We start from the raw sequence: 576716 nt of genomic DNA on the forward strand, positions 1-576716 counted from the left end.
GAGGCCAAAGTCGGCAAGCTTGAGCTCCACGGATGAGACACGCTGGAGAATTTTGAAATACAATGAGTCTCTGTGTTCCCATCACCGGATCAAAGTGACATTTGGGAAAAAACTCCAGCAAAAGTTGACATTTTAACTTCCGCCCAATCAGAGCTGTAAATTAGAGAGTGAATAGCAGCCTCATAAAAAGCAGGGTGTAAATATTGATGTTATTGAACTGGCTCTAAAAAAGTCTCTCCTGCAGTTCTACCAGGCCTGATGCAACACAAATAAAGTACAATGAATGCCACATCTATTTTAATCGAAGCAGCACCGGACAGACTCGGCTGTGGGAAAACTAGAAAAAAATGACATCAGTTTGCTTTTTTAATAACAGTTACCAATCAGGTGGCAACCTCTGGGTATGAAAAACAAAGCCATCACACAAGTGCCGAGAGCTACATTTGCTCTAATGGTCATTGGAGGCGGACTCCAACCCCCACAGACTACACATAAAAGAAGAATGTAGGCACTGTCATGTCACCAGCTGGTTTTATGACAAATTCCGACCCTCACATGTGAATATTGCAGTGGAAATTGAGAGTAATTCAACCAGGAAACATTTTTTTCTTTAACTTCATTGGACAACGTTTGTTGTAGAATTCACCAATTATGGTCATTTGTAGCCTTAATCTTCTGTCGATGGCTGACACCCGGTGTGGTCTTCTGCTTCTGTAGCCCGTCTGCTTCACAGTCTCATGTGTTATGTGTTCAGAGATGCTCGTGTCCGTACTTTGGTTTAAGAAGAGGTTATTTTAGTTACTGTTCCCTCCCTCTCAGCTCGAAGCAATTTGGCCATTCTCATCTAACCCAGGCATCAACAAAGCATTTTCACTCTGAGACCTGCGGCTCACTGGATATTTTCTGTCTTTCAGACCATTCTGTAAACCCTGGAGATGGTTGGTGTGGGAAAATCCCAGTGGATCAGCAGTTTCTGAAACACTCTGATCAGCCTGTCTGACACTAACAAAAGTGCCACGGTCAAAACCACTTAAATGTGCTCAGTTTGAACTTCACCAGGTTCACATGACTACATGGTTAAATGCAAAGTTCAACCGTTCAACAGCAGGGTGGACGGGTGTACCAAATAAAGTGGCATATGCCTGTTGACTAAGACTAATAAAATACCAGAGTTTGGGCGCTGCTATAGCAGATGATCAAAGGTCACTGCAGGCACCTGGGTTTGAGTCCACTCTGGACCATTTCCTGTGTGTTACCCCAAACTCTCTCTCTCTGCTTTCCTGTCTTTTCTAAATAATAATTCTCTAAATAATGAATGAATGTACAGCATTTCACTGCAGTGTTATGGCGTCATCATCCACATATATCACAGACGTTCCCCAGGCTCTGACTCTACTGTTCAGGAACACACTCACTATGGGAGTGTAGCAATGACACCTGCTCAACAAGTTAATATTCACTTGAAAATGACAGTATCCACCTTATTACATCTTTAACACTGACTTCAGTCAACAAAGAAAAAAAATCCCTTCACCTTATCAGTGTTAACACCGCCCGCCTCTGGGTTTGGACAGAGGCTGTAACATGACATCATGTCTAACAGGTATCTCAGCTGTAATGTTGTCACGCTTTCTTACGACACTGGCTCCTTTGTTCTCTTCAGCCTTTGTTTATGGGGCTTGTCATTTGTATTAGCTGATTAGTCAGGCCTCTAATGGCATTTCGTGGCCCACAAAGAAACAGGAGCACTCCTGCCTGAGTGTGGAAAAGGGGAGCACGTAAAGTGTCTAGTTTCAACACAAGAGTGAGATTAGATCTAAGAAAACAAGTGGAGCTTCTAAGAACTCTCATTAAGAATTCAGGAAGCTGCTGATGGGGCACATTTTTTCTTGTTGTCCTGAGAATTTTCAGCACTTTATGGTAAAGGGTCAAGTTAGATTTTTTTCTGAGCTTATAAACAATGCTTCTTAATATAAAGGGCGTCTAAAAATCACCGTGAGAGTTTTTTCTGTTTGACATTTTAGATTTATAGATTTGACACCCACTACGAGTTCAGGTCTCGTCACCTAGTGGCAAAAGCATGTGACGATGCTCAACCACAGAACTGAGATAAAACGATGCTGTGTGTATACGATCCCGCGTGCATGTGTGTGTTTCTATATTACCTTCCCTTTTGTGTTTGTGTTGTTCTGAGCAGCCAAAGTCCACCTACACAGACCACCTGAAGACTTATTGTCTACTCAGCCCACAATGACACATTAAAAGTATCCAGACTGATGTGTATGACATCTACACAAGCTTATCTCCACTCATTCTTCCTGTCTGATATTGGCATGCACCATCAGATTGGATGAGAAGCGTCTTCAGGTTTTCTCTCAGATGTTCTGTGAGGTGCTCAGATCACTAATGGAAAACCAGAAACTTTTGCATTTACTGTTCAGTTCAGATCAGCGTAGTGCCGAAAGGCGAACCATCTGGAGAAAGATTTCTTTAAGAACCTCTCTGCATGTGGCCACGGCTATCACTAAATTTACCCCTCACAGCATGAAGATACCACCACCGCTCTCCTCTGGAGGGACTGCATCAGCAGGGTACAGGTTGCTGGGATTTAACAGATACAGAGTTTGAAATTCTGCCCAGAGAGGGCAGTTTTTGCAACATGACATCAGAGAAAACCCATTAAACACAGAGAGTCCTTTAGATGTTGCTTGGCAAACCAGATAAATACTCCTTTTACTCAGAGCTGCTACTCTTTAGCTGCTCCAAGATGAAAGCATGATTTATAGAGTGCTGCTCAGGTACTCTCACCTCTGTAGGAGAGTTCTTAAAGCCTTAAGATGAATATCGGGCTCTTGGTCGCATCCCCGAACAAGGCCTTCCTGCTCAGTTACTCAGTTTCACTGCGAAATCCAAATCTAGGAAAAGTCGGGTGGCACCAAATTTCTTCCAGTTCACATTTATTGAGGTCACTGCCCTCCTGCGAGCACTCGGTGCCGTACAAACTACAAAGAGTTCCTTGAACGTCATAGCTCAATATTTGTCCCAACATGCAGTATGAAATACATGGTCATGCCCAGTTAATTTAATCTGCCACAGATCGACTTTAATCAAGTTCTCGAGACACATCTGACAAATTAAAAGGAAAAGGAACAGGATGCACCTGCCCACCGTCTGGAGACTCAGCAAAAGCCTGAAATAGGAGATAGTTTTAGTGCCAATATGAACATTTGTCGCAGTGCTTCACACAACTGCAGTCAGCTCAGAAACAGTACGTCCATGTCTGTTCTAACAGTGCATGCCAATACACAAACTCACTCTAACAATACAACTACAGTCCGTACATCAGGAGTGGGTGTTCTTTTTTCCTATAAACTTTTTCGATCCACAGTAGAAGTGGGCTGTGAGGCTAACGTTTCTGACAATAGGAAAATATTATACAGACGATATAATGTTAACGTGATTTCGCTTCCTTCATTCAGCTGTCTGTACCTGTAAAAAAGTGAAGTGGCTGAGACAGTCAGCCCACAGCGTCCCAACATGACAACTTTAATGCATTGCCATCAGGCCAAAAATACCAAAAGGAGCACAAATGCCAGTAATCCCAGTTACAGGGATCACCGCTCCCATTACAGTGGTTTGTAGATGTCACCTGCCCCCTTAAAGTGGACAGCTTTTCATTGTTACAGTACAAGAGGAAGTCTTCACAATACAGCTAACCAAATATAGCCATCTCATCGAAGAAACTGATGATGCAATAATTGAGCCGTCTGCGTGGCCTAAAGGGGACTGGTGCACTCACACAGTGTTGCAGTACATCTGTACAGCAGTGTTTGGCCTCTAACAGGAAGCTTTCGACCTTTAGCTGCTTGTACCTGGGGCCTCATTTGTAGCCTAAGTGGATGATCTAAGCAGAATACACGCAAAAGTGGCTATTTATAAAAGCGCTGTTTGATTTAGAGATGATCGCACAGGCTGAACTTGTCTTGCAGTTCATCAGTTCATAAGAAAGAAAGAAAGAAAGAAAAAGATCCTGTGGAGTTTTCTTATTATTGTTTCCTTCATTTCAGTGAAACCCGTCATGAGGTCAGAGAATTTACACAGGAGAAGACGGTACCGTCGTGACTACTCCTACATTATTGATGTTAGTCTGCCGGGTTTAAGCTACAGTTTAGGATAAGCTCATCTTGCTTCACCACGTGAGTTCTCTCTCTGCTTTATTCTGCGGGCTGATGTAATCACAACACTATTATGTTGAGAAAGCTGCAGTTAAATAAGAAAAAAAACCCAATAAAGCTGAATTGTTACTCCTCCCTCTGAATACATTTATTAGAAGTTTCAACTTGCCTGAAGTCAAATTAGTAATGTAATTGAAATTCTTTGTATTAAAACTGGAAATTAAATCCACAAATAAATTACACACAATCACATCACACTCAGTTTACCCTCACTTCTATGTCTCCCCACATGCTTTGGAATAGATTCTAAGGTCTTGCTGCTGATGCTAAGGCTCTCCATGGCCTCTCTCCGGGTTATGTATCTGACCTAGTTGCATGTAAGTGGGTACGAAGCCTGAGATCCACAGTCAGGGGCCTGTTTTCTAATAACTAAAGCAAAGCTTTTCTGTCAGAGGCCCAAAGCTACAAAATCAACTGCCTTAGGCTATCAGGTCAGCAGAGTCAGTGACCTCTCATAAATATGCTTTAACCAGCTGATTGATTTTATTTATCTGACTTTACACGGGATAGAAACACAAACAAACAACAACAAGACCTTGAAGGCCTGAAGCCAGATCTACAATTCTTCCACAACTTTTAATCCAGCTTGAGTTGAGACCTCTTTATTATTTATTTTACCTTAAATTAAAAGAGAACAATGACTTCCCTGTTATTTGTCATAAGAGCCTTTATTAAGAAATCTGAATGCAGAACAATGGTTCCAGGACTTAAATTTGACCAATCTCCTGTTCACGTCCAGACACACCCTGCTGCTGCTGCTGCTTGTTTTTTCTCTTCAGTATCTGATCTGCTTGTTTTCATGTGAAAGAGCTTTGTTTTGAAAAGTGCTCTTTCTTCTTCATGCTTTTGGATCCTCTATGTTGTCATCGGTCATTTTAGCCTTGAATTACAGTTCATCCATCAGCCATCATTGAGATGTTGTTTCTTCATAACAGTCATATTTGTTATTTGGCTCTTGTTGCTACAACCAAAGCATGTTGTAATTATGAACTGTTGTATCATATTTTTAGATCAAGGAGGAAGGAAATGTACACTAATGCATTATCACCTTGTCACACCACCCCTAATGACAGCATCGGTAGTTTACTATGACTAGTTAAAAATACTACAGATGATAAAGCTACGAGCAGTAAGCCGTAGTATTTTAGGCTCAAGAATGATTATTAACCTTTTCCACAGAGTTTAAACACTGACTGTAAGGACTATTAAAAATAGCACCGCACACAGTGGTGAGGTGACTGTTTTTTAAGCCATCCGGTCCTGTTGATTCCTCTCACACATATTACTAAAAACGGCCCGTACCTGCTGTGGTCACACTTTTAGCCTGTACGAGGAAAGAGGTCACAGTGTACATCTTCAGGCTCCTCCTGAGGGAAGTCCTGTGTTTCAGATCCCCTACACAGTTTATCAGCTCTGTATTGCTCATCCACTGGGGTAATTTACTTCCTTTTAAGGTTCATCTTTGTGTTTTTCATACCTTCGCATAAGGTTTCCCACGGTGTTTCACTCTTGTCTTCCTCATAAGATGATGGGTTTTTTTGTGCTGTATTTCTAAAAGTCAACTTCCTTCTGTTAACAGTTTTCATTCTTCTTGGTGATGAGTGACATTATGTGACATATTGTAGGGAAAGTGTAAAAAAGAACCACAGGATAGGATAGGATAGGATATGTATTCACCGGGTGATTAGTCAAGCCATCCGAGTGTGCCATCAGAAAAAGATTAAATGTCTTACTGTAGACACTAAATTTGATATATATATATACATATATATATATATATACATATATATATATATATATATACATATATATAATATATATATATATATATATACATTATGTGTGCTTTCACCATTGTGATTTTAAATCTATAAAAAGATAAAGTCAAAAGTAAACGGCCTGGATGTTTTCTGAAGTAGACACCTACAGCTGCCTTGGCCAGTGTAAAGTTATTTTCAGTTTTTGGGGGGGTTGTCCTGCCTCTTAGGCTCCATGTTGCATTAATGTTATTCTTAATCTGAAGTCTACAAGGTGAAAAAACAACACCCTGCACCCAACCAGCTGACCTCGTTCACCTGGCAAGCAGCAGCAACAACTTGCCAGCTAGTAGGAGAATACACATTTTCCCCTTTGACACTTGTTGCCAAGTCGGTAACAGCTCGCCAGCAGGAGGTGAACTCAGCAAAATTCTCACAAAAGTGAGTACACCCCTCACACTTTTGTAAATATTCTGTTATATCATTTCATGGGACAGCACTGAGGATATGACACTTTGATACGATGTAAAGTAGTAAGTGTACAACTGTGTAGATTTGCTGTCACCTCTAAATAAGTCAACACACAGCCATTATGCCTAAACTGCTGGCAACAAAAGTGAGCACACCCCTAAGTGAAAATGTCCAAACTGTGCTCGACTAGCCATTTTCCCTCCCTGGTGTCATGTGACTCATTAGTGTTACAAGGCCTCAAGTGTGTTGAATATGGTGTTATTGCTCTCACACTCTCTCATATTGGTCACTGGAAGTCTAACATGGCACATAATGGGAAAGAATTCTCTAAGATAAGATAAGATAAGATAGAACTTTATTAATCCCTCGGGTGGGTTCCTCTGGGAAATTCGACTTCCAAAAAAAGCACAGCAACGACCAAAGTTACAGTTACAGAACTGTTATATATACACACACACACACACACACACACACACACACACACACACACACACACACACACACACACACACACACACACACACACACACACACATATAAATACAGAGACAAATATAAATAAAATATACAAAGGGGATAAATAGAATAAATAGGAATAAAAAAATAAAAATACAAGTGAATTGCACATTTCAAGTGTTGAGTCTATTGCACTGTTGACTATTTACAAAAAGTATTGCACAAGGTATTGTACAGTGAGGTGCAGAGGCACTGCAGCTTAGTTGTTCCCCCCTCCTTTGTCCTCCTGTTTCCCCTCCCTCTCCCCTCCAGAGAGGAGTTAAACAGGAAACTGAAAAAAGGAACTGAAAAAAGGAATTGTTACTCTACATAAAGATGGCCTAGGCTATAAGAATATACCCAGCACCCTGAAACTGAGCTGCAGCAGTTTCAGGGTGCATACATACAGGACAGGACAGGTTCCACTCAAAACAACCCTCGCCATGGTGGACCAAAGAAGTTGGTCCACCATGGCAAAGAGCACATCAAGAGTGTGTGGTGGCAACCAGGTGGGGAGTACAAAGACAGGTGTGTCTTGCCTACAGTCAAGCATGGTGGTGGGATGTCATTTTTGGGGGCTGCATGAGTGCTGCTGGTACTGGGGAGCTACAGTTAACCATGAATGCCAACATGTACTGTGACACACTGAAGCAGAGCATGATCGTGTACTTAAACTGTATCTTGGCTGATGTCGCTAATGTGTCTATATTAACGGCAGTGCTGATTTTGTCTTTGTGTGTTAAAGATTTCCAATCAGTGAAACATGGAAACCTGCATTTTGATTCCGCCCGGTCTCTGTTTCACAGCGTGTGGCTATAATTGCCTGTGATTCCCTTCAAAGGTTATCTGAAAAGGACAGCTCTCTTTTGTTGTTTGTTTTTTGAACTCAATTTCCGATGACCAATGACACTAAAAGGTACTTTTTATTTTTTCTTTGCTAATTTTCAACCTTTGGAATACGCACTCAGTGACATGACGAGGACATTCACCCAAATTGGCCAACTTTCCACCACAGTATGACCTTTGATCCCTAAGAGGTACATCTATTTGGTGGACTCAAGTATGTAAGTGAAAAAGGCCACTTCCTAATATGTCATTTACACTTCCTGTTTAATGCACGCCACCAATACGGCATGTAATGATGTGATTTTTCATGCAATAATACAAAGAGGAGGGAAATGTTTCCTTTAACAGATATTCCCCACAGTCACTCACCTGACTCCAAATCATGTTGATGAGATAAATATACACTTTTTGTTTTGCTCGATTGTGGCACTAATCACATGTTTATCCTCATGTTCAATCAGCTGTCTGTCAAGTGATGGTGTAACTGTATCAGGGGTAAAGGCTGGACCTGCACATTTACAAAGTCAAACTCCATGTTACTTTACAGCAAGTGTGGGAGGAAACCTCTGACAAAAAAAATTTAATTTATGCAATGCAGGAATTGATGGCCCAGAGATTACAGAAGTAAATGCGAAACTGGGAAAGCCTACATGCTCTGGTAGACATAAAAGGTCAAAGAGTATAAAATTTACTGTCAGTACTGTATGTCTTAGTCACCCTCCTTACTCATAGCAAGTAAACCTAAACAAATTCAAAGTGAAACCGCCTCTGGAAAGATTTTCTTTGCAGCTGAAACACAAATCTCTCTGCAGAGATGCTCATCTGTGCGGCATCATAATGATACTAATTTGAGTCTAAAGCTGCACTCTTTGTGCAGTGAATAACAAAATCAAAGTGTTTGAATAATGACCTTGTCAGCTGGCAATAGAAACAAACAAGACGATACACATCTACCAGGAGTAAGGGCATCTGCTTTTCGTGCAAACAGTCAGTCGCAGCAAGCTTTTAAGCTACAAAACAGTTAATAAAGTTTATTTCAGAAAAGATTATTTCCCAGTAAATTTTTATAACGATACTAAAGTCACAATGGTTCCTAAACTTTGGGGTTGGCCCCACTGATGGGGACTTTCTCTCCCCACAGCAGGTGGAGAAAACATGGACTGAAACTAAGCAGTATAACCTGAGGGGGCTTTACTGACTTCTACTGATGAAGATCTTGTTAACCATCATTTCACATGGACATGCTTGAAATAACTACTGAGCAGCATTCGGTGCTTTACAGAAACAGATAACACACACACTCACACACGATACAATCATGTGTACATCACACACACAAACATCATGTTGTGAATTTAAACTGAAAGATAAAAAAAATAAAAGAAGCTGGTTTATCAATTAAAATGGGGGCAAAGTCAAGTTAAATGTAAAGAACAGTTCAGCAGCTAAAAAGGGAAAAGTCTTTGGCACAAATAAAAGAGCTAAATTGCCTTCTGTTGTGATTCGGCACCGTACAAATGAAATTAAACTGAACCCTTAAATTAAAAGTGTAAATTAAAATATTTTTAACAAGAAGCTATTCTGCTTTTTTTTTTTTTTTTTTTTAAATCACATGAATAGTAAAACTGTGTTTTTATTACATTTAAGAAATTTTGGAAGTAAGTTGTTTTTTTTTTTAATGTTTGTGTGGAACGATTATAGAGTGCAGCAAAAATAGCTATTGGCATGTTTAGGCCGATGCTGACCAGTCACTGCAGAATTCAGCAGAATGTGTAGAAATAACTAAGAAACAGCTTTATGATCCAAATGTATGTAGTTATTTAGGGGTTTTTAGATTGAATTTATTTAGAAATTGATTTTCACTACCTCGACACTTAAAATTTCCCACCCGGAGCTCCTTTTTCCAGGTAAATTATGATCTCCATTATGAATGCTTCCCATCTGATCTAATCACTGGATTGTTTAAATGTGTGAGAATGATTTTCTAGAAGCTCAGCAGATAAACATGATGGTGGGTTACTCCACAGACCATTATGAGAACAGTCATGAGTCATTTTTCTGTTGGCTCTGGAGTCGGGACACAAAGAGCTACAATAAACGGAAGCCAAGAACTGGAGGATAGAGCAGAACGACAAAGGGACATCCTGAAAGATAAGGTGCAACACTCAAGCTGAGTGCTCCTTCACTACTCTGCTGAGAGAGAAGCCTCAGGCTCGTAGTGTCACAGTGGCGACACCCATCTTATATATACGGTCTACGCTCTCATCTCTAACCCTCGGCTGCAGTGCAGCAAAACACCAGTTTAAAGAAAAACTGGTTGTGCGCTGATAACCATGGTGTTACTCAAGAGTTGCACACAGGTATTCTTATGATTGGGTGACACTACTGACACAACCACAAAAACAAGAGAACCCTGCCACAGAGTCTGCTGCACACTGTTTCACACGCCGTCCAACCCAGACACTGTGGTAAAGGTGCTTTCAGAACATGCCTCTGACTGGCTGAAGTACGACGCCACGTGTGGCGTCTTGCAAATGGACAGGGACAGAGTTTCGAAGGCACATATGTGTGTCAAACAGAATGAAAACAGCGTAGATAAAAATCAACTAAACTTTCCCTTTCAGTGTGATCTCAATGTCAAAACAACGTAGAACCACGCAAATGCCAAAGAAGGTTACTCTGGAACGCTGCACCACAACTAAACCTTTTTTTCCAAAGATAATTTGCTGATAGAGTTTATAGTGGTCTTGTAGCAGTTTCAGTCACTCTTGCACACTTCACCCATTATGGAACTCTTACCTTTAGTTCCAAGAAACTGAAGACGCTGTGCCTATCTCAGGCTCCTCCAGTCTGCAAAATAGCACAGACTAAACAGAATGATAAGGGCACAAAGAGATTCAGTCACAACCAGCAAGCAAGCACAACCAGGGCGCACTTTCAGTATATTTGACCAGATTCATATGCTGAGTTCTTTTTTCATTTCAATAATTTAGGCTTTTACACTTTCTTGTGACATAAAGAAGCCCTACAGGAAATTTGTAAGTTGTAATCTTGACTTCCACAAAGTGAAAAACATAATAATAATAATAATAAAATACATCCAGCGGTTGCATTTCTCCTCTAATATTGTTGCTTCTTGAGGTAGAAACTGTGGTCATCTTGGAAAGTCTTTTGAAAATTCAAGTGGTTAATGGGATTTTTTCATATTATTTGTTGTAAATGGACAAACATGCACATTTTGGTGCTTGCATCCACTTTTAAAAGATTGTTAGAGTAATACCCCCACAAGACTGAGGAGGGAAAGTTTAGCTGCAAAGAGTGAAACCTGATAAAACTAGACTTTTTTTTAAAAAAGAGGAAGAAATTCTCAGTTCTCTAGTGCAGCCAGTAAAGGTCATATCTCCTCCTCCTCAGCAGTACCAGCACATGTTAAATGCAAAACTGTTCAGTGCTTCATAAATGTAAACAAATCAGCATGAATGAAGTCATGTAGGTGATTACATCAGCCAGCAGGTATGACCAGGTGGAGTTTCCATAACCTGTCCTGCTACATGTGCTTCCGGTGACGCGTTTCTCTTGTTTTCTTCTGGTTATTAATCATTTTAAATGAAAACCTTTTCAAATTATTCACGTAAAATCACATTTAAGGCTTGAAATTGACCCTCAGAGACACAAATAGCACATGTAGGCTTAATACGCCTTTAAGCGCATTCCATAGTTAAAGTTTGGTAAGTATAAACACAATATACTCACCACATGGTTAAGTTCTGTGCATGTAGTTAAAGACAACCAGACAAGCACTAACAAGTCAGATTACCATGAGAATAATTTCGAGGTAGAACTGAAAGTGAGCATGCCCAGTACGTCAGTACAGGAGCCAAACCACAACAAAGCTTTCTAGGTGCAAGTTGAAGCAGGAAGTCATTCTAATACACACTTTGCAACTGACACACAGGTACGGCAAATATCTGGGTCGCCTTTCACTGTGAAACGGGTCTGATGAGCCTGTGGGGTTTGAATGTTTCCCTGTGTGCCCTCAATGTGGCAACATAATAGAATTTCCCTCCTCACAGGAATGATACAATCCCTTAAAAATACAAAGGATCTTTCTCTGATGTAAGCAAGCAAGGAATTTATTTATGTAGCACATTTCGTCATATAGTTTCAAAGTGAGATTAGTGAGATGGTAATGGCCTGATTTTAAGGCCACTGGAAGTGGAAATGTATCCAGTAAAGTCTGAAAGATTTGAACACACACACACATACTGACACAATGTTTGCACAAACCAGCTTCTTTTAAGCTTCGTTGTCTCGGTGGTATTTCTTCCACTACACCCGGCTCATTTATTTCTTATCATTTACTTAAATTGATGTGACCCCTGAGTCAGCTTGCTTCATGGATATGGCTGAATAACGTTAAGCTTAAGATAACCAACAAATCCTGTCTGTTATGCGGAAGAAAAATGAGGAGGCAAACCACTTAATCATAAGTGAAGCGTAACTTCTTGGCAGAGGTTTGTAGGCCACCAGACTGTAGAGTCTAGAAAGAGCGGAAGCCACGCTACATTTGTGGTAGAACCTCATATCGACCTGGTTTATTCCCTTACACATCTGAGCCCACATACCCCGAAGAGGGAATGACAAGAAGGAAACCAAAACTATAAGATGTGGATTTTTTGCTTCTTCTAAACCTGCACCTGTGCATGTGTCATCACACACATCTGAATACGAGGCTCAGCTCATAATCCTACACTAAACAACTTGTTCGCCTACAACAGCTTCCCCTCCCTCAACATCCTCCCACCCGGCTTCCTTCCAACCTTTCCTGCCCTGAGCTTATCTGAGCCGGCTTTACTGCTGAGCTTCACCGTGCGATGACCGCATATTCCTGGGATTGCATGATGCAACCAGGGAGCAAAATCAGCAAAGAACAAAAAAAAGCTTTTTGATGGCTTTACGGATACCATGAGGGTTACATGTGGGGAATGTGTCACCGTGTTTTTGGGACTGGCCTGACAAAGATTCGGAAAGTCAGGAAAAGGGAAAGGCACAAAGATACGAAAGCTCAAACTGAGGAGGTTTCATTTTCGGTGATATTTTTCCCAGTTCAATGAAAAGAGGCATTTGTGAAATCCGTGGGATTCAGTGAGTCATATGTTAAAGGTCACACTTTCTTTTGTTGGGAAACTATATATCCATACAGATTTAAATGAGCTGATTAGTAAAGGCAGGGGAAATCACAGACAAACACATTTTTAGAAAAGGAAATGAGTGTAACTTTGTGTCTAGACTCTTTATTTATATTCAGGTATTTCACAGTAATTGTTTACAGTGAAGAAGATCTATTTCTTCCATTTGGTGGAGAAGGACTCCTCCGTGTTTATCATGGAAAATGTTATTCTGAAGTTTGTCTATTCACACTGCGAGGTGCATACTGTATTTTGATGTTATTTTTCTTTCATGGGAACTAGCAAAACATATAAACAAGAAGATAACACAAAGCCACACAGGTTGATCACAGAGCGGTTAGTGGACGATCACAGAGGGGGAAACAAAAGAAGTCAAAAACGACTACAAACAAATAAAAATAAAAAATCAGAAAGTGGGGGGGAAAAAAAGGGGGGGGGGGTAACCCAAAATCAAAACAAACAACCAATACAAAATCAAATCTGGCAAAAAGATGACCACAAAGACAAAAGGAACCACAACAAAAACCTAAAAGACTACAAAGAGTAAAAAGTAATGACTAGAAAGCAAAAGTGGCAATAATAATGAGATTCAAAATTCTTTTTTTTAATGTGTAAAATGATCCAAGGGATGGTCACAGCAACCAAACGAAACAATACTGAAAATGCAAATAAGCACAAAAATGGCCAAAAAGTGATGATGAAAAAAAAGAGGCAAAACATAATCACAGTATTACAGCTAGGAACATAAAGTCACAATAAAAATGCAAAATAACACTAAACAGACAGAAAACTGAAAGTAACTGCGTTAAGGAGGCACCCAATCACCACACACCACTGAAAACCAGCCCTAAAGGCATAAAAATGACCACAATGACCAGAATAAATCACAATAAAAATGCAAATTGGCTACAAACAAAGGAAAAGATTGTCGTAGGCCTAATACAGAGAGACAATAAATCAGAAAACAACCTGCTAACCTCACGCGCATGCCTCTGGATGTGGGAGGAAGCCTGACTACCTGGAGAGACAGAGAACATGGAGTGTGCACTCAGAAAGGCCCCAGCCAGGCGGCAGATTTGAACCAGGGACCCCGTTACTGTGAGGCAACAGTGCTAACCACTGCACCCCTCGCAAGAAGGTTAAAAAAAAAATGACCACATTATAATTTTTCAGGATTTAAATATATCAGAGAGTGTTACATATCATGGCCAAAATACAATATTTTATTTTCATATTTTCAAAAGACCAAAAAGTAGTTTAACTGATTAACACCAATGCGACCACAGAGTCTCCAACACCGCTACTTGAAGTGATCCTACCAAAAAAAAAAAAAAAAAAAAAAAAAAAGAAGTGATCCTACACACAAATATTTGTGCTATAATTAAGTCTGAGTTTGGTTTTTATTCCTGTTTCATTGGGAAATACGAAGAACCGGTGTCTTTATGTAAGCTGAGTCTCACATAAAGACACTGATTCAGTGTCTTTAGAGTCGGGGATGGTACCTATAGATGAGCTTCCTGTCTTTGCACACCGGATATCATAACCAAGAGCTTCTTTTGGAGAATCTCGTTATGAATAATCGAAAAGAGGTGGGTGAGTGAGAGGGAGGAACTGTAGACAGTATGCATGCATTTGACAGTGTGTGTGTGTGTGTGTGTGTGTGTGTGTGTGTGTGTCATGTGGGTGCATATGATAATGGTGAAAATGATATCATCCGGCAACATCTTGCGGTTGGTTTGTGTTTGCATGTTGGAATGAAAAAGTCAAAGCCAGACACGGAGGTGCAATTTCACTGCTGATTTCACACATGACATGCACACACTTTCTGCTGCGTTAATATTCAGCGTCACAGCACTCCAGTCCTTTCAGGTTTATAAGATACACACATTCACAATCCCCCCGATGACACACTGGTGGCTCCCCCTTCCACACTACCGAAGTGATAATCAAGCATCAAGAATATATTACTGAGCAACTTGGCCCAAAAACAAAACAAAAAAAACTAACCATACAATACACAAAATGACCACAGAGTCAAAAGGATCACAAAAAGGAACACACAAAATCCGATACATAGAAGAGACAAAATAAAACAAACATGCAAAAAAAAAAACTAAAAAAAAAGAAAATCAAGAAAACATTAAAAAAATGACATTTAATCAAACAGAGACAAAACTAACAACAAAAATGTGAAATATTCGCACAAAATGGCCAAAGAGACAAACAAAACCAACACACGCAGCAACAAAAGAAACACAAAATAACACAAAGTCAGAAAAAAATGACCAAAAAAGATGGAAAATAACCCACACGAGACAAAAATGAGAAAAAAAGAATGGAATAAAAAATAATGGAATATTGTTACAAAAAGAAACGCAATGACTAAAGAGAGACAAGCAAGACAACATGCTCACCATCATAACAACACAAAACAGACATGCAAAATAACCAGGAAGAGATGGGAAAAGATCAAATGTTACTGTAAACAACACAAAACAACCAACAAGTAGATTTGTTTTATTTTTATTTTATTTTGATGTTTTATTTTTACTTTGAATTTGATTCAATTTTATTAATAAAGCACCAAATCACAACAGTCGCCTCAAAGAGCTTTATATAGGAAGGTAGACCCTACAATAATACATACAGAGAAAAACCCAACATTCATTTTGCAGACTGGGTTTACTCGCTTCACAACAGTTTTTATTATAGAAAATTTTTAGTTTTAGTTGTAATTTGTATTACATCCAGCCTTAGTTTTAGTCTCCCTGCATATGAAGGACATGTGTTGGAGGCAAAGCTCAAAAAGAAATTAGTGCAGGTATGACAATAGGTAATAAAAAAGCAGAACTGATTGTGTTGGTTCACAGTCGGCATCCAAAGTCTGACTAAACATCATCCTGCATTTCCATTTTATTCTAGTTAGTTTTTTTTTTTTTTGTGAAATGTCTTTTTTTTTTTTACTTCAGTTTTAGTTTTGTTTTAGTCAGCTATAATAACCTTGTCACAAAGTCGGAAAAAAAACAAATATAGATAAGATTAACTAGATACATACACAGCAACAAAAAACCCAAAATCATGATGACCTAAGGTCACCACAGAGATATCTAATATAACAAGAGAAAAGTAACCGCAAAAGACATGAGACACAAAATGACTGCAATGTGACAAAAATCGAGCACCAAAAAAAGATCCCAAACCGCAAATGCACCCACACAAAAAACCTAAATGACTACAAAACAAATACGAATACAAAGAAAGTTCTGTTTGGGACGGGGCGGCAACTGTTCAGCAGATTTGGTGTCAAAGGCGATCAGCTGTAATGAAAAGGTGGTTCTAAAAATCTGACATCCACCTGAAATCCACTGATGGGCTTTGCATGAAAATCATCGGAGCCACTTTACTAAAGGCTACAAAGAATTTGGATTCTCTATACAGTTTCTAAATCTTCGGCCAAATGTGGCTATCTTTTTAATAAGCTCTACTTGAAACATCTTTGGGATCTCCCACAACAACCACGCACAACAACTATTTAGGTACTTTAGCAGTAGCTCATTGCACCGACCCCAGGGGCCAAGCCACTAATTTTTGCCTCCTGTAAATTTAGTCGGCGTGGCAAGCAACCCAAACTCTTACTGATATGAGTTCATTTTAGATGATTTTAGTTACATTTCAATAGGCCTAAGCTGCTGGGGGCTTCCCATGAGACACTGAGTGGCTCTTCTTGACTCACATTTTTTCACTCTTTGAGTTTTTATCCGCCACTCTGCATTTAATTAGTAGTAATTATTAATCTAAAGTCTTCCTCCCCTCACCCTTCAATGGGCCACGGCAGATGGCTTACCCTTCCTGACCCTGGCTCTGCTGGAGGGAGTTTTTCCTTGCCAAAGTCACCGAATGCTTGCTCGGGGTTGTCTGCTTGCTGGGGTTTTCTGCCTATTACTGTGGGGGCTTCACCTTACAATCTAAAGTGATTTGGTGTTATACAAACTGAATTGAACTGATTAGCATTTAAGCTCTGTAATTTGTTTTAAAGAGATGATGGAGTGCTAAAGCATAAGCTAATGCGAGCAACCTTAGCCAAAAAAAACAAGATTATGTGTCAATTAATTTTAAGCTGGCAAACACTGTGCAATTTTTGACCCATTTTGAGCCGATTTTTCAGTCGTGCGACCGTTTTGGGGATTCGCCTTAATTGTGTGTTGTGCATCGTGTAATATATGTGGGGTAATGAGAAGCGACCTCACAACCAGCTCCCGATCATCAGTCGTTTGGTCATAAGAAAATCAAACCTGTTTGAAATCCTGTCGACCGTCGTGAGGGTGTCACCGCAGCTTCTCACACTGCGCACGTGCAGACAGAAATGAAAGTGGAAAGATGGAGTAGCGCGGCAGTGCGGCATGTGAACTTTGTCAAGCTCATCTGAGCCTTTTCGATGTGGCCTCACAAAATGATCACGACCGCACCAACCGTGAAAATAGTTGGATGGACGTTGCTGCTCAATCACAGCTGCATGATCAATGTTTTTCATTAGCAATTTAGCAAAGTTGATGGTGGTGGTGTGTGTCTGTGTGAGTGAAAGACAGAGAGGGAGAGCGAGAGACAGATTTTGTGTTATAAGCTTCATGTTATGGATGCACAGTGTGACTCAGGTCACATCAGAGCATCGAGCTGTATAGTGTGAGACGATGCATCGTGACCTGCGAACTTCTCACCCCTGAAATTCAATCATACAGTTTGACCAGGAGCTGAATAATGCGACTGAAAGAAATAGCACAGTGTATGCACAGCTTAAATTGCTCCAAAAGGCAGCAAGAGCACAAATGTGGTCAAGGTGTCTAGTTCAGTGACTTCAAGAGTGAGTTTTTTCTTCTGCTTTTTAAAATAAATTCTCATACAGTTATTATCATGTCTTTAGTCCCGTCTTCCTTCTCTCACCCCAACCAATCACAGCAGATGGCCCCGCCCCTCCCTGAGCCTGGTTCTGCTGGAGGTTTCTTCCTGTTAAAAGGGAGTTTTTCCTTCCCACTGTCACCAAAGTGTTTGCTCGTACTATGTATTATTGGAAGGTTGACCTTAGAATACAAAGTGCCTTGAAATGCGCTGTATGAATACAATTGAAGAGAATTATCACGTAAAATTGACTGAAAACAAAATATTTCAGCATGTGAATCTGTGGGGATTTACCTACTTTTGCAGCTAGTGGCCATTAGAGGAACTGCACCTTTGGTGTTTCCACTTTTGCCTCGCGGGTTTCTACTTTTATGTTTTTTGTTAAGTTTTTTTATGATACTGACTAAACAATGTGATCACTCATAATGTGCAGTTTATCAAAAACACAGAAGATGGCTTCAAACGAGACAAATCCTCACTGCTTCTTTAAAACCGTGTTGTGACAAAACAAACAGCAATCGGGACAGTACAAGGGAAACCAGACAAGTGTTTAAGAAAAACACAGCCAAATGAAAACAGAACTCGCTGGACATTTGAGGCATGTGAAGATAAAAAGCCCACACTTGGCCGTTATGTCTCAAACAAAGAAAGTCAGTTGAGAAAGTGAAATGGGAACAGCAAGACAAAGGAGAGATGTTATAAGATGCTTTGTGGAGTGTCTTGAACTGAGTTGCATCACCTTTCAGTTCTGAAAGAGAAAGTAGAGAGCTGCCAAGTTTTTTTTTTCTTTCTCTGCTTCAGTTTTCTTTTTTTAAACTGAGGTAATTTCAGAAACAAATGCTGTGTTAACACCATATGTCAAGGAAAAAAAGAGAAAGTCTTCCAAAACCCCAGAAGATACTTCATGTATGACATATAGAAATGGATTACTTAAACGTCTGTTTCACTTTATAATCCAGGTGTTTTGTTTGTAGTGTATCTACTTTCAAATTTCTACACACTTAAATGACTTGTGAAAATTCCTTTTGAACTTTCATCACATATGACGTTTTGTATGTGCCTCTCATCATGGTTATACTTCAGTTGCTGAACTTTCGCTCATGCTGTAAAGATAAAGAAGTAAAATAACACTTCAGCGCGCCACCTATATTTAGCATTTATGGATTTATAGCAGACTGTAAAAGAGTTCCAGCCAGGTGTAAATATTGTAGGATGATGTAATAGAAAATGAACTGATAGTGTGCTAAAAATATATCACATTTCTTCATAGGAAACATTGCTGTTGTGGACAATGAGTTCTCTGCATGGCAACATTTTTGCTGCAAGGTGCTCAAAATGCCAATTAAACCCTTTTAATTGGCATTTTTAAGTAGCAATTATGTACTTTCTGTATCCAACAACCAGAACAGATGTAGTCAGCTAGCATCAGCTGGGCGAGAATGGTTCAGTGTTTACGTAGTGTCACACAAGAATAAGCCTCTTATCGTGTGTAGACAGACCGTGTCCTCTACACACTTGTGGCTTTTGTGCATGTTTTTTGGTACAGCAAGAATAACATGCAACTTCTGTGGCACAAAAATGACTCCAAAAGAGGATGTCCGCAAAACTGTAGTTTCTCTAATGGCCACTAGAGACTCCCAGGTAGTTTAGTAAGCAAGCGTTTTAGTTTAAACTCGGATGTTAGCACACTGCCCTCTGGGCAAATAATGGCCACTTATGGCTTGAAAAAAACCTACATGGCAAAAACGAGACCTTGTGGTAGTTGTGGCCATCTTTTATATACAGTCTATGGGTAAAAAGAATACAACAACATGAATGTACTTTTTTTGAGTGAAAGGCTCCCTGTTTCTCAAAAGAGCTTTGAGCAAAATAACACTTCTGTGAAATACACGGTAAAGGCAAGCTAGACGTGAGCAACAAAAACACTCTAGTTACTAGAACTGCACTACATGCCAGAGAAAAATGTGTAGATTTGATTTGGAGAAAAGCTATTATGTCAGTGTACTGTGAAGACTTTACTAATAATTTATACAAGTCACGGTGGGGTGGGGGTTGTTTATTTATAATGTCCCTTTTCTGACCTCAAAATGTTGGTGAGCTGTACGAGTTAACCTCAGACACAGTGTGGTGCAACTGTGTGTCTGTCTCTCATCGTGTGTGTGCCTGAATATCTGTGTATATAATTTTTTTAGAAAACCAAAAGTCGCCATCAACCACTTTCCCATCCTGAAACCATAACTCCTGCGGTGACACTCCGCTAAATGTTCTGTAACTTTTCCTTCCCTCTCACTCTCCTTTCTCCATGACCCCGGTTGCGCTGCTGCCACCGCTGTTGCTGCTGCGCTGTCTCCACTTACACGGTGACATCACTGGAGTTTCCCCTGCAGCTGCATAAATACTACAGACTCTCCAGCAGAAGTTCACTCTTAACACAAACAGCACACTCAAAGAGAGAAGTGTCAGCACAGAAGACACAGACAACTGTTCGGTTTCTGGATTTCTTTAAAGATCAGACGGCAGAGGCTTTGTGCACAGCATGGTTGCATACACAACCACACCAGTTGATGTCGAGGCCGGTCCTGAGGCGAAGACTGTAGTTTTAGTTGAGAAGAAATCACCTGCAGAGTGGATATGGAAGGTGTGCGCCGTCCTCGTCGTCGTGGCTCTTTGTTTAGCAGGTGTCCTGCTGTTTGCCTGGTACTGGAATACGAGGCCAGAAAGGATGGTAAGGAGCATCTCATCTTTTCGAGTATGATGAAAAGTCTTTCAAAACCTGTGTGTGTGTCTATATATGTATCTAAGGATTCTTTTTTCCTCCATGCAGACACAAGTAGGACAGCCAGAAGCACTAAAGGCGAAGAACACTGGCGAAAAACCAGGTGATTATACACATGGGTGCTTATGAGAGGTTTTGATGAGAGCTACATTTGAGTCTTTGTGGATTATTTGAGACAAGCTCACATTTTTCTTCCTTCCTTCAGAGCCCCACTCCACGATAAAATGGATCAGCAGCAAAGCCAAGGCAGCCATCCACCTAGAAGGTGAGTCACCGCTTACCTTGATTTGGTCCTCAGCAAACAATAGGCTCATAATCTCAGCCTTCAAAGGAGCTTTTCTGAGTTTTTCTTCTCCCTCTGTGGTATTGGTAGCTCTCTTCTTTTTGGAAACCAAGAGCACAATAAGGAAGTCCCATAAGTCATTCATTAGCTTCAGTCAATACTTCATTCTGCTCTCCAAATAACAAACCTGTCAGTAATTCACACTCCGGTATTTCAAGGCTGTAACGTTTCTGATCTTTACTTGCAGGCAGCGACTCAAAAGGTCATCTGGAGTGGAGGAATGGTCAAGGCCAGGCGTTTGCTCAGGGCGGCTTCAAGTTGGAGGCCAACAAAATCATCATCCCACACACCGGCCTGTACTTCGTCTACAGCCAGGCATCCTTCAGGGTGATCTGTGGGAATAGCGATGACAATGAAGATGAGGAAAAAAGCCTCACAATTCTCAGCCACAGGATCTGGCGCTACTCAGAGTCTGTGGGAAGCCCCTCCACTCTGATGAGCGCCCTGAGGTCGGCATGCCAAGACACCATTCAGGATAGCTTCTCAGACCACGGCTGGTACAACGCCATTTACCTGGGCGCTGTGTTTCAGCTGAACGAAGGAGACACGCTGTGGACAGAAACCAACCAGCTATCAGAGCTGGAGACTGACGAAGGAAGGACCTTCTTTGGCGTGTTTGCACTTTGAAACGACTCTCCGCTTTGAGCAGAAAAGCTGCATGGAGCTTAAAAACTATGTGAACATATAGTTTTTTATTTCATCCACATGGTGATGTTTAAATATTGAAATCTCAATGGAGATGAAATTCCCAGCTGAAAACGTTAGGCTGGTTTTTTAAAACTATATAAACTGTAACAGTTTGCAACATTGTTTCTACTTTAGGCACTTTTGACATATTATTTATACTGACCTGAGATTGTATGAGGCTAGATTTCCTCTGCTGTATCAGATGATGACAAGGCTCTTTGGCTCAAGAGTTCAGATACAGAGGTGCTGTCATAGCTTGTATGTATTTATTTGTATTTATTTGTATTTAAATCACTGGGACCGGGACTTTAAAGGTATTTATATAAGTTTATATAACTTTAAAAATTTATATAAGTTGTGAAAAGAATAAAAATGCAGAAAACTACAGAGAATGGTCTCCTGTAATAGTTAGAAGTCTGTCCAGCCGGCGCTGCAGCACACACACACACACACACACACACACACACACACACACACACACACACACACACACACACTAGTTGGCAAAAGCTGCTATGAAATTCCTCCACAGCCAGCAAATACTTCCTTTGTTGGATCACACAAGTGGAGGGGAATTTCCTGCTTTTTTTCTGCCTCTTGCCGAGTGCTGTGTCAGGTGGAGGCCCACAGAAGCCTCAGCTCAGAGTGGGTTTTCCCCAATGGCAGCCATCCACCCCCACACACAGCCTCTCTCGTTCTCGACACCAACCCTTTCCCTGTGCATTACCACATACCTTGCTTTCAGTCAGCTGAAAAAAGATGGAACGGGAAGCTGTGCGAGATGAGGGATCATGGGACTGTGGCACAGCTGGGTTTGTCAGACTGTCATCATCTATAAACACACATCATACAAATAACGGACGCACTTGGGAGCAATTTGTCTACTTTTGTTTCATATGCAAGGCAAACATCCACTCATTGTCTCGGTAACGAGGTTCCCACTGGGCTTTACAGTTGGTCATCGTGTCAAATTTTGCTTCTAGCTTTTGTTTAATGAGCTTTTCTTCTGGGTTTATTTGGTTTTTTGAGTCCTGCAGAGCTGACCTAGAGACAAATATCAAGTTTCACTTGGACATAGATGAATTGGTCAAAACAGCCCGAGCAAATCAGAAAAACAACAAATAACTGGTGACATCTAGTGGATAGTGCAAACATGAGCAAACATGTGCTGTGCCTTTGGAATATGCACAACAATCCATATGATATGTCCACATATTTTAAAACGTATCAATTAAAACACGAGAAATACCCAGTGAAAAAACAAATATTTTATTTATGGTACCCATATATCTGCATACACATACTCTGAAATATATTAACATTTAATATCTTAGATATAGTGAATACAAATATCCCCAAATCCATGTATATTCTTATATATGTGCAAGATAATAGAACATTTCTGAAGTAATTTCTGCATTCATATACTACACTATCAAGTGATCAAGGTACTGCACAGTTAATAAATATGGCCTATTTCATTCATTTAAGTTGACTTTGACGGTCCTCCCCCAAACCCTGAGCTAAACCGAGTAACAGCGACACAGAGTGGAATCGTTTGTTCGGTTTAAAGTGCACACTGTGATTTACAGATATTTAAAAATATTTGACAAAGTGTTGTGTTACCTGCTAACAGCGTCATTCAGGCGTCATTGCTTTATAAAATCTGGAAATAGCTCATGAATGAAATAGTACATCCGCATTAACTGCCGAATAAATACACTATGTCACATTACTTTAAGTCCTTCATGGATGCTTTCACCACTTAGCTGAAGGCAAAAGATGAAGAAAATAAATTAGCTTCATTCCCAATCGTCTGTGGGAAAAAGGAAAAAATTCATGTACGTATACATACGACACAAAAAACGAAGTTTACAAGTATGACGGGTAACAGATTTACAGGTATAAAAAAATTGTGCTTTCTCTGCATATCTACAGTAATAGCCATCACAGAAGCCCTCAACGTTTCACTGCTGTCCAAACATAAAGTGGTTTAGATTTACAAAAGGCAGAAAGTACAGACTGTGCTTCTATTAAGTATGTTGGAATTTGGATGGCTCCAGTTTTGTAGACTGTATATGAATGTGTTTGACGGATAACTGTACCCCGTGAAATTAGGCAGCCAGAATAGACAGCTGGGCCTTGGTCATCATGGTAAGTGATGGTGATTACTCATATCAAATGTTTCCAGGACTCCACAGATAAAAATCAAACTGTCTGATATCCCATTCAATGCAGTCTCCTTGTGCACATCTGGAACACTTCCATTCTCTGTCCAAGGACCATTCAACCTCATATATGCGCTTCCATGTATCAGAACACTAATGCTTCACCATTTATTTTGGGGCTGACGATGGATTTCCAAGGAGCTAAATCTGGCTGAGTGACAAATTTACAGTGTTTAACCCTTGAAATGCCAAGAAAAACAACTGACCCTCAGGAGGCGATGTCATGGTCTTTAATCCTTTATGTGCTTAAACGATGACAGAACGAAAGATTTACTGCGTTTAACCTTTTAAACGTTCGGAAAATTTCACTCCTCATGAACATCCTGGTTGCACTCCTGACCTCCTGGACTGCCAGAACTGCACACGGAGTGTATTTCCACTGATAACTGGTGTTTGGCCCCACTGAAGCTAAGGGCCCCAAATGGTGATTTGAAAGTAGGGTCAGCATCAGTGCTGGATAAGATCCAGAAGTGCACAAGAGGACGACCCCAAAGGACTGTAGATGACAATATCTGCAAGATACGTTAGATGCAGGCTTGATGTGACTTGACTTGATGTCTCCTACTGTACTGTACTGCTAAATAAACACAAACTTCAAAAAATACATTGTAAAATATGATTTCAAACCCCAAAGCTATCAAAACTGTCCTCATTCATCAGTAACTTTGATCATTGTCTTCTTCAACATGGGTCTAATAAGGAACTAGCTTATTAAAATGCAGTTTTGTACTTGAACACACAGTCCTGACAACAGACATCCATGCATGCTTAGCTCCCTGGCCGTTTTAAATTATGGCTGTTTAATAATGCACATTTTTCGCTTCTGAGCTTCTCGGCTGCTTTTAGAGGAAACACTAGAGGGGGAAAAAAAGTTAAAACTGTACATTGCTTTGTCCCTTTGCAAATTTCAGTTTTCACAACTCTCCTGAAAGCTTAACAGAGAATAGAACAACAACTCTATGACAAAACAATCAAATATTACAGACCAATATAAATCACTACCGCATGTCTGTCTAGTTAATGAACTCGAGAGACAAAATGTGGAGACGATATAGCAAAGACACAAACACATCCTTTGAAGATCCTCGACACTGCGTCTCCACAACGAAACCAGATAACGAATGAGGGAGCGGAATGATTAAGAGACTATTGTTCACTTGATCTTTGAAAAAGACGTCGTGTGCTGCTAGTCTTAGATGTGCTTGTCGCCACGTCGAGCCACCGCGTGCGCCGTGTTTCTGGGTTGAACACAGTGAGATCAAAACTTAGAGGATGGGTGTTACCTGTGTGACTCTCCCCGAGTATAAAGCACTCCCGTGTACTCATTTCAGCTTCCACGCCGTGTTTTAAAACAGTGTCACTACTCCGCTGTGCTCGTTGCCCAAACAAGTGAAACTCACAGTGTCTCGTGCTGTTCTGTGTCCCTCGTGTGCGCCTCCCCCACCCGAACCCTCCCGTGTTTCACCTATTTATACAGCAGCGGGATCTGGCTGTTGTGACAGTGGTTGCGGCTCATCTTGCTGTCTGCTGGGTAGAGGTTGGAGGAGTTGGAGAAGGAAGGTGGGAGGGAATGATTGTCCGTGGTTGGGTTGGGATAGCCGGGCGGAGGGAGCAGGGACTTGGGATCTGGCTGAGAAGAAGGAGGCGGGGCATTGTGGTTCTGATTCTGGCCCGTGGAGGGTCGGCGGCGGTTACGTAGAGCCTGTCGTTCAGCCAGCTGATTGCGGAGCGCCGAAACCCTCTCTTCTTTCTGAAAACACAATCAGAGTCTGCAGTTACAAACTGAAGCATCCCTACGATGATCTAGAGCAGATATTTGTCATGTGATCGGCACACAGCCCCGGGGGCCGAAGCATCAGCCCGTGACTGACACTCTGTATAACTGCAGCACAAGCATGTCACAGATTTTTATATCAACTCTCAGAAGAAGAAAAGCACAAACACTTTTCTGGTGGCCAGCCATGAAGTTAAAACTGCCTGGGTTCCTTTGACAAAAACTGTGGGATTTTTCCATGATGTCAGTTTGTTGAAGTGTATATGCGATCAGTAGGTCTTGCACCAGGTCACATAACTTGACATTTATGATGATGCAGAATTTCCCAGATAACTTCTGTATTCTTATTTAGTTGATTATTAATGAACACTTTCTCTGAGATGCACAAAGGTTTCAAAATTCACAAGCGGGGTATTTACTAAAGTATTTATGATGTAGAACAAAATGTGATAATAAAATAATAAAATAAAACTTTTTGACTTTGAGACAATGACCTGCTGCACCTGATGGTGAAAGCAATGAAGAATGTTAGTCAGCTAATGCTGATCCATTTGTTTCAGGATCATTGAAGTCGCTGTTCTGTGGCAGAAAGCATTAAAGCAAACACATCATTTTTACACTGTCAGTTTAAATTAGCCAACATTGAATTAGCCAGGGTTGGCGTGATGATGTGATTTTGCCGCAGGGACAGGAGTGTTTTTCCATACTGTGCAGGACTTTAGAGAATCTGATTCAAAATCTATCTGGTGTTCAGAAAAGTAACTATGAGTTGATGTCCAATGAAAACTGCACTGTCAGAGGGTTTTTGTAGTGTCAGTCGCTGCAATTTTATACTGTTAACTAATAATTATGTGAAAATGTAAGTTGGGCAATGATGCAGAGAAATTCAAAAGTAATGTAACGAGAAGAGTAACAAATTACTTTCTTCAGGAAGTAAATCAGTAATTTATTCATATTACTTTTTGATAAACCCCTCACATCCTGAGTGTCAGGATTATAAACAACCCCCTGTCTTTCTGCCAACGTCTCACTTTGTGCTCCTGAAACTTTTTCCAATTACAAAGTTCATAAAAAAAAACCCATTTCCGGGTCCCTCATTCTGCTGGCGGTGGATTCCACCACGCAGCAGCTTTTAGTCATTTTCCATTTTTTGCTTGCAGATGGATCTGACAAGGAGTCACCTTCACACAACAAAGTCAGAGAGAGACATTCATTTTTTCCCTCCTGTGTGGATGGGACGTAACTGCACTCTGCCTCTATAGGTTAATAAGTACATTTTAAAAATAATAATTAAACTGATTAAAAATAAATCACAGTGAAAAAGCAACTCTGATATCTGATTAACTGCTTCAGAAATGTTCCTAGTGAAATACATTTGTGGGTTTCAGCTCCTCAGCTTGTGTGATTTACGTGAGTGAAATATCTTTGGGACCGTTTGGGTGACAAAACAAGACATCAGAAGATGTTATTACAGGTTCAGGGCTATTATGACTCTGAAGTAAACAAAACCAGGATGTGTGGATGAATATGCATGTTGATTAGCTCACCCAGCAAGTGTCCCTGGACGGCGATCCCCGAAGAACATAGCAAATTAGCCTTCTGATCATTCCAGGATTTAAAATTAGACTTTTTATGCTGTTTATATCACTGCTCATATTTTTTTATTATTAGTGCTGTTAGTAAAATGTCACACTCAGGCACTTTTTTTAAACAATTGTTGCTGCTTTAACGTAGAAATTTCCCCTTACAGGTTAAAAAAGTGTTTTATATAATTCATAGAAACCTGCAGGGAACTTGTGCTACTTCCTGTAAAATATTCTCTGAAACTTCCCTAAATATCTACAAGGAGATGGCAGAACGCCACATAACACAACCCAGTGAGCCACCGCAGATCTAATAATGTTAAATATAGAAAGCTGGAATACACGGTCACTACAGTAATCAGCAGAGGTCCGGCAGCCTCGCCTCTGTCAGTGCGCCCCAGGCTGTGGCTGTGGCTACAATGTAGCTGCCATCACCAGTGTGTGAATGGGTGGATGACTGGTTATGTAAAGTGCTTTGGGGTCCTTAGGGACTGGTAAAGCGCTATACAAATACAGACCATAATGAAATGAATTGTTACTTATAAAGAAAGATGAGCCAGAAATAACATGAAAACAAAACGGTTATTTCGCTGTTATTAACAGTGATGACAGCAAAACAAACACAATAACTGAAACTCCCATCTCCATTGGCAGGACTTTCCCAGCATATACAGGAATGTTTGATTATCCCAAAAAAGGTTGAGGGAAACAGCAGGAAAATCACCACAGCAACAATAACATTATTATAATGTTTAACTAGTTGTTTCTTCTTTTTCATTCACATCTTTGTTTCTGAAATTGTCAAAACTACCAGGAAAATGCTCCGATTCCTGACAAGGTATTTCACATAAGCTAACACATCCTCACTGGGACAGTAAATGGTTCACTCTGTGCAGCATTATCACATTTAGAGAACGACCAAAGACCAGCTGTGCAAGAAAAAGTAAAAACATATCTTTAAATTAAGCAACAACAATAATAATTTTGTCACCATAATTAAAGTTTTCGAAACTGAAATAAAAATAACAATAAAGAATTAAATCAAACATGAATTTAATAAGTGAAGAGATGCAGGTTTTTGATTACTTTTAAAACATAAAGCGACAGACAACCTTTCACTAAAAGTTACATAATACTGTTATTACTGTAGTTTTAAGGTTTCAGGTGACTTTATTTGTTCCCATTAGGGTTTAAAATCACAGCCATTAAAAAAACGAAAGAAACTTCAGTCTTTGCTGGATGTCCTCACTCGCTCTGTGGCAGCTGTGGTTTCTAATAATTGAGTTTTAGACTGAAAGATCAGATGAGCCACAGTCTGTGTCTCTGGGAACGCAACACTCACCTCCTCAGTCAATGCAGACGGAGCTTCAGAGTTTTCCCCCTTTAACTTGAACCATTATCAAAACTCTGCTTTTTTTGGCCTCTGACACTGTTTTTCTTTATTTTTCAGTTTCTCTGGCTGAAAATCCTCAGATTGTTTTGCTTTAGCCGACAGGCTTCTCCAAGAAAACAGCTTCACTCTTTGCTGTTCAACCCCGAGGTAAATGTGCTTCCATACAAAGAGAATGGCGGCAGGACAAAGAGCGTTTTAATGATGGACAGAGCTTCCAGGTCTGAAAAGTGAACCCAACAAAAAGTGCCAAGTTTTCCAATTAGAGAGAGCGTCTAGCCTTTAAGGGTCTTAGGCACTAGTTTTATACTCAATAACATGCTAAGTTAGCTTAGTCATTAATATAATTAAAAACAAAGATTATCCGAGGTAAGCTCATTGGCTAATGAGCTGTCAGCCAATGAGTGTGCAGACTGCGATGGTGAAAATGCTTCATAGCAGGATTTCATTTACTAACGTTGGAGTGAAACGGCACCATCACAGTGTTTATATCCATCATTTCTATTGTCTATGATTAGTGAGCGAACATGCGTTTATTGATTTATAATGATTCCGACACACTAACGCACAAATACACTTAAAAGGAATTTTCCACATGCATCTAATTACCGTGCAGGTTAAGAGCATTTCTATGCACATATTAGGCAATGAGGTCATCACGTTTGCACTGCATGGGAACATCTTGCAGCATATCTATGTTCACACAGGCAGCACTCTCAGTGCTCAGCATGCCACACAAACATACATAATAAATGAATTACATAAGATATCTGTACAATGATTTTTTACGAGTGTGTAGTATATCTATCGCCTTCACGGGTGAACTCCAGGTTAAACTGGAATCTGTATTTAATAATAATGATATGTGCATCTGTTTAATGCGTCCTCACCTCCTGGATGATCTTTTGCAGCTCCCTGTTCTCCCTCTCCAGCTGCCTGGACTTTTCCTCGTCGTTGTTGTTGGTGGACGAGCCGGTCTTCAGGGTGTCCTGCTGCTCCGACTGCCACTCGCCGCGGGTGATGAGACGCCGCATCTGGACCGTTGCAGAGACAGGAATTCAATAAAGAAGAAAATCAGGACTGAGACCAGCTACCCTGCGCCCAATGAATAATGCATCTATTCAGAGCCCGTAATAAAACATCTTTAATATTTGCAGCCCTCTCAGCCAAATCACTCACATTTCTCTAAAGGCTTAAAAATATTATTCATCACTGAAGACTTTTATTTTACTTTAGTGACAAGTTCAGCACTCGCTGCTGCGCCGTCTCTGCACAGCAGTGAGCTCCCACAAATATCCTGATAATCAAAGGGTGGAGACGATATTGTGATTTCCTGTTAATGAAATTTGAATTTCTGTAAGCAGCACTCTTCCTTCTGTCTGCAGCATGTGCACCGCGCGGCTCTTCTTCTGTTCATAACAACCCAAAAAACCCACGGCACTGCCAGACGTGTAAAACGTCTCACTTTGTTTGTTGCGGAAGATTTTTTTTCCTACTCCAAATGTTTACGGCAGCTACAAATGTAAAAGCTCCCAGCAAGAAATTTCGCAGATTATTACCTTAATGTTGAAACGGTAAGACAGATATGATTTGAGCCGGTCCAATGTTGCGCTACACTCAAACGTCAAAGCGTGTTTATGCAGTTGGGAAACAAAAAAGCTGTCAGAGTGAATAATGTGATCGTGACTGTCGTGCGCTACAAGCTGCAGCTCATTCCTAAAGATGCTGAATTTGAAACGTTTGACCTTCAGTTTCACTTCACTATGAATGTCAGCGGATCTTAAAAGGTGTCAATCATGAGCAGGAGCACCTTGGGTACAAAGAGCACCACCAGTGTGATGTAGGCAGAGAAGACGATAGCTAGAGAAGCAAAGGCAAAGGAGGCGTCCTGCTGTGAAGACAGGATCATAGTCACCGGAGCTGTGATCAGGCACAACACCTGCAGGAAGACAGAGAGAGAGAAAGAAGTAAGAACAAAGGGGAGAGTGAGATTAAATGTAAAAAGAAAGAAGGGAGGTAGGGTTGGAGGACAGGAGGTGGAGAATAAAGCAGAGTTGGAGAGCGACAGGATGAGAGGGGAGGAAAATCACATCCGTAAAAGCATCAGGCATCTGTTTATCATTCCGGGGAGGGCTCCCATGTGAAAACAGCATTAAAAAGTCATGACTGAAGTGGCAACAGCGTGCTGACAATCTCCACATTGTCATCTCATCAGGGCCTGGAGCTCACAACTTAGCAAAGAGGAAGGAGGTCCCCTCGCAGACGCCATTAACTATTGACATCGTCATAAAACTGAAATGTGAATATTATAAGATAAAATAGCAACATTAGACGTGACTCACATTGTGGAGCCATGGGACGAAATGGTCACGCAAAGCTGCATTTAATGACATCATAAACAACCATAAATGATGGATGGATGATAAATCTTCTCCTCGATAAATGAGGCGAGATCTGTCCATTTATTAATTATATATCCACAGAGTATAAGATGATAAATGTGCAGCTGCTCATTAGGGAGCTTTCTTATTCATATATTAATGGGGATTCGGGCCAGTGCAGGAAAATGTCAGTTAAAAACAGCAACCTATAAAAAAATGTTTGCCTTCTCTTGATCAAAACAGGGAAAAAAAACCTCTGCTGGCAGTTAAAGCAACAGAAACAACTTTTATTTTTTCTCCTGCAGACATTTTACATCAATTCCAAAGTTAGTCTGTGTCAAGAGTGTCAGGAAATGGCAGCAAGAATTTGTCTAAAGTGGCTACGGTGAACATAATGGCTGCTATTCCAGTGTGAAGTGCATCCTAGGTGCCTGCGTTTAAGATGATTCACTTGCTATTAACAGCCGCTGAAAAATGTTTATGACTGACGGCTGCTTTTACTGCCATTCTTTAGTGCCCAAATGGGTGCATTTTTAAACCTATTGCTGCCATGGGACGGGATAACTCCATACTGTGCATGTGGTCTCAGAGATACACTTTGCATTACCCGCACTGTGCAACACACAGTACATGCCCAGCACTAAAGCTGAACTGCAGCACTCTGATAAGGTTGGCTTGCATCTGAGTGCTGCGCAGTAACAGTCTGCTTTGTATTCTTTTGATTTCATTTAACATTTACTTCACCGTGAAATGTCTTTGAGTTTGCACTTTGCAAACAAGACTTGAAATAAGAGTATCATAGCAGCGCAGGTACGATGAGGCAGCACCTGGAGCTGGCAGCAGAATGATTTGGATAGAAATGCAATAGGGGCTCTGAATTTAAGAGAAAAACATACATATATACACATATATATAAATCCCAGATCAAGATGAATATTAACTTCCTTGTTGAATCTAAATTGACTCTAAAATTTGAATTAAAGATTTACTCCCAACTGTAGGTGTACACAAAGCATTGTAGTCATGTATGGGCAACTAATACAAGCCTAATATGGACCAATCGTGCTCATTTTCAGTGCTGTATTCTTATTCCAGGACCATTCATAATAATCCTTATTTATCTTATGTCATCCCTCGGTTCTTCCTCTGTCTGGAACAAGCCCGTCTACCTCCCCTGCCTCCCTGTAAGTCAGCGGCCCCTTCTCACTTGTTTTTTTGCAGAAGCTAGCATAATATAATTGTGATCTTGTGTATGCTGTCACTGCTTTGAATAATATTAGCTTTCACGCCACAGTACAAGCACATCCTGCATGCTAAAGAGTGATGCCTGCAGTTTACTTAAGGGATGTACATATCGCTGATCACAAGTTATGCCGAGTTCCTTTAAATTACCTGTGACATTAACTTTTATAAACGACCAGAACCTGTAACGTATTGCCTCTCGAGAGCTGGCCAAGCTACCTGGCTGAACGAGCAGGAAAGTAACTTCTGGAAGGCAAAAAAAAATCTCAGCTCCAAAGTAATCATGGACCACTGGCATTGATTAACTCCCCGCTGATATACTGCGGGCATTTTGTGCTACGGAGTAATAAAAACCATACTTATTGCCACTTTGTTATTCCACATCCTACAAAAGCAAGACAGCTGTAAAAATTTAAACCGCCGCACCCAGAAATGGGCTTAGGCATGATGGAGCTGTTTCTTTACGGACTCACAGCAACGTTGTAAATAGCCATCCCCACGGCCCGATGGTCATTGATTTTTTCTGTGGAGACAGACTTGGTCTCATATGCCAGAAAAATGCCCAGCAGCAGCAGCAGACCCTTGTAGCCGTAAACCACACCTAAAGGAAAAGAGAGGAAGAGAGAGAACGGTGAGGCGATGGAGGTGAGTACAGATGAGCAGCCGCGTTATGCAACGCAGGCAGTTGTTTAAAGTGCAAATATTTATATAATATATAAAATATTAATATTAAATATGATGCTGATTTCCATTTTTATGTTAAGACTCAGCAGTTTTTCCTGAATCACACACACCCAAAAATTATTTATATTCATACTGCCTGCTATGCAGCTCTTCAGCTGAAGAGCTGTAACAAGCAGTTTTAGCTCCTCCCTAAAAGCCCAATTGCTACTCATTGGCTAGCTTCTGGAAGCCAGCAGAGGAGCAGCAGTTAGAGATAAAAAAAAAAAGTATTATCATTACAGGGAACATAATGCAGGCTTTAGGTGTTAATCAGGGTGTGATGGTGTTGCTATACAGCTTAAAATACTAGCCATCACCAAATGACTCTTTAGTGTCTCCCTGCACTCTGGGATATGTGCATGTGCATTAAATAAATGCAACACTATGAGGGACAGTTAGGGCCAACAGTAGGACTCCTGGGATGTCATGGGGGCTATAAGTTTGGTCATTAGCTTCTGAGAGTCAATCTTCATTTCGGTTCGAGTGTAAGATTCTCCTGGTGAACATAATCTCACGCGTGTTCGTTCGGTCACGCACTCAATAAATAAACGACTACATGACTGAAGAAACCTAAACAGATGAACACATTCATATTATGAACAAAATCACAGACTATCTGCAAACATGTGAAACATGACAGCTCGGGACCATATTGGTTGGGTCTGATTATTGGGGTGTCATAACCCCCCTAACCCCCCTGGGAATTGCGCCCCTGCTTGGGACACGTCCCTTCTCCATAAATGAAATACTTTGGAACAATAGCAGGCTACCTGAAAGTGTCACGCACACGCTGTCAGGACAGTCTGATGCTGAATTATAGTTATAGCCCTGTAAAGTGTCACATATACACTGTGTTCCCTCTAAATTCTGAGATATTGGAAGCAAAACTCCTCATTTCCAAAAGACCAATTTCACATCAAAATGCCCTGAAATTGTGTAAGCGACACAGCGAGATAGTCTGTTATCAAGTGAAACTGGTGGAAAAATGGAAGTTTCTCTGTGTCATTTGCTGCTTTTCAGACTCAGATGGTGTTTGGAAATGGATTCTTTATTATTAGGCAATTCTTAAGTTTGCAGTTTGCAGCTGCTGTTCTTCTTGTTTATTTTCATTTTGTGTTGTTTACCTATTTATGTCTTTTATTTATTCATTTATTGAAAGTCTGAAATGAATCACTTTTTACAGGCCGTTACCATAAACCAACAAGTTTTGTCCCTTTGCCAGTGCTGTAGGCACAAACGTAAAGAATAACCTTTACCCGGTAGTAACTACGGAGAAAATAATGAAAGCTATTAAAATATGAACCAAATGAAAACTAATGAATAAAATGTTTAAAACAAAATCATTTGGAGTTTTCATGATTAATGCAATACAAATTTGTCCACCTAACATTAACACACGTGTGTAAAGGTAAAACATCCTCAAACCTTAGTCGTGTTTTTTTAGGCCAAGAAAACTGTCAGTAAAGAGTTTTGGCTTTTGAAGCCACAAAGACTATATATTTCTCAAAGTGGATGCTAAGGAGATGCTGAAATGTGACAGGTAGAGAAAAAAAGAGCACATGCCGTGGAACGTCTCCAGGATGCTGAGGTGGGAGGAGAAACTGGGGGGTTGTTGATGGGCTTCATTCAGATCAGCAGCAACATAAGAGACAGAAGGCCTTGAGGCTGTTGTAATTTTTGTCCTTGGATTGCTATTATGTCATTAAATTTTAATATTGTTTCAGGCGAGAGAGTAGCCACTTAAATCCTGAATATTTGGCCAGTTTATCCAAATAATGTCTGAAATCTGGTCCGTCTATTTTGGAGACAAAGATCCACCCGCCGGGTAAGATCGATCAGTGTCCATCACAGTCCCTGAGCTTGGCACACCCTTTAGGTCTTTACTGCTGACGTGATAAGTTGTAGTTGTGGATTTGGTTTCCCTGAATGTTTTTGCTTTTGCTTGTATGCCATTAGATACCACTGCAGGATACCATCATAGTGACATGACTGCTTCCATTAATTTTAAAGTCAGCTCTCCATGAATTGTATATGTTACAGCAAATTTACTAGTAACAGGAAGCATCACATATCCTGTAAAAACAGCCGCGTAATGCCTCTGGAGGCAAATCTGTGACCCTGATATCTCAGATTTAGCTTTTGCAAGCAAGGTTGTGTTGCATTGTGGGGGCTACAAGAGCCGTTTTTCACCTTTTCTACCAGAGTAAGATCTTTCTTTTTTAGCTATGCAAGCTAGCTTGAGGTACAAGGGTAGCCTCTTCTTGGTCAATCACATTTTGAATGACTGATTAATTCTACTCCGATTTGGATGAATTTAATGGAATTTGGTATAATCATGAAGGCTGGGCGAATAAACTCAATGTCTTTGGTTTTCCTGCCTCCTGGTCTCTAGACCTGTGTGACTGAGACCTAAAATCATGAAACAAAAAAGTCCCAGACAAGCCTTAAACTTCATACTGCTGTATGAAAGTCATGGATTTTCTTATGAGGACTTTAAACGATTAGTTGGGCTTTCTCACCTGGTAAAATTGTATCATGACACAGTACGGTTTATGGTGGAAAGTGACACTAGTGTGTGTTAAAATGTGACAACAGTGTGAGAGTGAGACAGCTTTGGACTCTCTGGGGATGTCAACATATGAAGAGACTTGCAGAAGTCAATCAATCACCAGCTACACATTGATAAAGGCCTTTAGTCCCCCGGTCTTATTTTAGTTTGTGTCTCAAATACATTTTATGTATATTTAATGCAAAATAACTGAGATATTTATGGATGTTTTACAAATTTTGGGCTCATGCTGACTTAACACCAAGTGCTGGTGATAAATTCAATGTGGCCTTTGAGGAGTAAAAACACTGCACAGATGTAAAGTCAAAAATGTTGATACAATAGATACTGAAGAGAAAAATATGCAGGATACAAAGAAATCCAGTCAGAGTCGGAGAGAAAAGAGAATCGGTGACTGAGTAAAATTCAACACTTATTCAGACTGTCCATTGTTTGTTTACACCGCCTGATATTAAAGCACCATCTTTTCTTCCCAGAGAAGGGAAATGCTATGGGGCAATGGCCCAGTTTGTGACCCACATTATTTGAATTTCAGCACCATTATACTTTCATAAGAGCTGCCACACTAAGAAAGATAGCAGCAAGACAGACAGAGAGAGGGACTGCGTGGGCCGACAAAAAGCAAAGAGGGAGTAAAGCAGGAGAGAAAAGAGGACTCAAATGTAAGGGGCGGCGGGGGCTGAGGGATACGAGGGCTGTGATATGAGACCTGTTAAATTCTGAGTGAGCGGCAGTGACGTGTGTGCGCATATGTACGCGTGTCACAAAGATACTCAAAACCAGAGGAGGGTGAAGCAGAATAGGGAGACAGATTGTTAAGAGAGGACAGATACCGAGCCACGTGTTCATCTTCTTTGAGCTGCAGTGCTCCAGCAGGGGCTGAATCAGGACATCCAAATCTTCTTTAGGAGCCTCCTTAGTGAACTTCTACTCACACGGCAGACAATGGAAAAGGAAAAAGGGATGGAAGGATGAGAGTGAGAAAGGGAAAGGGAGCGAGAAGACAGAGAGGGGGAGATAATAAGAAACTATGAAACAGTAGCATGGGCAAAATTGCACAGTAAGTATAAGCCTCAGCGACCGATCCCCTCGGGTAAATAGGGCCTTCCCGACAGGCAGATATAGATCACTGAATTAAAAGGATATCAGACATCCAATAAATATGAAATATGAGCATTTTAAAAGTCCATCAAATGTAAGATTTGACTGTAATTACATCCACTGTGGTGCAGGTTTGTAAATCGCTTGCTCCCGACTGAGGACGAAAGTGCTTAATGAGTATGTTTGCGTGCATTTGAGTATCCTGGTGTTCTCATCTTAATCTGATTTGGACTGTATTCAGGACATAAAATTTAAATGGAAGACTGTCCGAAGACACAATAATAACATCTGTGTCTCGATTCCTGAACACTGACATTCATTTTCTACTAAATGAGGCTAAAGAGATAAAGTCAGTTTGCTTTTGCTGTGTGGGTCACCACCCTGTCTCAGCACAAACACCATTCCTAATCTGCAAGACACGGACTGCATATGAAAGATGAATTTAGAGATCATGATCGCTGATTTGTGAACTCTGCATTTTAATGCCTCACAGTTGGTGCTTTCCCCTTTGCCATGTTTATCAGAGCAGCCAGGAGGACCATGCTGGATGCCATTAAAATAAAAAAAATATTCAAATGGCGCCAACACTAAAAACATGTCTGTGACTCTATTATTAGCTGAGTTGAAGACACCGGCTAGTAGCATCTCCTATCACTCAAAATGTCCATCATATGTCCGCATGTCTTAGTAATATTTAATAATAAGAATCTACTGGGCTCATTTTGCGTGCTGCTTGGAGCTAGTCTCAAGCGACACTTTGAGGGACTGCTTTCCCATTTTTGGCATCACTGTCTTGGCTTTGCTTTTTGGCTACAGAAGCTGCTGCTTGGTGCAACACCCACAAACAATGGCAATAAGAACAAAAGGCAAAATGTGGAGAGAAGGACGCTGCCACCTTGCACTAATGACTTAATTTGCAACCAGAGTTTGCACAGCTGTAACCGTGGGTGGAGACAAGGTATCAAGGACAATGTATTATTATGCATGTAGGTGCAGAAGACAAACAGCTTGAAGCTAATAACATTTGTCTAGAAAACAGTTAGCATGAAGCTAGTTCTTTGACAACGAAGGACATTCCAGAAGCCGGTTGGGCTACTGTGCTGACTTTTGGGCATTTCCAATGCAAAATGATGGTAACTATTTCAGTTATATTTTGGCTTTACTTTTGTACTTTGGGATGAGAGCTGGTGAGCTGTCCATTTGTATATGCACTCTATGGCAACACTACAAAAACCCACTGTAACTCGTGTCAAAGGTTCCCTGTGGTGAGGACACAAATGAGGACTAACATGAGAGTTTAGGGCTTTGCGCAGGTTTTAAACAGAACGTTCTGTCTCTGTTTGTCTGGATGCGAGCTATTCCTGCTGCTCCGGCTCGTCTTGGTCACTTCCGTTTTTTCCTACACAGACAAAATCATCTCTTACTCAGTTTCAACATCCCTGCTCTCATCCACTCCAATCTCCTCCCTTCATCTGTGGCTCTGCTCTGTGATGTTTCATCTCATTGGAGTCTAACCAAAATAACTTTAATTTGCATGCTCACGTTTCCGCAATAAATTTTGGTCTTATCTTCCAAATGATCTCTTCCTCTTGAAATGCAGATCATTTCGCGGAGTAGAAAGTGTGAAGTGGTAAAAAGAAGCAGAGGAGAGCACTTGCAATTTTCCCATCATTGCAGTGGTTTCAAATCAGAATTTTCATGTTAGCAGTGATGATTTACCTGCGTGCGTTTTCGTTTTATGAAAGGGGTGACTCACAGTGACAAACACACACTGCAGTTTCTCTGTTTTACAGCGTATTTTGCCCCAGTGTTTTTACTCGCCGCAGCTCTCAAAGCATTGTTTTCAGCTGCAGCAGGCAGCCGTTTTTAGCAAGAAAGCTGCAAAAGCCCACTGTGCACAGTTAGTAACTAGCTAGTGAATATAGTAGCTCATTTAGCAGCCAAAGAGCCAGATATTTCTCTCAGAGGTTAGCAGAGAATAAAAAGAGACCTAAAAGAAATTCAATTGGTTACCAGAAAGCTTGTTATGCCACTATTCAGTTTGGAAATAAAGTAAAACTTGAATATAGATTTTTTTTAAATTGCCAGTTATTGGACTTTAATTTTAATAGATTTCAAATCAAAGCAAACAGCCAAACTGTCCTTCAACTAATATCTCTTCAAGCTGGTGTAGATAAGCAAGTATCACATCATCCATTATCAATGTGTTCTGAGCTCAAAGTGAGTTCAGCAATGTTTCATTTTTCCCCACTGTGACACATCAAAATGGCTCATTATGATATCAAAAAACACAAAACATAGAAGCATTAACTGAATTTGGACACTAAGGGGATAAAAAGCAGCAAAGGAATATGTAGCCATCTCTTTATGCTGCAGGTTTTCCAGCGTTCCCTCTCTATGTTGAACTTTAACTTTGGTCAGCTACATATTTTAAGGAATATCCCTCAGTTTTTAGCTGCTAACTTTAACACAGACTGACTGACTGCTGTGTAGTGCTCAGCAGGTAACACAGGGCACCTTAATGGGAGGTTTTTCTTCTCTGAAAATTATTGTCTGTGTTATTATTGAAAAGAATTAAAAAGAAGTTTAAAAGGTAGATTGAAACGGTTAAAAAAGTAAAGATGGGTATTCGGTTACCCCGCAGTCTTACAAATGACCAGCAGGGGGAGCCTCCCGTGGTTTCGATAAGAAGTCAGCGTGTGCAGAAATTTGTGGAAAAACGACCTTTCTACCATGTTGGTTACATTTACGTTTGTTTATACATTAATAAAAACTTTCCTGCTGAGCTTATGGTCAAGTTTTGTTTCATAAAAAATTGTAAATTCATTAAGAGTCAAATAAATACAAACTTTGGTTGCTTTAGAGAAGCTGCTTTGTGAGAGTGCAGTGTTTCTATGTCAGAGTCATAACGCTCGTGTCAAAGATTCAAAATAACTACTGTATGATGTTACAGGCACCACATCTATTTCTCTGTATACTCTGTAGTGAAAAAATACTCCATATCCCTTCACTACAGGGAAAAAATGATTTTTTTTTCCTAAACTGTAAGAGCTGAAAATGAGCAAGCCTGAAGATTCAAACAGACAGAACCATTTTTTAAAATATACTAATGGTGTGTTTAAAGTACTATTACAATTTAATGGAAGCCGTTGGTATGAAGAAACAAAGCATGATGGGTGACCCAATCACAAGCGCACAGTTATGATTCTTACAACACTTGAACAGCGGCTTAGCATCAATCGCACCGGCCCGCGTGTCCATTTTCTAAAGTTATTGTTCATAATGTGAACGTAGTACAAGACCACAGCAACGGCAGCAATACTTTACTTTGTAGTAAGTGTATGCAAAACAGCAAAACGGCATGCTGCTCATCATTTAGAGTATGAAGAATAAAATGGGTACAAGTTTTTAGTCCTTCTTGAATAAAGGTGGTTAAAACATACGATCCTACAGAGAGGCAGGGATAAACTTGCTCACAATAGAGATGCCACAGGGTAACCTGTGCTTTTAACAGACATCAAGCACAGATCAACATATAACGGCTACATTTGGCTGCTCCCTTATTCAGCAGGTAGCTGAGCCGGTTTGATTTGACAGGTTTTTACACCGGATGCCCTCCCTGGTGTAACTCCCAAAGGATTTGCGTCTCCTCCCGGGATAAATATATAAAAGTCCTAAATATCAGTGTTCCAGTGCTACTGCTCATCTGCGCTTAAACATGATATTTATCCCTGGTTCAAACTGTGCTCTTTGAGTCAAGATGAATCCAAATGAAAGAACAATTCTTCAGTCGCGACCGAGCGTCTCATTACTGCGTTTCTGACTGATGGCTGTGGCTGCACAGTCTGTGCAAACGGGCGGTGACACACAAATGATCTCATCTGTCTCTAGTACTCTACCTCCTTAGTAATGTGCAGAGGATCCACAATCTGCCAGATCATGAGTGACAGGAAGTCGATAGCCAGCAGCACCCCGACCGTTGCGTAGAGTTTCCACGGCTCCAAGTGTTGCTGTGTGAGTCGGAGACAGAGACACACAAACAGAAACACAAGAGTCATCACTATCCAAGGGCATCACGAGCTGGTCCGCAAACAAAGACAAACTACCAGGACAAATAATGCGACAGGCGTCCTTGTGATTTCTGGATGACTGGGCACGAATTGTCTCTCCGAATGTGTGTCTTGAGAGAGTGTGCGTTTTCAGAAGCAGCAGGAGTTTGTGTGCGGCTACAGAGCCCGTATTTGCACCTGAAATCATCGTTTATACAAACTGAGATGACACTGCTTTCGTGTGGAAGCGAGCGCTATCAATTCTATTATTCTTTACTTGAGCTATAATGGAAGCAATAAAGCCGTAACCGAAAAACAAGCAACAAAAATGAGCTTTCCCACTTTGCTCCCCCCTCTCTCCAGCTTTTTTTTTTAACTTCAGCCATGCTGGCTCACGCACAGCACCTCCAACATTGTAACAGCCATTCAAGCGTGGAACAACCAAAACTGAAGAATAAAATAAAGAAGAAAACACATTACACAGTCCTGGGCCGCCTCTTCACTTGAGTTGCATGAAAAATGACTTGAAAAGCGCCCATTGTCCCCTCCATTTGTGAAAGTTTCTTTAAATACTCTCACTGAGCTCTCTGGCAAATTGCCCTTCTGTGGACAGGAAGAGAACTGAAAGTCAACCTGATTCGTTCTGCTTTGGCTCAAATAATAAAGCCCCGAAGGCTGGATTTCTGCATTGAACTTTAATACTCATCCATATTCATAAATATTCCATAAATGGCTTAATCTCTTATTCTTCTGATTAGGTCTTAGAAATTCCCACAACACATCACAGACTGGCAATATCTTACTGGCTGCAGGATACACTATCTTTAAAGAGGGTAAAAACTAACACAAACACAGAACTAGATACAAACTCTGCTCCAGCATGCAAACAAATGTGATGACGAGGGAATCGGGAGCTCAGACTCTTTCGTCTCCATGTGTGCTTTACGTGTACAGTATCTGTATCAGTGTGTGTCCAACCCTTATCCGTGCTCTCTGCTAGTGGATGATGCAACGCTCGCCCCTCAGAAGCTTATGTTACTACGAAGGCTGCACAGTTTTTTTTAAAGAACTTTTTTATCAGCCGGTGCCACACACGCCGCGTGGCCTGTGCCCGCCATCCCATCCTTTCTCTGCTCTCCGGAGATGCCCGAGAGGCTAATCCCAACCGCCCTCGATTCCTCTCCGCCTCCATCCTGCTCACCTTCTTCTTCTCCTTCTTCTCATCCTTCTTGGTGAAGAGGGTGTGGACCCACCAGATCTTGGTGAACATGCTGCCGTACGCCAGGCTAAAGCCGAGGCCGAGGAGCCACAGGCGGAACTGCAGGAGAACAGAGAGGAGCAAAAGTGGAGTAGAGAAGGAGGAATGAGAGGATTAGGCTCGAGGAGAGGATTTTCATTTTAAAATACCTTTATTCAAGGATACGGCAAAGTTTGGACATGTTTACTCATTCACAGGTTTTTCATTACTTTTAGATTTTATACACTTTAAGAAAAAAGCTATTGAGCAGCACATTTGAATTATATCACAAGTTAAAAAGAAAAAACTTCAAAGAGATTCTTTGAAGCAGCCAATTTTTAGTGTAATCTTTGCACTCTTCACTCTCTTAACTAGCTTAATGAACATTTCCAAACAGAAGTTTTCATACATAGACCACTTATTGACTGCTCTTCCTTCACTCTGCGCTTCAGTTCATCCCATCTCAGCTGGGTTTAGGTCGGTAATGGTGGAGGTCACAGGATCTGATGCCGCTTGAGATAATCACCTCAGAATTATAATCAAACTAGTCCTTTTTCACATAGTACTTAAAGGAAATAGTCCCACTTACTTTTAGAGCGTTATTTTATTTATATTTGTCTATTTTTGTTATTCGCGCTGACGCAACCGAGTATCACGCAGATTTTGTACTCGGGAAAGCTTAAGGACTAATATGGCTAATGTCAGATCCAGATGCACCTTTTAGGTTTCCATAATGTTTGAAAACAGCTCAAACAGCCGTCACTGAGCCTACAGTTGCTGTTTTTGTTCATTGTTCTGCTTTCAGAGTAATGATGCTTCCATCCAGCTCAAACCAGAGAGGTCAGTGTGCCTCTGCAGGGTGCTGCGGTAGCCACACTGCCTTTAATTGTGAATGAATCTCCAGCAGTGTTGAGAGGAAAGCCCCCTACACCAGCAGTCTCCAAAGTTTTTTGCGCCACGGACCGGTTTATGCCCGACAATATTTTCATGGACCGGCCTTTAAGGTGTCGCGGATAAATACAACAAAATAAAACTAGTACTGGTACCGAAAAAAAGAAAATTTATTCATAACACACATGAAAAGACCCAGGAAAACCGAGTAAACGATAAAAACGATAACAAAATAACGCTGAAAACCGATAAAAACCCTGAAAAGCATACATTTCACACCTGAGCCTCAACTCTCGCGGCCCGGTACCAAAGACTGACGGACCAGTACCGGTCCAAGGCCCGGGGGTTGGGGACCGCTGATTAAGAGGACCCGAGGGAAGCTCGGAAAGCTAAGCAGAAGTAATTTGGAGAGGAGAGTGACTGCTGTTGGTTGAAAAGACAGGTAAAAAAACTTCAGTGGTGTGGAAACATTATGGGTTCGTGGAGTCAGACGTGGATCAAGTAGACACAGTGTGTAAACTTTGCAACAGTGTCGTAGCTGCACCACAGAGCAACACTGCAAAGTTCACTAAACATAGATGTTCACATTTTTCATTTATTTTTTATATTGCAAACATTTGCACTGTTATCAGTATTTGCACACTATTTTATATTATTTTTTAAAGTCATTATTCAACACATTGTTATTGTTAAATAAATATCGTCAAATAATCGAGATCTCAATTTCAGTGAAAATAATCCTGATTATCATTTTTGCCATAATCGAGCAGCCCTATCTCGAGCATAGCACAGAGCAGCTTAAACACTATGACCAGTATTAAACTTACCAACTAGAACCACAGAAGAATCCCAGTCTGTTGGAAAAATGTGAAATAGTTGCAACTTTGTGTTCAAGTACACAAACATATAAACCAGATTGCTGTTGCAGTCTATCAGTTTTCTTCCTGTTAAAGGGAAGTTTTTTCTTCCCACTGTCACCAAGTGCTAGCTTGATTGTAGGGTATTTATTTTACAATATAAAGCACCTCGAGACGACTACTGTTGAGATCTTTTGCTTATATAAAGAAAACTGGATTGAATTAAAGCACTAAATAAAATAATGACAAATTTTCTGTATTTGCATCTTTCATATATGGAGATCGGTGCCTTTGTGCTGCATGGGGACGTTTGAGTTAAGTGATGCTTGTTAAGAATTCCAACACGGCCATTATTAAATAACAACGAAACAAACAAAATCTTTATCTTAATGGAAAGAAAATCCCATTAAAGCTGTATATGGCTCTGTGTTTTCATTCTTTAAAATCCAACACATCCACAATAGGAGGAGAGGGACGAGTTAGCAAGAGGAGAGTAGCAGAGAGGGTGAGATGAACAAAAGAAAAAAGGAGAATGAGAGAATGGGGGTAGACAGACACACTGATAGATATATAAGGGGAGAGTGGGAGAGTAAAGTATGGGGTGCAAAAAAGATAGATGACAAGGTGAGATGCAGAGAGCGGGCAATAGTAGGGGAGAGATAATATGAATCCCAAGAGATGGCGAGATTGCAGGAACAGAAAAAAGGAGAAGAAGGTCAGAGGCAGAGTGCAAGAGAGAGGCAGAACAAAGCATGAGAGGGAATAACTGGACAGGGACAAAGAGCAGAGAAGCGACAGAAATGGAAATCTCCGCCTGCTACACAAAGGCTCGACATGGGTGACAGAGACATACTCCCACTCCTCATTAGCGCTGGGATCCCATCGTCTGTGCCATCCCGACACCCAGAAAGTCGTGGCCGCAACAACGAATGCCAAAATCATTTCAAACGCTTAATGAATTTTGACAGTGTTTAAACTTTGGTCGTCTTTCATGCGCTAAATAAGCACGATCAAAACCCTGAGCTGACTGCTGTCTGGTTTGCAGGTGTGCGCGTGCCACAGGCGACGAATATCACAGCTGTCCGTGCGTCATGACACCTAAACGTGGGCTTGCTTAAAGTAGACACAATTTCACAGAAGGGTAGAGCTTTACTAAACCTGACAGCTGTATCTGAAAAGTGCAAAAACATAAGCAAATGTGTTAAACAGATGCATATAAACAATCCTGATTTGAGAGCTCATGCAGCTGGACCAGTCACTTCCAATTCATGTTTCCAGAAACTATGTAAAACTTTCCAAAGAGGATCCTGGAGGATCTGGGACTAATAATGGATTGGATTTATATAGCGCTTTTCAAGGCACCCAAAGCGCTTTACAATGCCACTATTCATTCACTCTCACATCCACACACTGGTGGAGGCAGCTACAGTTGTAGCCACAGCTGCTCTGGGGCAGACTGACAGAAGCGAGGCTGCCATATCGCGCCATCGGCCCCTCTGGCCAACACCAGTAGGCAAGTAGGGTAAAGTGTCTTGCCCAAGGACACAACGACCAGGACAGAGAGCCCGGGGATCGAACCGGCAACCTTCCGGTTACAGATATGCTTCCCAACCCCCTGAGCCACTAAAACTATATCTGTGTAATTCACTTCCCTGTGTGCACGCAGCAACATGACAGCTTTAATTAAATGCTGAAACAAGAGAGGGAAAAGCTATTTAAACCATGTGACACCCTATTTATAACCTGTGAAAGGTAATTCAACAAAAATAACACATGCACACCCAAAGAGCACGTTATTAGTCCACTTGCACTGTATAACAAAAACCGTCTTCTGGACAAAAAGTGTTTTTTTCCCCCTTGATCCTCAAAGACAGAGAAAATACCTGCAGGCCATTTAATTAGTTACACCTTGCTGGTAACAGGTTGGTTTCAATTCTTCATGGCATTGATTCAACAAGCGAGCCTGAAACGTTCCTCTGAGGTTTTGGACCATACTGACACGACAGCATCACTCAGTTAAAAAAGTTGGCTGCACATCCATGATGTGAATCTCCTGTTCCACCACAGCACAAAGGTGCTCTATTGCACTGACTGGATCGATCTGGTGACCGCTTCCCCAGTAAGAAAATATTAGCACACCTTTACACCACCGACAGCCTGAACTGTTGATACGACACCAAATGGATCCATGCTTTCATGTTGTTTTTACCAAATTCTGAAACTACCTTCTCAGAGCAAGCGACGTTTTTCCACTATGAAGCTTGTACGCAAGATTAATGCAGATCTGTAATCACTCATCTGCTGCTAGTCTATTATTTAAATCACTTTCGCTTTCCCGCGCTGTCAAACTCGGTGCTGACATCATTGCTCTAGTCCAATCATCTTCTTGCCGCCTTGTTCTCAGCCGCTGCTGTGCATGCATTAAATCTCAGAGCTCTTCTGTCATCCTCCCTTTCGTACTCCCTCAGAAAAGCAGGACTCTCCACACTTCACCTCACAACTTTCTACAGAGGCACCATTGAAAACATCCTGACACAAGGTTTTACAGCTTGGTTTGGCAGCTGCAAGTCCTGCGAGAAGCGTTAACTTAATAGGATAGTTAAGACTGCCAGGAGGATTGTTGGTGCCCCTCTCTCATCACTGGAGGAGATCTACAAACAGCGCTGCATACGCAGAGCTATCTCCATCATCAGAGACCCCCACCACCCCTCCCATGGCCTGTTCTCCCTCCTGCCGTCTGGCAAGAGGTACAGGAGCATCAGCTGGAGAACCACCAGGATGCTGGAAGGGTTCTTTGCACAAGCCGTGAGACTGATAAATGGACTGTGCCCTGTTCTACTGGGATTCTGTTCAATTCGATGTGTTGTGCATCCAGAGATGCTTTTCCACGTAACTTGATTGTAGCGATTCGAGTCTACGTTGCCTTCCTATCAGCTCCAAGGAGTCTGGCCATTCTCCTCTGACCTCTGGCATCATCAAGGCATTTTCACCCAGAGAACTGCTGCTCACTGAGTTTTCTCTTTTTCAGAACATTTTGTAAACCTTACAAACCTTACCGGTTCAGATAGAGGGGGAGGAGGTGGAGGTGGTCAACAAGTACAAGTACCTCGGGCTGTGGGTGGACAATAAACTGGACTGGTCATGCAACACAGAGCACCTGTATAAAAAAGCCCAAAGCCGACTGTACTTCCTCAGGAGGCTGAGGTCTTTTAACATCTGCAGGAAGCTCCTGAGGATGTTTTACCAGTTGGTGGTTGCTGGAGTACTTTTCTATGCTGTGGTGTGCTGGGGGAGCAGCACAGCAAAGAAGGATCATCCAGGCTGGAGAAACTGATCAGGAAGGCTAGCTCTGTGGTCGGCATGAAGCTGGACACTCTGGTGACAGTGGCAGAGAAAAGGACATTAAAGAAACTGATGGACATTATGGACAATGCTGGGCATCCTCTGCACACGGCCATTAACAACCAGAAGAGTCTGTTCAGTGACAGGTTGCTTCTCCCAAAGACAAGAACTAACAGACTTAAAAACTCCTTTGTCCCACACGCCATCAGACTGTTTAACTCCTCTCTGGAGGGGAGAGGGAGGGGAGACAGGAAACAGGAGGACAAAGGAGGGGGGAACAACTAAGCTGTAGTGCCTCTTCACCTCACTGTGCAATACCTTTTGTGCAATACTTTTGTAAATAGTCAACGGTGCAATAGACCTCAATACTTGAAATGTGCAATTCACTTGTATTTTTATTCCTATTTATTCTATTTATCCCCTTCGTATATTTTATTTATATTGTCTCTGTATTTATATATATGTGTGTGTGTATAACTCTGTAACTTCTGTCGGTGCTGTGCTTTTTTGGAAATCGAATTTCCCAGAGGAACCCACCCGAGGGATTAATAAAGTTCTATCTAAGTTCTAATCTAAGACATTATGTAGGAAAATCCCCGTAGATCAGCAGTTTGTGAAACACAGACCAGTCCATCTGGCACCAACAACCTTTCTGATGCTCAGTCTGAACTTCAGCAGGTCACCTTGGCTATGCACTGCTGCCACATGATTGGCTTATTAGATATTTGTCTTAGTGAACAGTTAAACAGGTGTGCCAAATAAAGTGGCCGTGTCCTGACACTACTAACCTACTAACTAGTTTCACATTGTTATCAACAATCAGAATTAAAATATTCTTAAACCAACCAAGTAATTTTTATGCTAGCAGGGTGATGTGTTGGATTAACTATAGCATCCCAGCTGAATTTTGTTTTTATTGATTGTTTTTTATTCTGTCCATACGTTTATCACCTGTTCCTCTATCGATGTCTCTGACTGAAGGAGGTGAGACTCAGTTCATTTTGTGAGGAAGATGAGTGATTTTTCCCCCCTTTTTAACAAGAACACACAGGGCCTGAAGAAAAAAACCACTTCATGTTGGTTTCACTTTTCACTCCTCCCTGAGTACATCACCTGGAAAAGTATCACACATTAAAACAGAATTTCACTCACCAAAAATAGAGCACATTCTTGGAAGCTCTGTTATTAAAAATTACACGCACGGCAACCCAAATTACTGGTCTGCTCTAAAAAGAAGCAACAATGCAAAGCACCCTCAAACAATTCAATTCTGCAACTCCAGTGAGCTGAGGAGAAGTGTAACAGCTTCTAGAGGAAACATCGACCCGTCTGTCAAAGCACACGTGAACTTTAAGCCTTAATAAAAGGAACATTAAAAATATATATCCCCTGCACCCCTCACACATACAGTTATGAAGCTGTAAATTAACTATAGAGTCCTGAGCTACTTTTGTGCACTTCTGATATAAAGTTGGGCATTTAAAGTCCATGAGGATTGTTTTACTTTTGGAGCCACTCAAGAAAGTTTTTGGCCTCATTTTTCAGTCCAATAATGTGTCTTGTTGATGCTTATCAAGTTCTCAGCTACTGGTATCACATCACTAGAAAAATATATTTGTAGCTACAATAACACGATTACTCCTCTTCACTTCTGGCTACTACTTGCCCTTCCCTCCCTGTGTCGTTTTTGTTAACTCAAAAGACACGACGTTGTACTCTCATTCACAGCGCTTTTATTCGTTCCGCCATTTTACATACGGACCACAACAACAACACTTCGCGGGCAACCGTACTCTCGCGATAAAACAGAAAATAACAAGTTAACAATCTCCCTCTTTCTTAAAAAAATAAAATAAGAGTATAAACACACCCCAGTAAACATTTGTATACATATATGTATATATTTATATAAACAAAAAAAACATTTCAAAAGTGCTTTGCTTTACTTAAAGCATACTATCATTGCACACAATAAACAATGGTACATTTGAATGCAAAGACAACTTTGTAGACAAAGGATTACAGTATCCAGAGTCCTTCATCTAGCGCCTTTAGAAGGGTTAAAGGTGAAACTCCCTTTTTCGTCAGACAATCAGCAAGTTGAGATTTTGAATCTGACCAACAAACCTGTCTGATTTTCTTGGCTTGTATGAGCTCTTTAATGCTGCTCATTTCTAGCCTCAGTCTCTTCTCTGTAACCTGCTTAGTAGACTTGAGTGCATCAAACAAGGAATGATTATCAGTTACACAGATCAAAGGAAGAGCGTTTAGACCAGTGTTACCAGTTGTAAGCTCAGAAAAAAGTGTTGCCAGGAAGACAGCACTGTCTATTCCATCTGACATGGCAAGAGTTTCTCCTGCCAGTGTACTTCTGACCACGCGCCTGATTTTTTTAGACTGCCAGAAGAGAGGACAAAACTTTCCTCCTTTACCCATAAGGACGATTAATGCCCCTCCTTGAGTACCGCCATCAGGAAGGTTGCCAAATGAAGCATCACTGAAAACAACCAATGCCAGATCCTCACTGTTACCCAAGTGCTGAAACTTAAGAGTCACTTTCTCTGCCTTAAGTTTACGGATAACTTTGTTCACTTCATGAATAGACTGTACAGTTGCATCTTTGATATTAGATCCAAGGCTACATGTGTCAAACATAACATCAGGCCTTGTTTGTTTGGCAACCCACAAAATCTGTCCTATTTTTGACCTGAGTTGCTCACGTTCTGTTTCACTTAAGGGAGCCTCCCTCTGTACAGCCCGTGCTGCTTGTAGCTGAACCGGTTGTAGGTTGTCAATGTAAAGTTGTTGATGCACCTCTATTACATCATTAACTGTAAAAATGTCCATACCAACATAAGAAAAGCTGTCATGTTCTTCACGGCCCACAAGGAAGGTAGATTTCAGTACAGGAATGATATGAGTTGCAAAGTGACTTGAACCAGCCCAAAGGAAATCATCAACGTGACATGCAAGCACTCCTGTAACCTCAGATTGTTCATTCTGCCAATAGAACACTGCAGGATCAACCTGTGATATTTTACCACCAGTTTTGAGCATAATGTCTTTGACCTTATTGTACCAATAAAGTGAAGCATCTGCAAGTCCATAAACACACTTTTTCAGTTTCCATAGAACATTGTCCTTGCCAGCTTCAGGTGGGGGACGAAGATAGATGTCTCTTGACAGTTGCATTCCCTGCAAGAAGGCAGATTTAATGTCCATTGAATTTACTCTCCACTTGTTTTGACATATCACAGCTAGCACCAGTCTGAGGGACTCAGACGCACATGTTGGAGAGTCTTTCTGTAGTTCTTTAGTATTTACCTCTTCAAACCCCCGTGCCACAAGTCGAGCCTTTGGGACAACACCATTAGTAGTTTCTTTGAGTGTACAGACCCATCTAGTAGACACACATTTTTGACCCAGGTCTTTCACTTCATCAAACACACCATTACTTTGCCAGCTCTCAATCTCCTGCTGCTTAGCAGAATCAAAGGAAATATCTTTTGTTATGAGTACATCTGCATCTCTGTTTTCAGCTTCAGTGCAAAGACCATCAACAAGTGACATGTCTACAGCTTTCTTTTCACCTTCACTACCATCATGCTCAAGATATTGCACATTGTACCAGTTTTTGTATTGCCCTTTTGCTTTTCCCGCTCTGCCTAGCACTCTGGCTGTGTGTTGAACACCGTTGTCTCTGTTGGTAAAAGCAATCAGCTGTCCTGATCTTAACTTTACATTTGCAGAGACATGATCAGTGGGTGTAGAGGGCTCATTTGCAGTTTGTGTGACAGACATGTTTTCTGTAGTGTGTGTGACAGACATGTTTTCTGTAGTGTTAGTTTCTCTGTCAATAGTGATGTCTTCTTCCTCACTAATACTCTGTTCCCCATCGGGTGTGTCAGTGTCATCATTTTCAACTGCGTCTTTGTTGTCATCATCAGTAGTACTGTGTGATATTTGTTTATCTCCAGTCCGTGAATCCACTTTAGTCAATCTTGACTGGTGTACTCTTACAAGAGTCCCCCCATGTCTTACAAATACAACAGTTCCATCCTGCCCAATAACTACACCTGGACCCTTCCACTCTGTACAGTCGACTCGTTTGTAGTATACTTTATCTCCTGCCTCATATTTGTCATCTGTAGGCCTAAGTTGTTTGCGTAGTGCTCTCCTGATCCTTTCTGAACACTCTGCCTCAGTAAATGCTTTCCTGGAAGCATGTAATGCTGAGATATGTTCAGCTACTCTTGCACTTACAGTTGTGCCCTCTAAGGCAGGTGGCTTATCCATCAACACAGAAGGAAGGTTGGGGTTTTGGCCAAACACAAGTTGATGTGGACTATAACCATGTACATTAAGCATACTGTTTTTGGCCATAAGGGCCCAGTCTAGCGCAGTGTGCCAGTCACATCCTCGTTCCTTTTTTACCTTCAGGAGGATTTCTGTAAGTGTCATGTTATGTCTCTCCAGTAGTCCGTTGCTCCAGGGACTATACCCCGCCGTTGTTTTTACCTCAATGTTGAAGTTTTCAGCCATGTCCCGAATGTCTGTGTTGTTGAACTCTCCGCCGTTGTCTGTGTAGAGCCGTCTGGGGGCACCGTGAATGCTTATCCAGGTGTGAATGAAGGAGTTGACGATCTCTGCAGCTTTCTTTGTCTTTACGATGCTGCCAGCACTGAAGCGTGTGAAGTGGTCGATGATGTGAAGGTACCACACATTGGGCTCCAGCTCATGTAGATCCATCGCTACTGTCTCATTATACTCAGAAGCCAGGGGTAGACCAACAGCAGGTCTCGGCTTGGTTTTGCAATATTTCTGACAAATGTCACAGTCACGAACTATCTCTTGTAGAATAACTGCACATTGTTTATCTGTATTGCCAGAGCTTTGGATGAGCCTCAATATCCTCTCTGCAGATGCATGACCAAACTGCTTATGAAGTTTCACAAGGACTTTCTGTTTCTCTTTTGTAGACATTTCAGCAGTTACCATGAGAACTTCATTTTCATTGCAGCTTTCTGTAGTATTTTCATCTCTAATGTCCACACAATAGTGTCCCGAACTAGTGAGCTCTAGGGGAACAGGCTGCTTGAACATGACAACACTGTCATTCTCCATGTCTAGAACAGTCCCTGCTTTCTTGAGAGATGTTTTGCTCAGTAGTAGTGGAATGTCAACAGGAACTACTTCACTTTCAATGTCACATTTTGTTTGTCCAATTTTTGCTGGAAGTTTCACTTTTCTGCTGGAATACACTACAATACCATCCCCAAAGCGAAATGGTCTGGAGCTGGGGGTTTCTGATTGCAACAGCTTGTTTACTTGGCCTTGGCTGAGGTCACGCATGTAACTATCTAGCCACTTCTGACCACAAACTGTACGTGTACATGCAGTATCAATAATGGCTGACCCCAGTGCCTCAGTCAGGAAGATTTCAGAGTCTGTCATTGAGGCTTTAGTGTACAAAGTAATGTTACACTCCTCCACTTTCCCATCTTCAGTTAGCTTTACTTGGTCACCATTACCATGAGGACAGTCTTTCGCCCAGTGGTAAGTGCTCTGACAAATAGCACATCTTGTTCGCTTGCCAAACTTGTCAAGTGGGTTGGTACCTTGTAGTGGTTGTCGCTGTCCACTCCGCGACGAAGTACCGTTGTTTCGTTTGTATTTGGGACCTTTTTGTTCCGTAAGGAAAACTGCTTCTTGGTTCAGTTGAATTCCGCTGAAAACTCCGGTTACTTTCCCTCCGAAAATCCGTTTCAGTGCAGACTTCATAGACGCAAACGTTAAGTCCGTGCACGCTGTCAGTGCAAGCTGTCGACTTTTCTCATCAAGACAAGCTGTATCTAGAAGCTTAAATGCTAGCACAGCGTCAGGCAGCGTCATGTTGTACTTTTTCATCCGGTTATAACGCTGTTCAAAGTCTATAATGTAGTCTGCCATGGACACGCTGTGGTTCTTTGCAATGGAGTCAAAACACGAGTAGGCTTCATAAGCGCGGTCTTTCTCTTCTCTCTGAAACACCGCGTCAAGTTTTGCAAGTAGTATTTCCATACCGTCATCTTTGTCTAAATCTTCCGCGGGTATCTCCATGGCCGTTTCTCTGGCTCTTCCCTCGAGGCCCAGCGCCACCGCGAGTGCCTGTTTCTTTTTATCCAGCTCCGTAACCCGTCTCCAGATATTGACTTCATTCTTCCAGCATTCGTATGGCCTGGCTTCATCAAGCTTTGGTGGTACTTTGTAATTGGAAACCATCCTCTGCTACCAATGTTAACTCAAAAGACACGACGTTGTACTCTCATTCACAGCGCTTTTATTCGTTCCGCCATTTTACATACGGACCACAACAACAACACTTCGCGGGCAACCGTACTCTCGCGATAAAACAGAAAATAACAAGTTAACAGTTTTCTTTGTTACCTGGCAGACGACGGGGAACTGAGACTTCTGGACATGGTGACCATCAATCCCCAGCGGGAACACAGCAGCGAGCGCCATCATGCAGCCCACCGCTGTCATGTTGTTCAGGTAGGGCTGTGAGTTCTGGATGTACCTGAAATTGTAACAGATTCACACAGGAACACAAATAAAGAGAAAAAAAACACAATAAGAAAAAACATGTTTCAGCTTAAAGGTAGATTCAATGAATTTGTAAGCAGGCGATAATTGTTTTGTTGCGAGCTCCAAGAAAGCTCATCCTTTTTTTGTAGGTTTTTTTAAATTAAAATGTTATCATCCTGATTTGCTTGTTTGGACGGTCTCCTGGCGTATTCATCACACTGAGAAGGTCCAAATATAGAAACACTCTTCCTCCCCGGGCATCTCCTTTGATGTGTGATTGGCACTCATTAGTCTAATTAGTGCAGACAGAAGGCGACGTCCTATCTTCTGTGAGCAGTGCAAGAGGACAATTTTAGGTGAGGCATTTTTTCACCATACAGCCACAAAGAAAAAAAGGTTATTTGTTGTGTGCACGGCATTAGATGGATAAAATACAGGACAAATCATTAGTCTGCTTTGTAGAGGTTTTTATCACAAACACACAAACACAAAAGGTCAGGGTGTTTTCTTGCTGTATCTTCACAGGAAAGATTGCCAAAGAGAGAATGACTCACTTCCTAGGGATCACAGATACCTGTAAAAATCTAACAGTTGAGTACTGTCTGATTTAGTTGAGGGGATTTAATTCAATAACCTTCTAAACAGAGTTTAACATTTGCCACAGTAGCAAACATTCCCCGTGGAGGTGCACTATTTACCTCTCTTTCATGAAGTAAACACTTTTTATTGCCAGTGTGTGAACAGACTGTTCAGCTTAAAAACTCAGATCTTCCCTCCACAGCATGGCTTTTGTCCCGTCTTCCTCCCCTCGCCCCCTACCGGTCACGGCAGACGGCCGCCCATCTCTTTTTTTTTTTTTTTTAATATTTTTATTGAGAGACAAGTGTACAGTAGTTTACAATGACAACACAATCTGTTCCCCTCACATATTTTTTAGTTTTTCTTACATGAACAGACACAATAACACACACACAGGCACACCTACACACACGCTTAAGTAAACAAACAAAACAAAACCTAATAAGAAACCCAAAACAAACACAAACCCCAAAAGGGGGGAAAGAGAAAAAAAAAAAAAGGGGGGGGGGGGGGGGGGGGGGGGAGACATGATATTAATCAGCTGGTAGAGCGTTTAATGACTTGCAATAGTCCACGAAGGGGCCCCAGATAGAATAAAATTCTCTGTATTTGCCCTTCGCCACAAGGCCTATCTTTTGCAATTTAAGAGATGACATCACATCTCTAAACCAAAAAGAAACTGAAGGTGGCTTTGAAGATTTCCAAAGGAGTAAGATGCAACGTCTAGCCAAAAGTGATGTAAAGGCTAATATTTTGAAGTGTGTAGGGTCGGTTAGACCAGTGTTGACTGGAAGCCCAAAAACAGCTAGAAAAGGGTCCATGCAGATTTGGGTCCCAAGAGCTTTGGAAAGAATAACTGAATACTGACTCCAGAAGCCATGGAGTCTTGGGCACAGAAAGAACATATGGCCTAGGTCACATGGGGTGGCATGACATCTCTCACACTGATCCATCACTTGTGGGTAAATCTCAGACAGACGAGACTTTGAATAGTAAACCCTGTACAACACCTTGAACTGGATGAGTTGTAACCTGGCACAGGACGTACTATAACGGACATTGGATACTGCTTTCTCCCATTGCTGATCCGAAAAAATTATTCCTAACTCCTGCTCCCAAGCCCCCCTAATTTTAGCAACGGAATGGACATTTAAATCCATAAGTTGTTTATATATTAAAGATATAATTGACTTCTTATTGGGTTTAAGGGATAAGAATTCCTCCCATGGTTGGACATTTGGGAGAAGAGGGTAGGAGGGGAAGAGAGCAGAAGTGCAATGCCGTGCCTGAAAATAACGGAATAGATTGGTAGCCGGAAGATTTGTTTCTGAACACAGGTCTAAAAAAGTTAAGAAAGTGCCATCTTTATAGAGATCCTTAAATGTATTAATACCATGACGCTTCCACTGTACATAGGTACCATCAATGAGGCCAGGAGTAAACAGATGGTTCTGCGTGATGGGCATGTGTACTGACGCAGAGATGTACTTAAAATGACTCCTGAATTGTGACCAGACCCTTAGACTAGACTGTACCACGGGATTTTGGGTGAAATGAGAAGGCTTAAGTGGTAGTGGAGAGAATAATAAAGCTTCTAAGGATGAGGAAGTGCACGACAGGCGTTCCAGTTTGCACCACAGCAGGTCTTGAGATTCAAGCCAATGGGTCAATTTGTGAACATGAGAGGACCAATAGTAAAATAAAAAGTTAGGCAAGGCAAGACCACCATCAAATGTCAGTCTCTGTAATAATGATTTCCTCACCCTGGGGTGTTTCCCTCCCCACAAAAACGATGTAACTAGCTGGTCTAACTTTTTGAAAAAAGCTTTAGGTAAAAATATAGGAATACTCTGAAACAGAAATAACAATCGAGGCAAAATGTTCATCTTTACAGCATTGATCCGACCAATTAGGGACAAAGGTAGCGATTTCCATCTCTGAAAATCTGATTGAATTTGAGTCATTAAAGGGGAGAAATTGGAAGAGTATAGAGAAGACAAAGTACGAGTCATGTTAACTCCCAAATATTTAAAGCCAGCAGGGCTAAGTCTAAAAGGAATGTCAGATTGTTTAAGTGTAAGACTTAAAGAATTTATGGGGAAACATTCACTTTTAAGAAGATTTATTTTGTAACCTGACAGAGAGCCGAACTTGTTTAGTAGAGACACAATCGATGGTATGCTAGATAAGGGATCAGAAACATATAGAAGCAGGTCATCTGCATATAAAGACAATTTTACGTCAAGGCCTGACCGGGAAATACCACGAAAATGAGGAAGGGCCTTCAAAGCTACAGATAGGGGTTCAATTACAATAGCAAAAAGTAGGGGGGACAGGGGGCAACCCTGTCTCGTCCCGCGTGACAATGAGAAGTAGCCAGAGGAAACACCATTTGTATAGACACTGGCTTGGGGTGCCCTGTACAACAGTCGAATCCATGAAATGAATCTGTCCTTGAAACCAAATCTTTGCAAGACCGCAAAGAGAAAGCTCCACTCTACACGATCGAAAGCTTTCTCAGCATCAAGTGAGATAACTACTTCTGGATTAGTGGTTGAGTGTTGGGAAAGAATGACATTCAAAAGCGTGCGGACATTAAAGAACAGCTGGCGGCCTTTAATAAAGCCATTCTGTTCATCTGAAATAATAGTAGGAAGAACCTTTTCAAGGCGAATTGCTAAAATTTTAGCCAAGACTTTAACATCAACATTCAGCAGTGAAATAGGCCTATACGAGGTGCAAGACGTAGGATCCTTACCCTTCTTTAAGAGAACAGTAATTAGTGCTTGAGACAATGTAGGGGGCAATAGACCACGTTCAAAAGATTCATTATACACTGAAAGAAGTAGTGGGGCTAACTTGTCTATAAAAGTTTTTAAAAATTCAACTGAAAACCCGTCAGGTCCTGGTGCCTTACCATTGTGCATGGTCTTGATTGCATGCACAATTTCATCCAGCCTAAGAGGGGCATCTAATTGTTCAGCTATAACAGGATCGACAGTGGGCATTGTAAGACCGTTAAAAAAAGAATCCATCTCTGAGGCGTCAGCAGCAGATTCAGATTCATATAGGGAGGAATAGTACGTCTTAAACACCTCGTTTACTTCCTTTGAATCAGAGACCGAGTTGCCTGCCGCATCTTTAATCTGGGAAATTAATCGAGACGAGGCCTGACGTTTTAACTGATGGGCCAAAAGCCTTCTGGGCTTATCACCATATTCATAATAAGTCGCACGCGCACGAAGTAAAAGACGTTCAGCATCTGCCGTAGAAAGTAAATCAAATTCAGTCTGCAAGTCAAGTCGTCTTTTATGCAAATCGGGAGTGGGACTGTCAACAACCTGTCTATCTATGTCACAAATTTGTGTAGTCAAAGTTTGAAGTTTGGCTTTGTGGCTTTTAGTGGAATGGGCAGAGAAAGAAATTATTTGCCCACGCACATATGCCTTAAGAGATTCCCAAAGCAATGACCTCGTAACAGTATTGCTGTCGTTAAACACCATAAATTCATCAATTGCGGATTTGATAAAGGTAACAAACCCCTCATCCGAAAGCAACAAAGAGTTAAATCTCCAGGGTGAGGAAAAAGAGGACTGGGCTATGAGCTTGATGTCAACGCTAAGTGGTGCGTGATCGGAAATGACAATAGGATGATATGTAGATGACAGTACTTTTGGAATAAGGGAACCGTCCACAAAAAAATAATCAATCCGCGAAAAGGACTGATGTACCTGAGAAAAGAAAGAGTACGCTCTGGCAGTAGGGTTAGAAAACCTCCAGGGATCTACAAAACCATTCTGAGACATAAACTCAGAAATAGACTTGGACATAGAGGATTGGGTCAGGGTCCGAGGATTCGAACGATCTAAGGCAGGATCAATAACACAGTTTAGGTCACCACCCAATATCAAAAGATGAGTATCAAGGGAAGGGAGACTACTCAAAAGTGCATCTGTAAAACCTGGATTATCAAAATTTGGCGCATACACATTGACTAAGAGGACGGGTACATTGTACATGGTGCCTACAACAACCAAATACCTCCCGTTTTTGTCAGCTTTAATCTCAGAGGCTGTAAACTGTACCCTTCTGTTTATTAAGATCGCCACCCCCCTGGCTTTTGAATTAAACATTGAATGGAAAGTATGACCCACCCATGGGCACCTGAGCCTAAGATGATCCCGATCTCGCAAATGGGTCTCTTGCAAAAACATTACATCACTCTTTAAACGTTTAAGATGCGTAAATATTTTAGATCGTTTAATTGGGCTATTCATACCTTTGACATTCCAAGTTAAAAATCTAATACCACTATTGCCTAAGGACTGACCTGAAGTGCTGATCATTGCAAAAAGACAAAAGAGAAAATACTTATTTCTTCACCCCCAAAGAAAGAACAAGTGGGAAAAACACACTCACACAAACACACAACGCAAACCCACAACAACAAAAGTACAGCTTCAGAATAAAAATAATAATAACACGTCAAACACACCCACCCGCCTCCCCCCTGCACAGCAAAAGCCCCCATCCCCAAACGACGGAGACGGCAGTGCACGCTCCCACCCGGAGCAATCTGAACAAAAACGCTCCCGACTACGAAACGAACCGTGTCAAACCAAAGCTCCAACAGAGTCTTTTCTCAATAGATTAAAAGGCACAAATAAAATAAAAATAACCCAATTATATTTTACTATTAGACAGGTAAAACAAAACAAGTGTTTGGCAGAGTAACAAACTTAGCTTACCACAATGATGTTTGGATTAGGATCATACGCTATTTCAAACAGACAAACATTGTCCTGCTATATCTTTTATCTTGTGGTTATTGTCTTAATATATTCCTTGGCCTCATCTGGCGAGACGAAGTCGCGCTGCATTCCTTGATAAGTGATCCGTAGTCTTGCCGGATAGAGGATCCCAAATCGGACTCCCTGGATGCCGCGAAGCTGGCGACGGACCTCATTGAAAGCCGCACGGGCCCGCGCTGTCTTAGCGGTGTGGTCGGGGAACACAGAAATGGTCATATTATTTATCTGCACTCTCTGCAGCTCCCTGGCCTTCTGGAGAATCCTAGCACAGTCCGCGTAATAGTGCAGCCTCACAACCACAGCACGGGGACGTTCACCGGTGTTAGGTTTGGGGGCCAAAGTTCGGTGGGCTCTGTCTACAAGCGGCTCCTTCCCAAGCTGAAATGCCTCCATCAACAGCATGGACACATCTGTAGCGGACAGGACGTTCTCCTCTGGCACACCAACAATGCGTATATTATTGCGGCGAGACCTGGACTCCAAATCCTCGCATTTATTCTCCAATTTGGCCAACTCCTTTGACATCGCATCAACTTTGGCTTGGAGGTGGACAATATCATCTGTACATGTGGAGAGAGACTGCTCCATCCCCGTAACCGTGCTCCTGAGGCCAGCGAATTCCTGCCGCATGGTAGTTATATCTGAGGAAAGGTCCGTTTTTAGTTGCTGTATGTCGGACCTGATAGACGTGAGATTCTCCGCAAACGCTGCCGTCAGTTCCTTTTTAAACAGTGATGAAATTTCTTCACGAAGTTCAGAGAGGAGTTCAGCCTTCGTGAATTTTTCCGTATCGACGAGCGGCGTGTCGGGTGACCCAGGCCGTGGCGAAGTTTTACCACGAGGCGGGGATGCAGTGTTAGCAGCAGGCCGCAAGTTCGGCTGAGAGGTGCTTGCGCTCTTATTAACCTTACGCGACATTGTAAACACAAAAGGCAAAAACAGTCTTGTCTCGGAACTATACAAAAAGAAAAAACCCGTCAAAAAGTGCCTGGAAATGCTAGATAATAACTAGACTCTGCAGGAGCTACGCTCGGTGCGACCTACGCCATAGTCACATAAACCGGAAGTCCGGCCGCCCATCTCTGAGCCTGGTTCCGCTGGATGTTTCTTCCTGTTAAAAGGGAGTTTTTCCTTCCCACTGTTGCCATGTGCTTGCTCAAAAGGGATTGTTTGATTGATGGGGTTTTCTTTGTATTACTGTAGGGTCTTGTACCTTACAATATAAAGTACAATAACCTCCTAAGACCCGAACTCTTTCATGACATGCATATTTAATTTCTCTTTGCTATTTCGGCTGATTGGGACCTGATGAATGTAAAAACAAAGAATTATCTTTTTACCAAATTTTGCGCTCCAAGGGCCTGATATCCACATATGAGCTCATTCGTTTTAAATTTTGATAGAACAGTGGCAGCATAATGTCCTCGTAAGTGTATATCAGGCCCTTGTAGAGCAAAATTTAGTAGTGTGGTCTAGACAACCCAGAATGTGATGTCTGCATGTGTAGACGCCAGGTCCTAGGAGGTTTCAGCCAACTGCTGTTGTGCTTTGGTGCTACAAAATAATTTAACTGAATTAAAAAGGTTCTCTTGGTCGCCTCCATAAGCCTGTGGACTGACTCGTTCTTCACTGGGGTTTCTATACATGTAATTTGATTATCAGAATTCCTATGGAAGCAGTACATGTGTACTTTGTAGTGGATCTGAGGCTGGATTTACCTCATTTTAAGACCTGCTAAGGACCACATGACTTTTATTATGGTATGAAAAACCTGGAGTACTTTCTTTTTACCATTTCTGCATTTGTTGGTTTCCCAGTTATACAACATACATGGCATCCAGTAGTCAATATAAAACAGTGGAGCCTAAGAGTAGGATAGTGTAATCGGTGCTAGCACACACACTGCATGTGAGCATAAGCTGCACCCAAATGCAGGCAACACTGCTGAATACGACTAATAACAATAGTTTTCTGGAAGCTGCACAGTGTCTTTAAGCTCTCCGTGGTCTACACCCTGCTTTGAAAAATCAGATGAAAGTTTTGCCTCTGCACTGCAGCTGCAGCAGTCATATTTAAAAACGATAGTGAGTGTGGGAGAAGAGACAGGAGCTAAATGGACAATCAAGAAGAAAAAACAGGCACAGTGATTTCTCTCTGTTCAAGACAATGTGTTTATTTAAATTCCTCCAGGGACCTTCTCAGCATTATAATGTTCCCAAGAAGAGATTTAGTTTCAATTTAAGAGTTTTTAATATATTCTGCTCAGGCTGCCGATCTCCTGCAGCAGAGTGTGCACGTTTGACTCTTTTATCCCATTGACCTGCCCTTGCACATCCCCGGGGGGCCGCACTGCTTATTTACAGCACAGCTCCACACTCATGTAGAGCGCATACAAACATACATTCACATGTACACTCTCTGACTCGCTAACGAATGCTAGAACATCTGAAGTAACCTTTCAGTCTGTTATATACCATTGACGTATGAGGTGCTGCGGGGGTTATTCTCTGACATGAAGTGTTGCTTTCTCCTTTTATTATGCACAGCGTTGAACTGCTGCTTTGAATTATGATTGATTGAGGCCAGTGTTGGAGGAAAAAACGGTCATTTTTTTCCCCTTCTGTGCTCGATTTTTATCTCTGCATGACTGCTCTCACACGATAACAGTATGTGATGTATGTGACACCAGGGAGCATAAATATATAGATCAGAAGCATTAGAGTGCTGCACAGCCTGCTGTCAGTCACCACAATTTGGTTTCTGTATCCTGCGCTAATGCAAAATTACCCATTTAATGAGTCAGTATGACTTTGTCGTTTGCTTAAAAAAAGCCTGTGCCAACCAGAACTGGGCCAGAACCAATGAAACAAATATCCAGGGTTTCAGGATGCAAATCCCTTACAAGAAATGTTAACCACTAATCAAATATAAGTATTTTTCCTGTTGCCTGTAGTGCTGTGTTTCCCAGTATTGGAGATCGTGTAGAGATGTCTGCCTTCCGATGAATGTAATGGAAATAAATTGTATTTGCCTTGTGGTGCTCAGAGCAAGAAAACACTGAAAATCAGTAGCTTTTCAGTCTCTTTCCTGAAAGCAGAATCAGTTCGTTGGACGATGTTTGAAAGGTTCCAGAAAACACAATAATGACTTTACTTCAGGTGAAAACTGTAAACTACCAAGTACATGCCAACCTCACAGCAGTAAGTTATTGGAACATACACTATATATAAAAATGTGTGCAGCCACCAGTGTTGGTCAAGTTACTTGAAAAAAGTAATCAGTAATTAATTACTGATTACTCCCCCCAAAAAGTAATCCCGTTACTTTACTGATTACTTATTTTCAAAAGTAATTAATTACTTAGTTACTTAGTTACTTAGTTACTTTTTAAAAACACGATTTACAACCTGAAGAGGTGATAAAGTGATAGATCTTTCAGCCCAATTCTACTTTTTCTACATAATCCATCATACAAAATGTAATCAAATGGAAAAGTCTCTTTTTTTAACTTGTTTTATCAGTTTTAATCTTTTAACTTTATGCATCAAGCAAAACATTTAATTATATGCAACATTCTCTGACTTGAATAAATTAGTTTAACATTTAAACCTATTTTCTACACATTCCAGCACATAAAATAAAATATTTTTTGTGTTTTCACTCACTCTTTCAAACAGATGCAAGTAAAACACAGCAGAAAATAAATAAAGTCAAAGACTCAGCGGTCCTTTTGCTCTATTTTCACCTGTAAAGCAGGAGCAGGGTAGGCGGAGGGTTACCCTGGTGTAGGTGTGCTGCGGTCAGTTGAAGAATCCGCGCGAGTGTCTCTGTGAGTTTCCCATCACGTCGTAGCTACTCGGTGCTTGCTCGGAAGTTTAGGGGTTTTTTTCGCTGTAAAAAGAAGTTTTCTTCCCACGCACGATGGACGCTAATGTTTTTGTCACTTTTTATGGAATCAAACTCAAAGTAAGGTCAGTACTTCCACACTTTAAACGCTGCACGCTCATACTCTCTCCCGCACTCGATATATTATCCATTGTTGATCTGCACACAGCTGCTGTCACCAACGTCGCACTTGCTTACGTCACTGTCATGAGACATTCTCGCAAAAAAAATCACGGTTTTAGTAACGCAGTGTTCCTACGGGAAAGTAACGGTAATCTAATTACCGATTTTGCAATAGTAATCCCTTACTTTACTCGTTACTTGAAAAAAGTAATCAGATTACAGTAACGCGTTACAAGTAACGCGTTACTGCCCATCTCTGGCAGCCACTGTGACACTGAGTCTGAGAATAAACTTTAATCTGACTGTATTTCAAAACCAAACATGACAACAGATGGATCTGACTGTGAGACCAAGGATGCAGGAAGCTCATTGGCTAATTCTCCTTCCTGACTGTAATAATTACCAAAGCGTTATAAAATGTACTCCATGTTGATTTTTTTATATCCTGAAAGTTGCGATTGAGCGCATAAAGTCATCAGCCAAGTGTTTACTGAGGTCAAAGAGTCAATGAGCTGAGGGCTGTTCTCTCTCGATTCTACTGGAAGCTTTTTTCAGCCAGGGTGGAATATATGAAAAAGAATGCAGGCGCTTCAGCTTTAAGACCTATGTCCTTTAAACCAGTGGTCCCCAACCCCCGGGTCTCGGACCGGTACTGGTCCGTGAGTCATTTGGTACCGGGCCGCGAGAGTTGAGGCTCAGGTGTGAAATGTATGCTTTTCAGGGTTTTTATCGGTTTTCAGCGTTATTTTGTTATCGTTTTTATCGTTTACTCGGTTTTCCTGGGTCTTTTCACGTGTGTTATGAATAAATCTTCTTTTTTTTGGTACCGGTACTAGTTTTATTTTGTTGTTTTTATCCGCGACACCTTAAAGGCCGGTCTGTGAAAATATTGTCGGGCATAAACCGGTCCGTGGTGCAAAAAAGGTTGGGGACCGGTGCTTTAAACTATCTTAAACTATAATTTCGCCCAAACTCTGAATGCTTTGCAGCTTTATTTGAAGCAACAGAAATAAAGCATGGCAAATACTACATCCATGTTTATAAGATGGCCTCTTTGACCTTTGAAAAATGGTTCTGTTTTTTTTTTTTCTCGTAACAAATATTGCTTGAAGCCAGTACAGGGTGTTTCAGGGATGAAGATGTTAACTATACATGTAAGTGCCTCCACGGGATTCTCATGGCTGATCACATAAAGTCCATTTTGACTGCTCAGATTAAAGATGCACATCTAAATGGTCTGAATGGAATGAGTCCATGTGATCTGTGCTGTTCACACCACTCTGCATTTGGGAAGGCTGGACTAGTGTAATTCCTTATTATCCAGTGGTCCTAGAAGCTGAACTGAAAGAGAGATTATACGTCTCGTTTATTAGCTTCTCTTTATTGGCTCACTGTTAAATTGAATTCCTTCTCCTTGTGCTCAAAGTGCTGAATGATTAGCCAACACCATAACTTCATAGTACCATTTTATCCTAATAGAGCACTTTGCTCTCAGACTGCAGGTCTACTTGTGTTCTTAGAGTTTCTCAAATTAAAATGGGAGGCAGAGCCTTCCGCTTCCAGGTCCCTCTCCTGTGCAACCGACTCCCAGTTCAGGTTCAGGAGACAGACACCCTCTGCTTTTAAGAGCAGGCTTCAAAATGTCCTTTTTTTAAAAAAAAAAGCTTATAGTTGGGGGTGGATCAGGCGACCTTGAACCATCCTTTAGTCATGCCGCTAGATGGATGTGCTTTTGGGGGACTTCCCATGATGCGCTGAGCACTTCACTCCCCAGGTGTTTATATGGCATTATTGCAGCTCATGTTTGTTGTTTGTGGTTTTTGTACGCTCTAAAATTCAGCTCAGTGAAAAAACCCAGATCTGAGTCACTTTTTCCTGCTCTATAAACGCAGCTGAAGAGCAAACATCTGTTTCTCCGTTTGAGGCGAACCAAATTAACTGAACTACAGGTGTGAAATCACCTGGAAGGTCAAACATTTGCTGAACTTTATTGTAGCTGCAGCTGAGACATCGAAAGGTCAGATGTGTCAGATTCAGTTCGTTGGATTTCTCGTCTGTGATTGCTTTTGACTCATTCGTTGTTTTAAGGTGGATTGATTTTGGAGTTTTGTCTCCTAACAAGGCAGCTGGTGCAAACCTGTTTTGTGAAAACATCTTACTGAATATATTTGATTTGATCTGACTCGCACTGTTTTGGCTGCTGAAAGCAGCCCGTGGTGAAATTGTCTTTGAAATATAATCAAAGGTGGAGGAGGGCCTGATTGGCACACTCGAGTCAGCCAGAGATCCTCAGAAGAACAAACCTCTCCAGCTTTCCAAAGAAAAAAATAAATAAGTAAATCTCCTGATAAGCTTGTGGACTTGTGGGACTGTAAATCACTTTGACCCAGGTCAAACATAAAAATACTATGTTAAAGAGACCTCAGAGATATCCTCCACTGGCTTCACAGACATGTATTAAGCTCATAAATCCTAGTTCAAAAGGCAGTTTTTTTAAAGTGAATTTATTTGCATTTGCTCTAGAGCTACGTTTAAGCTGTGACAATGAAACCAGCAGCAAGATAGCAAAAAAAGCCATGCCCAAACTGGAGACACAGCATGCCATTCATTTACATTAACCTCAAAGGAGAAGAAGATCTCTGAGAATTATTTTGAGCTCTGTTTTAAATCCAAGAAAAACTCAAAGTCACGCTTGGAGTGCAAACACAGTGAGTGATGAGGTCTCTGTGAGCAGCAGGAGGTTGTTACAAGATCTGATTTCCTCTGACTTCACAGATTTTTATCCAAACAGATGACTTTTGTGTAACAAAGCTGTCTCTTGAATCTTTGAGACATGACTCTGTCGGTCCTCATTAGTTTCGGCTGTTTGACCATTTCATCTGTAACTCCATCTTAAAAGGAAGATTTTCCTTGCGTGACTTAACCACAGCTAATTTCAAGATCCAAACTTTGTGGCATTAACAGTCTTTAAAACCTAAAAACAATTAATTAAGTAAAGCATGAAAACAAAATAATTACTACACTTGAAAAGCTGACACTATAACATTTTGGATTTATTTAAAAATCTAATTAAGTCTCAAAATTGTTGGAGCATAATTTTTCTGTTGAGTTTTAGAGTAAAACATACAGTTATTTAAAAATGTCTGGTGTGCTCACAAAGGCACTTATTTATATTCAAACACACTTTCACTGACACACACTTGAATCCAAAGTAAACAAGTAAAAGGCTTGTGCAGGAGAAGCAGCTTATACAATGACCTCTCCAAAAAAAACTCAAAGCAAGATAAACAGAACGACAGTGAATGCAAAATAATAAGCGAAGACTACGAGGGGAGAATATTTCAGGCTATGTGGATGTCGAGTGTTCGAGGACTCACCGGACATTCCCGTTATAGATGTTGAAGGTTAGACAGACGATGCCGAGCAGGATGCCGAGGCCGGCGAAGACGGACACGGCTGCAAACAGCTTTTGAGACAGGTACCTGTATTCGTCAATCACCACTGTCCGATCGGCCGGAGGCCCAGCACCTGAACAGAGAGAGAGAAAAGAAATAAAGGGAGGGAAAATGCTTCTACTGCTCGGATACTCCCAACATCCCATTAATGAGACAATAACCTTTAAAGACCTCCTTTACTCACAGCTTCAAATAATTACCCTTGGCAACTGGGTGAGGGCCGCACTGGGTTGTACTGTCATCCAGAGCACTTTAAGGATGATGATACGATGTTCTTTATATGTTAGATGTAACTCTTTAACAACAGCTCCTAAATATGTAGCTTAATACTTCTTTTAATACTTTTCACAGGCAGTTACATCCCAAAAAGCATTGATGGGAAAAACTTCAACCTCATAAATAATAATAATAATAATGGATTGCATTTATATAGCGCTTTTCAAGGCACCCAAAGCGCTTTACAATGCCACTATTCATTCACTCTCACATTCACACACTGGTGGAGGCAAGCTACAAGTGTAGCCACAGATGCCCTGGGGCAGACTGACAGAAGCCAGGCTGCCATATCGCGCCATCGGCCCCTCTGGCCATCACCAGTAGTCAGTAGGTGAAGTGTCTTGACCAGGACAGAGAGCCCGGGGATCGAACCGGCGACCTTCCGGTTACAGATACGCTTCCCAATTATTTATTGTATAACTACTGTAACGATTTGTACTTTGGTGTATTTACATGCTTGACTTTAAAGTAAAAAACTCTTACCTGAAAAGTGAGTGATGTCACAAGAAACATGCTTAAAACTTGCCTGTTTCCATAGCTACCCCCTCATAACAACTATATTTTTGCTGATTCCAGCTTCTTAAATGTGATGATTAGACATGTTTAGATGAAAGAGCCTTCTCTCATAATTGTGTCATTTTAAAGATTAAACAATGAGTCCATTAATCATGAAAACAGTCATTTGTTTAATTGGCTGGGAAATAACCGCTCATTGCTATTCCACTGCCCTTCCTGCTTTTATTCTGTGAACATGACCAGTCAGTGCCGGTGATGATTGCACAGTTCATTTCAATTTCAGATGCCTGACTAACAGAGACTTCTTGTTCTATGTGTGCATCGGAGCAAATATCCTGGTTAAAAGCAAATCCACGGTTCCTTATATTTGCAACGGAAGCCAAGACAATGGCAACCAAAGCAGCGGTTCTACACATCCTCGCTAAACATGAATGAATGTCTCAATACACGACTGCACAAACTGCTCGAGCAGCATTAAGAATCTAATAATTAAAGTACCATTTAGTGTTGTTAAGTAGAAACCATAACTCCTGATAACTTTTCATAATGACTGAGTCACTGAAGCTTCTCAGGCTGATTCGATGCATTTTTAAAGACAATTTCTATCGCCTTTCTATCTTTATTAGATAGATTCAGTAGTTACAGAAAAGGGTGAAAGAGAGCAGGAGAAGAACCGTGATTCAACATTCAGTGTTAAAAGATTTGTTCTTAAACACAAAATTACATTCAATAATGCAGCAGTATCTAAAGTGAAGTATCATCTCTGCCTTCATGCTCACTCGCTCTCACAAACTGCTCCTTTGTTCTCTCTCTCTCTCCTTCTCTTATTTAAAGGAGTCTAGAAGCAGGTGAAATGTTTAAACATGAATAACATGAATCCTGAGTGTCTGATGGGCATTTAAATAAGGTCAGAAAGCCATACTTAAATTAGGATGAAGCAGTTTAAAGTGCCACTGGTGAAACTTTGTCCCAATACGATGTACCACGTCAGCATTCTGAAAACCTGACAGGTGCACAGATGTTGCAGAGACTGATGATTGTGGTCAAAAACATCATCATCAGTTGGAATAGTGACAACAGGTAAAAGAATACCACGATAAGACAGCTTAAAGCTTTTAATAATGCTTTTCTTTTTTTAAAGCATACATTATAAATTATAACCTCCACACCAAGAGCTGCATGGCAGCACGATGTTTAGCACTTCTGAAGCAAGAAGGTTCCTGGTTTAAATCCAGCGTCTGGCCGAGGCCTTTCTGTGTGGAGTTAGCGCGTTCTCGCTGCCTGACTTCCTCCCACAGTCCGACGTCATGCAGTTGGTGGCGTGATGCTTTTAAATTCCCCCCGAGGTATGAATGTGCATGATTTTATTAACTTACAGTGTCAGTGTGAGGTAGTGAGATTGTGTGGTTATAATTTATACTTTGAAAACATTTTTGTCCACCTGTCATTTATTCAGGTGAGTATTTTTGAACTAGTTGAATAATATTTTGAGCTAAATGCATTTTTCTAGATCAGACCATGAAAACAAATCATGGAAGAAAATCATGGAGGCCACAATCTCAATATCTGTCCATCACTGAAAAACCCTGAAAACCCCCCCAAAACATGCTGTGTTTTCTTGAAAAAAGACTCTCAGTCTCAAGCATGTCACTTGGTGCTGATAGAAAAGTTCTTTCATTGTTCAGGTAGTCATGACTCGACATGCCACGTAATCATATGTGCTGCTGTGTGTGGAAGTGCCAAAAACTGCAGTTCCTCTAATGGCCGTTTGGCAATGGCACAAAATACAAGTCAGTCCCCATAGACATGCATGTTAAAATGCCCAACTTTGCAGTATTGAAAATCACATACAGATAAACAGTTCTGGGGTGTGTGGATAGATTCCAGTTTTTAAATGAGTCAGTCCAGTTTTTTGATGGTCAGTGCACCGGACCTTGTTGTGAAAAGGTTATCTTATCACATTTTCATTGTTCATGGCCAAAAGCATTCATAGTCTCAGTTAGGGCTGAACGATATATCGCATTTGCGATAATATCGCGACATGATCAAGTGCAATTTTCTAACCGCAAAGGCTGCGATTATACTCTGGACATGTCCAAATTCATGGGCTGCATCCTCCTGAGGCCGCATTTGTAGACCGATTACGTCACAGCGACGTGCCGAAGGCTGTCCAAATTCGTAGACTCCTCCGAATGTAGCCGACAAATGCGTCCTCCTTTTCCCCGAATTTGAAGGATGGGTCGGGTGTGTCCTTCGTGGCCTACCATATCCCAGAAGTCATAGCGCGGCCCAGCCAAACTCCAGTTTCCAGCAATGGCGGCCGCTACTAAGTTTTAAAATTACTCATACTAATCTTTCTGGGTCACAAAATAAACTTTTAACATATTTTCAGGCGAGAAAGTAGTTGTGTAAACATCAAATATCTGCTCGGTTTATCAAGATATCCCATATTTGCAAAAGTGCTTCGACGTTTTCAGAGGCGTCTGCTACCCACCAGCTCGACAGCTAGCCGGGAGCTCGAGGGTTACTGATGCGGCCGAGAACGGCACAACTCCCGGCACATTATTTTCAGATCACCGCGGACTTTCGCTGCTCGGGTTAAACGTAATATATAAGTCACTTAGACAACCTAAAAATGTTATTGTTGGGCTTTTTTCAGTGTTTTGTTTGTTCGTGAGTAAATCGGTTTGGCTGAGATTAAAGTTATTAGATTAGATAAAATAAAACTTTATTAATCCCCCGGGTGGGTTCCTCCTTGGTTTTCACACAGCTGACTAAACGTCAAACAGAAAACTTATTAAACAGAAGTATGAGACAGTCGAGAATTTACACCAGTGTCTGGTTATATTTTAGATAGCAAGAAGCAGACGGCCGAGTTTAATAAACTCCACCGAGACAGCGGTGACGCTAATCAGAACTAGACCGTCCAATTTCACGCCTTTAAACTTTAAAGGCGTGTTTGTGTGTGTGTTTATACAATTGCTATTATGTTTGCACTTTATGTGTAATGTTACTGACTGCAGAGATCAGTAAGATGTGTGTATTTTTTATTTATTAGTTTTATTTATTTAATATTCTTTTTTAATTGAATGACTGTCTAGTAGTTCACAGATGTCGAAAAACTGAGTGTGGTAAAGCCACTGATTTTGTTTATGTATATTTCTGCAATCTGCACATTGTACTGACTTTCATTTTAATGTTTACACCAGGGTTCCTTGTCAGCACTTTATGCTCAGATGTTTGTAAGCTAAAAATAAACTATTGTGTATGTTCAAATATACTGTTGTGATTGAAGAAGTTAAATAAAAATGTCAGTCATCAATTCATGCATCACCTCATGTTATCATAACAGAGGTCTGTCTTCCAGGAAAGAACAGTTTAAAATTAATGTAATATAGTATTGGCCATACTATATGATGTATTGCTTGTCTTTGTTTAATAATACAGAAGACAAAGACCTTAAAAAATAATCGCATATCCCATCGCAATCGCAATATTGGGGCAAAAAATCGCAATTAGATTATTTTCCATAATCGTTCAGCCCTAGTCTCAGTCAGAAACCATGGTTAACTTTCTAACATGCAGCACACCATTTAAATCAAATATCATGATGATAAGAGCACCAAACAGCACTGACTTCATTAGACCAGCAACAAACACCAGTGAGTAACAGTGGAGGCCACAGAGGAGCTAGCATTTGCTCAGGAAACAGAGCCGAGGAGAGGAGCGGGAGCCAGAGACGACAACAGAATGCCAATTAAGTTCAAAATAATTCCTTCACCAGTGCTTCGCTCGACCCAGTAACCACAGCTTCACTGCACCTGTGTGAGTGACTCAGTGTGACTTAGCGGGATTGAAGTGGAAAGTATGTCAGAGAAGTTGCCGCAACAGCAAGAAAAACGCTGCTAGCTGCGGTCACCTTACTTAGTCATCCACAAAAAGGGGGAATGTGGGTGCAGTGAAGTAGTTACTGAAGGAGAAGTGAGCCACGATACACAGCAAAGCGAGTTAGTAAACCAGCTTTGGTCCAACTCTGCATCAAATCATTCGACAAACAATATAAAATACAGTGAGATGCAGACCATCTAGGAAGTTTGTGTTTCAGTTGTGGTTGGTTCATTTCTTGTAGTTTCTCTCTAATTAGCTGTGCATGTCTGAGCGTTACATACATAGAAGCTAACCAAGCTCACTGGTGTTAGCTGATAGCTAGCACTCCACCCTCTCATCTAAATATTACACCGTCTGGACTCAAAAAGTTCATCAAGTGCTACAGTGTAAAGTCCACCAACCAATGGGCTGGCATCATTATGTCGACGTCCATCGTGTAAATAAAGTCTAAAGTGAAACTTGTGGCAGAAAAAAAAATGTGTCCAGGTTCAAATTCAGAAAGAAATCCAGCCATTATTTAAAAAAGTGACAGAAAGCCCAGCAGCGCTGTCCTCAGTCAGGAGATTGATACCTCAAGAGGTCGGCTATTACCCTCCCCCTCCCTGTAAAAGTGTGAATAGGTGTGGTTACAGGTTATATGTTCTTAGGGTAGTGGTGATAATGGATCTTTCAAGGAGACAGTTTAGAAAATAGAGTACTACATCTGAGTTTGTGCTCAGTCTGAGCTTTTACTGCCAGTGGAGCAGACAGTGCTACGTGATAGCGTCTCATTCTCGTCTGTACTCACCAGATTTTTCATTTTGTGATTTAGCTCATCTCCAAAATGTAAAAGTTAATGGTGTTTTAAAAAGAAAAGCTGATATAAAAATCAGCATTATCCTAAAAATAAAGACGGGATAACCGAGCTTCTAAGAAATAATCACTCTAGATGTTGAAAATGTCGAACTGCTGGAAAAGTGTGTCATTTTTATTTATTTCTTTTTATCCCTGGAGGAAGGACACGTCGGCACTTCCTCTACTTTTTTCCACCTACAGCTCTATTCAGTTTTATTTATATGATACCAGTAGACAGGGATGCTTCTCTCTTCAGTATCTATTTTTTGGGGTTAATGGTCACACAGTGTCACATTCTGTCATGCCAGTTAACACAGTTTTTCCAGTAATGGGTTTCAATAGGAAGTATATTTGAAGCATGTATTTTGTCTAGAGAAAGTGTGTGTGTGTCAGCAAAGCTTTGAAAGACAACAACTGTATTTAAATCCAAACCAGCATCTTTTCCCGCACTGGTGTTAATGGCCAAGCAATCAGTAACCTATGACATCATGAAGGAACATGAACATCCCTCCAGCCCCTCTAATCTAAATCCAATCCAGAACATATTGATTTTACATATATGGACACAAATCAGAAGATGAAAGAACAGATAGCAAAGGTTGTGCTCAGATACATGAAATAATCTTTGACAACTCATGTTGAGGAAGAAAAATAAACAAGACTGATTATTTCACAAACTGCCTTCACACCAAAAAGAATACTTACCGACCGGTGCCGCTGTTATCAATGATCTGCCTTCTAATTTATATATGCATATGTGACCACACACAACACTTAAACACACACACACCACAGGACGCACTCCGAAGCTACCCTGCAGCTTCACAAGTACTCTGTTTAATCTGCACTGGTCACTTCACTTTATTGTTATTGATATTTATATTTAAAAGTGCAATACTGTAATTTTCTGCTGCTCATTCCTGTGCAATATCCCATCTGCCCTCCCGTCATATTTCTTTTCAAGATTTTCTTATTTAATCACTAGTGTACATATATTTATATTTATAGATACATATATATTTAGTCGTCTTTTCTCTTTTACCATGTCTCTCTAATATTTTGCTCCTTACTATTTTTCTATTTTTTTTATTATTTTATTTTATTATATTTTCTCCTACTGTATCATGCTGCTGAGTGACTGCTGCTCGTCAAACACATTTCATTGCAATGTTGACCCTGGGCTAACTTGCATATGACAAATAAAACTGAAAACTGAAACACACATCCATCTCAAACACATTAAGCAATGAAATAAATCAAAGATAGAATCTGTTTTGTTAGAATTTTACCTTCAAGATATAAAAATCATAATTGTGCAAAAGGGGCTACAGGGCCACTGCATAATGTTAGCTTATAACCAGATGTTGGTGTTGTTCAGCTGGATTTTGTCAGCTGTCCAGAGTTGGGGGGTCGCTAGAATATTAGGAATAAATAAGCGTGTTTTTCCATGTTAGAAACCTGACTTTACTTTTGAGGTTTGGGGTGAGGAGGAACAGGATGATGTGACATGAAGAGGATAAAACACGGGTGTAATACTTCATATGTTGAGTCTGAAGGTGCAGGGATGATTTAAATGTCCCTATTTATGCGCTCCTATTTACTTTTAATGGATTAATTATGAGTTTATGAGAACGCATCAGTTTGCTGGAAGACAATTATACACTAATCTATGTATATTTATGAGTAGAATATCTGCTTTTTACTCTATTAAATAACCACAAAAAATGACTGACTGCACATTTAAGATTAAATGACTGTTTTCTGAGCCTTTCATCAGCCTCCTAAAACCTGCAGCGCGACATTCATTCACACCAACTTCAACACAAGAAAGCAGGCTTCTCTTTTCTTTCTGGATCCAGCGATATCTGCCATGTGCAGCCAACTGAAACACACTGACTGTTTGAAAACGTGCCTTGGTATCCTAATTTAATCAAAGTCTCTCTCCTCCTTATGACAGTGATTTCTGCCCTTTGGAACAACTAGTAACGCTTTTAATTTCTGACACGGTTGAACAGCATGCTGTGAAACACACAGCCACGAACCACCGATTTGTGCTTGAATGTGTGTTTCAGTAATTACCATACTGTAAAGTAATGTACTGAGCAAGAAGACAACTTTGTTAATTAAGAGTTGAAGCTTTAGGGTTTTATCGAGTGGACCAACGACCAAATTATTCATGCTTGTGTAGCTTTAAACCAGAAGAATTCCTCTGTGAGGAGAGTTCAAAGAGGGGCAGATGGACAGGGAGCCTCGTTTTACACTCAACAGCCTCTGACTATCTGTCTGCCTAAATCCGAGACTGCCTGCAGATGTGTGTTAGCGTGTGTGTGTGAGGATGCTTATGCGAATTTAAGTCTAATTATTCACATGCATGCAGATCGATAGAGTAAGTATGAGAGAACATAGTGAAGAGGCTGCGTACGAGTGCCAGGGTGCATTTAGGCACACACACAGAGAGAGAAAAACAGAGGGAGACGGTGTGTGTGTTCATGTCAGAGAGGAAACAGGGCGGGAGTGTCAGCGCTGCATGAAGCTGATGTGTCAGATGTCAGAGGGAAGTGTCAGAGTGTCATCCCCTTGGGGGTCGCAGAGTGTCAGAGAGCCAATCATGCTGTGTTTAGATGCTTGTCACTGCAGCCACATAGCCAGCTCGTGTCTGGTGACATCTGACAGTAGAATGACAATATAAGACAGTGTGCCAAGTTAAATTAAAGAGGTATGGCAGGAAAACCAGAGGAAATAAAGGGTTTTGTTTTTTTAAGTAGTTAGAAATCAATCTACTCAGTCGGCCATGGAGATAATAAGGTGGCCTCAAGCCAGCCCGGACATATAATCTTTCACCTCACTTAGACATGCCCGAGTCACCTCTACACTACAAAGTGCCAAGGAGGAACCACAGCAGGATGCTTAAGCCAACTAATCTGGCTCCTTTTAATGGAGGAGTGTCTTCATTAAACGACTGAGCTTCTCACTCTAAACAAGCTTCTATAGGAAGCTCATTTCCTCAGCTTGTACCTGCTTCTTTTTTTCATTGGTCACTACACACAGCTCGTGGCCGTGGGTGAGGGTAGGAGTGTAAATCGATCACAAAATCAAAAGTTTAACGTTCAGGTTCAGCTCTCTCTTTAACACAATTGATCAGTCGGCCCGCAGAGATCTGATCTCAATACCAGCCCACATAAGCTGATTACACAGCTGATACCCGTCTACACATCCAACAGGCTAATTTCACATAAGGTCTACAGCTGCTGTGAGTCTACAAGCTCCTCTTAATCACCGTCACATCTGATGTTACTGATGCCTCCTCTGCTCTGCGCTGATGTTCTCGCAGACATTTAGTCAAACATAATTTACAGCAGATGGAAACAAACATCTTATTTTGACTATAGTGGTCCTGACTGATTTGTACATCAATCAAACTGTGTGCTTGAGTGAGATGAAAGGATGAGGAGAAACTGGGACATTAGGGATCTTCATTCAGGATACCTGCAGTCCATCCATATTCCTCAATTAATCTTCATGTGATTACACAAGTTCAGCTAAATTTATGTGTAGACTTCTGATTAAGATCTCCACTGGCAAAATTACTCTCCACATGGATCAAATCCAGCAGGACCAGCAGTCTATTCATGTGGTAAAGTAAAAACTGAATAGAAATGTGTATCTTCAACACAAACAAAATGCAACACTGTTAAATAAGAAATCCCCTCCAAAACAGCGTGACTCACAAAGCCACAACAGACACATTAAAGGGAAATTTAAAATAAACGGGATCACTGATGCTTCTGTTCATATGTACCCAATATCGGATGATGACCTTTAAGCAACTCCTAGCAACAGATTTGATGGTGGCGACAAAAATTCTGCACAAAAGCACTGAAGAGCCTAAAGTCTGTTGAAACAGTGCAACATTTAGTCCTTAACAGATAAACAGTTTAGTAGTTTGAAAGGAAAAACATCATCTGTTCTCATAATCAAGTAAAAATGTTAAACATGTACTTTACATCTTGAATGCACAGATTTGCAGTGCAACATGAAACAGTATACTTGTTGAATAATGAATCATTCAAGTCAGTAAATAATCTGCAAATGAATTAATCTGCCATCGTTGCTTCTTTAAAAAGAAGCATCACCAATTTATACGAGTCAAGAGAACATGGATGTGAAAAATTCAGAAATATTTTCTCTCTGTCCGTGTTTCCTAAAGGCACAATCTGATAAAGCGCACAGTTTCTGTCCAATTTTGTCATTTGAAACCAAACATACATCACCAATGCTGTACATGTTACACTCACTATGTGTGAAGTGCAGCTGTGTTTTTGTGATATATGGAAGTATGACACGTGCCATACGCTGCCAGCTTCGCTGCCGGCTTGTTAAAGTTTCACAAAGAGAGAATATTACAGTAGTTACATCATCTTTGCACTTCCTTTGTTTTAAATTTTTATTTTTGGTTTGCAAGGCTCAGAATGCTTTAGCAACTCTACATTCACCCAGCTGCTTTTCCCTCGACACCTCAACACACCTTCACATATTTCTGTTATAGACAGTAAATATCCAACGCACTTTATAATTAAAATACTCCTCCCATGATGACTGTGGGGTTGGGAGACTCTAGAATGACCTTGCTAAAAACTGAAGACCACAAGCTTGAAAACAAAAAAGATCTGGCAGGGGTGTAAGAAAGAACTGAGCTTACTGCAGCTCCTATAGCTATAATTATAATATTTTTTTTGAAGTGGAACTGTTGTAATTTCCCACATAATCTCTGAGGTGAAAAGCTAACACTTCAGATTGATGCTCCGTTTCACACACTTTTTCTACGCTTGGCTCTGTATGATGTCACTGAGAGCATATATCCCTAATACGGTCACCTCGCAGAAGCTTGTTTCAGATTTCAGTGCATGATCCTTATTCATCTCCAGTATGAGATGAGTAAGGATTGCGATGAATTAGTGCTGCAGTAGATTCTAAGTAAAGCCATAGGCCTGAAAATGACCATAAAAGGTCAACTTTAAATATGGAATATTTAAAATTCCAGAATGTGGAAAGCCATGTACGTGTCTGAATGAATGTACAGTCGTAGTAATTACAGCTCTGAGTAGGTGCACGGCGTATATGTGTCAACTGTCCATTCAGTCAGCGTGTTTGCAGCATCTAAGCCCTCCTCCGTCCTTGATCAGGGAATCAGGACGGGAAGTTGCCATGGAGACCCAGCTCTGTAACAGTTGCCACAGCGATCAGAACAAGAGCTGAGCTAAAAAGTGGTTGTTAGGGCGACCGTGCAGAGAGTGAGAAAGCGACGCGAGGAGGGGCGTGGTAAACACAAAGGAAAACAAGCGCAGGGGTTAAGTTAAAAACCGCGCTGTTTACTCCACCCTGTCAGTACATCAAGCACGCCCTTCCCCCATCCCCTCCACCCCAGCTGTCAAGAAGAAAACTTCCCCGAACTGAGTCAGCTCCAGAAAGCAGGAAATTACTCATTTCCTCTCAACAAGTAGATGTCAGCTGGATGTGTCTTTATTTGGTAAACAGAAAAGAAGAAGCTCATTTAAAAAGCAAACAAAACTCACCTCTGACACTCTGGACAACATGTCAGTTTCACATCAGCGGCTTCTAACTAGACTGACATCAAGCCTGTCACGTTGCAACAAGCCAAACTAAAGAGCTGGAGGCCGGCCTGATGGAAAAACATGTCGCCTACAAGCAAACAGGTCACCTGTCCCTGGATGCTGATACTGACCTGGAAACTTTACCTCTTCTGGGTTCAGTTAAGCCCTGGCAACAGATCATTTCCTTAAAAGCCTAAAAAAAGGCGTCCCTCTGTGGGCTGCCTTGGTGTGCAGGATTGATTAGTGGCACACTCTGTCCAGGCACAAGTATGTCACCTCCTCAGGGAGAGACGGGCCAGTAAACATCCAGAGTACTCGTCTTGGTGTCTGAGGCAAATCATCGCTAATAGGTTTTCACAGTAAACTCAAGTATGGGCAGCAGGAGTTAAAGCACAGGTTCGGGCTTTTTGGCTTGAGTTCGAGCTTCTTTATGCAGAAGAAAGATGTAAAAAAAAAAAAAAAAAACTTGGTTGGTTAGCAAGGCAAGCTAAGCTAAGATCAGGCAAAGAGATGAACAACTGAGCTGCGATGCACAGTGTATGGAGGCCATTGCAGCACTGTGAAACCCCTCGCACCGGACTGCAGCAATTAACTTTAAAAAAAATCCATCCTCCCTCTTTTATCGGCTAAAACTCTTCCACCTCCAGGGATTACACGAGCTTGGAGCTCTGAGTGTCAGCAAGGACAAAATGTTGAAATAAGGCCCGGAGGACCGTCGCTACAGCATCCCATAAATTAAACTGTCAAACTGAACTATATGTACATCAAACTGGAAAAGTGCATATTTTCACAGTTTTAGTTTTCAGTAACTCGGTCCAATTCAGCACTAAGGTGGCACCCTTTAATTCTTCATCAGAAAAATATTAATCACAAAAATTATTAAGTGGAGAGACTGCTGTGCAACTTCCACAGCATTTTCTTGTTAATATTGTGTAGACCTCCACTGCTACTCTGCTCACACACAAAAGCTCCAATGCATGTGCTAATCTTGTTTAGGTCCTCCTTATGTTATAAAAAAAAAAACCTGACCCAAAGGGGCACTCACATGGGACGCCTGTGGTTTCTGATACCAGGAAAATGGCGGCAGTGCCTTTGGGGTTTATGGGTAGCAAGGTTGTTTTGGGATGCTTAATCGGATTTGGGGAGTTTGGAAGCTAGGTCAACACCTTGGGATCTGTGATGTGATCTTTGAGCCTTTTCAAGCTGTTTTTGTGGGGTGGTGTGGCGTGGCACACTGTCACGCTGCGGGGAGGATAATGCCACCGCAGGGTCTGCAAAAATCTTTAGATTTATTATATTTCTAAATGAAAAACCCCACGAGTGCCTGAAGTTTTCCTAGGAGAACATTGCACTGGAACAAGAAAATCAAGTTTATTCCCTCTTACTGTCAGAGGTTGTATTGTTGTGGTTTACTGGATTAGCATTGCTCTTTAAAGCAGAATGTGTACATGTTATTATTCTACAACTGCATATGTTTGAGTGCACAGTGCATGCATTACTGTAAAAGTTTCTATATACAAGAAAATTTATTGCACAATTTGGTTGTGTGTGTGTGTTTTGTTTTGTTTTTAAATGGGCCACATTTGGTTGCCTCATGCCAAACAGAGCCTTAACTTATTAGACAGATATGAGGTGTGTTCTGAAAACTGGCCCACATAATATAATAACATCTCCTGCAATGCATGCCAAGGCCACTTCATTACTTCTGGGCCGCGTTCAGTCCACACAGTACTTGTTGGTGCTTTTACTGATCCATAAGTGCCAAAAGGGCCAGAATGTGTCCGCTATCTGGGACACATTGATACGTTTATATCAGCTTTAAAACAAACTTTGAAAACTTCCAAAACTTCCAGAGAGAAAACTCTGCTAACATACACACACACACAGGCTACACTTATTTTTATAGTCATTGACATTTACACATCATTTCTGCTGTGCATTGAGAAAAATCGTCCATGAGTTTGCTTAACCCTTTCCACCCTGAAGGTCTCTGTTACTGGACCAGGCAATTACAACCTGCTGACAGTTTTTTGGAGGTTTCTGAGCGCAGTGCACACGCTGTCAAGGCCACCTGCAACTAACATTATTAAAATGGGTTGTTGTAGTCCCATCTCTGACTGATGGCGGTTTATTTATTCTCTCATTTACAGTTTTGATTAGGCGAGAATAAGAAATGTTAACTTGCAGGTCTCAGCAGATCAGCTTACCATGGTTTGCTGTGGAGTCATCACTGGTTTAATTTGGGGTGTTTTATAACTTGTAAATTTAAAAGCACTTCGACTGAAGGGTTTAAAATCAGAGAACAGATGCCCCTGTTACTCCAAAACTTGGATTAAAACTGAATTTTTTTCAGGCATGTATTTAATTCAGTGACAAATATCATACATCAATAGCAGTAACTGTGAAAAGACACTTTGGTTTACTTTTAATGGTGCCAGTTTGCCAGCATGGAAACAAATATAGGTTAAGAAAAACAGGCTAACTCACAGTAGGACGCCGGCCTGTTTGATTACAGTGCATGTGCTGCGCCAACACTTTTAACACATGTTGGACAGTGAGTGCGCAGCCGGCTAATTTGAGGGCGAGCGTCAGAATCCAAATAACTAGCTTCATCTAAACAAGTGGTTACAAAAAAATCCACCGTGATTATACATCATTTAGACAGTAAAGGAGGCTAAATTAAGCCACGCAGCGGAGGTCTGAAGTCAAAGCACAAACATGTAACCCGGCTGACTCACGGCATGACACAGGACACAAATACAGACACAGGAAGCTGAGCGATCGGTGCCGTAAAATCCATCTTACCTATCCAAACATCATTGCCAAACCAGGAGAGGTTCCCTTGAGAGCTGTCATAGTAACCAATCTTCTTATAACTGCCTCCTACATGTTTGAGAAGCAGAGACAAGAAAGCAAGAAAGGTATGAAGTTTAATTAGCATTGCTTCTGTAATTAATTTGCTCCTCGAGAGAGCTGATAAACATTGATATTTATACCGCTGCCGTTTAGGCAGTGCAATATGTGAATACAGAAAGAAAAGGCACATAATGAATACGCAAAAGAATCGACGGATGAAAAGGTGGACAAACAAAGAAGCACCAAGGGGAGTGGAAGGAGAAAAGAAAGAGAGGGAAAAAAAGGCGCTTATGTGGCAGTCTTGACCAGGAATACTGATGAGGTCCCACAGTGATTCAGGGATTCGAGTCAGGTCGTCTCATTGTGGATGTCAAATTACCCCGACACCACAACAGGAAATATGAGACCGAATGCGAGGGGAAAGGGGCAGGATTATAAATTCTCATCCGTTAGGACGCCAAAGAGAACAGAGGTAGAAAATAATCCTCAACCTTATCCCATGCAGGGAAACTCATTAAGTCACTGGTGACAAATAGGATGCCATTTCCAGAAACAGCTTAAAACGAAGGCTGGTGCCCAATTAGAGTGAAGCTTCGAGTCAACACCGCACTGCACCCAGCTCGTTCACATGTGCAGTTAAAGGGCCCCTTAAACTGAGCCTTTTCTCCGGACTGCGCTGAAAGCAGCAATCAATGCATCATTGAATAAATTGAGCAATGATTTTCTTCAATGAGTGACATTTATTATTCAGTCCAGATTCTGCAACTATAATTGAACGTGGGAGGACAGCGTAGAAGCGCTTTACCTTGCAGTTGCTCGATAAGAGTCATTGCCATCCTGGATCCCTGGGCGTCAAACACCACCTGGCCCTGAGACACATTCAAAAAGCAGAAACTTGACATTATTGCAAATAAAAAGCCTCATTTTTAACTACATAATTCTGGATTTCAGGGAATATTACTTGTTATTATTCTTTTTTTTGCCAATGGTTGCTGAGATTAACACCACTCCTGCAGCTCACAGACCGGAGATGAAGAAAAATGGGCAAGAAATGCAAACAGCTTTTAAACCAGGCAACCGGTAAAGTTCAGTTCAGCGCCGCTGCAGACAAATAATGATTGTTATATCTTCACGTAGTAATGTACAGTACATTTAGCGCTATATGATGTAGAGCGGAACAGCATACAGAAGAGCTCAGCCATCAATGACAACAGATCGATTTAGTGAGACACTGCATCAAAGGAGGAGCGGCGGGGGGTGGGTGCAGATATGATATATATTCTTCATATAATCTGTTTCTTGAACTTGTGTTGAGACAGAAATGGTGGCCTGCATATCTTTCAGGGTAGTTAGAAGTAATAGTTGAAGCAGAGCTGCAGGTGTTTTTGACCACAACGCCCGTCTCTCAAGGGCAACTGCCAGACTGTCGGATGTCTGTGGCGGCAACAAAGGGCCCAGACAGCAATGTGCTTGTGCATCTTTCTATTAGCTTGGCTCAAAATAAACCAAACTGTGTAACTAAAAAAGGCACAAGACATAACAAGAGCTCTGTAGCACAAATGAATTTAGAAGTAGTAAGTAAGCATGATCTCTGCAAGCTAAAGACAGCCAACATCTGTCAAATTCCAGGTTTCAGACTAAGTTCAAAGGCGACTCTCCTTAGTGGTTTGTCTGCTAGCACAGAACGGTTGATCTGATATCCTCGTGTTGGTGTTGTTCCCAGATCATCATACTAAATGTTGTTCCAGGATCAACATTGCAAGTGACCAATCAGAATGTTGTTACGTCATACTTTTGCGACTTCGGGAAAAAGCGGCGTAAAACAAAAAACTGTTCTAAAGCTGCGTGAAACCGCCTCTGTCCGCCGATCAACGGACCCTGACCCTAACCGTAACCCTTTAATAAACAGTAAGCAGAATTGATATTGTCCTTGCAACATTGGAATTTCATAAATGCACGAATGGCTTGGCGCGCAAAAGAATAACGTCACAACAATGTGATTGGTCACTTGCAATGTTGAACCTGGAACAACATTTTCATGATGGTCTGGGAACAACACCAACACGAGGATATCAGATCATCCAGCACAGAGCTGCCCACATGAGCACGTGATGGTCTCTCAAAACAGACCCTCACAGCTTCTCTGTGATCATGCACCATACATATTTACATGTTTCCCTAGCCCGTTGTGCTATGTATCCATCCAGACTGTTTTTGTGCGAGTTGTCCAGTTTTGAGGCATTGGCTCTCTCTCCCTCTCAGATATAATGGAGTAAATTGCGCTCGCCTTGGTGTTCAAAACATCAAAAAATACAATTTAACTGAGCAGCAATGTCTCTTTCCAGAAGTCATACCCATCCACAAAAACATCCACAAACTTTAAAGCAATTTCAATTTATGCAATTGTAGGAACCAAAGTAATCACTATGCAGAAGGATGCATGCAACTACGTGTTCTTAGATGCTCATGCTTCTGACTGTTTAATAGGATGTTTTCCAGCAGAATGACAGACAGCAGAAAGATTGTGCGGTGATAGTTGTGGGCATCTCACACCAAATCAATCTAGAGGATTAAACTGAACTACACGGCAGAGCAAAAATATGTAAATGACATTTCGGGGTGAACTGTCCCTTCCAATCAGTGCCCAGTGTTAACTGGAACACAGCATGGAAGGTGTCCATTTTTGTGGGGTGCACAATGTGCTGGCAGACGTCTCCAAGATGCAAAGTGGAAAAATCACAATATTCAAATTCATTTTTAATGCTCAGTGATTGGAAACTCGTTGGGCATCTGGTGGAGCAGCTGCACTGGACTGCAATAGATTATACCCAATGACACGAGACTGTGCATGGCTTTTATTTTATCCCCACTTCCATACTTTTATAACTGGTTTTTATTATTATTATTATTATGATTATTATTATTATTCAGTGTCATTTCTTCAGTGACATAAAATGCCTTTTGACAAAGTTAATGTAAAATAATTTGATGTATCCTGTAAATTCATATATCTGTTGTTTTCATAACAGGAACCACACAGCTACAAAGTGCTTCACAGTTTGGATAAAAAAAACAAACAAACACAAATTAAAGAAGTAAATTAGAGAAATCTACATATCCCACAGTCAAACATACGCTCTTTTATAAGCAATAAGCAAAAGTAACTGGTGAGTGATTCAGGAAATAAGCTGTAAAAATGAGTTTTCAGCAGCTGATGGGCAGAGGGAGGCTGTTCCAATTTTAGGAGCTACTGCCTCAAAAGCGCGGTCACCTTTCAAAGAAGAGCGTGGAACAGTTGATCAGAGAGGTCGATCGCTGGAATAAGTTCTCAGCAGACTTGCTCTGTAAGAGCCTATGTGAGCCTGGCCGTGTAGAGGCCACATGTCATTTTAAGATTTTTAAATGAATTCTGAATTTCAGGTGATGTGCAAATGCTGGCTAGTTTTTGTTAGCAGCTGAAGCTGGCTCAGGACTGAGCGGTGCAAAACGTGAGGGACGATAATCAGAAGAAAATGCCAAAAACGTGAAGTTACTGGTGAATGTATGAAAGTTATTGCTGTGTTTCTAGTCAAAAAAGGGGTATTTACTTATATATTATTTGATTTTGCATAGTTTGAACCATCCATCCATTCGCTTATCCTTCTCAGGGTCGCGGGGGGCGCTGGAGCCTATCCCAGCTGTCATAGGGCACTTACCGAGACGCCTTCAAAGGAGCTCGTGTTGAGGGCCCTGTAAATCTCGGACGTGATGTCGTGGTTGTTATAGTTGAAATCCTCCAGACGTCGGCCCTTAGCCTTCAGCGGTGCCACAGTCTTATTAAGGGCTAGTGCCAGCGCCCACACTGCATCGTAGGCTAGAGGGGCCTCCTGAAACCCGCCGGTCTCCTCGGGGTTCTTCCCTCCCAGACGAGACATCAAGGCGGCGAGAAACTCCTGTGATGTCTGAGAAAAAGAAGACAGAGAGGACATCAAAGAGCCAAGAAATGCAACACTGCAAAGAAGGTTTACATTGACTCATTTTTTATTTGTGTTGCTAGATATTCACATAACTAAAGCAAAAAACTTGAAGAGCCAACAAATGAATCGACCCTCAGATCTTTGGAAGTCATTTCTGGTATTCACTATAATGTGTGTATTTGATTTAGGATTTATTTTTACTCTCCTGTAGTAAACACTTGTTCCTACTTCAAATAAACCGAGGAAAAAAGTGAGCGGCTTCAGAGTCAGAAACCGTCTCTCTGCGACAAGCTGAACTTGGTGGAGATTGGAGTGTTAAAAATAAATTTGGTTCAGAATAAATAAATACTGCTTCTACCATGATGAAATAAAAAAGCTCCTTCTATGTGCAGCCAACCTGAACTGATATCTGTCTGCCAAAATATATGCTAACAAGAGGAAGGGTGCATAGCAAATAGCAGCATGTCAGGAGTGGGCCCCACTTTAATGGTGGAGTTATGCTTTAGGATCACACAGGATTAGCATCTGTGCTAACCATAGGGCCTCTTGTGCTGGCTAGAGGGTACTTGGGCGAGCCAGAGGGGCTTTTGAGGGCCAGTAGAGCTGGGCATAGGGGCACTTGGACCCTTTCAATACCCCTCATGTGGACAGGACCCTAAATAATTGATCTTTTACTTTTCTAAACAGAATAGCCTTCTGGCATTCAGAGCTGTGTCGGCTAAGCTAACCGCTATGTGTTTCTAAAGACTTATGAAACACAGAACTCCCTGAAAAACATGTTTGGATTTATCAAACAAGATTTTACTTGTGTTTTCCCTATTTATGCAAATGTATGCCCATCTAAGCTTATCATGTGCTAGTCTGGTGATTTAGCCTCCAGGGTACCTGAGTAGACAGAATATGCAGATATTAATTCCAAGATTTCATGGTCCAAGTATTGACCATTTACAAATCACATAAAAAAAAAAAATAAAAATAAAAAAACTAATAAAAAGCTCATAGAAAGCTTCTGGTACCAAAAATCACTTCCTTTGCAGTGATAGACAACCCATCAGGAGCTCCAGCACCTTTTCCCGGAAGCCTGGGAATCATTAAACTTGATCAGTCGTTAAAAATAATACGCAGGAATGAGTGGATGTGAGAAGAAAAAGAAAGGTGGCCGGTGGGAAATGTACAAGAAAAAAAGTACAAAAATCTGGTTGAGGTGGGAACCAGCTGTCCCCTCCTGCTCAGGAGGGGAGGAGTCACAGAGAAACTCAGAGCTCGCTGAAGAAACCAGGCAAGCCGATGAGGTTCACAGAGTCAGTTACCATGGTAACCGACTTAAAGTTTAACTTAGCTCTCTTTCTGGAACAGAAACCCCGGAGCTTCATCTCAGGGTTAAAAAACTGAATCTTCATGAAACCTGCTCTCTGGAACAGAGCCCTTAACGAAGGATCAAAAATAAAGCGACTTCAAAAGAAACTAAATTCCACCCGACTCCACGTAATTAAGCAACTGCAACTCGGAAGAGATTCATAGTGGGAAAGTAACATTTTTATTTATTGAAAGTTATTGTACAAAGAAAAAAGAAAATCTCCATCCTCATATTCATTTACGTGCCCTGTTAGTCGTCTCATCTAACCTTTGGTGAGGAAGCTGATCGTTAACTGTATCACACATATCTGTCACATCTCTTTCTTTGGTTGCGGTTGATCCCCAGGCATCTTTATTGCTTTGCTACACTCTTACAGTAATCTTAAGACAGGCCAACTTTTTCCTTTTCTCACAAGCATTTGAGTTTAGAACTCATTTTGTGATTAAACACCAATCAAAATTATCTCCCGCTGAAAGCCTGGATACACGCGCAATGGGAAATTATTGCTACCATTCATCATTGTGTCTCTGTGGATTCTTTGAGGCCAATTAGGCCTACACGCACTCCAATTCACTTATGTCAAATTCATCTAATTGAAATTCCACCTTGGCATTTGGCATTTAAATCTGCCACTGCCTTCTGAAAACTAGCTGACAATGTGCTTTGCAGACCCTGCAGTATTGGCATAGTAGTTTAATCTGAGTGCTCTATCTAAGAGTGCTATGCCAATTTCAAACTTAGAAATTGAATTTGAATAGACGGACAGGGAGCAGGAGTTCTGGCTGTAATTCTTATCGCCCGTTGAGCAGCACTCGTCAACAGCTAAAGCAGCAGGTAGTGGCAGGTGCTGTATGAATATAAACAACAGCTGCTGATGAAGTGCAAGGGAAGGAGGAAGGGATGGAGGGGAGGGTGGTGGTGAGAAAAGGCAGGACGAGGAAATGGTAAAGGAGAGATGGGTAAACAAGAAGAATGACGGGATGATCCACGACAGACCGGCAGAGTCGGAGAAGGTCGAAGAAAAAAGGGAAAAGGGAGAGAAGAAGAGACGGCGTAAGAGGATTAGAGCAGGTAAACAGAGGAGAGCGACTGCACCTGAGAAGCTAAATGAGCGTCGGACAAAAATGAGAAAAAGCGAGCTGCTGATAATTTAAATGCATAAACTCCCAGGCATTCTCAGCAGTTTAGCAAACACATTATCGATTCAGGTCATGCAAAGTTCACTGAAGCTATGACTTTATTGTTCTTAACATGCCAGCCGTTCCTGAAATAACTCGTGCCTCACGAGGATCCAGATATATAAGAGCTGAAACCTGGCAACAGTGAATGAATGACGGCTCAGAATACACATCAACAGGACAGGAGGAAGTCATCACAGCTGTTTATTTACAAGCGATCGCCTGAAGCTGCGGTGCGAGCAAATTAAATTACATTTAAAGCAATTAAAAAAAGAGCCAAAAATGCTTTAATCGCTTTAATTTCATTAATAAAATACTTTTTGTAATTACTCTCTGCATATTTTAACTAAAACGTGAATGTTTTCAGATGAGTGCAGCTGCTGTTTTCACTTCCAATATTTCTTCTAATCTTTCCCGTTTTTCCTCAGGAAGCTTCGCCTTTTCCCGGGCCACCTCTTAATGACTTTCCTGGTTGACTCACAGCAGCATTACAGGAAAATGACATTACGTCACACTAAGTCCTGGCCATAGACCAACTTCAGTTAACATTGCTTAAACACCATGCCCAGGATTTTTGGACATTAAGTCACGCTGGTTGTGTTCAAATTGTGTTGACAGGTGTGAACTATATTTAAACAGAGGAAGTGCCTTTAAAGAGCACTAAGTGCATCTCCAGGTAAAGATTTCAGGTGTGGTTCGATTTGATTATATTATGCATACACTGTTAATTCAAGGAAAGAGACAGACTCCAATTAGTAGAACAGAGCACAAACCGACTGATATCAGTACCACTTGTTTGGTCCTTTTCATTTTTTTAAAAGTCTTTTTCTCCATTGAGTTTTATTGACACAGTGATGGAGGGAAGGAACGGCTCCCTTTTAACAGGAAGAGACCTCCAGGCTCAGCGAGGAGCAGCCATCTGCTGCGACTGGTGGTGGTGGGGTGACGGGAAGAGAAGAGAGAAAAGAGGAGCATACAGAGACCACAAACAACTAGCAGCTCTTTTAGGCTGTTTTCTATATATATTTTTTTATAAAAATGAGACGTTAACAGCATTTCAAAATTATAAAATGCAATGCTGTAGGCCAGCAGAGGGAACATTTAGGCCAGCAAGAACAACTGTGGTGATATAGTTGTAATGATGGCATTTGTGACCCAGCGATTTCCAGTAGAGTCAGTTTGGAAATACTTTGGGAACAGGGCAACCTTAAACTGTGACCAATGAACAGAGAAGTGGGCAACGCGTCATGCACTGCGAGTTTCTGATGATTGTTTGTCACAATGGCAAAAAGACTTTCATTATTGCGTGCCGTTCAAAGCAGAACTTGTTGGGGCTTTGACTGCCCATTTATCTCGCACCATGTAGGTATGTGGACCTCACTCACAAATGTAAAGTCAGGTGAAAGATGTGGTTATGTGCAAACTGGGGACGTCACAAAATGATATGAAGGTATTGAACTGAGGAAAAAAAGAAGGAAAAATGAATGTGCCTGGACTTTTTTAGGGCGCTTCACATCAGGCGCACATCTGTACTGTACACGTGAGTTAACCCTCCCACATGCGCTGTTTGCCGTGGCCGTGTACACTTACATCATTATCCCCACTTTAATACACAGTCTGCAACAAATCCTCCAGCTACAGCTCCTCCAGCTAACTTTAAGATGAAATATTACTTGATGTTAGCGGTGGTTTTGTTTTAGAGCCCAGACAAAAAGAACATTCTGCACACCCGTCTGTCTTAAAACCTCAGCTGTCGTGCCAGGAAGCAGATGCGAGTGTCGAGATCTGTCTGCACGCACAGATTTCCGAGGAGACGGGCGTGGCATGAGTGAAGTGACGCTCCCTCGTGTTATGTTTTCAACAGTTCTACATTCCCCGATTTTTGGTACAGCTGGTTTTGACACCTGGTGCGTACTGCACCCATCTGATCTGGACCACGTCTCGCAAAGGAGCAGAGCATCCTGAATCTGCCTTATGAGTGTAGGAAAGGAAAAGAGATTAAAAATAAAAATCTTTCCTTTTCTATTACATTTTTATGCAGGTTTGCCAACTCTCACAGTTCTGGCACTTTTGACTTCACTCTTGCACTCTCTCACGCTGCCCAAACAAACATGCCAAATAATATTAAGCCTCAAAGCGCCCTTCCAGCTTCCAGCTGTTTGACTTCATTAAATACCTGCACGTTTCCAAAGCATCGGAGTTGTGCAGATTTACACACATTTGTGCGCACGGCACAACAGCGCTAACTTCATTAAATATTCATAACTATGAATTAGGCCTTTTCCCAACACAGACAGGATTTGTGAGGACCTTACGCTTAATCACAATCTACTTTTCTGGAACTCATGCAGGTGAGTTGTCACACAGTTAGAGTTAAGGTTTTACAATTCAATAATCTGTTACAGCAACTGCACCAAGGTCATGTCCCGAACTCCATCAGAGCTGTCGGGAGCCGTCTCCTGACAGCTGTTACTATCTATAGCTGAATCGCTGCTATATCTGGCATTTGCCACAAACCACAAAGCTGGAAAATTGGCTGGAAATTTATCAAGTTTCAATACTTTAAATATGAATATTGAAACATTTCAAAGAAGTTGGTGGCAGCCAAGAAGTATAAATCTGTGTTTTTGCTAATCAACAAAAGCACAGGCGAGGCTGATGGGAATGTCATCAGTTTGTAGACATGAACCAAAGCATTGTATGTGTTACCGGATCCCCAAAGTGCTGGACAAAGAACAGGTGAGCTCTATTTAATGTCATTATAAGCTCATTAAACACCATCGTTCAATCAAATTGCCTTAATTACTTTGAATTGCGATGTTTTCTCTGTAATCCAGTTACCAACACTCATTATTTGTCGATCAAGCTACACATGTTTTCCCTGATTAATACAACTAATCTCTTTAATGCATTAAATAGAGGAGCGATTTGCATTCCCACCATGTTGGAGACTCCACGGACAGTTTCAGGATTCAGCATGACGATCTCAGTGGTCACGTGACCCTCCACGGCCTCCGTCATGTTCTCGACTGTGCAGTTGATGGCCGGGTCTTTGATCTTAAACCAGTTGTCTGCGTACCAGCCTATCAGGAACCACACATGCTTCTTCCCGTAGAGCTTCTCCTTGAACACCTGCAGCACAGAAGGATGAAGAGAAAGATAAATTATTCCCAGTTGAGCGTGTTGTATCGCTGCCAAACAAGGATGTTCATTCAGACATTCAAAGAGCCCATTACAGAGCTCAATTTCTTCTAATAGCCAGTCAGGTTGGGCGTTCTGGGATCAATTGAGCAGGGAAAAGGTACCAACCTCACAAAACACCTTCCGTGCTTCGGTCTCATAAAAGAGCCCCACGATGATCCGAGCATCCTGGCGCTGCATCAAATCATAACAAAACATTGCTTAGTTACATCAGCAGCAACAATAGAACTTCAGTAGTGCAGTCTGATGTGGCAGCACAATGTGCCAAAGTCTTGCCGCTTCACAGGATGGCACATGCTGCTGTTCGGGAGCTGCTAATTAGCATGGCGCATTAATTTCCTCTATCAAATCTATGCTAATGGCATCGTGTGCAGCTGTGAGCCAGAGGAGAAAGGAGAGGGGGAGAGGAGGGGGGGAGCGAGACGACCAGCAGCTGAGGTGAATTTTTAATCAAAGCACCTTGAGGTTCTTGACAGCGACAGCCGGGTCGGTGAGGAAACTCTGGCGAACGCTGATCTCGATGCCTGCCTCCTTCACCCTCTGCTCCAGATCATCCAGAGTCTGCCACATGAAAGGGAAGGACAGACGAAGACAGACAGGGAGGGGGGAGGAAGAGGAGGTTAGAGAGGCGGCCGAACAGAGAGATGAAGAGAGAAGGCAGGTTGAGATTACACAGAAAGACAAAAGAAATGCAGCTAAGTCCAGAGGGGGGGAAATAAATAAATCTGAAGTGTACATGAGAAACACCAAGAGAGGGATGGAGACTGTGGGCATGTATGATAAATAACAACAAGACAGCATGGGAGAGAATAGATTTTTTGACAAAGACATGACTGGAAAGAAGAAGAATGCGAGAAGCGGGAGGAAAGGAAGAGCGAGCAGAATCATTAACCTCCACCAACCCAAGTGACGCTGGTATCGATCGCTATGGCTAGGAGAGTGTCCTGCCAGATCAATATTTCTCACAAGCAATACTCCAACAAATTACTTTAAAAAAAATCCTCCATCAATCGCCAGGAGAGATTGCTTAAAGGTGTATAGCTTGGCCTGCTCATAAACAAACATTCAGAGGCTGGCAAGCAAGCAGCCAGGCTCAGGCCATAAAGCCAGGAGTGAGCAAGCAAGAAGAGAGAGCTGAAGACAAAAGAGTGATGAAGATTAAAGGTACTGACGGAAGTGAAGACTTCAGTGGTCTGCTGAATGGTGGCGATACGAGTCCACTTCCACTTCTTGAAGAGCTGCACCCTGGTGGGGTTGTGAAGGGTGGCTGACGGGTGCGTGCGGAAGAATGTCGGGAAACGCTGGCGGTTGGACAGGGCTGGTGAGCTGGAACCATAGGAGAGCTGCGAAAACAAAAGAAGCATAAAACAGTTAATGAGGAAGGAGCGGACGCTGTAGACGTTCAGGTGTAGCACCTCCTCGCTGGTGGCCATACTTTAAAGGCTCAGCGTTAGTATTTTGGCCTTTGTGATGCTTGTTTATTTGAGCAGGCAACGACTACACAGGCACAAAAGAGTGCTAACAAGTTTAGGCTGCTAGTTTGGGCTGTCAGTGTAAGTCACAGACTTAATGCAGATGATAACCGAGTGATAAAAACCAGCAGGTCATGTTATTGTTCAGCTAATCCCATCAAAATGCTTCCAAAGGCACCAAGAGCACAAAGATAATTGAGAGGGCTTGTTGCAAGACAGAAAACAGAAAAGGCACTTAAAGAAATATATACTATATATATGGAAATTCTGAACATGCCAGTACGCTGTGTGAAATGTAGATAAAAATATAAATAAAATATAATAAACCCTGTACTCGCTATAGAACACAGAAAATATATCAGATTTTTAATATGATCTATGAAAGGGTATGGATAGATCCCAAAAACCATTCTGTAGATTTTTAGGGCTATAAAGTTTCGAATTTTAACGCTGGAGTCTGTACGAATTGTTGACAGCCTCAAGGGGCCATTAGACGAACTGCAGATTTTGACACGTCTGAAAGCTGGCTTTCGTTTTTCAGCCCTGGAAATTGGCGTTTGTGGAAAAAGAGAAAAAGTAATCTATTTTGAAGGTTCACCCAGTAAATAGATGTTCCTGTCCAAAGTTGTCTTTGATGGGCCGGAGAAGAAGGCCATTACAAAGAAAGAAAACCAAAAACAAATTCCCTACTCCCATTTTCTCCTTTTCTTACACACCCCCTCACTTCTTTAGGCTTTCCTATGGCTTATTAGATGTTGATGAACTCCATAATTTCATTTAAAACAAACGAACCACAAAAAACACACTAAATCACTCTTGCAGGGTTCTCCGTGCATCAAGTGCCATGAAACCAAGATTGCCGACGCCACGATTACAGACATATATTTAAAAATAATCAAATTATTCTAGTCTCAAAGCAATATGGACCTATATAATAAGAGTTCTCAGCCATAATACCTCAAAAAAGGCAGCGGGGAAAATGGTTGTTAGAAAATGTCAGTAGAAGTAGAAGAAAACCGTTCCTCTATCAATTAGTCTCACAGTGACAAGTCGAAATAAAATCCTCGACAGGCCTTCTTTAAAATGAGGAACCTGCCGTTTAGGGAGCCATTAAAGACACGAGCTGCCTCTCCTACTCTCAGCTCTCATCTCAGCCCCATTACCTATAGCTGTGAGATGTTCTCCACTGGGAGCGAGAGGGGGCTCGATGACTGATGTCAAATGTCATGTGCGATGTGGACTCCCCACAATAACAAATTCCTGTGAGGAAAGGCACGTAGATGAAGGCATCAATACGAAGGAGGAGAAACTTTACAGGAAGTGACAGCTGATCTGGGAGCGGTGGCGAAAGATCTGAAGAAAACCACGGGAGCTTTGAAGGATGACACATGCTCAGGTATAAATGTGATGGGTAACATACATACATGAGAATAAGCAACCATTGAGATGGAAGTTTAATGACAGCCACATATGTTTATTTTTTAAAGAATTTTTTAAAGAATGAATCCCTATGAGCAGCACTTTGGCAACAGTGAGAAGGAAAAACTCCCTTTTAACAGGAAGAAACCTCCGGCAGAACCAGGCTCAGGGAGGGGAGGGGCCATCTGCCGTGACCGGTTGGGGTGAGAGAATATGGTTGGCCATAAACTATACTGTCAACATGAAGCAACAAAACAGGCAATGAACTAGACCAGGAAGATCCCATTGAGATTAAAAACCTCTTTTTCAAGGGAGACCTGGCCAAGATAGGCAGCAGCAGATGTCTCACAGTTACAGAAATTACTCAAACACAGGCAGCAACAACACACATGCAACAATAAGTGAAAGAATACAAATAAAATAAAAAATAAAATTCAATAAAATTCAAATAAAAAAGTCAGTTAAAATGACAATCAATCTAATTGAAACAGTTACATGTTATGGACTTGGCCTCAAGGATTCGTAGTTTAGATTTAAAAGCACTTAATGAAATGAATTCAGTCATTTTCCCTTCCTTCTGCAGTTTGTTCCAGGCCGAGGGTGCTAAATGGACAAAAGCTCTTCTACCAAGTTCAGTTCGGGCAAATGGAACAGAAAGCAACAAGTAGCCATGCGGACGAAGAGAATACCGACCAGCATGTTTCAAACATACTGAGGTTTGTAATATTTCCTACTGTAGGTTCCTTTAGCTACGAGACTTAAGTGTTGATGGTTTTTGGACCCATACATAACCATATCTGGAGTAGATGGCGTGGCTGTATCCATAAACTGGTGAAATCGTTTGGTATAAGCTTTCAGCTACAGCTGCTGGTGTGGTCCACTTTAAGCTTGGATGAACATTGCAAGGAAAATTCAGGAGATCACCAAAGTCGTTGTAAGCCTTCCTCACTTTGTCACCCACAAATCCAATCTCACAGTATGACTGGGGAATAAATCAGGGAATAATTATGGCCGTGATGACCAATCCTCTGCAACAAGCCTTGTGTGAATAATCACTCAAAATAATGATCCATAAGTATCCTTCAATTCAGCCTCCTGTTCATCAGTGAACTTTCACATGTCTGTTAAATGGCGAGAAGTGAATGCAAAAGTCATTTGAGGCCTAGTGGTTGTTTGACGTGTTGCTGTTGAAATTGTGATTTTTTTCATGCAGTTATCACGCATCAAGGGAGATTCATTCAACCGAGGGCAGAGGGCCCCGTCTCAGAGGTTGATATCACAAAGCCTGGGCAAATAACACCAATGGGAAAAAATTCCAGACACGAATATCACTACACTTAGAAACAAAAAAAGTTCCTTATTTTATTCTCTTGTCCCTGGAGGTGTTGCAAACATAGTCTTACATTTGTGGAAACTTGCCTTAAATCTCTAGTGAAACTGACTTTAGCCCTTGATATCGACCCGGAGGCTGGCGGTCTGTGTAGAGGCACAGGCAGGACTCGGGTTACGAGACTAAAACGTAACCAGTCATATAAAATTGTCACCACTTTGGTATAACCAAACAAATTATAATGAAAAGAACTGTAAGGAAAACATCCACTTAAAGACCAGATTCAAATGCCACTCCTTCAGGTTTCTGACACTTGGCTTGTTGGTTAAAATCCAACCCTAACTATATCTGACTGGTTTGCTAGTGATCCAATGCATGCTAAATAGTAAAAAACTGTCAAAATTAGGTACAGAATTTATTTATATTATATATTATTATCATATTTATTCATACATTTGGAAATTGACTGATATTTATGTAGCTCTTCTACTCAAATCTACCTCTGTATATCTGGACCTGCAGCCAACTCAAACATGGATTGATTTGCATTGTGAGAGGAAAAACTGAGCAAAAGCTCAGCTTCTAACACTGTGACACCATTACAGAAAACACATACACATTAAAAGCTGTCAGATATATTAAATCTTCTTAACTGAACTTAAATAACCAGTAAAACCTTAAAATCCACAAGAGAAATGAATCGTTTTTCTTTGGTCAAACACAGGCCTTCTCCTGACCTTACATGGTAAATGGCCTGCATTTGTATAGCGCTTTACTTAGTCCCTAAGGACCCCAAAGCGCTTTACACTACATTCAGTCATTCACACACACATTCATACACTGGTGATGGCAGTGTGTCTGTTTTTTTTTTTTTTACACCTTTTTACATCTTTAAAAAAGAAAGCTAACTGAGCGCCACTGTGGGAGTCAGCATATGATCGACGGCTGGACAGGTTACGTGTCTGTTCAGAGATTGTTGTGTTGTGTTGATCTTCTTAAACCCGTTTTTAATCATAGATTGTTGTCCATGCATGTCTGATATGAGTGCTACAGGATCTGTGCTGTTGTATGGTGAACTGTGGATGAAATAATGGCACAGTTGTTCCTTTACTGCTTGGAAACGTTTTTGGCCCTCAAATAACTACACATAGAGATCTTGTTGTACATTAATGAGCCCCAGTTAAGACTTTGTGAAGACTGTACCTGTCTATGAATTGACTTGTACTGCACCCCTACCCCTGAGGGTGTAGATGTAGATGAGGGACATAAAATAAAGTGGAAAGTTTGTTAATTTGGGTCAACAGAGCGTTTAATGTCATCAACTCAAACACTTAGAAAACCTGAAGTGTTTTCAGCTTGTTTTTGAAGGGGCTTCATTAGCACAGTGCCTGCAAGAGTGTAATAATTTAACTGAGGTCAAACCTAAGCTACACTCAACACTGGCAACACTCAAATAACTCTTCACCAGACATGAAAACAGTGACACGAGTGAAATGCAAAATCTGCTGTGGCAGAAATAGACCCACGCAGCAGCACGCAGAGACAAGCAGAGTTCCACATCGAAGCTCCCCCAGAACCACAACAATATCTCTCAATTCTCACATCGACAGCTCTCTCGTAGCCTTGTAGCAGATCATTGCCCGTCTGTGGCTTACAGTGCTTTTAGAAAGGAAGATAGGGGAACAAATGAACACTGTGCTAAAAGGAGCTGATGGAGAGACCCTCCTTGATCAGTGTCCAAAAACAGAGGTTGCGTTTGCCTCCCCAGCACTGTGATGAAGCTGTTTGACATGCGAGGAGGTTCCTGCAGGCAGAACGCATCCAGAAATAATTGAGTGTGGCGGTTAGGTGGTTGTGCCAGTGGTGGCGTGTAGTAAAGAGAGACAGATCCCTTTGTGTGCAGGGAGAATCGACTGCTCGAGTTGAGGGATTGAGGCGGAAATGAAGAGTGGGAGAGAGCCACAGAGAAAGCTAGAGAATGAAAGGAGGAAGGAAGGAAGGAAGGAAGGAAGGAAGGAAGGAAGGAAGGAAAAAACTGGGGTTGTAATAGAGCAGCCCAGCTCCAGGCAGAGACAGACAAAGAAAGGAGAGAGGCGAAGAGTCAGAAAGTGGAATAGAGTCTTTAACGACGAGGAAAAAAAGGGTGGCAAACTGAGAAAGCCCAGAAACGAGAAAGAGGGGCAGATGCCAACCGCTAGAACTGATTGTTCTCGATGACTAATCTCTGGATGAAACTTCAATTATGGGACAAAGCTAATAAGCAGAGCGCCGTGAGTGACAGAGAGGCAGATCAAGAGAAGAAAGAATGAGATAAACAAAATAAACTGAGTGATGAAGGCATAAAAAGCTGAAATGCTTTCAACAAAATCACAGCAGCAGAAGACAGCAACGGATCTCTCACTCTTTTAAAGATCTGGGTTGTGTTTAATACTTGTCATAAATACTGTACGTATATTATGATGCTGTATTGAGGCCAATAAATATTCTTTGTCATAGACAGCAGCGCAGCTGTCAGTCTTGTAAAGTCTCAACACTAATTAAAGATCCTTTCTGAAGTCTTTTAAAACTGCGTTTGCAGTGTTCAGCTGCACAAAGCAGAGAGATAAATGGCAGCGTTGTCAAGGATTTTATCAGCTTACAGCCCTCTCCATGCTACGCAGAACCAAAGTTCACCACAGAGACAAAGGAACATGGGACAGCATTGTCTTTTTAGCCTGTTTGTTTGGCATCTGGCTCTCGTTCTCTGCAGACAAACTGCTGTAACAGAGCCTCTTTTGTTCGCTTCTGCGGTCCGCGCTGTTAATTTTGCTAATAAAACAACTGGAATGGGATTTTTTCCAGGATTGAAAAAGGAAGCCAACACAAAAAATGGCAAACATGCAGTTCGTCACATGACCACTTGAGGCTGGTCCCAAAAGCAAATCAGTCTCCACAGACTCACACATTTTAAAGCCAGATTTTAGCATTTTGGCTAATACCATGTTTATAGTTTCGTAGCAAGAACCTGCATGGATGCAACACAAACACACACATATCTGCTAATTAGTGCCCAGTAACAGAATAGTAAAATATTTGAATCAAGAGCGAAACACGCCTTTCTTGTACAGGCTGCACCATAAAGCAAGTCGTAACATTAGTCGGATAATTCCATTAAAATGCTTCAAAAGGCACCAACAGCACAAAAACAGTCAAAAGGTCCAGTTCAGTGCTTTCAATTAGTGGAGGTGAGGCAGAGCAGAGAGCTATCAGCTGCAGCTGCTTGTGTTGGCCCACCTGTCAAAGCTGCTATTCCCCTGCGCCTTCAAGTTTTAATACAATGGTTGAGCTATAAAATAAATTCAGTCTCTGTGTAGTTGTCACAAAGTTTAGGTCTAAGGATTCAAACTTTTTTGTACCAGGCTCTAAAAATGCGACATATTTGGCCATTTTAACATGAGAGTTTGGGAACTGACTCGTTTACAGTAAGTGACTCTACATTGACTTAATGATTTAGCCCGAGATGTTCCTGCTTAGTGTGAGCTGATTACTTAGCAGCCCCCTGTCTGCTCATGTTTACAGCCTGGTATGAGCCAATGCAATCCTTTAGAACAGTCCTATGGAGGGTGAGTCTAAATATAATCATTCATAGCTCCAAAAAAGAAATGCTGAAACTTTGAAACTGGGCTTCACAGTGCTAAATTTAGTGTTGGCTTACAGAATAACACGACTGATTTGGCTATTTAAGAATTTTCTAGATTTTACCATTTTAGCTAAACGTGTGGGATCGTTATTTGCTGTAGTTCTGTGATCAGGGAAATGTAAGGTACAGGTGTGAAGGCCAAAACATCCAACAGCATATTTGACAGATGAAGCTCTTCGATGCTGAGCAGCTCCTTTACATCTTCACACCTTGCTGTTGCTAAAACCTTTTTCCAAACTTGTGCAGGCTGGCAGTGGACACAGTTACTGTTTACAGCAGTTGCTTTAGCTAACCATCTACAAACCTCTTTCAAATATAAGCCGATTCATTATTTGCCGGAGATGCTGACACAGTGCAAAGCAAGTTGGCATGTTACTAAATATTTTTGGCATATATCAATACATTTCGGAAAAAGGTACACCATTAAAAGTACGCCAAATCAGCTCTTCAGAGTTCCTTTTTGCAAAGTGATAAAGAAATCCTTTAAATCAACGTTCACTCTAACAGGAAAGAGATTCAGGAAACTTAAATGACCAGTTCAGAAATGTTTTGTGCACAAACATGTTATTGCAGAGAACATAGGTAAAGGCTCACAGGACGTATCGCCACAGAGTCCTAAACAGCAGATAAACACGCCTCAGATTTAGGATAAAGCAGCAATCGATATCAGAGAGACGACTCTCAGAGGACACTGGATTGGTTTAAAAAAACATTAAGGGAACGCGTTGAAAACACATCAGATATTAAAAAGAAAATCAAAATCACGGATATCTATACTGGACTGGGTAATGCGTGAGGAGCGAAACGTTGCCATCTGTTTCCGAAGCATAAAATGAAAATGATCAACCTACCCAGCACCCACTGCACATTCTACATCTTACATGGATATGCCACCCTTGGCTCCCACTGACCCACCACCAAACAGGTCATGCTGAACAATGTTACAGGCAGCATAGCGTTCTCCGCAGCTTCTCCAGATCCTTTCACGTCTGTCGCGTGTGCTCAGGCTGAACTTGCTCTAATCTGTGAAAAGCACCAATGATGGATTTCAATCAATGGTGAAGACAGAGGACATCCAGCCCTCAGGCCACCCTCGTGATGTCTCTTTCTGTTTGGTCAGAGACATTCACACCAGTGCGTTCTGCTGGAGGTCTATTTGTAGCTCTGGCAGTGCTCATTCTGTTCCTCCTTACATAAAGGAGCAGATACCAGTCTTACTGATGGGTTAAGGACCTTCTATAGCCCTGCAAAGCTCTCTTCGAGTAACTGCCTTTCTCTTTAAATCTCCTTCATGCTTTTGTAACTGTGCTGGGAGACACAACAAACCTTGTGGCAATGACACACATTGAGGTGTCATCCTGGAGGAGTTGGACTACCCATGCAGCTTCTGTAGGCTCCAGGTATCACAGTAACACTGACTCTGTTTTGGCGGTTGTCTTATTGTTGCCCCTCTAGTGCACCTGTTGTTAATTTCATTAAAACCAAAGCAGCTGAAACCGATTAACAATGCCCTCTGCTGCTTAACTGACCAGATCGATATCTCACAGTTTAACTGATTTGATGTTATACTGTGTTTCTTTGATGTTTTTGATTCAGTTTTCTTTGTATAGCCCCGAGGCACGTCATACTGTAAGGTGAAAACCCTGAAACCTTTGTGAGCAGCGTATGTAGAACACAGCCTCAGACTTACAGACAACAATCACAACAATCACCAGGAAAATTTTCAATTTCAGTCAAGTTTGAAAGGTATAACATCGTGTACTTGTGGCTACAACACAAAACTAAAACATGACTCAAAAAGTCTTATAATCTGGGATATCGCATTAGAACATGCTTTATGTCATAAATCCAGACCTTTAGGTTCTATGACGCTGGTGTTCTCACTCCTTACATATTGCTCCAAATGGCCTTAGTTTAACTACTTATACTATTTTCACCCACTTTGCTGACACTGAAAAATAATAATAATAATAATAATAATAATGGATACTTTATTGATCCCCATGGGGAAATTACTTGTTTTTCTCTGCATTTGACCCATTCACTCAGTGAAGCAGTGGGCAGCCCACTAAGCAGGCGCCCGGGGAGCAGTGTGTAGGGACGGTACCTTGCTCAGGGGTACCTCAGGGTAGCCGTTAAGTGGATTCGAACCGCCGACCTTCCGATCATGGGGCGACCACTTTACCTACTGAGCTATCCCTGCCCGATGAAGGGATACGATGAAGCACTTTAATTACTATAAAACTTTTTACTATTATTCAAAACAGTTTTGTGTTTCTCCCGCTACTAATTATAGTGTAGGCGCCTGCTGCGTAAAACTAGGGAATAGCTTGGCTGAAATCCAACCAAACTACCCACACTAACTGCCACTGGAAAGGGAAAATGATTGGCTACATTCATAAACGACTGCAGTTTTAAAAGTCCAATAACAACTCAGTTTCATGACTGTAAAACACATAACAAGCTTCCAAAATGGAAGCACTAGTTGGATGACACCAGCACTCCTGAGGGGAAAATGGTGGAGAAAAAATCCATTTTGTAGGCAGCAAAGTAACAAAAACACAGAACGATATCCAGGAAATAAAGAAAAGGTTTTGTTTTATGGACAGAAGTCAGCAGACAGTTAGAGACAGATGTCAGGCCTCAGCCACTCAGAGGCCGCTCTGCAACCACCTGGCAACTCTCTTTAAAGTCAAATAAGAAGAGTGGCAACCAAATGCTGTCTATATTTTAACCTTGACAGTTATAGTTGTTGGTAGTTGCCTACTGTTGCTAGGTGAAATCAGATGTAAAAAAACAAAAGAGTGCTACATTGAAAACCTGCCTAGGTTGCTAGCAGGTTGCTAAGGTCGCCCATCATTGGTAGAACAAGCCGATTTGTCTACAAGCTCTCCCGAACTAATTGCTGAGCAGTTGTGAAACATGAAAAAGTTTCATGCAAGTTGGAAACCGAGACCTCTGCAATAAACACAAAAATGCAACTTTACTTTAAAGGTGAACAGTTTCAGTTTCAGGTTTGCATCCACTCCAAAGTTTCACTGCTGCTCAGTGAATACTTGGCAAGTTTTTGCAGACAAGTCAGCATCTTCCTTGCAAACTGTGGGCAACCGTGGCAACCTGCCAGTGACCACAGCACAGCAGCATATACCTGTTTACTAGGGGTGCAACGATATTCGTATCGATATTGAACCGTTCGATACAGTGCTTTCGGTTCGGTACGCATATGTATCGAACAATACAACATTTGTAATTTATTTTATCAATTTTCCTTCTGACGATGCTGTCTGTGTTGAGCACTCAGTGAATCTGTGTTCGACTACTCCGCCTAGGCTGCACTGTCGAGCGCAGATCCACTGAGCGCTCAACACAGACAGCATAGTCAGAAGGAAGAGCGCAGGGCAAGCTAGCGAGACAGAAGTTAAGCTCTACTTGCAACAGGCAAATTGACCCTCATTCAGATCTGGCGTTTGGAATTATTTTGGTTTTCATGTGACGTATGACCCTGAAGGTAAGCGAGTCATGGACTAAAGTAAAACAGTATGTTGGATGTGCCATGCAATGCTCAATTACATTGGTGTGAACTAGTGTGTTAGCGCAGTTAGCTCGTTAACGTGTTGGCCGTCTAGCCCCATGCACGGAGCGATCGGCGGTAGCTCGTTAACGGAGATTTGCCGTGTTGTGGCGTTAAGGTCATTTCAACGAGATTAACCTGAAAGCACTAGTGGGAACACAACGAATATGACTGCACATTTACATCATCCTAGTGCAAAGACAAAAACAACAAGCATGCTACTAACTTTAGCCGAGTCATTTAGACAGCTGTTAGCACATGATTCTCCTTATGCTGCTGAGAATATAGCCCAGAAGAAGCGGATAGTATAGCTTTTATTTTGGAAAGAGCCATTTCTCTGTAATAAACTCTCTTTTCCAAAGATGAGTGATTCCTCAATCAGATACAGGGCTCGCAATATCGCTAGCCCGACGTCCTGGAGCTAGCGATTTTTTTCAGTCGGGCTACCAAAATCTTTCTCTTCCCTGCCCGTTGGGCTATTGTAGGAAAAATATATGTCAATGCTTTTGCATTCTTTCGGAAATGTAGCTGGGTAATTATGTCATTGGCATCGGTGAGCCACTGTCAATATGTGACATATTGAAATCGCGTTTGAATTTGCGCTCGTTTTTTTGCTTTCACTTTGCAATCGTGCGAACTGTGTATAGAGAGCGACAGCACTGATCTGTGAGTGATGATAATTTGTGCACCAATTCCTCTGACATCGTCTTATTAATCGTTAGCTTACTATGCAAACATGACAAGTGAAATCTCCCGCAGCTTACACATGTGAGAGGTTGATCGCGCAGAGAATCGCTGAGCTTATGTGAGTGAGCGTGTAAAAGCATTTCAGTTCTGCTGAGCCAAATAAGACAGGTCAGGGTGAAGAAGTGACAGCCAAAGAAAAGCTTACCACAAAACGGAGAAGTTATGACAAATCAGACTATAAGGCAAAAAGAAAGTGCAGCTTTATGGTTTCATGGACAAAAGAATTTCTGTGGCTGCAATATGACGAGCTAAATAACCAGGGCTGCACATAAGTGGTCCGCAGGTGCGTATTCGCTGTCAAAATAAAAAACACGCACAAGGGTTAGGGTTAAATTTAAAAACTGTACTTTTGAGTTAAAATATATATTTATAATTTTAATAAATGACAAATTAAAAATGCATGAACATTTTTTTGTATCGAAAAAATATCGAACCGTGACACCAAAGTATCGAACCGAACCGAACCGTGAATTTTGTGTATCGTTGCACCCCTACTGTTTACCACTAATTCACCATGTGACTGTCTACAACCAACCAGCCACTCAGTGCCTTATTATCCTGCTGCTAGGCCTGTGTGACCGCTTGTTAACAAGATTTTAACAATATATCAAATATTATATATTTTAATAATATTCAGACTCTTATGGAGTAAAGGGATATAAATAATAATGGACACATATTTGGACGTTATGTGCACATCACAAAAGTAAATATGGGCAAATTCTACTTTGGCTGTTATTATGTGAAGAGATTTTCAGGTTAAGCCTCACGTTTGTCTGAAAAATGTAAACATCTGGAGTAAAACAGGAACAGCGCGAAGGAAGACACTCACCACTATGAGGTTCCACATGCGAGCTGCTTCAGCCACTAACGTGGAGACGCCACTGCAGCCAGGCATCAGGACGATCTTGATAGGCTCGGTGTACAGAAGGTCATACAGCAACTTTGTAGCTTCTCCTGGGTCGCACTGGAAGGACAAAAACGACAGAGTGAGCTTTAAATGGATCGACACAGAAATTAATTAAGTCGAGACAGAAGGTGATGCAGAAAAAAACTGAGGCGATAAGACTGAAGGAGACAGATGAAAAAAAAGAGGAGCGAGAGGAAAAAAAAGAAACAAATAAGCAGTGGAGACTGGGAGATGGAGGCGTCTCTAAATAGAGTAAGAGAACAGAAGAGAGCAGATAAAGTAAAGGGAAATGACATCGAGGCAGTGGAGTCACAAAAAGGCCAATGCAAATGTGCGTTGAAAAGACAAGTAGGAGAAAGAAAAGGACAAGTCAGGGAAATGGAAAGAGCAGCACAAGAAAGGGTCACGACAAAGTAGAAGAAAATGGCACCAAAGTAGCACAGAGCAGTAAACAAGCAGATGCAAATTTGAAGAGAAAAGATGAGCTGCAGTAAGAAAGAAAAATGCATTATCTGCAGAGTTTCACAGCATCCATACAGCCCGCATCGCCGTGTCTCATCAACACGCGCCGCGCCGCTGACAGATCAGGACATTAAAAAAAACAAGAAAAACAGGCAGAAACAAAGAAAAGCGAGCACAACGATCACAACGGCAGCCATCACGAGCCATTACAAACCTCCAATAAAGTCATTTACAGCGTGTCTAGGTGGCGAAAGTGTGGCTGAATGATCCATCACCACTCTGTCAGCCACATTACAGACGTCTGCACCACACTGCTCATCAGAGTCACAGTTAAACGGGCCTGACACATCTAATGATTCGGCATGGAAGAAGAGATATGGCTTTCAAATACAAACACACACATGCATGGCTAAAAAAAATACACTCTAGATGAGTGTCACAAGCAATCGAATTGCAGATGGTGATGGCAACAACCAATAAAGATCCTAATTGGGGCGTTTGTCTCGATGGCTGAATTGTCTCGTTGAGGCAGCCCTGTGATTTTTCTGAAGTGGTAATCACCAGTCGAGACTCAGGAATGTGAAATGGCCGGGCTTCTTGTTGATTGATGTGTTTTCCATTAACTTTAGATTGGGTGGAATTACAGTGGTTACGTTTACATGCAATTAAATAATTCAATCAGAGCCCCATTAAGCAGCTCTGACAGCCAGACTTCTGACGTAAATGTTGCTGTATGATTTCCTGGATTGATCCTAATCAAAGGGGGAACTTCAACCGCAAAGACCACACAAAGACATTTAAAAATGCCATCATGACGGTCACTGCCCACCCTAGACAGCCGAGATCACTGCCTCTGTCACGACTCCTCGACTAGGAGCGCCGCACGTTTCTGTTTGTGTCCTGTAGGATTGATCAAAGGCACTATATAAACATAGTCACCATGGAACCATAAGATCTATCAACGCCCATTTCGATGCCTTGGTTTTAGCTTTATGATACCATTATCTTATATGTGTGAAGGTTCTCAGTCATCCAGGTCATCGTAGTAGGACCTTTTCCTTCCAAGCTCCTTAGACTACCATTATCTTACTTTCTGGAGCCAGAAGTCACCATATTTGAAGGCAGAGTGCCCAAACTTTTGGTTAGTATAGAGAGTCCAAAAGGCTCCATGGGACAGACAGAACATAATACAAGAGTTTTGCTCACCAAACTGAAGAATTCATTTCTTGGATGAGTTGTTAGTACAAATAACTGTAAATAAGGTCAGAATATTTGTCAGTTACTTGGATTAAAAACGTTCTGACAACATGAAAGAAATTTAGAGGTCCAGTTTAGTGACTCGAGTTAGCTGAGATAAAACCAAGAAGGCAACCACCTGTCAATCAGAGCAACTACACCCCTACAAAAACAGAATGAGCATGTTAGAAAATAATACAATTAAAGTAGTTATAAATACTGAAAAGTGGCTACTTTTTTTCTGTTGCAAAGTCCGACACTTAACCATGAGGAGTCCACGAGGAGACTGATTTTTGGCGCACATAGGTGTGCCATGAGAAATGATCAAGTGTGCCATGGAGATAATCACGTTTCACCTGATTGGTACACTAAGCAACCAGTGTGAATAACGGGCAGAGCAATTACATTCTCTTCCACTAGAGGGCAGTATAACTACCTGCTCTAATTAAATGGGTTGCCAACTGCCAGTAAGACAGAAGACGAAGAAGAAATTACATGGTCATGCTGCAAGTGAGACAACGCAGCGTGTAATAGTAATAGATAAATATTTGAAAAGTAGTTAATCTGACCTGGAGAAAATTCCGACCCAGATGAAGGCCCAGCGTGAGCAGTGGTCGGAAGAAAGACAAAAAAGGTATATAACTGGGCGCGGGGAGAAATTATGCTTTTTGTGACATTTGTGTTTGGTGGCGTGACGTGTGATTCTAAAGTGAAATGTGTGCCGTGGCTCCAAAAGGTTGGGAAACACTGCATTATTTCATGGTTCCTGTGCTTTATTGTGCCATGAAATAATTTAAACTGTCACTGCAGCTTATCAACACACCTTAACATCTGACTGGTTACCCAGATAACAGACTCATGGTTGGGGGTGGTGTGGACTTGTGGCAGCCAGGTATCCAAGAATGCATTTCAAACTACATCACAAGCAGCAGTGGCGGGAGCAAAGCACCAAACTGCAAGTAAAACGTTGAAATCCTACAATAAATACACTTTTAGGAGTTTTAAGGTGAGAACATAGTGCTATAAATTTCAACTATCTCGTTGATTTGCTGAGATAGAGCATATTTACAAAAATTCTCCAACATTTTGTGACATGTCAGGTCCCATTAGGCTAACAGCCAGCTCATCTCAGCGATCAGCTGATCGGCCAATCGGAGCTCATGATGCTTGCTGAGAACAGCCTGCTCCCAGAACACTGTTTTCAAAACCCCTCACCTCTCACTCGGGGGTAAACACAGGATATAAATCACAGAGATGATATCTAACCGGTGATGGTTTGTTCATTTTCAGATTAAAGGTAAGCTTCATAACTGGATCGTTTTAGTGAACCATGATGCACCACTGGAGTGTTGTATTCTATTTTCAACAGAATCATTTGCTTGTCTTTATTTCATGATGTTCAGATGTGTTAAACTTGTTTATGACACCTTATTTTCCAATAAAACCAACATTAAAAATATTTTAAAACAGAGAGGAAACTGAGCATTTTCACCAAGAGCAGAAACATCTGGACTTGCATATTGATGATGTTCCTGAAGAGTAATGTCAGGCCTGTTCCAGAGATGATCAAATCATTCATTTTTAATATTTATCCAACTGTATTCTAAACACCAGCTGCCTATTATAAGTTATAGAAGTCTACTTGAATTATTAGCTCTGTGTGTTTTTTTCTTTGATGAGCAGTGAGTGTATAGATGCATAGCGACTGCTGAACTGTCGCTTGAATAATCAGTAATATTGAATTTAATCTGCCGGTGTACACTTCTTTACCTCATCCAAATGAGTCCAGTGTTTATGACCTTTTAAAATAATTTCACATTAACGGCCCTTTTATAGCTGAGCATCTTGCCAGAGGGCTTTTTAAAACGTGTGTGTGTTTGGAAAGAACACAGGTAATTAGGTCTCTTATGTGCTACTTTCATCGTAAACATTAATCATAAAACGCAGTAAAGTAAACAATGAAGCTGAGCTGATGTCGTTGAGTACGCTGCATCCTCCTGTCCTCGGATGTCTGGACTCCTGAGTGTACTGGTCCAATAGGAACTAACAAGTGTGCAATACAAACTCTGAGAAATACCCACTGCGAGCCCGGAACAAATCAATGTTTTTGATTAGGTCAGTGTTTGATTAGGCCCCGCCCCTTGACTCTGATGGGTGGTGTTGACAGAAGCACAGAATAATTAATAATAGCAAAACAACTGCTTATGTTTTTAAATCAAATTGATATTTTTAATTATTGACAAACAAACTGATGTGTTTATTTTTAGCCCTCCATGAAAAACACAATTCCAAAAGATGGACGGGCTGGGAGTAGAAAGCAGTGCAAACTCCCACTGTGGATCCTGTTTGAGTGGATTTGTAAGACCTCTGAATTAAGCTGGATTTTGCCGTTTATCTTTGCAGAAATTCTGTTACTTCATGACAATATTGACCAAAGCCGAATCATTTCAGTGATTAAAGTTTTCAGGCGAATGAATGAGTGTGAAATTGCTCCCTCAGTCTATCATTATTTGGTGGGTTAACACAATTAATATTGACGTGGTAAACAGCTTCACAACATTTGTGTTATTTAGGGTAAGTGCTTGCTCAAAGGGAATCGTCGGGTTTCTCACGGTCATGTAAGGCACTGACCTCACTTTGAGTGCATAACTAAAACTGAACTGAACAGAAACAGCCAAGCCTGTGCAATGCAACGCAGACAGGCTGCAGGTCTTCTTTCCCATCAATCACCATACCTGCTCATTTCACAGATCACTTCAGCTCACTGGGTGAAATCAGCTGGATACAAACCACATGGTTCTCAGCTCCTCATAAAAATAACTGTTGCCTTATCTTCATATGAAGAAGATTGACGCCTTCAGCTTGTTAAACAGTGTCTTTCCCGAAGGTTGTTTGTGTTCTCTGTCACTGTGGCTGTGGGCTGGCTACATGCTGAGGAGAAGCTTGTTAGTTTTCTTGTGTTACAGTGTTTTAACTTCATTCTGAGCAGTAATTCACCGCCCACGCTAATTATCTTTGAGTTATTTCATCAATCTGTCCTTACCACAGCACATTACACGTTTAATAACGGCTTGTTTCCATCAATTTCGCAAATAAGTTGCTGCCTAATATATGAAGAATTAAAAGTGCAGTTTCTGACCTCGTGGACGTTCTTTAAGAATTCACACTGAGACAACTTGCTTAGTCAGGGTTTTGCTAACGCTCTCTCTATACTGTATATATGTAGTTACACTAACAGGCTTGCATGCAGAGCTTTACTTTAAAATACTTCTAATGATTGCAGCTGAATGTGTGCAAAGAAAATGAACAAACATTCGGCACACATTAGTCAAAAACTACTTCTCAGGTAGAAAGCCTAATTATTACAGATAACGAGTAAATTTACAATAAAACAGGCTTTCATTTTCTGTGAAACGGCACCATCATTAAACCTGACACTGGTGTTTATCAAAAAACAAATTCAGTTTTACCCAGCAGCAGTTAGATATTCCTCGCACTTTCCACCTTCATCTTAATATGATGTGGCTAACAGGCCGCACTGGTATGAAATGAAGGGGTCTAGTCTGGAACACAATTGCAAAATGGCATCAGACATAGTTGAAGCTTTCAATCATTCACTGTTTCTGTGCGCGCAGGAAATTAAATCTTTGCTTGAACAGAAGCAAAATTGAAACACTGGGCAGCAAGACGAGAAAAGACTCAAGCTGTTTCAATTCATGACAAACCAGCGCAAAAACCCAGTCGCTGGGGATCAAAAACATATTTCCTTTAGGTTAGAGCCGAAGAAAAGAATCTGTATTTTTTAAACATAACATGGCTTTGCATGAGTAAAGGTCATGGACCATCAGAACCAGTATGACATCAAAGAATGATAAAGACAGGCCTCTCAGATCAGATGCTCCCATTCTTACACAGTGCATGAGTAGCTTCACTGTGGCTACAGGAAGTAGACTGCATATAGCTTCACTGAGGCTACTAGTATTCTGAGGAATACTTTTATTAACTTTATAAAATAAATTGGACAAAAAAATCAAAGACTTAAACCCCCCCCCAAAAAAACCCAACAGACCCAAGACAGATAAAAATAAACATTTACAAAAAACATTAATGACCTAATGACAAGTCTTTGCTGCACTTTACTGAGTTTTACTCACATGCCAGTTTCTTCTTCCTCTGCTCTCAGTCTCGCTGTGTGTGCACCTCTTTGCATAGAGCAAGTGAAATAATATTAATATACTGATGAGACATAAAAACTTCCAGAGTTACACTGTGGGAGTGAGAGCGAGTGAGCGAGGGAAAGCTTTGCTTTCCAGTCATGTCAGCTCACTTAAACACAGTTTGTGGTTGAGTAAAAAAATACAGAACAACGTGTAAGTGAACTACATGGATCAGCCTGGTGTCACTGACAGCAGATCCAAATAGTGCATCCGTAAGTTTGGCATGCTGTCAGGCTTTGGAGCTTAGAAATGTTCACAAAGCACACTAGGCTAGCTAGCCAGGATATAATGATTTGGTTACACTTGAGGAAAAACAGGAACGCAACCTCCTCACAACTAGAAAACAAAACGAGAAACAAAATGGTAGCTGACTAGTTATTGCATTGAAATTTTTTCTCATCTAGCAACAGCTAAATTGTTGCCCAGTGTTCGAGCCACGTTTCACAGTGACTGCAATCACAGATCTGCAAAACTTTGGAAATACCTGCTGTCTATTTATATCATTTAGAAATGCAGACAGATTGCCAACACGTTGCAATCAATCGGAGTCAGTCTGCACTGATGAGTAGTGATGAGTGCACATTTCTTTGCAATACTCAACTGGTATTCTGGTACTAGAAAATGTGTTTTGCTAAGCAGCTGTGTCATTTCATAGATAAACCGCTGTCCTGCAGCAACAACTTGTTGTAGTTATAAGTAGTTAATGTGAACTTCTGTTTAATGTGATGCCAACACATCATAACCTATTTGCTGATTTATCATTTAATCTCCGTATTATTACAAACAGGCTGCTCGTAATTACCAGCTTGACCCCAGTCTCTATCACATCCTGATCAGCCTGGTAGCAGACTGACTCCATCCGAATGCTGTTTTATCGCCGTTTTGACGCACCACAGTCGCTCTGAAGACACCAGCTGACTATGAGTGCTTACAGACCTGGTCCCCCTTTTCAAAGTAACCATTTCAAAGGCAACCAAATTGCAAGTACGTAGTTGCAATAACTGTGATCGCACCGCAGTCTCCAGCCACTGTTTCTTTTAGTGTGACTGTGGCATTGATGACAGTGGTAATAACAATGGGAAACCTGCAATTATTTTCTGTATATATACAATTTAGCATGTTTGATTTGAAATAAAAAAAAAAACAGTAATACTGATGTTGTGAAAGACAATTACAAATAATAGAAAACAAATTAAAAAAAACATTTTAAAATGCCTTGAGCAACCAATATTAAACAGAAGCCCTTTAAATCGTAACAGAGTGTTTGTAAGATCCCTGAACAGGCTGATCGAGTTAATTTTGCTATTAAAACCCTTAATCATTATAATAAAAGCAGATGGAGGCACGCACACAAAAACCAGCTTAGACGGAAGTTTTCTAAGAAGGTGATTCAGTTATTTTGCTTTGAACAGTTACTTATTCCATGTTCTTTTCACTTTGAATAACATAACAGGAAATGGTTAGCAGGCAGTAATAGGTGTATAATGAAAGGGTGTATTTTTGAACACAATTGTGAAATAGCACCAGACTACATAGCTGTACTTTTCAATCATGCCATTTTTCTATGAAAGCAAGAAATGAAACCTTTGATAGTATAATGGGAACACTGTGCAGAGATGAAAATGATATGGAAAAGTTCAAACATCAATTCATGGTAAACCAGTGCCAAACCCATCATACAGAAGCTTTTTGTTTTAAAACCACACACTGCATATAAAAGATGGCTGAAGCCACCAATTGAGCATGTTGACCAATCTTGGAGATGTTTTTAATCACGAGTGAGGGGAGATAGATAGAAGCTACGAGAGAAACTGCTGTTATAGCGTTGCAGATTCATTAGGTGGTCACTTATAAATCAAAAATTAACACCTGAACCATCAAAATTCAACTGGTGGAGTTGCTGCACGAGGCAACTCCACTGGTTTTCTGATTCTAATACGACAAAATTAATTTGTTAGAGGAACTGCAGTTCCTCCAAAGGCCACTTGGTGTCAAACTTTACAAGAGAAATATAGAAAAACATTGGACACTAGGGATGTGTATCGTTTAGGTTTTATCCAATACCGGTGCCAAACCGGTACTTTTGAAACGGTGCCAGTGCTTAAAGAATGGAGAACACACACTTTGTCCAAAAACCTCTCGTGTTCAGCTGGTTTTTGTAAAAAGATAACAATGTTAGCCTTTTCTGCAGCTATGGGGTATATATGGTATGATTCTTGGCTGGAAGCAGTGCTTAAACAATGGAAAAAACACAAACTTTGTCCAAAAACCTCTCATGTTTAACTGTTTTCCACTTTTTCTTTGGTCATTTTAGCCTTTTTGGCCAGGGTGAAGGGAGTATCTGCCATCAAACAAGAAGACAGCCGCATGTAGCTATGATGATGTTTGCTAGTTCACCTTACATGCATTAATGTAATAACGTGGTTAGCCTACTCAACGTAAATTACACACGAACAACATTAAGCTCCTCACGCAGAGAAGAACGGCTGCTGCTGCATCATCATCATCATCATTTCTGCTACACTGGCAGGGCTAGGGGCCAGGACTCTCCTCTTCGGGTTCTTGGACCATCATGGCACCGGATACCGGTACCCATCCCTATTGGACACTAGCTAATTTCTCCCTTAATTAGATTAACATGGGGGGATTTCTTTGTTGTTTAAATGTTTACTTAAGGCACGACGGCTTTGACCGACAGGTGCGTGGTGACGCAGGTAGCTGTAGCGACTAGCTGTGTGCTTTCTTTCTTTTTTCTCTTTTTTGCATGTTATTCAGCCTTAACTGTCAGATACTTCTCTTTGTGTCATGTACCAGTAGTGTCTCTATACATGCTAACCAAGTTTGCTACCATTTCCTGATAACTAAGCTTTCCACAGTGGCAACATATATCTTCTATACACAGTCTCTGTTCGTTTTGTGCTGTTTCCACATGTAATATTAACAGGTTTTAAAGGTAAGTGGCAGAAGTTGGATGTACTTGCAAGAAAAAAATCTGTTCCAGTTGTTGAATGTTTCAGTCATTCACCTTACAAACAAAGCCTTTGGTAACATAATCAGCAAGCACATGGCCTCCTTATAAAAAAACAGAGGCAAGCAGGGGTGTTGGCAGGTTTGCAATAAAGGCTGAGGAATCTCTGCTATTCTTGGAGGTCTGTCTGCTACAGCCCCCTGGGGTCGTCACCATTTCTACTTTCATTTCTGTTCCTCCTTGGCTCATGAGAGCAGCAGCAATGAAGGCCCCCAATGCCATTCATGGTCACATTCACATTCTCTGTCACACACCCAGATTAATGCTACTGTGTGTGTACATAAAACTACACACACACACTCACATACCCCACAAAAGATAGGCACTTCAGCTGCTGTCCTTGGTGCTGAAATTCCTGCAGCCAATATCGGTGTCATGTTAACATGCCCATGTAGTCTCTCCAATCAGTCATACCCAGCTGGCGAGAAGCTTTGAAAGAAACTGAAGTTTCCCTGAGCTAGGAAGAATGAGAAAACACACTTGGTCGTCATAATATGCCATCTAATTACACTCCAGATTGAATAATATCAAAAGTGTGAATAGGGGATATGATCAGGCTTGGGGGACCGCCTGAATATTGAATCTCAAAGCATGCAGAGCTACATCTCCTTAGTTCCTCATAATTGCGTCTGGCACCACACTTCAGGCTCGTGTGCCAACGGACATGCACGAGGACCACTGAAGGATACGAGTTATGCCACAGCGGATGGAAAATTGTGTCACGGCTGCCAATTAAAATCAAAAACGGAAGTGAGGGAAGCACCTTGTTTCACCGCCATTTCTCTGCATCTCCACCGTCTCACTCATCACTGTTAATAATTGATCAAAGTTTGCAGTCTCGGCTTTGATATATCCATGGCAACAGCATGTGTGGAGAGCGCGTGTCTGCGCGCGATCCTGTGTGTGCATGTGTGCGCACATCTCAGAAGGCTGTAAATAGTCTGATGCTGTCGCCAGAATAGCCAGAGAAACAAGCCGTTCTGCTACCACGGGGTATATTCATCCATTTAAAAGACAGGCTGGGATTAAGTGTAGAGCTTCATAAATATTTTATGATGTTGAACAAGTTGAGGACATCGTTCCATACTCCCCGCCCAAATTGTCACCTGTTTGCTAAGTCAAACGTCAGAGGTGGAACTACTCTGCTTTTTCTGATTTTCTGCCACATACGGGTGTACTGTTACACCGCTCGATGCTCACATTAAAGATGGACAAAGTTTTAAATAATGAGGTCAGTGAATGTGCAAGTAATCCCTGTGAGCCAAAAGCTCAGCCAGAGCCGATCTACAAGAGCCATTTCACTTCCTATTAATCCCATTGTACAGACTCTGGCTGCAGAATAGCCCTCAATGACCGGGAGTGCATAGAGCCAAACAGCTAAAATAATCATTTACACCTGCTCCTGGACAAAAATGTCCACATTTGAATTTAGTTTCTGCAGATCTACCATCGCTAAAGCGTCTGAACTGAAGTAAATCCACACTGTTGCAGATTTACCAGTAAAATGTTGTCGTTCTGCTTATAAACACTCGTTAGTCTGTAAAGGTTTTACAACAGGACGTCCTCTCTCAGTGCCATCTGATTCTAAATAACAACTACACATAAGAAGCACCACAACAGACATTTCCATGTGTGTATAAGGAGCAGCTGGTTGTGCTGGCGGCTGAAGGTGACTGCTGCCAGAAGTCCTTTGCTTCATGCCTGAATCAAAATGGTGGATGCTATTAAGTGGACCTGTGCTGTGACATCCTTAGTATCCAGGAAAAGCATTTAACTGTAAAGCAAATATATAAATATGGAATTATATATATATATATGTTGTTGCACTATTATAAATCAGAAGAAAAAAGTTTACCCCGTGAAATTTACATTTTTGTTCCACATCTTCGTACAGCCCGACTCGTGCCAGACTACCTTACAATTGCCCGCTATGAGGCCGGGAGTGTAGACAGTGGGAGTTCTTGAGTATATTAGTCTCCCAGCTCACACTGCGATGTTGAATAACTGTAAGCTGGTGGTCTTTTGTCGACGTCTAGTTGTGGTTGAAAAACACTTTGAAAACAAAAGTCAGACCAAAGCTTTCTTATGAGCTAAACATACACATTGAATATGGCCTGGAGGTCTTTGTTAGACTTTGCTGCAAGAAAGAAAAGTATATTCCACAAAGGTTATTTCTCATTCTACTGAGCTAACTGGACTCCCATCACAGGGTGCATAGCACGGGCACAAGGAGCAGAGCTACAGCGTTTGTGATGTGCTACGTTTAGCACAATATAAATGAGAAAGAATGTAAATTCCTTCAAATTTCAGCCTATATTGTAAAAACAGGCCAATGCCTACAGTAGTAATACTACTTTTTCTATGTGGAGAAGCTGTCAGATGAATGTCTGTTTTACCACTGAGTAACCACATTTTAATTTCATTCTTTCATTCTCATAATCTGATAAACACTAAACCTGTAGTTTAGCTCGAAACAACATCAACACCCGTCTGTCTTACAGTTCAGATGACCAGGGACATGACATCGGGGTTTGAGCCATGTTTGCTGGGCTGCATCTCAAACACGGGCGTAGCTTCCAGCTCCGAAAGAAGCCAGTGAAGCTCTTTTCCTCTGTTTACCTATTATTCTGGTTTTATAGGTCTGTGGGGAAACGGCTCTCGTCGTCGTAAATTTCAGTCGCACGCTGTGACAAGTTGCTAGCCTATTAAACTGCAGTGTCTCTCACTTTCTTTCTCTCAGTCTGATCCACGGCTCATTCGTCGCGTCCAAACTCTGACAGCGACCTCAAAACACTCAGATTGAGGCTTCACAAAGAACTTTGCTAACCAATAACTGAGAACCAGGAGGCTATGTCCATCTTTCCTATACGGTCTGCTATTCAGAGTTGCATTGTCTTTTCTAATCTTTGTTTGTTAAGATGTCAAAGAAAGCAGATATCCAAAATATGACAACGTCTGACAGCTTTGACAGTATTCACCCACCTTTTGTTTTGCAGGAACAGCCAATCAGAAGGAAAAGGAGAGGTAGCTGTAAGGAAAGAGGAGCGAAAATGGGGCTGCACTAAGGTGAACGAGGATCACATCGTTAATAATGTTTGTTTCTTAATTGCAAAGCTACCCTGGTAGAACACACAAATAAAAATATGGACCTGAAGATATGCATAATAGGTCTCCCTTGATGCATTTCTTTTATTTAATCATTTAGAGATGCAATAAAAGTTTCTCATCATAATAAATTCCAGTTAAGAGTCTTTGATGCATAATTACACTCCGCAGCCTTCATCTCGAGATGCAAACAAAGAGCCATTTAAACCCTCGTCTTAATCTCGCCAAGTTGTGCTTCAAATGTGCCGATCTCTTCTCAGACCAAACAAGGATGTGGAATGGGTTCTCATAACTGCATGCAAATATCATAATTAATCTCCTTCTTTATAATTGGTTTTCAGACTGTCATCCTCATTACCATTCCAGCCAGGTGAAAAACGTTTGCAATCAAAAAGTAAAAACCTCATTCTGACCACACTGTACCCAGAGTAGGAGCAATAAATTCCCCCTCCCCCTCCCGCTAGGACTTAAAATCAAGGAATTAACCAGTATCATTCAGACAATGTTACACCAGCCTCTTTGAGCTTTTCCCTTCAAAAAGGATCTGCATCTATTTCGCGAGCCGGAGGCGCCAGCGACTCCTGAAGCACGAGGAGAGATGTTTTCCAATCCCTCTGAAATCTCTTCCTTGCTTTATTTTTATGTTTATGGCTGCTACATCTGCAGATGCCTGCTTCACTACACTTGTAATCGGAGGACACACGCACGTATTTAATCTGTTTCGAGTGCAAAGAACGAGGTGTATGTCTAACAAAATGCTCTGTGCCATCAGCTCTGCATACATCCAGCGTATGATTTTGCACACATATTTCCACAGAGCTGAATCCTTGTTTGTTTCTGTGGTGTGCTTCAAGAGTAACTGTGTTGCCATGCCAACTCTCGCTCTCTTTCTCTCTCACATGCGCGCACACACACACACACACACACACACACACACACACACACACACACACACACACACACACACACACACGCTCTCTTTCCCTGCTATTCTGTTTAACAGGATTCCAATGCAGAGCCTTGTACACCAATCAGAATAAAGCTCGTAGCAAATTTCTAACCAGTCCCTGTGCAGTTAACTGTTTGGTGCCCCAGCCAACTCTCCAGGCATCTGTCCTGCAGCATGATTGATAACAACCCTCAAGAGAAGAGACAGAGGATTGCTTTTTTTAAACAAATCTGTGTCTGCACTCATCCCACTGTTGAGAAAAACACTTCCTTTCAGTGAAAAACTTCAGGATATGCAGCAGTGAGAACCCAAAGACAAGGATTATTCACTCACAGAAATAACCCGGATTGTGATTAAGGTTGATTTGGGTGGCGTGGGTGGTTAAAAAGGGCAGTATCTGAACAAGCTGGAGGGGTGATTATTGGATTTATATTGGTCGATAATGCTGACATTTTAAAATACCACCATGATGAATGATTGATGAGCAACAAGCAGGAGGTGTGTTTGCTCATTTAGCAAAATGAATGTGGCACGGAGTGCAAAGACTCTGGGGGGTTAGCTGTCAGCGGGGTGACCCATAGATAAAAACATGAAAGAACCAAAGCACTTCCTTAGAAAAAGTGACATTTTCACCTGATACCTGATTTTTTGGTATTTGGCAAACATCAGTAAAGACGCTTCCATCACAAAGAGTATGATGTTCAAAAAATATGACCCCAAAATCTACAATACTCAAAGAAAACCTCTCCTTATGAGGTGAGCTATCATTAAAGCAGTTCCTAATGATCTTTAACTTTGGAGAAAACCAGCAATCCTAAAAAATAAAAAAGACAGCCAGTATAATTTCATAAATCTGCAATCAAAACTGGAAATAAAAGCCAGGATTTCTTTCTCTGTTTTTCATCAGAAAAGAATTGAACAAAACACTCACAGAACTGAGAAAATGACAAGAGCCCTCGTGATAATCTGAGAGGCAGATCATGACATCCCTCAGGGGCTGACACCACACACACACACACACACACATCACTTTAAGTGCGCACCTCCTCTGACTCTCCTCCACATGCACTCACCATGCTGTCGTAGTGGATGAGCTCCAACTCGTAGTCGGGCAGGATGTCGCTCCTGTTGTTCACCAGGTCCAGGGCCATTTGAGCGGAGGGCATGCACGCCTGACCGCCCGGCCAGCCTCCGCTCATGGGGAACAGCGCTCCGATGTACAGCTTCTTCTTGCCTGCAGACGGCCGTGGCCAGAGGAGGAGAAGGATTATGAGAGATGCCCGGAGGAGCGCCGCGTGGCCTCGGGCTGGGCGGTTTGCCCGCGGAGGACTCGTGCACATTACCAGCATGGTTCAAGGTGAGCTGAACCGGAGCAGCTTGACCCCGGTGCTGCAGCTGTAAGGTCGGGCTGTTCTGAACAATCCCACAGCTAAACGTACACTGAACTCAACACGTGTCCGGCCGCCCTGGAGTGTGTTTGGACTTTATGTTGCGCTTTGCAGATACTGTGGCGGACACCTATTTACTTTAAACTGCAAGTGTTTAGCAGATCGAGTAAATAATTAATCGGCGTGTGTTTGTGCATAATGCTTGATTAATTATGCATTGCATGCTGGATATTTTCGGGACAGAGTCGTTTACTTTGCAGAGCTCGCGGCGATCATGTGAGAACGCGGTCAACTTTCTATCTCCGCGCACATCGACACAATTGTCCAAACTAAACTAACGCGTGCTTCCGGCCTGCGATCGATCAAGATTATTGGACAGCGCGTCCCTTAGCTACTTACGACTTTTACGCAATCGGGACGCACGAACGAGACGCCGAGTCCGCGCGGAAGACGTCAAGCGGGTCGGACGGGTGCGTGTTTGGAGACGAAGCGGCGGAAACGGAGGGCTGCATCTACGATCCGTGGACGCAGTCGTGTCCCGACGGATGAAACGAGTTACCGCGGAAAAGCAGCCGCGCTAGCGCTCTGCGACTGAGCCACTGCAGCACCGGCTGGCTGAGTGTGAGGAGAGAGCGAGGAGGGGAGAGAGAGCGAGCCTGCACGAGCTCTGAGAGTGAGTGAGAGAGAGAGAGCGAGAGAGAGAGAGGCTAAACCTCAAAGATTTTGACATTTGCACGGTGACTTTAACTTCAGCACTGCTTCCACTGCACACACGCGCATTCTTTGGCTTTACATTTCTTGCATATGTGCGCCCATAATCAATATCTGATCAACGCATCGGCACAAATGGCCAAAAACAAGCTTTGGTATTTAACAGGTAGCCTACAGGAGGTCCGGGCAGGCAATATATGATCAATATAACGAGCTAACTCGTGTCAGCGTGAGCCGCTTCAGTTTTTCACACAATAAAAACAGAACAAACTTGTTGGGTTAGTTTTCAGTGAGTGGCTCTGCTGAACGTGGTCACATGTCCGCACAGTTTGATCCCACTCACAGTGGCATTCAATTATATTTCAGCCGCTTTTCTCAACTGCGCTGAGTTCTTGTAGAGTCATAAATGTCAAGGTTACATATAATTAACGTTCCAGTGTTTCCACGTCTAGATTTAATGATGCACTGAGCGAAGCCTTATTCAATAATCTGCCTGTTATTTTTTTTCCAATTAATTGATTTTTTTATTAGTCTATAAAAATGTCAATAAAAGATTCCCAGCACAGTTCTGAGAATGCCAAGGTGACACCATCTTATCAGTCCAAAGGTTTCCAGTTTACCCTCACACAATATTAAAAAAAGAAAACTTCTAGTCACAAGCTCGATCATTTTCAGTTTTTACTTCAAAAACGATTTTAAAATATATGTTAAAAAGAATGTTAACAGTAAATTATGTATGGGTAAATAGTGCGGTCTCTACAATCAAAGTTTGGTTGGGTAATGTCACAATAACGTCCACCATGGATCCCGTACTCGACCCTTCAGAGTGCACAACACTAACAACAACATAAGACCAAAGCCTCACTGCAGCAGGATACAAAGCACTGGAAATATATTATTTACACATTCTAAAAGCATTACATCTTATAGGATAATATGACAACACAATAGTGTGACTTTGGTATGACATCATAGTTAGACTACTAATATATACTGTTGTTCTATAAAGTCTCTGGATATTCTGACCATAGAGCTGTTTCCACAGTGTCAGCAGCTGGTAGTGTTGCAGCTTTCTAAATCATAACCAAATGCAACGTGACTGCAGGGTTAACTGACTGATTTGTAGTTGAGTTCAAAGGGACGACAAGGACATCTACACAACACATCGCAAGTTTGTTAAAACTCATTAGAGGCTATGCTCTCTCTCTCTCTATTGTTCTTTTCCTGACACTGGTCATTTCCAAAGTCTGAGCCACAGCTGTAGATGTTGAATGAAATGTAGGTGAGCCATTAGAAATCATTTACAGCAATAACAAGATAGTAATAATGGTTTAAATCTGCCAGCTAAACAGTTACATTTAAAACAGGATATCTCATAATCGAGTTAAAGAATTGAATGGAGCTGCAGTTACAGCATCAGGCAGCAGAGGTGGAGCTGTTTCAGAGATTCAGCCTGGACAAGCAAATGAATTTCAGTGTGTTTATATGTGTGACCGTACAGTCGTCCAGCCTGTGACGGCGTGTGGGGATATGGTGTCGTTGCCAGAGAGACGAGATGGTTTGCAGAGTTTAGACTTAAGAATATCCTCATCAGTGGTAATTCCAGGACAATTTCAAGGATTTTCAAGGGAGATCACAATGAAAAGACAACAGAGAAAACACTTCATCTTAGATTTGTCATGATCAGAGTTGTGATTAAAAGCTTGGGTGGAAGATTTTCAGATTTCAAAATGGGTCACGGTAGTCTTAAGTTAGAGAATAGCTGCGCTGCGCTGTCGGGCAAAACCAAGCATTTCTTCAATTAAACAACACGTTTGGGTTTATGTCCACACATCTATCCATTCTCTTCCACTTATCCTTAACAGGGTGGGGGGGGGCGTCTGGCTTTATGTGATTAACAACAGTGTCTCAGAGGCAGCACCAAGATAAGCTGCCACCATTTGTCTCAATGACCACTTTGCATCTATTTGTCAGTATCTTAACCAGCTTCATGAGTTTGTCATTTCGAATGTGTACCACTTCACAGCTGAACCTTTTCAAAGGTTAACAGGTGGAACTTTTTCCTCCTGAATGATTGAATATTGTGCTGATGTAGTGTTTGCATGGAAAAAACAGTCCTGGTCCCTTAATGAGATACAGCAGTCCATCATTAGCCTATTTTAAGAAATGAAGGTCAATTATTTGGAAAACATTAAGGACTGAAGGTTTTTTCAAGTTCAGTCACAAAAATCATCAAACACTGTGATGAAACTGGCTCTCCTGAGGATAACCGCAGGAAACGAAGCCACAGAGTTCCCTCTGCTGCACAGCAGAACTCAGAAATCAACAGCTAACAGCAGCTTAGATTAGAGTGAAACATGAGCTTTTCCCCGAGTTCAAGCAGCGGGTGTTTCTGAACATCAGCCTCGACTGTGGAACTGGCCCAAAGAAATCAAGAGGAAGAAGGGAAGTGCTGGAACTAAGAAAGACACAAGAGACCGGAAGGAACTTGGAGTTTTGATCTGAACTCGATCTGATTCTGACAATTTTGGTCGTCGCTGTATTTGAGAGGTTCAGAGAAGGTGGATGGTTTCTGCACTGAGAAGGAGCCGTGATGGAGGGCAATGCTGGAGGCGTTGTTTTGAGGTCAGAATTCGAGGTAGCAATGGACAGTAGCACCAGTGTTATTTTTTTTTAACAGTAAAATGTAATTTAAGCGACACTGAGTTGTATGCTGTTGGCATTTTGGAGGACTGCAAGTTAATCTCCATTACAGAAAAGTAGAGCCCAAACAATTTATCAGCAGGCTGATATTATTGGCCAATATTAGCTATGCGCCAATCTATGAGTATCTGTATTTATAACAGCCGATAAACAAAAACTGAAAAGGAAAGAAGAGATGAGAGAAACACCTTTTGAGTATTGACATTGCATTGTTTGCCCAGAGGGAACTCTGCAGCGTCCTTGTGGCAGCCGCGTGTGTGGAATGCCACAAAGGCAACAACCGATCTGAGCAGCGTCCGGCAGCCGCTACGCAAGTAAATGCAAAACTACACGTAACAAATGTTGGAAATTCTTTGTGATTTGTGTATTAGAAAGAAAAAAATGGACTGATATATCAGAATATCGGATTTTTAAATCACAGATCTGGGATAATTCAGTTTAATGCAACAAACCTCTTCATGAAGATCATATTCTTTCATTTTTGTAGCTGCACTTCTATATAAAATACCAAAACAGGTAAAACGCCCGTTTCAGGTGAAGGCTTGCTTCTTTTTGTTATCTTTAATAAGCATATTTTTGTGGGTTCAGGCTGATTGTCTGACAAAACCAGACATGTCATGGCTTCAGGAAAGCTGCTCACCTCTTCTGACATTTTACAGACCAGAAGATTAAGAGAAAAAATAAGCAGTAGATTATATAGAGAGAGACTGAAAAAATCATTATGCGAGGTATAAGCAGGACATTCTTCAGGCCTTTCCTCTGAATTACAGTCTTTCGAAAGCTGTTGAATAAGCTGAAAAATGTTATAATTTCACCCTAAGAAAACCTATGCCTCGATGCTGTTTGACCTGCAAATCGATCACTCCACGCTTGCCAGACGAGCACACAAGTAACGTGTAACTGATCTGTAACCACCTCTGCCAGCTCTGCCTTCTCTTCCACAATCAAGTCTAAAAATGCTACCGAAGCCGCTTTAAGAAATCAGCGCTAAACGTGGTGAGCAGCATCAATCACGCCTGATCTTATTTGCCTTCATCTCGATCTGAGAAGCGTGGTGACGGCGATGTAGCTGGTGTTGATGAGAGGGAGGCTGGACGCTCGGCACACCTGCTGTTTGAACCCTCTGTTCACATTCAGCACAGTCTGTCGGTATCTCTGACACACAGAGACACGCACACTCGCACCTTTTGGATGATAAACACACACGTAGAATCGGGCCTCAGCTGGCTTTTACTTGTGTCTCTCTTTCAGATGAATGTTTGATGTTTTGGGAGATCATTCGATGTCTTTGAATCATTTGAGCAATGATAGAGCTAAAACTTAACAGCTTATTATCTAAACTGAAATCTCAGAAAATCGTGGCGGCGGTGGCGACACTTTTAGCCGATTTCAAGCATTATTGGATTACTGACTTCACTCTTATTCCATTTTATGGTCTTGTTTTTGCCTTTCTTGTGTAAGTGCTCTAATTGCAATGTAATGTTAGCGTTAGCTTTTGAAAATGACTCATTGCAATGATTGAGAAGAAGACCATTATTTCTCCGGGCCAAATTAAAATCTCTCTGTAGTTGGGCGATGGAATATGACTATTATATAACCCTGGTTCATTACCCAAATCTCATTATCTGGATATCTCCGTGTAGCAGAGAGCTATTCAGATCCAGCTGCTAACAAGCCCTCACAGGCTGACATGAGTGCATTGATCATCTACTGGCATTTGCCTTCCACTTCCACCTCCTCTTCCTCGCTGCCACCCGTGACCCATCCAACACACCATCAATTATTCAGCTGTGAACTTTATATGCTGTTTCCCTCCATAAGCCTGCAGCCAACACAGGCAAGATGCGACAGCATCGGACGGTGCACTGTTAACAACCCTCATGGTGGCAAATGCCACATTGGGAGAAGACATTAGCTGAGGCACAGCCTGAAAAAGCTGCATTGGAGAAATGAGTGCTGTAACATGTTGCTGAGCTGCTTTAATGAGGCGCCTTGTACTGTAAATGTGTGTGTCTGCAGTTTGCACAATGGGTATCCTTCAGAATAATGGCCTGTTTTCCTCCTGGTAGACGTGTTAGTGGAAAAATACTGTTTCCTTTTTAACAATAGACAGATTACATTCGCCTCCACCTGCGGAGCACGTGTTACGCTGGCAGAAATCCAAATTGATGTGCTGAAAAATCGATATCGGGGAAAATAGGATTCCCAAGATCTGTTTCAGATATACGGTACGGTTTTTTCAGCGCGCAACTTTTTCCTTTTGTGGTGGAAGTGCCGGCCAGGATTATTTGAAAGAGCGTGATTTATGGAAGCATGAATGTTGGCCAGTATGCTAGAAAAATGTAGTTCATCAGGCAGTAAAAAGGACTAACTTAGATACAGTGTCATCATTACATAATTTGTCCTGCAGCAGCTCTCTCCACTCTGCAGCATCTCACTTATTAGAGAAATCTATCTTGCCTGAGTATCGGGGCGGAGTGGATTCTGTTAAGAATAATAAATCCACTGCTTAACTATAAAACGATTCCACTGGGACATAACTTCTGTGTATTTTTTATAAGTATACCAGTAAGAAAACATCTAGAATATCTTCTGCTTCACTGTCAGAAGGTTTCCTCTGCCAAAATATTGCTACTCGTGTGCTTTGGAAATCCATTACTGCCATGCGCAGGTCTCAAACTCACATTTGCATGAGGTGAGGAGCGTGACACTTGAGGTAAATTATTTTTTTTAAATGTGCGGCTCAACTTTTTGGGGCAACCCTAAACTCGCAGCAGCTGCAGTGACATCCACAAATCTCAGGCTGGGAGTGAAAATGCTTCTTTTTTGCATTAGTTTTGAATTTACTAGAAAATATTTCAATATATATGAGAAGCTTAATGTTCAGTCTAAGCTTGTTGAAGCCTGATAACTCACATTATCCCAGCATGATTTGATAATCATTTAATCAGCGACTCCCACCTGACCCCTCACCATCACATGATTTCTTTTAAACAGTAACTTTAGTATATTTAATGAAGTCATGCAAAATTATACAAATAGGCCATAAATATTTTTCCTCAAAGTGCAGACGGGTGGGATGAAGTTTTCCGTTTGATTATTGCCATTATTTTTTTCCCAAGCGTTTTTGAGCCCACATGACATTTTCAAGGTGGAAAAATCCATTTCAGCTCCAAGCAACCAAATCTATTTTACAGCCAACCTGAATTTTGTTCAGCGTGAATTTTTCAATAAGCAACTTTGAGAATCAATATACATCGAGGGAGAGCTATAGGGGATGTGTTATAGCTTTAATAACAAAAATGCTCCAGTTTAATATTGCAGATGTTGATCTGTTTTCTGATTATTGAAAGTTTAAAAAGTGCATTTTGGGTAAAAGTATAGGTGGCTGATCAAAGCATGTTCTAGCATATGTGTGACAGTTCATCAACTGTATCCAGATCATTTCATCATATATAATAATCCAATTTTAAAACTCATGAAAGTAGCTTATGGCTGTGTAATGGAGCAGCGACATTCATACTCATATCACCTTGATTAAACTACTTTTGCTCTTTTTGCAATTTGTTTCTTTAAACGTGTCATTTAAATGGATGTTTTTCATCTCTGAAGATTTCCTGTGGCTGTCTTCTGTACTTGTGCAGTTATGTGGGATCAAAAACTGACCTGTAACTCAGAAAACATTAATGAGGTGTGAAGGTACATTTTTCTTCATGACTAAATTTATTCTACCAAAAGAAAAAGAGCTGACTGCAAAAGGGTCAAACGGGAACTTCTATTTGATTTGGTGTTACCTCCAACGGAAGAAGACGGAAAAAGAAGAAGGACGATTTTACACGAGGCTGTAAATATTCGCCTCATATTATGACAGACTAAGTGAGCGAGGTTTCTGGGCAGTTATGTTTATTCCTGTGTGAATCAATAGGTATCAGGCTGCAAATATGTGTCATCATGTTTGTTCCGATAAAAAGTCTTAAAAAGTTTTCCGACGCGCATGAAAAGAAAGTTTTTGTTTCTACTGTGCAAAGTTGTGACATTACAGCTTCACTAATGAGTAGATCCAGAGTGCAATCACAATCAACAATCAAGGCCCTGAACAAATGCCACGCTCATTTACATCATGGCTAAAGTGAGCAAAATAATAGGCAGCACACTGAACTTCTCTTAACTACAATAATGAACTGACAGCAGTGGCTGCCAACACATACCTGAAACCTCTGTGTGCATGCGTCAGTGCAACAACATGATCAGATCATATGTTTCACAGCTCCACTGTTGATTGGCTCTTTGAAGGCAGGGTGAGATTAACACCATCTTTACAGCCTCAGAGTTCACTCATTTCTATTCATAATTCTTTGAGTGTCATGTCTGTGTCTCTCTCTTATTATCTCTCTGGTTGGGAATTTTTGACTCATAAACTTTCAGCGGGGTTGACGTAATACGAATGTGGAGGAAAGTCTGCGGCAGTCTTTGTTTCCCTAAAGTTTTGAGCTGTGATTGGGCCAATTATCCTGCTGCAGCACAAATCCTTCCCCACAAAAATGCAAACCAGAGGGTGGAGCACATCTCTGCAGAGTAGAGAGCTGCTTCTCCTCAGCCAGGGTGGAGTCAGTTCACTGCAGGTGTCCAGCTACAAACTTTTCTCTTTCTGGCATCATTCGTTCTCTCCTTACATTCAGCCTCAAGTTACTGCCACTGATCTTTACCAGGGTTCATCTGTAAACTGGACTTTCTGTCCTCGTTTCTCCTCCTGGGAAATGGTTTCGAGACGCTCCTCATCCTCTGAGACCACAGCTAGACAGCTTTCTTTTGACTTTGGCTGATTCAGCTCTTGTGTTCTTTATTTAGTAAATTCTATATCTGTGATAAACCTACTTTGCTGTCTCTCAGTGAACAAGGCTTGATGAATTGATCCGCTGAAGGCTTTAGAGTTTCATGCACTGGCCCCTGATTTGGCTCAGAGAATACCTCTGTTTGCTCAGAATAACAGTCCAACTTCTCTGTTACTTTGCTCTCATGCCATCCTTCCCATGGATCACATGCTGTAAAAAGTTCACATAGGTATCACAAAGCACCAAATCCCACAGTGAACTTGTGTTACCAATTTTGTGGAGCTCACATAAACCATCCTTCAGCCCACTTTGTTTGCTTTAATTACAATAAACTGAAGCCCATTTGCACCATCCTGCTACAAAAGCACTCTTTTTATACACTGAACATCGTTTCCAACAAATTACACTTTTTTACTTGTTTTTGTGCAGCAATAATTACAAGTTTAAATAAAATAATCAGCAAAAATCAAAAGACACACACATCCAAAAGAAAAAAAAGGTGAAGGCTGATTTTTTTTGTCTGTATAAAATGACAACCCTTCACCAGGTAATCTTGTTGATGGTTAAAGACAAATGCGAGGCTCGAAGGGAGAGGGTAATTTTCCTTTTTCCGTTTGTAAAGATTTATGTCTTCAGTCGGAGCAAATTTGCTTGAAGCCAAGTGCTAACACAACAGCGTTGAAAAGTCAGGAATGATCAGGGGCTGAAGCATATTGTTGGTTTTCAAAAGATAAATAGAAATAAGCCAGCCATCATGATGTCATAGCCTCTTAGCTCTTTTAAAATCTGATGATATTAAAAAAGACTCCGGGGATTATTATGCCCCTGTTTTTGCTGCCTTTCTTCGAGGGGCGCATATGGTTGTTAAACTGTTGTCAGAGAAACAGTAACAGACACTAGATGCAGTCCTGTTGCATCTACACACAGAAACACACACAAGGTTGAGCAGACTCAGACAGGAGCAGGGTATTAACCTTTCTCCCGCTGAGGAGGCAGTAAGTGGGCGGTGATGGCACATGGAGTGGAGACAGAGCAGAGCTAGAAGGAGGTCAGTGTTGAGACAGTGGATGGAAATTTCTATTTGAGGAAACAGTCTTCTCTGTTGCTTAGTTAATTATGTGTTTGTTAAGTCTGTGACATTTGCAAAGTTTTTCACCGGCAACTTATTCTTCCACCTATCATTGCCTGCATAAAGCTAAGAGTTCAGTGTTGTATATCCTGTTTGTGTGGGACTATGAAGAGGGTGTGTACGTGCAGCCTTATGGGTCTCTGTCACAGACTCTAAAAGAATCTATGGCAGTGATTCCCAATTAGAGGTATAAGTACCCCGGGGGATTACGCAGACAGATTGTCTTAACGAATATATAAAAAATAAAAACATATTTTAGAGTTTAATTGAAGAATTAAGTGGACCTGAACAGGTTTGTGCAGAAAATTGTTAAGAAGCTCACCAAAGTTGAAGGTATTAGAGAAAAGTAAGGATGTTTCATAACAGTGTGCATAACATTGTTAGCAAAAAGCCTGAATGAACAAATACAGTCGTTCATGAATAAACATATTAGCTAGCTGGCTAAAATTATTAAGTGAGTTGGTATTGCTGCTTCTTTTAAGTGTTAAAACTAAAAGTGTAAAGGTCTGGAATTATTAACTGAGGGTCAAATTTTAAATTGTAAACTAAAAGAATCAATGCACATGTATCAGTCTCTCACATCATGGTGGTCCTTTATGTGCAGCCAACCACAGCATTTTAACTGGGTGGAGGGAGCACTCCCATTGGTTTTAATGGGAAGCCTTTTTTCCAATTATAGTGTTATGAGCTGTAAGATTCTAACATGCTAACTGAAGCCTGTAGAGTCGGACATGCAGCTCGCTCTCTCCATTCCTGGGAAGACTGTGGCATTGTGTTAACACACACTTGAATGCTACAGACCAACAAACTGACAAAACTACCTACTTAGGCTACTTTAGCTCTTAATTCCTTCAGAAGCACTAATGGTGTTCTTTAGCTAAACGTACAAATTAAAGTTATAACTTGTTTGCTAAAGTTATGGACGAAGACATGAAATTGTTTAGGATGAAAACAGCCTAATACATAAACTAAGAGTTAACAGTTGAAATGTATTTATTAAAAAGAGTGATTGAAAGTTAAAACAGAAAGAAAAGTGTAAACGTTAGTTAGCAGTAATGGAAACAAAAGTAGCATAATGAAAAAGTGTCCACCAGAAACGTAATTAGCAAACCTGTAGTTAAAGATAACTAGTTTGCTTATCATAACTGTTAAACTGTTAGTTATATAAGGTCCTTTTAAAATGACCCTTTCCAAATTTTAACGCTCACCACCAATATTCATCCGTGGATGTGTTAAAAAAAATTTAATCTTTTTCTTTTGAATTTTCTACTTAAGCAACATATTTCCTCAGGAAGCACCGACTTGTCTCATGTTAGCATTAAAAAACTGCTGTACAAAAGCACTGAGCCACCCTTCATTTCTGGCAGAATAGGAACTGTGTGCAGTGATTTATTGAATCCTAAATCTAAGTGTGCTAACATAAATGAAAAAGCAAAAAAAAAAAGCATTTAAAAAAAAAGCTTGCTTTCTTTCTTCTCCACAGCCTGAGCTCTGTGAGGCAGCATTCTTGTCATTTCTTTATGTAGTCTTCAGGAAAAGTTCTCCAGGCTTCTTGAAGGACGCTCAAAGCTCTTCTTTGGATGTTTCTGCCTTTTGTTCTGTTCAGGCCACTTCGCTGCTTTCATCGTTTCATCACTTTTGAAAAGATCTCCAACACCGTGGCTGAAATGCAGCCCCGAGCCATGACAGAACCTCCCTCATAGACACTCGCTGGTGCGCCTCTCTCCTGACGTCCTCCTTACACACTGATCACGACTTGAACCAAAAATTTCAAACTGGGATTCATCAGACTCCAGCAGACCAGTTGCCACTGATGTTCAGTCTTTTCTCCCAGTTTCTCATCCTTAAGGCTTCTTGAACGCCTGAGAGCGTTTGTGATGAGGCTTCAGTGAACAGCACGTGGATCACCCGAAGGTCCCGATGCATCTCTCAGGTCCTGTGTCAGATCTTTGATGGATTTTTCCTGTTTCTTAAAGACACGACTTTCAGATATTGTTCATTCACTGTCAATGTTTTGTTTTTTAGACCTGCCACTTCTGCTTTAGTCCTCCACTCGTCCAGTTTCCCTCAATTTTTTAACAACACACTACACATTATACTGTGACATGCCAAGTCTTCAGCTGATAGTTCTTCTGGAATCACCTTGTTGGTGCAAAGATACAATTTTATGTCTGTCGAACTGTGTTACCGTTGGTATTTTTCATAGATTCAACAAAAATGGGAACAAATGATGTGTTTTTGTCGTAGGCTGCAGGTAGCAAAGTGCCTAAAGATACAATTTAAAATGTGTTCTTTGCTAAAATTTTCTTTTATGTTCACACCACCGGTTTATCCTTCGAGTTAGGTACCTTTCTCTGCTTGGATGCTGCTCACGAGCACCTAAAAGGAACAAAGACTGGCTCTTTGGATGTCATATGTCAAGAAATGAGGGGTGGCTTTAAACTTTTGCACAGCATTGTACCTGTACAGAAATGAACCACTGACAGTTTATGGAGAGGTGGTGTTGATGGAGGAGTCCATCTGACAGGTGTTTGGGAGAACACCAGACAAAAAAGGTTGAACAACCAGTCTGAAAGCGTGGCCAGTTCCTAATGTGGTGACATAACTGTGCAAGAGGACGAACCATCCTGCAACAGTTACTAATGTATTCATGATTCTTGCCAGGGGTCAGATCAAGTGGCTCTTCTTGTAGATGCGTCGACCCTTTATTCTACCAGGGAAGGCTGACTAAGCACATTAGTTTATTTTCAGAGAACGACCTGCTGTGAACTTGCACAGTTTAAACTCTGTGTTTAAGTAACGCTGTGTGTAGCAGCGGGCCGGCGTGAGCAGAACATCCCTCTAATATTGTATCCCTGTAATATCCTGTCCATTTTCAAAAAGTGAATCTTCAGAGAGGGCATAGAAAAAGTGATTAGCAACAAACTAATAAGAATATAATTTCCATTAAAACTTTGGAATTACAATTAAGCAAAGACACAGGGGGGTTCGTTTAGATGAGAGAAAATACTTCCTCACTAATGAGCAAATGAAACCGTCCTCAAAGTCATAAATGAAGGATTTACTCAGAACCTTTCTTCGTGTAATTGGCTCGTTGGAAACTGGAGCAGAGCCCGTGAGCTCTGCAATGTGTGCATTTTCTGATATAAGATATGAAAACTATCTTCCTCAACTTATGTTTACAGCTTCAACTATGATCTTGTTTATCACAGCAGTAAAAAAAAAAAATATTGAGTTGGACAAGCTGTTCAAAGCTGTTCATGCCCTCAAGTCAGATCTTCCAGCTGGTGTGGGGATTTAAACCTTCAGTTAGAACAAGCGCCTGTTGGTGCTTCAGGCCACTGCTGCCCCACATGGAGACACGCCCGAGTGTGGGGGGTTTCTCAAAGATCTCTTCTGCCCTCTTCTGGTGAAGAAGTCACACCGCAGCCTGGTGTCAAACTGAGAGGACTGACGGGAGATCAAAGATGGAAGTCTGTTTATGAAATATATTATGATTTGAGGTCTACTCTTTGAAACACTGCATATTTGTGATGATTTGACATGTATTTAAAAAGTTGATTTTATCTGATGTAAACTGATTTTTGGCAACGTTCCAAAGAGGCTCTGTGTTTCAGTGTCCACTTTTATGTCGCTAAACATCTGCACAACTTTACATCTATTCTGTTTGTGCTCATCTTACAGAAGGATTAGAAGGAAAAGATTATTCTATTGAGAATTTTATTTTTAAAGACAATGGAGGATATTTAGGTTCAGGCTAGCAGACACTATGTCACACTGGAAGGATGCACTGCAAACACAAAGGAAGGTGATAAAGTGTGTAGATATAGTTAGATGTTGGGGTAGGCTAAATATGAGAATGGAAGAATGAATCTGTTTGTGTACTAAATGGACTGTATGATGTGTCGGTTTTTAATTTTTTTAGCACTCAAAGCACTTTTTAAACTGCTGCATCCACAGACACACGCATGCACACCCAGATGGATGCATCAGAGGGTATTTGGGATTCGGTGCCCTGCCCAAGGACACTTCAGCATATGGCTGCAGGAGTCTGAGATCAATAGGATCAAAGTGCAGAGGTTTATACAGGAGATGTGACTGAAATGAACAGTATTGTTAAAAAAAGTAATTTCAGAGTTCAGCTTCTTCACGGCCATGTTGAGTTTTCAAATGCTTAATGGGCTTCATTACAAAGCTAATTATAAAATAGTATATATACTCATTTTAATAACCGAATGATTCCCTGTAATGTGACGTCATCTGCGTCACTATTTACAAACATTTGTGAAAGAATGTGGTTGTTCTAAACAGATCACTGAACGTAAGCATCTTGTAAAGCAGCGGTCTCCAACCTTTTTTGCGCCACGGACCGGTTTATGCCCGACAATATTTTCACGGACCGGCCTTTAAGGTGTCGCGGAAAAATACAAAACAAAATACAACAAAACAAAACTAGTACCGAAAAAAAGAAGATTTATTCATAACACACGTGAAAAGACCCAGGAAAACCGAGTTAACGATAAAAACGATAACAAAATCACGCTGAAAACCCTGAAAAGCATACATTTCACACCTGAGCCTCTACTCTCGCGGCCCGGTACCAAACGACTCACGGACCGGTCCGAGGCCCGGGGGTTGGAGACCGCTGTTGTAAATGATCATTCGAACAAATCACCATATGACATCTCTTCTCTTCTTCTTGTTCCATGATCAGCTGTAAGTAGTATTATAGCACAATGGAAGCATTCAGGATCCGTAGCAGTGTAAGACCACGGTGGTTACACAGCAGGGTCACAGCGTGTTGCCAGCTCTCTGCTGACTCAGTAACTGCAGAGCATGAACATCAGTACAAAGGCTGTGTGTCGGGAGCTTCATGGCCTGGGTTTGCACAGCTGACCTGTGTCGTGTTTGCTATGGTGATTGGTTTGTTATTTTGGATCGGGATATAACCTGTTATGTCAGGGTGCTCTATGTCACGGTACTGGGTCGTGTGGCCCAGTGTTTGAGTTTTATTGTATTTCGTTATTCATTGGTTTTCTAGTTTCAGTTTAGTTTATCTGAGTAATTTCTACAATGCACAGGTTGCTGTTGTCCTTTGTTTGTGGATCCTTTTGTGTCTTCTCCCCTGTTCTAAGTCTCCCTGCTTCATGTCTCTGTGGTTCTTGTTGTCAAGTTCCTGTCGTGTCTGCATCTCATCATGTTTCCTGTTTATTTTGACAGTTTTGTTTCCATGTTCTATGTGCTTAGTTTGCACTTCCACTGTGGCATCATTATGTTCATTCTAGTCAGCTGTTTGCTCATACGTCTCCACTTCCCCTGATCTCCTCATTTGTGGAGATCGGTCTTCCTGTGTTCATTGTCTCGTTGTCTGTGTTACCCTCCCTACCCTTTGTCACAGTTTCCCAGTCAAGCCATAGTTGTTATCTTGTCTAGTCGTAGTATAAAGTCTCAGTGAGAGTCATAGTTTCCCAGTTTACGTTCAGGTTTTCCCTCAGTTTAGCCTTGTTGTATTTCCTTGAGTTTTCAGCCCTAAATAAAGGCTCGCTTTTTGTTAAGTTCAGTTTTGTCTACTTGCCTCTGTCTGCACTCGGGTCCTCTACTCTCTCCACACAGTCCTGAATGATCAGGCTCCGTCGTATCTTAAAAACCTCACACTATTATCTGACTTCACTTTCAGGCTGCTGGCTTATTTGTGTTTCACAGAGTTTCCAAAGGTAGAAAAGGACGGAGAGCCCATAGCTGTTAGTCTGGATTCAGGAGACAGACATGTTCGGCACTTTTAGGCTTCCAGCTCTCCTTTTCTGATGAAGCTTACAGTTGGGGCGGGATCAGTTTTCTTAGTTGCTGCTGCTTGACTCAGACACTGAACAGTGCTTCTCTGCAAAATATGCAGTCATGTGACTTTTGTTTACGGTCTTTTGCAGTTTGTGTTTTGTCTGTTTTGGGATTTTTCTCTCTTTTCTCTGTCCTGACCCCCTGACAAATCGATAGACGGCCCATCATCGAGGCTGGTTCTGCTTAAAATATTTCCCTGTTAAAAGGGAGTTCTTCTTCACCACTGTCTCTAAATGCTGCTCAAGGGTGGGGGTGGGGCTGATCATTGGGGCTTTTTCTCAAACACTGCAGTGTCTTTACAGTACAAAGCATCTTGAGGTGACGGTTGTCTGTTGCACTACTGAATAGATTTGATATCTGTCCTTATCATTTACTCTCTTAACAACCACGAGGTGACTAGCTGCCTGGCACATTTTCAGATACTAGAAGCTAAAATGTTACACATGCATTTTGAGCAAAGAGTTCTTCTATTGTCAGCTTTTCCATTTGGCAAAAATTCCATAAAAAAGGAGTGGACGGGATCCTGGTGACTCTCACAACTGTTGCCCAGAGCCACAGATGGGGCAGGAGCAACGAGTGCAGAACAAAGTGAAACTAGGCTGCATGAATAGGATTTTTAATGGATAATAAGTTGTGTTTATTTTTGGCTAATGCCAACTTTTAGTAAGTAAAATTAATCTTCCTTTGTTAGTGTTAATGATTGATAAAATTAGGAAGGTTATAAAGGTTACAGCAGAAAAAGACTGAGACTCGGTGACCTTAATCTAACCCTGTAACCTTCAACAGGTCATCGCTGAGCTGAGCGAGGTTAACAGATTTCAAAATCACAAAATTAGGAAACAATAAGTTCTTACCTGTGTAGTTTCTGTCATCTGTGGCAGGGGAATAGAAAAAGGACAAAAGAAGAATTGATTACAAATATATTCAGATTTTTATTTTGTTACAATAAATACTCCAACAGAGTGGGTAAAAAAAAGTTTTTAACTGAAAGCGTTCAATGTTACTTCGCTCCACTAGGGGGCAGCAATACAACACCGTAGTTATCCTGTGAAAGGGTCTGGAAGAGGTTTATGCTGAGCAGCAATGCCTGGCTGGAAGTCCCTATTATGTAATAGTATGAACAACACATAGCATATAAAACCCAACAGAAAACCTATAAACCTCATTTAATAAAGGCCCAACACAAACCACTGTCTCAATGCTCTTTCAGTCTATTTGAAGCATTCACACATGTAGGTCAGCATTTCTAAATCTAGACTTTTAGGGATTATACAATAAGGGCCCTACTTTCCAACTGTGCTGATAATTCCTCTTTCATCTCTTTTAATACTACCATTCCCATAGCAACTTTACTCGTTGCCATGCCAACTCCTCTGATAACCAGTTGGCATCTTGTTTCCTTCACTTGTTTGTTTCATCTATGTGTGTGTGTGCGTGTGTGTGTTTGTTTCCAAAATCCTCATTTATTTGCACTAATTTGAACAAATCTTTTCCGACAGCGGACACGCCATCTGCTGTAACTGAGAACACTGATGGGCGTCAGTGACATCACTAATACCCACTCAGGCTCTTTATTCCTGACTGTTGTTTCATGTACAGGACGTCATTTGCTTTACCTGCCCGTGCCAACGGTACAGACGACCCTCTGAGGATTTCCACTGTGATTGGCTGCATTATTTATTGCTTAGCAACAGTGCTCCACTGATGGGAGAGCAGGTGTTTGCAATTATCTGTCATCTTTAAAGCCTAATGCTCCTATTTTCGGGAGGCAGACTGAAACCCAAGTGAGCAGTGGTAAAATACTGGGCTACAGCGATTCTGTGGAAGAGACACTCGGGAGAAAATTAAAATATAATACATGCATGCTTGTCCTCACCCCCAGGCCAGAGTATATATCTGTATATTAAAAAAAGTTTCCACCTGGCTCACTGAAAATCAGCAGATTTCTTGGTATAATACCTTTAGTATATTTAATGAATCTCCCAGCCATAATTCAGAAGGAATCATTCAGAAGGAATCCTGGCTAAAAGATTCAAAAGGAATCAAAGAATCGCTGCTACAAGTTGAGCCTGGTATCAAAAAGAAACCTTTCAGATGCTCCAACCAGCGCAGCTACCTTTGCCTGTGATTAGATGACCCTTGAAAGTTTACCCAGAATGCTTTTTAAACTTTTCTTCAGTAAATGACCAGAAAATAAATCAACATCCAGGGTACCGGTGCTTGTTTCTGTTCTTCTACATCACAGACGTTAGTTAAACTGGTGCAGTTTGCCTCTGATATATACGATGCTCATCACTGGTTAGAGAAAAAGCTGTGCTGACGATAACAAACCCATTTGTGGCTGTAAACTTGATTTGGTTGTGGGTTTTGACAGTTTAAATGAGGCTTTCAGCCCTAAAAGGACTGTGCAGCTATCTGCTGTACGTATGGAGTTATGAGGGATCAAAGATGCTGGAAAAAATAAAGTAGCTAAAAGTACCAGATTTCAACCCACCCCTGTGTACTTTGATCAGGTGGGAGGTGGGAGGCGCTGAGTGATGAATAAACTGTCACATCAACTTTCTGGGATCTGGAAAATCCTATTTAACCTTCACGTGACCAAGTAGAGCCATTTATGACCCCAGCTGTTTATTACTTATGCCACTGTGATATTTTTAATTATGAAAATGTTTCCTGGTCTGATTTTTCAAGGTTTTACTTCCAAGAACACAAATACATGTAAGTTTTGTTTTTATTGGGATTTTTTTTTCATTACAGGCTTTAATTTGAATGTTTTGCGGTGAACTACCAGAATTAGAGCACACCGCCAGAACTTGGCACCCAAAATGACGACGAAAAGAAGAGCCCAAGCAATTTATTGGTAGGCCAGTATTGTTAGCTATTATTAGCTATCTACCCATCTAACAGTATCAGCTTTTAAATTGCTCAAGGACTTAAACTTCTTGTGACAGAGGGAAACACCCTTCTTCCTTTCCATGACCGCTGATGTTGCATAGTTTGTCCACCAGAGGGCACTCTGCAAGTTCCCTGTTGTGTTTTTAGTCACCCAAAGCATAAATCGGTAAATAAATAACTGAACATAATTTCTTTATGTTTTGCGTGTCTGAAAGATGAAAAAATATAAGCGATTATATTAAAATATGTGATTTTTAAATCAGCCTTAAAATTCCTATCAGGAATGAAAACAGCTCCGCAGAGATGATTGGAAACTGCAATTTGCATTACACCATTTTAGAATATGCATCATAGATGAAGGGAGCAGTAGTGTAAGGCAAACACATAGTGCCATTAAATAGTATTCATGTTTACATTATTATTTGTTGCTGGATTATTGTGTATTATCACAATTATTGAGCTAATTGCTTATATTTTTAAAGGTAAAATTTGAATGTCTCAATTCAATATTTTACATAGTTGCACTGATTTGCAGAAACGTCTAACAGACAAACTGTGGTAAAAGAAACACCTAAATCCATAACAGCTGTTCGACAGTCACTCAGAGACAACATGATGTTTCTCGGGGGGTCTGCCTCCGTCTCACTGAGCGTGCCCAGTTTTTTGCTTATTAGGAAGAAAAACTTTGGTTTGCGGGTATAAGAGTTGCTGAATCTAGTGACAAAGTTTGCAACATGAGGTTTACTGAGGCATGATTATTACTGCGGTGAGCAAGAAGGATGCCTGGCAGACAAGTAAGGATGAGAAGCATTCTAAGTATTTCGACATTTTAAAAAAGCCTGTAATTACCTTGAACAAAGAACCTCGGTGGAAGAGCTCGTGTCAGATTTTATAACTGTGACATAATCTGACAAAATCACAGCTTACACGAGTGATGTACAAAGACTGTGCTGTGATTTCAGCTGTATTTACATGTAAAATTATCACTGACAGGGAAAATTAGAAGCTACAGACAGTCTCTTACTTTGCACAGCAGCAGCTCCCACATAGAGGCTGTGCATGAGAACAGAGAGGGAGAGCAGCGGGAGAGCAATGGCTGCGAGAGCTGTGCTGCAGAGGAGTGCTGCAGATTCTTCACTACGTGCCTTTGAGAAGGAGAAAAACTTCCTAAAGGGGGATGAAAAGTTGCTCGTTCTAGATAACAAAGTTGCTGATTAGCAAAAAATGAGATAAACTGAAGCTTGATGAACACTACTCAAAGTACAAAATGTCACATGACCAAGCTGAGATTGAACATCCAGCTCGAATCTTACAGAAACAAATATTCAAGTGCCTGCCTAATATTCTGTATAGTTTGTTTCTGTTAGCCTGAAAGCATCAAGTCAGAATCCTGAAATGGATCAGTGCTGTGTTTGCCTGTAGTGTGTCAATATAAAGATTTTCTAATTAGTGTAAAAAGCATTTAATCTGCTCTTTAGCGAAGCTGGAACCAGAGACTGGTTGCCAGTTCATTAAAAAGTCCTAAATAAGGCCGTAAGTATTTTATATTTCATGATTGATTGATTCCTGTAACCAGCTGTGAGCATTAATGTCATGGATTGTATTTTATTAAATTGCATAAATTTAATGCCTGGAACAGAAAGAAGCATCGGTGTCCTGGATGTTTGATTCATTTACTGGAGAAAACTTTAAAAAGTCAATTTTGTGTAAACTTCCCAGGTCTATATGACCACGCGTGCGACAGGTGACAGCCTATCAAAAGCCTCCTTTGCGCCTACATTTTGTTACCAGCCTCATCCTCTAGCTGTGGTTCGCTCCATGTTTGGCACTCGTTTGGTTTTCCAGGGAATGACCCAGTTATCATTCTTTATTAAAGCCTGAATATTATTCACATAATTAGTTGTTTAGACCTAGTTTTATTCCTCCTGAGGTCTTAAAATACATCAGTGTTCTTTTATTACTGCAGAAACCATGTATTAATTTGCCATCAAAGCAGCTGCTGTTTTAATTTTCTATTTATTAACCAATTTGTTGTTTTAGGTGTAAAATATCAATAAAGGCTCAATATTTTTCCTCACTGAGTAAATTATAGCCTCCAGTTGTTACTATGATTCATCACCATCATTTGCAACTCCAGTCATGGCTCCAGTCATAGTTTCAGTGTCATTAATTACGCTCTTTGTTGTCAGTCGGCTTGCTTCGCCCGCTGAATCTCTCATGTAACAGAAAATGGCATCCCACTATATGACATAATTATCTTAATTCTGCTAGAAGGCGCAGTATAATGGAAAACCTGATATATTCTGAGACACTCACACAGGCAGGTGGGTTTAGGCGCGTCCCACTTGCCCAGCTTAGTGCAATGGCTGATGTTTCTGCCCTCCAGGATGAAGCCGGCGTGGCAGCTGTAATGGAGCACGGTTCCTTCCACGGGGGGCCCGGGAGGCTTCGCCGTCACCCTGCCGTTCTCCAGAGACGTCCACACCCGCGGGCACAGCAGCACTGGAAACAAGAAGAGGGAGTTATGGAAAGGTAAATCCATAAATACACAAAGAAGGAGTTGCACAAATGTTGCTCAAAGGGAGATGAATTCATTGTCTGCACGACCGGGTGCCTCCAAGTCCAGTTTTAACCCTCAGCTCCATTTCTCTGTCTACCAGCTCCCGGGGAAACGCTCGGCCTTCTAAGCTGATTTACGCTCCGCTTCGTTCACTGCTCAGTTCCTCTCCTTGTTTAATGGGGTTGCTGTTCAGTACTGAGGTTTATCAGTAAAAAGCCTGAAAACAGGATTTAAAAAAAGCAGGAAGAGTGAAAAACAGTAGTAATGCGAAAACCAAATTGACGGGTTGAAAGACACTCAGAGGATAATTATGGTTTATTTAAACCTGGTGGATCCACCATGGGAAGCAAAGAAATCAGTGAATTTCCACCTCAGAATCACGTGATCTGTTTGGTCAATTACTTTCATACATATATAACGAAGCTTTCCTTCATGCTATGAATATTTCTGCCTCTTTCAGATTAGAGGTGCGTTGAAATTTGGCACTTCTAAATGTTTTTTGGGGGTTTTGCACTAATTTTAAGCCTTCATAAATTAATAAATTCAAGAGACAGTCACATTAAATTATTGGGGCATGAAATCACAATAATGGGATTTCTAACAGTTTTTAAAACATCGCTTCAAGAATTTAACGTCTATGGCGCAGATGAACAGAAACAAGCTTCGGTACCTGTTCGCATTGTTTGAGCTCTGTTTTTAAAATAATTCACTGTTTGGCCTGATAGTTGATTCAAATGTAGTTCATTTATATTTTTGTTTATTTACTGTAAATACTGACGGTGATTATAATGTGTTACCAAGCTTGAAAGCCATCTCCACTCAGGATAACGTTCACATAAAAAACATTAACTGCTTCATTCGAGTCAATTAAAGGAGCAAAAAGAGCTCGTCGCTCATTAAAACACGACCTTCATTCAGTAAAGAGTCTCCCTGATGCCGCTATGATTAAAATAGATGGAGGCTTGTTGTGCTTCATTTCTGTGGCATCGAATTTGGTAGCTGCAGTTGAGAATTTTTAGATCGGGTTCAGTAACATCGGTGTCACTGACTCACAGCTATAAAGCTGTTAGTCACTCTCGTATTTACAGTTTTGATTAGGCACAAGTAAAAAAAAAAAGCCAGTTTTCCTTCGACTTTTCACATATCTGGTAATCAACACATGTTGACAAGTCAAGATAGGGCGTTGTTGTATTTCTCAAATCTCCCTGTGTATGTCTCCAGTCAGGATTTTGCTCGGTACACCACTGCAGTGGATTTAAATCAAACGTGCCGACTTTCAGCCTTAAGTCAAATTGTTTTATAAAACCTTTTCATTTTCTGTTTAGAAGACACAGCCTCTTTATACAAAGTCGCCCATTTTCAGAAGTAATTGGATAATTATTATTATTATTATTATAATTCCAGAGGCAGAATTATAAAGATGCTGCCAGTGGCACCTGTGCTATGAATTTGGATATCCTATGCTAGGTTATCACACTGACTTGATTTTCAGAAAACTTGACCTCTGACCTTGAGGTCGAGGTCACTGACATTCAAACTTGTTCGAGGTTTTTAGTTGCTGCACCTACAGTGTCAATTTGAAAGGAGTAAAACCTGTGATATTTATATATTTTTCATCAGTAGTTTCAGCAGTCTGTAAATGTTAGCTAACTTAAGCCTAATATTAAGAAACAGCCTTGAGGAGTGGCTCTACAGTGTAGTGGTTTATAGATGTGCCTAACAAGCAGAAGGTTCCCAGTTCATCCCCGTGTGGAGAAACAAATCCGACATTGAGGGCTGCGTCAGGAAGAGTATCAGGCATTGCAAAAATCTGCTAAATCAAACATGTGGCGCTGCGTGCTGTGAATCAGCCGCTAATATTGGTGAGAGTACACACATTTAACATCTGCCTAATTTACACAGCTGTGAACCTTTCAATTCTTACTAATAACAACATATCAAACAATTATTGCTTCATCTTACTAAACAAAGCAGCAACTGACTGAAGCATGCCTCAGTGTTAGTGCCACCGATATTGATTTATTAGAAATACTTTAAAGAAAAAGAGTTTTCACACAACTCTGCTGTCCTGAGGCCCCGCCCCAGTATTTCAGTCAGCTCAGGTCGGGACTATGAGTGAACCATTGCAGACGCTCTGTTGTAGATTTGCTGCTGAGCTCGAGGTCATCTTGAGATCATTGTCGTCTGTACAGATGACCTCACCTTTGAAACAGAGGAATTCATGGTGAAACCAATAACTGTAAGGAGCCCGGGTGTTGGTGGAGCCCAAATCATCAGCCCACCAACACCGTGCTGACAGCTGGTGTGAGGCATTTGTGCTGATATGCAAGTGTTTGTACATTATGGCCAAACATCTCCACTTTGGTCTCGTTTGTCCAGAGGACACTGCTCCAGAAGTCTTGTGACTTGTTTAGATGTAACTTGGCAAACTTAAGTCACGCTGGTTCTTTTTACAGAAGAGTTTTGGGGGTTTTTTTCTGGAACCTTCATAAACAAACCATACTTGTTTAGCCTATTTCCAGTTGTACTGTCTTGAGCTAACTGAGGCCTGTAGAGTCTGAGGTGAAGCTCTTGGACTTTTTCTGGTTTCTCTGATGATTGCACCGTCTGATCTTGAGGGAAATTTGCTGGGAAGATTTTGGCACTGTGTTAACGCAAACACACGTGAGCGCTCCAGACCTGCAAACTGTCTAAAGCTCTGCTTTTACTGAGGTGCTCACATTTACATCTTAATCCTCTGAGTTCCAGTAGAAACAGTATGGGTGTGCTTGGGGTTTCTGCAGGACTGCAGAATCCTTTACTAGCCATGTCAATCTGCACTTCAAACTGTTAACAGGAAACAGGAAGTCAGCCTGTTCCAACAATAGAAGGCCCCAGGCTGGCAAACTGCCAATTGTAAAATAATCTGCCACATCAGCCAAATTCATGGATAGCTCAGCACTCCAAGTGTCATGTTTAATTATCCAATCTTTGACCCTTCACTTACTTTATGTTAGTCAGTCGGGCCTTCTGTAAAAAATGTTAAGCACCCTTTAATTACAGGAAAGTGAGCTGAATTAAACATGTCTCAGAGGAAAGTACTTAACCACCGTTTTAATCCAAATCTTATTTTTTGCTCCCAAAAATTACACAAATCGTGATCTTACTGACAGAAACCCCTTAAAAAGGAAAATTTGTGTAAAACATAGTCTGTTAGTAGGAGTTACAAAAGTAAAATGCATTTGGTTTGTATCAAAGAAATTGAGGCAGACTTTGTTGGAGATTTTCTTGCATGTAAAATATTTTGGGGACACATCAGAGAGGTTAAATCACCAATGATATAAATCTGTTTGACCATTTGTAAGATTTTTAAATGGGGTTTCATTCACATAAGCATAAAATACTTGTTTTTGTTTTTCATGGTTATGTATATTATTTCTTCCCAGAAATAAGAGGAAAATGACTGCTGCTAAATAAGGTAAAACGCTGCTTTAACTACATGCAGACCAATCATGCTTCACTCCCCAAGCTCGCTTTTCTGAGCCAGAAAAATCCCTCCTCACAGCTGGCCACAGGCATGCCTCTAGTTAGCTTTAATCATGCCCAACGTGGTCTGGGGATAGCGTCACTCTCTCTGGAAACAAGGCTAGTCATGATGCCACACATTTCATTAATTGTAATGAAAAGTGGCTCCACTGCAGAGTCTGTCGTCATGTAGTAGCCCTGTGATGTTCACGGTGACTAATCTAAACGAGAAGAAAGGAACGCAATCAGACGGCAGCCTCGGTGACAGAGGCAACGGGTTAAAAAAAGTCTCTTTTTTCAAGGTTTTTCATCTCTTCTAGTTACGGCTGCTGCAGAAAGAAAACGAACGACCTTCCCTACAGTCCACACATGAATAGATTCCTTCATCTGAGCAAGCACTGCAGTAGGTAAAAGTGGAATATAAATGAGCAAAAAGCTGAAAATGTGTCTGAGATTTAAATGAATTCATCCTGTGAGATTACATCTGGCAGTGTTCCCACACACGTCTCAGAAACAAAACGGGCACAAAGTAGTGACGGAGTCGTTAGAAAGTTGGAAAATAGAAAGTTTTGCGTTAGTTACCAGGAAAAATAAAACAGGAATAGCTTTTTTCTTTTTTGTCTGATCTGGAAATGGCCGGGCTCCTCTGTGTTTTTCTGTTAAGCTGCCGAGTTTGTCGAATCTTCCTTCCAGCATGCGAGTACAAAATAAAACTCCAATCTGCACATTGCAGCTTGTGCTCTTACGTAAGCCAGAGAAAACAAAAAATCCTGCTTCTGAGAGTGTACTCCTGGGAAGATTTCCACTGGTGTTAAATGTGAACTGGAAGAACAAAAATGGGAGGTTTCAACTGGGATTTGACTGGATTGCTGCCCTTATTTCAAAATTTGCAAGAGCCAATACAAATTTGGTTTGTAGAGAGATACAATCAATTTCATAGTGCAAATTTATTCATTAAACATCATCTAAATGTCTCTGAAGACACAGACGGCCTCAGTGGAGACAGTACAGATCATTTCATATTTACATGTATTTATTTTATAGGCCTTCACTTATTTTCCAAGCAGGGAGCAGAGGGAAAAGGCTTCATCTCCCCTGTAGAATAAACATATTCTCATCTCTGTGTCCCGTTTTTTTCTCACTGCCTGTGCTTTGACACACTGGCCACGTGTGTCCAAAATGGGGTCATTAAAGTCCAGTTTAAAAGTCACAGGTTTACCTGACAGGAGGTCGCGGTTGTGGTTAAATAGTCAGTTATGATCAGGAGGGTCTGAGTCATGTGATCTGTAAGTATCTATGTGGTGACCATAAAAAGAGCTAATCTTATTCTCTAAATACTAAGGAAAGTTGCATTAATGCTTCTTTCATTTCTCCCTTTAGCACATGCGCTGGGCCGTCTTTATGAAATGAGATCAGAATTCAAAGTGACAGACTAAAAGCCCGTTCATGGAGAAACAACAAGGCTGAGAAGCGTCACAGATCATATCGTTTAAATTATGTCTGCTTCCATCTTACACCATAACTTGCAAATATGCTGATGTGCTTTGAACAAACTGTTTAATTAATAGCCGAAATGGAAATAACAGTAATGTAGGCGAGTCTGCTGGTTATGGCCCGTTTACCACGTGCAGCACTTTGTAACATAGGTTTAGAAAAATGCTCCATAAATAAAATATAATTAGCCAAATTAAAATGATCAAAGTGAAGTAGAGGTTGTATTGCAGCTCTGTTTGCAAAGCTTACGTCCTCATTCTGAGCATTGTTGTACTGCCAGCTTTTAGGATTATGGTTAATTAATTTGACTTCAAAGATGCTAAAAGCTTTCGTAAAGGAACTGTTAAGATGGATCGTCTTCAGCAGGAAGAGGGAAAAACGAGTGGACCAGAGGCTGGGGAGCATTTTCTATTACAGCCACTTCATTTCAACTCACTGTGATGATTAGTGAGCTTTTTTTCACATCAGTAATAGTGTCTGCAGTGATGTGGACGCTGTGCAGGTCAGTTTGTGGGTAAAATGTACAGAAAACCAGAACGCAGTGATTTTCAGATCTCATAAACCAAACGTAGAACACAGAAACATATCAAACCTTTTAACTGAGAAACTATATTATAAAATATTAACTCAATTCAAATTTGATATGTGTGACACGAGTGCAAGGGACGAGGCCAGAAATCAGTATTGGATGCCTGAGCCAGCCTCAGCCAAAGCTCATTTAAAAAGGACTGAGGCAAAGTGGAAAACTGTTCTGTGGTCAGACGAACTGAAAATTGAAATTCTTTTTGGGAAACATGGACACCACATCCTCCAGACTAAAGACGAGGGGGGGGGGCTTGTTATAAGCACTCAAGCCTCCGTCTCTGACGGTATGGAGGTGGATTAGTGTCTGTGGAGCTGGCACATCTGGAAAGGCTCTATCGATGCTGAAAGGTATGCAGGTTTTAGAGCAACGTGTTTTTTTTAAAGACCTTGTGTATTTCAGCAAAACATTGTTAAATTGTGCAGAATCGGGGTGCTGAACTGGCCTGCCTGCTAAAATTCTTCAATCAGACAAGAATGGGACAGCATTCCTCCCCCAAACCTCCCACAGCTGGTCTCCACAGTTCCCAGATGGACTTTAGTTAAAAGATGAGGGCATGCTACACAGTAGGAAACACGACCCCATCCCAGCTTTTTTGTGATGTGTCGCTGCCATCAAATTCAAAATTACTGATTTTATTTTCTTAGAATTTTCGCTGCTTAAACATTCAATATGTTCTATTGCTAATAAATTATGGGTTAATTAGATTTGCAAATGATTGTATTCAGGGGGTTTTTCTCTTCCCGGTGTAGAAGTCTGTGGGAAAGTGGCCTTTGCCTTCTTTCTTGCTGAATACAGCATGATGTTACTGTTGCAAATGATGGTCCTTATTAGAGTGAGAATTGGAAATAAACCAGAGCGCGCCATTGACAAGCAATTTGTCAATCACAAGTCATCAGTGTGTGTGTTGTCCGAGGGTTTCACAGTCACCCCTCATTTATGACGTCTGCTTCCAAAAAGATGCCAGTTTGAGACTTCAGAGTGGGACGTCACTGACACCATCCTTTATATACAGACTGTGGTGAAAAACATTGGGTATGGAAGGTGAGGTTTTTGTAGTTCATCTTCTTAGATGTTGTAGTTTTAATGCAACAGACTCATATCAGCAACATCCGTTATGAGCTTATCAAGCAATCCAGCACAAGTGCAGATTCTCTGAGCACTGTGGTGGTTTTCCCCAAGTCTCCTTCACCTCGTGATGTTTTCCATCAAGGTGAAACAACAACAACATAAACAACAACAAAAATGTGATTAGGGAAAAGCATTGGAGTTTTGTTTTTGACCACAGCCTGTTTTTTCCATCCCATTTGAAGCTTTGTGTTTTTCACCCACTCGCTGTTCACCTGCTTGTTGGCTTTACTCACCAAAAATGGTCAGACTGCAAAGTAACCACTTTTATTTCAGCCTGTCATTGGTGACATAAAATACTGTGAAGAAGACTTGAGTGACTGCTCATTTTTTCATATTATGTTTCCAAGGAGCAAGACTCTCCCCCCCCCCCAAGTGATGTCGAGCAATAACTCTCCAGTTCTCCGAAGCTCTTTCAAGTTCTTCTTTGGTAAATGAAAGACTGGCTGTCAAGAAGCCACAGTTAAGGAAGGGAAATAGAGAAAAGGGCCAAATTACACAAGAACAGGACTGAAAATGAGGGTTAACAGATCTTTTATGGTCATTAATCCAAACTTGTAGTTTTTGGTTCAAGTCGTCATCAGTGTGTCTACAGGCATCTGTAAAACACAGTGGAAGCTCTGTCTTGGTTTGGGGCTGATTAGCAACAGGTTCACTGTTTAGTGTAACAATGATCCCAAACACACAATCATTGCAGTACGAGTTCACCTGGAGAGAAAAATAAACCACAATGGCTCACTATCAGGCATGGATTGGCCTCCCCAGAGTCCAAACGTCAACACTATGGAAGTACTCGACAGAGAACTGAACAGAAAGCAGCCAACATCCAAAGAAGAGCTTTGAAGAGCCTTTATGAAGCCTGGAGAACTGCATGTCTTTCAATAAGTTGCTGAAATAATTTTACATTCTTGTAGCAAAATATAAAGAAATGATGGGTGGCTCAAGACTTTTGCACAGTACTGTATTTGCTTTTGCATTGCATGAATTCCACTAAAAGTATTCATGGATGTTCAGTATTGTGGGTGGCTGACGAACTAGAAACGAACATTTCTTGAGCAGTAAAAGTAGAGCTTCAAAACATGCTGCAGCTCAGTTACACTCAGAAGAGTTTTCCTTTACCAAAAAGGTTTCATTTAGTATTCTTTGTAATGAGAAAAAGGAGCAGGGAATGCTTTGGGAATAGGAGAGCTTACAGCTGGATGGATGTTTCACATCAGCCTTTTGTGAGCAGTATGAATTTTGCTCTGTTGCCTTGTCAGTCAGCTTAATCTACCATTGGAACGTGAGGGCCGAGTCGGACGGTGCAGGAGTCCAAATGTAACAACTCATTTTGTTCCAGTGCTTGAACGGCCTCTCGTGGCCTTCAGAAGCAACCAGGTCAGTGAAGGAAAGACTGACTGTTGGTCTCCTCACGCTAACATTTCACTTACAGTTTATCAGAGCGTCGCCTTGTTGAATGAGGAAGTATAAAATCTGCACAAGTCTGCGTTAGTAAGAAGGCATGGGGTCGATGGCAACAATCAGAGGATCACAGTTCCTGCCTTAGTATTATAACGAGCGGCGTAGAAGCGAACATCAGATCAGATCAGAAACTTTATTGTCATTGTCACGAGAACAACGAAATGAAGAATGGTCCCCGATCATTGCATCATCCCTAGCAATATCAAAATATAAATAAAACAATAAAATTCAATAAATAAAATAGATAGAATACTTAAAATACTAATAAGATGTAACAGTAAAACATTCACATACATTCCCACACACATGCTTCAGACCGTGCATAGATTAACACAAGAGTGGCGTGATGGACATTTTTTTGTAGTATTCAGATGTGTTATTGCAGTTGGATAACAGCTGTGTTTGAGTCTATTAGTCCTTGCTCTGATTGCCCTGTACCGTCTGCCTGAGGGCAACAGTTCGAACAGGGAGTGGCCAGGATGTGAGGTGTCTTTTATGATGTTTTGGGCCTTTTTAAAACAGTGGGCATTGTGTAGAACTTCCAGTGTGGGGAGAGGGCAGCCAGTGATCTTTTGGGCGGTGTTAATGATCCCTTGGAGTGCTTTCCTCTGAGCCCCTGTGCAGCTAGTGTACCAGATGCATATGCAGTAAGTTAGAACACTCTCAATGGTGGCTCTGTAGAAGGACACCAGCAGTCTCTGTGTGATGTTATTCCTCCTGAGAATTCTCAGGAAGTACAGTCTCTGTTGGGCCTTTTTCAGCAGCTCGGAGGTGTTCACACTCCAGGAAAGGTTCTCCTCTATATTGACTCCCAGGAAGCGGAAGCTTGCCACCCTTTCTACACAGTCCCCATTTATGAATAGTGGTTGGATCTCTGCCTTTTTCCTTCTGAAGTCTATTATGAGTTCTTTGGTTTTTGAAGTGTTGAGGAGGAGGTTATTGGCCTTACACCATGACGTCAGCTGCTCCACCTCGTCTCTGTACGTAGACTCGTCTCCCTTGGAAATGAGCCCCACCACTGTGGTGTCATCTGCAAATTTCACAAAGATGTTGCTGTGGTGGCGAGGAGTGCAGTCGTGTGTGTAGAGAGAGTAGAGCAGTGGACTGAGCACACAGCCCTGGGGTGAGCCAGTGCTGAGACTCAGGGCTGAGGATGTGTGATGGCCAACTCTGACTCTCTGTCTACGGCCCGAGAGGAAGCTATTGATCCACATGCAGGTGCTGTATGGAAGCCCCAGGTCTTGTAGCTTGGCCACCAGTTTGTGTGGAAGGATGGTGTTAAAAGCTGAGCAGTAATCCACGAAGAGCATCCGCACATAGCTACCATGCTCTTCCAGGTGAGTTAATGCAGCATGGAGTGCTGTGGCTACAGCGTCTTCCGTGGATCGGTTTGCTCTGTAGGCAAACTGGTGTGGATCCAGGCTGCGGGGCAGGGCTGCTGTGATGTGTCTGCGGACCAGCTTCTCAAAGCATTTCATTACCACTGGGGTGAGTGCCACCGGTCTGTAGTCATTCAGGCCGGTGATGTGGGGCTTCTTAGGCAAGGGGACTATGGTGGAGGACTTCAGGCAGAGTGGGACAGTCGCCTGTGCGAGGGATTTGTTGAAAATCCTGGTGAAGATCCCAGCCAGCTGTCCTGCACAATCCCTCAATATTCGACCTGGCACACCATCAGGACCCGCCGCCTTCCTCGGGTTAACAGCCTGCAGCATGCGCCTCACCTCGTGCTCTTCCAGGGTGAGGGTGGTGCTGCTATGGGTGGCGTGTTGCTGCTGTGGCTCCAATACCTCTGGTACCCTGGTCTCAAAGCGGGCAAAGAAGATATTCAGCTCCTCTGCCAGCTCCAGGTCACCGTCCGCAGCTCCGAGATTGATCTTATAGTTGGTTAGGTGCTGGATGCCTTGCCACACCTGCCGGCTGGTATTACTCTTCAGATGGTCCTCAATCCTCCTCCTATAGTCCCCCTTTGCCTCTCTGATGCCTCTCTTCAGGTTGGATCGGGCTATGGTGTAGTAATCCCTGTTGCCAGACCTGAACGCAATGTTCCTCTCCTTCAGCAGCTGCCTGACCTCCCGGGTCATCCAGGGCTTTTGGTTGGGATAAGCCCGGATCCGTTTGACTGCTGTAACAGTGTCTATGCAGTGTTTTATATAGCAGAGGACACTGTCTGTGAACATTTCCAAGTCCTGATGTTCAAAGATATCCCAGTTAGTCCTGTCAAAACAGTCCTGCAGCTGCTGAGAGGCACCCTCTGGCCATATGGTAATATTCTTTGTGATGGTAAGAGCAGTTTTCTACATCATAGTATTATTAGCATTTAGGATCATTTTTATTAGTACCTCATCTTACTGAACTCATATTTATGTTAGAGTTTAAAGGAAGTATCAGTTTAAACTAACTTGACATGCTTGTCTTTGGAGATGTAGGCAGAGGAAGCAGTGAGGCGACAGTGCTAACCAACCCTGTGACAGACTGCAGACCTGTCCAGGGTGTGCTCCACCTCTGCACTCCCAGCTGGCATAGGCTCCAGCCCCCCTGCACACCCTGAACTGGATAAACAGAACAGGATAGATTTTTAAATGACCTGAAAGCTTCATGTAAAAATGGCTCTTTTAAAACTAGAAAATGTAAAATAACTGTAATTAGTATTTTGAATACTAATATTTTGTTATCATGTGACAATTTTAAAATAGCGGGGGGAAATTACAGCAGTGTCTGGACTCATGGAGTGGTTTCAGCTCACTGTTTAACTGTTTGGCTACAGCTTTACTGGTTTGGCCCTCTCACTGCTCTCCTATTGTGCCCGGCCAAATCGAGCTGCTATTTTCAGATGAAACACCTCCGAAAATTCATTGAACACGATCTGCTCTGCGCCAGTCAGTTTATGGAGGGAGGGAAAGGTTACATGTACTAGAGTTGTATAATTAAAATATGTAAAGATGTCAAAATATCACAATATCAGTGATTACAAATGGGTTACATCTTTATTTCTTTCAGAAAAAAAGGGTTTATGTAAAATATAACGTTCATTCTTTTGCTTTTCACCATGCTGCAGTCTCTTCCTTTGGCATCTTTTCCACAGTCCTGGTCAGTAAAACCATTGGGGACTAATGTGAGTGAAACATCACCAAGGGTAGAATGGCTTACAAGGAAGTAGGACAAGAACTCCTTTCAGTGCCTGAAATTCATTAAAAGACCTAACATGACTGTACATGTATATAAATATAAATACTGGAAATATTCTCACTCGGATACCTGAGGAAACAGATGGTGCACGACTCTCCTGCTTTAATAACCAGTTAAAAACATGTTTGCAAAGACATGAAAAGTAACCACATGTGAAAAGAGTAAACACTGCAGTAACCTGTTAGTGCTGTTGTTATTGTGTGCACCAGTTTATGGTTTAAATGTTTTTATTTATGTAAAGGAAAACACAAGAACCAGACACAGGCAACAATTCACCGTAGATTCCAGTGTAACGTAATGAGGTACTCGAGTATTCTGTATCACTTTTGGATAATTTCTCTCACCTTGCCCATCCCTGCTGAGTCAGCACACACAGGCATGATTAACTCTTCAGTCTCTTTTATGTGTTTAGCTGGTTACAGATGCAGAGTCGGGGTTGATGACTGTGTCTGATATCAGGCGCCTTTTGTTTGAGAAACTAACCTGCTTATGTGCTTTTTTTTGTATTTCTAAGACCTTCGAGTTTAATACATCAGATGTGTTTCAAAATATTTTTATAAACCCAGATGAAGTTTTACTCTTTCTCTGCATGTTAATTCAGCTGCATTTAATTTTATTTGCACTCATGTTTACAGTTTTATTTACAGTGATGTGAAAACCTGAGTACACTCAGTGTTTCGGTAGCTTTCAGAACCATCTTTAACAGGAGTAACTTCAAATGTTATCATATCATTATTATTAGATCATTATCACACTTCTAAACAGCTCATGGAGGTTTGGAGACACATTTATGCACAGCTCTCTTAACATCTCGCTGCAGCATTTCAGCCTGTTTGAGGTCTATGAGAGCTTTAATATTTAACAAGGAGCTTGACGATGAAGGTAAAGATTCTGCAGTATTACACAGAAGATCCTCCATGAGCAATCACAGAGGAAGAACTGCCCACTATTAATAGCAAAGCCATGAAGTATTCCAACTCAGTCGGTATTACTGTAATGTAACAGGTTACTTTAAACTGCAGTAAATATGTTGCATTACTTTTGAGAAATAATGTTACCTAATGCTATTGTAGTTTAACAGTGGTATGTATAAAAGCAACCCCCACCGAGTGCCAAACAAAGTGCACAGCAGGAGTTGGTAGACACCAAAAAAAGGCTAAAAGCAGGTTGAGACGGCACAGACAGCTCCCCGTGAATCTTTGCTGTCATAACATCAGACGCTTTATTTCATTGTAGTTTTGGCTTTAAATTAAGATTGTTGATTAAGCAGACAGGACACTTGAAAACTGAATATTATACACAAGATTTGTCTGGATTTGGTTCACTCAGCATCATTTTCAGCCACAGCAGGAAACTGTCAGCAGAAAAGCTCTTATGAACTCCCAGTACACTCCCTGTACTCAGCACCAAGTGCCAAACAGACAGAGTTAGCAACACAGACAGCAGTATTTCATCGACCAAGTATTTCTCTCCAGAGTTGGAGGAGAAACTGAGCTAAAACAGTAAATATTGCACTTATATTTGCCAGGCAGACACAAACAAAACTCCGAATGAGCACAAATGATGCTCCATATGTGTAAATACCCAAGTCTATCGTGTTAAACATTAAGGAAACGCTTTCAAACTAAATCATATAACTGTACTGGAATAAAACACATAATAGGCTGGAATTAGCTCAACATACCATCGACTGTTTTCAATCATCCTGAACGCTGCAAAGCCAGTGAGATGGAAGCAACCATTTGGGATTACTGTACATCGTGTAATTCATATAAAAATAGATAAAAATGCCCTCTAATCAGGGGTAGGCGGCACACCTCCTCCGGTTGCTCTTCTTGAATGGATAAACCACACTCCTTTTATAACACAGAAGCTACTAATTCACAGGCTTCATTCACTACAGTTTACTCTGTGTGTCTTGATTTTGGTGCAATGTTTCGCTGATTTTGTCGGGAGTAGAAATAAATCGCCACGCTGCGTTCTTTCTTCACACCTGCATGTATCAGCGCATAGTTGGAGAAGGAAGGATGACCCGTTGATAGCGAGACGGAGGGAGAGAGAAAGAAACCAAAACACTGGAGTTCCTCCGGCTCCCAAAGCCGGTCACCACAGACTCTTGTGTTAAATTAACCAAACGTACTAATAAACATCTTGAGGCCACAACAGTTTCCTCCTTTCGTAATCGATGTATGGTGGTCAAACTCCACCTGAATACTGGTGAGGCTTAAAGTTGGGGGCGTGGCTACTGTGATGGGTGTCCTATCATTGAGCTGGACTGCTCCACTGTGTTTGTGCTGTTGGTGCCATTTGGAGCATTTTAATGGAATTGTGTGACAATGTGGCCGCGGTGTGAGACAGACCGCCCAAGAAAACAGAGCTCCGGTGTTTGATGAGTGACATTGTATTACTTCATTATTCTGTAGAGACATGTCTCAGTATCTGCACACTCTATCAGTGTTAGCTGACAACTCGGCCCTGTCGTCTAAATATGATCACTTCTGGCTCAGACTGGCAGCAACCTAACGCTGAGGTGACATCACGTCACCATGTCCATGAACTAACGGCTTAAATGAATATGGCTTCCGACCACCGTGATCCTCCGCCACATTAAAGCCTGTTTCGGAAGATTCTGGAGGGAAAATTCCTCCATTTGAATTCATAACTCTGTGGCAGGTGGAAATGAATTGCTTTCGGGTGCTGCTCTGTATTTTACGCAGTCTGCAAATCACTCTCACACCCTCTCCCCACCCCTCTCACTATGCAGTGGATGGAGTTAGGCTCAGAGCTTTGGGTGAAGTTCCACTTTGACCAAACGGCCCCTAAATGCTCAAGAAAACATGATTTTTAGACAAGTTGAGAAGAAATGGGGCCTTTTGGAGCCATTTCTGTGTTAATGCATTTTGTGGGACAAACATTTTGTTTTTGATAGAAAGGATCAAGAGATACGGTTGCATTTTTAGATTCTGTGTTACTGGTTCTGATGTTGGTGAAATATATTTCTGAGAGTATTAGAGACATCGCAGCACCTAAGCCACTTTACAGAAGCTGCCATTTTAATTTCAGGCATGAAGCAAGCAGCAGCGGAGAATTTGTAGCAGCAGACAGCATCATTTTCAACCCCCACAACTGGCTGCTTCTTCTGCACGCGTCGAGGCTTCTGTTAAAATGTAACCATCTTTCTAATGTCTCCTTATCACTTTAAGAAGTTGCTTTAAAAAGAGGAAGTCCTGTGGTAAATCCTTGATGTATCATTCATCGTGCATTAGCAGATTGCTAGTGTTTTTAGGGCTAAATCAGCTTCAGTGTAAGAAACACTAAAGGACAAATTAAAATGTGTGGTTTCATTTCATTAAGTCAGACTGCATCAGTTCACTTTACTTTGGAAACCGCCGTCGGTTTTGGAGACGGCGACAGTGAACGCTGCACAGTATGTGACACTTTCCTTTGTGTAAAGAGTAAACAGGGAGGGTGGTGAAGCACTGTCAAAACAACTGGGATTTCATTTCAGCGTAAGTGTGGTTTTAATTTGATGCTGATTAAGCAGACGTGACACTTAAGAGCTGATTATTGTGCACAAGATCTGTCTGCAGGGGGAAAAGGAAAAATGAAAGAAGGACGAGGAACGGGAGGAAAAGGGAATGGGAATGAGACCAAAGAGGACTTACAACATCTGCTGGCCTGCATCATGTCTGTCCACGTGCCGTTGGGTAAGCACTTCCTGACCTTCGGTCCCACGATCACTCGGTTGCCTCTGCAGATGTACTCGATCTCATAATCCACAGGCAGGATCTGCACACTGCGGATCTGTGACGAGAACAGGGGCAGAGAGATCAGGGGAAGGAAAGTGTGATTGATGGTCTCTCATGCAAGTTTTTCTCCTTCACTTAAGAAGCCTCTTCATTCTGTGTCACAGTGCCATATGGCCACGACAGTAAAGCTCGACAAGGGAAAACATTTTAGTGTGATACTGTCTGAACTGATGTGCTGTCGCTCTCTGAATTACATCTCCTCTGCCTGTGAGGGGACGGAAACATATGCGAGCCAAAAAGGTTTATGTTTCATTTTAAATGGCTTTGGTCATAGCTGCATACATACATTTGAACAACGAACAATAAGGAAGCAGTTTGAAACTAAGGAACCGTTTTCATGTTGAAGAAAAGCTTCACTGCTTGCAGTTTACAGTTTACAGTGCATGTGCAATCATTTTAACCCAGTAAAGCCTGAACGATGGAATAACTGCTAGAAAATTCAAATTTTGCAAAGCAGAATGTTTAATGGAGCCTCTGACAAATGAAATAAAAGATTCAATTAAATATCAATTTGATTAAATGAGATTTAATTGGATCATTTTATGCTACATTAATTTCTCAGTTTGTTTATCTTAAACAAATATATAAGGGAGTTAGGTTTTTAAAAAAGAAAAATCACACAATGATGAAGATCTCATGGATCAAATATGACACTCTTGGCATTAAAGGATTAACTGTTGTAACGACTGAGACACTTTTATGAAAGTTTTGTATATTCATTACTCGTTCATTCTAAAATGAGGGGGTAAAAGTAAATGTCATTTGGGGCTTTACTGCAACAGAACACCATATTATTTCATATCTAGGACGTTGTCACATTTGCAAACTTCACAGATCTGCCATTGGTTAGATATCAGTTTGAAATGTGGCCACCTTAATCCAAAAAGCTTCTAATATCAAAAGTTTGCCCAGTACCTATTTGCAAAGATGATAAATATATTTATCTGAATTAGGAAGACATGTGTGTCTAAAGTAAATCTTTTCTATGTGATGTAATAGTGTGGCTGTATTTCTATAATCCTCAAGTAGAATAAAATGTGTTTTGGATTTTTTTTGCCCCCAACCTTTAAGAGGGACAGTTTACACCAAAAATCAAATTGACATATGTTTCCTGTGGCCTGTAAAGCTGTTTATCTATCCAGACTGTTTTCTTGCTAGCTTCCCTATTTTGGGAACATCAGCTGTAGAAATGTCTGCTTCCTTTTGAATATAATGGAACGAAATGGCACTCGCCTTATGGTGTTTACATAATGTATTGCACAAATTCTACAGCAGATCTCATGACCCAGTTAATCAAATAAATAAATAAATAAATAAATCACTGTTCAGAAGGAATCGGGCATCAACCCCAACAGAGACTCGTGTCAAACACGCAGCTAGCTGGGATGTTAGCTAGCTAGGACTAAGTACTAGCTAAAAGCAGGAACTGCAGGATGAGATCTAGCGAGAAGTGGCGGACAACTCAGCAACTAAGCTGAAGCAATACCAGGTCACGATAGCAAGTCTGAAGCACTTTGACTTTTTTCTTTTTCTAAAATATGAATGTTTAATATACAAACTCATAAAATTGATGCAGCAAAGGCTGACCTATGAAACATATATTTTTTTAAGCAAAACTTCAAGATTTTCCACAGAGCCACTAAATTCTGAATGACTTGATAAGTCAGTGGATCTCCAACTTGTTCTGGCGTACCCTCACTTAAAGAAGAGAAAAAGAAACATTAATAATACCACACACTATTTTTTTCAAAAACATTAAAAATAAAATGGGATCCAAGTTGAATTTTTAGAGAAATAAAGCTCGGGATGATAGCACAGGCAAACACTCATTATATTTCCGTCCTGTTTTTTCTCTGATCGTCACCAGCTGACCTGCGGTGGCTCCATGCCCCACAGCTTGAGAAACACTGTGATACAGTAAGTTCTCTAAAACTGAACCATTAGCTTAAAGTTGTAATAACCAGATAATATTGATGGAGCTTTCTTTTTCCAAATGGACAGAGTTCCCTTTAAAGCTATAAAAAAAAAAACCAACAGTTTTCATGTGGAACCACTAAACTCTCGATTTCTATTCAACTGATCTTCAGCCATAAAAATCCATAGTTTGTCCAACTAATGTCAGACTCGGCGTGTTTGTCAAGTGATGTTTATCTGTTTAGGAAAATGAAATCTGGGGCATTTTAAGATTTTGCTTGAGATTCTGTAGTCTGGTTATGCTGTTAAGTGCTTTGAGTGGTCAGTGAGGCCGACCGCTAATTTGATGTAAATGACAGCTTCAGCTGACTGACTATTGACTGAATGGAACTGCGAATAAATCAGAGCTGGAAGTCAGAATAGTCGGAGAACTTTGTGAACACGTTAATTTGAGAATCAGGCAACGTAGAATTTTCTTATTGATAACACAGGTGTATCTACTTGACCTCAAGGTCAAGGTCACAGGACAAATTTTCTGAAAACCTTTAACTCGAGAAAGATGTCAGTATTCTTTTGTGCTGAGGAAAAGATAAAAAAAAAAAAAAACAGCTGATACACTTTTATTTTATGACCATCCAGCAAAAACAGCATCAAAAGGCTATTTGACTTACAAACAATCAAAAACCACAATGGTCATAAAGCAATAATACCAGGCGTAGGAGATGCCTGCGCTCTCAGTGGTTTATGTTTATTAGAATTTTAGCACGTGTTATTCCTGGTTCTTGCTTAGCCATGTGCTTTTTGAATTGATATGCTGAATAAAGTCACTAAGGCTCATGTGCACCCCACTAAGATCGACTGAGACCTGGGAATTATGTGTTCTCAAACTTGTACTTCCAGAGGATTTGTGCCACCTAACAATTTCTACTGGCTGGAGGATGAGGGGTAGCAGCCTCCTGGCAGGGCCACCAGTGTTTTTAAATTATACCATTACTACTCATCATAGACAGGGTGCCTTACTCAAGCCAAGCTGTAAACGTGGTGTAAACGAACACCAATCACAACAGGATCATTCTTTATATCAAGCAACAAGGCAATCTTACTTTAGTTAATAAAGTGGATTTGTCTTAATGGCAGCAGGTCATTGCTGCATTTTTCTCTGAAGCATCATTATTATTTCTGCTAATAATGACACTATAAACGTGGCTCATGCTGAGAAATCCAGCTTTAAAAATCCCTCCAAGTTTAACCCTCCATTTTTTTTTACACTCCTCCCAGCTCACTCTAACCTGCTCAGCTCCTCTGACTCACACTGCGCTACAAACTCCATTCAACCTTTAAAATATTCACAAGACTTTGAACTTCCAGTGTCTATATTGTCTTTCATGTTTCTGAAGGAATTAAGTAAAAAGTGACTTATTTTTGAGTATGAAATAGACTTTTTCCTGAGCCGCTCTCAGTGTCACAGTACTGCCAAACACTCCTTTCATATAATCTCTGTATAAGCACATGCTCAGCTACTTCTGCTGCAACTGAGCCGATTCATTGTTTCTCATTTGGTGTCAACTCGGTCGCCTCGGTACCGTTCAGAGTCCAAAAATAAAGAATTTGATCGAATCGCTCAGCATCCAGTTCCTGTTCTGATCCCTCTCTGTTATCAGAGCTGGTTGGTGTATCCGTGTGTGTGCGCTTTGCCCTTAAATCATTTTTTAACACACTGCCATGTTCCCATTCACTGCCCACGTCAGTGACTGTAGTGACTGTTTAAAAGCCACCGAGGGACTGCTCTTCAGAAACTGAAGTGACGCATGCTTTCAATCAAACTGCCAAGTTTCCATCATCAAAGCGCAAAGAGTCATCGCTGTTTCCGAGATGTTTAAAACAATTTTCAGGCTTGTGTGCCGCCCTGCGTTCTTAGTCAGATATAATACACAAAAAGTGGTGTTGTTTTACTGTTTAAACATCACTTTATGTAGCAGCGTTTAGTAAAGGGTCAAAAAGTTTGAGCATGAACTCTAACGTCAACTCTAACGTCAAGAATAATAAATTACCAGATCACAATTATTGATGCATTGATGTGTTTAACACTTAAATCTTACTGATATACAGAATCAAGTATTATTGGATTTTTACAAAGTGCATCTGCATCCAAAATGTAGTATAGTACGAGTAGGTGGTAGTATAACATGGAAATACTTAAGTGCATTACCACTAGGGATGGGTACCGGTATCCGGTGCCATCTGACATAAACGGTAGTAACCAGACCGAAAAGCAGCGCACACTTCGGTGCTTTTTTTTTCCCTGAGATGTGATACACTTTGGATTCTAGCCAATCATTTTACCTTTCCGAGGATAGTAGGCGGGCCCAGGTACGTACGTTCTTTTAGAGCAGAGCTACAGATTAAAAATGCCCAAAGCGAAGCGGTCAAAAGTCTGGCTGTACTTCACAGCAAAAGATGCAAACTCAGCAGCAACAAGTGCTTTAAGGTGATACTGTGCAAAGGAGGTAACACCTCGAATCTGATGAAACACCTGGCGACGCATTGCGTTTTTTTATAAAAGCCGAGAAATGCACCGTATTTGATAGCTTGCTGCGAGACCTCACACCGAGCGCATCTACTGCGGGTGGGTTGCCTGTTATGCAACATCCCCAAAAACACGAAGAGGAGAGTCCTGGCCCCTAGCCCTGCCAGTGTAGCAGAAATGATGAGGATGATGATGCAGCAGCAGCCGTTCTTCTCTGCGTGAGTAGCTTAATGTTGTTCGTGTGTAATTTACGTTGAGTAGGCTAACCACGTTATTACATTAATGCATGTAAGGTGAACTAGCAAACATCATCATAGCTACATGCGGCTGTCTTCTTGTTTGATGGCAGATGCTCCCTTCACCCTGGCCAAAAAGGCTAAAATGACCAAAGAAAAAGTGGAAAACAGCTGAACATGAGAGTTTTTGGACCAATTTTGTGTTCTCCATTCTTTAAGCACCGGCACCGTTTCAAAAGTACTGGTTTGGCACCGGATAAAACCTAAACGATACCCATCCCTAATTACCACTACTTTAGTAAAGTACTTGAGTAAACGTACTAATTAACTTTCCAGCACTGGCCCTGTCCACACACTCATATCACTGGGCACTTTAAGATAACAGTACTCCAGCCGACATCATCAAAATCAAGGCCTGTGGGACGAATCCATCCCCATGCACACTTTAATCCAGCTGGCATATCACTTTAAACGCTTGATAAAATTTTGGCCTGCCAGGTTGTAGCTGTAGTTTGCACAGTGCTGCGGCACCCTGTACACAGCTCGAGTAAACAGAGGCTTCAGAAAGTCACTGAACTGGAACGAGGCATGCAGCTACAGCAAAAAATATCTCTGAGAGCCCAATCGCAGAGTTTTTGGAACAGTTAAGTTGAATGTTTATGTGAAGCCAGTTTCATGGTAGCATGTTGGGCCGTATGTTAGAGCTAAACTAGATCATTAAGGATCTTTTGCTTTATAAATTTTTACATTAAATCTCATGAGAAACTATTACAATGTCATGTTCAAGGTTGTGAAACATGCTCTGTGGGACTGTTGAGCATATGGGAGCTGTGGAAGTTTTGGATGCAATTTTTATATCTTAAGCAGAAACTTCTTGGGTTGAAAAATGAAGCCGGTGCCAAAATCTGCAATTCCACTAATAGCCATGTGCAGAACTCCACATAAACGCCCACATTATGTCCAACTTTACTGCAAAAATAAACATGTTTACAGCCTACTGATAAAACCAGTGTCACCCTCTATGGATAGTTTCCCCCTTTAGGACCGGTGTGCAGTGGGTGCTCCCACTGACGGGTGTCTGCTGGACCTACAGCTCATTCAAGAAGTTTGTGCCTCAGTGCTGCGGAGTGAAACTCTGGAATTGTATTAGTTTGTCACTTACCATTAAATTAGCAGGTATGCATGTCTTTGCATTGCACTCATACAGTTTATGACCAACCAAGCTTACTAGCATTTGGCGATAACTTAGCACTCCAACCTGTTATCCAATATTTTCCATTTCTGCCTCAAAAACTTAATTCATTAAAATAAAACATGACAGTGCCCAAAATGCTAATGCTGAGGTTTCAAAATGCCGAGTTCATCTTTTATATACAGTCTATGGTCAAACTCACACTGGAAGTTTTCATTTGTAAATAACTTCATGTCACTCATGCTAGAGGAAATGAACCTGCTACGTTTTAGTTTTTTGGTTTTTTCTGTAAAATTTTGGCTCAGTGATTAACGGGACTGACTTGGACACTTCTTACTGACAACACAGACATTTGTCCCTTATTGATTGCTGTTGCACTGTCACACCTCAGTTCGCTGCCATTATCAGTTACAAAAGCTCGCAAGTGGTCTTGGCAAAGCTGTCCTGTCCTCAGAGCGCAGCTCATTGTTCGTACGTTTGGTACAGCATGTGTGACTGAGCATTTAAAGCTGGAGTGCCAGACGACAGGTTTGAGATGTTCTCTGCTGGTTATGAGCTATAAACTTCCTTTTCCTCCAGTAAACACAGGCTTTCGTGGTGTCTTCGAACAACAGCTGCAGCCTGCCAGGTCTCACATGTGTTCTCTAGTTAGTCAGTGTGTTGTGTAAAATCATTCAGCCGTTAGCTAAAATCTCTCTCTTCATAAAGTTTTAATCACCGGTGAATTTTGTCATCTTCAAAGAAGATACGGAGGATTGAAAATACCCAAAAAAATAAGCATTCAAAAACAATTTTTAAAAGAACGTTTTGAATTAAATGCACCAAAGGTAAAACCTGTAGACGGTACATGATTTACAGCACAACAGTCAACATTAAATCATTTACAGAATGTAAAATGATATTTCTAATTTAATTCACTTTCGTATTCTTGTTTCTCTGTTTGTAAATTTATTATTATTTATTTTTCTGTTTATTTTCCAAAAGCAATAAAAAAATTTGTTACATTATTTTATTATTGTTATAAAATAATGAAAATTAAATGCAAAATACACATTTTTCACATTTTATAAAGTAGTTATGTCTTTTCTTTTTTTAAATATTACGTCTGGTGGCCTAACATGATATTTACACATTTATGGAGTATTTTATATTTATCAATTTATTTAATTATTAATCTTTCCTTTCCCCAACACCCTCAAACCCCTATTTTATAACCAAATTAATACAAGTCATTGCAAAAAAAAAGCCATCTATAAGAAAAGTTAATTGCACCACATTTTCAAATTTATTAAATGCCTGTTTTTATATTTTCAGGTGCATATTGGTGAATAATTATATGAGATGTTTTTACATTTATTTATTTTTTAACAGACACAAATCTACTTCTGTGTCACTTGTTTTGAAATCTTCAAACTGGCAGCAGTCTCATGTGATTGATTTGAATGATGAGCTTCAATACTCTGCAGTAACCAGATTCTCTGTACCTGTTCTTGTGTTAGGCCTCTATAGCGGATCCCACCATCCCTGGGAGGCCGGATGATGGCACAGCCTGGGGGAAAGGGGGGAAAAGGAGGAGGAGGAGGCAGAATGAAGGACGATAAGCGCATAGAAAGAAAGCTCTGTCTCCAGATAATGCAGATATATTACAGCAACATGATATATTATCAGTTTAACTGACGCCTTCCTCGCTGCACAAATTGCAGCGTTTCATTCGGGTCACTTAGCAATCTCTGCGGAGTTACTTCTGTCCATTACTGCATATTGTAAACAGACACACACACACCGATTCCTGCACACAAATTACCTCCAGCTGATGAATTATGTATGGGCACAACGAGAGATGGAAGAGCACAGAGAAGAATCAGAAACAATAGCCGTGCCATTTCTGGATCTGAAAGAGAAGGAGGAGAGAGAGAGAGAGGTTTTAAAACGGGAAAGTGTGGCAGGGAAATCAAGAGATTTGGGAGAAGACGGAAGAGACAAAAAAGAAATGGGTTACTGAGGAAATATCCTTACAGTATTAATGCCGCACACTCTGTTCTCAGATGCAGTCATTTTCGCTTCACTGCATCAACCTTTTGGCAAAAAAAAAGCTCCCTTTTCAACCTGGCGGATAAGCTGCACGATGAGTCCACTTTTCTCTCTCTCTGCTTCTGTTTGTATTCACCGTGCAGACGGCTCAGGTTCATTTCAAAAGCCCTGTAGACAAGATTTCAGCTCAGGCTTTGATGGCTGACGCTGATATTTTTTTGCAAAGTGGATCCCCATTTCACACCAAAGCAAACTCAACAGACTTTTCTTCTCTTCCATAGTAGAAAAATATCCAGAATAGCTAGTATGGCTGTAGCTAGTGTGGCTGCAAAAGCTTTCTTTTTGCAAGATGAGTGCCGCTATTTGGTGTGTTGACAGGCTTTTAAGGAACAATGATTCAGCTGAGCAATTCACTGAAAGCACCACACCGTCAACAGTTTGATCACAGATTTGGGTCCATAATGTCAGCAGCAGTTCATGCAGCCCTCAAGCAGAGATAAAGAGTGGGCTACAGAGGTCTGCACACATGCCCTGATTTTTTTTATTCACTTGAGGCAATTCATCAAACTTGGCAGCTCCCTTAGGACCTCAAAAGGGGCTCATACAACTTGATGTTCACATATGCTGCAATTCTACACCTGTAACCAGAGTTCAATATGGGAAATCTCTTTACACAAAGTGTGAATTTACTGGTCATAATGCACATCACAAAATGTCTTAGGTTAACTGAATTTAATGTGTACACAGACTTCATGACAACAGACAAAAAAGTATGTTTTTCTTACCAGAAAACAGTGAAAACACCCAGGAGTCCCAAAGCCCCTGGAGTATTGGCAGGCAGGGGAACACACACACACACACACACACACACACACACACAGACACACATACAGTATCGATGATAAACACCCTATATATAGCTGTTCATTTGCAGTTTTGAATCATAAACTCCGCTTTATGAGGTTGCCAAACAAAACTCATCCAAACACTCTCACGCTTAACATGACAGTACAGGGATTGATCAAGTGTGTGTGGGGGGGGGGGGAATGGGATGGGATGGGTGGAGGGGGATAACAAAGTAAAGCACCACAGTGAGGGAGACAGATGGCAGCGAGGCTTGCCTGTGGAAGGCAGACAAACTCTGCTGGAAACTTCATTAGCATTAACCAGTGTATTTTTAGAGTTCACTGACAAGAAGCATGCAGGAGGTAGACACCACCACTAGAGCGTGCATATTATAGGTGTGTGTGTTTGTGTGTGCGCGCGCTCTGGTCCCGTGTGGGAAGCAGGGAGAGAAAGAAGGACAGCTCAGCAGGAGTCATTAATATCAGCGATCACACACCCAGCCGGATAAAAGCAAACTGTGTGAGTGAGCAGCCTAACGGCACAAAGCCAGCCGACTCCATCAGCTGAGGCTGTCCTGGCACTGAGCAGACAGAGGGGAAAGAAGGGGGCCTGTCGACTGGCCTCGAGCTGGAAAAGCAATTAAGGCTTCAGCACCACGGACAGCGCCTCCAAAACACAACTACTACATGAAACATCTCTCACACCTCAATCCCATCCACTTCCAATGTCACTGCTGCATACACACTGCCTACACTTCCTTGTGCGAGTCTGCTGCCGGAAGCTGCGCTGGATAAGGACTGATCCGGCCCATTTCAGCACCACAGTGATGTTGAGAATAGCCCACAGTGGGCTATTTTCAGGCGGTTCCACATGCACACACACTCAGATGCTGCATTCTGTGCATGGCTGAGCATGAACTACAGAGACGTGAGGGTCACAGTAAGGGTGCCACCAACCGTAAGCTGCCGGTAGTTGCTCGTCGGGTGTTGACTAGGGAATCCGTGATGGCCTGTAGAGGAAGGCCGACCATATTAACAAGCCCTCCTATGAAAGGATGTCCAAATATAATGTCATCAGCCTAAAGCGGCTGCGTCTTGCATAAACAGGAGCAGAGCTCGCATTCTGTCTCTAAAAGGCTTTAAAATGTAAATGCAAACAGGCTGGATCAAAACAAATCAGGCCCATCGAAAAAATGAACGCCTCTTGCATTCAAATGTGACAGCTGTCTAGATTCCGTGCACGGGAAATGGAGCGTCTCCTGAATAAATGCGCTATAACATCGCGACCTACAGCACTAATAGCATGTAGCGCCCTGAAGCAAAGCTGTAGCATGTGTGTACTTACTATTAGTTTCGATGCGCTCAGTGAAGATAAGAGTAAGTCCTCCGGGTGGGACCCGCCAGGGGAAAAGCCCGGTGTCAGATTATTTGGTAGAAATATGCATCTTTGCAACAATTTTTATGGCTCTGTTAATATGGCTATACAGTAAATGTGCAAGCTGCTCCGTGCCTAAACAGAATCTTACAAAAACGAGACGGCTCTCATTCGGATTGTTTCCGTGTACTGCAGTTACGCATGGCCAAGAGAAGAGATGACAAAAAAATCCATAGAGAAAAAAAGTCCCATACATCCACTATATACAAACGCAAGCCCACCATAAACGACGAAACAGCGATTCACCACACTCCCCTCCTTTTTTTCTCTCCACCTCTACGATCTTGAGCTAATTCACGACGTCATGATGGAGACGCGCCGTGCGTAACAGCCCCCCTCACGCATTTATCGCATCTTTTTTCTTTCCCTCCTTTCCAAGATGAAACATGCCGACGTCTAAAACCCCACAACAGCAAAAACATAGCACAATCTTAAGAAGCGGCTTTGGATTTATGAGCTTGCAGATTCAGTCCACGTGGATAATTATCTCGACGGCAGGAAGACAAGAGGAGGTGCAGATATGGCGCTGTGGTATTAACGCGGTCTACATTGTTAAGCCTTTCTCTAAAGCTCTTTGGAGCTTAAGTCAACGAGGCAGCAATCAGTCATCCCCACAACACTGGTCATCTATTAAATCAGCCTCTCCCCGTTCTTCCATCTTCTCGCGATCCTGCTTCATATTTATATGTCTGCTGAATAATTGAAGCAAGGCGAGGGAAGAAATTCACAAATTCCCATCCCACTGAATTCAGCATGAAAGAACAGAAGGCCAGGCAGCAGGATCTGCTTTTATTGATTACAGGTGTGACAATCCAATCCGACTAACTCACAAATGCGATTCAGAGGGTGAAAAGTAACTGTTAAGACAGCGGTGAAAAGTGAGGTTTTTCAGATAAACTGACAATAATGAGACTTTAAATATGTCTGCGATACTCAGAACATCTGTACAGCAAAGATTCAACATCTGTACATGTCAGTATTTTCCAGCTTTGTAATAATTACACAAATTTACAAGTCTTTCTTTTCTGACTTCATTGTTTTGCTTCTTTGACAAAGTACAATCATAAAAGAACCAAAAAAAATCATCATCAGAACTCTTTCAATTCTTGTCAAAAATCAGTCAGGCTGTTAAAAATATTTGAAAATCATAAAACGGGCACTCATTTCATATTTAAATGGTTCCAAACTGAGATTACAACAAACTACTACTCAAGCTAAATTTGTTTGTGTCAAGGCACACCTCAAATTACAACAAGGGCAAAAAATATACACAAATGTAAACAATATCCAAATCATCTGGATCATGACACTCCAGTGTTACAACACCAAGTTAAATAAAACAAATAAGGCTGATTGTGTCAGTGTTTGTTTCAGCAAGCAGCGCTCAAAAACCGAAATGATGGAGTGCATGCTGCCTTAAGACTCATTTCAGGGATTTTCAAAAAACGCATTCTCTCGTGCTAAAACGTCCAAAAAAAAAAAAAAAAAAAAAAAAAAAAAAAAAAAAAGCACAACTTGCAGCATGTTACAGGAAATAAACACATGGAACAAGGATTCAAACATGCTTTCACTCTGCACTGACAAAGAAACGTTTTTTACATTCTTCCCTACTCGCTGAGGAGGTGGGGATCTCAGGGGCCCTGCGACCTTCTACCTTGAAGCAATCGCTGATGAGACTTGACTCGACTGGAGAGGAAGCAACAGAGGAGGACGAGGGAGAATGTTTTTACCAGTCTCACCAAGTTAGATCAACGATTAGCCTGGGAAAGCAAAAAATGATGCCTTTTTAAATATGTCTGTTCAAACAAGGCTTTTCATCTTTCTTAGCTGCTCCTTCATGCTCAAGGAACAAATTCTACCCAGAATCCTTCAGAGGAGTAAATATACTGAATACTTGTCCTGCAGGGATGTAAGCTCTGTAGATCCTGTAGTGTTCTAACTAGGCTACACTGTTTACTGTGTTCAGCTTTAGAATAATGTGCATGTGCTTATTTACACCCATCGCTGCAGCTTTCCTTCTTTTTCACTTAATTCCCTGTCTCATACTTTTGTTTGGTACCTTTTTAATGAGGGAAGTTTATCCTAGTGTGGATTGCTGTTTTTATTTTTGCATTGTTTACAGCAGCTGTTTCTATGACAGCCTCACAAACTGAAGCTTCGGTGGTGCTGCTTATAGAACTGTTGCTGGCGCTCTTTGGCGCTCGTTTCCACCAGCTTGTCTCTCTTATTGGTCACTCCGGTTTTTTCTTTCTCCCCTTCATCCCCGGTGATGCTCCCCACGTCGCTGAGATTCCCGAGGTGCTCGATGGAGTCGTATTTCTCGAGGTCAGAAGCAATGGTCTGCAGGCTGAAGACTGAAAGGGAATCCGAGCCGGCTCGCTCCCTCTCCCTCTCATGCTCCTTCTCCTTGTATCTCTCCAGCAGGTCGATGGATGCGTCCACTCCATCCCTTCCAATGGCGCCGCCACAGGCTCCGCCTTCAGACTGAACCTTGATGTCAGATTCTGCTCCGACAGGGGGGCTCCGCCCGACACAGATAGAAGGGCGTCCTCCCCCCTCGCCCGGGTCCCGCCCTCTCTGAGCATGGATCTGCTCGCTGATCTGCTCCAAGTTCCGCAGGGCGATGGAATAGCGGGTCTTCACTTTGGCTACTTGCTGCTCCAGCTGCAGCACTTTGGCCTTGTGCTCCTGGAGTCACACAAAGCAACTTTCATCATCAATTTCAACATTGATTTCATGCCAGTAGGAAAATAACCTCCCAGTAACCTCCAGTAAATCCATAAAATACTGAATATATTATAGAACTTTTGCCAAATCAGCATATAAAGCTTTCTAAGTGCAGGAAACACTAAACAGAAGGTGTCTAAACAGAGGTCTCACTGGGCTCTTTGTGTTACCTCCAGTATGTGGTTGAACTGGGCCTTGAGCTCAAAGTAAGGTTTGGACTTGATGATGACTCTCTTGAGGGACTTCTGCTGCATCTGCACACGCGCCTCGGCCTCCTGACAGGCGTGCGTGACACGCATGTGCTCCCTCTCACTGCGCAGACGCTCTTCTTCGGCTTCGTTCACCTGCGAGAGACACAGGAGACGGACGGTATTATAACAGTAACAGGAAACGGCATTTCTCTTAATGCAAATATGACTGGTTTTATCATAAACTTTGCCTTGATCTTCATTCCCAACCATTTAGCTCACTGTTCATTCATTAGTTCTTATTTTCTTAAAAAAGTAAAGAACTGAAAAGGCTTCTTGTTTAGTTTGTAAATGCCTGTCCACAGAGTTTCAGGCACACTCTTTATTGTTGTCTTTTCTAAATTTCTGGAAACATTTTAATAGCACAATAAAGCACAATTCAAGACTTTGTACTTTCTGTGTCTGCGCTGCCAAATGAAATGACACTTGATTATTTGTTTAAAAGGCCCTCACACAAACTCTAAGTAGTCAAATACATATTACACCAAAGCGTCAGGAAGTTATGGATTTTTAGGATATTCCTTTAGACACAAGCTACCAACCATCAAGACCAACTTCAAGGCCTGAACGACTTGGTAGACTTGAGAAAAGGAGAAGAAAAATTAAGAACAAGACAAACGTTGGGCCTTGACATCGGTTACCTACAGGTACTCGGCTGATAACTGTCCACTTAGATTCCCTAGTTAGAGTAACATCGATCATTCACCTCTCTTTCAACATCAATGGGCCTCCACTAAGCTGACTCTGACACATTATGGTAGGTGTTTATTGCCAGAGACATTAAAAAAATAAAAAATAAAATTCTGCCACAGCAAAGATGATGGTAGATGAAATTTTTATCTTATTTTACTCGTGATCCCATAAATGCAGTTTTTTTTATATCCGAAATTTGAGGTTCAATGTTTTTAAATATTCAGCTATATAATCAGATTTCAAATATTTGCTGACACAGTGGGGTGCCACGTGTCAGGTCTGTCTACTAGTGTAGTTCTCCGACATAAGCCAAAGCATTTGGTGCAAACAAAAGGTGACCTGTGAGGATGAAGATGTAAGTGAATGAAAGTGCCCTAATGGCGGTTCCTCCGGGGGTCACTTAAGCTTGACTCTAAAAGTGAGTCGGTGCCTATAAGCTCCCATGTTAACATGCACAGTTTTACAGGTCAAAGGGTGTATGCAAGGGTGTAGCTGATTTGTGTCTGCTAGGCCTCATTTCAGCTAACTAGAATCACTGAACGGACCTTTTCACCGTGTAGCGCCGTTACTGCGTCTTCTTAAGGAACTATACGTCGTTCTGTGCAGTACAGCCAATCCAAGGAGTTTGTACTTTGGTTTTGCTGAGTGAAAATCAAAACCGGTGGCTGATGCTGCCGTGACTTCGTCCATCTTTTTATTGTGATATAGATAATTTGAGTAAAGTTATGTTTGCAGGACTACAGCAGCCAGGGTAACAGCATTATACTAGCTTTCTATTGGCTACCAAGACACAGAGTGATAACATAATGTGTTTTTAAACAGCTAAAGGCATTCACAGTTTTCACTAAAGTTGGCGAGATTTTCAGAGCACTCATTTTGCTCTCTCTAAAATCTGCAGATGACTGAAACTACTGTAGCAATATCAAACTAGTCCAGCTATCAATATAATATCTAGAAGCCAGATCACACTTAGATCTAAACTGTGCTGTAACTGAAAGGAAGAAACAAGTCAAGCATTTACAGAGTTCTGTGACACTCAAGGCCAAGAAAATCATGTCATCCATGCTGCATGTTACAGCTGAGAGGGCACTGAAGTTCACCAGCTGTCTGTATCTTTTCTGTTGAGTCTGGCAATTGTAACCCAGCAACAGTGAGTTTGTGAGTATATCCAAGGCTGCCAAGAATCACTACACTTATCTGCACACTTATTTTTCCACAAACAATGCAGACAGCAGAGCAGCGAGATCACGGAGAAAAATAATGGTGTGCATGTGTGCACGCAAAAAACACTGGAGAGCAAAAACCTAACAAGAATAATCAGACAAAATTCTGACTCTACCCAGATAAACTCAGAGATGACTGAACTCTGCATTGTTTGGTAAAACTATAGCAACCTTGTTGAGGTGACAAATAGAAATGAAAGCATTCTGTTTAGCCACGCATCTTAAAACTGCTCTTCTACCTTGGCGGTAGCGTGGTTGAGCATCTCCTGCCAGGTGGGATCCAGGGTGTTCTTGCCATCAGCCAGCAGGCCCTGCTCGGCCACATAGACCATCTCCCTGGCAGCTGTGTGCATGGAAACGGCTCTCTCGTAGCTCAAAGCTGCCTTCTGAGTCTCCTGCTGTGCCTATGGAGAGCAGACGCACCTTTAACAACCTACAGCAGTGGACTACGACAAGGACACAACACCCCTGTTCTGTTCAATCCAATTACAGTCATCTCTCTGCTGAAATGAGTTTGCATATCATAGTTTTTATATTCAAAACGCTTCTAGGTCAATGCAATTACAGGAAAACAATACTGCCTTTCAGTCTGAATGTGTTAGGTAACTTTTAATGCATGAGACGTTGTTCCCTGCATATCTCGAACATGTGATTTCTATGTGAAGGACTGGGGTCAAATTTTCAGCAAAAATGAAAAGAATGTGACGCTTGTTGTAATTCCCAGGTGCTTTGTCTCAGCGCCTTTCTTCTGCTCCCAGCGTCAAAAACAATCTTAGAAATGGAATTCACTAATCATTAACGTCAATGAAAGACCTGCTTGTCCAAGGTTGTTGGGTTTTTGGGATCAAATCTGAAACTTTTCTCGCTCTCTCTTCTGGCTAATGTTAGATAATGCTAGTGCGCCTGCTAACACAGACAAATGACAGGCTGGACCAGGTTGGCTAGTTCATCTAAGAGATAAGATAAGATAGATCTTTATTGTTACTGTTACAAGAACAATGAAAAACAGTTTGGCATCTCTCCATTAGAAGCATGTAGATTTTTACGTTAAAATTACTTCACAATCAAAGATAAAACACAGATATATACAGCTGTATACAAGTTATATATGCTGTAAGGTGCAATATAAGGAGCAAGTGATCAGTGAAATTTAAACCTCCAGAGCTGATTTGATAACTTGGGTGATCATTTTTCAAATTACTTCATCAGGCAAATTCAAACTGTCATCAATGTTAAAGTTTCTGCAGGTCTGAGTGTAACAGGGTCCACTTGTGCCCAGGTAATGTAAATTTCAATTTTAGACACTGGCCAGTCGCCAATGAGGTTGCAGTTTTACAGTCAGTTCCACCCATCTGTCACATCCAGTTAGAAAAGAAAACAAGATGTCAATGACAAACACGCACAGCTCAAAGTTTCGTAATCATCACAGAGGCCACTGTCCTGTGTGTGCTAACATCAGATCACACAGTACTGAGGTTAGCCAGCAGTAGATGATTTAATGGCACACGGCAAATATTAATAAGTGACATTTATTTTCCACAGTAACAACCAACACGTGGGTGGTTAGCCAGCTAGCTGTAACGTAACTACACAGCACGTAGATGACATCGCGAGCTTCATCACATCCAAGTCAGCGTTGTGTCATTATACACACAGTCATACAGGCACACAGTGAACACACCGGTGTTTCAGTAGATATGCTCGCTGATGTCACCAATGATGGTTTTCTGAGTTAACGCAGATTTACACTTCAGATTTGTAGATTTAACTGGTTTGCAAAATCGCCCAAAACTAGAGCTCGTAAAGGAACAGAACAAGCACCTTGCATCTAAATTGTGTTTAGACCTAGATGCATTTTACACTGGGGATCAGTGCGTTTCTCCAAAAAAACATAAATAAATAATTTAAAAAAGCAAAAAAACATTTGCACTGAGATTTCCCTTCCCTACTCAGAACTTGTGCACGTTGTGATGACTCTGCGGTGGTTGGATGCATCAGCAGGGATGATGAGACAGAGTACCGGGCTGTGGTCGACTCCTTTGTCACGTGGTGTGAGCAGAATCATCTGCAGCTCAACGTGGCAAAGACCAAGGAACTGATCGTGGACTTCAGGAAGACCAGGAAACACTTGACCCCTGTTTCAATCCAGGGGGTCAGTGTTGACATTGTGGAGGACTATAAATACCTTGGAGTACACATTGACAATAAACTGGACTGGGCTAAAAACACCACAGCACTTTACAGGAAGGGCCAGAGTCGTCTCTATTTTTTGAGGCGACTGAGGTCCTTCAACATCTGCCAGAAAATGCTGAGGATTTTCTATGAGTCTGTTGTGGCCAGTGCGATCCTGTATGCTGTTGCATGCTGGGGGAGCAGGCTGAGGGTCGCAGATGCCAACAGACTTAATAAACTGATCCGTAAGGCCAGCAATGTTGTGGGGATGGAGCTGGACTCCCTCAAGGTGGTGTCGGAGAGGCGGATGCTGTCCAAGATAAAGACAATGTTGGATAACACCTCCCACCCACTCCATGACATGTTGGTCAGTCACAGGAGCTCGTTCAGTGAGAGACTGAGATTACCGAAAAGCACCACTGAACGACACAGGAAATCATTCCTGCCTGTGGCCATCTCCCTGTACAACGCATCCACTTAACACACTGTTTGCTGCTACAACTACACATGTTTCTTTTCCAAATATTTATTTATAAGTGACTTATGTATGTATGTATGTATATATATGTATATATTGTACTATTCTTAGTTAGCGTATTGTCTGTCTTGTCTTAATGTTGGTTTAAAATGGAGCACTGTAACAAAAAATAATTTCCCCCAGGGATCAATAAAGTATTCTGATTCTGATTCTGATTCACAAACTGCAGCACCCGATGTTTGTTTTTCCCTCGCCTCGAGCAGAACACCTGATTCTCACTCCTGAATCCAGATGCTGCAGTAAAAACATGCATGTCTGTAACACATCTTCCATTTGGCAGAGAAAACAGATGTAAACCTTGTTGTGTATACCTCTTTGGCAAGGCGCCGAGCTTCATAATATGGTCTCGCTTTTTCAATGCAGCTGCCGAGCTGAGAGCTCTGAGCGTTCAGCTTTCGGGCAGACTCTGTGAGGATCTTCCGGTATCCCGATCTGGCATCCTGGACGATCAATGCATGAAAATGACAGGATTAGATTTACCTGTAATGCAGCAACTAATTCGATTTCACACAGGAAGTGGGCAGCCGATTCAGTGAGTGTCAAAAAGCAACACTACATCTTCCATTTTAAGAGCTCACACTTTTCCAGAGTCTGTGCTTTACACATATTGAAAAACAAAATTATCATATTCATTAGCACCTTCGGGGTAGACTAATAAAATATTTAGACACAAACACATTGAGAAGTAATTCCCAGGGTGGCAATAAATGGTTTTTCACATCTATAATGAGTTTGTTTTGTCAACATCAAAGCAATTTTATTTAATCTGACAAGAAAAGCAGGGCAAGTCTTATTAAATTGTCATACATTTCACGCAGACTTGTAACTGATTATATTCACCACCAATTAACCTATCAGTTACTATTCTGGGAAGGTTGGAAAACAGTGGAAAACTGACCAAAGCCCAAACATTTAACAAACACAGGAGGACAGAAGAGAAGCCATTTAAAAATAAAAAAAAAGATAATAGGAGATTATTTGATAGTTATATTTTACAATGATTGTAATAACTGAATAGCTTTCTATCTATTACGTATTTACACTTACATCCAACTGCAGTTCTAGCTTGTTGATTTCAGCACTGGCTTCATTGAGATGCTCCAGTTCCTCCTGTGGAAAAACACAGTATATGTATCTCACGTATTTATATTGGGAAAGCATTAGTAGTGCTATTTGACTGTAATGGCGATGATTAATAGGTTGGGAGTGTAAGGTGACACATGTCAGAGGTGTGTTACACTGGTGACAGGATAATCACTTCAGATCTGACAGGGATTTGCACAGATTACCGTATTATGAAGACATTATCTTTTAAATGAATAATGAACATGTGCTCATTTGAATACATTACTACCTTTCTGTCACACTAAATCGAAAGTAATCCCGGATGTACACACCCAGGTGTAGGTAACAGTAATTTAAAAGCGGCTGATTAATATAATAATAGAGCTGAAGGATGTTTAACGGTCAGCAATAGATTAAACAAAAAGTCCGAATTTTGAGGTACCTGGATTCTGGGGTCCAACTCCTCTTCATACGGACTGTGTAATTGCTCTCCGGGGCTTTTCTGTTTGTCACTCTCTCCTTCCTCGCAGGTGTCTCTGAGCGCCATTTCTTGAGTCTTTCCATCGCATTCCGCGGCTTTGACCTCCTCAATACACTCCCTCCATTCCCCTACGTCCGATTCCCCGGAGCCGGCGGGGCTCTCTCGCAGGTCGCCTGGCTCCATTCCAGGCAACACTTTTGGGTTAGCACCAGCGTTAGCTAAGGAGTCTTCAACAGCAGGCGGGGTTTGTTGACCTAAAAACCCGGTGCTATGAACAACGACCGAAGGTTATTAAGTAGAGGTAAATTAAAAAATTATTCCAGCGGTCAGGAGTGGTGTTGAATTTGCTATCTGCCATATTAAACCACACTGAAACCCACTAAAGCTAGTCTTGCCTGCACCTAGCATGCTAACAGGCTAGCGCCTAAATGAAAGCGTGACGGCTGCTTTTCTGAACAAACCGCTGCCAGGAGATGAGAACTAAAAGGGGGGGCTATCAAAATGTACCCCCCGACACACGCCTCTTTCCCTCCATCCTTTACCGGCTCTTCAGTACTTTAGCTAGGCTAGCTAGCTAGCGGTTTCGGCCTCACATCATCATTACAAATGAGGTAAACAGGCGAATAGAAGCGCTACGCACTTAAAGATTTGAGCCAGGGTGGCCACCGTAGTTGCACTACAGCAGTGAATGCTGTTAATTTTATGGAGGCTATCTGAAGGTTTGCGACAGACAGGTGATCTAAGGGCTCTGGAGTTGAATTCAAATATTTTTTGCCATGCAAAAAAACAAGGTATATAATAAGCTTATTACAGCAAATTGTCTTGTGCAAATAAATTAATTACACGTCGGCACAAGATGATGACTGTTTGTACAAGATATGACTTTGTTAATACAAGATAACAAGACAAAATAAAAAAGATAATTACTGCTCTGCGCTAAGAACATTTCCGTACAAGACAGTAAGTTGGTCATGCAAGACAAGGACTTGCGTGCACACAATAATGACTTGTGAATATAAAATAACTTCTAGGTACGTACTGTGTGAAAGAGCCAGTCCTCAACTCTATTTTGTTGCTGTGAAATGGGAAATAATTGCAGTAATTTATTGAACATGTGCGAACATAAATAGAAATACAGTGTATACAAAAAAACCGATTTTGTACAGTTCCATTGAGCTTTAAAGTCAGAATTTGGTATGACCACCTTTATGTTTTGTTTTTATTTTTTAACTCTCAGGCCAACTTTTCTCCATCCAGTTTGAAAAGGTCCCCAACACCACTGGCTGAAATGCAGCCCCAAGCGGTTTCAAAGAGTTTCACTGCTGTAGCGTTCTCCTGATCTCTTCTTTACATATTGACGGCCAGTTTTAAAGTTTGGTTTCATCGCTCCATCAGACCTGTTGCCACTGATTTTCCGATTTCCGGTTTTTGTGTAATTTGACATTTCAAGCTTTTCTCGCAGTTTCTCTTTCTTAAGAAAGCTTCTTGACAGTCACCTTTCTGCTGAGGCTTCAGTGTCTCTTCTTCGCATCTGTGGTGGGAAAGACTGAAATGGGAGGAGAGAAATCCAGGACGTGCAATTTAGGAAATAGGACGGGAGTTTCTCTTTTCCAGTGTCGGTGTTAAGCTCAGCCCCCAGGGGTCCAGGCCCACCCAGTAAAGTCACCGTGCCACATCGGCTGAAATCTACAGATACACTCTGACTAGAAGTTATTTATATTTTGGTAATGACCTATATCACTGATATTGCAGTGCAAGATCAATTTAATTATCCAGTTAATAGTACTTTAGTGCCTCTGCAGGAATCTTGGTAACCAGGACGACTGAGGGCAACACAGCACTGAGCACATTACCACACGCAGGTTAGACTCTGGGAAGCACCCCTCGTGTCTCAGGAGCCAAAAAGAGGTCATCTATCAGCTTGTGCAGCCTTTTTACAGGATGACTCAATAATACGTTGAAGATATTGTGTACTCAGTTATCCCAGTGTGTGTGTGGCGAGTTCACAGACCCAATTCCACACCTAAAGAAAACCTCTCTCCTGTTTGTTTATTAAACACATGCAACATGACGTGCGAGTGAAAATATCAAAGTTGTGTATTTTTTTTTTAATCCAGAAATGATCAGACAAACAAGTGTAGTAGTTTGCAGGGTAACGAGCCTGCAAATAGAATCACATTAGAGTATCAAACAGGATCATGTGACAAAAAGTAAGCACAAAGAATAATTTCCATAGAAGGCATTAATGATCGGAATCAAACGACAGATTATACTGCAGTTATTACCTGGCACCAACACTATAAGCAACCACACCACAGATTACATTTCCCTCTTCACAGCAGACAGAAACAGGTCACACAGATTACCCGAGACTGCAAATAATTTAAACAAAAGTGGCAAAGTAGTAATTGCATTGAATGCATTAATGAATGTCATGTGCACACTTAGCATCGTATAAAAATAGATCTCTGGCGAATTACAGCAGATTTGTCTAACACGTAGTTGTGGTGGATCCTACACCGTGTGTATAAATGTTTTGGAAGAATGAAAAAGACCTGAGTAGTATTGGCAAACCCCCACACCAGAAAGGGACATCCATTCTGTATCAGTAAGGACAAACAGCGTCAGCAAAGATCATTTTCTTCTTTGGTCTGGAATGCTTTCCCCCATCACATTGAAGAGATATAAAAGGCTACTGCTCATGGACGTTCTTCATCATCAGCTTCACTAAAGGTCATACTGGGTCCATCCTGGAGGGGGTGCTAAGTAGATCCTCCGTCCTCTGGACATGAAACTGACCACCCCTCTGTACCCTGACCGTGGCACTCCAGACTTAAAGTCATCCATTATTCCCAGATTTTTGGCCATCAATTTGAAACTGTCCTTACTCGAGTACTGAAGGCGGAAGGGCCCGGGTCCTTGTAGCTGGCCCTGCTTCACATCTTCATATTTAACCACAGGAGCACTGTAAACTTCCTTCTCAAAGTTTTCCTTGTATGTCTCCTCCTTCAAGTAACTCAGGTCCAACTTGGTGAAAGGCACAATCTCGGTATTCAGTTTAATGTAACGCAGGTATTTGTCAAAAAACTGACCCAGACTCACACCCTGGCGACCAAAAGTTAAAGTCCGTGAGATCTCTGGGCGTATACAGGCACGGTTGCGGCGCTGCTCTGGCTGGCGCATCCAGTCGTCCCAGAAAGCCTCAGGCCACTTTGGCTCCAGCTCCTCCCACACCTCCCTGAGGAGCATCCACCCCAGGCCGGGAAAGAAGTCTGTCCGATAGAGCAGGTCGGCCTTGCCGGGGTCCACATAGCCTTCCCTCCCATTGTCATTCCAGGCAGACACACACCACAGGCTGGGGTCAGATTTCAGGAAAGGCAGCAAGGCTCGGAAATACTCAAAGAAGTCTGGTGCCACCTAGAGCAAGAGATGAATAATTCAGTTCAACTGTTACATAACCATCGCAACAAGTGAAATAACGAGTTTTGAAAGAAGAAGATTAATTTAAGTTGTAAATAAAGAATGAAAATGAAGGAGAGATCACAAATCATTGGTGTTTAACATGAAAATAATCACCTCCAGGTCGTCCTCCACGATCACCACAGATGAATGACCGAGCGTCTTGAACACTTGGTTGAGCGCCCAGTGGTAATGCCTGGAGATTTTATAGTAACCCTTAAACTTCTTGTGCTCAGGCCTCACTTGGATGTCAGACAAATCCGGCTGCTTCAGATGAGTTACGTTGTTTCCATAAGACCGAATCACCTCAGCGGTCTCGGCATGTCCGCAGTCCTGACTCACTATGATTGGGTGGAGCGCTGCTGAGGGCCAGTGCTGCAGGAGTTTGTCCAAGCAGCGCTTCACGGTGACTCTGTTGCAGGCGATGACAAGGATAGGGATGGCAGGCTGAGGAGCAGCGGTCACCTTTGGCTTGTTGTCTGATGGCTCCCAGAGCAACTGATGATTCTGGATTTGCAATAGGATTTTTTTCTGCATCTCAAGTTCACTTTCGAATGCATTTGCAAATCGAAGCACATCTTCCATCACATTGCTGGGGGGCCCTTCGGGACCTTCTTTCTGATCTCGGCCCTGTGGGGGTCTCCCCCACAGCAGGAGTACCAGTATGGCATTCCATGTGATAAACAGGAACGCGCCACAAAAAATCAGACAGCTTCTCTTACGGATCATGGCCCAGAAACTGAGAGAGAGGGAGGGTGGGAAATTTCAGGAAGACAGAGTCTGAACAGAGAGACGTGTCCTTTTTAGAGACAACAGGAATGGGATATGGGAGGGGCAGCCTATGCTTTGTGTCATCACGGGCTCGCTCTGCAGATAGTGAAGTTATAAAGACACAATACAGCATTGGTGAAAGCGCAAGTCGTTAAAATCCGATGAAGAGCAAGATTCATCTTGGAGAAAATCCTCAACATTTAATGTCCTCTTTTATCTGAAATAAGATAAAAGGGAAAATATCAAATAAAATCAAGTCAATATCAAGGTTTCCAACTCTCACAAAACTTTCCCTCTCACATCCTGCCCAAACAAATCTCCCATCAAAGGTTTAAAGCCAATGTTTTAAGATAAAAAAAAATTGACAGCCCTTTTTAGGTTTAACAGGAGTTTTTGACCATTTTTCAGCAAAAACACTGAACTACACATATCAGAGAATGCAAAACACTGTTTATGTGCTTTATTGTCAGAACAGGAGATGAAGACTTAGTACTGTGTGCGTGGATGTTTATCTTAGTTATCATGACCTCTCGGTATTCAAATTCAGTGGTCTGGAATTTTAATACAGCTAAACAGAAACTGGGGCTTTTCACTATGCAGATTGCAGACATAGGCTGTATTTAGATGGACTCGGCTTCCCGGACTGAAAAGGGCCTTAAACCTAGATTTCTAATGGCCAGCAGGAGGTGACTACTCTTGAGTAAAGACTTACAGTTATAAAGAAATCAATGGGTCAACGACCCTCAGCTCTCTTACTCAGGAAAGAGCTTGCAGATCACTTTATTACTGAATAAAACGTGAATTTAAAGGTATAAAGTCTGGTCGTTACTACGGTTTGAAAGCAGGGCTGCACAGCTTTCGCTCACTGGCACAAGATCGGTCATTCACAAACTGCCTTTAGTTTCTCAGACAGTTTCATTCGTTCACATCTGGTTTCAATACCAAGGCAATGATGCGAAAATGGGAGTCTTCATTACCAGCGTTTGGTGACGTCACAATGGCTACATCCATCTTTTATGTACAGTCATTCACGTGCCATTAAGTACCGCCTGCAATTACACGCAGCATTTGGAGCTTATTGTTTTAAAATAAGCTGCTGACGTTTGATTAGGAATTTTCCGTTTTTAAACACATTGTTATTAAGTCAATAAAAATGAATAAAAAACAACTTCGCAGCCAGCACAGTTTACCTGATAATTACTAACGAATTATTAATGACCCCGCCCCTTAATGCAAAACGGCAGTTTAAGACTATTCAATAGGGCCAGGTCAACCCCGAACGCCCTGCCCCCACACCGCTCCAACTACATCTGAAAGTTCTGTTTCTGCTTTAAATAACCAATAAAGTGAAGGCAGGAAATCAGACAGGAAGTTGACAGTGATGATTCACCAAAATGCCTGTGATCGATTTTCTCTTATCACCTGTGGCTGACTCGACACAGCAGACAAACTGCGGTTTATTAAAACACAAAAACAGCTGGCATCACCGACTTCACCCTCTCCGTCCCTCCCTCACGCTGCTCGTCAGGCGCCTTGTGCTCGTCACAGTAAACACAGTAGTCTGAGGAGGAGAGTTCGAAGCTGCCCTCACCTCACAATGTGCCCGCTCCTTCTTGCTGTGGCCATTTCTTCGGGAAAAGTTCCGCAGAAATGAGGCCAGTGTCTTGCTTCTTCCCCGGCGGCTGGAGCAACTTCACGCCGCCGACTTTCTCCCGTTTCTCGCTGGCTGCAAGAAAAAGAGGAGGAGAAAAGAAGTAACACGACAACTTCCTGGTTTTAGGGCAGACACGGAAGTCCCGCCCCCAGCCGTCACCTTGAGAAATTACGCAACAGTTTGACGCGAGAGCCGCTCTCAGCGGAGCTAATTAGAAACAGCGGCAGCCTTTGAAGTCTTTGTGCACACACACTGTCTGCTTCCCCTCACCGAGGCTTCCACGCGGACAGCGAACAGCCAGGGAGGCCCGGAAACCTGCTTTTTCATTTAATTTAGCTAATTTATCTTTTTCTGCTTGAGCTGCACAGGAGCGCGCGTAATTTGCATGAGCCACACGGGAAGAGGGGAATGGAGAGAAGAAGAAAACCTTCCCTTCTATTTGCTGTACTTGTAGACAAGCACATAACAAAAGCACACAGGGTACGGCCTATTTACTGCTTTACTGCAGCTTATATTGTTGCATCCAAATTGCACAAAGCTTGCCCACTTACAAAAACAGGCTAGCTCCAAAGGAATAAAGAATTAATCTCATAAAGAGATTGTGAAATTTGCACTACCATCCTAAAATTATGACACATACTCTCAGTGTTGAATATAACACTGAAGAAATTGGATCTATAAAACCTAGAGAAAGCTTATTTCATCTGAAATTCGGTGTCCAAGCCCTGAAAACTTACTGTTACAGTGGGGCAAAAAAGTATTTAGTCAGCCACCGATTGTGCAAGTTCCCCCACTTAAAATGATGACAGAGGTCAGTAATTTGCACCAGAGGTACACTTCAACTGTGAGAGACAGAATGTGAAAAAAAATCCATGAATCCACATGGTAGGATTTGTAAAGAATTTATTCGTAAATCAGGGTGGAAAATAAGTATTTGGTCACCTCAAACAAGGAAAATCTCTGGCTCTCACAGACCTGTAACGTCTTCTGTAAGAAGCTTTTCTGTCCCCCACTCGTTACCTGTATGAATGGCACCTGTTTGAACTCATCATCTGTATAAAAGACACCTGTCCACAGCCTCAAACAGTCAGACTCCAAACTCCGCCATGGCCAAGACCAAAGAGCTTTCGAAGGACACCAGGAAAAGTATTGTAGACCTGCACCAGACTGGGAAGAGTGAATCTACAATAGGCAAGCAGCTTGGTGTGAAAAAATCAACTGTGGGAGCAATCATCAGAAAATGGAAGACATACAAGACCACTGATAATCTCCCTCGATCTGGGGCTCCACGCAAGATCTCATCCCGTGGGGTCAAAATGATCATGAGAACGGTGAGCAAAGATCCCAGAACCACACGGGGGGACCTGGTGAATGACCTGCAGAGAGCTGGGACCAAAGTAACAAAGGTCACCATCAGTAACACACTACAACGGCAGGGAATCAAATCCCGCAGTGCCAGAGGTGTTCCGCTGCTGAAGCCAGTGCATGTCCAGGCCCGTCTGAAGTTTGCCAGAGAGCACATGGATGATACAGCAGAGGATTGGGAGAATGTCATGTGGTCAGATGAAACCAAAGTAGAACTTTTTGGTATAAACTCAACTCGTCGTGTTTGGAGGAAGAAGAATACGGAGTTGCATCCCAAGAACACCATACCTACTGTGAAGCATGGGGGTGGAAACATCATGCTATGGGGCTGTTTTTCTGCCAAGGGGACAGGACGACTGATCCGTGTTAAGGACAGAATGAATGGGGCCATGTATCGTGAGATTTTGAGCCAAAACCTCCTTCCATCAGTGAGAACTTTAAAGATGAAACGAGGCTGGGTCTTCCAACATGACAATGATCCAAAACACACCGCCCGGGCAACAAAGGAGTGGCTCCGTAAGAAGCATTTGAAAGTCCTGGAGTGGCCTAGCCAGTCTCCAGACCTCAACCCCATAGAAAATCTGTGGCGGGAGTTGAAAGTCCGTGTTGCTCGGCGACAGCCCCAAAACATCACTGCTCTCGAGAAGATCTGCATGGAGGAATGGGCCAAAATACCAGCTACTGTGTGTGCAAACCTGGTAAAGACCTATAGTAAACGTTTGACCTCTGTTATTGCCAACAAAGGTTAAGTTACAAAGTATTGAGTTGTATTTTTGTTATTGACCAAATACTTATTTTCCACCCTGATTTACGAATAAATTCTTTACAAATCCTACCATGTGGATTCATGGATTTTTTTTTTCACATTCTGTCTCTCACAGTTGAAGTGTACCTCTGGTGCAAATTACTGACCTCTGTCATCATTTTAGGTGGGGGAACTTGCACAATCGGTGGCTGACTAAATACTTTTTTGCCCCACTGTATACCCATAGCTGTTGATTATACTCATTATAGATTAATTAATAACCTGAATAGTTTTTCTGCTGAATCTAAGTCTATAAAGGTGACATAGAGCCTTTTGCCTTTAAACATCTTATTTTGACTCTAAATCAGCCTAAAAACGAAATATTTTCAATTAATCCCCACAAGCAAAGATTTATCAGGATGGAGAAGATAAAATGTCACATTAATGCTGACTAGTCAATAATTACATGAGGACATAGTGGACAATACAAAAACAGTGTATTGCCACGATATTATTTTTATTAATGTTTTGTTTTGGAGGTTTATGTTGGCAGACTTAATGTTGGAGAAATACAGAAAGTACACCTTGTTTCAGTTTTTTAGGTTTTAAATATCATCGAGTAATAAAATCATAGAACCTCAGATGAGCAATAAGCTATGACATATTACTCAGGGCCATTATTTATATAAGCCAAAATGCAGATGCAGCATGTGAAAAATGTGCTACACCCTTAATGTATCCATAGTTATTATTGTGAATGCCTCTACACAAACACAAGTTTTGGAGGTCTGTTAACACAATGGCAAAGGCATCCCAGCAAATTCAGCCCAGTGTCAGAGTAATGCTCAGAGAAACTCTAAAAAACCCAAGAGCTCCATCTAAGACAGTTAGCATGTTAAATTTCATGACAATAGAATCAGAAAACAATTGAAAAATAATGACTTGATGGATTTTTAGAGAAAGCTTCTTCTCCATAAAGAACACATCAGTACAGCTAAGGTTTAGAAACTTTAGTCTGATCAAATCAAAAGACTTCTGGATCAGTGTCCATTTGAACAGATGAGATGGGTACTCTGGCTTCCTCCCACCGTCCAAAGACATGCAGTTTGTAGGGAAATGTCCATAGGTGTGAATGTGAGCGTGAAGGGTTGTCTGCCTCTGTGTGTTGGCCCTGCGACAGACTGGTGACCTGTCCAGGGTGTGCCCCGCCTCTGGCCCTATGACAGCTGGGATAGGCTCCACCCAGGAGAATCCATAAAAGATCCATAAAATCAAAAATTCAACTGAAGACTGTACTTAACTTTTCCTCTCTTTGCTTTTCTCTCTGTGAAATCCTGAACTCAAAGGAATATCCTGCTGATCTCATGAAGAACTGCAACTCTATCTCTATCAGCAGACTGAAAGATTTGCTAAGAGACTCACAGGCTTATAAATACTGACGTCTTTTCGTGTTTGGTGCTCATCGGTGCGTGGAAGTGTTGTGGGGAGTGGAGAGGCAAATTAGCTTTAAGGTAACTCTGGTACAACGTATCAAATGACAATATTTATGTTAATATTGCGCAGGGTCACTTTTCAAAAAATGTCAATAAAAAAATAAAAATGTATGGATCCCAGAAGTCCCTTCTGAAGCAAGTGACCTTTGACAGAGTCTCTGGTCAGTTATTTTAAAGCAGTATCAAAATGTGCATGTCTAACATGTGGCTACTAAATGGTGCACAGTAGCCTGGTAGAGGTTTAAAAAAGTCAAACATACACTACCAGTAAGAAGTTTGGACACACCCTCTCATTTAATGGTTTTCTTTCTTTTTCTTACTTTATATATTGTAGATACTGAAAACATCAAATACATGGAATTATGTAGCAAAAAACAGAAAAATAATTCTAAATATGTTTTATATGTTAGATTCCTGGAAGTAGCCGCCCTTTCCTTTGTTGACAGCGCTGCAAACTCTTGGCCTTTTCTCAGTGAGCTTCATGATGTAGTCACCTTAAATGGTTTTCACTCACAGGTGTACGTTTGCCAGAGTTCAAACGTTACGTTGCAACTGGTTCACATGAGCACCGCCCCAAGAGCAAGAGTCACCTCTGCCGCTAAGGATAAATTCATCTGAGTTACCTCAGAAATCACAAGTTAACAGCACCTCAGATTAGAGCCCAGATAAATGCCACACAGAGTTCCAGGAGTAGACACATCTCTACATCAACTGTTAAGAGGAGACTGTGTGAATCAGGCCTTTATGGTCAAATAGCTGCTAAGAAACTACTACTAAGGAAAAACAACAAGTAGAAGAGATTTGTTTGGGCCAAGAAACACAAGGAATGGGCATCAGACCAGTGGAAACATGTGCCTTGGTCTGTTGACTCTAAATGTAAGATCTTTGGTTTCACTCGCCGTGTCTTTGTGTGACGCAGAAAAAGTGAATGGTCTCTACATGCATGGTTCCCACCGAGAAGCATGGAGGAGGAGGTGTGATGGTGTGGGGGTGCTTTGCTGGTGACACTGTTGGAGATTTATTCAAACACCTCCAGGCTGTGTAAGGGCTGTTTGACGAAGAAGGAGAGCAATGGAGTGCTGCACCAGATGGTCTGGCCTCCACAATCACCTGACCTGAACCCAGTGGAGATGGTTTGGGATGAGACTGACTGCAGAGTGAATGCAAAAGAACCAACGAGTGCTCCGCATCTCTGGGAACTCCTTCAGGTCTGTTGGAGAACCATTTCAGGTGAAATGGCATTCAGCTCATTTCATTCATTTCATTTATTTATTCATTTTCAGGCACAACAAATACCTATATTGAACATAAAATACACAAAACAAAAAACAAAACTTGCCTGAAAAAGGAGTGGGACGAAGAAAACTTATTAAATCCCACCCCTATACTCACTCACTCAACGAGAAAATTCCAAGCTTGTGCAAAGCAGTAATGTGCTTTCATAGTTTTGATGCCTACAATTTAAATACTCATGAAAATAAAGAAAAAAAAACATTAAATGAGAAGGTGTTTTCACATTTTAGACTGGTAGGGTATGTTGGTATATGTTCCGCTGGCACAGAATATTTATGTTTTGTGCACTGTATAAAAACAGTGGACGTCTTTTAATTATTTCCACACATTTATATCGTTTTTACTCAGTGTGCATTGGTGTGTTTCTTGAGGCTTTATTTTAACTCCAATTTAAAGAGGAAGTTTGTGTCACGGTCTCTGTAAAATGAGCTTTTGTGCAAATTATGCAGGGTGAGAGTTTTAATGCAGACAGTTGATTCTGCTCATCTGAGCGCAGCATTTTCAGTTGGCTGGAGAAACCTGCAGACGGCCGACTTCTTCTGTCTGCGGGGACCGAAGAGGTCACCTGGACGAGCGAGAACACGTTTCTCCCACTGGAAACACTGAGCCCTGACAAACAGAGTATCTGCAGCACGCAAGGTGAGCATATCCATTCAGAAGACTTGCAATACATGCTTGTTTCTTGTTGCTCATACAGACAAGTGGCAAATTAAAGGAAAAAACCAGAACCACTGAACCCTACAGAGGGGGAACTCGCTGTAGGCCCCTGCAGTGGTGATCCACTTCAAATCAATACAAAGTTATGCAGAAACATCAGCTTAATGATTAAATATTTTTGTCCTGGTGGGAGTGGGCTCTTCCATGATGACATATCCCCAACCACTGAAAAGTCTTAAGAGGGTGAAAATGATGCAAACCACACGCTGTAGCCTTTGCCACAGTATGCGACTCAATCTGATCTCAATCTAATTGATCACTAATCCATGTGGGACTTTGCCCTCGACCATTATCATCAAAAAAACAGATAAGGGAAAACATTTTTTTTTACAGTAAATATGGTCTTGCCCAAATCAGAGATTTAGAGAGTCGCTGCCAAACAGCACTAATGGTGTTTGTGGAGGCTCAACGCTTCATTTCAAACACTTCATTCTGGTTCTTCCATTCATTTGCCACTGGTTAGTGTGCCATGAAAAACAGCTGGTTGGTTTCTATCAGCAGGTTGAAGTCCAGATGTGGTGTGTGTCCTGAAAAGTCAATAAATGATGTTGATCGCAATGCTTCTTTGTGGCGCTGAGGCCTTGGACTCAGTCAGGTCCTTCCTGTGTGATCTTTTGTGCTGAGCTGGAGTTGTTCTTGTAAGAGGTCTGTTTGTTTGCCTAAAAGACAAAGCGTGATGTATTTTCATACAGTAACATTTACATGAATTATCTATTCTCGGTTCAACAGGACTCTCACCTGGAGGCTCCGGCTGCTGGAGTTGTTCTCATCCCGCTGGCACAGCAGATGTCGTGGTGCTTCATCGGGGCTGCTGCCTGAGCTACGCACATCTCCCAAATTCAAAAACAGAATTTTGGACACCAGACAAGTCACAGACAAGCACGTGCTCCTCAGTACAGACCAGCCGTTTAACATGAAGGACGGGATTTGTCCCACTAAACACGGAGGGGACGTCACGGACAGCTTCAGGACGCTCGCAGAGATTTCACTCGTGTCTTTAACCAAAGCGCTTTTGCGGATGTGTGCAGGATCTTTAATCTGAATTATTTTAGAGCATTTATTATTTCCAGACAGTCTGCTCGCTAGTACGCGCACCAGCGCACGCGCACTCAGCTGCGCCTGCGCTGGAGATTGCGAAAGTTTTGGGTAACGTAATCCACTCACTTCCCTGGAAACTTTACCCCCCACTCTGTCCGACCTGTACGAAACAATCAGCCTTCTTCCCACCAGGACCACCACACACTCTCCGTGTGGAGAAGCCTCCGCCGCTGACGCCTGGTGTGAGCCGCTGCGCTCGCCCGGAGAGTCGCGCAGCGCCCCGCCGGCCAGTCCTAGGCCGTACGCCGAGCTGGCAGGCCGCTTGGCCGGCGGATTCCTCGTCCAGATATTCCCCCGGCACCGGAGAACAGCGGACAGGGCAGAGGCCGAGGGGGTGGAAGCCATGGTGATCGGTAGCGTCCACGTCTCTCCTCCTTAACGCCAGCCTCCGTCTAAACACTCACATAACCTTCAGAGGTTTATTTGCGTAAGGAGCGGGTCAGAGGAGGGTGGGGGGTTTCTTCTAGTCTGGTCCACGCGACTATATTTGCCTCGACTGTGACAGTGGGGGGTTCGTGTGGGTGTGTCTTTAGGCCAGAGCAGAACAAGCAGCTACTTTACACCCCGGAGTGGAAACACTGGATGAAAATGAGACAGATTTAGCAGGTACTCGGATGCAGAGGGACTGGGAGACAAATGCAGTTTAGGTTTTTGAAGTAAATCAAAAATGGGCACAGTTGCCCCGAGTGATCGATTTATACGATCTATTTCTTCTCCTAAAAATAAAAAAGTAGTAGTGTGACACTCGAAGATCTGAGAACCGGTCACAGGGGGCATCGCGGGTCACAAAATTCTACATGAATAAAAACTTCTGTTAATAAATAAAAAGTGACTCTGAAGAAACGCACAAAACAGCAATAAACAAGTTTCACCTACTGAATATTCTTTTTTCTCTTTTCGTTTATCATTTCCATTTAATGTGGAAATAGTATAGTTTGCACTTCAATTTCATTTCAGTTAATTTCCAAAATGAATTCGATTCTTTTATTTAACATGTTTAAATGCTTTTTTTTTTTTAAACTAATGTAAAGTTTTTCCAGACTAACCTTTGGTCGTTACGTTCGTTATAGTGACCTTGGTCAGGACAATTACATAATAGTTGGAGCTGGACAATGAATACAAACATAAACGCAAACATTTATTGAGAGCACTTCCTGAAGGGGGCGCTACAGGTTAAGCTAAAATGCCCTCAAAAAAGATTTTATAAAGATTTCTGTACTGTGTAAACTTTATTGTCCTACTTTTTTAAAAAGCAATTCATACCGTTTCTGTAGTGCTGTTGTATAATGTTACAAAGGTTTGAGTAAGCTGAGCCCACACAGTCCTTGCTGTAAGCTTTTCAGGATTTAGGCTGGAGTGACATTTCTATTAGACTCAGCACATGTTGTTGTGTTTTTCCCTTTGTTTATCAGATTTAATACAGTTCATTTCTGATGAAGTGATGATTTTAAATATTTGTTAAATCCAGACAGTTTAAAGTGGTCTTTGCCATTGGAAATAGCTGGATACTGTTAAGACATGGTTTCCAGGAAAGACGGGGTACAGGTTTTTAAGTATTTCTCTTTTTCATGTGTCAGATGTTATGACCCAGAATGGACACTATTACTATTTTAACTACACCCCTCTGGGACGTTGCCCAGTGTCCCCCAGGAGGAGCTCTGGGTGAGTGGACGCTCAGTGGGTTAAAGGTCAAAACTGATCCTCCAGGTCAGTTATGAGTCTCTCTTGAAACCCCTGACTAAGTCGATACCTTACAGCTTATCGCCGGGGTGGTACCCTCTAAAGTGTGACTGTTTCTGGTTTGTACTTTACAGAAAGAAGTTTTGAACTTTTACTTTTAAAATCATTCGTTGCAAATATACATAAGAGTCACAGAATGAAACCTGTCACACTGACTCAAGAGAAATGTCTGTGGTTTTGTACAAAAGACTCACCTGCAATTCTTAACACCGGAATTTTTAATTCCCTGTTGCCCTGTACGAACATTTCCCATCTGACATCACTCACTTCTTTACTTCTTACTGCTGAAGTTAAAAAGCCTGATCCTGAAACAGGCCATCAAATTAAAGTTTTCCATGTGCTGATTTTAAATGTTTTTTCACTCACTGCTTGTTGCACACATTCCTGATCCACCCTACATCAAAGTGATGGATGACATGCTGCAACTGATCCTCCCCAATCAGCCAGAAAAATGCCACAAAGGGCGTGACGCCCGTGTTTGTCAAACAGGCTTGTCATCCTAAAAATCCCGATATGCACAGCTGAGAGGAAGTTGCTCAATCCACCCTGTTAGCAGGTGTGTTTACACGGTTAAAGGGGATCAGGTGTCTAAATGAAGCATGAGGGCTTCTGAAAAGAAATAAGCAGCAGGTGTGTATCAGTAGAGGACAATCTCAAATATGCCTTTATTTGATGGATATGTTGAGAAATACTTGCAAATATATAAATCATCTGTGGCATCTGTATGTACAATGGGTTTGGACTATAAACAAAATTAGTTAAGAACTATAAACTCTGGTTTGCGAGATCAGCGTTCAATCCAGAGATCTTCCCAACCTTTCATCACAGAGTGTAGTGCATTTCAACATTTACAGCTTACTTGATCTGTGCACAAGGTTCCTTTATTGTGTTCAGCCGCTCTCACGGTGAACACAAACACCTTCAGAAAAGAATAAAAACAGGAAACACATCAGTCCCTTTTCCTTCATGTGCACCTGCCAGTTCTTTTGTTTTTAAAAAAATGTTGCTCTCCTGGTTTTCCTTCATTTCTCCACGTGACCCAAGCTTGAAGGAGCTCAGTTTGTACTTCACCATTATAAACACAAGGTGTGCAAAGTGGAACAAGGGTCACTGGAAGTTTTGTGTGATTCTCTCTCCTTGTCCACTTCATCTCCCCAACCATCACCCTCCACAGTCCTGTCCTTGACATGGACGCATCTCTAGTTCATGGATTTTGCTGTGAAGTGTTGTTTGATTGTGGACGTGGGGGACGAACGTTGTTCAAGGACACAGTGGGTATGATCACAAAAGCCAGAATTCCCACCAGCATGAGCGCCACAGTGATGGTGATGATGGTCGCAACCACTGCGTAGTAGCACTGATCTGAACGGAACATCCTGCGCAGGCGACCTCTCATCCTGCTCGGAGGTCTGCCTACATCCACCACAGTGGTCGGGGTGATCCCCTGCTCCATTGCACTTAGCTGGAGGTTCCTGCTTGGTGCCGCCTGAGTGTCTTGACTCTTGGTAGGCAGACTGAAGACATTAGGCCTGCTCGGGCTGTTGGGAGGAGGGTTCTTCAGCATCAGCTTACCCTGGCTGCGCTTAAAGCGGATGGACAGCGCCCGCTGCATATCTGAAGGGAGTTTGCTGATGATGTCCCGATTGTTTCCCAGACGGGGCAGGTCCCGGCCGTGAGGGAGCTCAGTCACCTCTCGGCACACGGGGCAGGACAGGGTCTTGAGCTCAGGTGAGGTGACGTTGATGCGAGCCAGGCACTCCAGACAGAAGGTGTGCCCGCATGCCAGCAGCTTTGGGGTCTTGAAGACATTATCGTAAGTGCAGAAGCACACAGCGCACTCTGTGTCCTCCACGTCATTTTCAGGGGGTTTCATCCTTCTCCGATCGCTCTCTCCGTCTCTCTGGCGCCGCCCACGGCCCTCCTCGCTCCTTCCACGATGCCTCCTTTCTCCACGGTTCCTGTCTGACTCTCTTCTCCTCCCTCTTTCCGTCCTCTCAGAGTCAGAACTCCTCGATCTCCTCACTCTTAATGATTTCTCTTTTTTCCGGTGCTCCTCCTTGCTGTTCCTGTCATTCTGTCCGAGTTTGGGTTTGACGTTAGGGGCCTGGGGCTGCCTGGCTCCATGGCTCTCTTCGGCCCTGCTGTTTCCCTCCCCACCATCACTCATACTGGAGTGATGTCAGAGGTAAAGTGCCGTCTGGAATTCGACTCCTACCAGTTTCCCAACAGCTACTGTGGAAAATTAAACCTCAGATGAGTTTATTGGCTCCCAAAATCAAGCAGAGCAGGAAGTAAGCCACAGGAATTTACCTGCAGTCACCACTGCTGCTTCACGGTGATGAAGCAAGAACGCCTAGTCGCTGGCTGACATCTCGATTGTATTGAAATGCTGTTGTTATTCAACATGTATGTGCTGCTTTAGTCTTGACAATGGATAAGTTGCTATATTTGTTTAGTAGGTTTTCCTGCACAGAAATTGTGAGGAAACATGAGCCGGGAGTGCGTCAAGTGGAGGCTGGACTTCTGAGAAGCAAAACTGGGACTTCTTTGTAACGCTGCAGCAAATTTTCATTGTACCCAGTGAATTTACTTTTTTAAAAAAGTTTTAACACCAACAAGAGGCTCAGAATTCACATTGTTCACATTTGTTTAAAAAAAAGCAGCGCAGACATGTTGGCAAAGTTGCAAGAATTCCCACTTCAGACTTTTTATGATTTCATGACTTTTGAATGGAAGCTGGTAAGTAAAAAAGAAAAAAGAATTTGTGCACACTGACCTGTGAGGTAGATGACTGCCGGATCAGTTCGTCAGAGTTGATCTGACATGTAATCCAGTCGTGTCAGTGCAGTCAACACTGCTCATGACTAAACGTCATAACTAAAAACAGTGATTGTTTTGAGCTCCCTGCTTCCCTCTTCTGTTCTTATCTTTGCTCTTATATCTACTTTTCTAATTGAGGACTCAGCATTGTCTCCTCCTCCTCTGAACCCTCCCCCCTTTGCCACACTTCCTCCCGCCCTCCTTTTTCTCGTCAGACCAGTTCAACCAGCTGCTATTGTTTTCATTCGTTTCTCTCTCTGTGGACTTTATAGATACTTTAGTTATTTACTTAAATGACCCCATGTGGCCACTCACACTGAAAGAAGATGCATGAAAATGACATTGCACCCCAGAGAATCATACTAATGTCTCCCTCGTGTGCAGACTAACCCCGTGTCACATATCAGATCAGGTACCTGTAGCATCACATGATAGAAGCACGTCTTGTCTCGCTGTTTCTGATTCTTAGTGTGATACAAGTCATGACAGACAACAGTCACCGTCAGGAAAATTCCACTCTGGCTCCATAAAGAGGATGACAATGCATCTTTGTGAACATACAGCATATCAGCATGTCATATTTGTCATTCCTCTGCCACAGTCTTGTCACTTCATGGTTTTACAACTCAAACAAGATCAGCTACATAGCTTTTCCTCACTCCACAGGCCCGCAGGTACTCACTCTGTGCCTGAGAGCCACACAGCTCGAGACAATAACTACACCAGATTCAAGTCTTTGACATTAAATGCTCAGGATTTTCTATGAGTCTGTTGTGGCCAGTGCAACCCTCTACCCCGTTGCATGCTGGGGGGAGTAGATTGAGGGTTGCTGATACTAACAGACTCAAACTGATCTGCAAGGCCAGCAATGTTGTAGGGATGGAGCTGGACTCTCTTGAGGTGGTCTCGGAGAGGCGAATGTTGTCCAAGATAAAGACAATGTTGGATAATTCCTCCCACCCACTCCATGACGTGCTGGCCAGTCACAGGAGCTCGTTCAGTGAGAGACTGAGATGACCAAAAAGCACCACTGACCGACACAGGAACTCATTCCTGCCTGTGGCTCCCTGTACAACTTAACACACTGTTTACTGCAATAGCTGCACCCTTTTGCACATCATGCTCTTCTTTCTTATTCAGCTATTTATCAATAAGTGACTTATATGTATGTATATATTGTGCCATTTCTTACTTTGTGTATTGTCTGTCTTTGTTACTGTTTGTACTGGAGCACTGTAACCAAAATATTTTCCCTTATGGATCAATAAACTACTCTGAGTCTGAAGATTAACAGTGCAGCACAACTGCACATCGTAGAGTTGTGTTTGTCAAACAGCTCAACAATCTTCTGAAAATACGTCACGCTTTATATAATAAAAACATGAACGCACATAAAAGTCAGCATTCCTTTGCCAGGTAGCGTATATGCCTTGTTTTGGCTTAAACAATCAAATAAAATACGCCCCTTACAAACCAGAGGCCTTTCTGACATTAAAACTTCTTCTTCCGATTGTGACTTTCCTGAAAATAAAACCAGACGAGCAAACAAGTTGAAAAGGCTGCAAATACTACTGCGATGAGTAATTATTAAGCTGAAAAACAAATCGATTGTAAAACTTTATTGCCATAGAAAAATAGACCAAAAAAAAAAGAAAAGGAAAGGAGCCTCACACGTGAGCGTGCTTTAATCGGGTGCCAGCTGTGACAGTTTGACACAGAGCGAATAAGCGAGCGGTCAAAGCACAACAGTCTCGTGCCGATTCACAAACCAGCTGGTGAGTCCGCACTGCTGCCATCAGAGCGGGAAACACAGATCCAAGCGTGTTCGTTTTTCCTTTTTGGAGACCCAGCCCTGCCGGCTGGTTGATGATTAAACGAGAGTCGGTGCGTGGCCCACTTCTCACTCGACCTTTCTCTCTTTCCGTTTTGAAAATAGAAACTTGTTTGAAAATACTGGTGTGATTTGAATAATGCGGGTCAAATTTCGATCGCTGTCAAAAAACAAGTTACAGCTTAGAAACATGGTACGTTTTCCATTTTCACTCAGACTCGTGCGCCTCGTCCTGTCACCCTGTCCTGAGTGAGAAGCACTTTTTTTTCATGGTATGTGCCGTGGACGGCCTTGACCTTCACTTCAGCCCAGCTCCTCTTTTGTTTTGCCCTGCTTACGGGGCATCTTCTTGCTGCTGCTGTCCTCCAGCTCTTTGCTCTTGTAGTAGTGAGGGGCCACTTCAAGCAGCCAGCCGCTCTCTATCTCGATCACCTGAGTGCAACAGAGGACAGAAGGCGAGTGGAGGTTAATCAGTGGACTGATACGCAGCCATGCCTGTAGTTAAATATTGTTCTGAAACACTGACACATCCTCATTAACCACTCGTACTAAACTCAAAGAAGGGTGCAGCTGGCTCCTTTAGATGTGAAACAAGAGAAAGGCTCATGCTGTGAAAAACAACAGAAAGCGCTGCAAACATTTGAGTTAGACGCCTGTTGGGAATAAAACAGCCACGGAAAAGACGACTACATGCTCGTTCTGAGATTTTGTGTATAGTCATCTGGCTCTTAGCAAGTTCTAAAATTATTTAAACAGCCTGAAATGGACAACAGCATGGCACATTACACTGTGTTACTATTCATTTTACAAAACTTAGCATTTAAAATGCATTAGCAGTGTGAAAACGTACAACCCTACTGCAGCCAGGTGCCACTAATCAAATACACTTGATTAACCGATCATTATTTACCAGCTGGGAGTCGCTGATATGTAAAAGCTTATAACTGAAAAAGTAAAACTGTATGACATGGCGAGCAGGCCAACCTGTCTCATGAACTCCTTGGTGGTGAAGACCAGCTCATGGTAGATGAGCCAGCGGGGCTGCTCCTCAAACAGAGAGCTGTTGGGGTGCACGTAAACAGTCTGCTGGTGCTTCACAGTCTTGTAGCCTCCTTTGCTCAGTCTGGCCGTGTGATAGAAATATCCTGCAGTCACCGCCTGCAGAAGGGGAGGATAAGAAGCAGTGGAGGGCAGATGGGTTAATAAAGCAGGGATTCCTGGCTCTGCAGGGACGAACAACAAGAAAAATACACAAGCGCTGGGCACAAAAAAGAATGGCGTTAGAATATAACGCAATGAACAAAGTGTGATTAGAATAAAACATTTACTCTTTATTAGAAGATTAATTGCTTATTAGAAGAACTCATGTCTGAAAGGAGATACTGGGGAGCTGCAGCCCAAAACAAACTTCCCATAACTGAGCTCAAGACTGTGACACAAACAGCAGATAACGTCTGTGGAGGGAAGAGAAGAGTCTTCACAAATTTCCATGTTTGCTACCTGCACATTAAGAAGTTACTAACCACACACAACAACCAACCATAAAGACAAGAACTTTGCTGGTTTGATTAACAATCTGAGGCTCTTGGTTAACACCATTATCAGACTCCTTAATCCTGCTATGTCTGCTTTTCCTGCTGTATCTTCCAATGACTGTGGAAAAAGTTCAAATTCAAGTGTGGATCCTTTCAACCTGCCCAAGTGTCTCATCCAGTTATGTTATTTGGGTTTAATCCGATTTCCCCAACAGATCTCGTTGATATAGTTTGTCACATGTGCCCATCTTTCTGCAAACTCGATATTATCCTAAAGAGATTCTACCTGTCATCTTCCAATAGCTTCTCACGGTTATAAAACAATCACAGCCAACATCTTCCGTGTGCTTAAAAAAACCCTCCTGAGTTGCCGGGTTTCAGATAACCACAGGTCCATTCACAGCTGCTCATCAGCTCCTTCAGCGCGTTGAGGAAAACAAATAATAAATTCCAATCCGATTACCAAAGAAACAGTATTACTGAAAATTACCAGTGACAACAGTGAATTTTAGTCCTACTAGACGCTAACCCCACCTTTGAGACCACTGATGATGCAGATTACAGAGCTGAGCCGGCGTCACTGGCACGGCTCTCGTAATGGTTTTCATACTTATTTGAATTCACATGAACAACTGTATGTTCTCATTTACATCCCACGTATCTGGAGTCCCCACAGCTCAACCCTTGGACCAGTTCTGCTTTTTTAATACATGTCACCTACTTGTGAGCTTCAAAAGTATTTCTTACCTTTGCTGTGCTGATGACACTCAGACGTATTTTCTGTATTTAACCTCCTCTCTTACCTCTGAGGAAAACCTGAGGATCTAATGTTCTTTACCAAGTCACTACATCAGCACGCTCACCGCCAATATCAAATCTTCTGCTAAGAGCTTGGTATTACTTTTGACCAGCATTCGAAACGCTGATTTCTCAGAGCTACTGAGACCTGTTCCACACACTTGGTTCAGCCCATCCGCCCGGCTGAATCTGTGCTTGGATCTCCTGATCCTTTCTCCCACTGTGTGTAGCCACAGTTCATAGCTCCACACTTCCATACAAGCGTTACACATGAAGTACTGTGTAACAGTGTTAAATAAGAGTATTAATGATAACAACAATGATAATAAAGACTTTAATAATAACACCAACAACAACAACGATAAAGCAGAAGACGTGAGAAGCAGCTGCCACAGCACTGTGGCTGACTCAGCACATTGATGACTGGTTCCTCCAGTCTGTTGATCAGTACAGTACGAGTAATGCACTCCATTTACCTTTGGGCACAAGGCTGAAGAAGGTTAAACTAGGTTATTTTATGAGATACTCTTAAAAACAAGTTTTACAGTCTTATAGTCTTTCAAACTTAAACACATTAAATGATTTTTTTTTTAAATAATAAAGCAGTGTTTTATGATCTGAATATTCAGGGGTTAGCTGCCCCATTTAACCTGAACTTTAACTTTTCTTTTATGTCACTTTTTAATTTATTAAGATGTCTGTTGTATAATTTATCGACCTTTATATGTCTATTCTGCTTATTCAAGCTCTTCTGCTATAGGCTGTGTTTAATGTTTTGGCTGCTCTAGTGCAAGAATTTCCCTACTTTAAGGATAAACAAAGTACACCTTATCTCATCTCATATAGTTCAGCGTGACCAGAATTAGTCTAGTGCTGGTAGCACGGGGCACAGCAAATGAAATAAAAGAGTGAAAGAACTCCAGGACTACGACATCAGCCATCCTGCCTGAAGGGAAGATTTTAGATGGGTTTAAATAAGAGTGAGGGGACTGTCTACCACTAACTCTAGTCTAAACCTTTTAACTTTCGCCGCTGTTATTTATAATACAATAGTGACCATGATTTAGAGCAGGGATGTCAAACAAAAGGCCTGGGGGCCTGACTTGGTCTGGTAAAGACTCCAGAAAAACATGAACTGTTTTGTTGTACAGCTTTTCCTACTGATAAAGACCTCCCCCATGGCCATTCACAATACACCAAAATAAGGAAGTGATGGATTTCTGTATTTTACACATTTACTTCTTATAATTGAAGCCCAAAGAGTTGTGCTGACTGATATCTTTATCATGTAAAAAACACAAGACTGTTGAAATAGCACTTCTTTGTCTAGTATTAAGATATCGTATTGATGATTGGCGTTTCACTGGCCCGATCCACATAACATCAAAGCGGGCTGCATGTGGCTCATGTAAATGTTTTTGACTTCCTTGATTTAGAGGTTCTAGCACCTAAACTGCCTCAAGCCACTGAGGTCGGCTGACTCTGTTTGTTTGTTTGTTTCTGCTGAGCAGAGGTCAGGGCAGATACGCATTTCAGACCATGCTCTTATCATTGCTTGGATTGAAGTATAATGAGCGAATATGTGAATAGAAAGTTGCTATATGTAGTCTTATGTGGATTTTTTCTGTGATAAAAAACTTTTTTATGCAAGTTTATTGTTGTTATTATATTGTTATTGTACAATTACAACTTTGTAGACAGGTAGAGAAATCAGTTCTCGTTTAGCTGAGATGAAATCCTCTGATGTTACTGGATTGTGTGGAAAAACTCGACTGTTCTGCTTGAAACTAAAGGAAAAGAAGACAATCAGCACTGAGACTGAAACATCAGGGTCTGAGAAAGGATCCATGTGGGATTCACAAACAGAAACCATGGAGATCCTCTCCACAGTGAAACCTCCTTACAACACTCACACTTTCTGTAACGTAGGCCGGGTGGTGTCGGGCGCCTTCATGGGCGTGCTGATAGTTGCTGATACAGCAGACAGACAGCAGCTGTCACGTACAAGTCATGTAGCATGTAACCTAACTGTCTCTCACTTCAAAACGGAATAATCATCAGATGACTGACTCGGCTTTTTATGTGTTGTGTAGAGGAGCTGAGAAGTTGATGCTTCCTGGATTTAAACGTTGGACACACACAATCCTCCTTATGCCAATTATCATTTAATATCATTAAGTAAGTTGTGCGTCGTCTTTTTTTCTATAAGCTGTAGGATGTTTGACTTGAGTGAAGGCAGCGTGCAAAGGGAAGAGGTGTGACTCAGCTAAGAAAATAAACGCCCTCTCCTTATCGCGAATACTTCAGGTGTTCACCGCACACACAGGTACAGGTATGTGAAGGAAACTCACACAGCTTCTGCCTGCTGATGATTTACAGGCTTCCTCTGACAGATCCTTGTACTCTTTTAGTTACAGAACCAGAATCCAGATTTCTTTAAAGCTTGTTATGTTGTTAATGTCTTGTCCTTGAGCAATATAGGAGCTGCTCTGAGCTGTACTGGAGCGTGAACGTGAAGCAAGTAAAATCACTGTTCACAGAAGAGGAAGACATTACAACAAAATCATCAATCTTGTGTCAGAGAAAAATGAAGCAATTTTTTGCCCTCGGGCCTTCAGATTATTTTAAATTTCCACCCTCCTGTGCATCACATTCACTGCACTGCATCACTGATGTTTACCTGTGAACATTCAAAGCAGAAGCAAATATGAAATGGTGTTGATTACTCCTCGAACAGGTCACTACCTACACTACGTTTCTGACATTGACTCCGTTTTATTCATCTTTCCGGTGGTTTTGTTACCCTGTTCTCTCCTCGCTCTCTCATTATGTCGTGAAACTCATCTTTACCTTGCATCGACTCCCCTGGATTGTTTGTACCATTCATTTGTTTCATTTCATCTTATTCGGTTTAATATTAATAGTTCTGATGTACCAATAAAAAAGTAGAGCATAGTGTCTTTTAAAACTACAGCTGCAGAAACAATTCCATTTAATTCTATGTATTTACTCAGGATACTTTATATTCTAAGGTAAAGACCTACAACGATACAGAGGACGAAAGACGATCTAGGTGAGGAGAACTATTTTAAATTTGATCTTGGATGTAACTGGGAGCCAGTGAATAGAACCAATATGGGATAATATAATCTCTCTGTCTAGTTCCTGTTAGTAACCTTGCTTTTAGAACAACCTGACAATAATGAATAATAATAGCACAGTGCAGAAGTAATAAATGCATGGACTAGTTTTTCACTCTGAAACAGGAAGTTTCTGTTTTTAGATGTTGCACAAATGCAACAAAGCAGTCTTACATGTTTGTTTAATATGTGTGTTGAAGGACATGTCCTGGTCAACAATGACTCCAAGGTTCCTCACAGCGTTACTGGAGGCCAAGGTAATGCCATCCAGAGTAAGAATCTGCTTAGATACCATAGACATGTTGATTATATTTAATTTAAGCATTAATTAATGGTAGGACATTTTTCGACAGTCTTGTCAGAGTCTAGATGTGCTGATGGTCAAGAGGAAGAAATTATTTAAGTTAACTCAGAAACATCAATTGGAGAAATCTGAATACAGCGGAACCCCGACTTACGAAATTAATTCGTTCATAAGTCCAAAACTTTCGTAAGTCGAAGCACCCGTTGCGCGTTTTGAGTGAGGCGATGCTGAACGATAGGCTATAGGCTAATTGCTAACTAGAACAACAATACGTCGTTCAAGTGGAACAGCGAAGCGCAAGTATGGAAGCCAAGGGGTTGTCACATGATTCGGAAGGCATTGTAGGCATTGTAGGCTCAGCCAATCAGAGCCAGCGGATTTCGTTACTCGGGCATTTTGCTGTAACACGGGCAGAAATAATTAAAAATTATAATACAAATGAAGTTTTAAGAGATATAGTAAAATATTTCTATGCCATATATCAGAACAAGTTCCAGAGGGTGATGAAAGCGGTGGCTGGGCTGATTTATATGCTTCTGCATGGATGTTAAAAAACACAGAGCTCCGATATGCCCGATGAGGACAGAAAACCCTAAAAACAGCAACATCTGTTCACTAGGTAAATTAGCTGAAATTATTTCAAGGCCTATCTCCAATCATACGTGCACTACACAGTCTCTAAGTCATGTGGCATGTCATTAGTTGTTTTGATTTTACTGACAAATTGGCAGATCAAAAATGGCAAATGTCGCGCTAGTTCCCAGTTTTCAAGATTGTTGCCACTCCACTAGCAAATACTTTGCTTCCATTGAGTCATCAAACACTTCACAAAATCAGTCTTACTCCCTCTGGTTTAGATCCAACACTCTTTAGAAGTAAGCCAGTTTTCTCTTAGAGGGATGTTAGTTTTTACCCTCTGGCACAAGTGTTTTTTAGTCAGTTTTGAGAGTAAATGAGTACATACAAAAGTATCGACACACAAAAATGACAGGTCATTTCTATCTTCTTGTGCAGCTGTATAGTGTACTAATACTGCACGACTGCCACAACCATTTGGGAACCACTGATTTAAGGACAAAACTTTTTAGTGAATGTGCTTCCTGATGGCAAGAAACTTGCAGCTGTGAAACGTGGTCGGTTCCAAGTCTGATTTAGAAAATGTTCTCATTCTTAATTATATCCTGGTTGAAATATCTGACTGTTTAAAGGCCACGGTGCTAAAAACAGTTAAACCCGGCAGTGCCATTTCAGACTGTAAACAACATTAATAATCTTATCAGCACAGCAACTCGCTGAGTCACAATGTGCCAGAGGAACCATCCCATCTCTTGAATAACCAGTTTCAGCTTTTGCTTTCAGGATGTGTCAGGATGTAAGTATGTAAAGAAAACACATCCACAAATAAAGACCAATTCTCTATCAAATGGTTGAGTCAGGGCATACCAAACCAGCCCTCGTAGTTTTTACTTTAGCATTGTTTTTATATGGACAACTCTCATTAATAACAATTAATAATTTAACTAACAATCTAACATTTATGTTTGTTGCTGCCGCTTTAAAGATGAATATAGTTACTTAGTTTGTGAAGTCCAGTCTTGAAGGCTTGATTTTTACATGTCAGTGTTCTGAAACCGGAAGACGATAACTGGGTGAGAGGGTGGAGAGTTAAAAGCAACCTTGCTTTGTAAGGAGAATCCATAATGTGCTTAAGTACACAGCACAGATACAGATGCCAGCTAATTAGTGCTTAATCTAATAAAATAGAGTGCTACATATTAAACAAATAGGCCAGAGTGCTTTCTTCCATTTGCGCAACATCTCTAAAGTTAGAAATATCCTGTCTCAGAGTGACGCTGCAAAACTAGTTCATGCATTTATTACTTCCAGGCTGGAAGTCCTAAAAACTTCTGAAAAGCCTTCAGCTGATCCAAAATGCTGCAGCAAGAGTCCTGACAGGGACTAGAAAGAGAGAGCAGATTTCTCCTGTACTGGCTTCCCTTCATTGGCTCCCTGTTAAATACAAGGTCTTAATCAGGCCCCATCTTATCTTAATGACCTAATAGTACTATCCTCAAAAGTTGATTCTGTTCATCTGGACGTAGTGTTGTAAGATTGTAAGATGGCGAAAGATGCACCCTCAGGCTCTAATCGAAGAGGGGGCCTGAGGGTGCATCTGTCATCATCTTACAATCTTACAGTGCTGTGATTGCAGCCATTCCTTAACTCTCTGTGAATGGTATTCTTGGCCATTGATCAATGAACTTTGATCAGTGGTTGTTGATCAATGGTAATGAGAATTTGTATATTAATGATCAAGGAACTGACCTCCCAGCCCATTGTTCCCTCAGTGGGCTGGTTTCAGTCATTATGCAAATGTACTGTTTATAAGATTGAAACCTGCAGTCAGCTGAGACTGAAGAAGTCAGCTGATGAGTCACGACACGTTTCTCCCACAAAATGCTACGACCAGATGAACAGAATCAACTTTTTGGGATTTACTTACCTGGATGATTGAGCATGCATCAACACCTTGTAGTACCATATCACCCCATTAGAGCACTTCGCTCTCGCTCTGCAGGCCTACTTGTTGTTCCTAGAGTATTTAAAAGTAGAATGGGAGGCAGAGCCTTCAGTTTTCAGGCCCCTCTTCTGTGGAACCAGCTTCCAGCTTGGATTCAGGAGACAGACACTATCTCTACTTTCAAGATTAGGCTTCAAACTTTCCTTTTTCTCGTTCTGTACAAGCTATAAATATCACTGGTATTATTTTCCCAGAGCGTGGCAGATAAGACAAGTCTTTGTTTGCAAAGTTATGCTCAATCTCAATCTGTGTTTCCATCTCAAAAAGGCCTCACTCAGCAGTGCTGCAGCTGTCAGATGAAGCTAAAGCCCAGAGTGGGACTAGCTGTAGTTCCTTATTAATATGAAGTGACTGATAATAAGACTCCATATTGTTGCCTGGGAACAGCCAACGCTGTACTGTAGTTCATCAGTGTCACTAACCTTGCGAACGGGCACGCTGTCTCCTTGACAGCTGACCACCTCGACTTCAATGCGATCCATCAGACCCTCCAGCTGGTCCCTGACATCCCGGGCTCTTCGCATGGAGCGGAACTGGATGAAGTTCTCATAGCACCACTGTGTGGAATAACCACTCTCCACCCACTGTGGGAGGAAGATATCACAGCTGCAGTTAGCACACAATAATCAAACTGTGCGCTGAGCCAGTGCTGAGTGTGTTTCTTAAATCAGCCTCTAAAATGATGCCCTGATACTTGTGTCTTTATCAGTGATTTTACCTGAATTTAGATTGCCAACTTCAACACAGCATCAAATGTGTTTCTAAACGTCAAACATATCTCCAGCCCTGATGTTACCCGGCTGAGTTTATACCTGGTTGTAGACGTTCAGCAGCACCAGGTGGTCTCCTCCGGGCACCACAAAGTTCATTCTGGCGTTGTCGGCGTGCACCACCTTGTCTTTGGGACGGTAGAAGATAGAGTTGTTTACAGACAGCATGGCCGCGATCGTCAACACTTCCTCCGAACATTTGTACCTGGAGAAAAAAAACAAATGTTCCCGAAATGAAATTCTGTGCGAGTCTTGAATTCATGCACATTTTTCAGGTTTTAAAGGAACTGTTTCACTCAACCTGCTTGCATCCTTTATACCCACACATTAGACAGACTGCATTTCTTCCTCCACAGCAGACCCGCTTTCACAGGCCGCACATAATGTTTTTGTTTGATGTAAACACAGAAGTCCATAAGTTGAGTTTAATCCAATTTTAATCTCTACAGTCATGTTTTAACCTTGTGAATCACACTTTTGTTTTGTCATCAGTCTTGTTCCGCGGTGGAAAAGTGTCCTCAAACCCATATTTACCTTCATACTACTGAATGTTACAAGAAGGTCATGTAGAATCACTCATTCATCTTATTATAGCCTTCCTTCAGTTACTGCCACTGATCTCTAACTGGGATTTGTCACATTTTTCCCCTCAACATCATATGCTGTTTACTCTGAGACCACCCGAGTGTTAAGATGAGATGTTGCCCACCCTCTGAGACACCACCAGTCCTACACAGTCTTCATTTGTACTTCTGCTAATTAAAATCCTATGTATTCTTTTTTTAATTCTCTCTCTTTGTCTTTGATGAAACTGCTTTCCATTCTCTTAGTGAACAAAACTTGAACTAGCTGATCAAGTTTCCAACACTCTAATAAGTGTAAGTGTTTAATTCAGCAACGTTCTGCTGTCAAAGTGATGAACAATCATGTTTCTAACTGGTAAACATGGCTGATTCGCTGAACAATGACGTGTTGAGTTGACTGAATCCAGTCTTTCAGTCTGTTTCTCTGTCATGTGGAGGTTCAGCCACATGCTGCTCCAAACCAACTGCCCGTAAGTGTATGAGCGTTATAAATCCTTCAGACCGGACTCAGGCAGACTTACTGACCACACTTTGTTAAAGTGCAACAGCTTTTTTGTTTATGGAAAGGGGGAAAAGTCCGCACAGCTACAGATACGACTTCCATGTGATTTTTGTTTTTGCAGGAGTAATAAACAAACAAAAAAAGTCTTTCATTTATGCATGACAGATTTAAAAGTTTCATAAAAGTGCATCAAAATTAATAATTTCTATTGTTAATATAAATGCTAATAATAATGGGAAATGATAGCAACAGGTCAGACAAGAAATCGAGACAAAATGCATAAAAACGCTTAAAATAGAAAGTGAATACACAGCAGTGTAAATCGCTGTAGATGCTGAATGGAAGTTCTATTTCTGTTAGATAAAGATGATGGCATCCTGTGTCAGCTTAGCTACAGGCAGGATGTTTTCCCCAAGCAGTCATCAGTGGAAAAACTAGCAACGAAAGCACACTAGCTGTTTTTTTGTTTGAGTTTCTCAGTAGGTGGACACCAGCAGCCTCTAGTCCAGGGGTGGGAAACTTCAGGCCTCTGGAGAACTTCAAGACATGTTGAGGTCATTCAGCCATTTAAAGCAGCTGTGTTGGATCAAGGACATCTAAAACCTGCAGGACACTGGCCCTCGAGGCATGGAGTTCCCCCACCCCTGCTCTAGTCCATCTTCATCTTCTACTGGGGGGCGATCGTGGCTCAAGAGTTGGGAGTTCGCCTTGTAATCGGAAGGTTGCCGGTTCGAGCCCCGGCTTGGACAGTCTCGGTCGTTGTGTCCTTGGGCAAGACACTTCACCCGTTGCCTACTGGTGGTGGTCAGAGGGCCCGGTGGCGCCAGTGTCCGGCAGCCTCGCCTCTGTCAGTGCGCCCCAGGGTGTAGCTGCCATCACCAGTGTGTGAATGGGTGGATGACAGGTTGTGTAAAGCGCTTTGGGGTCCTTAGGGACTAGAAAAGCGCTATACAAATACAAGCCATTTACCATTTACCATTTACTGCATATGTTCATAAAACGAGATGTCCGAGATACAAAGACAGTGAGGGCGTTAAAGACACAATCTGCACACACAGATGTGTCGTGATGCTCTCTTTCCTTACGGTTACGGTTTTGATGTAGTGACCGAGCATCACTGACGTGTTCTGGTTGGTAAAAACCGCAGCGACTTGTGTTAAACCATATTTCTAACCTTTATTTCTAGCCTTCGTCTCGTCAAAGACACCCTTCAGCTCACCCAACTGAGACTCCACGTGCAGCTAAAATCAGCACAGATGTGAGGATGGAGGGACAGACTGGAATTATGCTAATATGTGCACACAAGCTTACCTGTTCTACAACTTCGCCATACAAATCTTTCAACAAACCATGCAAGCTTCCTGTACATAAAGTGTGGGAATCAGATTTCCTGATAATTAATAGTTTAACGCTTTCATGGTGCAATGTGACTGAATAAATAAACAGCTAATTTGGCAGGTAGTACAGACTCAAGCAGGTGACTATGATGCAATCAAACTGGAGACTCACTGCTCTGAGGCCAGGATCATCTTACTCAGCATGGGATCCACAGGTAACTCAGCCATTCTGCGACCCAGCTGAGCCGCCCCAAAAAGAGACCGAGAGAAAGAAAGAGTTAAATACCAATAAACACTTCATTTAATTAAAAAAACAAACAAACCCAATGACCTACAAAACTGGCTAATGACACCTTTACACACGCTCTTAAAAACATCCTCCTGTCCCTGATAATTACTCATTAACACGATCAGATTGGTAATAAAAGCTCCAAGTTAAAATGCATCAGCACTTTCGATCAAGGAAGTGAGTGACTCTTCAGTGCTGGAAGCCATTTTACAGCCTTACGAGCATCAGGTGTGCAAAGTACGTGATGCAAATATGCAGCCGAGCATGGCAGAGATGGTCACAGATTATTCCTGTAAAAATAAAAGGTGGTGTATCTCTCTCCCGCAGCTTAAGTTACAGTAAGAATGTAAAATATGTCCAACTCTGCAGCGCCTGTTGCAGATTCAAATATAGGATGAGATAGTTCACCAGCTCTTTGTTGTACATACCCAGGGATCTGTGCGATCTGATTTTGGTGGAGTTTTTTGGCGACCCTCCCTTAGCTTTGTTTTTGGCCTCTATTAACTCTGTCGGACGGTGCATATTCACATCACGATACTGTGAAGGTTAATGTCTATAAGCAACCTCTGATTGCAGAAATTCTATAAATATATATGACTATATTAAAAATATAGAGAGCGTCTCCAGGTTTGCACCTTTGTGAGCTCTCCCATGTGGTTGAGGGCTCCCAGGGCGTAGAGCTGCTCCAGAGCCAAGACTAGAGTCTCATGAGGAGGTGGGTCCATGAAGTCGAAGTGAATGAGGTCATTAATACCTGCAAGGAAAAAAGATTAGCTCACTACACAACAGCAGCCACCTGGTGTTTTAAAATCACAGGATCCCCATTTCTTCCCCTACCTAGACTCTTTAGCAGCAGGACTACATTTCCCAAGTTGGTCCTCTGAATCTCAGGCACAGTTGTTTCCTCCATCTCATGTTTATAGGCCCAGGCTGTGTAAAGCCTGAAACATTTCCCAGCAGCCACTCTGCCTGCTCGGCCTGCTCTCTGATTGGCTGAAGCCTGAGAGTTAAACACACAGAAAAAAAACAGACAGATAAATCACCTGCACTAATACACCACCACACCTGAGCTACAATACATGTCTGTGAAGCCAGTGGAGGATATCTCTGAGGTCTCTTTAACATAGTATTTTTATGTTTGACCTGGGTCAAAGTGATTTACAGTCCCACAAGTCCACAAGCTTATCAGGAGATTTACTTATTTATTTTTTTCTTTGGAAAGCTGGAGAGGTTTGTTCTTCTGAGGATCTCTGGCTGACTCGAGTGTGCCAATCAGGCCCTCCTCCACCTTTGATTATATTTCAAAGACAATTTCACCACGGGCTGCTTTCAGCAGCCAAAACAGTGCGAGTCAGATCAAATCAAATATATTCAGTAAGATGTTTTCACAAAACAGGTTTGCACCAGCTGCCTTGTTAGGAGACAAAACTCCAAAATCAATCCACCTTAAAACAACGAATGAGTCAAAAGCAATCACAGACGAGAAATCCAACGAACTGAACCGAACTTTCGATGTCTCAGCTGCAGCTACAATAAAGTTCAGCAAATGTTTGACCTTCCAGGTGATTTCACACCTGTAGTTCAGTTAATTTGGTTCGCCTCAAACAGCGGCATGACTAAAGGATGGTTCAAGGTCGCCTGATCCACCCCCCAACTATAAGCTTTTTTTTTTTAAAAAGGGACATTTTGAAGCCTGCTCTTAAAAGCAGAGGGTGTCTGTCTCCTGAACCTGAACTGGGAGTCGGTTGCACAGGAGAGGGACCTGGAAGCTGAAGGCTCTGCCTCCCATTTTAATTTGAGAAACTCTAAGAACACAAGTAGACCTGCAGTCTGAGAGCAAAGTGCTCTATTAGGATAAAATGGTACTATGAAGTTATGATGTTGGCTAATCATTCAGCACTTTGAGCACAAGGAGAAGGAATTCAATTTAACAGTGAGCCAATAAAGAGAAGCTAATAAACGAGACATCATTTCTCTTCAATTCAGCTTCTAGGACTTGGTCTTTAAACAATATAATATGTATAAACAATATATTTATATTCCAAATATTAGTTTTTTATGTAACAGTTTATCTCACATTAGAGTGATATGTAAGTAAAAGCTCCACCCACGCAGCTCACACCGGGTAGCATTTACTTTTGTATTTTGTATATATGCATTCAACTTTTCTTTGTTCTATTAATAAACACTTAAAGAACTTTATCAAAATTCATTCAAAACTTTTTGAGCTCTCATATTTAAAGACACAAAGACTCCATTCAGTACCTCCATGGTGGTGAAGACTGGTCTAACCCCACAGACCAGCCTGTACCAATCCCAAGGATGCACCCGTCATTGTTTAGAACAGCAATAAAAGGAAATGGCTTAAATTTATCGTCACTTCACTTTGATTTCCTGCTAGTTAAACATTAAGGAAAAGCAGTTACCCGTGAGCAAGGTGTAACAATGAGTGACTCCATGCCTGTGCGGGCGTTGTAGCTCTTCTGTTTGCAGAAGCCAGGGTCAATGACGTAGATGATGCCATCTATGGTCAATGAAGTCTCTGCTATATTGGTGGCCACCACCACCTTGGATTGATAAGAAAAGAAACACCGAGAGATAAAGTTAGAAAACATTGCACCAACAAAGATTAAATCCAGATGATAAATGAGAGGTTAAAAAAAAAAAGATGTCAAAAACATGATTTACAACTGCAGGAAGCTCATATTTATTTACCAGGATTTCTAACAGAGAAGCTGTAAAATCAAAGGATACGACGGGTTGACTCAGTGGAATTTAATGTACCAATATAACACTTAACCTTGTTTACACGCAGCACTAAATGCTTTAGCTCACCTTGATTACGGGACGCAAATCTCCTGAACAGCTGGAATTGTTTTAGGTCTTAATAGCTGCCGTTTTTTAACCTAAGATCATCTGTGGTTGAAACTTTTGTCTTAAGATTGGGCAGTCAAACAAATTTGAATGTGAATTAGGATTCATGTTTCTAGTGATTATAATTGGAGTCAAGACTGAAAGAACGACCTGGGCCAGCGAGAGCCTAAAAGTTTGAAGGTTTCGTAGGTGAACCTGTGGAAAGATTTAACTGAAGCTCCCTTTGTCCCAACATCACTCAGAGCCTCACATCCAGTTCACGTTCAGCAGTGCATGACAGCTAGCGTTTGGTTTCACCCTGTGATTACAGCGCAGATCCGTTCACCTCCATCTGCACCATCAGACATCTGCAGTGGAGGCAGACCAGCAGGGACCACAGCTGTGGTTGTGAGATGGACTTGTGAGAAGCAACTGTTTCTCCCAGAGAATCCAACTCCCAACTAAGGCACGCTAGCTAATAAATTATGTCAAGTATTCAACACCGTATTGGCATAATGCTAATGATACTTTGCAATGCTCCAGCAGCTCTCATCAAAACAAAGCAAAAAACAGGCCTGTTAGCCTGTTGTGATTGTTATGAGCTGGTGCAAACTGTGAATATTCCAGTCTAGGAAAATGATCCGAGGCTGATCCAGCTGGCAGAGTAAACAGACCAGGACACTTGTGCAAACAGATTTTAAATCAAGACTCTGGTATCCTGGTTAAATAAGGGTTTAACAAAAACCCGTCATGGTCGACTGCTGGTCTATTTTGTGTCAGCCAAAATGAAATATTAGTCCTTCACTGACCTATTAGTTGTAGGGCAGCTGTATTAAGAAACAATAAAAGCTTCTCAGAAATAAGACACTGTCTCACCTTACGCGCTCCAGGCGGAGTAGGATTAAAGATCTTTGCCTGCATGTCAGACGGCAGGTTGGCGTAGATGGGGAGGACGAGCAGCTCTGCTATCTTAGAACCAAGCCGCCTGCATCTCTCCTGCAGCAGCTCGCAACACGCTTCGATCTCCTCCTGCAAGACACGCGTTCAGCGAGGCTCAACAATCAGCCGACACACACAAGGACACTGTACCCGTGTTTCTAACATATCTGTTCTGATCCCTCTCCTTCCCTTTGCATCCGTACATGTCAGGACAGTTTTCTAAACTTGTAGAATTTACAAGATCAACTTTCTCAGAGTGAACGTGGGATTTTACCTGTTTTCTAACAAAAACAGAGTCAAATCTTAAGAATAAATATAGAAATATATGAATGAACGCATGCATGGATGATCAAGCTCACTCTGATCCTTCTTTGGCTTTAGATCAGGTCTGTTTCAGGTTCACTGTGGCCTTTTTCTGACGTTCATTGTGTTTTATCAGTGCTGCAGGAGCCACATGGGAAAATCAAGTTTCCACAGAAAGTGATGTGTTCACTGTGACAAAGAGTTTATGGAGAAAGAATCGTCCTGAGCAACAGCGACTCTGTCGTTTCACCTTTTTCCTCATTCCACGAAAAAAGAAACGAAAAAGGATTCAGGTAAGTGAAGGCAATTTCATCAGTTTCATTAAAATCAGCTGATTTTCTTATTCACTTAAGCCATATTTAATAAAGACTTTACTTTCACATTATGAACCTGCGATCCTCTGTGTCAGGATTTTGATAAAGTGGTATGTCCAAACTATTCTACAGAACACGTGAAGATCAATGTTGTTTCACAGCCATCAGTTAGAATGTGATTATATTATAAAAACATCTGCACACAAAGGAAAGCATGGAGAGAACATGATGTTAAACTAGGTGTAACTCTTTGAGAGAGATTTCAGTCTGATGTTTGCTGCAGAGCATCACAGTCGTGTCTGAAGCTCTGGATCTCTTGGGAATATGATATGAAGCGCACCTGTCCAGTGAGGAAGACCAGAATGTCTCCGGTAGGCTGAGTGACGTGGATCTGCAACACCGACACCACACATGCTTCCAGGTAGTCTGCCTCTGGAGCCTTGATAAGACAACACACAGACACACACACATCAACACCACAGTTTGGTTTATAGGCTCTAAATTGTAACGTTTACTGTGGCGAGGATTCAAATATAATCTTACTTTCGTGTAGAAAATATCGACGGGGAACCTCCTGCCAGGGATCCTGAAAACAGGCGCGTCATCGAAGAAGCAGGAGAAGCGCTCGGTGTCCAGAGTGGCGCTCGCCACCAGCACCTTCAGGTCCGATCTGAATCTTGCGATGTCTTTAATCAGACCGAACAGGATGTCGGTGTGGAGCGTTCGCTCGTGGGCTTCGTCTATGATGATCACACTGTGGGGGGAGACAGACAGAGATCGTGGGGGGAGCAAAACGATCGACACGAACGGGTTCGGTGATAAATGTCAAACTACAGAGAAGCCAGCAGAGGATTTATAAAACTAAATAAAGTGTCTGATTAAACCAGATTAGACCACCTGCACTTTGCTGTGTGCAGAGAGAAAATGTCACCTTCCTTTTCAAACTGACCGGACGCTCATGTGACGACAGCTTTGGCTAAGGTTGAGCAATTTTCTAATAAGCTCAAGGGTGACAGATCCAGTGAGCAGCAGAACCAATGACATGCTGAAGGAATGAAGTGATCACTGCAGTTTCCTCTGTTCACAAGATCCACCACTCTGCTGCTGCATTCACATTATGAAAATGTCAGTGTTGGTTTGAACGGTTGCTATTTTGAGACGCTACAGCCTAGCAGCTCACAGGCGCATGACCAAATGATCTTGATGGAGAGGTAGGCCAAATTTAAATCAGATGAGGTTTCCAAACCCCCCACAGAAGAAAAAGGTAGTGGCCAAGAAACAGAGAAGGTCAGTACTGGTAAAGTTACCTACTTTTAAGACTGTGTACCTGCCTAAACCAAGATAATCTTTAACAAGCGTGCACGCCTGGTTGTGTCTGCAGGCTGAAAGTCAACTGCCCTGTCTTCCTAGTAAAGCCTACATAACTCCACAAATCCTCTGCAGCATTACTTTGCTCCCAGAATGTAGATTTAATAGAGAAAATGGTTTATGAGAATCGTTTACCCTGCTTCCATAAACTACTTAAACACGTAAAGAGCAGCCAGTACAGAAGTACACTCTCCCATGTCAGCACTGTTACTTTTAGGTGCTTTCTGCTCTTCATGAAAAGCAACATAAAAACCCAGCAGAGGGCACAGACGCATTAATGGCACCTGTAGCTGGCCAGGTCCGGTTCGGTGAGGAACTCTCGGAGCAGCATGCCGTCTGTCATGTATTTGAGCACGGTTCTCTCTGATGTGCAGTCCTCAAAACGAATGCTGTAACCCACCTGGATGACAGTAAAACACTCAATTTCAGTCTGCTTGAAGGTGCAGTAACACATCAAGTGTTGGTGTAGTCATGTACTAAGCTCACCTCATTACCAAGCTTCACACCCATTTCCTCTGCTACTCTGGCTGCCACTGACATGGCTGCCACTCTGCGAGGCTGCGTACATCCAATCTTCATGCCTCCTTTGGTGTAGCCCTGATGGAAAGTGTTTAAGGATTACTTTGACAGCACTTTTAGGATGCTCAGGATTTTCCTTACTCTGGAAAGTAAATATTTCACACTGGAACAGCAGTCTATAGTTCAACATCCTAGGATACATGGACAATGTGGTGGACTTTGTTTTTTACTCCAAGAGGTAGAGGCCAATATTTCGGTTGGGTACCCCAGTCGCTGTTCTCTAACACGTTTAATACGTGAATATATGAAGCTACATTTAAATTCTACACTCACGTCTTCCAGGAGGTACTGAGGGATCTGGGTGGTTTTCCCCGAGCCCGTCTCTCCTTCGATGACGAGGATCTGGTGCTCGTGGATGGCGGCCAGCAGGTCGTCTCTGTAGGGAAAGATGGGAAGGCTGCGTCGGACTTCCTGCATTGACTGTTTTTTCAGCTCAGCCTGCGACAGAGCCGGAGCATCCTGATCCTCAACGTGACACGGTCAGAAGAAAAGGCAGTTTGAGTTTTTACAGTGAAGCAGAAGAATCACAATCTCTTCACTGTAACAAGTACAAGGAAAATAAGTGCAGTCCCTGCGGTGTCACCAAAGAAAAGCTTAAATATAATTACAAAAGATTAATTTAAAAACAATCATTCAGTAATAAATGAAACCTTGTTGCACAGATAACACTAATGCACAGTGTACTCGTCGGGTTGAATCAGAGGCGAATTTGTGTCAGCGATGTTTACAGAAGGTTTGGAAGGACACAGTCGACTGGTTCTTTTATTTACACTCATATAAAAAGGCACGCAGGTGGAAGATATTTTCGTTTTTCCACCAACTCAAACATGTTTCCTTGTAATACAGCCTTTCATCACTCCAAAGATCACACTACAACACAGGCTGCATTGCACCCTGGGAACACACATGTGGCTGAAACTGTCCATGAAAACATGAGCAAATACATTAAATTGTTACTAAATGCAAAACATTTGTATGAACTGGCTTCTGTGTTTGATCACTTAATTATTATTTTTGCACGTAGTCTCTTCTTATTTCCCTAAATTTCTTTACTTCTCGTTCTGTTTACACGCCTCTCTAAGGATTTCTGTGTCATCATGCAAATGACACCCAAAATAACCCGGGTTTTTCAGCTCTTTTCTGAACGCAGGCATTCATTATTCTGAGACCTGCATTGATTATCTGACAGGTGAAAGGCTGATCCCACTGCACTCTCTGAAGTCAACCTGATCGTTTGTGCGCTGAAGCAGAAAGGCAAAAAGAAACGTGGAAATGAAAACGGAAACGAATAAATTCTGATCCGTTTAAGGTGCATAATTATGTTTTGACTTTGCAGATTTGGTTCTTCGTAGTTATTTCCTCAGATTCACTGACAAGTTCAAAAAAATGACTTAAAAGTTGATCAGATCTCAACATCCGCTGATGTCAGAGGTCATGTAACACTACAGTCCAAAATACTTCACCGTGCTCATCAGGCAAAGGATCAAATACTGAGGCTGCTTTTTTAGATCATCAGTTCTGCCATCTAGTGGTGAAACAAGAGGCCTGGAGGCTTGTGTCATTTATGGGATATAATACATGAAAAACTGGGGCTTAGCCAGTGGACTCTCCCCTCTGCTGTTATTACTGTAACTGGAAATCACCTGCTTCTCTGCATTTAGGAATTTCCTTCGTGTGGAAAATTTTAAAAATCACTCTCAAGTAAAAATGAACATTTTTGTTAGACCGAGCTGGGAAATGTTTCTTTGGTTCTACACTTCTATGCTTACATTAAGAGTTTTTTTAAAATAGAAAATGTACATATTTTTAAAGAAATGTAATTATGTGGTAATTTTCTATACTTTTCCAAGCTGAACATTGGGAATAAGGCAAGAAGAACGAACATTCATGTTAAAAAGTGCAGATCAGGACAAATCTAAAAATATGTCCATCTGTCTAAGAGGTAAAAACCGAATGCAACACGTAATCTTAACAAATAGGTGGTCACCATTTTTTCTGCTGATACTTTTTTTCCATTCATGTCTTTTTCTTTGTTTTTAAATGCAGCTGAGAAAGAGCTGGTATTTCAGATATGATATCTAAACGGGTAATAATTAGTATCTTTGCATTTTCCATCAAGCACAGCACTCGGTGAAATTACACAAACTATTGCTGCTGGGCAGGAGGCTGTGTAACGCCTGCACGCCGGCTATGACGGCGAAAATAAGCAGATATTTCCTTTTAATCAGTACTGCACACGGAGCTGCAGACTAGATCAAAATTAAATGAGACCCACAACGATAAAAAAGAATAAGGAATCTGATGAGCGTCACCTTTTCAGACCGAGTTCCCTTCATGGTAATGGCGGTGGTGACAAAGTCGATCATCTCGTCCTCCTCCAGGATCAGCTGGTACTTCTCCTGCTCCTGCTTCATTCCTTGCTCTCGCTCCTTCTTGGCCCCAAAGCTGAGGGAGGCCGTCTTCAGCCTCTCCTCCTCCCAGCGACCCTGCTCTCCTCCCAGCTCCATGGGGGTTTCCTCCAGCTCCAGGTCCCTCTGTGGCACCTCCTGTAAGTGTGGAGAGACGGTAAATATATGGACAACTGCAGTCAGACGAGTTTCTACATGTGACATTCCTCGTTCCCACCTTTCTTCTATTCTCTTCCGGCATGTAGTATCTGTTCTTTCTCTCCTCCTGCTCCTTGGCACCGGCCTTTTTGTAATCTTTAGCTAGATCCCGAATGGTGCGTTTGTATTCCAGCTCCTTCCTCTCCCTCTCTGTCAGTTCCTCAGTGGAGAAGAGGTACTCGTCATCCACGATCTCTGCCTCCAGGTCCTCCAGCTTCTCCGACTCTCTCTTCTTCAGATATTCCCATCGAGAGCGCTTCCTCAACTCCGGCAACTTTAAAGAGGAAGAGGAAACCTTATCACACAGCTGAGCAACTGAGGTCCATTTCAGGAATCAATGAGCGCACAAATTGTCCCATACCACCCACCATATTCTTCTGATCATCTTCAGCCATCTTCAGCCTCTTCTGAGCTTCCTCATAAGCCTGTGGAGAACAAAACAACAGGATAAATATTTGCCTGCGTGAGACACAAGGTCACCTGTGAAAGACCGTAAAAGAGCTGCGTGCCCACCTTCTTGTCCGTCCTCTCGGCTATGTTGCGCGTCTTCTCCTTGTCTTTCTCCCTCACTCGCAGGGCAAACGCATCCCTCTCCTCGATGTCTTGCAGTCGCTCTCTCTCTTCCTTCTCCCACTCTTCCTCTTCCTCCTCTTCTCTCTTTACTGTCTTGTGGTCGTCTTGAATTGACTTATCCCTGATGTTAGAGAACAGGATACATAGTTTTACACTGGTGTCTATCTCTCCTCCACAACTAAGAATAAATATGAATGTAAATTATCGTAATAAAAAAAACCCCAACAAAAAACAAAAAAGCACCAAGATCTTAAAAAAGCAGAAAATAAGCAGATTACCTTTTAGGTGCTTCCTCCTCGCTGGACGACTCGCTGCCTTTCTTCTGTCTGATGTGCTTCCTCTTGTTCCCGCGTTCCTTGTCTTTGCTTTTCTTTTTTCCTTTCTGTTTCTCCCTCGCAGCATCTTCATCGGCATCGTCGCTGTCCTCCAGTAACGTGTACGTCCGGTTCTTCCTCTCCATTTCGATCGCTTGCCGTTCCACCGCTCGGGACGGTTTCTCAACGACCTGTTTATGAGGAACCTGCAACAGTAAAACAACATTAGAGGGTTTTTTAAACCACCAGAGCTAAAAGAAAATGAGTTTTGGTGAACGTCACAGGGAACTCGGGTAGAATTTCATGAATGAACCTTTTCAAAGAGTTCCTTTGCGAAGGCGGCCACACTCTGGTCGATGTCAATCGTGCCCGTCTGCTCGAGGCGAGCCACAAAGTCTTCGGGACTCGATGCTTTCCGAGCAGTGCCGATCATGAACTGAGACACGTATCTGTCACTCAGCCCGAGGATGTCGTGGAGACGGTCGCTCACCCACTGCTCCAGATTGGCCATGGTGTCTTCTGAAAGAGCAAAGTCACAGAACAAAAACAGGGTTATCCAAAGTCCCGGTGCGACAGACACATGCGCAGGTACCTGGTTACCATTATCTTCATACAAGGCCTGAAAAATAAAGGTTTAGAAGGCTGTGATGTTTTCAAAAAGTTTTCCTAAGAATGAACTGATTCCCAAAGAAAATAATCCCACAGCAGCTTCATGAAAGACTGCAGAACGAGCTTAAAATAATTAACAAATAAAGGATCTTACATATTTTTCCTTACTTTCTCTTATATAATTAGCGTTCCAGTGGGTGATCATTTTAAACATCGCCAAAGTTTTAGATAATGAGGTCAACATATGTATAAGTAATGCCTGGGAGCCAAAACCCCTTTTTCAGCTCCTCTAGATGTATGATGTCCCACACAGAGGATATCCTTAATATGGTTATCAGCACAGCATCCGCCAAGTTGCTGTTTGCATGAAGCGGCCAATCAAAAGAATGCTGTTGTAAAGAAAGGCTGAATCAAAATAGAGCCAAGCATGGCTCTTTTCAGACACAGGGTGGATGGAGGGCTGCACCAAGGCCCAGCTTAGGATAAATAAGGATCATTTTAAACACTATTCTTTAAAGATGACCTAGACTGGCTTTGCATGATTCACTGTTCAAATGATCTAAAACACTGTAGATACTGTTCTGCACATGTGGACCACACCTGGCCATATGATGAGTAAACAAATTAGTTTGTTTGTTTGTTTTTTTGTTTTAAAAAGGCTAACAGATTTTTACATTTGACCAGACTTGTTTTAACAGACTCCAGGACGGGATTTAAATTAAGTCACAGATCACTGCAACTTAAAAAAATAAAAACAAAATTTGAAATGATTTATCCAGAATTTTCAAATATGGACAGGATCACCCTTAGAAAGGGAAAACTTTACTAAACTGTAGAGCTGCAGTGAATCCCTTTGTGAAAACACAAAAACAGGCAGCAATGCTATGACTGTTGGAGCATCTACAGCAGAACAAAAGTAAAAGCAACTTTATCCAGACTTTTAAAATCTGGGTTTAAGAGGGAGACTTTAGAAACCAGGACGTGAAGGAGCTCATAATGGAGATGCTACACCTCCACACTGAAAGGAGCCAGCCAACATGTCAGCTTCAACTTGGAGGATGCTCCAGGACAGTAAATGTGCAAAAAGAGATGATTTCCCTGCTGCCTTTCCCACATTCAGACCAGGTCCAGTTACAAACCTTCAGCATTAACCTTTGACAATCTAGATTTGATAACCTCTGTGAAAGCTAAAGAGTCAGAGCAGTGAGTGGTTGTTTTTTTTTGTTTTTTTTTTGCAAAACTACTAAATAAAAATGTTTCCTCACATTTAGGTTTCGTTAAACAAGCTCAAGTTTCCAATAACTTCGCCTTTAACTGCAGATCTGGATTCAGCGTCGTTTCAAACCGCAGTGTTTTGCACCAATACTGTCAGTTTTCATATTACAGCGTAGTTATCCATCCACTACTACACCTGCATTATACAAAGTGTGAGCGTTAGAGGAGACACAACACAACCGTCTCTGAAGTCCACTCACCGCTTCTCAAACGCTCTTGTTGTGACAGAAACAGCAGGTTGAGTTAGCCGACTGCTAACTCCAGCTACAGATGAGGCGTTAGCTTGAGTTGCAGCGCACAAGTCTCCGGTTCGGACACTTAGCGGACACGAGCATCCTGCCGTAGACACGAAAAACTGTGCATTTGTCCTAAAAGTACATCACACACACTCATACACTGTAAACTGTTTTGCTGTTTTAGCTTAACGCACGCTGAACTTCCAAACGGAAATACGTCAGGCTAAACTAGGGAAGAAGAGCGGGCTGCATCAGAGGCGCCAGCACTCACTGCCCCCGTGTGGCCATGTAAAGAACTGCAACACCAGCTAGCAATAAAACAAACCAAAACATCCAGTTCCGCAAACAAACAGAAAATAAGAGCAGGACAATACGTTTTACATTTAATAATTCTCTTCTTATTCTTCCACCTGCTCCATACTCTCACTACAGGTCACAATATCATCTGCAGAGTCCTGCCTGATCTCATATGTCAGCCTGTCTTTCCACTTTCATAAGAGATCATAAAATAAGGTATATATTCTCTGACAAAACACTATGAAAAAAGTAAACAGGGGAAAGTATAACATGTTATCAGAAGTAGAATCTGCGAAGAAAATGGCGTTGAATACACCGGGCATAGCCTCACATACAGTACTGTCCTGTGTCTTTGTCGAATCTATGTTTCCAGCTTCTTCAATTCATATTATGATTTTTAGAGATATTTCACAACCAGAACTCAATTTCCCAATTCTTTTATTGTAAACAAAAATCTTTAGGTTCTGGCTTTTAGTTGGACAACAATTTTAAAGCTTATTGTTTCTGATCACAATTAAACATGACAAAAACACGCGGCTTTTACAAGTGGTACATGATGAGTCAATATAAAGTTATATTAGCTGAGCCACTGATCCACCCCAACTTCCTGCTATTATAATAACAGTCTAACACACACAATATCACCACCACCAACAGACTTAATGCTAAGACAGACAACTTTAATTTAAACAAACAAACGTTCACGTCACTTGTAACATGAAGTCAAACACATGAACAGAAGCAAGAGATGAGCAGCAACGTGATGTTAACGTATGCCTTGTGTGTATTTGTGAGTTCATCTAACAGATGAAAATATAAATTAAAAAACTTTCATTTATTAAAATGCAACATTTTTTAATTGTCTCAAATTAATTATAAGTGAGTAAAAGGTCGAAAAGACTTTTGCTTTATCGATGGGGTTCAGACCGTTGAATGTTGAAGGGGTGTGATTCTGTAAAAGCGGATGTGGCCTGTGGAAAAAATACATGTGTATAAAGAGGAAGCAGCTCGCGCTCATGTATGGTTGGTTGTCAGTATGAAGAGAGCCGTAGTCCCTCATCGGCCGTATTAACGACACCACCTCAGGTCAAAGTCCTCGGGATCATCTACAGCCCCCCGCACTGCTTCTCACCTGTATCCGGGCGGAGATGAAGTGTCCACGGGTAGCCGCAGGGTCGCGTGGCCCGATGCTGCTGCTGCTGCTGCTGGTGGTCGCAGGTGTTTGCGTGGACAGCTATAAACCAGTCATCATCGTGCATGGCATCTTTGATGGACCACAGCAGTTCCAGAACCTGTCAAGGTTCATAAAGAAGGTAGGACCGCGCACAGCGTGCGATATCTCTGCTGCAGAACAACAAGGCTCGAAAACAGCTCCAAATGCGTTAGAGCCGCTTTATTTACCACAGGAATTAAAAGTGGTGTATTATTCGTGCTTGTGGTGATGTCTTTACTTTGATGTGTTTTGTGCAAACTTGTATGTGCACAAAGACTCACGGGCCTGTTAATGTTCGATATTAGAGTCTTAAGGCGGCCCTGTTGTGTCCACGGTTGCGTTTAGACTTTGGTTTTTCGGGGATGTGTTTCTGGTGGAAGTGTTTAGCTATTAACGGACCGCAGGACTCGGGCTCAGTGATTAACGTCTCCAGGCCAAGTTCATGTTCAGAGTAGCTGTTCAAATTTAAAACCAGTTTTCCTGCGTTGTCTCTAGAGCGGTACTAAAAACTGCGTACAAGCATGTTTACATATTTATTATAAAATAATGAAAATGTGTTTTCAAGTTCGAGGCTTGTCCTCATTTGCACACGCAGTCAAAACAAGTTTGTATCATTTTCTCGGTTGACTTTCAGTAACTTTGGGGCAACAAGTCTGCATATTTTTCGACTAAAGCCAACTTTATCAAACATTACAGTTCACAACAGTGATTTTATTTTATTTTTTTAATAATAAATAAACTGGTACTCACACAGAGCTTTCCTGTTCTATTTGAGCATTAAAAACATTTTCAGGTGCTTTTAACCGAACTAACACTCACACTCTTATGGATGCTGGGATCCAGCCGCCAAGCTGTTGATTGACAGAGAACAATGCTAAAAGGGGGTAAGTCTGATCATTAAGTACTAGTTATTAGAACTCAGTGATCACGCTTAAAGATTTACTTCTTTGACTTACATTTCAAGTTAAAAGACTTTGAAATGATTACTTTTTAAACTGGATTTGCTCCGAGTATCTTTTGCACGGGATGTTCTGACTGTATTCTGTCACCGCAGCAGGCAGATAATGTGCTTATGATTCTATGCTTGTTATTATTCATCCAAAACCATATAAACTACAGTTGTGCGCTCGACTGTTGTTTGATCCTTTCCAAAGACGAATGAAAAGCCCCCAAAGTGTCTCTTGTAAGTGAGCAATAGGAAGGAATATCTCATCAGTCATGATATTAGATCATGTGTTCAGTCTGTTCAAGCAGCCTTAAAAGTACTAAATGATTTTATTGAGGCTTTGCACAGAAACACTGTGCAGCCTTTTTCATGGACTTTTCCAAGGCTTTTGACACTGTAGATCATGAGCTATTGAAGCAAAAACTGTGAGTGGTTCAAAGATGATCTTTCCAACAGAACTAAGTGTGTGAATGCTGAACGCATCACCTCTTGCTTCCTTGATGTGGTTGAAGGTGTTTCCCAGGGATCAATTCTGGGGCCAATATTGTTCACCTTATATGATAATAATATGTTAACCCGTTCATGTATAGTGGTCACTACAGTGACAGCTATTCAAAGGCTGTTTTCTTGTATTTGTGTCAGTGTCGATGGCATACTTGCACATAAACCTCTACACTGGACACTGATGTGTCACTCCACACCACCCACTGGTCCTTTTATGTTACTATAGATGTATGACGTGTTTCATTGTAATTATTCTTATTTAAGCCTGTCATGCATGAATTATGACAACCTCAATCAGAGTTTTTCTTAAGTGTTTTTATTCATGTTTAATTCCTAAAGATGAATAAAAATGCTTAAAAATCTGGATCGAGGTTTTCATAATTCATGCATGACAGGGTTAATAATCTCGATCAACATAAAAATTCATGCTCTGTAAAGATTTACGTGTCATGTGTTTTAGTGCTGTTGTTGTCCAGGTTGGCCGTGTAAAGGACATTATAAATCTCAGTGGGTCTTTCCTGGTTAAACAACAATCTGTTTGTGTGTAAATTGAACTGGTTGGTATTTCCTCAACGGTACCTGAATCCACCAAATGTTCAACACGCAAATCAAGAGCTTCTATCCTACTGTAGGTTCAAGGCAGAATTTTGTATTTCAAGTAGGAATAAAATACTTAAAATGATATTGGACTTGATAACATATCAGATAAAACAAAACAGTGAAGTGAAAATCAGCAAATGGTTTCCAGTTAGCGATTTCTGTTCCTCTGTGTCTTTCATTTCCTCAGGATCAGTTTTGACTTAAGAGTTCTGCATTCGAGCACCTGGCTGAAGATTTATGACAGCTGATGTTTCCCCTCATTGTGCCAAAAGTTTTACTTCCACTTCAATTTCTTTGCACTTCTCAGGTGCATCCAGGCACTGAGGTCACAGTGATTGACTTGTACGACGACCTGTTGAGTCTGCAGCCGCTGTGGAAGCAGGTCCCAGACTTCAGGCAGTCCTTCAACTCCATCATGAAAAATGCTCCTGATGGTGTCCATCTTCTGTGCTTTTCACAAGGTGCTCCTGCCGTACACTTAAACATTTAATAGAAAAACAGATTTGATAGAAAAATAACAAAAACATAGTCTTATAGCGTTGATGCCCACCTGACAACTGAGAAATAAAGGTCCAATTCTGGGGACTTAGAAGGTCCACATTTAGAGTTTGGAGAGGTGGTAAAGTCATAATTTAGAGGATTTTCATCCAGGAGACAATAGTTTATATCCCACTGGGACTTTTTGAATTTTGAATTTAGCTTTTACTTTGTCTGTGTGATTGATTTAATTTTTTAAAATTAATTATTGTTATCATGTTTTAACTTTTATTCATTGGTTAGGTTTAAGCAAGTTTAGGTAAAAATACGACACATCACACTCTTCCACTTCTAGCCGCTGGTTCATCTCTATCGTAGTACGCAGTAGTTATATAGAGAAACTGCATAATAGTGAGGACTGATGAATTTAAGGTAGAAATTTCTGAAGCTGAGACTCATTTTTAGTTTCTTTTTTTCCATGAAGGTGGTCTAATTTGTCGAGCACTTCTCTCCACGACTCCCAACCACAACGTGCACACCTTCATTTCACTTTCATCCCCACTGGCTGGACAGTACGGAGGTCAGAGAGCTTTTAAAAACTTGTCTGCATAAGCTTCAACATTTAAAGAATGTGAGCTTTTTAACACACTTCTCATTATTCGCCAGGATGTTTAAGATGAACTTGATCTTATCCTCTTACTCCACAGACACAGACTACCTGCAGAAGGTATTCCACAAAACCTTAAAGAAGAATGTGCATTTTATCTGCTACAACAAATTCGGTCAAAAAGTGTCTATTTGTGACTACTGGAACGGTGAGAAAACAAGAGTTCTTCAGATTTAACTGAAGACAGTCTGCACATTTACTGAAATATAAAACATATTTTGTCCACAGACCCTCACCAAAGACGCAGCTACCTGCGGAACAACATCTTTCTGCCTCTCCTTAATGGTGAAAGACCTCACAGTAACATGACAGGTATTGGATCTGGTATAGTCATCATATGCACTGGTTAGCGCGAAAACAAACGTTCACGCCTTTGGCTTTTCCTTTCACAGCGTGGAGGGAAAACTTCCTGCAAATCGAGAAGTTGGTGCTAATTGGAGGACCGGATGATGGTGTCATCACACCGTGGCAGTCAAGGTCTCACTGTCATCAGCTTTACAGCACACACTGTTTGTTCTCTTTCATTTACATTTTATAAATGAGAGGTGGCTCATTATGTCACACTGACGAGACTGTTTGAAAAAAAGTGACCCATCAATTTCCTTCTGTTGGCTTTCAATCAATCGAAAAAATCCTGACAGGAATTTTGGAGGAACAAAATTTCCTGTAGTGCATTCTGCTGCTTGTGGGCCACAAAGCAGCACTTTATGTGATGGTCACCTTAAGATGCATGTCGGTCCTTTTCAATATTGGATTCAAAGTACAATATTTGTATTCAGTTGCACTCAGGTCAGTCAGGTCCCACCTTCAGACTCACAAACAGTTCCTCCCCCTGAGCCATTCATCCCCCCACTCACCTCACTGCTCTGAGCCAGGGTCTGAGTAACCCTCATCACTCAGGCCAGACCAAGTCTTTTCTTTGCTCTTTGCAACTGTTTTCTTCTCAAATGTGTGCCTTTCTCTTATGTTTGTGCACATTTCTTCTGATTGCTATTTATTCCTGCTGTCTGCTAATAAAACTTTATTCCAGAACAGTTATGTGGAGCACGCACAATTTCGTTATACATGTACAATGACAATAAAGGGCTATTCTATTCTATCCTATACTAAAACTGTAAAGATACTCTGTTTGGAGACAACAACGTTTTTACCAGCAGAGCCTTCGATGTGTTTGCAAAGTGATCAGTTCGTGGTAAAAGTTATGAAACATCTTTACCTGAAACAACTGTTTCCTTTTTTCTGTGCAGCCACTTCGGATTCTATGACAGCAGCGAAAACGTCGTAGAAATGCAGAAGCAGGAGGTTAGTGGCAAACTGAAGTGCTGCCTGTACAACACACTTCATTTTTATTGAGGTGTAGCTAAAAAAACAGTCCTGCTGTAGGTTTTCACTTGATGACTGACATAATATTAAGTCTGTTACAGAGGTGTTGATTCAGCTTTGTGGAAATTGGTGGTGTTTCTTAGTTGTGCTGCATTATACAGTCCATGTTTTATTTATGAATTGAGAATAGATGGATGGATGTGTGGCAAAGCTGAATCATTTGTCTGCTGTATCTTATTATCTCATAGCAGAGCTACTTTTAGTGACATTCACAGCATGCAAGTGTGGCAGGATATTATACACATTTTCTTTAACACACACACACAAATGTTGAAGGGAGGAAATTAAGGATGAACAGATCATTTTATTAGCAAAATAAAAATACTCAGGGTGGTTGATGGGGAGGGAGTGGTGGTGGAATTGAGGCTGAAAGGAAGGTGGGTCAGTCTGCTGAGGAGAGATGAAGGGAGAGACGGGTGGAGCTAGGTGCAGAGGTTTCAAAGCTGAGCCAGAGGAGGAAGAGGAGGAAGGCAGAGGCTGGAGTCAGGCAGGGAACAGAACATACAATTTGTGCAGATGCTGCAAATGTAGGAATACTTCATTTTGGAGTTCTCCTCCCACCAACATGTTCCAGCAGCGTATCACACCTCTATCATGCATCACAGGTAAAAAAAATGCTTTTGAAAAAGGACGCGCCTGTGCGTCTTCAGTCGTAGCTCCTGCAGCAAGCCTCCTCTGTTGTCTGTCACCAGACGTGTTTTAGGAATCGAGACGTTCTTCAAAATGGGGTAATGAGATTGTTTTCTGGATAAACAGGTAGGAGGATCGAAGGGGCACAAATGTGAGAAATGAGAATGAGCACACAAAGAAAACCAGAAGTAGGCACAGGAAGTTTAAGAAAGAACTCAAAACTAAAGGATGTTACAGAGACCAACACAAAAAAGCTCCTCCTGCTGGACTGCTGTGTTAGACTGCTCTCTTGTAGAGAATAAAATGTTAGCTGAATGTATTTTATTGCAAATGTGTTAAACTAAACTTGGATTTTTTTAATATCTCTACTATTTTCACTGCAGACCCTCCACTGTGTTCATTCAAAAACACAACTTGAATCATGTCATTTTCTTCTGCCCTCTCAGTTTTACCTGAACGATGCGTTTGGGCTGAAGACGCTGGACCAACGTGGCGACTTGGTGACGTGTGTTCATTCGGGGGTGAAGCACACAACCTGGCACTCCAACTTCACAGTGTTCAGGAACTGCATGGAGAAGTGGCTCACATAAAAACTCTCCAACAGTAAAACCGTGGACGTCCGTCCAGATGTGAATACTTTTAGTGCAATCAAAGAAAACAATGATTTAACTCCTGTCTGTGCAAATGTGCAGGATTTGTGCTTACTGCACTATTCATACTGCACAACTGACTGCTGTAAATTTTTAAAAAGGTTTTTATTTTATTAACATGATTTGCTTATATAAGTGTATAAGTTGCATTTATAATCAGCTTTCAGGTTATGATGAACTATCTCTTTATAAGCCATCTTATTTAATGTTTTAACGTTTTCCACTGATCAGTGTTGATAATAACTATCTATGAAACATCTTTTAAACTGTTGTTTTTGTCTGATTCACAGAAAGTGCATTTTGTACACAGCCAAAACTTTGTGATCCTTTTTTGTACCTTGAGAAGTCCTTAATGGAAATGTCTTGAATATTGGGCGTAGCTGCTGCTCTCATTTCTCATTCTGTACATCCTCACTTCCGCTCCGTGCACCTTCAGATGGCGGTGTAAGGGCAGGAGGTGAGCAAGATATACAAGGAGAGAGGAAGTAGTATACTCAGGAGTACAGAGTATAACTAAATGAGACTTCCTGTCCACTGTGTGCTTGCTGTCAGTATCACACCCGTGGTGGTGAAGAATCGGCTGTATGCATAGCTGAGCTCCTGATTAATCACTCAGTGCCCTCTGGTGGAACTGTATTGTAATTTATAACAATGTATTTATATCAAAGCTATTTCCTATTTTCCTCTTCATGAGGTGTATTTCATTATTGCATTAACATATTTCATGAAAACTTGCATCTCTGCAATGCTTGGTCTGGTTCCCCCAGACTGTACAGTTCAGCTAATGACCTGAATGACTTTATTATATGAACTTTTTTCTAAAATGCATTCTCAGAAATTTCTCATATTTTCATGCTTCTCTGTGACTTTAACTGCAGATTTATGATGCTACCTACGATTGTCAAATTTAGCTTTGCTCATAAGAATAGAGACTTAATTACTTTTGAATGTAAACCAGCAAATAATGCTTCTGCCAAACTTTTCTCCAGCGTCTAGTTGAAGTCGTTATTGTAAGTCAACATATTTTCTAGTTAAACAGCAGTGAAAATCTAAACCGGCTCTTTGACCTGGCTTAGATTTTACATACAGTTTGTCCCACTGCTGACACTTCACTCATGATTAGATTAAAGCGTCATGGTGGAGTGTGATCAATCACTTAATCCAATTCATTTTCTCCAACAAGGGTTACTGATTCACAGTCTCACTTTAAATTGTGATTAGCTAATATATTTTTCATTTCATTTCATTTTTATAGGAAAAAATTCAATATATTTAATCTTCCATACGCAGTTTTCCCCCTCATAATTATTTCTTACATCCAGATTAGATTCTATGTGACAAAATAGCATAAAAATGACTTAGTATTTGACCCTGCAGCTGAATTACTAAAAAGGTCAGAGTCAAGAAGTGGATCTGTAATAATTAATGATTTTACATCGACTTATTGTGTAACACTACTACTACTACTTAAATATATAAATAAAAACACTTTTTTTTTTTTAAATTTAATTTTAGCATTATGTAGCCTACTTTTCATATGAAAAGTACATAATGCGAAAATTAAAAAAGCTTCCATAACAGAAAGGCCGATTGCGTGTCTCATTACATTAGTGAAAGCAGGCGTGGTAGTGGGCCTACGAGTCAGCGCAGAGCCACACGAGAGCAGTAACGATCTTTACTGACTCGCTCCAGCTGTTGCTCTTTAACAGGTATGACGGTGACGTCACTAAGGTGACACCCACCTCTCCTCCTCCTCTCCGGTGTGTTGCAACGCAGCTCCGGCTCAGTTCCCGGTGGAGATTTTTCTGGTTGGAAATCTTTTGTGTCGCGACCATGAAGCTTTCCGCCGGCTCTTTCAAACCTTCCTCCCTCTGAGAGGCCCGCAGGACTTTCAGCGTAAGTTGACACCGATTCGAAAACTTCCCCGTGGATTTGTCTCGTGCTGGATCAACTACGCTGCTTTCACGTTCAATCTCTAGACCTCGGTAGCTTAAAATAGAGGCAGATAGACGGAGTTGAAATGTTTTCCACTAGATGGGGATGGGTTTCCTTTTTGGAAACATGTTGTGGGACGGGACAGGCTGGGGTTTAAAACAGCTGAGCGCCCTTCGAAGGGCGAAAGCCGCTCGGAGGGACTGAAAGCTGGAAAGACAGATTCATTCATCGACAGTCTGGCTGCACTTCACTGTCAGCGTGGCTCAAGGTCGACGTGTCCCGCCCTGTGGGGAGCTACTGTAAACAGTCTGTAGCTGCAGACAGCACAGGGCTCAAAACATCCACGGAGGGAACAGAAAGCTGTAAATCAGAGCACCAGTCAGGCTGCTGATAATGTCAGAACGAGTCGTGCTAAGTGTGAAGGCAGCTGGAAAATACAGACAATTCTCAGCCATCCATTTAAACTTTAAGTTAGGCACACCGTTGCCTATGATGAATGTTGTACCAGAAGAAATTCATTACCTTCTCAGTAAGCTAGTATGCCACTGTGATAGTGGAACTAGATCAACATACTGTAATCTGCAGGGAGGATCCCCAGGGGAAGAATGACGATTGGAGTGAACTTGTAGATGAATAGGTGTTGGTAGGTATGGTGATGGTAGTAGTTTGTGCCAAAAGGCTGGACATGGCTAAAGTGAACATTTCATCAAGACAGAAGGCTTTATGCAACAGTGGGGGAGTATATCTTATGCAAAAGGAACAGTCGGAAAGACAGAATGTAGCTGGGCAGGATTGGGTGTCTGCAGGCTGTAGGATGGCTTTGAAAATGAAGAAGAGAAAGCAAATGAAGGCAGAGGCAAGGATTAAATGGTGGAAGATGATTCAGTGTGGAGCTGGCACAGGCCCTGGGTGATAGGAAAGAGTTACCAAATGACTGAGGAAGCACAGCAGAAGTTTCTTTGGCCTATCCTCTGGGCTGAGGACAAGAAGACTTGGTGGTGGAATGAGGAAGTACAAGAAGGTATTCGACGAAAAAATGGTATAGTCAGGGAGATGAAGTCTGTAGACAGAAGTACTAAAAAGCTAAGTGTACAGCAAAGGAAAAGTAAGTTTTGTTTGAGGCTGAACACTAAGGAAGGAGATAAGGACTTGTAATGGTTGGCTAGGCAGAGAAGTCAAGCTAGAAAGGATGTGCAGCAGGCTAGAGTGATTCAGAATAGAGATGGAGCTTTCATAACATTCTAAGAGAGTGTGCTAGGAAGATGGAAGAAGTACTTTGAGGAGCTGATGACTGAAGAAAAGGAGAAAGAGAGGAGGGTTACTAGGATGGATGGAGGAAAGCTAGAGAATGAGGAAGTGCAGAGGATTAAAAGAAAGTGAGGGCAGCTATGAAGAGTGTAAAGGTGGTTTGCCCCGATGACAAACCTGTGGAGCTATGGTGATGTCAGAGACAGCAGTTAAGTTTCTAATCAGATTGTTCAACAGAATCTTGGATCTACTCATCCATTTCAACAATAAGGTTGATGTGCAAAGTTGTAGTAACAGAAGGATGAAGATGATGAGCCACACACTAGAGATATGGGAAAGAATTGTTGAAGCTAGGTTAAGAAGAGAGGTGAGGAACAGTGAGCATCAGTGCGGCTTCATTCTGAGAAAGAGCTCCACACACCTGATGTTTACTTTGAGAGTGTTGATGGAGAAGCATAGAGAAGAGAGGGTCAAAGGTTGACAGGTGAGGTAAGGCAGAAGTCTCTGCATCATGTTGTCAGACAACACTGTGACCTGTAGTTGGAGTAGGTGGAGGTATGCTGTGGACAGAAGAGGAGTGAAGGTCAATTGAACCAAAACCGAATACGTGTGTGAAGGAGCGGGATTTAGGTGGTGTGGTGAACATGCAAGGAGCAGAGACAATAAAAGTAGCTGTTTAAATACCTGTTGTTGAGAATGCAGGCAGGGTGGAGTGGGTGGAGACGGGCGTCAGGGTGATTTGTGACTGAAGGATAGCAGGCAGAGAGAAAGGGACGGTTTTACGATATGGTAGGGAGACCTGCTGTGAGACGGTGGCGCTGAGCTGGTGGCGGAGTTGAAGGTGTTAAAGCTGTCATTGGGAGCGACGGCTCAGGTCGAGCATTTTTGAAACAAAGTTAGAGAGACGAGGCTGAGGTGGCTTAGACATGTGCACGGGAGGGATGGTGGATATGATGGAGAAAGGATGTTGAAGCTAGAGCTGCCAGGCATTTATGGATGTAGTGATGGAGGACAAGCAGAGGGTGTGACAGAGGAGGAAGCCAAAGAAGAAGACTGTAATCTGCAGAGCCCTCAAAGTACACTAACATAATAATTTTCTGTTGACACAAAGAAACCAGCTTGAGCGTCTCCTCGTTATGTAAATCCAAACATCATAAAAATGCACAACCCTGTTTCCAGAAATGTTGAGATGTGTAAAAATGATATATATCAAATAAAGAATTGGAGAATAGAGAAAAAACTTCTCTACACAAGGAACAAGGGTGGAAAAATACTAATGTGTGTTATGTTTGGATCCTCAAGCTGCAATTACATTAAAACACACATGGTTCTGTAGTGGAAATCACTTTGTGGGCTTACAACAGACCAGTGCTGGAACCATAAATGGAAGTTAGAACTCCACCAAGCAAAACAAAAGAAAACAAAAAGAGGCCAGAACCCCAGCAGCCCTCTCTGGGCCTCGTTTGTGATGGAGTGGGTGGAAGTAAAAGCTTCCTGTGGTCTGATCAATCAAAATCCAAAATTGTGTTTGAAAATCTTGGAATTTTTGCCCTCCAGGCCAAAAAGGAAATGGATCCAGCTTATGTGTGTAGTTCAAAAGCAAACTTTGTTCTGCCTAATATTGATCATACAGTGTTCACAACACCAGGCCGTCAGTAGTAAATGATGAGAATTTCCATCAGTGTCTGTATGAAACATTTGAGCTAAATTCTGCTTTAATTTACAGTTTCCTCATCTATTGGACAACAAGGGGAAGAAGTCCATCCATCCATCTGTCCAAGATGTCCTCCAGAAGTAAAAAGGACCAGTGCCAAATATGTGGCGGAGCTCTCCAGGGAAACCAACGGCGGTGGCTGTTTGGGGGCCAGAATAAGAAAACTGGTCAGCCTCAGACCCCAACAGGGTCGTTGAGAGGAGGGAGCCGGTCCCAGTCATCACAGAGCAGCTCCTGGGGTGAGTATAGAGCTTAAAAAATGCTTAACATATTGTAATAATGTAAAAGTAAACATTTTGTTTCTCTTCACAGGCAGCACGTTATCTCTTGGTTCCTCCGTTTCTCTCTCCAAGTCCCTGATGTCCGTGAGCTCCCCCTCCAAGAGCGTGGATCTGCTCACGGTGTTGACCCACATACTGGGGCAGTCTGTACCACGGGGCGGCGGGCAGGGGGAGTTTGTATGTGGCAAATGCGTGTGCCTGCTAGAACGCGTGTTCAAGTTTGACACGGTCATAGCCAGGGTGAGGGTGCTTTCGTCTGAGCGCCTTCAGAAGCTGACGCATGAGAGGGATAAAATCAGACAGTGGGTGCGCCAAAACTACTGCCACAGGCATCTGCAGGACTTTCAGAGCAGGAGCAGCACCAGCGAGGAGGAAGGAGAGGTGGAGAAGGAAGGCTACAGGGAGATGCTCAAGGAGAATATGGCGCTTTCAGAGTATGAGTGCTGGTCAGAGAAGTGGGACACGTGTCCGTATTTTATCAGAACGGGAAAAAGATGCAGAAAAGGGAAGGGGTGCGAAGGTTGCGATTCCTTACGGGTGTCCGACTCTGATTACGAGTCAGTTTGTGGGGTTCCTCGTCACATGCCTTTCCAGCCCTTCTCCCCGTTGTCCCAGGATAGATCCCAGAGCGTGCCCCTCCACTGGCAGAGGGTGCCATCCGTCAACTCCAGCCCAGCCTCCCTGGCAGGGTCCAGTCTCTCGTTACGAGCTCCTTCCCACACGGAGTCCATTCAGTCTCTTGATTCTCTGGACGGGAATGACCCCTTTGATTCAGCAAGTGATCAGTCAGTCAACTTCATGCTGAGAGAGCTGAGAAGTATTGGAGGGAAGCCGGTCAGTTCGCCATCAGGAAGTAAAATCCCTGTTCTGGGCAAAAGGGATGGGAGGTACCTGGGAAAAATCGAGGAGACTGCATCACCCACAGTGACCAGGGTGCTGAACTTTAGGGATGTGGAGAACGGAGGGGATGAAACGGATGAAGAGAATGGGGATGTCCTAACATTGCTGAGGGACGAGTTCGTGCCTCTTCACCGAGAGGTGAGTGTGCTGTAGAAGATCATGCAGGCCTGGATGAACTTTGAGCAGTTGCCATGTGTGCTAGTAGCTGTAAATATTGACCGTGGCTGCAATAGTTTATCCAGGAACAGCTGCAGCTTGTCCAAACGTCCAACATGATTAGAATTACACGCGTTACTTTTCTTTGTGTATTGCATAATAGCCCACACCGTGTTTATTGTGAGGCTTTTTTATTTTATTTTAGAAGACTACTGATAGAGTTCATCATGGTATCCGGCACCTAAAAGGCCAACTTGACCAAGCTGCATCCCACATCAGGACCCTGGAGGCTGAGCTGAAACATGGGAGAAGCAAACAAGTGGAAGTCAACGGATCACAAGACTGGGCCCCTGTAAGCTTTCAGTTTGTTCTTTAGATGTTGAATAATAAAATGAATCCAGTTTTCAGTTTGAAAAAAGCTTTAGAGTCCCTAAAATTTGCGTTCTCTCAAAAGGTCGGCAGGGCCTGTAAGAAAACTGTCCTACTTCTCACTCAATTTGTGACCTCATTGATCTGACACGCTCATTTGATAGTCCTTTATAACGCAGCATCATGTTCATTTTATAAATTATGGTAGGACCGTAACATGGTCCTACTTTAATTCAAATGGATGATGAAGTGGGTCATCGGTGTCTTTGAAATTCATAATGTCTGAGTTGAAAAAAACAAACAAAAAGATGGCAACAGTCAAAATTTAAAAGGTGCAGCTTCAGATTGGGATGTCACAGTGGGTAATGTCACAGTGGCATCACACAGTTTTCTGATTGCCATCATTTCTCTTGTGGATGTGAAAGCAAAAGCAAAGCCAGGTGGGAGGTGAAAACATCTCATTCTAGGCTTCGGTAGTCCAAAGGCCAGATTTACTAAGTACTGGTATCTAGACTAGCTTGAAGGGTAAACTGAACGGAGATGCTGCTGATATTGTGATTTAAGAGATATTTATTTATTACCACAGAGTTATTTTTATCCGCTGTCACACGAGGTAAATGTCTCCAGCCTTTTATTTCTAAGAAGAAAAACAGGTTTATTGCAGCAGAGTGACACAGCAGCTCCTCGGTCACATGTCCAAACAGCTCCGTGAGCCACCCTGCGAGTGTTGACCGAGTACAAATATAGCATTATGAAAGGAATGGAGGTTGGGTGGTTGGTTTTGTATCTGTGCAGGGTGTGTCTACATTTCCTCATTTTCAGGTGCACATAAAGACACGCACAACACAAACACACTGGAATCTTCCCCGACCGGTGGAGTTTGCCCCGGGCTCGGTAGTCTTATGATAGGATATCATTAACCGGCCTCATGACCTGTCACAGCGAGGCTGCTGTGTTCACATGGTGAACATTATTAATAATTAATGTGAAATCTCTGAAAACAGCAGCAGGTTTAAACGTGCAGTAACTGATATTTAAGTTACTAATTTATCCCCGAGCAGTTACAGTTTATTTTGTTTTTGTTCTCTTTCCAGGAAACTGATGTTTTTAAATTCAGTACTCGCTCTCTTTTAGCTTTCTTTGATCTCCAGCAGCTCTTGAGGGAAGAATTTTCCTCATGAACAGATGAATGCTTTTTTTTATGTTCCATTAAAAAGCTGAAAACTGCCTCCTGCTGCTTCTGGCTTGTAACTGTAAGAAATGGGCTGAACTGAAACATAAATGAATACAGTCACAACAGCCACCTATTTTCTCATGGCCTCTTCATCACATTATATTGAAACTTTTCAGTTTTAAAGCAGTGTTGGGTGATGACAGATCAACAAATGAAGAGCTTTTTTCTCTTTGGAAAATTTGGTATTTAATTTCTAAGTTTTGGGGATTTGCAAAAAAACCCAAAACAAAGCTGCCAAGTATTAAATTAAATGGATCCTTACAGAAATGAAATAATAAAAAGGACTAAAGTGCTTATTCTGAGCATATTTAAATATATTTATTAAATGTTTTATGAGTTATCACACAGCAGGTTGGAATAGTTGTAATCACTGTTTAAACAATGCTGAGAATTTTCAGGGATTACTCTGTAGAAAATAAATTTTGTAATTATTATTAGTTTCCTATTAAGTAAATACTTCAAATATTTAATGCGTTTAAGTTCTCAAATAAGAAAATTGGCTTCTCTTTTTTAAAATTATTTTATAAAAGTAGGTAAACTCTGAGCCAATACCATTTCAAACGCACAAAAAAATTATCAATAATGGAAATGGTCGTCTTTAAACTCTCTGATGAGGTACTGGAGTCTGAGCTGTTCCATGGCTTCTCTGTGGCTTTTGAATGAAGCTGTTTTTTCTCTTTCCTCCAGCTGGTCCAGGAGAAGGAGGCTGGCAGCTCCCTGCTGCAGAGCCTCGGCCTCTCCCTGCACAGCCGCGAGCGTCTGATCCAGGTGGGTGAGGTGGAAAGCGTTACGGCAGCTCGAGCTGCTGCTGCTGAGGCTCCGACTCGAAAGCTCTCTGGAATGTTGTTTTTCTGTGAAGCTGCTGTACGTTTAAAGTGGCAGTGCCAAATCTGTGTGTTCAGGAGTGATCGGAGAAAGCTTTCATCATGACTGCCGGTGTTTGTAGCTACTTGTCATGTTGATGATTAACAGCAGGAAAATTTGTGGACTCACAAAAACACAAAACAAAACCGGGCTCACCTAGCAGAAAGTTTTTCTTACCTGAAGGTTACTGGAGGATCATGGAGACTATTAAAGAAAATATTGACATTTATGGTTAAGGATAATGTAATAGGATGGAGCTTTTCAGTTACAATCTTTTAATCGTTTTAGTATTTTATGTGGACAATGATAATATGATGATATAATTAGTTGGTTTTACATGTGCTTGTGGACAGAGACTGCACGTCTCTAGCTTTACACTGGCTCTTTCTCTCTATTCCAGTCTTTATGCTGGGCTAACAAGCTTCTGGCTCCAGCTTACTTTCTCTTTGCCAACCTTATCTGAATCTGAAACTCTTCCATTTAAAATATGCACATACTTTATATTTTTACATCTAACACTCAAAGAAAGTCTGCTTACCTCAGCCGTTTAATGCAGAAACCACTGAGTAAGACAGTAAATATATGCTACAAAAGGAGAACCATGTCCTGTAAAAGCAGCAGAACCAACATAATACTGACATTTTCAGCATTATACTTCATTTTGTGTTGATCCACACCTCTGCCTTCTTTACACTTGAACACTGAGAGTTGTGGTTTTAAACAGATTTGAGCATGTCCGTGTACCTGCTTCTCACTTGCATCCATATCAAGTCATTGCCTCTGGGTATTGTAACTCTCTGTAGTATTTTGCTTTAAAAGCTCGCTGTAATCCTCGTTTAGAAAGGATTTCAATCATTTAACATCCAGAAAATGCAGGTAAAATGTCTTCCCTGATCACGAATGTGTTCACAGACAGATATTTCCTGTCTTCCAGGAGTGCACGAGTCTGATCAGCAGGCTGTGTGTGGAGGAGGGAGCAGGGACTGAGCTGGCCAACAAGCTGACTGAGAACTTGAGAGAGATTATCTCTGACAACAAGGTTAGAGCTGTGCTGTCTGTCATTCTCATGCTGATTGTTGACATTAAAGCAAAGCTTGCTCTGCTTATGATGACACATGTTACCCGCTCACTGAAGCACGGCGGTTGTCGGCACAAGCAGGCACATTTTTGCTGATAGTCAGCAAACTGAGCTCTCTTGTCCCTGAAAGGGTGGAAGTACTGTGATGGACACTTTTTATTGAGTTCAAAATTATGTTTATTTTCTGTCGATAAGCTGATTGTTTCATTTTCTGATCTTCAGGCTGCGCTGGAGGCTCTGAGGTCTGAAATAACTGAAAAAGAGAAGAGCATGGAGAACGAGATCGAGGCTCTGAAGAAGGCTGGACGAGACCGAGAGAGAGACTTGGACACCCTCAACACTGTGCTGCAGTGCAACCAGGACATCATCAGTGTAAGACCACACACTGCCACACGGGTGGTCTCCTGTTTGGCTGTGCCTCTATTTCTTTTTGATACGAGGTTAGAGATGCAGGACAACTCGGGGAATATAAAACAATCCTGTCAGCTCCTCTCATGCTGTTTATTTTGCAGGCATGCTCATTCATACATTCCATACATACTGATCTGTTTATTTGGTTACTTTATTTAATTCAAATACTCTCAATTAAACGCAAAACACAACCGCACGCTCAGCACTTTAGTCGTGCTACATGTACTTGAAGCTCTCTGTTTTTGACTCAGGACCTGCGGGTGGCTCTGGGAGAGAAGGAGCAACTGCTGAAGGAGGTGGAGAAAGAGAGGGAATTGTGGAGGCAGAGAGACGGGGCCCTCACTGCTGTCCTGCAGGAGAAGGAGGCTCTCATCCGCACCTTCAAAGAGCAACTGGAGAAAGGGATGGAGGTAATACACCTGCAGCCAAACAAACCTCTTTGAAGCTTCTCCTTTTACTGTCCTGTGGCCGTAAAACACGAGATATATAAATGTTTTTGCACAGCACTCACAGAAGCAGGGCAGAAAAACCCCTAAAGTAGCCGCGCCCTCCTTAACTGTTGAGGCTCGCTGTAGTCTGCTGATGCTTCAGTGCTTTGAGAGCAAATCTCACATCTCTTTATTGAAGGTTTGTTGGAGCTTTATGCAGAGAGACAGGAACAGCCTGGCACTAGACAGGAAGTCATTGTGCACAGACAGAATGAACCTGCAGTAGCATCAGCAAATCTAGAAAGTGAGCTAGATTGGTTTCTCTGGGTTAGAATTAGATTATGAATTGAATTTATTGAATTTAATCACTATAATGAAAAAGCTTCGCCTGTATTTAGCATGCACATGCACATGAACACACCCACCAGTCATTAGTGTGCTAACAGTATAATTATGAGCCTGTCTGTGTGCTTATTTAGTCCCCGGGAAACGCTGGGCAATGCCTCCATGCACTGGTGGGCAGTTATCTGAGTTAACTTTGACTAATAACCAAAGCTGCTTCTATGAGGAGCATCAGTCAGATGTGATTAAAACTAGTTAGAAAGGTTCCCCTGCAAGTTTTACTTCTATCAGCATTTTTATGTTTCTGTATTCTCCCCCAGATTTAAAGTCAGGATCTTTTTAGTGCCATGTCTCTCGTATTATTAGGATATGACATGTGGGTTTTTTTTCCTCTGTGTGACTGGATGAACTCTGCATTCCTCCCTCTGTACGGCTAAGCTGAGGTTTGTCAGTAAATACTGACTTCAGTAAGTAGAAACGTGTCATTTTCTTCCAGGCTCTCTCAGATTCTGTGATTGGCCAGCAGTCAGGAGGGGGCGGGGCTGAACTGGCAGCTATGTTGAAGGATCAAGAGGAAAGCAGCACCACCTTGTGCCAGGAGGTCACCAAGCTTACAACGACCCTGCAGGAATACCAGGACATGGTGCAGGTGGGAGATTAGCCCGGCCACACGAGTTAATTATTTCAAGTTAATTAGAAAACTGAAAAAGCAAAAAGCCGCTGAGTTTGTGATGAATTTCCACTTTTACCTAATAAGTCTGCATTCAAACACACATTCATAGTTTATAATAGATTATAAGACAGAAACTTTTGAAAATACAGGGAAAAATATTAAATTGTAAACTTTTAATGTACAAAATAATGTGAAAAATAATTAAGTCCCAGCTTCTCTGATCGAGCGGTTAAACTTCTTTTGAATGTACCTTTCCTACAGGTTAGAGCAAGTGATTTACAGAAATGACAGGAAATTTAAAAAATGGAATAACTTAATAATCTAACCAGTAAAAATGCTGCTCTTCCAAAACAATGTGGTGCTTCGTTTTTTAGAAATTGCTTCTAATCAGTGCTGGCTGGAAAACCACACTGAAATTTAAAATGAAATCATCGCCATAAGCTGCCTCCTGTTTGTGACCCTAAAGCTCCACATCACAGCCACAACAAATCTGAGCCGTTCATTCTGCTTTTTCACCAGAGTCAGCAGGAGAGTCACAGTCAGACGGTGTCCTCTCTGACGGCTCAGCTCAGAGACGCTCGGCAGGAGCTGAGGGAGAAGGAGAAGAAGAAGAAGGAGGCGGACCGAGCGCTGCAGAACGACAGGGAGGACAGAGAGCGGGGCGAGAGGAGACTCAGGGACAGCCTGGAGAAGAGGGACAAACTCATCGAGGTAAAGAAGCAATTCGTGCCACTCTGCAGCATTTTAGGCAGCTACTCTGAACGCCTCAAATAATAACAAAAGCTTTAAAATATTTTGCATCTGTGTCAAAATAAATATTAAAAAGCTTTTCATCCCCAGGAAGATGCACTTGTGCTGCACATGCCAGTGTCTCAGAACATTTGAGCTTCATTAACAGCTCAGTACCAACACTGTCAGCGTTTTTGCTCAGCCAATGAGAGCGCTGAACCACTTTATGCACCTGGCAGCTTGATTGGAGGCCATGTTTGTTGAATCCACCCATAGATTTCTGTTCAGGATCCTTTGAGTGCCCCATCTCCTCTCTTTGATAATAATACCGATACTTGATGTTTCTTTAATATTTATTGTTGGGCAAATAAGAAGTGAGTGAGTGCCAGTGTTTGTGTATATCCTTGCTGTCATATATGTGAAGACAGAGCACCTGATACAGGGCCTAAGACTTGTAGTGGAAAGCACTGCTGCTTACATCTGCTGCTGGTAGACTCCTCACACGACTGCAGTAAAGAATCTGTTCTTTGTTGCGTTCTTTAGGCTTTGTTTTGATCAAAATATCACAGAAAGTATGGAAACACTGCACTAATTTAGGAACTTCTCGAACTTATGAACCTTTGTTTGTGTTTCCAAACCGCGAGAAGAATCGTTAAGCTCAGACAGGTGGTTTTTGTTTTTTGCTTGCCACTTGAATTCAAATATTACTTCTTGGTTAAGTTGTCTTCAGTGTTGTTGTTCGCAGTAGGAGGAGTACAGAACTAACAATGAACTCACTGTACTTATGAGTGCTTTTCTTTTTAAAGCAAATCCTTTTGGATGCTGAGGAGCGGGACCATCTGTTCAGAGAGCTGCAGCAGAACCTGCAGAACAAACGTGAGCCTTTGACGGCCGTCAAACACACACTGTGATGGAGGAGGAGGAGGAGCCGGGCTGACACACTGCACCGACGCCATGCAAACTCACTACACAAAGACGGAGGAGCACTTTGCACTTTCCGCACCTCCTTTCTTCCTCCTGAGCATATTTATCTTGGTGTACATTAAGTCTATTTATATTTATCCTCGCAGATTAATGAGACTTGAAGGAAAGAAGCTACTTTTCTCTGTGGAGTGAGTGAGGCGGTGTGATTGTTTTCTGGAAGGGGAAATGTTTGGTGTGTCCTCTTGTGGCTGGATGTTTAATACTTGATTCAGATACGAGCAGATTACTGTATAAATGTGATTTTGAATGTAACGGGTTTACGCAGTGAGATCATTTCATGCAGCGGGAACATCTCTGAATGGTGTCATTGTCCTTTAGGACAGGAGCGGGCACAATATCGCTTTAAAAGGTGTTTCTTTTTTTCGGGGGGGGGCTAATTATAATCTTTAAAACTCTTTATGGTGGCGTCTTGTATTCATCTTTTTCCTTAGTACAGAACTGCCTAGTTGCTGTTTACAGTGCTGATGTCACGCTTTGTTAAGTGGAAACGTGCAACCAAAGAAATGTTTTTAACTGTTTTAATTTTCTATTTTTCTTTGTCTCGCTTTCTATTTTTCTGGAATTATTTTCAACCATCTTTAATGTTTACATGTCTCGTATTGTTGGTCGGGAACCGAGACATTTTTTTTCCCCCCATTTTTTGCCTTTTAACTCAAGAGGATTAAAAACTCTGATCCAAATAAGTTCAGTCTGCAGTTCTTGTTATTTTAAACTGCATTTCAACTTGTTCTTTCTTAAAGGGACACTTCACTCCAGAATTAAAGTTCAATCTGCTTACCTTTGGACTGCTCTGCAGTAGTGATCCTTCACTTTAATATAATGTAAGTAAACAGTTCACACTCCATGGTAATCAAAGCAGCAAACCACATGTTTGAAAAACTCAGCAGCAATGTGTCTCTTAAAGTTCACGAGGCAGTTACTTGGAAGAAAAATTCCCAAACCTAACGTGAGCAGTTCCACCAACCCTGAGAAGTGTGCGTCTAACATTACAGCTCAACCAAGAGGAACGGCTTTAATGTTTAGATGCTGTCAGACTGTCGTGAGCACGAGTCTCTCACTGTGGGAAAGTGCACACTTTGATTTACAGTAATACAGCAGGAGTGATTCAGTGCTGTCAGTCAAAGTCGCACAAGCTAAAGCAGACTGCTTTATTTTCCACTTTACTCTGATGTAGATGAGACTTCACAATGCATTCTATCAACTAAAACCATAAACTCATCAGGAAGGCATTTAGGGTCAAAGATCACGGGAGCCACAGGGGGCTTCAGGGAGTCGACCCCTGCTGGTCATTATAGAGAACGCAGGTTTAAAGCACTGTCTAAGTTAAATTTTAATTTCAGTCAGATTTTATATTTAAAAACACGCACATTCACAGAGCTCCTGACTTCCTCCTCCTGAAGCTTTAAAAGCACGAGGCTTAAAGCTGTAGACTTCCACCCCCACCTGTTGCAGAATTCTCACATCTCTTATAGTTTTGTCTTGTTTTTAAGTAAACTGTCTTCTATCAGTCCTCGCCTTCCTTTAAAGAACCAGATACGAAGTAGAGAGGAGCACTGACGCGCCACAGCTGTGTTTCAGTCATTTAAGAGTTTCTGTGAAAGTTTAAGGGGGAGATCACACTGAGTGCTGCGTGTCCCCTGTTCCATTTTCTCTCCAATCACCAAACAGCTTGGAGTTTCTAGTTACTTTAGCTACTGTTGCTATGGAGATGACACAAAGTTTTCACCCTGGATACTTGGTAGCAGTCACAGATGAGGCCAGTTCATAGCATAGTGATGCAGGTTCAGTCGGTTCCCCTCGGCTCTGTTACCATCGGACCGCAGTCCTGGCGCGAGGGTACGGTCCGCTCCATTCGGCGTGCTGAGCGCCTGGTCCGGCAGACTCGAGCCGGGCAGCCCGCTGCGTGCAGCCAGCCCCGGAGCGGCAGCAGCAGCGCCGCTGCAGGAGTAAGCCTAAAGCGCTCAGACGGCACAGCGGAAGTCACAGCCAGAGATAAGATAAGAGCGGAGGCGTGCAGACCGAGGAGTCGTGACTGCGTCTGCAACCAGAAGATATCAAGACCCCAAAGTGCAGGAGCCATGGTGAGACAAACGATCCACAGTGTGCCAGGGTGGTGTGAAAGCCTGAAGTTATAGATTTTAAAAGTAAATATATGTAAACTATTCTAAACTAGCGTTCACAGTTACAGGAATCCATATGAAAACTGCACAAGAGTTTAAACTTCATTTCATATTGAATAATAATGAATAACTGTTTTGCTCTGTAATTAAGTCAAGGCAGCTTTATTTGTAGAGCAAATTTAAAAGACATCAAGTATCGGACAGAGTGCTGAACAGAGGGACGTGGAATAAAAAAAAAAGAGGAATTAAGATAAAGGAGGTAAAGAAGATCCAAAAAATCCATATATATACACATAAGCAGACTCTTAAATACACTTGTCTATACAAGTATATATGTACACATACATGCATATACGTATAGACACACACAGGTATGCACGTGGACATAAATACATGTATACATATACACATGCATACAACATCCAATGTGATAACAGACCAGAATAACTAAGATAGAATAAAAGACTTAATCAGTCTTTTTAATTATGTCATAACCCAGCACGAGCAACTGTTTTAGCATCTAAATATACTAAAAGTACCTAAATTAAAATTACTCATAATGCATTAACACACTGGAGGTGATTTTAATTACTTATACCCCTGAATAGCTTTATTTAATACAGCATTATACATATTCATAGATTTAAAATCTGCAAAGCAAAAATAATGGTGTGGTGCACACAGATGTGGAGTATTTTCTTCCTGGATTCAAGCATCTAAAAAACAGAATCACAGAGAAATACTTAAACAAAGTCTATTAAAACTGAATCAGCAAAGTATTTAAGTAAATCTACTAAACTGCTGCTACTACTACATTCCACTGCTCACCCTATCCATGCCCTCATCCTGTGGTGTTGGGCATTGTGAGCTCAACAGTACTCCAGTCCAGTGGCATGCAGACGTTAAATTTATGGGGTATGAGCCTGAAAAGGTTGGAATCTCAGCTCGTAGGGAGCCAGGATGAGATGTTTTAGGAGATAAACAGACTGAAACATTCTTTACAGAACACTGCAGAGCAATGAAAAGCCCACGGAGGAAAGTACAGCTTTATAAATCAGCAATATTTTACACTTGTTGGTAGAGGCAGAGCTAAATTCATTTAACACTCTCATCTCTGAGACATTTTAAGACTTAAAACACCTTTATTTTCGAACTCTTCCTATATTAAAAGCCTTCACTTGTTTTTATTTAGATTTTCATCTTCTGCATCTTTTAAAGTTGACTGATGTTTTTGAGTATTGGACTCAGACATTGAGCTTTTTTTAAAGTTCCCTGGTGGCTCTCAGAGGACACCTGTGGCCCCGTTCCCACCTTCCAGCCTGCGTGAGCAGTGTGCCGGAGCCAGTGTTGCTGTAGTTGCTGACTACATGCGCAGAGTTCGGGAGGTGGAGGTCCAGCTGCGCAGGCAGGCTGGCAGAGTGACCGAGGAAGGTGTCAAGCTGGAGAGGGAGCGAGGACATCTGGAGAGGATGCTGCGCAGTCTTAGGACCAATCTGACCATCAACCAGAAGAGCTCGGAGGGGAGAACCAGGAGGCCATCCACCACTGAGACGGCAAGCTTACACAACACTTAAAATGCTGAAATTCTTCTGTCTACTTTGGTGTTAAAGATGCTCAACCGTGGTGAAGTATTTTCTGCCCGGCACCTCAGGATCATTTTCAGGATTTCAAGTGCAAAAACTTGCCTGCTTGCCTCACACACATACAGCATTAAATCTTTATTACCTCCAGTGTCACTGAGAGTTAATCCAGCACCAAGGATTATTTGATGAAGTTCAGAGCTGTAGACTGAGGCCCTGACAGGTCTGCCCGTTTGCAGGAGAGAGATGGTGCTGATTACTTGCTGCTGTGGGAGAGGAGAGAGCTGGCTGAGCTGAAACAGGATCTGGAGGGAACACTGAAAACCACACTGAGCCAGCTTCAGGTGATTTACAGTCCTCTGTCTTCATCGCTTGACTTGTTTTCCCTCTACTCTACCCTCACAGGCATGAGAGAGGTTAGAAAAACAACAATGCTCAGGTATCACTAACCTCCACCCTTCTTCTTTAGATTTTGTTGTTGCTGGATTTATAGGGACAGTTTATCCACCTAAACTGTTCCGATGTGAGCCGAGTGAATTCTCTTAAATTTAACACATTTAAAAATCCAAAAAACTTGTGAGAAGTTTTGTGACTAGAAGTTTGGTGGATGTAGATAGTAGAAAAAAAGTAGTTCCTTTGTTTTGGTTCTTTGAAGACCAAAAGGCGAGTGCCATTAGGTTGCATTATATTCAAGAAAAGGCATAGACCCACTGATAAGATGGTACGGTGATGTGTCTGTTTTAGAGTCAGTTGTCCAGTCTTGTTGGTTAGAACTACAGGCCAGAGGAAACATATGTAAATTCACTTTTGAGGTGAACTGTTCCTTTAAGTTAAAGCTCAGGCATTTCAGGGGATGAGTAACAGGAAGTAACAGCCATGTAGCATATATCTTTGAGGTTGCTAAACTTAACATCTTTATGTTTACTGGGTTACTGAAACTCTGCTGCGTATCCAGGCTGTTGATGCCTCGACCAGCTGAATGAAGAATTGAAAGATTGCCTGCATGGGTTTCTTTAGGCTGCTGCAGCTTTTCCCCACAGCAGAACTGCTTGTTGACTCTGAATAGGCTGTATGTGTGAATGTGAGCTTGAATGAAGGTCTTTCTGTGTTGGCCCTGTGATAGACGGGGACATGTTGTTCAGGGTCTATTCCACCATTTGCCTTATGAGCTGGGATGCTGGGATAAGCTAAAGGCCCGAATGCCCCTGAACTGGATGGGCTGTTTGTTGTCAAGCATTGGCTAAGCGCACTGAACAGAGAGTATAACTGAATAATGTACATAGACTGTACAGAAAGATACATGTAGCCACTGTGAAATAACCGATTGGTTTGCGGTTTGCATTTTCAGTCGAAAAAACCCCCCACTTGTAAATCTCACATATTTTATTTTATGAAACTTTTTATTGTTATTTTTTACCACATTTTTCTCTCTGCAAAGTAACCCGTACCTATATATTTGTCTGCCAGCTGCTGTCCTAATGCATTATTTCCTGCCTTCTTCTTTAAGGCCCTGGGTGAGAGCAGCAGACAGCTGCTGGACTGTGCCAGTGAGAGGGCTCGAGTACTGGAACTGCTCCCTCTCAGTGGATCTGCTGGAGGACATGACTCTGCACCTCAGACCTTTATCAAAACAGACCCCATCAGCCCCTTTACTCCAGGTACACTCAGGACAAGGAGAAGCTCTCGTTAAGAAATTATATAAGAAATAAGAGCAAATTTTGCCCAAATATCAATGAAACAAGTGAGAAAAAGAACAGCACAGTTCTTACACCACACATAAATTATATATTTTCAAAACAAGATCCTAAAAACAGAGAAGTATAAACTCCAGAACTTTAATTAAACGAATTAGTTGCTTTGTGTGTGGTCACTAATCTACACAGCCAGTGTCCCTGCTCACACTCAGAGAAAGAGCAGATCATCTTAAAACAGATCTCCTGTGTCCTCAGGATTAAAATTGACAGATAGGATATCCCCTGCTTCTCTTGCAGAGTGTAAAAAGGCTTCAGAGTCGTCCTCCCTGAGGGTCAACCAGTCGCAGCTACTGAGAGAAACCATCAGACGGACGCTAACCAGCGCCATCAGCAGGCAGAAAGCTGCTCATTGCGCTGTCAACGACGGCCTGGTGAAAAAAATTGCAGAGACAGTCACTCTGCAGGTAAAAAGATCCTGAATTAATGCAGAAGTGCATTTTTGTATTAAAGTAATAACACATACTTAACTATCATTCTGTCTTCTGTAGCAAAATCTGGCGCTGACGTCTGCAGCCACCCGGCAGGCCATGTTTCGTAAGCAGAGGGAGATCAACTGCATTCGTCACAGCCACGGCAGAGCACAGGTCAGAGAGCGTGTGGAGCGTGTTTATTTGAGATTTCATGAAAACGTTTGGCTCACGCTGTCCTGCTCACAGGGTCCAGAGTACAGCGGCGATCTTCTGTCCAGAGAGAAGCTCAACAGGCCTCTGGTGAAGGTTTATCAGAGACACCCGGGGACACAGTTACCTGAAGCTGCTCAGCTCATTCAGGTGCGTCCGACACACATTCGGCTGCCACATTCATTATCATACTTCCTGAAGTGTGTTTTGGCCTTTACCTCGTCCTGATGTCAGGTATCTGAGTCTCTGACTGCTGAGGTTACGTGTGTGTGTTTGCACTGTGATGCTAAGCTGGGAGTGTACTCTAAGCCAGCTGGACCTTTTGTGCTGAAACGACTAAGCTAACAGACTCTGCTGCAGGTGTGTCAACATGGACGGTGCCTTTCACATGCAAACTGAACCAGTGATAAATTGAACATAATTAATCTGCAGCTTTAATATTTCCAATCATGTTTTCTTTTTTATATTCTGGTAACATTTAATAACTTTACTGATTACTGATGGATAAATATTTAATACACATTTGTACAAAGAAAAAAAAAATCCAAATACAGGGTGAGCTGAATGCTCTGGGGTGATGTTAGTTTGCACTTGAACTCAGCAGAAACTAATCTGCATGTTTGTCTGCAGAAACTGAAGCTGAGACTTGTTTCTAAATTCTGCCTCATGCATTTTAAAGTTTGCAAAAATAAATTGTGACCTCAAAGCAGAACGATAGGCGTGAAGCACAGTCTCACTCTTCAGCTCAGTCTTTAAAATGGTGCTTAATAATGCTTTGCATGTCAGATACGACTAAAAATAAACACAAACTGAACATTTACCAGGATTCGTATCATTATCATTATGGAGTACAGTGGCTGGTGTTCACTTGTATTAAAAAAGCAAAGTGGTTTATCACTCTAACCTCTCATTTTTCCTCAGACAAACAAAATCATTTTGAAATGTGTTTCCTGTGTGTCTCTCAGAGCGGTGCAGCGCTCAGACGATGTCTTAAGTCCTCTGAGGGTGAGCTGGGGAAGCTGGAACACACATGTCTGCAGCTGCTGGATGACCTGCAGGGCAAGAGAGCTGCAGCTCAGGTGGACGCAGCTGTGGTCCGCATGAGGCGTCAGCAGGTCGACAAGCGAGCCATGCCCGCCTTCCTCCAGCAAGGGGCGCTGTGATGCTAATTTAGTTAATGAGGGGAACTATTTACAGGTTAAAGAACATTAGAACAGCTTGAAAATGCACTTTAAGGTAAAATGTTCATGCACAGTCTTGTTTCTTTGGCTTATTTATGTTTTTTCCTAAGCTGTTTAGTTTTAGTTGAACTGTATTACATAATCATAGATATTTAATACACAAGTGATCTGCAAATTTCAGAAAAAACACATTTTATTCACAAACCAAAACATTACATGTTTCAACTTAGAAAATATACAATTTTGGAAATATTAGCTCATTTTGAATTTGATGTGGCAACACGTCTCAAAAAAGTTGGGACAGATTGTGTGGCAGTGTCCTGTGGCCCCTCTTCTTTTATATCCAGTCCCTAAATGTCCAGGGTCTGGGGAGAGCAGCTGCTGGACCAGTTATATTTCTTGTTTCATGATGCTTCAAAGGTTTTATGTTGATGAAAAGTCTGGAATGCAAGCAGGCCTCTCCAGCACTGAGTTCTGATAATAAGTCAGATTGTCCCTCTCGTCCTCAGTCTGGAGGACACAGCGTCCATGTTTTCCAGTAAGAATTTCAGATTTCAGTTTGTCCACAGAACAATTTTCCACTTTGCCTTTTAACGAGCTTTTTCCCCAGAGAAGTTCTTTGCATGGTTGTGCGTTACCCTGCTTTTGGGGATGGCGCAGAGAGCTGTGTTCAAAGACTGTGATTTCTGGAAATGTTGCTGAGTCCATGCAGTTGTTTCCATGACTGAATCATGTTGGTTTTTAATGCAGGGCTGCCTGAGGGTCCAACGATCACAGGCATACAGTTTAGAGTTTTGACTTGATCATCATTTGCATATCACCATCATGCAGATGATGAGAGAGTTTTTTACACCGACAAGTATTATTATAACTTTTCATGTTAATCTCAGACTCTTCTGTTGGTACAGCCCATCCAAAAATCCTGTTCTCCAGATTTAAATTCTAGTGTGTCTGAGCTGTCTGATCTGTGGATGGATATTCTAACCAAACTCTGAGCTGATAGCCTCATACTGCATCATCTTGTTAAATACGACAACTTCTGGCTCCAAAAAAATGAGCACTGTTCGATTCAATTCAATTTAATTCAATTTTATTTATATAGCGCCAAATCACAACAAAAGTCGCCTCAAGGTGCTTTATATTGTACAGTAGATACAGAGAAAAGCCCAACAATCATATGACCCCCTATGAGCAAGCACTTTGGTGACAGTGGGAAGTAAAAACTCCCTTTTAACAGGAAGAAACCTCCGGCAGAACCATGCTCAGGGAGGGGCGGGGCCATCTGCTGTGATTGGTTGGGGTGGGAGAAGCAAAACACCATCTTTGACACTTAAAATACAAAATCAAAGACCATGGGGTATGTCTGTTTGTTGTTTGCACCAACAGGCATCTGGAGCTATCATCAAGTGGACACTCAAAGAACTGCAGCATTTAGGAATCGCATGCTAAATACTGCAGGCTGTTATTCTGCAGTCTGGCCTGATAGAATAGAATAGCCTTTATTGTCATTGTACATGTGCAATGAAATTGTGATGTACAGTAGGAGAGATGAAATAAAAAAGAGAGCTTTGTTTGAGCTGCCTTCTCTCACTGGAGAGTTTTCCTAGAAGAGTTGAAGTTTAACGCCTGTGCTGTTAGGATGAAATCTTCAGCAGCTCCACAGAATTCAGCTCTGGGTTTGAAACCAGTATAATTCTGTGGGTTTCTCTCAAGACAGCGTATCACTCCACAGACACACACACACTTTCATTCTGATCTAATTAGGCTATCTGTTATTGAAATAACAATAATAACAACAATGGAAAGAATGACTTTTTGTATGCCTGAAAAACAGAAATAGGAAAAAGTATCCAGAGATGGAGTAATTCGATTATCTTATCTAACACACAATAATCATATACTGCAGATTATCTCAATGCAAACACTATGAACAAATCTTACTGTGCAAAAACATGAAATCACCCTGTGTTCAGTTTGAAACTGTGGGACTGTTCATTGCTTCTAATCACTTTTCTCGTCATGGGACTGCAGGTCACTTGACATCCCTCCCACCAAACTCAACGTCTTTCATTAGGAGATGAGATGTGATTTAATAAACCTGCCCTGCTTCACCTCAGTACAGACACATGTCACATCATTCTTTAGAAAAAAAACCTCAAGAAAGCTTAATACTTTCCACTTTTTCCACATTTTAAGCTACACAGATGTGGATTTTCTTCATAAAGCCCCGTTGATTATCTTAAGTCTGAATGGACCTTTTCTAAGCAGCCATGGCTTCGAACAGAAGTCTAACAGTCTAATTTAATCATAAGGAGTGGGGTGGGAGATTCTCCCAGAGTTGATTAAGGGAATATTAAGAGAAACCAGTAAGAGATTTACCTTCAGATCTCTGTGGCTGCTCCGTCTGCGTGAAGCTAGTTTGTAAAACTTTAGCTTTAAATTAAAAGAACAAACAAAAAACAACTTGATTTCTTGAATTCAAGATGAAAACAGCGGATTCATTCTAGAAAATATTCTGAAAGAAACGCCTTTAAGAGCTGAAGCGTCGACCGGCAGGAGGATTTTCTCCTGGTGAGACAGAAACATCAGTGATGTCGAAGCTGCTTGGCTCTCTGCTTCTCCTGTGTTTACTTCCAGCTGTGGGTAAGTCAGCAAAGACGGTGTGTGCATGCTTCTGCTCGTGTGTTTAAAGGCACAATCCATGCAGCTATAGCAGACAGAAAACTCCAAGGTTAACATTAATATAAAAAACCTTATTTTCTTGCATAATTAAGATCTATTATTTTCCCCTCATTGTTTGATGTATGAAATTTTTGGAAAAGAACTATTTAAGTAGCTTTAATGTGAGATGAAGAAAGATGTAACTGGGAAACTGGAACCATTACACCTTATAAAACTGCCTAAATAAAATTATTTTAAAATACAGAAATATTTTTGTTTAGTAATGAATATGTTTGATCTTTGTATTACTTGTACATATAAAAAACCTCTTTGTGTCACATGATGCCGTTCCATAAGAAATATCCAAGTGCATTAGCAATCAGAGGTAGTTAACATAGAAGAGTTTAAATAGCTGAGGCTAACAGACAGTGCACAAGAGAGTGCACGCAGGGTGGAGTGGGTGGAGGTGAGACAGAAGGATACATGTGAGAGTAAAAGGGAAGGTTTATAAGACGGTAGTGAGACCTGCTGTGACGTATGGTTTGGAGACTGTGGCACTGATAAAACAACACGAGGCAGGATTTCACTGAGAGTGACCGGACAGGATTAGAAGCTAATATATCAGAAGAGGCGAGCCTGAGTTTGTTTGGACATGCGCAGAGAAGGGATGGTGGATATGTTTTAGAAAGGATGTTTAATACCAGGCAGGAGATGCGTGATGTAGTGGAGGAGGATCTGCAGATGGTGACCTCTAAAGGAAGCAGCTGAAAGAAGAAGTGGTTAACATTCGTGTTAGTGGTAAAGAGAAAGCAGTGTGTTTCATCATATTAGGGCTGCAACAAATAAATATTCTAACCACTGATTAATCTCGGTGATTAATCATTTTGAAGTACATTTTTAAAAGCAGTTTAAAAGACATCCGTTTTTACCATCCTTGTATTTTGTGATTATTATGATTCAGTTGACTTTTTTTACTGTGGCTCACATGCAAAACTCACATCTGTACTTCAGTTCCCCTCTTCTGTTACACCTGTGTGTTCCCCACCATCTCCCCTCTGGACTGCATCAGATTCCCCCTGAAGTGTCCACCTGGGCAGCTCTGCCTGTCCAGCCGAGCCGTGGGTGAGAAAGGTGAGTTCAACTCGAGTCACTGAAAGTCAAATTTAAATGAATCAAAACTGAGAAAAAGAAGCGAGAAAGGTCAGCGTCCGGCTCGGGGAGGAGTGTGTCAGTGTGATTTGCTTCTTTCTTTCAGGGGACTTCCGTGTGGTTTTGTACGAGAAGAGCTGCGTCCTGCCCTCCCTGTGCGGAATCACGGGTGAAAAATACGCGCTGGGACTCAACTTCACCTTCACCAATGAATGCTGCAACACTCACTTGTGTAATGGCGCTGCTACATCTGCTGCCCCCTACTGGATTGGGACATTATTCACACTTCTAACTCTGTACTCCGTTTGGTGAATAGTCAATGATATAAAGCAGTTTGGCAGAGATAGAGTTCCTATTTCCGCCCTCTAACGGAAAAAAGCTGTACTAAACTTTTTTAAAACACTATATTTATTTATTTTTACTCTAACAGTAAATCGGTAACAATAAGGCAAGCGCACCAGTGTAGTTCAAGTTCAAGTTCAAATTTTATTCGCCACATGCAGTGGCAGGTTGCCCTGCAGTGGAATGAACCCGCCCCCGACCTTACACACACTACACAGACATCACATGGGGATACAAGTCAGAGAACGGTTGCATTACAGAAAAACCACTGAAATGTCCACTACAATGGGAAAGTACAAGAGGAAAAAAAGAGACCTCTACTCATGCTGGGCTCCTATAGGAGGACAGCATGAGAACAGGAAACAAAAAAACTCCTCTGCACAGAAATGTCCACAGTACAACATTATAGAGCACGTGACCAGCAACAGGGATGGGTAGGGGATAAGGAGTAATCCCAGGCAACACAGCAGCCATCCTGTAATATCCAAATTCACACAGACACACATGAAAAAGTACAACGTTTAAAACAAACAATGTCCTGGTAAATTTTCTGTTGGATCCAAAAATCTCACAAAATTAAAAAAAACGTTTTGTCGTTCAGTATATGCAGGTATTGAAGGTTTGAGTCCATTTATAATATTTTGTCTTCATTAATTTTTGCTCATTTTTATGATATGTCTGTGTTTCTGGATACAAACCAATCCCAGTGAATCACAGTGAAACAGGCTTTCTTTAGCCTCTGCACATTTAGTTCATATGCATATTTATATCGTAACAATTTACCTGCATTAACCAGTTACAGTGTATTAATCTGAGGCATGAATTCACCTGCGGATATTTTCATTTTAAAATCTTTGTTCTGTGCATTTATTTCATGACCTGAAGTTTCTGACGAGCAGGATGGAAACATTCTAAAATACTGATATGACTGCCTTTTAGTGGTGTGCAGATTCTTCCGATACCAGTAATTTATATTCTAGAATCGATTCTCATATTAAAATATCGGTATTTTAGTACTTTGAGGTAAATTTGTAGTTTTTCATTAACAGGAACACAGTGGAAAGAAACTATATCATTCTGATCGTCTAAATTGGAAGGAACTACTTCCTCTTACGCCTTTCACAGTCATATGCGAAATATAAATGTATAAATGTGTGGCAGCCCCTGGCGTGGGCACTCACAACAATGGCTGAGCGTGAACGGAGTCATGTGTGGACGTATTTTACCTCCACAAACGGCCGAGACGTGGTTTGCGATACATGTGGCAAGACAGTGAGGTGCTGTGTCAACACCACTAACCTGTCAAACACCTCAGAGTAAATCATATCACAGAATATGACGAGCGTATGTTGAGGCGAACTGAAGAGGAGGAGAGGGACAGGTGCTGCTAGGGGAGACAGATGAATTTCGCGGAGTCCTTTAGTGCTGCAGGCAGGCAACGTGTTCAAATAGTGCAAAACTTCAGTTTTGTTTTTAATTTCTACATGATAATTCTACATTATTAAGCAATATGAACAAGTAGTCTGATGTCCTGTAATCATTATGAAGTTATATTATTACGACTACATAATACAATTATATATTGTATTATGAAATACAATGAAACATTAAGTTTTTGTAGAGAGTATTGGTATCGGATCAGTATCGTCGATACGACTCGACGGAAAGGAAATCAGTGGTATCGCACATCACTACTGCCTTTCTTTAACAGTCCTTTGTATATATCAGCAGGTGTTTTGGAGGTCCATTGAGTTAAATGTGTTGGTTTTACAAAGCATGCAACCTGTAGAAGTGTAAAGGTTTTTTATTCAGATTGAATCGATTCCTGTTATTGAAACAGTCAGGATAAGAACATCTGTCACCAGATGGTGAATCTTTTCACTCCTTTTAGAACACAAACAGTGACGAGTCACAGCCTGGCACCAAAATGTAGACTAAACATCCAGGGTACCAATTGTTCCTGTTCCTCTGTATCATAGACATTAAATTGGTGGCATTTTGCATTGAAAATATATGTTTCATGATGAGATGCTGATCCCATGACCAGATGCTCAATAACAAAAATCATGCTGTTTTCTGCCCTGAAAACTGAATATATTTGTCTTCTTCTGTACTTCTGAAAGACAAAAAAAAAAATGCTGGAAAAATAAAGCAAATGTAAAAGCACAAAATGTCAACGCAACCTTCTGTACTAACAGAGCCTGTAACTGGGAAATCTTTCATAGTATGAGAGATTGCGCGTTTTAATTAACTATGAAAAAGCAGCTGATTCTGGGGGAGGTCAGGTGATCCTCCTGGAAAACATCAAAACGTTGTTTTTACTTCAAACAGCCGGTGAGTGGCGCCCTTTGCTGTCCATCTGCGCCAGGTGTTGTTAATTTACCTCCACATGAGGAGAGCATCATCAGCCGTGACAGCCAACCTTCCGCCCTTTCGGACACTTTGTTGTATGTCACTGGGATTTCCGGGCATGCTTTACCTACCTTTCCTTCTCTTGCTGCCCGTGTTTGCGTCCACTGAAGCGGGGACAGCGGCCCCTCGGCCTTCGGAGCAGACAGCGCAGGTGATGAGAAAAGTTCCCCGGAGAGAAACGCCGACTCTCCTTTCGCCGCCGTACCTCCACCTCCCGGTGTTTCTGGACTCTCAAGTGCCGCTGGTGGATAAGGAGTACTTCTCTCCGCTCAGGGGCACGGGAGTGGAGCCTCTGCCCGAGCGCGTCCGGGACATCCTGCTCCCTATTCCGCCCAAATCCACTCCGCCCAGCGTCTCGGATGTTTCCGTGAAGACTACGTGTAAGCGGACAAAGATGCAAGTCCAGGTGGAGAGGAGCCTTCTGGGAACGGGTGAAGCCCGGTCTCAGCTCAAGCTGGGCACGTGCACAGCCAGCAAATCCACGAGGGATTACTTTTATTTTGAGTATGGCCTCGGTATGTGTGGAACCAAGCGCACGGTGAGTCTCAGGCAAGAAAGGACCCCAGAGAATTAAAAACGGAATTATACTGATTTTCTGTTCTTGTCCGAGATGATTAACCAGTTAAAAAAGACCGCTTTGTTTTGCGTCTTTAGTGGGTTACAGTGGACACAGAACTGTTACACCAATGACGACATCTAAAACGGTGAACATGTCAGTTATATGCCAGGCTTTGCTCCAGTAGGTTAAACTGGGCCTGGTACTACTTATTTCTTGGACTCACTAGAGTAGCTTTGCTTGATTTGTTTAATTTTACCGATTACCGGGCCTACAGCCCCAAGTTCACCCTCTGTCTGGAGCAAGATGCCTCACCTCACTTTAAAAAAAGCTTGCTTCTGATTGGTTCCCCCTGGCAAATGTAGGCTTGATCAGGAGGCGATTGGTTTTCTGTACTCACTGCCAGAGGAACTAACTTTATGACGTCACACCGAGCCAAGAGTCGGGGGGGAAACTGTTAAACTGGACCTTTGGCTCACAGGGGTTACTGTTACACACACACACACACACACACACACACACACACACACACACACACACACACACACACACACACACACACACAGAAAATATGAAAAAGAAAAATTATAGATGAGCTATAAATATGTCTATCTTTGGAGTTGCATACAGAAGCATCCATTATACTATTTCAACAATATCTGACTTTTTCTTGGCACAGGCAGGGTAAAATTATTTTTTTTAGTTCAGAGCAGGAATTTTGTGCTGCTGTTTAAGCGTATTCATCTTTAATAAGATCACAAAATGGGGAAAAAATACTGGAAGAGATTGTTGTTTGTTTTTTTGTTTTTACAAGAACCATGCAGAACAGAATCTGCCAAAAGTCCAACTTAAACAAGTGACTTATTAATCAATAAATCTGCCTTTAAATAAAACACAAAATGCTAAATATGTAGCGCAAAACAAGTCACAATGAATGCAAATTTATTAACAGAACATAAGGACACATATTTACTGAGAGCTGGAGGACAAGTCTTTGCCCCCCTGTTCCTAGCTTCAATGACCGGTCTGTATATGCACTTATTTCTGTCACACAAATTAATCAAAGTATTGCACTATTCATCTGATTGCATAGAGAAATCTTCTGTGCTGGAAAGATGTGGACATATTTATATATTTATACCCTCGTTTGTCCACTAAGGGGCTCTGTAGTAGGACACCAGTCAGATAAACCTTTTTGAGTGTTTGGAGTTTTGGTCAGGTGACACAAAACACCCGATGATGTCAGCATTACTGTAAGATTTCATATTCCTATTGAACAAATAAGAAAACAATAGATATATTTCAATAAAAGTAGTTTAAATGTATGTTTCCATAACATTTTCATGTACTGCAGTAATTTATATTTGAATTTTAGTTTTTTGACTAAATCTTCAGTCATAAGATTAGGATTACATGTTGAGTAAGATTATGTCTACACCTGCTGTGATTCACTGTTGGCATTCAGCTCACTGCTGAGCCATAAAAGCCTGTCTCATAACTGTAGACAAAGTTTTATTTAAATGTTAATATAAAAATTCTGGTTGCAGATCATTGATAACCAGGTTGTCTATTCAAACACACTTCGTTACGACCCACCGAGACTCAAAGGACCAATCAGGCGAGTGGTGCCCTTCAACCTACCTGTGTCATGTTATTTTAACAGGTGAGCTTAAAAGATTAAATTGAGGACAGACAGAAACTTATTCATAACACACAAACTGTTTATTAATGCTGTTTTTCCATTATTTTTTTTTTAATGCTAACAACCTTTTAGGTACCAATACACCTACAAAATTGGCTACATACCAAAGGTGCCCATACGCAGGCTCTTCAAACGAGTAAAGAACGGAGCTAAATTCAGTCTGACGCCACGAAACGGTAAACCTACAGAAATGTGTGCAGTTATTAAACCCCGGTGGATTTCTGAGGTTCTTGGTGGTCTTTGTTTATCAAATTAAATTAATTTTTGATAAACATTTTTCAATATCATTCAGAAGCAAGACCTTGATGTTAATGTGACAAATGCAAAGCTTGCAACTCTGTGCAGGTGCTAGAAACAGATTAATGTCAAAATCACTCGTGTGGTTTTGCTGAGTCACTGTTTCTTTAAGCACAGTATCCTAGTACACACCTCCACACTAATCATGAGTCTTTGGATCCAGGAGGACATTTATATCTGGAATAATGATGTATTTTATTTAGATTACCAAACATTTAATTATTTCAATTTGATGTGTTTATGAAGATCACAAGTTAAATGTCCAGTTTTGTTGTATTTCATAAAGATAAAAAATCCTCCCTATAGTGATTGAATCCAGATCTGAATAGAAACATTAATTTCTTAAGTTGGTGCCACATTTCATCCAGATGTGTTCATAACTATTTGAGTCATGCTGCTAACAAACAAACTGCTTGGTGGCGCCATGGTGACGTCACCCTCATAAATATGTTGATGCTTTATGAGCTAAGATATCCAGGGAACACAAGGTTTTAATCATGTAGCAAGCTGACTTCAGAGATTCATTCTTTGCTACTAATATTTTGTTTTTGGCACCAACTTTACTCCTAACTGACACGTCAAGGATTTTGCAGATTGTCTGGAAAATACTTTGTCCAGTAGATATTCCGTCGATATTCAGGTGAATTTTTGCAGTTTGAGCACTTTGCAAAGCTGCTTTCACACAACTGCTATCAAAATGATTTGTTTTTAAAGTGTGAGTGAGCTTTGCAGGTGCTTTTCCTGTCGCTTTACTGCTAATTTACTGTCCTATTTTCCTTTTAGCGAAATGGGAAAGGCTGTCCCCATCAGATCAGTACGTGCTCGGAAAGCCCATGTACTTTCAGGCCGAGGCCCTGCCCATGTCCCACGATGAGAGACTGTACATCCACTCGTGTTATGCCACTCCAGAGAAGTCCCACACATTCACGCTTAGATTCCCTGTTGTGAGAAACTTTGGGTAATGAATGTCACACGTCAAAAAAGCTGAAGCATTATTAAAAAAAATCATGCCATGGTCAGCTGTTTTCTCTTTCTGATAAAGATGTATGGTTGAAAGCAAAGGCGGGCGCTCCAGGTTCATCCCGTACAGAAACGATGCTGTGAGATTCTCTGTGGATGCGTTCCTGTTCAAGGGAATGATGGGCCAGGTCAGCCGAAGTGTCACCAGACTATAATGTGCTTCATATGTTCTTGTACTTTATTTTATCCCAAGTTCTTTGCCGTAAATCAGTGATGGCTTGCATGTGTACTGAGAAGTAAGTAGATCTCGACATGTGCCTTTACCCGCTTGATTTAAAAATTTGAGTAAAGCAGAAGTCTTATGTTTAAAACAAGCAAAGAGCTTCTTTATGCAGGCGCATTGTTATAGTTACTCATCTTTCACTGTTAATCATTTGCTTCATGCAAATTAATTGTTTGCTAAGCCTGTGCATGTGTAACTGTAAAAATTCAGTGGTTTTGGATGGCTGACCCCTTTTTAAATTAAATTGGGTTAGATTTGGTCCCCATATTAAAAAAAAAAACAAAACAAAAAAAAAAAAAAAACAACATTTTTGGGAATATCTGGGAGTCAGTGTGGTTTGACTGAATAAAGCGATTTAAAAGCTAATAGAGTAAACTTGCTTTTTCTGTATCTGCTGCAGCAGCTGTACATGCACTGCATCATGTCTGTGAGCAGTTCGGTGCCTACACCCACAGCCAAGTCCTGCAACTACGACACAAAGGCCAGAAGGTTAGATTTCCCCTGAAGCTCTTCTTAAAAACGCTGTGATATGATGATATTGAAAGCGTCTGTTGTCTTTGCTGCTTTGTGCAGATGGGCTGAGCTGTATGGATCAGACACAGTGTGCAGCTGCTGTGACTCCAACTGTAGCTCTTCAGCATCCAATGGTGAATCATCACTTAAACTTTTCTTTGTTTAAAAAAAAAAAATAATTGTTTGCTTTCTGCTGGAATTAAATGATTGAATATTAAAACATTTTCAACTTTTCCAGAGACTCAAATAATCAGCAGTCGGCCGTGGACCATAGAACCTAAAGCGAAAGCCATCGGCTCCCTGAAGAGGAACACGATCTCCACCAAAACAACAGCGGCACCGGAGTCAGTCATGACTGAGTGGAGGTGGACGTCACAGCCGGTGGTGACAGCAGCGCTTCCGATGGATAAGGTGGAGAAAACGGTGAAGGATTTGGAGTGGCCGTTTGGAGGTGGTGGAGTGATGTGGACTGAGGAGGAAGGTGAGGAAAAGCAGGGGAAGGGCTCTGCTTCTGTGGAGGAGGTGATCGCAGAACCCCGCCGGATATTTGAAGAAATATTTGATTTTGACAAATAAAGCTGGAGTTTGATCAGCGACGAGCTTCCTCCGGGTCTCTAATTTCAAACCAAATCAATTCCACTTATATTTTTGCAAAAATGTTTTCTGTGGTAAACAAGTTTGAGAAAGTTGTTGTTGATACTGAGCAAATTGATTACCTTTATTTGATTTGCATCACTAAATCTATAAACAATGACATAAAGATTATTGGAAATTCAATCTCATACTTACTGAGCGATGGGTGAGAAAGTGGACACCCCCATAGGTTCTATAGAAAATAAACTTCATTGTGAAGCTCCAGGTCTGCCATCTTGTCGTTTGTGAGGACCAGATGTGTAGGTCAAAGCATGTCAGTGTGAATTGAATGTGTGCAGTGACTCAGTTTAGACATTTCTGTACTATCAATAATTATTTGGACTTCAATCACAGAGAGAAAGAAATGCAGGACTCACACTGGATCATCTCTCCAACAGTAAGAGAAGATATGAATGCAACTAATTTCAATTCAATGAGCATTTTGTCATCATTTCTATTTCTGTAAAAATTCAGGCGCTGGTAGTGAAGTGTTATTTTTCACCATGTTGTCGTGCATAAGACGGCACGGCGAGAACTTGTGGGGCAGAGTGGTGCAGTGGTCAGCGCTGTCGCCTCGCATCAAGAAGCTTGTTGGTTTGAATTGAGCAGCCAGCTGCGCCCTGTTTGCATGTTCTTCTTGTGTCTACATGGTTCTTCGTGGTTATGCAGAGATCCTCCCACGGTACAAAAACAAGCAAAGGCATAGCCATCCTAAATTGAAGGTGTGATTGAATGACCACCCGTCTTGTGTGTGCCCCACTTCTCTCACCCTGTGACAGTTGGGATGGGCCCCTCTTACAGGGTGATAGAGTGGGTGGATGAATGGATGTTATAGTTTTCCCCGAGTCTTGTATACAGTTGGTCTTCTGTTTAGATCCCGAGGAGTTTAAAGCACTTCTACACTGACTGAACATCTCAGACCCAAAGGCTACATCCATCTTTTGTAAATGGCAAATCTGCATCCAGCTTCTTGTTAGCTTGTTTATTATGAATTAAAAGATTTGCTGTGCTATAATTTAATATAGGACCATCTAAGGTGTCTTGTGCTGCTGTAAGGCGTGTGGGATCTTTGAGGATGTCCTGGGGTCTCTGATGACAGATGGTTTGGGTTTTGTGGGCTGCAGTATGGGACCTTCTTTGGTCAACTTTCCTCCGAGTGGATTGGGTGGTTGTTGTTGTTGCTGTTTTTGTTTAACTGTAAACATAAAATCAGATCTCTTTTCCTCATACAGGCGTTATTTATTAGCTTTACATCAAGCATTTGTTTTATTGCTACATGTTAATTCTGTACAATTTCCCTTTTACAAAAAGTCAGGGATAACTGTTTTGACCTGTGAAGTGAAAAGAACAGTTGCAGATCTGTTATGCTACTATGACGTCTGTCTTTACAACAGTCAATATCAAACAAAGTATTTTACAGATGTGTGAAAAAATTCATAACTGAATAACCATTAATATAGTATATTATGAGTTTATTTATAAAACTCCTGGAAGCATACAATACCAGGGTTAATATACCCTCATGTTTGTCCGTGGTTTTTGTTTTTTGTTTTTTTTTTTTTGTTTTTGAGACGGAACGTAACAAAGACAACTTAATAATGCCTTTAAAATTTGAATGATGGCGTCATTTCGCCTTCTTTCAACAGAGTTCAGCTCGGTGGCAGGTGAGACGGAGCGTGCTTTGGTGCACTTGGGTTCCTCTCCTGTTTCTTTTTTTTGTTTTTCTGTTCAGTTGGCATCATGCTCAGTAGTACGAGCTCAGGTGGGAGTGAGTGGCAGGATGTCTGGTCATGGCTGACCCAGGATAGATGGGGCTGTTGGGTGAGTTCCAGTATGGTGACGGTGGGCCGAAAAAGTTTCCAGGGGAGACGGGCATAGGTGCAGGATGGCCACCCATGAAGTTCATTTTGGGCTGGTGGCTGTGGTAGGTCTGGACATAAGACATCTCATTCTGGTACTTAACAATCCCACCATCTCCTGAGTGGTTCTGGTGTGCCTGCGAGATGCCTTGGAAGTCAAATTTGTAGGCGTAGCGCTTGCCGTGCACCTTAGTCATGATGTTCTTGTCGTAGTAGTAGCGCAGGGCGCGGCTCAGCTTGTCGTAGTTCATGTTTGGCTTGCTCTTGCGCTCACCCCAGCGTTTGGCCACTTCGTCCGGGTCGGTCATCTTGAACTCGCCGTTGGTACCCTCCCAGGTAATGATGCTGGCATTGTTGCTGTCAGACAGAAGCTCCAGAAGGAACTGCCACAGCTGGATCTGCCCTGAGCCTGGGAGGATAAACGCAGGAGAGTTAAGGCACAGAGTTCTGATTTAACAGTGACTGCATGCTCAAAACAAGAAAGGAAACGGTTTGTGCCTATATTTATTTATTTTCAAGGAATACAATCATCAGTGTTTAAAAATGTAAACAGGTCGGCTTTAAAATTAGCATTTAAATTTGTGTAAAGATAAAGGTTTTGTTTTTTTTTTCTCCAATTTCTAAATGAGTTCTCTCAAGTGTTGACAGGAAAAAAGTCAAAACACTTTTAGTTTCCAGGATAAGTGAATGAATAAATACAGAGTTGGGGTAACTTGGCTACTTCAGCCTCATAGGATTAAATGCCTCATCATGGATCCATTTGCTCTTGGATAGCTCGTCAGGTTTTCTGAGTGTAACGAGTTCCAAACAAAAGTCAGAATATGCTTTATTTGTTTTCTCAGCAAATGTGACCTTTTCACTGTGTGGCTTGGTTGAAGTGATAGACATCAGGGCAGAAACCTACCCACAGGCCTGTGAGCGCTGGGGTCAGGGAGCTTGTATGCACTTTGTTTGCCTGTTCGGTTCTTGGATGAGTTGAGGGCTTGGCCTTCTGTGAGGAAACAGCAGGGCAAACAGTCATTCTGGTGAGAGGGAAGCCGGATTTTGTCATAGCGTAAAGCGTGATGACACAACAGCTGTTGCTTGGTGTTTACTCCACTTTGGAAAGTAAGTGCATGTGTGCCAGCCCTTGCTTGCTTGCTTGCTTCTCATGATGCCAAAGCAGACAGTGTAAAGGCCTCATTTGTATCGTCCTTGTCTATTTATCTTGATGATGGTTCAGATTCTTACCTGGGTTGGCTAGCCGACTGCTAATGGGTCCTAATGTCTGGTATGGGTCTGTAAAGAAGAAAAGGAATATTACTTTTACACATTGTCACTTTAATATTAATGCTCCAAGATTTAAATGCCCTGAAATGAGTTAAAACACATTTTCTTGCACACATAAGCATAATTCAAGCTGAGATTGAAGAAACGCTCGACCAATCAGAGCTTTGAATGTGGTCTTTTGAGGAGGTTAGTTCAAATGTTCTAACGTGAGCACAATGAAACCTGTCAAACTAATATAATGCCTAAGGGATAAGGGATGTGTGATCAGTTCACCACTTTAGCCACAACCAATATCTGATCGTCTCCAACTGTTAAATGATTGCAGTCAGATTTGTGTTTCAGCAGTTTCTTTGGTGATCCTGTGACCTTTCAGGCCACAAGCTTTGTCTTTCTTTACAATCAAAGTTTAGGTTTGTGCATCAGTTTAATTAAAACTAACAGCATTGTCCCATATTGTGCTTGTGGTGAGTTAACTAAGAAGGAAATAATTGTTAGATGAAGCTCGTTGACTCGATAGACTGAAAACAAACATTTAAAAAGGCACCGATGTCATTTGCATATCATTTTGTGTGACTCCTCATTTTCCCATACTTCCTACAGTGAGGGGTGCAATGAGTTAGAGCCAAAAAAGAAGAAGAAAATGTTAGCAGTAAACCAGGATCTGCCTAAACATACACGTGGTCTTCGTACCTTGCCCAATCCTTGGAGCAGGCTCTGTAACTCGTGTACTGTGCTGGTGCTCCATTGAAGAACCTAAAAAAAAAAATAAATAAAACTTGTGTATAATGTGTGAAATTGTTTGATTTTTCTGCTGTGTTAAAGCCAGAGAAAATGCAAAATCCATTGGGTGTTCTTGCATGAAAAAGTTCATCCTCATTATCGGTTTCATATCGTCTTTTTTTTCATACCTTTAGGCACTGTAGTCATGGTGTTTGTCGGCCAGCTGTTCCTGCGGCTGATTTCATCAAAACTGTTCTCTGTATGAACACAAACACAATGAGGATGAGACCAGACACTGACGAGCATTAAAATCTTTGAAGTGGACATTAAGACGAGTGAGCTATAGTAGGAAGGAAGTTTAGTAAACCGAGACCACAATGATAAGGCTTTGGAGGTCTTGAGATGACCCGTAGTTTCTTGGGAGAGCATTCTTTTGTTCAGACCACCCTTGTTGCCACAAGATTGTGAATTTTGTCCCAGGAGCCGAAGCCATACCCCCTCATTTCCTTTGTCGGTGCAGCTGTTTCCTGTTTGAAACTGGCTGAGTTTGGACTCGTCGGTTTTGGGGCCAATGTTGTGCCAAGGAGCCTTTCAGACTTTGGCACTGGGCAACATGGTTCTGAAACTCAGCACATCATTTTTAAATCCTTAAATGTTCAGGTAGTTCAGGCCTCTGTTAAAACCCTGCGCTCATAAGCTTTGATTTCATTCAGGGTTTTTTTGGTAATATGGCACCAATTCACAACAATGGTTCTCTCAAGCAAGGTTAATTTTAGTTAACTAAAACTAAACTCTAAAACTAGATGTAAAACCCCCCCCAAAATATTTTACTCAACAAAAAAATAGACTTGGAAAATACAACTGAAACAATTTTGTGAACTTGGAAAACTAACGAATGAAACAAAAATATAGAGGACGTTTTATTACTTCGTACTTAAGTCAAATTTAATCACAGTTTGTCTTGGATGTCTACAAAATGTAAGTCAACTGTGTTTTTATTGTAAGACCTGTGCTGACCCTGACATATGCCCTCCACACAATAATAATAAAAACTCAAACTAAAATGAGCAAACCTCCTCTTCAAGCTAGACTTAAGTCTGTTCAGTTCATTTCAGTTTTATTTATATAGTGCCAAATCACAACAACAGTCACCTCAAGGCTTTGTAGTCAAATGAAATGGAAATTGATGAAACAACACAAAACTATAATAACTCTGAACTCAAGGCGAGAACCTCAATAATCAGATGATCGTAGGCGACACAAGTCAAAGGAAGAGACCCCCACCAGAACCCGGCCCCCACAGAGAGGGGCTGTGGGTGATGGAAATGAAAAAATGGAAAAAACCACCAGTTGCATCAAGAAACCTGAAACACAGACTATGACTAATAGCAAACTGTGGCAAACATGAACTACTGCACAGTTGTGCAGTGAGTACTACAAGTTGAATGTCCAGTAACTGAGTGTAGATGCTAATGTGTCCTGATCCACCTCTTACAGAAACACTTTATCAATGCTGAGACACATCAGTACTTATTACAATCTACTCCCTCCTACACAAGCTGTACAGGAAGCCATCTCAAATGTTTGTGAAGATGTTTCACCTCTGGGTCACTGATCAGTTATTAATCATTTGTTGTCACATGAGCCAAGGTGTAGAAAAAAAGTTACTGTCACCGGGGCCAAGGTGTGAAACATCTCTAAGACATTGCCCCACCATCATGTAATCCAGGGGTGGGGAACTTCAGGCCTCAAGGGCCGGTGTCCTGCAGGTTTTAGACATCGCCCTGAGTCAACACACCTGGATCAGATGATTAGTTCATTACCAGGCCTCTGGAGAACTTCAAGACATGTTGAGGAGGAAATTTAGCCATTTAAATCAGCTGTGTTGGATCAAGGACACATCTAAAATATATATTTTTAATTTAACTCTTGGTTCTGTATGGTATCAGACATCTCTACCCGTGAATACAAAGCCCCACCCAGCTCAGATACTGTTTATGAGCAGCAGCCAATCATAAGTTGTCTTAAAGGAGAAACTGCTACAATGTCTTCTTTCAGATGGAGGATTAAGGGGGCGGATATAGATGCATATAGATTATTTTGAATAGTGATCATACTAAGCTACTTGAATATAGTACAGCAATTAAAGTATGAAACAAAAAAAGCCCAGTGGGTTAATTTTGAATCCTCCAATGCTCCAAATAAAATCATACCACAGTATCTGCTATGAATGCTTAAAGTAGCAATGGAGAGGCTGTCCATAATAGTGCTCATGCTCAACAGTTACAGAGTACACCAAGTACAGTTTACTGGTCATGGTAGAAAGCCTAGTTTGAACTACTCTAATTTTTTTTTAATTATAAATCTTTTAGGTAAGTAGTTTGGTAGTAAGCATGAAAGAAATGAAAGACAGTTATGCTGTTTGTATTATTAGAAAATGTAACCTCAGAGTTCAGGACATGATCTAAATAAGAGTCTGCAGTGAGGTTTAGAGGAAAGACTGCTGTTCACATAAACCTGAAACAAGAAAAGGTTGGAAATCCTGACGTCTCACAATGGTTTCATTTACTGTAGCTGTTTGTTTTGTTTTTTGTGTGTGTGTGTGTTTTTATGTTTGTGTGATCAGCAACCTTTAACCCTTTAAGACCTACCATAGAACCAAGCCCGCCAGAGCTTATATTATATTTTTACATGTTGTAGAGCCATTTTTGGGAGCATTTCAAGTTGCTATACATCAATGCAACCATTATAGCCCAAATCTTAATAATATGTCTGCATTAAGTGCATAGTAATTACATAAATTGCAAAAAAGTGCAATAAACTACAAAAAAATTAAATGGTTTTTGTTTTTTAACATATATTTCTAGTTAGAGAAATTTAAGAGGCTTATCCCTCAAAACTGTAAATAGAAAAAAGTTGCACAAAATAGTTTCCCACCACAGGAAATTTATTTTGAGTGTCTTCATAGTTTTATTTCTGAAATACACCAATTTTTATATATTGCAGGAAAAACGAAAATAAATATTATACTGCAAATTAGCAAAAAAGCTGCATATGCATCAAAATAAACTATTTCCAGCAGTGCAATATGACTTCTAAGCATCCCAGAAACGACACAGAAAGTTAGAAAGTCAAAGATAACTTTTAAAAACACCAGTATAGGCTCATGAGGCCCTGATGGTAAAAAAAAACTACATTTCCGCGAAAATGACGGCACTTCCTGTTTCGGGCAGTTCATGGCGGACATGCAAAAGTTTGCGCTGACATCTATTCCAATTTAGGAAGTGTTACGAACAGCTGATCGGATCGGCAAAGCCTGTTTCTGGAATATTATGTTTTTGTTGCTGCAAGTGCTTTTATGCAGTTTTTGCAAAGCTATATGTGGAAGGAAACTGTGACCGAGGACAAGCTGATGGCATAAGATGTAAGTACAACTCCTCCGGTTTCATATGCAAAAAAAAAAATTATTGCGCTAGCTGACGTGGTTGCAGAGCTACCTGGATTTAAAAATAGTTATGCAAAACAGAGCGTGCCCGCTAGAAAAATGCAGTGCAGGAGAAAGGAACGTATTGTTTCCCTCTGAAATTTAAGACTAAACACATAAAAATACCCTAAAATCAAATTATTTTGAGGTGCCCATAATTTACTTTAACTACAATACTCGAGTAAACATCCACTGCATTTTAATTAAAAACTGGTTTGTTTTTATCATTTCAGTATCAGTTCTGATGATTGTGATGGTTTTGCTGCAGAAAGTGACTCGTGACAGTCTAACAGCCAAGCGTTTTATACATTTCAGTCCTGCACAGTTGTTATCGCGACCTCATTTTGAAGAATGACCACAATATTATGAACTGTTCTATTTTTCAGAACCCTAACATCCTGTATTAAATGGAAATGTACTTTTATAGAAACGATGCATAAAATAAAAATGCACCTCCCTTCAGATTTGGTTTTAATGCAACACTTGGTAAATAACAGTCCCAGTAAACCGAAACCTCAAATTAGAATTTATTTATTAATTTAACACAAGTCAGCTAATCAGGTTCATCTGCACGATGAAGGTATAACTGAGTTTAATTACAGTTCACCCCAAAATGAACCTTGCATGACCCCAAGAAATGTCGTCCTTTCCTTGTACGTAATGCAACTAATTCACAGTAACTTTGTGGTGCTGAAAGCGGCAAAAACAAAAAATACATCTGAGAACCTAAGCAGCCGTGTGTCTTACCAGAAATCGTGACCAGGTTACTGAAAACCTCCACAAACCTTGTTGTGAGTGGTTTCATGTAGGAACTATTTGTTTCTATCAAACTACACCCGCTAACTGTATCGCAGTGCAGAAGGAAGTGTGTATCTGACACTAGGCCTCGTGCTCGTGACGGAAGGTAAATATTACCAACACCGCCTCTTTGAACTGAACTGAAGTTAGCTAGCTGTGCACAACTTTTGGGTGATGGATGCAGACAGTCAAAAGCAAAATGAATACATTAAAATATATATATTTATATTCAATTCTGAGGTGAAGGGCACCTTTTAGTATATGTGGAATCGGTGGATAACTGAACAACTTTGATGTTAGTGTTGCTAATTATGATTTTTCACTAAGCAACAACACAAAATCCCTCATGTTAGGTATTAAAATATTTGGGACCTCATCACACAAAGAAGCTGATTAGGAGAATGTGTTGTCCTGAAAATGGGTGAAATGTGCCAGAGGTTGATCTCACCTGTTTTCACCTGTCTGGGCGGCTGTTGTTGTGGTGGTGTGTTGTTGGTGGGAGTTGTTGGGTAGGAGAACGTTGGACTACCTGGGGAAAAAAGATTCAAGAATGAAATAAAAATCAATGTTATATTCTTTTAAACAAGCACAGCAGAGTAGAAAGAGTAGTGTCTGTCCTGTGTGTCAGAAGCATAACGTTATAACTGTGGGGTGGGGGTGCTTTGTTTTTCCTGTTGCTTCAACAGACTCGACTTTTTTGTCCAGCCAGTTGAAAAGAATGGACTGTGAATGCCTCGTGAACCAGTAGGATAACTTGAAGGTGAAAACTCAGGCTTTATTTAAAGAAATGAGGATCTATCAAAGACTGAGGTGCCAATTCACCAGAAAAGTTCTGGAAGGATCTGAGAGGACCATTTCCTGTGATACTGAAAGAAATACTTTTACAAACACTGCATCATTTTCTGCAGTAAATTAATCGCCACTGCTGTTTTTGTTTCACTACTTTTTAATCTTTTTTTAAATCGGCTTTCGAACATTTAAAACCTCAAACCTTTTCCTGCAACCTTTACTTTGATTTTTGTTAATTCAAAATGTCTGCTTCCCTAACCTCAAGGCTACTAAGCACCCACATTGTCTTCCTCACAGCCCACCCTCAGTGCAACACTGGATGCTGCTGTTCATTTGTCCACCTCTTGTCGAACCAGCTCAGACACGATGACTGCAGTGATTTGCACTCGTCAAACTGCTGCTGCTTCAGTCACAAACACTTGGTAAATTATGTAATGTAGTACGGATCCAAACTCATGGTGACGTACGTGTGTTATGCGAAACACAGGAAACCTGCTTTTGCAAAGAGGAACAGTGGCCACAACGCTCAGTGAAGACCACAAATTTGGTTAACAGAACAACAAACGAGAGCCTGAAGTGACATCATGTTCCTCAAAACAAAAAACATCATGAACTCTTTATTTGCCCCCAATGAATCTGCGTTTCTCTTAACTGCACTGATACCTGGGTGGAGTTTATTTATCAGTAAATCCAATTCTGAGATAACAAACCTCAGGAAAAATATTTAAAAAATCCAAATGCACACTTTCAAAAATGGTTTTTGCTGCAATTCTTTTCCGAGTGTTTAATTTCAGAAGATCTTCATTACACGGACAAAAATGGAAATGCTTCAGTGAGACTGAAGCGAGACTAACGCAGCTGCGTCGGGGAACTGTTAGATCCTCGTGTTCGATGCATTTTTGCCACTTGAAAACCTTTGAAATCTGCGAGACGTGAACAATGTTATCAGCTGCAGAGCAAGATCTCACACATGAAGCCAGCCTTACTCTGCCGGAGGTAATTGAGGTGCGAGAGCAGGATGTCTGCATTGTAGGCCGACGTGAGCCGCATCATGTCGTCTTTGGTCATCTTGCACAGGGCTTTCCCATCAAGCGCTTGGAAAAGCATGACATCCACCTGCTCCAGGACGTACTCCTTGATGGCCCAGTCCAGCCACTGGCGCACGTGGTCCTGCGTCCACACCTCAGGATCTGGAATTGAAGAGAGGCGCTTAGTCATTTATTACACAGACTTTCACTCATGTTTGGCATTTTTTTGAAGAGTTGAACATCCTTTGTGAGGCTGTTCTGCTTTTTGTGTATCAGAAACTTTCAAACAGGAAATTGTAGAAGCTACTTACTGGGGAATTACCATAAATTACTCTGATTAATCTGGTCACTGATTTCCTGTGAAAACACTTCCAGGAGTGGTTAGCTCAAGCAGTAACTTCAGCTTTGATGTGAAGACTTTCACACGAGTTTAAAACCTGGATTTTCTTTAACTCAGCACTGCAGCCTGGATGTGAAGATTATTAAGATGTTAATTTTTACAAAATTGAAGTTTTACCTTTATGATGTCAGGAAAATTACGTTTTCTAAAATGTCAGGAAGGAATCTTTAAATACCAGCAGTGCTCGCCTGTAATCCTTCACACCATCACATTGGGGGGGATGAAAGAGTCAACGGTCTAAAGAGCACTCAGCACACAGCTAAATACGACCTGTTTGTTTTGGAGGTCATGAAAGTGCTGATTAACACCGGATACTTCTTAGTGATTCTGATAGTGATTGTAAAATAGGTGGTAGGGTGGGAATAACCACACTGTCAAAACAGATAACACACCCCTAACCAGAGAACACGTTTAAATGGGTCCTGCTTATATTTATAGTCATAAAAGTTCATCCAGTGGAGCCATTCAGAGGGTATCTGGTGATCTTTAAAGGGCTGTGAAGTCAACTGAAATTTGAGGCCGGGATTGTTTTTCTTTTTTCTTTTAATAAATCAATAGTCATCTTAAAATTTATGACAACACTTCTGTTATATGTACGTGCATAATTAGGAAAATTACATTTAAAATAAGCTGTTCTTTGGTTTCAGCCATGTGTTTTCTCTTTTTGTTTTTTTCTTCTGACTGTTCAACTGCTTCTCCATCTGCGCTCTTGATTTCCCTGAAGGGCTCAATATTCAGGGAGTAAATAATGACCATAATACTGAGCTGAAAACAGCTTTTTAGAAATATTACAGTGGCTTTGACAAAGCCGTCTATATTTACGTTCATTAAGCATATTTCATGTACGTGGGAGTGTTTTACATTTTTGACATGCATTAGTGTTGTAGTGGCAGCTGGTGGGACTGAAAATGGCCCATCAGCTGTGTGTTCTAAATTATTATGAAGCGCTGAAAGGCTTTGAAACTTATAATAATGAAAAAAGATTTTAATATTCGATTTGCACACAAACTGGGAATAAATGAGAGAAACATTGGTATTGATGGTACCGGTCTGCTATTGGTCAAATTATTATTGTAAAGGTGAAACATTGGTGTGAGTCCAATATTTCATAATCTACATACAATACATGTTAAAAAAAACAAAAACATTTTTGAGTAAACTCTGATTACACGTTTGTTCGGACATAGAAATATTTTTTTAATCTCACCCCTTTGCCATATGTCATTAGTCAATATTTAATCAGCTTCCTTACTGATATAATCTGCAGAAGTAATAACGAACATATTTCTGATATATATACACCGCATGATGAAATTTCCTAAACTCTACTGTTTTTTTTACTCATTCTAGCCTTAAAAGTATTTTTTTTAATCGTGTTGTAGTAATATGCATCTCACAGAGATAGACTTCATCTTGAATATTTCTTTTTGCTCATTTAGATTTTCATTGTCTTTTTTGTTATTGTTTGAGGGATCCAATACATGTTCTTGTTCATTTATATAATGCTGAATATTGTACTCTTTAATTGTATCCTGTGTGCTAAGAGCCTAACATGTTTTTAAGCTCAAGTCAGTGGCAGCTTCAGCTTGGCTTGGTGTTGATCTGTTAAAATATACCTGGTCCGATTCAGGAAGCTCATTTCCAGCAGCAAACAATGACTGTGTGCTGTGAACTGGCTGTGATGTTGGACGGCAGCTTCAGCTCTGAGCGGACGTTATCCTGCCCTTTAGCTCCTGATTGTTCTGATCAACACGTGTTGCTGTGATGCAACATCCGTGTATTATAAGGCAGAATAACTCTGTGATGGTGACTCACGGATGATTTTTACATTAATTTTAAAATCATCCACCTCACCTGCCAGCTGAAACGTGCACTGAAACATGCTGTCTGTTTAACGAGTCTCTGGGGATGACAAAATCAGGGAAGCTGTGACAGAGGAAGAATTTAGATGACTGGACCCGTGATTCATAGCAGCGATAAAAGGGACAGCAAACTGAACTACTCAGCTAGAAATGACACATCGGCGTGTTTAATCCAGTTTGTGCATGGGCGACTTTTTTCCTCTGCAAACAGAGAGATCGGTGCATTTTTCACATCGCTCAGCTGAAACAAACTTGCATCGACACCACGACTTATAAAAACGATACACTGAATTAGTCGCAGCGACACATCCTTCCTGTTTTGTCATGTTCACATTCGTCTGATGAGTATCAGCCTTGTGTGTATTAAATATTAGGGCTGGTGTTGTTCTGTACTCTCAGAAGATCAACAGATGTGAAAAGCAGCCGGTGGCTACGACATCAGTCTCATTCATTTCAGATTTTTTTTTAATACCTTTCAAATGTGTACTTTTTAAAGATAGATACTGTTGCTGTAGAAGAATGTGAAGTAAATATTTGTTTATTTATTGTTGGAGCTTTTTATTCGTTATTTTTATTATTTTGAAATTTGTTGTTGGTTTACTTATATTTTTCGTTATAAGTTTTATTTGTAGGTCAATACTTGTTTCATTTTTTGCTTTGTTTTGTTGTTTATCTTGTTAAGTCAGCCAGGAAGAACAGTAGGGCCATTTTCTGCAAGTAAAGGGACTGGTATAGGACCAGCATGCACTGGGGTGGGCCTATGGTTTTTTTACCAGAGCAGGAGAAGCAGCTGGAAGCAGCAAAAATGGATCTTTGTTTATTGCTTGCCAAACTGGATAAATAAATCATAAAAAGCAACTTTCAAGTTCTGGATATTGGACTTCTTTTGCCTTACAAAATCTTACCGCAGTGCAGCAGTGGCTTGTTGATTTTAAATCGTTGGATGTTTGGTTGGACAAACATTTATTATTAGCTTTATAGCGATATAGATTTACTAACAGGTATGAAAGCTGCTGAAATATGCCTGCATGTTCCTGCTGATTAATATACCATAAAAACCATGTTGTACACAGTTTCTTGCTATAAAAGCACAGCAAATAGGAGCTTTGCAGTCTAATACTACCAGCTGTTTGAGTTACATTACACTATTATAATAATCTTCATGTGATCTCCTGATGTATATTACAGTGAAATCTGTGTATTACATACCTGCTTCGTTGCAATTCTGCATTAAAATAAAAAGTAAAATAAAGTGAGAGTAAATGAACTACTATGGCAGAAGTGCTCAGTTAATTATTTAAAGCATCCCTTGAGATAAATTCCTGTGATGTATTAATGTGGTGCACACATATTTATGTGATTTCTTAGGTTTGCTTTGAGTTTAAAAAAGAATTCATTTCAAAGAATATTTAAATACTGTGTTTTCAGACGTAGCTGCTGGTTATTTATGTATTTTCATTACAGTCCTGAAAAAGGAAGCGAGCTGATTAAAACTGAAAATGTTGAAGCCTGCTCATCAGGTCTGTTCTTGCTTGTTCTCTCTTTTGTTAATATCACAGTCCTGAGCGTTAATTTTGCACTTTAGACTTCACACTTTTTTTGAAAGCCTGATGTCACCTTGTGCCACAACTGCTAGAAACCTGCTATTGTTTATCTGTTGTGCTCCGGGGCTCTTGGGGCTCTTTTAAGAGACGAATAATTACACGCACATGCCCGTCTCTGATTCAGTTAGTACTGATGTTGCACAAGCCCAGGCTGTGCCGGCTGTTGGGAAACCGTCTCGTGATGGGGACAGTGATGCATCATGGCGGCTGAGCGCCAGCTCATGTGAGTGGCTCAGCTCACCTGCTGGCACGATGACCCTCTTCTCCTCAGTGGCACTGCTGGGTGGGGTGGTGGCCTGGGGGCTGACGCGGGGCTCCGTGTACGAGGAGGCCTGGTACTGCATCGAGGCCCCTTCATTGCTCATGTGTCTGGAACGCTTGGTGACGCTGCAATCCACTGGGGACTCGCGACTACGACAAAAGGAAAAGAGAGGCTTTAGTCAGCATCTGAGGAGCAATTTCAGTCTTCTAAATGTCTCGGGAATATATCAATTACTCTCCACAGTCAAATTATGAAGAGAGAAAAATCTGTGACAATAGACTGGATGCAGTTTCAGCCAGCTACATTTCCTCTCAGAGTTTTTGCTAGTCTGTATATGACAGGAGGTAAATTTAGTCAAACTGTTTCTCTGCAACAATTTCCACTGAAATGACCTGTCAGGAGTAGGTGGCGTGCATCACTAATTTAACCCAGTTTTCACCACATAGACAGTTTTTGCATAAAAATAGAAGTTGTTAGAAAATACTTGCACTCAGTAGCGCTGATCTAGAATTAAAAGCCCTACTTAAATAACGGTGCAGAAATGGTATGAGCAGAGTGTACTACACTTAAATATAGAAAGCAGATGTAAATGTGTCAAGGTTAAAAATCATTTGTATTTGTGAATGTAACTTGTTGAAGTCATTTTTCATGTTATTCTTGTTTGATTTATTCTGTTTAAAAGCTTCAGAGTTGAAGGAGGTTCCAGAATATTTCACCGACTTGGGATTTTACTTCAAATTCAAAGTCCAGCTGAAATCTTGCTGATCATAGAATCCCAGTAAACACAATACAGGCACTTGTATCTGGTAGTTTTGGTAGGAGCAAAACTTTTGAGCTTTACCCGAAGTGTTTTGCACGTTCTGTATTTATACAGTTCTTTTATTGAAGCGGTAATATTTACCGTCACATTAGATGGTCAAAGTTGTGAAAGTTGGTTGCTAAACTGGCAACCATCTCCATATCAGCACTGATAACCTGCTGGTCCTGTTGAGAATGACTCATGCAGCCACTTGCTTCATGCGGTCTGAAACAATCCGTTTTGGTTAGCTACCTCGCCATTAATGGGATTGCAGTGTGATTGGGTGCCTATCACAAACACAAGGTAAGAACAGAAAGAAGACGTGGCTTCTGTGCTTAAAGCCTGAGCTTGTGTGCCTTAATAATGATTTCTGACATCATACTGAGCCAAAGAAATCTGTAAAACTGAGCATTTAGAGTAGTCTGAGCTTTCAGTGCAAAGGGATTACTTGTGCTGCAATAAGTTAACTTTTAAAAAAAGTCCATTTGAATTAAAGGATTTCTATTAAAAATGGACATAAATCCCTGTCAATTAGATTTAACATGCAACAAATAGGAAAAGAAAGACTTAAAAAAATACACTGACTTTACTAAATGAAAAAGCTGTTCAAGCCTTGTTAGGATATCTTATTAGATCTACACAGAGCCTTATGCAAATGTGGAAAAATGCTTTAAAAAAGTTCTACAAGATTTTTCTTTTTTCAGTCTAAGTAGCAAAAGTAGAAGTACTTATTCATTCAAATGTCAGCTGTGATGGATGTCACATTTGAAATTAATAGAACGGCAACAGTCTAATAGTGTTTATGTCTCACAGTGGGAGGTGGATGCTGATAAACAGCCTACGTTTGAGTAGTTTAGCGGTTTCTGACTGAAGAAGCGGGGACAGAAAAACAAACAAACCAAACAACTGATTTGTATTTTACGTCTGTGTTTTCAAATGAATCTGTGAGGTGCTCACAACATTGATATCTCAGAAGCCAAAAGTTTTGGAAAGTATATGCTTAATGTTTTTTGGTGTATCATGTTTTATTACGTAGCTGCGGAGTGTAAACGCAGCGCAGTATAAAGTGAGCAGCGTGTTCAGGTGGACCACAATAATGCAGGAAATTAAAATATTGAACATAGGGACCCAAATTTCCATCACAGCCGGCCCACGCTTTGTAGCGATGATGGGGGGGAAATGAACAAAGCCGTGATCACAATCAGAGGCGGGAATCTGGGAAGTGAACGATAAACAAATATTTTTAGTATGTGGAAAACCCGACATACCAACGTGGACTCGAGTCAGATAATACGGGAACCCGCGCTCTCCTGTGGCCTCGGCGTGCCGTGACTCACCTGGTGCCATTGACGTGTTGTTCTCTCTTCCCAGCACTTGGTGCTCCTGGCCCCACCCACTCCGGCTCAGTGGGCTCGGGGCTCTGCTTGTTTGTCTGGCTGAACCCGCCGGGCGACGTCATCTCGGTCTTCATGTGCATGGCCGGGGCTGCGGGGTAGGTTGGCTCGAATATGGGCTGATCCTCACTCACCACGGACAGCGCTTCCTGTTCAACAGAACCGCGGGTCAGTGTCTGCCGGGTCACAACCTGTGGAAACTGCTTTTTCAAAACACTTATTTTTATCCACCGAAACGAGCAGGAGCTGATTGTAGCAGCAGCATTGAAGCTTTAATGCTAAAATGTTTTCTGCTTGTATGAAACCAGATTGAATTAATCACATCCAGGATTTGGAATCAGGAAATAATATCGCGTATTTCAAGTATATTAATTCATGCTGCCATGAAGTGTTAAATCTGTGTCACAAATATAGAGTTTAAGAAGAAGGTTAAGTGATCTTCACTGAATACGAATTAATTTCATTGTTTCTGAAATGTTACTCAAACAGCAGGAAGTAATGAATTTGTTGGCGACTATTTTCGCCAGTGGATTAATGCACGTTAGTGAGCAACAGGATGATGTATGTGTGACTGAGTCAAAACAAACTAGTCCCCCAGTCAAGGGTTCTTAATAGTTTTTGGACAACAATGGCAGAGAGGAAACATATATATCAGATCAGATACCTGCTGCGAGGAAGCACATTTCTATTTTTGGAAACTTGCTCAACAAAGGGAAAAATGGCTTCCAACAGAAGTTCGATGGTTGAGAATCAGCAAACATCAAAAAGCAACAAATTAATGCCGATGTCAGTTAATATGGGCTGAATACGTTGTGAAGTCTCGTTTTAATATTTAATTTGATTTCTTGTGGATGAAACGTGTAATCAGTTTGTTTTTGTTCACTTTTATTCAAACTCAGTTAAATTCACGACTGCATTACACACTTTTAGAGTTGCACTCAGTGGCTACACCGATAAACTGCTTCTGAATGTGTTTTAGACATTTACCATTATATTTGGTTCAATCCATTTTGTAAAATAAACGATCTAATTTTTTTTTTTTTTTTAATAAATTAACTGCTTCTAAACCCAGTTTGGGAGTCTGGGTTCCTGGGTATTATTGTAGATTTGTTACCGATACTTCACTTAAAATAGTTGCTAACATGGGATTTGGTCTTTATATAATTAAAAGATGTGCAAAATTCTGACCCAAAAAACCAAAAACAAAATGATGGGTTTTTAGGATCCGATAAAGAAATGCTAAGTGGCACAAAATAGACGAATCCGCGTTGAAACATAACTGTCTGGTTGGAAGGTTGAATTCAGTCAGATGAACTATTTTTGATGAACTGTGCAGGAATGGAAGTAATTACACAAGAAACCAGGAAAACTGTCAACTTTAAAATGTTGAAAATCTTTTTTTGTTTTTGTTTTTTTGTTTAAGTTGCAAAATGTATGTTTATGTTGTGGTGTGTTGTCTAGATTGTCATTGTTTTATTTATGTTTAAAAGTGTTTAATTTGTTAATTTTGATAACATTGCAGATTATTTTCCTTTGATTTTGTAAAAGCAAAATAATCCCTGATTGTGTTTTCATGTATTTCTTGAAGGCCTCAAGACGAGAACTTGAATGACAAATTTCAAGAAAAAGTATTTTTAGAAAGCCCTAAAAAAATGTAATCATGTCGATATAATGGAGCATATTTTTGAAAACAGAAGCACATGAAAATCTGTCAATCAAACATATTGCAGTTTTCCTGAACTTCAACTGTCTGGCTGAAATTCCCTTTGTAAGAGGCCAGATTTGGGCCCTGGGCTGAGTTTGAAGGATTCAACTCTTCTCTGCACGATAAAGAATTCCCCTGTGACTGTTTAAAACTTTAAATGCATGTTTAACGTAAAAAGCTACAGGAGGTTATGAAACCACTACAATGAGGAGCGAAATGAACTGTGAAAGCAGCCAGGAGGCTGTCTAATCATAAAGAACATCAGTAACCTTAACCACAGTTTTATTTTGCCGTTAGGATCGGGGTTGCAGGGAGGGGGAGGGGTGTTAGCTCAAGGTGGAGTCTAATTGAGATTTAAGTCCGTCTTCCTGTGCTCAGCGCCCAAAATGTGGCCTCAAAACCGCTCGAAGATGGCACTTTCATCCCACGTACTCAGGAGGCCAGAGACCGGACCCGTTGTTCTGTCTGCTGCTCAAATTAAGTGCGTGCATGTGTGATGCGACCACGGCCATCTAAGTGGGTGCAAGTGCATGTTTGTTTAGAGGAGCTGAGCATTGTCTTTGGGCCTTGTACGTCAGTGCCGTGCTTTTTCAGTGGCCTACAGGAAACCAGGCCGCCATGTGCACAGGAACCTTTTGGCACAGGCCAAGGGAGAGGAAATGGTGGAGGAGGGGGTGCATAGTGTAAAAATGTGGGTCATTTTAAAGCTGGAAAACAACCCTTAAAGGCCTGTGGTCAGGAGAGGAGAGGGGTGGACGGAAAGAAGAGTATGAGCCTTGATTGAAGTGCCGCCATCACATTGTTTTTCATTTGTGCGTGTGTGTGTGTTGTTTTGTTTGTTTGTTTGTTTGTTTGTAGCTCAATTGTTGCCTGAGCACTGTGAACCACATCTTAATGCATGGCACACAATTCGGCATTTCCTTCATGCTGCAGACAAACTCCTACAGAAGTCAGCTACTGCTTCTGCTGCGTGGAGCGTTTGCTGCTGTGTAATGGATACGCCCTTTTTCTAGAAGAAGGTTACGTTTTCATTTCACTCCAACCCACGATTACACAAAAAAGTTGCTCAAGATTTTAAAGACACAATTGTTACGAAAAATATTGAACACTGCACTACTGTCAAAATCATAGACTGTATGTAAAAGATGGATGTCAGCACCTACTGGTTTGTGGACTCCTTGCTTTGTTGAAGCCTCAGATTTAGGTTTCAAAATGTGAGTCGTTGGAAACATTTGAGCCAAAAGTGGCCATATTTGGATGACGGATGGCAGTGTTACATACAAACACAGACACCTGCTGACTAGTGTTAATGTGCCCAAATTCAATGCTAATACTCGCCTCCTCTAAACTAATTAACTAATGAGGTGAGAAGCTGCACTATAGGACCATCCAGACTTCTTGGATGGTCCTATATTACAAATGGCTACAAAGCAGGTGTCAGTATATCAGATAACTGATTTAGAAAATTCTTCAGAAAGCACCAACACCAAATATACAACTGCCGGGTCTATTTCTCTGACTCATATTACTGGAGATGAAGCCAGTGACTACAGTCACCAACAAAGTAGGATGGCCTCATAATGCCACGTGATAAAAATCTACACAGATGAGAACCCCCTCCGCCAAGTATAGTCACTGTGAACACACAAATACGATTCAGGGGTGCGTTTTTTCTTTCTACTGTAAACATGTTTATTTGTGCTGTAAAGTTGGAGATTTTAACTTGGGACTCTCAGCTTCAGGCTGCTGTTTGATCAAAATTCATGCAGATGGTTACTTCAGATGAATATCTGTCATTTAAAAAAAAACTGCCTACAATACCCATAATGCAACATGAACGCTGACACTTTTGTAAACTACCATCTAATATTGTTTTTATTTCGAGTTTGCAGTTTTTTTTCTTGTCACGCTTAATGTAGCCGAACCAAAACCTTATTCACACTTTGTTTACAGGAATACTTCCGCATATGAAAGACCAGCAACAGAGTCTGACGCATGTAATGCTGTAAATGTAGGGCTCTGTGTGTGTGTTGTATGTTTGAGAAGTGGTTAGCAGGACTGCATGTTGTGCTTTGTTCTCCATCTCTTTGCTTTCTTTTACTTCTGTTGTCCTCTTGTTGTCAGTTTGTCTTCTCACACTCCAGGGCCCTTTGCTCTGTGCAGAAGTGAAACAGTCAACTGAAGGCGGGATAAAACTCGCTGCTGACAGCAAATTCTCACGAGAATGCGTGATAGTAGGCAGTTGTGAGCCGTAGCTGAAGATTGTATCTTTTTTTGTTGCTTTGTTTAGTTTTTTAATTTTATTTAGAGCTCAAAATTCAAGCTGATATTATCGTCACTTGCAGTTTCTCATCCAAACGTTTGCTCTTTGGCACAGTGAGCTCAGTGAAAAGCTCATGCACACTCCCGCTCTTTCTTTATCTGTTTCTTTCTGCTCTTTCCCTCTCTCTTCATCTCCTCTGCTCACTGATACAAATATACCAAACTGCGGCCTGACCGCCGATGCCACAACTGACTTCCTGTTGAGAGCGTTTCAGGCTGTTGCTCAGTGACACAAAACTGCTTTTAAAAACATGACCTTCTTGAAACTGAGGCCGCCTTGTGCCTCGATGTCCTAAAATTTACGCCGCTGCTGCTCACTTTGATAGCACGCACTTTCCACTTTGAGTGAGCGCACAAACACGAAGTCCTGCATGGAAACTTTTGACATGGCTGTCAGCAGCTTTGCAGGTTGCATCAGTGCAGTCTTGCCCAAGCCAGCAACTAAAAGCGTGCTCACAGGAGGCCTGTCGAGATGGGGATCTTTATTCATCTTTGTATAAATTTGTATAAGATTCATAGTTTATCCACATTTAACCATGAATCCAAATGCCTTATATTCCAAGACTCACTTTAATAACTCTACCTGCAAAAGTCATTTTTCAGTAGCACACGAGAAGGCCATTGCAACAGAGCCTGAATCAGATAACGTTAGGTAGTAGTCTGTTATGAATCACACACGAAGGATGTTGGTGTTCAAAGACTCTTAGTTTTTACTGCCAAGACCTTTTCATTTAAAGGAAATTTCCCCTTAAATATATCCTGCTGCATGTACTATTTTACATGTATTTGTACTGCTAAAGTTCACCTGTAACCAGGGCTGCAACCAAAAACTACCATTTAGGTATCCTACAATCTAATGAATATGTCCTGGTTAATAATTTGATCTATAAACAAACAAACAAAAATTGTAGAAATTCCTGTGTAAGCCTTAAAATGCTACAAACGGGTAACAAATTAAAGGAAACCAACATAAAAGGTCTTAGTGAGCCAGACTAACCTAAATGAAATGATTCTGCAGTCTGAAGCATTTAGTGGAAGGATGAAACACCGGTTTTCCAATTATTTCTGTATTTGTTGTGTGGCAATATTAGGGAAGACTGCGGTCTAACAAAACTGTTAAGGTGGGCTGAGATTTGGTTACTCTGAAACAATTATGATTCACATCATTTTCATTCTCTTCAAACCATTCACCTTTCACCCTCACTCCCTGGATAAGCAGTGTTATCCTTAAATAGGAGAAAAATATTTCATAAACAACTTTATATAGATTTACAGTGGCTCTTTACCACTGAGGGGATCATTTGACCCAAAACATGCTTGCAACACAGCATAACAAAATCACCACATCCCCTAACCATAGAGGTAGAAGGTCATTGGTTCTACTTTTTAAAGGGGAGGGAAAACTGTCAGTTCCCCAGTTTGGAATCTAGGTGCACTAAAAACAAAAAGTAGCCCTTTTAGATGAATTTACTGTTGTTCATTTAATTCGTAGTTTCCAGCAGGTTGCCAAATGGTTAGCAAGACAACTAGAAAATATTTGTGTAACAATTTTATTTTAAAGATATGTCTTTTATCTGGCTCACTGCATAAATGTTCCATAACTCTACCTCTACGCAATATTTAATAAAACAATACACTGTATGAAGGGGTTAAAGGCCAAAAAGGTTGGTAAGCCACTAACCCTAAGCTGGAACAAAGGATGTGGTTAACAACTTGCAAGAAGCAGTTACATGATTAAAATCTGTTTTATATTTAGTCGTTTATGACGCCCCTCAAGGCTTATCTTGGGCTGAAGAAGCGGATTGGGTGATATATGTTGATGCCTGCATTATCTTGCCTTCAGTAAAATATGCTGCATGCAGCCTGACAAATAACCTGGATTGATATTTGAATAAATAATAGTGCAGCGCAAACAGGACTTCCACATATCCATCTCAAACGCTGGTATTTTAATGAGAAACATTGTATTTTGGTGATTTCTGAGTTCCTCTTTCCCCCCCTCGGTGTTTTTATTTATAGAGACTAAAAGTCTTAAAGCTTAACTGAGCTCCTGCTTACATAAGAGTCTGATTTCGGGTTATTTAAGTTTAATTTAAATAATAATAATAATAAAAAAAAACACCTACATTTGTGTTTAAGTGCAGCCCACGCATGAGGTGTCTGCTGCAGTAAAAGACCAGAGATCACGTTGTGCAAAGGCACAGCCCTTTGTCCTCGCCATGTCTGAAGCAACAAGTGGCAGAAAGGAGAAGTAAAAGTTGAGCTGATTTTGCAAAGGCTCGAGCAGCTGCGCTTTGTGCTGCACAAACAACGGTGCGGTTTTCACAGCTCGGATCCTGACAGCACGCAGGCCTCTGCAGGCCGCAAACTCGGGGCCAGGCCTCTCTGCTCCAGCTCCCTGTCAGCGAGGGAGCGGGCAGCGCGGCTACGACAACGCAACGCCTCACTCTGTCCACTTTGTTTCTGTCTTTCAGAGCCTTTGTTGCCTTTTTGACTTTTTTTTTCTGGTCCAGGGAGCGGAAATGTGTGCGGAAAGTCTGAGGTTTGAGACAGGAAGCCTGCTGCGTTCAGATAACGACACCTGACAAGTGCTCCCGTTTGCTGCTATAAATTATTCTTAAAATAACCTCAAACACAATCGACAGCTACAGAGTACAAGAGAATAAGCATCTGGATAATTATATAAAAATAACAAAGAATCCCAAAGAGTCTCCCGACACTGAAACTACAAACTAAAAAGAATTAAAAAAAAAAAAAAAACTCGTCATAAAGGATGTTAATAATAATTTAAGGTTTACTTTTAGTATGGCTTCATTTTGCCCCTTTTTTGTACTAGCCCTTTAATTGCTGTCCTTTTCATAACGAGAAACCACGTATCTCGGTCATGTTTAGCGCCTAAAAACAGCTGCACATACAAATGCATGTTAGAAACAACCCGAGAAATCAGCGAATAATGACTTCCTGCATCCGAGGAACGCTTTTTCTTGCAAAAAAGGTTTTGCAGCCGTAATGAAATTTTAAAGGAATTCGTTATAGTAATTAATTTTGAACTAATTAAAAATGTCAATATTAAAATAGCGTCGAAATTAAGAATTGTGATCGTGCATACTGCAAAAATCACAGTACAGAATTATATACATGCATATAAAGGCCCAGTGTTGCATACAGGCGCAATTTAATAGAAACCGAGCGTGAATTGGGTCACTTGAGTGCACAATCGGATTAAAATAATTGCATTTTCCCCTCGTTGCGCAACAGTCGGCGCTAATTTCGGTAAAAAGTTCGTTTTCTCTCTGACACAGAGGCCTTTATTTCAGCTTCTCTTAGAAGATAAGACATCGAAACAATTAACGGTCCTCAGGAGACGATAAACAGCTGTAGCTGTAATAGTGTGGAATGTGAAATACCAGTCATCTGATGGAAATGGATCCTCCTGCTCCAATTCGATCCATGACGCCTTCGAGGACACCTGCCTTACGCGCACCGAGAAAGTCCAGCATCCCTTTCATCTACTTCATCTTCGTTAAAGAAACAAAAGCGTTTATGAAAGCGATCGGTGGTCAGTAATTTGACTCTCCGTGCCTTATGCTTGTCGTTAATTGTGGGTCCGTGAATAATGCAGGAAGAGCTCGACGAAATTACGAAAAAAGTCGAAAGGCGTGCGTTTGGAAATCCTCTTTTACGCGTATAACCGGCCACCAATTAGTGTTTTTATCTGAGTGTAAAGATGTAGTGGTTAGTTGTGTTATTATAGAGCCGACATACAACCACGAACGGGAAGGAAGAGGAAATTTTGTACAAGAAGGAAAGAGTGGGGAGCTCGCATCACCGCCTTGACTCTCTCACTCAGCAGACTCACGGTGTGGGTGGCCGCCTGTCATCTTCAACACGGGCGTTAAAAAAACGGCGCAAACACCTACCTTTATCGAACAGTCCATTGCAGCAGCAGCCTCGCGGTCTTTGTCATTTAGTCGTTTTGTGATTGTTTCAGTTAATTTAGCTCCTAACCTCACTTCAAATCGTGCACGGCTGCATTGGCTCTATGGCGCAAACCATTGCAGTTACAATTTTTGCTCACAGACCATAAACCGGATGGCAAGTTTTTTTCTCCCCCCCCCCCCCCCCCCTCTCTCTCACCCGCTCTCTCTCTCTCTCTCTCTCTCTTTCACACTCTAAATTGGGAAGTGAAGTCACTCTCAACACTGAAAGCAGTAAAGTCACTTCTCATGAAACCAACACGTCCTGCTTAGAAGGAAAAACAAAAAAGCTTTATTAGATTCATAAGAAGTCAAAGCATCAACACACTGTCTGAAGCGCGCGAGGCTTAGCATCACCTCGACAGAGCAGAGATGTGACTGAATATATATATTTGTCAAATACAACTAGCCTCTGTGATTTTAGTCCCAGCGGCTTTAAATGGTTAACAGCCAGACTTCACACTATTTGCATGTAATTTGATTACAAAAATATTCTTATTGGGTAATAGGTGCCCACGATTTAGAACAACTTACTACACAACATTAGAAATAGAGTCTAGTAAATTTGTGTTTTTAAGCGCTATTAAAGGAAAATCACAAAATCTCCTAGAAATAAAACTCCTGTTTGTGTGTTTGAGTATGTTTCATTCAGTCCCACGTTGTACTGAAGCCATTATTTTGTTTTGATTTTTTTTCCACTGATCTTGTGAATATTTAGACAACCTGACTATATGAACATATGAAGGCCATTTTTAGCCTGTAGTCATAGGACAGGCTGAAGTTCATCACTGCACACCCTACACTCCACACGTTTCAGCGCCCACGATGGTGTAAATCCAACAATAACTGAAACTACACACAGAGTTCCATAAATAACTGCAACTTTTAATCTTTATTCCTGTGATAAATATCAAACATTCCCTGAGAGTAGGACATATGAGATCAATTAATCCTCATATTTTGAAAATAAGGTTTTATTATTAACAGCAGTTATGTTGTACTTGGCGAGCACTGGTTCCTTTTTTAAAAATATGTATTTTCTTAAAAAAAAAAAATCAAGCAAAGCACGTGTCTCGTTGTAAACAGCTGGCTCAGCCTGAAATTGTGTGTCTGTTGTTGTCATTTGGTCTCATTTCACAGTAGATGTAGGTGTGTATCATGACTAATAAACTCCTCATGTGAAAAATTGCTTTTCCTTGGCTGTTTACACTTAAGGAAACCCACTGAAAAAGATTCATTTAGAAAAAGCAGAAAGTAAAACTGGCCTTTTTGTGCCTGTGGAGAAGAAAAATAATTCACCGTTACTTCACCAACAGGGAAGCACCTACCAGTCATAAAAGTGTATTTTTGGACTCTACTGTCTCTAAGCCTCCCTTTCTCTCTCCTATTTTTCTTTCACAAGTAAAGTTAACATTAAAAGTATATTTCTAGCAGTAGCTCGGCGTTGTAGGTGATTGAGCTCTTCAATTATTTCATTTGGTTTGGGATTGCAGTGTGCAGCAGTTTTTTAAACTTCCTGTCAGACTCCCACCTGATTGCATTTGAAGTGCAAACAGACAGTTATGGGATATTAACCTTTCACATATATTATGAACCTGTAGCAGATTAAGGGCCATTATGTTAACAAGCTCTTGTCTCATTTTGGTGGCAGATGTTAGTGTTGAGTGATGGATTTGGGGCACAGGCCTCTTTTTTTTAAGTGTTTTGAAATTGCTGCATAGGTGCCCACATGAACACTAATGTATTCAAAAGTCCACCTGCAGCTTAGATGAGACTTCCACAATTTGCATCGTGCAGCAGATGGTCGTCTTGTTTCCCTCCTGAGCTGCAGTGAAGTCATGCTACCATAAAGAGAAGATATTGCTCAGAAAATGTAGACACATCTCCCTGGTGTGAAGAGTAAGTTTTCCAATAAGAAGTACTGCAGCCCCATGCTCACCTCCCCACTTATAAGAGAAGGAAAGATTATATCACAAAAAAACCCTGTTTGTGTTCTTTTTGTCACTTTAAAAAAAATCTTCAACTTCCTGCATGTTCATAAAGATCGTAACGTTTTGAAAAACGCGTCTGACCTTTAGAAGATCTACATTCAGTGGGGAAAAAAGAGCTGTTCATGGTGGCAGTTAGTGCTTTGACAGAGTGCATCAGCACGGTGCAGTTCATGAAATTTACAGGCCCTCTTAATAAGAGGTTCCTGTTTCATTCAGGACTGCTGTAGAAAATGTGGCCCTTGGCTCGTTAACTAAGGAACTTTTGGATTTTTATGAAACATAAAAGATATATTTTTAATTAGTCCACTTTTATCCTTCGGGGCTTCTGGGGAAAATATATTTTAGCCACACAGTAACAGTCACAAATCACCAAACAAAGTTTTTAAAGTAAAACTGAAAAACTTACCAGCAGGGGAAAGGTGAGATAAGATAGCACTTTATTGATGCCCTGCTGGGAGGATTAGATGTTACAGCAGCACAAAAAAATAAACTGGCTGTAAAGATAAAGGGATTAGAGCAGGTAAAACTACTCTGCCATCACAATTCAAAAAGTACTGTGCAATCCAAAGCCCCACATAACCGCATGACGTAACTGTAGGTTAGTAAATACACGCAAAACACGATTATATTCAACAAGATGAAATTCATGTTTCTGCTGCTTTAAGAACTAAATGAACTAAATGTGTGTGTGTGTGTGTGTGTGTGTGTGTGTGTGTGTGTGTGTGTGTGTGTGTGTGTTTAATAAATGTTGTCTTTATAAATGTGTACCATACACAACACTGAGAACTTGTGATAATCAGGATATTTAAAATGAAATATCAATATTTTCTTAATAATGCCTATATGATAGTAAAAAGCAGGATTTCTTTTACTTTTAGATCACACAACACAACCAATTTTCATGTTTTTTAAAATAATATTGTTATGTTGATTTTATTTTGATCTGTGAAGTGACATTCTGATACGTAGCAGTCTTGCTGTAAAGGACTGCAAGCGAAAAAAGATGGCCTAAAATGGCTCTCAACATCTGAGCTAAAGTAACCTTTGCGTTAACATTATGCTGACGTATTAAACATGGCTGTCGAACATGCGGCCCGGGCCTGAGAAAACATCCTCCGAAGATCCAAACCGGCCCATACTTTGCTTTACGCGTCAATGAAAACAGCAGTGACGTAATTATGGTGATCTTTTTTTTTTTTAGATTAAATTACAACACAGACATGAAGATATACTGAAGATATATCTTCATCACGTCAATAAATGATCACATAGCTGTTTAACAGCAGAAACAATGCAGGTGAGGCTTTTCTGTTTTGTTTTTTCATCTTTAATGAACTGTGTCTCAGGCTGTTGATCGTCTGCTCCGTGGATGTCATCACAATAGACCTATTTACATTCAAATAAATGTTCCGGCCCACTTAAAGGATCAAATTGAGCTTTTTTCGTGGGCCACGGATTAAATCTAGTTTGGTGTTTCTGGTCGAAATGATTTCTCCCTGCCGGTTTCATTCCCGTGCCTTTGTAACCGGTGTGTCTCTGCGTTGTGGTTACACCTTCATGATTTCCAGTAAATCTGATGAATTTCATTTCTGGGGCGTTCTGGTGCCGTCGCTGACAGTTTCCTTTCGCAGGCTGTCCGTGTGTGTGATTATTCCCGGTGGATTCCAGAGCTGACAGTTTGCTGCAGACGGTTGTTAATCACTTGGTGTGTTGTGTAACTTTATCCCGGTTGTGTCCTTGTGTTGGGGTGGGGCCCCCAATCACGACTCCCGTCTCCACGCACGATTTCAGCCGGCTGCACTTTTCCAGATGGAGTCGGCGCGGTGTGTGTGTGTGTGTGTGTGTGTGTGTGTGTGTGTGTGTGTGTGTGTGTGTGTGTGTGTGTGTGTGTGTGTGTGTGTGTGTCCGAGCTGAATAGCAGAGATGTTTGTTTATACAAGCCTCTGGGCTCGGCCTTATCTGCTGCAGCCACTCACGCCGTGATTTCAGACTTTCTTCAGCGGCTGCTTGTGTGTTTTTTACGGGCCATTGTTTTGTCGAATGGTTGCTAAAGATACTGAGATTTTTTCTTCCTCCCACCTCATTAAAAAAAAAGCGACTGGCAAAAGCTCTGATTTCAAAAGGCTCCACTTCAACCCCACCCAAACTATGGCTCAGTTATTTGGTCAGACAATCAGTGACCGCAGCTCTGAAATATGTTAAAGCCATTCAGTGACGCGATAAAAATACACTCTACAAGGCCACCCATCTGCTGTAAAACCTGCAGCGGTGTATGTGGAACTATTGATTATGTTTAGCAAGGAAAGAATTTGTCATTTTTTATTGTACTGAAAATCGTGCTTTACAGGTGGTACATTAGTTAATGTGTTATTTTCGTGAGGGTCAATCTTTGGTGCCTCTAAATATCAAAATGTGAAAAAGAAAAGTAATTTTATTTTGTGTAACATACCAGACACTACAGACACACACAGAGAAGACTGAGAGAAAACAACGGAATGAAAGAAAAAAAGTGAGAGAACCATTAATTAATAACCAGATTTTTCTTTGTTCATTCATTGATTGTTTTATCGACCGATTGTTCGGCCTGTGGCCTAAAAGAACTCAAAGTAGTAAGAAATACTAAGTTTGATATTCAGATGTCTCTTTTTTGTCCAACTATCAGTGGAAAAAACAATGACATACATGATTGAATTATTAATTGATTATCATGATTGTCCATGACAAAATTGGCTATTTTTGTTTTACAGCTAATCATATTTGGCTAATTTAGGGGCCTCATGCTGGGGAGATATTCTTACTTTGACTAAATTTGATAAAAAGCTAAAAATGTCAAAAATCCACAGACATGAAAGGAAAAACAGTCGATTCAGTCTTTACTCTGAATTCTTTCTTATTAATTTTCTTAATCTGCTAACTGATTAAATAACTAATTTCATGTTTTAGTCTTTTAGTTGTTTTGTTTTGACTAAATATCCAAAAACCAAGGATATTAAGAGAAAGTGCTGTGACTTTGACTTTTTCTCAGTTAGTTAGTTTTTAAATCATCCTATTTGCATGATCTGTATGAAAGGTTGTCTTTGTTTTCACTCACAGAAAGACAAGACAGAAATCTCTCACTTAAATGTTTTCAGGGAACTAATTAATTAATTGACACATTTTTTTTTTGTCAAACTAAACGGGAATCCTTATCTCATCTTCAAATGTCTTCTTTTATCTGGCCTACAGTCCAAAAAAACATTTGTTTCTATCATAAAAAAGTGTGACTTCAGTAATTAGCCGACTATTAGATGTGTTGGCTATTAATTTGTCGAATGACTAATCATTTAATTGACTCACAAATCCAGATCTTGTTGTTTTAGTGTGTTTTATTCCTACAAATCACTTCACTGGCAGTGACATCAATGAACTGTTTAACAGCTGCAGTGTGATGAGTTGTGTGGTAGAGTTATGACTTTAGGCTAAAGTGTGTTAAGTATTACATGTAATCTTAGACTTTATTATTCTGTGCCTTTATAATCTCCATTAATTTGCCCATTTTTATGTATCCAAATGTTTACCCTTCAGGTATCTGCTTTGTTCTCTAGCTCTGCATAAATGTACGTTTAGTGCTGACTGTAACCCTTTATTGTAGAATAATCAGGATAAAAATGAACTCTGTGTGTGTGTGTGTGTGTGTGTGTGTGTGTGTGTGTGTGTGACAAAAAGATAATTAACGTCGTGTTACTGACTATTTTCACAAACTTTCACAGCCACCTGCATTTAAGAGGAGGATTGGACTGAAAACCCCCCATCACAAAAGTAATTTTCCCTCTGACACACATAGAAGTTTAATCTGAGTCATGTAGGAGCTGTAAGGGAAAAGGAAGTCCTACGATAAAAAATCTGAAAACCCAACGTTGTCGGGCCACTTCAAACTAATCTGAAGTTAATGTTTGTCTGTATTCCTTCATTTTAGTCAGTAACAGAAATGAGATGTTCACAAGTCTTGAAAATCACAACAGACTGCAACAAGTTTCAAATGTACGGAAAGTTTAAAAGTAAAACTCACCTGAGCTTTAAAAGAACTCGAGAACTTTTGTGTGTAAAAGTTCTGTGACACAAAGAGGGGCCCCGTTTAAGCAGGTTAACAAAAGCCTAATATCAAAGGGAATTGAATCAACTCATTGAACTCAGTCTGGAGACAAACACAAAAGAAAAACAGGAAAACATGTCTGAATGTGTGTTGACTCAGCATGGCTAATAATAAATGAGAATAGTTTGGAATAATTAAATGAAATTGTACCCGGGAGCATCACCATTTAAATGCTGAACTCCTCTGTATGAAACTTTTCTCCCACAAATCCATGCAAAGGTACCAAAGTGTCCTTAATGCAGGAAAATGTGTCCAAATGTCCTGATGGACGACCTTTAAATGTGATCATGTCTGCATACTCGTTTTGAAGACACCTTTTTTTCTTTGTCCTTATTCTAAACCATGTCACGAAATTCCTCCCTCACTTTTTCATCTGCAGTGACCATTTTCCCTCCACAAAAGAAGAAAACAGTCAGTTTTAAGAAAAGACTTAAATACGGGTGCAGTGTAAGAGGAACAAGTTTACCGATAACAAAGGGAATAAGAAAGATGGTAAAATTGTCAGTATCTGTATATGTTCTCAGTCTGAATGGCATGGAAAGAAAGAAATGGACTTCTTTACTTTAACTTCAATAATGGACTATTTTTGAATTCCAAATGTTGTTCTTTATGAATACTATATTTTCAGCGTGTTATCTTCTTTTAATCCCATTTTTAATCCTCTCTCCTCAATTACACACCCCTCATACATGCAAGTTTGTTTTCTACAGCAACATTTATACCCCCCCCCCCCCCTTTTAAATCTTGAACTTCTGTGTAGTTAATAAATAAATTGTTCTTTTTGGAATAAGCTACATTCGCGTGTCTGTTACCTGAGACGCTTTTATGAATGAAAGTTTGATTGACTTGTTGCTGAGGGGGTCGGGAAAGGGGGTCGGGGGTGGGGGGTGTTAAACAAACCTCAGTGCCTCAGCAGGTCACGACTCACCGCGGGCACGCGCCCCGCCCACTTCTTTTCGCTGAGTTTATAACGGGACGCGGCCGACCGCAGAGTGACCACTCCACGCTGCTGCAGCCGGTACAAGTTTGAAGGAGAAGCTGTGAAGGAGCCACATGTACTGGGACACTTCGATCAAAGCAGGAGACAGAAGCGCCGACTCCAAAGTAAAGGTAAGCTCGGTCATTTAAACTAAAATATATTTTAACGCGACACAAAATGAGCAGCAAGTGTCGTTCATCCACAACGAGCAGTTTAGGGCGTGAACTGTGCTGCACGGATGGACGTCAGCTGACAGAAAACTGCAGGATTCTTGGCTTTTCCGATTTTTAAAAAATGTATTTATTCCCTAATTATTCATCGAGATAAACACCAGTGGGAAACGTTACAGCCCCACTCGCGTGATTCTAAACTGCGTTTGTAAGTTTGAATTCATTCCCAATGGTGACAAAAAGTTGTAATCATATGACCGCAGATGGAGGTTTGCCAGAGCGGATACTACACAGAAGACTTCAGGACGCAGGAAGTGCCAGCTGGTTTCGACTTTGCATCTTATGGTGAGTTTAGTGGATCCCTCTGATGTTGCTTCATCTGGCTTTCCTGCTGATCCTGGTGCACGGCGCTGAAACTCTCAGACACAGGTTTTTTTTTTATGTTTGTGCGATCTGTTTCCTCTGAAGCCGAGCGGCTGAAGGACAGAGGAAACATGTTCGCAGACAGTGTCATCACATCTGTCAGAGCTTTCCCTGCGAGTCCTTGACACGCCCGTGATTATGTGTGTGTGAAATTGTCTGAATGGGCTGAGATCTGCAAAGACAGAGAGACGCAGGGTGGTCAGGTTAAAGACGGTCTCTGTGTTGCACTCCCCTCTCTGTCTTTCCTAATCCTTTCCTCCAGACTTCCTCCTCCAACAGATTTAGAGCCCTCGCCCCCCACTCCCCATCCCTCCATCACTACTCTGTCACACTCCCTCCGCTGGCGTTTCCTCCCCCTCCCTGCCTTGTTTCCTCCAAGCTGCCTCCATCCATAGAACTGAAAAAACCTGGGGGGCCTTTTTTTCTTTTTTCTCATGTCCCACGTCACGATTTCAGCCCAACTCCAAAGTCTAACTTATAGATTTCTCCCACAATTCTTCTCTCCATGACTTTTTCTGCAGAACTGAGCTTTGATTAACCTCCTTCTTAAAGCACCACACCGGCATTTTAGCATAGTCTTTCATATTTACAGCAAACTATACATTCATAGCAGATTTTGAGTTCATGTTTTGTATTTGTTTGCCTTAATATAATCATAAAATCAGCTTAAAGATAATGCAGCTAACTTGCTCTTACTGCTGGATCAAAGTTATCCTTATGAGGCTATAAGCAGCAGAGGGCTGGTGGTGCCTTCAGTGCCAAAGAGTTTACAGTGTCATCACATCTGTTAAGTCATAAGAAAAAAAAATCCACCTTAAAAACAAACATAATTTAAACATTTGCAAAAGAAAGTAAAGTCACGGATCACCTTAGTCTATCAGGAATTAAGCGTTTTGCAAATAGGTCTTGCTTACTCAGCTGTAAGTACAGCTGTGTAAGCAAGACAAACTTTGTTTTACAAAGTTACAAAAAAGTATTTCAACCCTTTACTAAATTAAAAAGTGTAATCTTAATTATGTAGCCTAATATTAGGTTTATCCTCATTGTTTGCTCATTATAGCAAATCTTATACATATATTATGTATAAGATGCCCCCCAGACACAAAGAGCAGTGTCATCCTGTGCTGCAAAAAAACTGCTGTAAAATGAATTAGTTTAAGGTTTGCACGATTAAACAGGTAATCCTGTATCGGCTTGGTGCTTTAAAAAGAGCTGTGCTTCCCTGCTGTCTTCACCATCCTTCACTGACTCCATCTGTCTGTATTATGTTGAACCTCCAGACTACCCTGGTGAAGACCTGTCTTTTCTGTTAGACAGTAAAGCGCCCGGACAGCAGCAGCAGCAGCAGTACGCGGCAGACAGCGGCTACCCGGAGCCGCCAAAAGCTTCCCATCCTTATGGCACCAAAGGTAAAAAGAAAAACGTGTTTTGGTATACTTTGCTTGCTTATTAAAGTCAAATATTTTTGACTTATCTTGTATTTTTTGCTCTTTTACCTTCAGTGAGTGACGCTGCCCTCTTCAGCCTGGATACATACCAGGAGTTCAACTGGTGGGCCTCGTATCCACAAGGTGAGCGTCTCACGTTCACTGATGCTACGTGTGAAATAACTCTAAAGGAGACCTATAGTGTTCATATGTTTTATTCGAGAACACCAGAGAGTTGCTTTTTGAGTAGCTACTTTTTAAAAACAGATATTTGTGTGTATCTCCTCTTTGTGACATCACACAGAACCATGAGCAGAAAAAAATCTTCTGGAACTGAGCTTCCAGAGCAGATTAAAGCCCGAGCTTACAGGGCTTATTTGTGCATACACTGACCTCATTTAAAGTTGACTTTAAGGGAATTGTGTTTGTGACTAACTCTCTCCTGGTGCACAGATGGACTGGCAGTGGACCAGTCACAAACTGGATACCAGGAGTCTCCTCAGACATACCAGAACTTGGTGCCCCAGACCGGACAGTTCAGCCCTGCCGTGGAAGGCAGCCACAGCCCCTTCCTCACAGGAGCGGGATCAAACTCAGTACAAAGTAAGACATTTCACTCGTGGGTTAAAACCAAACACTTTTCCAGTGACCTGATCTTTGTAGTTCAGTGTGTGATTCTTCTGTTTGGTGCAGGCAAAACAGATCAGAGCTACTTTGACTCGGATGCACAGAGACAGTCCTCGTCCTTTTGGTCTGAATATCAGTCCCCCAACTTAGCTGCCCCTCCATCACACCCATCTATGGCCTCATGTCCCTCAAACCCCGGCCTCCAGTCCTCAGAGCAGTACTGCCCCCGTGTGGTGAAACGAAAAAACACCCCTCCACAGAGGCTGGACAGGGAGGGGCAGATGACAGGAATGTCGGCTTATCCAGGTTAGAGTTTGCTTCTTTTCCTCTTTGTATAATGACACATGGATTACACATTACAGCGCCAGCTACTTACTTTGACCTCATTCATTTATCTACAAACTCTTCATTCAGGTTCCGGTCCAATCCAGCTGTGGCAGTTTTTACTGGAGCTTCTGCTGGACTCTGCCTGCCGCACTTTCATCTCCTGGACTGGAGACGGATGGGAGTTCAAGATGTCTGACCCCACAGAGGTAAGAATCCTGTTTTAGACAAAGCCACTGTTGAGCACTACATGGAACCGATAAAAGGTTATTTCTTACCTGCTTCACAAAACTTTCCATTTGAGTGTGTCTTTGTACTTTGGGGAGAAACGTTGATCACATTTAAGAAAGTCAGGCCGGGAATCACTTGTTTTCCTAAAAATGGAGCCGCTGGTGTTGAAACTTTGTACCATTTAACAGAGCAATGACTGGATGGGGGCCCCTGTTCATATTACCTGCAGTGCTGATGCTGCTCATCCTGGTACTTATAGAGCCAGATTGACAGGGGGCAGAAACGAGCATTGCACAGCTTTACTGAAAGACAGAATCTGCTTATGTTACTGCTTTACACAAACATGTAATGCATTTGAATAAACACTTGGATTCTTCTGTTTTTAGAAGCACTTAAATAAATCATCTTACTTATTATAAACTTTAACAGATTTTTTTATTAGTACATTTACTTAATTACATTACTCATTTCTATTGTATTTTTCTGAGCATGTGTTTGCTGGTGATCCCACAGGTGGCGAAGCGCTGGGGTCAGTGCAAGAACAAACCAAAGATGAACTACGAGAAGCTGAGCCGTGGCCTGCGTTACTACTACCACAAAAACATCATCCATAAGACGGCGGGCAAGCGCTACGTCTACCGCTTCGTCTGTGACGTGCAGGGCATGCTGGGGAAGTCAGCACAGGAGGTCCTGAGCAGTATGAACGTTTTACCCACAAACACAGAGTCCTGGCAGTGCTCTGGGGTATCGACAGCCTCTGATCACAGCAGTGAAACGTGGGTTTCACAGTAGGGGCCGACCCCAGGAGCCTCGGTGCTGCTGGCTGACAGACCTGAACGTTTTGAGTACTTCAGCCTTCAAAGTGAACTCTGCTTCCTCAAGCCTCGTGGAAGAGGACGAACTTGATGTAGGCAGTTTACAGATGCTGCATTTCAGGGAATAATAATTAAAAGTATATAGATCCATAGTGCAGCCAATATTTAATGACATCATATCATATTTTCTTAAATGTTTCTATAAAAAGAGCTACTTGACCTCAGGTTGTTTTAAGTGCAGCACAGACACCAGCCAGGGGTATTTTAAGCACTCGGGTTACTTGTACTTTGTTCCTCTGGGGTTGTTATGTTTGATAGTTTGTTTGTTTTCTAAAGAAAGAATGGATTTGTAAATAGTGTTTATATGAACCCTATGTAGAGTTTTGTGCATTTATATTATTATTATTATTATTATTTTCTAAATACAAAACTCGTGTCTACCTCTGTTGATACTCTGAATAACAAACTGGCGGTTTTCAGGCACTTGCTGTGAAGGTTTCAGTGACGTGTGATGGTTGTCTGATGTAAATAAACTGTATATAAACGTGTTGAATTAAAGTCTTCTTTTATAAAATTAGGCTGGGGGAATTAATGATACTGCAGCTCCCCCTGGTGGACAAAGAGGGATTCATGCGTCTACAACTAATTTAAAAAAAGAGAACTTTTTAAAAATTCAACAATTTTGAAAGATTTCTTATATATGTTTTTTTCTCATTTTCAAAATCAAATCAGAATCAAATAGAATCAAATCACTTAAATTATACTTTTCAAGTTAATCTACTTTGAGCTAATTCGGATTTCTAATCTAATAATTTCAAACTGTTCAGATCTTCGATCAGAACTAGAGGGAGAACCCTGAATGTTCCTAAGAGCCCCCTTTTATACTCATTTGGCCATATGCATCACTTCCTTGCTCCCCTTCGTCTTATATGACTTGCTCCGTGAGTTCTATCCTGCTCTTTTCTCTTTGTTTGGCTTTGCACTGGCGTAACTTAACAGAAAGATCGAATCACTTCACCACAATGGTTCCTTTTGTCATCTATATCATATACTTCATTGTAAACTATTAGTCATGACACATAGCTCTCCTCTACACAAGATTCCTTTATAAGACAACAGTATCGGTATCAGCAACACTGCCCTTTATTTACTTTGTATCAAATTGATACCAAAATGTGCAGTATGGCATATACAGGCTATTAGCGGGATATACACAACATGTCAAGTTTCAGCCCCCAGGAAAACAACGTAAACATACTACATACTTACAAAACACAAGGAAATGTGTCTTGTGGTCATTTGTTTATTTGCTACTTGGCAATAAATCGTATACTATTGGAAAGCCTTTTTATGTCCCCCTAAATGGCGCCACGTTTGTAAGGAAAATGCATTAGAAAATTATTTGATGCCCTTGTTATTGATCAAGAATGCAAATCTGACATTTATAACACCTTGTACATTTTTCATTTTACAGGACCCAATTATGGGACATTTTCACCCCACACATGGATTAGAAAATATTCCACCCACAAAATACTAAAACACGTGTCCATGTTTGAGGAAAAAGCGGACAGAACAGCTCTTTATTTTCATTGTACAACGACATTATGGCAAGTTGAGGTTGTTGGGTTTTTTTGTTTGTTTTGTCTTAAATACATAAAATGAAGTTATACATTTTGTAACCGCGGTCTGGCAAGGAAGGAACACCAAGCAGGTTCAGCGGGCATGTGGTGTGGATGTTGGCCGGACAACTCTGAGGCCAGTCAGTTAAATACACTGTTCCAAAAAATAGTAATGTCAAAGTATCTTACTGTATATTTTAAAGCGTTGTAGCCTGCTGTCTTTCTAGAATATCATTAAATTTACATAAGTAGACTGATTTTACATGTCAAAGGTAAAATAACATAACATCACTGTAAATATAGTAAAAACACAATTTACTTGTTTTTTTTTTTAATATATTTTTTGTACATATGCATATTTAGATTGTTAAAATACATTCACAAATGTATCGTGATTTCACAAATATCTGTCCGTTATTTGAAAGATTGAACTGTTGAATTCAAATGTAATGCTATGGAAAAGTATATAACATGATTCCTATAAGCTTGTGTTACTTCACATAAGTATTATTATCATTGCTGTTTAGGGCGATCGTGGTTCAAGAATTGGCAGTTCGCTTGTGATCAGAAGATTGCCGGTTCGAGCCCCGGCTCGGACACTCTCGGTATTGTGTCCGTGGTCAAGACTACTGGTGATGGCCAGAGGGGCCGGTGGTGCGATATGGCAGCCTCGCCTCTGTCAGTCTATCCCAGGGGATGCAATCCATTATAATTTACACCAACTATTAACTGTATATTTCTGTACATTTACGTATTATATCATATTACCACAATCATTGACCTTGTTTATAGGTAATTTCATTGTTTGATCACGTTAAAATGTTCCTAATTTAATGTCTAAAAGCACTTGGAAAAGGCAGTATCCCATGTCAAATTAGCGCAACAAACTCGATTTTCATTACTGAAAAAAAAAAACTGTATTTTCATGAGAAAGTTATTTTCTGATATTTTAAGGTAGTATTTTGGCGCCCCAGCTGCCGGAATATTACTGTTTTATTAGGATTTGTTTTTTTTTTCCCCCTATTTATAGATAATTTCATTGTTTAATCACATTAACATGTTCCCAATTTAATGTTTAAGATCACTTGAAAAGGCAAGATCCCATGTAAAATTAGCGCAACAAACTGTATTGTCATTGCTGGAAATAACCATATTTTTATGAGGAAGTTGTTTTCTGTTATTTTACGGTAGTATTTTGGCGCCCCAGCTGCCGGAATATTACTGTTTTTTAAGATGTTTTTTTTTAACAGTGTAGAACAACAGACCTGGAGTTGCCCTGCTCTAAACAGATGCACGGAGAGCAGCAGGCTGCAGCGGCACTCACATTAGGAGACTCTCCAACAACTACAATAATATTCTAGGGAGCTTGGAAAGGAAGAGAAAGAAAGGCAGAGTCCAGACGCTTTTCTTTCCAGGTTCCTTAAATGGCCTGTAAATGGCCTGTATTTGTATAGCGCTTTTCTAGTCCCTAAGGACCCCAAAGCGCTTTACACAACCTGTCATCCACCCATTCACACACTGGTGATGGCAGCTACATTGTAGCCACAGCCACCCTGGGGCGCACTGACAGAGGCGAGGCTGCCGGACACTGGCGCCACCGGGCCCTCTGACCACCACCAGTAGGCAACGGGTGAAGTGTCTTGCCCAAGGACACAACGACCGAGACTGTCCAAGCCGGGGCTCGAACCAGCAACCTTCCGATTACAAGGCGAACTCCCAACTCTTGAGCCACGATCGCCCCATCGCCCTTAGACTATGATGACCTGGATGACTGAGTATGGAGGACCACAAGAGCCACGCGCATCGAAATAATGGTAAATGGCCTGTATTTGTATAGCGCTTCACTAGTCCCTAAGGACCCCAAAGCGCTTTACACATCCAGTCATCCACCCATTCACACACTGGTGATGGCAGCTACATTGTAGCCACAGCCACCCTGGGGCGCACTGACAGAGGCGAGAGAATAATGGCTCTTGTGATCCTCCATAACTCAGAGCCTCCACAGACGTGCTACAATAATAGGACGAAACCCCCTAGCGGCGCTATACCATGTGGTTGTTAGGATTTATAAAATCAAACATACCAAGAAAACTGCAAACCAATGCACAATATGAGTCGACAGATCTACTCACACAGGCGTTGTTGGTGGATCCCTACAGCAAGTCTTACTGTACTTGGAACATGACCCCACTGTTATCGTAAGACAGAGTGTGTTCCAGATGTTTGCTGCTGTGTGTGTTCCGCTTATAGCTCTTAGAGCACCCATATTTCCCAGTCGCAGTAAATGCGTCTTTTTCCGGGTGCGCCTTCTAAAGTCATCTTCCTTAAAGTTCGAGACAAAAGCGTATTTTGCAGTTCAGACAGAGCTACAAGAACTTTCTGGGCCACGAAATGTCAGACAAAACTATAAAGCTTGCTTTGGTGAGCGCGCTGGAGGACATATCAAAGGAAGACTTTGAGAAGTTCTGCCACCAGCTTCTGGACCGCAGGGAAGCGCCACGCGTCAAGCGCAACAGGGTGGAAAATAAAAGCCGCCTGCAGATCGCAGACGTGCTGGTGTCCCACTTTACCGAGGAGGGGGCTCTTGGGGTGACTGTGGACCTGCTGAAAGCGATTGGATGTAGCAACGAGGCGGAAACACTCGGTGAGATCAATGTCCAAGTTTCAGTTAGTGGTCATTTGTACATCTGGATTTACACAGAAGCGTCATCACAGTTAATCACAGGGTAAAAACTAACTACAGAGATCGATGGGTAACAGAACCAGAAACAATACTGCAGACATTTTTAACCAACAATAAAAGGGTCTCATTTATTTACTTTCACTTTTAAACTTCCTAAACTGATCGCTGCTGTCATTTGGGGCTTACCGTGTCACAAAAGGGGTGAAACCAAGCAGAGGTCTCTGACTTCAATATTTGATTATGAGAAAACAAAAACAAGAGTTAATACAGTGCTGTGGAAAAGAACTGCTCCCCTTCTTGATTTCTATTTTTAATGCGTCAGATCATTAAAAATGTTAGTACTATTAAAAGATAACCAGACCAAATACAAAATGCAGTTTTAAATAATGATTTGATTTATGAAGAAAAACCTACCTGAAGCAAAACGACTTGTCCCTCATATCATATTAAATCAGGCCTGATTACTGCCAGACCAATCAAGAAATCATTTAATAGAAGCTGTCTGACAAAGTGAAGTAAGCTAAAAGATTTAAAGAAACAGCTGAGGAAAAAAAGGCACTGACATCTATCAGTCTGAAAGGTTCACAAAGCCATTTCTAAGGCTTTCAGGACTCCAGTGAACAACAGTGAGAAATTATCCACACATGGAGAAAACTTAGGACAGTGCTGAACCTGACCAGCCGACCAAAATTACTCCAAGAGTGCATCAATGACTCATCCAGGAGGTCACAGAAGAACTCAGAACATTTTCTAAAGAACTGCAGGCCTCACCTGGCTCAGTTAAGGTCAGAGGTCATGGTTCAACAAAAAAAAGAGAGAATGAGCAAAAATGGCCTCAATAGGAGAGTCCAAGGACAAAACCACTGCCAACCAAAGAAGCAAAAAAATGAAGGCTCGTCTCACGTTTACCCAAAAAAAAAAAAAAAAAAAAAAAACACATCTGAATGATCCCCAAGACTTGTGTGAAAAACCAGTTGTATCTGGCATGAACTTAAATAGTTCAAGTTCAATCAGACTGAGATACTTTAAACATGCGGTTCATGCTGGAAACCTTCAAATATGGCCAAATTAAAGCAATTCTACAAAGAAGAGTTGGCCAGTTATTCGATTTCTGGCGCAATAACATTTTGAATTTTTTTTATTTTCTCAATCGCCCAGCATTTACACGGGTCTGGTCTGCGTTAAAATGCAGCCCTACAGTAACAAAGTGCTAAAGTTTCTTTTTGTAGCATCACACTTGAAACCAGCTTTATGCAGTAAAAACAGAGAAAAACAGAGAAATGACAGAATCTCTGAATTCTTCAACCTTTTTCTAAAGTCTGTGTGACACTCCAGTGTCAGGATGTGACTCTGGACATGTGCTGACTTGCTGCTCAACAGTCAAATTTAGTTCCATGGAAATTACATAACAATGGAGAGTCTGGCCCTGCAGCTTGATAAACAAATCTGGAACGGCTGCCCCTTCAAAAAGACAAAGTGCAACAACAGGGCAGCTGTAACAGCGAAATGATAAAACATATGCAACACTGATATTTTAAAATTGCAATTGTCAGAGTTTATTTTCATTCTGAAACTAAAACTGCTCTCCTGTTACACCGCTAACATGGAGGCTAACATGGAGGCTAACATGGAGGCTAACATGGAGGCTAACATGGAGGCTAACATGGAGGCTAACATGGAGGCTAACATGGAGGCTAACATGGAGGCTAACATGGAGGCTAACATGGAGGCTAACATGGAGGCTAACATTTTGATTCATTTGTGTTTTTCAGTCACAGAAGCCGGTGGAGGAAATTAGACATCTCACCTGGACAGTGAGTTGATCTTTCTGTTAACTTGTTCATATAAACAACTATATGCTATCTATGATTTCTTTTATGTTTTGCAGGTGAAAGACTTCACAGCAGCTGGAAAACTGTGTGAAAGGCTCTAGTATTCACACACAAGCTCCAACTACAGATTTATTTCAAAACAATTGACTTTATAACTGTTGTGTCATTAAATTTTAATCCTAAAGAATTTCATAAAATAAATAAAATAATTTCAGAGAAACTAAAAAGATTTCATTGCGGTTCAACAGGTCCTCCTTTTAGTCATAGCTCAATGTTTTCAGTTTTTATTGTTGCCAAAACTGGATCGTCCATCTGTTCAGAGGTAGCCTATCATAACATTCTACACTCTTATCAAGAATGCAGACTTGGAAGCTTTCCCAAACCCTGCTTTGAGCCAATATATACTTCAAAATCCACAGTGGACTACCTCAGAGGTTTTAAGTTGAAGGTTTAACCTTGTCTCTCACTTCCCTGAGCATAACATTGTAGAAAATCTGTTCCAAACAAAGCCACACGCAAGATGGACTGAGAATCAGAAACAGAAGAACGCAGAAGGAAGAAATCCACAAAACAAGAACTAAAAGAGACTCAACTGCTATAAAAAGGCTTTACATTGCTGTCATACTAAAGTGGTGCTTGCAAGAACTGTGGGGTCCCTAAACATCTACTTTGAGCCCTTTTTATTATTTTAAAACTGTAAAAGATGGAAATAAAGTATTCTTGCTCAGAACAGTCAAGAAATGTGTCAAGTTTATGCCTTTTGAAAACCACATCGTCTTTTACTCTCCTAGGTGTTCACACTAACTGAAACGTGGAGCTCAGAGGAAGCTCAAACGTTAGCAAATCAGTGTTAATATGCTGTTATTCTTTTTTTAAATTTAGGATATTATTATTGTTTGATGAAACTTTGTGTTTTTAATGAAGAACATGTTCTGTAATAGTAACAGTTAAACTTACAGGTTAAGTTAAATAACCAAGGTTTATGCCATAATATACGAAAAGAAAAAAAAAACAGAAGCATCGTCCTACTATCATGCCTCACTTCACCTTTGAAATGATGTTCATCCTCTGCTACTTTGTATGGACACTCAAAAGCAACTGTCAGAAATATAAAAAACAATGTTAAGGGATTTTATGCTGCTGTGGTTTTACCTGCAGAGGTGTTTTCTAGTGTCTGATTTTTGCGATTTGGCCGTCGATTTGAGGTATTGGTCATTTTTTTAGTTGCCAGTTTTGCCTCTTTGTCTATTTTTCCACCTGGACACTCTTATTGTGACTTTTCCACGTCTGTTTATATAATTTACAAGAGCGATCGTGGCTCAAGAGTTGGCAGTACGTCTTGTAATCGGAAGGTTGCCGGTTCGAGCCCCGGCTCGGACAGTCTCTGTCGTTGTGTCCTTGGGCAAGACACTTCACCTGCCACCTACTGGTGTTGGCCAGAGGGGCCAATGGCGTGATATGGCAACCTCGTTTCTGTCAGTCTGCAGGGCAGCTGTGGCTACACCTGTAGCCTCCACCAGTGTGTGAATGTGAGAGTGAATGAATAGTGGGATTGTACAGCCCTTTGAGGGCCCCGAAAAGCGCTCTATAAATGCAATCCATTATTATTATTTAACTGTATTGTGTAAATTAATAAACTAATCTCCAAAGCTGGAAGCATCACCGGTCAGAATTTGGAGGCAATTTAGTCGGTGAGGGTCAAAGGTCACTGAAGAAACAGATAAGCTGCTCTCCTTCATGGACGACCCGTCACTCCCACTTCACACTTCTCCCTCAGACCTTTCAGCCTCACTGCCATAAAGAACACTTCGGGGAATCATTCCTACTGATCTTTAGTTATATCTGTACAATAAGGCTTCAGTCTGTCACAGGTGAACACACCTGTGAGGCACAAGATCCCAAACATATTTTCTATTATACCTTCATCCAAACGTTTTTCTTACCTTTAAAGTGTACATATCACTTATTAATGCCATTTGCACTTCTCTCTACATAATGTCAGGGTTGCTTTTACTGTTTTTAACTAACTTTGTTTTTATTTTTCTTAGTTTTTTTATCACGGTTGCAAATATAAATTCCTGCACTAACTCATAGTATAAGGCCCTGACTGGGGGCCTGTGGCACTTTTATTTTAACTGTGGCTGAGACTGTACTATTTTTACATCCATCCATTAAAATAAAGCACATCCATGCATTACATGGATTCTGCTTTTTTCTGCTTAGGGTGTAAGCAGAAACACGTTTCACTGTACCCTGCTCTCTGGGACACTAAAAGTAAAAATGATCTGGTCTGGCATTATTTTTCATGATGTGGTTCTGCTTTGTGCAGTTTACATTTTCCTTATGGATATAAACTCTGGCTTTGAAAATATTTGCATTCATTAAACACTCCAGTGATTTTCTGAAAGGTTTTATATGCTGAGAAAAACATTACTTATACAACCTGACCTTGCTCCCTGTCAGTTACTGAGTAGTTTGTCAGCGCAGCAGCAGTTTAAATTATGTTTAGCAAGCAAAGCAAACAGCGTGGTGAGTTTTTCTTTTGGATTTAAGCAGTGGTATCACTGACTTGTGAATCGAAGCCCCAAAAGATGAAAGTTGTTTGTGTTTCTCTAAAGGAATGAAATGTTAGCTCTCATATGTTGAAAATATGCCATTATACTGTAATAGATGGATGTGATCTATAAGGTGGTCGGCTGGAAATGAGTGATGAACGAGGAATTGCATAACTGTAACTGTGCTTGTTACACTGTGACCCATCCAGTGAGCCTGTGAGGACCTGCGGTTAGTGGGCTTCTCCCGTTTGTTCCATGCTGACAGACATCACAGGTTTCCTTATGTTACTTTAGAAAGGCCGAATCTGTTTTGGGCTTGTGGTGGTGCAGTTAAAGAAGACTGAGTTTGTAGCTTAAGCTTAGATAAAAGTGTCCGTTCCCAGGCTCATGACTGTGGTTGTTGCCCATGTAAAGGGTTAAATGATGTTACTGATATATTATTAATCATAATTATGTTAGTTTTGCACTTACACTGCTAGTGTTGCTCCGAAGCAATGTGACAATAACAAAATAAATACAAATAATTGAAATATCTGCCCTGAGATACATCACAGAATTGTTAGGCCTGTGAAATCACTACACTGTGAAATAATCTGTAAAAGCTGTGAAACAGACTGAGCTATTATAAAGAGTATTTCTGTTTCCGAAGGCATTTGAATGCACCGTTTTTTTCTCTCTTACAGTTCCAAATTGCTTAAAGCAGCTTTACATAGCTACTCTGGCACCACACCGGAAAGCAACAGCGGTTACAATCAGAGGTGCAGTTTTGGATCTCGGTGAATAATGGCCAAAACTATCAAATCCGCTGTGGCAGACACTCTGGAGGACTTGGAAAAGGGGAACTATGAGAAGTTCTGCCACCAGCTTCTGGACCGCAGAGAACCGCCGCGCGTAAGACGCAACAGGGTGGAGGACAAAAGCCGTCTGCAGGTCACAGACGCGCTGGTGTCTATTTTTACTGAGGAGGGGGCTCTGAGGGTGACTCTCGAGATCCTGAAACAGATCGGCTGCAGCGAAGAGGCGAAAGAACTCGGTAAGATCAACGACTGTGATTCTGCAGCCTAAAACCTGCACAGACGGAGGTCAGGGTTTAATGATGGCTGAGTGTTCGGATGCTGCATTTTCACTTTCATTTTTCTTATCTGACCAGAGCCTCTCGATTGTTTTTCAGCGTTTATTTAATAACAGCGAACAGAGTCACTCTTCCATACGTGTCCGAGCCCGTTTTACTCCCGATCTGCAGATTAAAAGTGAAGTCAGCGGGCGCGACCGAGCCTAATTAGAGCAGCTACTTTATGCGCCGTTCGCGTGTAACAATTAGAAATGTGTACGAGGAAACGTTGTGCAGAACCTACACCCGTACAGAAGGACTGTACGTCCGTGTGACTGTGTTGATGTCGTTAACGCTAGCCAGAATGGGGAGATAATGCTGGTATAAGTTCCGCATTTATCGGCTGCCAGAGCATGGAAATGACAGACCTCTTTGACGTTGATCAGGCACTGGCGCCATGCGCTTGGCGCATGCGCACAGATGCGATTTCCCAGTCCCACGATAAGTCTGGACTTCGACTTCTTGAGTAATAATAATCTTATAAAATGTCCTGATAGCTCTGATGGAGCTGAGGGATACGTCATTCCTCTGTATAAATGTGGAACTGAAGCCATAGTACGTGAGGATCACTTGTTCTTCAAAGCCTGTAACATTACACCCATGTATGATATTTTAATATTACTGTTCGTCTCTGTGTGATCCACTGAAACACCGTCACGGACTCTAACACTGTGTCTTCATTTTTGCAGAGGAAGCTACAGGTGGAAATTCCTCGAAACCTGCTCCCACTGACGGTGAGTTTCTGCGCTGCTTCACCTTTCAAATCAGCCTCGACGGGACGAGGCTGATTTGCTGTTTTCCTTTCTTCTTTACCGACATTTCACAGTATAGACCAGTGCTACGTTTGATTTAGTTTTAATCATAATTTTTGTCTAAATTCTTTTAGCTTTAGTTGACTAAATATCGGAAGATTATCGCAGACTAATTCTAAAGCTAATTCGGTTGATTAAAGTCTGTAAAGGTTTTCTGTGCTCGTACTTTCCTTGACGTCAAATGCGAAATGTGTCCATGTGTCTTCTCTTCTCTTCCAAGCGTCGACATTTTGTCCTGTTTTCACGGGAAACATGGAGCGTGGACGCTTTGTCTGCCCCTCCCATTCTGATTATTGGTGGCAGATCAAATTGTGCGTAAAAGGGGGGCGACTTACTGGATCGCTCCTCCCGCCTCTACACACCATTAATTAATTCTGAATGATTTGTCGTCTCCCCAGAACATTATAGTCCCGTTTTTATTTCCTTGAGTATCTAACCAGTTATTTTCCTCGTGCATCAGTTTTTATTTAACTGAGTGTTAAAATGTGCAACAACACAAACAAAAGAATAAAATGCTCTTACACTAGATCTCTGCTTGTTCCAGCCTCGAGTGCGTCAGCTGGAGCAGCTGGTGGAACCGCAGGCGGTAGGTGAAGACCTCGCCTGTAACTGATCCTGAGTCAAACTAAAACTTCGGACATGGTCAAGCGTAAAAAACAAAAACATGTCCGCTGGATTCACAGAAATTAAGTGTTTCATATTTTGTTGACATGTGCTTTGTTGTGTTCCTACACCCTAACATATGTTTAAATAGCATTAATTAGATTAGCTGAAAGAGAAGCACGAGGATCAAAGTTTGAAACCTTCAGCCCACCATCAAATCTAAGGCCAGTGAGCCTTATAAGGCCCCATAGATTACCATGAGATCACCATCCTCTGGTGAATAATAATCGAACAGGACCGCCTACCATGTGTTTCTCTTCAGGTTTAAATCGTTTGGATGTTTGGAGGCTCGCAGTGACGAAATAATAACTCGACTAAAATGCGTTAAAGCAACGAGCCGGTTTAGAAAATGTGAGAAGTAGAAAGTACAGATATTTGTTTATAAAGGCAGGGAGTAAAAGTAAAAAGTAGTGAGAAAAAATAAGACTCGGGTAAAATACATTTGTATTTTTACTTCGTTACTTCTCACCTTTGTGCCCGAGGCCTTGAAACTGCCAAGCAGATGCACTCTCATGCAGCTCCTCATTTCCTGATAATAAAAGAGAAGACTGCAACATTAACTAGATACAATAATCTTTAAATGTCTGGATGAAAAAAGGAAAGATGTCATTTATGTTCTTTTTAAATAGTCGACCAAAAGGAACGAATGTGTTTTTAACATTTAATGAATTTTAATTATGAAATAAATGAATTTTTTAAAGCATTTTGTTATGAAAGCTAAGAATAAAGTGAATAAAAACTTCAGATGATAAACAACCCTTAATTTTTTTTTTTTTTTTTTTTTTAAATTTCTTTCCTTTTCTTTCTCCAGACAAGAACTTTGTGGACAAACACAGAGTCGAGCTGACCAACAGAGTGAGCAACATCGCACCCGTTTTGGATGAGCTCCTAGACAATGAAGTTATCAACCAAGAAACTTATACCAGAATTAGAGCTCTGTCTACCACTCAGGACAAGATGAGGGAGCTCTACAGTGGTCCCCTGCAAGCTGCAGCCTGCAAAAAGATCTTCTATGACATCCTTTTGAAAAATGAGAAATTTCTCGTTAAAGAGCTCAGTGAAAAGGATTAAATGTGTTGAAAAAACAGTTTTTAGACCAAATATAGATCTACCGATATCTACCAGAACATGACATGATTACATTAAAGGTTTAGATGCCTTTTCTTTGTGGGGGTTTTATTTTACACTTACATTTTTGTAAAAACTGTTCTATGTGTTGCATTTGCTCCTCAGTGGCTCCTTTAATTGATCCATTTTACAGGAAAAACTATGGATATTTGAAAGTTTTATATTAAAAAATGTAAATGTTATATATGTTAAAAATGAATCAGCGATGTCATCAGCCATGTTTTTATCCAAACACGTTCTCATCCCAAAACGTAACATATATGTGACAAATCGTCGCTATGTTGCTCGTTCCCAGGCGTGAGAGCGGGTTGAAATTGATAAATGTAAGGTGATGGTTAATGCTAGGGTTAGGGCCGCGAAGAGAATAAAAAGGGGAGTGCTTCAATTAAGAATCCTGAGCGTTCATAAGGACGCAGAGGGGTACCTTTCGCATTACTATGAATCCTCGGGGCCGTGAAGCTGAATGAGTTTTATCCATAAATCATCCAAAGCCTCATTAATCTGTTTTTCAATGTCATCATCTTATTGTAACTTGAAACATAGTGACAAAGATTTACTGTCCTTTAAAAAATAAACCAAAATTAAACTCGTGTTTTTCTTGTTCATTTTGATGATTAATTAAAACGTTTTATAATTTAATCTTTGAAATAAAATCTTCATTTTTATCAAATGATTTATTCAAATAATAATGCAGTGTACATTATGGAGGGACGGGGGAGGCAGAAAATCAGAATATTCATTCAAAAAATATGATGGTAAAACACTGGGAACAATTTCTGCACAAGATTTTAAATGATGTTTTGCATTTGTTGTCCAGATATGCGGACATCCCATTTTGGGTTGTCTCGACCACACTACTAAATTTTGCTCTACAAGGGCCTGATATCCACTTACGGGGACATTATACTGCCACTGTTCTATCGAAATCTAAAACGAATGTGCTCATATGTGAATATCAGGCCATTGTAGAGCAAAATTAGGTAAAAAGATAATTCTTTGTTTTCACATTCATCACGTCCCAATCAAGCGTTCGGGTCTTAGGAAGTTACAGGACTTTTTTCAAAGTGGCTAAACAAACACTTTCAACTCCTTAATCAACTTCATCTGTGAAGATTTGAGCATCAAACTTCACCCAAAGTACCTAAAAAACGAAACACTGAATGAATCACTCTGGCACAACATATGGTCTGAAATCATCTGCTTCTGGACTGCAGAGAAAACGTGAAAAAGGCGCGCGTAATGTTAAAAAAGAGGAAGTAGAAGGGAAGAGGTCACAGACTTTACCGCGGAGGAGGCGCTTCGGTGGTTCTGGAGATCCTGAAACGAATCGACAGCAGCGCAGAGGTAAGAATCTGCGATTAGATTCATATTTTAAACCCGACACAAACCGCTGCGGTAGCTCGGTGTCAGGGTTTGAAGACTGAGTGTTAGATTATTGTATCGTACGGAGCGAAACCTAATAATGAGCAACTACTGGAAGGACCGCTGACGTATCCGCACATCTGTACAACAAATAAAGTTTAAAACGGAAGCAAAAATGTTTAAAAAACAAAATAAACAAAAAACTTCCCGCTCGTCTTTGCTCTTCTTTCAGTTTCACTTTCTTCTTCAGAGCCTCTCGATTTTACCCCCCAGTCCCCGTTTATAACAGCTAACAGAGTCACTGATCCTTACACCGTCCGAGAACATTTTGTTCCCAAATCGCAGTTTTAAAACGCAGTTTGGCGAATTTGTGCGAGTTGCCTACAACATATTTCCACGACGGTGTTTCAGCTTATATTTGTCCCCAGTGTGATTCCACAGTGTTCCAGATGTTGCTTCCGCTGATTGATCATTTTCACTGCCTCTGACTGCAGATGTCGTGCGGTTTGACAGGATTAAAGACCTCGGATGAAGAAAAACGTTGTGGAATAAGGTGCAGGTTTATGAGAGAGAGAAAGCTAAATAATAAAAATGAAATTAAAAAGCGTAGGTCTCCGCGGCTAAGAGGTTCAGCTCCACAGCTCCAGTTTCACATTACAAATGAAAGTCTTGACTTCTTGTGTAATAACAATCATATATAATGTGCTGATGGAGCTGCTTCATTCTTCTGTATAAATGTGGAGCTGAAGCCATTATACGTGACGGCTGTGAGGGTCACTGCATTTAACCTCCAATAGTTCTTTAATGCCTGTAACATTACACCCATGTATGGTATTTTAATATTACTGCTCTTAGCACCATCACACATTCATCACACATCAAACTCTAACACTGTGTCTTCCTCATTTCCGCAGAGAACGCTACAGGTGGACAGTCCTCAAAACGTGGTTCCAGTGACGGTGAGTTCCGTATTGTTTATCAAAATGACGTAGTATAAGCTTAAATTTTAGTCTAAATTATTGAGCCGTGTGCTTTGACTATAGAACTTCAAGAGTGGAAACTCGTCTTTATTGTCCCAAAATACAAAAACAGAAAAAAGCCGTAAAAAACGAAACAAATGCAGAGAATAACATTCTCAGTATTTAAGAAAATGGATAACGTGCAGAGTTGTTGTTTTCTGCAGATTTGCAGCTTTTAATTTTAAAAGCTGGAAACTAATGAAAGCTGAAACGATTTTAATCAAAGGAAGCCTTTGAATAAATATCATGGTTTCTGTCTGAAGGGGGAACATTTTCTCAGCTATTCTCACAGTTGTAATCAGCACATTGGTTACTAGGGCAGCGTGCTGTTTTTATTAGCAATGTTTTATTAGCAATAGATCGAATAAAATAAAGAAAAGATAAGATAACCTAATCCTGAAATGAGCTTATCTATGTATGTCCAGTGGAGCCAAATATTAATAACCTAAAGAAGAGCCATGATTTAGTTGGTTTTAATGTTTTCTGGTGCATCAGCCCATCGTTTATTGTTTTCAACCAACTGGAAACAAATAAGGTGCACAGTTTTAAATCTGAGTAGCCCTTCATCCTGTGGACAGAAGGAAGTTGTTTATATTCTATCAGTGTAAAACATCATCATCAGTATTTGTAGTGGCGAATTTCTGTCCCAAGCTTCGAAAAAATAATTCTTCCACTTTTTAATGTGAGCTGTGCAGATTTATTTCTGATTCGTACATACAAACAAAAGATGTCACGGTCAAAAAACTATTTGCTGCTACAGCGCACATTTCCATTGCCATCCTGGCTCACTCTAACCTGCTACCACACATGCGCTGTAATGTTTTTCTTACCCGACACAAATTAAACGCGCAGCATTTATTCTCTAACAACATATCATACAAAATTAAACATGTAACATAATAACTGAAACAGTATCAAAAATATTTCTCTATAGATTGGCTCTAACAGTATTAATCAATAGTTTTTCCCCTCTGCTTGTTCCAGCTGGAGCATCTGGTGGATGTACAATGGCAGACGGTAGGTGCAGCATGAAGTCCTCTCCCTGTAACTGATCCTGACTCAAACTATAACTTAGCCTGAGGTCAAGAGTAATGAAGAAAAAAAAAAAAAAAAAAAAAAAAAAAAAAGATGTGTGCACTGTGAGGCACAGAAATGGAAATAAGTCTTTGAGATTTTGGTGACGTGTGCTTTGTGGTGTTCCTGCAGTCTAAAAAGAAGTATCATTTTAGCCAGCTCCTGATTTGAAAGAGTCTGCACTCAGCTGTTTGGTCTCCAAAATCAATGAAATGCAGCCAGATGCTGCTCCTTTTCCATTTTTGCTTGTTTCTTCACTTTTCTGTGGTGCTCTGAGTACCTGGTCCGTACCACTACACTCGCTGTTCGCCCCGTTCCTTTATTCACATAACTGTCTGATCCTTATCTGTCCCTGCATGCCATTGGTCACACGGTGTGCCCATCAAAGCTGCTGGTTGCATGGATTCTCAGCAGGGCTGAGTGGTTGAGGCTGAAGAGTCGGCTTTTGTCATTTGCTACAAAGAATGAGCTCTTTGTGTCGGCTCGTTTGTGAATGACACATCACTAAACCCTAAGTTCGGCTGTGGTGCTGCAGCATGAGGACAGAAATCACTTAAAAATAAATCATAATAATTTCTCTTGTGAGCACAGGTGGCTTCTGTGTAAAGGTTATGATCAGCTGACCGACGCTGCTACTATTTGTGGATTTAGCCAACTGAACTCAGCAGGCTTATAAGCAGATGTTCCATGAGCTGTGATGGCTGATTTCCAATTCAATCAGTTCAATTTTATTTATATGGCACTGAATCAACGATTGCCTCAGTGTTCTTTAGTGTGAAGAATGAAGCTGCTGTTAAGGTGGAATTCAGTATCATTACCTTAAATTTAATTTGGTGTTTGCTGCCCTTGATGTAACCTTGACCATGAGCACCACAGTCTGTTCTGCACAATCCAAAAACAACAACTAAAGCAACCATTCCCAAAGTCAGGAGTGCGGCTGCTAAAAACCCAGGACAGGTCTGGGCTGAGACAAAAATCTGTGGGGGCTCATCATGATGGGTCTGTCTAAAAAACCTGGACCCCCCATGGCTGACAACCAAGATCACGTGAAGTACCCTCTGAAAGTCGGCTAAAAGATGTGAATGAAGCATCCAGCAGCGAGTGAAACCAGCTCACTAGATTCTCTGTAATAAAAGAGGAAACTGCAACATTAACTTGACTCTTGGAAATTCAGGAAACACAATAATGTTTCAATGTCTGGATGAAAAAAGTGAAAGTTCTATTTTTAACATTTAATTAATTTTAATTATGAAATAAGTGTGATTTTTTTTAAAGCATTTTGTTATGAAAGCTGAGAATAAAGTGAATAAAATTTTCACATGATAAACAACTGTAAACTTTTATTGTATTTCTTTCCTTTTTTCTCCAGGAAAGCATTTTGTGGACAAACACAGAGTCCAGCTGATCCAGAGAGTGAGCAACATCGCACCCATTTTGGATGAGCTCCAAGACAAGGGAGTTATCGACCAAGAACAATATGACAAAATTAGAGCTCTGCCTACCTCTCAGGACAGGATGAGGGAGCTCTACAGTGGTCCCCTGAAAGCCAGTGCAGCCTGCAAAGACATCTTCTATGAAAGCCTTTTGGCAAATGAGAAATTTCTCGTTGAAGACCTTTCAAAGTAGTAAACGTTTTTGGGAAAAAAAACACATTTTTAGACCAAACGTACACGATCTACCTGAACATAACATGTTTACATTAAAAAGGTGGAGATGTCTTTTCTTTGTGGAAAATTGTTCTGCTATGTGGTGCCTTTGCTCCTCAGTGACTCTCCTTTAATTGATCCATTTTACATGAAACACTTTGGATATTTAAAAATTTTTTATATGAAAGCCTTTTGGCCTTTTGTTTCTGATGTAAACATAAGAAATATCAGACTCTTTGTTTTATGCTTTAATATCATAGTGGGCGGATTTAAAACACTGGTTATAATTTGGACCTGGTGACATCATACAGGCTACGAACGTTTACTCTGTTGTTAATAATTATTCCAGAATAAATGCACTTAAAAAAATAAACTTTAACTTTTTATTTTATTTATTTTATATTTTGCTCTCCATAAAAATATATCCTGTCAAAATTATGCAAAGTAGAAATATGAACATGCTGCCAAAAAACCCAGAAAAAATAAATGAAAGCAAACACAAGGTTGGAGCCGCATGTAGACGAGCAAAGTGCGCCAGCTTTGTTCAACATTACTCGGCAACAGGGAAAGTGAGGCAGGTTGCACTGGTGCATTTGTGACAGCTTCACTTGAAATGCCTCCACCGCATCATACATGCCATGTCCATGAACTGACAGGTTTCCTTGCTGAGCTCAAACTCTGTTGAGAACTTTTCCCCAACTCAGCCAGCGGACCTCTGTATGATGAGGAATGTTGGCAAACTCTGAATCTATTTCCCACATAAAAGACTGAAATTGACGCTGATTTAAACCTTTAGCTCAGATCAAATTTACGGTCTGCGTTACGGTGATCATTACATGCTCCATTTTTAGGACTTTACCACACAGCCTTTCCTGGTGTGTGATGCAGTGATATGCTGTTAACTCACCGTACAGTTCTCCTGCATCTTTACTAGATCCTACATCCTGCACAACACCAGCGCTCCATCTGTTGTCCCAGGGCAGTTTCATGTCGGTTACACTTTGAAATACCTTTTCAAAAATGTCTTTTCCTGTCGTTGTCCCGTGCATTGATTTAATGTTCAATATTTACACTCCACGGATGAAGATGGTCAGCTGTGCAATGTCCATCATGTCTGTACTTTCATCCACAGCAAGAGAGTATGCAATGAAGTTTTTGCTTCTTTCACACAACTGTGTTCTTAAATCAGTGGCCATCTCACCATCCCGATCAGCAATCGTATTTCTGCTCAGGCTCACATTTGCCAAGATCTGCGTTTTGTCTGGACACAAGACGTTGCACAGCTTCATCATGCAGCTCTTCAGAAACTCTCCCTCGGTAAATGGCCGGGCTGATTTGGCTCCTCTGCTACAATAGAACTTGCTTTCACAACAGCTTCAGTTTGTGGCTTTGCTCTGGTGACAAACGTCTGCTGAATTGGTAAATGGCCTGTATTTGTATAGCGCTTTACTAGTCCCTGAGGACCCCATATCGCCGGGGCATGCATAACAATAATAATAAATCTATATAAAATGATCTTGCGGGCCATAAAATGTTATTCCACAACTTAGACATCCACATTACTCACACTCACACATACATATAGGGCTGAGGGGGTGGACACACTATACAGCGTCCAGCCTCACCTCTGGCGCCACCTCTGAATTTTAAATGCATGTAAACATTGAGGGTTCTCAAGAGGGGCCGTGCTGACACTCGCTGCTCTCTGGCAGGAAGCCATGCCCTGCCATGTTTTAAAAGCACTTTAGAACAGGACACAGCAACACTACACATGAGCGGGTGGAGGGAGGTTCGGGGTCTTCGTACACCTCTGGTGGGCCTGGGGCTCTGGTAACAGGTTTGAACGTAGGAGCGTTAGGATTTAAAACGCCCAAACGCCCCTGCTCTCGTTCTAAATACGAATTCATTCCATCAGATTTACCATTAACCGCACTTGAGACTCGGGACATTTCAGAAACTTTTAAAACATTCACCTCTGCTGCTGAAGCTGCTATTTCAGTTTCTAAGTCAAGCAGCTCCTTTCTTTTCTTAAGCTGTGTTTCTTGTTCTTCCAAAGCATGCTTTTCTTTCAACAACCTCTGTCGAACAAGAAGGGCAGCCATGTCAGCTTCTGCCATTATGCGTGCTGACAAGGCAGATGAAACCATTGAGCCACTGAGTGATGATTTACTTTTCCTACAACTTCTGCTTGCAACATTAGAGACGCTATCACTTGGATTAACATCATCTATCGCAGCACCTTTACCAACATTCCCGGTGTGCCTAGAAGCACCAGAACCATTTCCAGCAGGTAATACATCAGAAGACTCAACACCAGGTGGATTTAAATGTGGCAAATCAAGCTCAGACACCTGATTTTTGCTCTGAGGGTTTCCCTTTGCATCACAAAGCCATTTCTTTATCTCTTCCACAAACTCAGTATTATGTGCTTTCACACTTATAAACCAAGCAGTTTGTTTCTCTTGCTCTTCTTGAGGAAGCAAAGGAAGCAAGGTTTCATGCAGACGAGTTGCCTCATTAAGCAACACAGACAAATTCTCTAACTGAGCCTGAACAGTGGAAACATTATCCTCAGATTGCTTTAACTCTTTAATAATTTTTACGACCTTTTTAATTTTATTAATCTTAGTATGACGTTCTGTTTGCAGCCTTTCAATCTGATTCTCCAAAGCCTTAGCAGTCGATTTCGGCTGTCTTTTCTTTCCATCCACATCACCACATTGTATTAATTGGTGTGTCTCCATTTTTCTTCAAAACATTACAAAATCCAAACGCTGAACTGCACCTATGCCACACAGCCTCATCCCAACACATCAACTTGATGACATTCCCTTCAATCAACCTTGGACACACACAATTAACAGGAGCAATATCCCCCTCTATCTGCCTATTAAACCTAACTAACTCAACCTAGTCTTCTGTACATACTAGCGGTGGGTATTTATGTACCTCCATACCGTCAGCTGTGAGGAAGACAAACTGTCTTAAACACAAACTGCGGCGGTACTCCCAAGCCAATGGCTTCAGCCGCCTGATGCACAATAACTAGAAAGCAAATCAGTACAACGCCTTGTGCAGCTGTACTGCTGAAACCTAACAGGGGAATAAGACTCCTGAAAGAAATCTGTATTGTGTAGCCAAAGGCTTAATCTAAAAGCTGCGTGGACAAAGGCAACAGCAAACCATAAGACTCTCACCAATAAAACTCATCTATATATAAACAATCCAATAAAACCTATAAACTTTTCTGTTGACAATTTGTTGTGGCTCTTCCAACTATGGCCGCGGCAGGCTAAACATGAGGATACAGATGACGCGCAACAATAAAAGCATAAAATACACTTCTGTACCATTTGCTTCTTTTATTCCACATGCAGCTGTCCAATATACAAATCAGCACGTGGGATTAACTATTAAACAAATGCACAGACTGCACAAACAAATAACTGCTACTCACAAAGAACTGCACTAACTACTATACCAAACTACAACTTGGCCTATGGCATCAATTAGTGCATAAATATACATAAACCATCAAGTTCCAGTTAAAATACATCAAAATCATTCAAGCTGCAGTCAACAGAAAGTTTTGCCTCATGCTCACCTTACCTTTCTGCTCATCAACATCAGGTGCTGTAAACAGGTGAGTGCAACCACATTTATCATCTACCACACCCATGAAACACGCCCCACACGCCTGTGCACCAATACAGTGAGTCCATTTAAACCAACCCACTTAGTCAAAAAGGAACAACTCATATGGCTCCTACAGACATCATTTATGTTCTATTTTTAACATTTAATTAATTTTAATTATGAAATAAGTGTGATTTTTTTAAAGCATTTTGTTATGAAAGCTGAGAATAAAGTGAATAAAATTTTCACATGATAAACAACCGTAAACTTTTATTGTCATTTCTTTCCTTTTTTCTCCAGGAAAGCATTTTGTGGATAAACACAGAGTCCAGCTGATCCAGAGAGTGAGCAACATCGCACCCATTTTGGATGAGCTCCAATACAAGGAAGTTATCGACCAAGAACAATATGACAAAATTAGAGCTCTGCCTACCTCTCAGGACAGGATGAGGGAGCTCTACAGTGGTCCCCTGAAAGCCAGTGCAGCCTGCAAAGAGATCTTCTATGAAAGCCTTTTGGCAAATGAGAAATTTCTCGTTGAAGACCTTTCAAAGAAGTAAATGTGTTGGGAAAAAAAACACATTTTTAGACCAAACGTACACGATCTACCTGAACATAACATGTTTACATTAAAAAGGTGGAGATGTCTTTTCCTTGTGGAAAATTGTTCTGCTATGTGGTGCCTTTGCTCCTCAGTGACTCTCCTTTAATTGATCCATTTTACATGAAACACTTTGGATATTTGAAAGTTTTATATTAAAAAATGTAAATTGTATCATTTAAAGATGAACTGACGATGTCATCAGCCATGTTTTTATCCATGACTCAAACTGTCATAAATTTATTTTCAGATTTCATTATCTTCTATAAAGTAAAACATAATGCAAACATTTATTGTCCTTAAAAATAAACCAGAATTAAACTCGAAGAATTAAAAGAATTTAATAAATTGACCTTTGAAACTGGCTAAACAAATAAAGTCACGATCCTCCTCAATCAACTTACTTTGTAATTAATCTGCAAAGCTTTGAGCATCAGACTTCACCTAAAGTACCTAAAATGAAATCAGGATCATTTACATGATGTCACTGGCCTTAATTACTGATTCATTAATGTGTGTATTAGCCTTTTGTTGCAGCTGATTTGAATTTGTTATATAGGTGACTGTATCTATATTCAAACTGTACATATTTTTAAATTTGCATTTTTTAAATGTAAAACGACCCTCAGGACTCTCCTCTGGCATCAAGTAAAATGTCAGATTTTAAATTCTAGTGTAATGAGTATTGCACTGTGCCTGTCTGCAGTAAAAAGGGTTTGAATGATGAGCCAATAATATCTACCTGAGCTTCCCAAAACAAGATATCAAACACGGTTTAGGAATCAAACATAACTCTACTTTTCTCCTCCCTCTTCTTTGAACCTGTTTTCTAGTTTTTCTAGAGGCAAAGTCATTTATTGCATCATTGCAAGAAATATGATGTCCACTCGTCTCCTGTGCCACTGAAGATATCAAGTAGTTATTTATTCACTCGAGCTTGGAACTCCGTTCTGTGGATACAATGAAGTTATCATTGCTTTGGGGAATTCGGGAAGGCTCTCCATCTTGGTAGGCAGCGCATTTCCATCAATATCAGCCTCTTTTCTGGTTTGCACCCTGTTCTGGTCGAGTACGACGGCTTCAGTCTTCATTTGTTCACATATCTCTTTTACTGAGACCTGTGCATCTTTGAAATGCGTTGCCCCATAACTGATTACATGTTCTTTGCTTTTCTGAGTGAAACAAACAAATGAAATAAGATATAATATTATGCACATATATATAGTATGTATATATTTAATTTTGTTTTGATCACTGATATTGAAACCATTTTTTTAATTAGGCTAGTGAAGTTGTTGTTGGTTTCTTATCAGTTGCACTTCTCCATGGATGGTGCTATCAACAGCCGCCTACTGTGAGTGTGAGGTCTTGTTACTATGCTGGTACTGCTGTTGACGGTGCTGCAGCAGCAGTCCCTACAGCTAACATGTTGGTTAATTTGACACATTTTGCTTTATGTATATTAATTTTTTAGAGCAGCAGACCCAGACTTCAAACACAGGTTTTGGAGAACCTGTTTGGCTTCTATGCCTTGTCCAAGCCGCTGTTTATATTTATGTTTAACACAGAGAGAGAAGCTCAATTGTTTGAATTTATTTACAATTACAGTTTTCAAAAAATTCTGACCGTAAACAGCTTTCAAAGCTTTGATATTATTTGAGAATATATATCAGGTGATGGAATTTAATTTAAAGGTTTCTATGTCCCATTGAGCTTTTTGCACTAACTAGTGACAGTATAAAGGTAACACAGTCGTAATTTTGATCTCAAATTTCTGAGAGAAATAACTGAATTTAAAACATGGCAGACCTCAGGCCAGATTTAATTGGTAGACATATATGCATGCAATATGAAATTTATTATCCCAGATAGTCTAAGGAGCAAGGGCGTAGATTTGGCATGGACGGAAGGGACATGTCCCCACCAATAATCAGCGATTATTGAATTGTCCTCACCAATAACCTTGGCTCATGTGATTAGGTAGAGGATCATCAGGGGGTCCTTCGTCCGTCTTTGGGGGGAAACTCCCACTGGGTTTAAATCTGGGACTCTCCACCATTTGATCCTAGAACTGAAGAAGCTTCTTGGATGAGAGGTGACACGTCTTCAAGCAACTTAAAGAAGTCCAGACACTTTTCTTTCCAAGCTCCTTAGACTACGATGACCTGGATGACTGGGAACCTTCACAGACAATAATAATAATAGTGAATACACAGCAAGGTCTTCACACTGTGAATGCTCAGGCCCTCGTTACTAAATGTATCTGTGGTTTAGGTGATCATCAGAAAAATCATACATTATCATAGAAATGCCAAAAAAAGTCTTAGTGTGGAAATGATATATTTTCTTTATAAATGTTGGCCTTTTTATCTTTAAGTTTTTAGAGAAAACATGATTTAAATGTCTTTAATTAGTTTTAATATTTAAAACAGCAACAGAAACATTAATATTTAATTTTTCTTCATGAATGTTTGAATTTTCCAGGTTGCAACAATGGCAGCTGTTAAAGATCTGCTTCTAGAAACACGGGAGGATTTGAGTGATCAGGGTCTCAAGGAGTTCATGTGGTTCCTGCAGTTCACATGTTTTCAGAGGGGCCTTCCACAATTCCCACCGAGTACAAACAGAAAACATATAGTGAACGCGATGGTGCAAACATGTGGCCAACAGTCTGTGGAGGTAACCATTGATGTTTTCAGGGACATGCAGAGAACTGATCTGGTGCAGAGGCTGTCAGAGAGCAGCTCAGGACTCAAAGGTAAGAGAATAATTATCCCTAATAAAAAAAATTATCAAGAGTTGATTCAAAATCTTTGAACCAAGTCACAAAAACTGAACAATGGAAGCTTTTTTGTCTTCCTGAAAGAAGGCAGGAGGATTTTCTTCACTGAAGTGTTTAATAATAGATATTGTTAAATAAAACACAGACATTAATATTAAGATTACAAACGACTAAATTCTTTCCTTACACACTTAATTGTTTTCTGATCATTAACCCTGACGTTAAATAAGTTATGAATGGATTTAAGGTGGACGACAGACACTAGACAGACAATCATTGTGGAGCCTAAAGAGAACAAATGAAGTAATAGATAGATGAGGTGTTGTTCACAGCCGGCACCTTTCTAACTTTGCCAGCATCAGCTTTAAAATCTGTACCTGATCCTGAGAGTTGTTGTTGTGGCGGCTGAAAAGCTGCAGCCGTGTGTGTTTGTAACAGCAACCGAGTGTAAGTATGAATAAAGATTGTGCTGAAAAGCATTAAACTGTGGACGAGTCTGCTGTGGGGATACTACACTTTCTTTTCTCATGGTAACCATGATATTGTAATATTTCTCCCAGAGAAACTTTGTGGATGAATGCTGGGCTGCGCTGAGCCAGAAAGTGAGTAATATCACCTATGACTGTATTTAAATGATGCAGCGTTCACTGAACATGTTCAGTTTAAAAAACTCCTACATGTAGAAAAGATAAACAGAAAGATTAAATTCATCAGGTTGGAATAAATGTTAATCAGGTGTGTAATTATCACTTACATCATTTGCTTGTAACTGTGTCTGGTGTAATCTAAACATTTATGAGACGTTGATGAGATGGAAAAAAACCTGGAGAAAAGTCGCATTTACCTTTTTTTTCTCAGGTAGAAACGTTGGCGTCTGTTATTGAGCTGATTTTGGAAACCCTGGCTGGTCTGAGTTACTGGGAACTTGAGGTTTTCAAGGAAGTCCTGCGTAAAATTCATTACAAACATTAGTCACACATCCAAACAAACATCTACATGAGGACAGACCTGCAGGACACGGTGTTTTTCATGGTCCTGACTTACGGTGAGCGGTCAGTGGAGGAGACCATGGAGGGTTTAAACGAGATGAAGGGGACTGATCTGGCTCAGAGGCCGTCAGACTGCAGCCCAGAACCCAAAAGTAAGACAACAAAGAGGAAATAAGTTAAATGAACTATGGTGGTTAAGATGTCTCATAAGTAAAGTTTTTGTCTTTCATAAAAATATTGTAGAGAAAAGACAGATTGTTGTCCAAATCAGAATTTATGAGTGTTCAAGGAACAAAAAAATGACAAAGTGACTCCTTCAGTCTGAGAGACTGAATAACACAAACAGTGTCTATCATAGTTGAGCTTTAAATGTAATGTTGAAGATTATACAACTGTCAGTTGGTAAGTAAGTCTCTTGTGAGTGACTTTCAGCACTTTTCTCCTCAGAGAAACACTCTGTGGACGAACGACGCTCTGCACTGATCCACAGAGTGAGTCATGTCACATCTCTGATTCAGTACAAGACAGCAGGCTGAAAGTCAGAGGACTAAAGTATCATCAGTTCTCATGTTGAGTCATTTTTCTCATGATTTCTGCTTTTTTGTGATTATGAGAAATCATACTGAACTTTCTAAAAGAGCTTATTTGGATAAAATGGATAAATAAATAAATGTCCTGCAAATTGAATGACTTTTCCAGGTGGCAATGGTGGCAGCTGTGAAACAACTGCTTTTGGAAGCTTTGAATGATTTGAGCTCGAGGAGTTCAAGAGATTCCTGGAGTCAATTTTTCTTTGGATGAGTCTGTCATACAAATCACAGAGTCCATCATCAACCAGAGCAGATGTAGTGAATCTGATGGTGGATGAACTTGGTCATCAGTCTGTGGAGGTGACCAGAGAAGTTTTCATGCACATGAACAGAACTGATCTGGTGCAGAAGTTACCAGAGAGCAGCTCAGCATCCAGAGGTAAGACCAACATGCATGAGTGTAAACTCTGTGTCATCAACAGGTTTTTGTGTTGCTGGTGTCATGGTGGTGCAGTGGTTAGCACTGTGTCCTCACAGCATGAAGGTTGTGTGTTTGAGCCTCCTGGTTGGCTGGAACCTTTCTGTGTGGAGTTTGCATGTTCTCCCTGTGCCTGCATGCTTTTCCTCAGAGTGCTCTGGTTTCCAGTCCAAACACATGCTTGTTGGCTTTATTGCTGGTTCTAAATTAAATGTGGGTGTGAAAGGTTGTCTGTCTGTTTAAAACCTGAGGTGGACAGGTGTACCCTCTCTCATTATCACAGCTGGGAACCCCCAGTTACTTTGGTTGGACAGGATGGAGGGTTTCTTTGTTGGGTTCTTATGTCATTTTATTTAGTTTCACATGATTTTCTCTTTTAAATCATCTGTGTCGTCTGAAGGCTGATTCTACTTGGATGTGTGATGATGTTTGAATCCTCAGAGTTGATTGTAAATGTCTTTCCTCCTCAGAGAAACACTCTGTGGATGAACATGGAGCTGCACTGTTGAAGAGAGTGAGTGTGACTTTAACTCAGCTTTCATTCAGTAGATTCAGGCTGTAAATCATCCTCATCTTGAACATTAAACACGATGAAACAGACGAAGCATCTTTGAAACTGGATGCTTCTCACAGTGTTAATGTGGAGTCTGCAGCAATAATGTTTCCACTGACGACAGAGTGAAGGACTCCGCCCTCAAACCAGCGTTCGTCCCTGTACCATTGTTAATTCAGTGGGTTGGTTTCGCCCCCTGTTGGCTCTCCAGGAAACTGCAGGTCTTCCTGGTCGTTGACAAATGTTTAGTGAATAACAGAAACACACAGTATTAAAGATTTATACCGTCTGTGGTAAATTACAGCTTAAAAACTTGCGTGTTCAGTCAGACATAAGTAGCTCTAGTTAGCATGTGAATGTGATGCTTACTTTGGATTATGGAACTTTTTCCGGTATTCAGGCGGGCTGACAGCTGGGAGGAGAGAGACGCAGAAAAGCGGAAGTTTTTCCGCCTCAGCGTTTACAGAAAGTGAGAGAAAGCAGCGGGAGAACAGTGCCTCACACTAAGCTGCTTCACAAACACTGAAGAATGATTTTCCATCAGCAGTGATTCCTGGTGTTCACATTTTACATGAAGTATTGAAGGTAAGCGCGGCATTAAGTTCTGCTTCCTCGTTGAAGTTCACGTTCGTAGTTCTGCTTCCTTGTTAGGGGAGTGCGAAGGCCCTCTATCTGCTCTGTTTCTTATTATTATTATTATTCAGGCAAAACAAGGGCCTGTTTGAGGGCCTAAACATGCTCAAAGACTCATGAAGTTTTGCACACGCATCAGGTCTGGTGAAACATTTCGTATTTTAATGGTTTTACATATGAGCATTTGAAAATGGCTCCGTAGCGCCACCTATTTGGGGTTTGATAACCTTCATATTTGGTCAGTGTCAACTACACACCCGGGCCATGTTAAACTGCGGAGCTTTTGAGTTTTCGGGACACTTTGGGGTACAGTATAGTGATGGGTGACATCTGCAACTTTCATTTCAATCAAATTTCTCCAGGAAAGACTTTTTTTTTTTGCCTGTCCCGTTTGGATCTTTAGCCATCAGAATTGTTGTCTGAAGGCCAAGAAAGATGCTGTACTTTACCAATTGGATCATCGTAGCCTTGCCATATTTGTCCATTTGATTGACCTTCATTATAATTATGTATTTATTTTATTTTTGGTTGTTACAGGCCGGACAGACATGACTGGGGGATAGGACAGGGAGAAAGAATGAAAGAAAGAGAGGGAGAGAAAGAGTTTTTATTTATTTTTACCTGGATCACCTGTTGAGAAAGAAAAAAGAAAACAAGCAGAAGAAGACGAGAGCAATAGAATAAACAACATCATGATGATCTATGTGAATATAACAGTAAATACTAAATGTTAAACCTTATTGTGCAGCACGTAAGATCGACAGCGCACAGTGTGCTTTGAGGTAGGAGCCAAAAAGGGTGTAGTTTGTGTGTGTGAGTCCCGTGTGTACACCTGTGAACGCGCTTGTTTTTAAAAGGCTTCTTCATGTAAGTAAATAAAAGCCTTGTTGAGAATTAAAGTGTTTCTCACCTGTGAGAATCTAGAGGGCTTTTAATTTGAAAGAGTTTGTATAAACCAGGGGTGGGCAATTCATTTTCTCAAGGAGGCACATTTGAAAACGAGACTGTTGTGGAGGGCCTTTCCAACAAGCTGAACTCAAACTCACACACACTCACACACTCACGCTGCTGTGGGTTGCATGTTTTTATTACACAATTTTACTCAAGTTTCAAGCTGATGTTTGACGTTCACGTCCAATCACAGTTTTCATTTGGGTGATGGAAAAGTAACAAACGTCCATGTCAGTAATGTTGTCATTAGTGAAATACAAAGCAGTCAGTTTCCATCCATCAAATGAACAAACAGCAGACATGCTGTCCTTCATGTATAATATGATTTCTTCATTTTCCAGGTGGTAACTATGACGACTAAGAAGCTGCTCATTGAAACACTGAACCAGTTGAGTCCAGAGGACTTTGCTGAGTTCAAGTCACTCATTGAACTGGAGAAAGATCTATCATCCAAGCCAAGGGGACGACTGAAAACAGCAAACACACAGGATGTAGTGAAGCTGATGGTGGAGACGTACAGAGGAGAGAGAGTGGAGGAGACCAGAAAGGCTTTAATGAAGATGAACAGGACTGATCTGGTGCAGAGATTATCAGGTATCACCTCAGGAACCACAAATAAGAGAACAAAGACTTAAATATGTGCGAATACTGCACATAGTTTATCACATTCATATGAAACCAGGTGCTGACTGATAGAAAAATCTCTTGACTCTGTGTTGTGTAGTGAATGATGAACAAAGACGTTTATATTTTCGTGCTGCTTTTTATAACGTGGATTAGAGCAGAATATGTGCAGGTCAGGCAGGCTGGCTCATTACAGGAGGCTCAAACACAGCACACTACAAAATAATAGCAGCTTATAGCCGGTGTGCAGTGATATTATGTGACTGTTTCAGGACTTCACAATTACAACAAACCACTGAAACTCTTCTTATTAACAGTTAGACAGCTACAGAGGTCACATGCTCTGTATAGTGGTCGCACTCATGCTGATACCTAATGATCCCACACAGTGCAGTGATCCACTGCCTCTGAGAGAGGGCGCCATTGAGCCAATAAACATCACAAATCCATTGTGGTTATTATGGAATCACATACAACATAAACACTGTTACACAAGCTCAGTTACAGTATTTTGATCAGATCAGAACAAAAACATCCAACATCATTCAACATGGTTGGAAAGTCTTCAAGCAGCTCTACAGGTTATAATTATGTCACTATTAACCCTCATCATACTGACTGAAGTCTGTGGTAGATTTTTGTCATACCTCACAGATGTGTTTTTTTCTATCATTTAAATTTTTAATGAATTTGTCAGTTTGTTGCTAATGTTTCACACAATTTTCTATTTCTGCTTTGATTGGTGCTTCTTTAAAAATACAAATGTTTGTAGGTGTCAGAGGACTCCAGTCAAACAATTCCACCTTTACAGTTTTAATAAATGGGACTTATTAACTGTATTGTGAATTTATTCAGTTGCAGCTGGTCCTAAATTAAAGTAACACACAGTATCTAGTATCTGTCAGTGTCTATAAAGAAGAAAGACTCAGATGCCATCACTGCCTTCATCGTCTGGATGGGGAACTTTCCAGAAGTTATCAGAATGTTGGAGACGTAGCTGCATCTACTGTACCTGAGAGAGCTGGAGTTCTCTGGTCACGCAACCCATATCAAGGAAGCATGTAACAGACACGCATGTGCAGCACGCTTTGGAGAGACAAAGCGCTTCATGGAGTCATGACCTCCAGCTCTCACTGGGGCAGTTTGAATCTGAATGTGCAACAAGTGGGTGAAAGTAGCACCTCCAAGTTTTAGGCCATGGTTCTCAGCTGGTAAAGGGTGGAGTGCTCACTCCAGGTCACGGACGAGTTCCCCCATTTGGAGGAGTTTAAGTATCTAAGGGTGTCGTTCACAGGGGAGGGGAGAGTGGAGCAGGAGACTGACAGATAGATTAGTGCTGTGTTTGCAGTGGTGTGGATGCTATGCTGATCTGCCCTGGTGAGGAGAGAGCGGGCCCTGATGTTTTAGATTTGTAGGTGGAGCTATGTTCCTGCCCATGCATATGGTCACAAGCTCTGAGGACTGAAAGAAGGAGATTATGGATACAAACAGAAATGAGTTTCCTTTAAGTCTATCTGGGAATGTCCTACCAGGAGGAGGCTGCTGGACAGATCTAGACATATCTGGCTGATCCTCTGAGTCTTATCCAGTAGATAATGCAGGGTTCTGGAGCCGATGTAGGTGAGGGGACTGGTCCAGCCTCACTGCCTTGACATGCAAGTGTCTGCCCTACTTTCCCTGATATGAAGAAACCTGAGTAGCCTTGCAGGTCAAATCTCTCTAATCTCTGGTCCAAAGGGCCAGGACTGTCCAGGACTGTCCGCTGAAGTCCATCGAGGATGTTTTCAGGAGAGGATGTTGTCTAACCTTTTCTTCTTTTTTTTTTCTTTTTTTTTTTTTTTAATAGGACAGGGGGAAAGAATGAAAGAAAGAGGGGGAGAGAAGGAAAGAAAACCAAAGGGGAGAAGAGACGGTGAGAAGGGGGGGAAGAGAGAAAAAAACAAACAAACAACAAAAAAAACTCCTGGGTCACCTGCATGGAGAAAACAAACAAAAAAACAAACAGAGGAGACGGCAAACAACAAAGAGCAACATAATAATAGAAAAAAAAAGCACCATCACAATAAACTAGCTAGTCATAGATATCAATAGTTACTAAATAATAGACGATATTGTTCAGCACGCAAGATAGACAGCGCACAGTGTGCTTTGAGGCAGCAGCCAAGAAAGCTTTAGTCCGCGTCTGTGAATACCCATGTGTAACACCTGTGTGGATCAGCATGCTTGCATTCCAAAGATTTCTCCATGTAATGATCTGCTAGGGAGTGTGGGGAGCCACAGCCCTGTCCTCTATGGTATCAAGCGGGTATGGAGGAGATCAAAACTCCAGACATCCAGAGGCCCCCAGAACACAAGAGACCAAGGAAGACCCACAGAGGGGCAGCCGCGCCACTGTCCCAGTAAGAGCTAAGGAGAGTCCCAGATGAGGGCTCATTCAGCAGCCGCGGAGCAGAAGCCAGGGGGAGTTGCAGTGATGCGCCCGTGAGCTCCGCCGGCAGCCAGCTGTGCCTGAGTGACCGAGCCCCAGGCTGAGAGGCCGGGGGCACCCCACCTCCGAAATGGCCCGAGCGAGCCCCAATAAGCGGCCGCCAAGGAGTGAGCCGGTGTGTACCCGGACGCCCACCCCCAGATACAAAGAACCACCAACGCACCGACACCTGAGGGAGTCCGCCACCGGCAGGGGAAGTGGTGGTGGGTGGAGATAGGCCTCCAAACCTTGGAAGGCCCGAGATGTCCCCAGAGAGGTGGCGTCTGACACCCAACCTGACATATAAATACAAACATACAGGCGCACACAGACACAAACATCCATTCCCACCCTCATGCTCTCATATGCACTCACTCCACACTCAACCAACGTGGAGACAAATATAAAGAGACACTGTATACGCGATCACACTCCCCAAGCGTACTCTACAAACCGGGTCTAGGTACCCCTGCCCCTGGAGGGGGGAACTGCACCCAGACCCAGGTGGTGTTACCCTTTTCCCTGCGGTGGGGGGAGGCAGACCGCCCCGACTCCGCAGCAGCAGGGAGGCCCCACACCCCAGACCGCAGCCGGACGGCCAACTCCTCCTACTAGCCCTCCCGCTCCAGCAGGCCGCAGAGAACGGGGGTGAGAGAAGACTCCAAACCTCCCTCCACCCGCTCATAGTAGTGTTGACGCATGTGTGTTCTAAGGTGCAATTAAAACCTAGGAGGGCTTGGAGCTACCTGCCAGAGAGCAGCAGGTAAGCGCATAGTCCCTCCTGTTAGCCCTCAATGTCTACGTGTATTTAAAATTGAGAGGTGGGCAACGATGCCAGGGGTGAGGTGTACACCCTGATGGTAACTTGGACTCCGTGTATTGTGCCCACCCCCAAGATCCTATATGTATGTGTAATGAGAGTGTGAATAATGTGAATGTCTAAGTTGTGGGATAAAATTGAGGCAGAGGCAGCCAGAAGGGGACAGAGGGGGGGGTAGCCTCCTCTGCATCCTGGTGACATACCCCTACTCCAAGGCCCTGCATGTGTGGGTGGTTGTGGTGGAGCGGGAGGAGGGAGGCAGTTGGAGATGGGGAGGGAAGGAAGGGAGGGGCAGTGACCCCTCCCTGGGGCCAGCTGACCCCAGTAGGCACTCCCACACTCCGCGACCCGCCAGGGAAAAGGGGGCCCAGGCCCATCCAGACCGGGGCCCAGTGCAGCAGCGCCCCCCGGCCCCACAGAGCCCGGGACAGTCCACCCAACCCCACCACAGAGAAAACTGATGTTGTCTAACCTAACGTTCATCATGGACAGCACCTCCCACTGTCACGGTCCTGGGTCGGTGAGCCAGTGTTTTGAGTTTTGTACTTTTGTTTTCTTAGGATGATTGTGGTTTGGGTTTCAGTTTGTACTTCTAGCTCTTCTGTTCTCCTTGGATTGAGAGTTCTACTGCTTAGGTTTGGGTCCCTGTACCCCCATGTTCTGTGTAGTTTACTTCTGTCCTCGTGTTTGCCTTCTCGTTCCCCAGTCAGTAGTGTCTCATGTTGCTCTTGTCCCTGTACTCAGTGTTCCCTCTGTTCAGTGTCTAGTCTGGGTCTCTGTGTCTGTCGTGTACTTCCTGTTTTACTTTGACAGTCTCTCGTCAGTGTACGTCATGTTGTGTTTGCTCTTTCCTTGTCTCATTGTTACTATTAGTGTCAGCTGTGTTCCCTGTGTGCTCCTACGTCCCTCGTTAGCTTTCTGTGTATTTATGTCGGAGTCTCCCTTGGATCTGTGTCGCGTCGTCACTCATGGTTGTGTGGAATTCTCCGAGTGTTCAGCTGACTAGTTTTTCCCAGTTGAGTTTTGTATTGTTTATTTGCCCTTTCTGTAAACAAAGCCATTTTTTGAGTTACGTCTTGTTTCTGTGAGTCTGCATCTGGGTCCTCTCCTGCCAGCACACAGCCGCTCCTTGACACCCACCCCCTGCATGGGACTGTAGGAGCACTGTTACACTCACAGCGTAGGAAGGAGCGCTACTGTAGGTCATTCTCAGCAGGTTATCTTACTCATCAGCTTGTTTGTTCACTGTGCATTTCACCATAAACAACACACACACACACACACACACACACACACACACACACACACACACATTCTTGTACAGAAAAAGTGAAAAACTAAAATAATGTAAAAAGAATAATCAAATCACATCAATTGTAATTAATAGTTTACGTTTAATTTTAGTTATTAACTTAATTAACGCACTCCAAGCTAATGCTGATTATGTTCTTATCTTTGGGGGAGAGGTTGGTGGTGAGAGAGGCACTTCCAGCATGAAGATGTGTTCCACCTTCATGGAAACAATCTGAAACGCAGGATTCCTTCATAGATCCCATATCTTCTCAAAGCTACATAATCCACAGGGAAACCCTGGGAGTCTTGAGAAGCTGCGTTTTATTTGCTCGCTATGTAACCCACAAATATGAGCATTTGCACGACCTCCATAAAGGGAACAAGTAACTTTGAGAAGAACAGACTGTACGCAGTGAAGGAAGCCACCTGGCGGGACAAGATACTGACATCATCCTGGGAGGGCTGCACTCACATCATATAACCACTCACACTGTATAACCACGCTTGCACAACACACTTTCTAACCATATATAGTAATTTGTCTTAGTTAATACAGCAACGAGCTTTATGAATAGTCATGTGTGTAAACAATAAAAACGACCTGCAGGGGGGAAGCAAGTTGAAGTGGGTTGGAGATCAACTGCTTCCCTCTCGCGAGTGAAAACTTGAGCTGTGTGTGACCTCGTTCCTGAGTGAGTTTCTGTTTATCCAGCAGTATCAGGGGTAAAACTCTGACAGCGCTCTTCTGGACAGAGATCTCTAATGTTTTCCTGGGATCTGCTGGAGCCACTATGCCACCTGGGTGACGTCCCAGCTGGTATGGCTTCATATTTATGTCTCTCACTCCAAGTTACGGTTGGTTAGCATGGGAGAGGCAGCCTGGGACCCTCATTGGACAGAAACGCCCCGGTCTGGAGTCGACTCCCGTCACGTTCAAAGACATGTAGTGTATATTTATATATGTGTGTGAGTATATATACACACACATAAAAGTGATCAGAGTATCCTGTGTGTGCTCTCATTCACAAAGTTAGGCCTCTCTCTAAAATCATTATTAACGAGTTAACGAGGTTTAAGTGTCACTTTGATGTGAAATCTTTCATGTTCTAAATCCTCATAAAGCCTGATGATAAAACAGTTTCTAATCTGACTTTTTCTCTTTCTTTTCTCCTCAGACAAACAGTTTCCTCCACTGAGCCAGAGAGTGAGTAACGTCACATCAGTCGACTTCACACAGTTCAGCTTTGATTCAGTAGATGAAGACTGAAAATGATCTTCATCTTAAACACAAATCATACACATGAGATTCAAGCTGCAGCTTTGTCATGTACACATGAGTTTTATACATGATTGGTGTAGAAATATTAAACCTTATTTACATTTTAAAAGCAGATTAAATTCAAGTCTTTCTGTTTATCAGTAAAGATGTGAGCAGTTAAAGCTCCCCTCTGTTTGTAAAATCAGGAGACTCACTGCAGTTTTTGTAGCTCAGTCTTTGACAGAGTTACAGTCAGGCAGTAAAACAGAGTCACAAACCTGTTCATGAAAATTAAATCCTTCAAAAAGAGGAAAAAATGAGCCAAGAAATAAAAAACCAATCCAAGCAGGTACCCACCGAGCACCAGATGTTCATGGAGGTTATTTTCTGCTCTACATCTGGTCGACCGGTCATGACCTTAAAAAGACGCAGCTTTATGTCTGAAGGTCAAAGGTCATCTTTTCAGGTTTTTAGAAGGAATTGGATTCAAACATGAATTTATTTTTAGCACACTAAAATGTTTCTGTTGATTAACAATCAAACAGATATTTGAATGGTGCATCGCTGTCATGTGACCTCTGTTTTTACCAGGTGGAAACGATGGAGTCTCTTATTGAGCTGCTTTTGGAGACACTGGCTGATCTGAGAGGCAGCGAGGTCAGAGACTTCATCCAGATCCTGAGAAGAAAACATGGCTCAATGATCCCCATGAGTCCGCCTGAGATGTCAGACTCATGGTGCTCAATGATCCCCATGAGTCCGCCTGAGATGTCAGACTCATGGTGCTCAATGATCCCCATGAGTCCGCCTGAGATGTCAGACTCATGGTGCTCAATGATCCCCATGAGTCCGCCTGAGATGTCAGACTCATGGGGCTCAATGAGCTCCATGAGTCTGCCTGAGATGTCAGACCTGCAGGATGTGCTGGACATGCTGGACGTGCAGGACGTGCAGGACGTGCAGGACCTGAAGGACCTGCAGGACGTGCAGGACATGCAGGACGTGGTGTTTTTGATGGTGAGGACTTTTGGCCAACAGTCAGTGGAGAAGATCGTGGAGGTCTTAAAGGAGATGAAGAGGACTGATCTGGCTCAGAGGCTGACAGACAGCAGCTCAGAAGCTCAAAGTAAGATAAAGACAAAACATGTTAAAATCATAAAAGTGTTTCTGCTTCAGTTCATATTAGAAACAGTCAGATTTACAGAGCAAAGAGAGCATTGTTGACGAGCAGAAAATGATGTTCAGCAGGTTTAAATGTAACTTTTTTTTTGATCTCTGTGTATTTTTTAAAGCTCGATTAGCTTTTATTAAACACTTATTTCTATTTCTGTTAATTTCTCTTTTTTCAGACAAACATGTGGATGAACATCTGTCTGCACTGATCCATAAAGTGAGTAACGTCTCATCTGTCTGACTCTGCAGAGTTCAGCTTTGATTCAATAAGATGCAGTTTGAAAATCATAATTTCATCATTTAGATTAAACAGTTGTCACAGAAATGTTTTTAGATTTAAAATCAAAGATTATTAAAAAGTGTGTTTACATAAATACATCTTAATAAATAAGATAATAAAAGAAAACAAAGTGTTTCAGAGAAAACATTGAAAACATTCAAAGTTTAAAACAGCTACAAAAACATAAATCTGTAATTTTCTCAGTGAGGAAACATTTTTTCTTTATGAATGTTTGAATTTTCCAGGTTGCAACAATGGCAGCTGTTACAGATGTGCTTCTAGAAACACTGGAGGATTTGAGTGATCAGGATCTCAACAAATTCAAGTTGTTCCTGCAGTTCACTTGTTTTCAGAAGAGTCTTCCACAAATCAAACTGAATGATGACAGAAGAGGAATAGTGAATAATATGATTGATAAACTTGGTCATCAGTCTGTGGAGGTGATCAGGGAGGTTTTAACAGACATGCAGAGAACTGATCTGGTGCAGAGGCTGTCAGAGAGCAGCTCAGGACTCAAAGGTAAGAGGAAATAATCTGTCAGAGTTTCTGTAATAACTTTAATACATTTTATTTATTCATTAAAGTTTATTTAACCAGGAAAAAATAAACTTGTGACATTAAAAATCTGTTTTACAAGAGTGTCCTGGCCAAGAAGGACAGCTGTACAATAATCATAAGCTGCATAAATTAATACAACAGATATGTTGGGATTATTCTTAACTGTGTGTGGAAGGATTTTAAATATAATATTACACCTTACAGTAAAAATTAATTTAAAGAATTAAATCAGAGAAACTCACAACAAGAACTGCATAATATAAACTTTATTATCATTTATAAATGAAAGAATTTGTTTCCTCTGATTTATTTTGGACAGACGTTGATAAATGAACACATTCAGGTTGTACAAACACAGTAAAATTAAACAGATTTGTTTTCATATTTCAATGTTTAAAGTAAAAATATTCAGCTTATTGAATCAGTGACTTTCTTTAGTAAATGTTCTTTTAAAGCTCTTTGAACTTCTTTCCTTTGAAAATATTTTTCTTTGTTTTTTGCATTTTGAGCTCATTAATATCAGTCTTGTGTTGTAAATGGATCTTTATGTTAGCTTTGATTGAAACTCCACTATGGAGACAGACGACCTGTATGAGGTAAATGATTCAAAGTCTTTTCAGTGATTTCTCTGTGATTGTGTAACTATGGCCTCCTCCTGCCTTCAGTCAGCACAGCTGAAAGTGAAATATTAAAGCTTTTTATTGTCAGGACTCAGTGTTATACTCAGGATGAGCACACATAAAGGACACACACAGTGTCTGTGTCATGTAGTTACAGTTTGTATTCAATGTGTTGCAGCTGCAGGATCATCAGCTGAAGGATTTGATGTGGAGGAAACAGAGAAAGGTCAGTGTCCAGAAAACACATGAATCAATAAATACACTCATTGATATGAAGATGAAGAAGATGAAGAAGAAGAATTACTGAATGAAACAGAACTGGATCATTTCCTCACACGTTGATAGTTTCCCATCAAATATGACTTCATGTTAACAAGTTTAATGTTGTTATTAATCCAACTTACAAGGATCATCAGAATGAAATCAAAGCATCAGTTATTTCAAAGTGTCTGATTATTAACACTGATGTTAAATCAGTCATGAATGAAGCTTTTAATCTTTCTTTTCTGTCAGAGAAACACTCTGAGGATGAACGTTGGCCTGCACTGATCCACAAAGTGAGTCATGTCACATCTGTCTGACTTCAGATCATCCAGCTTTCATTTCATAAACACAGGATAGAAATCTTCAATAGAAACAAATGATTTGATTTTGATTGGAAAAGTCAAAGTTTGATAAGTTGAGCGTGTGCAGTGAGGGAGGTCTGCAGCAGGTCAGAAAAGTCCTGAACTTGTTAACAGAAGCAGAATAATTGTTAATCAGCTGTTTGTGATCATTGTGACAAATATGACCAATGACATCATCACCTTATGTGATGGATGATGTCATCTAAACACATCTACATTTGTAAAGTGTTGATGAGAAAACAAACAAACCTGAAAGTGAGAAATGTCACATTTATCTCATGAACATTTTCTTTGAATTTTCCAGGTAGAAACGATGGAGTCTGTTATTGAGCTGCTGCTGGAAACTCTGGATGGTCTCAATGAGCCGGAGCTGCACGAGTTCAACTGGACCCTGCGACGAATTCATCGCAAATTTGACTCAGACTTCTCATGGATGTGGTACATGAGGACAGACCTGCAGGACACAGTGTTTCTGATGGTGCAGACTTACGGCCAACAGTCAGTGGAGAAGACCATGGAGGTCTTAAAGAAGATGAAGAGGACTGATCTGGCTCAGAGGCTGTCAGACTGCAGCTCACTGCCTCGAAGTAAGACAACAAAATCAAAACTCATTAAAGTCATAAAACTGTTTTCATGTCTCATAAACGTCTGACTAAAGTCTTCTTTGACTTTATAAATAATATTTGTAATAAAGACAAAAACACACATCTTTAAAACATATTTTATGGCTGTTCTGGAAAAATCTACTTCAATAAATACATAAAAATGAGACCAGATTAAATCCAAATACTTTGTGAGGAGGAGTAAAAATGACTCCTTCATACTGTTTATTATTGCTGAGGAGGTTTCAGTGTAATTCTGCATATTGTCCATTTTTCCAAAGTCATATTTCCTGAATAATTGTCAGTTAGTTGTTAAATGTGTTTGTCATGAGTGACTTTGAGCACTTTTCTCCTCAGAGAAACACTCTGTGGATGAACGACGCTCTGCACTGATCCACAAAGTGAGTCATGTCACATCTCTGATTCAGTACAAGACAGCAGGCTGAAAGTCAGAGGACTAAAGTATCATCAGTTCTCATGTTGAGTCATTTTTCTCATGATTTCTGCTGGATGTTTGTGACAAACTGAAGCTTCATTCAGTTTGACTTCTTCAGCAGTAATTTTCTGCAACACTAATGTCAGGATGTCTTTACCACTGAGGATGAGCTGAGGAAGTGTCAGCATGTACATTTGTCCTGACTCTTCAACAGGACAGAGAAATCTGAAAACATCAAACACTTTCAGCTTAAACAGGAAACTTTATTCTACTTACAAATATTAATAAAGAATGAAAGATGATGTGAAATCAGGGAAAGATTCTTGATGGATATATTTCAGTTTTTATCTGCACAGTGAGAGAAGAACTGCAGCCTGTAAAGAAAAAGTATTCAAACCCATAAAAGTGGATCACAGTTTTAGATTTTCTTCATTTTTTTCATAAACGTACCGCAACTAGTAAATAGATGCTTGTGTTTGGCTAAATAAATATGTGACCCCGTGATTGTGTTTATTGTTCCAGGCGGCAACAATGGCAGCTGTTAAACATCTGCTTTTAGAAACTTTGAATGATTTGAGTCGTGAGGAGCTCAAGAAATTTAAGAGGATCCTGCAGACAATCCTTCCTTGGACGAATCTGTCATTCTTCTCAAACAGGTTGAGGCGATCAGACAGAGCAGATATAATGAATCTGATGGTGGATGAACTTGGTCATCAGTCTGTGGAGGTGACCAGAGAAGTTTTCATGCACATGAACAGAACTGATCCGGTGCAGAAGTTACCAGAGAGCAGCTCAGCATCCAGAGGTAAGACCAACATGCATGAGTGTAAACTCTGTGTCATCAACAGGTTTTTGTGTTGCTGGTGTCATGGTGGTGCAGTGGTTAGCACTGTGTCCTCACAGCATGAAGGTTGTGTGTTTGAGCCTCCTGGTTGGCTGGAACCTTTCTGTGTGGAGTTTGCATGTTCTCCCTGTGCCTGCATGCTTTTCCTCAGAGTGCTCTGGTTTCCAGTCCAAACACATGCTTGTTGGCTTTATTGCTGGTTCTAAATTAAATGTGGGTGTGAAAGGTTGTCTGTCTGTTTAAAACCTGAGGTGGACAGGTGTACCCTCTCTCATTATCACAGCTGGGAACCCCCAGTTACTTTGGTTGGACAGGATGGAGGGTTTCTTTGTTGGGTTCTTATGTCATTTTATTTAGTTTCACATGATTTTCTCTTTTAAATCATCTGTGTCGTCTGAAGGCTGATTCTACTTGGATGTGTGATGATGTTTGAATCCTCAGAGTTGATGGTAAATGTCTTTCCTCCTCAGAGAAACACTCTGTGGATGAACATGGAGCTGCACTGTTGAAGAGAGTGAGTGTGACTTTAACTCAGCTTTCATTCAGTAGATTCAGGCTGTAAATCATCCTCATCTTGAACATTAAACACGATGAAACAGACGAAGCATCTCTGAAACTGGATGCTTCTCACAGTGTTAATGTGGAGTCTGCAGCAATAATGTTTCCACTGACGACAGAGTGAAGGATCTACTCCTGACGATAAAACCAGGAAATGACATCTTTAGATTTTTCTTTGTCTTTGAAAATCTTCAACATCAAAAGTCCTAAAATATCCATTTCCACCTTTCATGCACTCACTTTACTTTTTAAAAAATCAAAACACAAACATTCAGTTAGAGAAATAAGAACATTTAGTTTTTAGTCCTGATGGAGAGGGAGTCTTATGAGACCAAAGTTTTACAGACACATAAAAACATTTCATGAAGGCAGCGAGGTAAACATCATCAGCACCACAGATGTTACCAGCTGTTCCTTCAGTGATCATTCTGAAGAATATTATTAATTGTAAATTTTTTATGGGTTTTATTACAATTTTATAAAGCTGGGCAGCACGGTGGCACGGTGGTTAGCACTGTTGCCGCACAGCAAGAAGGTCCTGAGTTCAATTCCACCATCAGGCCGGGGTCTTTCTGTGTGGAGTTTGCATGTTCTCCCCGTGTTTGCGTTGGTTCCCTCCGGGTACTCCGGCTTCCTCCCACCGTCCAAAGACATGCAGCTTGTGGGGATAGGTTAATTGGATAATCCAAATTGTCACTAGGTGTGAATGTGCGAGTGAAAGTGAGTATGAATGGTTGTCTGTCCCTGTGTGTTGGCCCTGCGACAGACTGGCGACCTGTCCAGGGTGTACCCCGCCTCTCGCCCTATGACAGCTGGGATAGGCTCCAGCGCCCCCTGCGACCCTGAAAAGGAGAAGCGGAAGCGAATGGATGGATGGATGGATGGATAGATTTTATAAAGCTGCACAACTAGTTTGAACTTCATCTTGATTTGTCTTTACAAATTAAATTAGCATAATTTAAAATGAAAAGTGAAGAGACACACACACACACACACACACACACACACACACACACACACACACACACACACACACAATAAATACATAAATAAAGAGGTGGAAGACGAGAAAGGAGAATTGTACAGATGTGGAAATGTTCTGTTTACACGAGAGCGCAATTGTCTGTCAGAAAAATCAATACTGAACGAAATAATTGTGATTTTGATTTTCCAATAATCATGCAGCTCTAATATTCTACATGTCTACTTCAGAGACACTGAGGAAGTTCAGAGAAATCAAACTTTAAATCTCCTCACAGTGAAATGACAGTAACTTAATAAATGCTTTGTATTTTTCAGGAAGAAGCACTGACAGCTGTTAGAAACATTCTTGTGGAAATCCTGAGACATTTGAATCAAAAGGATCTCGAGGAATTCAATTTGTTGCTGCAGTTCACGTGCTTTAAAATGGGCCTGCCACGAATACAGATATATACAAACATGACAGATGAACTAGTGAAACAGATGGTTGATAAATGGGGTCATCAGTCTGTGGAGGTGATCAGGGAGGTTTTAACAGACATGCAGAGAACTGATCTGGTGCAGAGGCTGTCAGAGAGCAGCTCAGGACTCAAAGGTAAGAGGAAATAATCTGTCAGAGTTTCTGTAATAATGTCAATAAATATGGTGGGATTATTTTTAACGGAGTGTAAAAGTATTAAAAACATAATATTACAGCTCAAACTGAAAACAAAATCAAAAGAATTAAATCAGAGAAACTCACAACAAGAACTGCATAATATAAACTTTATTATCATTTATAAATGAAAGAATTAGTTTCCTCTGATTTATTTTGGACAGACGTTGATAAATGAACACATTCAGGTTGTACAAACACAGTAAAATTAAACAGATTTGTTTTCATATTTCAGTGTTTTAAAGTAAAAATATTCAGCTTATTGAATCAGTGACTTTCTTTAGTAAATGTTCTTTTAAAGCTCTTTGAACTTCTTTCCTTTGAAAATATTTTTCTTTGTTTTTTGCATTTTGAGCTCATTAATATCAGTCTTGTGTTGTAAATGGATCTTTATGTTAGCTTTGATTGAAACTCCACTATGGAGACAGACGACCTGTATGAGGTAAATGATTCAAAGTCTTTTCAGTGATTTCTCTGTGATTGTGTAACTATGGCCTCCTCCTGCCTTCAGTCAGCACAGCTGAAAGTGAAATATTAAAGCTTTTTATTGTCAGGACTCAGTGTTATACTCAGGATGAGCACACATAAAGGACACACACAGTGTCTGTGTCATGTAGTTACAGTTTGTATTCAATGTGTTGCAGCTGCAGGATCATCAGCTGAAGGATTTGATGTGGAGGAAACAGAGAAAGGTCAGTGTCCAGAAAACACATGAATCAATAAATACACTCATTGATATGAAGATGAAGAAGATGAAGAAGAAGAATTACTGAATGAAACAGAACTGGATCATTTCCTCACACGTTGATAGTTTCCCATCAAATATGACTTCATGTTAACAAGTTTAATGTTGTTATTAATCCAACTTACAAGGATCATCAGAATGAAATCAAAGCATCAGTTATTTCAAAGTGTCTGATTATTAACACTGATGTTAAATCAGTCATGAATGAAGCTTTTAATCTTTCTTTTCTGTCAGAGAAACACTCTGAGGATGAACGTTGGCCTGCACTGATCCACAAAGTGAGTCATGTCACATCTGTCTGACTTCAGATCATCCAGCTTTCATTTCATAAACACAGGATAGAAATCTTCAATAGAAACAAATGATTTGATTTTGATTGGAAAAGTCAAAGTTTGATAAGTTGAGCGTGTGCAGTGAGGGAGGTCTGCAGCAGGTCAGAAAAGTCCTGAACTTGTTAACAGAAGCAGAATAATTGTTAATCAGCTGTTTGTGATCATTGTGACAAATATGACCAATGACATCATCACCTTATGTGATGGATGATGTCATCTAAACACATCTACATTTGTAAAGTGTTGATGAGAAAACAAACAAACCTGAAAGTGAGAAATGTCACATTTATCTCATGAACATTTTCTTTGAATTTTCCAGGTAGAAACGATGGAGTCTGTTATTGAGCTGCTGCTGGAAACTCTGGATGGTCTCAATGAGCCGGAGCTGCATGACTTCAACTGGACCCTGCGACGAATTCATCGCAAATTTGACTCAGACTTCTCATGGATGTGGTACATGAGGACAGACCTGCAGGACACAGTGTTTCTGATGGTGCAGACTTACGGCCAACAGTCAGTGGAGAAGACCATGGAGGTCTTAAAGAAGATGGAGAGGACTGATCTGGCTCAGAGGCTGTCAGACTGCAGCTCACTGCCTCGAAGTAAGACAACAAAATCAAAACTCATTAAAGTCATAAAACTGTTTTCATGTCTCATAAACGTCTGACTAAAGTCTTCTTTGACTTTATAAATAATATTTGTAATAAAGACAAAAAACACATCTTTAAAACATATTTTATGGCTGTTCTGGAAAAATCTACTTCAATAAATACATAAAAATGAGACCAGATTAAATCCAAATACTTTGTGAGGAGGAGTAAAAATGACTCCTTCATACTGTTTATTATTGCTGAGGAGGTTTCAGTGTAATTCTGCATATTGTCCATTTTTCCAAAGTCATATTTCCTGAATAATTGTCAGTTAGTTGTTAAATGTGTTTGTCATGAGTGACTTTGAGCACTTTTCTCCTCAGAGAAACACTCTGTGGATGAACGACGCTCTGCACTGATCCACAAAGTGAGTCATGTCACATCTCTGATTCAGTACAAGACAGCAGGCTGAAAGTCAGAGGACTAAAGTATCATCAGTTCTCATGTTGACTCATTTTTCTCATGATTTCTGCTGGATGTTTGTGACAAACTGAAGCTTCATTCAGTTTGTCTTCTTCAGCAGTAATTTTCTGCAACACTAATGTCAGGATGTCTTTACCACTGAGGATGAGCTGAGGAAGTGTCAGCATGTACATTTGTCCTGACTCTTCAACAGGACAGAGAAATCTGAAAACATCAAACACTTTCAGATTAAACAGGAAACTTTATTCTACTTACAAATATTAATAAAGAATGAAAGATGATGTGAAATCAGGGAAAGATTCTTGATGGATATATTTCAGTTTTTATCTGCACAGTGAGAGAAGAACTGCAGCCTGTAAAGAAAAAGTATTCAAACCCATAAAAGTGGATCACAGTTTTAGATTTTCTTCATTTTTTTCATAAACGTACCGCAACTAGTAAATAGATGCTTGTGTTTGGCTAAATAAATATGTGACCCCGTGATTGTGTTTATTGTTCCAGGCGGCAACAATGGCAGCTGTTAAACATCTGCTTTTAGAAACTTTGAATGATTTGAGTGATGAGGAGCTCAAGAAATTTAAGAGGTTCCTGCAGACGATCATTCCTTGGACGAATCTGTCATTCTTCTCATATAGGTTGAGTCCATCATCAACCAGAGCAGATGTAGTGAATCTGATGGTGGATGAACTTGGTCATCAGTCTGTGGAGGTGACCAGAGAAGTTTTCATGCACATGAACAGAACTGATCTGGTGCAGAAGTTACCAGAGAGCAGCTCAGCATCCAGAGGTAAGACCAACATGCATGAGTGTAAACTCTGTGTCATCAACAGGTTTTTGTGTTGGTGGTGTCATGGTGGTGCAGTGGTTAGCACTGTGTCCTCACAGCATGAAGGTTGTGTGTTTGAGCCTCCTGGTTGGCTGGAACCTTTCTGTGTGGAGTTTGCATGTTCTCCCTGTGCCTGCATGCTTTTCCTCAGAGTGCTCTGGTTTCCAGTCCAAACACATGCTTGTTGGCTTTATTGCTGGTTCTAAATTAAATGTGGGTGTGAAAGGTTGTCTGTCTGTTTAAAACCTGAGGTGGACAGGTGTACCCTCTCTCATTATCACAGCTGGGAACCCCCAGTTACTTTGGTTGGACAGGATGGAGGGTTTCTTTGTTGGGTTCTTATGTCATTTTATTTAGTTTCACATGATTTTCTCTTTTAAATCATCTGTGTCGTCTGAAGGCTGATTCTACTTGGATGTGTGATGATGTTTGAATCCTCAGAGTTGATGGTAAATGTCTTTCCTCCTCAGAGAAACACTCTGTGGATGAACATGGAGCTGCACTGTTGAAGAGAGTGAGTGTGACTTTAACTCAGCTTTTACAAAAAATAGTTTTTAGTATTGATAGAAATGAAATAATGTTTTCTTATGAAACTTGAAGTTTTGCAGTTCATAAAGAGAGTGAAGTAAATATCAAAACCGCCAGCTGTCTCTTCAGTGATTATTCTAAAACATATAAATATTCATGAAGACATCTTTTTTTTATTAATATTTGATATTTCTACTACAGTTTCTCTGGAAATTAAATAAAGAGAAATCTTTAAATCGTCCAACAGAGATATTATACAGTAACTTAATACATTGTTTTGGTTTTACAGGAAAAAGAACAGGAAGCTGTCAGACAGATTCTCTTGGAAACACTGAATGAATTCAGTCAAAAGGATCTAAAGAAATTCAAGCAGTTGCTGCCGTTCACGTGCTTTAAGATGAGCCTGCCACAAATGGAGAGGTACTGGTATACAAACAGAACAGAAGACCTTGTGGATCTGATGGTGGATAAACTTGGTCATCAGTCTGTGGAGGCGACCATGGAGGTTTTAACAGACATGAACAGACCTGATCTGATGCTGAGGCTGTCAGAGAGCAGCTCAGGTGAGACCAAACAAAGTTTAATAAACAGATTTTCATAATTTACAATAAACTTGTTTAAACAACTTCTAATCAACAAACATTAAAATAAACAGGAAACACAACAGACGTCCAAAAGTAACTTTGCATAAATGATCAGAGCTGAATCCAACCTTTCTCTCTGTCTCTGTCTTGTTCTGACATCACTGGTGAGAATATTTGGATTCATCAGCTTTTGATCATCTTAGACGTCACTCAGCTGCACGTCCTGCTGAACATGTTGTTCTGATGTTGAAGCAGCACTGCACAGCATAAAGTGATCAAACAGCAAACATGTGGACAGTTAGAGGATGATTTTATATGTCAGCATAACATCATTCATTTGAATTCTTTGTGTCTCAACAAGGACGAAAAACTGAAAGAAGTTCAGAGCTTGAAGGTTGTCAGAGCCTGACGGTAATCCCTTCCATTCATCCATTTATTGCTAAAGTTTCTTTCTTTATAAACATGTGTACTTATTGACTAAAGAGACTGTCCTCTGCAGCAGGACTGCAGTGATTGGACTAAACTTGAACCTGAGGTGAACAGTACAGATGCAGACGAGGCTCCAACTTACAGGTAAATCAACTTCCTGAATGCTGCAGCACAGCAAACTGGAACTACAGGAAACAGTTCAGCTTTGGATTTATTCCCAGAGGAAATTCTTCATTTTGCATCCGATTCACACGACTACTCTCTGTGTTTCCATTCACTCTGTTGTTCCTTCATGAGTGTGTATTTAATTCCTGTTTCAGCCTTCAGTCTGCAGCAGGACACTTTGAATGCAGAGTCTCGGGCTTGCGCTGGGTCTGTAAGGGAAAGACCAGCTTTCAGTACCAGTTTAGATCTTGGGAGGGACACATGGAGAGGATGGAGAGCAGACAATACATGCCTGCAGGTCCTCTGATGGACGTCACAGTCACTGCTGGGAAGTTAAATGAAGTTCACCTGCCACACTGGATCTGCATCGGTAAGAGGACATGAAGGAAGACTTTCAGATGTTTGACATTTCTGACAGTGAGCGCACAAACTGTTATAAACTGTTCTTCTCACCATGTTTGTGTTGTTGTGTTCTCCTGCAGATGACATCCCTGACATATTGGACACGTTTGCAGTCCTTCACATAGATGACTGTGGAGATGTTGTGGAAAAAGTGTCTGAGGTCACACCAACACATGTCAAGTTAACTGAGCCACATTTCTCTCTAATCGCGACCCTGATACGTTTCATATTTCCTCCAAAAATCAGCTGTTACATGTTGATGTACTATAAACCCAACACATCGTTCCTCAAACTCCACGTCTACCTGATACGACAGGATCCTGCTCTGGAACAGGTAACTGAACATCTTAATGATGTGAAACAGGACAAGATTCCAAACATTAGGACCGACTGACAAAAGACAAAAGAGACACTGAAAGAAAAATGTGTTTTATATTGAACCCAATTGTAAAAATGTCTCTATTGCTACAATAAATCTCTTCTGTTTGATTATAGGAAGATTTTTTTAATCATAGTTTTTCTTTTAACATCAGCAGCACTTGTGAGAGTCACTTGGCTGTTAAATCTCTTCACTGTAATCTGGAGATTATTTGGATCCAGACCAGAGTTTATAATATTACATCATACAGACTTCATATAACAAAACTCTGATAAGAAAACTGTTGGGTTTGTGTTTCCACAAGCCCCGCTGGTTTAGAAACTTATTCTCGTTAACGACAAAAACAAGACGAACATCTTTTACTTGCTAGCAAGGGAGGCCCCGGCCGGTGTCTCAGAATCTCTATGCGTGTGTGCGTGTGCGTGTGTGTGTGTGTGTGTGTGTGTGTGTCTCTGTGTGCGTGACTTCCTGATCACAACTGTTTCTAACAACATCCTGGTCATAAAATAGTAATCTCCCCCACACCCAATATATGGTTCAATTCCTGTATTGGTTCACCGTGCACAACACAGTGAAGCCACAAAAGGGCAGGAAGCTGACCACACAAGAAACAGAATCTTCACAAGGGATGTGTCTACAATAATCCTCCCCCAGCACAGAGTGGCTGAGACAAAGGAATGTCTTGATCCTATAGATTGAACTAACACCTTACAAATTTAAGAAACACAATGACACATTCAACAATTAGACTTAACATAAACATTAGTCACTTGTTATTAACCCGAGAGTTCTCAAAGCACCCACGAAGATGCAAAATATTGATCACCTTCACATGGTGATACTCTCCCTCTCAGAGTTTGACACAATATTTCACAACAATCTCTGACTTTATTCTCATTAATGTGACTTTTTCCTCCCTTTTTCTTTTCCAGCAGACCATAATACTCTCTCACAAAAATCTTATTGCTTGGTTATAAATGTCATTTCAAACACAGATGGTGTAAGTTGGTGTAAAGTTAACCCCTATTTTTGATTACTTTGCTTTTTTGTTTCCTTTTTTTTTCTTAAACAGGAAATTGCTGAGAAATATCGTGAGAAAAATGATGAGACAAAATCCCATTTGAACTTTAAAAAAATCATAAAGCATCCCCCAGACCAGTACCTGCAAACCGAGCGTCTTTTCAGCCTCAAAGCCGACAACACAAGTGCAAAAATTCAGCCGAAGGTAAAGTTTGTAAAGTTTGTGCTACATGTGGATCGAAACCTTGTTGGCAGAAAACACATCAGGCCTTATTTTAGCCAGAATGACACGGCTGCTCTGAAACATACGTGTGTCTTTGCATTGGCTGAGTCAGTGAGGTGAGGGCCATCACACCAGGGACTATCAGCTGTCTTTGTTAGCACAGCTGCACACACTTTAACACAGCAGTGTTTGATGCTGTATTTCAGTCTTCTTCAGGTGCTGATGATAGTTTTACCTGAAGAACATAAAATAATGGTAAAAGTCAACATTAGTGTTTCAGGAAAATCTCAGTTCAAACATTGAGTTGCAAAGTAATTATATTAGTGTGCTGCTATTTTTTTAAATGGCTCATTTAAATGCCATCACCTTTTTCCAAAATGACCTGATAGATAAGGAAAGTAAGAAGTTGTGTATTTAAAAAGAATAATAATAAAAAAACAAACAAATGTGATTAAACTGAGTAAAAAGGTCTGTAGGTCATTATGTTTTTATTCCAGTTCACATTTTTCTGGTAATTTTGGTTTTAGTTTTAGTTCATTATAAAACTCTTGATGTGAACAAGGTCAAAGGGCATACGCTGAGATCATAATTTAGAGTTTATTTAAAAATATTTTAAAATTAATATTTGAGCCTCAACATTGTTTTGACTGAAAATCACTTACATCTGTCTTACTGCATCTAAATAATATCACAAGTCCACAGATAAACTGTCTTTTTATCTTTAGTCTCTGTCACCTACACTTTGTCCATCAAATATATTTAAATGAGTAGATTTCAAAAGTAAAATGTAAAACTTGGAGGCTCCATTTCTGTACTAATAGCCAGATGTAAGAACCACAACTGTAACTTTATTGCCTGCATTAAATTGTGTGTGTGTGTGTGTGTGTGTGTGTGTGTGTGTGTGTGTGTGTGTGTGTGTGTGTGTGTGTGTGTGTGTGTGTGTGTGTGTGTGTGTGTGTGTGTGTGTGTGCGCGCGCGCGCTCACAGAGGTATTTTAAAGTTCCTTTGTTTTGTTTTTCAAACACAGGAGTTAACCCTCAGATACAATAGGCAAAACTTCTATGAGGTGTACGTTAAGAATCCAGGCAGTGAACTCATACTTAGACTGGTGCACACTCACCCAGCTGATGGTGAACCAGCTGATGAGCCACTATGGAAATGTGAAATTCAAGCAGGTCAGTGGTTATGAAGCAATATTACCCACACTGTTACTAATATAAGAAATACTGTATGTCATATAATGTCAAATGTAAGATGTTTTTTTTTCCATCAAACTTAAAAGAGTCTGCAGCAGTTTGATTGACACAGTTTCCAAAAGTATTCACTCGCTCATCCACATCCTTTCATTCATGTGTTAAAATCGCTTCCATGGCCTCAGGTGTATAAAATCAGCACTAAGACATGCAGACTCTTCTACAAACATGTGAAAGAATCACTCGTTCTCAGCAGTTCAGTTGTCCTGTGATAAGACGCCACCTGTGCAACAAGTGTCGAGTCGCACATTTTGAAGCCAGTATGATAACCTTATCCCACCAATGCTGTGGACGTCCAGCTTTTCAGATCCAGTTAAAATCCAATCACTCAAAAAGATCCTCTGGAAAAGAGTAGAATTCTTAGAACAGAGTTTATTAAACAGTGTCATATGAACAGCAGAAATCAGTACAATAAACCAGGATGACAGAAAAAGTGAACAAGCAAAGCGAAGCAACCCCGGAGTGTAGAGCCTCAAAGCACAAACAGCACAGACACACAACAGACAGACAGGGAAGAAGCAGCAGAGCGGGGCATATCGACCCTCCTCTTATATGGGATCAGTGACCCCTCCGCCTGCCGTTGGGTACTCTTTCATCCTTTGTTCTTTCTTTTCATCTTCCACGTATGATGCATAACTTTCTGACCCTGCCCCATAACTTTTACATCCATCATTGGATTGGCTCACTTTGTCCGTTTGATGAGAAAACGGCAGTTAACAGTTAATCAATTTGACAATTTTGTCAGGTACGCATGCCAGACGTAAGCTGCTTTCTATGCCGAGTAAAGGTTTTTCTTGCCTTCTGGTGGCTGAGGTGAGAACCAGAATCCCAGCTTCACGCACAGGGGGCAGGTTTGTTTGCCGTATAGGCATCGAAAGGGCTGGACACAGCGTGAGGCGCTACAGAGAAACGCAGAGAAAGTGTCCTATGCGCATACTTTAGCAGTGCCAAAGAAACCTTTGTTTGAACCAGTCACCGTTGGCCATAACACAGTCAAAGGTTACTTATTGATCCTAACTAGTACATTTTCAAACAGTATTGATCAGCATGTGTTTGTACAATAAAGGGCACAAACTTCATTAATATTATTGAAGATAATCTTTGACCTAAATATGTGGGTCTTGTGATTTTGAACGAGTAGAAAAAATACTCCAGTATAAGTATATATTTAGTATATAGAAGTATATATGATTACATATGTGAGTATATGTCCAGTGTGTACAGGTACATATGTCATATATATCATAGAAAATCCACAACATTAGTGCTGTGGTGAAATTCCCTTGCTACAAAATATTATACATACAGTCAGCTGTTAGTGGTATTATAACAAAGAACAACAGCCAATCAGCCACAAAGTGACGGGCCACGTAAAATCACAGAGGTCTCCAACTTTCTGCAGAGTCAGTCGCTACAAGCTTCACGTGGCCTTCAGATTAGCTCAACAACAGTGCATAGAGTGTTTCAGAGAATGGGTTCCCATGGCAACCAGCTGCTTGAACACTCTTTTATTCAGATGAAACTTTCATATTTAACTCTAATGTCAAGTATCCATATTTTGATTTTCCTTGAATTCCAGATGACCATCCAGAGTCTGGTCAAGCCGAAGGTAAGATATCACACGAAAGGAGCATTTAGACGAACCTTTTACTCAGATTATAAATGAATGATTTTCTTCTTCTTTTGTTTTTTTAGTAGACCAGAGTTTAGTGGAATATTCTTTGGTGTAGTTATTTAATTGTTTTAATTTGGTGGCACTGAGTCTCTAATGTTTCAGTTTGCTAGCATAATGAAATTTAAAAAGTTTGAACATTTGTTAAGAAACTAAAAACTTTCCTTGTTATTTTTAACAGCTGCAGGATCCTCAGTGGGAGCAGCTGCTGTCAGCTCTCAGTCGGCTGGTAGGTTCATCAATATTAACTCAGTTTTATATAATGAAACAGAAAACTGATCAATACTAACTGTGCTTATGTTCCCTAATGACTAAGACGTTGCTTTAAATTTTAGAGATGATTAAATTGAAACTGAAGCTTTGTCCTGTATGGCATGACCCTGACCTTTGACCTTGAAGTATTGCATACTAAGATGGTGTATTTGATCATCTTCACCCATGTGATTGGAGCAGAATTGGCTGAAATCTTTGGCTTCTATAAGCTGTCAAAACTTTATGGCATCATTGTGAACTGAAAAAATAAAAAGTGTGTTGCACATCTCCTTCCATGCTGCTCACATGTCGTATTACTGGATATGGATTTTTGTTTTTTTACTTGATTATGGTTTGACCTTAACCTTCATTGTTAGCGTCCAAGGTCAAAGTTACCAGTGATGGTCAAGGTTATATGTTACATATAACCTTGACCAAGGTTCTTTGTCAAGGTTATAAGAACCTTGGTCAAGGAAATAACTTCGGACATGGTGTGTTTTAAGGCACTGTAAAACACACGGAACACTATTAACCCTCTCAGGCTCAAATTAAGTTTTTGTTGCTAATGCACAAAAGAATACCTGATTTTTAAACTTCAGTTGTTGTGAAGTTTAAAAATCCATAAAAAACTGATTTATTTATTTTACCGATTTTCACATTCAGTGTGGTCTTGACCCAAATTTCACCAAAATTAAATCAGCTCGAGCTGTTCTCAGTATCTACCATCACCCAGAATCTGAAAATGTTATCCTGAAAACTGTGGATGCTAGACTGCTAATAGACAACCCAACCAAACAGAAGTGATTACATGCTCACTCTCTTTAATCAAAACGTTCAAAGGGACAGGAAGTGCTTCACAGAGGTGGCAAAAAGTACAAGTACAAAAAAAGAAGAACAAAACAGAGTCAGAGAAATATGAAGAAGATGACACAGATGACGAGAGACGGAGGGAGAACCACTAAAAACACCAAACATTAGTAAAGGAAAACTGAAGGAGGGACAAAGAACAAACTAGCACAGACAGACAGGATGATCTGGAGCTGATGCTGTTAGGTATCAGCTTGTGATAAGAAACAAAATGGCACCATTTATTACAGAAAGGTTTTAGAAAAGAGCTCCATAGAACAGAAGTATGGTTTACTTGGAGAGGAAAGGATGCTGGTTTGATTCCAGTCAGAGGCACAAATCCCCCTTTGTGTTATGTCAGGAAGGGTATCGGCTGTAAAACTGCCAAATCAAACATCTGCAGTGACCCCGTATGGCAGGGCGCAGTTGAACGTAGCTTATTCCAGATTTCAAAACACATTTTTCCAACATTATTCTGAAATTGCATTGAAATGGTCTGAAACCAAATCTCAGACATGACGGCTGCACCTGTTTAATCAGATGACACAGCTCATTATTAAACTCTGATGCATCAAACAATGACATCAAGCGTCCATATTCCAATTTTTCTTACATTAAACGTGTCATCCAGTTTCTGGCCACGTTGCAGGTTAGAGAATTACATATATTACATATATATAATAAGTATTTATGTTGTGTTAGAGCTGAGATGACCCCTTATACAGGAGATACTGGACTGGTTTAAAGGTTTGGGGTCTGTTTTACTGTAGAGTATTACCCTAGTAGTAATCACCAGAAATCAGTTTAAGCTGCTGGTGGGGAGACTCGCCTCCCTGTAACTGCCTTTGTCTGTATCTCTTTCTTGGCTCTTGACGGAGGCAGTCGCACTTTCTCTTTTTATCATTCACCATCCTCTGGTGAATAATAATCGAACAGGACCGCCTACCATGTGTTTCTCTTCAGGTTTAAATCGTTTGGATGTTTGGAGGCTCGCAGTGACGAAATAATAACTCGACTAAAATGCGTTAAAGCAAAAGTAACGAGCCGGTTTAGAAAATGTAAGAAGTAGAAAGTACAGATATTTGTTTATAAAGGCAGGGAGTAAAAGTAAAAAGTAGTGAGAAAAGTAAGACTCGGGTAAAATACATTTGTATTTGTACTTCGTTACTTCTCACCTTTGTGCCCGAGGCCTTGAAACTGCCAAGCACATGCACTCTCATGCAGCTCCTCATTTCCTGATAATAAAAGAGAAGACTGCAACATTAACTAGATACAATAATCTTTAAATGTCTGGATGAAAAAAGGAAAGAGGTCATTTATGTTCTTTTTAAATAGTCGACCAAAAGGAACGAATGTGTTTTTAACATTTAATGAATTTTAATTATGAAATAAGTGCGAATTTTTTAAAGCATTTTGTTATGAAAGCTGAGAATAAAGTGAATAAAATTTTCACATGATAAACAACCGTAAACTTCTTCCATTTCTTTCCTTTTCTTTCTCCAGACAAGGACTTTGTGGACAAACACAGAGTCCAGCTGACCAACAGAGTGAGCAACATCGCACCCATTTTGGATGAGCTCCTAGAAAATGAAGTTATCAACCAAGAAACTTATACCAGAATTAGAGCTCTGTCTACCACTCGGGACAAGATGAGGGAGCTCTACAGTGGTCCCCTGCAAGCTGCAGCCTGCAAAAAGATCTTCTATGACAGCCTTTTGAAAAATGAGAAATTTCTCGTTAAAGAGCTCAGTGAAAAGGATTAAATGTGTTGAAAAAACAGTTTTTAGACCAAATATAGATCTACCAATATCTACCAGAACATGACATGATTACATTACAAAGGTTTAGATGCCTTTTCTTTGTGGGGGTTTTATTTTACACTTACATTTTTGTAAAAACTGTTCTGTGTGTTGCATTTGCTCCTCGGTGGCTCCTTTAATTGATCCATTTTACAGGAAAAACTATGGATATTTGAAAGTTTTATATTAAAAAATGTAAATGTTATATATGTTAAAAATGAATCAGCGATGTCATCAGCCATGTTTTTATCCAAACACGTTTCATCCCAAAACGTAACATATATGTGACAAATCGTCGCTATGTTACTCGTTCCCAGGCGTGAGAGCGGGTTGAAATTGATAAATGTAAGGTGATGGTTAATGCTAGGGTTAGGGCCGCGAAGAGAATAAAAAGGGGAGTGCTTCAATTAAGAATCCTGAGCGTTCATAAGGACACAGAGGGGTACCTTTCGCATTACTATGAATCCTCGGGGCCGTGAAGCTGAATGAGTTTTATCCATAAATCATCCAAAGCCTCATTAATCTCTTTTTCAATGTCATCATCTTATTGTAACTTGAAACATAGTGACAACGATTTACTGTCCTTTAAAAAAAAATAAACCAAAATTAAACTCATGTTTTTCTTGTTCATTTTGATGATTAATTAAAACGTTTTATAATTTAATCTTTGAAATAAAATCTTCATTTTTATCAAATGATTTATTCAAATAATAATGCAGTGTACATTATGGAGGGACGGGGGAGGCAGAAAATCAGAATATTCATTCAAAAATATGATGGTAAAACACTGGGAACAATTTCTGCACAAGATTTTAAATGATGTTTTGCATTTGTTGTCCACATATGCGGACATCCCATTGTAACCGAGGACAAGAGATGAGTAAACGGGGCAAAGAAATAAATCGATCATTTATTTATTACATGAGTTAGACATACTAATTCCCAGTCACTTCCAGACAGGACTTACAACACATCCTGCTGATATCCCAGCTGCACATGAGACTTACCACACAAACTGTGCGAAAATAACAACACTGAAACCCGTCACACCCCGCTTAGCGACACTGCAATCGTGGCACACACTGCAAACAATTCGGGTCTCAGCGCAGCTGGGAATCAGTGCTATGCATGGCCTGCGATTGGGAGATGAAGGGAAGTGGCACAAACAATTAAACAAAAAAAACAAAAACAAAAGGGAGGTTAGTCCGCCCTTACACAACTTACTCTCAATCAATAACCACCTTTACGGCTGGACGGACTAACCAAAACAAAATTACAAATCAATCAAAAGAACGAAAAAAGGACAGCAGAGACAGCACAGCTGAAAAACAAACAACATTATCAATTAAAATATTACCCAATAAAATATCAATTTTATAAAACCATTCAAAATCATGAAGCTAAAACAAACTCAATATACCTACAATATTGATCAGTTTCCCTGCGCGCAGTCGATCTAGGGCTTGATCAATTCTTCTATTAAAATTCGTGGTCACACTAAAAAAGTCCAATGACACATTAAAAATAGGCACATGCAAAAGCAAACGATCCAAACAAAAATGGCAAAAGTCTCTTACCGACAGTATACCCACTCGCACCCGAGTGAATTAATTGCCTCTGGTTTTTTCCACAGAAGAGCGCTGACTTCACCCCACACACCCACTACCTTTTCACAGCTCTTCAGCCAATCACCTGGCAGAGAGCAACAAACTGCCAGGTGACACTTGTTACACAAAGTAAGCATCACATTCACATGCTAACTAGAGCTACTTATGTCTGACTGAACACGCAAGTTTTTAAGCTGTAATTTACCACAGACGGTATAAATCTTTAATACTGTGTGTTTCTGTTATTCACTAAACTTTTGTCAACGACCAGGAAGACCTGCAGTTTCCTGGAGAGCCAACAGGGGGCGAAACCAACCCACTGAATTAACAATGGTACAGGGACGAACGCTGGTTTGAGGGCGGAGTCCTTCACTCTGTCGTCAGTGGAAACATTATTGCTGCAGACTCCACATTAACACTGTGAGAAGCATCCAGTTTCAAAGATGCTTTGTCTGTTTCATCGTGTTTAATGTTCAAGATGAGGATGATTTACAGCCTGAATCTACTGAATGAAAGCTGAGTTAGAGTCACACTCACTCTCTTCAACAGTGCAGCTCCATGTTCATCCACAGAGTGTTTCTCTGAGGAGGAAAGACATTTACCATCAACTCTGAGGATTCAAACATCATCACACACCCAAGTAGAATCAGCCTTCAGACGACACAGATGATTTAAAAGAGAAAATCATGTGAAACTAAATAAAATGACATAAGAACCCAACAAAGAAACCCTCCATCCTGTCCAACCAAAGTAACTGGGGGTTCCCAGCTGTGATAATGAGAGAGGGTACACCTGTCCACCTCAGGTTTTAAACAGACAGACAACCTTTCACACCCACATTTAATTTAGAACCAGCAATAAAGCCAACAAGCATGTGTTTGGACTGGAAACCAGAGCACTCTGAGGAAAAGCATGCAGGCACAGGGAGAACATGCAAACTCCACACAGAAAGGTTCCAGCCAACCAGGAGGCTCAAACACACAACCTTCATGCTGTGAGGACACAGTGCTAACCACTGCACCACCATGACACCAGCAACACAAAAACCTGTTGATGACACAGAGTTTACACTCATGCATGTTGGTCTTACCTCTGGATGCTGAGCTGCTCTCTGGTAACTTCTGCACCAGATCAGTTCTGTTCATGTGCATGAAAACTTCTCTGGTCACCTCCACAGACTGATGACCAAGTTCATCCACCATCAGATTCACTACATCTGCTCTGGTTGATGATGGACTCTGTGATTTGTATGACAGACTCATCCAAAGAAAAATTGACTTCAGGAATCTCTTGAACTCCTCGAGCTTGGAATTCCTCAAATCATTCGAAGCTTCCAAAAGCAGTTGTTTCACAGCTGCCACCATTGCCACCTGGAAAAGTCATTCAATTTGCAGGACATTTATTTATTTATCCATTTTATCCAAATAAGCTCTTTTAGAAAGTTCAGTATGATTTCTCATAACCACAAAAAAGCAGAAATCATGAGAAAAATGACTCAACATGAGAACTGATGATACTTTAGTCCTCTGACTTTCAGCCTGCTGTCTTGTACTGAATCAGAGATGTGACATGACTCACTTTGTGGATCAGTGCAGAGCGTCGTTCGTCCACAGAGTGTTTCTCTGAGGAGCAAAGTGCTCAAAGTCACTCACAAGAGACTTACTTACCAACTGACAGTTGTATAATCTTCAACATTACATTTAAAGCTCAACTATGATAGACACTGTTTGTGTTATTCAGTCTCTCAGACTGAAGGAGTCACTTTTTGTCATTTTTTTGTTCCTTGAACACTCATAAATTCTGATTTGGACAACAATCTGTCTTTTCTCTACAATATTTTTATGAAAAACAAAAACTTTACTTACGAGACATCTTAACCACCAGAGTTTATTTAACTTATTTCATCTTTGTTGTCTTACTTTTGGGTTCTGGGCTGCAGTCTGACGGCCTCTGAGCCAGATCAGCCCCCTTCGTCTCGTTTAAACCCTCCATGGTCTCCTCCACTGACCGCTCACCGTAAGTCAGGACCATGAAAAACACCGTGTCCTGCAGGTCTGTCCTCATGTAGATGATTCTTTGGATGTGTGACTAATGTTTGTAATGAATTTTACGCAGGACTTCCTTGAAAACCTCAAGTTCCCAGTAACTCAGACCAGCCAGGGTTTCCAAAATCTGCTCAATAACAGACGCCAACGTTTCTACCTGAGAAAAAAAAGGTAAATGCGACTTTTCTCCAGGTTTTTTTCCATCTCATCAACGTCTCATAAATGTTTAGATTACACCAGACACAGTTACAAGCAAATGATGTAAGTGATAATTACACACCTGATTAACATTTATTCCAACCTGATGAATTTAATCTTTCTGTTTATCTTTTCTACATGTAGGAGTTTTTTAAACTGAACATGTTCAGTGAACGCTGCATCATTTAAATACAGTCATAGGTGATATTACTCACTTTCTGGCTCAGCGCAGCCCAGCATTCATCCACAAAGTTTCTCTGGGAGAAATATTACAATATCATGGTTACCATGAGAAAAGAAAGTGTAGTATCCCCACAGCAGACTCGTCCACAGTTTAATGCTTTTCAGCACAATCTTTATTCATACTTACACTCGGTTGCTGTTACAAACACACACGGCTGCAGCTTTTCAGCCGCCACAACAACAACTCTCAGGATCAGGTACAGATTTTAAAGGCGATGCTGGCAAAGTTAGAAAGGTGCCGGCTGTGAACAACACCTCATCTATCTATTACTTCATTTGCTCTCTTTAGGCTCCACAATGATTGTCTGTCTAGTGTCTGTCGCCCACCTTAGATCCATTCATAACTTATTTAACGTCAGGGTTAATGATCAGAAAACAATTAAGTGTGTAAGGAAAGAATTTAGTCGTTTGTAATCTTAATATTACTGTCTGTGTTTTATTTAACAATATCTATTATTAAACACTTCAGTGAAGAAAATCCTCCTGCCTTCTTTCAGGAAGACAAAAAAGCTTCCATTGTTCAGTTTTTGTGACTTGGTTCAAAGATTTTGAATCAACTCTTGATAATTTTTTTTATTAGGGATAATTATTCTCTTACCTTTGAGTCCTGAGCTGCTCTCTGACAGCCTCTGCACCAGATCAGTTCTCTGCATGTCCCTGAAAACATCAATGGTTACCTCCACAGACTGTTGGCCACATGTTTGCACCATCGCGTTCACTATATGTTTTCTGTTTGTACTCGGTGGGAATTGTGGAAGGCCCCTCTGAAAACATGTGAACTGCAGGAACCACAGGAACTCCTTGAGACCCTGATCACTCAAATCCTCCCGTGTTTCTAGAAGCAGATCTTTAACAGCTGCCATTGTTGCAACCTGGAAAATTCAAACATTCATGAAGAAAAATTAAATATTAATGTTTCTGTTGCTGTTTTAAATATTAAAACTAATTGAAATCACGTTTTCTCTAAAAACTTAAAGATAAAAAAGCCAACATTTATAAAGAAAATATATCATTTCCACACTAAGACATTTTTTGGCATTTCTGATAATGTATGATTTTTCTGATGATCACCTAAAACACTCAGACACTGTGCAAACGAGCTGGCCCCAGTGTTTTCTGGCATTTTCAACTCCTCACTGCAGGCATGTCATGTGCCTGCCTGCTTCAAGTCCTCTACCATAATCCCTGTCCCCAAGAAACCTAGGATCACTGGACTAAATGACTACAGACCCGTGGCTCTGACATCTGTGGTCATGAAGTCATTTGAGCGCCTGGTTCTCTCCTATCTCAAGACCCTCACGGCCCCCCTCCTGGACCCCCTGCAGTTTGCATACAGAGCCAACAGGTCTGTAGACGACGCCATCAACATGGCCCTACACTTCATCCTGCAGCCTCTGGACTCCCCAGGAACCTACGCCAGGATCCTGTTTGTGGACTTCAGCTCTGCCTTCAACACCATCCTTCCAGACCATCTCCGAGGCAAGCTTTCCCAGATGAATGTGCCTGATCCCATCTGCCGGTAGATCACTGACTTCCTGTCGGACAGGAAGCAGCACGTGAGGCTGGGAAAGAATGTCTCGGACTCCCGGACCATCAGCACCGGCTCCCCTCAGGGCTGTGTTCTTTCTCCTCTGCTCTTCTCCCTGTACACCAACTGCTGCACCTCCACCCACCAGTCTGTCAAGCTAATCAAGTTTGCAGATGACACCACCGTCATTGGACTCATCTCGGACAGGGATGAGTCTGCCTACAGGAGGGAGGTTGAACGTTTGGTGTCCTGGTGCAGCCACAACAACCTGGTGCTGAATGCCCAGAAGACAGTGGAGATTATTGTGGACTTCAGGAAGCACACAGCCCCACTCCCCCCCATCATCCTGACTGACACCCCCATCACCTCTGTGGACTCATTCCGCTTCCTGGGTACCACCATCACCCAGGACCTGAAGTGGGAGCCCACCATCACCTCCGTCATTAAGAAAGCCCAGCAGAGGATGTACTTCCTGAGGCAGCTGAAGAAATTCAACCTGCCAACACGGACGATGATGCAATTCTACACTGCAATCATCGAGTCCATCCTCACCTCCTCCATCACCGTGTGGTACGCTGGAGCCACTATCAGGGACAAACAGAGACTGCAGTGTGTTGTGCGCTCTGCTGAGAAGGTGATTGGCTGCAGACTCCCATCTCTGCAGGACCTGTACACCTCCAGGACACTGCGGCGTGCAGCTCGGATCTCAGCTGACCCTTCTCACCCTGGACACAGTCTGTTTGACCTGCTCCCCTCAGGCAGGAGGCTCCGGTCCATTCGCACCAGAACCTCTCGCCATAAGAACAGTTTCTTCCCCTCTGCTGTTGGACACATGAACAATAACCGTATGACTGTTCGCACCACAAACACATGACACTGCACTGTCATGTGCAGTGCAGTGTGTTCACTGCATCATTCCATGTTTGCACTGATCACCACCTGCACTCATGTATATATCTTTCTACATAGCACTTTTAATTCTTATTCTTATTTTTATTTTCATGTCTATTTAAGCATTTATGACAGTATGTTTGCACTGAAGCACCGCAGCAATTTCCTAATGTTGTAAACCTGCTCAACATTTGGCAATAAAACCCTTCTGATTCTTCTGATTCTGATTCTGATTCTGATTCTGAAAACACAGATACATTTAGTAACGAGGGCCTGAGCATTCACAGTGTGAAGACCTTGTTGTGTATTCACTATTATTATTATTATTGTTTGTGAAGGTTCTCAGTCATCCAGGTCATCGTAGTCTAAGGAGCTTAGAAAGAAAAGTGTCTGGACTTCTTTAAGTTGCTTGAAGACGTTTCACCTCTCATCCGAGAAGCTTCTTGAAGACCATGGCATGAAGACCATCACTGGATTCAGGCCAACCAACAGCAGGGGAGCTGAGGGAGGTGAGAATAGAGCCAACGAGTTGAATCTGTTTTTCAATAGATTCGACACCACAGTGTCTGCTCACTCCCCCACAACCTCACCTGTAGTCAGCCTGGAATCCAGAGCCACACCACTGTGCCAGCCTCTCTCTTCACATGGCGCTGTTGCCTCCTGTGAGATTCCTGACACCACTCCCCCACCCATCACCTTCACTCAATACCAGGTAGAGATGCAAATGAGGAGACTTCACTCAGGCAAGTCTGCTGGACCAGACGGAGTGAGTCCCCTTGTCCTCAAGACCTGTGCCCCCCAGCTGTGTGGAGTCTTTCATAAACTGTTTATGCTGAGTCTGAGTCTGCAGAGGGTCCCGGTGATGTGGAAGACATCATGCCTCGTCCCTGTACCAAAGACGCCACATCCCAGTGGCCCCCAGGATTACAGGCCCGTGGCACTGACCTCCCACATCATGAAGACCCTGGAAAGGCTCATCCTGGACCAGCTGCGACCCATTGTAAGACCACATCTGGATCCCCTTCAGTTTGCTTATCAGCCTCGTCTCGGAACAGAGGACGCCATCATCTACCTGCTCAATCGTGTCTACACCCATCTGGACCAGCCGGCGAGCACTGTGAGGGTCATGTTTTTTGACTTTTCCAGTGCTTTCAACAGCATCAGGCCGACCCTCCTGGGTGATAAGTTAGCAGCGATGCAGGTGGATGCTTCTCTGGTGTCCTGGATTGTTGATTACCTGACAGGAAGACCACAATATGTACGTCTCCCACAGTGTGTGTCTGACAAGGTGATCAGCAACACAGGGGCACCACAGGGGACTGTCCTCTCCCCCTTCCTCTTCACCCTCTACACCACAGACTTCAGCCACTGCACAGAGACCTGCCATCTTCAGAAGTTTTCTGATGACTCTGCGGTGGTTGGATGCATCAGCAGGGATGATGAGACAGAGTACCGGGCTGTGATCGACTCCTTTGTCACGTGGTGTGAGCAGAATCATCTGCAGCTCAACGTGGCAAAGACCAAGGAACTGATCGTGGACTTCAGGAAGACCAGGAAACACTTGACCCCTGTTTCAATCCAGGGGGTCAGTGTTGACATTGTGGAGGACTATAAATACCTTGGAGTACACATTGACAATAAACTGGACTGGGCTAAAAACACCACAGCACTTTACAGGAAGGGCCAGAGTCGTCTCTATTTTTTGAGGCGACTGAGGTCCTTCAGCATCTGCCAGAAAATGCTGAGGATTTTCTATGAGTCTGTTGTGGCCAGTGCGATCCTGTATGCTGTTGCATGCTGGGGGAGCAGGCTGAGGGTCGCAGATGCCAACAGACTTAATAAACTAATCCGTAAGGCCAGCAATGTTGTGGGGATGGAGCTGGACACCCTCAAGGTGGTGTCGGAGAGGCGGATGCTGTCCAAGATAAAGACAATGTTGGATAACACCTCCCACCCACTCCATGACATGCTGGTCAGTCACAGGAGCTCGTTCAGTGAGAGACTGAGATTACCGAAAAGCACCACTGAACGACACAGGAAATCTTTCCTGCCTGTGGCCATCTCCCTGTACAACGCATCCACTTAACACACTGTTTGCTGCTACAACTACACATGTTTCTTTTCCAACTATTTATTTATGAGTGACTTATGTATGTATGTATGTATATATATGTATATATTGTACTATTCTTAGTTAGTGTATTGTCTGTCTTGTCTTAATGTTGGTTTAAAATGGAGCACTGTAACAAAAAATAATTTCCCCCAGGGATTAATAAAGTATTCTGATTCTGATTCTGATTCTGATTCTGATTCTTCAGTTCTAGGATCAAATGGTGGAGAGTCCCAGATTTAAACCCAGTGGGAGTTTCCCCCCAAAGACGGACGAAGGACCCCCTGATGATCCTCTACCTAATCACATGAGCCAAGGTGTGAAAACGGGTGTGGGTCACAATCAGCCAGGGTTTCAGGTGAGCTCAATGTGAAACCTGGCCCCACCCTATCATGTGATTTCCTGAGGTCAGACGCCCCAGGATGTGAGTGGGCGTTAAGGCGTCTGGGAAGGATCTCAGAACTGGATTATAGATGGCAGAGAGTTGGTGTCATAAGCCGTGTGTACATTGGCATCCTCGAGGATGCCAATGTACACACGGACAGACAGGACAGATGGTTTGAAAGAGGAGTGAAAGAAGCCATTTCTGTCCACTGTGAGCGACCATCTTTGAACAGTGGCGGTGGTTTACGACACCAACTGTCTGCCATCTATAATCCAGTGTTGAGATCCTTCCCAGACGCCTTAACACCCACTCACATGCTTTTCTTTCCAAGCTTCTTAGACCACTATTATTATTATTCAGGCAAATGAATCACTTTTTTGAGGACACACATATAACTGAGAATTGGATAAGAAGGGCCTCTGCCTTTGACCACCACTCAGTACATGTTAAACCCACCCACTGCACTGCCCCCTGCAGGTGGTGGGCCTACAGGACGATGGGCCCGAGCCACCCAAAGAGCTTATCCAGTCTAATTGATTACATTATGATTGTCATTCTGCATCTTACTGAATAAAAGCTGAGCTCTGCACAGAGAGGATGAGGGAATATGTTGAGAACAAGTTTTGGTATTTTTAACTATTTACTTACTTGTTGGCTCTGAGCTGCTGTCTGACAGCTGCTGAGTCAGATCCGTCATCTTCATCTCCTTTAAAACCTCCATGGTTTTCTTTACTGACTGTTGGCCATAAGCCTGTAACATTAAAAACACTGTGTCTGCCACCTTCAGCAACCTCCATGGGACGGCTGAGTTATATTTCCTCTTGAGGCCTTTCTTTAAGTCCATGAGCTCGCTGTCACTCAGATTCCCCAGTGTCTCTGAAAGCAGCTGAATGAGAGACTCCATCATTTCTACCTGGCAAAAACAGAGGTCACATGACAGACATGTGCAATTCAAATGGTTGTTCCACCTCTGATTAACAGAAAATTGTTCAGTTTGTTAAAGGAAGATTCATTTTCAACATGATACTTTTCAAAGCCCGAAAATACAACTTTTCACCTCTGACCCATTTTCAGGCATGAAAGTTGTCTTTTATACTGCCATGACTGAATTTTTGCAATCCTTCTTATCCACTGCAAACCTATTGCAACTATTATATCATGATGAGATGCTGTGGGTGAGGACACGTTCAAGTGCAGCAGTAGAGACACCACAATGTTTGGAGCAGGGGCGATTTTAGCCCATTTTCGGGGGTGCTGAATGAATCAAAGCACCCCCAAAGATTTCTTACTTTTTTTGACAATATTTGCTGTTTGTGTGACACACTGCTAAAAATATAAAAAGCATACAGTACTTGGTTGAGACGTAACATTTTAACAACAAAAGTATAGATAACCCCTCCCCCCTCCCAAAATGGTTTGTTCCAGCTCCCCCCTCCTCTGGCTCTGGCGCTCTTGCTGCCAGAGCGATGGTGGCTGAGACGCAGGGGAGTGGAGGTGTAAGTGCCTGGCTTAAAACAGGACATATTAGCTGCATTTAACCTTCAGTTGCTCTTTATATAGTTAGGTAGGAGTCAGGCCATGTTTCTTTTTAGCTGAAAAACATTACACCAGGCAAGGGCGTAGATTTGGTTTTGGCATTGGTGGGGACGGATGATTCAACCACCGAACCCCGCCCTGTTTCTTTTTTTCCCCTTTTTGTCTTTGCTTCTTGATAAAAGGAGAAGTATACTTGCCTACATATGCTATTCTACATGCTTTTAAACCATTTAAAATCACAATTCATAGTTTTATATGTGAATGATATAATGTTAAATTACTATTAAACAAATGACTGACTAAGTATTTCAGGCTTTACTTCAGCCATATTCCATATAAATCAGGTATCATACAAAAATAAAAACAGCTTCAAATACAGTCATGACAATAAAAGAATATGACTTTAAGGACTTAAAACATTACTTCAGTTATAGTACACCAACATCTCTGATACATTAGCACTAAGGGAACACTGAATGACCTGCTGGTTTTTGTCCATAAAACTACTCATCTCAGATTACCACAAAGTAAAAGATCTCTCAGCAAGATTATGCAACATTTTAGGCACTATTGCCCCGATCAAGTCAGTGAGCTGAGATTTTCTATTCTAAACATGAACTACTGTTGCAGCAACATGGACTACTGGTGTCCCACACAACTCAATGTCCACTGTGTGAAGCAGCCAAACACAGGCCTGCTCCTCTCGTTAACTGAGATAAACTGCTGGCATATTGGTTTTACATCTATACTGTCCAGTCTCTCCTGGTGGACACACAGCAGCATTGTTTAATCTCATTTGAGTCATTGTTGACCTTAGCCATGTTTTTAGTCTTCTGAGAGCACTGAAGCTTCTTTCAGCCTCAGTACCTGCGTTCTATCCTCAGATTAAAATTATTATTAAGTGCCTGATGTGCCTCATGTTTGGCCCTGGCTCTTCCCCTCTGACTGCACTAGGACATATTGCCACCTGATAAAATAACACATTGATTTGTGCCATATAAAACGTGAGACGTGTCAATTCAGATTCTTTGTCAAATACACTAATGAATCAATTTACATCAGCAGCCTAACAATTGTCATGATAATAAATACTATTTAATCTACAGCACCAAATCATCAGTCAGTCACCTGTGACCTCGCATATCACCTGTGTCTGAGCTACAACATGGCAGAGCTGCCTCTGTCACCTGATCAATAACAGTGAGGCATTCCACATACATGCAGTCACACATGTGCTTCAAATACAGTCATGAACCAACAACAATGTTTGTAGTGTGAGTGCATTTTTAAAACAATTTGTGCAAACTGCACTACAAGGTGGATATTTGCAAAAGCATGACTTCCTCATGACATTTTGTCTCAAAAATTAACCCTATGAATACGTCAGTGCCATTAGGATGAAATTATTGTGTCACCAACATTTTAACGTTAGACATATAATTCTAACAGCCTCTGTAAACTAATATCCGGGCTGCTCGAGGCTGCCGTTTTCTCTGACAGTTTCAATCAAAATTAGAAATGCTGCTCTGAGACTGAGAGAACTAATAGTGCTGCCTGTTGTGCAGTTAGTTTCCAAAACACGTTATTCATGGTTACATACAATTTTAGACTGATGTGGGCCAAAGCCTAGCACAGCCTGTAACGTTATTATGACGGACACATTTTATGAGTTAATTTGGCTTTAAGTGTGTAACAAGTGTCACCTGGCAGTTTGTTGCTCTCTGCCAGGTGATTGGCTGAAGAGCTGTGAAAAGGTAGTGGGTGTGTGGGGTGAAGTCAGCGCTCCTCTGTGGAAAAAACCAGAGGCAATTAATTCACTCAGGTGCGAGTGGGTATACTATCGGTAAGAGACTTTTGCCATTTTTGTTTGGATCGTTTGCTATTGCATGTGCCTATTTTTAATGTGTCATTGGACTTTTTTAGTGTGACCTCACTTTTGTTTTTTTTGTTTAATTGTTTGTGCCACTTCCCTTCATCTCCCAATCGCAGGCCATGCATAGCACTGATTCCCAGCTGCGCTGAGACCCGAATTGTTTGCAGTGTGTGCCACGATTGCAGTGTCGCTAAGCGGGGTGTGACGGGTTTCAGTGTTGTTATTTTCGCACAGTTTGTGTGGTAAGTCTCATGTGCAGCTGGGATATCAGCAGGATGTGTTGTAAGTCCTGTCTGGAAGTGACTGGGAATTAGTATGTCTAACGTATGTAATAAATAAATGATCAATTTATTTCTTTGCCCCGTTTACTCATCCCTTGTCCTCGGTTACATTTTGGCGTTGTTACGAACAGGATTCAAGGGAGTGGCCATTTTGTTTTGTTATTTTGTAAGGACAGCAGGGACAGGTTTGTAAGATTGGAGCAAAGGAGCAGCCAGGTCTCGATCGCCATCATGGAGGGAAGCGAGCAACAAACAATGGCCCAATGTATACAGGAGTTGGAGAATGAACTTAGACTTGAAAACGGCATCTGTGGGTACAGAGAGGCACTCTACATCAACAGGAGCTACAGGAAGTGAATCAGAGACTGTGAGACCCAATCCTGTGGTATATGTACAACAGGATAGAAAGTTGCCAACATTTACAGGGAAGTTGGACAATATGGGCTCACTGACTCTAGATGAGTGGATTGAGCAAATGAGAGACTTTGTGCGCACGAGAGGCAGAACAGAAAAAGAGCAAGCTCAAATTATTTTTAACCATTTAGAGGATACTGCACGCACTGAGATAAAGTTTTTGCCAAAGGAACAGAAAGAAAATGTTGAGAAATTTTTGCTACACTGAAAGAAATGTACAGCTGCTTAGATTCCCACATTTCTTTGCAACGCAGATTGTTCAATCGTAAACAATTAGAAGGAGAGTCCTTAATTGACTTTTCTCATTCTCTGATGGCGTTAATGGACCAGATTATTAAAACGGATGAGGAAGCCGCAAGAAAAGCTTCAAAAGATCTGCGTGATCAATTTTGTGATGGTGTTAGAGATCTGACACTGAGGATCAGGCTGAGAGATTTGATTAATGCCAATCCACAGTGGACAATTCGTGAGGCGAGAGCCGAAGCGACCAGGTGGATAGCACAGTATGAGAATCAGCCTTTTAGGTCTAGATATAATCAGTCTGTTTCAGTCTCTGCAGATATGCAAGCTTCTTGTGAAAGTGTAGATTCTAGAACATCAGAATATGCTGAGTTGGTGTCCCTTTTTAAAGCCCAACAGACATGTTACAGGAAAAATGTTTCTATGTTTCTTTACCTCCTTTTAAATGTGCAAGCATGCCCTTTTGTCTATGGTTAGATTAGTTTAGAATTATCTTTTTAGACTTTCTCAGCAAAGACATACTGTTTTGGGACATATTGTTTTAGATTGTTTTATCTCTCACAGCCTTCTCCCAGCTCTCTGCTGACGAGACTAGCGCCACATATGGAGTTGTTTATTTTATTTGTTTTGTATTTTCTTATCCTGTTCTCACTGTCTTTCCTATAAAAATTACCAAGCCACTGTGCATGGTGTGAGTTGTTCTTAGCAGCTCACCCGTGTACACGTTTGATAAAGAAAGTAACTTTGTCTCATTGTGTCTTTATTTCTCCTGGGTTTTTTACAGAGTTTTCCCCCAACATTTCTTGGTCCTTCGACAGCCGGATCACCTCCATCGTGTCCCATCTCCGTGACCAGTCCACGTTGTTCGTCTGTCGACAGCCCACACACTAGGTGTGTGGTCAAAGACCAAGGGCGTTAAATTCGAGTCTTGGCCAACGTTCTAGAAAGCGACCCACGGTGGTGGGGCCCGATCGAGGTGGACCAGACCCGGCGACACCGACCAGGTAGATACAGACACACTGACACAATCTTGCGTAAAAGCGTATTTTAAATTCAGGGAATTTAAAATAGCGAAAGTAGCTCGTCGCGACTGGAAGCTCCCCACTTCTGTGGGTTTAAAGTAGCTCGTCGGCTGGTAGCTTGGAGCTCGTCGACTGGAAGCTCCCCACTCTTGTGGGTTAGGTTTGGAGCTCTGGGTAGCTCCCCCAGCTGGGTCAAGGGAATAAGTAGCTCGTCTACAGAAAGACTGGCAGCTCCCCTTATGATAAGGGTTCCGATCGCGCGAATAAGTGTGAATGTGAATGTATGTGTGTGTGTGTATTGTTTTAATTAACGGAGCAAGCTGAATTTTCACGGTCCAATAAGAGACTGAGCTGCTCCTACTGTGTTTTTTCTTTTACTGCTATTCACTGACGTGCTGGTGAGTTGAGAGAACGGTCGAGTTCTGTCTCGTAAAGTTCACACCGCTTTTGGAAATAGTCCGAAAGTAGAAGGGCGTGTGAGCAACCACTCTCGTCTCTAATACCAGCGAAGGTGATAGCAGCTGTATCGTGTATATATTACTTAAACAAAAATAAGTAAATACATAAATAAGATGGGTAATCAAGCAAGTGAAATTAAAACTCACTCCTGCTGACGAGCAGTGGTGAGAAAAGAAAAGTCCAGATGCCGGACAAAAACAGTGTCTGTAAACTGAGAGATTTAAGAAAACAAAATATAAACAGTCAGAAGAACAGAACTCAACTGCCAGTTTAGTAAAACCAGAAGACGAGACACTGTGCAGTTCCCACAATCCTTTTAGTAAACCATCACTCACTCCTGCAGCCGCATCTGCAGCAACACCCATATCAGGAAGAACATAATAATCCCTTATTAAGTGAAAACTAGAGATCACAGTAGTTTTGCAGTAGTTCAAAAGGGTTGAAAACAGACCCCACTGAGTAGATAGAAATATAAAAAGTACGAAATAAAGATGAACAAAGGGAAAATTACAGTAGAAATTATCTTTAGAGTATTTGAAATTAATAATAGCAAGGATAACAACCTGTAAAGTGATATTAACAATGACACACAGTTGGCATGATGACCATGCCCACAATGTATAAAATGAATATAAAGCAAATAATTCACACAAATATTTTAATAACATAAATAAAGTATATTAAGGCTGTCACTGTTCAGCCAAGGACAGTGTGTGAAAAGGTAACGGTCTCCACCTTGGGAAAAGGATGATTCTGCAGGTCATCTGAAGCCCTTGATGGATACAAAATAAAATATACATTATAATAGAACTGCCTGGTCCGCCATGCAACAGAGAGAACAAATGTGACCGCAGATTGGATGAATTCAAAATTATCTGTTTGCTGAATAAGATGATCCTAACTAACAAATTGGCTCAGTAGTATAGTGGTACACACTGATAAAATATTATAATATGCTATTGCTGTCATATAAGACAAAGAGGATAATATTAACAATGACATAATATTAATATGAAGAGGCACCTTAGTCGGTTATGATGTGAGGTGAATAATTGTTAAGCAGTAGTCTGCATCAAGCTTAAGGTTTGCTGAAACTCAGTGTAATGACATGTGAGATGAAGACAATACGGAGAATAACTAAACTAATGAAGTGCATAGAGGCACTTGACCAGCTTGAAACTTATCATCCTAGAATGACACATTGCTGAGATAGAGCACACCTGTAATAACAACCAATAAGCAAAACCCTGTAGACAACAGCTACAACTACAGGATTGAGAAGCTGAATTAAATATGTAGACACTGCTAAGCTGATGAGCATGTTCCACATTTTCTTTTCTTTTTATTTATTTGTTTCTTTTAGAGCAGAAGCTGCTGTAACACACCCAAAGAGACTCTAGGTCTGACCAACCATCTCAGTCATGGGCAAAAAGATGTCAGTCAATAAAATTCTAAAAGATAATTTATTGACAAAAAATATATCAAGAGATAAAAGATAAAACAGTCCAGTGTCCCACTTAAGAATTGTATAAAAACAGTCCCAAGGCCAGAGCCAGCTATGCCACACGGCCAAGTTGCACTCCACATGTTGCCTTTAACAGGGTTAGAAGTTGTCCTTGGAGACCCACCACCCTGCAAGCATATAGTCAGTGGTCACTCAAGCCTCTGCAACCCTGCTGCCTTTAGGCTGTGGCATATAATAGGCCCTGGCCTGCACAGAGAGACAAAACGACACACCTAATATAAAATTCATAGGGCAAAACCCGTCCATCCCAAACATATCTGATTTCATCACATTACATACCTGCACAGAGAGACAAAACAACACAGCAGTGTTTGTAGTGTGGGCTATAAGTAGACCGGTGTATCAGTGTAATCAAGTACACCTGCCTCTAATTAGTCCAACCCCATTCCAGCCATTGGCTCACCAAAAATGTGACACACACAAAACCACTCCCAACCCAGTGCAACTTCACACAATAATATGGAGCTGAATTAACACAGGCACATTAGTCTACCATGTTACAAGCTGCATGCTATTACAAGCCAACATATGCAGACTTCTGCCTTGTTCGGGTGGCAGCATTTTTCTTTTTTTTTCTTTTGTGTCCTGACACGTTTATGTTTTTGTTTTTGTTTGATTATTTTGTTGGTTTTGGAAACGAATTTAAACGAACTTGTGACAATACTTGAGAATCACAGTGACACATAGTGATTAGGCATATGATTGAAAAATGCCTAGGTTTAGAGCTGTGAGCTATGAGCTGTGAGCAATGCAAAGTTAAATATATATATTTGTATAAATGGGAAACAACCCTAACTTGAAAGTTTGAAATGTGTGAGATCCATGAATTGTTTGAAGAACTAGAAATTATCTAAAAATGCCTTAAGTGAAAATGTAGAGTTGCATCTATTCTCCCAAACCAAAAAAAAAAAGGAGAAGAAGCATTCTGTAACTTAGAAATAAGGCTGACGTGTTGACAACAGACTAAAACACTACTTCGCAGGTGGCTATCAGGAACAGAGAGGCGAGCAAAGTCACAAACACCAAGGCTGCAGACAGCCACGCAGAAACAGCAGATAACATAGAGACAACGCCTGCTAGAACCGTGGAGAGGAAGGTCACTTCCCACGAGATTGTAGGAGTAGAGGACAAATTAGTTGTAAAGTCAGCTTCAGGCCACACAACTGTACAACAATTAACTGCCCTTTTAGAACTAGTACACACAGCAAGTGGCCGCAGGTTCTTTATTAAATGCATATATGACCCGTCGTGTCCAGTAAATTTGCTAGGTAGAGACGCTCTGACAAAACTTAAGATAGCAGTCATGCCATTCTTTTCTGGTATTACACCTGAGTGCCAGAAACCGACCGAGTATCACAACATTCTGAGATTTAAACAAACTCCAGGCCCAGATCCACCTTATGATCAGCAAGTGTGAAAGCTAGGAGAACAGCATTTGACCTTACAGCACAGGCCGAAATTGTGTAGGTTACGCAGTAACCACAGATAGTAAAATAATAGAAGCAAAACCACTTTCTTCTTCATGTCCTGCACAGAGCGCTGAGCTGATAGCTGTGATACGCGAAAGCTAAATACACAAAGACAAACTAATAAACATACATACAGACAGCCAGTATGTTTTCTCTGCTGTGCATCATTTTGCAAAAAATTTGGCATAACAGAGGAATGATTACACCAACTGGCAAACCAGCATGCCAACCTCTTACAACGCCTACTGACTCTTTCATTACTACAGGCAACAATTTTGCTGACAGAGCAGCAAAATAGGCGGCACAAAAGACAAACATCACATTGATGGCAGTGAACACACATCAGATTCCACTGGATGTGTTGAAAAATGAACAAAAGCAGCAAGCACAGCAGAGCAGGCAAAATGGTTAAAACACGGTGCAGTTCTGACAAACGACTTAATGATGTGTTATGGCAAGCCAGTGTTGCCAAAAAATTCCTCCACAAAATGGCGGCATTAGTGACTCATGGCTGTACGCATTTGTCAACGGGGGGACTGACCAGTATTGTCAACTCTCATTTCTACACTGTAAATTCTACACTGTAAGTTTTGAAACCTCAGCAAAACAATTTGTCAGAACATGCATGACGTGTCAAAAATGTAATGCTCAGGGAAACCTGAGACCACACAATCCATATGGACTTTATTGAGCTAAATGAATGCCAAGGGTAAAAATACACCCTAGTGGTTATAGATGTATTCTCAAAGTGGCCAGAAATCTACCCAGTGAAAAAGGCAGATACAATTTCAGTAGCAAAATGTATGTCTAAGTTGTAGGAAAATAAAGAGATGATTGTAAATGACGAAGAATGTAATGATGTCTATCAAGTGTCTTGCAGATCACAGCCCGGTGACTGGGTTCTGATCAAAGTGCTCCAAAGGAAAAACTGGAGCTTGCAAAATAGCGGAACGACCATCTTGCATCCATCAGAGCCAGTAAGTGAAGCCATCTAAACACAGCTGACGGCAGGCTTGCCCACTTGTTGTGATCTCGCCCGGTGGAGGGGTCAGCTTTCCTGGCCGGGGGGGTCTACTCGCGACAGGAGGGTGTGTTCCGTCGTCATGAGGTGGTGGCTCTTAATAACTGCAGCGGCCCTGACCATGGCCGGGCTCCTCATCTTTGCTTCCGTGAGGGACAACAAGTCACGCAATATGAAGAAAAGGCAGACACTGTATGACAAAGGAAAGTACACCAAGTTTCCCCATGGCTATGCCACTAATTTCTGGTGGCAGTTTATGAACACTACAGCTTACTTGAATAATAAAACTGACTGCTATGCAAATACATATACACTTTCTGCCCACCAAGGAACGAGAGGAAGTGTATGGACTGTTCACTCAACGAAACCTGTGCCAGTAACGCGACACTGATGAGCCTCAACTGTCGCTCCAACTACAGCTACCGAATGATACTACAAACAAAGACTCATTACCAGACAGGATGTGCACGGACGGCACCAAGCAGTAAAGGAACCAGAGTTTCGCATCTGAGGAGTGAAATTCTTACAGAGCTTGATCCCCGGCATTGGAGTTGCCGAGGTGCGGGATCATGTGGAAATCAACCGATATGCTCTGCTACGACACATCAACTTGACTAAGACCCTGGGAACCGCCTTAGCAGGAGAACAGCAGGCCATCAGAACGATGGTGCTGCAGAACAGACTGACACTAGACCTGCTAACAGCATCACAAGGAGGAGTTTGCAAGCTGATCGGGGAAACATGTTGCACTTTTATCCCTGATGGATACGAAACTGGAGGAGACATTTATGAAGCTTTGCAGAATTTGACCGCTCTGCAAAAATATGTCACTGAACACACACCTGGAGCAGCTACAGCACAAAGCTGGCTGGACTGGCTGTTCAGCGGTTCATGGCTGGCTGCTGTAGCAAAGCCATTTTTCCTTCTAGGTCTCATCATGATAGCACTGCTCATATTAGTGTTGTGTGTGTTGCCATGCCTAAGAGTAATGATTTCACAGATGATAACAACTACAATGACTGCTTATGTTGCCGTGCCTGAAGAAGAACAACATCCCGTTGCAATTCTGTTAGAGGAGAACTTGTACTAGCTGCTAATAAATGACGTGGTGATTAAAAATGACTTGTCAAGTGATCATGCACTGATTAAAACATTAGTAGGTTATGCAAGTTTTCATGCTTTTATTTTTTTGAAGTCTTGAGTTTTAAACATAAGTTTTTTCATTTTAAATATAAAGTTTTCAATTTAAGGTTTGCATCATTTTATAATATAAGGTTTTCATCCTTGTATTTTTTGAAGTTTTCATTTTACATATTAGGTTTTCATCATTTTTAAATATAAAGTTTTCATTTTACTTTTCACCCTTTTATTTTTGTAAGTTTTCGTTTTAAAATAAGGTTTTTATCCTTTATTTTTTGTAGTTTTAGTTTTATTATTTTTTCTTGTTTATTCCACTTGTTATTTCATTTACTATGACTTTCATTTACTATGTTTTTCTTTGTATTATTTTCTTTTGTTTTATTCTTTAGACCAAATGACTTCCATTTCTGCTATGCTGACATTTTGAAAATTTAAAAATTGCTTAAGATACTTAATAAATAACCTTCACAGACAATTGTTGTATACATTTAAAATAAGTTAAAACAGGAGGGAATGTTACAGGAAAAATGTTTCTGTTTCTTTACCTCCTTTTAAATGTGCAAGCATGCCCTTTTGTCTATGGTTAGATTAGTTTAGAATTATCTTTTTAGACTTTCTCAGCAAAGACATACTGTTTTGGGACATATTGTTTTAGATTGTTTTATCTCTCACAGCCTTCTCCCAGCTCTCTGCTGACGAGACTAGCGCCACATATGGAGTTGTTTATTTTATTTGTTTTGTATTTTCTTATCCTGTTCTCACTGTCTTTCCTATAAAAATTACCAAGCCACTGTGCATGGTGTGAGTTGTTCTTAGCAGCTCACCCGTGTACACGTTTGATAAAGAAAGTAACTTTGTCTCATTGTGTCTTTATTTCTCCTGGGTTTTTTACAGTTTTCCCCCAACAAGACACAATTAGAGTTGGTCATTAAGGCATTAAACCCACAGGAGGTGGCTGCTTCTAGCAATCACACTTCTCGACGTAGAAGGACGGTAAATGATAAACCAATTTGTTTTAGGTGTGAGCAAATTGGACATATTGCCCGACATTACCCAATTCTGATGAAAATCAGCATGAAAGAGCAGCTAGGGCTTTCCCAGGAGTATGAGGGTAAGTTGCGGCCAATAGCTTTTGCCAGTCGGACCTTAAAGCCTACAGAGCGGAATATGAGGAATTATAGTTCCATGAAGCTTGAGCTTGTAGCTCTCAAGTGGGCCGTCACTGAAAAGTTTAGGGAGTATCTTTTGGGTCATCGTTGCACTCTAGAACCTGGGGAGGAAGATGTTGCCAGCTTGGCGCAAGGGTCTCGTAGGTCAATGAGGAAGACTGCTGGACAGCACTCAAACCCATTTAAATTGCCACAATCCATTATAAAATGAGCAAAATTTTAAGTGTGCTCTCTTTTCAGCTCATCGTCGGGTCGCCGATGCCCTTTGAAGGGGAGGGTTGTAACAAGTGTCACCTGGCAGTTTGTTGCTCTCTGCCAGGTGATTGGCTGAAGAACTGTGAAAAGGTAGTGGGTGTGTGGGGTGAAGTCAGCGCTCCTCTGTGGAAAAAACCAGAGGCAATTAATTCACTCAGGTGCGAGTGGGTATACTATCGGTAAGAGACTTTTGCCATTTTTGTTTGGATCGTTTGCTATTGCATGTGCCTATTTTTAATGTGTCATTGGACTTTTTTAGTGTGACCTCACTTTTGTTTTTTTTGTTTAATTGTTTGTGCCACTTCCCTTCATCTCCCAATCGCAGGCCATGCATAGCACTGATTCCCAGCTGCGCTGAGACCCGAATTGTTTGCAGTGTGTGCCACGATTGCAGTGTCGTTAAGCGGGGTGTGACGGGTTTCAGTAAGGTAACTTTATTTATACCCAAAGGCAAGGTAAATTTGCTTTACAGAAAAATGACAGCATTTGACATCCCTTTAAAAACACACATACCTAGTAAAGATATAAACCTCACTGTGGCACATATATAGTAATTTTAATATTTCGAATCAAAAACAGTTCTTATTTAATTCAGTGACAGCAACGGGGACAAAGCTATTTTTATAACGCTTTGTCCTGCATCTCGGAAATAGAAACCTCCGTCCTGAGGGAAGAAGCTGAAATTCACCCCTTAGAGGATGGGAACCATTTTTAAGGATTGATAAAGCCATCCTCTGTACCTGCTTAGAGTACAGGGAGGCTAAACAAGACTGTGGCTCACCTATCAGACGACTGGACCATCTCACTATCTGATTTAGAGAGTTTTTCTCTGTGACAGAGGTCTGACCAAACCATGCCACCAAACAAAAGGATAAAACAGACTCAATAAAAGAACGATAAAACAAAGTTAAAATTTTTTGGTCAATGTGGAAATGAACAAGTTTCCTAAGGCAATAAAGGTGCTGGTGACCCTTTTTACAAACTGATTTGCAATTTTGATCAAAGTTCAGTTTTTCATTTATTATGGTCCCAAGATATTTATATGATTGTACTTGCTCTATTTTCTGACCTTTAATTAAAGTGATCCGTCCCCATTTTGTTGTTTCCTAAAATCAACAACCATATCTTTTGTTTTAGATATGTTCAGCTGGAGATGAGACTCCTCACACCACTGAACAAAGTCATCAATGACTGGACCGTGGTTAATTTCACCCTCTTTCAGTAGGCTGACAATAACAGAGTCATCTGCATATTTAATAATGACCCTGTTTTCATGTCTGCCCTGACACATATTTGTATAGAGAGTGAATAATAAGGGCAATAGGACGCACCCTTGAGGAGAACCTGTGGAGGAGAACACTGGGTCAGACAGAACCCCATTTATTCTCACTCTTTGTGACCTGTCTGTTAGAAAATCTAAAATCCAGCCCACCAGGTTTTTCCTGATTTCAAACTGTTCTAAAAGTCTTTTAATTAAAATATGGGGCTGTGTTGTATTAAAAGCCGAAGAAAAATCAATGAAAAGAAGTCTTGCAAAAGTCCCTTTACTCTCTACATGTTTAAGAATTAGATTTAGTAAAGTCAAACGTGCGTCCTCCACTCCTCTGATGGGCCTGTATGCAAACTGCATTGGATCCAGCTGACCTTCAGTCTCTTTCATAATCACATTTCTGATGATTTTTTTCAAAGACTTTCATGACAACTGAAGTGAGGCAACAGGCCTGAAGTCGTTTAGAATTTTTGGACGACTAGATTTAGGGACAGGAACCACGACTGCTTCTTTGCAAAGAGAGGGCACATGTTGTGTTTGCAAGGATTTGTTAAAAATAACCTCAAATATAGGACTGAGTTCATCAGCACAAGATTTAATTAGGCGGCACTAATATTATCAGGACCCTGGCTCTTGTTCACACTGACTGTATGAAAGGCCTTTTTAACATCGCTGAGTTCAATAATAAAGTGCTGAGTATCTCTCAGTTTCTGTTTCAGTTCCAAAATATCCTCGCTAAAATCAGAAGAACTAAAACGAGCATAAAACATGTTCAAAGCATTTGCAAAATCTCTGTCTGAATTAAAACCATCTAAAATGACCTGACTGCCGCTCTGGGGATTTTGAAACCCTGCTATGGTTTTCATACAAGTCCAGGCAGACCCCAAATTTTTTGCAGCAAATTTGCTTTCAAGAAGGTTTTTGCAGCTCTGTTTTGCTTTCAAAATCTCGATTTTCATTTCCTTGGTGGCTGTCTGAAAATCGGTAACAGCCCCCTCTTTAAAGGCCTGTCTCTTTTTCCTTAAACAGGATTTGACACTTTTAGTGACCCATGGCTTATTGTTAGCGTAAATCTTAACACGCTTACGGGGTATAATCATGTCTTTACAAAATACTGCATAAGAGCTAGTAACATCCACCAAAGCGTCGAGATCATCTCCACAAGACTGAATAAAAACTTCCCAATCTGTACACTTAAAACATTCCTGCAAGGTAAGCACAGATTCTTCTGACCATATGTCAACATCCTTAGTCTTTGTCTTCTCTCGTTTTAAGACAGTTTTATAGATGGGCAGAAGATGCACACAGTTATGGTCAGAAGATCCCAGAGGAGGAAGCGGGAGGGATTTATAAGCATTCTTCACCGATCCGTAACAGAGGTCCAACATTTTATCCCGTCTGGTAGGACAGGATACATATTGATACAGATTGCCCAAAGTTGATTTAAGGGAGACATGGTTAAAATCCCCCATTATAAAGTTTGGTGCATCAGGAGAAAGCGCCTGCAGCTTCTGCACTACGTCTGAAATGATGCTGCAAGTGGAGGCGGGGTGAGCCTTCGGGTGAATATAAACTACGGTTATAAAAAGTTGTGGAAACTCACGAGGGAGATAAAAAGGGCGTAGTGACACGGATAGAAGTTCAACATCTGGTGTACAAATACATTCTCTAACAGTCACAGCGCTACAGTAACGTTTGTTCACATACAAGCATACTCCCCCTCCTTGAGATTTCCCTGTTACACAGCTGTGCTTGAAGTCTTTCTGGAACCTGACGTTTCCCTGGAGTTCATCCAGTTTGTTCCTAAGAGACTGAACATTTCCAAGGATAACAGACGGCAGGGGAAACCGACTGACCTGTTGTCTCCTCATACGCAATTTAACACACATATATATATATATATACACATATATATACACATATATATATATATATATATTATGGCATGCCCTTTAGGAAAATATTATATATATATTCCAACCAAAGTCTGAATATATAGAATGAAACTTGAATATATAGAATGAAACTTGAATATATAGTTATTTGATGTCCCTACTATTAGATAGTCATTTGGTGGTACGACTAAGATTTTGGACCATGTGAAAAGTGATGCTCATTGTAATCAGTGCGCAGTGAGTAATGATCAAACTCTGAAGTTATAAAACTTTCAAAATATTCACTAGGAGCTCATAAACATACCTCCAAATGTATCGACTCCTGTTACATACTTTGTATGCAAAACACAACTGAGTGGAGAAGGAGTACATAAACCATTACCAGGGAACCAAGCAACTTACCAGACTTGGCAAGTCCAAAAACCGTGGGTACTCTCCGAATATTCCAGGCTCTGAGACTGGTGTATGTTTCCTCCATGCCTGACATGATAATTGGAAGGTTCTCAGCTGAGGGCCGCAATAACTTGGGTGACCCACTCATCTGTGCTGCTGGTATTCCCATCCTCTCGCATGAGCTTCTTGTCTTCACCACAGTCATCTGTCACTTCTCACTTCTTATAACGTCTCTGCCCCTGGTCGAGATTCCGTCTAAGGTTGCGCAGTTTAGTCTCTAGGAATCCACAATGAGAGACTGGATCATAATAATGCTCCTTAGTTAGAAAGGACAGAGGTATATGGGTAACAGCTGAGCAATTTTAACTGAGAAAAAAAGCTCTAATAAATAATTAGATAAAGGTTAAACGATACACAGTAAGTGGGAACAAGTGCAATTTACAGTATGTAGTGGAATTTAAATTACTAAAATGCTAAATTTACTTACAAATCCTTCCCCCTGTCCTGCCACTCAGGGATGGAAAAGTGGTGATGATGCTTTTCGCTACAGTTAGCTTCTCTGCACTAAGAGGGTAACTGGAAAACAAAGGTAAACTTTTTTACTTCTGTGCACTTCAACATTTTTAAAGGAAAACATTCATTGCAAAATTTTAACAAAGTACAGTAAAGTGCGATACTTACTAACCACACCTCTCCACCAAATCCCCAATGCAAGTCTTCACAAGGAGCCTCCTCGATGGCACCGACAGGTTTCATACTCCTTAAGAATCTGTGGGGCTTTCCTGAGTGACTTCAGGGGTTGAATTTGTTCTTCTGTGGTAATGGTAGACTGTGTAAAGGCAACACCAGAGACTTTACCTCTCTGCAATAATCTTCAAAGTCATGACAGCAAATTTCCACAGAGCATAAAAGCATGAGTTTACTCAAAAAGCTGCAGCAGAAGAAGGCGGTTTCTTAACTACCGTGATTATAACTCAATGAATAAAATAAATTCTGAATAATAAATAAATTGATTTTCTTCTAGTTGCTACTTGGTGAATAAATCTGATCCTGACTAATAGTTAATAACTGTTAAAACACATTTCATGTCTTAGGAAACTGGAGAAATGCAAAGTGTACCTGATTTTGTCTCCCCAAGAGAGGTTTCCATCGGTGGCCCTCCAGCTGACAGGACGATAGCCTCACGTCTACCTCACTGTCAACATCAATATATTCCATGAAATCAGTGTTATACTTTAGCAACTATCAAGCACACAGCCCATGTGCTGAGCTTGGCTTTGACCTATGATGTCTGTGGCACTGCTGACAATAAGAATTTTCTTTTTTTTTACAAATTTCTTTCTCATCTATAAAAGTGGTTACAAGGACTTTGACAGATTCTAAGTTGTCATATGTGTGCTGAAAAAATGAAACACATGGCTAAATAAGTAAGATAATTTGCATGGTCAAGTTGCTGTTGTTTGGTTTTTTTAATAACACTAAATATTACTTCCTCAGAATTTCTGCATAAAAAGAAACTATATCAGAGCATGTTTCCAGCAATAAGCCTTAAAAAATAATGTGCACATACTTTAGTTAATCATACTAGATGCAAAAACTGCTTTAACTGCTTGAAAAAAATAATTATCTCTGTCAATATGAGGTATATTTTATGTTAAAGTTACTCAGTCTTTATTCCTATTCTGTGCTAGTAGTCGCGGTGATAACTACATTTGCTATATTCAGAGCTAATGACAATATTGTCATTTTACTCAACACTGCTACGGTATTGGCCTGCCGTTGACAATTGCTTCAACTTCACATAGCAATGTCCGCAAGCATTCATCATCCAGAGGTTGCTGCTTTAGGATCTGGTTAAGAATTTTTCTAACTGAGCGAATTTGTCTCTCCCAGATTCCTCCAAAATATGACCCTGCTGGGGGGTTAAATATCCAGGTGATGCCCTTTTGCACGAGCATTTCCGAGATTTTTGAATGATTCCATCCCTTGATTGCTTCACGCATTTCCCTTTCTGCACCCACAAGGTTAGTGCCATTGTCTGATCTCATGACAGAAACTTGACCTCGTCTTGCAATAAACCTCCTGAATGCATTTATGCAAGAATCAGTCTCAAGTGAGTGGGCAACTTCTATGTGTATTGCTCTAACAGCAAGACATGTAAACAATACACCATATCGCTTAACTCTGCTGCGCCCATGCTTGACCTCAAAAGGTCCAAAATAGTCTACGCCCACATTCGTGAATGGAGGTTTGTCAGGAATCAGGCGATCTTGTGGCAAGTTTGCCATTCTTTGTTCACCAGGTTTCGCAGATGTCCTTCTACATGTTACACACTTTGACAGGATCTTTCTTATTGCTGAATCTGCCTGTGGAATCCAGAATCTTTCTCTCAGCCTGGATAATATGTAATTCCTTCCTCCATGGCCTGTTTCTTGGTGAATGTGTCTCAGAATCAAAGTAGAAACATGATGACCTTTAGGGAGAATCACCTGATGCTTAACATCGGTTGGTAGTGCAGACTCATGCAACCTACCGCCAACCCTTAAAACTCCATCCTGGACAAAAGGATCCAGCTTCACAATGTGACTGCTCCTTTTAAGCTTGTCACCCCTTTGAAGACTTGCAATTTCTTCTGCGAAGCTTTGATTTTGACAAAACTTAACAATCTCAGTTTCTCCCTTTGCAACATCTGCAGTAGTAAGTGAAGATCCCTTAATACATGTTTTGAACTGCTGCATTTGACCTGCAACCTTTTCAGATTTCCTTTTGCTGCTGTCACAGCCACTTGCTTGTGACATGAGAAGCCTCCGATGCGCACTTAACCTGCCAAGCAGCTGCTTGAACGTAAGTATCCAGGAAACTGCCTTTTTTAGACGGTACCAGTCTGAATAGTGAGAGATCAGTTTGTTCACTGGATTTTCAGGTAATTTTGTAACATCTACACTCATTACCTCTTTGACTTCGACATCATTTTTTGGTATTTCTTTAATGTCCGGTGGAATTGGCCAGTTTTTCTTATCTTTTGTCAAAAACTCTGGCCCAGCAATCCAGTTTGAACACTTCATGAATGTCTCTGTGTTCATTCCTCTTGAAGCGTGGTCAGCAGGGTTTAATTCAGAGTTTACATACATCCACTGACTTGGTTTTGTGTTGTCTCTAATAAGTGACACTCTGTTTGCTACAAATGTCTTAAATCTGATGTTCTCGCTGGAAATGTACTTTAAAACAGTGCTACTGTCAGACCAAAACACAGATTCTTCTCGTGGCATTTGCAGCTCCTTTCTCATGAGCTTGTCCATTTTTACAGCAACTGCAGCCGCTGTCAACTCGAGACGTGGAATTGTTATCTGCTTCAGAGGAGACACTCTGGACTTGCCCATAATGAATGAGCAGTGAGTTTCTCTTTTCTGGTTTGTGATAAGGAGGTAAGTAACGACTCCGTAACCTCTCTCACTGGCATCAGCGAAGCGGTGCAATTGTGTAGATATGACCACTCCAAATCCAGCAGGTTTCAAACACCTGTTGACGGTGAAGCCATGAAGTTTTGAAAGCTCTGAATGCCAAACTTGTGACCTTTGAGCCAGTTCAGCTGGGATTTCCTCATCCCATGAAATCTTCCTGCCACATAGCTCTCGCAGGATGATTTTTGCTGTCAGAATGACAGGAGACAAAAAGCCCAATGGGTCATATATTGCACTTACAAATGAGAGGATGCCTCGCCTAGTCGTTGGCACAGGTTTTTCAGTTATCCTGATCTTGAATACATCTGTCTCTGTGCACCAGTTCACTCCTAGGACTCTTTCATCTGGTAGTGCATCATGTCTCAAATCCAAATCTTTCATCTCCTTTGCTCTTTCCTTTTCAGGAATGGAAGCAAGGACAGCTCTGCTGTTGCTCATCCACTTTGTTAAGTGAAATCCTCCACTCTCACACAATGCAGACAGGTCCCTGACCATAGTACATGCCTCTGTTTCATCTGAAACTGACAGAAGACAATCATCTACATAAAAATTGTTCAGAACAGCATTAACTGCTGCTAGTGGCATTTTTTCTTTAGCATCTTCTGCTGCCTTTTTTAGTGCATAGTTTGCACAGCTTGGGGAGGATGTTGCCCCAAACAAGTGCACCATCATTTTGTATTCTTGCAGAGGTTCATTCAAGTTCCCGTTTGGCCACCAGAGAAAACGCAAAAGATCACTGTCCTCTGGAGGTACTCGCACCTGGTGATACATAGCTTCTATGTCTGACATCAAGGCAATGTGATCCCACCTAAACCTTGTTAGTACTCCAATCAGTGTGTTCGTTAGGTTTGGCCCTTGCAAGAGTTCTTCGTTCAGTGATTTCCCTTGAAAGGATGCTGCACAGTCAAAAACTACACGGAGTTTTCTTTTCTGAGGGTGGTACACCCCATGGTGTGGTATGTACCAAACTCTCTCATTTTCAGGGGTAGTCTTTATGTTTTGTACCTGAACTGCATAGCCTTTATTCAGCAAGTCAGACATGAAGCTCTGATACTCCTTATGAAACTCTGTGTATCTGATTAGTTTTCTTTTCAGATTCTCTGCCCTCTGCATTACTGCACTGCGGTTGTTTGGCATTTTGACAGCTTTGTTTTCATTTCATTCATTTTTCATTTATTTATTCATTTTCAGGCACAACAAATACCTATATTGAACATAAAATACACAAAACAAAAAACAAAACTTGCCTGAAAAAGGAGTGGGACGAAGAAAACTTATTAAATCCCACCCCTATACTCACTCATCAACAAAAAAAAAAAAAAAAAATGGCCCTCTCAAGAGAGATTCCTGCTCTACTCCTTCTGACAGAGAGCTGATTGTTTCTCAAAGGAAGACCTATGCTATAATGACCATTAATCCTTTCAGCTGTGCCATTGACAGAATCCATAAACATAATGTCTTCTCGTGACATTTCCCGTTTTTCCTCAGAAGCTTTCTCTGGAAAATCATAGTTGAGCTGTTGCATCAAAAGATTCTCAACATTAGTGATAGAGATGCGATTTACTGAAACACTCAGCTCTCTGTCAGAAGGAGTAGAGCAGGAATCTCTCTTGAGAGGGCCATTGATAACCCAACCCAGGACTGTTCGAACAGCATATGGACCGTTATCTTTACTATGAATAATCTCCCATGGTTCCATAGCCTTGTGCACATCACATCCTATCAAAAGTCCAATGTCTGCATCTGAATGTGGGAACTTGATTTGCCGAAAATGTGGCCACCTTTTTAAGTCATCCTGTGTAGGGATGTTCTCTCTAGACACTGGAATGTCTGCATGAGTGTAAATGTCAGGAAGATCTATATAGGTGTTCTCATTTAAACCACACACTTCTAATCCTGACAGATGGTAACTTGTCATCATCTTTTCTTGTCCCATTGTGCAAAGCATGAATTTTGTCTTCTTACCTTCTACACCCAGTTGTCTCATCAGTTTTTCTGAACAAAACGTGGCTTGGCTCCCATTGTCCATGAATGCATAAGTCTCAATCAACTTATTGCCTTTCTTCAACTTAACCCACACAGGAACGATCGATAACACATGAATGCCTTTTCCGGCCCCTGTGACTCCGCAAATTCTGCCTGGAGTGTGTGTTTCATCACTTGTTGTGGGAATGTCTGAGACATTTCTCTGGATGCAATCGTCTGCCTTACTGTCCTCCTCCTTTGTCCAATGAAGCATACTTGGATGTCTCTTAGAGCAGTACTCACACAATGATCTTTTCTTACAGTCCTTACTCAGATGACCTTGTGTCAGACATGCAAAGCACAGACCCTTTGCTTTAAGGAACTCCAGTCTTTCTTTGTAAGGCTGGTTTCTGACCTTTTGACATTCTGCCAGTGTATGGAGTTTTTCACAGTATATGCATGGTTTCTGGAAGGCATTGCTAGTGTGACAAGAAGCGCTTTTATTAATTTCAGGTGACCTTTCATTTGCAGCTTGTGTTACACTTGTAGCAAATGTGCTTCCCCTTTGCCTGGATGACCAGCAGCATAGTGAGAGCAGCATAGTGAGAGCTGCAGAGAGGATCATTGGTGTCTCTCTCCCCTCCCTCCAGGACATTTACAGCACCCGTCTCACTAAAAAAAGCCCTTTGCATAGCAGCTGATCCCACGCACCCAATGCAAAGCTTCTTCAAGCTGCTGCCGTCGGGGAGGAGACTGCGGAGTCTCCAGGCCAGGACCAGCAGACTGAAGGACAGCTTCATCCACCAGGCTGTCAGGAAGCTTAACTCCCTCCCGATTCTGCCCCCTCTCCCCTCCACGGTCCTACTGAACTCTGTCTCACACACACACACACACACACACACACACACACACACACACACACACACACACACACACACACACACTCTGACTCACTCACTGGCCTGCACCAGTTACCAGTCACTTTGTGGAGCATTGGACTGCCATTACCTCATAAGACTTTGTTGTTACACTATCTCTTACCGTACATTACCAAATCTCCATTTGCACTATTTGCCCATTTGCACTACTCTGCCTGGTTTGCACTCAATGTCATTTACTCATTATATTGTATATTGTATAGCTTTCTTGTTATATGTAAAATTGTATTGTATTTATTTATTTAAATTTTTACTTGCATTTTTAATCACTCTTATATTTAAATGTTCATTTGCTATTTTATCTAGGGATTGAGAGTAACGTAGTTTCTATTCTCTGTATGTCCTGTACATGTGGCAGAATTGACAATAAAGCTGACTTTGACTTGACTTTGACCTAGTCATTCTCAGATTTGCAGATGACTTTGCTTTGTCTTCAGCATCCTTAATGTCACCATACAAAGGATCTGCAACTATTTTTGCTTGTCTGTTTATGAATCTAACCAGATCTGAGAACTTTGCTCTCCTTCCACTTGTTTCTTGAATGTCAAAGGCAGAGACTCTCCACATTTCTCTCATTTTATATGGCAGTTTGGAGACTATAACTCTGAGGTTCGTGGGAATCTCCATCTCTTGCAGTTGACTGATGTCTTGCATTGCATTGTTACAACCAGTGAGAAACAGTGAATAGCTATGAAGAGCCTTTGCATCATCTGTTTTGATTTGTGGCCAATTGAATGCTCTGTTCATGTAGGCAGTTGCAATTCTTAGTTCATTACCATAATGACAAAACAGCAACTTCCTTGCCTCACTGTAGCCTTGTTGAGGATCCATGTGCTGACAACTTCTTACCAAATCTCTGGGCTCACCTCTGGTGAACTGTTCAAGGTAATATAACCTGTCACTGTCAGTTTTATCATGAATTGTATGGTCAAAGGCTCTTGTAAATGGTATGAACTCAAGTGGATCACCACTAAAAATGGGAATGTCTCTTTGAGGCAAATGTGACAGTCTATGTTGTTTGACTAACATCTCAGTGATATCATTTTGTTTCAACATGACTTCACATAGATTCATTGGAATAACACTGGCATCAGTTTGGTGCAAGTCATCTTCTTGTTTTACACTGTGACTGTTTACCTTTGAATGCCCATCATGTTCACCTTGTACCTTTGGCTCTTGGAAGCTGAAGTGCTTAACAGCCGATTCACACTGTTCCACATCATTTTTACAGCTGTCATATTCACAGTCCTCTAACACTTTTATTTTGGCTGTAGAAGCAGCAATAGCTGTCTCGATCTCAAGCTGTTCTCTTCTTGCCTTTAACTTACATTCTTCAATGTCCAAGGCTTGTCTCTGTTTCAAGGATGCGGCTCGTGCGAGCAGAGCAGCGCGCTCTGCTTCTTCTTTCTGCCGTACAGATGATACCGAAGAAGCTCTGGACGATCTTGATGAGCGGCTACTGACTGAGCTTCTTCCAACGCTGGTACCTGATTTCTTTGCAGTTGGTCTAGCAGTCACTGACACGCTGTCATCTGGGCTCACGTCGTCTTGATGCTGATGTCTTGTTACGATGATCCATTTCTCAACTTCGGTCATAAATGCACTGAACTGCTCCTTTTTTGGATTGAACCAGAGCATCTGGTCCACATTCCTTTCATCTTCTGGCAACAGCGACAGTACATCATCATTTGCCTGTAAGAATTCTTCATGCAGCTTTGAAAAGTTGCTTAAACATTCATCAACAATGTCAAGGCTTTCATTCTCTTTCATCAGTCCGCTAATTTTATTCATTTTTGAAGTTAATTGTGACAGCTTGGACCTTCTTGCGTTTATGTGCCTGCCGAGCTGTTCTTCCAAACCTCTTTCGGTGTACTTCTGCGCCCTCTTATGGCCAGTCCCGCTACTGCAGCTCTGTGCCCTGGGCCTGCAATCTTGCGGGTCTTTATCTGCCATCTCTGCTCCTTTTACACAACTTCTTATTCAAAAAGTGTTCATGAAACAAAATGGTCTATGACACAAAGCTGAGGCTTTCGTAGTTAGTGTCATCTTCTTAAGACCAAAAACACTGTCACTGACTTATTTGTAAGAAGTTGAGAATCGCAATTGTTCAGTTTTAACACGACTTGTAGCTTAGCAGCATATCATAGTCCAAAACTTTATCCATGAAAGTTTATTTCTTCTTTTCTTAGATTCTTCATGCATACAGCTCTGTGCACTTAACTGACTTGCTGTATCAAACTTTGCACGATCTCATAGCGATGCAGTCGTCTTGCTCGGGAGCATGATGGTTTTACTTAATGTAGTGGCTATCTTTGTTTCTTCTTGGAGTTCTCTATTTCTCTTATATCTAAAATAAGAGTCTGGATGGACAGAGGCTGTTTTACGTGTCGGTTTGTGCAACAACGACGGTAAAACCATCGTGTCGCTCCGCCATTCGCTTGCTTTATTTTTTACAACCTTTCACAACAAAGCACCATATCCTTTTTAGGCCTTTCAAAATAAAACATGTAATGACTATAAATGGCGCTAACAGGTAGATCTATATTTGGTCTAAAAACTGTTTTTTTTTCCCCAACACATTTAATCCTTTTCACTGAGCTCTTTAACGAGAAATTTCTCATTTGCCAAAAGGATGTCATAGAAGATCTCATAGATGTCTTTGCAGGCTGCACTAGCTTTCAGGGGACCACTGTAGAGCTCCCTCATCTTCTCCTGAGTGGTAGACAGAGCTCTAATTCTGGTATAAGTTTCTTGGTTGATAACTTCATTGTCTAGGAGCTCATCCAAAATGGGTGCGATGTTGCTCACTCTCTGGATCAGCTGGACTCTGTGTTTGTCCACAAAATGCTTTCCTGGAGAAAAAAGGAAAGAAACGGCAAAAGTTTACGGTTGTTTATCATGTGAAAATTTTATTCACTTTATTCTCAGCTTTCATAACAAAATGCTTTAAAAAATTCGCACTTATTTCATAATTAAAATTCATTAAATGTTAAAAACACATTCGTTCCTTTTGGTCGACTATTTAAAAAGAACATAAATGACATCTTTCCTTTTTTCATCCAGACATTTAAAGATTATTGTATCTAGTTAATGTTGCAGTCTTCTCTTTTATTATCAGGAAATGAGGAGCTGCATGAGAGTGCATCTGCTTGGCAGTTTCAAGGCCTCGGGCACAAAGGTGAGAAGTAACGAAGTACAAATACAAATGTATTTTACCCGAGTCTTACTTTTTCTCACTACTTTTTACTTTTACTCCCTGCCTTTATAAACAAATATCTGTACTTTCTACTTCTCACATTTTCTAAACCGGCTCGTTACTTTTGCCTTAACGCATTTTAGTCGAGTTATTATTTCGTCACTGCCAGCCTCCAAACATCCAAACGATTTAAACCTGAAGAGAAACACATGGTAGGCGGTCCTGTTCGATTATTATTCACCAGAGGATGGTGAATGATAAAAAGAGAAAGTGCGACTGCCTCCGTCAAGAGCCAAGAAAGAGATACAGACAAAGGCAGTTACAGGGAGGCGAGTCTCCCCACCAGCAGCTTAAACTGATTTCTGGTGATTACTACTAGGGTAATACTCTACAGTAAAACAGACCCCAAACCTTTAAACCAGTCCAGTATCTCCTGTATAAGGGGTCATCTCAGCTCTAACACAACATAAATACTTATTATATATATGTAATATATGTAATTCTCTAACCTGCAACGTGGCCAGAAACTGGATGACACGTTTAATGTAAGGAAAATTGGAATATGGACGCTTGATGTCATTGTTTGATGCATCAGAGTTTAATAATGAGCTGTGTCATCTGATTAAACAGGTGTAGCCGTCATGTCTGAGATTTGGTTTCAGACCATTTCAATGCAATTTCAGAATAATGTTGAAAAATGTGTTTTGAAATCTGGAATAAGCTACGTTCAACTGCGCCCTGCCATACGGGGTCACTGCAGATGTTTGATTTGGCAGTTTTACAGCCGATACCCTTCCTGACATAACACAAAGGGGGATTTGTGCCTCTGACTGGAATCAAACCAGCATCCTTTCCTCTCCAAGTAAACCATACTTCTGTTCTATGGAGCTCTTTTCTAAAACCTTTCTGTAATAAATGGTGCCATTTTGTTTCTTATCACAAGCTGATACCTAACAGCATCAGCTCCAGATCATCCTGTCTGTCTGTGCTAGTTTGTTCTTTGTCCCTCCTTCAGTTTTCCTTTACTAATGTTAAAACACACCATGTCTGAAGTTATTTCCTTGACCAAGGTTCTTATAACCTTGACAAAGAACCTTGGTCAAGGTTATATGTAACATATAACCTTGACCATCACTGGTAACTTTGACCTTGGACGCTAACAATGAAGGTTAAGGTCAAACCATAATCAAGTAAAAAAACAAAAATCCATATCCAGTAATACGACATGTGAGCAGCATGGAAGGAGATGTGCAACACATTTTTTATTTTTTCAGTTCACAATGATGCCATAAAGTTTTGAAGGCTTATAGAAGCCAAAGATTTCAGCCAATTCTGCTCCAATCACATGGGTGAAGATGATCAAACACACCATCTTAGTATGCAATACTTCAAGGTCAAAGGTCAGGGTCATGCCATACAGGACAAAGCTTCAGTTTCAATTTAATCATCTCTAAAATTTAAAGCAACATCTTAGTCATTGGGGAACATAAGTACAGTTAGTATTGATCAGTTTTCTGTGTTTCATTATATAAAACTCAGTTAATATTGATGAACCTACCAGCCGACTGAGAGCTGACAGCAGCTGCTCCCACTGAGGATCCTGCAGCTGTTAAAAATAACAAGGAAAGTTTTTAATTTCTTAACAAATGTTCAAACTTTTTAACTTTCATTATGCTAGCAAACTGAAACATTAGAGACTCAGTGCCACCAAATTAAAACAATTAAACAACTACACCAAAGAATATTCCACTAAACTCTGGTCTACTTAAAAAAAAGAAAAAAAAAAAAAAAAAGAAGAAAACAGTTTATAACAGTTTGTGCGCTCACTGTCAGAAATGTCAAACATCTGAAAGTCTTCCTTCATGTCCTCTTACCGATGCAGATCCAGTGTGGCAGGTGAACTTCATTTAACTTCCCAGCAGTGGTCTTTCCCTTACAGACCCAGCGCAAGCCCGAGACTCTGCATTCAAAGTGTCCTGCTGCAGACTGAAGGCTGAAACAGGAATTAAATACACACTCATGAAGGAACAACAGAGTGAATGGAAACACAGAGAGTAGTCGTGTGAATCGGATGCAAAATGAAGAATTTCCTCTGGGAATAAATCCAAAGCTGAACTGTTTCCTGTAGTTCCAGTTTGCTGTGCTGCAGCATTCAGGAAGTTGATTTACCTGTAAGTTGGAGCCTCGTCTGCATCTGTACTGTTCACCTCAGGTTCAAGTTTAGTCCAATCACTGCAGTCCTGCTGCAGAGGACAGTCTCTTTAGTCAATAAGTACACATGTTTATAAAGAAAGAAACTTTAGCAATAAATGGATGAATGGAAGGGATTACCGTCAGGCTCTGACAACCTTCAAGCTCTGAACTTCTTTCAGTTTTTCGTCCTTGTTGAGACACAAAGAATTCAAATGAATGATGTTATGCTGACATATAAAATCATCCTCTAACTGTCCACATGTTTGCTGTTTGATCACTTTATGCTGTGCAGTGCTGCTTCAACATCAGAACAACATGTTCAGCAGGACGTGCAGCTGAGTGACGTCTAAGATGATCAAAAGCTGATGAATTCAAATATTCTCACCAGTGATGTCAGAACAAGACAGAGACAGAGAGAAAGGTTGGATTCAGCTCTGATCATTTATGCAAAGTTACTTTTGGACGTCTGTTGTGTTTCCTGTTTATTTTAATGTTTGTTGATTAGAAGTTGTTTAAACAGGTTTATTGTAAATTATGAAAATCTGTTTATTAAACATTTGTTTGGTCTCACCTGAGCTGCTCTCTGACAGCCTCAGCATCAGATCAGGTCTGTTCATGTCTGTTAAAACCTCCATGGTCGCCTCCACAGACTGATGACCAAGTTTATCCACCATCAGATTCACAAGGTCTTCTGTCCTGTTTTGACACCGGTAACTCTCCATTTGTGGCAGGCTCATCTTAAAGCACGTGAACGGCAGCAACTGCTTGAATTTCTTTAGATCTGTTTGACTAAATTCATTCAGTGTTTCCAAGAGAATCTGTCTGACAGCTTCCTGTTCTTTTTCCTGTAAAACCAAAACAATGTATTAAGTTACTGTATAATATCTCCGTTGGACAATTTAAATATTTCTTTTTATTTAATTTCCAGAGAAACTGTAGTAGAAATATCAAATATTAATAAAAAAAAGATGTCTTCATTAATATTTATATGTTTTAGAATAATCACTGAAGAGACAGCTGGCGGTTTTGATATTTACTTCACTCTCTTTATGAACTGCAAAACTTCAAGTTTCATAAGAAAACATTATTTCATTTCTATCAATACTAAAAACTATTTTTTGTAAAAGCTGAGTTAAAGTCACACTCACTCTCTTCAACAGTGCAGCTCCATGTTCATCCACAGAGTGTTTCTCTGAGGAGGAAAGACATTTACCATCAACTCTGAGGATTCAAACATCATCACACATCCAAGTAGAATCAGCCTTCAGACGACACAGATGATTTAAAAGAGAAAATCATGTGAAACTAAATAAAATGACACAAGAACCCAACAAAGAAACCCTCCATCCTGTCCAACCAAAGTAACTGGGGGTTCCCAGCTGTGATAATGAGAGAGGGTACACCTGTCCACCTCAGGTTTTAAACAGACAGACAACCTTTCACACCCACATTTAATTTAGAACCAGCAATAAAGCCAACAAGCATGTGTTTGGACTGGAAACCAGAGCACTCTGAGGAAAAGCATGCAGGCACAGGGAGAACATGCAAACTCCACACAGAAAGGTTCCAGCCAACCAGGAGGCTCAAACACACAACCTTCATGCTGTGAGGACACAGTGCTAACCACTGCACCACCATGACACCACCAACACAAAAACCTGTTGATGACACAGAGTTTACACTCATGCATGTTGGTCTTACCTCTGGATGCTGAGCTGCTCTCTGGTAACTTCTGCACCAGATCAGTTCTGTTCATGTGCATGAAAACTTCTCTGGTCACCTCCACAGACTGATGACCAAGTTCATCCACCATCAGATTCACTACATCTGCTCTGGTTGATGATCGACTCAACCTCCGTGAGAAGAATGACAGATTCCTCCAAGGAAGGATCGTCTGCAGGAGCCTCTTAAATTTCTTGAGCTCCTCATCACTCAAATCATTCAAAGTTTCTAAAAGCAGATGTTTAACAGCTGCCATTGTTGCCATCTGGAACAATAAACACAATCACGGGGTCACATATTTATTTAGCCAAACACAAGCGCCTATTTACTAGTTGTGGTACATTTATCAAAAAAATGAAGAAAATCTAAAACTGTGATCCACTTTTATGGGTTTGAATACTTTTTCTTTACAGGCTGCAGTTCTTCTCTCACTGTGCAGATAAAAACTGAAATATATCCATCAAGAATCTTTCCCTGATTTCACATCATCTTTCATTCTTTATTAATATTTGTAAGTAGAATAAAGTTTCCTGTTTAATCTGAAAGTGTTTGATGTTTTCAGATTTCTCTGTCCTGTTGAAGAGTCAGGACAAATGTACATGCTGACACTTCCTCAGCTCATCCTCAGTGGTAAAGACATCCTGACATTAGTGTTGCAGAAAATTACTGCTGAAGAAGTCAAACTGAATGAAGCTTCAGTTTGTCACAAACATCCAGCAGAAATCATGAGAAAATGACTCAACATGAGAACTGATGATACTTTAGTCCTCTGACTTTCAGCCTGCTGTCTTGTACTGAATCAGAGATGTGACATGACTCACTTTGTGGATCAGTGCAGAGCGTCGTTCATCCACAGAGTGTTTCTCTGAGGAGAGAAGTGCTCAAAGTCACTCATGACAAACACATTTAACAACTAACTGACAATTATTCAGGAAATATGACTTTGGAAAAATGGACAATATGCAGAATTACACTGAAACCTCCTCAGCAATAATAAACAGTATGAAGGAGTCATTTTTACTCCTCCTCACAAAGTATTTGGATTTAATCTGGTCTCATTTTTATGTATTTATTGAAGTAGATTTTTCCAGAACAGCCATAAAATATGTTTTAAAGATGTTTTATTTTGTCTTTATTACAAATATTATTTATAAAGTCAAAGAAGACTTTAGTCAGACGTTTATGAGACATGAAAACAGTTTTATGACTTTAATGAGTTTTGATTTTGTTGTCTTACTTCGAGGCAGTGAGCTGCAGTCTGACAGCCTCTGAGCCAGATCAGTCCTCTTCATCTTCTTTAAGACCTCCATGGTCTTCTCCACTGACTGTTGGCCGTAAATCAGCACCATCAGAAACACTGTGTGCTGCAGGTCTGTCCTCATGTACCACATCCATGAGAAGTCGGATGAATATTTGCGATGAATTTGTCGCAGGGTCTGACTGAACTCCCTGAGCTCCGGCTCATTGAGACCATCCAGAGCTTCCAGCAGCAGCTCAATAACAGACTCCATCCTTTCTACCTGGAAAATTCAAAGAAAATGTTCATGAGATAAATGTGACATTTCTCACTTTCAGGTTTGTTTGTTTTCTCATCAACACTTTACAAATGTAGATGTGTTTAGATGACATCATCCATCACATAAGGTGATGATGTCATTGGTCATATTTGTCACAATGATCACAAACAGCTGATTAACAATTATTCTGCTTCTGTTAACAAGTTCAGGACTTTTCTGACCTGCTGCAGACCTCCCTCACTGCACACGCTCAACTTATCAAACTTTGACTTTTCCAATCAAAATCAAATCATTTGTTTCTATTGAAGATTTCTATCCTGTGTTTATGAAATGAAAGCTGGATGATCTGAAGTCAGACAGATGTGACATGACTCACTTTGTGGATCAGTGCAGGCCAACGTTCATCCTCAGAGTGTTTCTCTGACAGAAAAGAAAGATTAAAAGCTTCATTCATGACTGATTTAACATCAGTGTTAATAATCAGACACTTTGAAATAACTGATGCTTTGATTTCATTCTGATGATCCTTGTAAGTTGGATTAATAACAACATTAAACTTGTTAACATGAAGTCATATTTGATGGGAAACTATCAACGTGTGAGGAAATGATCCAGTTCTGTTTCATTCAGTAATTCTTCTTCTTCATCTTCTTCATCTTCATATCAATGAGTGTATTTATTGATTCATGTGTTTTCTGGACACTGACCTTTCTCTGTTTCCTCCACATCAAATCCTTCAGCTGATGATCCTGCAGCTGCAACACATTGAATACAAACTGTAACTACATGATACAGACACTGTGTGTGTCCTTTATGTGTGCTCATCCTGAGTATAACACTGAGTCCTGACAATAAAAAGCTTTAATATTTCACTTTCAGCTGTGCTGACTGAAGGCAGGAGGAGGCCATAGTTACACAATCACAGAGAAATCACTGAAAAGACTTTGAATCATTTACCTCATACAGGTCGTCTGTCTCCATAGTGGAGTTTCAAAGCTAACATAAAGATCCATTTACAACACAAGACTGATATTAATGAGCTCAAAATGCAAAAAACAAAGAAAAATATTTTCAAAGGAAAGAAGTTCAAAGAGCTTTAAAAGAACATTTACTAAAGAAAGTCACTGATTCAATAAGCTGAATATTTTTACTTTAAACATTGAAATATGAAAACAAATCTGTTTAATTTTACTGTGTTTGTACAACCTGAATGTGTTCATTTATCAACGTCTGTCCAAAATAAATCAGAGGAAACAAATTCTTTCATTTATAAATGATAATAAAGTTTATATTATGCAGTTCTTGTTGTGAGTTTCTCTGATTTAATTCTTTAAATTAATTTTTACTGTAAGGTGTAATATTATATTTAAAATCCTTCCACACACAAATGAATGATGTTATGCTGACATATAAAATCATCCTCTAACTGTCCACATGTTTGCTGTTTGATCACTTTATGCTGTGCAGTGCTGCTTCAACATCAGAACAACATGTTCAGCAGGACGTGCAGCTGAGTGATGTCTAAGATGATCAAAAGCTGATGAATCCAAATATTCTCACCAGTGATGTCAGAACAAGACAGAGACAGAGAGAAAGGTTGGATTCAGCTCTGATCATTTATGCAAAGTTACTTTTGGACGTCTGTTGTGTTTCCTGTTTATTTTAATGTTTGTTGATTAGAAGTTGTTTAAACAAGTTTATTGTAAATTATGAAAATCTGTTTATTAAACTTTGTTTGGTCTCACCTGAGCTGCTCTCTGACAGCCTCAGCATCAGATCAGGTCTGTTCATGTCTGTTAAAACCTCCATGGTCGCCTCCACAGACTGATGACCAAGTTTGAAACTTAGGCTGTATCCCAATTCAGGGTCTGCAGCCTTAAAGGCCGCATTTTAAGGCCGATTACGTCACAGCGATGCGACGAAGGCTGTCCCAATTCGAAGGCTGCTCGAAATGCGGCCCTCAAATGCGTCCTTCATTTCGATGAATTTTAAGGACGTGGCGGTGTAGACTTCGTGGCCCAACATATCCCAGAATGCATAGCGTGGCGGTGGGTGTGGATAATTTTGCCGAAAAAAAACAGCGGATGAGGGGCGCCCGAAGAGTAAACTTTAAGTACTGAATATTATGTCACTTATTTATGTGCAAATGTTTAATAACGAAGAACATTAAAACATTCCTGTTGGCCACATGTCGGCAAAGTTATGTGACATTAGTGACGTTTGTACTAACTCGGTTTTAAAGCCTTTACTTTAAAATATACGCCGTCCAATAGCTGAGCTTCATCTTACAGAGAATGATCAAAGCTCATGTAGAAAGAAACAAACAAATGAACAAAAGGTTTTCTCCTTCATCTCTGTCAAACAAAGCTGTATGACACGCTTCCAGCTGTTAGTATCATGGTTGCTAGGCAACCTGGGCAGCGCAACGGAGGCTAGACCGTCCCATTTCACAAGCCTCGCACTTCCGGCCTTAGCGGTCTTTGAGTACGCGGCCCTTGAGGATCGTTGAGGCTGCGTACTTTAAGGCTGCAGACCCTGAATTGGGATACAGCCTCTAACTGCTTTGTGTGGGTGTGGTGTTCTCTCTCCGCCTCCTCTTGCTCCACCCTTTCTCGCTCCTCTATCCCCAGGACACAGCTGCTGTTCATTGGCCTCGTTCTCGTTTACACCCTGGGCCCGGTCAGCAATCACCTCTCTGAGGTCATATAAGCTGGGGATGAACCGGATGTGAGAGTGTGGTTTTCTCCGCTTTGTGTTCTTGATGTGTGGAGTTGTGGAAGCAGTGTAGCTGCTTCATGTGAGTAGTGTGGGCTTGTTGGCCTCAACACAGTAAAGCTAGCTGCTGCTAGTGACAGGGTGAGCTTGTGGGCCCCTGGAAGTGCCTCCTCGTGGTGTGGAGTTTTTTGTTTGGTTGTTGTGTTCTTTGTTTTTGCAACCTTTTTCTTTTTCTGGTGTTATTGGTAAAACGGCGTTGCCGGCTCTTTATGTTAAGGTTCTCTATAATAAAAACTACCTTATTTACTACACATTTTTGTCTGTTCTCCTTTCATTCTGTTCTGGACCCATTTGTTACCAGGCCCCCCACACACACCCCTAGACCTTCATCGTGGGGATGTAACAAAAATAAATACATGATACATAATAAATGAAACAACTTTTCTCTGTCACAAAATGCCCAATCAGCAAATCCTGAATCCATCACTCTCTATGATTCAACAGCCAAGACTGACTCCAGACAAAGTGAAGGAAACTTTGCTGACAATCAGCTCACATCCAGGTGCTGATCACATCAGACCCTTCTTAATGATTCAGGCAGCCTTTCAAACATTTCCTGTCCAGCTGATTCTTAGTTTTGTGTTATGTAAATATAAGAATCCCAGCATCAGTGATATTAAATATGAACACTCTGAGATGTAGTCCACAGTAAGTAACCCTTAATAAGGACTGCCCCAGGTTGCAGATTTTGTTGCTCTGCATGATTTTGATGAGTTCACAGGAAGGTGAGCGAGACAGAGAAGTGTACACAGTGTGAACACTTCAGTGCACCGTCTTGCTCCTCATCTTCTTCAGCCTCAGATTCAAGCTCCACTCCAGTGTTTACTGTGGATCTTTCTGTAGAGTTTTATATCACATCTCTCCAACTGCTGCCACATTGCATGCAAGTATTGATGACATGATAAAACAGCCACAGACAGCTGTGAAATGTGTTGTTCTTGCAGAAGACTAAGGCTTACAGAGTTGCACCAGGAATGGTAATTTTTCTAGTACTGCTCATGTGATTAGGCAGAGGATCAATAGGGGGTCCCCGACCCTCTTGGGGACACTCCCATAGGGCTTAAAATCTGGAAACTGAAAGACGTCCAGACGCTTTTCTTTCAGAGCTCCTTAGAACACCTGCTGACACTTCCAGTTTCCTGAACATCGTCCCCATTAAGGATAAAACTCTATCCCACCTGTCTTCAGTCAAGTCAGGGACACCAGTTCAGTGCTGCAAATAATAGATATCTGAGAATATCTCAAACTGATCGTCCTCATGTCCACAGAGCCAGCAGCTTCATACAGAAAATGGCACTATGTGGTACAGTTCTATATTTGGTATTTTACCACAAGTTCTGTTGAATTCTTTAACATCTAAAAACATTCGTTAACTGGTGCTAAAAACTGGTGGTAAAAGTAGAACTGACTCGATTTATGCATTTTGACATCTGTCTAAAGAAAGAAATATAAGCAGGATTGAGTTTAGTGACTCGCTGCCACCGAGAGCTGAGAGACTGAGAGTTCCTCCTTTAGAATGAAAACTTGAAGACAGAACAAAGTATGTAAGCTAACGAAAAGTAAAATTGTGGCGGGAGAAAAGGTGTGATTGACTGTTCACTGTTCACATTATATAAAACTTAGTGAGAAGACAGAACAGGTAATATTGATGAACCTACCAGCCGACAGAAAGCTGACAGCAGCTGCTCCCGCTGAGGATCCTGCAGCTCGGAGCTCATTAACGAGAAATTTCTCATTTGCCAAAAGGATTTGATGGAAGATGTCTTTGCAGGCTGCACCAGCTTTCAGGGGACCACTGTAGAGCTCCCTCATCTTGTCCTGAGTGGTAGGCAGAGCTCTAATTTTGTCATATTGTTCTTGGTCGATAACTTCCTGGTCTAGGAGCTCATCCAAAATGGGTGCGATGTTGCTCACTCCCTGGATCAGCTGGACGCTGTGTTTATCCACAAAATGCTTTCCTGGAGAAAAAAGGAAAGAAACGACAATAAAAGTTTACGGTTGTTTATCATGTGAAAATTTTATTCACTTTATTCTCAGCTTTCATAACAAAATGCTTTAAAAAAAATCACACTTATTTCATAATTAAAATTAATTAAATGTTAAAAATAGAACATAAATGATGTCTTTCACTTTTTTCAGCCAGACATTGAAACATTATTGTGTTTCCTGAATTTCCAAGTGAGATCATGACCCGGTCCATGGACTCATAACTTTTTGTTTTCCCTTCTAAAATAAAACCAATATTTTTAAGATGTTTGTTTTATGTGATGTGCTTACATTGTAATCAGTTTGTAATCACATGAAGGCTTTGGTGGCCTCAGAATCTCATCTCTGATTTTTGCGGATGATGTGGTTCTGTTGGCTTCATCGGGTGAGGGCCTCCAGCTCGCACTGGAACGGTTCGCAGCCGAGTGTGAAGCAGCGGGAATGAGGATCAGCACCTCCAAATCTGAGGCCATGGTTCTCAGCCGGAAAAGGGTGGAGTGCCCACTCCGGGTCGGGGATGAGTTCCTGCCCCAAGTGGAGGAGTTCAAGTATCTCGGGGTCTTGTTCGCGACTGATGGGAGAAGGGAGCCGGAGATCGACAGACGGATTGGGGCTGCAGCTGCAGTAATGCGGACGCTGCACCGGTCCGTCGTGGTGAAGAGGGAGCTGAGCGTAAAAGCGAAGCTCTCAATTTACCGGTCGATCTACGTCCCTACCCTCACCTATGGCCACGAGCTGTGGGCAGTGACCGAAAGAACGAGATCGCGGATACAAGCGGCAGAAATGAGCTTCCTCCGAAGGGTGGCTGGCCTCTCCCTTAGAGATAGGGTGAGAAGTTCGGCCATCCGGGAGGGGCTCAGAGTAGAGCAGCTGCTGCTCCACATCGAAAGGAGCCAGCTGAGGTGGTTCGGGCATCTGACAAGGATGCCCCCTGGGCGCCTCCTGGGTGAGGTGTTCCAGGCATGTCCCACCGGGAGGAGGCCCCGGGGCAGACCAAGGACACGCTGGAGAGATTATATCTCTCGGCTGGCCTGGGAACGCCTTGGTGTTCCCCCGGATAAGCTGGAGGGGGTGGCTGGGGAGAGGGAGGTCTGGGCCTCTTTGCTTAGGCTGCTGCCCCCGCGACCCGGCCTCGGATAAAGATGGATGGATGGATGAATTTCCAAGAGTCAAGTTAATGTTGCAGTTTCCTCTTTTATTACAGAGAATCTAATGAGCTGGTTTCGCTCGCTGCTGGATGCTTTATTCACATCTTTTAGCTGACTTTCAGAGGGTACTTCACATGATCTTGGTTGTCAGCCAGGGGGTCCAGGTTTTTTAGACAGACAGACCCATCATGATGAGCCGCCACCGATTTTTGTCTCAGCCCAGACCTGTCCTGGGTTTTTAGCAGCAGCACTCCTGACTTTGGGAATGGTTGCTTTAGTTGTTGTTTTTGGATTGTGCAGAACAGACTGTGGTGCTCATGGTCAAGGTTACATCAAGGGCAGCAAACACCAAATTAAATTTAAGGTAATGATACTGAATTCCACCTTAACAGCAGCTTCATTCTTCGTACTAAAGAACACTGAGGCAATCGTTGATTCAGTGCCATATAAATAAAATTGAACTGATTGAATTGGAAATCAGCCATCACAGCTCATGGAACATCTGCTTATAAGCCTGCTGAGTTCAGTTGGCTAAATCCACAAATAGTAGCAGCGTCGGTCAGCTGATCATAACCTTTACACAGAAGCCACCTGTGCTCACAAGAGAAATTATTATGATTTATTTTTGAGTGATTTCTGTCCTCATGCTGCAGCACCACAGCCGAACTTAGGGTTTAGTGATGTGTCATTCACAAACGAGCCGACACAAAGAGCTCATTCTTTGTAGCAAATGACAAAAGCCGACTCTTCAGCCTCAACCACTCAGCCCTGCTGAGAATCCATGCAACCAGCAGCTTTGATGGGCACACCGTGTGACCAATGGCATGCAGGGACAGATAAGGATCAGACAGTTATGTGAATAAAGGAAGGGGGCGAACAGCGAGTGTAGTGGTACGGACCAGGTACTCAGAGCACCACAGAAAAGTGAAGAAACAAGCAAAAATGGAAAAGGAGCAGCATCTGGCTGCATTTCATTGATTTTGGAGACCAAACAGCTGAGTGCAGACTCTTTAAAATCAGGAGCTGGCTAAAATGATACTTCTTTTTAGACTGCAGGAACACCACAAAGCACACGTCACCAAAATCTCAAAGACTTATTTTCATTTCTGTGCCTCACAGTGCACACATCTTTTTTTTTTTTCCATTACTCTTGACCTCAGGCTAAGTTATAGTTTGAGTCAGGATCAGTTACAGGGAGAGGACTTCATGCTGCACCTACCGTCTGCCATTGTACATCCACCAGATGCTGCAGCTGGAACAAGCAGAGGGGAAAAACTATTGATTAATACTGATGATGATGTTTTACACTGATAGAATATAAACAACTTCCTTCTGTCCACAGGATGAAGGGCTACTCAGATTTAAAACTGTGCACCTTATTTGTTTCCAGTTGGTTGAAAACAATAAACGATGGGCTGATGCACCAGAAAACATTAAAACCAACTAAATCATGGCTCTTCTTTAGGTTATTAATATTTGGCTCCACTGAACATACATAGATAAGCTCATTTCAGGATTAGGTTATCTTTTCTTTTCTTTATTTTATTCGATCTATTGCTAATAAAACATTGCTAATAAAAACAGCACGCTGCCCTAGTAACCAATGTGCTGATTACAACTGTGAGAATAGCTGAGAAAATGTTCCCCCTTCAGACAGAAACCATGATATTTATTCAAAGGCTTCCTTTGATTAAAATCGTTTCAGCTTTCATTAGTTTCCAGCTTTTAAAATTAAAAACTGCAAATCTGCAGAAAACAACAACTCTGCACGTTCTCCATTTTCTTAAATACTGAGAATGTTGTTCTCTGCATTTCTTTAGTTTTTTACGGCTTTTTTCTGTTGTTTTTGTATTTTGGGACAATAAAGACGAGTTTCCACTCTTGAAGTTCTATAGTCAAAGCACACGGCACAATAATTTAGACTAAAATTTAAGCTTATACTACGTCATTTTGATAAACAATACGGAACTCACCGTCACTGGAACCACGTTTTGAGGACTGTCCACCTGTAGCGTTCTCTGCGGAAATGAGGAAGACACAGTGTTAGAGTTTGATGTGTGATGAATGTGTGATGGTGCTAAGAGCAGTAATATTAAAATACCATACATGGGTGTAATGTTACAGGCATTAAAGAACTATTGGAGGTTAAATGCAGTGACCCTCACAGCCGTCACGTATAATGGCTTCAGCTCCACATTTATACAGAAGAATGAAGCAGCTCCATCAGCACATTATATATGATTGTTATTACACAAGAAGTCAAGACTTTGATTTGTAATGTGAAACTGGAGCTGTGGAGCTGAACCTCTTAGCCGCGGAGACCTACGCTTTTTAATTTCATTTTTATTATTTAGCTTTCTCTCTCTCATAAACCTGCACCTTATTCCACAACGTTTTTCTTCATCCGAGGTCTTTAATCCTGTCAAACCGCACGACATCTGCAGTCAGAGGCAGTGAAAATGATCAACCTGCGGAAGCAACATCTGGAACACTGTGGAATCACACTGGGGACAAATATGAGCTGAAACACCGTCGTGGAAATACGTTGTAGGCAACTCGCACAAATTCGCCAAACTGCGTTTTAAAACTGCGATTTGGGAATAAAATGTTCTCGGACGGTGTAAGGATCAGTGACTCTGTTAGCTGTTATAAACGGGGACTGGGGGGTAAAATCGAGAGGCTCTGAAGAACGGAAGTGAAACTGAAAAAAGAGCAAAGACGAGCGGGAAGTTTTTTGTTTATTTTGTTTTGTTTTTCAAACATTTTTGCTTCCGTTTTAAACTTTATTTGTTGTACAGATGTGCGGATACGTCAGCGGTCCTTCCAGTAGTTGCTCATTATTAGGCGATCAGCCGTTAGGTTTCGCTCCGTACGATACAATAATCTAACACTCAGTCTTCAAACCCTGACACCGAGCTAGCGCAGCGGTTTGTGTCGGGTTTAAAATATGAATCTAATCGCAGATTCTTACCTCTGCGCTGCTGTCGATTTGTTTCAGGATCTCCAGAACCACCGAAGCGCCTCCTCCGCGGTAAAGTCTGTGACCTTTAAACATAATTTAAAATCTTGTGCAGAAATTGTTCCCAGTGTTTTACCACTATATTTTTTTGAATGAATATTCTGATTTTCTGCCTCCCCCGTCCCTCCATAATGTACACTGCATTATTATTTGAATAAATCATTTGATAAAAATAAAGATTTTATTTCAAAGATTAAATTATAAAACGTTTTAATTAATCATCAAAATGAACAAGAAAAACGTGAGAGTTTAATTTTGGTTTATTTTTTTAAGGACAGTAAATCTTTGTCACTATGTTTCAAGTTACAATAAGATGATGACATTGAAAAACAGATTAATGAGGCTTTGGATGATTTATGGATAAAACTCATTCACAGCTTCACGGCCACAGATGATTCATAGTAATGCGAAAGGTACCCCTCTGCGTCCTTATGAACGCTCAGGATTCTTAAACAGTGGGGCAAAAAAAGTATTTAGTCAGCCACCGATTGTGCAAGTTCCCCCACTTAAAATGATGACAGAGGTCAGTAATTTGCACCAGAGGTACACTTCAACTGTGAGAGACAAAATGTGAAAAAAATAAATCCATGAATTCACATGGTAGGATTTGTAAAGAATTTATTCATAAATCAGGGTGGAAAATAAGTATTTGGTCAATAACAAAAATACAACTCAATACTTTGTAACATAACCTTTGTTGGCAATAACAGAGGTCAAACGTTTACTATAGGTTTTTACCAGGTTTGCACACACAGTGTGGACAAAAGGTGGAAACGCAAGGTAGGTGAGCGTGCAACGTAAAGTTAGGTGAGCGTGCAACGTAAAGTTAGGTGAGCGTGCAACGTAAAGTAACGTCGACGTCACGTCTACGTCAAATGAAACCTAGCTACTAGCTATTAGCTAGGTTTCATTTGACGTAGACGTCGACGTAAAGCGCGAAATTTGACTGGCGGTCGGAAGTGAAAAAGATAAGCGCAAAATCACAGACAGACAGTACGCAAAATGCCTATGTCCTGTTGTGTTTACGGATGCTCCAGTAGGTCGACCAGAGAAACTGATAAACGGTATTTTAGGGTACCAAAAATAGCCCAACGAAGAGGAGAAAAATGGAAAATTCTAACCGAAAAACGTAGGAAAAAATGGATTTTAAATTTACGTTTACAGTCGGGAGGAGCAGAGTCTGCCAATGCCCGTGTCTGCAGCGACCACTTCGTCAGAGGTAATGTTATGTTTGCAAACGAACTTATTAGCATTAGGTTGTCGTTAAATTCTCGTTTACTTAGTGCTTTTAAGTTAGTAGTCTAATATTGACTTGATTGGGACTATAGGCTGCCCAAGTGCTTTGGATGACGAAGAGTCGGAGGACTGGGCTCCGACGGTCAATCTCGGCTACGAACGAAAACCCAGATCGGAATCAGTTCTCAAACGAGAGAAAAGAATGAAGCTTAAGGCAGAACAGCATCGATGTGTTGAATGGTTTACCTTGAAACAAACAACTGTCACTCTAACGAAGTCCTAAGGATGTGGCATGTTTGTTGACGTTAAAGCCGCTACCGCTAACTGTTAGCGTGTTTAAGATAAAGCAATATAAGAACAAACACTCACCCTTGCAAACACCAAACTGTATCCATCACGGAGACGTTTTGTTCCAAGGTTGTGGACCCACCCGCTGACAAAAAAAATTGTACGCCTCCAGACTCTTGAAAGCTTTCATTTGCTGCCTAGTGTAGTAAGAAGTCTGGAGGACCAAGTAGTTGGTGATATCCACAGCCTCGATAGTAGGCAAATCCTTTACTTCTGTGGTGTATTCGGACATTTTCAAAGAATACGGATCACGTCCGATATATTTTTTAACTATCTGTTTATATCTCTCCCGAGAAACGGGGTCTAAAGTTGCACAATAGCTGCTCTCCTGACTCTCCACAGTGTCCTCCATGTTTACTTCCGCCCTCCACTCAAAAATCGCGCTGCCTCCGCACGTCATCAGAACCACGTGACCGCAACCCAACTATTGAGTGCGAATCGAAGCGGGTGCTCTCCAATCATTAAAAGTAACAAAGTCATTGAACACATTTATACAGTTACCGTTACGCTTATCAATCATATATCACAGATTTACAATTTTTTTTGTAGTACTATGCTAAAAAGCAACTACAGAGTGAAAGTCTGGGTCAAGCGCCGAGGCGACGGCAAGAACAAAGGAACCCTCGAAGCGTTAAAGCTAGTTTTGTAAGGGAATATAACAGAAAAGTATGAAACGAAAATGTTTTCTTTGTTGATAGACTTTGTTCGCAGTGCAATTTACTTGTTGCCGGATTGTATGATGAAAGTAGACACGATTTCGGGCTCCCACATTTTGTCCGAAACTGTACATTAACCAGTTTTTTTTTTTACTGTTATTCAAATGCGACCGTGGAAATAACGAATAGAAGAAAATTCATTCATTCTTACCTTATACTAATCGTGGTGCGGGCCAGTGCAATGCATGAACTGATGCCTTCTCCGGTCAATTCCGCTGAGAGTAAATCGAATGTCCCGCTCTACTGTACAAGACAATGGTTACCTGGAGGGATGTACCACTGAGAGGGGTGCTATGGAATAGTCCAAGTGGTTGCAGCTTCAATTTCCCGCTCAACCATAAATCATTGGTTTTTCAACGTGATTGTTGTCAACTTGTCAACTATAAATAGATCAACAATCAACGATGACAGAACAACAGTGAATCAATGTTATTTCAATGTCAGTGTCAGGTTTCATCAGCATTTCAATGTTGTTTCAACATTGGTTTTGTGTTAACATTTCAATCCTGACGATTCTGATGGTTCAGATGGAAAATCAACATCTGTTCAATGTCTCCTTGCTATCTGGGGGTGTATCCGTTGTTGCTTTGGAGATGCAGAGACTGATTAAAGAGACACGACGTCACTCTTTCTACTCATACCTGAGCCAAAGGTAACGTTGATGGAAAGGCGGTAACATCTATTTCAACTCGGTTTATTTCTATGGCGCAAAATTAGAACAACAGTCGCATCAAGGCGCCTCCGTTATCCAGGCGGGCTGACAGCTGGGAGGAGAGAGACCCAGAAACGCGGAAGTTTTTCCGCCTCAGCGTTTACAGAAAGTGAGAGAAAGCAGCGGGAGAACAGTGCCTCACACTAAGCTGCTTCACAAACACTGAAGAATGATTTTCCATCATGGAACTCGCTTCGAAAAATACGATGGAGTTCTCAGGACGCCAGGACCCTCACCACGTAAATGCCTTGACAAATGCTCCAAATTTTTTCAACAAAGGATGGAAAGGACAGAACAGGCAAGAGGGCAATAACAAGCCAAAGAACTGGAAGGGACCTAAAAAAAACACAGGAATGAAGCAACCATGTTATTATTGTGGTGGAAAGCATTCAGCACGTGAGTGCAAATTTAAGAGTGAAAAGTGTCATGTTTGTGCAAAAATAGGACACATTGCACGTGCTTGCTGGAATAAAAAATTCAGTCAGCAAACTCAGTATTTGGAAACTGAGGATGAATGCTCAAGTAGGAATGATGAAGCTGAACTTTTTGGAGTATATTCAATGTACTCCATCACCTCCAGTGAGAAGGGATACACAGTGGATGTTGCGCTTGGGAACAAGAACACCACCATGCTGCTGGATACAGGATCAGCAGTGTCGGTGGTATCAGACAAGTATTATCAGATGCATCTCACTCATTTCCCTATAAAACCAGCCAGTGGGCTAAAGCTCAAGTCCTACTCAGGCCAACACATTGCTGTGCGTGGATATATTATGTTACCAGTACAGTATGGGACTCAAAACATCACCCTACCACTGATCGTTGTTCAGGGAGACAGACCAGCTCTGATTGGACGAAACTGGTTAAAGAAACTACAGCTGAACTGGAAACAGATTTTCACAGTACACAAGGTACTGGTGCAGAAAGAAGCAAAGCCAGGAGTACTAGAAGTGATTCAGCGCCATCAGGCAGTGTTTTCGGATGACCAAGGCTGCATAAAGGGATTTAAAGCTAGAATCCACACTAAACCAAACACTGCACCAATTTTCTGTAAAGCTCGCCCAGTTCCTTATGCACTAAAAGAAGCTGTGGAAAAGGAGCTGGACAGATTGGAAAAGGTGAAGGTTATTTCAAAGGTTGAGAAAAGTGAGTGGGCATCCCCTATTGTTACTTTGCCAAAAGCAGACAAAACAATTAGGATATGTGGTGACTACAAAGTCAGTGTCAACCAGTGTGTTGAAGAGGAAAGATATCCACTTCCTAATACGGAAGATTTGTTTGCTACTTTAGCTGGAGGAACATCCTTCAGTAAACTTGACCTTTCTCATGCCTATCAGCAGCTACAGTTGGATGAAGAATCAGAGAAGTATCTGGTCATCAACACACATAAAGGTCTCTATAAGTACAATCGCCTCAGCTATGGTGTTTCCAGTGCTCCGGCTCTTTTCCAGTCTGTGATGGATCAAATCCTTCAGGGGATGGAGCATGTAACCTGCTTTTTGGATGACATCCTCATCACTGCTTCATCTGAAAGGGATCATTTGAAGAGGTTGGAGGAAGTACTCACACGTCTGGAGAAGCATGGTGTCAGAGTGAAGCTTTCCAAGTGCCACTTTCTTCAGAGCAGTGTGGAGTACCTGGGACATCGTATTGACAGGGATGGTCTGCATCCTTTAGAGGAAAAGGTAGCAGCCATAGCAAATGCACCAGAACCAACAAACGTCACTGAACTGAAGTCCTTTCTTGGTCTTCTAAATTACTACAGTCGATTTTTGGAAAATCCATCCACCATTCTTCAGCCTTTGCATAACCTGTTGAGAAAAGATGCTAAATGGATTTGGACCATGGAATGTGCAAAAGCATTCAGGAATGCAAAAAGTCTACTGCTGCAGAACAAAGTGTTGGTCCACTACAGCACAAATCTGCCATTGAAGTTAGCCTGCGATGCATCACCTTATGGATTGGGCGCAGTCATTTCTCATGTCATTGAAAATGGAGAGGAAAGGCCTGTGGCTTTCGCATCAAGAACATTAACTGAAGCTGAGCGAAAGTATGCCCAGATAGAAAAAGAGGCCCTTGCCATAATTTTCGGAGTAAAGAAATTCCATAAATATCTGTATGGAAGGAAATTCACCCTCATAACAGATCATAAGCCACTGCTGGCTATACTAGGGCCAAAGTCAGCTGTCCCAACACTCGCTGCACTAAGAATGCAACGCTGGGCTCTTATTCTAATGGCATACAACTATGACATTGAATATAGAAGATAGCTGAACATGCTAATGCAGATGCATTGTCACGTCTACCTCGGAATACGCCAGACAACATTGCAGAGGAGGGAAGTATCTTCTATTTCTCACATGTGGAAGAGCTACCAATAGTAGCTAAAGACATTGAGAGAGCAACCATGAAGGATCCAATCCTCAGCAAGGTCTGGAGCTACACCATGAATGGGTGGCCGAGTTATATGCAAGACGAATCACTTAAGCCTTACTTTACACGCAGACACGAGCTGTCAGCAGAATAAGGATGTGTTCTGTAGCAGTCCCTCGGACCAAGGAATAAAGAGAGAGAGCCTCGACGGGTGCAGTAATTTTTACTTTGAGATTCATTCAGAATCTAACAGTGCTGAGGTGCACCAATGCACCGTGAAAACTAAACAGAAACACAAAATACATTTTCTTAGACGCTTATTACAAATATGAACTCAAATAAAGCAGAAAATACAACAAAATATCAGTTAAGCAAAGAAATACAACTTAAAACATGTACCTCGCTCCGCATTCCAAGGGCTGCAAATTGTTAATTTCGCTAGAGTCCGGTATCACGCTGCTTCACGCTTCATTGAGAGCTGCCTACTGGGACATGTGCGCCACAAAAACCAGTCTGAGCTGGAAGTGCAGCTTGCCGCTAACTAAACAACAGAGCCCTCTACTGGACACTACGCCTAGCTGTTCAGGCTTAGATCAATAAACAAAACTGGACATTTACACTCCCACCAAATCATGTATAACAAACAACATTCTTTACATGATTTCCAGCTTTAACATATGGACATTACTACAAGAACGAACACAATTTCAAATACATCATCAATAAACTTTCGCAAAAATACGCCTGATGTGACAGTATTGATTGAAACATCAATTAGTTATTTTCTAATAGAACTACAAGCTTTTGAACAGGTCGCTCAACTACGTGAGGTTTGTGTGCTGTTCCCTGCTTCTTTATTAAGCCTCGATCGCCAACTTGAAGCTTGACTCTGCGGACCAAACCGTCATCTTCTTCTGGTGCTTCAACCACTCGAGCCAGTTGCCACTGATTTCTGGGAAGCATGTCTTCTTTGATAATGACTATGTCATTGACTTTAAGATTTCGACGTGGTACGTGCCATTTCTGTCTCGTAGATATGTTCAGAAGGTACTCTCTTTTCCATCTACTCCAAAACTGCTCAGTGAGATACTGGACTCTGCGCCAACGTTTCCTTGCATATAAGTCCTCTTTCACAAACTTTCCTGGTGGAGGCAGTGCAACCTTTGATTTCATCAATATTAGGTGATTTGGAGTTAGAGGTTCAGGAGATTTAGGATCATTGATTCCATCGACGCTCAGTGGTCGACCATTAACGATAAACATCGCCTCATAGAATAGAGTTCTTAGAGAGCTGTCATCCAGCCTGCCTTGGCATTGAGCAATGGTGGCATTGAGAACATTGCGGATGGTTCGAATCTGTCGTTCCCACACACCCCCAGCATGGCTAGCAGATGGGGCATTGAAGACGAACTCACACTGTTTATTGGCAAGGAATGCTTCTAAGGCATCTGTGTCACATTGTTTAAGAGACTCTCTTAGCTCATTTTTGGCTCCAATAAAGTTTGTACCCTGGTCACTGTACAACTTACAAACAGCTCCTCTTAAGCTGATGAAACATCTCAGAGCATTGATGAAAGAGTCAGTAGAAAGATCCTCAAGCATCTCAATGTGGACTGCACGTGAGGAAAGACAAGTAAAGAGGAGTCCGTATCTTTTATGCGCTTTGCGACCTTGTTTTGTGACAAATGGTCCGAAACAGTCCATTCCACAATACATGAAAGGATCTGAGATTTCAACTCGTTCCTTTGGAAGTTCAGACATGCGTTGTTCTTCTGGTGAACGTCTTAGTTTTCGACATTGAACACATTTGCTTATTAGTTTTGCAACTTCCTTGCTCCCACCAATCACCCAAAATCCGTTCGATCTGATTTCCATGAGAGTTTGGCTTCTACCTTGATGACAAATCTGTGCATGAAAATGAGCAATGATCAACTTTGTAATGTGATGGTCTTTCGGGAGGATGATGGGGTGCTTAAGTCCCTGACAGAGTGTTGACTTCTTCAGTCTTCCTCCAACACGGAGAAGTCCTTGATCTAGTACTGGATCTACTCTAAAGAGGGGACTTGAACTCGGAAGGTTATCTCCCACCTTCAACACTTCCATCTCTTGAGAAAAGGCCTGCTGCTGAAGGAGCTTTATTATTGTGTCAGCAGCTGTTTTCCGTTCATCTACTGTTACAAAGTTTCCATACTGGGCTTTGCTGGATCTCAATCTTTTTATCCTTGCAACCACTTTAAGGAGCATTGACCAGCTTGAAAACCTTGACAAACGGCTGAGGATATTGTCTTGTTCACTTGTTTGAGTTGTGAGAGCTTTGACTGCTTTGACTTCTGGATCCCCTGCTAACAACACAGCTGAGGGGCTGGGTGCATATGAAATGTCATGTTCCCACAGAAACTTTGGACCAGACAACCAACATGTTGACATGATTTCTGATGCACTGAGCCCTCTAGAGGCGTAATCTGCAGGATTCTGAGCTGTGTCAATGTAGTGCCACTGTTTGGGATCTGTAGTTTGCCTAATTAACTGAACACGGTTGGCAACGAAGACGTGGAACCGTTGTGCCTCATTGTTAATACAAGCTAAGACTACTTGGGAGTCAGTCCAAAAGAACTCTTCATTAATGCACATCTGAAGCTCTGCTTTTAGCATGCTGCTCATTCTGGCTGATGTGACTGCGGCTGAGAGTTCTAATCGTGGGATACTTGTCACCTTGGTAGGTGCGACTCTTGCCTTAGCCATAACAAGACTACAGTGGACCTTCTCGTTGCTGAGGTACCTAATGTAGGAGCATGAAGCCATATCCTAAATCACTAGCATCACAAAAGTGGTGCAGTTCCACCTTTACAATGTCTGTTAGTTCTGGTGGGTGGTAACATCTAGGCACTGCAACCGATTTTAGTCTTTCCAACCCATCTTTCCAGTCCTCCCACCGTGAACGTAAGTTGTCAGGAAGGGGGTCATCCCATTCAATGCCTCTGCGACACAGTTCCTGTAGGATACCTTTGCCTCTTAAGGTGAAGGGAGCTACGAACCCTAGTGGGTCGTACAGGGATGAGATCACTGACAGTATGCTTTGATTCAGCTGTGTTGGAGTAGGGATGCATCTAAAAGCTCCAGGATAGTAGCTCTCGAGGACTGGGATTGGGCAGCCCTGCTCTATGCGATAACGTCTGGACTTAAACTTATGTGAGTGTTACTTTTGGAAACAATGCTCACATCAGACGTTTACATCACATAAATAAACAGATTAGCATCCACATATTAGACAAAATGTAACTGTAAATACTGCTGATACACCATAACGTTGCTTTCAAGAAGAATAAACCCATACAATTTAAAGATTGTAATTACTCAGTGCAATGCAGTATACCTTTAAGGCTGTAACAACAAAAATATTTAAGGCAAGTAACTCTGAATTAGTGTGCAGACATTTTAACTTTGTTATCAGCAAAGTCCTTAATGGGCATAATACCTGGACCTTTGTAAAGTGACCATCAGAGTTCAAAGGGGAGGTAGGCGACGAAGCAAAGATGATCTTGACTGGTGTAGAAATCTCTCACAGCTGACACACGGACCCACCTCGTGGCACGGGCTGCACTCATCTGGCACGGGAGCTAGCAAGAAGCCTTCATTCAGCGATCGAGTTTTCACTGTAGCAGTCCCTCGGACTAAGGAATAAATAGAGAGAGCCTCGACGGGTGCAGTAATTTTTACTTTGAGATTCATTCAGAATCTAACAGTGCTGAGGTGCACCAATGCACCGTGAAAACTAAACAGAAACACAAAATACATTTTCTTAGACGCTTATTACAACTATGAACTCAAATAAAGCAGAAAATACAACAAAATATCAGTTAAGCAAAGAAATACAACTTAAAACATGTACCGCACTTAAAACGTACTCCGCATTCCAAGGGCTGCAAATTGTTAATTTCGCTAGAGTCCGGTATCACGCTGGTTCACGCTTCATTGAGAGCTGCCAACTGGGACATGTGCGCCACAAAAACCGGTCTGAGCTGGAAGTGCAGCTTGCCGCTAACTAAACAACAGAGCCCTCTACTGGACACTACGCCTAGCTGTTCAGGCTTAGATCAATAAACAAAACTGGACATTTACATGTTCTTTGGGGACAACGGGTCATCATTCCACCAGTTTACCAACAGAAAGTGCTGGAAGACCTGCATCATGAACATCCAGGTATCTGTCGTATGAAAGCACACGCTCGCAGTTACCTGTGGTGGCCAGGCTGTGATGGTGATATACAAGAACTGGTTCAAAGCTGCTCAGTCTGTCAGGCTGTACAGAAGTCACCACCTGTTGCACCACTCCATCCGTGGAAGTGGCCTGAGAGAGTTTGGCAACGGATTTACATTGATTTCGCTGAAAAAGGCAAGCAGTACTTTTTAGTTGTCATTGACAGTCATTTAAAATGGTTGGAAGTGTTCCCTATGCCATCCATTACCTCACACAACACCATTGAGGTTTTGAGAGGGTTATTTGCTTCATATGGACTTCCAGAAGAGCTTGTTTCAGACAATGGACCTCAACTTGTGTCAAAGGAATTCAATCAGTTTTTGGAGTTAAATGGAATCAGACACACAGCTGTTCCTGCCTATCATCCTGCATCAAACGGGGCAGCAGAGAGGTCAGTACAAATCCTGAAACGATCCCTGATGAAGAATGTGCTGGAAGCAGATGGTAAGGCCAGATTGCCACTCAGTCATCGTTTGGCAAACTTCCTTATCATGTATCGCAGTACACCGCACACTGTGACGGGTCGTACACCAGCAGAGTTGTTCCTGAAACGTCAGATCCGGACTCGCTTCAGCCTGCTGAAACCTGAACTAAGCAGACACATTGAACAGAAACAGTCTGAGCAGAAGCGACACCATGATTACAAAACCCAACCTGTTCGTGTTTTTTCGGAGGGAGACACTGTGCGTATCCGAAACTTCAGGGGGGGGGGAAACAAAATGGACTCAGGGAACGGTTCTGAAGAAAATGGGAAGTGTTACTTACCTGATACAAGAGGGACAGAGAACATGCACAATACATGTGGACCACCTGTTACCATGGAGACAGACTGTGGAGAAACCCCCAGTTATATTTTCACCGGTTTCGGAGGGACGGCCAGAAGTGATTATGGACGGTGTTGTTCCAGAGATACCACCAAGTCCACCTGGGATTTTAACATCACACCCCTTACCTCCTGAACCACCTAAACAGACAACCGATGAACCACCAGTATCCACCCCAGAAACCACCCAAAGCCCATCTGTGGAACGCAGATACCCAGAGAGACGCAGAGTTCCCCCAAAGAGACTGAATCTTTGCAAATGTAGAGTTATGTTTTAGCTATTTACTGCCAGTTATTTTAGAAGTGAACAGTTTAATAATAAAAGTAATGGCTACATTTGTTCTTTGTTCGTAAGGGCCACAGAATATTTCTTTTGGTGGGGGCAGTGAAATACATTCTTTAAAGGGTTGCTTATTTCAATTACAAATCTAAAAGGGGAGGAATGTAATAGAGTGAATTGTTGCCCCCCAGTGGTAAAATACAGAAGTGCCCATTACAGGGCTAGTTCTTGGTTGACCAATATATAACAACAAAAAAGGGTAGTTTCTGCACGCTAAGAAAACAACAAGTTAGTGTGTGATGTCCTGCTGTTCAATAAAGGCACCTATCCACGTCCTTCTGTCCTGATCTTTTCAAAGAGCCTAACCCAGAATATCACCCGGGCCATGTTAAACTGCGGAGCTTTTGAGTTTTCGGAACACGGTGAGGCCGTGGCGCCACGGCGAATTTCTATGATTCGCCATGAAAATCTTATTGCCTCTCACTCTGTCATACATTGTCCGACCTGGACCAAAGAGCACACATATGATAAGGCTTCAGCCCTGAAACATCTGCAACCTCAAATTTCTCCAGGAAAGACTTTTTTTTTTGTGTGTGTCCCGTTTGGATCTTTAGCCATCAGAATTGTTGCCTGAAGGCCAAGAAAGATGCTTTACTTTACCAATTGGATCATCATGGCCTTGCCATATTTGTCCATTTGATTGACCTTCATTATAATTATGTATTTATTTTATTTTTGGTTGTTACAGACGGGACAGACATGACTGGGGGATAGGACAGGGAGAAAGAATGAAAGAAAGAGAGGGAGAGAAAGAGTTTTTTTTTTTTTTTTTACCTGGATCACCTGTTGAGAAAGAAAAAAGAAAACAAGCAGAAGAAGACGAGAGCAATACAATAAACAACATCATGATGATATATGTGAATATAACAGTAAATAGTAAATATTAAACCTTATTGTGCAGCACGTAAGATCGACAGCGCACAGTGTGCTTTGAGGTAGGAGCCAAAAAGGGTGTAGTTTGTGTGTGTGAGTCCCCGTGTGTACACCTGTGAGCATGGACACGCTTGTTTTTAAAAGGCTTCTTCATGTAAGTAAATAAAAGCCTTGTTGAGAATTAAAGTGTTTCTCACCTGTGAGAATCTAGAGGGCTTTTAATTTGAAAGAGTTTGTATAAACCAGGGGTGGGCAATTCATTGTTGCAAGGAGGCAGATTTGAAAACGAAACTGTTGTGGAGGGCCTTTCCAACAAGCTGAACTCAAACTCACACACTCACGCTGCTGTGTTGCATGTTTTTATTACACAATTTTACTCAAGTTTCAAGCTGATGTTTGACGTTCACGTCCAATCACAGCTTTCATTTGGGTGATAGAAAAGTAACAAACGTCCATGTCAGTAATGTTGTCATTAGTGAAATACAAAGCAGTCAGTTTCCATCCATCAAATGAACAAACAGCAGACATGCTGTCCTTCATGTATAATATGATTTCTTCATTTTCCAGGTGGTAACTATGACGACTAAGAAGCTGCTCATTGAAACACTGAACCAGTTGAGTCCAGAGGACTTTGCTGAGTTCAAGTCACTCACTGAACTGGAGAAAGATCTATCATCCGAGCCAAGGGGCCGACTGAAAACATCAAACACACAGGATGTAGTGGAGCTGATGGAGGAGACGTACAGAGGAGAGAGTGTGGAGGAGACCAGAAAGGCTTTAATGAAGATGAACAGGACTGATCTGGTGCAGAGATTATCAGGTATCACCTCAGGAACCACAAATGAGACAACAAAGAATTAAATATGTGAGAATACTGCACATAGTTTATCACATTCATATGAAACCAGGTGCTGACTGATAGAAAAATCTCTTGACTCTGTGTTGTGTAGTGAATGATGAACAAAGACGTTTATATTTTCGTGCTGCTTTTTATAACGTGGATTAGAGCAGAATATGTGCAGGTCAGGCAGGCTGGCTCATTACAGGAGGCTCAAACACAGCACACTACAAAATAATAGCAGCTTATAGCCGGTGTGCAGTGATATTATGTGACTGTTTCAGGACTTCACAATTACAACAAACCACTGAAACTCTTCTTATTAACAGTTAGACAGTTACAGAGGTCACATGCTCTGTAAAGTCGTAAGCTGGAGAGGAAATGGTGTGTCACAGATTTAGAGGATCATCATTTAGCCTGGAGAAATAGTTTGCTGCTTTATAAGAAAGCCCTCCGCAAAGCCAGAACATCTTACTATTCATCACTGATTGAAGAAAATAAGAACAACCGCAGGTTTCTCTTCAGCTCTGTAGCCAGGCTGACAAACAGTCAGAGCTCTGTTGAGCCAACCATCCCTTTAACGTTAACTAGTAATGACTTCATGAACTTCTTCACAAATAAAATTTTAATCATTAGAGAAAAAATTACCAATAATCATCCCACAGATGTAATATTATCTACAGCTACTCTTAGTACCATTGATGTTAAGTTAGACTCTTTTCTCCAATTGATCTTTCTGAGTTAACTTCAATAATTGTATGTACACACACACACACACACACACATAAAAGTGATCAGCGATCAGAGTATCCTGTGTGTGCTCTCATTCACAAAGTTAGGCCTCTCTCTAAAATCATTATTAACGAGTTAACGAGGTTTAAGTGTCACTTTGATGTGAAATCTTTCATGTTCTAAATCCTCATAAAGCCTGATGATAAAACAGTTTCTAATCTGACTTTTTCTCTTTCTTTTCTCCTCAGACAAACAGTTTCCTCCACTGAGCCAGAGAGTGAGTAACGTCACATCAGTCGACTTCACACAGTTCAGCTTTGATTCAGTAGATGAAGACTGAAAATGATCTTCATCTTAAACACAAATCATACACATGAGATTCAAGCTGCAGCTTTGTCATGTACACATGAGTTTTATACATGATTGGTATAGAAATATTAAACCTTATTTACATTTTAAAAGCAGATTAAACTCAAGTCTTTCTGTTTATCAGTAAAGATGTGAGCAGTTAAAGCTCCCCTCTGTTTGTAAAATCAGGAGACTCACTGCAGTTTTTGTAGCTCAGTCTTTGACAGAGTTACAGTCAGGCAGTAAAACAGAGTCACAAACCTGTTCATGAAAATTAAATCCTTCAAAAAGAGGAAAAAATGAGCCAAGAAATAAAAAACCAATCCAAGCAGGTACCCACTGAGCACCAGATGTTCATGGAGGTTATTTTCTGCTCTACATCTGGTCGACCGGTCATGACCTTAAAAAGACGCAGCTTTGAAGGTCAAAGGTCATCTTTTCAGGTTTTTAGAAAGAATTGGATTCAAACATGAATTTATTTTTAGCACACTAAAATGTTTCTGTTGATTAACAATCAAACAGATATTTGAATGGTGCATCGCTGTCATGTGACCTCTGTTTTTACCAGGTGGAAACGATGGAGTCTCTTATTGAGCTGCTTTTGGAGACACTGGCTGATCTGAGAGGCAGCGAGGTCAGAGACTTCATCGAGATCCTGAGAAGAAAACATGGCTCAATGATCCCCATGAGTCTGCCTGAGATGTCACACCTGCAGGATGTGCAGGACGTGGTGTTTTTGATGGTGAGGACTTTTGGCCAACAGTCAGTGGAGAAGATCGTGGAGGTCTTAAAGGAGATGGAGAGGACTGATCTGGCTCAGAGGCTGACAGACAGCAGCTCAGAAGCTCAAAGTAAGATAAAGACAAAACATGTTAAAATCATAAAAGTGTTTCTGCTTCAGTTCATATTAGAAACAGTCAGATTTACAGAGCAAAGAGAGCATTGTTGACGAGCAGAAAATGATGTTCAGCAGGTTTAAATGTAACTTTTTTTTGTTGTTGATCTCTCTGTATTTTTTTTAAAGCTCGATTAGCTTTTATTAAACACTTATTTCCATTTTTGTTATTTTCTCTTTTTTAAGACAAACATCTGGATGAACATCTGTCTGCACTGATCCATAAAGTGTTCAGAACTCAATGAAACCGTTCCAGGAAATGGACTTTTCTAGGATGGTGGAGCGGCTGCTGAAACTAGCTGTTCCTAACCATCTAATATGGTTAATATTCTTCTATTGGTTTTTCCATTCCTCTCTGAACTTTGTGGCAGAGCTCCTGCCACAGTAAGATTGCTCTTACTGTGGCAGGGAAGTTTGACTCCATAGAATGAAAACAGTATTGTTAGCTCAAGCATGACCAAAGCACAGAAAATGAGTGTAATATATTATAATAAATAGGATATACTAAGTGATCGTAGCAAAAAGAAGGCACAAGCACAATAGAGACCGAGCCTACATCAGAGGCTGGAGTCCTGGATGGTGAATGGAGAGCAGACAGAAGAGATTGAAGTTTGATGAAGCTCAGAGAGTGAAACGCTTGTTAGCAGGAGCAGAAACATGACAAAAGATACAAAAGGCTTTGATACACCACCAGCTATATGCTGACTTACCAGGACTTTAACATTTGAGTGACTTTGAACCAGGAAAAGAAAAAACATGAATGATGAGAGAAAACATGGATACAGGATGATGCTGGAACTGGATCAGATGCATGAACCATAGGCCGGTGCAGACCAGCAGTCCATTTGTGGACGAGAGAAGGTGGAAAGCTTTGAGAACCTGCTGAAGCTGCAGCTTTTGAAATATCACTGTGGAGTAGTAAAGGCAGAAATAGTAACTTACAAATATCCATACCATACCTCTCTCTTTCCCGTTGCTCTTTCTTTCTTTAACAGGATTTAAAGCTCAGATATCCAAGTGGAAAGCCAAATTTCTTTGAAGTTTACACTGAAAATCCAGATGGAAACTTCCACCTTAAACTCACATCAAAAAAAGATCTTCAGCCAGTATGGACCTGTACAGTTCGAAAAGGTTAACTTTACATTTTCAAATTTATCATCACTTTATTGTATTAAATGAGTACAATTACATGTTAGCTCAACATTGTCAGTAAGCTATATGTAGCAGCAATCTTCGGTCCTTCTTTGCCGCTTCTGCAGGACGTACATTTTCTGACTCGTCCTTTTCTAAGATAGTTTGTGTCTTATTCTGTAGGAAGAAACAAGGCGAATGTAAAACAGGAAACATGTTATTTATTCCACGCAAAACCCAAAACTACAGAACAGATATCTCTGGTTGGAGCCCCGTTGACATTTTCCTGATATTATACCTAAAACAGCTATAAACAGTGACGGTCAGAAAAGTGTTGCTTACTTGTCCAACCTTTCATCACCACACGGTGGCCCAGTGCACACCGTTTTATTACACCTACAAACAACACAATAGAACAAAGCGGGATGAATTTATAGAGCGTAATATATTAAATTACAACATAAAATATTGAAGATTAAAATGAGAAACAACACAAATTAAAGATCATAACAAAATACTTAAATATGGCCGATGGATTGGAGTAAAGTTTCTTTAAAATTTTATATTTATACATTTTATGTTCCTTGATTATTTTCAGCCGAATACCAAAGCACTGATCAAGCACAAGGTAAGATATTTCAAATTATTTGTATAATAACTGCATTTAACATTTTACAGTAGTGAGTTTTCTTTGGTTTAAATTTCACAAGTTTACCAAAATTTACCAAAATTTGTTGTTAATCCAGAGACGTTGCTCATCCATGCCATAGCCCAATTCCAGCGCTTAATGACTCCACTGTTAATTGTTGGTCGTATTTCATACTGCTGCAACTTGTGCCTGAGGAGGAGAGGACTTCATTTAGAATTCTGAGAATTTAAATCAGGGGTGCACACACTTTTTCAGCATGCGAGCGACTTATGAAATGACCAAGTCAAAATGATTGACCTACTATGAAAATGCAAAACATATATTTATTTATAAACATATGGAGTATTCATTCAGGCATGTTGCATAACTGTATGAACCCATATTACACAACACAACTCTGTACATTTTTTGATATTACCTTACTCTGATGACTTGCACTGAATGGAATCAACCAGGGATGCACAGTCCAGACGGTAGCTGCTGATAGTCAGCCTCAAGTACACTTTCAAATAATCATCAGTCATGGTGGAACGGTATTTGGACTTAATAATCTTCTGGGAAAAGGCTGACTCACATGAATAAGTGCAGCTGCAGTCAAGGAGGTAACACATTTCCTAATGTTGGGGTACTTTTCCTCTGCAAGTTCCAGAACTGTCCGTTAGCCCTGGACTTAAACTCAGCTTAGTGTCAAAATCTCATCCTCTATTTCAGAAAAGTTCCGGTGAAACAGTGTATAATTCACCTGTTTTTCTTCATTGGTTCATTCGAAGACTTCTCTCCTAAGCCACTGTGGAAACTACACAGCATTAAGAAAATAAACACTCAACGTAAGACACAGCACCTAAAACGACACTGTACAAGAAAACAAAGATAAAATCAATAAATACCTTGTTGGCTGCATGCTGCAAAAAGGGAATTACTCCCCATTCTTCTGAGGGTTCCTTATAAGTGTCTAGTTAAAGTCCATTCCACTTAACTTTCAATAAAGAGCATTACGGCTCATTCTTGCTACCTGCTTGCAGGTGTTTTCTTAGGCTTCCAAAAAGGAGACAACAAGACTTGTAAGCAGGCTTGACCTTAAAAATAAAAGCACCATAACTTGAACTACATAAAATGACATAAATAATGTACAGCTTAAACAATTTACAACGATGACATGGACCTTGACAAGATAAAGAAATGATCTAAATTATATAAACAATATCATCATGCCAACAGCTACACAGTGTTTCAAATTTTGATGCGAGTGAATCAACCTCTGCATCTTCCCAAAAAGGGTAGCATGTGAATGTATCGACTGCATCCATTATCTCTTTCATGTGGAGCAATTTTGCGCATAACGCTTGTTGGTGTATTATGCAGCGGTAATTGAGGAAATCCGGAATAACATTGTCCTCCCTGCACCTGGCAGTGAATCCATTTGAGTGGCAAACCATCCGTGGTGATGGACACCAATTTGTATACTGGGAGCCTGGTTTTCCCAATAAATTGATTGAAAGACTGAAAAATGTTTCAGTTTGCTAGCATAATGAAAGTTAAAAAGTTTGAACATTTGTTAAGAAATTAAAAACTTTCCTTGTTATTTATTAACAGCTGCAGGATCCTCAGTGGGAGCAGCTGCTGTCAGCTCTCAGTCGGCTGGTAGGTTCATCAATGTTACCTGTTCTGTGGTTTTATATAATGTGACACATAAAACGCTGATGAATCCTAGTGAACCGTCAATCACACCTTTTCTCCCGCCACAATTTTACTTTTCGTTAGCTTACATACTTTGTTCTGTCTTCAAGTTTTCATTCTAAAGGAGGAGCTCTCAGTCTCTCAGCTCTCGGTGGCAGCGAGTCACTAAACTCAATCCTGCTTATATTTATTTCTTTACAGAGATAAATATAATATTCATGTATTCAGCCCTCTGTGAATCACTTCCTTATCATGCTGGAAGGGTTTGTGAGTCCCAGGCTTTTTCCTGAACAGCTGATTCCCTCCAACAGAGTGATGATGGTTGTGTTGTCTTCTAACTTCATGAAGATTAACAATCTGAACAGCAGCCTGTTTGACAGGAAGTCCAGTATCCAGTTGCACAATGTGTTCCTGAAGACCAGAGTGACGAGTCTGCCAGTCAGCTTCACAAACAGCCTGCTGAGAGAGAGTTTGTTATATTTCACATGTATGAAGAGAGAGTGCAGGGCAGTGAAGACGACATCATCTGTGGCTGTATTCAGCTAGACGACAGTTATTATTAAAGCTAACGCCTACTGGTAGATCAGCCCAGTAAATACGGTGTTTCTGTATTTTTACTGGTTCATCTGTTTCACTTTCAGATGAATCCCAAAGAAGTGGTAAAGTACAAGCTAAGATGTTTCACATGATTTGTGTATAAAAAGAACTGCACTTTGTGTTTGGCTGTGGTGGGTTCCCTTTGGTATGACAACATTAGTGCAGAAAGATACTGAGTTAGATTTGATTATGTACAAAGTAAAAAGAAGCACAACAATAAATCAGTCTTTAATGTTTAACACATATCAGTGAGTTCTGTTTGGAAATAAGTAACAGAGGATGTAAGCTATGCATGGATTTAGTCTTTGATTATCAACATATGTGATGAATCTCTGCAATCTTTCCTCAGAAAACCACTTTGTGGATAAACACAGAGTGGAGCTGATCCAGAGAGTGAGCAACATCGAGCCGATTCTGGATGAGCTCCTGAAAGAAAAAGTTATCCAGCAGGAAAGTTATGACAGAATCAGAGCTCTGCAGACCTCTCAGGAAAAGATGAGGGAACTCTACAGCAGTCCCCTGAAAGCTGGCAGTGCCTCCAAAGATGTCTTCTACCAAATCCTTCAGACACACGAGAGACTCCTTCTTAATGACCTCTGCTGAAAGGACGTTTGCTGAAATCCATTTTGTGTTTATAACGGATTTATAACACTGGTTATAATTTGGACCTGGTGACATCATACAGGCTACGAATGTTTACTCTGTTGTTAATAATTATTCCAGAATAAATGCACTTAAAATAAACTTTAACTTTGTATTTATTTTATATTTTGCTCTCCATAAAAATAGATCCTGTCAAAATTATGCAAATTAGAAATATGAACATGCTGCCAAAAAACCCAGAAAAAATAAATGAAAGCAAACACAAGGTTGGAGCCGCATGTAGACGAGCAAAGTGCGCCGACTTTGTTCAACATTACTCGGCAACAGGGAAAGTGAGGCAGGTTGCACTGGTGCATTTGTGACAGCTTCACTTGAAATGCCTCCACCGCATCATACATGCCATGAACTGACAGGTTTCCTTGCTGAGCTCAAAAACTGTTGAGAACTTTTCCCCAACTCAGCCAGCGGACCTCTGTATGATGAGGAATGTCGGCAAACTCTGAATCTATTTCCCACATAAAAGACTGAAATTGACGCTGATTTACACCTTTAGCTCAGATCAAATTTACGGTCTGCGTTACGGTGATCATTACATGCTCCATTTTTAGGACTTTACCACACAGCCTTTCCTGGTGTGTGATGCAGTGATATGCTGTTAACTCACCGTACAGTTCTCCTGCATCTTTACTAGATCCTACATCCTGCACAACACCAGCGCTCCATCTGTTGTCCCAGGGCAGTTTCATGTCGGTTACACTTTGAAATACTTTTTCAAACATGTCTTTTCCTGTCGTTGTCCCGTGCATTGATTTAATGTTCAATATTTACACTCCACGGATGAAGATGGTCAGCTGTGCAATGTCCATCATGTCTGTACTTTCATCCACAGCAAGAGAGTATGCAATGAAGGTTTTGCTTCTTTCACACAACTGTGTTCTTAAATCAGTGGCCATCTCACCAACCCGATCAGCAATCGTATTTCTGCTCAGGCTCACATTTGCCAAGATCTGCGTTTTGTCTGGACACAAGACGTTGCACAGCTTCATCATGCAGCTCTTCAGAAACTCTCCCTCGGTAAATGGCCGGGCTGATTTGGCTCCTCTGCTACAATAGAACTTGCTTTCACAACAGCTTCAGTTTGTGGCTTTGCTCTGGTGACAAACGTCTGCTGAATTGGTAAATGGCCTGTATTTGTATAGCGCTTTACTAGTCCCTGAGGACCCCATATCGCCGGGGCATGCATAACAATAATAATAAATCTATATAAAATGATCTTGCGGGCCATAAAATGTTATTCCACAACTTAGACATCCACATTACTCACACTCACACATACATATAGGGCTGAGGGGGTGGACACACTATACAGCGTCCAGCCTCACCTCTGGCGCCACCTCTGAATTTTAAATGCATGTAAACATTGAGGGTTCTCAAGAGGGGCCGTGCTGACACTCGCTGCTCTCTGGCAGGAAGCCATGCCCTGCCATGTTTTAAAAGCACTTTAGAACAGGACACAGCAACACTACACATGAGCGGGTGGAGGGAGGTTCGGGGTCTTCGTACACCTCTGGTGGGCCTGGGGCTCTGGTAACAGGTTTGAACGTAGGAGCGTTAGGATTTAAAACGCCCAAACGCCCCTGCTCTCGTTCTAAATACGAATTCATTCCATCAGATTTACCATTAACCGCACTTGAGACTCGGGACATTTCAGAAACTTTTAAAACATTCACCTCTGCTGCTGAAGCTGCTATTTCAGTTTCTAAGTCAAGCAGCTCCTTTCTTTTCTTAAGCTGTGTTTCTTGTTCTTCCAAAGCATGCTTTTCTTTCAACAACCTCTGTCGAACAAGAAGGGCAGCCATGTCAGCTTCTGCCATTATGCGTGCTGACAAGGCAGATGAAACCATTGAGCCACTGAGTGATGATTTACTTTTCCTACAACTTCTGCTTGCAACATTAGAGACGCTATCACTTGGATTAACATCATCTATCGCAGCACCTTTACCAACATTCCCGGTGTGCCTAGAAGCACCAGAACCATTTCCAGCAGGTAATACATCAGAAGACTCAACACCAGGTGGATTTAAATGTGGCAAATCAAGCTCAGACACCTGATTTTTGCTCTGAGGGTTTCCCTTTGCATCACGAAGCCATTTCTTTATCTCTTCCACAAACTCAGTATTATGTGCTTTCACACTTATAAACCAAGCAGTTTGTTTCTCTTGCTCTTCTTGAGGAAGCAAAGGAAGCAAGGTTTCATGCAGACGAGTTGCCTCATTAAGCAACACAGACAAATTCTCTAACTGAGCCTGAACAGTGGAAACATTATCCTCAGATTGCTTTAACTCTTTAATAATTTTTACGACCTTTTTAATTTTATTAATCTTAGTATGACGTTCTGTTTGCAGCCTTTCAATCTGATTCTCCAAAGCCTTAGCAGTCGATTTCGGCTGTCTTTTCTTTCCATCCACATCACCACATTGTATTAATTGGTGTGTCTCCATTTTTCTTCAAAACATTACAAAATCCAAACGCTGAACTGCACCTATGCCACACAGCCTCATCCCAACACATCAACTTGATGACATTCCCTTCAATCAACCTTGGACACACACAATTAACAGGAGCAATATCCCCCTCTATCTGCCTATTAAACCTAACTAACTCAACCTAGTCTTCTGTACATACTAGCGGTGGGTATTTATGTACCTCCATACCGTCAGCTGTGAGGAAGACAAACTGTCTTAAACACAAACTGCGGCGGTACTCCCAAGCCAATGGCTTCAGCCGCCTGATGCACAATAACTAGAAAGCAAATCAGTACAACGCCTTGTGCAGCTGTACTGCTGAAACCTAACAGGGGAATAAGACTCCTGAAAGAAATCTGTATTGTGTAGCCAAAGGCTTAATCTAAAAGCTGCGTGGACAAAGGCAACAGCAAACCATAAGACTCTCACCAATAAAACTCATCTATATATAAACAATCCAATAAAACCTATAAACTTTTCTGTTGACAATTTGTTGTGGCTCTTCCAACTATGGCCGCGGCAGGCTAAACATGAGGATACAGATGACGCGCAACAATAAAAGCATAAAATACACTTCTGTACCATTTGCTTCTTTTATTCCACATGCAGCTGTCCAATATACAAATCAGCACGTGGGATTAACTATTAAACAAATGCACAGACTGCACAAACAAATAACTGCTACTCACAAAGAACTGCACTAACTACTATACCAAACTACAACTTGGCCTATGGCATCAATTAGTGCATAAATACACATAAACCATCAAGTTCCAGTTAAAATACATCAAAATCATTCAAGCTGCGGTCAACAGAAAGTTTTGCCTCATGCTCACCTTACCTTTCTGCTCATCAACATCAGGTGCTGTAAACAGGTGAGTGCAACCACATTTATCATCTACCACACCCATGAAACACGCCCCACACGCCTGTGCACCAATACAGTGAGTCCATTTAAACCAACCCACTTAGTCAAAAAGGAACAACTCATATGGCTCCTACAGACATCATTTATGTTCTATTTTTAACATTTAATTAATTTTAATTATGAAATAAGTGTGATTTTTTTTTTAAAGCATTTTGTTATGAAAGCTGAGAATAAAGTGAATAAAATTTTCACATGATAAACAACCGTAAACTTTTATTGTCATTTCTTTCCTTTTTTCTCCAGGAAAGCATTTTGTGGATAAACACAGAGTCCAGCTGATCCAGAGAGTGAGCAACATCGCACCCATTTTGGATGAGCTCCAATACAAGGGAGTTATCGACCAAGAACAATATGACAAAATTAGAGCTCTGCCTACCTCTCAGGACAGGATGAGGGAGCTCTACAGTGGTCCCCTGAAAGCCAGTGCAGCCTGCAAAGACATCTTCTATGAAAGCCTTTTGGCAAATGAGAAATTTCTCGTTGAAGACCTTTCAAAGAAGTAAATGTGTTGGGAAAAAAAAACACATTTTTAGACCAAACGTACACGATCTACCTGAACATAACATGTTTACATTAAAAAGGTGGAGATGTCTTTTCTTTGTGGAAAATTGTTCTGCTATGTGGTGCCTTTGCTCCTCAGTGACTCTCCTTTAATTGATCCATTTTACATGAAACACTTTGGATATTTAAATTTTTTTATATTAAAAATGTAAATTGTATCACTTAAAGATGAACTGACGATGTCATCAGCCATGTTTTTATCCATGACTCAAACTGTCATAAATTTATTTTCAGATTTCATTATCTTCTATAAAGTAAAATATAATGCAAACATTTATTGTCCTTAAAAATAAACCAGAATTAAACTCGAAGAATTAAAAGAATTTAATAAATTGACCTTTGAAACTGGCTAAACAAATAAAGTCACGATCCTCCTCAATCAACTTACTTTGTAATTAATCTGCAAAGCTTTGAGCATCAGACTTCACCTAAAGTACCTAAAATGAAATCAGGATCATTTACATGATGTCACTGGCCTTAATTACTGATTCATTAATGTGTGTATTAGCCTTTTGTTGCAGCTGATTTGAATTTGTTATATAGTGTTAGGTGACTGTATCTATATTCAAACTGTACATATTTTTAAATTTGCATTTTTTAAATGTAAAACGACCCTCAGGACTCTCCTCTGGCATCAAGTAAAATGTCAGATTTTAAATTCTAGTGTAATGAGTATTGCACTGTGCCTGTCTGCAGTAAAAAGGGTTTGAATGATGAGCCAATAATATCTACCTGAGCTTCCCAAAACACGGTTTAGAAATCAAACATAACTCTACTTTTCCTCAGTTCTCCTCCCTCTTCTTTGAACCTGTTTTCTAGTTTTTCTAGAGGCAAAGTCATTTATTGCATCATTGCAAGAAATATGATGTCCACTCGTCTCCTGTGCCACTGAAGATATCAAGTAGTTATTTATTCACTCGAGCTTGGAACTCCGTTCTGTGGATACAATGAAGTTATCATTGCTTTGGGGAATTATATTTAACACAGAGAGAGAAGCTCAATTGTTTGAATTTATTTACAATTACAGTTTTCAAAAAATTCTGACCGTAAACAGCTTTCAAAGCGTTGATATCATTTGAGAATATATATCAGGTGATGGAATTTAATTTAAAGGTTTCTATGTCCCATTGAGCTATTTGCACTAACTAGTGACAGTATAAAGGTAACACAGTCGTAATTTTGATCTCAAATTTCTGAGAGAAATAACTGAATTTAAAACATGGCAGACCTCAGGCCAGATTTAATTGGTAGACATATATGCATCCAATATGAAATTTATTATCCCAGATAGTCTAAGGAGCAAGGGCGTAGATTTGGCATGGACGGAAGGGACATGTCCCCACCAATAATTTGATCTATTCGAGTAAAGAAAATCAAACCCGATAGAAAGAAAAGAAAAAAAAAGATCTGTCAGCGTCTCATTCACCCAGCGGTGCAGAAAGGGTTAAATTACGTTCTCTACTGGAGTCCTACCTCATGTGACAAATATGGCCAATGTGATTGGCTGAGCCTTTCAGGGAGCTCTGTTTAGTTTTAGCAGCTGCAAGCCTGCGCTGCGAGGAGGAGAGGAGGATGGCAGCAAAAAGGAAGAACCTGGATATAAGAAAGTATTTTTCAAAGAAACCTGCAAGTCACTTAAAGCCAAATTAACTCATAAAATGTGTCCGTCATAATAACGTTACAGGCTGTGCTAGGCTTTGGCCCACATCAGTCTAAAATTGTATGTAACCATGAATAACGTGTTTTGGAAACTAACTGCACAACAGGCAGCACTATTAGTTCTCTCAGTCTCAGAGCAGCATTTCTAATTTTGATTGAAACTGTCAGAGAAAACAGCAGCCTCGAACAGTATTAGTTTACAGAGGCTGTTAGAATTATATGTCTAACGTTAAAATGTTGGTGACACAATAATTACATCCTAATGGCACTGACGTATTCATAGGGTTATTTTTGAGACAAAATGTCATGAGGAAGTCATGCTTTTGCAAATATCCACCTTGTAGTGCAGTTTGCACACATTGTTTTAAAAATGCACTCAGCCTACAAACATTACTGATCAGTCAAGATCTGCACAAAGTCACAGAAACACTGAAGCAGCTCCACATTTTATTCTTATTGTCATGTATGTCCTATTTGTCAGGTGACAGCAGAACCAACACAAAGCTCAGAGAGCAATGGTGATACAAGATCACAGGTGAAATTTGATGATGACTTGTTGGTTCATGACTGTATTTGAAGCACATGTGTGACTGCATGTATGTGGAATGTCTCACTGTTATTGATCAGGTGACAGAGGCAGCTCTGCCATGTTGTAGCTCAGACAGAGGTGGAGAGGTGAGCTCACAGGTGACTGACTGATGATTTGGTGCTGTAGATTAAATAGTATTTATTATCATGACAATTGTTAGGCTGCTGATGTAAATTGATTCATTAGTGTATTTGACAAAGAATCTGAATTGACACGTTTTATATGGCACAAATCAATGTGTTATTTTATCAGGTGGCAATATGTCCTAGTGCAGTCAGAGGGGAAGAGCCAGGGCCAAACATGAGGCACATCAGGCACTTAATAATAATTTTAATCTGAGGATAAAACGCATGTACTGAGGCTGAAAGAAGCTTCAGTGCTCTCAGAAGACTAAAAACATGGCTAAGGTCAACAATGACTCAAATGAGATTAAACAATGCTGCTGTGTGTCCACCAGGAGAGACTGGACAGTATAGATGTAAAACCAATATGCCAGCAGTTTATCTCAGTTAACGAGAGGAGCAGGCCTGTGTTTGGCTGCTTCACATAGTGGACATTGAGTTGTGTGGGACACCAGTAGTCCATGTTGCTGCAACAGTAGTTCATGTTTAGAATAGAAAATCTCAGCTCACTGACTTGATCGGGGCAATAGTGCCTAAAATGTTGCATAATCTTGCTGAGAGATCTTTTACTTTGTGGTAATCTGAGATGAGTAGTTTTATGGACAAAAACCAGCAGGTCATTCAGTGTTCCCTTAGTGCTAATGTATCAGAGATGTTGGTGTACTATAACTGAAGTAATGTTGTTAAGTCCTTAAAGTCATATTCTTTTATTGTCATGACAGTATTTGAAGCTATTTTTATTTTTGTATGATACCTGATTTATATGGAATATGGCTGAAGTAAACTAAAGCCTGAAATACTTAGTCAGTCATTTGTTTAATAGTAATTTAACATTATATCATTCACATATAAAACTATGAGTTGTGATTTTAAATGGTTTAAAAGCATGTAGAATAGCATATGTAGGCAAGTATACTTCTCCTTTTATCAAGAAGCAAAGACAAAAAGGGGAAAAAAAGAAACAGGGCGGGGTTCGGTGGTTGAATCATCCGTCCCCACCAATGCCAAAACCAAATCTACGCCCTTGCCTGGTGTAATGTTTTTCAGCTAAAAAGAAACATGGCCTGACTCCTACCTAACTATATAAAGAGCAACTGAAGGTTAAATGCAGCTAATATGTCCTGTTTTAAGCCAGGCACTTACACCTCCACTCCCCTGCGTCTCAGCCACCATCGCTCTGGCAGCAAGAGCGCCAGAGCCAGAGGAGGGGGGAGCTGGAACAAACCATTTTGGGAGGGGGGAGGGGTTATCTATACTTTTGTTGTTAAAATGTTATGTCTCAACCAAGTACTGTATGCTTTTTATATTTTTAGCAGTGTGTCACACAAACAGCAAATATTGTCAAAAAAAGTAAGAAATCTTTGGGGGTGCTTTGATTCATTCAGCACCCCCGAAAATGGGCTAAAATCGCCCCTGCTCCAAACATTGTGGTGTCTCTACTGCTGCACTTGAACGTGTCCTCACCCACAGCATCTCATCATGATATAATAGTTGCAATAGGTTTGCAGTGGATAAGAAGGATTGCAGAAATTCAGTCATGGCAGTATAAAAGACAACTTTCATGCCTGAAAATGGGTCAGAGGTGAAAAGTTGTATTTTCGGGCTTTGAAAAGTATCATGTTGAAAATGAATCTTCCTTTAACAAACTGAACAATTTTCTGTTAATCAGAGGTGGAACAACCATTTGAATTGCACATGTCTGTCATGTGACCTCTGTTTTTGCCAGGTAGAAACGATGGAGTCTCTCATTCAGCTGCTTTCAGAGACACTGGGGAATCTGAGTGACAGCGAGCTCATGGACTTAAAGAAAGGCCTCAAGAGGAAATATAACTCAGCCGTCCCATGGAGGTTGCTGAAGGTGGCAGACACAGTGTTTTTAATGTTACAGGCTTATGGCCAACAGTCAGTAAAGAAAACGATGGAGGTTTTAAAGGAGATGAAGATGACGGATCTGACTCAGCAGCTGTCAGACAGCAGCTCAGAGCCAACAAGTAAGTAAATAGTTAAAAATACCAAAACTTGTTCTCAACATATTCCCTCATCCTCTCTGTGCAGAGCTCAGCTTTTATTCAGTAAGATGCAGAATGACAATCATAATGTAATCAATTAGACTGGATAAGCTCTTTGGGTGGCTCGGGCCCATCGTCCTGTAGGCCCACCACCTGCAGGGGGCAGTGCAGTGGGTGGGTTTAACATGTACTGAGTGGTGGTCAAAGGCAGAGGCCCTTCTTATCCAATTCTCAGTTATATGTGTGTCCTAAAAAAAGTGATTCATTTGCCTGAATAATAATAATAGTGGTCTAAGAAGCTTGGAAAGAAAAGCATGTGAGTGGGTGTTAAGGCGTCTGGGAAGGATCTCAACACTGGATTATAGATGGCAGACAGTTGGTGTCGTAAACCACCGCCACTGTTCAAAGATGGTCGCTCACAGTGGACAGAAATGGCTTCTTTCACTCCTCTTTCAAACCATCTGTCCTGTCTGTCCGTGTGTACATTGGCATCCTCGAGGATGCCAATGTACACACGGCTTATGACACCAACTCTCTGCCATCTATAATCCAGTTCTGAGATCCTTCCCAGACGCCTTAACGCCCACTCACATCCTGGGGCGTCTGACCTCAGGAAATCACATGATAGGGTGGGGCCAGGTTTCACATTGAGCTCACCTGAAACCCTGGCTGATTGTGACCCACACCCGTTTTCACACCTTGGCTCATGTGATTAGGTAGAGGATCATCAGGGGGTCCTTCGTCCGTCTTTGGGGGGAAACTCCCACTGGGTTTAAATCTGGGACTCTCCACCATTTGATCCTAGAACTGAAGAATCAGAATCAGAATCAGAATCAGAATACTTTATTAATCCCTGGGGGAAATTATTTTTTGTTACAGTGCTCCATTTTAAACCAACATTAAGACAAGACAGACAATACACTAACTAAGAATAGTACAATATATACATATATATACATACATACATACATACATACATACATACATAAGTCACTCATAAATAAATAGTTGGAAAAGAAACATGTGTAGTTATAGCAGCAAACAGTGTGTTAAGTGGATGCGTTGTACAGGGAGCCACAGGCAGGAAAGATTTCCTGTGTCGTTCAGTGGTGCTTTTCGGTAATCTCAGTCTCTCACTGAACGAGCTCCTGTGACTGACCAGCATGTCATGGAGTGGGTGGGAGGTGTTATCCAACATTGTCTTTATCTTGGACAGCATCCGCCTCTCCGACACCACCTTGAGGGTGTCCAGCTCCATCCCCACAACATTGCTGGCCTTACGGATTAGTTTATTAAGTCTGTTGGCATCTGCGACCCTCAGCCTGCTCCCCCAGCATGCAACAGCATACAGGATCGCACTGGCCACAACAGACTCATAGAAAATCCTCAGCATTTTCTGGCAGATGCTGAAGGACCTCAGTCGCCTCAAAAAATAGAGACGACTCTGGCCCTTCCTGTAAAGTGCTGTGGTGTTTTTAGCCCAGTCCAGTTTATTGTCAATGTGTACTCCAAGGTATTTATAGTCCTCCACAATGTCAACACTGACCCCCTGGATTGAAACAGGGGTCAAGTGTTTCCTGGTCTTCCTGAAGTCCACGATCAGTTCCTTGGTCTTTGCCACGTTGAGCTGCAGATGATTCTGCTCACACCACGTGACAAAGGAGTCGATCACAGCCCGGTACTCTGTCTCATCATCCCTGCTGATGCATCCAACCACCGCAGAGTCATCAGAAAACTTCTGAAGATGGCAGGTCTCTGTGCAGTGGCTGAAGTCTGTGGTGTAGAGGGTGAAGAGGAAGGGGGAGAGGACAGTCCCCTGTGGTGCCCCTGTGTTGCTGATCACCTTGTCAGACACACACTGTGGGAGACGTACATATTGTGGTCTTCCTGTCAGGTAATCAACAATCCAGGACACCAGAGAAGCATCCACCTGCATCGCTGCTAACTTATCACCCAGGAGGGTCGGCCTGATGCTGTTGAAAGCACTGGAAAAGTCAAAAAACATGACCCTCACAGTGCTCGCCGGCTGGTCCAGATGGGTGTAGACACGATTGAGCAGGTAGATGATGGCGTCCTCAGTTCCGAGACGAGGCTGATAAGCGAACTGAAGGGGATCCAGATGTGGTCTTACTATGGGTCGCAGCTGGTCCAGGATGAGCCTTTCCAGGGTCTTCATGATGTGGGAGGTCAGTGCCACGGGCCTGTAATCCTGGGGGCCACTGGGACGTGGCGTCTTTGGTACAGGGACGAGGCATGATGTCTTCCACATCACCGGGACCCTCTGCAGACTCAGACTCAGCATAAACAGTTTATGAAAGACTCCACACAGCTGGGGGGCACAGGTCTTGAGGACAAGGGGACTCACTCCGTCTGGTCCAGCAGACTTGCCTGAGTGAAGTCTCCTCATTTGTATCTCAACCTGGTATTGAGTGAAGGTGATGGGTGGGGGAGTGGTGTCAGGAATCTCACAGGAGGCAACAGCGCCATGTGAAGAGAGAGGCTGGCACAGTGGTGTGGCTCTGGGTTCCAGGCTGACTACAGGTGAGGTTGTGGGGGAGTGAGCAGACACTGTGGTGTCAAATCTATTGAAAAACAGATTCAACTCGTTGGCTCTATTCTCACCTCCCTCAGCTCCCCTGCTGTTGGTTGGCCTGAATCCAGTGATGGTCTTCATGCCATGGTCTTCAAGAAGCTTCTCGGATGAGAGGTGAAACGTCTTCAAGCAACTTAAAGAAGTCCAGACACTTTTCTTTCTAAGCTCCTTAGACTACGATGACCTGGATGACTGAGAACCTTCACAAACAATAATAATAATAATAGTGAATACACAACAAGGTCTTCACACTGTGAATGCTCAGGCCCTCGTTACTAAATGTATCTGTGTTTTCAGAATCAGAATCAGAAGAATCAGAAGGGTTTTATTGCCAAATGTTGAGCAGGTTTACAACATTAGGAAATTGCTGCGGTGCTTCAGTGCAAACATACTGTCATAAATGCTTAAATAGACATGAAAATAAAAATAAGAATAAGAATTAAAAGTGCTATGTAGAAAGATATATACATGAGTGCAGGTGGTGATCAGTGCAAACATGGAATGATGCAGTGAACACACTGCACTGCACATGACAGTGCAGTGTCATGTGTTTGTGGTGCGAACAGTCATATGGTTATTGTTCATGTGTCCAACAGCAGAGGGGAAGAAACTGTTCTTATGGCGAGAGGTTCTGGTGCGAATGGACCGGAGCCTCCTGCCTGAGGGGAGCAGGTCAAACAGACTGTGTCCAGGGTGAGAAGGGTCAGCTGAGATCCGAGCTGCACGCCCCAGTGTCCTGGAGGTGTACAGGTCCTGCAGAGATGGGAGTCTGCAGCCAATCACCTTCTCAGCAGAGCGCACAACACGCTGCAGTCTCTGTTTGTCCCTGATAGTGGCTCCAGCGTACCACACAGTGATGGAGGAGGTGAGGATGGACTCGATGATTGCAGTGTAGAATTGCATCATCGTCCGTGTTGGCAGGTTGAATTTCTTCAGCTGCCTCAGGAAGTACATCCTCTGCTGGGCTTTCTTAATGACGGAGGTGATGGTGGGCTCCCACTTCAGGTCCTGGGTGATGGTGGTACCCAGGAAGCGGAATGAGTCCACAGAGGTGATGGGGGTGTCAGTCAGGATGATGGGGGGGAGTGGAGCTGTGTGCTTCCTGAAGTCCACAATAATCTCCACTGTCTTCTGGGCATTCAGCACCAGGTTGTTGTGGCTGCACCAAGACACCAGACGTTCAACCTCCCTCCTGTAGGCAGACTCATCCCTGTCCGAGATGAGTCCAATAACGGTGGTGTCATCTGCAAACTTGATTAGCTTGACAGACTGGTGGGTGGAGGTGCAGCAGTTGGTGTACAGGGAGAAGAGCAGAGGAGAAAGAACACAGCCCTGAGGGGAGCCGGTGCTGATGGTCCGGGAGTCCGAGACATTCTTTCCCAGCTTCACGTGCTGCTTCCTGTCCGACAGGAAGTCAGTGATCCACCGGCAGATGGGATCAGGCACATTCATCTGGGAAAGCTTGCCTTGGAGATGGTCTGGAAGGATGGTGTTGAAGGCAGAGCTGAAGTCCACAAACAGGATCCTGGCGTAGGTTCCTGGGGAGTCCAGATGCTGCAGGATGAAGTGTAGGGCCATGTTGATGGCGTCATCTACAGACCTGTTGGCTCTGTATGCAAACTGCAGGGGGTCCAGGAGGGGGGCCGTGAGGGTCTTGAGATAGGAGAGAACCAGGCGCTCAAATGACTTCATGACCACAGATGTCAGAGCCACGGGTCTGTAGTCATTTAGTCCAGTGATCCTAGGTTTCTTGGGGACAGGGATTATGGTAGAGGACTTGAAGCAGGCAGGCACATGACATGCCTGCAGTGAGGAGTTGAAAATGCCAGAAAACACTGGGGCCAGCTCGTTTGCACAGTGTCTGAGTGTTTTAGGTGAAAATCATACATTATCATAGAAATGCCAAAAAATGTCTTAGTGTGGAAATGATATATTTTCTTTATAAATGTTGGCTTTTTTATCTTTAAGTTTTTAGAGAAAACGTGATTTCAATTAGTTTTAATATTTAAAACAGCAACAGAAACATTAATATTTAATTTTTCTTCATGAATGTTTGAATTTTCCAGGTTGCAACAATGGCAGCTGTTAAAGATCTGCTTCTAGAAACACGGGAGGATTTGAGTGATCAGGGTCTCAAGGAGTTCATGTGGTTCCTGCAGTTCACATGTTTTCAGAGGGGCCTTCCACAATTCCCACCGAGTACAAACAGAAAACATATAGTGAACGCGATGGTGCAAACATGTGGCCAACAGTCTGTGGAGGTAACCATTGATGTTTTCAGGGACATGCAGAGAACTGATCTGGTGCAGAGGCTGTCAGAGAGCAGCTCAGGACTCAAAGGTAAGAGAATAATTATCCCTAATAAAAAAAATTATCAAGAGTTGATTCAAAATCTTTGAACCAAGTCACAAAAACTGAACAATGGAAGTTTTTTTGTCTTCCTGAAAGAAGGCAGGAGGATTTTTTTCACTGAAGTGTTTAATAATAGATATTGTTAAATAAAACACAGACAGTAATATTAAGATTACAAACGACTAAATTCTTTCCTTACACACTTAATTGTTTTCTGATCATTAACCCTGACGTTAAATAAGTTATGAATGGATCTAAGGTGGACGACAGACACTAGACAGACAATCATTGTGGAGCCTAAAGAGAGCAAATGAAGTAATAGATAGATGAGGTGTTGTTCACAGCCGGCACCTTTCTAACTTTGCCAGCATCGCCTTTAAAATCTGTACCTGATCCTGAGAGTTGTTGTTGTGGCGGCTGAAAAGCTGCAGCCGTGTGTGTTTGTAACAGCAACCGAGTGTAAGTATGAATAAAGATTGTGCTGAAAAGCATTAAACTGTGGACGAGTCTGCTGTGGGGATACTACACTTTCTTTTCTCATGGTAACCATGATATTGTAATATTTCTCCCAGAGAAACTTTGTGGATGAATACTGGGCTGCGCTGAGCCAGAAAGTGAGTAATATCACCTATGACTGTATTTAAATGATGCAGCGTTCACTGAACATGTTCAGTTTAAAAAACTCCTACATGTAGAAAAGATAAACAGAAAGATTAAATTCATCAGGTTGGAATAAATGTTAATCAGGTGTGTAATTATCACTTACATCATTTGCTTGTAACTGTGTCTGGTGTAATCTAAACATTTATGAGACGTTGATGAGATGGAAAAAAACCTGGAGAAAAGTCGCATTTACCTTTTTTTTCTCAGGTAGAAACGTTGGCGTCTGTTATTGAGCTGATTTTGGAAACCCTGGCTGGTCTGAGTTACTGGGAACTTGAGGTTTTCAAGGAAGTCCTGCGTAAAATTCATTACAAACATTAGTCACACATCCAAAGAATCATCTACATGAGGACAGACCTGCAGGACACGGTGTTTTTCATGGTCCTGACTTACGGTGAGCGGTCAGTGGAGGAGACCATGGAGGGTTTAAACGAGACGAAGGGGGCTGATCTGGCTCAGAGGCCGTCAGACTGCAGCCCAGAACCCAAAAGTAAGACAACAAAGATGAAATAAGTTAAATGAACTCTGGTGGATAAGATGTCTCATAAGTAAAGTTTTTGTCTTTCATAAAAATATTGTAGAGAAAAGACAGATTGTTGTCCAAATCAGAATTTATGAGTGTTCAAGGAAGAAAAAAATGACAAAAAGTGACTCCTTCAGTCTGAGAGACTGAATAACACAAACAGTGTCTATCATAGTTGAGCTTTAAATGTAATGTTGAAGATTATACAACTGTCAGTTGGTAAGTAAGTCTCTTGTGAGTGACTTTGAGCACTTTGCTCCTCAGAGAAACACTCTGTGGATGAACGACGCTCTGCACTGATCCACAGAGTGAGTCATGTCACATCTCTGATTCAGTACAAGACAGCAGGCTGAAAGTCAGAGGACTAAAGTATCATCAGTTCTCATGTTGAGTCATTTTTCTCATGATTTCTGCTTTTTTGTGATTATGAGAAATCATACTGAACTTTCTAAAAGAGCTTATTTGGATAAAATGGATAAATAAATAAATGTCCTGCAAATTGAATGACTTTTCCAGGTGGCAATGGTGGCAGCTGTGAAACAACTGCTTTTGGAAGCTTTGAATGATTTGAGCTCGAGGAGTTCAAGAGATTCCTGAAGTCAATTTTTCTTTGGATGAGTCTGTCATACAAATCACAGAGTCCATCATCAACCAGAGCAGATGTAGTGAATCTGATGGTGGATAAACTTGGTCATCAGTCTGTGGAGGTGACCAGAGAAGTTTTCATGCACATGAACAGAACTGATCCGGTGCAGAAGTTACCAGAGAGCAGCTCAGCATCCAGAGGTAAGACCAACATGCATGAGTGTAAACTCTGTGTCATCAACAGGTTTTTGTGTTGGTGGTGTCATGGTGGTGCAGTGGTTAGCACTGTGTCCTCACAGCATGAAGGTTGTGTGTTTGAGCCTCCTGGTTGGCTGGAACCTTTCTGTGTGGAGTTTGCATGTTCTCCCTGTGCCTGCATGCTTTTCCTCAGAGTGCTCTGGTTTCCAGTCCAAACACATGCTTGTTGGCTTTATTGCTGGTTCTAAATTAAATGTGGGTGTGAAAGGTTGTCTGTCTGTTTAAAACCTGAGGTGGACAGGTGTACCCTCTCTCATTATCACAGCTGGGAACCCCCAGTTACTTTGGTTGGACAGGATGGAGGGTTTCTTTGTTGGGTTCTTATGTCATTTTATTTAGTTTCACATGATTTTCTCTTTTAAATCATCTGTGTCGTCTGAAGGCTGATTCTACTTGGATGTGTGATGATGTTTGAATCCTCAGAGTTGATGGTAAATGTCTTTCCTCCTCAGAGAAACACTCTGTGGATGAACATGGAGCTGCACTGTTGAAGAGAGTGAGTGTGACTTTAACTCAGCTTTCATTCAGTAGATTCAGGCTGTAAATCATCCTCATCTTGAACATTAAACACGATGAAACAGACGAAGCATCTTTGAAACTGGATGCTTCTCACAGTGTTAATGTGGAGTCTGCAGCAATAATGTTTCCACTGACGACAGAGTGAAGGACTCCGCCCTCAAACCAGCGTCCCTCCCTGTACCATTGTTAATTCAGTGGGTTGGTTTCGCCCCCTGTTGGCTCTCCAGGAAACTGCAGGTCTTCCTGATCGTTGACAGATGTTTAGTGAATAACAGAAACACACAGTATTAAAGATTTATACCGTCTGTGGTAAATTACAGCTTAAGAGTGTTCAGTCAGACATAAGTAGCTCTAGTTAGCATGTGAATGTGATGCTTACTTTGGATTATGGAACTTTTTATTATTATTAACGGATTCAGTATTTATTAAACTCGGTGTATCCGTTGTTGCTTTGGAGATGCAGAGACTGATTAAAGAGACACGACGTCACTCTTTCTACTCATACCTGAGCCAAAGGTAACGTTGATGGAAAGGCGGTAACATCTATTTCAACTCGGTTTATTTCTATGGCGCAAAATTAGAACAACAGTCGCATCAAGGCGCCTCCGTTATTCAGGCGGGCTGACAGCTGGGAGGAGAGAGACGCAGAAAAGCGGAAGTTTTTCCGCCTCAGCGTTTACAGAAAGTGAGAGAAAGCAGCGGGAGAACAGTGCCTCACACTAAGCTGCTTCACAAACACTGAAGAATGATTTTCCATCAGCAGTGATTCCTGGTGTTCACATTTTACATGAAGTATTGAAGGTAAGCGCGGCATTAAGTTCTGCTTCCTCCTGGAAGTTCACATTCGTAGTTCTGCTTCCTTGTTGGAGTTGTTTTCATGTGTGTGTAACAGGGAATGAGATACAATAATAAGTTACATTAGATCATGTGACTGTTGCTGGTTTGAAGCAGAGGTGCAGAGCTCTGTGGGAAAGAACCGGAGGTCTCGGTCACGGTAGAGTTCTGGTTGTGGCGGTTTCAAAAGGCTTCAGACAGTCTATCGCCCTCTTGCTGTAGCCACTTCCTGGGTCTCGTTTCAGGGGCTCATAAGTATTTTCATCACTGAGTAGTGACAAGATCTTCTCATGATAGTCTTTCTGGTTTAGCAATACTGTGCACCTACCCTTGTCTGCTGGAAGGAGGATAATGTTGTTGTCATCACTAAGTGATGTGAGTGCCTTCCTCTCCTCCATGGTGATGTTGGATGCTGGGGGCTTTGCATTGCTGAGACAGGCCGAAACTTTCGTCCGTAGTTGCTCTGCTTCCACTTCTGCAATATTGTTGTTACGAATTGCTGTTTCTGTGGCTGTGATCAGCTCCACTAGCTTGGAGATTTACTTTCCTGGATGATTGAGAATGCATCAAGACATTGTACTGGTTCATTTATTACTTCCCAGTGTAACTTTTTCTGCAGCTATTTAGAAACAACTCAACGTCCTTTTGGGGACAAAAACGAATCCTCTCAATTTTATTCAAGGTTCAAGCTGATGTTTGACGTTCACGTCCAATCACAGTTTTCATTTGGGTGATGGAAAAGTAACAAACGTCCATGTCAGTAATGTTGTCATTAGTGAAATACAAAGCAGTCCGTTTCCATCCATCAAATGAACAAACAGCAGACATGCTGTCCTTCATGTATAATAGGATTTCTTCATTTTCCAGGTGGTAACTATGACGACTAAGAAGCTGCTCATTGAAACACTGAACCAGTTGAGTCCAGAGGACTTTGCTGAGTTCAAGTCACTCATTGAACTGGAGAAAGATCTATCATCCGAGCCAAGGGGCCGACTGAAAACAGCAAACACACAGGATGTAGTGAAGCTGATGGTGGAGACGTACAGAGGAGAGAGTGTGGAGGAGACCAGAAAGGCTTTAATGAAGATGAACAGGACTGATCTGGTGCAGAGATTATCAGGTATCACCTCAGGAACCACAAATAAGAGAACAAAGAATTAAATATGTGAGAATACTGCACATAGTTTATCACATTCATATGAAACCAGGTGCTGACTGATAGAAAAATCTCTTGACTCTGTGTTGTGTAGTGAATGATGAACAAAGACGTTTATATTTTTGTGCTGCTTTTTATAACATGGATTAGAGCAGAATATGTGCAGGTCAGGCAGGCTGGCTCATTACAGGAGGCTCAAACACAGCACACTACAAAATAATAGCAGCTTATAGCCGGTGTGCAGTGATATTATGTGACTGTTTCAGGACTTCACAATTACAACAAACCACTGAAACTCTTCTTATTAACAGTTAGACAGCTACAGAGGTCACATGCTCTGTATAGTGGTCGCACACGTGCTGATACCTAATGATCCCACACAGTGCAGTGATCCACTGCCTCTGAGAGAGGGCGCCATTGAGCCAATAAACATCACAAATCCATTGTGGTTATTATGGAATCACACACACCATAAACACTGTTACACAAGCTCAGTTACAGTATTTTGATCCGATCAGAACAAAAACATCCAACATCATTCAACATGGTTGGAAAGTCTTCAAGCAGCTCTACAGGTTATAATTATGTCACTATTAACCCTCATCATACTGACTGAAGTCTGTGGTAGATTTTTGTCATACCTCACAGATGTGTTTTTTTCTATCATTTAAATTTTTAATGAATTTGTTAGTTTGTTGCTAATGTTTCACACAATTTTCTATTTCTGCTTTGATTGGTGCTTCTTTAAAAATACAAATGTTTGTAGGTGTCAGAGGACTCCAGTCAAACAATTCCACCTTTACAGTTTTAATAAATGGGACTTATTAACTGTATTGTGAATTTATTCAGTTGCAGCTGGTCCTAAATTAAAGTAACACACAGTATCTAGTATCTGTCAGTGTTTATAAAGAAGAAAGACTCAGATGCCATCACTGCCTTCATCGTCTGGATGGGGAACTTTCCAGACTAGAAGTTATCAGAATGTTGGAGACGTAGCTGCATCTACTGTACCTGAGAGAGCTGGAGTTCTCTGGTCACGCAACCCATATCAAGGAAGCATGTAACAGACACGCATGTGCAGCACGCTTTGGAGAGACAAAGCGCTTCATGGAGTCACGACCTCCAGCTCTCACTGGGGCAGTTTGAATCTGAATGTGCAACAAGTGGGTGAAAGTAGCACCTCCAAGTTTTAGGCCATGGTTCTCAGCTGGTAAAGGGTGGAGTGCTCACTCCAGGTCACGGACGAGTTCCCCCATTTGGAGGAGTTTAAGTATCTAAGGGTGTCGTTCACAGGGGAGGGGAGAGTGGAGCAGGAGACTGACAGATAGATTAGTGCTGTGTTTGCAGTGATGTGGATGCTCTGCTGATCTGCCCTGGTGAGGAGAGAGCGGGCCCTGATGTTTTAGATTTGTAGGTGGAGCTATGTTCCTGCCCATGCATATGGTCACAAGCTCTGAGGACTGAAAGAATGAGATTATGGATACAAACAGAAATGAGTTTCCTTTAAGTCTATCTGGGAATGTCCAAGTTATGTCCAAGTTACGGTTGGTTAGCATGGGAGAGGCAGCCTGGGACCCTCATTGGACAGAAACGCCCGGTCTGGAGTCGACTCCCGTCACGTTCAAAGACATGTAGTGTATATTTATATATGTGTGTGAGTATATATACACACACATAAAAGTGATCAGAGTATCCTGTGTGTGCTCTCATTCACAAAGTTAGGCCTCTCTCTAAAATCATTATTAACGAGTTAACGAGGTTTAAGTGTCACTTTGATGTGAAATCTTTCATGTTCTAAATCCTCATAAAGCCTGATGATAAAACAGTTTCTAATCTGACTTTTTCTCTTTCTTTTCTCCTCAGACAAACAGTTTCCTCCACTGAGCCAGAGAGTGAGTAACGTCACATCAGTCGACTTCACACAGTTCAGCTTTGATTCAGTAGATGAAGACTGAAAATGATCTTCATCTTAAACACAAATCATACACATGAAATTCAAGCTGCAGCTTTGTCATGTACACATGAGTTTTATACATGATTGGTATAGAAATATTAAACCTTATTTACATTTTAAAAGCAGATTAAATTCAAGTCTTTCTGTTTATCAGTAAAGATGCGAGCAGTTAAAGCTCCCCTCTGTTTGTAAAATCAGGAGACTCACTGCAGTTTTTGTAGCTCAGTCTTTGACAGAGTTACAGTCAGGCAGTAAAACAGAGTCACAAACCTGTTCATGAAAATTAAATCCTTCAAAAAGAGGAAAAAATGAGCCAAGAAATAAAAAACCAATCCAAGCAGGTACCCACCGAGCACCAGATGTTCATGGAGGTTATTTTCTGCTCGACATCTGGTCGACCGGTCATGACCTTAAAAAGATGCAGCTTTGAAGGTCAAAGGTCATCTTTTCAGGTTTTTAGAAGGAATTGGATTCAAACATGAATTTATTTTTAGCACACTAAAATGTTTCTGTTGATTAACAATCAAACAGATATTTGAATGGTGCATCGCTGTCATGTGACCTCTGTTTTTACCAGGTGGAAACGATGGAGTCTCTTATTGAGCTGCTTTTGGAGACACTGGCTGATCTGAGAGGCAGCGAGGTCAGAGACTTCATCGAGATCCTGAGAAGAAAACGTGGCTCAATGAGCCTCATGAGTCTGTCTGAGATGTCAGACCTGCAGGACGTGCAGGACGTGGTGTTTTTGATGGTGAGGACTTTTGGCCAACAGTCAGTGGAGAAGATCGTGGAGGTTTTAAAGGAGATGAAGAGGACTGATCTGGCTCAGAGGCTGAGAGACAGCAGCTCAGAAGCTCAAAGTAAGATAAAGACAAAACATGTTAAAATCATAAAAGTGTTTCTGCTTCAGTTCATATTAGAAACAGTCAGATTTACAGAGCAAAGAGAGCATTGTTGACGAGCAGAAAATGATGTTCAGCAGGTTTAAATGTAACTTTTTTTTTTTGATCTCTGTGTATTTTTTTAAAGCTCGATTAGCTTTTATTAAACACTTATTTCTATTTCTGTTAATTTCTCTTTTTTCAGACAAACATGTGGATGAACATCTGTCTGCACTGATCCATAAAGTGAGTAACGTCTCATCTGTCTGACTCTGCAGAGTTCAGCTTTGATTCAATAAGATGCAGTTTGAAAATCATAATTTCATCATTTAGATTAAACAGTTGTCACAGAAATGTTTTTAGATTTAAAATCAAAGATTATTAAAAAGTGTGTTTACATAAATACATCTTAATAAATAAGATAATAAAAGAAAACAAAGTGTTTCAGAGAAAACATTGAAAACATTCAAAGTTTAAAACAGCTACAAAAACATAAATCTGTAATTTTCTCAGTGAGGAAACATTTTTTCTTTATGAATGTTTGAATTTTCCAGGTTGCAACAATGGCAGCTGTTACAGATGTGCTTCTAGAAACACTGGAGGATTTGAGTGATCAGGATCTCAACAAATTCAAGTTGTTCCTGCAGTTCACTTGTTTTCAGAAGAGTCTTCCACAAATCAAACTGAATGATGACAGAAGAGGAATAGTGAATAATATGATTGATAAACTTGGTCATCAGTCTGTGGAGGTGATCAGGGAGGTTTTAACAGACATGCAGAGAACTGATCTGGTGCAGAGGCTGTCAGAGAGCAGCTCAGGACTCAAAGGTAAGAGGAAATAATCTGTCAGAGTTTCTGTAATAACTTTAATACATTTTATTTATTCATTAAAGTTTATTTAACCAGGAAAAAATAAACTTGTGACATTAAAAATCTGTTTTACAAGAGTGTCCTGGCCAAGAAGGACAGCTGTACAATAATCATAAGCTGCATAAATTAATACAACAGATATGTTGGGATTATTCTTAACTGTGTGTGGAAGGATTTTAAATATAATATTACACCTTACAGTAAAAATTAATTTAAAGAATTAAATCAGAGAAACTCACAACAAGAACTGCATAATATAAACTTTATTATCATTTATAAATGAAAGAATTTGTTTCCTCTGATTTATTTTGGACAGACGTTGATAAATGAACACATTCAGGTTGTACAAACACAGTAAAATTAAACAGATTTGTTTTCATATTTCAATGTTTAAAGTAAAAATATTCAGCTTATTGAATCAGTGACTTTCTTTAGTAAATGTTCTTTTAAAGCTCTTTGAACTTCTTTCCTTTGAAAATATTTTTCTTTGTTTTTTGCATTTTGAGCTCATTAATATCAGTCTTGTGTTGTAAATGGATCTTTATGTTAGCTTTGATTGAAACTCCACTATGGAGACAGACGACCTGTATGAGGTAAATGATTCAAAGTCTTTTCAGTGATTTCTCTGTGATTGTGTAACTATGGCCTCCTCCTGCCTTCAGTCAGCACAGCTGAAAGTGAAATATTAAAGCTTTTTATTGTCAGGACTCAGTGTTATACTCAGGATGAGCACACATAAAGGACACACACAGTGTCTGTGTCATGTAGTTACAGTTTGTATTCAATGTGTTGCAGCTGCAGGATCATCAGCTGAAGGATTTGATGTGGAGGAAACAGAGAAAGGTCAGTGTCCAGAAAACACATGAATCAATAAATACACTCATTGATATGAAGATGAAGAAGATGAAGAAGAAGAATTACTGAATGAAACAGAACTGGATCATTTCCTCACACGTTGATAGTTTCCCATCAAATATGACTTCATGTTAACAAGTTTAATGTTGTTATTAATCCAACTTACAAGGATCATCAGAATGAAATCAAAGCATCAGTTATTTCAAAGTGTCTGATTATTAACACTGATGTTAAATCAGTCATGAATGAAGCTTTTAATCTTTCTTTTCTGTCAGAGAAACACTCTGAGGATGAACGTTGGCCTGCACTGATCCACAAAGTGAGTCATGTCACATCTGTCTGACTTCAGATCATCCAGCTTTCATTTCATAAACACAGGATAGAAATCTTCAATAGAAACAAATGATTTGATTTTGATTGGAAAAGTCAAAGTTTGATAAGTTGAGCGTGTGCAGTGAGGGAGGTCTGCAGCAGGTCAGAAAAGTCCTGAACTTGTTAACAGAAGCAGAATAATTGTTAATCAGCTGTTTGTGATCATTGTGACAAATATGACCAATGACATCATCACCTTATGTGATGGATGATGTCATCTAAACACATCTACATTTGTAAAGTGTTGATGAGAAAACAAACAAACCTGAAAGTGAGAAATGTCACATTTATCTCATGAACATTTTCTTTGAATTTTCCAGGTAGAAACGATGGAGTCTGTTATTGAGCTGCTGCTGGAAGCTCTGGATGGTCTCAATGAGCCGGAGCTGCATGAGTTCAACTGGACCCTGCGACGAATTCATCGCAAATTTGACTCAGACTTCTCATGGATGTGGTACATGAGGACAGACCTGCAGCACACAGTGTTTCTGATGGTGCTGATTTACGGCCAACAGTCAGTGGAGAAGACCATGGAGGTCTTAAAGGAGATGAAGAGGACTGATCTGGCTCAGAGGCTGTCAGACTGCAGCTCACTGCCTCGAAGTAAGACAACAAAATCAAAACTCATTAAAGTCATAAAACTGTTTTCATGTCTCATAAACGTCTGACTAAAGTCTTCTTTGACTTTATAAATAATATTTGTAATAAAGACAAAAAAACACATCTTTAAAACATATTTTATGGCTGTTCTGGAAAAATCTACTTCAATAAATACATAAAAATGAGACCAGATTAAATCCAAATACTTTGTGAGGAGGAGTAAAAATGACTCCTTCATACTGTTTATTATTGCTGAGGAGGTTTCAGTGTAATTCTGCATATTGTCCATTTTTCCAAAGTCATATTTCCTGAATAATTGTCAGTTAGTTGTTAAATGTGTTTGTCATGAGTGACTTTGAGCACTTTTCTCCTCAGAGAAACACTCTGTGGATGAACGACGCTCTGCACTGATCCACAAAGTGAGTCATGTCACATCTCTGATTCAGTACAAGACAGCAGGCTGAAAGTCAGAGGACTAAAGTATCATCAGTTCTCATGTTGAGTCATTTTCTCATGATTTCTGCTGGATGTTTGTGACAAACTGAAGCTTCATTCAGTTTGACTTCTTCAGCAGTAATTTTCTGCAACACTAATGTCAGGATGTCTTTACCACTGAGGATGAGCTGAGGAAGTGTCAGCATGTACATTTGTCCTGACTCTTCAACAGGACAGAGAAATCTGAAAACATCAAACACTTTCAGATTAAACAGGAAACTTTATTCTACTTACAAATATTAATAAAGAATGAAAGATGATGTGAAATCAGGGAAAGATTCTTGATGGATATATTTCAGTTTTTATCTGCACAGTGAGAGAAGAACTGCAGCCTGTAAAGAAAAAGTATTCAAACCCATAAAAGTGGATCACAGTTTTAGATTTTCTTCATTTTTTTCATAAACGTACCGCAACTAGTAAATAGGCGCTTGTGTTTGGCTAAATAAATATGTGACCCCGTGATTGTGTTTATTGTTCCAGGCGGCAACAATGGCAGCTGTTAAACATCTGCTTTTAGAAACTTTGAATGATTTGAGTCGTGAGGAGCTCAAGAAATTTAAGAGGCTCCTGCAGACGATCATTCCTTGGAGGAATCTGTCATTCTTCTCAAACAGGTTGAGGCGATCAGACAGAGCAGATATAATGAATCTGATGGTGGATGAACTTGGTCATCAGTCTGTGGAGGTGACCAGAGAAGTTTTCATGCACATGAACAGAACTGATCCGGTGCAGAAGTTACCAGAGAGCAGCTCAGCATCCAGAGGTAAGACCAACATGCATGAGTGTAAACTCTGTGTCATCAACAGGTTTTTGTGTTGGTGGTGTCATGGTGGTGCAGTGGTTAGCACTGTGTCCTCACAGCATGAAGGTTGTGTGTTTGAGCCTCCTGGTTGGCTGGAACCTTTCTGTGTGGAGTTTGCATGTTCTCCCTGTGCCTGCATGCTTTTCCTCAGAGTGCTCTGGTTTCCAGTCCAAACACATGCTTGTTGGCTTTATTGCTGGTTCTAAATTAAATGTGGGTGTGAAAGGTTGTCTGTCTGTTTAAAACCTGAGGTGGACAGGTGTACCCTCTCTCATTATCACAGCTGGGAACCCCCAGTTACTTTGGTTGGACAGGATGGAGGGTTTCTTTGTTGGGTTCTTATGTCATTTTATTTAGTTTCACATGATTTTCTCTTTTAAATCATCTGTGTCGTCTGAAGGCTGATTCTACTTGGATGTGTGATGATGTTTGAATCCTCAGAGTTGATGGTAAATGTCTTTCCTCCTCAGAGAAACACTCTGTGGATGAACATGGAGCTGCACTGTTGAAGAGAGTGAGTGTGACTTTAACTCAGCTTTCATTCAGTAGATTCAGGCTGTAAATCATCCTCATCTTGAACATTAAACACGATGAAACAGACGAAGCATCTCTGAAACTGGATGCTTCTCACAGTGTTAATGTGGAGTCTGCAGCAATAATGTTTCCACTGACGACAGAGTGAAGGATCTACTACTGACGATAAAACCAGGAAATGACATCTTTAGATTTTTCTTTGTCTTTGAAAATCTTCAACATCAAAAGTCCTAAAATATCCATTTCCACATTTCATGCACTCACTTTACTTTTTAAAAAATCAAAACACAAACATTCAGTTAGAGAAATGAGAACATTTAGTTTTTAGTCCTGATGGAGAGGGAGTCTTATGAGACCAAAGTTTTACAGACACATAAAAACATTTCATGAAGGCAGCGAGGTAAACATCATCAGCACCACAGATGTTACCAGCTGTTCCTTCAGTGATCATTCTGAAGAATATTATTAATTGTAAATTTTTTATGGGTTTTATTAAAATTTAAAAAGCTGCACAACTAGTTTGAACTTAATCTTGATTTTGTCTATACAAATTAAATGAGCACAATTTAGCAATATTTAAAATGCAAAGTGAAGGGACACACACAGACACACACACACACACACACACACACACACAATAAATACATAAATAAAGAGGTGGAAGACGAGAAAGGAGAATTGTACAGATGTGGAAATGTTCTGTTTACACGAGAGCGCAATTGTCTGTCAGAAAAATCAATACTGAACGAAATAATTGTGATTTTGATTTTCCAATAATCATGCAGCTCTAATATTCTACATGTCTACTTCAGAGACACTGAGGAAGTTCAGAGAAATCAAACTTTAAATCTCCCCACAGTGAAATGACAGTAACTTAATAAATGCTTTGTATTTTTCAGGAAGTAGCACCGACAGCTGTTAGAAACATTCTTGTGGAAATCCTGAGACATTTGAATCAAAAGGATCTCGAGGAATTCAATTTGTTGCTGCAGTTCACGCGCTTCAAAATGGGCCTGCCACGAATACAGATATATACAAACATGACAGATGAACTAGTGAAACAGATGGTTGATAAATGGGGTCATCAGTCTGTGGAGGTGATCAGGGAGGTTTTAACAGACATGCAGAGAACTGATCTGGTGCAGAGGCTGTCAGAGAGCAGCTCAGGACTCAAAGGTAAGAGGAAATAATCTGTCAGAGTTTCTGTAATAACTTTAATACATTTTATTTATTCATTAAAGTTTATTTAACCAGGAAAAAATAAACTTGTGACATTAAAAATCTGTTTTACAAGAGTGTCCTGGCCAAGAAGGACAGCTGTACAATAATCATAAGCTGCATAAATTAATACAACAGATATGTTGGGATTATTCTTAACTGTGCGTGGAAGGATTTTAAATATAATGTTATGTTCACCTAAAAGGGTTCAGGCGATGAGGGAAAGTGACAAAAAGTGTCCGGATCAGAAAAAGGAAACAAAGAGACAAAATGGTTAAAAGAAAGAGTTTTATTACAGTTTCTATTAATAACTCAACTAAAAGAGACGGACGAGCTGCTATCACAATTTGAAGAAACAAACCAAAACTCAGACGTTGGTCAGTACTACTGAAAAGTCAAAGAAAAACGGGTTAGTCACCAAATACGCTTCTCTCCACCGAGCAGGAGCAAACAGTCACAAAACACAGCTCACTAGCTGCAACTGCTAACATGGCTCTCTGGCACCAGAGCTCACCTTTCTCTGCCCTTAAATACCTTTAATTGCTGAACAGAGTCAGCTGTACAAAAGAAAAAGGTGTCACCTAAGGCAGGAGAGATGGTAGGACACGCCCACACAGGCAACTTCAGGAGGAGGCCCTGCTAGGGCCGTAACATCTAATATCACACATTACAGTAAAAAAAAAAAATCTAAAGAATTAAATCAAAACCTATCAGAGAAACTCACAACAAGAACTGCATAATATAAACTTTATTATCATTTATAAATGAAAGAATTTGTTTCCTCTGATTTATTTTGGACAGACGTTGATAAATGAACACATTCAGGTTGTACAAACACAGTAAAATTAAACAGATTTGTTTTCATATTTCAATGTTTAAAGTAAAAATATTCAGCTTATTGAATCAGTGACTTTCTTTAGTAAATGTTGTTTTAAAGCTCTTTGAACTTCTTTCCTTTGAAAATATTTTTCTTTGTTTTTTGCATTTTGAGCTCATTAATATCAGTCTTGTGTTGTAAATGGATCTTTATGTTAGCTTTGATTGAAACTCCACTATGGAGACAGACGACCTGTATGAGGTAAATGATTCAAAGTCTTTTCAGTGATTTCTCTGTGATTGTGTAACTATGGCCTCCTCCTGCCTTCAGTCAGCACAGCTGAAAGTGAAATATTAAAGCTTTTTATTGTCAGGACTCAGTGTTATACTCAGGATGAGCACACATAAAGGACACACACAGTGTCTGTGTCATGTAGTTACAGTTTGTATTCAATGTGTTGCAGCTGCAGGATCATCAGCTGAAGGATTTGATGTGGAGGAAACAGAGAAAGGTCAGTGTCCAGAAAACACATGAATCAATAAATACACTCATTGATATGAAGATGAAGAAGATGAAGAAGAAGAATTACTGAATGAAACAGAACTGGATCATTTCCTCACACGTTGATAGTTTCCCATCAAATATGACTTCATGTTAACAAGTTTAATGTTGTTATTAATCCAACTTACAAGGATCATCAGAATGAAATCAAAGCATCAGTTATTTCAAAGTGTCTGATTATTAACACTGATGTTAAATCAGTCATGAATGAAGCTTTTAATCTTTCTTTTCTGTCAGAGAAACACTCTGAGGATGAACGTTGGCCTGCACTGATCCACAAAGTGAGTCATGTCACATCTGTCTGACTTCAGATCATCCAGCTTTCATTTCATAAACACAGGATAGAAATCTTCAATAGAAACAAATGATTTGATTTTGATTGGAAAAGTCAAAGTTTGATAAGTTGAGCGTGTGCAGTGAGGGAGGTCTGCAGCAGGTCAGAAAAGTCCTGAACTTGTTAACAGAAGCAGAATAATTGTTAATCAGCTGTTTGTGATCATTGTGACAAAGATGACCAATGACATCATCACCTTATGTGATGGATGATGTCATCTAAACACATCTACATTTGTAAAGTGTTGATGAGAAAACAAACAAACCTGAAAGTGAGAAATGTCACATTTATCTCATGAACATTTTCTTTGAATTTTCCAGGTAGAAACGATGGAGTCTGTTATTGAGCTGCTGCTGGAAGCTCTGGATGGTCTCAATGAGCTGGAGCTGCATGAGTTCAACTGGACCCTGCGACGAATTCATCGCAAATTTGACTCAGACTTCTCATTGACGCGGTACAAGTGGACAAACCTGCAGGACACAGTGTTTCTGATGGTGCTGATTTACGGCCAACAGTCAGTGGAGAAGACCATGGAGGTCTTAAAGAAGATGGAGAGGACTGATCTGGCTCAGAGGCTGTCAGACTGCAGCTCACTGCCTCGAAGTAAGACAACAAAATCAAAACTCATTAAAGTCATAAAACTGTTTTCATGTCTCATAAACGTCTGACTAAAGTCTTCTTTGACTTTATAAATAATATTTGTAATAAAGACAAAAAAACACATCTTTAAAACATATTTTATGGCTGTTCTGGAAAAATCTACTTCAATAAATACATAAAAATGAGACCAGATTAAATCCAAATACTTTGTGAGGAGGAGTAAAAATGACTCCTTCATACTGTTTATTATTGCTGAGGAGGTTTCAGTGTAATTCTGCATATTGTCCATTTTTCCAAAGTCATATTTCCTGAATAATTGTCAGTTAGTTGTTAAATGTGTTTGTCATGAGTGACTTTGAGCACTTTTCTCCTCAGAGAAACACTCTGTGGATGAACGACGCTCTGCACTGATCCACAAAGTGAGTCATGTCACATCTCTGATTCAGTACAAGACAGCAGGCTGAAAGTCAGAGGACTAAAGTATCATCAGTTCTCATGTTGACTCATTTTTCTCATGATTTCTGCTGGATGTTTGTGACAAACTGAAGCTTCATTCAGTTTGTCTTCTTCAGCAGTAATTTTCTGCAACACTAATGTCAGGATGTCTTTACCACTGAGGATGAGCTGAGGAAGTGTCAGCATGTACATTTGTCCTGACTCTTCAACAGGACAGAGAAATCTGAAAACATCAAACACTTTCAGATTAAACAGGAAACTTTATTCTACTTACAAATATTAATAAAGAATGAAAGATGATGTGAAATCAGGGAAAGATTCTTGATGGATATATTTCAGTTTTTATCTGCACAGTGAGAGAAGAACTGCAGCCTGTAAAGAAAAAGTATTCAAACCCATAAAAGTGGATCACAGTTTTAGATTTTCTTCATTTTTTTCATAAACGTACCACAACTAGTAAATAGGCGCTTGTGTTTGGCTAAATAAATATGTGACCCCGTGATTGTGTTTATTGTTCCAGGCGGCAACAATGGCAGCTGTTAAACATCTGCTTTTAGAAACTTTGAATGATTTGAGTGATGAGGAGCTCAAGAAATTTAAGAGGTTCCTGCAGACGATCCTTCCTTGGAGGAATCTGTCATTCTTCTCATATAGGTTGAGTCCATCATCAACCAGAGCAGATATAATGAATCTGATGATGGATGAACTTGGTCATCAGTCTGTGGAGGTGACCAGAGAAGTTTTCATGCACATGAACAGAACTGATCTGGTGCAGAAGTTACCAGAGAGCAGCTCAGCATCCAGAGGTAAGACCAACATGCATGAGTGTAAACTCTGTGTCATCAACAGGTTTTTGTGTTGCTGGTGTCATGGTGGTGCAGTGGTTAGCACTGTGTCCTCACAGCATGAAGGTTGTGTGTTTGAGCCTCCTGGTTGGCTGGAACCTTTCTGTGTGGAGTTTGCATGTTCTCCCTGTGCCTGCATGCTTTTCCTCAGAGTGCTCTGGTTTCCAGTCCAAACACATGCTTGTTGGCTTTATTGCTGGTTCTAAATTAAATGTGGGTGTGAAAGGTTGTCTGTCTGTTTAAAACCTGAGGTGGACAGGTGTACCCTCTCTCATTATCACAGCTGGGAACCCCCAGTTACTTTGGTTGGACAGGATGGAGGGTTTCTTTGTTGGGTTCTTGTGTCATTTTATTTAGTTTCACATGATTTTCTCTTTTAAATCATCTGTGTCGTCTGAAGGCTGATTCTACTTGGATGTGTGATGATGTTTGAATCCTCAGAGTTGATGGTAAATGTCTTTCCTCCTCAGAGAAACACTCTGTGGATGAACATGGAGCTGCACTGTTGAAGAGAGTGAGTGTGACTTTAACTCAGCTTTTACAAAAAATAGTTTTTAGTATTGATAGAAATGAAATAATGTTTTCTTATGAAACTTGAAGTTTTGCAGTTCATAAAGAGAGTGAAGTAAATATCAAAACCGCCAGCTGTCTCTTCAGTGATTATTCTAAAACATATAAATATTAATGAAGACATCTTTTTTTTATTAATATTTGATATTTCTACTACAGTTTCTCTGGAAATTAAATAAAGAGAAATATTTAAATTGTCCAACAGAGATATTATACAGTAACTTAATACATTGTTTTGGTTTTACAGGTAAAAGAACGGGAAGCTGTTAGACAGATTCTCTTGGAAACACTGAATGAATTTAGTCAAAAGGATCTAAAGAAATTCAAGCAGTTGCTGCCGTTCACGTGCTTTAAGATGAGCCTGCCACAAATGGAGAGGTACTGGTATACAAACAGAACAGAAGACCTTGTGGATCTGATGGTGGATAAACTTGGTCGTCAGTCTGTGGAGGCGACCATGGAGGTTTTAACAGACATGAACAGACCTGATCTGATGCTGAGGCTGTCAGAGAGCAGCTCAGGTGAGACCAAACAAAGTTTAATAAACAGATTTTCATAATTTACAATAAACCTGTTTAAACAACTTCTAATCAACAAACATTAAAATAAACAGGAAACACAACAGACGTACAAAAATAACTTTGCATAAATGATCAGAGCTGAATCCAACCTTTCTCTCTGTCTCTGTCTTGTTCTGACATCACTGGTGAGAATATTTGGATTCATCAGCTTTTGATCATCTTAGACGTCACTCAGCTGCACGTCCTGCTGAACATGTTGTTCTGATGTTGAAGCAGCACTGCACAGCATAAAGTGATCAAACAGCAAACATGTGGACAGTTAGAGGATGATTTTATATGTCAGCATAACATCATTCATTTGAATTCTTTGTGTCTCAACAAGGACGAAAAACTGAAAGAAGTTCAGAGCTTGAAGGTTGTCAGAGCCTGACGGTAATCCCTTCCATTCATCCATTTATTGCTAAAGTTTCTTTCTTTATAAACATGTGTACTTATTGACTAAAGAGACTGTCCTCTGCAGCAGGACTGCAGTGATTGGACTAAACTTGAACCTGAGGTGAACAGTACAGATGCAGACGAGGCTCCAACTTACAGGTAAATCAACTTCCTGAATGCTGCAGCACAGCAAACTGGAACTACAGGAAACAGTTCAGCTTTGGATTTATTCCCAGAGGAAATTCTTCATTTTGCATCCGATTCACACGACTACTCTCTGTGTTTCCATTCACTCTGTTGTTCCTTCATGAGTGTGTATTTAATTCCTGTTTCAGCCTTCAGTCTGCAGCAGGACACTTTGAATGCAGAGTCTCGGGCTTGCGCTGGGTCTGTAAGGGAAAGACCAGCTTTCAGTACCAGTTTAGATCTTGGGAGGGACACATGGAGAGGATGGAGAGCAGACAATACATGCCTGCAGGTCCTCTGATGGACGTCACAGTCACTGCTGGGAAGTTAAATGAAGTTCACCTGCCACACTGGATCTGCATCGGTAAGAGGACATGAAGGAAGACTTTCAGATGTTTGACATTTCTGACAGTGAGCGCACAAACTGTTATAAACTGTTCTTCTCACCATGTTTGTGTTGTTGTGTTCTCCTGCAGATGACATCCCTGACATATTGGACACGTTTGCAGTCCTTCACATAGATGACTGTGGAGATGTTGTGGAAAAAGTGTCTGAGGTCACACCAACACATGTCAAGTTAACTGAGCCGATTTTCTCTCCGAGAGCGGTCCTGATGAAACTCGGCATTCCTGTGAAAATTGGCTGCAACGTGTTGATCTATCAGACCAACACAGCTTTCCTCACACTGCATGTTTATCTGATCCCACGTGATCCTGGGCTACAGCAGGTTATTACATGTTTCACAGTATAATAGGCAGAATTCAGAAGAATGAATAAATTAATATATAAAACATGGCTTTTTAGTATCTTTGCACTTTATTCTTCACAGGTAATGAAGCAGAGGGAAGTGCCCCATGGATACAAAGCTATCCTGAAGCCAGATCCAGAGAAGTCCTTGAAAATTCTTGATCGTTTCACACTAACAGCAGATGTGGATGGTGCAGAAATCTGTCCTGAAGTATGGTTTGAAATGCTTTCATTTCTTTCCAAATACATATTTGCATAATAGGCTGAGAATAAATAGTCCAGCTGTCTTCAGCAGCCTTCATGCATTTTACTGAGCAAAGAAAGGATTCAGTAAATATTCAATAAGAAGAGCTGATCTGGAAGAAGTGAACATGATTTACTGAGATAGAAAAATGAACGAATCTATTTGGTGATTTAACGCTGATGAACCTTGATTGCAGTGTTAGGATTTAGGACAGGACCCCCCAAAACAGTAAGAGCAATCTTACTGTGGCAGGGAAGTTTGACTCTATAGAATGAAAACAGTATTGTTAGCTCAAGCATGACCAAAGCACAGAAAATGAGTGTAATATATTATAATAAATAGGATATACTAAGTGATCGTAGCAAAAAGAAGGTTGGGAAGGGTAGGGTGAGGGAAAAGCAAGCACAATAGAGACCGAGCCTACATCAGAGGCTGGAGTCCTGGATGGTGAATGGAGAGCAGACAGAAGAGATTGAAGTTTGATGAAGCTCAGAGAGTGAAACGCTTGTTAGCAGGAGCAGAAACATGACAAAAGATACAAAAGGCTTTGATACACCACCAGCTATATGCTGACTTACCAGGACTTTAACATTTGAGTGACTTTGAACCAGGAAAAGAAAAAACATGAATGATGAGAGAAAACATGGATACAGGATGATGCTGGAACTGGATCAGATGCATGAACCATAGGCCAGCAGACCAGCAGTCCATTTGTGGACGAGAGAAGGTGGAAAGCTTTGAGAACCTGCTGAAGCTGCAGCTTTTGAAATATCACTGTGGAGTAGTAAAGGCAGAAATAGTAACTTACAAATATCCATACCATACCTCTCTCTTTCCCGTTGCTCTTTCTTTCTTTAACAGGATTTAAAGCTCAGATATCCAAGTGGAAAGCCAAATTTCTTTGAAGTTTACACTGAAAATCCAGATGGAAACTTCCACCTTAAACTCACATCAAAAAAAGATCTTCAGCCAGTATGGACCTGTACAGTTCGAAAAGGTTAACTTTACATTTTCAAATTTATCATCACTTTATTGTATTAAATGAGTACAATTACATGTTAGCTCAACATTGTCAGTAAGCTATATGTAGCAGCAATCTTCGGTCCTTCTTTGCCGCTTCTGCAGGACGTACATTTTCTGACTCGTCCTTTTCTAAGATAGTTTGTGTCTTATTCTGTAGGAAGAAACAAGGCGAATGTAAAACAGGAAACATGTTATTTATTCCACGCAAAACCCAAAACTACAGAGCAGATTTCTCTGGTTGGAGCCCCGTTGACATTTTCCTGATATTATACCTAAAACAGCTATAAACAGTGACGGTCAGAAAAGTGTTGCCCATGACAGAAAGATGCAACGATATCTTCTATAAAATCCTTTTGGAAAATGAGAAACATCTAATCGATGAATTCAGTGCAAAGTAAAACATACAATGGTGAAAAAACCTCTTTAGACCAAATAATCTACCTGAGCATAGATTCTGTTGGAAATGTCAGTGTGCAAGGATTTTATAAAACGTTATTTTACACTTATATTTGGTGAGATGTTTATGGTATGTGGGGCCTTTCCTGATCACCGAGCCTCTCATTCAGTTTCAAACTAGAAATGTCCCAAAATGTTCATGTAAATGTGCTGTATATCATGCAGAACAATCACTGAAAATACCAGATTTCCTCCACCTAACAAATATCAAAATGATCACAACTATACTTTTTGTGAAGATTTATTATTTGTTACATTTGAATATGAATTAAGTTTAAATTGAAAACCTTTCATCACCACACGGTGGCCCAGTGCACACCGTTTTATTACACCTACAAACAACACAATAGAACAAAGCGGGATGAATTTATAGAGCGTAATATATTAAATTACAACATAAAATATTGAAGATTAAAATGAGAAACAACACAAATTAAAGATCATAACAAAATACTTAAATATGGCCGATGGATTGGAGTAAAGTTTCTTTAAAATTTTATATTTATACGTTTTATGTTCCTTGATTATTTTCAGCCGAATACCAAAGCACTGATCAAGCACAAGGTAAGATATTTCAAATTATTTGTATAATAACTGCATTTAACATTTTACAGTAGTGAGTTTTCTTTGGTTTAAATTTCACAAGTTTACCAAAATTTACCAAAATTTGTTGTTAATCCAGAGACGTTGCTCATCCATGCCATAGCCCAATTCCAGCGCTTAATGACTCCACTGTTAATTGTTGGTCGTATTTCATACTGCTGCAACTTGTGCCTGAGGAGGAGAGGACTTCATTTAGAATTCTGAGAATTTAAATCAGGGGTGCACACACTTTTTCAGCATGCGAGCGACTTATGAAATGACCAAGTCAAAATGATTGACCTACTATGAAAATGCAAAACATATATTTATTTATAAACATATGGAGTATTCATTCAGGCATGTTGCATAACTGTATGAACCCATATTACACAACACAACTCTGTACATTTTTTGATATTACCTTACTCTGCTGACTTGCACTGAATGGAATCAACCAGGGATGCACAGTCTGGACGGTAGCTGCTGATAGTCAGCCTCAAGTACACTTTCAAATAATCATCAGTCATGGTGGAACGGTATTTGGACTTAATAATCTTCTGGGAAAAGGCTGACTCACATGAATAAGTGCAGCTGCAGTCAAGGAGGTAACACATTTCCTAATGTTGGGGTACTTTTCCTCTGCAAGTTCCAGAACTGTCCGTTAGCCCTGGACTTAAACTCAGCTTAGTGTCAAAATCTCATCCTCTATTTCAGAAAAATTCCGGTGAAACAGTGTATAATTCACCTGTTTTTCTTCATTGGTTCATTCGAAGACTTCTCTCCTAAGCCACTGTGGAAACTACACAGCATTAACAAAATAAACACTCAACGTAAGACACAGCACCTAAAATGACACTGTACAAGAAAACAAAGATAAAATCAATAAATACCTTGTTGGCTGCATGCTGCAAAAAGGGAATTACTCCCCATTCTTCTGAGGGTTCCTTATAAGTGTCTAGTTAAAGTCCATTCCACTTAACTTTCAATAAAGAGCATTACGGCTCATTCTTGCTACCTGCTTGCAGGTGTTTTCTTAGGCTTCCAAAAAGGAGACAACAAGACTTGTAAGCAGGCTTGACCTTAAAAATAAAAGCACCATAACTTGAACTACATAAAATGACATAAATAATGTACAGCTTAAACAATTTACAACGATGACATGGACCTTGACAAGATAAAGAAATGATCTAAATTATATAAACAATATCATCATGCCAACAGCTACACAGTGTTTCAAATTTTGATGCGAGTGAATCAACCTCTGCATCTTCCCAAAAAGGGTAGCATGTGAATGTATCGACTGCATCCATTATCTCTTTCATGTGGAGCAATTTTGCGCATAACGCTTGTTGGTGTATTATGCAGCGGTAATTGAGGAAATCCGGAATAACATTGTCCTCCCTGCACCTGGCAGTGAATCCATTTGAGTGGCAAACCATCCGTGGTGATGGACACCAATTTGTATACTGGGAGCCTGGTTTTCCCAATAAATTGATTGAAAGACTGAAAAATGTTTCAGTTTGCTAGCATAATGAAAGTTAAAAAGTTTGAACATTTGTTAAGAAACTAAAAACTTTCCTTGTTATTTATTAACAGCTGCAGGATCCTCAGTGGGAGCAGCTGCTGTCAGCTCTCAGTCGGCTGGTAGGTTCATCAATGTTACCTGTTCTGTGGTTTTATATAATGTGACACATAGAACGCTGATGAATCCTAGTGAACCGTCAATCACACCTTTTCTCCCGCCACAATTTTACTTTTCGTTAGCTTACATACTTTGTTCTGTCTTCAAGTTTTCATTCTAAAGGAGGAGCTCTCAGTCTCTCAGCTCTCGGTGGCAGCGAGTCACTAAACTCAATCCTGCTTATATTTATTTCTTTACAGAGATAAATATAATATTCATGTATTCAGCCCTCTGTGAATCACTTCCTTATCATGCTGGAGGGGTTTGTGAGTCCCAGGCTTTTTCCTGAACAGCTGATTTCCTCCAACAGAGTGATGATGGTTGTGTTGTCTTCTAACTTCATGAAGATTAACAATCTGAACAGCAGCCTGTTTGACAGGAAGTCCAGTATCCAGTTGCACAATGTGTTCCTGAAGACCAGAGTGACGAGTCTGCCAGTCAGCTTCACAAACAGCCTGCTGAGAGAGAGTTTGTTATATTTCACATGTATGAAGAGAGAGTGCAGGGCAGTGAAGACGACATCATCTGTGGCTGTATTCAGCTAGACGACAGTTATTATTAAAGCTAACGCCTACTGGTAGATCAGCCCAGTAAATACGGTGTTTCTGTATTTTTACTGGTTCATCTGTTTCACTTTCAGATGAAAACCAAAGAAGTGGTAAAGTACAAGGTTAGATGTTTCACATGATTTGTGTATAAAAAGGACTGCACTTTGTGTTTGGCTGTGGTGGGTTCCCTTTGGTTGCTGACCTCATATTTGAAGTACTGCAAAATGCCAGGGAATGAATGAATAAGCTCTTGTTCAACAATGGCACCAACCAGCTTTTCCAAATCTACTGATGCTGTTGACTGGACTGTCAAAATGCACAAATCGAGTCAGTTCTACTTTTACCACCAGATTTTTAGCACCAGTTAACGAATGTTTCTAGATGTTAAAGAATTCAACAGAACTTGTGGTAAAATACCAAATATAGAACTGTACCACATAGTGCCATTTTCTATATGAAGCTGCTGGCTCTGTGGACATGAGGACGATCAGTTTGAGATATTCTCAGATATCTATTGTTTGCAGCTCTGAACTGGTGTCCCTGACTTGACTGAAGACAGGTGGGATAGAGTTTTATCCTTAATTGGGCATTTTGTGACAGAGAAAAGTTGTTTCATTTATTATGTATCATGTATTTATTTTTGTTACATCCCCACGATGAAGGTCTAGGGGTGTGTGTGGGGGGCCTGGTAACAAATGGGTCCAGAACAGAATGAAAGGAGAACAGACAAAAATGTGTAGTAAATAAGGTAGTTTTTATTATAGAGAACCTTAACATAAAGAGCCGGCAACGCCGTTTTACCAATAACACCTGAAAAAGAAAAAGGTTGCAAAAACAAAGAACACAACAACCAAACAAAAAACTCCACACCACGAGGAGGCACTTCCAGGGGCCCACAAGCTCACCCTGTCACTAGCAGCAGCTAGCTTTACTGTGTTGAGGCCAACAAGCCCACACTACTCACATGAAGCAGCTACACTGCTTCCACAACTCCACACATCAAGAACACAAAGCGGAGAAAACCACACTCTCACATCCAGTTCATCCCCAGCTTATATGACCTCAGAGAGGTGATTGCTGACCGGGCCCAGGGTGTAAACGAGAACGAGGCCAATGAACAGCAGCTGTGTCCTGGGGATAGAGGAGCGAGAAAGGGTGGAGCAAGAGGAGGCGGAGAGAGAACACCACACCCACACAAAGCAGTTAGAGGCTGTATCCCAATTCAGGGTCTGCAGCCTTAAAGTACGCAGCCTCAACGATCCTGAAGGGCCGCGTACTCAAAGACCGCTAAGGCTGGAAGTGCGAGGCTTGTGTATTGGGACGGTCTAGCCTCCGTTGCGCTGCCCAGGTTGCCTAGCAACCATGATACTAACAGCTGGAAGCGTGTCATACAGCTTTGTTTGACAGAGATGAAGGAGAAAACCTTTTGTTCATTTGTTTGTTTCTTTCTACATGAGCTTTGATCATTCTCTGTAAGATGAAGCTCAGCTATTGGACGGCGTATATTTTAAAGTAAAGGCTTTAAAACCAAGTTAGTACATCAGTACTAACTTTGTAGTTTGACATTTCTGACAGTGAGCGCACAAACTGTTATAAACTGTTTTCTTCTTCTTCTTTTTTTTTTTTTTTTTTTTAAAGTAGACCAGAGTTTAGTGGAATATCCTTTGGTGTAGTTATTTAATTGTTTTAATTTGGTGGCACTGAGTCTCTAATGTTTCAGTTTGCTGGCATAATGAAAGTTAAAATGTTTGAACATTTAAGAAATTAAAAACTTTCCTTGTTATTTTTAACAGCTGCAGGATCCTCAGTGGGAGCAGCTGCTGTCAGCTCTCAGTCGGCTGGTAGGTTCATCAATATTAACTCAGTTTTATATAATGAAACAGAAAACTGATCAATACTAACTGTACTTATGTTCCCCAATGACTAAGATGTTGCTTTAAATTTTAGAGATGATTAAATTGAAACTGAAGCTTTGTCCTGTATGGCATGACCCTGACCTTTGACCTTGAAGTATTGCATACTAAGATGGTGTATTTGATCATCTTCACCCATGTGATTGGAGCAGAATTGGCTGAAATCTTTGGCTTCTATAAGCTGTCAAAACTTTATGGCATCATTGTGAACTGAAAAAATAAAAAGTGTGTTGCACATCTCCTTCCATGCTGCTCACATGTCGTATTACTGGATATGGATTTTTGTTTTTTTACTTGATTATGGTTTGACCTTAACCTTCATTGTTAGCGTCCAAGGTCAAAGTTACCAGTGATGGTCAAGGTTATATGTTACATATAACCTTGACCAAGGTTCTTTGTCAAGGTTATAAGAACCTTGGTCAAGGAAATAACTTCGGAAATGGTGTGTTTTAACATTAGTAAAGGAAAACTGTTGGAAAGGCTGTCAGCTGTGTGTGTGTGTGTGGGGGGGGGGGGGGGGGGGGGCGCCTTGTGGCGAGAGAGCACAGTTGCACTATTGAGCACATGTTCCAGTGATCAGAGTTGGAGCTAACACATAGCAAGAGCCGCCTGGCAGACTGACTCTGCAGGGGATGTCTACACACGGTGGGAGTTGTGTGCGTCGCTAAAGAACTGTGAGTAGACGTGGAGCCATGCCTGGAAAGGACAGTTTTAGTCTTTTATGCCAATTAGACATTTAGTGGATGTAGAAGTGCAATGTGTATCGACCCGTTCGCTATGTGGCTAGTTCATGCTACTAATGCTACCTGTTATGCTACATACCTGCTAGCTGTAAGCTAAACGATTTGGTGTTTGTGATATATTGTTGTTGGTGGTATTGGCAATCAATGTCATGTACTGTAAGGGTTTGGAGTAGTGTATGAAGCTCGTGCATGTAGATGTTCATATAGGAATTCCCATTTGTAGTTCTGGTTAGATTCGAAGAACGCTAATGCATCATAATTCATGACTTAGATGTTTATTACATTCAGTATTCTGTATATGTTCTGTTCACAGACCACACACACACCCCTCACCACTCTGTAAGCCTGCGGTTGCATTACTGTGTTGCTGTACTGTGCTGTTAAGCTGAGGAATCACAGTAAAGACGGTATAACCTTTATCTGTGCGTCCTGTGTGTTCTGACCGACACCCCAAGGTGAACACCACTGCTATTCAGCCAACGCCTATACAGTCCTGGGTTCAACCCAAATTAACAAAAACTGAAGGAGGGACAAAGAACAAACTAGCACAGACAGACAGGATGATCTGGAGCTGATGCTGTTAGGTATCAGCTTGTGATAAGAAACAAAATGGCACCATTTATTACAGAAAGGTTTTAGAAAAGAGCTCCATAGAACAGAAGTATGGTTTACTTGGAGAGGAAAGGATGCTGGTTTGATTCCAGTCAGAGGCACAAATCCCCCTTTGTGTTATGTCAGGAAGGGTATCGGCTGTAAAACTGCCAAATCAAACATCTGCAGTGACCCCGTATGGCAGGGCGCAGTTGAACGTAGCTTATTCCAGATTTCAAAACACATTTTTCAACATTATTCTGAAATTGCATTGAAATGGTCTGAAACCAAATCTCAGACATGACGGCTACACCTGTTTAATCAGATGACACAGCTCATTATTAAACTCTGATACATCAAACAATGACATCAAGCGTCCATATTCCAATTTTCCTTACATTAAACGTGTCATCCAGTTTCTGGCTACGTTGCAGGTTAGAGAATTACATATATTACATATATATAATAAGTATTTATGTTGTGTTAGAGCTGAGATGACCCCTTATACAGGAGATACTGGACTGGTTTAAAGGTTTGGGGTCTGTTTTACTGTAGAGTATTACCCAGTAATCACCAGAAATCAGTTTAAGCTGCTGGTGGGGAGACTCGCCTCCCTGTAACTGCCTTTGTCTGTATCTCTTTCTTGGCTCTTGACGGAGGCAGTCGCACTTTCTCTTTTTATCATTCACCATCCTCTGGTGAATAATAATCGAACAGGACCGCCTACCATGTGTTTCTCTTCAGGTTTAAATCGTTTGGATGTTTGGAGGCTCGCAGTGACGAAATAATAACTCGACTAAAATGCGTTAAAGCAACGAGCCGGTTTAGAAAATGTGAGAAGTAGAAAGTACAGATATTTGTTTATAAAGGCAGGGAGTAAAAGTAAAAAGTAGTGAGAAAAAATAAGACTCGGGTAAAATACATTTGTATTTGTACTTCGTTACTTCTCACCTTTGTGCCCGAGGCCTTGAAACTGCCAAGCAGATGCACGCTCATGCAGCTCCTCATTTCCTGATAATAAAAGAGAAGACTGCAACATTAACTAGATACAATAATCTTTAAATGTCTGGATGAAAAAAGGAAAGATGTCATTTATGTTCTTTTTAAATAGTCGACCAAAAGGAACGAATGTGTTTTTAACATTTAATGAATTTTAATTATGAAATAAGTGCGAATTTTTTAAAGCATTTTGTTATGAAAGCTGAGAATAAAGTGAATAAAAACTTCAGATGATAAACAACCCTTAACTTCTTCCATTTCTTTCCCTTTCTTTCTCCAGACAAGAACTTTGTGGACAAACACAGAGTCCAGCTGATCCAGAGAGTGAGCAACATCGCACCCATTTTGGATGAGCTCCTAGAAAATGAAGTTATCAACCAAGGAACTTATACCAGAATTAGAGCTCTGTCTACCACTCGGGAGAAGATGAGGGAGCTCTACAGTGGTCCCCTGCAAGCTAGTGCAGCCTGCAAAAAGATCTTCTATGACATCCTTTTGGCAAATGAGAAATTTCTCGTTAAAGAGCTCAGTGAAAAGGATTAAATGTGTTGAAAAAACAGTTTTTAGACCAAATATAGATCTACCGATATCTACCAGAACATGACATGATTACATTAAAAAGGTATAGATGCCTTTTCTTTGTGGGGGTTTTATTTTACACTTACATTTTTGTAAAAACTGTTCTATGTGTTGCATTTGCTCCTCAGTGGCTCCTTTAATTGATCCATTTTACAGGAAAAACTATGGATATTTGAAAGTTTTATATTAAAAAAATGTAAATGTTATATATGTTAAAAATGAATCAGCGATGTCATCAGCCATGTTTTTATCCAAACACGTTTCATCCCAAAACGTAACATATATGTGACAAATCGTCGCTATGTTACTCGTTCCCAGGCGTGAGAGCGGGTTGAAATTGATAAATGTAAGGTGATGGTTAATGCTAGGGTTAGGGCCGCGAAGAGAATAAAAAGGGGAGTGCTTCAATTAAGAATCCTGAGCGTTCATAAGGACGCAGAGGGGTACCTTTCGCATTACTATGAATCCTCGGGGCCGTGAAGCTGAATGAGTTTTATCCATAAATCATCCAAAGCCTCATTAATCTCTTTTTCAATGTCATCATCTTATTGTAACTTGAAACATAGTGACAAAGATTTACTGTCCTTAAAAAAATAAACCAAAATTAAACTCATGTTTTTCTTGTTCATTTTGATGATTAATTAAAACGTTTTATAATTTAATCTTTGAAATAAAATCTTCATTTTTATCAAATGATTTATTCAAATAATAATGCAGTGTACATTATGGAGGGAAGGGGGAGGCAGAAAATCAGAATATTCATTCAAAAAATATGATGGTAAAACACTGGGAACAATTTCTGCACAAGATTTTAAATGATGTTTTGCATTTGTTGTCCACATATGCGGACATCCCATTGTAACCGAGGACAAGGGATGAGTAAACGGGGCAAATAAATAAATCGATCATTTATTTATTACATGAGTTAGACATACTAATTCCCAGTCACTTCCAGACAGGACTTACAACACATCCTGCTGATATCCCAGCTGCACATGAGACTTACCACACAAACTGTGCGAAAATAACAACACTGAAACCCGTCACACCCCGCTTAGCGACACTGCAATCGTGGCACACACTGCAAACAATTCGGGTCTCAGCGCAGCTGGGAATCAGTGCTATGCATGGCCTGCGATTGGGAGATGAAGGGAAGTGGCACAAATAGTGGCTGTAGCTCAGGTGGCAGAGCAGGTCAGCCACTAATCGGAAGGTTGGTGGTTCGATCCCAGGCTGCCTCCTGGCTGCATGACAAATATCCTTGGGCAAGATACTAACCCCGTGTTTGCCTACTGGTGGTGGTCAGAGGGCCCGGTGGCGCCTGTGTGTCCGGCAGCCTCGCCTCTGTCAGTGCGCCCCAGGGTGGCTGTGGCTACAATGTAGCTTGCCATCGCCAGTGTGTGAATGTGTGTGTGAATGGGTGAATGACTGAATGTAGTGTAAAGCGCTTTGGGGTCCTATGGACTAGAAAAAGCGCTATACAAATGCAGGCCATTCAAACAATTAAACAAAAAAAACAAAAACAAAAGGGAGGTTAGTCCGCCCTTACACAACTTACTCTCAATCAATAACCGCCTTTACGGCTGGACGGACTAACCAAAACAAAATTACAAATCAATCAAAAGAACGAAAAAAGGACAGCAGAGACAGCACAGCTGAAAAAACAAACATCAATTAAAATATTACCCAATAAAATAGCAATTTTATAAAACCATTCAAAATCATGAAGCTAAAACAAACACTCAATATACCTACAATATTGATCAGTTTCCCTGCGCGCAGTCGATCTAGGGCTTGATCAATTCTTCTATTAAAATTCGTGGTCACACTAAAAAAGTCCAATGACACATTAAAAATAGGCACATGCAATAGCAAACGATCCAAACAAAAATGGCAAAAGTCTCTTACCGACAGTATACCCACTCGCACCCGAGTGAATTAATTGCCTCTGGTTTTTTCCACAGAAGAGCGCTGACTTCACCCCACACACCCACTACCTTTTCACAGCTCTTCAGCCAATCACCTGGCAGAGAGCAACAAACTGCCAGGTGACACTTGTTACACAAAGTAAACATCACATTCACATGCTAACTAGAGCTACTTATGTCTGACTGAACACGCAAGTTTTTAAGCTGTAATTTACCACAGACGGTATAAATCTTTAATACTGTGTGTTTCTGTTATTCACTAAACTTTTGTCAACGACCAGGAAGACCTGCAGTTTCCTGGAGAGCCAACAGGGGGCGAAACCAACCCACTGAATTAACAATGGTACAGGGAGGGACGCTGGTTTGAGGGCGGAGTCCTTCACTCTGTCGTCAGTGGAAACATTATTGCTGCAGACTCCACATTAACACTGTGAGAAGCATCCAGTTTCAAAGATGCTTCGTCTGTTTCATCGTGTTTAATGTTCAAGATGAGGATGATTTACAGCCTGAATCTACTGAATGAAAGCTGAGTTAAAGTCACACTCACTCTCTTCAACAGTGCAGCTCCATGTTCATCCACAGAGTGTTTCTCTGAGGAGGAAAGACATTTACCATCAACTCTGAGGATTCAAACATCATCACACATCCAAGTAGAATCAGCCTTCAGACGACACAGATGATTTAAAAGAGAAAATCATGTGAAACTAAATAAAATGACACAAGAACCCAACAAAGAAACCCTCCATCCTGTCCAACCAAAGTAACTGGGGGTTCCCAGCTGTGATAATGAGAGAGGGTACACCTGTCCACCTCAGGTTTTAAACAGACAGACAACCTTTCACACCCACATTTAATTTAGAACCAGCAATAAAGCCAACAAGCATGTGTTTGGACTGGAAACCAGAGCACTCTGAGGAAAAGCATGCAGGCACAGGGAGAACATGCAAACTCCACACAGAAAGGTTCCAGCCAACCAGGAGGCTCAAACACACAACCTTCATGCTGTGAGGACACAGTGCTAACCACTGCACCACCATGACACCACCAACACAAAAACCTGTTGATGACACAGAGTTTACACTCATGCATGTTGGTCTTACCTCTGGATGCTGAGCTGCTCTCTGGTAACTTCTGCACCAGATCAGTTCTGTTCATGTGCATGAAAACTTCTCTGGTCACCTCCACAGACTGATGACCAAGTTCATCCACCATCAGATTCACTACATCTGCTCTGGTTGATGATGGACTCTGTGATTTGTATGACAGACTCATCCAAAGAAAAATTGACTTCAGGAATCTCTTGAACTCCTCGAGCTTGGAATTCCTCAAATCATTCGAAGCTTCCAAAAGCAGTTGTTTCACAGCTGCCACCATTGCCACCTGGAAAAGTCATTCAATTTGCAGGACATTTATTTATTTATCCATTTTATCCAAATAAGCTCTTTTAGAAAGTTCAGTATGATTTCTCATAATCACAAAAAAGCAGAAATCATGAGAAAAATGACTCAACATGAGAACTGATGATACTTTAGTCCTCTGACTTTCAGCCTGCTGTCTTGTACTGAATCAGAGATGTGACATGACTCACTTTGTGGATCAGTGCAGAGCGTCGTTCGTCCACAGAGTGTTTCTCTGAGGAGAAAAGTGCTCAAAGTCACTCACAAGAGACTTACTTACCAACTGACAGTTGTATAATCTTCAACATTACATTTAAAGCTCAACTATGATAGACACTGTTTGTGTTATTCAGTCTCTCAGACTGAAGGAGTCACTTTTTGTCATTTTTTTCTTCCTTGAACACTCATAAATTCTGATTTGGACAACAATCTGTCTTTTCTCTACAATATTTTTATGAAAGACAAAAACTTTACTTATGAGACATCTTATCCACCAGAGTTCATTTAACTTATTTCATCTTTGTTGTCTTACTTTTGGGTTCTGGGCTGCAGTCTGACGGCCTCTGAGCCAGATCAGTCCCCTTCGTCTCGTTTAAACCCTCCATGGTCTCCTCCACTGACCGCTCACCGTAAGTCAGGACCATGAAAAACACCGTGTCCTGCAGGTCTGTCCTCATGTAGATGATTCTTTGGATGTGTGACTAATGTTTGTAATGAATTTTACGCAGGACTTCCTTGAAAACCTCAAGTTCCCAGTAACTCAGACCAGCCAGGGTTTCCAAAATCAGCTCAATAACAGACGCCAACGTTTCTACCTGAGAAAAAAAAGGTAAATGCGACTTTTCTCCAGGTTTTTTTTCCATCTCATCAACGTCTCATAAATGTTTAGATTACACCAGACACAGTTACAAGCAAATGATGTAAGTGATAATTACACACCTGATTAACATTTATTCCAACCTGATGAATTTAATCTTTCTGTTTATCTTTTCTACATGTAGGAGTTTTTTAAACTGAACATGTTCAGTGAACGCTGCATCATTTAAATACAGTCATAGGTGATATTACTCACTTTCTGGCTCAGCGCAGCCCAGTATTCATCCACAAAGTTTCTCTGGGAGAAATATTACAATATCATGGTTACCATGAGAAAAGAAAGTGTAGTATCCCCACAGCAGACTCGTCCACAGTTTAATGCTTTTCAGCACAATCTTTATTCATACTTACACTCGGTTGCTGTTACAAACACACACGGCTGCAGCTTTTCAGCCGCCACAACAACAACTCTCAGGATCAGGTACAGATTTTAAAGGCGATGCTGGCAAAGTTAGAAAGGTGCCGGCTGTGAACAACACCTCATCTATCTATTACTTCATTTGCTCTCTTTAGGCTCCACAATGATTGTCTGTCTAGTGTCTGTCGTCCACCTTAGATCCATTCATAACTTATTTAACGTCAGGGTTAATGATCAGAAAACAATTAAGTGTGTAAGGAAAGAATTTAGTTGTTTGTAATCTTAATATTAATGTCTGTGTTTTATTTAACAATATCTATTATTAAACACTTCAGTGAAGAAAATCCTCCTGCCTTCTTTCAGGAAGACAAAAAAACTTCCATTGTTCAGTTTTTGTGACTTGGTTCAAAGATTTTGAATCAACTCTTGATAATTTTTTTATTAGGGATAATTATTCTCTTACCTTTGAGTCCTGAGCTGCTCTCTGACAGCCTCTGCACCAGATCAGTTCTCTGCATGTCCCTGAAAACATCAATGGTTACCTCCACAGACTGTTGGCCACATGTTTGCACCATCGCGTTCACTATATGTTTTCTGTTTGTACTCGGTGGGAATTGTGGAAGGCCCCTCTGAAAACATGTGAACTGCAGGAACCACATGAACTCCTTGAGACCCTGATCACTCAAATCCTCCCGTGTTTCTAGAAGCAGATCTTTAACAGCTGCCATTGTTGCAACCTGGAAAATTCAAACATTCATAAAGAAAAATTAAATATTAATGTTTCTGTTGCTGTTTTAAATATTAAAACTAATTAAAGACATTTAAATCATGTTTTCTCTAAAAACTTAAAGATAAAAAGGCCAACATTTATAAAGAAAATATATCATTTCCACACTAAGACATTTTTTGGCATTTCTATGATAATGTGTGATTTTTCTGATGATCACCTAAAACACAGATACATTTAGTAACGAGGGCCTGAGCATTCACAGTGTGAAGACCTTGCTGTGTATTCACTATTATTATTATTGTCTGTGAAGGTTCTCAGTCATCCAGGTCATCGTAGCCCAGTGGTTCCCCCCCTTTGTTTTACAAAATAAATGCGGTTTATTTCACACCTCAAACATTTAGTAAACAATTAAGCAAATACAAATAATCTGCAATAAATTACAGGTAGTAATAAAATAAACTACTTTCTTTTACGCTACGTCCACACCTACACGGGTATTTTTGACAACGCAGCTGTTTCATCCACACGTAAACGGCGTTTTGAATAACTGAAAACGGAGATTCTTTAAAACTCCTTTTACGTGTGGACGAGGAATACAGAGTTGGTCACGCAACGTCAAAGGTATGTGCCTTTTTTCACGTCAGCTGTGGCCACGTTATTGTTTACATGAGATGAATTGCAGAATGGCAGATAGAGACACAATACTGTTAATCTGACTGTCTGCAGGTTTTACACAGTTACTGTCCCTCCATTTACAAAGGCAGAGGCGTCACATGTGATTATTTTACATGTAGTTGTTTTTCTTCCTGTGTAATAATATTCAACATTGCTGTCAATACATTTTTCAAAAAATGCCTCTCTGTGCAAAATAGGTTTAAAAACATAAACAGCTGTGGGATCCTGTTTGTCCGTGATTTGAACAGCCCAGCGCTGCTCCCCATAGCTGGACTGGCCATCGGGCATACCGGGAATTTGCCCGGTGGGCCGCTGGCGATTTTTTGTTTTCATGGGCCGATGGATTTTTTTTTTTTTTTTTAGGAAGGGTATAGGGCTTTGGAGTTGACGTCACGCCGCAATGCATTGTGGGAGCGCGGCACCATTTTCGGGGTCTACGAATCAAATCAAACACACTGTGTTGGAACAACGATTACAAGATGCTTAAAAGCAGCTCAAATGAGAATGGACTGTATAGAGACCGATTGCGTCCAGAGGCAAAGCGGCGGTACTTGCAGAAAATAGCGTGCATTGGAAATGTGGACCCGTATGAAATACGGCCGTGGAGTAGAAACCCTGAAGACCAACCGCTATTGACGTAGCCTGACATATTTCATACCTTATCTGTGGAGTCAGCGCGTACAAGTCGTCATTCAAACAAAGGTAAGTCAGCTCGAGTACTGCGAGTGAAATGCGTTTGATTTCCCTGCAAACATTCAGATTAGTGCAGCATAAATTCATTCATGAGGGGAAATGACAGTGAGAACATGTGGAGGCTGTTAGGTGGATAACATAGTGAGTTCAGTGCATTGATGTGACATTGTCCTGAAGGATTTAGTTATTCTCTATGGTTAAAGAAATTGCACTAATTTATTAATGTTTATTATAAATAATTCTAATTATACATCTTGCTTCCATATTTGTATCCTGTGTCACTAAAAATACATTTTATTTTAGTTTTATACTTTGATTAATGACCTGCAGAATCTCCTTATCATATTAAGTGATTCATAATTGTCACTTTATGCTTTCTCCATCTCTAAAGTGATGACATCCTTGCATTACATGCTTTAGGTTCATTTTCTGCAGGCAGGTTTCTGACAGAGAACAGACAGATTTAGACTATAACATGCAGCGTTCTATAGATGGACACATAAAGAAATGCATAATTACATGTATGTGCTAACTTTCTAGACACTTTGTTACATTTATGATAAAGTAGATAAAACACATTTGTGTCGGCCTTGGCTCATAGTTCTTGTCTTTAAATGAACTTTGTCTGTGTGTGTTTCAGGTGCTGCTCTCTCAAAGACTGAATGAACCAGCATTGCAGCCATGGGTCACTGAGAGCATCACAGGGAAGGTTGAAGCCGCCCGCTGCACCTGTATGGCCGGAGTCGCAGAGACCTGCACCCACGTCGCTGCTCTTCTGTCTAAAGTAGACGGAACAGTGTTGATCCGTGGCACAAGGACTGTTACAGATGAACCTGCATACTGGGTTTTGCCTGGTAATATGACCAAGATACAGCCAGAGGTTGGCCATAAGATGGACTTCTCCTCTTTAGCTGCCCAAAAAAAGGCTCTTGATCAAAACATAAACAGACCATCTGTAGTGACAGGTAAAAGGAGCCGTCCCCAAAACAGAAAAACCCCACCTGCTACTGTGGAGCAGTTGTCACTGCTATAATGCCATGTTTTATCTAGGGGTCTAGATTTATGCCTGTAGTGCACTGCTGTGTAAATAATTTGCATTTACTGAATATGTACTGACTGAGTCCCACTGTTCAAAAGTTGAATAAAGAAACAAAGTAATTTTGCCTTTTTTTTTTATTAAAACCACTTTATAGAGCATCACATCAGTAACAGTGTAGAATCCATATCATTTACAGTTTACAAATGACAAAATGTTTACACCAAATCATGAGTGTTTACATGATATCACCCACTACTAACATTACTTTATTTACTGTATCTTTTGAAAAAATAACAGCACAAGACTTAAGAATATTTAACAGGAGCAGAATGGCGGATCGGGCCAAAATCCTTTCCACGCCCACCCCCGTGACATCACGCTCCAAAGCCCTATATATAACGAAAGGTGTTGGATTGGCCAATTGGTCATGATCGACTCTGGGCTGGACCAATTACAGCCGAGGAGGCCGGATGCACCCTCCCCCTTGTTTAGCAATCACGTGATTTTCGCGCTTTGCATGCCGGGAACTCGTGGCAAAACAATCCAAGTACCGCATCAAATGCAAGAATTTGCAGCACCGCAAAACGTTCATTCTCCGGTTCCAATACCTTCTTGTTTTTTCTTTGCCGCACAAAAAAGGAATGTACAAAACAAAAGGAGAACAATGCCGGTCCGTACAAAGACAGACTTGACGAAAAGACAAAGAAAAGATACGAGGAAAAATCAGAGTGATCCTTACAGCACACAGAGTGGACAAAAGACGTTAACGTGCTGCCCAACTTTCACCACACTCAGATTTATAATCATACGGTTCTTGGAGTGAGTGCATACACTCATGAAGTTTAGTAACTTCAGGTCACTGCAACAAGCCCAGGTACAGTTTACCGACGGATGGGTACAGGACCTTGAAATGCACCGTGTAGAACGGAAGACCATCGTACGAACAAAGGTGAGTTTACCAGTCTCACAAATTGTCGTCATAAATACACATTCGTTAAAAGTTTATTAATATAACCTTTGAGCTCAACGGTAATTAATTAGTAGTGGAAATAATTTCTGGTACGCGTTACAGAAATGTAGCAGTGACAATAATACTGTACGCTGTAATCGTACTGGACAATTAGTGATACAAAACAACTGTTTTATCCTGTGAATAAAAGTATATGTTTTTGTCAATGTACCATAATAACAGAAGCGAAACGCAATATTGTGTCAGGACAATTCACTATTTATGCACAATAAATAAAGGAGCATAGCGCGACAATTTCTGTTCAGCGCCAGACTTGCTTGTAACCTATATCACCAATTATGTTAAGAAAAATGACGTATTAACTATTAAAAAACTCTGATCTTTGTGGGAATGCTTGGAGCAGACTAACATGTGAGCTGGAGTGTTCTGGGACGTTATATTTGGTATATCCAGGCCATCCCTCGGCTCTTACTTCGGAAACATGGCTTAAAAATTTCTCTTCAACGACGTAATCCGATAAAAAAAAAAAGATCTCTTTACCCGTCGGCTTCCCGTGGCTGCTATGCGACCGGCTATTGCAGTTAATAATACAACAGCTTCTTGCCATTTTTTGTGTTTCTTTTTATCGCTGTGTAACTGATTTCAATTGAAAGCCTGCGTGCGCTAGTACCTCTTGCCACAAATTCCCAGAGTCCATTGCGGTTTTACCCCTGAATGACATCACATTTCCAATCTTTATCCTGGTGGGCCGGTCTCTAGTCAAAATGCCCGGGCCGATTTTTTGTCCCAGTCCAGCCTTGCTGCTCCCGACGAAGGGGAAACCAATCCTGCAGGGAGACCTACCTCGGCACTTGTGCAGGTGAAGCCAAAGGGAAGATTTGCTTCACCATATTTTCTAGTCTTTGGCTTAGAATGAAGTTGGTTTGGAAACATATTCAGCGATGCTTGATCTCCTGCTTTGCGTTTCTGTAGGCGCCCGTGCTAGCAGTGTCCAAGCGTTTTGTTTTTTTCCCCCCTTTTCATCCCCCCCCCCCCTGCCATGGCTCTATGCCCCCCCTAGGGGGCGGGCCCCACACTTTGGAAAGGTCTGCGATGCAGGGCTTGGATTCAGCCTCTTGGGAAAAGAAACCCGTTCCATGAAGCTCTGTTTGCACTGTTCTTGAGCCATTCTGAGGACCACATGAGGTTTGGAGGTCTGTACTGACTGACTCTGCAACACATTGGCAACCTCCATGCACTTTGCACCTTAGCATCCAATGACCTCGCTCTGTGAGCGCCCTACCACTTTGAGGCTGGATCGCTATTGGTCTCAATCGCTTTCACTTTTCCATAATCCCAGTAATAGTTGACTGTGGAATATTCAGTAGTGAGGAAATTTCACAAATGCACATCCTATCACAGTCCAAAGCCAGAATTCACTGAGCTCCTGAAAGCGCCCCCTTCTTTCACAAATGTTTGTAGACGCAGTTTGCATGCTTAGATCCTTGGTTTTGTACACATGTGACCATGGAAGTGTTTGGAACGGCTAAATTAGTTGGTGAGTGAATACTTTTGAGAACAAAATGTATTTTTCCAACCAAACCTTTTGTTTCTCCTTCAGTTTCAGAGTGAGTCGGCAGAAAATTAAGAAGACTGCAGCATTGAAGCACTAAAGAAGCTAACTGCACTCCATGAATGTCTGGCAAAGCAAATGAACCACCTGCTAATGAATGACACACACTTGAAATGGCTAACTGAAGCCCGGACAGGCTGGGATCCCCAGAAGGGACCAGTTACATCCAACTAACGGCAAATAACCTGCCTCCGCACAACATGGAAGCTCTTGTCAATCATCACAGCAGCTAAAATGAACAAACATATGGTTCAATACATGAGCAGGGCCCGGAAAGAAATGATCAGAAACACTGGAGGTGCAAAACACCAGATCTGGTAGATGCAACAGTCGCTCGAGACTGCAAGACCAGACTGACCAACCTGTGGACTGCCTGGATTGACTAAACAAACACCTTAAGAGTCAATGCCCACACATGGATCCTAGAATATCTGGAACTATACAAGATCACACACACTAAGAGCCCTCATCGAGGATTCAGTGGGTATGTGACGAACAACACTAGAGGCCGACTTCAAGATAATTACACAAGTCAGCATCAAGTGCAGGATTTACAAAGGAGCTCTATCCCCACTGCTGTTCTGCATAAACCTGAACCCCGTCAGTGAGATCATTAAGACTCACTATCCACACCTTTAGGATCTATAGCGACAAGATCATGATGTCATTCTTACTGGAGAAGTGTAGTCGGATGGTAACGAGAGTGAAGGAAGGACAGAAAAAGTGGCTAATATCAAAAATCCTTTCAATGGCAGACAAAGCTTGACTGAAGGACAGCACAGAGGCACCAATCATCACAGCACAGGATCAAGTCCTCAGCAGAAAGTCCACAGAGGCTGGGGTCTATCACAGCAGACAAGACCAGCTGTGTGAAGATGCCCCAGAGACAATCCAGGACATAACAGCAGGGTGCAAGATGCTAGCAGGCAGGGCATACATGGAACGCCATAACCAAGTGGCCGGCATAGTGTACAGAAACATCTGCGCTGAGTATGACCTGGAAGTCCCGAGGTCACAGTTCTGCAGCAGTATATACATATGAACAGTATTAACAGACAAAAATATATAAAATGTACAAATATACAAATCAGTCCATTTGTTCACTTTATTAGTTTGGTTTGCAGTTTTCTTCAGTAATATAATTCAATAATCATTTTATTTAAACCTAACACTGATATTATGATGCGCATAATAGCATTGTGTGGTTTTTCTAAAAATGTTTTCTGTTATATTAATTATGTTTCTCTTTCTTTGAGTTTCCTGTTTTGGGCGGTGGCTGTTTCCTGTCTGGGCAAAAGGTGCAAGTGAGGACTGTGGCTGTGTCCCAATTCAGGGTCTGCACGCTTGAAGTACGCGCACTACGTACGGTGCGTACTATAAGTACGAGAAGTGCTGAAGTGAGAGGCTTGTGAAATGGGACGGTCTAGCCTTCGTTGCGCTGTTCAGGTTGCCTAGCAACCATGATACTAACTGCAAGACACGTTACATACAGCATTGTTTGACAGAAATGAAGGAGAAAAATGTTTTGTTGGTCATGACATCACTTTGATTAGTTGAGTATCTGAGGCTGAAACCACAGGACTGTAAAGCATGGTTGTTGGGCTTCATTTCTGTACTGAACAGTCATTTAAGATTAGTTAGTAAATAACAATTAGTTAATGCTGTTCATGAGACTAAAATCATCTCACTGTGTAATGTAAATATAATATGGACAATATTATAGTATTGTCAGATGTGTGTGTGTGTGTATATATATATATGTATATATATGTATATGTATATATACATATACATATGTATAGCAGCTGTGGACATATACACAGCTGTCCATACCTGAGGCCTTGGAAACTGCCAAGCAAAGACTCACAGCCTTGGCCAGCCGCTTGAGGAGGTACACCAGAGAGATAGAAGGCAGGAGAATAAACCAGCTGTTCTCCACAGAACCAGCAAAGGTGTACTCTCAGTGGCAAGGGAACAATAAGAGAGAGAGAGAAAAGGGTCTCCAGTATGAAGAGTTGGACAGCACCAGGGCCCGACATGGTTCACGCCTACTGGCTGAAGAAGCTGACTGCACTCCACGAGCGTCTGGCAGCACAAATGAACCAGCTGCTAGTTAAAGAGAGACACCCGGAATGGCTAACTGAAGGCCGGACGGTCCTGATCCCCAAGGACCCCAAGAAGGGACTGGTCCCCTCAAACTACCGACCAATAACCTGCCTCAGTACTACATGGAAGCTCCTGTCAGGCATCATATCGGCTAAGATGAACAGGCACATGGGTCAATACATGAGCGGGACACAGAAAGGAATTGGCAAGAATACCAGAGGCGCAAAACACCAGCTACTGGTAGACAGAACAGTCAGCCGAGACTGCAAGACCAGACTGACCAACCTGTGCACTGCCTGGATTGATTACAAGAAGGCCTATGACTCAATGCCCCACAGCTGGATACTGGAATGCCTAGAATTGTACAAGATCAATGGGACCCTAAGAGCCTTCATCAGGAACTCAATGGGGATGTGGCGTACAACACTAGAGGCCAACTCCAAGCCCATAGCACAAGTCACCATCAAGTGCGGGATCTACCAAGGAGATGCTCTGTCCCCACTGCTGTTCTGCATAGGCCTGAACCCCCTCAGTGAGATCATTAACAAGACTGGCTACGGATACCGACTACGGAACGGAGCAGTTGTCAGCCACCTCCTGTACATGGATGACATCAAGCTGTATGCCAAGAGTGAACGAGACATCGATTCACTGATCCACACTACCAGGCTATACAGCAATGACATTGGAATGTCGTTCGGACTGGAGAAGTGTAGTCGGATGGTAACAAAGAGAGGGAAGGTAGTCAGAACTGAGGGGATTGAACTACCAGAAGGCAACATTGCAGACATAGAGGACAGTTACAAGTACTTGGGGATCCCGCAGGCGAATGGGAACCATGAAGAGGCCGCTAGAAAAGCTGCAACCACCAAGTACCTGCAGAGGGTCAGGCAAGTCCTGAGGAGTCAGCTGAATGGTAAGAACAAGATCCGGGCCATCAACACGTACGCCCTGCCCGTGATCAGGTACCCTGCTGGGGTAATAGGCTGGCCAAAGGAGGAGATAGAAGCCACTGACATAAAGACAAGAAAGCTCCTTACCATGCATGGAGGGTTTCACCCCAAGTCCAGCACCCTGAGGCTGTACGCTAAGCGGAAGGAAGGGGGCCGGGGACTGGTGAGTGTAAGCACCACAGTCCAGGATGAGACAACGAACATCCAAGAATACATTGGGAAGATGGCCCCAACTGACCGAGTGCTCAGTGAATACCTCAGGCAGCAGAAACCCAAGAAAGAGGAGGGAGACGAGGAACCATCATGGAAGGACAGGCCCCTGCACGGTATGTACCACCGGCAGATAGAGGAGGTGGCTGATATCCAGAAATCCTACCAGTGGCTGGACAAAGCTGGACTGAAAGACAGCACAGAGGCACTAATCATGGCAGCACAAGAACAAGCTCTGAGCACAAGATCACACCAGACAAGACCCCAGGTGCAGGCTGTGAAAAGATGCCCCAGAGACAATCCAGCACATAACAGCAGGGTGCAAGATGCTAGCAGGCAAGGCATACATGGAACGCCATAACCAAGTGGCCGGCATAGTGTACAGGAACGTCTGTGCCGAGTATAACCTGGAAGTCCCGAGGTCAAAATGGGAGATGCCCCCAAGGGTGGTGGAGAATGACCGAGCTAAGATCCTGTGGGACTTCCAGATACAGACGGACAAAATGGTGGTGGCTAACCAACCGGACATAGTGGTGGTAGACAAACAGAAGAAGGCGGCCGTAGTGATCGATGTAGCGGTTCCGAATGACAGCAACATCAGGAAGAAGGAACACGAGAAGCTGGAGAAATACCAAGGGCTCAGAGAAGAGCTCGAGAGGATGTGGAGGGTGAAGGTAACGGTGGTCCCCGTGGTAATCGGAGCACTAGGTGCGGTGACTCCCAAGCTAGGCGAGTGGCTCCAGCAGATCCCGGGAACAACATCGGAGATCTCTGTCCAGAAGAGCGCAGTCCTGGGAACAGCTAAGATACTGCGCAGGACCCTCAAGCTCCCAGGCCTCTGGTAGAGGACCCGAGCTTGAAGGATAAACCGCCCGCAGGGGCGTGCTGGGTGTTTTTTTTTTTTTTTATTATATTACAGCAGTGAGCTTGAACTCTGGCTCAAAGATTCAAGTTGCAGTTACTTATATTTCCTATCACCTTAAATCTTCACTCAAAGACAAGTATCTTTGACAGTGTATATATAGATGTATTATGCATAAGAGACAAATCTTGTTCTTTTAATTTGTTGGCATTACTACATTTGGCTCAATGCTTACATATATGTGTAAAAAGGAAAATGTAGGAGCTGTGATAAGTGTGTCTGATAGAATGAAGAGTAGACTGATATATGAAATATTCCTTTATTGGGTGAGAAAATCAGACCATGTCATAACTGCTTTAAGTCATACAGAATAGATATCAGAGCCTTAAACAAGCTGACTTCTGCTAAATGGGTCAAACTGGGCAGAAAGTCTACAAACACATAACATCCTTATAGAATATGATGTAACACTATAGATCAACTTAGCTCAGAATATATAAAGCATATAAACAATTACAGCAATATGATGCAACAAACACAGCAGCTGCTGATCCAAAATACTCAAAGCTTCATAGAACTGAAACCAACATTTATTTTAGTTCCATCCTGCTGCTGATACAGACTTTAGGTGTCTGAACATTAAACTTGTTCAGTGTGCCCCTGCACGGTATGTACCACCTTTCATAGTGTGTAACTTGAAGGCCCTGAGTACTTTCTCCCACACTGGAAACACTGGGATGATCACATTATTTGAACATTACCTAATAAGACTGATTCAGCACAGACAGTTATGTTAAACTTTCCTAGCAGTCCTTCACAAACAGGGAACAGTCTGTCTATTCTCTCCATCTGTCAGCTGCTGCTGGCTCTTCCTCCTCCTCTTCCTCACACACTGCTGAGTTTGTCCTGGTGGATCATCAGGGCTGCAAAGCCTCACAGATGATGTGCAGCAGTGGGTCCCTCAGTCTGTCCTCACTCTGGACACTTGCAGTCGTCACACATGGAAATCAAATGTGTGATAAGCTGCAGGATTCAAACACAAGTGTAACTTATAAACACATGTTCATACTTTTATTCCACAATCAGAGAGAAAGAAACAGAGAGAGAGTGCAGGACAGACAGACAGGTGACAGTCTCAGGTGTACACACTGCTACACAACAGCACCAGAGAAGCAGGATTTAGTGTTTGTGTTATTACGAGTGTAAACAAGAAGAGTCCCAGATGGTGCAGTGGACACATGTGTGACTGCTGTGATTAAAGCATCTTTCTTTCAGCTTAACGAGTGAACCGTCAGCTCGTTCAAACACACGTTAAAGTGCGTTTGGCTCGACACCACCGAACAGAGGCAGCAATATAACACAGCTAACATTAACAGTGCAGTGGATCCTGCTGGTGCCGTGATGTTCAGGACTGCAAACCGAGCAGCATCACTGACTTTCAGCTTGTTGTGTTTGTGGATATATGACTGACTTTAATTATCCACAAAATCATCACATTCTCTGTAAGATTAAGGTCGACTATATATATATTTAGAAGTAGAGGCTTTAAAACCATGTTAACGCTGAAAGTACAAACATCACTAATGTGACATTAGTGATGTCACACAACTTTGCCGACATGTGGGAACAGTAATGTTTTAATGTTCTTCGTTATTAAACATTCGCACATAAATAAGTGACATGATGTTCAGTACTTTTGACAGTTCACTCTTCGGCCGCTCCCTTCTGCCGTATTTTGCAGCAAAATTATCCACACCCACTGCCGCGCTATGAATTGTGGGATATATGGGACCACGAAGCGTGCACCGGACCACGCTTGATATTTGGGGAAATCGACGGCGCATTTGGAGTATGCATTTGAAGCACACTTCGAATTGGGACAGCCGTCGTCACGTGGCGGTGACGTAATCGCACTTGAAATGCGTACTTCAAGACCCTGAATTGGGACACAGCCTGTGAGAACAAAATGCCTGCTTAGCAGGAACAGGGGTGTTTTAGGTTTACTTATGTTATTCTGTGCTTAGTTAATATTAGTGTGTTTTTGTTTTCCCCCTATTGTGGGTAAATGGGTTGGCCAAACCACTATAAAAGCTACCCTCTTATATATTTGTAATTAGGCCAGTTTGTGGGTTAAGTTGTTTCCACTTTGTTTGTCTAAGTTTCTGGAAATGACTTTTTGTAGAGTTATATTTAGTTGACCTCTTTTCTGGGCCTGCTAATTATGTTTTTTGAATTTTGTCTTTTGAACCTTTTTGAGGGTAAAATAAAGAAAACCCTTTTTGAAGACATTTTTTTCCTGTGTCCTCTATGCCTTGGCTGCGTGGTCCCTCACACTGACTGAAAACACACTCTTGCCCATAATGAATGAAATGTTCCTATTTACCTGCATGGCTGCTGTAGCTATGGTACATGGAGCACAGGTTTGGTACTGCTGCCTGGAGAAAGAATAAATTGCCTTTTCAGCAGTCATTAGTATCTGACTGGACACTTGTGAAACAGAAACTGGATGAGTATGTATCTGGAATAGAGAAGTCTGAAATTCTCTGCCAACACAGAGGAGATTCTCAGGAGGTGCCACCAACGGCTACACCTCCTTAGGAAACTAAACTCCTTTGGAGTCAGCACAGCCATCATGATGACTTTCTACTATGCCTTCCTGGAAAGCATCATGACCTTCTCCATCACCTGCTGTACAGGAACAGACTGCAGCACACGGCATCACTGTGCTCTAAAATCATCTGTCACGGTTCTGGGTCGGTTCGACCCAGCATTTTGAGTTCATTATGTTTTGGTTTATTCTTGAATGATTGTTTTGTTACCTTTGTGAATTGTTGGTTAATTATTTGAATTCTATGTTTCTGTTTATTCATGTTAAAGGATTTGTTCTTCGGTTGTGTCTCACGTTTAGTTTAGTTCAGGTTCCATGTGTTATATTCTGTCTGTCTCTCAGTGTCGAGTCTGCGTCTTTGTGTAGTGTTTTCTTGTTTCCTGTTTTATTGTGAAGGTCTGCGTCTCATGTGTGTTCAGTTTTACCTCCCATGTCTCGTCTCGTTAATTACTCCCACCTGTGTGTAATCTCCCTTTGTTTCTCTGTGTGTATTTAAGTCGCATCTTCTGTCATTGTGGTTGCTGGTCTGTCTGTGTATCCATCATGTCTTACGCATGTGGTTTTTTCCATGCTGTCAACCGTCGTCTGCCTCTGCTCGCTCTCGTTCAGGTTCGTGTTCAGTAGTCAGTTTGTTCCCAGTATAGTTTAGTCCTTCCTCCGTTTGCCACTTGTCCATTTTTATTTTGTGTTTAATAAACCACCCTCACACCTTTACAAGTGCCTGCGTTTGGATCCTCCTTTATTACTTCCACGCGGCTCATCTCATCGGCCTGCCTGTCAGAACTCTGGCAGGTTTTCAGCCAACAGGCCCAAAGACAGGCAGCCAAAATCCTCAACGACCCCTCTCACATTCTTCACCCTGCATTTCAATGGCTCCCCTCTGGGCGACGCCTCTGCTGCATTTCCTGCAGGACTGAGAGGAGGAGGAGCGCCACCTTTGTCCCCAAAGCCACTCTGCTTTTTAACTCCAGCCGATAAGAACATTTCCCACAACAGAAACATAAACTACAGTCTTCTTATTCTACTGACACTTTATTCATTTTTAGTCACTTACAATTATTTATTCACCTTTAGTCACTTTCATTTTAAAACTGTATATTCTGTGTATTTATTATTTCACTCCTATGTCCTTATCTTCAACGTATGCTGCACGGTTGTTTGTTAATTGCCCCTTGGGGATAAATAAAGTCTTCTGATTCTGATTCTGATGAACTTGAGATCAAGTCTCATCCTTCTTATAACGTCCTTAATGACAAACCAGAGCATCAGTGTCACAGTACCTGCTGAAATCTATCAGAATTCATATGCTCCCCATAATTTATGTAAAATATTTGTGAAAACTTTTTCTCAGTCTAGAATGCATGCATTAGCCATGGCATAAGCACGTCTGACCTTAATATAGTTTTCTTCCATTTTGTATCCTAGTCTGAAAAGCAGGCCCCAGAAAGTCTGCTTCTGTTCATCGGCACAAAGCTTCAACTAAATGAAAGATGAGGGCTGCTTCCTCTCAAATGGACTGTCACTAAAACAACCTAACCTCTGACCGTGTGGTAACCAAGCAGCAAGAAACCAAAAATATTTGTATTTGTAATGTACTCTGCTCTAATTATTAATTAAAACATGCTCTCCACATGAAAAACAACAACAGAGAAGGTGAGGAGTGAGTGAAACTACACAAAGTTACAGTGGATAAAAAAGCCTCATCGGTCGATCTTTCATTTATAATTATATCCCAATAACATCAGCAATGCAAGAACACAAGAACACTCATGCTCTGACTTAACATGAACCTAAAAACCAGCAGCTCTTTATATAACTTATAATTATAAACTATTCTCAATTACATTAGTTAAAAAGTGACTTAATCCTTGCTTACCTTTGAGGACTCATCTCAAATTTGTCCACCTGGTAAATCATTCTTGCTGCATGAGCAGGAGCTTGTCTGTGGTTTAATGCAACGTATTTTTTCTCAGTGTGAGAAACTAGTTCCATCTAGCTCTCTCTCTCGCTCTCTCTGATCTTTCTGGGGTTTATTTTAAGGTTTGTAAAAAAAAAAGTGCCTATAGCGGTGCCCCTTGGCCTCTTTTGGCACTGTTATTTGGGGCTGATCCTCAAATCTGATGTCTCCTTTTAATCAACATTTTCACTCCCCAAAACAGCAGCTGCAGAAACAGAATTTAAATAATAGGCTTTTTCATTAACTTTCAGTAAAAAGCTCCACATCACATTCTCAGATATGCATTCACAAACTAACCAGACGTATATTTCTTCTTTCTGGTTGTAACTCATTAAAGATATTGTAAATCATATGCAGTGTGTGTCTTCATTTACTAATTGTTTGTCATTGGACAGGAAGACCTGTGGTTTGCTGGAGCAGCAACGAGAAGCAGAAATGTAGCACATAATGTTTAACAACTAAGAACAGGAAACATAAGGGGACTATCCAAACCCAATTTTATTCCTTCCTAGTTAAATTTACCCTTTTTAATTTTCATATTTATTTCCTATCTTATTCATAGCCTTTTCTTTTTTCTTTAGGTCACGAGCAGTTGTGTAAGCATTTCACTGCATATTGTGCATATCGTGTATGACTGTGTATGTGACAAATAAAATTTGAACTCAATTTATTGGGTTAACTTTATTCGTTTGATAAATTTCATCATGTTTTTGATAGAATGCTTCACTGTAATTAAAAATAAATGCATTTTAATTCTGACACATTATAGTGCGTAAGTGTTTTTTTTTTTTCTTAAAGCAGAGCAGGTCGTTTAGTTCTACAGCCTTTCATAGAGAAGTGTCCCCCTGCTGGTCGCTGGCTGAACTGCAGCCACTTACTGTACAATAACACGAAGGCGCTGCTGGTCGTCTCTGGGTCGACAGAGGGCGCTATCGCAGGTGAATCCAGAGATATCGCAACCTTTGAGGAAGCAGAAGAAGAAGAAGATCCACTGCTAACAACAAACAGGTGACCTGTCTTCTCTCTGTGCGAGGCCGTGGGTCATGCAGTGTTATAACGTGTTCTGGTGAATAAACAGGTCTGGTTTTACGTTCAGTTTTGGGGTCTAAATGTTTTAAATCAGTCTCCATTAACTCGATGTTAGTTGTAAAATAGCAGCTAGCAGTCATTCTGGCTGGTAGCCTCTCCTCCTCCGCACACTGATCTCAGCTGTTGGCTGACAGAAGACTTCGAGCTGCTCTAAACTATTAAATAACGGCTAATTTGCATTTTGTGCTCACTTGTGAGGACCTCCCGTTCTGGTTAACACCTCCAACACTGTTATAAGGATTCAGAGGCTGCAGTGGAAGTGCTAAGACCAGTGCATGCTGTCTTTGTTTAATTATGAATATATGCAGAGTTAGGAAGTTTTACAGCACTCTTTGTATTTATGCATGTATATTGTATAAAGTATGTTAGAGTTATATGAATGGCCTCGTTTAGGGTGGTATCATCCAACATCCGTCAGTTTCACTGTATCATTTCTGCATATGTGGCCTTTATATTATTTCTCTGCCAGATTTAAATAGACAATCTTAATAAAATAAACTCATACAACCAATGCAATAAACGCAACATCGAGCCCTTCTTTCAGGTGAAGCTGTGATGTTATTTCCTGTTACAGCTGTTTTCAGACACAGTAAAGATCTTGTTCACAAACATTAGTGAAGTGCGGCTTTGAAACAAACTCCATGTAGACTCTCGACGTTTGTGGCAGGCTTGTGTTTGGGTAAAAACGCATCTATAACTGAGTAACTCATTGCCTCACCAGAAGTCTGAAATATGAAGCAGGATTGTGGCTCATCCAGGTAAAGTCAGCGTTTAGCTCGGTTGTCAGTGTTACAAAGGTGGTTCATTTGTTTCTCACGTGCATCACCATAACCTGTAGATCTGCTCCAGACAAGGTGGTGATCCAGGTGAACAAGCACCAAATCACTGAAACATAGCGTCAGCCATGTAACCCAAATCCAAATATATGCAGAAATAAATGAGTTTTTTAATTGAATTGAACTAATTGAATTATATCATTATTAATTAAATAGTTCTTACTGATTTGAATCGATTGGCATTTTTAGGTAATTATTTAAAACTCACTTTTTCAACAACACTTTCAGCTTCTAGAGTTCTTTTGTAAAGTGTCTCTGAGTTTCTTGAAAGGTGCTTTACAAATCTAAATTATTATGACTTATTATTCTTAACAGCAGTAGCCCTCATTATTCTTCACTCTGAACCCTGGTGACAGTACACAGCCACAACATGCTCAACGTGTAACTGAACCTTCTGTGTCAGCAGGAGTGTGCTGGAGATGAGTTTCACTCTCCGCCTCCTGGTTTCCTGCGGCGACTGCTATCATGGACGCCTTCTGCTCATCTGGTCTCAGTCGGTCCGATCGCTGAGCTCTGGTCCTCGAATCAGCCGCAGCCTGCGGGAGAGCTACCGGCTTCTGCAGCTGCCTGACGAGGGCAGCAGCAGTCCTGTGCAGGTGAAAGAGGCCTACCTGCGTCTCGCCAAGCTCTACCACCCTGACTCAGGGGTGCCAACTGCAGACGCGGTGCTGTTTGCTCGGGTCGAGGAGGCGTACCGTGCCGTGCTGGCGCATCAGAGCAAAGTCAAGCAGCTGAGCGGAGAGAAGGAAGCTGAAGCTGAAGATGAGGATAAGTCCAGAGGTGCAGCACTCCAGCACAGACACTACCTCAGCTACGAGGGCGTGGGCACAGGCACGCCCAGCCAGCGTGAGCGTCAGTACCGTCAGATTCGTGTCGACCGGGCATCCGAGCAGGTTTTAAACTACCGACAGCAGGAGCACGAGAGGGCGGCGGCGGGCGAGGGGGCGCTGGTGGAACGAGACATGCGCCAGCGTAGCCACAAAATCAAGATCACCCAGGCAGTGGAGCGGCTCGTGGAGGATCTGATTCAGGAGTCGATGGCCCGCGGAGACTTCAGGAACCTGAGCGGCGCCGGAAAACCCCTCAACAAGTTTGAGCACAATCCCTACGCCGACCCCATGACCCACAACCTGAACCGCATCCTCGTAGACAACGGTTACCAGCCCCCTTGGGTTGTCACGCAGCGCGACATCAGAGAGGCCACCGCTCAGATCCGAAACAGGCTGCTGGACGGGCAGGCCCGGCTCAGTGACCCCGTGACTCCCAGAGAAAGCCGGGAGTGGGAGGAGCTGTGTGCGTCAGTGGAGGAGGAGCTAGTCAAACTGAACAAGCTGGTAGACAATTATAACCTGATCGTGCCGATGCTCAGCATGCAGATGGTTCACTTCAGTTTGTCCCGAGAGATCGAGTGTGCCGTGAAAGGAGCTCGCCAACGCCGACTGCAGCAGCAAACGGAGAGAGAGAGGGAGCGCGAGAGGAGGAAGGAGGAGAAGAAACGAGCCAACGCCGCAGCGATGACGAAGAACAGAAAACACGGACTCGTGTCGTGGATGCAGAATTTGCTCCGATAAAAAAACAACAACAATTATGTTTTTTAATTTAACCAGCACCAAAGGTCTGCCCGAAGGCACTGAAGCTACATCTGAGTTATTCAATTCTTACAGTAATTTCAGTGGTCACCAGGACATAAACACTGCATGTGTCAAATCAGCTGACTCTGCCCCAAAAAAGCATTTAAAATCTTTAATTTTCCCTGGAAGTTATGTTTCTAACATCAGCTTTGCTGTTGGATGGTTTCCCATAGATTTCTGTTCAGAGGCCTGAAGTACAAAGCATCTTCAGGTAGAACGTCACATCAGGTCGTGGTTATACTGGTTATACTGGGAAAAACAGAACATAAAAACCCTCATTCACTGACCAATCAGATACTTTGGTTTGAAGGATTTTAAACTGTTTCTGAATTAAAAAGTTCACCATGAGTACTTTAACTCATTCACTGCCATTGACGGCTATAGACGTCAATGGCAGTGAATGAGTTAAGTGCCCAGCTTCCTCCAGCTCAATAACAAAAAGATTAAACGGTCCGCTCTCGACTTGATGCTTTTCCCTCCTGATGGTAAGGAGGGGAAAGCATCTTCCAGTCCAAAGGTGGTGGACACCTGGTATAGCTAATAGCTAAAAGATAGGTGGTATGTAAGGTGATGTAGGGAAACTTGTGGTTTCAAACTTTAATAAAGGCTCATCACTGTGGATTGTGGTCCTTGGTTTCTGTAGATGTCCAGAAGTCGGGGTATCCGTAACAAAGTGTAAGTGGTTGGATTGTGTACCACAATAGGGCTGCCACAAACGATTATTTTGATAGTCGACTAGTCACCGATTATTTTTGCGATTAGTCGACTAATCAGATCATCATCCATTGGACGTAAAACGTACAGCTTATTGCACCAGCAGCATCTGCTCTTATATAACTATCATTAGCTTACAGCTTTAAGTGTTTAAGGTCTGTGCTAACTAAAAATAAAGACAAGATGATCGTTTATTAAATTTTAATGACATTTGCAGATTGTTTCGGTGAAGTTTAATAAACTCCTTGCTATCTAAAATATAACAGGACACCGGAGTAAATTCTCAGCATCTCACACTTCTGATGATCAGCTGTCTGCTTGACGTTTATTCAGCTGTGTAAAAACTATAACTTTAATCTCAGACAAACAGATTTACTCAGGAACAAATAAAATACTAAAAAAAGCCAAACAATAACATTGTTAAGTTATCTAAGTGACTTATATATCATGTTTAACCTGAGTAGCGAAAGATGGCGGTGGGTTTGAAAACGATCTGCCAGGAGTCCGGTGTTCTCACGGCTCTAGTTAGCCTAGCCCCCGGCTAGCTATCGAGCTAGTGGGTAACAGACGTCTCCGAAAACGTCGGAGCGCTTTTGAAAATATGTGGTGTCTTGATAAACTGAGCAGATATTTGAGGTTTACACAGCTACATTCTCGCCTGAAAACATGTTAAACGTTTATTTTGTGACCCAGAAAGAATAATAAGAGTAACATTAAAACTAACTAGCTGCCGCCATTGTTGGAAACTGCGCTGGGCTGTGCTATGAATTCTGGGACACAGCTGCTTCTTCTTCGTCGGAGTTTAACGGCAGCTGGCATCCTTGTACATGCAGTGCTGCCATCTTCTGTTTCAGTCCGTTATTACACTCTTAAATCCTGCTACTCATTCCTGCGTCTTTTGGGATCTTACAAAGCTTCAAACGACGCGTCGACTATTAAATCAGTCGTCGACGATTTTAATAGTCGACGTAATCGTGACTAGTCGACTAATCGTGGCAGCCCTACACCGCCACCATGTCCTTGTTTGTTGCATTAAACTACAGAGCTGATAGATTGATCCAGACTTTCATTTGTTTGTTTAGTGCTCAGCCAATCAGAGCCCAGCTCAGAGCTGCAGGTGTTTCCTGTCAGATAAAAGTTTAAAAGAAATCAGAATCAGAGTGCAAAGTGTGAGTAACTGTTGGAGTTATTTCTGTGAAATCACTGAAATGCAAACCCGACACTGTAACTTTTGGTTAATGTGATTAAATTAAATGTGGAGAGTGTTGCAATTTAAATTATTTGAGTCATTGATTGTCTTCGTTTAGTCCGTCAGCTGCTCCTGCGTCGCAGGATTGCAGATGATGACGGGCTCCTTGCTGCCCGCTCCATCACCCGTGGCCACCCTGCGCAGAGCCTGAGCGACGGCCCTGGACGGCGCCGTGGCCGCGTTCCAGTCGTGGGCGATGTACTGGTGGTACGGGTCGTGAGAGCTCTCCAGCTTCTTTGAGCGGATGTAGCTGAGCATGATACCGAACGTGAAGAAGCTGAACATGCCCACCAGCAGCAGGATGTACATGATTCCCTGAGACTCAGTGTGGGCCCTGCCTGCAGCCACGTGCTGCACAGCCTGCTGGGTAGTGAAGTTCTCAGCAGGCCCTGCAGGAGACAGAAAGCTCGTGCTGTTGAGGCAGTGCTGCAGGACGGAGAGAAGGAGAGACTGCAGCTCGGTACTGTTGATGTGGGACATGGCTGACCTCTGCTGGGCACTCAGCAAACTGCAACTAGGAAAAAAGATAAATTTATAGAGAAATGCAGTTATTTAGAAATGCGATATATGCCTCTGGTACACGACAAATGAATAATAATTTTTCATTTGTGGAGTGATTTTAAAAACTCATGTTTAAAAATTCTGAGTGAGTCGTTCAGAGGAGTCGTGATTCCCACAGCGAGGGCTGCAGTGCTCCGCACGCTGTGCAGATTTTTCAGTTTTCAAGTCTTTACAACCAATCAATATATTTCTAAAAAGCTTTTAATTTTGTAAAATTTTCACTTGATTTTTCAGATTTTGAACAGTAGATTTATTCAAGTAAAAGTACATTTTAATATACTTTTACTTTATATAAGTATTTCCATGTTTTGCAGAGACTGTATATTACTTGCACTCCATCCATCTATTTTCTGTTGCTTCTCTGGTCGGGGTCATGCAGAGACGCTCAGGCCTTCCGCTCCCCGCCACCTTCTCCAGCTCTTCCAGAGGGACACCGCAGAGACACAGCCTCTGCAGAACGTCTCTGTGGGTTGTCGTCCCAGTGGGGCCTCGCATACGAGGAGCCATTCAGCTTTACTTGCTTATTATTTGGCAGATTTTAAAACATAAATCTATTATTATATGATGATGTATTATTAGGGGAAACGGTGTCAGGTATTATATAAGTGACTGAACTGATATATACAGTAATCACTAATATCATGTTTAGGATCCTCCATGAGTACTTTCATAACTTTTGTTCTATTCTTCAACTACGATTATGACTATTACTTAAATAAAGTGATTAAATATTTCTGTCATCACATTTACAAACAGCTGTTCACCTAAAAACAAACTTCAGCTCTTCCATGAAAGTAAAACTTGTCCCAATGTTTTCTGCACGACTCTCCAATCTTTCAGCCCCTCAGCTTAGTTCTTGTTCCCTTGTGCAGCAGCCCAATGAAAACACTCATTTCAATGTGACTTTATGCAGTATGAAGAAATGTGTTGTGAAAAGATTTAAATACTTAATGGCTCATTTACATATTTAATCATCAGAAGAAAATTTGTGATAAAAAAAACTGATCATCTTAACCTGAGAGGTCTAGTTCCAGTTTTCAGCCCGTTCACCTGAGATTTAAAATAAACTACAAGGGAGGCAAGTGGGAGGTGTAATCAGGTGTAATCTGAGAGGCAGCTCACATTTTTCAAATCAATATCAGGGTTCTCACATTCTCGGGGATGATGATCGAGTTTGTCTTATCGTTACTGATGTTTAGAGATTTCATTGTGCACACACATCCTGACTGAATCTTCATGCATTAGAGAGAAAAACTTACCTGAGAAGGACTCACATCAACCTGTGCGTCTCCAGCGAGGAAAGAAGCAGCTAGTCGCTGAACCCTGAGTATTAATGCTCAGTCCTCACCCATAAACATGCTCAACATGTCAACACGTTTAATGAAACCAGGAGGTCACAGGGCAAGGTCAAAGGCAGCAGGGGTGTCCTAATTTCACTCCCCTGTGCTGGTCCAAGCAGCAGCTTTGCAGGAAGATTATTATCTTTACATCAGGCCTTGTTTAGGCAGCGTTACCCAGTACAATGTCACTACTTTCATTATGTATCATGAGTCTGACTGCATGTCAGATATGAACATTTCAGTGCTGCTCATACGATCGCCATCCATGCTCCTCTGAGCATCCAGACAGCAGCTTGTCAGATGTGTATGTGCTCGGCCGGGTTGTGTTGCAGAGGGAGCGTGTGTCGCTGCAGGGACGGCGCCGGGCTGCGAGCAGGAAGAACAAAGCTGCTTTCAGACCAGAGGCAGTTTGGATCGTCTGCAGCACAGCTCAGACTAGATTGAGTTACAGCACAGTCACCTCCAAATGTCCTCTCACCACTGTGTGTGTGTGTGGACGGGTTTAACGTCTTCATGGGGACCAAAGATGGATAGTTTACTATACTGTGGGGACAAACAGCCATCGCGGGGACCAAAACGCCAGTCCCTTCGAGTTTGAAGGCATTTTTAGACTCAAAATGTGGTTTTAGTGTCAGGATTACAATTAGGTTATGGTCAGGTTTAGGGTCAGGGTTAGGCATTCATTTTTGATGGTTAGGGTAAGCAGCTAGGGAAAGCATTATCAATGAGACGATACAAGGATATAAATACACACATGTGTGTGTGTGTTTAGAAACAGTGTAGCAAAAACAGTGGACAAATATTAACAAAAATATGATTGTACAACCTTTGTCTAATTAGACGTCACTGTGTGTGCTTTTAAACCAGAGTTAACATCGTCGTCGTTTTGCTTTTGCTGGTCTCTGCTCTCTTCCCTCCAGCCTCCACCTCCTCACTGTTCTTCACGCTGCACAGTGTTAGCTGACTAGCTAGCATTACCCAGAATGCTGTTCTGCAGTGTAATTTTGTAAATATCCTCTTAAAATTCAATTATTTGCTTCCAATCATCAGAACTGTGAATAGGCTGAAATAAAGTTCCCCACAAGGCTCTTGGTGGGAAAATTAACAATAATTAGTGATAATAGAAAAATTAATATTATGTACAAAACTATACCCATAAATGGTTGAAATAAGGAAAAAATGCTCTCGTCTCATTTTGTTCTAATGTTTCATACATTCTGACTTGAATTGCAGATGAATGGAGGTAAAGTGTGTTCTCTCCTACTCCCTACTGTGAGCCGTTACAGGATGTTCAGCTCTGAGTCAGCGGGCCTCACTTTGAGAACCTGCACTTTAAAACAACTAATGGGCCAATAACCAACAGTCTCCTTTCCAATGCTTCCTGTTTACTCCTCCAAGACTGTGAAATTATGACTGAATCAGTTACAAGACTGATTCACCTTAGCTTGTGCCAGCTTAGCATGTGACACAAGACTCGGGCCTACACCACACTGGCAGCGACGTGGTGACCAGAAAACATCAAATACATTCGGCTAGCTGATCGTCAGCTCCTCTAGCCTTCACTCATCCTTAGGCAAGACACTGAACCTTGAGTTTATCCCAAATCATTCATCAGAGTGTGTGTGAAAGTAGAATGAGACTTGTTTTCAGTTAAATTTATTTATACAGCGCCAAATCACAACAACAGTCGCCCCAAGGCACTTTATACTGTACGATAAAGACCAATAATCCAGGGAAAAGCCCAACAATCAAATGACCCCCTATGAGCAGCACTTTGGTGACAGTGGGAAGAAAAAACTCTTTTAACAGGAAGAAACCTCCAGCAGAACCAGGCTCAGGGAGGGGCGGGGCCATCTGAGCAAGGGGAGGACTACAGAACAAAGACACGCTTTAAGGAGGGCGAGTGACCAATGAGAGCACCAGACACTACTTGACATGTGACCTGACAGTAGATATATTAGAGGGTTACCTAGGCAACCTGGGATATGTGTACAGCCATCATCTTCAAAGTGATGAGTGAAAGGCTTCCAGTGTGAATGCAGTTTTATTTTAATCTTGACTTCGTCCATCTTGATGCTTTAAAAACAGAGTGAGGGATGCTTTGAGCTCAGTCACGGAGCATCACATCAGCCGATCAGCTTTATTCTGAATTAAACCAGAATTGAACTAAATGTTTCTACTGTCACGAACTCTCACAGCTGTGTGCCCAGTGCTAAAAGAAAAGGAGCTGTTGTCGAATAAAATTGCTTCATCTATAGAGCCGAGAGTGTCCGTCCACCGTCGATCACCACAGTCCCCGCATTAAGCCAGCAGTAGAGTTGGATGAGGTTTTCAAGCCTTTTATCTCTAAAGGATTTCTTTCACTGACTGGGAGGGAGGGGGACAAGGTTCCCTCACAATTTTAAGGGATACTTGTATCTGTGGCACGTTGTGTTATTATGCCTTTTTCCAACCAGTCATACTATGGTGCAGATTTGTTGGTGTGGGGAATTATGATGCACATGCCGCTTCACACAGTAACCCTACTTTCCCCCTTAGTATCAGGCACAGAGCAGGTGGGGGTGAAAGATCAGCTACCAGTCACGGGTGTTGATCTTATTCTTGGAAATGAATTCGCTGGGGGAAAGATGTTCCCTGCCACCCCTGAAGCTGCTGAAAACCCTGCTGCAGATGTTTTCGGTCATGCACCATCTGGGGCGGTGTCTCTGCAGTTTAGCATGTGTGGTTGCTCATGCACAGACCTTGGTGATGCAGTGGACATTTCCCATACATTCTTTAAAAGCCTAAAACTCTTGTCAAGCCTTTGCCTGGGAATAAGAATGAATCTGTGGCGTTTACTGGGATACCAAACAACTTGTGTCTAGCAGTAGACAAAGAGCAATTCAGTAGAGCTCAGCAGTCTGATTCTACCTTGTCTGCCTGCCTCTGTGCTGCAAGGCGGCGAGCACTTGGAATCCAACCCGTGTTATACTGATGATGCTGTATTGCTTGTTAGGCCTTGACCACGATCATTTAGGAATTAGGAGATCTTATGATAGAGTTTCCTGCTATTATTTTTGGCCAGGATTGAAAACTGAGGTTGTCAGATTCTGTCCATCATTTTATCCACGTCAAATGGGTCAAGCATTTCTTGAGTGGGAGAAATGTTAGATGGGGGAGTGTTATGATCCAGGTCATGATTTTGTGTTGTTGCTGCTCACCGCACCTGAGGGTGGCGTTGTTTGTTCTGTGCTTGTGTAAGTTTGCAGGTGGAGCCTGACCATTGGTAGAAGACTGAATGAGGCCGGCTATAAATTTGGACCTGTCCGGACTGGCGGCTCCGCCTACTTCCTGTTTCCAACAAGCTGTGTGTTTAGCCCCGTGTGTGGTGTGATTGAGTTTTCTTAGATAAGAAGAGCTAGGCTGCAGATATTGTAGATAGTGTAAAAAGATCTCTATTGTTGACCTGGTAGCTGTAGGGGCGGGAAGCCGTTTTCTTTGAGAAATGTTTCTCCTGTTAGGGAGACCGGTGGGAGGCCTGTATTTTCTTTTGGGTTTTCTCATTAAGTCAGTTCTGTTTAATGCCCACCCTGACGCTCGCTACCTTTTGAGTTTAATAAAACCGCTAGTCATTGTAAAACCGAGGCCGTGTTGTCCTACTGGAGCAGGGAGTGTGGGCTTTTTCTTTTTTTTTGGCTTTTCTTGTGTATTGCTCCAGCTCCTGCTAGGCCGGGGTGTACGAATGCACACAGGGAGAACAGACCACATTTATCTGGAATTATTGATGGAGAAGGAATATTCTCGAGTCACTGCTAACTTGTAAGTCTCTAATAAGTATAGTAGGTAACTTGAGTACAGCTCACCTGTGGCAAATAAGCAGTAATTTAATCGAACACTTTCATTGTTCGGAGATTGCTGACCGCAAACTCTTCATTGAAGGCTTAGTGTTTTTAAAGTAATGCAGGATGAGGGATTAATAGATGCTTTGTAAATATGACTTATGAGATAATAAACATTAGTAATTTAAAGGTGTTACTCACACCTTTAAGGCCTTTAAGCCTTAAATCAAAGTGGAGGTTTTCCTTTCCCCCCCTGTCATTTATGCGATGTTACAGTGGAAGATGTTTGCATTACAAATTACAGCACAGGCATCAGACTGCCCACACTCAGCTTTAACTACTCTTGGGTTTGTATGACACAAGAGAGAGGGGATATCCCTAATAAGGTCATCTCAGGTACAAAGGCTCCACCCACATTTTCAAATCTGTTGCATATGAGGGGCAGCCAATCAGAAGAAAAATGCCTTAAAAGGGAAATAAACAGCTTGTTTAACATAGAGGACAATCTGAGAGGCTTCCTCGAGGTCCAGCATGAGATAAATAAGGATTATTTTGAATTGTAATCATGCAAAGCCACACGAAGGTGTAAATGAGCAGGTCCATCTCAAAGAAAAAAATGCTCTGATCTTCTGCCTGAGCTCCAATCCAATCTGATGGATATAAAAAATGAAACATACAATCACAAAAATCAAAGTGAAAGACATTCTTCCGTGTACAGAGAATTTATACAGCAACTCACCGCTGATGTTAGTCTAGCTGCACCCCGTCACAGTTATCTTTAGATTCTCCCTGTCTACAAGTGCACAAAGGAGACAAAACAATCTTTTTAGATATAAAACCAACACAACCAAAATGACCTGTTTCCTGTGAACAGATCACCTGGACAACAGACATGACTTACCCAGCCTGAGCCTTTTTAGCTTGACGTGCTTCGTGCTCATCCCAGATTTTCTTGTAACAGTAGATCAGAACCGCAATGAGCCACAGCTGCAGCAACGTGACCAGCACGTACATCATTATCTCCGAGATCACATCAGCCAGCTCTCGATTGGCTGGGAAACAGGAACTGACAATGAAGCTTCAGAGAGAAGACTAACAGGGGCATATTTCTCCCATATTAGCTTCTCTTCTATCCGCCCAGCATGCATAGAGAAGAAGATCTTTTGTAACACTGCTTGGAACAACAATATTTTGTATAACTGAAGGATTTAAATCCATCCTCCTTACCTACAGTCACCACACTAAGCTCCACCTCCTTCTCCACAGTGACAAGCTCAGGAGACAGCGGCAGGAAGAGGGTACGGTGGAAGGTGCAGCGATACGTCCCAGTGTCATTGAAGGTGACGTTATTAACATACACGGTTCCCATCTGAATGTCATCATTTAGCGTCCCGTGCCATACCAGGCGGTGGCTGAAGTCTTCATGGAGGATGTCAGCTACAGGATGGTCATAGTGGAAAATCTGAGATAGGGAAAGAATTAAAAAACTGGGAATTTAGTTATACTTGTTCCCTCACTTATATCTGAATAGAACATAAAGAAATAGACACACATAAGCTGATCGGTGACAAGGTAGGCCTGCTCTATAACATCCCCTGCTTTATTGTCCTTTTGAGCTCTAATAGGAAACATATTGTACCAAATAAATATCACCATGTATTCAGTAGGACTTTAAACAAATGACTGAGACCAAAAACTCATCAGAGATGTGTCAGGGGTACACGTCATAATAAAAAAGTTTGAAGGGATACATGTGAGCTTACATGTATGGACCCTCACACGCTCCACCAATCAGTGATCAGTCATCTAAGGCAGCGGTTCCCGACCCCCAGCCAATGGACTGGTACCGGGCCGTGAGTCGTTTAGTACCGGGCCGTGAGAGTCGAGGCTCAGGTGTGAAATTTATGTTTTTCATGGTTTTTTATCGTTTTTATCATTAACTCGGTTTCTCTGGGTCTTTTCCTGTGTGTTATGAATAAATCTTCTTGTTTTGGCACCGCTAATCGTTTTATTTTGTGGTGTTCATCTGCGACACCTTAAAGGCCGGTCCGTGGTGCAAAAAAAGTTGGGGACCGCTGATCTAAGATGAACAAAGGTAGACACTGACAAATAAAACAGTTCATCTTCCCTCCCTCCATCCCTCATATATCCACCCATCCATCCATCCCTCATCCATTTTCCAACACGTATCCATGGTGGCAGCAGTTTACTGTGTAATTTATGCCGTGGTGTTTGTGTCTGTGGAGTTATTTGCCCACACAGAGTGGTGCAGGTTCTCCGGTGCAAACTCCATCCACACTGTGCTGGATGTGAGTGATGCTGTTATTCTGTAGAAAGTGGTCCAGAACAGTGTTGCTCTTTTTTATGTTTGTGTCAAGAAACAAGAAAAAACATCAACGATAAAAAGAAAAAAAATCCAGTGACGTTTTTGTTTGATGCTCCACTACCTGAGTCACTAGAGAACTTTGCTGAACTTACATGCCTGAACTCCTCCTCTCCCAGAGGCTTGAAATGCCAGTCTACGGTGGCTCGTGCAGGGACCTCCTCTCGTCTCTTACAGGAGATGCAGCCCAGCAGGAATCCTTCTCCCGCCACAGCCTCAGTCAGAGAATCCACCTCAGAACAGCCGGCATGGCACTGAGACACTGCAGAGAGAGGACAAGGGGAAGAAGAAGTAGGAGAAGAAATATAAAATAGAAGCAGACAGAGAGAAAATACAAGAGCAGAAATAAATCAGAACTTTGTGAATCTGTCGGCAGTCACAATTGTCAAGCAAGCAAAACTTTACTTAAACAAGAAGTAGAGAGACAAAGAATAAAACTAAAGGCAAAAATACCCAAAATAAAAGAGCTCATGTCTTTCCAGTTACACACACATATCACATAATTTAGCACACAGGCTGCAATAAGAAGAAAAAGCGACATAAATCATGTCATAACAGACCAAAATAGTTTTAATCGCCTGCACATGAAGATTACAGTCACACACGTATGAATAAAACACCTGCATGCACTCTGTTAGGTAGACCTACTGAACTGCTCGCTAACACAAACATCTAATCGTCCAATCATGTGGCAGGAACTAAATGCATTTACCATGTATGAAGACATGTTTGAGACGACCTGCTGAAGTTCAATCTCAGCATCAGAATGAAGACCAAAAAACTGGATTAATCTCTCGTATTTACAGAGAAACAGGAAACATCCAGGAGCCGCAGGAGGAGCCATTCTCTGCTGGAATACTTAGTTGATGTCATAGACCAGAGCAACTCCAAACAACAGAAACTCAAATAACCACTTGTTGGAACCAAGGTTTGCAGAAGAGCAGCAGAAGTCCACACCGGGTGTTCATCCTGTCAGCTAAGAACAGGAAGCTGAAGCTACAGTTCACACAATCTCCCCAAAACTGCACAACAGAAGACTGGAAAAATGTTTCCTGGTCTAATAACCAACCTACAGCAAATGTGTTATGCTGTCATTTTAATTTGGCCCCAAATCTCTGAGGAATGTTTTCATTACCTTGTTGAATCAGTGCCATAAAGAGTTACTGCAGTTCTGAAGCCAAAAGTACTAACAAAATGTACCTAATGATGTGTCCAGTCAGTGTTCATTTAGGCAAAAACAAACACTGTAATCATCAGACAGACAGTCGTAAAAGCTGAAAACTCTGGAGGTTAGACATGTTTTGCATGTAACATTAACTGTATGTGAGTAAAGCCCTCACATACACGAGTCATCAGACTGATTCAGCTCCAGGAAACTTTCATGCTGCACGTTGTCACTCTAAAAAACACATCTGTCCATGTTTCTTCTCTTCTTATCATCGAATCTGGAAATGTGTGCAAATGTCATTGAACAGATCATTGCTTGTATACAGAAAAACAAAACAGAGGCATCTTTCAGTCCTTCCGGATGCAAATGATGGATCGAACAGGAACAGCGTCTCTTTGAGGAAGCGTCCAGTCTGTTTCTGTCGTCCCCGCCCCAACTTCAACAACACACAGACGGAAAACACAGGTGTGCAGGTGTGACGGCTACTGGAAACAGCAATAAGTGAGTATTTTATTTCTAATTAAACTCGACATGTCAACACCAAGAAAAACACAGTGACTGCAGTTGGAGAAAAATGAGACAAAGGCTGAAAAGAAGGACAGCGGGCTACAGATAGATGCAGATATTCTTATATCATCTTTTGTAAATAAAGACACAGTAGAAATGAAATACAATGCAATGCAAAAAATAAGAAATAAAACAGGATTTGTTTATTTGTAAAATACAATAAACAAAAAAAGAAGAAACTAAAGAATAAATGTAACCAGTCACAGACAGTTATGAAGACAGTTATGCAACATTGTATCGAAAAGACCGCCGTGACTGTCAGACCACTGAATCTGATGATATTTGTCCAACAAACTAAATTCGTTAACTTTTTTAGTTTTATTGGGTTTATAGTCATTTTCAACTTCCCAGAATAAGAGAGCTTTACGGTCAAAGTAAAGGGTTTCCATGTATTAGAGCAAAACTTCAGCCACCAGCATTGATCGTTTCTCAGAGTTAAAAGTTAAAGTTGAAGAACAGGAAGGATTTTTTTGGACTTACCAAAAAGACTGAAGACAACTAACAAAGAAAAGTAGAGTCTCATCTCTGCGGGAGCCTCGGTCAAGCCTGCAGAGAAATATCGGTGTTGTCTGAGATTACATGTCTGCCTCTTGATTCCCAATGAATTTCATTTTCCACGTGAATCCAGACTTTGATTTTCCCATTGGTCCAACAGCTCAACAATCTTTAATTTCACTGAGGCAAAAAGAGAGCTTCAGAGCACAGGAAATGCTTCATTTATATCAAAAAGTTGAGTCTCTGTGTTTCAGGAGTTTTAAGTCTCCCGTGCTGTCCTGTCTGACTTTAAGGCAGCTAAATTTAGAGCGTGTGAATCCAGGAGAGTTGGGCATTACGAACGCTGAGAGCCAGCACGAAACCTGAGAAGATGAGACCTGAACCACAACCACAACGTGACCGCCACAGCAACACTACAGCCAAGTGTCCTCTGATTCAAACACTGACAAATCACAAGCCTGCAAAAGAGGAAAACTTTACATATAACTTCAGATACAGTGAAATTTGTTGTGGCCAAACAGACGTATATTCTTTCTCAGTGTGTACTACGATACACACAGTTTACTGTTCTGTGTTTCATGTTCGTTCTTTCCTGAAAGGAGCTGCAGGGCTGACATGCAAAATAACCACCATAGGATTTGTTAAACAAACAAAGTGGAAACAAAAGCAGCTCAGAGATTAAAGGGTAGCTCACAATCAGCTGCTTTCATTCATACAATAACTTCAGTAAAAAGTTCAACATTTTCCTTCATGGTTCAATATTTTTACAGACATAAACATTTACAAATGTTAAACATGACCACATAGGGAAGGCTCTTTGAGCCAAAAGGAACCACTGCACCAAAACTTTAACTGAGCATCTCCCACAATATGACCCTCGGTATTCACTCAAAGTGCAGTTTTCAAATTTTCTCCAGTAAAATATCAAAATCATCCAGGGGACCAATGCTTGTTGCTGTTCTCATGTGCCATCAACATTAAAATGATGCTATCTCTGAATCATAGACAGACTTTGCTAGTTTGATTGCAGGTTTTACCAGAACTTAGATGTGTTTTCCAGCTGTACTCACAGAAATCCATAAGGACGCCTCAGCAGAAATACAAAAACAACAACAACACGTTTGTGGCAACTTTAAGAAAAGAACTGCAGTTTCTATCAAAGCTTAGTCATCAGAAGTGTTGCACATTTAAAATAAACTCAGTGAGACAATGTATGTTAAAAGAAGACAAAAGTAAAAGTTTCACATTTAAAAAGTGAAATATTTAATGGGGGTCGGGGTAAACTCGACAGTATATAATGGTTTTACTGATCTGACTCGTTACAAGGTTAAAGATGTATTAAACGCATGAATAAAATACACAGGTGTACTCATAAGACAGCAGGCAAATAGGAAATAAAGAAAAAGTGAGAAAAGATCAAAAAGGAAACAAAGAACAGCAAAGGGACAGAGAAAACTGGGAGTGTTGAAAAAAAGAAAGATGGAGGAACAGAAAAAGAAAAGAAATAAACAACAAAGGGGGAAGTGAAGAAGAAAGACGAGTGAGAACTAAATAAGGAAACCGGGGAAATGTTAAAAATGAAGAAAATATCAAAAGGGAGAAGAACAAAAAAGATTTTTAAAAAGAGGGGGGAGAAGGAAGCAATGAAAAAATAAAAATTAAAGCAAGACGAGCGACAAACGAGGGAAGAAGAAAGAATAACAAAATAAGGAAAGATGCACAAGAAGAAAGGAGGAATTCAGCAGAAAAGGAAGGAAGACACAACAAAGGAAGCTAGGCCAGAGGAAGGAATGAAGGAAAGGAATGAATGAAAACAAGGACAGAGAGAAGATTGGAGGAAATAGAAAAGGCTGCACCAAAGAAAGGAAAGTTTGGCGTGAAGATAACCCATGAACCGAAATAAATCTGACAGCCGCGGATTAAGTGATTTAAAAATTATTAGTTTTTATGAAACATCATGTCCCAGTTCCTTTAAAAACGTGTTTCCTCTCCTCTTTTAGACACCACATCTCTTGTTCCTGCTTTAAATCCATCTGAATATTCCACACTGACTCTGACATCTTTCACACTTCCTGCCTGTCCTGTTTAGCGCTGTAAATTGCACTCATCAGCCTCTTTAAACCTGATTTCAAACCCGGCACTTCCCTCGTGTTCAGCCACTAAATGTAATATTCGGTTTGTCTTGATTTCTGCCATTGGAGAGTCTGACAGTCGGTCAATGCCTGCCACAGAAACAAGGCCACTCAAGTCAAGGCTGCCAAAGCAGACATCGACTGAAGGCCTCAACTTGCGTGCTGACAAAGACATTCACGTGGAGGATGCAGGCGGTGAGGTGGCGTGATGAATGTAGCGGGCTGGATTGTTTTTAAAGGGGAATGGCTCGTGATGCGTGAGGTGAACCTGAACACGTCCCTCTGTGAGGTCGTACAAATATTTGGAGAAAATAATTAAAATGTGAGCAGGCGGTGGGACACACGCCGTGTTTGTGTGCGTTTGTGTATTTTAGTTGATTTGGAGGTCAAGGATGTCGTCATGTGATGTAACTAGAGCGATAAGCGTCCTTACCTCTTTGCTCTTTTTTGGCCTTGTGTGTGTCTGTGATTGATAATGGCAGCAAAAATCAGGAGGGTTAAAGAAATTCCCAGAGCAGAACATACGGGAGGGGGGACTTCAAGGAAATGTTGACACATGATAAACCCCGTGTGTGTGTGAGTGTGTGTGCGTGCACCTCTGTGACCCAACACATGCGTACACACAGTGAGTGACACACCTCCTATCTCACTATGCTGGTGATGATTCTTTATTTTTAGCTCAGATCGAGTTTCCAGCCCCTCCTGCTCCGCATGGTTCAGCAGCCAGAAGTGCTCAACAACACAACTCCCTGTAACCTGGAGCGCAGCAGTTCCTGCATATGTGACTCGGAGCTCAGCAGCAGCAGCAGCAGCGCCCAGCGAGGCGTTGATTGCAGGAGGCGGAGGAACAAACACCCGAGATGCCTCGCAGAAGCTACGGAGAATCTGAAATTGCCAAGTCACTGTGATGCTTTGTCATCAGTTTGAGAGGATGCAGAGGCAGCTGCTGGCTCGGGATCAAAACTGACAGGTACGTTAGAGACAATTCAAAAGTGGTTGTGTAGTTAAAGACTAAAAAACTTCTTTATATGAGTTTTTCTCCTCAAAGGACTACAAATGTCTCTGTTTCATAACGTGGTTGAGCTGCTGAAGTGCAAGAACAGCTATGTAAATATGGACTTTTAGAAAGTCCGGTATAGTGACAGATCAATAAAATCTCAAATATAGGTTGTAAATATGATAAAGTTAAACTTTGCATGCAAAACACCTAAAACTGTAAAAACCTTGAGAGACACACAAATCGTTTCCACACAAACCACAACACACAGAGATTGATCTTATTTAGATGATCACTGAGCTCCTTTATTTGATTTTGGTTTTTCCAGTTTAAATGTGCTGTTTTTGTCTTGTATTTGTGACCTTGTTAAATTAGTTTGTCTGAGCATCGTATTTTTTATTTTATGGAGCTATTTGATAACTATTTAGCTGCTATTTAACACAGAAACTTCAAAACTTGGGGGATCAATAAAGTATATTGCATCTTCTTGTGACCCAATGATGTCACAATAATTAAAGCTTCTCTGTATGTCTGTACATGCCTGTACATTAACAGGTGCAGATTTCAATGGCGATTCTTGGGAAACATTAAAGATGTATATAACTATGACAGGTCGATTTTTCTTCAACAACAAATTCTTTTATTGCTACCAAAAATGAGAATTATGATTTCATGCCACCTCTGAATCTCTTTTTGCCTGCATGAATACCTCTGCCTGATGGAGGAGGCAGAAAAAACCCCACTGCAACTATGAGAAACCCTCAACTATTTTTTTTCTTCTCATGTGTAAGATCGCAAATTGATCTTAAACATTCTGCATTAGTCTTTTCATAAAATAATTTAAAACCTTACAGAATTCACTAAAACGATGAACCGAATAAGAAGAAACATCTACAGCTATGACTTCATCGCTATCAACTGAACTTGAACTGTACTTTAATGCAATACCACTTTCACTTTATACCAGAAGATGGAGCACAAAGTTGATGTACCCCGTTATTTAACCTAACAAGTAAAAAGGAATTTATTCAAATTCACAGGAAACGAGTTCAGGGCTATTTTCTTTTGAAATCCATCCATTCTCATTCCCAACACGTAACATACCAATGATTTGTTACATCCCGAGGCGTATCGTAGTAACGCGAAATGTAACCTTCCGCATCCCTATGGTACGATTGTGGATGGAATCCAACAGCGGTAACGCTCCAGCCGTCTATTCCAGCGCTAACACTAACCTTAACCATATCAGGTAGTGTGTTCCAAAGCGATTCATGATCAGAATGTAAAATAAATGTACATGTCTAGATTCACTCTCATACCTCCAAAAGCGTACTATCCCGATGATTTGTCACATAGCGTTGATATGTTATGTTTTAGGATGAGAACATGTTGCTTCTGAAAACGTTTCAAAATGCTGCCCCTTCTGGTGAAAGGTTTAGTTCATATTTGCAGATCTTAATTACACCAATTCTCATTAAGACATTACAGTCAAAATAAAGATTATGAGCATGAAAAATATGAATGAATCCACACTTAAACTGTTACTTTGTTTAAATGTTTAAGCAATATGAGCACAGACTGATAAATCCTGTCTCAGTAGTGATAATATTACACGGGAAAATGGAAAATAATTATTTCTTTCGAAAATGATACAGAATACCCGAGATTCTCACTGAATTTTGTTTTTTCTGTTACATAAATAATGTCCTGGGTGAGGTGTACATACGCCACAACTTACTTTATAATGTGGCTTCTTGACCTTTATTAAGATTAGATAAAAACTGTATTTTTTAATTCTGTAACTGTAAAGTGTAAACTGCTATGCCGTTCCTTTAAAATGGCATTTTAATATAATAAATGAATTTCAAACAAAACCTCGTCTACAGTTATGCATTTGCATTATTTGGGTTTGCTTTTATTCTCCACTGCAGACCAGGTGACCTGGTATACCTATCGCCCAAAGACTGCATCCTTCCTACAAATGATGCTTCTGCAAGCGGAAGCAGGTGAGATGTCAATCACACTCTTATTTCTTAAATGACTGTTATTCACTTAATAGGGACCCACGGACACGCAGTATTTCCAGCGCGTGGGGTTACTAGTTGTTGCAGTAGGCCTCTTTAAACACAAGAGGTCGCTATGCTCCTTTGCATCAGCGGTGGTTAAGATTTGCTCCCTTCAAACAAACTCTGAAATTAAGCCAAATCTTTGGATTTCCCACCGGGTCTGATACCTGCTGCCCAGAACCTCTGCTGTTGTGACATCACCGAATTTATTTTTACTTTATTTTTTTCTTGTCCTGGAAGTAAAAGAGCCTCCGCGTCATAGAGACCCAGCTGGAGGTGACAGAAGTGAATAATGCGAAGGTTAAAGCTGATGGAAGCTAAACTGAAAACCAGTTCTCAGCAGGTTTCGTTTGTTTGATGTAAACACTCTTCTTCTCGCCACACATCGTCAGGACAGTTATTTTCCTCGGATCGTACCACAAAGTTTGTCCGTGGGGGATTCGTTTCGTTTGGCTGTTAGATGTGTGTGTATGTGCACATACATCGAAAAATTCATTTAATCATAACATATAGACTTAAACATTTTTGTGTGTGTTTTGTGTGTTTATTTATGAAAAAGACAGCAGGAGTTGTGTTTTATTGATGAGGTTTAGCACAGCTCCCCCCCGCGCACTAAGCTGGTCGCCCTGGTCTCGTCCTTTTCACTTTTCGACAAAAAACGCTTTGTCTGTTACTTCAATAGCGAGTTAGTTTGGTTCCAGTGCTGAGCTAACTTTGGTCTTTATCTTTGAATTCATTTTAAGAACAGGGTGAGGGAGGGTGTGTTTTTAAAAAAGTGAAATGGAGGAGGCGTAAGTGGAACTTTCTGTGCTGCGAATAAAGTCTGAGCGGCATCATTGTCGTGGCCTTCAGAGCTCGGGTCTGTGTTTAAGGTTAGCTGGCTAAAGGGGCTAACAGTTAGCTGGAGCCGGCCGGCTGATGCCTCTCTGTGCATCCGAAGCATGTTGATGTGTTCCTGTGAGAAAGTGGATTTTAACATCACGTCCCGCACTGTGGCCCGGCTGGTTTTCGAGGCCGAACAGGATAACAGAAACGGAGGAAACTCGTCCAATGGGAGGTAGGACTTCTACGGACTTTTAAGGCTCTAAAAGTTTGTTGTTCTTGGTTCTTCTTTGCGCCTCGGTGGTCTTTCTTTGCGCTGCGGCTGTTTAACGGGTGGCAGGAGGTCGGAAATCTTTCAAGTGGTTATTTTCTGCACCGCGACGAACCGAGCAGCAGACTTTTGCACAGTTTAAACCGCAGAGCTAGTGCGTCTGACTCGGCTGTAGTCGGTGTGTTTGTTGGTGCAGTCGGAGGAGCTTCGTTTCACGACGGGGACAGATAAGGCTCGCTCGTGTGTGCACGGGGATCACGGTGGCTGGATTACTCTGGGCAAACAAGTCTGTGCCAAGATTGTTCTTGTTCAAACAGATCACATCAAATACTGTCAGACGTGCCGGGGCCCTAGCCTTGGAAGTTCACGCTTTGAAGGCAAACAATGGACACACACACACAGGTTATCGTAACACACGGAGTTATCAGAGTTATCGTAGCTTCGCGTTTGCTAATATTATTTTATTCAGTTTGCAGAGTGGATTTCCTCGTTTCACTGTTTGAAAATGTTATGATTATGTTTCATTGGTGTCAGTGTAGCTTTAGTGTTTTTGCTCTAATGCAGAGAGTATTTATGAGGATCATGATTTTAAGAAGTTCACAATAGTTATTACAAAAACATATAAACACACAGCAGTTTTGAAGGCAGGAGTGTTGACCTCCAAAATCTCTATAAACATCTGCACCAAAGCCTCACCAGGTGGGCTGTGATAACAAATTTAACCAAAGACTGAAACTAACACACATTCTGGGTTTTGCACAATGTCGTTTCAGTTTGTAAACACAAGAAACTTTAACAAAAAATGATGCACACGCAATTACAAAGTGATTCTCTGTTGGAGGACCCGTCTGCACTCTGTTTTCGGATAGTGTTGGCCTTGGCAGTGCCAGCTGGGCCTTGATACCAGCCACAGATTTTCCAAAGTTTGTGTTTGTGTCTCATACTGAAAAGAAGTGTGGGGTTGTTGCTGTTATTTCTGCCCATTTAGTAAACATAATTCTGCTTGAGGTATAAGTCAATTGAACCATATCGGAAAAAAGGTAGTTGAATGTTCCCTGGTGTATAACTTTTCTGACAAAAAAATTCAAATTTTTTTTCTCAATTTACAAGCTATCTTAGAAAACTGAAAGTTTACTATGAGTTGAGGCGTCTTTGAGGTATATAGGTGGTAGCTGTTATTAGCTATTTATTTTATGTTTCCACAGGATCCATTGAACAGTTATGGCTGCAGGATATAAAACTCCAGCATCTCTTAATGTTTCAAACCTAAAGCAAATAAAACTGAGCAGGGAGGGGGCATTGCGCTTGAAATCAACCCTTTTAAATCAACAGAGGCTCTTTCGGGGTTTTTGGATCTCTTGTTAATTCACAAATAAAACAACATTTACACCGATCAGTAATGTTTATCGGCTAATTTACCCCTATTTGGCTTGTTTGATCATAAAGGTTGCGTATCTGTTCTGGAGCAGCTGCGTTTTAAAAATTGGTCTCTTGAGGCTTTAATTAGTGGCTGTTATCTGAAAGCCCCAACATTCACCCAGTTTTGGCTATTTCAGAGTTTCTTGAAGGGAGAATTTCTTTAAATGATCCAAAAATAGTCAAACATAAATTAGCTCATTACAGATGAATTCTATTGATCAGTCTTCTGATAATCATTGCTGTCTGACAGAAATGTCTGTAATCAGTTAAACCATCACTTTAACAACTTGTATGTGAGGAAGCAGATTTATGATAGCTGTGGTCAGGTCCAGGCAGGCCAGCGTTTTGAACGCCAGGTTTCTGCTCTTGTTGCTCCTCAGGTGGCTCCTTCCAGACAGTGCTATGTTTTTCTCTGAGGCTCCTTATCTCAGGAAAGTCTGCCTAAACTCAAAAGAGTGAGACTTCTAAGCTGAACACAGAAGTGGGAGGATCGCAGAGCGTTTTAGCCTCTCGTTGCCAGCATATATGTACAGACTGGACAGCGGGAAGTGGATTGGTTGAAGAACTGAAACTGAGACTGCCAACAAGTTTTCTGCTGCGTATTTTTTCTCTGCAAGAAACCCTCAAACCTGTTCACTTGAGAGCTGTTTTGCCTTTTTTACCACTTCAGGAGAAGTTGACCAGCACCTTCAGAAGAAAATCTGTTAAATTCACAGGAAACATGGTGCGTAATCAATAAGTTGCTGTCTGTGGCCGACACGTGGTCGGTTTTAAATGCTCGTCCTTCTTGATGGCCTTGACTGAAAAGCTCAAAAGATGACGATGTCCCCTCCTGCAAGACCAGAGGGCATGACTCTGGCTCAGCCCATCCCCGTCCCAATGCTGACCGTCCTCCCGCCGTCCTCGGACACAGAGTCCTGGTCTTGTTCGCCTAGTCCCAGACCCCTGCGCTCCGACCGACCCCGTGGCTCCCACCGTAGTAGGACAAGAACCAAAAGGCGGAAACAGGAAGAGCAAGGCTGTGCTTATAAGCCGCAATGGGGCAAAACTCCACAAATCGTGATACAGTCGTCCACAGAGAGGGGAGCTGTTCAACATCGGAGTCCCTCGCCCTCTTTGGTTACTGAGATGGGGACAGCGAAGCAAGGTCGGGACAGTCCGTCACATGACCTCCTCATACCGCCGTCTCGCTCCTGGTCTCGTAGTCCGTCACCCAGCCGCCGCTCTCGTTGGTCCCTCAGGAGCCTGCTCAGCAGGGACTCTGACGGAGACCGCTGCAGGTTAGTGTGCTGGATTCAGTCAGTGATTTATTTGTTTTTATCTACAGTTTATCTGCTCCTCATGGCACAGGCCAAGCTCAAGCTTTTCTTTTTACCTTCAGTGATTCAAGTGAAGGTTCTTTCTTATCTCGCAGCACATAAAGTTCAGGAGGTCAGAACAGAGCGTCCGCACCGTGTTCAGCAGCCTCCTGGGTATTCTGTGCTTACCGCTGTGTAAAAACATCAGCCGATTTGCATTCAGGCCCGCTGAGACGGCGGTGACTCACACGAGCTGTGCAGCCTCTCATCTGTGCACATTTGGTGAGAGATAAGAAGCACATGACGCTCTCAGTCATATTTTTCTCTCTGAAACTACACGAGAGCAGCTATTTTGGATTAGGGTGAAGGTAATTACCTAAAGCTAGTGAGGACAGGATGAAAAGTTTTTCTTTCTTTTTTTATTTGTATGACATATAGCCAAAGTTCGTACAGTTAAGGAGGAGGAAAAAGAGAAGAACTGAGCTGTATATCCAGGGTTTTTCCTTTATATGTAAAAATAGGTGTGGGCCTTCTCGTAAAGCTTATTTGGGTGGCTGTAGCTCAGGTGGCAGAGCAGGTCAGCCACTAATCAGAAGGTCGGTGGTTCGATCCCAGGCTGCATCCTGGCTGCATGCCAAATATCCTTGGGCAAGATACTAACCCCGTGTTTGCCTACTGGTGGTGGTCAGAGGGCCCGGTGGCGCCTGTGTCCGGCAGCCTCACCTCTGTCAGTGCGCCCCAGGGCAGCTGTGGCTACAATGTAGCTTGCTATCGCCTGTGTGTGAATGGGTGGATGACTGAATGTAGTGTAAAGCGCTTTGGGGTCCTATGGACTAGAAAAGCGCTATATAAATGCAGGCCATTTAATATATGTGATATAATGTGCCACAAACAGGACTTTAATATCACCAACCATTCCCATGTTATTACCGTGTATCCATATAAATGGCCCACCCTGTACTTATCTAAGCAGCACTTTTTCCTCTGAAGAGATGAAGAGATTATGTTCACAAGTAAACCTGAGGATGCGTTATCTTGTGATGGTGGCATTACATTTCGTGTCAGTGAAACTGTTTCGTCAGGGTTTGGAGTCAGTCTCTGCGTGCAGCTGTGCAGCTCATTTCAACATCTGTGCATTAACTCTTTATAACTATTTTTTTGAACAGTAATAAAATATATATATATATTGCACATCAGGTCATCTTACATATTAAGCCAGCATATTCTGCTTTAGCTCTTTTGCACACATCTGTTTCAATCTCCATATTTTTGCCTCTTTTTCTGTCATCATTTATTTATTTGTACTATTTGTATTTATATGTTTTATTCTATATATTAATCGGCATCTGTGGGTGGACAGCACAAGAATTTCATTGCACAGAGAAATGCCTTTTTCTCTTGTGACGCATGACAATAAACACTTTGAATCTTGAATCTCTAACCTGTCAGAAACCAGCTGCAGCACATTCGACTGAAGCAAGTCGGGTCCGGTGTGCTTCTGCAAAGCTTGATATTACTTAGGCAAGCTCCTTTTTCATGATTCTGTATTTAAATGTTCAATCATAGCTTTAAATATATTTTGATTAAAGAGTTGTCATCTCACCTTTCTACAATTTATTTAAAAAAAAAAAGCTCAAGGAAAGTTTGTGTTTAAGCTGAAAGTAAATGAAGTTTCCTTTTTTATTCTTTAAGAAAATAACAATTTTGTGTCTCCAGGCAAATAAACATTTCATAACTGCAGGGTTGTTTTTTTTATTGTTTTTACCTTTACTGCATTACAAAGGATTCTGTGTGTAACAGCGTCTGAACCTCACCTAAAGAAAGCTGTGTCCTGGGTGTGATTGTGCTTTATGTTTTAACATGTTTAGTAGTTTGATTCCACGCAGAAGCTCATTAGTCCACCACTGCTCTCTGCATGTGGCTGCTGTGCTGTGCCTCTGTTCCCGCGGAGTTTCCCACTGGTTGTTTTTCCTCTTCTCTGCGTAAAAACCATAATCAGTGCTGTGGCAATGGCTCTAAGAAAATGCTATAAATGATTGTTCAGAGTTTGAACAGAATTATGCGGGTGGGGGTTAAAGTTCACAGCCTCTTCTTCCTGGAATCTCCCAGAGGAGCAGAAAGGGTCAGATCTGGTTACTCCAGGTTCAAGTAAAATTTAAACCGTTTATAAAGGGATGAGCTTGTTTGGGCAGTGTGATTGATTAAGGATGTATTTGTAATTTAGTTACAGGACAACTTTAAAATGATGAATTATGAGAGGAAATGTACTTTTCACCTTTATAGACCAACAACAATATAGCCTTATGATGCCAAAATAACTGGAGATATGATTCCTGTACCTCGTGACAGAATCTACATAATTCTCTATTTATTTTCCTCCCAATTTCTAATTATATGTATTTATTTATAGCTGAAAAGCTTTTATGCGACACATGTCTAAGAAATCCTCCCGTTTTGACTAAAAACTCATTACAACACAACTTCTTTTATTAACATGGGAGTGTTTTTATCTTAGCTTTTCTTTCCTCCCACATACCATACCAGTCATTTGTTTTTGCAGATTACCTGTTAAAATCCTGATTGAGTCCAAGTATGCTATGATGTCAAATTTAAAAAAACAAAAACCTAGAAGCAGTCAGATGGCAGGATCGCAGTGATAAAGCAAAGACTGTACCCTGTATTTAAACATCAACATCACTGCTCCAGATGACCTGAGAGGATGGTGTGACTTTGAGGACAGAACCCGGGTTATGTAAACTGTAAACAAAGAAAATGAGACCACCTCTGAAGGAAAAGCGGAGCTGAGTCAGGCACAAGGACCAGAGGCGGGTTCCTGCACTCTTTATCTGTTCCTCGGAATGATGACATCACCTCCAGCCAATGGGAGCGAGTTCCTGGTCTGATGATGTCATGTGAGCCCAATCAGATGAGGGATGTGTGGATCACTGCAGTGGGCTTCTGAGGGCATGCACATGAACAGCTGTGCCCTTGTCCTCTTCATCAGCGCCTCCTTTTATTGACCTACTTATATTGTTCTGCAGCATATTAATGATTTTTAATGTTCACAGCTGACCCGGCCAGCGAGGATTAGGGAGGGTTTTTTAATGGTGAAAGCAAATGTTTGTGGAGCTTAAATGGAAAAGAAAACATTTGGTTTAAATAATGTTTGGTGAAACTGGGGCTGCACAGGTTTCAGAGTTGTCACAACATTTGCATGTTTCCCACAGATTTGTAGTTTATTCAGGTTGGGATGTGTCTGCAGTGAGTTGTCAAATAGGGCTGCCACGATTAGTCGACTAGTCACGATTACGTCGACTATCAAAATCGTCGACGACTGATTTAATAGTCAACGCGTCGTTTGAAGCTTTGTAAGATCACAAAAGACGCAGGAATAAGTAGCAGGATTTAAGAGTGTAATAACGGACTGAAACAGAAGATGGCAGCACTGCATGTACAAGGATGCCAGCTGCCGTTAAACCCCGAAGAAGAAGAAGTAGCTCCGTCCCAGAATTCATAGCGCAGCCCAGCTCTGTTGTCAACAATGGCGGCAGCTAGTTAGTTTTTATATTACTCTTATTATTCTTTCTGGGTCACAAAATAAACGTTTAACATATTTTCATGGAGAATGTAGCTGTGTAAACCTCAAATATCTGCTCAGTTTATCAAGACACCACATATTTTCAAAAGCGCTCCGACGTTTTCGGAGACGTCTGTTACCCACTAGCTCGATAGCGAGCCGGGGGCTAGGTCACTAGAGCCGTGAGAACACCGGACTCCCGGCAAATCGTTTTCAAACCCACTGCCGTCACTTAGCTTAAAATGTTATTGTTTGGCTTTTTTTTAGTATTTTATTTGTTCCTGAGTAAATCGGTTTGACTGAGATTAAAGTTATAGTTTTTACACAGCTGAATAAACGTCAAGCAGACAGCTGATTATCAGAAGTGTGAGATGCTCGAGAGTTTACTCCGGTGTCCTGTTATATTTTAGATAGCAAGGAGTTTATTAAACTTCACCGAAACAATCTGCAAACTTCATTAAACTTTAATAAACTATCATCTTGTCTTTATTTTTAATTAGCACAGACCTGAAACACTTAAAGCTGTAAGCTAATGATAGTTATATAAGAGCAGATGCTGCTGGTGCAATAAGCTGTACGCTGTATGTCCAATGGATGATGATCTGATTAGTCGACTAATCGCAAAAATAATCGGTGACTAGTCGACTATCAAAATAATCGTTTGTGGCAGCCCTATTGTCAAATATCACGTTGAATTATCAAATCAGATTGATAATGGAGCACCATGATGTGAACTGACACTGAGGAAAAACAGCAGCATGACTGAGAACAGTTTTCTTGGACTAAACTGTGACTCAGCTGTTCGAGATGTAAGATTTAATAATAGAATAGAATCATAAATGTAAATTAAATAAATTTAAAATATGAAATATCTGAAATAATACATATAATGTCTAATAATAATAACACAAAAGATGCTCTATATTATGAAGTGGACCCTTCAGTAATACAACAGAAAAAAACCCAACAATCATATGACCCGCTGTGACCAAGCACTTTGGCAACAGTGGGAAGGAAAAACTCCCTTTTAACAGGAAGAACCCTCCGGCAGAACCAGGCTCAGGGAGGGGCGGGTCTGATGGACCACCACTTTAAAGCTGTTCTTGTCTTCTGGTGTTGTTTTGCAGAGGACACAGTCTGAGGTTTGTTGTGTCAATGTTTTATGTGTAGAGTAATCAGTACAAGAGTGCACTCCATCAGTTTCATTTCATGGTGTAGGTTAAAGTTCAGCAGCTCTGTTTCCTCTTCGTACAAGTGCGTACATGCTCGTTCTAAGAGAGGAGTCATATACTAACATGATGTTCAGCCCTATAATGTGAGCATAATCACTCGCTGTATGGTATTAACTGATAATAACACGTGACCCATGTTAGTCACCGTATGAGTGCAGCTCTTCTGGATCACACTGCGTATATTCATTTGTTGCTGGTTTTAGGAATTGTTTTAGAGTTACTCACTTTTACTGGGCAGGACCTCATGTCAACTTTAACCAGCATTAGTAGTAATCAGTGAGGCTGCTGACTGACATTTGGAATAAAACAATACATGTGTGGTGTCTTTGAGCAAGAGGAATCTTTGCTTCTGTAATTGACATCGTATTTATTTAAACAGGAAAGGGGAGCAGAACTCATTCATAAGCAATGCTGCTTCAGTGCTGATGATTTATATATCGGACTGTGTCGTCATATGAAGTAATAACTGTCATTGTTCTAATATTTTTCCATGCAAATGTATTAGAAATGTTTTCTTTAATGTTTTTTAATGACATGTCAGAATCTTTTATTTGCTCTATGCTAATTTCCCACCATGAGGCATAGTGGGCTTCATCTTTTAGACCCAGAAGCCATGTCTGTGTTTTATTCGGTCTGTGTTGTTAACTACTAGCATGCCTGCCGTTTTGCCATTAGCGTAGCTTTAGCCACTATCAAGCTTCCTCCCCATTTGCGTTGATGGGTTGGGCTTCTTGTTTCCTTAGAAACAGACATTTAAAGACCTGCATGTTGAATCCATAATTCTAGATTTACCCTGAATGTCAGCTGCATGGAGGGCTTAATGTATATAGGTTAAGTGCTCTGTGAATGTGGTTTGTAGTCTAAAGTGCTGTGAGTCAGTAAGAAGAGCAGTATGAAAATGCCAGTCTTCTTGCAGCTTGACTGAAAGGCTTTTATCCATAGCTGTAGCCTCATTATAACTATATGTGGCTGCAGTATAGCGGGGGAAATACTGCATGCATGTCAGTGAAATGAAGTCATGCACAATCATGGTGCTAATACTTCAGCAGAGATGATTGTGATGTTTACCTGTTACTATACCTTCACTGCATGAAACAAAGGAAATAACATCACTGATGGGGAGAAAAATGCTGACTACTGGCCCTGATAATCGCACTGTCACTGCTTTAACCTGGAGTTGTTAATTAGCTTTTGCAGTTGTATTCTTTGGTTTGTGTTACAGCATGTACCCTCACAGGCTCTGAGGTTTAAAGTAAGCAGCTCTTTGTTTGGCTGCTCTTTTACGGTGCATTCATCTGGCCTTACACATTACCCGCTTGGTGCATGAGACTCTGACATGAGTATGAGCCATCTGTGGGTGAACCTCAGAAAAGCAGATTACACACAGGGAGACAGAATAGTGGAAATGTGGGCCTAGCTCAGGCCAGTGTGGATTATGATGTGGACTGTAATCCAGAGGGATGGACAGAGAGCCTGAGGGTTAAAGGATTGGGTGGGCTCTGGACTTTGGCCAGGTGGACTCACTACAGGCAGACGTGGCCTCTGTACTGTCAAAGCTAGCCACATTGGAGTCGTGTTTGTAGCTTTACAAGATGCTATACTTGAACACATTAATAGGTAATGACCCACAAACTAACAAACCTTGAGGTTAGCTCCAAAAGTGACCATCCCCATGGACTCATGTGTGAAAATACAGTACAGCCTGCTTCAGAGCAAAGCAGTTTTTCTCTTTGTGGATAGTTTCCCTCCTCATAACTGGACACAAGGTGAGTTATTAACCTGCACAAAGTCAGCGCGCCTGTTTTGCTGAGTGAGATCCTAGGGCTTTAGCAGGCTGTGACTTGGTACTAATTTGCAGATATATTTGCTCATGTGATGCACGCGTGCACTTTATGGATGGCGCTTGTTAACAAAGCTTGCTAATATGAGCTGAAATTGGAATATTTAATCTGTGTTCTATATGCAGAACTAAGCCCTTATTACAGATTTTTTAAAAATTGATTTATAAATGTGTATTAACTTAAATGTTAAATCATTTATATTTTAAAATCTGCAAAACAATAAATTGCAATGTAATTGGGTATAAAGTACAGTATTTGAATCGAACATAAAGTAGAGTAGAAGTAGAACCTAGTCGTATTTTAGTGGGGACCATGCGACACACCCCTGGATATCCATCATGGATGCTTGTAGAAGTCAATAATTCACCTGAGTTAGTAAATGTTCAAACTTAACGAGCTGCTGACTGTGAGGAACCACTTCGTCCTCATCGAGATGAAGCATGATTTTCACCCTTTTCATTGTAAAGAGGTGCTCAGAGGGGGTTATATCATGACACCGATCCTCCCACCACTGCCTTTGGACTCAAGTGCTGTTAAACTTAAGACTCCCATTGGATGAGAGCTCTGATAGGGCTCGTAGTGGAATTAAGCAAATACTTTACCAAACTACGACTTTTAATACACTTTTACTTGAAGTATCCTCACATACTTGTCCATTTGCATGTTTCTTTATACTTGTACTTCACTATATTCTGCATTTATTCTGAATATGTTTTATTGATTATTTTTAAGATTTTAATTCAGACAAATCCAGTTAAGTTGAAGTTCGTTTCTTTGGTTTTTCTCCCTTTCGCTGATATCCTCTGTAATACTTGACCAGCTTTGTTGTGTATTTACTGCTGATTCCTGTGGGGCCCCATGCCTTGTCCTTGCCCCGTGTGCCACCCTCCACCCGGAAACGCCCCTGCCCACTTCATTAAGGTAGAAACGGCTCAGTCGGACTTTTCATCCTTGTCGATGCCATCACTTGAGCGGTTTACAAAAAAAAAATACACACGGAACCTCCTCCCTCCCTCCTTCTCTCACTCCCTTACTCCTCCTCCTGCTCTTCCTTCCCCCACCTTCCCCCACCCTCCCCCTATAGTTGCAAAAGGATTACGGATGGACGCAGACACGGCAGCCCGTTACCGGGTCTTGCAGTCGGCATAGGGAGTAGCGGTGTGTGTCCGGTACCGGCGAGGTGCAGGGGCGTCGGCCCCGGTGGGAAATTAATTCGAATTTATTGAAGGAAACGCGGCAGAAGAAAAACCCTGATAGCGGCCGTGCTTCATCTGCACACTCCGAGCAGGAACACCGGTGCCATATTCCTGCTGCGAGGGTTTGTGACCATCAGCTGGACCACAAACGCCTCATGACATGTTCGAGTAAGTGGCATAAAGGAGGGAGGATGGCTGCTGTGCAATGCTCCGCTTTACGTACCCACACAGGTCGCATCCTGCAGAGCCCGCCGGTAGCACGGAGGCGCAGCAACAGCCTGCTGATAGCTTCATCCCGCAGGTCCCCCACCCTCCCTCCATCCGCCCAGCCTCCATCCTGTGCACAGGCTGCTGCTTTAGCTGAAAACGTCTCGCATATTTCCCCTCTCCTTGGACTTTGCTTCTCTGGCAGGTTATTAGGTCGTAAACGGGCTCAGCAGACCGATTGTTTTCCATGTGCTAGCTGCACATTAGCTGATCATCTGTCGGATTTAATGGGTGACAGGATAGAGGACAATATTTAAGCTAATCCCTCCTCCTGGGTACAAGCCCTGCCCAGTGACTGCATATCATTTGTTGGTTTCTTTGAATGGACTGAGGTCCGGACAGAAGAGCTGTCCATTTCTCATCTAATCAGTTTTTTAGTTTTTCACCTGTTTGTGGGAGGTTTGTGTCTTTGTGTGCGTGTATATCTGTCTAGATGGATATAAATATATATTTTTAGTCCGTTTGTTTGTTTTGCACTGTAAACAGTGCCATAACTTTATAATATGTGCTACATATGTAGATATAAAATGTATCTGTTGCATATTTTGAGGCATAATTACAATCAAAGGAGGGTAGGGATGGACTGATTTATATACATACATACATACGTTTCACTTATTGACCATATTGCAAATATTATTTTACAATACCAGAGTTTTACTTAACTTGGTATAAATGGAAATATTTCACATAACTTACAAGTCTTTTTTTCTGTGTCAGTATTGAAAAGCAGGGCAATCTTTTTAAAATATTTGGATATGAAGAATGTGGCTAAAATGATTAGTGCTTTAACAGTGTGCATATGTATACACAGTTAAAATGGAATAACTCACATTCCTGTATGACGTCCTGACCTTAAGAAATCCATCTTAAAGCAGGCATATGTACACAGTGACTGGTTAAAGTAAGAGTCTCAGAAATGTTAGCCAGCTGATAATACTTGACTTAAAGTACATATTATATTATTTTAGAGGAAGCAGTTCTCTAGTAAATTCTCATATAGATATAGAAACTCTTCCTTTCTGGTAAAACGTAGTACTAATCATCAAAGATGACGATGGTGTAAAAGAGGCACAGATTTCCTCAGGTGCTCTGATCAAAAACATCCTTTTAAAAGCAAATTCTGCCCACTCAGCAACCATCTCGAGCCTTTTTAGGGCACTTATTTTGAAGCTTTAACATATGACCTGTAATTTCAGTCTTTGCCTAAACATAAGAACAGTCAATTTTTTACTTTTTTTTATATCTTGGAAGTTTCAATTGTACAGCAATCTTCACCAGTTGTGGATCCTCCCACAGATTTCGGTTTGAGACAGAGATTTATCAAATTTGAACGACTCAGTTCCTTTGAACTATTTTGCAGTCAGCATTGTTTAGCCTGTGCATACAGAGTTGTTTTTGGCTCAGATTGGGGCTTTTTGGCTGTTGAATATCTGTTGAATTTAAAACATGCAGCAGATAAAAAAAAGAAAACACACGTATGTAGCATTTAGTTGCCTGATCTAATTGGACTGTATGTCCTGTTAGATTGGACAACTTTATTCTTCAGTAACTGAAACTCCTCCAGTTAATACAACTGGCTGAAAAAAGAGTTATGTGGAAATGTGATTATTGTCTTTGTTATAACTAAAACCTTTGTTCTGCAGATAGCATTTGTTTGTCCCTACAGGGAATATCCCTCTACCAACATGTGTGTTATTTGGGATTTTTATTGACTTATCAGATGATCAGAAGTGACATAAGTCTGTTGATTTCCAGCTAACAGTCTCATGTTCTTTACTGTATATGATAACCATGCTTACTGGCTGTCTTAGTCACCCCCAGAGGTGGATTCTGGAAAATCAGTTAACTATTATTATGATAGGAAATAAGTTATGTTATGAGGGTTTATGTGACAATAGTTGGTGGTGCTTGTTGTTAAATATGTTGTCGGGATGAGGGTTGCTTACGTCACGGAGAGTTGTGAAAACCTCAAGTATTGTTTTCCTTTTACACTTGAGCTGCCGGCGGATTTAAACCCGGGATGTAAACGCGTGCTGACACAGACTCACATCATTCAGTGTCCTCACACTCTGCTAGCTGACCGGCTGCACAACAAGCCTATTTAGAGGCTCTGCTGCCCTGCGTACGTTACCTAAAGATAGCTTAATGCTACTTGACATAATGCTCCCGTGATTAGCATCACTGCTAATATTTTAAGGATTATTTCCCTGTAAAAACAAACCCGGTCATGTTTACGGGTGACTCCCTCAGCTTCAGTTCTCCTTGTGGTTGTTTTTGGAGGTTATATCATTCTGACTAACCTCCTCCTCCTGTTTCCTCATGAACTCCTGATACTGAGTTTTTAAGCTAAGCCTTTGTGTTAATCTCAGCCTTTGTTTTTTCCCTAAGTTTCCCAAACTAGTTAAGAGCACAATCACATGAAGGAAGTGATGTTGGCATCATATGACCAATCATAAACAAGGACAGGTCTACTAGTGGCTAGAGGTGGGAATCACCATACATCCCACGATACGATATTATCACAATACTTAACGCACGATACAATATTATTGCAATTTTTAAAAATATTTTGCGATATTCAGATTCTGTACATGAAGGTAAACTTTATCAATATTCATTTTATCTAATATCAAAGTCTCACACTCAGTCTTTCTCTCATTTCAGTTTTATTGTTGACAAACTGAACAGTTTGTATTACAGTCTAGTCCAACTTAAGTGAATGCAACCATCTGGTACAATTATAGCTATTCTGAACTATGCAATTTGTGAAAACTATGCAGCCCCTTCAGCAACTGAAGAATTTGAAAGTAAATTAAAACAAAATATAATTTTACATTAAATAAAAAAGTTTTACATTTAATTAAAATAAAACATGTCTTAAATTAAAATAAGTAAACTGTCATGTTTATTGCTGCCAAAAACAAAAGTTAAACACATTTGGACAGTGAAGGAATTTCAGGATTGTTGCTCAGAAAAAGGATCAACATGCTCTGAAGTCAGAGCACAGAAACCTTTTTTGTAACAAAATATCTGCTGTCCCTGTATCGATACATTATTAGCAAACAAAATATCACGATACTACACAGTATCGATTTTTTTCCCCACCCCTACTAGTGGCAGAGCAGTGTACTTTACAAACAGGAAAACTATATTTTAAATATCCGAAGAGGTTGAACACTGTGTATCCCTTTGTACAGTATGTATAGTAGGGTTTGAAGTAGGTAAACCTACAAAAGCACAATATTAATAAAGCCAGGAGAGAAAGCTGACATAAAACAGGTGATTTGCTTTAATGAAAGTAGTCTGTCGTGTTTGTCGTGTAAGTCTTGATTCTTTCACCTTCGGGTCCATAGGGACTAAGTAAAGCGCTATACAAATACAGGCCATTTACTTTCAGTCACAAAGACGTGACGTTAAATGGTGTAACAATTTATAGTACTTGAAATTGAGTACATTCAAGGTCAGCAAGGTCTCAATTTAAGATTTTCTTATATGAAAACTTAAAATTACTTCCATATAAACCTGCTTTCAGCCAGCAGGGAGATAATTCCTCCTGTATTATCGGTTTCTTATTGATCCTCGTCAGGGAAAGATGAAGACTCCAAATGGTTTTCAGACTCTTTTACTTACAATGTCTGTTTTTCACTAAACTCCACTAACATGCCTCAAAACCTTTATCAGACATTTTTAAAAAATCCAGCATTAATCTAACGATCTAAGAGGTTTCTGCCTCAGGTTCAGATGTCATGTGATATTTGGTTTCCAGGTGTCTCTTTAGCTTGCTTACTATCAATGTTCCCTCTAATTTTTCATGTGTCTGAGCAAACACACAAACTCCCTGAGCGTCCCTTGGACCACTGTGAGCGACAGCAGACGTGCACTGTGGTCACGCCAGCATCGAATCCATCCAAGTTACATGGTTTAGTAAAATAATCAAATTACAGCATTTACATTTATGTTAGACGACTTTTAATTAACTGCTTTAGCCCACTTACAATGAAAATTTAAAAAACCTTGTTCATGACCTGTGTAGCATGTTAACACTATTGGAAGGAAAAATAACTTTAACTCCAATTTTGAAAACACAACTTTATTATTATTATTTTTATAAAGCTCTGACTTGTATTATGAGTCTGTGGTCTGGGAGAGAGTCTGTAACTCTGTCTGCAAAATACAGGATATACTGACCAATGTTGGGCAATTAATTATATAGTTACTTCTCCAAAAAAGTTACTGAGTTATGCAAACAACAAAGTTTTTTTGCAGCTGTTTACCTAAAAATGCAGCCAAGGCGTTTTTTTAAACAAACATTTCAAACTATTTACAGAACAATCAGCTGTTCTGCATCAAATCTGATGCCACACAAATTATTTGTGCCGCTCCAAAAAATAATTTCTGTCCACTATGAGATGAAGGAGAACAACAGCCTGATACCTGCAGGCCTGACAGCAGGAGATGTATCACTGCTGTAACACCTGTAACACTCAGCAGTCGCCTCATTGTTCTGACACACACAACAACACTATTGACTACACTACACACTAACTACACACTAACTACACAAGATCTGCGCTAAACGTTGCAAATCACTCACATCTCAATTCCGCCTTCACTCCTGAAACTCCCCCCTTCCTAAACCACTAAATGCCATGTTGCCATATCATTTTTTGATTGGTCCACATGGTACATTTTTCCACCAATGGGAAATGCTGGGGGGAGGTTTGTTTTCGCTCACAGGCTTTCGAGCGTTTTCCTTATCAAACGCAGTTTTTACTGTTCCTTCCCGCAGTAAATATAAACAACGACAGTATTCGGGGGGAAAAAACAAACATTGCAGATATTTTTATCATAACTCTGGTTTTACGTGGCCGATCAACACAATTTAAAAACTGGTATAAAGTCCTCACTTTGTCCGTCAGTTGTTCCGTCTGTCCTGCTCACATCTCCAATGGTTGTACACGTTGTCATTAACGTGGCTTCACTCCACATCAGCCGCTTTGCTCGCTAAAACACCGGTGTCGCACATAAGGACGCTGTCATAGCCTGTCAGCGACGTTGATTGGCTGCGTATATACGAATGTGAATCGCATCATTGGCTGGACTTTGGGATAAGGTGGCATCGTTCTAATCCCATACGGGAGCAGCCAGTCACTGACTCACACTGCAGAACAGAATTGTTAACGTATTTACTTTAATTTAAATTCAGGTGAGATTTTTTTATTTGTTTTGTGCGCAACACAGATTTTCTGTGCGCAGAGACGTGCCCGCAGTGCGCAATTGCGCGCGCAGCTTAGGGGGAACATTGCTTGCTACTATATTTTTGTTTAGGAAACTGCTAACAAATGGCAAAGGTTTTGTTTTTGTTTTCTCTTTAGTTCATTTTTTGTGGTATTTTAAAGACAAAGTGATCAGTTTTATCTTCTCACAGATGTTTTCTTTATGTCATTCGTCACATTTTGTGCAGTAGAACTTCGTATCAATCAAACATTATTCTGAGCTCTCTAAAGACATCTGACCTCCGTACTCCATGTGCTCCGAGGCCTGAGGGATCTCCTGGGAATGGTGGTGCCACTTTTCAGAGACGTGATTGATCAGTAGGCGATGGTCTTTGTAGTCACGAGGGCAGCGTGAAAATATTAGTTTACTGATTGAAAGCAAATGAATGCATGTTTTGAGTGTGTCTGCCTCACACTGCAGACACAGTGAGGTTAAAGCTATGAGTGTATCAGCAGTTCTTCTTGCTTTGGTTTCTTGTATTACATTTGTAACTGTAGCCCAAAAGGAGCTTCTTTTAAATCCAATCCAGGGATTAAAATGTGCCTCATATCATTTTATATTTGGAGCTCATTGATTCTTAAAGCTACATCCAAACATTTTAAATGCTAATGAATGAATAATCATTTTATTTGTAAACGTTTGAACATTTATTGAAGACTGTTACCAACTCGCTTTAGTCATATCTTGAGTATAATTAATTTGCCAAGAGGAGATAAAAGAACCAGTAATATTTGAGCAGGAGCACTTAAACATCAAGTAAATAAAAAAACGTGTTTAAATAATGCTGATTATTCAAACAAGCTATCATGCTGATAGCCGCGTGCCACGACAATAATGCTTTAGCAAATTTAATCTGAAAACCAAAAGCAGGTTAAAATGAGCCCAACAAAAAACCACCTTGTAGCAGACGCTCTAACATATAGTTGATAAGTGATGGGCTCACAGTTAATGACTTTTTATGAGGGGAAAAAACATAAAAAAAGCTAAAGATGAGATTTACTGATGTTAAAGGTATTGACATTCAGATTCTCCATGGAGATGATGTAATATTGTTATCCTGAAATCATTCGGCTGTGATAATGGGGCAATAAAAGCTAGTGTGACAGCGCTAAGGCCTGAAATACATTGTGTGTGTCTTTTGAAAGACGGGAATATCTGTGATTGACTGATGATGACAGTTTTACTCACACAGGATATGGATGTATTTCTGAAAAAGAAATCTGGACTACTGCGTAGGGCTGGGCGATATGGCCTAAAATCTGTATCGCGGTATAATTTGAAGCACGTGCGGTAACAATATATATCGCGATATATTCTTTTCTTCTGTATAATGTATTTTCCAAACTATAAGGACTTAAAATCCTTTAATTTTCTCAAAAATCGAGAGTGTTCCTTATGTATGAATTCTGGTTGTGCTTACTGACCTCGAACCGATTTGGGCTGCAGAAATCTGTTAAAAATGTTTTAGTGTAACTTTGGTAAGCCGCACTGCTTGATGGATTGTCAGAGCATTACGGCTGCCGTAGTGAGGAGCTTCGGAGTAAGCTGGGTCCAAAACTCCGCCTCTTCAGGTCCCAAAGTCAAACGAACACTGAGAGTTAAACTGTCTAAATTCTTTCATCTTTAATAAAATCATCAGCGTTGCTGCTTTACCAGGTGTAACAATTAAGTTTAACATCCAGGCATCCATGAAAACAGAATATATTAAATTTAACGGAGTTAGCCGTTAACAGGAAGTTAGCTCGCTAGTTTCCACCTAAACATTTCATACCATGTTCTGACTGAGATTTTTGAAACTAATTCAAACGTACAGCTCTGCTATCACTTCTAACATAAAGACAGGAAACTAAACAGCAGTGGCGTTTGCAGGGTTACTGAAGTTGGGCTAGCTGGTATATAATGTTGTGCTACGTGATTGCTAGCGACACAGCTATGTTAGCATAACATTAGCACAGTGAAGCTGGAGGATGAAGCCAACTTTTTTTCCACTCGATAAAAGTTAACGTGCGGGATTCTGGTGGTCAGGGACAAATGCAATCGCATTGCAGGATGCTGTACACGGGGCAACTTCAGTCAGGAGAACAACTGAGATCATTCATCCACAATACGAGGTTAGTTATTAATATACTGCAACAACATGGGAACAGAACAGCTGCGAGAGAATTCAACATTAATGAATCGATGTTACGGAAGTGGAGGAAGCGCAGTTTTTGGCTTTCCCCATATTTCAAAAGTGCTTCACCTCTTTGCTATGACTGTCGCCCGCCATAATTTGCAGATGATAATGGTTGTAGCTGCTGCGATGCTTTCAACCAAAACAGGCGCAGCTTGATGACATCATCAACATGCGATAGAGCGATATAGTATCTCTATCGTTGGCTAAATTTATATCATTTCTATCGCCCACCCCTACTACTGCGTTGTGGCATTAATTCCCAAAGCTAATGACAGTGGATGTTTAAATGTTTTTACTCTACTAGTTTTCTTCTTGTGCTTGATTAATTTGTTATATAAGATGTAAAATGCAGTAAGATTATGATTCCATTTTTTTTTTATCGTCAAATAAAACTAAATGAGAGAAGCTTGTGGGAAAGTTGTTGTCGCCGTTGACCTTCTTATGTTCTCATCTAAATTTGTGTCTGACTTTTCACTTGTTTACTTAAAGAACTGAATCAGAGACAAACTGAAGCTCGTACGCTGTCGTTCTGACCTGCTGGTGTTTACTTTGTGGCTCTTGGGTTTCAAAGTTGCACGTCTTGATTGGATGGTCTTAACACCCTTTACTAACTGGATTTAAATGCCCCCCCGGTCTATCTGTACCAGTCAAAATGACTTTAGCTGATAGGTCTGGCCTTGCGTGGCCCCTCGTTGGTCCTCAGTAGGCACTTTGTGATGGCGTTTTATCATCAAATGAGAAACGCCTGCAGCTTTTCTTCATAGCACGACATGAAAGACTCACTGGGCAAGTCAAGCAATGAAATGTGAAGCGGTTTCCTCTCTTCTCCCCTCAGCTGAATGTTTTGTTTTTTTCCTGTCTCTTTTTATCTCCAGTACGGCCAGTAACTCTCCACGCAGCACCCCCGGCAGCTCTCCCTCCCTGCGGCGCAGGGTCCTCGGGGGAGGCAGGGCCAGTGAGAATGAGGCTGGAGGAGAGAAGAGCAGCAGTGGAGGTGGAGGAGGTGCTGGTTCGGACGGTGCGCTCCCCTCCATACCCTCTGCCTCCTCCCTCTCGTCTGCCTACCCAATCGCCTCTCGCCACTTCAGCCGCAATGCCAAGGTAAGTGAAAATATCTGCTAAGGTGAATCGTAGACTGATCGACACAGCAACTGTGACCTCACAAATGTTTTACCGCTGCCATCTTGGTGTTTTGAAACTGGACTAACAAACTGTCATAGACACGTTGTTATGCAACAATCTTCCATTTTTATTCTAATAATGACCATAATTTACAAAGTGAGCTTCATATTTTATTTAATATGAGCTGAAGCTACTGACATGACCCATAAAGTCATCGGGAAAGTGTTTAATGAGGTCACAGAGCAAGTGTGGAGTAGCATCAGTTTCCCATAGACTTCTATAACCAGAGGTTTTTGTGCAAATAAAGCAGTCGCCTCTTTGCTGCTCGCCACATGCAGCTTGGAGGCTGTGTCCGTGTTCAGTTTGCAGAAATAAAAACGCAATAAACACTTTGCATTTGCATCCAGATTTTCTGCATTGATTGCTAAAAACGGTGGTTCTGATCTTCTAATTAGCTTTATCTAATCAGACTAAAGTAGCTACATTAAACACACTCGATGGTATGCAGAGCAGTTCCCCTCCTTATAAATGCAGCTAGGCTCATGGCAATTTGACTTGAGACTGTCCTTTTTTAAGTCACGTATGTCAGCCTCAACCTGTCCATTCACCAATTTCAATCAAATCTTAGTAAAATTCTAGCTGTGCAAGCGCCAACCTAAACAGACAGGCACGTACCTGCCGGCTGAGAAACTACAGAACAGAATGCAACAAGAAGGAAAGTTGGTGCTGAAAGTAGACAGTTTAAATGAAAGTGTTAGACGTGGGAGGTCGCCCACGTCTTTAATGAATGCAGCGAGAGAGCCGGGTGTCCATCTGCCGTGACACCTTTTCTGTTTTCAACGAGCCAAACGGCAGCAAAGACGAGGAGTTGTAGTCAGGGAGGCTTCAGAGCTGAGCTGAAGGAGACGTGACGCTACAGCACTGAGTTTCTGAGTTTTACTTTCATGGCAAACAGCTGCTCTGTGTGTTAGAGATAAACTACATGATAAAAAAAATGTTTTGATAAACGTTGTCATATTCAAGCGTGTGAAAATGCTAAATGAGACATTAGTTTGTGACTAAATTAAATATGTTATTAAATTATACGTCTAGCCCTTAACTTGATTATCATTGTTTGCAGTGGGGCCCATAATGAAACTGAATCTGACGCCTTTGTTTAAACAGGAAGCCTTACAGGAACCCTGGGGCGCCTCTGTCAGTGCGCCCCAGGGTGGCTACAATGTAGCTACCATCACCAGTGTGTGAATGTGTGGATGACTGGATATGTAAAGCGCTTTGGGGTCCTTAGGGACTAGTAAAGCGCTATAAATACAGGCCATTTACCATTTACCAAAGTTTCCTAAAGATAAGCAGTTGTGACCAACAGCACTGTCACGGCATATTTCACACCTGGAGGAGATGGAGGATGCAACAGCATTTCTAAAGACACATAGTTTCACGTCAAATAACAGCAAAATAAACATACATATATAACGAGAACCAACTTTCTTTGGCTGTTTTTTAGAATAAAAAGTAATCATTCAAGTCTTCTAGAGTCCAGCTCCCCAAAGGTTTTATGAGGGACAGACAGTTCAATGAGCTGCTAGCATCCTGAACATAAAAGGACCATTCATCCTCACCACGTGCCATCAGGAAGCATCCAGTAGTTTTAACTGTATGTAGAATTTATCCACAGCTGGGAAGAGATGGGGAGAGACGGCAGGCATTTAACAAAATGAGACTTGCTCACAGGTTTAGTTATAGCCCAGCTACAGCTGTGTTTCATGCCTATGACATGCTCCTGGCATGTTTTGTATTTACGACTACTTTTAATTAAGCTTGCAACATGGTACAAAACGTCGATACATTAAAAAAACAAAACGCACACAAGCGGCGACGGGCAGAAAGTTTCATTGGCTCATGCACCCTGCGATCACAGTGTATATATCCAGCTATGTGCCACGCCTCATTTATGCTGCAGGAAAAAACACATCCAACAAAGGATTAACCTCCGTCTAATCCCCCGTTCTCCAGATACATTTTAGGAACTGAGGCGTGCTTCCACATGATGTACTGACACGGTCAGAGGCAGGAGGACAGAGGAGACGAGGGGGCACAAGTTAGAGAAATGAGAACAGCCTGCTGGTGCTAGCACTGCTGCTCCATCACCGTCACTCGTCTCATAGCTGCAGGCCTGCTTTGATTTCAGGCTAGCAGCATTAGCAGTGTGGCATACCTTCAGTACTGTGAAAGTGAAATTTTTTGCATTATGGGCCCCTGAAATTTTGAAATTTGACTGATCATAGGTTCTCAATCAGATTAAGATTTAAGACGTTTTCTGGACCTCAATCAAAAATGTTAATTGGATGATTTCCAAGCTGCTTGGCTATCACTTCCTCTGTGACATGGTGCTTTAGTGGAAGAAGCCGACTATCCTTCAGGATTGTATCCCAGAAGCTGACAGTTAGTCAAGTTTTATTATCAACACAACATCATACACTCAAGTATACAGTCAGACGAAATATCGTCCTCCTGGATCAAAGCTGCAAACTGTAAAAGCAAAGATTCAACTATACAGAAACTAAGATAAACTAAGGATGAGTACAACAGTTTTGTACTTGAATAGAAATGGAATAAGAGTAGAAAACAATGAGAATAAATAAATACAGTGGTACATAGATGGACTCAAACAGTGTAATACAGAATAGTGCAAGTACTGGAAGTGAGAGGAGAGTGTTATGTAGTCCAAGAAGTGTGTGGAGAAGTGAGTCCAGTGTGGAGGAGGGCAGCGATGCATGGAAATTATTTTTCTTTTTCTAATACACAAAACTCCAGAATTACTTCACTGAGAAGAGACAGGAAATGCCCGATGGAGGTGTTGCTGAAAAGGAGCTTGTACAAGTTACTAAACTGTAGAGGTTGCTGTCTTAGCCTGCATTGCTGCATTGTGAGTCAGTGTGTTCAGTAAGGTCATAAAACGTACAACTGATTGTGTGTTATGTTAGTCCGATTGCGTTTGTGTAACTTTGATTTGGATAAAGATCTGACCGCATTTCATAAGCAATCAAAGCAGAAATTCCAAAGTGCTGCAGAAGTCTCGTGGTGCTCATCAGAGATTCAAACGGGCGTCTTCATGACTCTGTAAAATTTGATCCGACGCAGCGTTTAGTAACCAGTTAGGAAACGGTTCTGCTTCAATCCGGTCACTTAAATATTAACTCTGTGTTTGCCAGACGTTGATTGAACACGCTTGTGTTACGTAATGTCAATAAAAACGGTCTTGAGTCTTCAGTGAATTCACACAATACAATAAGTGAAAGTAAATGTTTATTTTTAGCAGCTCTCACTTCAGCCGTGTCAGCTCTTCCAGTGTTGACTCGTTCTTTCAGGAGACTGTAAAACGTTAGCGTGTTTGCCCTGAGTAAATTTACCTAACGGCACACGTAACCCGAAGGCTCTGGGTTCACCTCGTACTCGCTGCAGGCTCGTCGCTTTGAAGGCAGCAGCCTGTTGCAGCCAAGACGGTTTGTTGCAGCTGCACAGTGACAATTACCTTTTTTTAAAATAGGGAAGTGGTGAAAGTTTGGACATCCCTTTAAAGCTGCACAACCTCAGCGTTGCATAAAACGGAGTCAAAATGTTCTGTTTCTGCTGTGACTGATTTTCTTTGAGTACTAAATGTTTTCCTTTTTTTCTTTGCAGAAAATGCAGAGCTGGTATAACGTAAGTACACGCCCTCTTCTTCTTTAACGGCTTTTTTCAGCTTTTACTTCCAGTAGATGAAACTGGTTGACAGTAAAATGATTGGTTTAGTGTGATATTTAAAAATGTGTTTTTTCTTCTTCTTGATTAAACAAATGCAAGTGTTACCCGAGATGTTTACTGCTAGGATGGTTGTGAGGTAGAATAACATGTTCTGTTTTTTCTTTCCTGTCGTCACTCACAGGTTCTCAGCCCCACGTACAAACAGCGGAACGAAGATTTTCGTAAAATCTTCAAGAAACTTCCTGACTCAGAGCGACTTATAGTGGGTGAGTGAAGCATGTGACAAAGTGTGCAGTACCACCAGCGCACCAGGATTTTATAATCGGCCACGCCGGCCGTGAATAGTCCACTTTCTGAGAGGTTAAAATGATTCCTAGTGCATAGGAATGGGAAGGTCATAAGGAAAGGGAGGATAGAAGATTTAAGGACGTGTGACTCTAAGATGTACAGTACAAGGAATGGTTTGCAGTTGCAACAGGTTCATGGTGCTCAGCTTAGAGCTGCTGCTCGGGTTGAGGTGGTTTTGGGCATCAGAATAGGGACAAGAGCTGAAAGAGGCGGCTGGGTGGGGAGGTGGAGTAAACGTTGCCCCCACTAACATACCCAGATGAACAGCAGACGTCGAATCTATTGAAAATCACAAATGTTATTCCTGTGTGCCAACAGCACACAGGTGCTTGAGAAACGCCATCTGTGGTTCCACACTGGTTTCTTTTTGGCTCTGAGAGGAGAACTATGCAGATTTAGTAGATTCAACACACGGAGACGCTCTCGAATGCAGGCCTGCAAAAGCCAGCAGCACATAGCAGCGACAGTTAAAGCCCTTTTTGTAGGTTGAATGCCAGTTGGTTGAAAGGTCTGCTTGAGCAGAAAGGAAGTGACATTAGTTCACCACAAAGAGGAAGGCTGCGATTAAACCATCAAGGATCAAAAAGCTCCGTGTGAGAAGCAAAGACGTAGGCTGCGAAGTGAAACTCGCTTTCGCTTCACTACAAAGAACTTCTTTGTTGTATGACTTGGATCTTCTCTAACGACCAACAGCATGACAGACAGGAACAGCAGTTCGTCACTGATGCTCTACAAGTGTTTCCCAGGTGTCAGTCTGGACGCTTTAGCCCCTTTTTCCATTAGTGTTTACTTCGATCGACTGGGTTTCCCCTGCAAACCAGTACTACCTAACATGTGTTTGTTGTCATAGCAACGTGTGTCCCGCAAAAAGGTGGACGTCGAGGCAACAGTATACCTGCTGCTCAGTCTGTGGCTTTTCGTCTGGCTCTGGGACCACTGCGTTGGTTTTGAAACCATCTCCCTCGTTGCTGAGATGCTCTCATGACTCATCGAGTGATGCTACTGGCCAGCCAATCGGTGGCATGCAATCTGATGATGTCATAATTTAGTACCCGCTCGCTTGGAATCCCGGGCGAGCAGATACTAAAGGTCACAGGACCCGGTACCTAATGGGAGAACCGTGAAAACTGTGGTGACCCGTGGAATGGAAAAGGGCTTGTGAGTCTTGTTTGCTGCATCATCGCTCCTGCTGGACCGCAGGCTGATGCCATAATGATGCCGTAGACTCTCTGTAAGAGTTTCAGTCATTTTTCTCTGCCCACCAGCCCCACTGCTAAGAGCCAAGTGGTGTTTACAACCTGTCTGACGTTGATCTGTGGCAGCGATGGCTGTTTTTGACATTTATTTCCGTCTGTCTTTTCTCAGACTACTCCTGCGCTCTGCAGAAGGATATTCTGCTTCAGGGACGCCTTTATCTGTCAGAGAATTGGCTGTGTTTCTACAGCAACATCTTCCGCTGGGAAACCACTGTAAGCTACACTGTGTACACTGGCGCACACCTTCTGCAAACTAATTAATGTCACACCTGCAGTCTGATAAGAGTGAAGTTTGCAGATCAATAAAGATGGCCTCTGCGAGATAAGAGCGTTGCACGCTGTAAAGCTTTCTCCTCTGCTTGTTGGTTCAGATCACCATCCTGCTGAAGGACGTTACCTCTATGACCAAGGAGAAGACTGCCAAGCTCATCCCAAATGCCATCCAGATCAGCACTGACAACGAGAAGGTCAGAGTCAAAGACGAATAATAAAAGAGACGCTTTGATTTACGAGGACATTCTGCGGTTTAACCGTTGATAGTGTCAGCTGTTGAAACGGTTCACTTCAATCTGTTAGAGAAGCGTTATGAAACGAGCTGACTCGGCTCGATCTTCACCGGTCGTGACGAGGCAAACGGGGGGAAACCGTCCGTCAAACCTGTTCTCACATTTTTGTTCTCTCTCCCTCCTTTTCTTCCTCCCCTCCTTCCTGTTGCATTGATAATCACCCTCTCAGCATTTCTTCACATCTTTTGGCGCAAGAGATCGCAGCTACATGATGATTTTCCGCCTGTGGCAGAACGCACTGCTGGACAAGGTACAGCCTCCGCTCCCACCCTCCTGCTGGTTTGTGCTGCTAGTAGTTATCATGTCAGAGTAGAGCAGGGTGTCAGGAAGCGTGGTCGTAAATACAGGGCTGAGAGAGCAGTTTCAATTACTGTTATCTGCTGACTTTTCTGCTCTGAGCGTCTGTGCAGAAACACAGCTTACTATTATCTCACATGGTAGAGAAAATAATGGCTGATTACTCTTTCCCTGGAAAAAACCAAACTAATCTTTTAGTTTAGTTTGGACCTCTGCGTTCACGAGATGATCGAGAATGAACGGCCCTCTGAAACAAAATATTAAGGATGTCACATAAACCACTTCACGACAAGAATGCAGCTGCTTCCACCACAGCCAGCTGCTTATTGTGCATACATGTTTCTGTTGTGGTGTAGCTGCACTCACAGCATCTAGTTATTGTTCGGAAACAATTCCTGTAATAAATCCTTAACAGACCGATCAGCATTCAGCAGGATATTGGGCTTTCATGCTTTGAATTAGCTCCAAGTTTATTAAATTTTGAAAAAAAAAAAGATTATTTTTTCCTTCCAGCGGTTTAAGATAAACTAAGAAAGTGTGTAAATAATTTGAGCCATTTAGTTTCATTGACATCCTTCATTAACAACGGTTTTCAATGCTGTCGGCTGAGTTGCCAACATGCCAGTGTCTGTTCCCTGCAGTGGCAATAAAAGTTGGGCTGAATGTCACTGTTTTGTAATGCTGACTACTGTTGGCTCCCTTTTAGTGAATCAACACTTGATTCCACTTTGACCTTTCAGCAGTGTTGACATCCTGGTCTTAACTTGAACAGTTTGCTTTTATTTACGCTCCTCTGAGCAGAAGATGCAGAGGCTTCTGCTTTTAGAGATTTACAGGCCTGCGGCGTGTACAGGTGTTCACACATCTTGTTTTTAACTTTAGTTTAAGATTTCATCTCGATATTTGCAGCATGAACCAGATGGAAAAATAAAACACTGCACGCTGCTCACACAACTAAAACTGATAAAACACAAAAATGTTACAGCAAGGTGGGATAAAAGTGGTTTTTCTTTATTGTCATTTCCCCCTGAGGTGAGCACCGGTGTGTTCATTTATAATAACTGTGGTGTTTTTCAGTAAAACAGCAGCTGTGCTCTGAATGGGCCGCATGGCACTATATTTACCGTCGCCTCAGACGGAGTCGTAAAGTGTCCAACATGTTTGCACAATTGATTTTGATTCAAGGCTCATTGAGAATCAATAAAAAGTCCCACACTCTGTTGCACAGTGAACATCCCAGACTAATGCACGCACACAGATGGATTTTGGCTGTCACACAAATCCTATTGCCTGCAGCTGCTGTTTCTACACTTGCAGTTTGACAAGACAAAGAGCTGCAGAGTGAACCGCGCAGGAACGTGCATGATTAAATGTCTGTATTTTCTGCAGTCTCTGTCCCCCAAAGAGCTGTGGCACATCGTGCACCAGTGCTACGGCACTGAGCTGGGCCTCACCAGCGAAGACGACGACTACGTCTCCCCCACCGCTGAACACATGAACGGCCTGCTGTGAGTGTCTATATGTAACCACCTCTAGTTATAGATGTGCGAGTTATTTGAGTCTTAACCATGTTAAAGCTGAAAACCTGCTTTTATTTTTTCCTCGTGTCACATTTTTATTGTTGGGTAAAGTTCTGCACGTCAACGATAAGTTGACTCTCTAATGAAAAAGACACAATATGCGTCCCTGTCAGTGAGATTTAAACTTATTTGTTACATCTATAGTTAATTGGCAGTGACAGAAGCTATAATAGTCATTTTATTGTGGTTAAATGCTTAAACAGAAGAAGGCATGACAGACAAGCTTATTAGCGATCATTTAAACATACATGTAGCTTTAGGGGTCACTTTTCCATCTTTTTAAGCAAACAAGAAGACTCTGGGTTCTCTAACAGATGTTTTTCCCTTTCCCTCGCTGCGACGTTCCTGTTGCCCTGTTCTCCAGGCCGGGAGAGGAGTCGGGGTCGGTCACAGACCTGTTGGACCTGAGCTCAGTATCCGTTCCCTCCGCGGGCAGCTCTCCGCCTCCGCTGGTGCCATGCAGTTTAAGCAGTCCTCCTTCAGCTGCCAGCCTCAGCGGATCCTCTCCGCCCTCCTCTGCCTCCTGTCTGCCCGTGGAGGTGCCCTCCTTGTCGGGAAGCAGGCTCGGCTCCGAGCCCCTCGAACCCAGCCCGCCCAGCTCACACAGCTCGCTGCCATCCACCACCACCACCAACGCCTCTTTCTCCGCCTCCACCCCGGCCTCTGCTGCTGCCTCTTTTGTGAGTGTTCTTCACATTCAGACTATTTAATATGCAGGACGTGGCTGTCTGTTTGTTATACCTGGAGGGCTGGGAAGCAGAGCCAGCTGACCTTTGCTCTGCATGTTGAAACTGAATCTTTTGAATCTGTATTTGATGAAACATGCCTGAAGCTAAAAGCAGCTTATTTAAATTGCACTGCCAACGCTTGATCACACAGTTTTGGGCCCTTTTATTCCCACGTTTGATTCATTACGATTATTTGTTCTAATTAATGAGCAAATCCAATCAGACACACTTATGTAACTGGATCCAGGATCTAAAAAACGATTAACAGGACCGGATTATTGCGGTTTAACCTGCTGGGTTTCTGTCTTATTAATTGGCATCCATCATTGAGCAGTTTTATTTTGTATTGTGCTTATTTTATCTACTGTTATCTATCTTTGTTTTCAATAACTTGAATACTTGATTTTAAGTTTTATTACGTTTGCTCTTGTTCTCTGCTCCTCTGTAAGCATTTTGAACTCCGCCCGCCGGCATGAAGGTGCTATACAAATAACAGGCTAGAGGGGAGTAAACATGATGGGGATGGTTCCCAATAGATGTGAGAATTTCTATTTTCTATTATAGCAATTTAAAAATAAAAAAAGCAAATAATTAGTCGATTCAAAGGATTACATCTACATTTATGAGCACATTCAGGAGGAAAATAATAACGTGGCCTCCAGGCAAGAAGGAATTGATGGGAAATATTTGTGTAGTCTGCATTCGTCTCTGTGTCCAATCAGCCAAAAGCTGCTGCTGCGGTTGTTTCTCTGCAGCCGTTATCTCGACGCTGACAGAGTGAATAAATGCAGCGCTGTGTCAACTCTGTGCCGGTTTCACATTAATTGGATGGCTACAGTGGTATGCCTGCCGAGGCCACATCAGCACGAGGCCAGCCTCGCTGTGAGGCCTCTCAAGTCATATGACAATGGGGTGATCTCCCTCAGACCCCTCACTAACTGCCCTCCCATGTGCTCTTTCTCTCTCCCCCGCCTCCTCTGCATCAGACTCTGGAAGAAGGCGGAGACAGCCTGTCCGAGTCAGCCAATCACATGCTGCCCCCACCAACTGCCAGTCTGGGAAACCTCTCGTCATTGGACATCACCAACGATGAGGACCTGCCCACAGACCCCAGCAACTCGTCTGACACACAGGAAGAGAGTGAGTGTCGTTTGGGCAAAGAGACCACAAGAAAAGAGATTTAATTTGAATCTGTCGGTCGGCATAAATTTAATCTAAAAACTAATTCTGATAACATCTTAGAGCTTCAATAAGACTCAGAGGTACCTTTATGTTGGTAACAAATGATATTAAAGTGGTTTCCTGCCCTCCTGATCTCAGAACAATAACTCTTTGCTCCGCTGCACGTCAGCAGTGAATGCAGGTTTTGTAAACATGAACATGCTGTACTTTGTCTCACTTCAGTTAAATCTGACCTGAACCAAACCGAAACGGTTCCCCGATCAGCTGACGCATCTACAATCACCTCCAAGCTGAGCGTGTTATATGGTGCTGTAGACGTTTACTCTACACCTCTCCTGCTGACTCTTGGCTTCACATTTGTTTGTTCTTGGACTCGGCTAGAGTGGCTTTGCATGATTCACTGTTCAAAATAATCCTTGTTATACTTACACTGAGCCTTACTGTGAGTTTAAGCTAATATTTTTGCGATTGGCTGTCGCTCATTAACAGGTTTAACAGCAGGTGGGTGTGGCTTATGTGCCTGAGATGGTCATATTGATACCCTCGCTCTGTGAACTAACAATAATGGGAAAAACATAAAGATGAGTGTTCAGAGTAGTCGGATTACTTATTGAGAACATCCAAAAACTGTCCTATAAAGATGCAAAGATGTAAAAACACATGTAACCCAAAGTTAGCCGTGTTTGGTCGAGCTCTGCCGTTAGTGACACTGTGACGCGCCTGCTCATGAACAAAGCAAACCTCCGTGGTGGAGGCAAATACTTTGTAGAAACATCAAAACAAACTTTTCTTTGGCCCTGCAGGTGAGGTGGAAGCGTTCTGCGCTGACCTTAGCGGGCGGCTGCTCATCAACACGGCGGTCCGCATGAGCGTGGACAAACTGCATGACCTGCTCTTCTCTGCTGACACGCACTTCATCCAGCACCTCTTCTCCCAGCGACACTTCACCGGTAGGTTAAAACACTCCTGAGAGTCAGGCCTGATGACTCACTCGTTTCATTTCGGTGGATTTCCATGATGTTTAATTACTTCTTCTTTTTTTTAAACTAAATAAATAGATAAAGGTGAACTGGGCTGAATCTGCCGCAGTCATGCAGACACACGGTTTCATCTCGGCTGTCGTGTTTTAATTGTAGTTTGAAGCCCACGTTTTAATCACTAAATCAATAGCTTAGCCATACTCTGAGTCCCTTCTCCTGCTGTTAACCGTGTAGCTTTGCTGGATGATGTCATGCTCTAATGTTGCCCACAGTTAACTTCACTAACCTCCACAGTGCTTGTGTGAACTTGTTGCAGGAAGTTAGTGTGACAGAGCGAGTTTTTCCTGTTGAGACACTAACAGTTAAGGTTTGAAAATAAGTTCATCCACTCTTATTCTCAGTTTGCTGATACCTGATCTGCCAGCGTCCATTTTTGTAGCTCCGGTGTTTGAAATGAAAATAAAACAAATTCCCCTGGAAATCTGATTTTGGGGATGTGATTACTGTTGTGACGCTGCTGAAGCTCACCCTGTGTCCCACTGATGAGCTGCTGAAAAACCTGCTCCTCTTCTTTGTGCTGCGTCACTTTTCCTGTTTAGAATAGACTAGATAGAAGAATAGAAGAGAATTCAACTTTGTTGTCATTGCACATGTTACAGGTACAAGGCAACGAAATGCAGTTTGCATCCATCCACAGATATATTATATTATGGGTATGTTACAATGTACAGGGTATGAAGGTATAACTATAAGTATGTACAGGCTGTGTACAGGATATAAATATGAAAACTACACAGAAATATGAACTATGCACGTTATAAACAGTTGTAAAATTATAATGTTTGATAAACTGGCACTCAGAGTTGCCTTTGCTTTCATTTGTTGTATATTTTAGTGTTTCTCTGTGAAGCTGAGATGAAAGTGAAGCTGTGAGGCTGCTGGTTGGAGGCCCAGCTCGCTCAGGGACATTCTGTAGCTCTAACTGGGGCCTTCCTTTCTTTCTTCCTTTCTTTCTTTGTGTAAAGGAGCGTGCATTGACTCTCTCTCCTCGCTCTCGCACTCTTTCCTTTTCATTCATAAATTCGGAGCTTTGCGTGTTCTCTTTTTTGTCGCTCTCCCATTTTCACCGAGTCTCTCGGGCCCTCTCGTTACTTTTGTTCTCCCTCCCCTTCAGACCTGTCGGTGGGTGAATGGCAGCAGGACGGCAGCAGTGGGAACACCAGCCGTGTGCTCAGCTACACCATCGCCCTCAACAACCCCCTCGGGCCCAAGACCGCCCCTGTGGTGGAGACGCAGGTCAGTCGTCAGGATGAACGTTTCTAGCTTCATTGTGTAGAAACTGGAGGGGAGGTTTTATTTTGTATTGATGCTTCAACTAGCTCTAATTTGAGATGTGAGAGAAGATGTTAGTACTCTGTTATTACGCTTCAATAATTTTGAGTCAGTTTAACTTTTTAGTTGAATTTGGAGACGTGTTCTGTCGGACACATTAGCATTTGTAGCATTCTGAGCTGTTGACCCATCACTTGAACACATTTAGACGTGTTTAATATAAAAAATCCTTTTTTTTGAGAACCTGTGCGAGTGGAACGAGGAGGATAAAGAGCAGCCAGGTGCTGCTGGTGCACTCGATTCACTGACCATCTGCAGAGGTTTTGACAGTTTGGAGCAATGTTTGGATAGATGAGGCCAAACTGGAGATGTTTAAAGCCAAAAACCAACACCTTGTAGCAACTGTCAGCACTGTATGTTCAAATGTTCTGCAGTCAGATATGAGCCATGCAACAGGACAATGATCCTTAGCAGAGAAGCAGCACTGTGGCAGGACCCGAGGAGAGCTGCACACAGCGGCTCACAAACCTCAAAGAAGAAGTTTTTCACTGCAGAGTCTTTATTTTCCACATGACCGTGTAATACGAGCACAAAGGAAGCTTCAATATTATCACTGATGATGATGATGATGGTGTGATTATTATATTTACGGAGCATAATAACTGACAGTTTAACTACTGTGAGAGAGCAGTTTGGATTGCTAGCTCTGTAGCATGTTTGATGCAGGTATTGCATCAAACATGGGAAACTTGCAGCAGCATTAGTCAACAAACCGCAGCTAGCTAGAGAAGAGCAAGATAGATTTGCTGATAAATCAGAGTGGGGCCTCAGAGGGAACCACAGAGTGCGTATAACGATGCAGCCACCATGATTACTAGTGTTGTTTTGTGGTTTTGCATGTTTAACATGAAGCACTGACTCAGAAAGGTTTTGACATACAACTGTGATGTTTAGGTTTTTTGGGGGTTTTTGGGGTGGGGCTCTGTTGGATTCACTTCCTGCCTGTAGTTTCTACGTGGAGTGAAAAACATGGATCCTGCATTGCACTAAAACTCCACCTTCTGCCTGCTTACAGACGCTGCAGAAAAGCAGCGCCCGGGGCGAGTGCTACGTGGTGGACTCGGAGGTCATCACCTCAGGCATCCCATACCAGGACTACTTCTACACCGTCCACAGATACTGCCTCACCTCCATCAACAAACACAAGAGCCGACTCAGGTTTGTGCGCTCGTGGAGGTCGCCCGGCTTACTCTTCACGCTCACACGGTGTCACTTAGAGCCACGGCCGAGCGAACAAAGGAAGAACTGAAAAAACACTCGAGTTTATTTATGCAGCAGCCTGCACTCTATCAGACGGGCTCCTTACTGAAAACACTGTTGGACTCGGCGCTGCTTTACTTGATGATACTGTGACTGATAACGTTCATGATTAGATAATAATCCAATCGAGTACACTTCACTTTGTAAATTCATAACTTCCATTGCTCTAAAAGCAACGGGCAAGTCGCAGAATATCCAGTTTAAAAAAATAAAATAAAAGCAGTTATTAAAGGAAATAAGATTTCAACAGAGCTCTGCGCCGTCTGTCCGTCCCTGATAAATGAGGACATCCAAACACGACAACATGAGCTGAGCAGGTCGACAAACACGACAGCAGACGAGCAGTAGAAGAAGTCATGATTGCATAAGTGGCTACAGGCTAATATTCTGTTAGCTTCCAGTGCTCGAATCAGTCCTTATTATGAAAATGCTGTTGGAGTAATAAGCAGCTGACGTACCAGAGACGCTGCTTAGCACGGCTAAAATGAACCACAGGACGGAGTTTGCAGCCCATGGGTGAAGCCACCGTGACATCATCACCCACTGGTGTCGAATGCTGTCAGTCAGATAATCCGTTAAAGAGCTCAAAGAGGCACCACCAGCACACACGGTGAAGCGCGAGGTCCACTTTAATGATTAAAAGCAGTGAAAAAGCTTAACGGACTCAGAAAACCTCCAAAAGTCTGAAAACGCAGACGGACCGAAGCCTCGTCAGGCCAGCTGTTTTCACCAAACACCAAAGAAACTTGGGTTTAGTTTAGTCTTAGTACACATTTTAATTTTTAATCAAATAATAATATTTTGTTTAATTTCTGCTCAGCCTGTGAGCATGACTGTGATAGAAATGGCACTCCGCATGTCTGAAGTCTTGACTGTAGCATTCCCAGACTGAAGAGCATTTTTCAGCATTTTCCACCAAAAGCAGCAGACGGTAGTTTCTCAATAGACCGTTATGCACATGGCCTGAAGACAGCTTAGCTGAAGTAAGAGCGGTGGCTCTCCTGTTCCCAGTTATCTTCATCTCAAGCCCAAATGCCAGCCAAGTTCATTCTGCTTTAGGCTGTAAATATTCCTCCTGGTCGTCGCTTTCTGTCTGATTACATGAACCTAAATATGAGATGTCGGTTGTTTTGACAGATGTCTTTCCCAAGAAATTGTGTCAAAGTTCCCACCTGGAGAGCGTTCACATTAAATATGCTCTCTGGATCATTCATAACCAACTTCAAGCATTAATATTCTGGCATACATCGAAGTTTGACGTCTGTGACGTAGAGTAACAGGAACATGCGTGGGTACCTGCGTGTTTCGTCCATTTTCTGCCAATGCTCTTTAAAAAAAAAAGCATTCTGGGTGAAATATTGAATCATTTCACCATGTGGGGTAGGTTTGTACTTTAAAACACATACACAAAGCCACACTTTGTCGTTTAACCTGAAAACGGTATCAAAATCGCCCCTATTTTTGATTTTTAATATCCTCCCGATTCAGAGCTCGACTCTTTAGTCATAGTTGTACTTGCGTAATTCTCTGAACTTGATGCAGTTCTTTGGTAGACTGAAACACGCTAGCTTGCTAATTTTGTGAAATGCTCTTATACAAACGGAAGTTTGAGTTTGAATTATCAGATCAGACTGTAGAAAATGTAAGAGGCCCTGTGTGTAGTTACGAGCTGAGAAAAGTCCCGATTAAGACCAAAGTGATGCAGCGCAGGTTCAACTAAAGAGCTTTTCTTTCCAGAGAATAAAAATGATGCTTAAAAATGTTGCGCATGCTTTAAAAGTTCCTTTGCGTCTCCTCTGGCAGAGTTTCCTCAGACATCTGCTACAGGAAGCAGCCGTGGAGCCTGGTGAAGGCGCTGATCGAAAAAAACACCTGGAGCGGCATCGAAGAGTACTACAAACACATGGGTGAGTCAGGGCAGCCGAGCCGCTGAGAGAAACAAACAGGAAATGCTTAATTTAAAAGAAAAAAGGATGCTTCCTGCTGCAGATCAGAGAGATGGAGGATTGATGTGGTTTGCAATGTGGCCGCGAGCCGTTTATCTACAACTTCAGGTTCTTTGAACAGAGAAAACTTTGAGAGCTGACAACGTTTGATAGTTTGCTTCTGTTGTCTCACACTGCACCACACTGAACACGGTGAGCTTATATTTAGAGCAAAGTGCATTAAATTTATATTCAGATGTCTCAAATGTCAACAAATCTTTAGGTAATCCATTTCATATAGGCCTTGTTTACCTGCGTCCACGCAGCCCCCTGGGGGCCTGTGATGGTACTGCAAAGAGACCACGAGCAGTCAATTAATATTCTTAAGTCTAATTTAAATAAAGAAAAAGGAAAAAAAATCTAACTTCTTGCTTTAAAAAGTGTGAAGATGATGCAAGGAGCAGAGATGTTGAAGGTAGAAGCTGTGACGAAGAGGGTGGAGTGGGTGGAGTGGGTGGAGATGAGCGTCAGGAGTGATTTGTGACAGAAGGATGGCAGGAAGAGAGAAAGGGAAGTTTTGTGAGATGACAGTGGGACGGCTGGTTGGGAGACGTGGCACTGACAGGGATGGGGGCGGAGCTTGAGGAAAAGGGGAGGAGACTCCTGCAGTGACTCTAAAACAAAATGTTCTTTCAGGTTTTATGGTTTTGAATTTAAATATTTACATTTTCTAAAGAAGCTGAACTGATGAGGAAGCTTCACTAGAACTAAACCTGAACCAAGCTCCTCCTGCAGCTCTGTTAATAACTATAAAGGTCTTAATATGGAGAATGAAACTGTTGATGGGGAATTAAATTACGTGAATCATTAGAAGCTGATTGAGAGAACATAATATCCCTGTAATGATATTATGATAACTCATTTTCTGCTTGTGCGCTGAGTGTAGTGGATGTTTAGGTGGGCCTCACGCTGTCCACAGATAAGACATGGGCGCTGACAGAGAGCATATCAGATATCAGAGCTTACATTCTGTCACGCCGTCACAAGCTCGGCCTGTAATCAGGCAGACGTACACATTTTTCTGTACGTGTCTGGTCGCGGTCGTCTCCGGAGCTTTTAAAGAGATCGCCTGGACGTCTGCGTGTGCGCTGATACTTTATGTAAAAGACAAACCGGAGCCATTAAGTTCATTTCTGTTTAAAGAAAGTCACAAAACAGACACGGGGGCTGCCAGTTCCACTTTCCAAGGTTTCAAATATAGTTTTTATTTTGGATAACGTTCTTGAAACTGCATCAAATTTGAACTTGGCCGGACTCGGGGCGTGTTGTGACACCTCATGGAGCGAGGTATTTTCCCTCCGGTCTTCCATTCTGGGTTTTAAATCTCTCACGCAGAGAGCGAGGTGTGCAAGCTGGAGACACTCCTGCAGACTGAGGTTACCGTGATGACCACAGGCGAAGCGGTGGGCACCGACGCCGCCAAGACCCCGCCCGGCTTGCGCCGCAGGAAACGCACGTGCTCGCGGCGGCAGGGCGAGAGGGAGCGAGAGAGGGAAGGAGGAGGAGCGGGTGGTGGAGACCGAGGGGACAGAGGAGTGGGAGAGGAGAGGGACACGAGAGAAGCCGGTAAGTCCGCCCGGATACAGACGCAACCAGCGAGTCCCGCCTCTGTGCAGTAACGCCCTCTGGTGGTTGTGTTCGGTTTTCCAGCCGTCCAACACAACCTCACTGATTTCTAATTGATTCATTAACAAAGTGTTCACTGTTGTGTCCTTTAGGCTCTCAGTTTATGAAGCTGGGGGAGCGATCGCGTGGCGGCGGGCACAACGGCATATCCACCATCCTCCTCATCGTCAGCTTCATGTAAGTGTTTGTGGAGTCGAGTGTGTGGATTGGATCTGTGGGTGAGCGTCGCTCTGTCTGTCCAGCATGTGTGGTCTTATTTAATCAGCAGCAGCGGAGACGGTTGTATGAGGAGGGGTTGTACTGTTGCACGGCGGCGTCAGGACCGGTGCACGACGTGTGCTCTCTATACTGTGAGCTGATCACAGCCCTGCTTTGATTGTATGTCTCTGGTTAAAGTAGCTCGCTGCTGCTCAGTGCGCTGCTGAATGTTGCTCATGCAGACACAATCGATCCTTCTGCTTACTAACGGCCTCACGATGCCTTTCTTGCCATTTCTCTTTTTCCCTCCTTTCTGCATTACTTCTTGTGCGTAGGATCTGTATCAGGTTCGTATGAGAGGCTTTAAACGTTACACCACTGGCTGTTTAAATATGACCTCTGAGCACAAACGTACAGGAAAAATCCACCGTTCAGGCTGAACGTGAAGCTTTGACAAATTCAAATGAAATGTGATAAATGAGGTTCATTTCTCTTCGGTCTAAAAGCACAGCTGCTGATTATTTTAAGCTGCTCTCATAAACGTACGATTATCTGTCCCCAAAGGGAGGAGGATTATTTAAACGAGGATTCATAACCAGATTTTAAGTCATATAAAAAAAAAAGATGAAATCTGTCTGAAGAAATGTGACACCACATTTTAGCCTTTATTGGATAGAGACGGTGTAGAGACAGAAGCACTGAGCGAAACCGTCGCCCTCACGTCTGATTTATTTGTAAAATAAGAAGTTTTAAACTGAACAAGGTCGGTGCGACAAAGTTACAAAATTAGAATCAATCAAAGAACTGTTTCAGAAGTTTTTAATCCAAACCTGCTGGTCATACCTCCTCAGCATGTTTGACACACATGTGCTGCAGTGAGACCAGCTTAAAGGCCGCAGCCTGCCGTCTGTGTCGTTTGTATCGTGGCTGGGATGAAGTCTAGTTAAAGGTTTCCAGTAAGACGGAAAATTGAACAAAAATGAAAAGAAGCCTTGAAATTAGCCTGTGTGTGTGTTAGCTGACGGTGGATTCTTCCTGTAACAGCTCAGACTCCAACAAACCCACAAATATTTGTGTTCTTTTGTTCCGTTGGTTTTTCGACCTTCCTGCTGTCCGTGTGGTTCAGTGTGAAACATTTTCAGATTGTGGTTGGTGCTGAGTGACTCTGACCTCTGTGCGCTCTCTGTCCCCGTCAGTCTGGTGGTGCTGGTGGCGCTCAACATGCTGCTGTTCTACAAGCTGTACGCTCTGGAAAGAGCCGCACATACACTGGAGACGTGGCACTCCTACTCTGTTGCTGACAGGTAAAAGACACCGCCCTGCTTTCCTTAAACACACACACACACACACACACACACACACACACACACACACACACACACACACACACACGTTCCTTTGGGAAGGATAATTGGTGTTTGGTGTGAGTTGCTCCTGTGGGGGACCACAGCTCTGTTACTGCATAGCAACAGGTCAGAACAAGAAGTTTTAAAGGGGATAAGATCAGTAAAAATAGGATGAGGATCATTTAAGCAATAAAAAAATCTATTTCACACAAAATGAACCAAACGGCAAAACAAACAAATAAAAAACTGGCTTTCAGCAGGAAGGAAGTCCCGTCTTGTCTTATTCTCTGTGACGCAGGGACTATTTTCTTTCTACCGTCTACATCCGCCAGTTACAGAAGTGTGAAGCGAGCTAACGTTGCAGGTGGACGTCACTGTTTCCATCCCGTGAGGAGCGAAAGGTTTAATCCTCGGGTTTGTGTGGCCGCCTCCTGCACGCTGTGACACGCTCGGTTTGGTTGGAAGAAAATAGTTCGTCCATGAAACCGCTCACGGACGGGTTTGTGGATATTTTTAATAACCTGCTGAGTTTTCAAACATGTTTCGGTGCTTTGGACAGCACACAGGACAGGAAGTGCACTTTCAAACTAAAAGTTTGAGTTCCTGCTCGCACACTAACGCACATGGACATTCACATTTTTGGAAGCTTGTATTGAACCTTCTGACAAGTCTGTTTATGAGTTTTCATTTGTATTACTTTTGCTTTTTTGTCTAATTTATTGCTCAGTTTGTTTCTTAGACAAAAACATAAAAGGTCACTTTGTGCTGTTGACTCTGGGTTAAAGAGCTCTTCTTCTTCCTCTTGTTTCTCCTTCCTCCTCCTCACCCCTCAGTCCTTTGCCTCAGACAGCTGGGGAGTGGGCTCAGGTCCTGCAGCTGCAGAGGCAGTTTCATCAGGCCCAGCTCAGCAAGTGGCAGCAGATCCTGCAGTCCTCCGTCTCGCTGCTCGACCAGGTTGGCGTCCCGCTTCAGTTTGCGTTGACGGCTGGCTTCAGCTCACAGATTATAACCCAGCGTGTGCCTCTCTCTGTCTCCAGATGAAGCAGTCTTTAGAGAAGCTCCACCAGGGCATCGTGGTCCCAGAGGTCAAGCAGGACCCCCCTGCTGACGCGGAGTCCCTGACCGAGGCCTGAACCTCGCCTGCTCCGACTGCCCCCCTCCCAACCTCCGAACCCGCAGAGATTCGGATCGTTTCCTGTTTGAACCCCGGTGAGAGAGGACGCCGCTCAGAACTCTCCTCGCCTGACTGACTTGAAACCGCGACGTTCACCTCGAGTGAACTCAGACTGGAAGCTTTCAGGACCACAGCAATAATTTCCCTGCAGCTGCAAGTCGTGCGTGTGCGTGCGTGTGTGTGTGTGCGTGCGTGTGCGTGTGTGTGTGTGACACGAGGCCACAGGTGGGCCCGTTCAGACCACCCGGTCAGCTGCAATCTCCTTTAATTCAGACCTCGACTATCACAGACCGAACTTCCTCTTCTGACCTGCAACATTTCAGAGGTTCACGATTCGGGAAAGCGGGAGCGTCGATCGACTCTCAGCGGACGAGAGAAAAGAGGACGAGGAACACGCTCCCACTTCTCCCGGGCTCTGTCAGGGTTTTACGTCTTTTTCAAACTCGGTGCGTGCGACTGTTTCCTGGACCACGACAGTATTTATTGTTGCCGCTGACTGTCTCGTCCTGCTCTGAAGAAGTCATGTGATGCCTGTTTCCTGCTCTGATTTGCTGTTTTGTGCGTGGGCCAAGAGGGGCTCCACGAGAACGATCACTGGCCCCAGCAATAATAGTGATTCATGTTCTGAATGTTTCAGCAGAGTAGTACATAGATACATATATATATATATATATAATGGTAATAATGAACCGTGTGTGAGTGTGTGTGCAGCGGAGGACATTTGGAGGTGAGAGACGGGCGTTCGTGTTAGTTTGTTTTTGAAGATTTCTCTTTCATGTTGGGTTCAGGTGGAAGCTCTAAGGTCTGATCAGTGACGGAGCGACTCCTGTGAGGACCAAGCAGACCTGTGAGGGTCCCGGAGAAGAAAAAAAGGGAATTTTTCTGGCAGTATTGTTTTTCTGTGTGTGTGTTTGTACGATTCATTTTCTTTTTATTCAGTTTTCATCTTCCGTCTTTGATTTTTGTCGTTATTCGTCCTCCCCGCTCACCGGACCTGAAAACATTTCACCCACCCGAGAGCTTCCTCTCTGGTTTTCTTTCCTGCTCTTCCTCACGCTCTCGTTCTCTTTCTCTCTCCATTTCGTTTTGGAAAACGGCGTCTGCTGAAGCATGCGGGCCCTGCTGTGCACGGCCGTGCGTGGGTAACAAAAGGATGTAATATTTATTAAAGGAGGGAGAGAGGGATGAGGAGCAGAGATGGGAATGTACTGTAAAGATGTGATTGTACACCATGCTATGGAGAGAAATGAAAAGCTCTAAACACGCAACAACGCCTCACTTTTCTTTGAGTCTGTGTTTGTCTCCTTTGGCTTAATCCATTTTGGTTCACAAATAAAGTTCCTGCAGTCTTCTCCAACCGAGGAAAACCTCCGTCAGTGCAGGTAGGACATGTTGAAACATGGGTCTCATCTTTCCCCGCACCATGTCGTCCCATCCCGGGAATATCTGAGCTCCCGTGCTGATGATCGTTGAAACAACAGTCGTGCAAACACAGTGAGGATAAACCAGGCTTTGCTCTGCTGTAATGCCTCTTTGCACCACTAGAAGGTGCAGTTAGTCTGTGTGACTTTTGCTTAACCACTTTATTTACAGTGGGGGTGGGCGCTAAAATTAAACAGACAACATGAAGTCAAAGGAGCTCTCCATGCAGGTGAAACGAGCCACCTTTAACCTGCCAAAGCAGAAAGAACCCACTAGAGAAATTGCTCCAATATTAGGATTAGCAAAGTCTCAGTTTGGTACACCATGAGACCGAAAGACAGCACTGAACTCAGCAACGCAAAAAGTCCTGGATGTCCACAGAAGACCGCAGTGGTGGATGATCGCAGAATAATTTCCATGGTGAAGAGAAACCCCTTCACAACAGCCAACCAAGTGAACAACACTCGATATCCAAGTCTACCATAGAGAGAAGACTGCATGAAAGTAAATACAGAGGGTTCACTGCAGGGTGCAAGTCACTGAAACCAAGATCAAGAAAAAAGTCAAGAGAAGACGTGGAACCGCTCATGATCCAGAGCACAACATCTGTAAAACACGGCAGAGGCTGTGTGATGGTGTGGGCGTGCACGGCTGCCAGTGGCACTGAGACACTAGTGTTTTTTGATGATGTGACTCAGGACAGAAGCAGCTGAATGACCTCTGAGGTGTTCAGAGACAGACTGTCTGCTCACATGCAGCTAAATACAGTCGAACTGGGCCTCATTTCATAATAAAGATGGAGAACGACCCAAACCAGCAAAGCAAGTTTATTAAAGCAAGGACGTGGAATATTCTTGAATGACCAAGTCCGTCACCTGATCTTAACCCAACAGAGCATAAAGTCACCGTTACGCTGAGCTCTGCACGCTCTCCTCGCCGTAAACTCAACTTTGTTCTTAGAAAACCTTTCAGCTCCTCTGTGAGGTGACATCATGAACAATTTGGCTCACAAACATATAACACGAAGAACTAACATTCCTAACATGTGACCAGCCAGGAACAGAATCTATAACATGACACAGAATTCACTTTAAAAACTATTTGTGTTTGCAGCTCAGTTTGACTTCATTCACAGACATCACCGACACATGTAAAGGCCTCAAACAGCTTATTGTGTCAGAAGTTTGATTTATTTCAGTGTTTCTTTATTTCAGTTTGTTTCCAGTAAGCAACATTTCCACACCTAAAACTGCAGATTCTGATTTGCTGAAGCACGAGCAGTGCAGCGGGGAGGCTTCTTCTCGTTTCGCCGGTTCAAAGCACAAAGTACATCGCTTACAAAGGAGGGCACGGTTTGTTCTTTTTTAGCATCTCAAACTTTTGGTGTTTGTTCTGAAAAGAAACCATCACATTTCCGCCTTTGCGTTATTCCAACACGCAGCATGCAGGTACGTGTGTCTCATTCTTCTCAAAGTATGAAACTTGCTTTTGTACAATAGACGAGCAGTAAACATGCAGACTGGCAGTGTTGAGCTGCCATCTAGTGGCTTTCTGGAAACATGTTTTTCTTAAAAGCCAAAGCTTTTAAGAAAAACATGTTTCACATTTTTCCCTTTTGTGTTTCCACTGGCTTCTCTCCGGGAGGCACACTGGGCACGGCTTGTGGTGCATTTGCCCACGGCAGGTTTATAATAGTTTGAGCCCTTAAGTTTTCTACAAAGACACTAAGACATTGGTGTGAAGTTAAACATCAGTGGGAAACTTTCAGCTGCTGAGGGTTACACTTTCTCAGGGGCATCCGCTTCTGATCTGGGACAGGAAGTCACTGTTTTTGTTTTTTCAGCACTGAGGCTTGTAAACAGCTTTGAAGGGCAGGTTTAAATGAGCAGCGAGCCTCCTTGTGTCAAACAGCCAGTTTAAACAGGCGGTGATCTGCTGAAAAGGCCTGCCAGGCTTTTTTAACCTGGCCTGTGATGTACATGAGATGAAACAGGATCTAATATTAAACCTTAAAAACTAGCTGCTGTAGACCTATTCTGCTCATGCCTGCTCCATTTATATTGCTGGTCTGAAATGGAATAGCTTTGCATGCCTTTTGTTCACCAGTGCAGTGCTGGTGCTGGAACGCAATCCCAAAACCTTCCACCAAAACAAAAAGTCTGCAGCAGTAACTAGCACCACCACAGCACAGGGCAAACAGCTGCAGAAGCTGCAGTTCCAGCAGTGAGTCGGTCCCCGTAGACTCTACAGTAAACGTTACAGCAGAAATAAACATTTTTACAGCCTGACACAAAAACAGGATTTGGCCTCTGAGGAGGAGGATGATGGCTTCATCTGGGGCTGAAAGTTCAGGGTTTGAACGCCATCGTAGGAATGTATATATGACTGAGAAAAAGGAAAAGCAGAATATGTCCACTGTAACCTGTGAGTGCATCTTTGTCTGTAAGGTAACGTTTGCACCTTCCTGCTGCGTGTAAAGGTGAAGCTGTCGTGTTTCATGAGCTCGGAAACTTTCAGAACCGTCACAAAATCCTCTCTATTAACTCCACGTGCTGCAGGGTAAAAGGTGTTTGGACACTTTATCCGGCTGATGAACAGTGAGCTGCACGTAAGATAGACCAGCACTTATATTTGTATTTTACATTATTTTGTGGTATAAACTGATTATCATGGTTATATAAGGATGATAAACAGTTTTTATTTGGCTCCACAGTTTAGTGAACCTGCAGAGGAAACCAGTGATTTTAATGCTCACCGGCACCAACACATGGAGAGTGATGAAGTATTTCTTGATAAGCTTGTAATCATGCAGTTAGTGAATACATAGCGTATAATAGACCCTACATGTGTTCTGTGCAGACGTATACACCTATATACAGCATGACTCCCTCCCTCTGTCCAGCTTAACAAAGACCTGATGCATCCGTGCGTTCCCTCTGAAAGTCCGTCCTTCATCCTGCTGCAGAAAGTCACTTTAGAAAAAAAAAAAACTTTCCATGAAGATCTTTCTCCTCGCTGTGGTTCCATGTTTCCAGCTTGTGGAGAGGATGGTGAGAGGAGGAGAGGGCACACAAGAGGACGAGCAACTCCTCAAAGAAGCCGCCTTGAACGTTTCCCCAAACTGAAGATTTAAAAAAACAAAGAAAACTGTAAGTCACTGACAGCGAGCGATGTGAGGCAGCGAGCTCAGTTTACATCTGATAAACTACATTTAAAGCGCGGGTTTCAAACATGAGGTTCAGGGGCCATAAAAAGCCCACATCATTCATCAGTGTGATGTGGCTCAGAGGTGTGCAGCAGTCCTGACTGCTCCTGATGAGGTCTGCGGGTCTGATATGTAAACTCCACAGCTCCTCTGCTGGATTCAGGTCTGGCAAATCTGAGGGTTGGCCGGTGACAACGCCAATCATCAATAATCTACAACTGCTTGCATGACCACATGAAGCTGGCCAGTGAAGACTGTCCCGCAGGAGTAACGCACCACCCACTTCATGGTGGTACCTAACAGCATTCAGGGTGCTGTCGGCTAACAGGTGGAGGTCTGCGCGGTCCTCCCTGACCATCGCTGACCCACCCAGTCGTGACAGGTGTCGACAGCAGAAGAGTCACCGTGGCGTCTGCAGACTCTTTCGTGTCTGTTGCACGTGCTCAGTGTGAACCTGCTTCCATCTCTGAGCACACCGCAGGCCCACAGCAGTGGTGGACCTGCCAGTGCTGGTTTTCTGGACAGAGCTGTGCTGTGAGCACAGGATCAGGTGTTCTTACAGCATAAAATCTGAAGTATTAATGTCATGTAGTGCTCTCTAAATGTTCCTCGAGATGTTATTATGTTATTTTGAAGATCTCCCGCCTGAGTGCAGCCATCTAACGAGAGGCGCTTGTAAAGCCTGGGGTCACCAGACTGATTCAAAACACATAATTACTGGAATATTTCAGTTTCATTATTAATTTATGTAAAAGTAAAATCAGAATTCAGTAAAATGATGAGAAAAGTAAAGCAAGACCTGACCCACAGTGAGCTTTGCTGCAAATGCATGACTTATATGTTGACATGAAAATTACTTACACATGTGTTCTTATGTGTCTGCGTGATTCTTGGATGTAATCTGACTACTGCATGACCTCCTAACCCGCCCTTTTTGCATCTTCTTAAAATGAAAAAGCAAACAAAAGAAACTAAATATGGAATTTCACGGTGATCGAGACCTACCCGTGCTATTCTGCCACTTGTGCACCTGCACGATTATCTTTACTTTCCGATGCTATAGCTAAATACTCCTCCCTGGAAGAAAGCGAGAAGGAAAAAGGAGAGAAACAAGAATCAGAAGATGTCAGCTCAGTGAGAGGAAAAGGAAAATGTCATGTTGAAAACAGCAGATTGAAACAGTAGGATGGAAAAACGAGGTCGGAAGGTGAAGACAGCCCGGCGGGATTTTGGAAACAAAGTCCTGCTACTGCTCGTGTGCTTTAGGCGGTACTCACGCGCTCTCTCTCAGAGCTTCCTCTCCTGCAGCCGAGATCTTCCTGTAGCAGTAAATCATCTCAACCAAGAGCCAGAACTGCAGCCCAATGATGGAGACGTACATCATCACCTCAGACAGGATGGACGCCATTCCCCGGGTAACTAGAGACACGCACAGGGTTAATTTGGGTGTTTATGCAATACGAGTTTTACAAAGATACGACTCCTGGATTTAAAATCATCATTTCCTGAACTTCACATGGTTCAAAAATCTTCAATTGTCTTGATTCGATCTTAGTTCATCCTCCCTCTGAAACAAGCTGTTTTACCTCCACCTGACCCTCTATGACATCATAAAGATCCAAGAGAAGGAAAAAAGTGTCTGAAAATGAGTGTTTAACTCGTAATCTTTCTTTTACTTAAGCATAGACTGACCTCATTACTGAGAGGAGACCCCCAGGCCGAATCAGGACCCCGGAGAGCTCATGTCTCATCTTTGTTAGGAAGGGAATTTATAAAGGATGCGCTTAACCTGTAAAGCCAAGTGCATCATCATCTTCTACATCATCAGTATCATTTTTTTTTAAATTAGATTACATGATGCATTTTGAGTGATAAATAAATCAGTAAGAAATAGAATCTAATTGTTTGGTAGCACAAACAATAATAACCGTTTTCTCTGTATGGTTGCAGGTCTTTACCTACAATATGAATCACTTTGTGATGTGATGCTGCAACGTATTTTAAACCAGCGTCACGTTCAAAGCCGCTGACGTGGCTCATTTACACACAAAGTGTCCTTTGGAGGTGAACTGAGTGGTGACATCACTGAGACGGGGTGTTGCTCGCCATTTTTCAACATCCGGGGCTGCTGTTTTGGAAGGGTGTGCTGCTCTCTCCCCGAGGAGGAAAGTGACGAATAATCTGTTAAATACTAGTTTGCTTAAAAAGATGCACCAACAGAGTGTTGTACTGACACCCGATACAGCACACAGACAGATGTCTGTGTGCTGTGTCGGGTTTACTACACGCCAAGTGATCGTATCTGCCGGATAATGGCATTTAACACAGCCAGCATGTCCAGTTCAGTAACTCTGGTTAGTGTGAGAAATGAGGCCCATCTCAGAACTCATGTAAAAATTAGTAAGCCAGAACAGGAAGTATGAGTCAGTTTTGAGTTCAGTGCTTACGCCGTGCAACCACATTAATGGTGATGTTCTTCTCTATGGTCTTTTCGTAGTCGTAGTTGCTGTATTTGAGGGTCCGGCTAAATTTGCATTTGTAGGTTCCAGTGTCATTGTAGGTCACGTTGAGGATGTAGATGGAGCCATCCTGCAGGTCCGTGGTATGCTTGCTGCCGTTCCAGGCCAGACGCTCGTAGAAACGTGGGTCAATGATCTCGCCGCGTGCATCCTCATAAATGTACAGCTGGAAGAGGAGGCGGAGGAGGGAAAGACATCATTTTACACTTCTTGTGTGTTTCTCTACCTGTTCTTGGATTGGATTGACGTTCTTTGTTGTGAAATCATATTTATTTACAGGCTTCACATGAAATCACTCTAATCATTTCATTACACAGAAGACTCTCTGCATTTTAAAGGTTTTGGTTTTCGGAGCTATATTTGAAAGGAGAGTGTAGAGTGCTGCTCTGGCCATCGCCCAACACAAGCCTGATTAGAAAACTGCATCCATAAACTACACAGGTGCAACCTGGGTGTCATCTGCATAGCAGTGTAAATGTATGCTATGTCTTCTAATGATACTGCCTAAGAGAAGCATGTATAATGTAAAGAGAATTGGTCCTAGCACTGAACCCTGTGGAACTCCATAACGCTCGAACGCTCACTGAGGAGGACAAGCACAGAGATGAGTCCACTGTCAGAGGCCATAAGAAGATCATTTGTAACCTTCACTGAAGCTGTTTCTGTGCTGTGATGAGCTCTGAAACCTGACTGAAACTCTTCAAATAAGCCTCTGCAGATGATCTCAGTCCAATCTTTCATATGTGTTGATGCATGTTCAATCATCCAGGTAAGGAAGTCCCAGAAAGTGGATTCTGTTCATCTGGACGTCATAAGTGGGAGAAACGTTTCATCCAGGTGACTTCTTCAGTCTAACTGCAGGTTTCCAATCTTATAAACAGGACATTTGCACAATGACTGAAACCAGCACCACTGAATGAACAATGGGCTGGGAGGTCAGTTCCTTTAATATGCAAATTGTCATGACCACTGATCAATAACCATGAGTCCCATTCACAGAGAGTTGGGGAATGGCTGCAATCACAGCATTGCAAGATGGTGACAGATGGACCCTTAGGCCCCTCCTCGGTTCAGAGATGGTCTTTCCCTTTTCACGTAAATGGCCTCCTTGGCTCCGCCCTCAAACCAGCGTTCCTCCCTGTCCAGGATGTTACATCCTCATCATTGAAAGAGCGTCCACTGGCCTGTAGGTGTGAATAGACTGCAGAGTCCAGGCCTGACGAGGTGGCTCTTAAGCTGTTTGATGAATAAATCGTCCTCCTGCATTCACACCATCTTCCAATGCTGCGAGCGCAGCCATCCCCCAACTCTCTGTGAATGCTGCTCAGAGCCATTGATCAGTGACTCATGCATGTTTAAAGAAACAGACATCTGGTCTCCACATCTCTTCCCGATATTGACTGAGCTGCAGCCTACATCTCATATCTGCACTTGCTGGTGAATTAATGGATGCTGAAACTAAAAGGCAGCTCAAGGCTAATGGGATCTTTCCCGCTGCATGCATGAGGCGTAATGGCCTTTTGCTGTGCCTGGTTGTGTCTCCTTAAGTAAGTAGGTTTTCAGCACAGACTGAAAAATATCTTCTGTCATGGAAAATGCATCTCTCTGCTCTGCCTCATGATAAATGCATTGGCATCCTTTTCCCAGAAGAGAAGAGGCTGCTGTGATGACGTGTGTTGAGACATCCAACCTCTAGCTTCAGAACATTTTACTATATTTCTGGCTAAATAAATTTCACCACTGCTATTTTAGGGGTATGCAAGCATAACTGACAGGATTTGGTCCCTGCTTGAAGAGCATCTACAGCTCATCCAACCATCTGATAAATAATATGACTGCTGTGGGCCTAAATGTGCTAACACACCATCCAAGAAGTGAAAGCACCGAATAGGCAGTATGTACATGCCACACATTTCACCTCCGCAGTTCATGGATGCAGCTTGTTAACCAAACACCAACCAAAAGCTGAGGCTTCAGAAACCGTGAATGACGTCAGCTTCCTTGTATATTCTGTGCTAAAGTCTTACGTCTGAGAAGTCGCTGTCGCCTGAGCCTTTGAAGGACCATTTGACGGTGGCCGTGGCATCCACCTCGCCTCTCATCTTACAGTAGATGCAGCCCAGCTTGAAGCCGTCGCTGATAACAGCCTCTGTGTCCGAGTCCACTTCCACGCAGGCCCCGTGGCACAGCGGAGCTGCAGAGTGAGGGAGACGCAGTTAGTTTCTGTCTCTCGGCCTGTTTGCGGGTCACGGGGTCAGAGGCAAGTGCGGTGAGTGGCCGTCTTCCTCTCTGTCATGTGCCCGTGACTCGAGGGAAAGGCTGAATTTGGTGTTTTCTCTCAGTACTTGCAGGCAAACTGTCTAAACTGTACTCGAGAAAACAATGCTAGCTACGTGACTTTTACGTGCTTGGTCCCAATGCTCATTACATGCAAGTTTTTTGTATCGGGCATATCTTTTTTCTTGCAATTTTTTATTTCCCCTCATTGTTTCAGCTCATAGATGGATTAGATTTGGTAAGTTTGGGTTCTCTGTTTGGCGTCATTTTCACTTCTGGTGTTTTTAACTGAAGCTGGGGGGAAATAAAGAGGTTGCAGTGAGCGATACCATTGTCTTGCATTCTGGCCACTGCTAACTGAGCTAAATTCATATATAGAAGCGTGAGTCTATATATGCCATCATCATCATGACACACACTTCTCATCGGCCAGGAGTTACACACCTGCAACTCCAAATGTTTCTGTCTCACACTGCACCTTGCAGTTTCCACTGCGGCCTCAGCATCGCTCTCAACCAATGATCTTGTGCTATTCTCAACTCTCACCTCTGGGAAGCGTTTGATTTGAATCGTAAGATGGTGGGGAGGGGAATGAGGGAGAGGACAGAAACACACAGCACACAACGCTGATCAGAAAAATCATTAAACAGCAGCCGCACGTCGTCCGTGAGCACGCAAAAACGCCGCTCTGTTCCTTTACTTCCTGGGACGTTTAAAAGAAACACGCAATCGAAAAGCCACCACACGGAGGGACGTGGAAGGGGAGACATGAAAGAGGGAAGAAAGAGAAGGTTAGCACAGGTATCAGTCGTTAACAGCCATTTCTACAGGAAAAGCACGGGAGACGGGGAAGCAGGAGAGGAGAGGGGTCAATGCTGTATGATGCACTGCAGAGAGGAAAAAAGGGGAGGAAGGAGGAGAAGAGAGAGTTAAAAACACAATTTAAGGCTTCACAAATATAAACCCAAACACTACTGAGCCGACAGCTGTCGCATTAGAAGAAGAGACCACAAACCCCCCAGATGGACCCGAGAACACCCGAACCCGAGCCAGAGGGCAATGATTGCAGAGGACTTGGAGAGCAGGGATGAGTGATTACACGAGTGCCTGGGGGAAAGCCACATTCAAACAAGCTGTATTTCATTTTGGGCAGAAAGCGCGTCCTGATGAGCGAGCTCAGAGAGAGCGGCAGCTGTCAGTCCGGACGCCTGGTTCACTCGTCACGATGTCAGAAGATTTGTTGAACTGGATTTTAGTTCAACGCCTGGTAGCTGTGAGCCGATTTTATTAGAGTTTGTGTTGTAAACTCATAATTTATGAATGCTCATAATTCAGAGCTCCACCCTCTTATCCGAACAAGTATGCACGCTTTTGGCATCCCCCCCCCAAAAAAAATTATAGTGTGGCAGACCAGTAGGGGGCTCCACTCACACCCAGCGAGAAGGGAAGGGGTAATGTTTTTGGGTTGTAGGAGGTGTTTGCCGCCTTGTGAGTTCGGTTGGTTGAAGCCGAGATTAAAGTTGGAGTAAAACGTGGCGAGCTCTCGTGTCGTCCTTATGTACCTCCACAATGGTGCCCGTGTCTACTTTTAATAAACAGTTTATAACACTTTAAATATACAGTCTTTTCCCCATGGGTGTGTTTGGGTGAACTCGTTTACCACCATTCGCTGTCACTTGCTCGAGTCTCGGCACCTTCTTCTCATATGTTATTATAAACATCTGAAACAGTTGAATCATGACTTTGCTCTAAAGCGCGGGAGCTCGGGTAAGCTCGGGGTTTGGGGGTTTTCTGGGAGGCGAGCCTGCTGAACACCAAACAGGCCTGAGGCAAACACCGTCTGCACACACCGCTCAGAGGACAGAAGAAAACACAAGGCTGCTGCTTTATTTGATTTTTTCCCCTTTCAGATTCATATCTGCTGTAATTGGCTCTCGTCTCTGTTACAAATGCGATCTGATTGTTTGCGTTAATTGCACGCTGCTGTAAGCTGCACCAGCTGTCAGCGCCGCGGCTAATCCTCGCCACCAATAGAGGTCGATGAGAGTCAGTCATCAGTTAATGCCCCTGTGAAATCCCACAGGGGGAGCATCTGCAAATCAAACGATAGCCATTTCTCTCTACAAAGAGGTTCCACCAAGTTTCCAGCTGAGCATTAATGTGCAACAACATTTTGACTCAGGTCTGTGTACTGCTGACTTTACCTGATACAGATTCTACCATGAAAAGCAAAGAAAGGAAACAGGAAGGCAGTAAAGGAAGAGGACGTGCAGAGACACATAGAAGGGTTTGACATGAGACCTGGAATACAGACAGTAGAGACACATTAAAACAGGAACTAACCACAGCAGAGATCAGAGGAGGATAGAAGAGAGCGCTCTGGCTGCAGAGCCACTCCCTGAGCCTGGTTCTGCTGGAGGTTTCTTCCTTTTAAAAGGGAGTTTTTCATTCCCACCGTTGCCAAAGTGCTTGCTCATAGGGGCTCATATGATTGTTGGGCCCCTTGGGGCAACTGTTGTTGTGATTTGGTGCTATATAAATAAAACTGAATTGAACTGCAGAAGTTAGTCTAATATTTGCAGGTCAACCCACTGCACTCATGTTGTCACAGATTAGCACAACATGAACAGCTTAACGTTCATAAATCTAATTCAACAAACATGTGATGCAGAATATTTTAACCAACGTTTGTAATCTTTGCTGCTGCAAACCTCACCACACCCACTGACCTGATGACATCAGACACACACGTTCATGTTGAAACAGAAATGAGTGCCATGAAATTATTCCATCAATGCATGTTAATCAGAAACTCCATAACAGGAGAAAATGTCACAGGAACTCAAAATACTTTCCCCCCCTTGTTTGATATTAAGTTTACGCAACATATTCTGTGTAATTACTTTATGCATTCAGGTTTACAGTGCAGATGTAAATCCAGCTGCACACACACAGAGACAGCATGAGGCTCTGATCCTGAGGGAGGGAGGCTGGTGACGCAGTCAGAGGCCACACTGTGCAAGGTGAGCAAGCATGTTGCTGACTGTCCAAAGCTGAGGCAGCGAAAAGGCAGCGAGACGAACATGCAAGCAGACACAAAGAGGAGCTCACATCCAAAGTGCAGACTAGACAGTCAGCAGAGTCCCTGAGCAACGATTCCTCAGAGCAGCAGCCGCAGCAGTGCACAAACACAGAGCATCAAAAGTGCAAATCCATTGCGTAATCTGCAGACGGAGGTTCAGGATTATGCAACGGATATTCCAGAAAATGCCGATTAGGAGATTTCTTTTTTCCCCCCAACAGGCTGGTTAATCTCTCATTTCAGTTGCCGTTTGCCTCCTGAGGACTACAAAGTGACTACAAAAGACTACCCAGTGAGGTGAGCTAGCTTAGCATGTCACAGGAGGCTAAAGAAAATACAGAAAGGATCGAGATTATTTGCTGAACTGGGCACAAGAGGAAGAAAAGAGAATTGGATAAGCGACAGGAAAAGAGATGAGTGAGGACGACATCTGTTTCCATGGCCGGGTTACCAACACCCACAGACACCGTGGGCATATATGACCCGGGTTTAATGCCAAGCATCCGTGACATTTCCCCCGACACAGAGCCGGTGAGGGACTTTCTACTGGAACAAGGGAAACAAAAAGACACACAGCTCCGAGAGCTTCGCTTTCGTTTTACTCCACAAAGATGCCACTTGATGGCACAGACGCAGGGCTTTACTTCATGTGTTTTCCTCTGCAAGAGCAGAGTCTGTCCTGGACTTGGGGTGACCCGGAGGTCTCAGAGTTTGGCTGCACATCACTTTTCCCCCATTTCCAAAATCTAAATGAAACTGCTCAAAATATTACAGATAATTTCCCTTTCATAACAACTGTACTGGAGTTCATTCATTCAACTCGACCAACTGGATTTTCTTAATGTGAAAATAAGAGGTCAGGGTTAAAAAGGAACAAATAAATAAACACTGAAAAGAACACAGTGGAAAACGTTAAACTAAAAATAATGCAAAAATAAAATAATACAAAAAATAGACACAAAATAAATATAAATGTTGTATTTATTGATGTTCAGTTGTAGCACTGTTAGTAATATGAATTATATTATTGGCACATTTGACAATATTTCATTTATTTATTGGCAGTATTAGGCCTCCATACACACAGTCAGTGTTGGAAAGGTTACTTTTTAAAATGTATTCCACTACAGATTACAGATTACATGCCACAAATTGTATTTTGTAACGTATTCTGTTACGTTACTCAATGAGAGTAACGTATTCTGGATACTTTGGATTACTTAATATATTATCATGCTTTTTACAACTACATGAATGCGCTATTGCTGAATGATTTATTACTATTACTGAAGGTTACTCTCCACACCAACACCAACTAGATGTTTAAATCTTAATATAAATGAGTAACAGTAGGTGGACATTAGGTAAGGCTGCACTTTTTGCATCGATCTCGTATAGAAAACTATTCCGCGCGTATATAAAACAGGTCCGCGGCTCCGAACCGTAGTAAAGGGACCTCTGAATAATAGGGCTGCCACAAACCATTATTTTGATAGTCGACTAATCAGATCATCATCCATTGGACGTAAAACGTACAGCTTATTGCACCAGCAGCATCTGCTCTTATATAACTATCATTAGCTTACAGCTTTAAGTGTTTACGGTGCTAACTAAAAATAAAGACAAGATGATCGTTTATTAAATTTTAATGAAATCTGCAGATTGTTTCGGTGAAGTTTAATAAACTCCTTGCTATCTAAAATCTAACAGGACACCGGAGTAAATTCTCGAGCATCTCACACTTCTGATGATCAGCTGTCTGCTTGACGTTTATTCAGCTGTGTAAAAACTATAACTTTAATCTCAGCCAAACCGATTTACTCAGGAACAAATAAAATACTGAAAAAAGCCAAACAATAACATTTTGAAGTTATCTAAGTGACTCATATATCATGTTTAACCTGAGTAGCGAAAGATGGCGGTGGGTTTGAAAACGATTTGCCGGGAGTCCGGTGTTCTCACGGCTCTAGTTAGCCTAGCCCCCCGGCTAGCTATCGAGCTAGTGGGTAACAGACGTCTCCGAAAACGTCGGAGCGCTTTTGAAAATATGTGGTGTCTTGATAAACTGAGCAGATATTTGAGGTTTACACAGCTACATTCTCCATGAAAATATGTTAAACGTTTATTTTGTGACCCAGAAAGAATAATAAGTAATATTAAAACTAACTAGCTGCCGCCATTGTTGGAAACTGAGCTGGGCTGCGCTATGAATTCTGGGACACAGCTTCTTCTTCTTCTTCGGGGTTTAACGGCAGCTGGCATCCTTGTACATGCAGTGCTGCCATCTTCTGTTTCAGTCCGTTATTACACTCTTAAATCCTGCTACTTATTCCTGCGTCTTTTGTGATCTTACAAAGCTTCAAACGACGCGTCGACTATTAAATCAGTCGTCGACGATTTTGATAGTCGACGTAATCGTGACTAGTCGACTAATCGTGGCAGCCCTACTGAATAATACGTCGGGTTCGTGTCGGGCTCATAGCTGAAAACTAGCTTTACTTGAAAGGCTGCTCCAACGGAAGTTATTGTTTCGGAGGAAAACAGGAACACAGGGTACAGTCGAGTCTTAACAGCTTACTTACAGCTGGGCTCGTCAGGCTCTCTTCTTTGCTCCAGTGGTTATTATTATATTTACATGCTTCCAGCTCCCGTTTCTGCTCGGCGACAGCTCGTACTTTTCCTTCTCCCTCCCTCGCTCACAGACACATAACAGCAGTCCATGCTCCCTGCAGCACGGACTACACTGCCCATCAGGCTACATTCTTTAGAGCGATGCCTGTAACACTCTGCCTGTTGCCTTCATATTAAATATTTTTTGAATAATTTTTAAAAATATTTCTTCACCCACGGGCCGCAAGTAGGGGTGACATGGGCCGCTTTAGACCCTCTTAATGCGTGTTTTGTTTGGGTTTCCACCGGCTTGGAATTACCAAAAATAGAGAGGGCATAGCTGAACATATGAAACAGGAAAAACCGCTGTGTAATCCATTTATTTCAACAAAGTAACTGTATTCTGAATACAACCTTTTTAAACGGTAACTAACGGAATACAGTTACTCATATTTTATATTTTAAATACGTAACGGCGGTACATGTATTCTGTTACTCCCCAACACTGCACACAGTACATCCAGGGAGTTACATTTGTGCTTTAATATCTGCTGTAAAACATCTCCAGGGAGAGAAATCCTTTGATTTCACTTCAGCTGTAATTACGTCTACAACAGGTTTTCATTTTTTTCCTGTAAGCTAAACCAAAATACTTTCCCTTCAATATTATCGAAGATGTTATTGGATCAAATCTGTTCCCAGTGATTGTTTTTACTCTCCAAGCTGCGTGGAAGGTCACCTCGTCCTTCAGAGCCCATCAAAGCCTCCCCTTCAAAGCAGCAACAGCATCTCACCGGGATTACAAACCTCCACACAGCTGGATGAACAGAGGCTCAGGTGTGCATGCGTCTGCCTGTCACGTGTTTGTGACACTATCGAGAGGGACACACGAAGCCCGCAATTAGGTCGTGGCACAGTCTCTCGTTCCAGATTCATGGGTTAGAAAGGATCTAGAAAGGATGTGAGGCCAAAAAAAAGATCCAAGCATCTCTGAGCTTTCAGTGCCACGCATTTAATTCCTCTTAAGAAAGGGCTGAAAAACTTTGTAGTTTCATCGTGGGCTGAAAGTGCACACGCAGAGGAAGAATGGTTTGTGAAGAGGACAGACGGTGATTATTTTTAGATTTTCTCACCTGACACAGATGCTTGGAAAACTGCCAGCCATAAATCATGTTAGCTGCTTTTTAAAGGTTTAGTGCACTGCAGCTCTAGAGTACTCATAATTAGCTTATCTGGCAAAGCTCCTCTGTAACGTAATCGTCCTTAGTGATGCAGAGGATGGAGTGAACTGATGTAATGGCGATGGAGCCGTTATTGAAACATCGCGGAATTCAAGCCATTCGCAGACTAAAGGACTCTGCCATGTTACAACTTTGGACGCAGAGCATTAATACGGTTCGGGTCAGGCTTGGAATCTCACACAGTGCTGTCAAATGATTGTCGTGGCTTTTTAAAAACCGCAGCTTGTTATCAGATCAATTGTTTTTTTCCCACAATCTGAAATGAACGATGTGACAAACATTCGACTTTTTACCAACAGAGAAGATCGTGGTTGTGACAAACAGAAACAATTCTCCTCATTCCCAGATCTGCACTCCACGGGCAGCTTTGCATGATTCACAGTTCAAAATAAGTTCGTTATTCAGTTTATTATGTTCGTAAAACAAGCTCCTTTGGCTCATCCCATTTAAGCCAACTGTCACCTGACTGGCTGTCCCACAGCAGGTGGGCGGGGCATCTGTGTCTGATGTCAGGATATCAGGGCTCTATGATATCGCACAGACCCAGGAGTAAAAAAAGTCAAGTCACAGCACGTTTATGTATGTTTCATACACTGACCTTGTTATTTGAAACTTAAATATGAGCACCATCGTAACAATATAAACATGACAGCACAAAAGAAACAAAGAAGTCTCTCACAATTTTTATCCTATCAAAAAAAAGAAATCAACAAAAAAAAATTCAGAGGACCAAGTACGGCACCTTGAGGGACACCTCTTCTTTGAGTTATGTCGTTTTTCTTGTAACAGTATTAGGTCAGTACCATTCAGTTTGGAACAATTACAGCACCAACTTTGCTCACAGTCGGCCTTTTTCTAAGACGATTATATGAAACCCAACCACTGTCTGCACTAACACTGAAAATTATATAAAAATAAATATAAAGATAAATAAAGATGTAAATCTTAAAATCTGTAAATAAAAATCAAAATACGTGTGAAATATCAAGCAGGTTTCTTTTCAAAACAAAGAAATATTACATAAATACTGAAGCCATTTTTTAATCATTATTTTGTCATCAGATACAGGGTACCTTTTTTCTGTGAGCTAAAGTCAGTTTTTGGGTGGATTTAAAAACATCAAATAAAATGTGTTTTTGTTTGGGGTGGTTAAAAATTCTCAAAAAGCTCATAATCTCATACTCTCTTCTGTTCCTCTTTGTTAGTTTCCATCCAGTGTGGTGCTTCGCCTTCTATCTTCCCTGTCTCCAGCTCCAGATGTAGAAGCTGACTCTTAACCTTTAACTAACCCACCGGCCCACAACCAACCCGCCCAGCCCGCTGACAGACGTTGTGTAACCTTAGTACTTTGCCCAGATCGCTTTCCTGCAGCTCTGACATGTGTTCACCTTTGGGCGGATGAAGCCGTGTTAACGCGTCCACGTGCAGCAGTGTTCTGAGAGACTGAGTGTGAGTTAAAGAGCAGCTGGCTGATGGAGATAAGAGCTCAGTAAATAGAGGTTTCTGAAGAAATTCATCAAAGAACACTCTTGGTTAGGCATGTTTTGTTTTTATGGTCAATACTGATTTCAATTGCATACTGTTGTGTTTATATATATGAATCGATGGCTTTACATTTAGAAACATTTTTAAACGCCTGCAGGTTTCATGAGACTAGCAGTAATTAAAATGTGATGGATAGCGAGGTTCAGGCTGTTTTCGCACATCAGTGGAAGGTGTTTCTCGTGCTTTAATTAAATAAATGTCGGTAACCGGATTCCTGTGAAGGTAAGAAAGTGAGTCGTGATATCTGAAAGGATCCAAAAGGAGCAGAGGGAGCTGGTTCGAGTCAAAGGATGATGGTTTTCACCCGAGTGCTCCACTTCAAAAACCCCTCAAATCACACACCTGCACGCAGCATGATGCTGGCAGGCTGAGCTGTCTTAGAGTGCGTGTACAAAAGCATGAATGATGGACTCCATCAGCAAAACAGGGGACGGTGATAGTCCATTTCTCTCTCTGTGGGCAGAATCTACACATACGTGTATCATAGGGCTAAACATGTTTTTGTTTTGGAGGGCAAAAACGGTACAAAGGTTCATATTTAAAATTGGGTAGAATGTAAATTTTAGTCTTAGGTTTGAATGATTAACTGTTTAACTGCAAAACATAGAAACATGCTGGTTTGTCCATCGCTGGCTCGATGCTTCATCGAGTGACAGCAAGGTTCTGAGTTTGAACCTTCCTGAGGTCTTTGTTCTTTGTGCACCTCGTACCTGACATGTTAGGTTACCTGGTGACTCTAAATTGGCAGAAGGTGCAGATGCTAGCAAACATGGCAGACGCCATGAGGTTATCCCCCTCGTCATGTTTCAACAGCAAAAACTGCACAAAAGATGGACAGATGTTGTTGTTTCAACAGTAACCAGTCAGACTGTTGGTTACAGAGCAAACACACGTCTTTGTTCGATGTGATACAAGATTTGATTGACAACTTATCTGGTTAGAAGATGATTTGGACACAACACTCACTCCACCCACGCAGACTAATGGTACCGAGCCTGCCGTGTTTGTGCCATCAACATTTATCTTTGTGTGAATTCTGTCTCATTATGTGCTGCATGCAAAAGGAAAGACATCAGTTCTAGTTTGATTTGGTTCATCTTTTCCTGAGCTTTTGATGTTTGGTTTGCTTTTTGTTCCGAGTCCTTAAAAGAAGCACCCAAAACAATTCCTCTAACTAAAAATTCCAAGAAGGACAGAAAAGCTATGTCTTGAACACAACTTTGATCTTTGTCCCGGGACCCTTGCACCTTAAAACCAAACAAAAGGATCAAGTCCAGTTTTGAACCTGGTTTCCGTACGAATAAAAAAAACAATCTTCAACTTCAGAGAGCAGGCAGCTCTGCAGGAGCTCATCACTGTTACTCATCTTTGCCAGTTAATCGATCATTTAATTGTTTACGTTATCCTCGCTGACTCCAGCTTCTCCAGCCTGTTTGTAGCTTCGGTCTGTTTATCGACATAAAACTGGACGACATCTGTTTCACAACGATTAACCAAACAATGGGTATGTTAATAAATAATGAAAAGCAGTCATTAATGGACTCTCCACTCTGTGAACACAGGCACACATTGTTCCTGACTTTTAAGATACACACCAGATGCTGCGTCGGTATGTGTGAGTGCGTTTGCGCTCGGCATTTTAAAGCCGCCACATGGCCTCATCTCATTTCAAATTTTGAACAGCTGGGCGTTTGGCTCTACGGTGGAACAACAAACAGTCGGAGGCACACAGAGAACGGAAAACACCTCAACAGAAACCATCGAGGCGAGGTCACCACTCACCTTCAAGTGCCAGGAGGACCAGAGGCAGCAGCAGCAGCAGCTCCATCACCGCGGACATCCTGACAGAGGACAGAGGGGTGGTGGCGTCTCTCAACAGTGCACACACAGACACACACACATACACAGACAGGACAGATCTGGAAACCCTCAGAGCATAAACACACCAAAGACGTCCCAACTGTGACTAAAAGTCGCCTCCTGTTTATCTGAGGGGTGGGCGGTGTGGGTGGGTCCTCCTCTTGCTCTGCTCCTTGTTCAACAACAGGAAAAAGCTCACATCAGCAGCAGTTTGTTCGTGCGCCTCTCAGTGTTTGAGCATCTAGAGTTACCAGAGGGAAGAATCAGACCAGGTCTCAGGTTTCGGCCTCTTTGTTCAACTATTTATGTTCCGTGGCACACCCTCAGGTCTCCTTATTGACACTGCGCGCACCACACAATGTAAGAGCCAATGGAAGCCCGGTGTTTGAAGCTCAGCTGGTGGGGGATGATGGAAACAGTGCTGGAAATGGAAGAAGTTTGTGAGAGCTGGTGATGACTGCGCAGCTCGAGAGCCAGTCAAAATGTTGCATTCATGAATCCACAAGAAACACCGAGCTGACTTTGTCCTCGTGGGCAACCTGAGTTTAAAAACGGAGGAGCGGAGCTCGGCTGGGCCAAATGGAAGCAGTGGGAAGCGTGCGCCTCTCTTTGGCTTTGGAAGACTCAGTATTGCGTCTCTCAGAGTTATTGCTGTCTGCAGAACCTTTCGGGGAAGAGTCTTGTGTTTTCCCTCTTATGAAATCACCCGCTGTGCGCGCACATATGCGTGGTTTGGCTGCTGTCTGCGCATGAGCTGCACAGGTGGCACGCACCGGGCGGTGATCCCGCGCGTCTCTGGGAAAAGTGCGCGATTCCCGCTGTGCGTTCCAGCAGTGCAGCCGTATTTAAACTCACCTCCGGTCTCACAGCGCGAATCTGTCGAACCCAAACCGTCAGCGCCCTCCTGGCCGTCTGTTCTCCCTGTGAAACAAACGTAGTCCCGTTTACCTGTAAAAAGAATCCTCCTCTGGAGGAGAAATCCTGCGCTCCGTCCTGAGTTCCTCGAAGCGCCTCCTTCTACTGACAGGTTAGAGATGGTCTCTCTCCCACATCGGAGAGATTTCAAGATCACACAAGGGGAGAAAATCTTCTTTTCGACCTTTAAGAACGAGCAGAGCTTCACATTCCTGAGTGAGAACACACAAACGCACACACAGAGCTCCAGGAATTACGTGTCAGCGCAAGGATGCCGCGCTAATCAGTCTTTGGGATGGGTGAAGGCTGGGGGGGAGGTGCATGGAGGAGGAGGAGGAGGAGGGTATTATGCATTGCAGCAGCAGAGGGATGGAGAACGAAGAGGAGGAGGGAGAGGTATAGAGCCGTTGTTATGGCAACAGTGGTTTATGCGATGGTTTCTTCCCTTCCAGAAACCCCCACGTGCTGGCAGGAGAGTCAGGTCTGAGTAACGGAGCGGTGTCACGTGGCGCCTGGATTTAGACTGAGCCATTAACGGGGTGGGAGGTACAAAATAAAAGATTTATGCCTAAAATACTGACTTCACGATTTGACGTAATTTTTCCCCAGAACTAAAGTGTAAAACGTTCATTTTAATGGAGAAAAGTGAATAAGAGACATATTAGAAATAAATAGTGTGTACAAAAGAGTGGTTTGTACTGAGGAAAAATGGATATGACAAAATTCATATAAAGTGTGGGAGTAAAAATGATACCTCCTGTGTGCATAATGCTCAGCCTGACTGCTGCTGGGATGAAGGAGCTGAGCAGTCACTCCTGCAGGAGCGGCTCAGGACCTCCACGGTCCCATCCAGGGGGTGAGAGGTGCTGTCCATAATGGACATTAGCTTGGCTAACATCCTCCTCTCACTCACCTCCTCTGTCCAGGACAGAGCTGACCCTCATTAACTATAAGCCACTTCCTGCTCCTCCGTGGCAGACAGCCACATAAAAGCCTACAGAAACCACCACAGCGCTCCTCAGTAATGTCCTGCACACCTGAAAAGACCTCAGCCTGCCAGCAGATGGAGCCGACTTTTTGATGTAGCTCAATGTTTTCAGTGTACGATGAAAATGAAACATGTAACATGTTCGAACTTTGCCGCGAGCTATGACAGATATAAACCCTCAGACTTCATTCAAAATGTGGGTGTTTGATGGAGAGTTGCGGTTAGAGAGAGTTTGGAGACCGTTTGGAGGTTTATGAGAGTGAGGAGAGAAAGTCAGGAGAGAATGGAGCCAGCTAAGAAGAGGAGGATGTCCTCCCCTGTGTGGGAACATTTTGATTTTATTCCTCCCAACAAGGTATGTAAATTTCTACAGAAGATGTATTTTAATGATACTGATGGTGCAATACAATTTATGTTGAGCTGTCTTGACTTTTGTACAAGGTGAAGTGTTTGCTATGTGCCAGGGAGCTGGGATATAACAACAACATCCATGCTTAGGCACTACAGAGCTTTGCATGAGAATAAGAGGAACACCGATTGTGGAGCAAGACCAGGTGAGCCATCAAATGCAATGATAATATAGCATGCAGTAATGTTACTAAATGATATAACAATATTATACAACTGTTATAAGTTACGTGTGTGATATTTATATTTGTGCTTTGTCTTTATTGTCTTTCCTCAGGAGAACAATCTCAAATAGATGAAGACCTGGTCAGCATGGTGATTGAGGACTCCCAGCCATTTAGCATTGTGGAGGACAAAGGATTCAAAAGATTTGTTAAATCATTAAATCCTAGCTATGTTCTCCCCACTAAAAAGGACGTAAAAGCAGTGAAAATTTAGGTTTTACAGAATAAAATGTGAACAGGCAGGACTGAGGCTCAAAGCCTCAGTGTGTAGCTGTCCATACCTCAACGTTACAAAAGCACAACTACTGTCCACACCCCAACCACACCTCACCTCACAGTAAATGATCATTTCCATTTCAAGCATTTCCAAATAATCATTTCCCATACTGCCACTATAAATATACACAGTATACTGCCATCACTACAATATACATGTTTTACACACTCCTTTTGTTGTTGACATTTACAGGCTGTGTGCAAAATGCCACACTCTTCAAATTCATGCCAGCTATTATTTTTACGTCCAGTAGGTGTCCTGCTAGAGCAAATGAAGTTTCAAGAAGCTTTGCGTTGGGGTGAACCAATTGGATGAAAAGCTTCAGTGCTTCATGGGGCTTCATCTGCCCATCACTATCAGACAGCACTTCAATAACGTTAGCGACTCAAAAACACTACCAGGCTTAGTGCAATACTCCAGCGCTGTCTGTCGCTCAGCCACACCATTAAGTAGCCCTGCTACTAGTTGATTGGCAGCAGCTGGTGGATTGACTGCAGGTGCGGCAGCTCCGGGCGACAGCACTTCCGGGTCGGAGGTAGCCTGTTGCTAGGTTACCTCCTAACACATCACAGCGGAGCCGGAGGGGAAGACAGGGCGATAGGAGAGACACATACACACGCACACAGATATACACACACACTGGCAGGTCGACCGGTCAGGGCGCCGTCAGATCCTGACAGGACCATGCTGAGGACAGACCGGAGGCACCACCCCATGACATGAGTGAGATTATGAGAGCTATTGCTAGCTCTGAAAAGACGATATTGGACCGTATCGATTCAAGCACGAAAGATTTATTATTCCAGAGGTTGGGACATATTTTTCCTGCACCTGCATTTTGGTACCTGAATGGCAAGCTCGCAAAGTCATCTGCTCTTCGTTTTATAAGCTGGAATGTTAAAGGTATAAATAATCCGGTTAAACGCACAAGAGTTTTTACTCATTTAAAATCATTGAGATCCGATGTTGTATATCTGCAGGAAACACACCTCCGATCAAGTGAACAAATTAAACGAATTAAACTGTTTCTCTGCTTGTCTGCATTGCCACAAATTGTTCTATTTGGTGATGTATCATAGAACTGTACTATATAGTGTATGTAAGTTTCTGTGTTTGCTAGTAACTACCATCAACCTAAGGTCTCAGCTAATTTATCTTTGCAGAGATGTTCATTTGATTGTAACAGCAGTAGGAAAGAGCAGTAACAAGAGTAGGACAGCTAAGCTAATTATGGCTAAACATTTGGAATTTAATGAAAGCAAAAATTGACCTTGCAAAGATGGATAGGTTTATTTAGAAAGTCAGCTATTTACATTTAGTGTTCGTCCCAAGTAGGAGATTTTGAATTGAGTCTAAATTGACCGCAAATTTACTTAACTTGTTAAAATCAACCAGGCTGTTACTGAAGCAGTCGAGGAATTACCTTTGAGGTCTCAGTCATAGGTATTAATGCAAAATCTAACATTACACTAACCTTATATTTTTGTAAAAGGCAAAATGGACTTTTTTCCAGGGTGGGGGAGTGTTTCATGTCTGTAAGTTAAAATTGTTATTTTTGTTGTTTCCTGATTTCTAAGAATTGGGAGAACAATTACATGCTAACAAAATGATGCATTTTGGTTGCCCATGTTTGGTGTTGCTTTGGGCTTAGGGTGATCACTGACGATGACTTACACCTAAAAGAGCTCAAAATCAGAAAACGTTGCTCTAAAACATGTTGACATGGTAAATGAAAATGAACAATAATCAAAATTGATCATGCAAACTGAAAGACTACTTACTATGTTTCTCTTGTTACTTCATTAGCCTCAGTGTTCTCAGATCATTCTTTACATAAAAGCACCCAGTTGTCTTGCAAAGAATGTGTAGGATTAGTGCAATCACACACATTCGAAGATACTGGTAGTTATTGTTTCAAATGCCTATTTCATGACAACCAGGCTAAATTCATCTAAGGGAGTATGAAAGAGATTATCTGGATGCTGAAATGATTGTTAAAATACATTAGGCCAATAATAGTAGACCTGTGCTACATTTGTCCAGCTAGGCAACACATATTTCTGCATAAGAGATACATGAGACACCCTTTAAATAAGCAAATTTCATGTTTAAAACATGGAAATGCAGCCAAAATGGACCATACAATGGCCTCAGTGAACACATCAGCACATAAGTAGAGATGAGGAAACTCAATCACATTAGACATTAATATGACTATGAGTAAATTATATATATTATATATTCTGTTACATGGTTTAAAGAATACAATGTGATAATCACACATGAGAACGCTGTTTCCAGTTATACAAATTTATTTTATTTCACTATTAAAGAAACCAATTATGTGAATAAAAGCTCACCACAAGAACATCTCCCAACCCAGTCTTACAAAGTTGCAGTTACAATAAAAAACTGTTGGTGAGCTAAAAAACAATCCTGGTGCTGATGCTTGTCATTGAACGTTTTGGACAGAGCTCTTGATTGAAATGCCTACCGTTGTGTGTAGGCATTTCGGTCCAGATGTTATGGAGTTCAGTTCAGCTAAGATGTATTTCTAAAGCACCGGATCGCAAAAATAGCCGCTTCTCGGCTGTTTATATTGTAAGGTAAAGACCATACAATATAAGAGAGAAAACCCCCCAACAATCAGATGATCCCCTGTGAGCAAACCCTTGATGACAGTGTCTGTGAAGGTTATCAGTCATCAAGGCCATAGTAGTCTAAGGAGCTTGGAAAGAAAAGCGCCTGGACTTCTTTAAGTTAAAGAAGTCCAGGCGCTTTTCTCCAAGCTCCTTAGACTTGGTGACGGTGGGAAAGAAAAACTCCCTTTTAACAGGAAGAAACTTTCGGCAGAACCAGGCTCAGTGAGGGGCGGCCATCTGCCTCGACCGGTTGGGGGGGGGGCACAGCTGTTATAACCCCTGACGCAGCATAGCTTCTAATTCTGAAAGATACGTAGATACCTTAAACCTGCACTCTATGCAGGACACCAAGCGATGACACGACTTGCAGTACTATAGGAGTCTATGCAGAAACAGTTTTCTCTCTTGAATCTCTGTAATTTTTTTGCTACTGAGTGTCTGGGTGCAGTCACTCATTTTGGGCCAATTAAATCAAATGAACTTCCATTGTCTAAGTTATAGCCCTATTGAACCTGCGTTAACCAGCTTTAATAGGGAGGGCCAAAGTCGTAGTTGTGCTAAATTTCCTCGAATTCTCCTCGGAGATTTTCGAGTAGCTTCCTTTGTTCTTGAAAGTTCTTTTCCATTTGTCTCATCGCTTCCCGTCCATTCCACATCTTTTTGGTAAGGTCACTAACCTTATTTTCTAAGGCCTTATTTTGTTGTTTGAGTATGTCAACTTGGACATCGTAGTTGTTTATCAGATTGTTATGTTCTTCCTGTGAATCATACAGATTTTTCTTGACCTCTTCAAGCTCTCTTTTCATTTCCTCAAATTCATGGCACAACAACTCCTTTTCTCTGTTGGTCACGTTAACATCATGTTGGGAGTCTTTCTCAGTGGCTTTGAAGATCCGTGATTCTCCTTTCGCACCCTCATCGTGTGGTTTCAGTTCTTTTTGAGAATCACCACTCCTTTTGGAAAGCTCCTGGAGGTCCTGTTCAAGAAGTTCGTTATGCCGCCTCAATATGTCAATTTCATGTGCAAAGCATTGGAGTTCCAGGGTCTGTCTGAGCTGTTCACTGTCCGTTGTTTTGTTTTCCTCATTCATGATCCTTTTTCTTTCTTCACTCTCTTGTAACTCTTTAAAGGCTGTGTTTGCCTGATGGAGCTCAGTTTTAACAGCCTGTATTTCCTGTTGCATGTCATCTTTTTCCTTTTCAAAGTCCCTTTTCAGCTCACACATGCGTTTTACCGTCACATCATTTTCCTCTCTTAAAGACTGGTTGTCCTTTTCCATGTCTCCCACTTTTATAACCAAGCCTGTCTTGCTGCTTTGCAACTCTCTGATTTCTGCCTCCATTTCCTGCATCACCTCTTTCTGTTGCTGGATCTCTTTGGTTTTGGAGCTGTTTAAATCCTTCAGAATTTGGTTCCAATATTCCAGCTCTTGAATTTTGAAGTGAATTGTTTCATTCTCTAGTTGCAGGTCTCTTTTCCTCTTGTTTTTAGAGAACCCACTTCGTTTGAAGAGAACTTCAATGTTTTTTTGGAGAATCTTGTTCTCATTTATGAGCTCTCTTTTTTGCTCCTTAAGGTCGGCGTTCTCGACTTTAAGGTCACGTATGGTAGAGTTTTGTTGTTTGAGAGTTTTATTCTCATTTTTCAGCTCTTTGATTTGCTGTTTAAGTTTTTCGTTCTCGGCTCTCATGTTGCATGCAACAGGATTTGACAGACTCATATTTCAAATTGAAGTTGATGCTAAATCTCTGTACCAACTAAAAGATTTTTTAAAAATACCGTCAACTGTGTCAGAAACGCAAGTTTCCAGTAGTTTCCTGCCTAGTGAATTCTTCCACTCTCTTTGAAAGACTGCCAAGAGTGAGAACCTCTCCCCTATTTATAGGTTTTAGTGTGCTGATGTCATAAAGAAGACCAGAGATCAAAGGGATTCTGGTGAAACGTCACTGTGTCTGGTCTGGGCAGTTCTGAATTGAATAATAACAAAATGACGGGGGGCGTGTCTGGTAGCCATGTGAAGACGTGTTGTACAGGGCTCCTCAATGCAGGGCCGGCCCGTGGCATAGGCCGTATAGGCAAATGCTAAGGGCGCCGTCCATCAGGGGGCGCCACGCCAGTGCCATAAATGTTGAAAAAAAAAAAAAGTTGGTACTATTATTTCTAAATACAAAAAATAATCCCACGTTAATTAAAATGCAAAGTAAAGCTTAGTTAATAGAAACATTATTTGTTACAACATTACGCCCCCCTCCCCGTACAATGCGCCCCCTCCCTTCCCGTATCATGGTTCCTTTTGGACACAAGATGTCAAAACGGCCAAAACTGTCAGGTGGCCAGGGAAGAAAAAAGAGAGAAGAAGAGGAGGAGAAACGAGAAAAAGACAGAGGTAGGTAACGTTAGCCTACATGAAATTATTTGAATGTGATAGTAACCTACATTTTTAGCATTAAGCTAATGTTACATGATTCGCTAATTGCTAATCAATAAATAGCTAGTTAACTGTTTTAACGTCAGTTAATATTGTGGAGGGGGCTAAATTGTTATGGAAAATAATAATGTAACGTTAGGTAATTACAGTACTCCCACCTTTCCCACCATTCCTCATTTGTATTCATCTTTTAAGCAGGTGTTTTTTGTTTACATTGTTATTGCCTTCTGGTTAGCTAACGTTTACCCTGCAGGTAATAGTCACTTTTCCACCCCTGTATATATTATAGTTGTAAGCCTAGTTGTTAAAGCGCACATCATTAATGCTAATTAAGCAATATCACATGAGAGGGAATGCTGTTTTTTAATATGAGCACTGCTGTGATTCGGTCAAAGATAATCATAACATAACATTCTCATATGATATTATACTGTTACTTTGCATTCTGCTATTCAGCATTTCACTGTAATGATGACAATAAATTGAATCTAATCTAATTTGCATATCAGTTAACATCATACATATATCTCTTTGGTTTTTCATTTATATTATATCATTTCATTTTATTCCTGGAATCATATGTTTTTATTATTAGACTTTAATACTCAGTGGTGTCACATACTCCTCTCTTCAGATGCACTGTTGAAGTTTCTAAATCCCACCCCTGGGCCATCTACCACATCTACCGCTGCTGCCTCCACTTCAGCAGCACAACCCACCAGTGATGCAGCATCAGCAGCACCAGCAGCACAACCCAGCCATGATGCAGCAGCATCAAGCGGTCTTCCTGCTGCACCAATAGACCCTGCTGACTGGCCTTCTGCTTTAACTGAAAAGGTACGAACAGAGTTAGTTCACAGAGGTCCATTTGTAATTGATAGTGACTTCACATTCCCGAAACAGAAAGACGGGCGAAGGTGTCAGCATGATTATTTTAACAGACTCTTAATCAATGGGGAAAAGGTGAGAAGAACCTGGCTTATGTATTCGAAAAAAGAGGATAGCTTGCACTGCTTCTGCTGCAAAATGTTTTCCAAGAGAGATTACAAACTGAGTAGGGAAGGTCTGAAGGACTGGAAAAATGCAAGCCACTTGCTCAAGGTCCATGAGGATAGCCAGGAGCATAATGCTCACATGGCAACATGGAAGGACTTGGAGGTCCGTTTTGCGAAAGGACTCACAATAGATAAACAAGAGATGGCACTTGCTGAGGCTGAGAGAAAAAGGTGGCGTGAAGTTCTACATCGTTTGGTGGCAATAATTCAGTCCTTAGCTGAAAGAAACATGGCTTTCAGGGGGTCCACAGACACATTAAATAAACCAGACAATGGCAATTTTCTGAAAGAAGTGGAGCTTATGGCCAAATTTGATCCAGTGATGAAGCAGCATGTCAGTAGAGTAGAAAGTGGAGCTGGCAGTCACATACGTTATCTGGGAAAAACAATCCAAAATGAACTGATTGACACCATCAGTTCAAGAATAATAAAATGCATTGTGGAAGATATCAAAGTATTTCTCCATCATTTTAGATTGCACACCTGATCTGAGTCATAAGGAACAGCTCTCTGTCATTGTTGCAGAGGAATCAACAGGAGATCATTTGTCAACTCTCATCCTAAAACGGATAGAGGAGCTTAACATTCCTTTTGAAGACTGCAGAGGACAGTCCTATGACAATGGGGCCAACATGAAGGGAAAAAATAAAGGTGTTCAGGCAAGGTTGCTTCAGCTAAACTCAAGAGCTTTTTTGGTCCCATGTGGTGCCCACACTTTAAATCTGGTAGTAGCTGATGCTGCAAAAAGCTCACCAGATGCCCTTGGCTACTTTGGGCATTTAGCAAAATTATGTTGTGTGTTGTTTTTTGAATCACTGTCGTACCCAAATGGTTTGGTGAGCTGACAGAGTTGATACCACCGGCTCTGATACCAGCGGACTCTGATGGCCTCTCGTGAAACTTCACTCTCATTGAAAGTCAGTGTGAAGGTGCAGGGGAGCGTGGCAGTGGATCCTCTGACAGCACAAGTAGACCAGAGAGGATAGATCACAGTTTGACCCACAGCACCTAAAGACGAGCAAACAGCGATTAGAACGCAGTGACTCAGTTTAGTGATGGACGGTAAAGGGACTGACTCTTCTATAGCGCTTTATACAACATGCCACATTCACCCATTCACACAAACACTGCTTTCTATGCTTGTCAGTGCTTTCATACACCGATGGCTGCATCAGAGGCAACTTAGGGTTAGTATCTTGCCGAAGGATATTTGCCATGCAGACTGGGGCAGCCAGGGATCGTCAGTAAATACAGACTGCGGTGTGAAGCACTAAAACAAAGTTTCAGTTCAAACAACAAGATCTTTGAAAAGTTCAGACTTTTTGATGCAGAATGCAAAGGTAATGTCATCAGATCAACATCAGACACAACCATTCAAACTTCTTTACTGTTCAGATTTTCTTGAGAGAGAATTTTTGATCCATCTGAAACATTCAAGAGATTAAAAAACTCATTTAACTCAATCAAATCTGTTCATTAATAACAGTTTGATGGGAAAACAGAAGCTTTTTGGCCAAAATTATTCCAAACCAAAGTTTGAGAAGCAAATCAAATGATCATCATCATCACAGTCAGTCTTACCTGCCAGCAGGAACAGGAGCCCTCACAGACTGTTTTTGTCCCAAACTGCCATCCTTACGTTTTAATGAGCCGACTGAATGACTTCTTTAAACGTGTGGTCAGCAGTGCTGATGAAGACACTGGCTGACACACTGAGGTGGTGGGTTTAATGTCTCTGTGGTCAGTGTTTCACTTCCTTTGATTTTTCAATAAGTTCATTGTAACTGAAACATGTCGTGCAGCCTGGGTGAGGAGGAACTCACAGGTTTGAGTTTCACTGTTAGCTCCTCTGAAATGCACCACAGAGACGTCGTGTTGACGCAGAGACGACCAAATCCAAAAACATAAGGAGAGAAAAAATGATGTGCTGAAACATCGATTTACTGGAGTTAAAACTTTTAACTGTCCTGTTTTTGTTGTTTCTAAATAATAATTTAACTAAATAATTTCTGCTTGTTTTAGTGTTGATAAGTCTCGTGCTTCTTACTCAGGGTTACCGTCATTCTCGCTCTCAGGCTGACCAAGAACCTCCGTCTGAATAAGGGGAAGCTTCATCAGTGTATCTCATCAAAGAAAAGCCTTTCAGGTGATGTCAAAGAAACAACAAACACAATAAACCTCAAAAAATGTGGTTCTCATGTTTGCTGTGTTCAGACCTGTCTGTAAGGCGAATGAAGACACTCGACAATGAACGTAACCTGATTCTGATTTGATTAAATGTTAAGAGCATGAAGTTCTGAGCATGATGCTGCTTTAAGTGTTATGATTAATAATGAACGAGCAGCTGCAGATGAGATTCATGAGGACGTCTTCACAGTTTTTCAGCTCTCAGTCATGAAGAGGTGTGGACTGATCCTGCTGCTGCTCTCAGGTCTGTGAACTCATCTCAGTCGCCTCATTTACAGTTTGAATAAAACTTTTGATGTCAGAAAATCAAAGAAAGCACAAAGTGAACTGCTCCATAGGGATTATTTTAAAGGTGTCTGTAAACGAGCTTCAAGCAGTCACAGGAACACTCGTACAATCTCCAAAGACCTTTGTCATGTCAACTAAACTTCTAAAGGTTTCTTTGGGTCCAGTTAGAAGTTTGATTGACAGTCTAATGGTCGGTAGTTTGTAAGAGTTTGTATAAAGTGAAGTAAAAGAGTAAAGAAAGAAAGGAGGGAAGAGTCAGTGCATGAACGTGGCTGTTTGTGTGCACTGCTGAGAAAAACACGTCTTGATTTTATTTTCTGTGTAGAAATCTGACTGAAAGCCTGAAACGCTGCAAACCCGTCAGCTCGCTGAAAAAGATCCTGACTGCTTTTACCACGTCCGTGTGCACGTTAGAGCAGGGCGATATGACCAAAAATATTTATCATGATATTTCATTTTCTTATTGTTGCCTAACATTGTACCGGTATTACCGTGAACGGTATAATATGGCCCAGCCCTAGTGCACGTGTTGTTCAGCTTTGAGCCTCGACCACTAACACGTCGTTTTCCTTCATTGTGCACACTGAAGAGGAAAAATCGTCCAAATACATGTGCAATAAGGCCAGAGTGAAAAACAAACTTAGCACTGTTAAAGCAGCTTTTTAAGCTGATGTGAGAGTTTCGCCCTGGAGCAGGAAACCAGTGTGTAGGTGTCCACAGGCACCGTAAAACAGCTTTTAACCAGTACACGAGTTACACATCCTTTGAAGGACACATATATTAACATATATTCACGTCTTTAAAGATGTCAACAAAAAGTTTGCGTTGTGGTAGCATGTAAAGAATTTATTCTCCTGATGACTAAAATAGTCGAGCTGAGGTGAGTCTGTGACCGCGCTGACTGACTCGTGTCCTCTCAGGTTACGTGATGGTCTGCCATCTTCAGTCTGATCAGTTAGTCAGACAGCTCCACCTGGTTGACCTGCAGAAGTCCTGGAACGATGCTCAGCAATACTGCAGAGATGAGTACATTGACCTCGCCATCGTTAACAGCTCAGCTCTCATCCAGGAAGCCCAGAAAAGGGCGGGGAGCACCGAGGCGTGGATTGGACTCTCCAAGAGCGGCTGGAAATGGTCTCGCCTCGGTCCAGTTCAGTCATCATGGTTTAACATGTGGTCACCGGGACAGCCAGGGACTGATGAGTGTGTTACAATATCTAGTGATGGATCATGGTCCACAAGACCGTGCTCAGCTACTTATGACTTTGTCTGCTATGACGGTGAGTGTTTCAGACTTTGGTACCAGGGTTTGACAAACTGAACATTTTAGCTGCAGGTTTGAATCCGTCTGATCTTTTGTTTCAGCTGCGACTAACAAACACATCCTGGTGAAGAACTCAATGACCTGGTCTGATGCTCAGTCTTACTGCAGACAGACGTACACAGACCTGAGCACCATCACCAACACGCAGGACAACAGCCAGGTCGCTTCTATGTTGTCAGATACTGCTGGTGCCTGGATTGGACTGTACAGAAAATACTGGACGTGGTCAAACTCGAGCACAGCCTCCAACCTGCCGTGGGGGCCCGGGCAGCCTGATGACAGCGTAAACTGTGCCACAATAGTCGGATCAACAGGCTCCTTCAACAGTCATAACTGTGATGACCAACGCCCCTTCCTCTGCTCCAGAGGTGAGTCTGTCCTCTGTGTTTCTGCACAGTCTGGTCCTCCTGGGCTCATCCGGACACTCTTGGCACAGCACTGCCGATGCTTTGGGTGGCGCTGTCATTTAGTGTTTGCTCTGTCTGCGGTAGAGTATCACTTCCTGTTCCTGTTTCAACACAGGAACAGGAAGTAGTAGTTGAGTAGCTTATCTGCGTAGCAATTTAATTAAAAACCTTTAGATAACTTCTGTTTTCATAGTATAATCTTCACGTGCACCATGGCTACTTCACCTGTCCCTCCTGCACTTTCTTGCTCATTGTGTCAGATGTTTAGTTACTCCTTTAGCAGTAATGATATCTGTAACAAATGTAGCATATTTGCAGCTCTGGAGGCCAGGATTACTGAATTGGAGACTCGGCTTCGCACCCTTCATTCACCCATAGCTAGCCAGGCCCCTGTAGCTGGTGCAGCCGAAGATAGCGTAGGCCCCGCTAGCTGTTCCCCGGCAGACCCCAAGCAGCTGGGGAAAGAGGGCGGCTGGGTGACGGTGAGGAGGAAGCATAGTCCTAAACAGAAGCCCCAGGTACACCACCAACCCGTTCATGTGTCTAACCGTTTTTCCCCACTCGGCGACACACCCGCCGGGGGTCAAACTCTGGTAATTGGTGATTCTGTTCTCAGACATGTGAAGCTAGAGACACCGGCAGGGGCCAGAGCAGGCGACATTGAAGGAAATTTAAAACTGCTGGCTAAGGGTAAACGTAAATTCAGTAAAATCATAATTCACGTCGGCAGTAATGACACCCGGTTACGCCAATCAGAGGTCACTAAAATCAATATTGAATCGGTGTGCAACTTTGCCAAAACAATGTGGGACTCTGTAGTTTTCTCTGGCCCCCTCCCCAATCAGACCAGGAGTGACATGTTTAGCCGCATGTTCTCCTTAAATTGCTGGCTGTCTGAGTGGTGTCCCAGAAACGATGTGGGCTTCATAGATAATTGGCAAACCTTCTGGAGGAAACCTGGTCTTGTTAGGAGAGACGGCATCCATCCCACTTTGGATGGAGCAGCTCTCATTTCTAGAAATATGGACAAATTTATTAAACCCCCCAAAATATGACTATCCAGAGTTGGGACCAGGAAGCAGAGTTGCAGTCTTACACGCCTCTCTGCAGCTTCTCTGCTCCTGCTACCCCCCCAAAAACCCATCTCCATAGAGACTGTGTCAGCTCCCAAACAGACAAAAAACAAACTAAAACCAGAAACAAACAACTTAAACATAAACAATCACAAAGAAAGAACAATACAGTATCCACATCTGAACCAAAGAGTAAAACAGTGAAATGTGGATTATTAAAGATTAGGTCTCTCTCCTCCAAGTCTCTGTTAGTACATGACTTAATAATTGATCAACAAATCGATTTACTCTGCCTTACAGAAACCTGGTTGCAGCAGGATGATTATGTTAGTTTAAATGAATCAACACCCCCGAGTCATTCTAACTACCAGAAATCTCGAAGCACAGGCCGAGGGGGTGGTGTGCTGGGCTGGTTCTAGACAGGCATATATGAGGGGGCAGACAGAAATGTAAAGGGGGCACATGGTGGCAGCTGAGGCGAATGTGGGGTGCTCTGAATAACTGTTTTTGTCATGTAATTGGATTGCACTTTGTCAAACCTCTACCCTAAAACCTGACCAACTTGGGTGTCCCCCCTGAAGGCTCAGCTTCTGCAGGTCTAGATCTTAGTGTCACTGAGGCACACAAACCCCCTGACCACGTTAAGGTGGCAATCACTCAGGAGGAAAACTGAAAAACAAAATAAAAAATAATAAAATAAAATATTGCTCATCAGATTCTACCAACTAAAAACATGACATTTACCTTAATTAGATGCCCTATGTTAAATACATTTGAATCCAACCATAGTACTTCTCACTATTGCCAATATTAACAAAACTAAAAAGGGTAGGCCAAGTTATGAAAAAAGGGCACTTCTCCAACTCTTGAAAAATAGAAATAAAAAATACATTAAAATATCCATCCAGTTCTTTAAAACCAACAACATAAAATCTATCTTAATTTGATTGCCTAAGTAAAGTATCAAATCAATTTTATTTATATAGCACTTTTACATTATACATGCTTCCCTTAGGCAGCATCATTAGAAGACATAGCATACATTTACACTGCTATGCAGATGACACCCAGCTCTATCTGTGCATGAAGCCAGATAACACACACCAATGAGTTACACTGCAGGAATGTCTTAAAGACATAAAGACCTGGATGGCCGCTAACTTTCTGCTTCTTAATTCAGATCAAACTGAGGTTATTGTACTCGGCCCTGAAAAGCTTAGAAATATGGTATCTAAGCAGATTCTTACTCTGGATGGCATTACCTTGGCCTCCAGTAACACTGTGAGGAACCTTGGAGTCATTTTTGACCAGGACATGTCCTTCAATGCACATATTAAACAAATATGTAAGACTGCGTTCTTCCATTTGCGCCCCTCCCTGAGCTCTGAGTTCTGCTGGAGGTTTCTTCCTGTTAAAAGGGAAAAAGTTTTTCCTTCTGACTGTCGCCAAAGTGCTTATTCATAGGGGGTCATTTGATTGCTTGGTTTTTTCTCTATATGTATTACTATAGGGTCTACCGCACAGTATAAAGCGCCTTGAGGCGACTGTTGTTGTGATTTAGTGATGTATAAATAAAATTGAATTGAATTGAATGGCCCTTTTCTTTCTCTGCAGATGTCAAACCTTCAGCCTCGAGGTCAGTGAAGGTTCAGCTGAGGGCGGGATCTGCAGACCTGAACGACCCCACAGTGCAAGAATCCATCCTGCAGCAGGTCAGAGGTCACACGGGCCCCGATACAAGGAACAGACCGCTATAACTACTGTGAAATGATAGAGAGCAGTGAGTCTGTGCAGGTTCAGGGACACGTGACAGCACACAGCTGCAGAGATACGGGGCTCGTTTAATGCAATCCCATCCATTTGTATTATTTAACCTTTTTAACTGGTAACTTGAAGAAGTCACTTAATTTCAGATTACTGTGAGGAGACGACGTGAACCAATGACAGGCAATGAGGCCTAATTCCAGACTTCAGTTTCATCCCCAGCCAGTTCATTTAGTTCATTTCCCCCAGAAACAGCACCAACAACGTTTTCTGCTCACTACAGAAACAACGGCTGATTAATGAGGAGCTTCTGTTAATGTGTGAAAACTGTGTTTCAGGTGAGGGAGAAGCTGGTGGAGCAAGGAGTCACTGAGGAGGTGAAGCTGAGGTGGAGGACGCAGCCTGATGGGAAGGTTTTCCACAGAGAGGAGGAGACAGCCGCTTACAGTGAGAAGGAAGACTGTGGCGGTTTAGTCTGAACGTTATTGGCTGATGTTCCTCAGATGATCTGCTGTGTAATTCAACTTATTTCCATCTCTGTACTCTGACTGCTGGACTGTAACAGCGTAGCTTTGCATGACTGACAGTTGGAAATCATCCTTCTTTATCCTAAGCTCAGATCAGACCCCACACACACACGCACACACGCACACACACACACACACGCACGCACACACACACACGCGCACACACACACACACACACACACACACACACACACACACACACGCGCACACACACATTAGAGGAACAAAAGCCAAAAACAACAGGAAACAGATTAAAGCTCATCTATAAAATGAGTTGTCAGCAGTCGCTGCCCTGACATGGACGTGGCTGATGTGTTTACAGATGCATGTCTTTATTTTTCCTTTTCATGATGATCATGTGTTTTGAATAATTGTATTGTTTGTTATTTTCTCTTTTACCGTGGGAGGGGCTTTCGTGAGAATGAGATAAAGTAAATGATGGGCTGAGGAAAGCTGTTCCAAAGTTGGGAGCTGTGACTCTGGGTCGGTTTAGTCTGCCCACCAGGAAGTGACTGATCAGCTGATTTTTAATGGCTGATGTTCACAGGTTGATTTGACTCTTTTTTATCTTTAGAAAAATGCTCGTTTTGTTGGACAATAACATTTTTGTTATTCAGAGATGCTAACAGTAGAAAAGGTCTGAGTGGTAATGATCGAGTTTTCCTTCAGGACTTCATCGTTCTTCCTGAAAATGTGTGACTGACCATTTAAAAGTCCAGCCCTTCACCTCCACAGTAACACTCTAAGGAGTTTAAGACCATGGCGCCATCTGCTGGCCAAACCTTCACATTGCACCACGAGAATAGAATAGAATTCAACTTTATTGTCATTGCACACGTCACAAGTACAAGGCAATGAAACGCAGTTTGCATCCATCCAGAAAGTGCTTTAGCCACAATATAGATGTATTACAGAAATGGGTCTGTTACAATGTTCATGGTATGAAGGTATGTCATGAATAAGCTCTAAGTATGTGCAGGCTGTAGTGAGTATACAGGCTATGAACAGGATATCAATATGAACTATGCAAGTTATAAACAGCTGGTTATAACTTGCATGTGGTTTATAGAAGATGGTTGATCTTCTATAAACCGTTTATAGAATTATAATTATTGTATTGTACAGTATGATTGTCTACACGGCGTTTACAGTAGCGCAGTTTAGATCAGTGAGATATGTGGCTAATTTCTACAGAGGCTGTATAAAGTGCTAGTGGTTGTGTGTGTGTGTGTATGTTCAGTCCATGAGTTGATGTGGGTCATGGACATTAGCTTGGAAACGATGTTTGATGATCTCCACATTTTCTTTAACTTTAAACTTCCTCAAAGACAATCTAACCTCAGTCCAGAATAATCCACTTACTTCTCTTTTTGTATTGCCGTGTGTGTGTTAACACTCTTCCTGTCTTGTTATTTTAGAGCTTCTTTCTTATTGGAAACTCCCTGCGTCTACACAAGTTTGACCATCTCATGTCAAACATGAACACTTTTACACTTTATTGAATGTAACAACAACCAAACTGCAGTCTGAAACCATCTTTGTAATAATAAAGAAGCCTCTCATGTCTGTCCTGTGTTTCCTGACCCCGATGCAGAAGTCTGCCTGATCCCAAACCAGAAAAACTATTTCTCCTGCTTTAACAGGCGAATTAAAGAGAAAAGATGACTGAACACGAGCCGAGACTCAGAACGTGTCAACCAGCTTTTATGTGTTTTTACTCAGAGGGTCCAAACTGCTTCAGCTCAGTCCAGAGATCCTCTGAAAACCCACTTCATGCGATTGTCCAGCCTCCTTCACCCAGTTCATGTGAGCTGCTTGTGCATGGTGGGTGTAGCTGAAGCAGACGAGCACTTAAAGGGTCTGCTGTCGGCTCCACCTGTATTTTTGCATTCTCAGTCAGTTTAACCTGAGCTCAAATCTGCATCAGCGTTTGGTCCAAAGTAGAAGCTGAATGCAACACTGCCTCCCAGAGGCCAAATGCACCAACTACAGCTTCATTCAGGCGGATTTACAGCTTGTAATGGATTTCCTTCCATCCATTTTATTTTGCAGGAACTGCTGTATACTGTGTGCAGAAAAACAGTAGACATAAAACTAACTGTACAAATGATATCAGCTTGAAAACGAATAACGCCAACGCAGTGTGGGAAAGCCCCACTCTTAGGGCATACTTCCACACACTGTCTCAATACTTTTAAATCACTACTCAAAACCCATCTGTTTAGAATTGCATACACCTGGTCTGTCTTAGGCCGTTTTTACCTGCTCAGTTTTTATATTTACTTTTATGACTGTTTATGTCTAAATTTTATCTACCATGTTTGCTATATATACATTTTTCTTATGTTTTTTATGGTGTTGTTTACGTGCTACTGTGAGGTGACCTTGAGGGTCTGAAAGGCGCCTATAAATAAAAAGTATTATCATTATTATTATTATCATTATTATTATTATTATTATTATCATTATTATTATTATTATTATTATCAATACAAATCAGACAAAAACAGATGCAGCAGGATCACAAACAGACACATGTTGGCTACATGTTGATGCTAAATGACTAAAATCACACGTGCAACACTTTCTACATATTTGACAACAGAAGAAGAACACAAACAAAGTTGGAATGTATTTTTAATTATTTTAAATTTTTATTTTATGCCAAATTAGATATTTTGCATAATCAAGCACCAAATCACAAAGTCTCCTCCCTGTTTGTACTGTAAGGTCAAAACCCTACAGTACTACAGAGAACCCCAACAATCAAACGATCCCCCTCTGAGCAAGCACGAGGCGACTGTGGGGCAGAAAAACTCCCTTTTAACAGGAAGAAACTTCCAACGGAACCGGGCTCAGAAGGGACGGCCATCCGCTGCGACCGGTTGGGGGGGATGGAAATCAAAAAGGAGACGAGATGGCGTGAACTACAGTTGTTAGAATTTGGATTTGGTGCTAAAATTCTGCTTCAAGATGTTAAAAGAAGCAGGGCGGCGGGGAAAAGCCAGGATGGTCATTTCAATCATCTCTGGCTTTAGTGAACCACCTGAAGGGTTTTCGCAGAGTTTTTCCCAACGCTGAAAAAAACCTGGAAATTTTGGACTTTTTGGGAGGACCGGGGATGACTCCGAGGCGCATTTTTAGATGCTTTGTCAGAACCTCATCAAAAGACGCATCCTTTGCCATCGCAGCCTTTAACACAGTGTCTGGGGAGCCAAACTCCTTGATGAGGCATTTGGTCATTTTCTTGATGAACTTTTTCTTGTCCTTCATCAGACTTGTGACGGACTCTGTGCTGCTGAGTTCAGGCTGCATCAGATCTCTCAGACGCTTGAGGATCGCGTCAGGTTCTTTTGTAGTACATGCTGCCCTGGCAAAAAAGTGCTGAGTTTCAGGTTTGGATTTTCTGATGACTCTCATCATGAGGAGAACGGCGAGGTCACTGGAAATTTTCTCAGCATCAGAAGATGACGCTGATACAGACCTCATCTCTGACATGTCAGAGGAATCCTTGGGTGAGCCTGAAACACTGGCAGAGCGTTTTTGTGGGGAAATGCTCCCAGACTTTGGTGTCTGATCAGTCACCTGATCAGGTGTCTGATACCTGAGCAAAAGTCAAAAGTGGCCTTGCTCTACAAGCCTTCAGTACATAAAACAATATAATAGGAAAATAAGGATACTAAGGATATTGATTTCATGACACCATCTGTCCTTATGGACTAACGTCTCTGAGGAACGTTTCCAGCATCTTACTGAATCTCAGGACTAAGAGAGCTCTGAATGCAAAAAGGGTCCAAGCCAATACTAGCAGGGCATCGCTAATCAAGGGTCCAGTCAATATATCTGCTCTGTGACAGCAGGTAATAAAGTAATGGAGCAATATTCAGCCTGCAGCTTCCTGTGGTTAGCTGTTTACTGACAAATATGGGTCACCAACAGGAAGCGTCAGCCACATGTAGGTTATAACCTTCTCTCTGAGTGGGCACTTTGCATGTGACGACAGCTGAAACGGTACACAGTGCAGACTTAATCACAACACTGCGACTCAACCACTTTGTTATGGAATCTGATTTAGAGCAGAGATTAGAAGCAGGAAATGCCTGCTGAGGTCGGTGTAAACCAGTGGAGGCAGGTTTACACCGACATTAACAGGTGTTAAGTGTTAAAGTTGACTTTAACATGAGTGCAGAGAGAAAATGTGATGTTCCAGCACTCCTTAGAAAGAGAGCGTGTGTGATTCAGTGAGTGATGGTGTTGAACGGGACTCTCAGTTACAGGTCAGTGGTTGATTTTGTCATCATACCATCAGATCTGCAGTTTCTTGGACACACGGGTGAAGAGAGAGAAGCTCAGCTGATCAGCACTTGGTGGTGACTTGAATCAGGTGCTTGGTACCCGACAGACCTGGCGTTTCTAAACATATATGTCCCGGGAGGGTCTTGCAGAGGCCTCTTCCACATGGTGGAAGCATGAGCTGCAGCCTCAACATGGACCAGTGTGGCCCAGGCAGCGGCTGAGAGGAAAATTCAGTAGGAGTTTGGACAGGACATGAAGCAAGACTTTTAGCTGGCCCTGAAATGATTCTAGCAAACTGTAACTTGATTTGAGAGGAGGTAGTGGCCACTCCCACTGCCACGCCTTCCACAGAGAACATCGAATCGAATCCGGGGAAGAGGAGAAGGACTCACCCATCACTGCAGGTGAGGTCATTGTAGTAGTTGTGACAGTGACGGAGCAAATCTCCACGGGGTGAGATGAAATGAGCTGTGGTTGGAGCGTCGCTGGTCTTTGTCTTAGAGACAGGAGGAGCTCTGTCATTTGTCTCTATCACTGGCATCCTGGTCGCTTAACTGACGTCTTCTAGGGATGTC

General features: G+C 41.5%; 25 protein-coding genes, 5 long non-coding RNA genes and 1 pseudogene across 53 annotated transcripts in view; 17 read left to right on the plus strand and 14 right to left on the minus strand.

Annotated features, from left to right (window-relative positions):
* Positions 1-11686, minus strand: part of LOC308406163 — a 19373-nt gene extending 7687 nt beyond the window's left edge. Inside the window, exons 1-2 of the long non-coding RNA XR_013973465.1 lie at positions 11558-11686; positions 10604-10654 (exon numbers count right to left, since the gene is read on the minus strand). This is a non-coding gene — a long non-coding RNA (uncharacterized lncRNA). The remainder of the gene's footprint in view (positions 1-10603; positions 10655-11557) is intronic.
* An 8645-nt stretch (positions 11687-20331) lies between these two features.
* tnfb (tumor necrosis factor b (TNF superfamily, member 2)) lies at positions 20332-22049 on the plus strand. The gene is made up of 4 exons (XM_080897526.1): positions 20332-20611; positions 20711-20765; positions 20868-20927; positions 21193-22049. Exons 1-4 carry the CDS (start codon positions 20423-20425, stop codon positions 21630-21632), a joined length of 744 nt encoding a protein of 247 aa, XP_080753652.1. The 5' UTR covers positions 20332-20422; the 3' UTR covers positions 21633-22049.
* Positions 22050-22976: 927 nt separating this feature from the next.
* On the minus strand, positions 22977-164317 carry gabbr1a (gamma-aminobutyric acid (GABA) B receptor, 1a). 4 transcript variants are annotated; one of them, XM_080897363.1, is made up of 25 exons: positions 163587-164317; positions 163199-163251; positions 161170-161256; positions 160850-160914; positions 153353-153491; positions 138088-138273; positions 133731-133748; positions 117352-117512; positions 103204-103338; positions 91326-91496; positions 90613-90714; positions 90262-90327; positions 89893-90084; positions 84157-84402; positions 81267-81330; positions 80411-80488; positions 66402-66552; positions 53486-53618; positions 41934-42050; positions 40583-40693; positions 36416-36509; positions 32764-32891; positions 30478-30606; positions 29558-29701; positions 22977-25670 (listed from the first exon to the last, which is right to left on the minus strand). In XM_080897363.1, the coding sequence occupies exons 3-25, from the start codon at positions 161246-161248 to the stop codon at positions 25386-25388; spliced, it is 2994 nt and encodes a 997-aa protein (XP_080753489.1). In that variant the 5' UTR covers positions 161249-161256; positions 163199-163251; positions 163587-164317; the 3' UTR covers positions 22977-25385. The 4 variants fall into 4 exon arrangements, 3 of the variants coding, with proteins under 3 accessions (XP_080753489.1, XP_080753488.1, XP_080753490.1); XM_080897362.1 differs by lacking the exon at positions 163199-163251; XM_080897364.1 differs by lacking the exons at positions 30478-30606; positions 163199-163251.
* Positions 164318-164470: 153 nt separating this feature from the next.
* On the minus strand, positions 164471-173474 carry sh3bp5la (SH3-binding domain protein 5-like, a). Its single transcript, XM_080897366.1, has 6 exons — positions 172785-173474; positions 172325-172387; positions 171589-171717; positions 168807-168971; positions 166574-166747; positions 164471-166364 (listed from the first exon to the last, which is right to left on the minus strand). Exons 1-6 carry the CDS (start codon positions 173004-173006, stop codon positions 165819-165821), a joined length of 1299 nt encoding a protein of 432 aa, XP_080753492.1. The 5' UTR covers positions 173007-173474; the 3' UTR covers positions 164471-165818.
* Positions 173475-174916: 1442 nt separating this feature from the next.
* On the minus strand, positions 174917-178827 carry mgat1a (alpha-1,3-mannosyl-glycoprotein 2-beta-N-acetylglucosaminyltransferase a). The gene is made up of 3 exons (XM_080897365.1): positions 178645-178827; positions 176400-177270; positions 174917-176240 (listed from the first exon to the last, which is right to left on the minus strand). Exons 2-3 carry the CDS (start codon positions 177009-177011, stop codon positions 175551-175553), a joined length of 1302 nt encoding a protein of 433 aa, XP_080753491.1. The 5' UTR covers positions 177012-177270; positions 178645-178827; the 3' UTR covers positions 174917-175550.
* A 3773-nt stretch (positions 178828-182600) lies between these two features.
* On the minus strand, positions 182601-190945 carry rnf183 (ring finger protein 183). Of its 2 annotated transcripts, none has more exons than XM_080895950.1 (3): positions 189935-190945; positions 185059-189387; positions 182601-184979 (listed from the first exon to the last, which is right to left on the minus strand). In XM_080895950.1, exon 2 carries the CDS (start codon positions 189323-189325, stop codon positions 188363-188365), a length of 963 nt encoding a protein of 320 aa, XP_080752076.1. In that variant the 5' UTR covers positions 189326-189387; positions 189935-190945; the 3' UTR covers positions 182601-184979; positions 185059-188362. The 2 variants fall into 2 exon arrangements, with proteins under 2 accessions (XP_080752076.1, XP_080752075.1); XM_080895949.1 differs by having other exon boundaries at positions 182602-184979; positions 185059-189390; positions 189935-190932.
* A 637-nt stretch (positions 190946-191582) lies between these two features.
* dhx16 (DEAH (Asp-Glu-Ala-His) box polypeptide 16) lies at positions 191583-215835 on the minus strand. Of its 2 annotated transcripts, none has more exons than XM_080895948.1 (21): positions 215583-215835; positions 213812-214017; positions 213463-213704; positions 213125-213305; positions 212980-213036; positions 212631-212885; positions 212318-212551; positions 210279-210464; positions 209913-210023; positions 209711-209826; positions 208602-208812; positions 208399-208497; positions 207379-207531; positions 206076-206216; positions 204487-204649; positions 204285-204403; positions 203533-203600; positions 200980-201142; positions 200590-200751; positions 192794-192967; positions 191583-192241 (listed from the first exon to the last, which is right to left on the minus strand). In XM_080895948.1, the coding sequence occupies exons 2-21, from the start codon at positions 214007-214009 to the stop codon at positions 192113-192115; spliced, it is 3162 nt and encodes a 1053-aa protein (XP_080752074.1). In that variant the 5' UTR covers positions 214010-214017; positions 215583-215835; the 3' UTR covers positions 191583-192112. The 2 variants fall into 2 exon arrangements, with proteins under 2 accessions (XP_080752074.1, XP_080752073.1); XM_080895947.1 differs by having other exon boundaries at positions 210279-210470.
* Positions 215836-216935: 1100 nt separating this feature from the next.
* Positions 216936-222943, plus strand: LOC308405029 (lysosomal thioesterase PPT2-like; annotated as a pseudogene). The gene is made up of 8 exons (XR_013974684.1): positions 216936-217228; positions 219486-219639; positions 220140-220235; positions 220363-220470; positions 220551-220634; positions 220715-220799; positions 221570-221624; positions 222782-222943. The product of XR_013974684.1 is annotated as a lysosomal thioesterase PPT2-like (transcript).
* LOC308405030 lies at positions 222050-224848 on the minus strand. Its single transcript, XR_013973253.1, has 3 exons — positions 224728-224848; positions 222788-222900; positions 222050-222449 (listed from the first exon to the last, which is right to left on the minus strand). It is a non-coding gene; the product is annotated as an uncharacterized lncRNA (long non-coding RNA).
* LOC308405027 (uncharacterized protein) lies at positions 224743-237082 on the plus strand. Of its 2 annotated transcripts, none has more exons than XM_080895409.1 (11): positions 224743-224881; positions 227895-228121; positions 228195-229201; positions 229428-229571; positions 231510-231590; positions 232621-232725; positions 232987-233136; positions 233427-233585; positions 234442-234594; positions 235138-235329; positions 236154-237082. In XM_080895409.1, exons 2-11 carry the CDS (start codon positions 227950-227952, stop codon positions 236256-236258), a joined length of 2268 nt encoding a protein of 755 aa, XP_080751535.1. In that variant the 5' UTR covers positions 224743-224881; positions 227895-227949; the 3' UTR covers positions 236259-237082. The 2 variants fall into 2 exon arrangements, with proteins under 2 accessions (XP_080751535.1, XP_080751534.1); XM_080895408.1 differs by having other exon boundaries at positions 229425-229571; positions 236154-237080.
* Positions 237083-237716: 634 nt separating this feature from the next.
* On the plus strand, positions 237717-245174 carry tektl1 (tektin like 1). Its single transcript, XM_080897186.1, has 8 exons — positions 237717-238412; positions 239720-240004; positions 240271-240375; positions 241539-241689; positions 242023-242189; positions 242274-242369; positions 242442-242555; positions 243371-245174. The coding sequence occupies exons 1-8, from the start codon at positions 238083-238085 to the stop codon at positions 243566-243568; spliced, it is 1446 nt and encodes a 481-aa protein (XP_080753312.1). The 5' UTR covers positions 237717-238082; the 3' UTR covers positions 243569-245174.
* A 982-nt stretch (positions 245175-246156) lies between these two features.
* LOC308406279 (uncharacterized protein) lies at positions 246157-249720 on the plus strand. Its single transcript, XM_080897187.1, has 3 exons — positions 246157-246229; positions 247259-247378; positions 247503-249720. Exons 1-3 carry the CDS (start codon positions 246178-246180, stop codon positions 247706-247708), a joined length of 378 nt encoding a protein of 125 aa, XP_080753313.1. The 5' UTR covers positions 246157-246177; the 3' UTR covers positions 247709-249720.
* A 165-nt stretch (positions 249721-249885) lies between these two features.
* Positions 249886-256421, plus strand: zp3d.2 (zona pellucida glycoprotein 3d tandem duplicate 2). 2 transcript variants are annotated; one of them, XM_080895600.1, is made up of 8 exons: positions 249886-250688; positions 252254-252369; positions 252481-252584; positions 253489-253663; positions 253748-253853; positions 254349-254437; positions 254522-254595; positions 254700-256421. In XM_080895600.1, exons 1-8 carry the CDS (start codon positions 250128-250130, stop codon positions 255035-255037), a joined length of 1563 nt encoding a protein of 520 aa, XP_080751726.1. In that variant the 5' UTR covers positions 249886-250127; the 3' UTR covers positions 255038-256421. The 2 variants fall into 2 exon arrangements, with proteins under 2 accessions (XP_080751726.1, XP_080751727.1); XM_080895601.1 differs by having other exon boundaries at positions 254352-254437.
* A 144-nt stretch (positions 256422-256565) lies between these two features.
* Positions 256566-279477, minus strand: fli1rs (Fli-1 proto-oncogene, ETS transcription factor-related sequence). 3 transcript variants are annotated; one of them, XM_080895602.1, is made up of 10 exons: positions 279310-279477; positions 271306-271511; positions 269149-269318; positions 265000-265203; positions 263673-263753; positions 259131-259199; positions 258913-258975; positions 258184-258231; positions 257858-257944; positions 256566-257362 (listed from the first exon to the last, which is right to left on the minus strand). In XM_080895602.1, exons 1-10 carry the CDS (start codon positions 279325-279327, stop codon positions 256839-256841), a joined length of 1470 nt encoding a protein of 489 aa, XP_080751728.1. In that variant the 5' UTR covers positions 279328-279477; the 3' UTR covers positions 256566-256838. The 3 variants fall into 3 exon arrangements, with proteins under 3 accessions (XP_080751728.1, XP_080751729.1, XP_080751730.1); XM_080895603.1 differs by lacking the exon at positions 279310-279477 and adding an exon at positions 278797-279202; XM_080895604.1 differs by lacking the exon at positions 257858-257944.
* Positions 279478-286450: 6973 nt separating this feature from the next.
* etsrp (ETS1-related protein) lies at positions 286451-291062 on the plus strand. 2 transcript variants are annotated; one of them, XM_080897172.1, is made up of 8 exons: positions 286451-286599; positions 286902-286983; positions 288342-288470; positions 288564-288632; positions 288942-289091; positions 289182-289421; positions 289530-289648; positions 290184-291062. In XM_080897172.1, exons 1-8 carry the CDS (start codon positions 286543-286545, stop codon positions 290460-290462), a joined length of 1125 nt encoding a protein of 374 aa, XP_080753298.1. In that variant the 5' UTR covers positions 286451-286542; the 3' UTR covers positions 290463-291062. The 2 variants fall into 2 exon arrangements, with proteins under 2 accessions (XP_080753298.1, XP_080753299.1); XM_080897173.1 differs by having other exon boundaries at positions 288375-288470.
* A 3341-nt stretch (positions 291063-294403) lies between these two features.
* On the plus strand, positions 294404-297347 carry LOC308406215. The gene is made up of 3 exons (XR_013973477.1): positions 294404-294751; positions 296563-296604; positions 296679-297347. It is a non-coding gene; the product is annotated as an uncharacterized lncRNA (long non-coding RNA).
* A 2565-nt stretch (positions 297348-299912) lies between these two features.
* pycard (PYD and CARD domain containing) lies at positions 299913-303475 on the plus strand. The gene is made up of 4 exons (XM_080897084.1): positions 299913-300210; positions 300978-301022; positions 301645-301686; positions 302575-303475. Exons 1-4 carry the CDS (start codon positions 299961-299963, stop codon positions 302832-302834), a joined length of 597 nt encoding a protein of 198 aa, XP_080753210.1. The 5' UTR covers positions 299913-299960; the 3' UTR covers positions 302835-303475.
* Positions 303476-304181: 706 nt separating this feature from the next.
* Positions 304182-308298, plus strand: LOC308406213 (apoptosis-associated speck-like protein containing a CARD). The gene is made up of 4 exons (XM_080897086.1): positions 304182-304235; positions 305168-305212; positions 306257-306289; positions 307716-308298. Exons 3-4 carry the CDS (start codon positions 306280-306282, stop codon positions 307970-307972), a joined length of 267 nt encoding a protein of 88 aa, XP_080753212.1. The 5' UTR covers positions 304182-304235; positions 305168-305212; positions 306257-306279; the 3' UTR covers positions 307973-308298.
* An 8489-nt stretch (positions 308299-316787) lies between these two features.
* Positions 316788-346083, plus strand: LOC308406208 (uncharacterized protein). 3 transcript variants are annotated; one of them, XM_080897076.1, is made up of 30 exons: positions 316788-316969; positions 317479-317522; positions 319487-319739; positions 325525-325553; positions 326199-326733; positions 326957-326997; positions 327306-327579; positions 328417-328464; positions 328752-328795; positions 329169-329451; positions 329824-329867; positions 330425-330707; positions 331217-331260; positions 332604-332880; positions 333585-333632; positions 333920-333963; positions 334337-334619; positions 334991-335034; positions 335592-335877; positions 336387-336430; positions 336734-337007; positions 337390-337439; positions 337531-337601; positions 337778-337992; positions 338105-338358; positions 339476-339628; positions 340674-340821; positions 342479-342508; positions 342753-342800; positions 345173-346083. In XM_080897076.1, the coding sequence occupies exons 1-30, from the start codon at positions 316798-316800 to the stop codon at positions 345430-345432; spliced, it is 4623 nt and encodes a 1540-aa protein (XP_080753202.1). In that variant the 5' UTR covers positions 316788-316797; the 3' UTR covers positions 345433-346083. The 3 variants fall into 3 exon arrangements, with proteins under 3 accessions (XP_080753202.1, XP_080753201.1, XP_080753203.1); XM_080897075.1 differs by having other exon boundaries at positions 316791-316969; positions 337528-337601; XM_080897077.1 differs by lacking the exons at positions 316788-316969; positions 317479-317522 and adding an exon at positions 317529-318146 and having other exon boundaries at positions 337528-337601.
* Positions 337915-340621, minus strand: LOC308406216. The gene is made up of 3 exons (XR_013973478.1): positions 339733-340621; positions 338076-338153; positions 337915-337984 (listed from the first exon to the last, which is right to left on the minus strand). It is a non-coding gene; the product is annotated as an uncharacterized lncRNA (long non-coding RNA).
* Positions 346084-347611: 1528 nt separating the features above from the next.
* Positions 347612-396926, minus strand: LOC308406210 (uncharacterized protein). The gene is made up of 27 exons (XM_080897083.1): positions 396809-396926; positions 394310-394383; positions 393312-393356; positions 392558-392590; positions 389863-390162; positions 386137-386184; positions 385806-385849; positions 385150-385432; positions 384734-384777; positions 383892-384177; positions 383339-383382; positions 382762-383035; positions 382329-382378; positions 382167-382240; positions 381872-381990; positions 381556-381603; positions 375864-379653; positions 371557-371632; positions 371119-371266; positions 370925-371013; positions 370447-370714; positions 355124-355388; positions 350160-350433; positions 349534-349575; positions 348654-349277; positions 348166-348445; positions 347612-347656 (listed from the first exon to the last, which is right to left on the minus strand). Exons 4-17 carry the CDS (start codon positions 392565-392567, stop codon positions 379382-379384), a joined length of 1896 nt encoding a protein of 631 aa, XP_080753209.1. The 5' UTR covers positions 392568-392590; positions 393312-393356; positions 394310-394383; positions 396809-396926; the 3' UTR covers positions 347612-347656; positions 348166-348445; positions 348654-349277; positions 349534-349575; positions 350160-350433; positions 355124-355388; positions 370447-370714; positions 370925-371013; positions 371119-371266; positions 371557-371632; positions 375864-379381.
* LOC308406065 (uncharacterized protein) lies at positions 394390-428382 on the plus strand (the record flags this gene model as incomplete). Its single annotated transcript, XM_080896867.1, has 8 exons — positions 394390-395576; positions 406603-406855; positions 407854-407882; positions 408522-408804; positions 409035-409075; positions 426558-426831; positions 427913-427996; positions 428294-428382. Exons 1-8 carry the CDS (start codon positions 395544-395546, stop codon positions 428380-428382), a joined length of 1086 nt encoding a protein of 361 aa, XP_080752993.1. The 5' UTR covers positions 394390-395543.
* LOC308406212 (apoptosis-associated speck-like protein containing a CARD) lies at positions 409041-413614 on the plus strand. Its single transcript, XM_080897085.1, has 5 exons — positions 409041-409169; positions 409844-409979; positions 410578-410607; positions 412222-412269; positions 413252-413614. The coding sequence occupies exons 1-5, from the start codon at positions 409167-409169 to the stop codon at positions 413503-413505; spliced, it is 471 nt and encodes a 156-aa protein (XP_080753211.1). The 5' UTR covers positions 409041-409166; the 3' UTR covers positions 413506-413614.
* A 413-nt stretch (positions 428383-428795) lies between the features above and the next one.
* LOC308406209 (uncharacterized protein) lies at positions 428796-456001 on the plus strand. Of its 5 annotated transcripts, XM_080897078.1 has the most exons (31): positions 428796-428815; positions 429325-430192; positions 431093-431345; positions 433245-433273; positions 433913-434195; positions 434422-434462; positions 434771-435044; positions 435882-435929; positions 436217-436260; positions 436634-436916; positions 437289-437332; positions 437889-438171; positions 438681-438724; positions 439644-439920; positions 441243-441290; positions 441578-441621; positions 441995-442277; positions 442650-442693; positions 443251-443536; positions 444046-444089; positions 444393-444666; positions 445049-445098; positions 445187-445260; positions 445437-445651; positions 445764-446014; positions 446117-446245; positions 447140-447275; positions 448292-448321; positions 449936-449983; positions 452362-452409; positions 455095-456001. In XM_080897078.1, exons 3-31 carry the CDS (start codon positions 431102-431104, stop codon positions 455355-455357), a joined length of 4161 nt encoding a protein of 1386 aa, XP_080753204.1. In that variant the 5' UTR covers positions 428796-428815; positions 429325-430192; positions 431093-431101; the 3' UTR covers positions 455358-456001. The 5 variants fall into 5 exon arrangements, with proteins under 5 accessions (XP_080753204.1, XP_080753207.1, XP_080753208.1 ...); XM_080897079.1 differs by lacking the exon at positions 428796-428815 and having other exon boundaries at positions 428903-430192; positions 445190-445260; XM_080897080.1 differs by lacking the exons at positions 428796-428815; positions 448292-448321 and having other exon boundaries at positions 428906-430192.
* A 1866-nt stretch (positions 456002-457867) lies between these two features.
* On the minus strand, positions 457868-459006 carry LOC308406187. Its single transcript, XR_013973471.1, has 3 exons — positions 458910-459006; positions 458422-458701; positions 457868-457912 (listed from the first exon to the last, which is right to left on the minus strand). It is a non-coding gene; the product is annotated as an uncharacterized lncRNA (long non-coding RNA).
* Positions 459007-475343: 16337 nt separating this feature from the next.
* On the plus strand, positions 475344-478544 carry dnajc28 (DnaJ (Hsp40) homolog, subfamily C, member 28). Of its 2 annotated transcripts, none has more exons than XM_080896132.1 (2): positions 475344-475375; positions 476699-478544. In XM_080896132.1, the coding sequence occupies exon 2, from the start codon at positions 476712-476714 to the stop codon at positions 477861-477863; it is 1152 nt and encodes a 383-aa protein (XP_080752258.1). In that variant the 5' UTR covers positions 475344-475375; positions 476699-476711; the 3' UTR covers positions 477864-478544. The 2 variants fall into 2 exon arrangements, with proteins under 2 accessions (XP_080752258.1, XP_080752257.1); XM_080896131.1 differs by having other exon boundaries at positions 475359-475445.
* A 1396-nt stretch (positions 478545-479940) lies between these two features.
* Positions 479941-480366, minus strand: LOC308406066 (uncharacterized protein; the record flags this gene model as incomplete). Its single annotated transcript, XM_080896868.1, has 1 exon — positions 479941-480366. The coding sequence occupies one exon, from the start codon at positions 480364-480366 to the stop codon at positions 479941-479943; it is 426 nt and encodes a 141-aa protein (XP_080752994.1).
* Positions 480367-483526: 3160 nt separating this feature from the next.
* Positions 483527-490482, minus strand: LOC308405782 (sodium channel regulatory subunit beta-1). Its single transcript, XM_080896526.1, has 6 exons — positions 490204-490482; positions 488084-488250; positions 486833-487067; positions 486507-486657; positions 486345-486398; positions 483527-486255 (listed from the first exon to the last, which is right to left on the minus strand). Exons 1-5 carry the CDS (start codon positions 490244-490246, stop codon positions 486353-486355), a joined length of 642 nt encoding a protein of 213 aa, XP_080752652.1. The 5' UTR covers positions 490247-490482; the 3' UTR covers positions 483527-486255; positions 486345-486352.
* A 5577-nt stretch (positions 490483-496059) lies between these two features.
* Positions 496060-536843, plus strand: gramd1a (GRAM domain containing 1A). 3 transcript variants are annotated; one of them, XM_080896052.1, is made up of 19 exons: positions 496060-496470; positions 515668-515893; positions 519596-519616; positions 519840-519924; positions 521372-521475; positions 521634-521729; positions 521998-522078; positions 523515-523633; positions 524070-524385; positions 525420-525573; positions 526419-526565; positions 527770-527891; positions 529003-529145; positions 531051-531154; positions 532568-532798; positions 532951-533035; positions 534253-534360; positions 535236-535356; positions 535440-536843. In XM_080896052.1, the coding sequence occupies exons 1-19, from the start codon at positions 496355-496357 to the stop codon at positions 535533-535535; spliced, it is 2475 nt and encodes an 824-aa protein (XP_080752178.1). In that variant the 5' UTR covers positions 496060-496354; the 3' UTR covers positions 535536-536843. The 3 variants fall into 3 exon arrangements, with proteins under 3 accessions (XP_080752178.1, XP_080752177.1, XP_080752179.1); XM_080896051.1 differs by lacking the exon at positions 496060-496470 and adding an exon at positions 498374-499205; XM_080896053.1 differs by lacking the exon at positions 496060-496470 and adding an exon at positions 506975-507237.
* A 1036-nt stretch (positions 536844-537879) lies between these two features.
* scn1ba (sodium channel, voltage-gated, type I, beta a) lies at positions 537880-556533 on the minus strand. 2 transcript variants are annotated; one of them, XM_080895811.1, is made up of 6 exons: positions 555260-556533; positions 544750-544916; positions 542651-542888; positions 541481-541622; positions 541209-541280; positions 537880-540119 (listed from the first exon to the last, which is right to left on the minus strand). In XM_080895811.1, the coding sequence occupies exons 1-5, from the start codon at positions 555315-555317 to the stop codon at positions 541214-541216; spliced, it is 672 nt and encodes a 223-aa protein (XP_080751937.1). In that variant the 5' UTR covers positions 555318-556533; the 3' UTR covers positions 537880-540119; positions 541209-541213. The 2 variants fall into 2 exon arrangements, with proteins under 2 accessions (XP_080751937.1, XP_080751938.1); XM_080895812.1 differs by lacking the exon at positions 541209-541280.
* A 6506-nt stretch (positions 556534-563039) lies between these two features.
* On the plus strand, positions 563040-574087 carry LOC308405282 (putative C-type lectin domain family 20 member A). 3 transcript variants are annotated; one of them, XM_080895795.1, is made up of 8 exons: positions 563097-563178; positions 563855-564057; positions 566327-566421; positions 566653-566706; positions 567671-568030; positions 568116-568442; positions 571169-571266; positions 571657-574087. In XM_080895795.1, the coding sequence occupies exons 4-8, from the start codon at positions 566670-566672 to the stop codon at positions 571795-571797; spliced, it is 963 nt and encodes a 320-aa protein (XP_080751921.1). In that variant the 5' UTR covers positions 563097-563178; positions 563855-564057; positions 566327-566421; positions 566653-566669; the 3' UTR covers positions 571798-574087. The 3 variants fall into 3 exon arrangements, with proteins under 3 accessions (XP_080751922.1, XP_080751921.1, XP_080751920.1); XM_080895796.1 differs by lacking the exon at positions 566653-566706 and having other exon boundaries at positions 563040-564057; XM_080895794.1 differs by lacking the exons at positions 563097-563178; positions 563855-564057; positions 566327-566421 and having other exon boundaries at positions 566445-566706; positions 571657-574085.
* The last annotated feature ends 2629 nt before the right edge of the window (positions 574088-576716 follow it).

Source organism: Rhamphochromis sp. 'chilingali' (genome assembly GCF_963969265.1).
Source record: "Rhamphochromis sp. 'chilingali' genome assembly, chromosome: 11".
NCBI lineage: Eukaryota > Metazoa > Chordata > Actinopteri > Cichliformes > Cichlidae > Rhamphochromis > Rhamphochromis sp. 'chilingali'.

What these genes read in the sequence shown, in the direction of transcription:
- tnfb (XM_080897526.1), top strand. Translation starts at nt 20,423, where the DNA reads ATGGTTGCATACACAACCACACCAGTTGATGTCGAGGCCGGTCCTGAG. An exon ending in ATACGAGGCCAGAAAGGATG is followed by an intron (nt 20,612 to 20,710) that starts GTAAGGAGCATC and finishes TCCTCCATGCAG; the next exon opens with ACACAAGTAGGACAGCCAGA. An exon ending in GGCAGCCATCCACCTAGAAG is followed by an intron (nt 20,928 to 21,192) that starts GTGAGTCACCGC and finishes CTTTACTTGCAG; the next exon opens with GCAGCGACTCAAAAGGTCAT.
- gabbr1a (XM_080897362.1), bottom strand. Translation starts at nt 161,248, where the DNA reads ATGGCACGGCTATTGTTTCTGATTCTTCTCTGTGCTCTTCCATCTCTC. An exon ending in GAGGCCTAACACAAGAACAG is followed by an intron (nt 153,492 to 160,849) that starts GTACAGAGAATC and finishes TTCTCGTCACAG; the next exon opens with ATCCGCAGTGTGCAGATCCT. An exon ending in TGGCTATTTACAACGTTGCT is followed by an intron (nt 30,607 to 32,763) that starts GTGAGTCCGTAA and finishes GTCTTCCTGCAG; the next exon opens with GTGTTGTGCCTGATCACAGC.
- sh3bp5la (XM_080897366.1), bottom strand. Translation starts at nt 173,006, where the DNA reads ATGGAGCCAGGCGACCTGCGAGAGAGCCCCGCCGGCTCCGGGGAATCG. An exon ending in CTCGGCGCCTTGCCAAAGAG is followed by an intron (nt 168,972 to 171,588) that starts GTATACACAACA and finishes TGCTCTCCATAG; the next exon opens with GCACAGCAGGAGACTCAGAA. An exon ending in TCAACCACGCTACCGCCAAG is followed by an intron (nt 166,748 to 168,806) that starts GTAGAAGAGCAG and finishes TGTCTCTCGCAG; the next exon opens with GTGAACGAAGCCGAAGAAGA.
- mgat1a (XM_080897365.1), bottom strand. Translation starts at nt 177,011, where the DNA reads ATGATCCGTAAGAGAAGCTGTCTGATTTTTTGTGGCGCGTTCCTGTTT. An exon ending in TCGTGGAGGACGACCTGGAG is followed by an intron (nt 176,241 to 176,399) that starts GTGATTATTTTC and finishes CTCTTGCTCTAG; the next exon opens with GTGGCACCAGACTTCTTTGA.
- rnf183 (XM_080895950.1), bottom strand. Translation starts at nt 189,325, where the DNA reads ATGAGTGATGGTGGGGAGGGAAACAGCAGGGCCGAAGAGAGCCATGGA.
- dhx16 (XM_080895947.1), bottom strand. Translation starts at nt 214,009, where the DNA reads ATGGCCAATCTGGAGCAGTGGGTGAGCGACCGTCTCCACGACATCCTC. An exon ending in CCGAGAGGACGGACAAGAAG is followed by an intron (nt 213,037 to 213,124) that starts GTGGGCACGCAG and finishes TGTTCTCCACAG; the next exon opens with GCTTATGAGGAAGCTCAGAA. An exon ending in TCGATATTTTCTACACGAAA is followed by an intron (nt 208,498 to 208,601) that starts GTAAGATTATAT and finishes TGTCTTATCAAG; the next exon opens with GCTCCAGAGGCAGACTACCT.
- LOC308405027 (XM_080895408.1), top strand. Translation starts at nt 227,950, where the DNA reads ATGTCCTCCAGAAGTAAAAAGGACCAGTGCCAAATATGTGGCGGAGCT. An exon ending in GCCGCGAGCGTCTGATCCAG is followed by an intron (nt 231,591 to 232,620) that starts GTGGGTGAGGTG and finishes CCTGTCTTCCAG; the next exon opens with GAGTGCACGAGTCTGATCAG. An exon ending in GCAACCAGGACATCATCAGT is followed by an intron (nt 233,137 to 233,426) that starts GTAAGACCACAC and finishes TTTTTGACTCAG; the next exon opens with GACCTGCGGGTGGCTCTGGG.
- tektl1 (XM_080897186.1), top strand. Translation starts at nt 238,083, where the DNA reads ATGAGGCCAGTTCATAGCATAGTGATGCAGGTTCAGTCGGTTCCCCTC. An exon ending in CCACACTGAGCCAGCTTCAG is followed by an intron (nt 240,376 to 241,538) that starts GTGATTTACAGT and finishes TTCTTCTTTAAG; the next exon opens with GCCCTGGGTGAGAGCAGCAG. An exon ending in CAGAGACAGTCACTCTGCAG is followed by an intron (nt 242,190 to 242,273) that starts GTAAAAAGATCC and finishes TGTCTTCTGTAG; the next exon opens with CAAAATCTGGCGCTGACGTC.
- LOC308406279 (XM_080897187.1), top strand. Translation starts at nt 246,178, where the DNA reads ATGTCGAAGCTGCTTGGCTCTCTGCTTCTCCTGTGTTTACTTCCAGCT. An exon ending in GTGTTTACTTCCAGCTGTGG is followed by an intron (nt 246,230 to 247,258) that starts GTAAGTCAGCAA and finishes TCTGTACTTCAG; the next exon opens with TTCCCCTCTTCTGTTACACC. An exon ending in CCGAGCCGTGGGTGAGAAAG is followed by an intron (nt 247,379 to 247,502) that starts GTGAGTTCAACT and finishes TCTTTCTTTCAG; the next exon opens with GGGACTTCCGTGTGGTTTTG.
- zp3d.2 (XM_080895600.1), top strand. Translation starts at nt 250,128, where the DNA reads ATGAGGAGAGCATCATCAGCCGTGACAGCCAACCTTCCGCCCTTTCGG. An exon ending in GTGTCATGTTATTTTAACAG is followed by an intron (nt 252,370 to 252,480) that starts GTGAGCTTAAAA and finishes ACAACCTTTTAG; the next exon opens with GTACCAATACACCTACAAAA. An exon ending in TACGACACAAAGGCCAGAAG is followed by an intron (nt 254,438 to 254,521) that starts GTTAGATTTCCC and finishes TGCTTTGTGCAG; the next exon opens with ATGGGCTGAGCTGTATGGAT.
- fli1rs (XM_080895602.1), bottom strand. An exon ending in CAACACGTCAATGGCACCAG is followed by an intron (nt 269,319 to 271,305) that starts GTGAGTCACGGC and finishes CTTTTGTCGTAG; the next exon opens with TCGCGAGTCCCCAGTGGATT. An exon ending in GAGGGTCATCGTGCCAGCAG is followed by an intron (nt 265,204 to 269,148) that starts GTGAGCTGAGCC and finishes CTTCAATTCCAG; the next exon opens with ATCCTGAGGTGTGGACGCAG.
- etsrp (XM_080897172.1), top strand. Translation starts at nt 286,543, where the DNA reads ATGTACTGGGACACTTCGATCAAAGCAGGAGACAGAAGCGCCGACTCC. An exon ending in GGGATCAAACTCAGTACAAA is followed by an intron (nt 289,092 to 289,181) that starts GTAAGACATTTC and finishes TGTTTGGTGCAG; the next exon opens with GCAAAACAGATCAGAGCTAC. An exon ending in AGATGTCTGACCCCACAGAG is followed by an intron (nt 289,649 to 290,183) that starts GTAAGAATCCTG and finishes GTGATCCCACAG; the next exon opens with GTGGCGAAGCGCTGGGGTCA.
- pycard (XM_080897084.1), top strand. Translation starts at nt 299,961, where the DNA reads ATGGCCAAAACTATCAAATCCGCTGTGGCAGACACTCTGGAGGACTTG. An exon ending in CGAAGAGGCGAAAGAACTCG is followed by an intron (nt 300,211 to 300,977) that starts GTAAGATCAACG and finishes TCATTTTTGCAG; the next exon opens with AGGAAGCTACAGGTGGAAAT. An exon ending in AGCTGGTGGAACCGCAGGCG is followed by an intron (nt 301,687 to 302,574) that starts GTAGGTGAAGAC and finishes TTCTTTCTCCAG; the next exon opens with ACAAGAACTTTGTGGACAAA.
- LOC308406208 (XM_080897075.1), top strand. Translation starts at nt 316,798, where the DNA reads ATGAGTCTGTCATACAAATCACAGAGTCCATCATCAACCAGAGCAGAT. An exon ending in GCTCTGCACTGATCCACAAA is followed by an intron (nt 329,868 to 330,424) that starts GTGAGTCATGTC and finishes TTATTGTTCCAG; the next exon opens with GCGGCAACAATGGCAGCTGT. An exon ending in AAGGTTGTCAGAGCCTGACG is followed by an intron (nt 337,440 to 337,527) that starts GTAATCCCTTCC and finishes TGTCCTCTGCAG; the next exon opens with CAGGACTGCAGTGATTGGAC.
- LOC308406210 (XM_080897083.1), bottom strand. An exon ending in TGTGGAGGAAACAGAGAAAG is followed by an intron (nt 385,850 to 386,136) that starts GTCAGTGTCCAG and finishes CTTTTCTGTCAG; the next exon opens with AGAAACACTCTGAGGATGAA. An exon ending in CTGCAGCTCACTGCCTCGAA is followed by an intron (nt 384,778 to 385,149) that starts GTAAGACAACAA and finishes TTCTCTCCTCAG; the next exon opens with AGAAACACTCTGTGGATGAA.
- LOC308406212 (XM_080897085.1), top strand. An exon ending in GACCTGTACAGTTCGAAAAG is followed by an intron (nt 409,980 to 410,577) that starts GTTAACTTTACA and finishes GATTATTTTCAG; the next exon opens with CCGAATACCAAAGCACTGAT. An exon ending in TGTCAGCTCTCAGTCGGCTG is followed by an intron (nt 412,270 to 413,251) that starts GTAGGTTCATCA and finishes ATCTTTCCTCAG; the next exon opens with AAAACCACTTTGTGGATAAA.
- LOC308406209 (XM_080897078.1), top strand. Translation starts at nt 431,102, where the DNA reads ATGACGACTAAGAAGCTGCTCATTGAAACACTGAACCAGTTGAGTCCA. An exon ending in TCTGGTGCAGAGATTATCAG is followed by an intron (nt 431,346 to 433,244) that starts GTATCACCTCAG and finishes TTTTCTCCTCAG; the next exon opens with ACAAACAGTTTCCTCCACTG. An exon ending in GACGAGGCTCCAACTTACAG is followed by an intron (nt 445,261 to 445,436) that starts GTAAATCAACTT and finishes TTCCTGTTTCAG; the next exon opens with CCTTCAGTCTGCAGCAGGAC.
- dnajc28 (XM_080896132.1), top strand. Translation starts at nt 476,712, where the DNA reads ATGAGTTTCACTCTCCGCCTCCTGGTTTCCTGCGGCGACTGCTATCAT.
- LOC308405782 (XM_080896526.1), bottom strand. Translation starts at nt 490,246, where the DNA reads ATGAGACTCTACTTTTCTTTGTTAGTTGTCTTCAGTCTTTTTG. An exon ending in AGTTGTCTTCAGTCTTTTTG is followed by an intron (nt 488,251 to 490,203) that starts GTAAGTCCAAAA and finishes CTCTCTCTGCAG; the next exon opens with TGTCTCAGTGCCATGCCGGC. An exon ending in GAGAGGAGGAGTTCAGGCAT is followed by an intron (nt 487,068 to 488,083) that starts GTAAGTTCAGCA and finishes TCCCTATCTCAG; the next exon opens with ATTTTCCACTATGACCATCC.
- gramd1a (XM_080896051.1), top strand. Translation starts at nt 498,742, where the DNA reads ATGACGATGTCCCCTCCTGCAAGACCAGAGGGCATGACTCTGGCTCAG. An exon ending in AGAGTACTACAAACACATGG is followed by an intron (nt 531,155 to 532,567) that starts GTGAGTCAGGGC and finishes TCTCTCACGCAG; the next exon opens with AGAGCGAGGTGTGCAAGCTG. An exon ending in GAGGGACACGAGAGAAGCCG is followed by an intron (nt 532,799 to 532,950) that starts GTAAGTCCGCCC and finishes TGTGTCCTTTAG; the next exon opens with GCTCTCAGTTTATGAAGCTG.
- scn1ba (XM_080895811.1), bottom strand. Translation starts at nt 555,317, where the DNA reads ATGTCCGCGGTGATGGAGCTGCTGCTGCTGCTGCCTCTGGTCCTCCTG. An exon ending in GCGACAGCGACTTCTCAGAC is followed by an intron (nt 542,889 to 544,749) that starts GTAAGACTTTAG and finishes CTCCTCTTCCAG; the next exon opens with CTGTACATTTATGAGGATGC. An exon ending in GAAGCTCTGAGAGAGAGCGC is followed by an intron (nt 541,281 to 541,480) that starts GTGAGTACCGCC and finishes GCTTTCTTCCAG; the next exon opens with GGAGGAGTATTTAGCTATAG.
- LOC308405282 (XM_080895794.1), top strand. Translation starts at nt 566,598, where the DNA reads ATGATTAATAATGAACGAGCAGCTGCAGATGAGATTCATGAGGACGTC. An exon ending in TGACTTTGTCTGCTATGACG is followed by an intron (nt 568,031 to 568,115) that starts GTGAGTGTTTCA and finishes CTTTTGTTTCAG; the next exon opens with CTGCGACTAACAAACACATC. An exon ending in AAGAATCCATCCTGCAGCAG is followed by an intron (nt 571,267 to 571,656) that starts GTCAGAGGTCAC and finishes ACTGTGTTTCAG; the next exon opens with GTGAGGGAGAAGCTGGTGGA.